The 415,463-nt window shown below is 44.4% G+C and overlaps 3 protein-coding genes and 1 pseudogene across 7 annotated transcripts; all 4 read right to left on the bottom strand.

Annotated features, from left to right (window-relative positions):
* Positions 1 to 19,264: 19,264 nt before the first annotated feature.
* LOC115892750 (unconventional myosin-XVIIIb-like) lies at positions 19,265 to 78,428 on the bottom strand. Its single transcript, XM_030914530.1, has 13 exons — positions 78,294 to 78,428; positions 59,320 to 59,406; positions 57,060 to 57,218; positions 50,876 to 52,189; positions 50,127 to 50,193; positions 49,268 to 49,380; positions 47,804 to 47,980; positions 42,492 to 42,690; positions 39,315 to 39,457; positions 37,385 to 37,485; positions 33,528 to 33,591; positions 20,854 to 20,998; positions 19,265 to 19,347 (listed from the first exon to the last, which is right to left on the bottom strand). Exons 2-13 carry the CDS (start codon positions 59,356 to 59,358, stop codon positions 19,265 to 19,267), a joined length of 2,604 nt encoding a protein of 867 aa, XP_030770390.1. The 5' UTR covers positions 59,359 to 59,406; positions 78,294 to 78,428.
* A 14,325-nt stretch (positions 78,429 to 92,753) lies between these two features.
* On the bottom strand, positions 92,754 to 264,600 carry GRK3 (G protein-coupled receptor kinase 3). Of its 2 annotated transcripts, XM_010375592.2 has the most exons (21): positions 264,297 to 264,600; positions 222,943 to 223,019; positions 174,582 to 174,655; positions 157,268 to 157,369; positions 154,962 to 155,036; positions 151,197 to 151,258; positions 146,439 to 146,490; positions 144,582 to 144,673; positions 143,706 to 143,805; positions 136,449 to 136,527; positions 134,336 to 134,466; positions 131,684 to 131,778; positions 126,783 to 126,890; positions 118,956 to 119,022; positions 118,299 to 118,399; positions 112,662 to 112,728; positions 111,478 to 111,573; positions 108,059 to 108,221; positions 103,928 to 104,064; positions 100,605 to 100,718; positions 92,754 to 99,718 (listed from the first exon to the last, which is right to left on the bottom strand). In XM_010375592.2, the coding sequence occupies exons 1-21, from the start codon at positions 264,407 to 264,409 to the stop codon at positions 99,557 to 99,559; spliced, it is 2,067 nt and encodes a 688-aa protein (XP_010373894.1). In that variant the 5' UTR covers positions 264,410 to 264,600; the 3' UTR covers positions 92,754 to 99,556. The 2 variants fall into 2 exon arrangements, with proteins under 2 accessions (XP_010373894.1, XP_010373895.1); XM_010375593.2 differs by lacking the exon at positions 174,582 to 174,655 and having other exon boundaries at positions 99,337 to 99,718; positions 264,297 to 264,422.
* LOC104671950 lies at positions 168,965 to 172,069 on the bottom strand (annotated as a pseudogene).
* Positions 264,601 to 380,029: 115,429 nt separating the features above from the next.
* LOC104671952 (beta-crystallin B2-like) lies at positions 380,030 to 392,773 on the bottom strand. 4 transcript variants are annotated; one of them, XM_030913937.1, is made up of 7 exons: positions 392,454 to 392,773; positions 390,479 to 390,524; positions 385,348 to 385,480; positions 383,896 to 384,038; positions 381,907 to 381,914; positions 381,665 to 381,805; positions 380,030 to 381,421 (listed from the first exon to the last, which is right to left on the bottom strand). In XM_030913937.1, the coding sequence occupies exons 2-7, from the start codon at positions 390,496 to 390,498 to the stop codon at positions 381,252 to 381,254; spliced, it is 615 nt and encodes a 204-aa protein (XP_030769797.1). In that variant the 5' UTR covers positions 390,499 to 390,524; positions 392,454 to 392,773; the 3' UTR covers positions 380,030 to 381,251. The 4 variants fall into 4 exon arrangements, with proteins under 4 accessions (XP_030769797.1, XP_030769798.1, XP_030769800.1 ...); XM_030913938.1 differs by lacking the exon at positions 381,907 to 381,914 and having other exon boundaries at positions 381,277 to 381,421; XM_030913940.1 differs by lacking the exon at positions 380,030 to 381,421 and having other exon boundaries at positions 381,690 to 381,805; positions 381,907 to 381,936.
* Between the last annotated feature and the right edge of the window lie 22,690 nt (positions 392,774 to 415,463).

Genomic DNA, 415,463 nt, shown 5'->3' with positions numbered 1-415,463 from the left:
TATCTTTTTGATTCTACTTTTAAATGGACTCACTTTTCATTTTCACTTCAATAAATTGTAAACAGAAATATTATCACACTATGTTAAATGAGAATTATTACCTGCCATAAATAGAAAGTAGAAACGAAATTACATAAGCACAATAATGTCATTAGATTCTAATTAAATACGATTACCTGTGAGCCTGAAGTCTGCTCTCTCTTTGTTAAGAAGGGAGATTAGCAAATATTAGAGAGAGGTGTTAAAGGCTATTATCACTGAATGAGACTTTCTTCTTCCTGTGCTGGGGATTGAGAGTGAACTAAATAAGAGATGTCTCTCTAGGTAGGTGAGGTCCTGTCCCCTCTTGCTCTACTCCACGCCTGCTCTCTAAACACTTGCAATTGTAGTGACCTTTCTGGCCTCGATGAGCTTGGAAGAAGTCATAAAGGAAATTGGTAATTGATATTTCTGAAAAGAAGAGTGGTTAATGGAAGCTGGCTGGACTCTCTAAATCCTGCCTCACCTAGGGGGGATATTTGCAGGTGCAGCTGAGATGCATGCTGCTGGTGCAATCCAGGTGGGCACACAGGGAGCTTTGCCAGGAAAAGCATCTTCTACTATCAGCTCCCCAAAGGCTGGCCGGTACACAAAATCCAATCCCATGGATTCTTCTATCTTTGCTTAGACATGGGTGGTGACCAAACTGTCTTCCCAGGGGAGGTAAAGAACCCTGAGTTGGCACCTGTGGTATGGAGAAAAGGAACTGGGCAATAACATGGGTGTTGGCCCAAATCGGATCTGGGTCCAATTCCTGTTTCTGCTGTTCCTACTTCGTTGCACAAAGCCAGATGCACAGCCTTTTTGAGATCATTTCTGGTGTGTGCTTTTGGTTGTCAGCCATTTTTCCAGTTGCTAGGGAGAAACAGGTCCCCATGGCAGGTGGGCCCACAGTTCCTGCCTTCCTGCCCCGTTTCCCTCACTGCCCTCCTGGTCCTTCCTGGATTCACCTCCCGCATGAACCCTTTGCCCTCGAACACTTAACTCAGCATCTGCACTCCTGCTAAGGTGTTACGTCTAAGAGAGCCCCTGAGGCTGTAGGGACCTAACATGACCATGTTAGCAAGGTTTGGTTGGATCTTCCCTTATTATGGAGGCCAAGGGAAGCCTCTCTAAAAAGAAGACAACAGCCTGGCACGCTGCTCTTTCTCTGTCTCTTCTATTTCCTAGTAACCATTTGTATGTCTGAGATGAGGCCAGCCTCCAACCAATATGCCAGCACAGGCGGGGCTGAGTCAGTAATTCTCTCGGTGGCAGAATGGGTGTGAAGCAGGGCAGAGTGGCCAGCCATACAGGTGGAAAGAAAGAAAGAAAGAAAGACGGAGAAAGAAGAATAAGAAGAAAAAGAAAGAAAGAAAGAAAGAAAGAAAGAAAGAAAGAAAGAAAGAAAGAAAGAAAAGAAAGAAGAAAGAAGAAAAGAAAGAAAGAAAGAAAGAAAGAAAGAAAGAAAGAAAGAAAAAAGAAAGAAAGAAAGAAAGAAAGAAGAACGAAAGAAAGAAAGAAAGAAGAAAGAAAGAAAGAAAAGAAAGAAAGAAAGAGAGAGAGAAAGAAGAGAAAGAAAGAGAGAGAGGGAGAAAGGGAGGGAGGGAGGAAGAAAGGAAGGAGAGAGAGAGAAAGAGAAAGAAGAAGGAAGGAAGGAGAGAGAAAGAGAGAGAGAGAAAGAGAGAGAGAGAAAGAAATAAAGAGAGGAAGGGAGGGAGAGAGGAAGGAAGGAGAGAGAGAGAAAGAGAGGAAGGAAGGACGGAGAGAGAGAAAGAAAGGAGAGAGAGAAAGAGAGAAAGAAAAAAGAAAGAAGAAAAAGAAAGAAAGAAGGAAGGAAAGAAAGAAAAGAAAGAGAAAGAAAGAGGAAGGAAGGAAATGGAGAGAAGAGAGAAAGAAAAGGAAGGAAGAAAAGAAAGAAAGAGAAAGAAAGAAAGAAAGAAAGAAAAGAAAGAAAGAAAGAAAGAAAAGAAAGAAAGAAAGAAAGAAAGAAAGAGAGGAAGGAAGGGAGGAAGGAAGGAAGGAAAAGAAAGAGAGAAAGAGGAAGGAAGGAAGAAGGAAGGAAGAGGGAGGAAGGGAGGAAAAGGAACAAGGGAAAGTAATGAAACAGCAGTTTCTGAGTTGCTCAAATCCACCTGCAAAGGCAGGTTTTTCCCTTTCTGTCAATAGAAAACGAGAAAGAGAGAGAAATAACATAGCTGTTTTTCCCCACGCACCATGAGTTCAATTGCTATCAATTACTGTGGCCTCCTGCTTTTATTAATAACCAAGTTATTTCTCCTTCCAACAATAGCTGTGCTGTTGCTGAATTACTCAACATTATGTGACTTATTTATAATCTTGCTGCATCTGGTTCACTTTTCCTCACACAGAGGTTTACAATTCGGAGGCCTGTGAGGAAGGAGGCCACCTATAGAGAAGAGATAAGTCTAAAAGGCTGTAGCTGCTACAGGAAAAGGCAATGTTCTGGAGACAGACTGCCTGAGTTCAAATCCCACCTCCATTGCTTAAAGCCGCATGATGTTGGCAAAGTCGTGTCAACACTTTGAGCCTCGGTCTCCTCCTCTGTAAAATGGGAATGACACAGAATTTACTCCATGGAGTGCTTGTGAAGAACGAATGAGGTTATATCATTCTAAGCAAACTATCACGAGGACAGAAAAACAAACACCACATGTCCTCACTCATAGGTGGGAGACGAACAAGGAGAACACAGGGACACAGGGTGGGGAACATCACACAGTGGGACCTGTCAGGGGGTGGGGGAGGGATAGCAGTAGGAGAAATACCCAATGTAAATGACAAGTTGATGATGGGTGCAGCAAACCAACATGGCACATGTATACCTACGTAATAAACCTGCACATTGTACACATGTACCCTAGAACTTAAAGTATAATAACAATAAAAAGGAAGAATGAATGAGGTTATACAGGCAGGATGCATAACACACAACCTGCTCAGTACATGTCAACTCTATTATGATCCCACTCGGAGATTTCCACCCTTAAAAATGACAAATGGGTCAGAAAGAGAAACCCCGGGAGAAAATCCATTTCAGATAGCTGTGGCTTTCTGCCCGGGGACATCCAGAAAAGTTCTATTTTTGAGAACATGGAAAATGTAACCTTCTCATTCTTGGAGGCTAGAACTTCAAATCCATTCCTGTTTCTTAGGGCTCCTTCCAGGTCCTGCTGCCCTCAGGTACCATGCAGCCCCACAAACCTGGACATATTGTTCCACCTGACTGGGTTTGGAGAAAGTTGTCCAAAGGCCTGGCCAATGTGCCGTCTATAAATTGATGCTGAGTTACACACAATCCAGCATGAATCATTGCCCGTACCTTAACAACTGAGAACACAGCACAGACCACTCCCAACATTCTGGAGACTACAAGCAGGTGTTTGGGGGAAAAGAAGGCTTTATGAGCAAATCAGTTGGAGCAACATCAAACTAAACTCAGTAAAACAGGTTTCCTTCTTGCAGGACTTCTCAGAACCTTGAATATGCCAACGTGCATGGGGAATTTACAAGCGGAAGGGAGCCTGTGGGGGGTCTTTCAAACTAATTTGATCAAGAAGCTGGAGGAGAAAGATGGATGAGACATCTTTGAGGTGGTGGGAATTGTGGAAAGAACTGGAAGCTGGTTTTCCAAAGACAATTTCAACCTGGCTGCAAGATCTCAAGTGGAGACATCAGCCCTCTGAGCTTCAGTTGCCTTATCTGTGAAATGGAGTAGCTCCTCTCCCATCTGGTTGTTTTAAGAATGAAATAAGACATTGAATGTGTCAAGCTACCTATAAGTGTGTCCCAGAGCAGGTGATCCAAGCTGAGGAGCAGAGTCGTCAGGCAGACCTTGGCTGGAAGATGTCACATGGGGCACCTGCAGGGGCAAAGGCTCAAAGAGTGGACCAGCTGCAAGCCTATGCGCGACTTGCCTGAGGGCACTCAGCTAGCAAGGTAGAGCCCAGGACCAATGCCAGACCTAGATGGTCCCCTGTAATGCTCTTTCCACATTCATATGCCCCTCGCTAAGGCAGGCTGAGCGGGGGCCATTTGGCCTATCAGACTGTCCCCTTTAAAGCTATTTCCTGGGTCCGAGGGAAGCCCAAGAGTAGCTGGCATTTTCTGAGTACTCACCATGCATCTGAGCCTGTGCTAAGCATGTAATCTCATCAATGCAACAACCATACAAAAAGGCATGATTACCAATTTCACTTATTGGTATGGCCATGAACCCTGCAATTCAGTGTGATGTAAAGAATAAGGGTATGGGATTTAAAGACAGAACCTCTTGGTCCCAAATTGGGCTCTTTCTTTCCCTATGTCCATGACCTTAGGTAACTTACTTTGCTTCTCTGAGCCTTCACTTACTCATCCATAAAATGGGTATCATCTACCACATAGAGTTATGAGGATTAAATGGAATAATCCATGCAAAGCAATTAAATCATGTCTAGCAGAAGACGAATTCTTAGTAAATATTAACAATTCATTCCATCATCATTGCCATTGTCATTGTTATTGCTAGCATTGTTATGCTTTGTCTCTGAATGACGAGTCCAGAACTCATACGTATTGGAGTTCTCACTGAGCCATCACTATCTCCCTTCCAAAAAGGGGTGAATAGGGTATTTGGTAATCAAGGTAAAAAGGGACCATGGAGAGCAACTAGTCCACCCCATTCAGCAAGTTCTTTCTCCCCACTGAGCCTCAGTTTCTTCATCTGTAAAATAAGATAATAGCATCTACTCCATGAGATTATTGAAGTAGCCAAAGCTCTTAGAATAGTGTCTGGATCCAAGCTACTTGGGAGGCTGAGACAGGAGAATCACTTGTACCTGGGAGGCAGAGGTTGCAGAGAGCCAAAATTGCGCCATTGCACTTCAGCCTGGGCAACAGTAGTGAAATTCTGTCTCAAAAAAAAAAAAAAAAAGAACAGTGCCTGGGCGCACGGTAAGCACTGATTCAATGTGAGCTGCTGTTATTATTTAGGAGAGAGAGAGGCCCAGAAGAAGGGTAGAAACTTTCACAGAGCTACTCAACAAATAAGTGGCTCAACTAGTCTGAAACTGGGGTCCCCTAGGTGTCCCAGCCTCCTCACCCCACCTTCCCAAGGTGTGGGACTACCAGTGAGCTCCGTCTTCCAGCATCGCCACTTCTCAGCAAGTTTTTTTTTTTTTTAATATTTAATTGTTTACATCTTGACCAGCCATTCCAGCTTTATGAATAAATTCTACATGCTCAGAAAATGCAGAATAAATCCTTGCCTATGGCCCACAATAGACCCGGCTGCAGTAGCTGTCAGGTTGAGAGCCAAGCCACTAGCTGGGGCAGGGCAGAGGATACAGGGCCTGCAGCCATGGGAAGGCATTTGGGCAGGATGGGGCAGAGGAGGTGACAGGGCTATCCAAGGACAGATCGATGAAATCTCCAGAATGCTAGGCCACATGGCAATCCTGTTTCCATTAGAGCCCTTAAGTTCACAGCACCAGTGCAGGGGCCCTTAGGTTGATGTTTTATGATTAGGAAGACAGAGGTCCTAGGCCTTGCATTCAGAAGGAGGACCCTGAACCTGCTCCACGCTGAATCAAGCCATTGTGTCTTTGCCATTCAGGTTCCTCTGCCTAGAGCACCCTCCCTAATTTATTCTGTTTTCAAGATTTGGTTCAAGGGTCTCTGCCTCTAGAAACTCTTGAGTGGAACTGACCACTCTCAACTTTGGTTGTCTCCTGCCCAGAATTCTTCCCCCAGCTTCATCTACCATCCAAGATAGCCTGGGTCCATCTTTCTTAATTTGACTGAAATTTCATCGTGGAAGGTGAGGGTTTATCATCCAATAGGCACAGAGGAGAAGAAAAGAAGGGAGAGGGGCCGGGCACAGTGGCTAAGGCCTGTAATCTCAGCACTTTGGGAGACCAAAGCAGGTGGATCACCTGAGGTCGGGAGTTTGAGACCAGCCTGACCAACATGGAGAAATCCCATCTCTACTGAAAATACAAAATTAGTCAGGCATGGTGGCACATGCCTGTAATCCCAGCTACACAGGAGGCTGAGGCAGGAGAATCGCTTGAACCCGGGAGGTGGAGGTTGCAGTGAGCGGAGATCACGCCATTGCACTCCAGCCTGGGCAACAAGAGTGAAACTCCGTCTCAAAAAAAAAAAGAAGGTAGAGGGAAAGAAGAAGTGGAGGAAAGAGGAGGATAGAAGAGGAAAGAAGGGAGGGAAGGGAAGGGAAAAGAGAGAAGGAGATGAGAAAGAAGCAAAGGAGGAGAGAAGAGAAGGATGAAGAGAGGTGGGAAGGAAAGGAGAGAAGGAAGAGAGATAGGAGAAAGGAGGGAAGGAGAGAGGAAGCCAAACAGGATCAACAGAGCACTCACTCAGGAGTCAGGAGACCATGATTCTAGGCCCCTGTAGCCTCGCTGGGTGACCCTAAGAAAGTCTCTTCCCTTCTCTGAGACTTCGTCCCTGCCATGTTCAAAAAGGGGCTTAGGCTGGCTGCAGTCCAAGTCCCTTTCCTGCCCTTGGACTCTCCACCCATCAGGGATGCTCTTAGGGCCAAGTGTCCTTGCTTTTTCAACCATGCAGAGAGATCTCTATGAGAACTGGCGGAGCCCCGGCAAGTTGAGGTCTTGGGAGGCTGAGCTTGCTTGTCCAACGCCCTCTGCACAGAGAAGCCTAGGCCCAGCCCTGCAGTAGTCCCGCTTCTCCTGACTCCACCACTCTTCACGCCCTTTAATTCAGAGCTTGTAGAACTGAACAAAGCTGTCGCAGCCAGCTGGGTCCCAGACACCAACTCTAATCAGCACCCTCGGGAAAAACGTAGGGAAAGCAAATATACTCTGGGCTTGGAGCACCTTGTTACAGGGTGAAGCTCACCTCATTAAGGGGTAGAAGCAGCTGGAATGGAGGTGGAGAAGGAAGGGAGAAGCCTCTTAGAATTGGAGGAGAGCCAAGCAGAGTTATGAGCTGCAGTGAGAAGCCACCAGATGGGGACCTGGTTGGGCTCCTCTGAGCCCTGCATGCTTCACCTAAGGAAATAGATGTGAGCCCAGAGACACAAGGACAGGACAGGCCTGTCTTAGAGGAGAGGACAGACACAGCATCCTTAAAGTGGAAACAGCAGGTCCCTTTAAAAATGCCAAGCCTTCCTCGGACTCCCAGTGACATAGTACATGGCAGACAGATAGTCCAGCTTTGTGCCACTTGGGACTGTGTGACCCTGAATTAGTGGCTGCACCTCTCTGAGCCTCAGCTGCTCCACCTACAAATGGAAATGATAACCCCATAGTACTTACCCCATAGACTTGTGAGGGCTAAGTGAGCCAACCAGCCCATAATAACATCCAGGGAGGTGAATTGGGAGGGTTCATTGAAATGTTAAACATTGGACACACCCGACTTAATAGTTCCACTGCCAGGAAAATGCGCACAACTGTCTGTACACAAGGATGTTCAGTGTGCCATTATTTATAATACCAAAAAAGCAAGAAACAACATGAATGCTCATAAACAGAACTGTCATATACACAGAGGCCCATTCATTCTGGACAGTCCCCTGCAGTTGACAAAGAGAATCAGAAATATCCCTATGAAGCAATGTGGAAAGAGGCCCAAGGCGAGATATGATGTGTGAAAAAAGCAAAAGGCATAGAACAAAGATGGTGCGAACCCACTGGCATAAAAAGCAATAACCAACCACTTAATCCACATATATGTGTTAAATGCATAGATGCAACTAAATGCTCAGTTTCGAGGTCTGAAGATAAAGGCTGTTTGGATTACAGTAATTCACCAACATCAGTGTCCTGGTTTCGATATGTACCGCAGCTATGCATGATGCCCTCACTGGGGGCTGCTGGGAGAGGTTTCATGGAATATTGTGTGTGATTTTTACAATTTCCTGGGAGTGCATAATTATTTCAAATCAAAAGTTTAAGAAAAAGGCCAGGCACGGTGGCTCACGCCTGTAATCCCAGCATTTTGGGAGACCGAGGTGGGTGGATTACGTGAGGTCAGGAGTTCGAGACCAGCCTGGCCAACATGGTGAAACCCTGTCTCTACTAAAAATACAAAAAATTTAGCCAAGTGTGGTGGCAGGCACCTGTAATCCCAGCTACTCGGGAGGCTGAGGCAGGAGAATCCCTTGAACCCAGGAGGCAGAGGTTGCAGTGAGCCGAGATCACACCACTGCACTCCAGCCTGGGCAACACAGTGAGACTCAGTCTCAAAAAATAAAAAGAAAAAAAAGTTTTAAAAAAAAAACAAAACTAGCCAGGTTAAGGTAGTGAAATTATCCTGTATGATACTATAACAGTGGATACATGACATATAATTGTCAAAATCCACGGAAGAACACAACAGAAAGAGTGTAGACTATGGACCTTTGCTGATACAGAGTATCAATATTGGTTCAACACAAGATATCAGTAATAGGGAGAACTGTGGGGACAAGGAGAAGGGGTACGTAGGAATTTTGTACTTTCTGTTCAATTGTTCTGTAAATCTAAAATGCTTTAAGAATTAAAGTCAGCCAAGCACAGTGGGTCACACCTGTAATCCCAGCACTTTGGGAGACTGAGGCAGGAGGATCGCTTGAGGCCAGGAATTTGAGACCAACCTAAGCAACATAGTAAAACCCTGTTTCTACAAATAAATAAATAAAAATTAGCTGGACATGGTGGTGCATGCCTGTAATTCCAGCTACTCAGGGGGCTGAGGCAGGAGAATCGCTTGAAACTGGGAGGCGGAGGTTGCAGTGAGCCGAGATCATGTCACTGCATTCCACCCTAGGTGACACAGAGAGACACCATCTCAAAAAATAAATAAATAAATAAATTATAGCCTATTTAAAAAAAAAAAAAAAAAAAAAAGCCTGAAGGCGGCCAGGCGTGGTGGCTCACGTCTGTAATCCCAGTACTTTGGGAGGCCAAGGCGGGTGGATCACAAGGTCAGGAGGTCAAGACCATCCTGGCTAACACGGTGAAACCCTATCTCTACTAAAAATACAAAAAAATTAGCTGGGCGTGGTGGTGGGTACCTGTAGTCCCAGTTACTTGGGAGGATGAGGCAGGAGAATGGTGTGAACTCAGGAGGCAGAGCTTGCAGTGAGCCAAGTTCACGCCACTGCACTCCAGCCTGGGCGACAGAGCGAGACTCCGTCTCAAAAAAAAACCTGAAAGAAGGGCACACCCCAAACTGTTCACAGTAGTCACCTTTGATAGCAATGGGATTTGGGGTTGGGGTATGAGGAAAGACCTTTTTTTTTTTTTAACTTTCTATTCTTCTGGACTATTTCCAATTTTTGTAGACAGACAACATTGATGTATTCCTCATACGATTGCTTTAAAACAGTAAGACTGTTAAAACACTTCCCAAAGCTCTTGAATATATGGTCATTGTGTTATGTTAACAGTCCCTCTGTGACTATCACTGACTGTCTACTCTCAGGTCTTACCACAGCTTGGAGAGCATCCAGCCACCTCCTCCTATCCCTGGATGGACTGTCCTTGCTACTGGTGCTGGGGTATCCCAGCTCTGTGGGGGACTGGGCCCTTGTCATTATTGATGCTGTCTCTCCTCCCCACGAGCACCTCCTGACTCCCCAAGTTACAGCTCCATCCATTCCTGGACTGATCTCTTTATGATGGTGGCAGGCAGGGAGTGAGGTGCCGGCTAGATAGCAGCCTCCCTTCATCACCTCATTATGGGACCCCTTGCTGGGTTATATATGGTTCTGACTGTGTCATATATTAAGCAATGGGTCAGCAGCAAGTAGACTGGCAAATTTAGAGACAAATAAATTAAATAACCCATCAGCCTTTAGAAAAAAAGCAAACCAAGCAAAGCCCCCATCAAGACAAGCATCACTCATCCTTGTTGCCATTTCGAGTTCCGAACATTACTGTCATTTCTGTCAAGTGGTGAGGGACAAGAGGCAGGGTGACCAATAGTCTGACTCCCCAGGGAGACGCACTTCAACTCTTACAGCTATGGGACCACAGGGATAGGAGAAGGTTAAAGACCAGCCCAGGCTGGGCGCAGTGGCTCACGCCTGTAATCCCAGCACTTTGGGGCCTGAGGGAGGTGGATCATGAGATCAGGAGTTCAAGACCAGACTGGCCAACATGGTGAAACCCCATCTCTACTAAAAATACAAAAATTAGCTGGGTGTGGTGGTGGGCGCCTATAATCCCAGGTACTCGGGAGGCTGAGGCAGAGAATTGCTTGAACCCAGGAGGCAGAGGTTGCAGTAAGCCAAGATCACACCACTGAACTCCAGCCTGGGTGACAGAGCAAGATTCTATCTCAAAAAAAAAAAAAAAAAAAAAAAAAAACCAGCCCAGGTCAGCCTCTCCTAAACGTTGCTGAGGAAAACTCTCCTGGGTCCTGGACCGATTTTTCATTAATAACAATAATGCCAATGATAGCAATGACAGAGCTTTAAATACTCAAGTTCAATAATGTCAGCCTCACTAGAACCTTAGGTGGCAGGCACTCTGATTATCCCCACTTTACAGATGAGGACATTGAGTCTCAGAGGTCAAAGGAGTCACCTGGACTATGCAGGAGAAAAGGATTGAACACTGGTCAGCCTGATTCAAAAACCCATGCCTTTAGCCCCAAGTCTGAGCTCTCCTCGATTCTGCTTACAGAGACAACCTTCCAAATTGAGGACTGGATGGAGATTAGATGGAGTTGAGAAGGCACTCTCAGGAGAGAGGGTGGAGATCCTAGCACCCAGAAGGTACCCACCAGCTCAGCCAGCTGGGTGGCCTTGTAGTGGAGAAGAGCAAGAACTTTGGAGGCAGACAGGTACTGAGTTCTGACCTTGGCTCCATCACATGCTGGATGGAAAACTAGACCTTGTTTGACTTTGACAAAGACTGCAAGATCCTGAGACTCAGCATCCTGGACCACAAAAATGGTGATTCTTTCCCTACCTGTCAGGGTTGCTGTGAGAATTAAAAGTGAGAATTTATGCAAAGTGATCCCCGGCCCTGGGGCTGACGTGGAGAACAGGGAAAATTTGGAAAGGATTTTAACAGAGGTCACTGCTGGGAAGAGGATTGTGTCTGATTTTAATCTCATACAAAAAAAGAGGCCCCAAGACAGAGAAATCATATCTTGCTGCAAAGAGGACATAGAGTTCATCCTTGATTTACTCTTCTCTAGGAAGAAGGTCTTTTGGAGGTCTCACTGAATGGTCGGGGGCACTGATAATAAAGCAGAGAGCAAAAGTCTCAGGAGCCATTCTATCTCCACCTCAGTAGGGAGCCGGGATGCATTGGCTATGGAAACTTTGCAACACTATGATTTTTAAAACCTAACTCTTACTTATATGCCTGGCACTGTACCCCAAAGCCCTTGGCAAATAGCATCTCAGTTCATCTGCAAAACAGACCTGTGAGACTCAGAAAACTAAGTCTCAGAAAGCTTAAGTTACTTGCTCAAGGTCACTATGGCAAGATATGGCCACACCAATAGCTCCCATCCTACACGCCCTAGAATCTCACTGCTCCCTCATCTAGGGGTGGAATTTGGTTTTGCTCATCCTTGAAATTGTGACATGATTTTTACCAACAGAACACGGCAGAAATGTTGCAGCTCAGAAAAGGTGATGCACCTTCCATCTTGCTTCCTGGAAACTTGCATTTGGAGTCCTGAAGCCACCATGCCATAAGGAAGCCCAACCAGCCCACGGGGAGAGACCTGAGACCACATGAAGCCTGGGAAATGGGCTACTCCAGCCTTCCTATGCTTCATCAGCCACCAGTTGACTGCAGCCACATAAGAGACCCCAAACCAAAACCTCCCAGCTGAGCCCTTCCAAAGTGCAGATACACAGAAGCCTTGGGAAATAATAAAGTGATTGTTTAAGCCATGGGCTTTGGGGCTGATTCCTTCGGCAGCACTGTAACAGAACAGCCACAAAGCCAGCCAGTGCTGGAATTCTTACTTCAATCTGAGCCCAGGTCTGTGTCACGCTAGACTGTGCTCTAACCACTGCCTTACACTGCCCTTGGCCTCTCGGGCCTTCTGCTAAGCTGCGGAAAGAGCACTGAGTTGAGAGTCTAAAACTGGATTCTGGTTCTGAACCTGTTCTCTAACACAGAAGTTTCATTTCATGCCTTTAGATGAGGAGCCACACCTCTGAGAGGTGCAAGTTCTTCACTCACCAAATGGGTTTAACAACTCTCATCAAGCCCATCTCAGAGGCAGGCTTTAATGCCAACAGAAAGAACTGACAGCCAAAATGCTTTGCAAAGAAAAGAGTTACTGCTTACTGAATACTTCCTATATGCCAAGTATTAAACATTTATTATCTGACTGTACAATGATTGTAGAAGGTAGGTGAGGTTATTATCATTTTACAGACAAGAAAACTGAGGTCCAATGAGATGAAAAGTCTCTGACACAGGGTGAATCACACTGCCAGGTGATCAGCAAACCTGGACTTGAATGCTGCTCTGTTCAATTCTGGGACGCCAGCTCTCCCCTCCTTCCTACTCTCTCTTTACCAAGTTTAGCTCCAGAAAGCATCCATTGACTGCCATACGAAATACACAAGCACCAGCTAATCGTTCCACAGGCCACTTTTTGCCAAAGGAGAGAAGCATGAGCTTGGAAGAATTGTTATCTAATGGACCTGGAGTGATGGCTTGAGCCATGAGCTTTGGTGAGCAGCAAATCAACCACTATCAAATCACCAGGTGTTTTCTGCCTGCCATGTGGTGCTGGCCCTCAGAGCCCCCTCCTGCTGCCTTCCCCAGGAACCCATCAGTGATGGCAAGCCAGAGAGACAGAAAGGAGGTGTGGATACTATGTAGACAGAGGGAGGGATGCAGTCTCATTGCCACCATGGAAGCAGGTTTTTAAGATCCAAAGGTCAGCTGTGCCCAGACTCTCGAGATAAATCTGACTGTAATAAACTGACTAAGCCCAGGAGCCACGTGTGCTGTGATGGGAGGCGTCCTAGAGTCAGAGCAAGAGGGGATGCCCACAGGAGCAGGGTGGTTGTCGTTCAGTGCTCTTGTCTGTCTGTCCTCCTGCCTGGCCCCTCTCCTTCAGCTGCCAATGTGATTAAGTGCACAACCCCTTCACATCCCTCATCTCACCTCAATTCCAGGGTGACCTCTCCCTCCTTTGAGAGTTGCCAAGAAGACACATGGCTCAATAAATACTTATTGAGCACATACTATGTGCCAGGCCCTGTGCTAGGCCATGGGGATGCAACGATTATCAGAATCAGACAAGACCTCTGTACTCACAGAGCTACAGCCCAGCATAGGAGACAGACATTAATCCAATAATCAATCATCTCACATGAAAAACAAATAAAGGAGGCCAGGGAATGCCTCGAGCATACAGAGCAGGAAAACCAGAGCTTGTTCAGGGCCAGGGAAGGCTTGTGGGGGCAGTGACTTTCGAATCAAGAGCTGAGGCATTGGCAAAGGGAAGTAGGGAGAACAGGAGAGGACAAGACCGCCATACCACAGCTCTTGCAGGGAAGAGCAAGACAGTAAAACTGAAAACATCCTCTGCAGCTGAGCCACAGCATCATGGGTGCAAACTGAGGCGGGAGAGGTGCGCAGGGACCAGAGCAGCTGGAATTGCCCTCATACCGCGTCATCGGTAGCTCTGTTGAAGTAACCCTACCAAATGTGTGAACTGGGGAGTTTCTGCTGGCTGTGGCATGACAGCAGATAGGGGCAGAAAGGATGGGGAAGACGGGAAGCCAGGAGCCTGACTGGGAAGCCATTCCAGGCTTCTAGGACAGAGATGATGTCCAACTGGGTGATGTGATCATGAGACAAGGATCCCTGGAGAGAGCTCCAGGGCTCCCAGCTGAGGCTCCAAGAATAAATTCACAGCAATCTTGCCCTGGTCCAACCCGACAGTCCCCAAAGAGGGACCATTTGTCCTTTGACCATCCTCTTTCCATGCTGCAGTGGAAGGAGGAGGCCTTGGAGCCAGACAGACCTGAGTCCCAGTCCAAGCTCGGGCACAGCCTCACTGTGTGCCCTGGGCAAGCGGTTTCTCCTGGAGGAGCTTCGGTTTCCTCATCTGCAGAATGTGGTTAAGTTTATCTAGAGGAGCGAATGGGATGCCATGTGCTACATTGCAGCATGGGGCTGGCATGGGAAAGGTGTCTTAACAGGGGCTGCCCAGTTCCATCCCCACTGAGAGCTGGGCACAGGGCAGGCACACTCAGAACCTGTGCATGAGGAGCGAGGGAGAGGGGAGGCCATACTTGACCTCCAGACATCAGAGGAACTGAGAGATGAAGCATCTCCTTGCCCATCTCCTTGCCCTCCTCAGCAGGCAAGCCCACCACACCTTCTGTGCCGCATGGACATCCTAGGTGAACCAGACAATTAGCGGTCTATGGGTGATGCCCATAGTCTTCCACCATACCCGATCTCACAGTCCTGACAGTGCCCTCTGCCAAGGCTGTCAGGCAGCATCTAATGCAGGTTTAGGAGCCTTCTCGCTGCCTGGACCTTGCCAGACAGAGCAGGGCCACCCGCTGACATCCAGGTTGAGCGAAGTGCAATTGCCCTGGACAACCAAGAAGTTTATATGGAGGGTGTCCACCTGAGCCCACCCGGCTTGTGCCAAAAGCTACTCTCCACACACAGGAGAATTGCTTAGACTTCAGGAGTGCTCTCTCTCTCACACACACACACACATACACACACAAAACCCTCATCTATGCTGACAGCAACTAAAAAGGGTCCCGGTCCCTGTGCAAAGCCTGAGAGCCTTAGGCTCAGGCAGCTTTGAGCTCCATCACTTCCTGGCTGTGTGCCCTTGGGCACATCGCACCACCTCTCTGAGCCACAACTGCACCATCTGAAGAAACAATAGACAAAGACTCACCTTTAAGGCATTATGTTGAATACTTCCTCAGGTCCGGTGATCTAGCATGTAACTCAGCACAGAGAGTGCTTGGGAATCATTGCTCCCCTATTCCCTGGAACCTGGAGATCTTTGTAGCAGCCTTAGCTTGTCTCCGAGCAAACTGGGCAGGCATGGGGACAGAGGAATGGTGTGGGCTGGGTTTTGTGTGAAAAGGGCCACTCTGGTGGCTGGGTGGAGAGATTGTATAAGGTTAAAAATCAAAATAAAAGTGAAACAAAACCCAAAATGGGATTTGTAGCTGCAGAGAAAGTGGATATCCCAGGGTGAGTTTCTGGGCATGGTTGTAGCTACGTGCCAGTGTTGGCTTGTTTTTCTTTTTCTTTTATAAAGAAAAGAAATGTGTGTGTGTGTGTGTGTGTGTGTGTGTGTGTGTGTGTGTGTGCGTTCACTGAGTCAAGAAGTAAAAGGTTTCTTACCGTAAGTTGAGGTAAAAATAGCGTAAACCCCAACAAGTTCAGAGTAATTGGCTGGAAGTTTAAGAGAGGACTGGAGACACAGACCCAGAAGACTGATTTATGTCTACCATGGGATCTGCGGAACAAACAAAACAGACACATTTCCAGAACCACAAAGCCCTGAACTAATGGCTTCCTATGAACATCGTTGCGTTTCATCACTCCTCACCCTACAGAGAAGGTATCATAGCTGTCCCCATTTTATAGATGAGAAAACTGAGGCTTAGATATGGGAAGTGATCTGTTCAAGATTACACATCCATCAAAGGGCAGAGCTGAAACTTGGCTGGAGGTGGCTGACTGCAAAGTCTAGTCTTCTTGGCATACACATATATATTTGTTCCATCACAGAACCACTCTGCCTCTGGGCTCTCCTTTGCAAAATGGGCCTAATTCTACCTGTTGCGCAAGCCGGTTTGGGGCATACATTCAACTAGAATTTTCTATGCAGTTACTATGACCCAGCTCTCAGGAAGAATAAAAGAAAAAAAAAAAAAAACTGGCCCATGGGTAAACAAAATGTGGTATATCCATACGATGGAATATAATTCAGCCATAAAAAGGACTAAAGTACTGATCCATGCTGCAAAATGGATGAGTCTTGCAAATACTATACCACGTGAAAGCAGTTGGGCACAATGGCTCACGTCTGTAATCCCAGCACTTTGGGAGGCTGAGGTGGGCGGATCACAAGGTCAGGAGATCGAGACCATCCTGGCTAATGGGGTGAAACCCCACCTCTACTAAAAATATTTCAAAAAATAGCCAGGCATTATGCACATGCCTGTAGTCCCAGCTACTCGGGAGGCTGAGGCAGGAGAATGGCGTAAGCCTGGGAGGCAGAGCTTGCAGTGAGCTGAGATTGTGCCACTGCACTCCAGCCTGGGCGACAGAGCAAGACTCCATCTCAAAAAAAAAAGAAAAAAGAAAGCAGCCAGTCATAAAAGACAACAGACATATGCACATATTGCATGACTGCATTCACGTCAACTGTCCAGAACGAGGAAATCTACAGAGACAGAAAGTAGATTCATGGTTGTTTAGGGTGGGGGGAAGGCATTGCTTAGGGATGGCGGTTTAGAGGGCAATAGCTAAAGGCTATAGGGTTTCTTTTTAAGATGTGACAGAAGAGCGGGAGATCGAGTTAATTGCCAATAATTTGATCAATCATGCCTGCATAGAGAAACCTCCATGGAAACCCCTAAAGGATGGGGTTCAGAGAGTTTGCAACACATCAAAGTGCTGGGAGGCTGTCATGCCTAGGGAGGACAGGAGTCTCTGTCCCCTCCCTTATCCCTCGCCCTAGTCCTGAGTTGTATCCTTTATAATAGAGCAGGGGTTGTAAGCAAAGTGCTTTCTTGAATCCTGTGAGTCATTCTAGTGAATTATTAGACAAGAGAAAGGGGTCATGAGAACTCACTATGTAAAAAAGCCACTTGGTTAGAAGTATGGGAGGCCAGGTGCTTGCAGCTGTCATCTAAAGTGGGGACAGTCTTGTGGGACTGAACCCCTAACCTGAAGGGTCTGTGTTAACTCTGCTAACTCAGGGTAGTCTCAGAATTGAGGTGAATTGTAGGCCTGCCATAGGCAGGAACACAGAGTGCTTCGGAGGTGGGAGGTGTGGTTCCAGAGGCTGGTCTCAGGGCTCAGAGCTTAGGCGGACCTAAGTCCAAATCCCATCTCTAGCTTTAGCTGTACGTCCTGAGGAATACGGATGAAACTCTCTGCTGCGCATCAGTTTCTTCCTCTATAAAATGGGCATCATAACAGTCCCCACCCCTCCCAGGCTGTTCTAAGGAGGTGGTGACATCATCGAGTCTATAAGCACTCAGCACAGTGGCCCCAGGAAAATGAGAATGGCCCAAACCCCACTCTGGAAGGTACTGGCTGTATGATACCAGATCAGTGGCATACCTTCTCTGAGCCTCTGTTTGCTTGTCTATAAAATGGAGATGGATGAAAACGAACCCTTATGAAACGCCCTGCCAGGAGCCAAGTCCTGTGCTCCACAGTTTTTGCCATTGACTCCTTCAGTTCTCACAAGAAGCCTGCAAAGTGGGTACCATCATTAGCCCCATTTTACAGAGGAAGAGACTGAGGCTCAGAGAAGCTGCGCCAGGATTCATACCCAGCAGGCTGACTCCTGACTCTTGGCCATGGCATTAAGTTAACACATATGTCTAATGCAATAAAAAGGCATAATAGAGGTGTAAGTGCTTTTGAAACTGTCAAACACCAAGCCAATATTAGTGGTGATTGTCATTGCTATAACAGTTCAAAAACCCTGTGTCCAGTTATAAGGCCCAAATTCTTTCCAGAGGGAACTATTATTGGTTTTTAAAAATAGGACTGGGGCTCTCAGAATTAGTTAGGAAGCCAGGCGCGCTGAGAAGGGAGTATCATTTTAATGAAAAAAAAAAAAAAAAAAAGAAAGAAACCTGATTAATGAAAATGATTCTTAATATATTTCAAAATGATCTGTTATGACACAAAGCAAAGACATTTATATACGACTTTGAAATTCTTAATAGCTGATTTTAGAGCAACCTATTATGAAATCTTTCAAAGCAGAATCTATAAGTAAGTAAATCACCAGGCAGGCCTCCCAGGCAGACTGACGGCAGCTCTTCTTAAAATAATTTATAAGGTGGGGTGGGTGGAGCATTGGCAGAAATTATTGCCATCATCAAGTATTAATAAAATATTTATAAAAGTGACTTTCTCTTATCATCAGATGCACTGATGTGATGGGTCAGGTCCTTGAGCCCACATCGGGCGGGGGGCCCACTTTGCCCCAGGAGGAGAAACTCAGGAATGAAATTGAGCTCCTTCACTTCCCTGGTGACAGGCTAACAAGCCAGGGGGCTCCCTTAGTTTCTGGATAAATATCTCAACTTCCTTGTCTCTTGAATAGGACAACCAGGAGGCATATTCCTCAGAGTCTCCCAGGGGTCCCCAGCAGGACCAAGCCTCAGTTTCCCAGGCGTAAGCCACTCCTTCATGTACCTTGTACTTCCTGCCTTCCCTCCCCTGTGTCATTTTCCCATTCCCCTGTCACAGCCTTCTGGGGTCCTCCCCCAAATATATAACACGTTTCCACATCTCTGTCTCAGGGTCTGCTCCTGACTCAGGTTGGCCTCAGTGACCAGGAAGTTGAGTGAGAGACATCACAGTTCCCTGAGCAAAGTAGTGCTGATGCCCAGACAGCCAAGTGCCGAGCATGGCCCATGGCTGATTTTTTTTTTTTCAATCATTTTGGGAGTACAGGTGGTTTTTGGTTAAGTTCTTTAGTGGTGACTGATTTTAGTACACCCAACCCCCCGGCAGTGCACATGTACCCAATATGTAGTGTTTTATCCCTCACCCACTCTTAACCTCCCCGACCCAAGTCCCCAAAGTCCATTATATCATTCTTACGCCTTTGCATCCTCATAGCTTAGCTCCCACCTATAAGTGAGAACGTATATTTGGTTTTCCATTCTCAAGTTACTTCACTTAGAATAATGGCCTCCAGCTCCATCCAAGTTGCTGCAAAAGACATTATTTCATCTCATTTTTATGGCTGAGTAGTATTCCATGGTGTGTGTATATATATATATATCACATTTTCTTTATACACTCATTGGTTGATGGGCACTTAGGTTGGTTCCATATCTTTGCCATTGCGAATGCGCGTGGATGATTTTTGGAAAGACAAGTGGCATTTTTTTTTCATATTTGCCCCAGCCCAGCATGTCTGTCCTTGGCTTGGATCAACTGTGGAATCTCATCTTACTTACTCCTGACTCAGTATGACTCAGTATGACTTCTAGAAATTTCCAAAATCAAAACAGTGGGTTAATATATGTGGCTCAAATGGATGAGAATCAAAGGAATCGGACCCAGGGCCTGGGAATGTGGGGACGACGGAAAGGATGCACCAGCACCTTCTCGAAGATTTTGCTGCCCCCTAAGGTAACAGCCCAGAACGTCAGCCAGAATCCATGCACAGTCCCAGGACAGACCTCAGTTCACACGGGTGTTCATTCAATAAGCAACTTCCAGTTCTATGTTCTGGACCCAAAGGAAGCCACCAGCCACTGAAAAGAGCCAGACAAAGTCACAACCATAATACAAGGCACGAAAGGCCCCATGAAGGCAGAAACCCTTGCTCTTCATCCTCATTCTCTCCCCAGAACCTTATATATTGCCAAAAGAGGGAGCAGAAGAGACAGGTTAGGGAGGTGAGGAGCTTTGAATGCCAAGCCAAGGAATTTTATTTGATTTAGAGGCAAGGAAAAGCCTCAGGAGGATTCTAAGCAGGAGAACGACAGTATGGGTCTATGTAGTAGAAAGGAACTTGATGGTCATCATGAGAATGGGTAGAAGGAGGAATGAAGGCATCAGCAAGGAGGCTGCTGCACTCATCCAAGCACACACACACGCACAAAGGTAAACACTGCATGTAAGGTGATAACAGTAAGGACACAGAAACTAGGACAGAAATGATGTCACAGAGACTATCTCTGGAACATGGTGAATGATTGGATAGGGAGAGGGTAAGGACTGGGGGGATGGCAGGAACCACTTGGAAGACCAGGTCAAAATAGGGAAAATCAGCAAGCAGACACTTAAGGATGGGATAAGGATACAAGATCAGTTTCAGGGCATCTCCAAGATGTCTAGCTAGAAACGTAGCACCTTGGCTGGGTGCAGTGGCTCATGCCTGTAATCCCACCATTTTGGGAGGTCAAGGCAGGAAGATTGCTTGAGCCTAGGAGTTTGAGACCAGCCTGGGCAAAAAAGTAAGACCCCTGTCTCTACAAAAAATAAAAAATATATATTAACCAGGCATGGTGGTGCACACCTGTAGTCCCAGCTACTCAGGAGGCTGAGGCAGGAGGATTGCTTGAGCCTAGGAAGTAGAAACTGCAGTGAGATATGATCGCACCACGACTGCCCAGCCTAAACAACAAAGCAAGACCCTGTATCAAACCATAAAAATTTAAAAAATAAAAAGAAACACAGAACCTTTACTGCACAGACCCAACCTTCCCTTCCATATTCTAGAGTTGCTCTACCATACTGCCAGTACAGTAGCCACTCCCTACCTATGACTACTTAAATTTAAATTAAGTAGAATTCAATACAATTAAAAATTCAATTCCTCAGTCGCACTATTGTATTTCAAGTGTTCAGTAGTGGCTGTGGCTAGTGGTTACTGCACTGAACAGCAGTAATCTCCATCACTGCAGAAAGTTCTTGTGGACACAGCTGGTCTAGAAGGTTTGCTTGAAATGCCAGCCCTGTGTCCTCCTCACGACGCCTAGTTTCAGCAGCCTCCCCGAGAGCAGTCCCAGAGACACAGAAGGTGACAGATTGACCCTGTTCCCACCTCCCCGAGAGAAGGGCCTTGTCAGGCGCCTGCCAAAGGAGACAGCTGGCCTCCCAGGTGAGCTCAGCAGGAAGGACATACCTTTGCAGGCCCCCGCTGCGCCCAGGTGGTAGATGGCTGCCAGGACCCGCCAAATGGCCCGCTGCTCGCTCTCTGAGATGCCCAGCGTCTCCATGGCACCCTGGAGCTGGGCAAAGGCAGCTGCCGCCTTCTGCTTATCTTCAGGCTGGAAGCAAAGGGAGAGAGAAAGAAAACAAGGCCATCACGACGGAGAAAACAGACTCACAACTTGAAGCTGAGCTCCGTCTCGGAGGAATGCGGGGGTCATTTTATTGCCACAGTAAATTACCCACAATTAAGCTGAGGAGTATGGACAGACGAACTCAGGCGACTGGGAAAGTTATCCAAATCATTTTTCTCTGACTTTGAAATGCACTGTGGCTTTTATTCATTCACGTGTGCACGCATTACAGATTTATGGAAGCTCTGTTCTATGCAGGCCTCTGGTCTGGAGATGCAAAGATGAGCAAAGCCCAGACCTTGACTTTGAGGCCCTCTCAAGGTAGAATTGGAAAGAGACATAAAAGCAACTAAGTGTGGGCCGGGCGCGGTGGCTCAAGCCTGTAATCCCAGCACTTTGGGAGGCCGAGACGGGCGAATCACAAGGTCAGGAGATCGAGACCATCCTGGCTAACACGGTGAAACCCCGTCTCTACTACAGAATACAAAAAACTAGCCGGGCGAGGTGGCAGGCACCTGTGGTCCCAGCTGCTCGGGAGGCTGAGGCAGGAGAATGGCATAAACCCGGGAGGTGGAGCTTGCAGTGAGCTGAGATCCGGCCATTGCACTCCAGCCCGGGCGACAGAGCGAGACTCCGTCTCAAAAAAAAAAAAAAAAGCAACTAAGTGTGAAAAGGGCTAAGTGGTAGGTAGGCTATGGGTACAGGTTGGTAGGTAGGCTATATGGGGTCTACAGGTAGGGTCTAGAGGTAGGCTCTGTAGGGTAAGCTGTGCTATAGGTCTATGCAGAGGACCATGGGACATCAGAGGGAGAAGGGATAATTAATCCCACCCAAGACAGCCAAAGACAATAGCATAGAGCAGATGATCAAATTGTGATAGAAGTTTGGAAGATAAATAGGCAGAGTTGGCCAATTTAATACAATAAAAGTCCCAACAGGCAAAGGGAACCACAGGAGCAAAGAGGATTTGGGGAGACAATAGGTGGTCCATGGAAGCAGTTATTTTTGTTTTGTTTTATTTATTTTTGAGACAGAGTCTTGCTCTGTTGCCCAGGCTGGAGTACAATTGCACGATCTCAGCTCACTGCAACCTCCACCTCCCCGGGCTCAAGCGATTCTCTCACCTCAGCCTCCTGAGTAGCTGGGATTACAGGCACCTACCACCACACCCAGCTAATTTTCATATTTTTAGTAGAGACAGGGTTTCACCATGTTGGCCAGGCTAGTCTCGAACTCCTGACCTCAAGTGATCTGCCCACCTCGGCCTCTCAGAGTGCTGGGATTACAGGCGTGAGCCACCACGCCTGGTCTGGAAGTAGTTATTTTTGGAGGTGGGTCAGATAGAGATGGGGAGAAGATAAAGCTAGAGAAGCTGGCATGGGCCACCCTTGAAGACCTCGACCATGACACTAAAGGGCGTGGCCTTTAAACTCCAGTCATGACTGGCAAATACTGATATGTGCTCCCACCATATTCCTGAGTTCATAACAGACATCATTAATCAATCAAGATCCCACAGCAAGCCAGTAAGTCCAGATTCCCTTCAGGACATCGCTTCTTGAAGCCACCACCAACGTGAGCTTTCCCACTAAAGGAAATGGCACTTGTTTTCTGTCTCCTGTGCAGCAATAGAAAACTGCTAATTTTGTTTGTTTTAGACAGGGTCTCGCTCTATGACCCAGGCTGGAGTACAGTGGTGTGATTGTAGCCCACTGCAGTCTCAAACTCCTGGGCTCAAACGATTCTTCCATCTCAGCTTCCCAAGTGGCTGGGACTACAGGTGCACACTACCATGCCTAGATGATTGTATTTTATTATTATTTTTTTAGAGATGGGGTCTCACTATGTTGCCCAGGCTGGTCTTGAACTCCTGGACTCAAGCAATCCTCCCACTGTGGCCTCTGAATGTGCTGGGATTACAGGCGTGAGCCACTGCACCTAGCCTACCAAAGATTTTAACAGAAGGATACAGAAAATGACATGATCAGATGTTTATGGGTTGCAGGATTTTTTTTAAGATTTATGATCCCAATCATGTTTGATTGAATATTAAAATTAGTCTGAAACTACTATACACACACCATCTGGCCAAGGAGACTCAGCCCAGAAGCCTGCTGGGTAGAAAGGAAGTGAGCTGGGAACGGGAATTCTTTTGTCAATAATCCACCAGCCGATAATGAGAAACTGATTTGCACTTGGCCTGCTTAGAGAACTTGGGTGATGAACTGCAGGCTGTTAAAGCCAACAGGTCTTTGACTTTTGTAGCATCCAGTGGCCAGAGAGGGAGTGACACTTGCCCAAGGTCACACAGCAAATTAATATCAGATACAAGACTAGAAGCAGGCTTTTCAGACTGTTGGACTGATTCCCAGTCCAAGATACTTGTCTCCTCCACTCAAGCCACTTCCTCTAACTGGGCAACGTGCAAGAATCATCAACCAATTGGGACGACATCAAAGCATACAGTGACATTAAAAGATTTGCTTGGGAAACATTTCAGTTAATACCAAAAGCATGTTCCACTGATCCATCATATTTCTGGACCGCCACAGGATCACAAAATCCCTAGCAACCAGGAGCTCAACCTAGCAACTGCAGCTGGAGCAAACAGAGGGACGGAAGGCGTCTTACCAACATACTCAGTTATTTATGAGATCTCAAAGTAGCAGAAAAAGGATGCCAAAAGGACAGCGCCCACACATTTATTATGGCTCCCACTGTCACCTATGAGCATTTGACTTTAAATTACAGAAGGACTCCATCATCTACCAGGTAGTTCGAGTGAAGAGAAGAATGAGAAAACTTCCACTAAAGCTCATTTGCTCCTTTCTCTTCCTCGTCCCCTCCCAATGTCTTTTTCTTAACAGAAGACATGGATCAATAAATATATATGTTTCTGACTCAAAATGATTAAGATCAGGAAAACATTCGCAGTTCCTTAAACTTCCAGAGAGCCAATTGTTCTTCAAACACCTCTGCAGAGTTCCCTGACAAAAGAAACTCTTTGGATCAAAATCATGAAAATAGATCCGGACGCGGTGGCTCACGCCTGTAATCCCAGCACTTTGATAGGCCGAGGTGGGCGGATCACGAGGTCAGGAGATGGAGACCATCCTGGCTAACACCGCGAAACATCGTCTCTACTAAAACTACAAAAAAAAAAAAAAAAAAAAAAAAAAAAAAAAAAAAAAAAAATTAGCCGGGTGTGGTGGCGGGCACTGTAGTTCCAGCCACTCGGGAGGCTGAGGCAGGAGAATGGCGTGAACCTGGGAGGCGGAGCTTGCAGTGAGCCGAGATCGCGCCACCGCACTCCAGCCTGGGCAACAGAGCAAGACACTGTCTCAGAAAAAAAAAAGAATCATGAAAATAGAAATAAGTCAAGTGAATGGAATAAGTCAACTGATAACCCAAATGTCTATCAGCAGGAGAAGGGAGCCACAAAGAGTGGTATAACCAGAGCACAGTGATGGGGTGCTACACAGCAATGAAAAGGAACAAGCCACTCGCAGCCACATATAGGCATCTCACAGACCCAGTGTTGAGTCAAAGAAGCCAGGCACAAAAGCCTGCATCCTGTGTGCTTCTGTTTATGTGAAGTTCAAGAATGGGCGAAACTAACCTATAGTAAGAGAAGTCGGGACAATGAGTCTGGAGTGAGATGGGTACCTCCGATGGAGATTGCCTGGGAGGGGGCTCAAAGGAGCCTTTGATGGAATGAGGAATGTTCTGTATCTTGATCTGGAGGATAGTTGCTGGTGTGTGTTTAATAATTACTAACATTGGGCCGGGTACGGTGGCTCACGCCTATAATCCCAACACTTTGGGAGGCCGAGGCAGGCAATCACAAGGTCAGGAGATCGTGACCATCCTGGCTAACACAGTGAAGAAACCTCATCTCTACTAAAAAAAAAAAAAAAAAAAGGCCGGCGCGGTGGCTCACGCCTGTAATCCCAGCACTTTGGGAGGCCGAGGCGGGCGGATCACAAGGTCAGGAGATCCAGACCACGGTGAAACCCCGTCTCTACTAAAAATACAAAAAATTAGCCGGGCGCGGTGGCGAGCGCCTGTAGTCTCAGCTACTAGGGAGGCTGAGGCAGGAGAATGGCGTGAACCCAGGAGGCGGAGCTTGCAGTGAGCCGAGATCGCGCCACTGCACTCCAGCCTGGTGGACAGAGTGAGACTCCGTCTCAAAAAAAAAAAAAAAAAAAAAAAAAAATTAGCCAGGCGTGGTAGCCGGTGCCTGTAGTCGCAGCTACTTGGGAGGCTGAGGCAGAATGGCATGAACCTGGGAGGCAGAGCTTGCAGTGAGCCGAGATCGAGCCACTGCACTCCAGCCTGGGTGACAGAGCGAGACTCCGCCTCAAAAAAAAAAAAAAAAAAGAGAGAGAGAGAGAGAGAAAGACAGAGACAATATAAACATTAGAATTAGCATACTTCATATACTTTGTGTTTTACCTCAATTTTTAAAAATCAGTGTATAAAAATATTCAAATCATAAGATGCCCAGGGTTTGTCTGAGGTAGTCTCAAGGTCAATGAAAGTCTGCAGATAATTTAGTAAAAGAAAATAAAATCCAAAATGTTCTCTCTCCATTCAACCAGGCTGAGTTTAGAGTGCCCAGGAGATTCCTACAATTCAGAGAAAGGCCAGGTTTGGATTTGGAGTCAGACGCAGCTAGACGCCCTCCAGACTCTGCACTCCCAACCGTGCAACTCTGCAAAAGTCCCTTGCCCGTGCGTGGAGGCTCAGTTTCCACTTCTTCAAAGAGGAAATAAGGCCAGGTGTGGTGGCTCATGCTTATCATCCTAGTGCTTTGAGAGGCCAGGGTGGAAGGATCACTTACGTCTAGGAGTTTGAGACCAGCCTGGGCAATGTAGCAAGACCCTTTGTCTATAAAAAATATATAAAAATTATCCAGGTATGGTGACATGTGCTTGTAGCCCCAGCTACTTGGGAGGCTGAGCCAGGAGAATTACTAGAGTCAAGGAGTTCAAGGCTGCAGTGAGCTATAATCACACTGCTGCACTCCATCCTGGATGACAGAACAAGACCCTGTCTCAAACAAAATAAATAAATGACATGGAAATCATATCTTAGCATCCTCCCAGGGCTGCTATGAGGACTAAATGAGTTTATGTGTGTAAAGCACCCAGCACAGTGGTCAGCACACAGTGGTACTCAATAAACGGTGGTTTCCACTCACTACTGCCTCTCTCCCTCCAAGGCTTCACCTAGGCTATTCCACCTTCCAGGGACACCATTCCCCATTGCTGCCTAAGTTGATGCCCCGTACTCTATAACAAGTTAATCAGGTATGACTTTGCCCTCAAAGGGCTCCCAGTCCACTGAAAGGGACAGGTGTGCAAAGAGATGACACACAGAGCACATGCCATGGACTGGGAGACACTGGGCAGGGGTAAAGGAACTGACTGGAAGGATGAGAGGCTTCCTAGAAGGAGTTGGTTATGGAGCAAATCATAAAGGGTAAACAGAACGAGTGAGGCAAAGCAGGTGCCAGGAAGCAAGAGGGGTCTCCAAGTGGAAGGATAGGGGATTGGGGGAACCCAGTGCATTTGGGTGCTAAGAACTCTGCACAGGCTGATGGTGCAGACCTCTTCTGCAGAGCAAAGGGTCCTGAGTAGCCATGGTTTGTGGCTGGGAGCTGCCCTCTGATGGAGCTCCTGGTGACCTCCCTGGCAGAGGGAACTAGCACCTGGGCATCCTCCCTCTGGTTACGAGCACAATAGGGGGCCTCAGGCAGGCCTGGGCCCAACTCTGATTCATGGGGAGGTGCACCAACCCTCTCTTCCACAGGGCCAGGTGGGCCTCCTTGTTTCTACAACCAACCTGCCCGAGGATTTTCACCCCTCTGCCTCCTGGACCAGGAGCTAACTCAGGGAGGAAAATGCTAAACACTGATTCAATGCATCTCAAAAGGAACATCACGTGGGTGCCTGCACACGTCGGTGAACCTCATGGAGACTGCAGGGAGGGCAGGACAGGTGTCGGTCCACAGCCAGGAGCCGCCCTACCCGTTGCTCAGCATCTCACCAATCCACTTCTTATCTCATCATCGAGAGTCCGTTTAAGTGGAGAGGAGAGAAGTGTCCATGGAGCACATATTCTGCTGTACTGGGCGCTTTTTCCCCATGAGGCAGGCTGAGTCTCTCCAGCCGACAGAGGAGGAAATGGAGGCTCAGAGAGGTGAAGTTACCTCCGCAAGGCTACCCATTTGGGGAAGGGCACAGTCACTACTACTGAGCCCCCAGTCCTCGGTGTCATCCAAGGGTGTTGCTCTACCCATCCCACAGGTGAAAAACTGAGGCTGGGAGAAGTTAAGTGAGCCAAGAGTGCACGTGGACCAGACCTCAGAGCACACTGTCTTCAGCCACGATCTGCATCATAATCTGAGATGACAGTGGGAAGAATGAAAGTACCAAATTTAAAGTCAGGCCGACCTGGATTTCAGTCCTGTCTCCACCACTTAAAAACTGTGTGCCTTTGGGCAAGCAGCTTCACCTCTCTGAGCCTGGCTACTTCTCCTGAAATAAACAGATGTGATCATAATTCCTTATTTAAAGAACCACTGGGAGAATTAAGTAAAAGCAAGCTCCCGGCAGAACCCCTGGCACAAGTGAGTAATTCCTCATCCTTCCATTTGAGCACCATTCCCCCACAGTTGACAACTGGGTCATAAAAAATAAATGTGCCTCGGGCCAAGGCCTGGAATGTGACAGCCAGAAGCAAACTGCGGGGTGGCAAGGATTATTATTATTATTATTATTACCACTGCTGCTGGGCACATTTTAAAAAACTTAGGCTAGGTTGCAAAAAAGAAATTATAGAGAAGAAGAAAATAATATGAAAGCTTTGTGATTTAAAATGTATCCTGGTGCTTGGCAGTTCTCAAGTAAGTTCCATTTACAAGCTGAAATGTGGCAGGCAGTGAGGGCACAGTGTGAGGACTAAGGGGAGAAACTGGCAGTCACTGGGTACAGGCAGCCCCTGAGGACCTGGCCAGCGCCACGCTGGGGGTCTCCGCACTTTTACCCTGGGGTCCTTGCTTTGACTGGCCACTCATGTTTACCTTTGCATGAGGTGCTCAGTGTAGCCAGAATGCGGGCCTCCCTGAACCTGTCTAATTCACTCTCAGTCCAGCTCTAGCTCATGGTTGCCTCCTGCAGGCAGCCCTCCCTGATACGCCTCTCCTCCTCCCAGCTTGGCCTCAGCCTATATACACCTCCACTCAGGCACATATCTCTCCAACTTGGAATGATCTGTTGATGTAGACATGGCAGCCCACCACCACCTCCCAAAAGTGAGTCACTTGATGGGTGAGACCCAGTTGAGTTATTTCTGTGTGCCAATACCTGGCATCTAATAAGATCAACACATATCCATTGACAATGAGCTTCTAGCGACCATCCCCAAATAAGAGCCATTGATGGTGGGGTTAAGTGTGTTCACCCACTGAGCTGGGTCCACAGTACTACTCAGCCCAGATTTGAGGACCCCAGACGGCCCACAATGACTGAGGGATGGGACCCCCAGGCTTTCTAATTCCCTTCTCTGGGTCCTCTGAGATTCCCAGCAACTGCCCCAGCTCCCAGGATCCAAGGAGTGGGTTCAAAGGCAGACATGAGATCCCCAAAGACCCAGTGAAATGATACTGGGGAGAAAATAAAGTTTAATTAACCAATCTCTGCTGACCACAATAGCAAACGATTTGAAAATTGAAAAGATGTGATTTTAGTTAAGTGGTGGTGAGTTAAGCATGCTCGTCCATTTATTCACTCAACACACATCTATTGAGCACTTGCTGTATGCCTGGCTGAGTGCTAGGCCTTGTCTATTCAGGAGGGATCAAGACAAGTAAGACTCCCACCCTCACGGAACTTAGGGCAGAGGGGAGACAAATCATAAATAAACAGTGTGATCAGAGATGGGAGATTGTTACCAAGGAGACAACAGGAAAGATAACTGGAGACATCTCCTTAGACGGAGGTTTGGGAGTCTGAGATGGTAATGCAAGCTGGACACCCAAAGATATTTATCACCTTATCACTAAGAACCACAAAAGGTTTAAAACCATGTAAATGGACAATAAGAGGGAAACAACAGTTCAGGGAACCATGTCTTCTAATATTTGTGAAAGTTTTGTGTGTGTGTGTGTGTTTTCGTTTTTTTGTTTTGTCTTGTTTTTTTTTTTGAGACGGAGTCTCATGCTGTCGCCCAGGCTGGAGTACAGTGGCACAATTTCGGCTCACTGAAACCTCTGCCTCCCAGGTTTAAGCGATGCTCCTTCCTCAGCCTCCTGAGTAGCTGAGATTACAGGCACCTGTCACCATGCCTGGCTAATTTTTGAATTTTTAGTAGAGACAGGGTTTCACCATAATGATCCAGCTGGTCTCGAACTCCTGACCTCAGGTGATCCGCCCGCCTCGGGCACCCAAAGTGCTGGGATTACAAGCATGAGCCACCATGCCCGGTCAGAAAGTTTTAATGATATACAGTGTGTTATGAATTATGTAAAATATTTGTAGGAAAAATACTGGAAGAACATCTGCAGGTATAGAACCAGTGGGTTTCTCAGGGTGGTGAAGTGAATGGCGCTTGTTTTCTGGTTTGCTTGAGTGTGTGCGTGTATTCTGGTTTTTGATTTTGCCTTTCTGTTTTTTCTGATTTCTCTATAGGAAGTATGTAGTAATTTCGTTTTTTATTTTTTATTTTTTTCTTGGGACAGAATCTCGCTCTGTCACTCAGGCTGGAGTGTAGTGGCGTGATCTCGGCTCACTGCAGCCTCTGCCTCCTGGGTTCCAGAGATTCTCCTGCCTCAGCCTCCCGAGTAGCTGGGATTACAGGCACGTGCCACTACACCCGGCTAATTTTTGTATTTTTAGTACAGACAGGGTTTCACCATATTGGCCAAGCTGGTCTCGAACTCCTGACCTCAGGTGATCCGCCCACCTCAGCCTCCCAAAGTGCTGGGATTACAGGCGTGAGCCACTGTGCCCGGCCATAAATTAGTTTAGTTTTTTTTTTTTTTTTTTTTTTTAAAAAACAGGAGCAGGCCAAGCCCTCCCCATGGGCCATCAAGGCTTTGCCCTCCCCAACTTGCCCAATGCTGCCATCCTTGATTATGAAGGAGGAGGAGGAGGAGGAGGAGGAGGAAGAGGAAGAAGGAAGAAGAAGAAAGAAGAAGAAAAATAAAAAGAAAGAAGGAAGAAGAAGCAGAGCTGACATTGGACAGCCTTGGGGACTTAGCAGCTCCCATTGTTGGGGGGCATATCCTGATCACCAGATTTCCTTAATGAAGCTGTACCTGGCCTACCCAACCCCACTAACTGGCCCAGGCTTGTATCAAAGACCAACGAATTTTCAGACTTTATTTTTCTTCTGAAAGAACAGAGAAAACATTCTCTTGATACCTGCCAGGTAGCAGAGAGAGAACAAAGAAACACCCTACCAGTTCCTGCAAATCAATTGGTCTAAAAAATGCCCCTCAGAAATAAAGAGAAAAAAAAGCAAACCACTTCAAATGCTTCTTTGACACGAATTCACGCTGTGACCAATGGCTTTATGCAGACTGTTAACAAACAGGTCAGGTTGGGGAAAGCTCAGAGGGCCCCAGCTTGGGCCTTTTTCCTTCTCAAAAACAATAGGAAAATAAAAAACAACTCTTCTGCTGATTCAAATGGATATATTTGGCCAAAGCTCATTAAACGAATGAGAAAAATCACTGCTGAGGTAATTTCTCATCTCTTGCCTTCAAGGTCGAGGTCTGGGCTCCTAATGACCCCAAATCATGGGGGAAAGGGTATGAAAAAAGAACCCACTGCTGAGTCCCCCGAATGAGAGGGTGCCCCCCCAATATTTGGTTTAGCAAGAATGCCAGCCTGGTTGCATCTGTTAATTTCATTCTCATTCCAGCTTGTTTCATGTATGAGTTTTGACAATGAAAGAAATTTCATTCTCATTCTCATGGCCAGCTCTTGGTCACCTCTTCCAGGCAGCCTCTCTGATATGCCCCCAACTCTCCAGGCTTGCCCATATAATATTTGGGACATACTTATAAGGTGACAAGTAGATTAGCCCCCAGGGTTCAGACGGGGCAGACACATCACCTCGCCCAGTGCAGAAACAGACTCTCCAACAGTGGTTCTCAAAGCAGAGTCCCTGGACCAGCAGCATCAGCATTGCCTGGGAACTTGTGAGAAATACACATTCTCAGGCCTCACCCAGAGCTACTGAATTAGAAACTCTGTGGACAATACTCAGCAATGTGTAAGTGTGTGTGTGTGCGTATAAGCGCACACGCGTGCTTAGCAACTTTTTTTCTTTCTTTTTTTTTTTTTTGAGATGGAGTCTTGCTCTGTCACCCAGGCTGGAGTGCAGTGGTGCAATCTCTGCTCACTGCAACCTCCACCTCCTGGGTTCAAGTAATTCTCCTGCCTCAGCCTCCTGAGTAGCTGGAAATACAGGCATGTGCCACCATGCTCAGCTAATTTTTTGTATATATATATATATATATTTTTTTTTTTTTTTTTTTTTGAGACACAGTCTCGCTGTCTCCCAGGCTGGAGTGCAGTGGCGCCATCTCGGCTCACTGCAAGCTCTGTCTCCCTGGTTCACACCACTCTCCTGCCTCAGCCTCCGGAGTAGCTGGGACTACAGGCCCCTGCCACCACGCCTGGCTAATTTTTTGTATTTTCAGTAGAGACAGGGGTTTCACCTTGTTAGCCAGGATGGTCTCGATTTCCTGACCTCGTGATCTGCCCGCCTCGGCCTCCCAAAATGCTGGGATTATGGGCATGAGCCACCACCCCCAGCCTAATTTTTTGTATTTTTAGCAGAGACAGGGTTTCTCTATGTTGGCCAGGCTGGTCTCAAACTCCTGACTTCTGGTGATCTGCCCGCCTCGACCTCCCAAAATGCTGGGATTACAGGCATGAGCCACCACACCGGCTGAATTTCTTTAATGACCAATGATGTTGAGCATATTTGCACGTGCGTGGTTGCCATCCATTGACACTTTTTTGTGCATTCCATCTTTTGCCCATCTTTTTTATTGGGTTGTTTCATTTAAGAGTTTTGAGAATTACTTCTATATTCTAGATAAAAATCCTTTATCAGCTAAGTGATTTGCAAATATTTCCTCCCAGTCGGTGGCTTGCTTTTGCATAGTAACAGTGTCTTTCAGACAGCAGATGACTTAGGCCAAGCCCTGTTCTAAGCACGTTATACACATCATTTCATTTCACCCTCACAACAACCCTATGAGGCAGATACTGCTACTATCCTTTTGATAAAGTTAATTTGTTCTCTTATGGACTGGGATTTTGATGTCTCATTTAAGAAATCTTTGCCCAGCTCAGGGTTACAGAGATTTTTCTCATTTTCTTCTAGAAATTTTGTGGTTTGAAGTTTTACAATTAGATCTGTGATTTTTTTGTTAATTTTAGTATATCATGTGAAATACGGATGGGTTTTTTTTTTTTTTTTTTTGGCACCAGGATATCCAATTATTCTAGCACTATTTGTTTCCCAGATATGTATGTTTGAAAAGAGGCTTTGGAGTGGAAATTAGCTAATTCCCGCCATCTGGTGAACTCCTATTCATCCTTCAAAATCCAGGCCAAATGTTCCCTTGGCTAAGAAGTCTTCTCTGGCAAAGGCCAAGTAGCTCTATCAGCTATCCTGTGGTGCCTGCAGCATTTCATGCAATCTCTGACACATTCTTATCTCACATGATTGCATTAATTTCTGAGTCTGTGTCTCTTGCTAAAGTAAAAATTCATGGATGAGGACCATACTCCTAGCACTCAGCAGAAGCATACACCTAACATAACACAGGCCCAGCATAGGTGGTGGTAAAGGTATTTGGGAGAGAAGGGAGAAAACAATGATTAAAATAATTGAATAATAAAATATCAAACCAGTGAACCATTTGCTTTTTTAAACAATGAAATACCTAACTCTCGGCCCCACTCATAGACTATATTGATCACGAAACCATCTCTGAGTGCACCTACCCAAGTTAACCACCAGTAGTACTGACAAAGAGCACCCTATTGATTGATCTAAGCCAAGCCCTGTTCCAAGCACGTTATACACATCATTTCATTTCACCCCCACAACAGCCCTATGAGGCAGATACTGCTACTATCATTATTGTACTGAAGAAGAGACAGACCTCCCGGGAGGTTAAGGTCCATGCCTGAGGTTCACCTACTTAATAAGTATCAGAGCTGGGGCTTGAACTAGACTGATTCCAGCGCCCCAATCCTACCTCTAACGTATACTACATCTGGTTTCCTTTATTTGTCTGAGTCTCCTTTACCCAACAAGCCCAGACCCTACAAAGACAGGCCCTGACTCTTCCACATGACCAACCCTTGCCAACTATGAACCCCAGTACCAAAGGAGACAAGTTGCACGGCGACTCCTCATCACCCTCCCATCTGGCCCCAGGGACACGGACTCACATCCCACCCCTGAGGGACCTCCTCCTTACCTTGGACCACATGCCCATGCCAAAGGAGCTGCTATCTGCCATCTGGTGCAGGTTCAGCTCCATCCTGGAAGCACAGAAGGAACCAGGAGTCAGTGGGCTGTTCACACCAGGCCTGGCAGGGCAGGTGGTCGTCACACTGTGTGTGGCTCCATGCAACTACCCAGACACCCCAGGGACTGTCCCTGGCCTTGGCCCCACTAACTCTGCCCTGGGACTTCTTCGATCTCCCAAATATTCCTCACGCATAGCCCTCCCTTGGTCCTTCCTAAAAGCCAGGAAATCCCAGGAGAAAGGGTTGTAGAGGAAAATCAGGAGAGCAGGGACTAACTCCAGATCTTCTAATCAGCTGGGGGACCTCACTCAAGGATAATATTGAAACAGTCAACATGAATGAGCCCTTGCAGCATGTTAAGTTCTAACATGACTCATGACAGCCCCACTCCATCGGTACAATTATTTCCATTTCACCATTAACAAAACAGAGGCACTGAGAGTGGGTACCTGCCCCAGGCCTTCACAGCTAGCAAACATGCAGCCAGAAGCTGAGCTGAGGTCTGCTGGCCCTTCGAGCCCAGACTCCACGCTATCCTGCCATGTGTGCCTCTCCCGGCCTCAGTCTGCCCTTTATGAAGCAACACGATGTTTAAGGTTCCTTCCCATGTTCAACCTGCAGGCTCCTCAAGAGTGAGACCTGCAGAGGGGCCACATCCCACTTTTGCAGGCTTGAGGAATGCAAGCCAAAGGCGGGGTGGGTACGGCTATGCCCCCTGCCCCTTCGAATTACACTCTCTACTCACAAAACCATTGTAGAGCCCGGCCTAGGATCCCCAATCCCCATGCAGGCTCAAATTGGTTCCTGGAAAGGGTGGGGGGTTACTCATCAGTCTCCAGCCAGCTTGTCTGGTTCTGAGGCCTTCAGCATCCTCTCCCTAGATTCTCTACAGACCCCACACCCCTCTCTGCCTCATGACTTGGAAGGACTCTTACCAGCTAGGCTTCAAAGTCCAACCCCAGTGCTGCCATGTGGCAGACAAGGTAATTCTCTTCTCTGCAACTCACGTTTTCTTATCTGTAAAATGGGCTCCCTACCTCTTCTTGCCTCCCAGGATTAAATGAGATATTGTACATAAACTCACACTGCCGGGCTGGCACGGAGTAAGAGCTCTGTTTTCCTGACACTCTCTTCCATTCACTGGAAATTCAATCTGACAAATAATTAAGAAGCATCTACCTGGTGCCAAGTCCTGTGCGAGGTACTGGGAAGGCAGAAGGAAGGACAACAAGACCCCTGATTCGAAGATCTCCCAGTCCATCTGGTGAGCAAGGGAGACCTGCACTGGCAGGTTTTTGAATCAGAAGCACATACCAGGCACCAAAATGGTGGAAAGGAGAGACCAAGGAGCAAGAATCAGGCGGTGCTCCTCTAAAAAAGGGATTTGGAGTAGGGTTTTGAAGGATGACTAGGAGTTTGCCACATGAGTGCATGGGAGAAAGGACATTTGAGCAAGCGGGAACCTGATTTTGACCTTTGGAAGCTTCCATGTCGGTGAGGGACCAAGTTGGCAGCAGCAGAGGTAGAGAAAGGGAAGTAACTGGGGGATTAACAAGGGACCTTCAGAATGACAATGACTCCCTGAGGGGGCTGAGTTGCTCCAAGCACTTTACTCTCTTGGGATTCCTGAAACTCATCTAGGCAGCCCTTTCCTCTCAGAGGCAGCTTTGGCCCAGTTCCTAAGGATGCCAAACTCAATAAGGATGCCACCAGCATGGAGGGCCCCGGGCCTGGGCCTGGCTTGGAGTGGAGGTCGGGCATCCTCTGCTAGCCGCAGGTGAGCCTCATCCTTCCTGGGTCCACCCCAGCGTAAGCCTCCAAATCCCCCTCTCCAGCAGGCAATGCTTCTATCCCCAGCATCAAGCCCCACCCATGGGGTACAGAAGAGAGAGCCCCAGTGTGGGGCTCCAGGGCTGGAACAGGGGTGATGTGTGTGTCCTGCAGTGTTCTGAGAGGTGAGAAAAGGGAGGTCCCAAGAGGTGAGGCCATGGGGCTGAATGTGGGGCTCAAACTCCTATGTTCAGGGTCCACCTACCTATTCCTTCCCGCATTACACTGTTACTATGCACCGCACATGGCGCCTGCTGCCTTGACATGTGATCTCATTTAAATGCCTACGGGGTTGGCACTAGTAGGAACCCATTTTACAGAAGGAGAAATCAAGGCTCAGAGAAGTCCGTGTGGGGCAAAGCCAGGATCAAACCCATGTCCCTCTGAATCCAAAGTCATTTCTTTGGATGACCTGGTCAGAGCCTGGTCAGGGTCTGTCAGGGGTATCAAGGCAGATCAAATCCTCCAAAAACAAAAAACACACACAAAGCATTCGCTATGTCCGGGCACTATTTTAAGAAGTATTGTTGGCTGGGCACGGTGGCTCACGCCTGTAATCCCAGCACTTTGGGAGGCCGAGGTGGGTAGATCACGAGGTCAGGAGATTGAGACCATCCTGGCTAACAAGGTGAAACCCCATCTCTACTAAAAATACAAAAAATTAGCTGGGTGTGGTGGCGGGCGCCTGTAGTCCCAGCTACTCAGGAGGCTGAGGCAGGAGAATGGTGTGAACCTGGGAGGCGGAGCTCGCAGTGAGCCGAGATTGTGCCACTGCACTCCAGCCTGGGTGACAGAGTGAGACTCTGTCTCAACAAAAAACAAACCAAAAAAAGAAGTATTGTCTGCCTGTTCATATTTTAACCCTCACCACAACACTGTGATATAGTCACATCTATTTTTGTAGATAAGGAAAGTCAGGCTCAGAGGGGTGAACTCATTAGCTCAAGGTCACACAGCCAACAAGTGGAAAAGCCAACATACAAATCCACACAGCCTTGTCCTCAAGTTTGTGGTCCTTGTCACTCTGCTATACAACCCTACTCCAAGTTCTCCTACAGATTCCCAAGACCTTCTAGAAGTTTCCCTGCTGCTCAGTTACTATCACTCTGAAAAGTGAGAGTTCCTTCTCTTCTCTGCCTTCTCTCTGCAGGTTACAGCTGTCCCTCCAGCCTTAGCCAGGACACACAGGACAGGTTGAGGCTGCCCTTCAGATGGGGAGGGAAGGCTGGGGAACAAACAGTGATGAGGTTAGAGCACAGCAACCACAAATTATCACCCCTCATGTGGGAAAGCCCAATTTTTCCTCTCCCTGGAGCTTCACTAAGACCATGCCCATCCATCCAACAGAGGAGGAAACCAAGGCTCTGGGAGAGGAAGCCACATAAGCCACATGCTTAATGATGCCCTGTAGATTTGGGGAAGGGCAGAGATGGCTTTTTAGGCCACCTCCTCCAGGAAGCCCTCCAAGATGAGACTTGTCTGACTACCCAGCTCACTGCCCCACTCAGTGGCAGGTTTGTCCCGAGGAACCTCATATAGGCATCCCCTACTATACACCCAAAACTCCCACAAAAGTTTAGAAACTTCTGGAAGATGTGGGGGTCTGCTGTCCCTCTCCCTCTTCCCACACCGCTGCCAGGACCAGTATTGACATGCCACTATCACAGCAGACAGCCTTGACTCCCAGCATGTATAAAGAGCTGAATGTAAATTATCTCAGTCCTATAAGGTCTAAGAAAGGTGTTGTTTCCACATTACAAAGGAAGAAACCGAGGCTTAGGGTGGATGACATGTGACCAAAGTCACCCAGCCCATGAGCTGTGTGTACCCAGGCAGCTGGAATCGGAGGCCACGTTCCTAATCCCTGGGTCCCATGGCCTCTCAGTACTGGGCAGAAGCTAAGGCTGGGCCCCCAAAGAACAGGTGCCCTTTGTTGCACTGCTCTCCGCTGTCTCCACCTGCCCCAAGTGCTCACCTGAGATCCAAGTCCAATCCAGCCAGCATCTGGGAGAAAACCTGGAAGTTACTTTCCCCTTCCGGCTGCCGTGCCACACGGCTCTTCTCCAAAAGCATTGTCTGCAGGGAGAGTAGAGGGGCACCCAGTCAGCGCTTTGGGTACATCTGCACATGCCTGATGCCCAGCTACCGAGGATGCCCCACTCTGATCCACTCCTTTTTTTTTTTGAGATGGAATCTCGCTCTGTTGCCCAGGCTGGAGTACAGTGGTGTGATCTTGGCTCACTGAAAGCTCTGCCTCCTGGGTTCATGCCATTCTCCTGCCTCAGCTTCCCAAGTAGTTGGGACCACAGGTGCCCACCACCACGCCCAGCTAATTTTTTTTGTATTTTTAGTAGAGACGGGGTTTCACCGTGTTAGCCAGGATGGTCTCGATCTCCTGAACTCGTGATCCGCCCATCTCAGCCTCCCAAAGTGCTGGGATTACAGGCGTGAGCCACCATGCCCAGTCTCTGATCCACTCTTTGAATCAACATCTCAGGTCCAAATTTTGCTGGCAACCTCCATATCAGAACTTCTCATCCTTTATCTCACTAATTCAGAGTCCACCTAGGAAATTAACTAATGCAATAGATTCATTCCAATTAAGGTATCAAAGGTAGTAACAATCAAATGAGGCTACCTTCCAACATATTCCCTTTTTAATAGAAGCCTTTAATACCTTAACCCAAATAGTGATTAAGGATAGGATTTCAGGACCAGGACAGAAAAGGGACTTATTTGGCGTGGAGGGGTTTTCTTTGAGTCTGGATATTATACCAGCTCCACTTTACAAACAACTCTTCTAATAACCTAATCCTATTTTCTGTTCAAACAGGAAATTTGAGGGAGATGGGGAGGGGTGCGGGTGATTTTGGAGTTGGGAACAAACAGGTCACGTGTTCATCACACACAGACTGTTGCGGAAGGCTGGCGAGTGTCTGTTTAATTTCAACTTGCACTTTTTTTTTTTTTTTTTTTTTTTTTTTTTTTTTTTGAGGCGAAGTCTCGCTCTGTCGCCCGGACTGGAGTGCAGTGGCCGGATCTCAGCTCACTGCAAGCTCCGCCTCCCGGGTTTGCGCCATTCTCCCGCCTCAGCCTCCCGAGTAGCTGGGACTACAGGCGCCCGCCACCTCGCCCGGCTAGTTTTTTTTTGTATTTTTAGTAGAGACGGGGTTTCACTGTGTTAGTCAGGATGGTCTCGATCTCCTGACCTCGTGATCCGCCCGTCTCGGCCTCCCAAAGTGCTGGGATTACAGGCTTGAGCCACCGCGCCCGGCCTCAACTTGCACTTTTAAGACCCGGCTAATGAGAGGCTGAATTCTGTATTTGCTCATGAATATTTCATCCCCCTGAGAGTCCGAAGCACAGATGGGCTGGCTTGCTCCAGAAGGGATGTTCGAGGGCACCGAGTGAGGTGGGGAGCAACTGGCCCCAGTTAGGGGATCCATGACCATTTCATTATTTATTATTATTATTATTATTATTATTATTATTATTACTGTTTTTTTTTTTTTTTTTGAGATGGAGTTTCCTTCTTGTTGCCCAGGCTGGAGCGCAATGGCAAGATCTCGGCTCACTGCAACCTCCGCCTCCTGGGTTCAAGCAATTCTCCTGCCTCAGCCTCCCGAGTAGCTGAGATTACAGGCACCTGCCACCATGCCCGGCTAATTTTTGCATTTTAGTAGAAACAGGGTTTCACCATGTTGGTCAGGCTGGTCTCAAACTCCTGACCTTGGGTGATCCACCCGCCTCGGCCTCCCAAAGTGCTGGGATTACAGGCGTGAGCCACCACCATGACCATTTCAGACACATCCTAGAGTCCCAGCTGGAGGCGTGGGCTCTACTGAGTGGGGCTAGAGACACAGCAGCCTCAAGGGCCCCCTTGCATGTCCCCCCAGAGGCCTCACCTGGAGCTGAGCAGCCGTGATGCGGCCTGTAGCATTGAAGTCCAGTGACATCACCATGGAGAACCGGGTGGCACTGCAGCTGTGAGCCATGGACACAGAGCCAAAGGCCCGGAGGACAGTGAAGGTGGCTCGGATCTTCTCCACTGTTGGGGGCAGCATAGGGCCACATGTCACTGATGGACCAGGAGCTGCCACTCCCACCTCGCACAGGTCCACCTTTTCCATGGCCCCTGCTTGGGCCAGTCCTCATCCTGGCCTCAGCCCCCTGTGGGCTTCCTGTGAGCCTCCTGCCACCCACTCCCTGCCCAACCCAACTATAAACCACATACATTTCACTGAGCACCCATTGCTGGACTGACCATGTACTACCAGCCCTGGTGTAGGGGAAACAAGACTCAATCTAGAAGGGCAAGGGATAGGCACAATCTGGGCAACAGAGGCTGCCCTAGGGCTTCCCAGACGTAATGGATCCTAGGAAGAGGTGAGGATAACATTCTGGGGCCTGCACTCACAGCTTAGAAGCAGGCTTGCAAAGCCCGATAATCTCCCCACTATTATTCATTGCATACCTACAACACAACAAGCACTGTGCTAAGCACCTGGATACAGCCTGACCTGACTTCCACCCTCAGACACATGCAATTCACAGCACAACTACGTTCTGAGAGACTGTGCCTCTTCCCACTGTATCTCCAGTTTCTAGCATGAGCCAGATGTAAAGTAGGTGTTCAGCAAAGTATTGGAATAATCCTAGTGGAGAAGCAGTATAGCCAAGCGGTTAGAAGAGACTGAGGATCTTCCCTTTGCTGGTTACCTGATTTGGGGCAAATTAACTAGTTAATTATTAATTATTTATAATTAATTAATTAATAATCAACCAATTAATTGACTAATTAAATCTAATCCTCATGTGGCTGTCATGACGACCAAAAGTTTTGGGGTTTTTGTTTTGTTTTGTTTTTGTTTTTGCTTTTGAGACAGAGTCTTGCTCTGTCGCCCAGGCTGGAGTGCAGTGCAGTGGCAGTTCACGCCATTCTCCTGCCTCAGCCTCCACAGCAGCTGGGACTACAGGCGCCCGCCACCACGCCTAGCTAATTTTTTTGTATTTTTAGCAGAGAAGGGGTTTCACCACGTTAGCCATGATGGTCTCGATTTCCTGACCTTGTGATCCACCCACCTCAGCCTCCCAAAGTGCTGGGATTACAGGCCTGAGCCACCATGCCTGGCCGAGGACCAAAAGATTTAATAATGTCACATGCTTAGAAAATATTCCAAAGGTGGAACTGTTATTATTATAGTTATTATTATTAGAAACACAATATTGCCTGCATCATGGATTCTCAATGGGAGAATATTGTCCCTGAGATGAGTAAAAACTGATTATTAGAAGTGGTGGTAAAAAGAGATTTGTACGAAAAAAAATTTATACAAAAAATTAAATATAAAAAATATTTGTACAAATATATTTTATATTTTATATATGCATAAATATAAAAAATTTATACAAAAATATTTTATGTATAAAACACAAATATACATAAAGGAATATATGGCTTATCTGTGGTATTAACATTTCACCATAGGGGAAATGATTAAGGGGAATAAATGTCTTAAAAGGCCTTTCAGAGTGTGCAACAATGAAAAAAAGCTGAGAACAGTTCCACAGTGGTGAGAGCTCTACAGCCAGTAGGCCAGGGTTTGAATCTCAGCCCTAGGAGAATTTGCTGTGTGACATCAGGCAAGCTGAATCTCAATGCCTTCAGTCTACAAAATGTCAATAATAGTATCTACCTTATAGGACTGCTTTAGATTTAAAAAAAAAAAAAAAAAAAAAGTTGAGGCCGGGCACAATGACGCGCACCTGTAATCCCAGCGCTTTGGAAGGCCGAGGTGGGTGGATCGCTTGAGCCCAGGGGTTCTAAACCAGCCTGGACAACTTGCTGAAACCCCCATCTCTACAAAAAAAAAAAAAAAAAAAAAAAAAAAAAAATAGCCAACTATGGTGGCATGTACCTGTAGTCCCAGCTACTCAGGAGACTGAGGTGGGAGGATCACTTGAGCCTAGGAGGTCAAGGTTGCTGTGAGCTGAGATCACACCACTGCACTCCAGCCTGAGTGACAGAGTGAGACCCTGTCTCAATAATAATAATAATAATAATAATAATAATAATAATAATAAAGTTAGTATCCTTGGAATTAGACTTGGTATGGTAGGTTTCAGCAAGCATTTACTATGATCATTATTAATATTGTAGTTGTTATTACGAATTGGTATTCTTTTTTTTTTTTTTTTTTGAGACAGAGTCTCGCTGTCTCCTAGGCTGGAGTGCAGTGTCGCTATCTCTGCTCACTGCAAGCTCCGCCTCCCAGGTTTACGCCATTCTCCTGCTTCAGCCTCCTGAGTAGCTGGGACTACAGGTGCCCACCACCACACCCGGCTAATTTTTTGTATTTTTATAGAGACGGGGTTTCACCATGTTAGCCAGGATGGTCTCGATCTCCTGACCTCGTGATCCGCCTACCTTGGCCTCCCAAAGTGCCGGATTGCAGGCGTGAGCCACCACGCCCGGCCAACTGGTATTCTTTTTTTAAGGCTCAGGTCAAATATCACATCCTGGAAAAAGCCCTCCTGCAGCCCTCCTCTACACTCCCTGAGTTTCTTCCCTAGCCTGCTCTGCCAGCACTTTTTGAAGAACACTCAAGTTTGAATGTAGGTACAGTTCAATTTCCACTCTGGCTATTAGCTTCTCATGAGTGTAGACTCTGCCCTTGAATCTTTACTCTTCGAGTCCTCTGTTCAGTTCAGCAGGTTGTGCACTGCCCAAAGACACCACATCCCCAGGGTGCCTCAATCACATCGCACTCTCCTAGGTTTGTGTACGTATATTAGGATGATTTCCCAGCAGATGGCAGTCAAGTATCCGGTTCTAACAATGTCCATGTATGATGACTGTTCTCCAAACAGCCATCAATGTCTTGAGGAAGGAGTACCTTATTCTAATTTCAACAAATATATCCCAATGACCTAGGGATAGCCCTCCCCAGCAGCAAGCATGGGGTCTGCACGTATCTGGTACTCAGTGAATGCTAGCTGAATGAATATAAGAAAGAGCAGCTCAGCACCCCCTTCCAGCTCTCCCCGTCTTGACTCTACATGTCACCTAGAGACCACTGTACCTGAGACCTTGCCATCCATGCTGCCTGCCATCCCCACTAGGTGTTCCAGGACCTGCTCACAGCAGGCAGTCTTCCCAGCCCCACTCCGGCCCAGGGCCACAATACTCTGGTCTCTCCGCTGGTTCAGCAGCGCCCAGTATGCCCGCTGGGCCATGGAGCCAATGTGGGCGGGCAGGCCATCCCAGCGGCCCTTGGGCACCTGCAGGAAGATCACAGGTGTCAGCCATTCCATCCAGCCATTGCCTAGGGAGCATTCTAAAATAGTGCCCCTCCCCAGGCCCAGGGTCCAGATCTGTGTCCCTGCCTCCAGATCTGCATCCCTGCCTCCCTTCTTACTCTATTGTGAGGAGCCAAGCCTGTGTGTCTAGTTCTGCCCCTGGCTCCCTGTGAGTCCTTGGACAACACATGCCTGTTTTCTGAGCCTAGGTCTCCTCTTTAGTTAGTTAGAGGCCTGAATGAGAGCTACATTCGTCCATGAGATTCATCTCACTGGTTACTCAAAGCATCGAATAGTATCTGCCTGAAGCGAGGCAGCTGGATCAAGGGTATAATTATCCATTACGATTAGTGATGTCTGCCATGGACACAGGGAACGGCACACGGGGGAATTAGTGGTATGTGTGCTACATATTTGCTGTAACAGATTTAGGTGATATCTGAAATCATATGTGCTTCATCCACTCATTCATACTTCATTCAGTAAAATAATCCATTAGTGTCTACTATGTAGCAGGCACTCGGGCACAGCATGACACAAAATGGATAAAGGAAATTCCAGCCAATTGCAAAGAGATACCATTATATGCCTATTACAATGGCTGAAAAAACATTTAATAGTCACTACCAAGTTTGCTGAAGATGAGAAGCGACTGGAATTCTCATACGATGCTAATGGGAATGCTGAATGATGCAGCCACTATGGAAAACAGCCTGGCAGTTTCTTCTACAGTGAGATGCACACTCATTACCCCTCTCCACAACCCCACAACCCCTCTACAGGTGTTTACCTTAAAGAAATAATGTATGTTCACAAAAAATCCCTCTATGTCATTGGTTATATTGACTATATATTCAAAATCACCAAAAACTAAAACAACACAAATGTCCTTCAACTAGTGAACTAGGATAATCACCCATCTTGGTTGTTTTTTTGTTTTTTGTTTTTGTTTTCAGATGGAGTTTTGCTCTCTGTTGCCCAGGCTGGAGTGCAATGGCGCGATCTCGGCTCACTGCAAACTCCACCTCCCAGGTTCAAGCGATTCTCCTGCCTCAGCCTCCTGAGTAGCTGGGCTTAAGGCGTGCACCACCATGCCTGGCTAATTTTTGTATTTTTAGTAGAAATGGGGTTTCACCATGTTAGCCAGGCTTGTCTCGATCTCCTGACCTCAGGTGATCCGCCAGCCTCAGCCTCCCAAATTGCTATCCTGGTTTTAGCATTGAAAGTCTCATGTCCCAGAAAACGTTTTAGTCCCGGAGAAACCAGGACAAGTGGTCATCCTATGAACAAATAAGTACAGTAGTGCATCAGTGAAATAAAATAAAGGAACAAACTGTGGATAAATAAAACCACACGGGAGAATCTCCAATGCATTGTGTGGCCTGGAAGAAGCCAATTCAAAAGGTTACATACCTAGTACAATGCCATTTATATGGGTTTTTTTTTTTTTTTTTTTTTGAAAAAGGCAAAACTATAGGGACAAAAAAAAACAAACAAACAGATCAGTGTCTACCAGGGGTGGAACTTGGGGCTGAGTTGACCACAGAGGGGCCCAGAGAACTTTTGGGGGTGACGGGAACTGTCGTGTAATTGATTGCTTGAAGCAGCTACACAACTCTACACCTTAGTCAAAAACGCACAGAACTGGGCACTAAAAAGGTGAACTGGACAATAACGTAAATTACACATCAGTAAACCTGATTTTTGTTTCGTCTCTGCTTGGTGGAGCTTGCCTTCTGGTGGGAAGACAGAGATGATCGACGAAAGATATAATTCAGTTGTAGTGAACAGGAAGCATTTGAAAGCCACAAGGCTGGATTAGATCACCGAGGAAGAATGTGGGGACGGAGCACCCTGACAGGGACAGGTCAGGGAGACCACAAGGAAGACTGACTGAGCGGCCAGTGGGCCGGAAGGAAAACCAGGAAAGCGGAGTCTTAGAGCCGAGGAAGGGTGTGTTTCCAGGAAGAGGGAGGGAAATGCTGCTGAGTTCAGTAAGAGGAGACCAGAGACTTGACATTAGATTTGGCAGCAAGGGAAGAGGGCGGGAGGTTACTGTGAGGTCAGTGGAGAGGCACCAAAAGGAACAAGAGGAATGGGCCCTGCTGCAGGAGGATGTCCGAAGCCCAGGATACTGAGGGTGCCCACCTGGGTTCGGCAAGGCACCATCTGCCCTTCCTAGCACAGTCCCTTGGCCAAACTAGGGGCACAAACCCCGGTATGATGGCCCTCTCCTCAGTCTGGGTGCCTAGCTTGGGGCTGGGGCTGTCCCCAATCCACTGTTGGCTTTTCCTGCTCCAAGCCCCTGAGGAACAGTCATGAGTCCCTATCCCGATGCCAGATATAGGGCTCAGCAGGACCCTAATGCAGGCAAAGCGGGGATATGCCCCCACACTGGCTGGACACAGCCTTACGGCTTAAGGGTCCTGGAGTCTGAGTCCTAGAGCCATCCCCCAGTCTGGAAAAACTAAAGTTCAAGGAACAGGCAGTCCCATCCATCAGCCCGCTCAGGTCCACTGCCTGGAGGGAGAAGGAAGAATTTTGCACAGCCAGGTTCCTGAAGGCACTCATACATGTGTGCACACACACGTGCCTTCGCATCTGTGTACATGTGCCCTTGCATACATGTACAAAAGTGTGCTTGTAGGCACATGCACACAACAGTTGCCGAGGGCTCTACACGCAGAGATGGGACCCACCTATACCCACGTGGTCACACCCATGCTCAAACTCACGCTCTTATTCACCAAGACCTGCACGCCCCTGGGCACACACCCAGACCCCGGTGGGGCTAGCCCCACAGTGAGAGAGGCCCCCAGTGTGGCCCAGACCCCACCTAGCCCATCCTCAAGGTGGTCTCAGCCTCACCGCAAGCCTGTGCTCCCACCTGGTGGCCATTTGGGGAATCAGAGGTTGATCCAGCCTAAGGACAGGAGATGGGTGTGGGTTTGAGTGTGGGAGGCTGGAAGACTTGAGGGAAGGGTGGGGACCAGTGCCACACCCCACCCCAGGGTTAGGAAGGGAGGTAGGGGATCTACCTTCAGGGTGTGTACCAATGCCTGCACCTTTTAGCACTTTTGCCTAAGTTCCGATGCCTCGGTCCAGGATGGTCAATGAGGGCCTGCTTGCTATCTGGGCCTATAAAAATGTCCCTTCCAGGGATTTCCAGGGAGCCAGAGAAGTCACTTGGCAATTCAGACCAGCTCAGAGGCCTTGGGCTACAGTAACAGAAGCCTAAGTACTCACCACAAGGATGGGAGAGGGCACGTGCCAAGCTCTGGCCCACCCAGAGCTTCTGAGGTCCTCCCAGGGCCCTTGACCATGGACAGCTGTGATGGGAGAGCCGCTAGGAGTGACTGAAGGGGTGGCGTGGGTCACTCTAGGGGAGAAAAATCTTGGAGAGAGGGGTACAGGGCCACTATATCCCCTTTAATGGATTTAGCATTTCTCAGGGACTAGGGATGGGTTTGTTCCACAGGGCCCCAAAGGGTAAGATGTGGCTTTTCACCCCCAATTAGCAGAGGAGAACATGGAAACCAGAAGAAGTATCATGATCTTTCCTGGACACCAGGTGTCCTAGGGGCTTGTGACTTCCCACTGAGTCTCCAGAACAGCACGCAGGTAAGATGTCTCGCCTCCGACAGGCCTCCCTCCCTCCACTGAGCCTCTTCCCATCAGTCCTCTACCCAGCAGCCAAAGGCATCCGTTTACAACCTAAGTCACAGCATGTCATTGCTCTGCTAAAAACCCCAGTAGGGACTCTCTGTAAGCCTACTTTGGCTGGGGAGGCGGCCCAGTTCATAAAAAATAAAAATCGGCCAGGCACGGTGGCTCACGCCTGTAATCCCAGCACTTTGGGAGGCCAAGACGGGTGGATCACAACGTCAGGAGATTGAGACCATCCTGGCTAACACGGTGAAACCACGTCTCTACTAAAACTAGAAAAATTAGACGGGAGCAGTGGCGGGCGCCTGTAGTCCCAGATACTCGGGAGGCTGAGACAGGAGAATGGCGGGAACCCAGGAGGCGGAGCTTGCAGTGAGCTGAGATCGCGCCACTGCACTCCAGCCTGGGCGACAGAGCGAGATTTCGTCTCAAAAGTAAGTAAGTAAGTAAGTAAGTAAGTAAGTAAGTAAGTAAGTAAGTAAGTAAATATCCACAGTAGCTGCCATCCCACTCAGAGTAAAAGCCAGAATCATTATCCTGAGAACTGACCCGGCCCTGTCCTGGCTTTTCCCAACCTCTCCCACCTCTTCCTCCACTCATCTGCTCGGGCCACTCTTATCTTTATTGTTGATGATCTGTCTTTTCGTCCTAAAACAGCAACTCCACAAGGGCAGGCTTGCTCGCCCGGCATCTTCCCTGCTGTTCTTTGTGCCTGGTCCGGTAGAAGCGCCTCAATCAGTAGCTCAATCATTATGGATTGAACGAATGAAGGAGCCGCGCTTCAGTGACTCGGCTGAGGTGCCTCGTGCGTCCACAAGATGGCGCTTAGAGATTGCCTTTGCTCTTGTCGGTCTCAACAAAAATCGGCCGTTTCTACACTAGAGATGAAAAAAACTAAAGCACAACTGAAGCTTCTGTTTCCCCGTTGATGTGGGTGCTCAGGACTCCCGAGAGTTCAGCAAGAGCACACAGAAGCCCGGTGCCCTGGGTTTTCTCCCAGCTCCTCTGTTTGCTAGACCTGAGAGTTTAGCCTACGGCTGGCCCAGCCGGCTCTTCTTATCTGTAAAATGGGCTAATCACAGTACCTGTGTTTTCAGGTGGGTATGTGAGAATGAACTGAGTTAATTAATACACGGTGCATGAGGCAGTGTCTGGTAGAGTTCATACTCATTCAGTATTTTCTTTCGTTATTCTTGTGATATTTAATGCTGCTGTTTCTGTCCTAATGGTGACTGATCTTTCCACCCAGGGAATGGGGTAATCTCATGGTCCACGCCACAGGATGCCCACAATGCCGCGAGAAGGACGCTGCTTGCAGACAGGTAGACAGGGGGCTCTCATGGTTCTACTGTCACCTCAGATGCAGAGGGATCGCCCCAGACCCTCCTGCCCTCAGCTCCCCAGCGCTGCCCCCATGGTCCCACCTCACCTTCCCTGCAGACGGCACCGAGGGCCCCCGGGGCTGAAGGACGATCAGATCAGGTCCCGTGCAGGTGTGCGGCCGCTGAGCCCTGTAGCGCTGCAGAAGCGTGTTCAGGACACTGGATTCGTTGACACTGATGAGAGAGGCCAGGTCCTCGGCCTGGTCCAGCTCAGGGGGGTTGGCCTGTGAAACCGTCACAAAGAGTCTCCTCTGGCCTCCTGGGCCCCCAACACACACACACACACAGCCCTCCTTTTGAGAGCTATGTGCCAAAGACCAGAACAGAGCACAGGGACTCTGCATGGGAAGTGATGAAGCCCTACGAATAAAACAGGGCCATCCCTTCTCCTTGTCCTCTGTGCAACCTATGAGGCAACCCCTCTTTGCTGTGGTCCTGCACTCGGTGCACCATGAGGGCAGACGCTCCCAAGGCAGACTTGACAAAATTCAAAGCACTTTCTGAATCTCAAACACCACAAAAAGACAGGTGATGCTCCAGTGTGTGCGAGCATTCACTGCCATTTCCTTCTCTTCTGGGTCTTATGGAGAAGCTGTCAATATGCTCCGTGATACCCAGGAGAGGAGGCCAATGGCCAAACCGCCTTACTGGTCTCATAGCCCATCATGCACTGATTCCTAGGAAACCATCCAAACCCTTAGAAGCAAGGGGTGTGTGAAGCTGCTTCTTGAAACATCTATTCTAAGAGGCGTCCTATCATTCTCTCCAGCTTCAGGGAGTTTTCTGAACCTAGTAGTCTCGGGTTTGGGCCAAGCTTGAGCCCTCTCATGGATCAGCCTTTCTTGCAAGGCCACTGAGCCTTTGTAAACGCCCAATGTGGGAGAGGAAGCCTGAGGTGGGCAGAGGAGGAGCAGAAAGGAATGCAAATGAGCAAGGAGGAAAACTCCTTCTAAATTATCAGGCTGTGAGGAGGTGGAAAGGGCATGATAGAACCTTTTTTTTCTATCATTACACTGTGATTTGTCCTCAAAAGGATTTATGGTGCACAACAAAAAATGTATTCAAAACAATTTAAAGAGCAAAGCTGAAAGAAAGTTTGATGCCAAAATATAGGCCATTGGAACCTATGCTGTGGTTAAGGGCAAGCAGCAAATTTGGCTCTGAGTTCCCTGGCAGCCAGAGTGAAAACAGAAGCATGCTCTGTAGTATGATTTGCAATATGTATAAAATTAAAAGCAGTCATTTTTGGGGGTCCATCAGAAGAACTCCCAGTTCCAAGACCTGACAAACATGTCCCTTGATGTGTCCTCATTAAGAGAAACCACAGGAAAGGGTGAATGACCCCCTAACAGTATCCCTCCAGCAAAGCAATGTGTTCAGTGGGGTTCTTTGCTATAACTCCTTACAGGGCATCAAGCCAAAATGGTATTGGTAGTCAGGTACAAGGAAACCTCTTGCAGGGCTGGGGAAAGAGGGTGTGGAGCTGGGGGGCAGCGGGACAGGGGACTCACCCGATGGACATGCTCCTCATCCACCTCAGTGATACTTTTGTCAGCATCAATGCAAAGTCTCACCCTTCCTGCCGGCAGGTCTGCTGTTCCCTCATCTGGCTTTAGCACCGTAGCTGGTTGGACATCCCAGAGAGAGAAGGGGAAAAGGGAGGAGGTGGGAGGGGAAGAGGGGAAAGAGGCGAGGGCAGGAGATAAGAGAGGCTCTAAGCCGGGCCAGCAAGCTTGGGAGGAGGCTTGGGACAGGTCAGAAAGAGGCTACATCTTCTCCATTTGGGGTCTATTCACTTGGAGCTTTCTGAGTTGTGACCCCAAATCCTTTAAGGTCAGGCTCAGTCTGACTCACCTTAGGCTTTTACCAGCTGTCACAGTGCCAGGCACAGAGTAGGCACCCAGACAGTTGGGTACACTGATCTATCTCATACACAGACCTGGAATGGCAGATGATGGCATACAAGCTGCCATTTCCCCCTCCAGTGCCCATGGCAGACATCACTAATCAACCACTCTTCCCAGCCATCTTCAGACTGGGACTCAAAATCACTTCTCAGTAGAGTGCAGTGATCAGCCACAACCAATCGACAAAAGTAGACTTATGAGATCAAATCTATCGGGCCACTTGTACCTGACTCTGGGTTCCTTCAAGAACACCATAGAAAGCAAGCATGCATGTTGCATTAATGGGTTTCAGTAAGTAAATAACTCATTGTCAAGACACAAATGCCTTTGAAAGACAGTCTCCACTGCTCCTCTCCCCTCCTGACGCTCAAAGTGTAATCAGGACCTAGAACATATGGCTGGCAGCAGTAGGGGGCACAAGAGAAGACTCAGACCCTCCAAAGGTGCTAACACCCCTACTTACCAAGAGTAAATCCGTCCTTCTGAGCCAGCCAGACTTTCTCTGCCTCATACCATCTGTCCTCGGGAGCCTGAGAACCAAGATCACATAAATTAAACCAGCAAATGGCACCACTGCCCACCTTCCACCTTCCACAGGGGTTTCCCACAGTGTGGTCTGGGGCCATCCAAATCAGAATCTCCTGGGGGAGAACGGGAGAGGGAGTGTGCTTATTTAAATGCAGATTCCCGTTGGAACCAAGGAAGCGGAGTTTGCAGTGAGTTGAGATCACACCACCGCACCCTAGCCTGGGTGACAGAGCAAGACTCCATCTCAAATAAATAAATAAATAAATGCAGATTCCTGGGCCCCACTCCTGGTCTTTGTAAAGAGACTCCATGGCTAGCCCCAGGAATCTGCATTTTTAACAATCTGCTTTTATGCCATTCCAAGTCTGAAAGCTGTGGTGTGACATCATAAGCAAGCTCTACCATGTCAGCCATGAGGAGACACCTCACGTTTTGGGGACCTTCCCTCACTCCGTGGGGAATTCCACTCCAGGGCAGGTGCAATGGAAACTTCAGGACTTCTGCTCATGAAGGAAGTGCTCGTCCCCTCCTCTGGGTGCCTCGCAGTTCCAGCCACACCTCTCCAATTCCCTGCCCACCGCCCGTCCACCCCTTGCCCATCCCTGGGGGCAGATCTTTCCCATCCCTCCATCTCTGAGGGGGCCTGTCTGCCCCTCCGCGCTCCCAGGGCCGCAGCCCCCTCACCTGCTCTGAGTTTCTGCTCTGGCCTCCTTTGCCCGCCTCCTGGGGGGCTGGCCCATCTTGGTTCTCCTTCTGTATCCGAGGCCTTTCCGCATCCTTCTCCAGAGCTGGCTGGCTGGGTCCTTCCAGCTCTGTCTCCAGGGCACCAGACCCAACATCTTCTCTTGAGCAGGGCCCCTCTGCTTCCTGCCCACTTCTTCCTGACCAGCCTCCCTTCCCAGCAGCCACTGGTGACTCCACCATCGTGCTCACCTCCTTTGGGGCTTCACAGCCCTTCTCCGTCTGACTCCGAGCTTCGCCTGCCTTCCCGGACTTACCCTGGGGTTGCCCTATCTTTTCCTTCTTATCCCAGGACTCACCTGCCTTCCCAGTCATGCTCCGAAGCTCACCTGCTTTCTCCCCCATTCTCAGATCATCCCCCAACTCACCCTGCATTTGGCTTTTCTTCTCTGTCTGGGTCTGAGGCTCACCTGTCTTCTCTGCCTTACTTAAGAGCACCCCTTCTTTGTCCTTCTTATTCTGGGGACCATCCCACTTACTCCTTCTTCCCAGGAAACCTCCCCACTTTCTCCCAGGGATGTGGGGCCCTATGTGCTTCCCTTCACTCCCTACGTTCTTGGAGACATTCTCCTTTTCCACCGGGCTTGTGGGCTCCCCTCCCTCCTTCTCTGCTTTCCCTGGTCGCACCCCCTCGCTGGGCCCTTGGGCTTGGGGCCTGGTCCCCTGCCTGTCTTTGCCCTGGGGCTCAGCCTCTTTCAGCTCTTTGGTTTTGGGGGTCCCACCCCCCTTCCCCACTATGCTTTGACCCTTCTCGCCTTTTTTCAGTGCCACAGTTCCTTGGCCTGCGTCCCCAAGACCCCCAGTCCGGGTCTTCTCAGCTTTCGGGGCCAAGATCTCAGTGCTGGCCTGGGGGCCACAAGGAGCCCTAGAGGTCTCCCCTTTCCTTTCCTTTCCAGTGTCTGTGACTGGGGGAGGGGTCTTGCAAGGGGACGTGTCATGGGGATGAGTCCTCTCTGGCTTGGCTGAGTCCAGGTCCAGCTTGGCCACCATCAACAACACATCACCCCTCCTCATGCCCCTCTTGAAGGGGAGGGTCTTTTTGGCTGGTGTTGCAGTGGAGCCCAGTTCCTGGGCCTTCTCACCATTGATGCTGGTCATCCGCTCAGGGTTGGGGCTGCCGGTCCCCTCGCTTTCCTTGCTCAGAATGTCTGAGCTCCCAGGAGAGCTTGACTGGTTGTCCTGAGAGATCTGCTGGCTTCCAGATCTGGTGCCACTGCTGGACTTGCTGTTGGGTTCACTGATGGAAATTTCTGGGGTCTAGGAGAGAGAACACAACCATGCCTACATAGCTGCTTGCTGACCTGACGGCGTTGCCATTCACTCACGCGTATTGATTCATTTCGTTGTTCACTTCTCCATTCATCCTTCCACAGATGCTCGAGCACCTCCAGATTCAACAGGCATAGCCAAGCCTAGCACCCTTGACCTTGGCCCAGCCCCTCAAAGTTAAGTGATGGAGTGGAAGGAGTGGATTTTGGAGCCCAACAGAACCAAGTTCAACTCCTGACTCTGACACTCTATAGCTGTGTGACCTCAGCTAAATGACTTCTCCTCTCTGAGTCTGTTTTTTAATCAATAAAATGAGGATGATAAAAGCCCACCTTGCAGGTTAGGTGTGAGAATGTGTGAGAATATGTAGAAACTGAGCCCAGCACATAGTGTGTTCTCAATAACAGTAGCTACTGCTACTACTGTTGTTATTTCTGTGTGGATTCTTCCTGGGCCAGTAGGGGATCCAGGAAAGGACTCAGGGCCTGTCACTAGAAGACCTGTTCTCATCTTGCCTCTAACACTCTCCAGCAAGACTTCCTCTCTATCTCTATCTGGGCTACCATCTCTTCTCTCTGGGCTTTGGGTTTCCCCAATGCAGGCAAATACCACCTGACCATTCAGATCTTTAATAGGATGAGATGTGGAAATGCACTTTTGAGATCACAGAGAGAGGAACAGACTGAGCTACTTCCACTGCCCTGGTCCCCATATCACACTTCCCATACCAGCTGAGGGCTCTGGTTTCTGCCCCTGGGGTCCCCCACTCTTGCCTGACCTAGACATTGGTGGCTGCATAACACCCAAGGGGTTTCCACTGTCTGCTCCCTTCCCAGGCCTTTTTACTGCCTTGTAATTTTAGCCTTGCACAGAGCTTCATCCTCAAACCAGCCTGGCTGTGGCCTGAAGAGCTCACAGGTCCAGCTGTGCCTCCATCTCTGCAGAAAAAGACTTCAACCTCATAAGCAAGTTCCACCCTGATGTCTCGCTTCACCACCAACCCTAGCCTGGGTTCTTCCATCCTGGACAATGCTAGCACAGCCTCACAGACACCCGTGCCTGGGAATCTGGGATTCTCCCCCTCCTCTTGCGTTCAAACCAGTCCCAGGAGCATGTTGATTCCACCCTGCCAAGCTTCACATCTGTGTCTCTTTTTCCAAACCCATGTCTGCTATTCCTCACCCCACAGCCTGTGAACTGCTGTCCCTTCAATTTGCTGCCAGCCATTTTAAACCAGATCAAAATATTTGGGTAGCTGCCCACAGCCTATAGGAAAATCATTTGGCACCACCCTTGGTCTTTCAAATTCCTCAGTAAGGAACCCCAGCCTGCCATCTGACCATATTTATTGTCCCTACTCGTTCCCATGCATGAACTGTACTGGTCACCTTCTCCCACCTGACTCTCCCCTGCTTCCAGGCTGTTGCCTGTTCTGAGCTTGCTGCCCAGAGTGCCCTTTCCCCTCTTCACTTGCCCATGGTCTACTCATCTTCTATACCCAGCTCAAATATCTCCTGTAGCTCCTCTCTACACATCTTTGCCTGAAGACCTCAATCAGAAATTGTTCCAAGCTTGCACAAAGTCCCAGAGCACTATGCTAGTCACAGCGAGGCCACCTTCTGCGTTCCGTTCTGGCTTTTATCTGTGTCTCTCTCCTGTTTTAGGTGGCTGATGCCACAGCAAAGTCTCTGTTTTCATCTTTGTAATAATGACAATAATAATATCTATCATTTATATCTTCCTTGCAATGAGCCCTGTATCACCATCATGCAATCTCCTATTTAATTCTCCTAAGGAACAACTGGAGTAGATTCTGAACTTCTCCCCATTCTACAAGCACAGAAGCAGATGCAAAGATGTAAGGAGACCCAGCTACAAAGACGCAATGTAAAACCAGTTCTCTCTGACTCCAAAGCCAGTGCCTTTAACTGCTGCATATTAGACGCCCTTCCTTGTCTTTCTAGGGCTCTCTGGAATCTCCTGGGGTACTTTAAAAAACCTTAATGCCTTGGCCTTATTCCCAGAGACTCTGGTTTAGTCTGTCTGGGTTGTGACTCCCCGGGTGATTATGAGGTACAGCTGGAGCTCAGCATCACGACTCTGGGGCCCATGGCCGAGTAGCTCCTCCTGACCTTCTGGGGGAAGGCAGGACATAGCCTTGGAAGGGGGATTGACTGCACTTGGCAAATCTCACCACTGTCTACACCATATCAAAAAGTGAGTCAGTGCCTTATTTTTAACCAACCACCACAGAGGAGACAGTAACGTGGGGTGGGCCAAACAAGATAATTCGTGCCAGCCTCCTCCCACCCCACCCTCATATGCCCATGAATTCTCTTCCTTTGGATCTTCAAAGTCATCAAAGTCTTTGGTCGCCCCACCCTGCCACCTTTCTTAGCATATAGAGGAAACAGCACCTCTAGAATCACTGGGGCCAATAGGAAACTAAAGCACATTTTTATAGATGAGTAAACTGAGGCCAACAAAGGGGAAGGGGTTTAGCCAGGACCACAAAAAGTGGCAAGGCCAGAGCTGGAATCTAGGTCTCCTTGACATTCAATACGGGCTACTTTCCACTCCGGTGTTATTCCAGCCTCTCCCTCTTCCTCACCGGCTGGGTAGCCTTAGGAGAACCGGGTCACCTCCCTAAACCTTGTTTTCCATTCCTGCGAAATGGGATGGATTCTGATGGCTTCTTGCAAGGATTAGATGAGGATCAAATGAAACAGTTGTGCTGGGACAAGGCAAGAGAGTACAGAGTTATTTACTGATTGGGACAAGAAAGTTAAATTGGCAGGAACCAGCCAGAGCTTGCTGCCTTGTGGAAACATGTCCTGAGGCTCCCTTGCTCCAGCCCCAGGAATATCTTGGCCCATGGTCCAGCCACCTGCTGTGGGCTGAGGCTCAGCGCCATCCTGCATCTTGGCTGTGAATCTCCATCCAGGCACAGCAGCAACTGTTTGTCCCCATCCATGGCTTAGCTCTGCCTCTTTACTTGCTCCCAGTGACACCAGCACTGCTGGTGTCAATCTCACAGAGCCCTTTCCCCACAGGTCTCTGTGGCACCACCCCAGCCACCTCACTCACCAGACTGGTCCTTTTCCAGGCATATTGTGAGAGAAGTGAACACACAGGCTCCCCTCCTTGCTCTGCCTCTATCTGGTCTTATGACCTTGGGAAAATCACTTGACCTCTTTTGAAGTCAGTCTCCACTTGTGATAAATGGGTAGAATCCCATCCACCTGCATTGCTGCACGGGTATCGAATGAGCCCATGAGCAGTACAGAAGCATTGTCTGGTGATAAACAGCACACAGTAACATTTCATCATAACCTAACAACAGCCTGCTGGGGTCAGCTTTGGCCCCCACTTATGCCTTAGGTCAGGCAAGAGTGGGAACAGAGCCTGTCCTCCCTGTCAACCTCCCCAAGAAAGACTTGGCTGAGGTATTTCAGCAGCTGCTGCTGTTCAGCTGCTGGAGGACCTCTCTAATGCATCGAAGTCATTCATCGGACAGGTGCAGGCACATGTGGGACTAGCCGAGCAAACCAAAACTGAAGGGGAGGGGAAGAAAGAGCCAGGATGGGTCACTGGGCTCAAGCCAACACCAGGCCCTGAGGCCACCAGACCTCTCAGCCCAGGCATTGCAGCATTCATCTTGTCTGAAGGGGGCACTGGAGAGACATAAAGAGATGCCCTTTCTGCCTAACACAGGGATACTCCCAAGATGCATTGCACTCTAAGCCTGCCTCTCTCATGGTCTGCCTTGTCATCCTGCTCAGGTTCCAAGGCTAAAGAGGACAGGAGAGAAATAGTACTGGCCACCACCAGGGACAAGTTTACAAATCCTTAAAGCGTAGGGGCCACATTGTATTCAACTATTGCTTCAATCCAGCAGCGCTATTCAGAATAGCTAAGGATTTTTAGTGGACATCAACCAATCAGGAGGGACACCAGCAGGAGGAAGGTACTGAGGTTCCTACCTGTGCCAAGCATTAACCCTGTAATTATTGGATTGTAGCCATTCCAAGGGACTCAGGAGAGGGACCTGGGTAAACACAGCAGCTGGAGGGCACTTGGGGGCCCAAGGGTTTCAACCATTTACCACCTGGTATGAAGGATTCAATATTTTAACAATCAATGCAACTACACCAGTTAGTACCAACTCAATAGCTTTCTGCTTAAAGTGAACCAACTATACATCTTAGCCAGTATCTAGGTTTCCTTTTCTATAAAAATAGTGTTCGCTAGGATGGTCAAGTAGGCTAGGCGCGGTGGCTCACGCCTGTAATCCCAGCACTTTGGGAGGCTGAGGCGGGCGGATCACGAGATCAGGAGATCAAGACCATCCTAGCGAACACGGTGAAACCCCGTCTCTACTAAAAAATACAAAAAAAAATTAGCCAGGCATGGTAGCGGGCCTGTAGTCCCAGCTACTTGGGAAGCTGAGGCAGAAGAATGGCGTGAACCCGGGGGGTGGAGCTTGCAGTGAGCGGAGATCGCGCCACCGCACTCCAGCCCGGGCGACAGAGTGAGACTCCATGCTTAAGGAATTCCTAGTCAAATAAGTCATATAATCAAATAAGTACTATGCCAACCAGCCACAATTAAGACAGGCATAGAAAGTGCAGCAAGATTCAGAGAAGGAAGACAATGGAAGAACTTTCCAGAGATGTGCTCTTTGAGCTGGGTTTTGAAGGGTACACAAGAGCTCAATAGATCAAGTTGAATAAACGACATTCCTCAAAGCCAGGATAGCAGGAGCAAAGGCAGGATGACAAATGACTCAGAGGAAGCTCACAAGACAGCATGATGAGAATGGAAACGCATCTGGTCCCCCTTCTTAGGAACCACTTACCTCTCGTTCCGGAGCGGCGAGAGCTAACTGTTTCCTCTGTCTCGCTTCCTTGGCCTCTTTTTCAGTCTCCCGGACCAGTTGCTTAATGAAGCCCCCTGGGATGACAGAGAAAAGGGGAGGGGGCGAGGACGGTGGAGGGCTCTTGTCCTCTTCCCGAATCTGTTTTGCAGAAGCAAGGAAAGAGAGAGCTCAGTGAGTCAACCAGCAGCAGCAAGCTGCCCTTCAAGAAGTTTGCAATGGAGCCTGGGAGGGGGCAGAGGAGGACATACTTGACCAAGCCCATGTATGAGAAGCCACAGCCAAGCAGGTGAGGCCCAGCAGGACTCAGGGAGGTCCCTGAGACAGTGCATGAAAATGGAACGCAGGGGCAGCCCGGAATTATGCGGGTCAATGTGATTTCTGCCTGGATCCCGTCTCCTTGTGATACGAACAGTCACTTGCATGGTCAAGGCTGCTGGTTCCCTTCCTTGCCATGGGACATGCCCATTTCTAGGAGGACCTGCTCTGAAAGGAGGTTTTCCGGTTTCCAGAAAGGGGTGGATATCGCAGGGAATCATCCACACTCTCCTGGTCCCCCTCAGCTTATAGTTAACATAACAGATGAACCAATTCATCACTTACTGTGCGCCAGGAACATGGTAAGATAGGGAAGCACTTATAGCCATGATGTATATAAGGATCTGACTCTGTGGCTCCAACCCACTCAACTGACACAGTGCTGTGGCTTCCTGATGGTCCTTAAACCAGGACTCGGCCAGCCAGGGGCTCTCTAACACTGGGTCCTAGAACAGGCAGGTTGGACCAGGTATTTTACCCCCCCAGAAATATGGCCTAGGCCAGCACTAGCTGGACTTGTGGTACAGCTGAGACCCCTCTGTAGGCCATAGCAACTTGGAGGCTGAGGCATGGGACCGGCTGCGGGCGACTGAAGTATGTCTTTAGCCTGCATCAGTGACAGCCCATGAGAAGAAAAAAAAAGTCACCAGTACTTTATATGGAAGAGCTCCATGTTGTTTTAAAATAGCCTCCTTATCAAGAACCTCTGTGCATGTGTGGTAAAGACTTGCTGTCTGCAACCCAACTGATAAGGGAGGAATTCAAAGGAGATAGGAAAGGCCGGCAGACAAGGCCATGGGATAAAGCTGGTGGATGCAGACCTCTGCCCAGGGACAGAGAAGCAAGGGCAGCACTGCAGGGCCCACATCAACATCATTTCCCTTCTTTCCACTCTGATCTGGGACTGAAGACACTTCATAAGTGAGAGACAGTCTTTTTTTTTTTGAGACGGAGTCTTGCACTGTCACCCGGGCTGTACTGCAATAGCGTGATCTCGGCTCACTGCAACCTCTGTCTCCTGAGTTCATGTGATTCTCCTGCCTCAGCCTCCTGAATAGCTGGGATTACAGGCACACACCACCACACCTGGTTAGTTTTTTGTATTTTTAGTAGAGACGTGGTTTACTATGTTGTCCAGACTGGTCTCGAACTCCTGACCTCGTGATCTGCCTGCCTCGGCCTCCCAAAGTGCTGGATTACAGGCGTGAGCCACCGCACCTGGCTGAGAGACAGTCTTAAGGCACACTCAGCAGGTGTCTTAAGACACACTCTGCAGCTTCCAACACCACTTTGGATCAGGCTGGGAGAGGCAGGGGCAGGCAGGAGGCAGCCAGAAAGTAGCTTCTCACCCTCCCACCTGCAATTCATCAGATCACATGCACAAGGTGGAGTGAGGGTGCAGGAGGTAACAGGCATCTTAGAAAGAGGCAGCCCTTCGTAGCATATCATGAAAAGTACAAAAGGGGAATAAGGAGAGCCCGTTTCCAGTTCTCTGTGGTGCCCGAAGGCAGGGACCACAGAAACCCACCCCTGTGGCATAAACCTGGCAGCTGACAGCCCTGCCTCTGCCCCCCATGTGCCCTTCCTCCCACCCAAACTCCAGTGCTCATCAGAGCTGCCATGAGGATTGAGCTGGGACAGCTGGTCTACCCCCCCCCCCCATTGCCCCACCACCACCTGAGGAACCGGAAATGACCAGGCAGCCCTGGGGGGAGTCAAGGGTATGGCCATCAGTGTCCAGCTGGGTTGGAAAGGCCAAGACTAGCAGAGCTGGCTGGGAGAAGGTTGAAGGTGGGATTGCACATGCTACAAGGAGGGCTGGACATCAGACTCCCCACTCAAGGTGGGAAAGGTTGGACTTGTCTCCCGAGGGTCGAGTCAGTCCCTGAGGATGGCTGCAGCCCCAGCCGTGAGTGTCACTTTCCTTCTGCTCCCACAGGGCGAGGCGTGATGAGATGGCCATGCTGAGGCAGTGCCAGGGCCGTGAGATGACGAGATGAGATGGAGCTTCCTGCCAGACAGCACGGAATGAGGCGTTACAGACACACACAGCACATGAGATGGATAGAAACAGAACTGACACACAGGGACACAGTGGGGAGAGAAGGGAGAGACAGGTTAGCTCATGGGCACAGCCCTACTCCCACCCCACCAACGCCATAAACCAAGACCCCATGGGGGAATGGGCACAGTCAGGTATAGGCCCTGTCAGCTACCCCTGCACGGAGGATGGTCAGGCAGGACAACGCAGGCCACAGAGTGAACAATGCCCTGAAATATTCTTCCTCTTGGCCCCACACATTTATTGAGATATAACATACAATCAAAAAAAATATATGATCATAAGGTATAACTCAGTGGCTCTTACAGAAAGAACACACCAATATAACTACACCCTGATCACGATTTTAAAGTTATAATTTTATTTATAAGAAGTTCAAGAACAGGCAAATCTAATCTATGGTAAAGGAGGTCAGAGGAGCTTTTGGTTGAAAAGAAGCATGAGGGAACTTTCTGGGGTTCAGGAAATGCCTTGTATCTTGATCTGAGGGATGACTGCATAAGTGTATCATATGCAAAACTTCACCCAGCTGTACAATTAAGATTGGACGTTTTACTGTATGTAAATCACATCTCAGTTCAAAAAGTGAACAGAGACCTAGAACTTCCCTCATGCTCCCTTCTGGTTATATTTCCTCAAGGGAAACCACTATTCTTGTTTATTTTTCGTTTTGTTTTGTTTTGTTTTTGAGATGGAGCCTTGCTCTGTTGCCCTGGAATGCAGTGGCGTAATCTCGGCTCACTGCAACCTCCGCCTCCCCGGTTCAAGCAATTCTCCTGCCTTAGCCACCGGATTAGCTGGGATTACAGGTGTATGCCACCACATCCAGCTAATTTTTTGTATTTTTGGTAGAGACAGGTTTTCATCATGTTGGCCAGACTGATCTCGAACTCCTGACCTCGCGATCCGCCCCTCCTCGGCCTCCCAAAGTGCTAGGATTACAGGCGTGAGCCACCGCACCTGGCCGGGAAACCACTATTCTTACTTCTAACACCATGAATCATGGGGTTTTCTTTGTGGAGGGAGACCTTGGTAACATAGTTGGGAGATGAGGTGAGGGCAGGAAACCGTAGCTCTCCATCTGTCCCACGCTTGAAGAAATAATTTGTCATCATATTGAGAGCCTTAGAAAATTTTCATAACTTTTGACCTAGAAAGCCCTTTTCTGGGAAACAAGTTTGAGGAAGTAATCCTAAACCAGAACATTTCATCACCGTGCTGACTGTAGCATTGAAAGAGCAGACACGATGTCCAATAACTAGAGAATGTCAAATAGAGTACATCCAATTCTCAGTAACAGTATGAATCCATCAAACAGAGTGTTTAGCAAGCATTGTTTTTACTTGCCCTATCTCCATATTATTAATGTATTTCCTTGTTTATTTACACCTGTTACTTCCCAGCCAAAGTTACAACTTTTCTTTCTTTGTTTTTATTATACTTTAAATTCTGGGGTACATGTGTAGAACATGCAGTTTTGTTCCATAGGTATCCACGTGCCATGGTGGTTTGCTGCATCCATCAACCCATTATTGACATTAGGTATTTCTCCTAATGCTGTCCCTCCCCTAGTCCCCCACCCCTCCACAGGCCGCGGTGTCTGACGTTCCCCTCCCTGTATCCATGTGTTCTCATTGTTCAACTCCTACTTATGCGTGAGAACATGTGGTGTTTGGTTTTCTGTTCCTCTGTTAGTTTGCTGAGAATGACGGTTTCCAGCTTCATCCACGTCCCTGCAAAGGACATGAATTCATTCTCTTTTATGGCTGCATAGTATTCCATGGTGTACCTGTGCCACATTTTCTTTATCTAGTCTATCATTGATGGGCATATGGGTTCGTTCCAAGTCTTTGCTATTGTGAACAGTGCTGCAATAAACATATGTGTGCATATGTCTTTATAGTAGAATGCTGTATAATCCTTTGGGTATTTGTTTTTAAACAGCTATATTGGGGTATAATTTGTATGTCATAAGATTCATCCCTTGTAAGTTTCAACTTGATGATTTTTAATAAATTTACAGAGTTGTGCAATTGTCACCACAATCTAACTTTAGAAATTCTTATCATTCCCACCGGGTGCAGCAGCTCACACCTGTAATCCCAGCACTTTGGGAGGCCAAGGCCGGCGGATCACAAGGTCAGGAGATCTAGACCATCCTGGCTAATAAGGTGAAACCCCGTCTCTACTAAAAATACAAAAATTAGCCGGGTGTGGTAGCGGGTGCCTGTAGTCCCAGCTACTCGGGAGGCTGAGGCAGGAGAGTGGCGTGAACCTGGGAGGCGGAGCTTGCAATGAGTCCAGATCGCGCCACTGCACTCCAGCCTGGGCGACAGAGCGAGACTCCATCTCAAAAAGAAAAAAAGAAGAGAAAAGAGATTCTCATCACCCCCCAAAAAAACTCTTCTCTTCATGCCCATTTACTGTCACTAGTTGTTCCCTCCCTCAGCCCCAGGCAACCACAAATCTACTCTCTGTCTCTGTCTCTATAAACTTGCCCTTTTTGGACATTCGCTATAATGGAATCGTAAAGTACTTGGTCATTTACCTCTGACCCCTTTCACTTTGCATAATGTTTTTGACATTCATCCATGTTCCTGTGTGTCAGCCCCTCATTACTTTCTGTTGCTCAATTGCATTCCTGTTGCATGGTTAGACCGGTTTTTGCTTTTTTTTTTTTTCTTCTTAATCCATGTAACAGGTGATGAGCAGTTAGACTGTTTCCACTTTAGGGGCACTATGAATAATGTTGCTACAAAGTCATGTAGCTTCCTCTGAGTGAAATTGCTGCGTAGTATGATAACTTTATCTTTAATTTTTTTTTTAAAGAAACTTTCCTACCAGAAAGGTGGCTCACATCTGTAATCCCAACCCTTTGGGAGGCCGAGGCAGGTGGATCCCCTGAGGTCAGGAGTTCGAGACCAGCCTGGCCAACATGGCAAAACCCTGTCTCTACTAAAAATACAAATATTAGCTGGGCGTGGTGGCGGGAACCTGTAATCCCAGCTACTTGGGATGCTGAGGTAGGATAATTGCTTGAATCTGGGAGACGGAGGTTGCAGTGAGCCAAGATGGTGCCACTGCACTCCAGCCTGGGCAATGGAGTGAGACTTGGTCTCAAAAACAAACAAACGAGCAAACATAAAACAACACAGAAACTTTCCAACTATTTTCCAAAGTGACTATATCCTTGTCCACATCCCCACCCCTGCAGTGTATGAGAGTTGTTTGGGAAACATTTGCAGAAACATTGGAAGGTGCTTGTCTCAGCTTGTAAAGTGAGTAAGATTGAGTACAATGTTGCACACACCAAAGCTGTCCAAAATGAACAACAAAAGGCTTCCTGTAGAAAATCAAGTGGGAGGAAATATACCAAGGTCTTAGTAGAAGTGGTCTTTAGTGGAAGAATGTGTCTCTTCCGCCTTTGGCTTTTCTCACTTCTAGCCCTGGTTGGCCAAGCCTTCTGAGCAACGCTTCACTGACCCCACCTAAGAGACACCCACCCCCTATCCCAGCTGTCAGAGCAACTGCTGACCAGCAGTTTTTGTTTTCATTTTTGTTTTTGAAATGGAGTCTTGCTCTGTTGCCCAGGCTGGAGTGCAATGGTGCAGTCTTGGCTCACTGCAACCTCCGCCTCCTGAGTTCAACCAATTCTCCTGCCTCAGCCTCCTGAGTAGCTGGGACTACAGGCACGTGCTACCATACCCGGCTAATTTTTTGTAGAGACGGGCTTTTGCCATGTTGGCCAGGCTAGTTTCGAACCCCTGACCTTGTGATCCGCCCCTCAGCTTCCCAAAGTGCTGGGATTACAGGCGTGAACCACTGTACCTGGCCTGACCAGGACTTCTTCAAGGCCTTGTAAGCCTGGAAGTAGCTGCCCTTCAGTGACTTGAAGAGAAGGCGGTGGCTATTATAAGTAAAACAGCTATTAATTTTTATGCAAAAGTCTTGAATGGACATGCATTTTCATTCCCTGCCTGATACCTAGAGTATAATGGTATGCCATATAAGAGGTGCATGTTAAGCTTTTGTAAGTTCTAGTGTTCTATAGCACTGTATGATGACCACAGTTAACAATAATATTATATAGTTTCTTTTTTTTTTTTTTTTTTTTTTTTGAGACGGAGTCTCGCTCTGTCACCCAGGCTGGAGTGCTGTGGCCGGATCTCAGCTCACTGCAAGCTCCGCCTCCTGGGTTCACGCCATTCTCCTGCCTCAGCCTCCCAGGTAGCTGGGACTACAGGCGCCGCCACCTCGCCCGGCTAGTTTTTTTGTAGTTTTTAGTAGAGACGGGGTTTCACCGTGTTAGCCAGGATGGTCTCGATCTCCTGACCTCGCGATCCGCCCGTCTCGGCCTCCCAAAGTGCTAGGATTACAGGCTTGAGCCACTGCGCCCGGCCTCTTTTTTTTTTTTTTTTTTTTTTTTTTTTTAAGACAGAGTCCTGTTCTGCTGCCCAGGCTGGAGTGCAGTGGCGTGATCTCGGCTCACTGCAACCTCCGCCTCCTGGGTTCAATTGATTCTCCTGTCTCAGCCTCCCGAGTAGCTGGGATTATAGGCACATGCCACCATGGCTGGCTAATTTTTGTATTTTCAGTAGAGACGGGGTTTCGCCTTGTTGACCAGGCTGGTCTTGAACTCCTGGTCTCACGTGATCCACCTGCCTCGGCCTCCCAAAGTGTTGGGATTACAGGCGTGAGCCACTGCACCCAGCCAACAATAACATATTGTTTCAAATAGATAGCGGGAGGACATGGAATGTTCCCAATACAGAGAAGTGGTACATTTTTGAGATGACGAGATGAAGGCTGCTTAGGCAGCTTCACATCCTGGAAGCTGGTGAGCCCAAGAGCTGGCTGGGCCCCGCTGCTGTGCTGAAGTCACCACTCATCATCTTCTGAGAGTCCCTGGTGAACATCTCTTCCTGACTCTGCATTCAGCAAAGCCCAATTCATAACTTAATGGCAGCGATGGGAGTGTTTACGCCACAGAAATTGGCAAATGCTACAAATCAGGGCTTTTATTCTGGGAGCCAGCCATTCCACGTCTATCAGCATGTCACTAGCTGAGACCTCAGCATGCCTACACAGTCCTGTAAGAAGGAAATCTCAGGATCCAAAGATCCAAGAAGGAACATTTCAGCTCTAATGAGATCACATGCCCAATGGGAGGTCACAGAAACACGTCCAAGTGCCGACAGCCAAGTCTTTATCTTAAGAAAAAGTCTCCCGCAGTGTGGGCCTTTGCATTAGACTGTTTCGTGTTGCTATAAAGGAATATCTAAGGCTGGGTAAATTATAAAGGAAAAAGTTCAGCTGGGCACGGTGGCTCATGCCTGTAATCCCAGCACTTTGGGAGGCCAAGGTGGGAGGATCATGAGGTCAGGAGATCAAGACCATCCTAGTTAACACGGTGAAACCCCATCTCTACTAAAAATGCAAAAAATTAGCTGGGCATGGTGGCGGGCACCTGTAGTCCCAGCTACTCGGGAGGCTGAGGCAGGAGAATGGCATGAACCCTGGAGGTGGAGCTTGCAATGAGCCGAGATTGTGCCACTGCACTCCAGCCTGGGCAACAGAGTGAGACTCGTCTCAAAAAAAGAAAAGAAAAGAAAAAGAGAAAACTTCAATTGGCTCACAGTTCTGCAGGCTGTACAAGAAGCACTGCACCAGCACCTGCAACCACTGAAGCCTCAGGGAGCTTCCAATCACAGCAGAACGGGAAGGGGAGTTGGCATTACATGATGAGAGAGGCAGCAAGAGAGAGAGGGGAGGGAGGCACCAGACTCGTTTTAAACAAGCAGTTTTTTGTTTGGTTGGTTTTTTTTTTTGAGATGGAGTCTTGCTCTGTCGCCCAGGCTGGGGTGCAGTGGCCCCATCTCGGCTCACTGCAAGCTCCGCCTCCCGAGCTCAAACAATTCTCCTGCCTTCACCTCAGGAGTAGCTGGGACTACAGGCGCTCGCCACCACGCCTGGCTAATTTTTTGTATTTTTAGTAGGGACGGGGTTTCACCGTGTTACCCAGGATGGTCTCGATCTCCTGACCTCGTGATCCGCCTGCCTTGGCCTCCCAAAGTGCTGGGATTACAGGCATGAACCACCGCACCCGGCCAAAACAAGCAGCTTTTTTTTTTTTTTTTTTTTTTTTTTGAGACGGAGTCTCGCTCTGCCGCCCAGGCTGGAGTGCAGTGGCCAGATCTCAGCTCACTGCAAGCTCCGCCTCCCGGGTTCACGCCATTCTCCTGCCTCAGCCTCCCAAGTAGCTGGGACTACAGGCGCCCGCCACGTCGCCCGGCTAGTTTTTTGTATTTTTAGTAGAGACGGGGTTTCACCATGTTAGCCAGGATGGTCTCGATCTCCTGACCTCGTGATCCGCCCGTCTCGGCCTCCCAAAGTGCTGGGATTACAGGCTTGAGCCACCGCGCCCGACCAACAAGCAGCTTTCATGTGAACAAATCGCTGATTAACCCAGGGTGGGCACCAAGCCATTCATGAGGGATCTGCCCCCATGACCCAAACACCTCCCACCAGGTCCCACCTCCAGCACTGGGGGTGACATTTCAACATGAGATTTGGAGGGGACAGACATCCAAATTATATCAGATCTCCAGCTTCCAAAGGCACAGGAAGGTGGCCCGGTGCGGTGGCTCATGCCTGTAATCCCAGCACTTTGGGAGGCCAAGACAGGCGGATCACCTGAGGTCGGGAGTTCGAGAGCAGCCTGACCAACATGGAGAAACCCCGTCTCTACTAAAAATACAAAATTAAATGGGCGTGGTGGCGCATGCCTGCAATCCCAGCTACTCGAGAGGCTAAGGCAGGAGATTCACTTGAACCTGGGAGGCAGAGGTTGCGTGAGCTGAGATTGAGCCATTGCACTCCAGCCTGGGCAACAAGAGCGAAACTCCGTATCAAAAATAATAAAATAAAATAAGGTTAAAATAAAATAAAATAAAAAAGGCACAGGAAGCTGGGAGGGTGGGGAAAAGGGAAGAGGGGCTGGGGGAAAGCAGGGAAGGAAAGACAACCTCCCCTCCTGTCTTGGGAGACACTGGCGAGGCCCCCAAGTGACTCACAGGCTCCGTGCGTAAGGAGCAAAGCCTGAGTTATAAATAGGCCTGACGTGAGGTGGCTGCTTTGGCCGCCACCACCCGCCTTCCTCTCCAGCCCAGGCCTGGCCACGTCAGTAGCCGCTTCCCAAGAATCACCCTCAGCTTCGGGCTCCAGGGGGAATCCTGGCTGTCATAGGGGCTGTTCTTAGCCCTGGGGCTGCCAACCTTCCCAGAGGGCCTTAGCAGAAGGGGACAATGGGAGGGAACTCCATGTGGGGCCTCACCCCCCATGTCCTGCCCCTCAGAGGCCCTGGGCCAGCTCCACTGACCCAGGGCCAGGAGCCAATCCCGCCGGGGAGGCTTTGTCAAGCCTTAATTTAAGCAAATGGTCTTATCGCCACACTCCAGTCCAGGCCCAAAACATACACCTGCCTCATCAACTGCTGTTTTAAGCCCATGAGGCGGCCGTAGACACTTGGAATTCACAGTATAAAATCTCAAGTCTATCCTTAGAGGGGAGAGAGGCTGGGGAGAGAAAAGGCAGCCCCAAAGCCAGGAGATGACTTGAAACTGTTTTCCACATACACATACTGGATCTGAGCTGGTCCCATGGGACACTCAAGGCTTCCCCCCTGCACCCCACAATGTCCAGTTGTAACCTAGCACCTGTCTCGTAGAATACATTTCCAAGTCTTTATAGCACCCCCCCATGACCACCTGTCCTAGCGACTCTCCCCTTCTATCCTCCCTGTCAATTACAATGACCTCCAGGATACACCCTTCCAGGCACATTCCCACCTCAAGGCGTTTGCACATGCTGTTCCCTCTGCCTCAAATGCTTTTCCTTCTGTGTGGCTCACATCATCACCTACTTAAAGTCTTCTCAATGTGCCTGTGCTCACCCCCTATTTAAATTGCAGCTTAACTCCCAATCCCACTCCACTCCTCCTCCAGAACATAGCCCCTATGAGGGCCAGAATTTTCATGTGTTCTATTCACTTCTGTAGTCCTAGAGCCTAGCACGGTGCCTGGCACATACTTAGCTTTCAATCAACATTTGTCAGTCCAGGCACAGTGGATCACACCTGAAACACCAGCACTTCCAGAAGCCAAGGCAGGAGGATCACTTGAAGCCGATAGTTCAAGAAGAGTCTGGGCAACATAGTGAGACCCCATGTCTAAAAATTTTAATTAGCCAGGTGCAGTGGCAGACGCTTGTGGTTTGCAGCTATGCGGGAGGCTGAGGCAGAAGGATCACTTGAGCCCAGGAGTTCCAGGCTACAGTGAGCTGTGATCACGCCACTGCTCTCCAGCCCAAGTGGCAGTAATAGACTCTGTCTCTTAAAAAATTAATTAAAATAAAATAAAAATTAAATATTTGTCAAATGAATAAGTAGGTGAATGAATGAATGAATGAATGGACAGTTAGAAATGGGCCTGAGAAGGGACAGAGCAACAAGTCTGTGGGCAGAGATTTCTGATGTCCCCCTGTGCTGTCTGCATCCACACATAACGGGGAAGCATGTTTATCAGGGCCTGAGTTCACATCCTTTGAGACCCCAGGGAGCTCTCTGAGCCTCAGTTTTCCTAGCCGTGCAATGAGAGGACAGCCATACATCAAGCATGTGCTGGATCCCTGGTAACTTCTCTCAGTCAGATTTTCACTTTCCCTTGACTCCACGGTTGAAATCGACCTGAAGACCCCAGCCCAGGACCCAGCACAAGACAATTCACCAAACATTTAGGGAGAATCAACCGTGTGCCAAGCACTATCCTTACTCCTAAACTCCCCCATGACCCTTAAATTCTTACTGGACCTGGAATTTCATTATATTAAAATCCATGATCAGGCCGGGTGCAGTGGCTCACGCCTATAATCCCAGCACTTTGGGTGGCCGAGGTGGGTGGATCACGAGGTCAGGGAGACTGAGATCATCTTGGCCGACAAGGTGAAACCCCGTCTCTACTAAAAATAAAAAAATTAGCCAGACGTCGTGGCAGGTGCCTGTAGTCCCAGCTACTCGGGAGGCTGAGGCAGGAGAATGGCGTGAACCCGGGAGACGGAGTTTGCAGTGAGCCGAGATTGCGCCACTGCACTCCAGCCTGTACAACAGAGAGAGACTCTGTCTCAAAAAAAAAAAAAAAAAAAAAAAAAAAAAATCCATGATCACATTGCATTCCCACAATAGGACTACATGGTTGGCATCACTCCCATAGAATAGACAGAGACTCAGAGAGGTTGAGACACTTGGCTGAGGTCCCCCAGCAAGAAAGCCAAGGTGAGACTTACCCCCAGGTGTGCCTGACTCCTCCCACACATGCATCAAAGCTCCACATCAGTGATGATAAGAGAAGACCAATCTGTGGGTGCCAGGCCAAGGCTCAGAGGTGCCCTATGTCCTGGTGGCAAGCTGTGGAACCCTAGGAAGCTGGCTCAAGTAGGTACATTCGTAGGGCAGGGTGTGCAGGGGGCACTGGTATTTACTTATCATCTGTTTGGTGTTAGTCACAGCACAGGGTGTGTGGTAGTTGGGATCAGAGAGGTTAACAAATTGGATCAAGGTCACACAGGAGGAGGTGAAGATAACCTAAGTGCCTAAATCCCTGTATTTTTTCTGTTCCACTGTGAGATTTCTGCCCCTCGTCCCGTGCAGCAGAGGACATGACAAAATCAGGGCTATGGATAATGGTACCACTAGGATTTCTGCATTGCTCAATACTGAGAACTTCAGTAGATCACATCATTTACTCTTTCCATCCAAAGAGGTGGATTCTCTGAGTAACTCTACCTCAGGACACTCAGGCAGCGGGAGGGGATGTGTCTTGCTCCCAGCCAGGAGGTGGTGGGGCTTATTTTTGGACCCAGATGGTCTGACTTTAGAGGCTGAGCTCACAGCCACTTCAGCACACTGGCCTCCCAGCATGGGCCGCCACTGTGCCTGGCACATGGCAGCTTCACGATAAAAGCTGTTTCCTTCCCCTTCCTGGCTCTGACTCTGCTATCCTTCATATGCTAGTGGGGCCACCTTCCTCCATGACACCATGCCTGAGGGTGCCAGCCAATGTCACCCTGCAGTATTCTATGACAGCCTCCTGCAGCCTCCACCCAAACACCTTGTCACCTGCCCTCCTCTCCACTGGCCACGAGGCTTAGGTCACTATTTGGTTCTTTATCAATTCGATCTTCATTTAGAATTCTATCTTGACCATAGTCTGGTTGGTGAGTGTAAGCACATAATCGCTCAGCTGTTGCACAAGGTTCCTGGAGGCAGGCAGAGGGGTTGGCCACTGAGAACACCAGCATGGAGCTTAGATGCTCAGCAGGAATGATCTGACTGCCTGACACCTGGTTTCTCTGATGGTCATATCGGAGGCCAGACACAGAGGGAAAAAAAGGGATGCTGGAAGAACTGAAGACACCACCTTCAGATTCCCCTCTGTCTCTCTTCTACCTTGCTCTATGTCTGGATGTTGACCCTGTGGACTCTTTCAATGGACTCCCTTGCTTTCCATCTTCCAGGTGGGTTCAGCTAATGGGAATCATCCACTAGTGGGAGATCAGAGGGCATCTGTGTCTTCACTCTCCCTTCCTGGATGACCATGGGTTGCCTGCCTCCGTCTTCCAAAGGCGCCTTCAGGCTGCTCTCTCCACTCTCTCCCCTGTCCTGTTGCAGCAGCAGCTCCCTCCTCTGACATGTCAGGCCCAGGAAAGTAACAGCTCCACTGTTGCTATCTTCAAAGTGTTGCAGCATCCCATAAGGGAGGCGGCCACAAATATTTTCTGTAAAGCGCCGGATAGGAAACCTTCTGAGCATTCAGACCTGTAGGTTCTCTGTTACAATGACTCAGCTCCTCCCTTGCAGTTCAAAAGCAGCCATACTTAGTACGTAAATGAATGGGCATGGCTGTTTCAATTTGACTTTATTTTTATAACCAGGCAGAGAGTTGGATCTGGCGGTGGGCTGTCATTTGCTGGCTGTCACCTTAACGCTACCATTGCATTCTGCGCCGACTTTGGTAAACAGTTTTTTTCCTAAACTCCTCAAATGGCCCCACTGAAGTGAGCCCTCTGCACCCTACTATAGCCCTGACTTTACATCTGCCTCACCCCAAGAAGGAAAAGAACTTCCCAGGAGAGGACCGAGTAATGGGAACGGGACTACCTGCTCTGACATCCATGTGGCATGCCTTCTCCAAGGTAGGCTGCTGTGTGCCCCAGGAGCTTACCACTAGGCATTGTGCTCCCCACCCCCAGGCTCTCTTGGTCTCTGGCTTCCCCTTGTTTGGTCAATGGAAGGCTCTGGGAGAACCTGCATATGAGAGGAACTAGAGGTCAGGGTATTTAGTTCCCACTCTACCCTCCCCCCTCTCTGTATCAGGCCCTAGTTTTAGCAATTGCTGTGTTTCTCCATCTACAACCACATCCCCCTTCAAGTGGTCCCTGTCCACCAACTCCAGCTATCTCCATGTTTCTAAATTACCCTTCCTCTCTCTTGTCTCATACAGCCCCAAGGCTAGTAAGGTATTCCCACCACTGCTTATCTCTGAGGGCTTCAACATGCTTTTTTGGTTCTGCTAACCCTGCACACATTTCTTGGGAGAGTTCTTTCGTGAAAAAGGCTCTCCAGGATACCAGTTGAGTGTGCTGTTTTCTAGTGGGACCTTGACTGATACAGTCAGCGGGGAAGTAGGTTTTAACTCACATATCAATCCTGATAGACAGATAGTGGCTGCCTCGTGGGTTATATGGGAAGGACTCTAGCTTTTTTTTTTTTAAGACGGAGTCTTGCTCTGTCGCCCAGGCTGGAGTGCAGTGGCACGATCTTGGCTCACTGCAAGCTCTGCCTCCCGGGTTCATACCATTCTCCCACCTCAGCCTCCCAAGTAACTGGGACTACAGGCACCACACCTGGCTACTTTTTTTTTTTTTTTTTTTTTGTATTTTTAGTAGAGACAGGGTTTCACCGTGTTAACCAGGATGGCCTCAATCTCCTGACCTCGTAATCTGCCCACCTCAGCCTCCCAAAGTGCTGGGATTACAGGCGTGAGCGACCACGCCTGGCCAACTCTGATCTTTTATCTGGGCTCAGTGGAAGAAGGGTGCTCTGATTGATTATTAGTGTCTGCCCTGGATGTGGAAGGAGGGAATGGTGCATAACTGCTATCTATTGCCATCCACAGGATAGATGGACAAGAGAGACTCATGATTCATACAAAGTCCAGCCTACTTCACCCAAGCCTGGAGTTTGGTGGCCAAAAAGCCAGGCAATAATGAAAAGGGACTTTGCCCAGCACACAGATCCTCTCCCTAGTCAAGGTAAAGGTGTCTCACAGCCAGCTATAGCCAGGGATTCAGGCCACGCTCACAACAATACACGAAGGTGAGAAAGGGGAGAGGAATGAGTGAGAAACAAGGGCAGGAAGGCTGATGGAGGGAAAGTGAAATGTTGAAGAGGGAGAGAGGAAGGAAGAGAAAAGCAGGTTGGGTGGGAAGATGAAGAATGGCAGGAAGGGAGCAGCAGGTGTGGAGGCTGCCAGAAACGCCCCTTAGCATCAGAACCTGGGGCCTTTACACGTGGAGAAACCCCAGAGACCCAGCTCATTTCACAGGGAATTTCCTGGATAGAGAGTCAACGAGGTCCCTCTTGGTCATGTCCATTGACAGGGAGCTCACTAACACATAGGACATTTGGAGTCTGCTCTAATTGTGTTTCTTCCTTGGAATCAGAGCCATACAACCTACTTCTCCTGTATCCTGGCATTCATGGACCAGGGAAGGGAAGTGACTTTCTGGAGGTCCTACAGCGGCAATAGCAGAACCAAAGTCCTCATGTCCCAGTGAGTAAAGTCTGACGCTTTTTCTTCCTTCTCAGAGAGCTACCTCCCCAGGACAGCCACACAGTGGCCTCAGTTCCGCTCTCTAGAACAACAAACAACGAGGTTAACCCCTTTTCCAACTGAAATGATGGAATCTGCCCCCAGTTTTCTCATCTGTCGCCTTCAGCCTTTTCTCAGGGGACATGGCTCCCAGTTTCTTCAGAACAATGTTCACTGTCTCCTGGGGCTTTTCCAACCTGCCTTCTGCCACAGAAGTGGACATTTCACTCTGCAAAGGGTTGACCAGGGTACACGCAGCAGGCTTCCCTCACTTCCATGGGTCCACAACAGCCCTGGAAGTCTTAGATCTAAGTGGGGGCCTCACTATCCCTGTTGTCAAACCTCTCAGGTCACCAACTCCTCCATCTGTCAAACAGGGACACAGTTTTTCTTGCCCATGAAGCGGTTTGAGTACTAGATGCTCCGTAGGCCAGTGAGCCATTACTGACGTTATTACCATGTCCTTTACAACAGCTATGTCCCCAGTTGACTCAGACTCAGTCGTAGGCAGATTAAAATCTTCAAATGCTTTGCATACTGGCTGACCAGCCAGTAGCCCCACCCACACCCTGCCAGCCTCCATTGCTAAATCATGCAGTGGGTGTTTCTTTGAGAAATTAGAAAAAAAAAAAAAATCTCAGCTCCTCCAGTCCATTGGCTCTCCCCTCTCTGAATCATGGTTGCTCCACTGACCTAGGCTGGCCACACACTCCTGGCTGCCTGGTGAGTCATCAGGCCACTCTTACAGGCTGATGAGATGCTGGACCTCACAGATGGGCCTCGTGGCCGAGTGCCAGGATGGTCAATAATGTTTCTTTCACCTGCCAGCACCAAGTGATCTGTAGTTGGGGGCTGCCCGGGGTGTTGTATTGAGAAACTTTCTGAGCTATGCCTGGGCTGAACAAGACAGAGTGCTGTGATTGACTAGCAATGTCTGCCACGGGTGTAGGAATGACTAGGGATGGAACCTGTGCCAAGTATTTGCCATTTCCAGCCTAGTGTTTCCCTCCCACAATGAAGCAAGAAGCTGGTTAGACTTTTGACAACAGGTTCCCCTGACTGATTTTAGGGATTGAGTGTTCCACCAAAGGGCTAATTTTCCTTTTTTTTTTTTTGAGATGGAGTCTCGCTCTGTCGCCCAGGCTGGAGTGCAGTGGCGCCATCTTGGCTCACTGCAAGCTCCGCCTCCCGGGTTCACGCCATTCTCCTGCCTCAGCCTCCCGAGTAGCTGGGACTATAGGCTCCCACCGCCACGTCTGGCTAATTTTTTTTTTTTTTTTTTTTTGTATTTTTAGTAGAGATGAATTTTCACCATGTTAGCCAGGATGGTCTCGATCTCCTGACCTTGTGATCCGCCCGCCTCAGCCTCCCAAAGTGCTGGGATTACAGGCATGAGCCACCGTGCTTGGCCTCAAAGGGCTAATTTTCTATCCACTACTGTGTTGCTACCTAGAGCTTTACTAATACAGTAGCCACTAGCCTCAGGTGGCTTGTTACATTTAAATGAATTCTAACTAAATTAAATCAAAAATTCAGCATCTCAGTTGTATGAGCCATGTGGCTCATGGCTACCATGTTGGACAGCACAGATACAGAGGATTCCTATCATCGCAGAAAGTTCTATGGGACAGAACTCACCAAGCGGTGACTGCGCCCACCGATGGACATTTTTGGCAACATCCTAGAGACATTTGGGGTTGTCACAACTGGAGAGGAGGTGCTACTGGCATCTACTGGGTCAAGGGCAAGGATGCTGCTACACATTTTTCCAAGCACATGACAGGTCCACAACAAAGAGATATGCAACCCAAATGTCAATAGTGTCTACGCTGACACTGGTCTAGAACCCTGGTCTGGAAAAATCCTGTCAAATGGGAAGGAGCATCAAGAGAAGAGGGTAACATCATCTTTGCTTTGAATAATAACTAGATGTAACAGAGAAAGAACTGAAAAGACGAGTCATCCACTGTTGGCAGAAAAACAAGCAGCAAAGCAAGTCACTAAACCTCTCTGATGCTCAGTTTCCTCCTCTATAAAGCTGGGACTGTATCGCTACCCTGCCTTGATCACCAGTGGATTAAATGAGGTAATGAACGTGAAAAAGCTTTCTTATCTGTCCCTGTGAAACAATGCCACACAATTTATTATCTCAGCAGATGTTGTTTATTACATTAGGCTGAACAGTCTCTAGCAGGAAGGTATTGAGTCTTGCTTTTATTTCACCCTGCATAACCTGGGGTCACTCCAGGCTCCAAATCTTACTTCCTGGCCTGCAAAATGGGGCTAATAGCTCACACCCAAGCTCACTGGAATATTAAGCGTGAATGACACATTTAATCCCATCAAGCAAGCATCTCTCCCTCAACACAGCAGTTAATCCAGCTGCCCTCCATGAAATTGAAACTCAAACCCCAGCTGGTACCCAAGAAACAGCTGAAAATGCATTCCGTCTTTTACAGGCAGAGAAAAATTCGCTTGAAACCCTGAACCGTGAAATTCCTGCTACCCTATGCATGAGCACTGGCCAAGTGGTAAACTCACTTTGCCGATTCTTGAGGATCTTTCCTCTGTTGTCAGAAACTACAATTCTTAAAAGTAAATCAGCATCAGGGAGAAACACAGTGAAAAAGAAGCAGATAGGGAAATTGATGAAGCTGGATGAGTCATGCTGTGGGAGAGAGATTCATATGAAGCTAATGGTGTCTCTGGATCCTTCATACTGAATGTGGTGTGTGTGTGTGTCAGAGAGAAAGAACTCTACCTTGATGTCCAAGGCCCTTGTTTGTGTAATAAAGTTCATAGTCTGCCAGGCGCAGTGGTTCCACGGCTGTAATGCCAACACTTTGGGAGGCTGAGGTGGGTGGATCACTTGAGCTCACAAGTTCGAGACCAGACTGGGCAACATGGTGAAACCCCGTCTCTACAAAAAGTATACAAATTAGCCAGGCGTGGTGGTGCACTCCTGTAGTCCCAGCTACTCAGGAGGTTGAGATGGGAGGATGGCTTAAACCTGGGAGGCAGAGGTTGCAGTGAGCCAAGATTGTGCCACTGCACTCCAGCCTGGGTGACACAGCCAGCCCTTGTTTCAAAATAAAAATAAAATAAGATGCAACTTATTTTTGCCGCCCCCATTCAAACAAGAGCTGAAGTTTATCCTTTCCTTAAGGTCTTGGTGGGGGGATAATATGGTGGATTTATTATTTCTAACATAAGAAGCACCTGGTTGCTCCCTGAACACCAGCCATGACAGCAGGGGCTGATCTTAGCCCAATGCTCTTGCTGCAGGGCTGTGTGTCCTTGAACAAGTGGCTTTCCCTCTCTGTGCCTTAGCTGCACCATCTGTCAATAGGAGGGGTTGGATTTGGGAGCACTCTGGAGGGGAGGGGATTCTCCCTGGTCTCAAACCCACCTCCCCCATTTTTCAAATAATTTAATTTCACTTTAATTTTTTTTTTTTTTTTTTTTTTTTTTTTTTTTGAGACAGAGTCTTTCTCTGTCACCCAGGCTGGAGTGCAGTGGCGTGATCTCGGCTCACTGCAAGCTCCACCTCCCAGGTAATGCCATTCTTCTGCCTCAGCCTCCCAAATAACTGGGATTACAGGCACCCACCACCACACCCAGCTAATTTTTTCTATTTTTGGTAGAGATGGGGTTTCACCGTGTTAGTCAGGATGGTCTCGATCTCCTGACCTCTTGATCCACCCACCTCAGCCTCCCAAAGTGCTGGGATTACAGGCACAAGTCACCACGCCCGGCCGCTTTGTTTAAATATGAAAGATATGTCACACACCACAGCAGCTAACCGTGTGCTTCAAATGGGCCATTCAGACTGTTGTTTGTATCTACCAGGACCCAGCGAAGGGCCGTCTCACCATAACCTTGTAGGCTCGCAGTCCCACGTCCCTATCTTGGGGCTGGAAGTGGTTCTGCTCAGCTTTGGGGCCCTCCATTCTCACCTCAGAATGTCACAGAAAGTCCTGATCTTTTCCCTGGAGCAACACCTGCCCAATAAAATCTTTGCAATAGTCAGACCCTAATAAAGTGCTGTGCAAGTTTTCCTTGTTTGTGAAACATGGAAATTCCATGAGTTTTGACAGGGCAGGTGCTGAGCAACAGCCTTCTGTGGTTTGGTTAGCTCGGGTCAAAGGAAAAGCTCTTCTCCAATTTGGGTGGGCACCAGAACCACCTGTGAGGTTTAAAAATCTGTGGATTTCTGGGACTCTTCCCCCAAGACTGTTCAATAGGTCTAGGATGAGCCCAGGAACCTGCATTTTAAAACACCCCCCGACCCCCACCACATTCCTTGCCCCACATGAGTCTGAGGGGTAGGTCGTCAACGACCGTCAGTTCAAGAAACACCTTCCTGGATGCTGAATCCTAGGAAAGATCTCAGAGGTGGTCTAGCCCAGCCCCCTCAGGTTTTAGAAGGAGAAACTAAGTTCTGACTGGGGAGAGGACTCATCCAAGGTTACAGAGTCCAAACTAGGATATTCAAAGTGACAAGGCCTGGAGGCAGGTGACACCAAATATTTGCTGATTGGTAACATGCAGCGCTTCAAAAGCCAGGAGACCAGGAGCCTCCCTCTCCTCCTCCTCTTCCTCCTTCTCCTCCCTCCTCCACCCCTTGGCCTCTTCTTTTGGCCTTTTCCTTTGCCGTTCTTCTCCTCCTCCTTCTTCTCTTTCTCCTCCTCCCTTTTTTCCTCTTTATCCTTCTCTTCTTCTCCTTCTCCTCCTCCTCTTTCTTCTTTTCTCTCTCTCCTCTCCACTATTATTTTCTAGAACTCATGCATAGCCTAAGAGTATATAGACCCCTCTCTTTTCCCATGGTACACACTGGACATGGTACCCAGGCACAGGAGAATAGAACTTAGGTCAGCAATGGGTACAGCACCCAAGGGAACCATTATGCTTGCTGGAGTCTAGAAGCCCTAGTGCGACACTCAGCCTCCATGAGCTGGTGCACTGAATGAGGCAGCATCTTTTTGGACCTCCACAAAGTGAAAGTAACAGCCTTGTTTTCCAGGCCCTACAGGATAGAAGCCCAGGACCCCACACCTGCGGGTTGAGGCCAGACTGGGCAGCTTGGAGGCAACTGGGAGCTGACTGGGCTCCCTACTCCAGACCTCCCCACCCCTGGCCTCCTCCATGGGAAAGCTGCAGGAAAGTAGCAGCCCAGAGGGCTGTAGCTGGTGAGGGCTTCTGGTCTCCTGGGAGAGAGCTCCATGTCAAAGCATAGCCCCCTTCTGCTCCACTACGGGGCCACTGAGACCTGTGAATCTTCTTCATTCAAAGAAATGCCTGCTAACCCGGGAGCCAAATAAGACACCTTCCCTCAGAGCTCAAGGAAGGTGGCATGAAATTGAAACCTTCGGCCATGAACTTCCATCGCCCTTCTCCCAACACTCATACATGCTTAATTTGCAGTTTAAAAAAGAACATTAAAAGTAACGTTTCGACCCAACAGGGTTGAAAACATGAAAGGGGAAGCCTAACTCTTCCCTGACCGTAACTGAATACCAGTTAAGCAGAAATTACTGGTAGTTGAGGAAAAATATAAAACCTGACGTCTGCGGGCAAAGATTCACAGTGGAGATTAACTCATGACTCCAAACACGTTAAAAAAAATTATTAGCGAACAGCTGGGGCCTGAGGAGAGTGATTCTTAAAAATGCCCATTTGCCCCAGCATTTTGTTCTAAAATCCTTCCACAGAAACACTCTGGTTTTCAAAGTGAGCAGCACGGGCAACCAGCAAAGGAATCAGGCCTCGGAAGCTCTCAACACCAGAAAGGCCTAAAATAGCCCAAAAGACTGGAGGCCTGCCACCGCAGCCCCCAACAGCACATTCCGGAAAATTAAAACTTGCTGATCAGCTCGCAAGGTGCCCGTCTAAAACCCAGCCCAATAGTACCTTCTGCAAAGAGGACACAGATCACAGGAACCACGACTGCCTAAGACGTCTCCCCGGGTGGCCGCGAAGGGACCCCACCAAGCCGGGAAAGCAGGAGCGAAGGAGCACCCCCTCCACACACACCGACACACATCCCTTCCCTTACTGCCCCTCCCCGGCCCGTCCTCCCCCCACCCTCCTTCTGGGCCAATGTGATCACAGCAGCTGAGTCGACCAGTCATTTCTAAAATTAACTTGTGAGCTCCAGGTCTGGCCAGGAGACGGCAGCCCGGGGTGGCCGTTGACCAGGCAGCCGAGACCATGGACATATTTGGTGGCCCCTGAGCAGGGAAGGGGACAGCTCCGGACACAAGCACATGCTCTCTCGTCATCCCTGTCCCAGGGCAGGCCACACACCCACAGTCCCGCCTCTGCCCACACAGATAACCAGAGGCTGCAGGAACTGTTTGAGGACGAGAGCTGGCCGGTTCTACATTCCCGGTGGACTCTGGAAGAAAATAATTTGAATGCTGTTGTATCTTGGTAAACAACCAGTGTATGTAAACCTACCTAATGTCTAGGTAGTGGTTATCGCAGGCCAGGCACCGAGAGCTTTCATGAACTCACTTAATATTGCCTATGAGGTAGGGCTTTTCCCCAGCCCCACTTTACGAGTGGGGAAACTGAGGCACAAAACATTAACCAGCTTGCCCAAGGCCATGGAGAGCCAGAATTCAAACCCAGACTGTGCGAGCCCTAGAGGAAACAATCTTAAACCCAATAGAAAACCAGGTGCTATAAAAAAGTGCTTCGGGCCCGGCGCGGTGGCTCACGCCTGTAATCCCGGGCACTTTAGGAGGCCGAGGTGGGCAGATCAGCAGGTCAGGAGATCGAGACCATCCTGGTTAACACGTTGACCCCCCCCCCCATCTCTACTAAAAATACAAACACAAAATTAGCCGGGCGTGGTGGCAGATGCCCGTAGTCCCAGCTACAGGCGGAGCTTGCAGTGAGCCGAGATCGCGCCACTGCACTCCAGCCTGGGTGACAGAGCTAGACTTCGTCTCAAACAAACAAAATTAGCTGGGGTGTGGTGGTGGGTGTCTGTAGTCCCAGCTACTCGGGAGGCCGAGGCAGGAGAATGGCTTGAACCCAGGAGGCGGAGGTTGCAGTGAGCCGAGATTGTGTCATTGTACTCCAGCCTGGGCAACAAGAGTGAGACTCCATCTCAAAAATACAAAAAAAAAAAAAAAAAAAAAATGTTTTGTCCACTGCCTAAAAGAAGAAAATTACAGACTTCAATAAATTAGATAATGCATGCAGGTCCATGCAGCCAGTGAAGGGTAGAGTCATGACTCAAATCCAAGTCTTTCTGGTTCCAAAGACCACAATCACCCCAGCATGATATAGATCCTGTGAGAATTGTTTCAATAATTGCTGTGTTGAGGAGAGAAGCTATTTCTTTTACTGTCTCCTGTCTCTGAAGAGGAGGAGGAAGTAAAAGTTGAAAAACAATAGGAATGAAATCAGTGGCAAGACCAGCCGGTACCACTGATGACCAGACCTGAGGTTAAAAGATTAACTCCCCCACCCCTCCACCAACTCTAACCACATGTGCTCTCAATCTATCATGACCTTTTCACGTGGAACCCCTTAGAGTTGTAAGCCCTTAAAAGGGCCAGGAGCTCCGTCTTCGGGGAGCTCGGCTCTTAATACGCGAATCTGCCAACGCTCCCGGCCGAATAAAAACCTCTTCCTTCTTTAATCCGGTGTCTGAGGAGTTTTGTCTGCAGCTCATCCTACTACAATGTGGTGCTGCTCCTCCTTTCCCCAGAGCTCATCGAGCAATATTTTCCCAAAGTACTCACTTCCGCCGAGGTCTTGAAAATTAGCATTCAATCAGAAGTTCATTGAAACACTAAGGGAAGGCTGCTTAGAAAATGGCAGTCTAGGCCAGGCATGGTGGCTCACACCTGTAATCCCAGCACTTTGGAAGGCTGAGGCAGGTGGATCATTTGAGGTCAGGAGTTCGAGACCAGCCTGGCCAACATGGTGAAACCCCCCCCCCCTCCCGTCTCTACTAAAAATACAAAAATTAGCTGGGCATGGTGGTGGGTGCCTGTAATCACAGCTACTCAGGAGGCTGAGGCAGGAGAATCGCTTGAACCCAGGAGGCAGAGGTTGCAGTGAGCAGAGATCGTGCCATTGCACTCCAGCCTGGGTAACAAGAGCAAAACTACATCTTGAAAAAAAAAAAAAAAGGAAAAGAAAGAAAATACAATATACATGAGGTTGAGGAGGAGTCCCTGGGGCCCCCCGGGGAGAGCGGCATGGGACATTTAGGCCGCACCAGGGGAAGAATTGGAGACAGGTCCTGGTGAGCTGTTTTCTCCAGTTTGTATTAGATCATTTGACATTGAAACATGAACCTCCCTTGCCCTGCCCTTTGCATTACAGGTTCTGAACCATCGGCTCCTGTGCTTTTCTGTCCTTGCTATCTTTCCGACACTGTTGGTCTGAAGTGGTAGAGTTGACATGCAGAAGTGATTCTCCGGGCCCAGGGCTGGGGCTCTCTATAAGCCATGACCTGCAGTGATGGTTTTGTTGACTTGAAGGGAACTATCTGTTCCCAGGGAGTCAACATGGCATGTGTTTGCTCCATTCACCTGGTACCTGTGGTGGGTGAATTTTTGCTACACAAGATGACCAATTATTACCTTGAGCACACTGTGATTTAGGGCAGCCCTTGTAAGCAAGATTTTGTAACCCAGCTGAGCATTTATTGTCCAGTCTCCAGGTTTCATTCCCTAAGCAGGGGGAAAAGATGAGAAAGTGGAGGCTTTCTTATCAAGGCATCCAGAGAACCGGCTGCTCTGGGCTCATCTGATCCAGTTGGCATAGTGTCATGAAAAGAGTGGGTCATGGTGCTATGGAAAGAGTGGATCGTGGTGCCGTGGGAAAGAGTGGATCATGGTGCCGTGGAAAGAGTGGCTCGTGGTGCCGTGGAAAGAGTGGACCGTGGTGCCATGGGAAGAGTGGATCGTGGTGCTGTGGAAAGAGTGGATCGTGGTGCCGTGGGAAAGAGTGGATTGTGGTGCCGTGGGAAAGAGTGGCTCGTGGTGCCGTGGAAAGAGTGGCTCGTGGTGCTGTGGAAAGAGTAGATCGTGGTGCTGTGGAAAGAGTGGATCGTGGTGCTGTGGAAAGAGTGGATCGTGGTACCATGGAAAGAGTGGATTGTGGTGCTGTGGAAAGAGTGGATCATGGTGCCATTCTGTTGGGTGTCAGGACAGTTCAAGTGGCTGTGTGTTTGGGCAAAGACCAAGGGAATCATCACTTTACACACCTGCCATGGGGTTGCTGTTCTTCCTTTCCCCTGGGGATTTGGTCTCTCCTTAGGTTAAGGAGTTCTGGATCCACCAAACAGCCAAGGGATTGTGACATTTTATATGGACAATTGACTTCTGTCACTTGATCATCCCTAATTTTTTTTTTTTTTTTTTTTTGAGACGAAGTCTCATTCTTGTCCCCCAGGCTGGAATGCAGTGGCACGATCTTGGCTCACTGCAACCTCCGCCTCCTGGGTTCAAGTGATTCTCCTGCCTCACCCTCCTCAGTAGCTGGGATTACAGGCACCTGCCACCATGCCCGGCTAATTTTTGTATTTTTTAGTACAGACAGGGTTTCACCATGTTGGCCAGGCTGGTCTTGAACTCCTGACCTCAGGTGATCTGCCCGCCTCCGCCTCCCAAAGTTCTGGGATTACAGGTGTGAGCCACAGCGCCTGGCCTCTATTTTTTTTTTTTTTTTTTTTTTTAATGTTCTTGGAGTCTGAGTCTCACTCTGTCACCCAGGCTGGAACACAGTGGCCTGATCACAGTTCACTGAAGCCCCAAACTCCTTACCTCAAGTGACCCTTCCACCTTGGCCTCTCAAATAGCTGGGACTGCAGACACACACCACACCACCTAGCTAATTTTTCTAGCTTTTTGGTAGAGATGGGGTCTGGCGATGTTGCCCAGGCTGGTCTTGAATCCCTGGCCTCAAGTGATCCTCCCACCTCCGCTTCCCAAAATGTTGGGATTACAGGCATGAGCCACCATGCCCAGCCCATCCTTAATGTTTTAATGGTACAAATGGAGTGGACCCTTGTTGGCGGCCCATCTATTCTGCACTTGGGATGTTACATTCTATTAATCATCTCCATGAGTCTTGTGAGCCGCTCCCACCTTGCCACTCACTAGGATGAGTGCTGCCACCTGATCTCTATCATTCCAGGGTCATTGTCATCTCCATGGCTATCAGGGAGCCATGTGGGTGTACAAGTCCCCCTTCATCCATGGTTTCACTTTACAAGGTTCCAGTTACCTGCAGTCAACCACCATCCAACTATCAGTGAGTATAGAACATTAAGATGTTGAGAGAGAGAGAGAGCACATTCATGTAACTTTTATTACAGTACAGGTATATTGTTATAATTGTTGACATTATTGTTATTAATCTCTTACTGTGCCTAATTTATAAATTAAACTTTATCATAGGCATGTATATAAAGGATAAAACATAGTTTATAGGGCGGTTCAGTATTATCCACAGTTTCAGACATCCACTGGGGGGCTTGGAAAGTATTCCCCTCATTTAAGGGGGAGCTACTCTGTGTGTGTGTGCGTGTGTGTGTGTGTGTGTGTGTGTAAGAGAGACAGAGACAGAGACAGGCATAGACAGAGAGAGACAGAAGCTGTCCTGTGTGCCCATGGTTAGGATATGACTGTACAGTGAGCATGGAAGCTTGTGAATACATGTGCATGGATGTGCATGGATGTGTCTGTTGATAAACTGGAGAACAGGCCTATGTGTGCTTGTGTGTACAACAATCATGAAAATCCATCTATGTGACCACTACAGGGGCCTTACTTGTGTGCCACCAGCCCTACTTGTGTGCCACCAGCCCTGTAGCAATGAAGAGAAACTGTCTCTGTGTCTCTTGAGGCTGGTGCACAGTAAATGCTTCGTCATGTTCATGGAATGAATAACCAATTGCATGCAAACTGGACTAGAGCGAGTGTCTGAAGACCTAGTCCTACATCGTGCTTTCCCTAGATGTCTGTCTATCTGTCTATCCTCCAGCAGTCTCTAGTCTCCTGGTTCATTCCTGGCATTGAGTAGGTGCTCGTGGAATCTCTGGTGAACAAAGTAATGAGTGAACAATGGACTGCAGCCGGGAGTGTGGAAGTGGAAGAGACGCAGAGGAAGCCCCGCTGAAGCCCACTCTCTGCCCTAAGCAGGAGGTAGGATGTCTGCACAGAGCTCTGGATATGGGCTAAAGGGTGTGGGCTTTGGAGCCGGTCCCCATCCCAGCCATCACCATGTGACTTGGGAAAGTGGCTTCACCTCCCTGGGCCTCAGGTTCCCCTCTGTAAAATGGGATTCGTATCCTTCTGACTGTTTCCAGTCCACATGGCCCGTAGTACATGCCCACTGGATGTTTGTTGAATGACTGAATGACTGCATTTAGGTCTGTAAAAGGCTTTTCCACCACTGGTGCTGTCTGCAGGGGAGAGTCACCACTAAACTTCTCAGCAATGCGGGTGCCCTCTCTCTTGGTGGCCTTCATGTGTCCTGGGCCCCTAGTGTGGCCTTATTTATTATGTCCCCTCAAGTGTGCTGACGTCTCTGAGCTCTTTGTTCTCTTCCTTCACCGTCTACTGCAGGAATCCTGCATCTGAACCTCTGTTAGCACGGGCTGAAGTGAATGGGAAACTCACAGGCATGGCGTTTCATGTCTCTGACCCAACTGTGTCCTGTGGATCTGCTGCTCTGCTGTCTAGAAAACTATGTCAGATACATGGACATCAAGAAAGTGGTGATGCAGGCCAGGCCCAGTGGCTCACACCTGTAATCCCAGCACTTTGGGAGGCCACGGCAGGCAGATCACGACGTCAGGAGATTGAGACCATCCTGGCTAACATGGTGAAACCCCGTCTCTACTAAAAATACAAAAATTTAGCCGCATGTGGTGGCGGGTGCCTGTAGTCCCAGCTACTTGGGAGGCTGAGGCAGGAGAATGGTGTGAACCCGGGAGGTGGAGCTTGCAGTGAGCAGAGATTGGGCCACTGCACTCCAGCCTGGGAGACAGAGCGAGACTCCGCCTCAAAACAATAAACAAACAAATAAATAAATAATAATAAAGAAAAAAAGTGAAAAAGAAAGTGGTGACGCAGGTGTCAGAAGAAGCAACAGGGAGGACCAAGTCCCCTCCTGCAATTTTAACTGTAACACCCACTCCTTCGCTTTTGATGCTGGGGCTGGCATGACCTCAACAGTCAATGTGGTAAGCTCATTTCCTGGCATGGCAATGAATTTGGGCACAGCAACTACAGGGTAGATTCATGGTTTACGTGCTCTCTGAGGAGTTAGAGCCCTGGTCCCTACACCTGGCATCAGCCTTCAACCTCAATCTTATCTGCAACACACCGAGAATCTCCTACAATCTAAACCAGCGGTTCTCAAATGGGGCAGTGCGGCGGTTGGCGGGGAGGGGTGGGGGGAGTAATTTTTGCCCTGAAGGTACTTTTCTTTTTTTTTTTTTTTTTTTTTTTTTTTGAGACAGAGTCTTGCTCTGCCGCCCAGGCTGGAGTGCAGTGGCCGGCTCTCAGCTCACTGCAAGCTCCGCCTCCCGGGTTGACGCCATTCTCCTGTCTCAGCCTCCCCAGTAGCTGGGACTACAGGCGCCCGCCTCGTTGCCCGGCTGGTTTTTTGTATTTTTTAGTAGAGACGGGGTTTCACCGTATTAGCCAGGATGGTCTCGATCTCCTGACCTCGTGATCCGCCCGTCTCGGCCTCCCAAAGTGCTGGGATTACAGGCTTGAGCCACCGCGCCCGGCCGAAGGTACTTTTCTTTGGCAATGTCTGAAGACATTTGGGGTTGTCAAGATTTGGGGTGGGGAATGCTACTGGCATCTAGCAGATAGAGGCTGGGGTGCTGCTACTTATCCCGTGATGCAAAGGAAAACCACCTTCTCTCCAACAAAGAACCTCGCCTCAAATGTCAGCAGTGTTATGGTCAAGAAACCCCTCTTGACACAATTATAACCTCAGGCCCCTGAGGAGGGAGAGGGCATCTTGTCATAGCCCACCAGGACTATCAAAAAGTCTATACCATACACACTGAGGGCAGGATGTGGGAGGAAGTATTTGTGTATGCATCTGGAAGTCACAGCAGAAAAGCCATCCTCAAATTGGTTAATCTGAGCAGAGTTTAATAAAGACACTATTTGCGTGCGGGCGCAGTGGCTCACGCCTGTAGTCCCAGCACTTTGGGAGGCTGAAGCGGGCAGATCATGAGGTCAGGAGATCGAGACCATCCTGGCTACCACAGTGAAACCCTGTCTCTACTAAAAATATAAAAAATTAGCCGGGCGTGGTGGCGGGCGCCTATAGTCCCAGCTACTCGGGGAGGCTGAAGCAGGAGAATGGTGTGAACCCGGGAGGCGGAGCTTGCAGTGAGCCAAGATCACGCCACTGGACTCCAGCCTGGGCGACAGAGCAAGACTCCATCTCAAAAAACAAACAAACAAACAAACAAACAAAAAAAAAAACACTATTTGCAATCATGGAGCAGGTTTTCCTAAATAGGAAAACCAACAAGGAGTGTAGAGGCCTCAGGGGCTAGCACTGGCAGAAAGTCTTTTCCACTTCTTGGCCTGAAGGAAGAAGGAGTATGTGGCCAGGAGAGCTGCAGTAAGGGGCTGCCTGATGAGCTGTGGCTGACAGCTGCAGGAACAGCTGGCTCAAGGTTACTTGGAGGGAGGAGCCTGGGGAATGTGACTGCAATTTCCTTCACCTCTTGCCCTCTGTTTTCCTGAGAGGCCTCCTCTTTCTGAACCCCAGCAAAAGTCAGACACTAAGGGAGCCTGCTGATCCAGTCCACATGGGCAAGACTCCTGGGGCAAAACATTTAAGCATATTACATGGGTACCACAAAGTCCATTGTGGACAAGCTAAAAGCAAATAAATCCCTTGGCCAGGTTCGGTGGCTCATGCCTATAATCCCCGCACTTTGGGAGGCCAAGGTGGGAGGATCACCTGAGGTCGGGAGTTCGAGACCAGCCTGACCAACATGGAGAAACCCCCGTCTCTACTAAAAATACATAATTAGCCGGGCATGGTGGCGCATGCCTGTAATCCCACCTACTCAGGAGGCTGAGGCAGGAGAATCACTTGAACCTGGGAGGTGGAGGTTGCAGTGGGCCGAGATCATGCCATTGCACTCCAGCCTGGGCAACAAAATCAAAACTCCGTCTCAAAAAAAAAAAAAAGAAAGAAAAAAAAGAGAAGAACATTTTCTGACTTTAATTTTAAACTCTTGTCTTTCTGAAGTGGAAATTAGTAATCTGCAATTAGTTCCCTGGTTACTGATAACATCATGCCTCTCTTTGGGGTTTTGGACCGCTTTTGGATTCCTTTCTATGAACTGTCACTTTGTGTCTTTGGCCCATTTTCCGCCGGATAAACTGATTTCTTATTGATTGATGGGAGTTATTTATATGTTATACCTACTAGTCCTTGGGTCATACATATCCCAAATATCTTTGCTCAGTTATATGGCTTGTCTTTTATTCTGTGTGTGTTTCAGTGAAGAGAAATTAAATACTTATCCTTCCTTGCATTTTTGGGGGACGAAGAGTTTTCCTTTCTAATTTTCCATTTTTCTGTTTTCTTTGTTTAAGACAAGGTGTCACTCTGTCACCCAGGCTGGAGTGCAGTAGTGCAATCATAGCTCACTGCAGCCCTGAACTCCTGGGCTCTTGTGATCCTCCCACCTTAGCCGCCAGATTTTAAAAACTTTTTGGATAGCTAATTTTAAAAACTTTTTGAAGAGATGAGGCCTCGCGATGTTGCACAGGCTGGTCTAGAACTCCTGGCCTCAAGTGATCCTCCCACCTCAGTCCCCTAAAGCAGTGAGATTGATTATGGGTGTGAGCGGCTGTATCCAGCCTTAATTTTCAATTTTTCTTGATACTAGTTTGGTAGTTATTCACTATTTCTATTTTTTCAGTGGTTGCCATAGAATTTTTAATATGCATTTTGAACTTCAAGTCCAAAATTATCCATATTTTACCCAGTTGACATTTTTTAAAGAGTTAGGCAGCTTGAAACAAAATGAGTAAGAAAACACTTCCTCCTTTTTGCAGTTACCTTACTACGACTCATGTCCATTACTGGTTCCCTCTGCCATGTTGATCTTCGGTGAGGAGGCTAAGAGCTTAAACCTCCAATTCTGAAACATGATGATGAACCTTGGAACTGCCTCCAAGTGCAACGTTCAGAGCACTCTAAAAGGCAGTAGGGATCAAATACTGGTACTTGCATCTGTGACTTCATCTTCCGTGTCTGGCCAAGAATGAGCTCAAGACAATAGGAATATGAAAGGTGGAACCCCTAGAAACATTAAAGGAAATGTTAAGAGTTAGACCGGCTGACAAAGAGGTAACACTAACGGCACCTCTACCAGGTGGAAACAACACCTTTTTTTTTTTTGAGATGGAGTCTCATTGTGTCCCCAGGCTGGAGTGCAGTGGCGCCATCTCGGCTCACTGTAAGCTCCGCCTCTCGGGTTCACACCATCCTCCTGCCTCAGCCTCCCGAGTAGCTGGGACTACAGGCACCCACCACCACACCCGGCTAATTTTTTGTATTTTTAATAGAGACGGAGTTTCACTGTGTTAGCCAGTATGGTCCCGATCTCCTGATCTCAAGATCCGCCCATCTTGGCCTCCCAAAGTGCTGGGATTACAGGCTTGAGCCACCGCGCCCAGCCAGAAAGGGCACCTTGAATCTGCTTCTCCCTGAAGCAGACAGACTATCCAAAAGCAGCAGCATCAAAAATCCCAAGCATTGGCCGGGCGCGGTGGCTCACGCCTGTAATCCCAGCACTTTGGGAGTCTGACGCAGGTGGATCACAAGGTCAGGAGATCGAGACCATCCTGGCTAACATGGTGAAACCCCGTCTCTGCTAAAAATACAAAAATTTAGCTGGGCATGGTGGCGGGCACCTGTAGTCCCAGATACTCGAGAGGCTGAGGCAGGACAATGGCATGAACTCAGGAGGCAGAGCTTGCAGTGAGCCGAGATTGCACCACTGCACTCCAGCCTGGGCGACAGAGCAAGACTCCGTCTCAAAAAAAAAAAAAAAAAAATCCCAAGCCTGGCTGGGCACAGTGGCTCATGCCTGTAATCCCAGTACTTTGGGAGGCCGAGGTGGGTGAATCACTTGAGGTCAGGCATTCGAGACCAGCCTGGCCAACATGGTGAAAACCTTCTCTACTCAAAATACTTAAAAAAAAATTTAGCCAGGCATTGGTGGCACACGCCTGTAGTCCCAGCTACTTGGGAGGCTGAGACAGGAGAATCGCTTGAACCTGGGAGATGGAGGTTGCAGTGGGCCAACATCACACGACTGCACTCCAGCCTGGGTGACAGAGTGAGACTCCATCTCAAAAACCAAAACCAACCAAACAAAAACCCCAAGTGCAAAGCTAAGTGTGAACCACTGGCACACCCACACCACATGTGGTTTGAGTTATGATTGGTGTAAATCTATACATTTAAACACATTTCAGTCACATAGATCTTAAGCAGCATTTTCCTTACCTAGTAGCTTCCTTACCTAGTACCTTGACTGACCCACTGGGTAGGTTTTGAGGGCATGAGGATGGGCAGCACTCCCATTCCCTCCTGCCTTCTGCAGGAAGCACCAGCTTTGCCTATCACTTCTGAAAATGAGGAACAAGAGGTCCCAGTCAATGCCAGGGCTGCAGACTTCATGGCATTCCCCAACCTGGTACAGTGAGCTGTAGTTTAAAATATGCTGTGGTGGATCTACAAACAGTAAAATATTCATAGAAATAAAGTCAATCTGCATTGTGAGAATACTGTATGTTGCACACCCTTCTTGGTGTATGTTGTGTATGAGCGCTTGGTATGTTTCTACTTATTACATCCTCAGAAAACCTGTAATGGATATGGGGTGTGTCTTATCATCATCCCCATTGTAGAGATGAAATGGTGCAGGTCCCTGGGGGTTACTGGGAGCTACTTTCAGGACACCTTGGGAGCAAATTGACGAGCTTGGTATAGCTCCTAGACAAACTGACTCCACTTCCTTCTGCCATATATTACCTCCAGGCAGAGATTGGGTTTGCATGCTATCAAATTGGGGCTGTGTTTACCCCTAGAAGGGTAAATGATAAACTGGGCATTTTCCCCTGATACTATGGTTAAAATATAAAAATGTATTGGCCCGGCATGGTGGCTCATGCCTGTAATCCCAGCACTTTGGGAAGCCGAGGCAGGTGGATCACTTGAGGCCAGGAGTTGGAGACCAGCCTGGCCAACATGGTGAAACCCTGTCTCTACAAAAATTACAAAGATTAGCAGGGCTTGGTGGCACCCAACTGTAATTCCAGCTACTAGGGAGGCTGAGGCACGAGAATTGCTTGAACGTGGGAGGTGGAGGTTGCAGTGAGTCAAGGTCATGCCACTACACTCCAGCCTGAGCGTCACAGCAAGACTCTGTCTCAAAAGATAAAATAAGAAATAAAATAAAATTCCTTTTATTGAAAAGACAGACCATAATGAATGCTAGTGAGGATGAAGAGAAAAGGAAATCTTCATACACTGTTGGTGGGAATGTAAATTAGTATAACCAGTATGGAGAACAGTTTGGAGAACAACATAGAAGTTCCTCAAAAACCTAAAAATAGAACTGCCATATGATCCAGCAATCCTGCTGTTAGGTATATACCCCAAAGAAAGGAAATCAGTATACTGAAGACATTCCATGTTTATTGCAGCACTATTCACAATAGCCAAGGTTTGGAATCAATCTAAGTGTCCACCAACAGATGAATGGATTAAAAAAATGTGGGCCAGGCGTGGTAGCTCATGCCTGTAATCCCAGCACTTTGGGAGGCCAAGACGGGCGGATCACGAGGTCAGGAGATCGAGACCATCCTGGCTAACAGGGTGAAACCCCATCTGTACTAAAAATACAAAAAACTAGCCGGGCATGGTGGCATGCGCCTGTAGTCCCAGCTACTGGGGAGGCTGAGGCAAGAGAATGGCGTGAACCCGGTAGGTGGAGCTTGCAGTGAGCCGAGATCACGCCACTGCACTCCAGCCTGGGCGGCAGAGCGAGAGTCCGTCTCAAAAACAAAAAAAGAAAGAAAGAAAAACTTGGTACATACACACAGTGGAGTACTATTCAGCTATAAAAAAAGAATGAGACCCTGTCATTGGCAACAACATGGAAGGAAATGTAAGACACATTATGTTAAGTGAAAGAAGCCAGGCACAGACAGAAAAGTTTTGCTTGTTCCCACTCATTTGTAGGAGCTAAAAATTAAAACAATGGATGCCATGAAGATAGAGTTGAATGATGGTTACCAGAGGCTAGGAAGGGTAGATTGGGGATGCAGGGCAGGAAGTGAGGATGGTTAATGGGTGAGAAAACATGGTTAGATAAATAAGATCCAGTATTTGATAGCACAACAAAGTGATTATAGACAACAATAATTTATCATACATGTTAAAATAACTAAAACAGTATAATGGGAATGTTTGTAACACAAAGAAAGGATAAACATTGAGGTGATGGATACCCTATTTTCCCTGATGGGATATTACATGCTGCATGCCTGTATCAAACTGTCTCGTGTACCCCTGAATATATACACCTACGTCCCCGCAGAAATTAAACATTAAAAACAACAACAACAAAATGAGCCAATAAATTTCTCCTCATGGATTTCATTAATTATGTGCACTTCCAAAACTGTATGTGAGCACAAAGTAAAAGTTGAAGGTTTTATTGGGTGAATCTGATCTCTGGAAATAGCCTGAATAATTTGGGCTGAGAAACTTTTTTTTTTTTTTTTTTTTTTTTAAGACAGGGTCTCACTCGGCTGCCCAGGCTGAAGTGTAGTGATGCAATCACAGCTCACTGCAGCCTCCACCTCCAGGGCTCAAGCAATCCTCTCGCTTCAGCCTCCCGAGTAGCTGGGACCATAGGCATGGGCCACCATGCTTGGCTAGTTTTTTATATTTTTGTAGAGATAGGGTCTCGCTATGTTGCTCAAGCCGGTCTCAAACTCCTGGGCTCAAGTGATCCTCCTGCCTCAACCTCCCAAAGCACTGGGATTACAGGCATAAGCCACTGCGCCTGGCCTGAAAAATTCTTTGTTTAGAACACCAATATCCAAACTGGTAAAAGTGCCTAGGGAAAGAAAACCTTGCAGTTGTTAGATGGCTCTCCTCAAATTCAGTACACAGTTGAGGGGCTCCTGTATCCAGGAACTCACAGTTTAAAGTGGGGACATCAACATGATTACTCATAATGCAACGTAGGAGGAACCTAGGGCTTGGAAGGCATTTCCTTTTTGCGTCTCAACACGTCATTTACTTCTAGTCAGAGACGGAGGATGTTTCTGGCTTGGACGACCTTTCAGGATCCTCTAATTCAACTCTCATAACACAGGGGTGAGAAAACTGAGGGCCAAAGAGGTTGTCCAAAGTCATGATGCTGGGAATTGAGATCCTGATGCTATTTCCCCTCCTTCTTGCTCCTGAGGGGGTGACTTGATTTCTGCAGCTGTTGAGAGGGCTTGGAGTGCTTGTCTGAATCCCCATACGCAGCTTCCCTCGGTTATGTAACACATTAGACCAAGGGTTCCATGATGGTTGTCGCCCCCTGCCCATGGATCTGGCTACACACTCCATAGTTGGGTGCCCTGTCAACTATTTTGCAACACGGCTTTCAAATTGGCAAGCACAAATATACTCCAGGGTTACTCAGTGGCTACACGGACCAGTCGTGACTTCCTTCTTTTCTGAACTAGCGAGAGGGTATTCCCCACCCCCACCAGCTTAAAGACAGGAGATACCCAGCCTGCCCTTGACCCGCGGACCTAAAGGAAGACAGTCATGCCCAGGCAGCTGTGGCTTGAGGACTACCACCTTGGATTTCTGGCTTAGCAACGGGCACCATGGGGGGTGGGGGGGAGCATCTCAGCACATTTCCGTGGGAACAGGGATAGGGAGCAAGGGGTCTTGTCTTCTGGGAGGGAATCTAAAGTCCCCCAGTGGTGGGCTGGGGAGCATGGAATAGCTTCTAGATGAGCTAGACCCACTGGATTTCCTCACCGCCTGGGCTCTCCAGGCTCTTCGTTTGCAACGTGTTATTCTGGGGCACAAGCGCTGGTCTCCCAAACCCCGAAACTGTGAAATTGGCTACGCTCCAACAATCCACCAAATCAGCAGAAATGCTTTCGGCGGTCCCCTTCTTCCTCTATATAAAATCAGTCTCTGCGTGAATTTTCCCCAGAGTCGGGATTCTTTCCAATCAGTCACTTTCTGATAGCTTAACAGCTTAGTAAAGAAATGCAGCTTTTAACTGAGGGGAAAAACAGCACACGGAAGTGGATATCTTTGTACAGATTCTTTTTATTAAGATTTATATAGGCAATTTACCAACACAGAAAACCAGTCTAGCAGCTCCAAAGTAACTGTAAAAACGGTGGTGCTAACTGATGGTGGCGTGCCCCACACGGGGCAGGTGGCCTCAGACATGGAGCGGCATCTCCCGTGGGATACTATTTCAGACGTGCACTAGTCAGTGTACACTGAGAAGGGATTATAAACCTTCCCTGGCACAATAGATACAAAAAGAGATAGAACCAATGATTTTTTTTCTAGGTACAATATCTAGATTTACAGTATCTAGTTTACTGGCTTCACTTCGTATAGCAATGCACAATAGAAAACGGATTTCTTTCTTCAAGGGTATTATACTTTGCCAAGAACATAGTAAATATGTTACTATATTGATGGCTATGAAAACAGACAGAGACAAATGAGTGAGGAGGCATGTTCTCTCACAGAGACAGGACTTCATTCTGTTTCACATAAATCCTTAAGGGGCCATTCAAATACAAGACCTCTTACAAAGTTTCAGTCATGCATGAGGGCGCTTACCTTTAAGACCCCATTTTCGAAACCATTTTGAAATAGTGAAGGGGGGAAAAAGTCACACTCAAATGTGCTACTCTTAAAAGCAGTGTTTCTAAACACAGCTTGTCTTTTTCAAAGAGTGAAGGTGGCCTTTCTGTTTAGTGGTTGGGTAATTGGGTGCAATAATCGAATCTTAAGGCAATGGCAAGGCTGATGGTGGGGATTTGGCACAATAAGGGGAAAGAATGATGCTGTCCAGTTGTCCCCTAAATCCTAAAGGATTACTAACGACATGGGAGGGATAGCTACCTGCCCCACGCACAGGGGCTCCTGGACAATACCGTGGCTTTAGAAACAAACCTAGGTTCTGAGGGAGTGACACTGCAGAGTCTTACAGAAATCCTTTTATGAGATAGCCAGTCCAGCATAAAGCCTTTGGGGTACTTGTCAACAAGCAAGAGGCCTTCTGAAGAGGTAGATGAAAGCAGTATTTCACAGCAGGTTTGCTGCCCAATGTGACAAAAGACGTGCATGCGCCTCTCAGCACAGACCAGAAGATCAACTGTTGTTGAAAACAGTCCATGGTAGTGAGAAGAAATGTTGGCCACATTGCTATATGCATTATTTCCATTTTATTGTATTAAGAACAGGAAGGACTGCCATCTTTAAATAACAAACTATACAAATAAAAAGGAGCAGAAATAATATGGAATGTTTTTGACGAAAACAAACTTATGGATTCAATAAATAATATAAAATGCTTTTGTGCTAAAATAGAACTCTTATTTCTTATATATATATAGTTCAGTGATCTTTATGCTATCCAGAAAAAGCCAAATCTATTATAATTAAACATAGAAAAATACCATTTAACAATAAAACTAAAAAAATGGCCAGTGTTGAGCTTATAAACCACATATAATATATACATCATTTAATATAATCAACTAAGAAAGTAAATTTCAAGTTCTTTGTAATACAAATACACAATTGAAAATATTTCTCCATTCCCTACCCTTACATCAAAGACATCTGATATTTAGGACAAAATTAAAAATGGAAGCATAGTTACCAGTTTTCAGAGATGATTTTGAGATTGTTAGATACTGGAGAGCTAACTCTGCTATACAAAGCTGAGTTATTTAACTCTAAAATGAAGGATATTTTTTCTCTATATGTGTTTGATGAAAGGCATATACTCTTAACCCATTTTCTATAGTTTCTTTGTGTTTTTAAGAAAGGTAATTTAAAATTTAGGACCCTGCATTTCTCAATCGATGCTAACACAGCTAGGTCAGAAAGACCCCTTTGGGCCAGCGGTGGGGGCCTGCAGGAGTGGTAATCTCTGTTATTCTGCTAAAATAAAACAACTATCTTAGTCCTTAAGGACAAAGAAAATATAAAGTTCATTATGACTTTAGGAAGCCAAGGAGTACCATTTTAGAGTTCAAATTTCATTTGTTTTATAATAAACTGTTAAAATGTGACCTGGATTTTTAAAAAATCATATTAACATGAATTTAAATAATTAATTCAAGTCTCTCCAGTAAACTTTACATAGGAGGGAAAAATCACGTTAAATCTTTAGGAAAAAATTTAAACTGTTAATTACTTTAAAAAATTTTTTTGTAGAGATGGGGTCTTGCTGTGTTGCCCAGGCTGGTAACTCACCGTAGAAGTGAGCAGGGCAGAAGAGAAGAGGCCTGTTATTCCGACAGTTTTACCAGGACTACAATGGATTTGTAACAGTGTCCCCAACTGACCAATGGGGCAATGAATTCACAGTGATCCAGAAACTGCCTCTCTACCTCGGGGGCTGCAAAGTGCACACACACACTCAGGGTGTTTTGGAGATGGCCCGGTAATGCTTTAGCTCTAGGTCACCTGTGCCTTCATGGGAGGGTGCCAGAGGGTAGGCAGAGGCAAAAGAACTTCTTCAGAAGGTCCTGACAGACAGCAAATAGCTTCTGAATGAGTTCAGCAGCTCCACATTCAAAAACAAAGTGACCAAGTCTTAGAATAATTCTCATAAGGAAAAATCTCCTGTTACAGGGTCGGAGGGGGGGGCGGGAACTTCACCTATCTTAACTCAATTATTTCCTTGGTGCTTTATGGTGTAATGATTTTTACCAGCAACTTCTTTCTTCCTTCGCCCCATATTCTCTTTGTGACACCCAGCCCAGCCCCCACCTGTCACAGATCCCAGTGAAGCCCAAATCATTTCCCAACAAGTCAACCCCTCACTCAGGGTGGGAGGTGTGAATTCATCAAGCATTTCTGAATGACACAGAAACATTTCCCTGAACATAACTGAGACAACACTGCATACGATTAAATCATACAAGATAACTCTTATCTTACCCCAGCACATTTCAAAGCATTTCTATAGGTTTACATCACGCGAAAAAGGCCAGACTTTGAGAGCATTGTTTTCTTCTTGATATGTTAAAATTCTGAAACATTAGAAAAATCAATTCCACTGAAAAGTAAAATGTGTTGAATTGGCCCAGCTACAAATTCCGAGTGAAATTTTAAAAAGCAGAGCAAAACCACACTTTGATCTTTTTAATCTAGTTAAATCCCTGTTAATTGGTAAACATTACTTTGTAGATGGCCAATGTGGCCTTCAAACAGTTGTTTCTAATATCCACAGATGGCATATGTCAGACCAGAAATCAAGCTACATCTTGTTTGCAACAAACAGACCGTTGTTGGTTGCTGCTGCTGTCTTGAGCAAAATGCTTCCTTTCCTCGGTGCATCTCACTGGATATTTAGTCTCTTCTTTTTTTTTTTTTCTTTTTGTTGAGACGGAGTCTCGCTCTGCCGCCCAGGCTGGAGTGCCATGGTGCGATCTCGGCTCACTGCAAACTCCGCCTCCCGGGTTTACACCATTCTCCTGCCTCAGCCTCCCAAATAGCTGGGATTACAGGCGCCCGCCACCATGCCTGGCTAATTTTTTTTGCATTTTCAGTAGAGACGGGGTTTCACCATGTTAGTCAGGATGGTCTCGATCTGATCTCATGAACCGCCCCCCTAGGCCGCCCAAAGTGCTGGGATTCCAGGCGTGAGCCACCGTGGCGCCCGGCTGGCCCCTTCTTTGTGAACATAGGATTTGAAATTGTCACGTCAGTGAATGGACCCGTCAGAGGCATGAGCACTTTGCGTGAACGCTGACATAATAGGCTGACTTCTAGAAGTTTTGTTGAAAAATCACTTAAATATGACAAAGAAGGAAAACCAATGAGCCCCCATGACATGAGGGCATGAATGTACCAAAGAGAGTGTTTTAGGTAAAAAATAATAAACCTGGACTCACAAAAGTTTTTAATTTATTCCATACGTATCTTACATAGCAGCTTAAGGTAATCTATTATTTTTAGGCTTTGTTGATTATTTTGAATCATGAAATCAAGACTTATTACAGCATGATTTTGTAAAAATATCAAACTCAATTATTTTTCTCATCAATGTTAAAATATCCCAACCACAGAAATCTAAAATAATGAAAAAACGTAGGCTGAATTTTGACCTTTTTAATAGTTGGAGTGTAAGAAGGGTGAACATCTAGGACTTACGTAACACTTGGAAAACCTTCTAAAACATCCAAGTACTACGGCTGGGCATGGTGGCTCACATCTCTAACTCCAGCATTTTGGGAGGCCAAGGAAGGAGGATCACTTGAGCCTAAGAGTTCAAGACCCCTGTCTCTACCCAAAAAATGAATTAGCCAGGAAAGGTGTCATGCACCTGTAGTCCTAGCTACTCAGGAGGCTGAGGTGGGAGGATTGCTTGAACCGAGGAATTCAAGGCTGCAGTGAGCCATGATCATCCCACTGTTCTCCAGCCTGGGTGACAGAGCAAGGCCCTATCCCCCAAAATTAAAAAATTTAACAAAATATCAGCCAAGTATACCAAGATGTTTAATCCAACTGACTTTTCCTCTGGCCACGCAGGCAACCCAGTGCAGGCACAGCGGTATCCTGTGTCTGGTGGCAGAAACACCTCCATCACAACATTCTGGCAGAAGACATTCAAAGCAGACCCCAACACAACGGGTGGCTGCCCTCAGAAGCAGCTCAACCTAGTCTTACAAAGGACTTTAAATAAAATGACATCTAGATGTACTTCTCAACCATATCATTGCAAATCAAATGTGAGTTGGGGAAGTGTAAAAGTTTACACTTTTGTTTGAAGCAAAAGGACTTTCAGGGTATTTTCCAATTCATATATCTTTTCTAAAAGGGAGAGGAGCCTTATGTTCTATTCTTAGAGCAGAAATTCTAGTTTTTGAAAGAGATGCGGATCAGCTCAATTTTAGAACAAGTGTGGGAAAGTTGAATAATCTTTCTGAACACATTTGTGTAGCTCATGCCCTAGGTACGAGACATTAGAAGCTAAGCCCAGGCCCTGGTGGAGTCAACAGCAGGCCCTTTATCCTGGAGAACAGGCATGAGGCCCAGCGCATCCTCAACTGCACATGCTGAGAACCTATGAGCTTGGGATACAGACAGGAACGGCATCAGTCACAGCTATACTTAGCCAGGGCTGGGAAGGCATTCACTCTTTAAGAACAAAGGCTTTTCTGCTTCTAGGGTGTGTGTGTGTGTGTGTGTGTGTGTGTGTGTGTGTGTGTGTGTGTGTCTATGTGTGTGTGTTTAAATAGAATTTGAATACTATTCTTCCTTTTTAAATAAGGAGAATGCATATAAGTAGAACGTCCCTCCTCCCACACTGGAAATAACAGATAGTAGAAAATGTACGTTAATTTAAACCCCAACTAGTAGTTAAGATAGACGACAAACCCCCACATTTTTTTTGCAAAGTAACTCTTATGAAATAATGGACTCTTTTGGTAATTTATCTTTCAAACTCTCAAAATAACTGCATTAAAAAGTACTTACTTTGCCCATGAACACAGCACACAAATATAAAAACAAAGATTTGGAACCGTTAAAAATATCAAGGACAGGATGCAGACAATCATGATGTCAAGTGGTTTATACTGTTAGTAAAGACATACACTAAAACTACTCCAAGAATGGGACAAATACGTGGACTTGTAAAATTATTTTTTTGAAGACTGATGACATGGGGGACTTCGCTGGTTCTCATAACCCAGCATCTATTTGGGGGTATCAATGGGGCCTGGAGGCAGTGGGAGAAAACAAACTTCATGGGGCAGATGCTGCAGGGACCAGGAAAAAGGCTTCATGCCCTAAGGTCCTCAAGGTCGTACAGTCCAGTGCAAAGTATCATTCATTCATGACACATGGATGACGACATGAACGTCAATATACACAGTTAACCCATTTTGACACATTCATTCTTCAGCATTTTTTCAATACAATTCATCTTAAATTATACTACAACGTAAAATAGACCTGCTTTTGTACATCCATTTCTGATATGTCTCCCAGGGTCAGGCAGAAGGAACCAGAATGACTGTCACACAACTGCTAATTGTCGAGACCCGAGATGGACTCACCCACGAGTGCTTCTGCACGCCAGGTACTGCTTGTCGACTCGTGCACACTGGACTCAAAGATTTCTGAAAACTGCTCTTGCCCCTGAAACCTAAAACTCCACTGCCTGTCCTTCAGCATCATTGTAAATCTTTCCAGTGATGGACGGATGAATGCCTTCAATGACTAGTTAATCCATACACTTGGAGAGTACGTGTCCATCATTCCCACCTGGCCGAGGGGGCCCTGGAACAGACTGGTGAGAGGCAGGGCAGTCACGTGGGTGCGGCTCCCAGAGGAGGGCCCGAGTGCAGAAATATCTTCAACTTTTAACCCCAGGACAAGAAGTCAGTTGTGAAGTGTGCAAAGGAAACACACTGTGGCTCTCCCATCCCCCAGCAGTATAGAGCAAAGACATAGACAATCAGCAGTGACTAGAGATAAAACGCGGCAATGCTTAGGGCAATCTGCTACCCAACACTGAACATCTTTAAATTCCATCCTGGAAAGTCTACGATGTGTTTGATATCAGACATAAAAATTTACGTGATAAGTGGGAGTCACTTCAAGTTCTAGGTTCATAGGTACCAAAGTGTGTAGCAAAGAAAAAGAACTTTTATTTCTTCAGTAGTTTTGAATGTGGACAAATGTGACAAGGCAGGGAGCTAAGCTGACCCTGAGCCGAAGGGTCCCGACTCCTCTCGGGAGCCTGGAGGAGTCCCGGTAGCGAATAGATCAGATGCCTCATCCTCGTTCACCCTAAAAGGCTGAGACCCTGGTGTGTCCTCTGCAAGGACCCTCCCTGTTCCTGGGTGCTAGAGGCCGTTGCTATTTCTGTGACAGAGGGATGGTTTTGGGAGCTCCACAGTGCCGGACCGAGGTTTATTGAGGAACTTCGGGGCTCGACGTAAGAGACGCTGGGCTTCCTTGAAGGTTTCGTTCAACTCCTTCTTCCACTGCACAAACTCTGGATCACTCTAAGGGGGAACACAAAGGCAGACGTTGTGACGGGCTCACCCACTTTGCCAACAGCGGTGGGTGCCTCTATTGATTACCAGCCTCCCTGGAACCTCTGAAGGAAGCACACCCTAAGTGTCCACCCCCAGTGGCATTACTAGCTGATGGGCCGCGCTGCCACCTTCTCCAGAATCTCTTGAAAAGAGCAGGGAAAGGCCACATTAAAACCCTTCAGATGATTCCAGTACAATCCCACTCTGAGAAGCACTGCCTTTAATTTTTTAGAGATTATCTTTGATTTCTAAAACAACTGAAATCTGTAATAATATAGGGGAAGGAGTTTTGACAAAAAAATTTTAAAATATATATTCATGTATGTAATGATGTTAGTAAAAATGACTTTTTGCATCTAATACGTGTTTATTTCTCTAAATATGCTCTCTTAAAACAGGCACACACTAGTACACCAGTCGCAAAGTGTCCAGGAATGAAATTTGTGTTACAACGTAACTTTGAGGAAAAGATGGCATTTTCCTTTAGAGAAGATGGCATTTCAGCTTGCTGTCTTATATTTATCTAAATATATAAACCTTAACATCGAACATGTTGAAAAATCTTCAAAGCTACAGAACAAATCAAATTCTAGGCCCCATTAAATACTGAGCAGATTTTCCTGACAGGGTAATGACATTATTTTATGTACATCCTCCTTCCATTTTCTAATAATGTTTGCCTTTTTAAAAAATAACGATTAATTTGCTGAAAACCTTGTACCTTGGGGCTTTCTTACTAAGTCTGTAAGTGATCAAACATGGCGTAAGAAAATCTTTTACAGCCAGGCAGCCAACTTTGCTGAACATTTCATTATTCTAACATTCACCTGAGAAAAAATAAATAAAAACTCACCTCACATTGCAAGACAAATTGCTTCCCTCCTTTTATTCTGAACAAAATGCATTTTTTGTCTTTAATTTGAGTTTCTTCCACAGAGAGAATCTGTTCCATTGTCAGTAAATTTTGCTAACCGTAAAAACAGAAATTCAAAATTCAAATTATTTTGTGATTTCTAAAGTAGTAATACCAAAAACTACCAAGTTAGAACAAGTTAAAAAAGAAAATGCATTCAGTTTTCTTTCTTTGATGATATTCTAGAAGTAAAGGGAAAATGGCTGTAAAGGAACACACACCAAAGTTCAAATTATAATGTTTCAAGGAAAACTGCAGAGAAAGCAACGTTTTGCTATGGAAAAATGGCAAAGCTGTTCCCTCAACACAGAATTGATTTTGAATGCTGATGAACTGCAGGCGTACTTGTTGTACGGCACGCTCATATAAATTCTATCAATAACATTGTGAGGAAGCAATAGAGCCACATATGATTTATGTGAGTCAAAGGTGTGTGGTTCAGGTTTAAGGCAGCAACTCAGTAAATGTTTACTGATGTCAGCTTGTAAAGCTAACAATATTTTGATAGTATCCCAATGATGTCATAAATAGAGGTGGTTTCATTAAAAGATTAAAAGGTCTATAGGCCATGCGCGGTGGCTCATGCCCGTAATCCCAGCACTTTGGGAGGCCGAGGTGGGTGGATCACAAGGTCAGGAGTTCAAGACCAGCCTCGCCAAGATGGTGAAACCCCATCTCTACTAAAAATACAAAAATTGGCTGGGCGCGGTGGCTCAAGCCTGTAATCCCAGCACTTTGGGAGGCCGAGACGGGTGGATCACGAGGTCAGGAGATCGAGACCATCCTGGTCTACACGGTGAAACCCCGTCTCTACTAAAAAATACAAAAATCTAGCCGGGCGAGATGGCGGGCGCCTGTAGTCCCAGCTACTCGGGAGGCTGAGGCAGGAGAATGGCGTGAACCTGGGAGGCGGAGCTTGCAGTGAGCTGAGATCGCGCCACTGCACTCCAGCCTGGGCTACAGAGCGAGACTCCGTCTCAAAAAAAAAAAAAAAAAAAAAAAAAAAAATACAAAAATTACCCAGGCGTGTTGGTGAGCACCCGTAATCCCAGCTACTCGGGAGGCTGAGGCAGGAGAATCGCTTGAATCCAGGAGGTGGAGGTTGCAGTGAGCTGAGATCAAGCCACTGCACTCCAGCCTGGGTGACAGAGTGAGACTCCATCTCAAAAAAAAAAAAAAAAAAAAAAAAAAAGTCTATAGCATTATTGCTTAAGGTGAATGCTATAGTGTCATGAGTTCCTTACCATTTTATGGTTTTTTGTTTTTATTTTTAATAAACACTTCAGGAATCCTGAATGAGAAATGACACCGTGATAAACACTCAGGTTTGCTTTTTCCTTACTTAGACTTACAAATCTGCTCATGCATATGATGCAGCTTCTCAAATAGAACACTAAATGTTGAATCTTTTAAAACCAAGCTCATTTAGTGCATCCAATGTTAAACAAGGGTAAGTTTGTTTTTTTTTTTTAATTCTCAAACATCCTGAAAACTGGGGTGATTTCCTTTTAACATGCCAGTGGGTAGATAATAAATGCATAATCTGCCCAGGTCTGCTCATTACCTGGAAATACACTGAGCTTTGGGGAGCTACGTTGATGCTTCCCAGCCCGGAGTTACAATTCAGGGTCCCCAAAAGAATCTTATTAATTGGAACTTAGATCCTAGATTCTAATTTTTCAAAGATCACTTTGATGGCAGGAGTGATGGTGGGAAGACCTTGATTCTTTTCAAAGAAATGGAGTGATATGCAATTGTAATCATGCATAATTGAATGAAAACTTTGCCAACAGTAAACTAAAAATACAGTCCAAAGTCAAATCCATGAGATTTAGGTGCCCTGTTTTCCACACTTCTGATCCCTGCAGAACAGATGGGTGGTATTCCAACACATCCAACACATCAGCAATGTTTTCCGTGTTTGGGACCATTGTCCGGCTTCTGATGACTCACCAGCCCCCTCCCCCTCCAAGAAAAGAAGCCTTCCACCAGGGTTGGCTCCTTCCTTGGTGACAAGCCCTGGGCTCTGCATACAGTAGGCACTTAATAAATGCTGCCTGATTTGCTGAAAGGTACAGTGTGGATCGGAAACTTCTTTTTATCTTGTTCACAAACATTAGCTCTCGAAAGGATCTTAGAGGGCAGCTACATCTTGCTGTCTGTTGTATGATCCATCTACAAATTCTCAACAAGGTGGAGACACATGCGAAGTATCTTTTGGTGACCTCACCTCTGTGTCAACTGTCGTAGCCTGGGACATTATATTTGACCCAACTAGGAGAGGCCATACGATGGAGAGACTGAAGGCACGGGACAACTGGGTCTGAGTCACCCCTCTACCTCCTAACTGTCCAGTTGTGTTTCTGGGTAGCAGACTTTCCCCCTCTAAGCCCGCTTTCCTCTTTATAAAATGAGAGTCGGACCCTCAAATGTTCCTAAACACATAGAGTTGTTGTTGTTCCTGGTTTTTTTTTTTTTTTTTTTTTTTTTAACAGCACTTGACCTCAGATAAACATGCAAAAATTACAGTACAGTCATCCCTTGGTATCCACAGGGGACTGGTTCCAGGAACCCCCGAGAATACCGAAATCCATGGATGCCCAAGGTGCTGATATAAAATGGTATTGTATTTGCATATAACCTTCACACATCCTCCTGTATACTTTAAATCACCTCTAACATAAATGCTATGTAAACAGTTGTTAGACTGTGTTTTTCTTTTCCTGTATTACTTTTTATTGTTGTGTTGTTACTATTTTTTCCCCGAATATTTTCTCTCCTTGGTTGTTTGAATCCCAGGATGGGGATCTGTGGATATGGAGGGCTGACTGCAGTTGTTATGATTTCTATTTCCCTCATGTCACAGATGAGAAAACGGAGGCTGAGAGAGTCAGTGTGATGTGTTCAAAGTCCCAGAGACATTCAGCGGTGGAGCTGAACACCTCTGTCCGCCTTCAAAGTCCGGCTTGTCTTTTCTTTTTAGATCTGCCTAACTGCTCTCCAGCCTTCTTCAAATCCATCTGATGACGAGGTGCTTCTGACCGCACTAAATAGCATGTTCTATTTTCAGGTATTACCAAGTTCTTCCTTGACATGGAAGTTTAAAAACAAGTTAAAGTTTGCACATTCAATCTCGTGGATACCAGTAAAATAGACACACAGAGTTTCAGAGGATATTGTATAAAACATGTCAGCAACATGAAATAACCATATGCCATTGTACGTACTGGGAAATATGCTTGGTGAGACTGCCTTAGACTTACCCGGGACTCTCCCTCTCCTCTCCATTCAAGTCTATTTGGAAAGAGGTAAAAATAGCGACGCTGCCACTGAGTCAGAAATGGGTTTCCCAGTTTCAGCATGTACCCGTGCATAATACAGTCCTTCCCCAGAGCGTAATCTGAGGAATACAAAATCACTAGGAGTTAAATAGGCTCTGAAACAAAATGTCTTAGCAGCATTATTCTCTGAAAAAAGAACAGACATACTTTTTGGAAAAAGCAGGTTTCTATAAACAGAACACATTACAGAAGTCATGATTTTAGTTTTAAATGCATGTGCACTGGGGATCTAAAGATCAGAGGGTTCTGCAGCTCTCTCTGCTCACATAGTAAATGGCTTCTTCTCAATATTCTGATAAACCCATGATGTTCATTTATCGCTCTGGGAGGGCAAAAGTTAAGTTTCCAAACTCTTTTCATTATGTATAAGGAGAACTGGAGAATAGAGAGTATTTAAAGTCAAGTTATCCCCAGAGTACCTTCTCCTTTATGTGGGGTTGGGATTCCCCCTTTAATCTCTCTTTTATCTTAAAAATAATAATAGTGGGAATTTTCTTGTCCAAGTAATTTAAGGTAACATAAGGATCAAAAATGGTTCATTCCTCAGCTTAATGTTAGGTTTATTCCTCAAATATGTGGTTATGTATACAGATAATTCACACACATTGTTGAGTCCTGATTACATCTTTATCGTGAAATACTGTGTCTTTAAAAAAAAAAAAGGTTAATTTTAAAGTCTATATTAAAGGCTTTGGTGATTGTGCTAAAATCATTCACTCACACACTCATTTCTTTGACAAGTATCACATGAATGCCCAGGTGCTGGGCGTGTTCCAGATATTCTGGGTTCAGCAGAGAACAAAAGAGACAAAAACCCCTGCTTCAGAGAGTTTACAATCTAGTGAGAGTTTCAGACCATCAGTAAACAAGTAAAACCCATGTCGTGTCATCTGGAGACAAGCAGGAAAAGAACAAAGGAGAGGGAGGGCCAGGGAGGGTCAGTGGTGATGGGGAAGGATGGAGTTGTCGTTTTCACTGAGAAGTGCTTGCATTTCCAAAATCTATTTAAAATACGAGCACAGTCATCCCTTGGCATCCACAAGGGATAGGTTCCAGGACCCTAGCAGATACCGAAATCAGTAGATGTTCAAGTCATCAATATCAAATGGCATGGTGTTTGTATAGAACCTACATATATCCTCCCACAAACTTTAAATCACCTCTAGTTTACCTATAATACCTAATACAGTGTAAATGCTACATAAATAGTTGTTACACTATGTAGCAGTGGTCCAGAACCTTTTTGGCACCAGGGACCAGTTTCGTGGAAGATAATTTTTCCACAGATGGGGGTGGAGGAATGGTTTTGGGTTGAAACTGTTCTACTTCAGATCAAACATTCGATTCTCATAAGGAGCACATAACCTAGATCCCTCACATGCGCAGTTCACAGTAGGGTTTGCACTCCTCTGAGAATCTCAGGCCACTGCTGATCTGACAGGAGGTGGAGCTCAGGTGGTGCCTCCTGCTGTGTGGCCCAGTTCCTAACGGCCTCCCCCTCCTCGGGGGTTGGGAACCCCTGCTGTATAGCTTTTATTTGTATTCTTTGTTATTGTTGCATTGTTATTCTTGTTGTTTTTCTCCAGATATTTTTGATCATGACTGGTCGAATCCACAGATGCAGAACCTGAGACGTGGAGGACCAACTGTATTATAAGTTTTTTTTTTTTTTCAGGAATCTAAGCCTAGACTATATGTTTGTATAAAGGTGACCTCTGAGATTGTCAGCCGAGACCTACTTATGCACGAATTACTTACTAACATAGGAAGATAAATTCCTCGATTTGCTAAACTTTCTGTCTAATTACAGCTCTAACTAGAATGATACACTTGAACATGCTTATGAAGATATATATATTTCTGGATCCAATTAATCAGGATTCTAGTGACATCATGACACCCCCCCCCCCCCCCCCCCCCGAGCAAGTCCACATTGATTCAATTTCCTGTGTAAAATCTGCTGTGGTAAACACAGCCCAGTGTGATCACAATGGACTTGTTCTCTAAAGAAGAGCTTAAGCCTGGACGTGGTGGCTCACACCTGTAATCCCAGCACTTTGGGAGGCCGAGGCGGGTGGATCACAAGGTCAGGAGTTCAAGACCAGCCTGGCCAACATAGTGAAATCCCATCTCTACTAAAAATACAAAAAATTAGCCAGGCATGGTGGTGGGCACCTGTAATCCCAGTTACTCGGGAGGCTGAGGTAGGAGAATTACTTGAACCTGGGAGACGGAGGTTGCAGTGAGCCAAGATCGTGCCACTGCACTTCAACCTGGGTGACAGTGCAAGACTCTGTCTCAAACAAAAAAAAAAAAAGAAGAGCTTACAAATAAAGGCTGTGTGTCCCTGCAGAATTGAGGTAAGCGCAGTTCAAAGAATGCAGGATTCCCTTGGTGTATTCTGGTAACGTTTATATACAGAGTAAGTCATCCAGAATCGAAGACACTTTAAATGATACAGGGAAATTGTCAGATAAGACCAAGGAATCCTATACTAAGATGCTGCCACCAAAGTAACCTATTAATAGAGTGAAAGAGTTTCTGGTCATTCTTGTTACATAAGGTTAACCTTGCAAGGGTCTTTGCTCAGAGGGAAATGAAATTACATCTTAACATAATCATCAACTACAATAAATTATCCAAAATTCAAGAAATCTTAGAAAAATCAAGAGTAACCATATTCAGTGAATCGAGAATAATTGATTTATTTAAAACTTATGTTTCTTACTTGATGTTATGTTTAGTAGGGCACTGAATTATTTACATAAAAATACAGTTTGGCAATTTTTTTTTTTTTGGAGACAGCTTCTTGCTGTGTCACTCAGGTTAGGGTGCAGTAGCACAATCTCAGCTCACTGCAGACAACCTCCTGGGCTCAAGTGATCCTCCTGTCTCGGCCCCCCAGTCCCTGGGACTACAGGTGCACACCACCACGTCTGGCTAATTCTTGTTTTTTGTAGAGATGGGGTTTCACCATGTTGCCCAGGCTGGTCTTGGATTTCTGGACTCAAGTATCCTCCTGCCTCAGCCTCCTGAAGCGCTGGGATTACAGACGTGAGCCACTGCGCCTGGCCTGATTTGGCAATTTTTAAAATGCTGTTTGTAATATAAATGTCTTCATACATTTAACTCTTGTCTACCGCCATACCACCCTTAACATGCCCGATCTTGTCTGATCTTGGAAGCTAAGCCGGGTTGGGTCTGGTTAGTACCTGAATGGGAGACATTTACCTCTCTCTCTTCTTTTTTTTTTTTTTTTTTTTGAGACGGAGTCTTGCTCTATCGCCCAGGCTGGAGTGCAGTGGCCGGATCTCAGCTCACTGCAAGCTCCGCCTCCCGGGTTTACACCATTCTCCTGCCTCAGCCTCCCAAGTAGCTGGGACAACACGCGCCCGCCACCTCGCCCGGCTAGTTTTTTGTATTTTTTAGTAGAGACGGGGTTTCACTGTGTTAGCCAGGATGGTCTCGATCTCCTGACCTCATGATCCGCCCGTCTCGGCCTCCCAAAGTGCTGGGATTACAGGCTTGAGCCACTGCGCCCAGCCCATTTACCTCTCTTGACAAGTGACGTGTCATGCTAAGTTCCTTGCCAGGACTGGCTACATACTTCTCGGGCCCCAGTGCAAAACGAAAATGCAGGCCTCTTGTTTAAAAATGACTAAGAGTCTCAAGGTGATGACAACAGAGGACTAAACTGAGTCAGGTGCCCAGATGACTGCACAGGCACACACCAATGACACCAGCCCCACTCTTGACACTGTCATACTCAATCTGCAAGGAAAAAACCTCCAAACTAGTCCCCAAGTACTCCAAGATAAAAGGGCATACTAAAGAAACCCGGCCACCTGTCTCCATAGACTTATTTGTGTGCTGACTGAAGACTTTGAAATATTAGACTGAGCTCTTCCAAGCCAGAGCAAACTGAAACGATTTATGGCATTGATTTCTTCTCGACTGGAAAATACCATAAGACCCAAATACTTTTTCAGCTTTACAAGAAATTTTGAAAATTTACTGCATTAGAAATGTATTGAGACACGTGAGCTATTTTACCTTCTTCGTGGCCAAGTTGCTTATTTTTAGCTCTCTTCCTGGCCTCAATTTTATCCGTGTCTGCATTTACTGCTTCATAAACTGTTTCCGTTACTTCTTGCTGCCAGCGTTCAGAGATGACCAAAGGGAAGTTCTTGTAGAGTTCTTGGTCGCAATCAAGCAGCTGATTATTTTAAGAAATCAAGATGTTTATGATTTAACATACTTACAAAGGTAAGAGTCCACGGCGCCACATGCATGGTGACTCGATCATAACTCTATATAGGAAAATAACTAGATGGCAGCAGTAATCATTTCGAGGCAGGTTATTAGTTGTCATAAATCTCTGCTAATGACAACTCAAGTAATCAGCATCCACAAACAGAACTGGGGAGCACTTCACTTTCAGTCCTGGATCAGCTACGTCCAGCCCTATCTTCTATACTATCTTCATGACATGTTTGCCATTGAAAACTCACATATACAGGGTTTTACCCGAAGTACTAGGAGATTCAGACAACAAAGTAAAATTTCAATTATGGTAAGGATATTTCGTTTACATAGGTAGGAAAACTGTTTCTATAGTTTCAAAAACTGTTATAAGAGAGAAGCCAAAAGGGCTTTTGAACCTACCCTCAATTAATCTGAAAAGTTAGAAAAACAAATGGTAAATGAGGCTGAGCTTCCTATTAATTCCATGAACCTTCCAACTATTTACAGTTTGACATCATAATGACATGTGTAAGAACTCTCCAGACACATGGACAGTTTAGGCAATGGAGACTTTAAGAGCTGCTGTAACAAAAATTACACTTAATGGTAGCATTTTTCTTCCAAGCGATTACTCAAAATTCTTCTTTCTCCCCTCTAGGTAAGGCTGCACTTTGAATATGAACAAAGAAAATGGTTTTCTGCATGTGAGCTACATTTTTATGGCAGAAATACTAGCAAGTCTACCGATTAAAAACATGCTTGTCTTAGAAGCACAGACCTCCTTAGAGACTTAATTTGCTTACTCCTTGAAAGATAAGCAGGGGTAGGTATCGTAACAGGCAAAACACTGACAAGGACAAGGAAGACCAAGGAGGCTAAGGCACTTGCACACACTCCCTTAGCAAATCAACAGAGCACCAGAAGCAGCTGCATCCCACACCCCAACATGGGGCCCACTCCATCCAGTCTCATTGATCTGTTATAATAATCTGCTGATTCTGAGGTCACTTTGACCTGTAGAGCTTTTCCTCTTTCTGTTTTCTTCAGGCATTCAATCTAAGCCCATAACGGAGCCCTTCGGTTGCTCTGAATGGGACTGGAGGTGCGTGTGTGAGTGTGTGTGAGTGATGGGGTGCTGAAAACCTCAAGGTCCGATGAGCAGCTGAGATCAGGCACACAGGGACAGGTTCTGAACGGTCCGGCAAAGAGCCAAAGCACGCTCCTTGCCCAGGTAGTTATTCTGAAATGGCCAACTCGGTTTAATAGACACTGTTCTACCGCCTACAATTTCAGGAAGACTTCATCTTTATGACTGAGCCCACCTTGCTGAAAAGGAATTAAAAAAAAAAAAAAAACTTATGTTTACATGAGGTGAGTTTTCTCCCACCCTTTTAAAGAAAATGTATTATTTGGGCTGTTTTTAAAAGATAGTTTCTTAAAATGCAGTCCCCTGCCCTCCCTGCTGGACTCAGCTCTCACGGGGGCAGGACCTGGGCTTCTTGCTTACAGCTGACTCCCTACCAGACAGGACTTCTTGTTCTAAGTGTGCTCCTTCTCAGCTCTCGCTCAGGAAGAACCAAAACATAATAGTAGAAGCTACTAGTTTGTCAAGCATTGACTATATGCCTGTAGCCTTCAGCAGGCCACCTCATTTATCCTCAGAGAACGCCTGGCAATGAAACCCCCCACTTTACAGGTGAGAAAGCCAAGACTCGAGAGGTTACAGAATGGCCCACATTCACTCAGCTAAGAGGCAGATCCCAGCCCAGTCTGTCTGACTCCAAAGCCTAGATCTTGGTTTACAACATTTTTAAGTATGATAATCTCTTTTTAACATCAAAACATGTTCATGGGTGCCCACATAATAGTATTTTATTTTTAGTACTCTGATGGATAGATAGTGGTATACGGCAGGTGAAAAAATTCTACTGTGACAGCAGTAAATTTTAAAAATTCCTTTGTAAGTGGATTGTTCCCCAAAACACTGCTGTATACTCATATACCTGACAGGTATCAACGGTTCCGGCTACAGACGACACCTGGTGGTGTACAGGTCTAGGCATCGGTCTCAATGCTGACCCCAGCCACTGCTCCAGACCACAGAGGGATGTCTCTCAGTTGGTCAGCAATCCTCACAGCCCTGTGACCTGGGTCCTCTGCACTTTGTCTTTGCCTCACCTCCAACACCTGAGAAGCTGGTCCCGTGAACACCCTAATCATCATCACGGCCCAGCCCCTCATCTCCTGGGGCCCCTAGCTCTGACCAGCTGCCACTGGGTTCCCCAGGTGCACTTAGCCTGTACATGCTGCTTCCGATAGCTGCTCTCCTTCCCCACAATCCTCCCATCTTCCTCCAGCCATTTACTGCCTTTTCTGTCCCACAGCCTAGTGGGTCCAAGTCCTATGTGTCTCTGGTTATAGCTCCTGCTAGGCCCTTGCATTTTACTTGTCACTCTTTTATTTACACCTCACAGTCATGTGTTTTAATAGTGCTGCAGCCTTCTGGAGAAGGAAGCTACTTGGTGGGGAAGGCAAGGAGGGTTAGTGTCAGAAGGGTGTAAATGGGGGCAGCTAAGAAGAAACAGGGGAGGCCCGGGGGCAGTGGGGAGAGCCTGGGGCAAGCTGCCAGCATGGGGGTAGGTGAGAGCTTGATGTAGTGATATGTTTTGACCCAGCATCTTAAACAGGATGATCTTCTCTCATGACTCACCACCTCTAATTATGTCTTGTCTACTTGGGGGAATAACGATATGAACGAAAGTTCAAAGAAGGCAGAGGATTGTATTTAAAAAAAACAGTGATTATTTCACCTTTGACTGACAAATGCAAAATGATTCATGCTGTTTGCTCTTTCATCCTAATGTGGGTAGATCTAAAAACTTAGAAGAACTGAGACAGTTGGCTGTTTTGCACTAGGGAAGTATGTTTGATATCACACAGCTGTTTTTCCTGCTTCAGGTACAATTCAAGTTTTATTTCAATCACAAATATTCCAAATCAATAAACATTTTACCTTGCAGTTCCTCAGAAATAAAACTATTAGTCTGAAGAAAGCCTTCAAAGCCTTTAATTTAGGTCCTTAACTTACATTCTTCAAATATGTTGATACTCATTTGTAGGCAAAATACTACAACAGCCCAATATTAAAACAACCACTAAGTTTGCTTTCCAACAGAAATCCCCCCATCCAAAAATAAAAATAAAGAAATAAGTGGTTGCATGTGTACCTTAATCCCTTTGGTATCCTCTTCATCAAATGAGCCAATATCAAAGGCATCAGCAGCATTGACTTCTCCCCGGGGAGGAATCAAGGGCGGTGGGTACTGGAAGATCCAAATAAGCATGGTACAGTTATCAGATGATCGTACGGTCCCGTCCCAACCTAACATTCCACAAAGACAGCAGAGTGCGAGATGTCCGCATGCCACACTGCACAGCATGTCATTCAAGCTTGTAACAAATCACATTTCATATTGTGTAGAAAAGCCTCTGCACTGAATAGCCCCAAAGGAAGGCCCTAGATTTTAGACAAATTAAAGAAAAACAGGATTCATGTCCAAAGCCTTAAATAATTTTCAAATATAACAAAATCTCAGGACTGCATATCCATCCACCTCAGCTTAAGAAAGCACATTCTCTGAGAAGACGCAACACCACCTTCAGGTTGCTAGAACCACAAGGGACAACGGGGCCTAGAGGGAGCAGGGCACACCTGCGAACGCCGAGGTACATGTTAACTGACCCAGAGGTCGAACTCTAATTCAGCAGGACTAACACATTAGTCTTTCTTTACTAGAGAAAATCATCATTTCTCGGCAGCTTGAGTTCATGCAAAGCAAATCTAAAGCTGATAATCAACATTTTTCTAAAAATTGAATTTGGGGTGTTTCCTGTATCAACGCAAATATAATGAAGCTTAAAATAAGGAAAGGAAATTATCCTGATATAAAATCATGCTCATTCTTATGTAGTATTGGGCTAGAAAATATACATACATTTATGGCAGAAGTTTCACGTACATTTTATAGATATCTATGTAAAAATCCAGTCACGTTGAGATAAGAATTCAAGAAGAAGAGCAAAAACTAAAAAAGGCTCAATTATATGTGCATTTGAATTAACTAGATAATAGCTCCATTTTACTCTGTATAAGTTGATATAGGAGATATTTTCAAAATGTTTATATTAGGGAAATGAAGAGTGAGAGTGCCCCAAAGGGAACTGGCTGCATGGTAACTCTTGGGTACCAGGGCACTGCAGACACAGGATGCTGGGGGAGGTAGGTGGTGGGGATGCTGGGGAGACAGAGCCAGGAAGCCAGCAGTGCATAGAGAGACAGAGACAGAAACTGACAGAGATGAGCGTGTAAGGGCGGCAGTACCCAAAGTTGAGTCCCAGACAGAGGGAGTACCTTTTGTAAGTAGACATGCTGCCAGTCAACACCTTTGAAAAAGCTGTGCTCTTTTACTTCCTGTGAGCTGGAGGAGAAAGAGTCATAACAGTGCTAAGTATGCATTTGGAAACATAAGAAATACTGTGCAAAACTGTCTCCTGTTAACAACACAGTGGAACAAGTATTTCCAGTTTTTCCTTTAAGAAAGCAAATAAATACGCTTCCTGCAAAACAACAGGAGGAACGCTATGATGTTTAGAATACTGCATGCAGCGCCTGGGAATATTATCCCATATGATCATTTATTTGAGTTATTACAGTTTAAGATAACCTAGAAATTTTCACAGATATATATACACACACGCATACACATACAATAATTCTATAGTCATGAGAACATAATTGAAAATAAGAATTAAATTGGATATCTATACATTAAAGAAATTTATAGCAAATATTTACACATCACAATAGATAATGTAATAGGAAAATGACAGGAATGTGAAGCACCACATTTACTCAGAAGCAAACAAGAGATCTAATAATATAATGTATACCAAAACCCTTTATAAATTGAAGAAACCCATCCTGGCTAACACAGTGAAACCCCGTCTCTACTAAAAATACAAAAAAAAAATTAGCCAGGCGTGGTGGCGGGCGCCTGTAGTCCCAGCTACTTGGGAGGCTGAGGCAGGAGAATGGTGTGAACCCGGGAGGCAGAGCTTGCAGTGAGCCGAGTTCACGCCACCACACTCCAGCCTGGGCGACACAGCGAGACTCTGTCTCAAAAATAAAAATAAGAACAGAAATAAAAAATAAATTGAAGAAACAAGTTTTCTTGAAGGTCATGATTAAAACTCAGAGTACCCAGAGCAAAAGTTGGCCGGGCATGGTGGCTCATGCCTGTAATCTTAGCACTTCGGGAAGCCAAGGTGGGTGGATCGCCTGAGCTCCGGAGTTCGAGACCAGTCTGGGCAACACAACGAAACCCTGTCTTGATTAAAATACAAAAAAATTAGCTGGGCGTGGTAGTGGGCGCCTGTAGTCTCAGCTATTTGGGAGGTTGAGGCAGGAGAATTGCTTGAACCTGGGAAGCAGAGGTTGCAGTGAGCCGAGATTGTGCCCCTGCACTCCAGCCTGGGTGACACAGTGAGACCCTGTAGCCAGGAAAAAAAAAAAAAAGTTGTACACTCCAAGGAAAAGCCTGCATCGGGGAGCAGCACTCCCAGCACATGCCACTGACGGTCTCTCCACATCCTGTCACAGAGCTCAAGGCTGCTTCTCCGGGCCCTTCTGTAGTCAGTCCCTGGGGCATCTTGCCCAGCCCAGAGCTTGAGTGTCCTTATAGGACTCCTCAATCTGTATCCCAAGCACCAACCTGTGCCCTGTGTTCCAGGACACTACTACTCCTCAGCCCACTCAGAGGATGCAGGCAGGTCTAAAGCAGCCCTCTCTGCACTGCTCCTGCACAGGCCCAGGCAGGATGGTCCTGGATGCTTGTCTTCCCTCAGGCTTCGCGGCCAGCCCTTGGCCAGACCCAGACCTGACTACTTCCTACCACCTCCCATCCTCATGAGACTCTCGCTTAGGTTCTTTTCTTCCTTTTTTTTTTTAATTTACTTTTATTTATGTATTTATTATTATTTTTTATTTTTTGAGGTGGAGTCTCTTTCTGTCACCCAGGCTGGAGTGCAGTGCTGTAATCTCAGCTCACTGCAACCTCCGCCTCTCGGGTTCGAGCAATTCTCCTGCCTCAGCCTCCTGAGTAGCTGGGATTACAGGCACGTGCCACCATGCCCAGCTAAGTATTATTATTATTATTATTATTTATTATTGTATTTTTAGTAGAGACAGGGTTTCACCATGTTGGTCAGGCTGGTCTCAAACTCCTGAACTTGTGATCTGCCCACCTCGGCCTCCCAAAGTACTGGTATTACAGGCGTGAGCCACCATGCCCAGCCAGGGGTAGTGATTCCTGCTCAGGGTGCTACCGGCATTTGTGGGCAGGGAAGAAAGGATAGACGTCCTGTCAGAAACACTGAGGCATCAGAGCCCTGGCACCTCTTGCCTAAACTGCTCTAACGCCTCCTCCTCTGACCTCTAGTCCTGCCCACCTGCAGCCCCATCCCACTTCATACAGCGCCCAAATCATCTTCAATGAACTCACCACTTCTCTGCTCAAAACTCTCCAAAGTCTTGCTTTGCACTATCTGGACCTGTCTTACTCGATGTTTCTACACCATGGCTTTCCCACAGCATGAGCTTCAGGAAGGCAGGGGCCATGCCTACCATGTGCACTGCCTCAGCCACTTCACGGGGTAGCATCAGTGTGTGCCCAGTAAACAGACAGTGAATGAAGGAATGGAATCCAAGTCAGTTGTTATCCTTGTGCATTTTTACTGGAAACACTTCGGTGATTTTCTTAGTGGGTTCCATTTTGTACCCATCATTGTCCACACATTAAATGTGGTAAGCTAAATAAGAAGTTTACTTCCATATATCCAAGCAATTAGAAATGCCCCAGAAAGAAGGTTTCTGGTTCAAGCCAGTGATTGCGTGCAAGCATGTAACTTTACACAGTCTCAATAACCGCTGAAATGGCAGGAAAGCAACATGGAGATATAAACCCACCACAGGAGCCAGGCACAGTGGCTCACACCTGTAATCCTAGCTCTTTGGGTGATAAGAGGGGAAGATCACTTGAGGCCAGCAGTTCAAGACCCATCTGGGCAACATAGCAAGACCCCTTCTCTATTAAAAAAAAAAAAAAATGTTAACCAGGCATGGTAATGTGGGCCTGTGGCCCCAGCTACTCGGGAGGCTGAGGCCAAAGGATTACTTGAGTCCAGAAGTTTGGGGCTGGAGTGAGCTATGATCATGCCATAGAACTCCAGCCTGGGGGACAGAGTGAGATACTATCTCTTTTAAAAAACAAAAATAGGCCGGATGCAGTGACTCATGCCTGTAATCCCAGCACTTTGGGAGGCCAAGGCGGGTAGATCACTCGAGGTCAGGAGTTCAAGACCAGCCTTGCCAACATGGCGAAACCCCGTCTCTACCAAAAATACAAAAGTTAGCTGGGTGTGGTGGTGCACACCTGTATTCCCAGCTACTTGGGAAGCTGAGGCAGGAGAATTACTTGATCCTGGGAGGCAGGGGTTGCAGTGAGCCAAGACTATGCCACTGCACTCCAACCTGGGTAACAGAGCGAGACTCAATCTCAAAAAAATAAAAAATAAAAATAAAAGTAAAAATAAATATTAGAAAAATAAATCCACCACGAGAGAGAGAGAGAGAGAGAGAGAGAGAGAGAGAGAGGGCCATCAGCAGACAAGAGGGGGTGCTGACACAGGGGTAGTGACTGACAGCAAAGCAGGGCAGAGCTACTGCCCTGGGGGCGGAGCCAGCATGCTGAGCTCCAGCTCACCACAGTGTGTGTGGCTGGGGGATGAGACACAGGACTGGAGCTCTGGGCACTGAGCTGCACACGCACACACATGCACACCCATACCTGCTGTACTTCCTTCTCCCACACCCAACTCCAGAAACCTGCAGCAAGGTGTTTACTCTAACATGGGGTAAAACCCCTGAAAGGTTCTACTTTTAAGAAATTAAACCTGCTAAAGATTTTTAGAAAGAAACGAACAAAAGGGTTGAAAATGTATGCTACCAGCAAGTAAAACAAAGAATTAAAGCAAAGATACAGATAATATACAAGATCAGGAGCACAGAGGCCCAAATCTAGAAAGGAATCCCAGCATCTGGCTAATAAGAGTTCTATGAGAAACAGAGGAGGATAAATGTCAAATAAGTAAAGTAAGGGTGGTCTCCAAGCTGAAGAGCACAAGTCTTCAAGCATGAGGGATGCTATGTGCCTGCCATCGTGAGTGGTAACCTAGCTCCATGACCTGCACTGACTGTTCGCTTGTACACAATAAAGCAAGAGCTTCAAAATTCTGGGGGAAAATTATTATTTACTTAGAATTCTATATCTAGCCTAAATATAGCAGGAGGCAGGGAATCGAGTGAATGGCAGATTCAGACCAGGAGACTGGAAAGGGAAGTGTTGGGTGAGATGATGCCAATCAGCAGAAATAGAGCACCTCTGTCTCACTGCAGCTGCAGGCTGAGTCCTTCCCGAAAGAAACATCAGGGAAAAACAAAGTCCACAACTATCATATTCTGTTCTGAGAGAGAGAGAGAGAGAGAGAGAGAGTGTGTGTGATATCATATTTTATATATATATTATATATATATATATATATATATATATATATATATATATAAAACTAACTTAAGGTTTATTACCAGGCTAAGTAGAAACCATGTAATGAACAACATTTTTGATTCCATAAGAGTATAAATACTCTTTCTTCATTTGCAACTTTTGAAATCAACCTATATGCAAAGCACAAAGATTGATTATGATCGCAGAATAGAAAGCAGTATCATCTTGATAACGTAAAAATAAAAATTAACATGAAAGAACATGAGACAGAAGAAGTCAATGAAAGACAGGAATGTCAAAATCCTCAACTTAGATACTGTTTATAGTTGGAAAAAGGCACGACTGAGTTAAGCACAGAATTTAAAGCTACAGAGGCAAGCAAAAGAGGAGCCCAAAATAGCGTTTCAACTTTTGAGAGGTGGAGGAAGGGAAGGCTACAGAGACGGTAATGAGTGAGCTAAATCTTCATCTATTATAGCAGGAATAGGTAATTTTGCAAATTGATAAATAAGGACATACTCATATATAAGTACATTATTTAGCTATGTAAAATGCTTATATGTATAATATGCACACTAAAAACACATACACATACGTATGATATACATATAGGTAATATACAGTTAAAAGTTATTTCTCATGCCAAGCAAGCCTGGGGGTAAAGGGATATAGGAGAAAGGTCTGTCTTAAGTCCCTCTCTATAAGATTTCCAGATATTACTGTTCAGAGTGTTTTGGGGCAGGAGAATAGTGAGCATGTGTTAGATCACAGTTACTCAGTTCTGCATGAGAGAAATATGTGAGAATCTGATCAGAATGTTAAACTGTCACAATCACAAATACAACCATCACTAAAAAACAAATGGACTACAAAATATCAGAATTCATTTCCGTCATCTACAAGGTCAATCTTTAAAAGTTAAAAACTGGGCTGGCCCCAGTGGCTCACGCCTATAATCCCAGCACTTTTAGAGGCCAAGGCAGGTGGATCACCTGAGGTCAGGAGTGTGAGACCAGCGTGGCCAACATGGCAAAACCCTGTCTCTACTAACAATACAAAAATTAGCCAGGCATGATAGCACACACCAGTGGTCCTAGCTACTCAGGAGGCTGAGGCAGGAGAGTTGCTTGAACCCCAGGAGGTGGAGGTTGCAGTGAGCCGAGATCACGCCACTGCACTCCAGCCTGGGTGACAGGGCAAGACTCCACCTCAAAAATAAATAAAGTAAAAAAGTGAGTGACTTCTTCAACTTCTTAATTATAAAACACGTAGGACAATATACGTATATTTCCCATGTGATTTTTCTTCCCCCTTTCACATCAAAATGGAAGATTTTAATGACTAGGGATGACTTTTGATAGGCAGTATTTAAAATCACTCTTTTGCTCTTCTGGTAAAGATACCGAAAGGCAGGAACAATGGCCTACCCGCCTCCATGACAGCCCAGCCGCTTGCTAACGTCTCGCTGAAGCAAGCCCTCCAAAAGGGACTTCAGTTCAGGAGAGAAGGTGTCTGGAAGTTCCACATTCTGGGGAAAAGACGAGTAACACTTCAGAAATTCGTTCATGGAAACAGTATCCTAACACTCAACCAGACTTAAAGGCTATGACTGGGCTAACGATAATATTAAAAATTGCAGCCTCATTATGAATTAATATTTACTCTATAGACACATAAAAAGGTAACTAATCAGTTGCAAAATCAGTGAGTCTGGGGGCAGATCAGAAGAACCAGATAAATATATAACACAATAAAGCAAGAGCTTCAAAATTCGTTGGCATCTCAGTAATTTCTCCTTTTCTTTGATTTCTTTACTTCTGGTTCTTGATTTTCTTTAGCTTCCTCATATTGTTTGTTAGTAAATCCTGATTTTTGCCTTGGCATCTATTTCCATTAATTTTTCTCCTAGAAATTCTTTTAGAAATTGTATCTGCATTTATTTGTTTCAAGAAAGCAAATTTGTATTATGTTTATACATAATTTTATATTTCCTATAATATTTTATGTAATAGCATTTTTTATTATTGACGGAGCGAAGCATGACAATCACCATGCAGACAAGAATACAGTTTTGAATCCCTTACCACGGTGAGTGTCATTCGGTCAATTTCATGCTTGTCTTTGGTTTTATGTTGTCTGAAAGGGCTGTGACTGTAGAAATAAAGAATTGTTCTATTAAAATATGGCATCAGGTGAAACAGCACATATCACTGACTAATATTTGGGTAAAATATGATGTCCTATCACCATTCAAAACTGGAGAAATGCAAAAGTCATAAACATTTATCATTTCCATGGAAGAATTGGCGAACAAACGTTAGGTCCCGAAATAGAAAGACTTATATCTTACTTGAACTGCCTGAATCTCACTTCAGTGCACTTGTGGCCCTAAAACGCGCTGTCCCAATGGAAATATCATTAGAAAAGAATATACAACCAGCCAACAGGTAATCATGAGAATAAAAGTCATTTATATAACATTTGTCATAGGAGAGTTCGAGCTAAACAATAACTTTCATGTACATTTTTCAGGAAAATGGATATTGTTCCCTCAAACAGCCCAAGGAATAGCAGTTGAACCAAAACATGAAGGAGATGAAACGATTCACCCCTAGAAACCAGTCATTTTAAGTAATATATCCTTTTGATGAAAACAGAAACTAACCATGCACCAGCAGATTCTCCACAGCTCTGCATACTTCCTGCTTTCCCTGTGCAGAACCCCAGACTCCCGAGTCACAAAAGCTGGGTTCAAGTTGTCACCTGACTGTCTACTGACTGTCAGCCACATAGAAACCTTCAGTATCAATTCTTCATCTGTAAAGCGGGGATCAAGCCGCATACTTCACAGAAGTGGTGAAGGGAAAAAGTAAAGTGACATCTATGCAAGTAGCCAAGACAATGGCAGTACACAGTAGGTACCTAATACAGTAATCACTGAAATTAATAAAGATAACTCTTACTTTACGAAATGAATGTCTACTTGGTGAACTGTGTAAAACAGATTACTTTTACTCTTTCTCATGTTTTTAAAATTTTGGAGAAGTTGGTTTTCAAAGGAAATCTTATCATTAAAAGACACTATTAAATATGCAAACTAGAATACCGTGGTTGATTTTTCATTTTGAAGATTAAAGGGACAGATATGATTGAGTTTTCTTATAGCAAGATGTGCCTGGTAAGTAGTAATCTTATAAATTTATTTATAAGGCATATATGACATAATCTGAGGCAGGCAGGGTATTATGTAAAATATTTTAATATTAACTCCATAAAATGGATTAGAATGTTGAACACATAAATCAGTGAGATTCTAAAAAAGAATGAAAATGCCACTTATCTTGCACTGCTACTTACTGCTACTGAGCTGGTCATCCTACTGAATTAATTAGGTTATACATTGAACTATCTTTTGAGATTATTACATTTCAGACCATTTATTGTCTGAAACACTTTAATTTTATTTTTGTACAAGAGAGGGCACTCTAGGCCTTTATTTCCTTCCATATCATGCAGTGAAATACAAACTAATTGCCATCTCTTAAAAGCATTATTTGGGGGGGGAAAAAAAAAGATCAAAACAAGGTAAATTAGCACCCAGCAAGCATTTAACTTTTAAAACAGATTTTGATTGGAAATAATCTTTTTTGCCTTATTTCCAAGGAAAAAATGTATAATCACCACATTTAAAACGCAGCTATAAAAGCAAACAATATCTGTTCTTTATAATTTTTAAAAACATACTTGTATCATTCTTTTATAGAAAATCCATGGAAATATTAAGGTGTTTACAGTTGCAGAGAAAAGGAATGAAAGTTTATCAAATCTACGAAAACCTTAGTCTCCCTGCTTGACACTTAGCTGTTTCCACCCCACGAAGTTCCTTAACGTATAAAAAGGGATTAAGGGAAGATCCCCTGGTGTTTTGACAAATCCCTCAGACCTGGCTCCTGCGTGCAAAGCCAGAGGACCCCACGCCTGCATCTGGTCCCCATGTCCTTGCGGCCTGCTGTGTTCTGACACAAGCACTCTGTGCTAAATTTAAAAAGTCTTTCATGAGACCACAGGGAGGCTTGTGAGGGGACTTGGAGTTAAAGTTAGTGGTGCCAAAACCATTTCCAGCACATGGGCCCCATTGCTACAAATTCCATTTATAAATATAGCAATTCCATGTCCGGCTCAAGGAGAAATTATCAGAAATGCTCTTCAGCTATTCAATTCTATGCTGCCATGTTCAGACAGTTTGGTCTTTCAAGTTGAAATCTTGATGCACATCTGTTTCCAATGTATTCTTGATTATTCTTTGTGAACAAAGCCAAAGACTTGGTTTCTATTTTGAAAAACGTTAAAGAAAACCTATGATAGTAATAATCTCCATTCTGAGTGAGGCACGTGGTGCACACAGATCCTGTGTGATCGCAGCTGCTCCCTGATGCAGCCGCTTTAAATAGGAGACAGTAACAGGCCTGTCAACAGCTTACAAGGCACGGCCAAGCTCTTCCCATGCAACATGCAGGCTGCATCAGGGAATGCTGTGGGAAAAGAATTCACATGTCCTGTGGTCAAGCGTAGCTTTCGGAACTACAGACAGAATGGAACAGCTGCACGTTTCCCCTAAATGAGCTGGAAAATTGTTCAGGACGTTATAAATGATGGGGAAACACACCCCCCACAAAGTTAGCTCTACATCATTTTCATGGGGAAACAATCGGTTCAAAAAATTATGTGATTAAAAACTCTCACATCAAAAGTTAATTTTAAAATACTCAAAAGATGGCGTGTTATATTAAATGTACATTTCAAACCTAAGCCAGTAGCTGTCAAAATATTTATAAACTTTCCTTTTTCCCCCGCCTGGAACAAACTCAATAGCGCCAGCAGCACTCAGTTCGCCCTAGGCCACTGTCCAGGCTCTCTCCTCATGTCTGACAACTCCACAGGGAGACAATCAACAGTGACAAGTGTAAGATCAAGGCCACTGTCACATAATTGATTTTCTTAACAGACATCTTAAATCTAGGTGAAGATCATGATAGCAGCTACACAGATTTGCAACAAGGACGCATCTTCATATGCAGACACTCTTAAGTATCTGACAAAGTCATCTGAAATAGCAGTAGTGACCAGCACCCAAAGATGGGGCATATGAGTGGCTTAGTCAATCACTGTGAGTCCAGGGATGCAAAATGCCTTCTCAAGCCTTGACAACTTTCTCCCATCCAGACTCCTTCTCCAAGTGCCTTGCAGTATTCTTGTAGGGGATGAAGACAAAATAAAGTGTGCAGAAAAGTGTTTCCGCAGAAGCAAGGGGGCACATTGGTTGAAGCAAGGGGACATGTTGGTCAGAGCAACGAGGATTAAATCACAGAAAATAGAAAGACCAGCCAGGCGCGGTGGCTCACGCCTGTAATTCCAGCACTTTGTGAGGCCAAGGCGGGCGGATCACGAGGTCAGGAGATTGAGACCATCCTGGCTAACACAGTGAAACCCCATCTCTACTAAAAATACAAAAAATTAGCCAGGCGAGGTGGCGGGCGCCTGTAGTCCCAGCTACTTGGGAGGCTGAGGCAGGAGAATGGCGTGAACCCGGGAGGCAGAGCTTGCAGTGAGCCGAGATCGCGCCACTGCACTCCAGCCTGGGCGACAGAGCGAAACTCTGTCTCAAATAAAATAAAATAAAATAAAATAAAATAGAGAAAATAGAAAGACCCTTCCTTGGTGGCCACTGATTGAACCTCACTGCACAGCTGTGGGAGGAGGGAGGGACACTTGCTCTGGGGCAGTGGTCCTCACCCTCGGCACTGTTGACATTTAGGGCTAAATGATTCTTTGTCGGGGTGTTGCAGGGGCTGTCCTGTGCCTCATAGGATGTTGAGCAGCAGCCTTGGCCTCTACTTAGGGGATGCCAGTAACAGCCCCTCCCCAAGTTATGATGACCAAGAATGCCTCCAGCCATTGCCCAGTGTCCCCCAGGGTTGAGGACGGCGCTCCAGGAGAGTGTCAGGATGCAGAGGGGACTGTGCCCAAGCCTGTGCCTTGGAGACCCTGCCTAGTCAATCTCCTCCTCCACTCAGATGATTTCTTAGGCTCCATGCACCCGAGAAAAGACAGCTACCAGGGGCTCCCTTGTACACAGCATAGGAAAAATGCACAGGAGGCTGAGAGGCAGATTTCTGAGGTTCTCCCACATGCAACTTAGTGAGGAAGTAGAACAGGTGGCATTATCCCCTTGTTCACAGCTGAGGCACTGAAGGCTCCTGCACACAGTCCCACCTCCTGCCCGCCTCGCCACAGGGCTTTGCTCCTGAAAGGCCCTCCAGACACTTCAGTTTCACGTGAACCACCGAAAATTTACAGACACTGATTTTAGTAATGACATTGTTATTCTCCCAGTCATCTGGAATCTAAATTGCACCATGTTTAACTCCTATCCTTCCATATCCAACCATCTACAAAAAAACAAAACAAAACAAAACAAAACAAAACACGCCCCATGAAAACACTGAAGCATTACGGATGCTAGCTCTGCTATACCGCCGTGTCATTTGCTCCTGTCAGGTTCCAGGCCTGCTGTGCAAGCTCATTGCCTTTTGCTCACATTCTGCCTGCACCCTGTCTCAGTCCCTCCACTGCTCCGGGCTGCTTCCAGAATAATCTTACTGAAAAGCCATCCAACTCTGCCACTGCTCCACTGAAAAGCTTTCAGCCTCGGGGCCTGGAGGATAAAGGTCAAACTTCCCAGCACTGCATCCGAGGTCCTCCCAGTGCTGACCCAACCATCTGAGCCTTCTCCCGCAGCACTTCCTCCCTCTTGAGAAGCATAGAAAGCTGATATTTCCCCTGCTTCCAGGCTTTGTATTGTCATCCTACCTATCTTCAAAATCTACTCCACAGACCATCTCCCACATGAGGTCAACCCAACACTTCCAGGTTAGAATTGCTTCTCCCATGTCTGTGCTCCCAGCACATCGCTACTGTCGAAGTCAGCACAGCTCGGCCAGCTCCTGATACGGTGTGTGTATCAATAGCTACTCTCCCGGACTGCCTATCCCTCAAGGATTTTGTGCGTCTCCCTTCCTGGCTGGTCGGCTTTCTTCCTTCCTTCTTTCCCTCCTTCTTTCCTTCTTTCCCTCCCTCCCTCCCTTTCCTCCTTCCTTCCCTTTTCTCCCTCTCTTCCCTCTTCTTCCTTCCTCTTTCCTTCCCTCCCTTTCTCCCTCCCTCTCTTCTTCTCTCCCTTCTTCCTTCCTTCCTCCCTCTCCTTCCTCCCTTTCACCTTCCTTCCTCCTTCCCTTTCACCTTCCCTCCTCCCTCCCTCTCCTTCCTTCCTCCCTTCCTCCCTCTCTCCTCCTTTTTTCCTTTCTTACCCCTTTCCTTCCCCCACAGCATCAAGCACAGTCTCTTGTATATTACAGGTACTCAATAAATGCTTATCACATTTAATTTCAATCACTTAAGTCAAAAATGTTTCCTGCTTTTTGGCTTCAGTGCTATATCCTATCTGTGAGTGACTTCTGAATAAACAATAGGAGGAATGGCATGAGATAATAAATCCTAGTGGGGGAGATTCATCTAATCCTATCTATCACACACTGGAAAGATTCCTTCCACTTCAGGATCAATCGATGGTCACCAGACAGTGACAAGGAGCCTGCTATCCATGAGGCAGAACCCTCCCTCCTACATTGGGTAGCTCAAACGACTGGACATTCTTGTATCACACTGCAATCTTTTTTCTCCTCAAAATGCATCCCTCTGGAGTCACACAGTATGCATATGATCCCTTCAACAAGATGGCCTTCCGGCAGCTGGAGTCAACCATACGCTCCCCTAAGTTCTGCACTCAGTTCTTTCCGTCTTTCCACAGAAGCCATCATTTCTAGCTATTTTACCACTCTCCATTCATCTCATCCATCCATCCCATCCTCACAGCCATCCTCAGGATGTCTTCCTGTCTGTCAAGACTCTTTTCAGCAGGAGCCCCACTGAACATAATGCTTCCATCAAGGCCGGTGGAGGATTTCACAAAGGAATTGATATCTTCCAGTTCAGTACACCAAAGCTGAATTATAGCGAAATAAGACTGAATTCATCTTATTAGCCACAAACCACACTGTTGGAGCAGACAGAGTTATTGAACAAAACCCTCCAGTCTTGTAAAAAGTGAAGTAGTGTTACACCAAATCCTCTCCGCCTATATGCACAGACATTTTAACAGCTAGAGTCACAAAACAAAGAAGTACACAAAGTCCTAGATACAAGGCTTCTGGGATTGTCAGATTTTACTGCTGATTTTTGCATTCAACAGTTTAGCTGTTACACAGAGTTTTCTTTTTTTTTTTTTTTATCATCTCCAAATTCTGTAGGTAGGGGCTGTCTGTCTCCAACCACATCTCCAGCAGAGATCCAAAATAAAGACCTCCTGGGTGTCTTCATGCACTCCATATGCATAGAAGCAACTCCACTGGGGAGAACAGCATCTCATAGGGGAAATGGCTTTCTCTGGTTTGCTTAGATAAACTCTCTAATTAGGGTCAGCTAGTCTGATGACATGAATTAAAGCCATCCAGGCTCCACAAATACAATAATTCAATTAAGGAATAACAGAACCCGACTTTCTAAGCAATAATACAATTTTAGATCACAAGTGAACGCAAAGCAGAGAACAACTGGATTATCAGAGTCTTGACAAAACAGAGGGTGCTCAGAACCTAGTTTTGGGGGAATGTGGAATTCAGCCTCTCTCCAGAACGTGCTAAATGTAATAAAATACAGTGGTGCTCATTGAGGCTCTCCGATGGAAAGGTGCAACGTTTAGCAAACTATCAGGACTGTGTTCATATGAAAATATTAAAAGGAAAACCATTAACTAGGAAATTTTAATGTAAAATGCTTTATGAGTCTGAATAAAAAATTTAATTGAAGCTTTCCATTAAAAGTGGCTAAAAGTCTTAGAATTAATGGAAACATTAACATAATTGTTAAGTGTTTCATATGAGAACATATTTTGAAGAGTAATTTCCTCTCATAATCTTTTCTACTTTATTTCATCATCTTTGGTAGTTCAGAACAAGGGCCAAGTATACTACTAGCTTTAAAAGACAAATTAATTTCAGCATTTTCCCGAATAAATGCAAGCTTTTTAAAATGGGTTTACCCGCTAGGTGTGATGGCTTATGCCTTTAATCCCAGCACGTTGGGAGGCTGAGGTGGGAGGATGGCTTGAGGCCAGGAGTTCGAGACCAGCCTGGGCAACATGCCAACAAGACCTTATCTCTAAAAAAATTAAAAAATTAGCCAGGTGTGGCGGTGCGTGTCTGTAGTCCCAGCTACTCAGGAGACTGAGGTTGAGGTGGAAGGATTGCTTGAGCCTATGAGGTCGAGGCTACAGTAAGCCATGTTTGTGTCACTGCACTGCAGCCGGGCAATAGAGAAAGACCTTGTCTAAAAACAAAACAAAACAAAAACAAATAAAATAAAATAGGTTTACTTTGGGTTTTCATCCTTTTTGGTAACTCTCAAAATTCTGTAAATGCTCAAGATGATGAGTACTTAATTTCTAGGGAAAAAATTATTCTACCTTTTTAAGTTATCTACATTTCAAAACAATACTTATTCCTACAATGTGGCTTATCACAGAAAAAAATTCAAAGCAGTCTAATTTTAGGTTTAAAAGAATTCTGATTCCTACATGGTATAGAATAAAAATACGAAGCCATAAGCTTTTATCTAGCAGCTTATCGGGAAGCAGCTTTCACTCTTCTAAGACACAGTCTTCCAGATTAGCACGTGGCTTAAAGATCACTGTGTGATTTAAAATAACATTAGCATCTAGTCATTTCTACATACCCTCAGTTTTCATCCAAGCTCCTGCTGCCATGAGGACAGCAGTAGAAGGATGCGTTTCCACTCACCCTCTCAGAAGTTTGAAAAGCATGCAGCCCAGGGAGAACCAGTCGGCACTGCTGTCATAGGCCGTCCCCTTCTGCAGCACCTCGGGAGCCATGTACCCATGGGTGCCACTAGGGAGAAGGAAGGATACACAGTTATCAGAGCATGCACACTTCAGAAAACACTCACAGCACCCCAAGGTCCGGGTGTCATTCGTTAGACGGCAGCGACTGTAAACAAAGGAGAGGGGACAGTTGTGCTTCACTGCAAACGCGATGCACTGAACATCCAATGGGAAAACAACCTTTTCTGCCTTCACTCATATATGAATTAACATAAACAAGCATATGAAATAAATATGTAAAATGCAAGTTCGGGCTCTCATCAGTCCTTCTCTACTCCAGCTATGAAGAGCAAAGGTTCTCCTGCCGTTTCAGGAGCTCTTGTGTGGAGGTGCGTGGGGTCGGGGGAGGCAGGGAAAGGGCAGAGAGAACGGACAATGAACAGGCGACCACACAGAGGTGCTGTGGACCTTGACGGCATGGAGACTCCACCTCTGTGTGGTGCTGCCAGTTGTGCTGAGGACCTGAGCTCGCAGGGGCATCGGCTTGGTCATGGTCAGTAACAGACCTTAGGGGGATGGGGAAGAAGGAGGAACATGAGCCCAGTTGTACATAAGATGGCGAAATCACGTGTCAGGTTTCAAAACTGCAGAAGGTCAAAGGACTCAGCACTAAGCAAATGTGAAGATGATTTTCAGGAAGTTGAGAAAAATCACTTGAGAGGACAACCATTTTATATATAATCTGCACCATCTGCAACTCGAAAGCCCTTCCCGCTCTAGCCCTCTCCACCCCTCCTTGAAGGGCTGAGCTTGCCCGGCTGCTGCAGGAAGCACGCGAGGCAGCTGGTGGGGAGCTTTCCAAGATGCAGCCTGAAAGGGCTCTGGCAAAAGGTTGTATGCCCTACAACCTCTTCATCCACGATTAATTTTCTTCATCAGTAAAATGGGTAATCAGATGACATCTCTACCTTGCAGGTTGCTGTGAGCACTGCACATACATCATGGGCTCACATACAGCAGCAACTGGATTCATGTTGGGGATTTGCATCTCCGTGCTTATCGTAGTGTGAGAATTTTTAGGCCCTGTGTGGTGGCTCATGCCTCTAATCCCAGTACTTTGGGAGGCCAAGGCAGATGGATCACCTGAGGTCGGGAGTTTGAGACCAGCCTGACCAACATGGAGAAACCCTGTCTCTACTAAAATACAAAATTAGCCAGGCATGGTGGTGCATGCCTGTAATCCCAGTTACTCGGGAGGTTGAGGCAGGAGAATCACTTGAACTTGGGAGGCAGAGGTTGTGGTGAGCCGAGATCGTGCCATTGCAATCTAGCCCGGGTGACAAGAGTGAAACTCAATCTCAAAAAAAAAAAAAAACAAACAAACAAACAAAAAAAAAAAAAAAAAATTTAATTTGCTTATGCTCAGCAACAGTGAGAATCTACTCAGAATAAATGATCCTGGATCACTAATGAGCCTGGCTCATCACTGGGTCCAGTACTCTCTGTCTAAGAGGTGTATTTGAGAGTTTTATCAAATAGTGAAGACGGGCGTTGGTCCATCAGGGCAAATCCAGCATTCTGGAAAGCTCAATCAGCCCGAACCTAAAGTCTGACGGTGTAAGGCCATCAGACCACACCGTGAGAGCAGGAGATTTCTATGAGGGGCACCCAAGCCATTTTCCGGGAAGGTTTAATTTCAGGGTTGCCTGGAAAGTCCTTTCCGGTGACCTTGTAATTTGTACTTTATTAGGATCAAGTCACAGTTCTGGAATGGAAAGATATCTACAAAAGATATCTACAGGATAAATAAGAAATGAATGCAGACCAGTCCCCCATGCTTATACCAGATACAACGAAAACTCAACCTTGGACTGCCTGCCGCTGAGGTTTTCTGATTCTGCCTATAGGCCAGCTGCTAATGCTTCCTGACGCATTCCACTAAAGATCTGTACTACTATTAATACTGAACGAACACTTGGACGTTTTAAGACACTGTGACATGAGACACAGCTTTGTGTTCTTAGATAAAATAAGCTAGTACTCAAATTAGTCACTGACAATCTGCTCAGCTCCAGAAGTTCTCCTGTGATTTTTCATGGCTACTTCACAGTTAACTTCTAGTTTACAATAATTTGCGATTCTTTCGTTAAATGGACTAAGTCTAAGCTCAAATCAAAAACCTCAACTACAATACTACTTTGGAGATGGGCCGGCCGCGAGATGAAGTCTAAGAATCACATCTACAGCTTTGAAAAGATCTGATAAACCAAGTTCAGGGTGAAATTGTGGCTTAAAATCTTCAGTCTTGTACTAAATAGATCATGCCAAAGCCTCAGGGAGTTCATCCACACAGTGTACAGGCTTTGGAATCAGACAGAACTGGATTATAATTCCAGCCCCATGGCATACCAGCCAGGTGACCTGGTTCAAGTTACTTAATTTCTCTGAACCTCAAGTTCCATACCACAAAAATTGGATAGTGACACCTATAATTTATGGGGTTTCCACGAGGATGACACATGCACGACTGGGACAGCTGGATATTCAGACAGAGTGAATGCTGCTGGTACCGCCACCACTCCATATGCTGGTCACTTAGGGGGCAGTTCTCAGGGCTGCTCCTTCCAGGAGGTCAGGGGTCAGCTCTGTCTTACAGTGGCGTCGCCAGCAGCTGGCACGCAGCAAATGTTAAAGACTCGCTGAATTATTTAGTTAACTTAATCCTCACAACTATCACAGGAGATAAATATCATTGTCCTCTCCTCCTCACAGAAGGGAAAAATGAGGCTTACACAACCAGGAAGAGGAACCCAAACCCAGATCTGTTGGCTCCAGAGTCTTTTTTCCTAGCCACAAAATGCCTCCTGTACTTAAAAGTACAGGATTTTGACAGGGCGTGGTGGCTCACACCTGTAATTCCAGCACTTTGGGAGGCCAAAGTGGGAGGGTTGCTTGAGTCTGGGAGCTGGAGACCAGATTGGGTAATACAGGGAGACCCCGTCTTTATAAAATATATATTTTTTTACATTAGCTGAATGTAGGGGCACATGACTGTGGTCCCAGCTACCTGGGAGGCTGAGGTGGGAGGATCACTTGGGCCTGGGATGGGGAGGCTGCAGTGAGCCCTGATCACGCCACTGTACTCCAGTCTTGGAAACAGAGCAAGACCCTGTCTCAAAAAAATAAAAAATATAAAATTGTATTGTATGTTTACCTTTTTAAAGTAGTGGCCTCCTGATCATTATTTAAACATGGAAACCAACCTTCTCAGTCCTACCTCTTTACAGATGCTTTTCAAACACTGTGCTTTCCAGAGCAGGCAAAAGAAGAGCCCACCATTCACAGCTGACATGTGAATTATAGCAAAAAGTGCACTAGGTCCTGCTAGGAAATAACCCCATATCTGAAAGTTAATTCCTCTGGAAGAGTATTTCTTATGAATTCTTGGATTCATATTTAGTTATGACTATACTAACTAAAAAAATTAGCATACCAAATAGCTGTGGCATTAAAAATTCAAATGACTCTCTTAAAAGAATCTGATGAACTCCCTGAGAGAAGCTTATACGACCACAGGTTCTGGCCTAATAATTGTAAAGTGCTAGCAAAATGCTAATGCTTTTATCACCATATCCCAGATTCCGTAGAAAAAGAGAAATATGTTTACAGAAACAGTGCTATTCACTATTAACATTTGATCAGAGCTTTAAAAGGCAATTCTGATTTAATGCAGTCCTTCATAAAGTATTGCAGTTCAGAACCACTTGTAGTTACACAAAGAGAAGGATCTGTGGTTTATTGTCTGCACAGATGCATGAAATGAGACCACTGGGAGTTTTTTTCAAGACCATTCAACACAGAGATGAATGTTAGCTTAAGATGTAATTTTAAAAGATTCAGTGCTAAGGAGGAGACACTTAAAAAGACAAAATAAAGCAAAAGTTGTCTGCTTTTCCACAAACTGTACATGTGTTCATACTTTCCACCCAGATCATCGCCTACCAAAGAAATAGAAATGAAAACCAGTGCATGTTCCATGGTGTTTCTGCAGAGCTGAAACTGTACTAGTCCTGCTGTCTTTTTAACAACTCTGAGTACAGAGAGAAGTCCTCGGTTCAGGGCCAATTTGCACTGATCAAGCAGGGCCACACCCAGAAGCAGTCTGGTGTCCCCGAGGTGTCAGGTGCTGGCTGAGGGCTGTGGCCTCAAGAGTTCCCTCTGGGTGATCACGTAGAGGACCTGGTGCAAGACCCAAGTCTAACAATATGACCTGCAGTGAAAGCCTAAACTGCAAGCAGATGATTTGTTTCTTTAATTAAAAGAGAGAGAAATATTTCTAATTTCTCTTTAGGGAAAAAAAGGAAGAAAAGCCTTTTTGAAAAAGAAGGAAAAGTAGATGAAGACAGAAACTTGGCTCCGAGGACCTCCCTTGACCACATCTACGCAGCTGCCTCGGTGCCTTTCTAGGCACAGTCTCTTTCACTTATCCTTAGGACAACTTTGAGGGGTTTATTACTACCATTACTAACAGACTAAGTAACTGACTGACTTTTAGGGTCACACAGGCAGCATGGATTCTGGTTTCTTGCTGAGGTCCTGATTGTTTCTTAGAGGTCAAGAGGCCACCCTGGTCCCTGAGCAGGTTCAACTCCACTGTTGGTTAATTCCTGCTCTCCGCAGACAGTGAGGAAGGCACCCCGTTCTTATCTCCTTTCCCACAACCTGTGATGTTGGATCTTCCTGACATACTGAAAATCACCACTGGCAAGAGAAATTATATTTCTCTTGGGTGACAAATGGCCATGCCTTTGAAGGGGCATGAGAGAAATGATGGTGAACCGAAGTTGACGCATTACTTACACGCTCGCATGAGGCTTCTTTTTGGAAAAATCGCAGGCAAGACCAAGATCTGAGATCCTTGCGTGTCCGTGTTCATCCAAGAGGATATTTGCTGGCTAAACAGAAAGAGAATGATCTTTAAGAGTGGCCCAAATGCCATGGAGGCTTTGAGAACTTTGAGTGCAGACACTTGATATCTTACTATTTTATCATAGCTTGTTCCTAAACACAAATTACAGCTTGATCCCATCACATCGAAGTACGGCATGATACTGAGAATAATATTTTTCATTTTAACTTCAGCAGAAAAGTGGTAACGATAGAGGCGGAGGATTCTACTCATTAGAAAATGAAACATGGGGCAGGTAACACAGGAATGTCGGGACCACAGTTCATCAGCACTAAAAGCATTTCCTTTTCCCGTACCAAGGACCGCTGCGCAGAAAGAAGAGCGTGCCTCTCAAGGGCGGGAGGTGAGTCCACCAGCTTCCGGGCTTCTGAGAACCACAAGGATTTCTAAGAGTAAAGCCATGAAGCACAGGACAGAGAGGAAGCTTCCAAGAATGTATCAACACTGACCTAAGCAATCAAAATATTCCATAGTGCCACACTAATCCCAATAAATGTCATTTCTGCTTATTAGTACATCATTAACGTAGGGCCCTACCAAATGACCACATATAATTGTGACCACAACTCTGATAAAATGTATCCATGAAGATTAGATTTAGTCATCATAATCATGAACAACAAATCTAGTCTCTCTGATATACACTGAATTATAGGCATCTTAATGTTTTTCTGCTGGCGATCAACTACTGTTTTGCTTGAAATAAAAATAAATGGCATGCTATTATAAAACTGAAGCATGAATAATCATGAGTGACTAGAATTAAGTTTGAATAGAAATTAAATAATACCACTGCCTTCCAAATAGCTTAGAAAATAAAAATAAAGCATAAAGATGATTAGAAACCAGTTATTGATTTAAATTAGAATGTATTACAATAGCGCTTCATGGGCCTTCAGCATGTGTTTTGTTCTTCTGCAAAGCTCGCATAAGGAAATAAAATGTCAAGGGCCAACTATTGTCTAGTTATTTCTAATTCAATAAAAATACATTTTTCTTCTTTATGCTTATAGGAAAACTAAGGGAGTAATAATAATTCTGTAACCTTACAGAAAGGTTTAAAATTCACAAAGTATTTTGTAAAAAAAAAAAAATAACATTCTTGGAAATAAAATACAATTTTTATAATATCTTAGAAAGTAATCTTCAAAAGCCAGTCACGGCATCTCAGCTCCCTAGAGGAAGGAACATAATCTGTACATTTCAGTTGGCCACTGTGGGTTCATTCAAGAAGGCATCTGAAATGAGAGGCAAACACATTCTCCTGGAATCCTCTCGCCTATTGGGAAATTGTCGGTCCCATCATTTTCTTCATGTACTGTTTGACCGCATTTCTATGTGTGTTGAGCCCCGCATCTTTTCTATCATTTTATGTTGCGCATCATAATTGTCAAGGTTCCTTTCTCTCCATGCCTGCCTGCAGGCTGTTGGCCATACAACTAGGTGAGTGTCACCACGGACGTCCTGAGCCAGCTTCTATCTCCCTCCCACGTGTAAAACCCAGGACCAAGCACCACGTTCTGGAATGGAAAAACTCAGAATACTCCTATATCATTGCTTTCAAGGCGAGTGAGCTCTTACAGAGGATAAGAACAGAAACCCGGGCACAGTAGTTGGAGGTTACACAGTTCAATGATCTAAAACTCTATCAGTGATTTTTAAGACAATCTCAAAACAATGTAAAGCTCCGAGGGTGGCCTTTGGGAGAAATTCCGCAGGCTGGTCGGCAATCCACTATTCACTGATAGACCCTGCCTCGGAGGAGTGATGACTCAGCCATTCTATGTCTTAGCTCACCAGCTTCTAAGCCCCCTAAAATATATGTTCTTTGCTTATTCATCATTGTACATGTCCACCTTTACAGAGCCACGACCAAATCAGTTGCTTAGTGAACATTAACTGAATTATAATTAATTATGAAATGTGTGACACCAAAAGGGCTCCTAAACTGCTTTTCTTTTTTTTTTTTTTTTTGAGATGGAGTCTCCTTCTGTCGCCCAGGCTGGAGTGCAGTGACACAATCTCGGCTCATTGCAAGCTCCACCTCCCAGGTTCATGCAATTCTCCTGCCTCAGCCTCCCGAGTAGCTGGGACTACAGGTGCCTGCCACCACGCCCGGCTAGTTTTTTGTATTCTGAGCAGAGACGGGGTTTCACCGTGTTAGCCAGGATGGTCTCGATCTCCTGACCTTATGATCCACCCTCCTCGGCCTCCCAAAGTGCTGGGATTACAGGCATGAGCCACCATGCCTGGCCTAAACTGCTTTTCATTAACTGATCAACTAAAATGTTTGGCTTAGTATATGTGCTGCAGCAGGCACTGTAGTAGGCATCAGGGTTATAATAATGACAGGCACAGACATGTGCTCCGTCCCTGCAGAGTCTGGTCTAGAGGAGATAAAATGTCATACAGCTAATGACTTTATCAGGGCTGAGACGAGGGCTATGAGGAAAATGACAGGACTCTGTGAAATAGAAGGGGACTTCTAGAGGACCATTCACACAATACCTACTATGCAGAATGAGTCTGTTAACCATCCTCACCTTCAAATCTCTGTAGACAACAAACCGATTGTGCATGTGTTCCAGACCCAGAATGATTTCAGTGGCATAAAACCGCATCTCCTTCTCAGAGAACACACCGTGTTGTGAAAGGTGATAGTGCAAATCGCCTCCTGGAATCAGATTCAGAATTTAATTCAAAGCATGTTAATTTAAAGGACACAAAAATCATGCTCATTCTAAATAATCAGGACTCAGCAGAAAAAGGGAAACTACGCTTCTGCTTTGTCTATATACCTATCTTTCATTCCTGTAGTTTAGCAACAATTTAAATGTTATAGAGAAAACTTAAACATTGAGAAGATTTAAATGCAATGACAGGAGGGACAAGACAGCAAAACCAAGCCACCATTCTCAGGCTGGCAGCTCAGCTCCTAGTTCCGCCATCACAAGATGGGACCAGCTAACCTGCTTTGATTACTTAAATCCTAGTAAATGAATCAACCCATGGGGTGATCCAACAGACACAGCTTAACAAATGGCTCTATGGATAGACAAAAAAAAAAAAAAAAAAAAAAAAAAAAAAAAAAGGCTGGGCACAGTGGCTCATGTCTGTAATCCCAGCACTTTGGGAGGCTGAGGTGGGTGGATCACTTGAGGTCAGGAGTTCGAGACCAGCCTGGTCAACATGGTGAAATCGTCTCTACTAAAAATACAAAAATTAGCCAGGCGTGGTGGCACACACCTGTAATCCCTGCTACTCGGGAGGCTGAGGCAGGAGAATCACTTGAACCTGAAAGGCAGAGATTGCAGTGAGCTGAGATCGTGCCACTGCACTCCAGCCTGGGTGACAGAGACTCCATCTCAAAACAACAACAACAACAACAACAACAACAAACTGATCATATAGACAAATATTTGACAAAGCAAATACAGTAAAATTTTAACTGATAAAAAATCCAGGTGGTGGGTATCCCCAGGAAAATTCTTTCAATGTTGCTATCTGCTTGAAATTTTTTATAACAAAATGCTGGAGAGAGGAAATAATCAGATGGCCTCAAATTACAGAGACAGAGAATGCCATCAACAGGGTAAGGGAATGATTTTATATAACACAAGGGAAAAGCTTCTATTGATTTATAAAAATGAGTGTGTGTGTCCAACTTTATTACCCTTGCTTTCACAAGCATATTTCTCTCTCCATACACATATTCCCGTAAAACCACTACCACATCAAGATGGAAAAGATGCCCAGCATCCCAAAAGCTCCCCTACCACTATGCCCTTTCAGTCAAGACCTTACCCCCCAGTCCCACTCACACAAAGGTCACTCTTCAGCCCTCTCTCCCCATCCATTAGTTTTGCCTGTTTTGGCAGTCACATAAGCAGGGTCACCTAGGGTAGATGCTGCTGGGTTTGGCTTCTTTTGCTCGTTATTATACTGTGAAATTCCTTCATGCTTTGTGGTAGATCTGGTTTTAAATCAAACACTTGGAACATAATAAAACTTCAAGTGAACTTAAAATAAAAAAAACTAGGCATGTGAGTTGTGAATTGTATGCTTTATTTCAGTTCGTTACTAAAAATACTTTAGATATATACCATGACACTTTCTAGTACCAGAAAGCTCCTTTTCTAGCCGAACGTTTTCCAGCATTTTCAAAACCATCATCCACAGTTTAAAAGATCAATGTACAGTAGTGCAGATTTAGAAGATGCAGAAGATTGGGCTAAAATCTGTATTTGGCCCAAAGTCAGTCCTTCAAAGTTGGTTTTTAAATACATTTCTATCTTTGGCTTATATTCTTATGAGGTATTTCATTCCTAAAAGTTGAGGGCCAGGAAATAAGCTAATTAAAGATCTAGGCCAGCTGCATTCCAGAAAATCAAGTTTCACTGTAAGTATTTTATGAGAATCTTTTCTAGAATATCCAACTTCTTGGGAAGAGACTGGGAGGCCGAGAAGGACGTTGCAGTCAACATTTAAAAACGAATTTTCAGTGAAGATTAAAGGGTAAAACGTTTCCTCAAACTTCAGGGGGAACCTAATTACCTGAAAGACCCACATTGCTAGTCTGCCTAGATTAATGCATGCTAAGATTTAACATCATGGCAAAGTCTTTCAAGGCAGTCAGACTTTCCAAGTTTTGCTTACCGTTCATCAGATCCAGGATGAAACAGAGTTTATCTGGGGTGTGGAAGGCATAGGTCATACATACAATGAAAGGACAGTCCTAGAGTGAAAACATAAAAGTTTATAAGAAGAGAAAAGCTGCCCAGAAAGTGCCAACACCATGCTACATATTTTTAAAATTTCTTTATTTTTTAATTGACATGTTGCAATTGTACATATTTATGGTGTACAGTTTGATGTTTTGACACATATCTATATTGTATAACGATTGAATCAGGGTCGTTAGTGTATCCATCACTTCACACATTTATCATTTATTTGTGGTGAGAACCTTCAAAAGCCTCTCTTCTCACCATTTTGTAATATACAATACACGCCATGGGTTTTTATCCAAGCTGCTACCCCATGCACTGAGCACCGACACCTACATGGTAATTTTTAAAGTCACAGTAAAATAGAGCTGGTTACATAATAAAATGCATAGAGATACATTAATAATTGGAGCAGATGACCTTGAAGGCCCTTTCTCGCTTGGATTCAATCACGTCTCTATCCTAATTATATCCTCTTCAAAACGCTAGATACAGAAACATATCACTATCTTGCCAGGCTTTTTGCTGGTCAACATTTTGGTTCTGGCTATTCAAATATCCATTTCAATCTCTGCTTCTGAAGTTGATGGAATCATAGCACAGGTCGGGGAGGGAGGAATGTTATTTGTGGTGTTGTTTTGAAACACTGAAAACAAAAATGGAATTAAATTAGCTTTTGAAAGTGGAAAACTATTATCATGACCAAGAATTGAATAACTCAATTGTAAAGATTTCAGTGTTCCCATAATTAATCTATAGATGCCATGTAATCTTACTTGAAATGAAAATTGACAAGGTGGATTCTAAAATATATGTAAATGTAAACAGACAAGAAAAATTTCAATATTCTTGAATATAAACAAAGCTGGAAAACGTACAGGACCAGATATCAAGACTTATTAGAAAGCAACAGCAATTCAGACAGTGTGGTATTAGCCCAAGGACAGACAAATCAAGTGACCATTTATGTGTAGGTCTATTATGGATTACTTTTTCCATTTCATTGTTATTAAGGTGACACAACAGGGCCTGGGGAAAGGATGGCCTATTCAATCAGTGATGCTGAAGCAACTGAATATCTGTACAATAAAATACGAACCTTGACCCCTGCCTCACACCATACACTAAAGTCATTTCCAGCTGATGTAGATGTAAGTGTAAAAGACAAAACAATAAAGCTTCCAGAAGAAAACAAATGAGAATATCTTCATGATCTTAGGGTAAGTAAAGATTTCTTAGGCCACAAAAGGCAGTAACAATAAAAATGCTAATTAGACTAAAATAAAATTAAGAACTTCTATTCAGAGGATACCATTAAGACAGTAAAAAGACAAGTCACAGGATGGGAGAAGATATATGAAACCCATAAATACACAAAGGACTCATATCTAGAAGATATAAATAACTTTAAAAAATCAACTTAAAAAAGTCATTCAACCCCCAGAAAAATGGCCAAAAAATAGGCATTTCACATAAGAGGATACCACATAGCCCCCAAACTAATGAACAGATGCTCAACCTCAATGTCTCCAAGGTAATGCAAATTAAAACTACAACATGCTGTCACTAAACCCACGAGAACAGCTAAAAAGATAAACACTGATGATACTGAGTGTTGGGAAGCTATAGAGCAAATGGAACTTTCATATATGGCTGCTGGAAGTGTACAATGAATGGTGCAACCACTTTAGCAACCCATTTGGTGGTAGCTACCAAGGCTGAGTGTCACTTGCAAACTTTCTGACTCAGTGATTTCACTCCCAGGTAGACATCTAATAGCAGTCTGTGCTAATGTGCACCAAGATGATACCTGCACAAGAATATTCAAAACAGTATCATTCAAAATAGCACAAGTCAGGAAATAACCCCAATGTCTACCAATAGTAGAATGGATAGTATGGTATATTTATTCACTAGAATGCTATATAGAACACAGATCAGCAAATGTTTTCTGCAAAGGGCTAAAAAGCAAGTATTTTAGGCCTTGCAGGCTGCATACAATCCCTGTCATCTATTATTCTTTGCTTATTTTCTTTACAATCTTTTAAAAATGTAAAAACCATTCTTAGGTCATGGGCTGTACAAAATAAGGCCAACAAGCTAGACTTGGCCTGAGCCACACCTGGCTTTCTGACCTCTCTACACAGCTACTGCCATGGGCAACACCACAGATGAATCTCATAAGCAACATGGAGTGAGACAAGCCAGACACAAAAGAGCACATTTATAAAGTTCAAACACAATTTGCAAAGCTAAATTATGCTGTTAGAAATCTGGATAGTGTTAAGTTGGGCGCGGGGTTAGTGACTGAGAGAGGCACAAAGAGATTTCTAGAATACTGGTAACTCTCCGTCTCGATCTGGGTGCCAGAGATGTGTGTATTTCCCTATGAAAATTCATCAGTGCTATGTTAGATCTATTAGCTCTATTTACATCTATTTTATCTATGAAATCCACTTAGATTCTTTATGTACAGTGTATACTTGTCACTAAACTGATTCAGTTTTTAAAATGGCGTAGATTATCTAGATCCTCTTTCTTAACAAACACACATACACAAAATTATTAAATTCCAAAGAAAATGCTCAAATTTCAATAGAATCTGTAAACAGAAGTTGCATTGTTAAAGCTAACAGCTCAAGACCACATCCCTAGGAGGTTCAGTCCCCCCTTAAAATGCCTGCCTCAGAGAAATCAAGGCTTCCCAAAGAATTTTTATTTGTTCCAGCCAACACTCATAGATAGAGCCCCTGTCTCCCAGCCTCCATTGGAGGGTAGGAGTCTAACCTGGATAAGTCCCAGTTAGCAAACCAGCATGGGTCCCATATGGACCACGCCCCTTCCTGCATTGTAAAATTCTTCACTTCCTTGACTCTGCTCCACTCCCCATTGCACTCCACCAGCCACTGTCTCTTTAAAACATTCAGTCACCTCCGCACAAGTCAGAATGGAGCTCAGCTATTTCTCTTACTGTCTAGTCATTACCAAATAAATGCTGTTTTAATTACCAAGTACATGCTTTAACTAATATCCAACTATATTTATCTTTGACTCAAAGTAAAATAAACATCCAGGTGAAGGAATCAGATTTGGTTATCTCTACAGAAATCAGTGACTGCAACCCTCACCTCTCGGGGTGCTGAACAGACACTATAATGGGTTTCATGTGGAGTCCAGGACACAACCGAATACTGACCAATATGAAAAAATAAGTGGCAATTTAATGAATGGTGGGATATAGTTCCAAGGAGAATTATGGATAAGAGGGCCTGCCTTGATTACAAGTCAGAATAAAAGTGGATTTTTAGAAGTAGACCATTAAGTAAAACTCTTGAGCAAGGAACTGTCTTCTTTGATTTTCTACCAAAAGTGAACAAAACAGCTTACATTTTGCAGGAACTCACCATAAAAAAACTGTGATAAAATAGGACCATGAAGTCGTTAAGAAAATCCTTGGCCGGGCGCGGTAGCTCACACCTGTAATCCCAGCACTTTGGGAGACTGAGGCGGGTGGATCACGAGGTCAGGAGATCGAGACCATCCTGGCTAACATGGTAACACCCTGTCTCTACTAAAAATACAAAAAAAATTAGCTGGGCGTGGTGGTGGGCGCCTGTAGTCCCAGCTACTCGGAAGGCTGAGGCAGGAGAATAGTGTGACCCTGGGAGGCGGAGCTTGCAGTGAGCCGAGATCGCGCATCACGCCACTGCACTCCAGCCTGGGCGACAGAGCGAGACTCCTTCTCAAAAAAAAAAAGAAAAGAAAATCCTCCACACTGCAGTCGGAGCAATCTTTGTGAACTACAAGGCTGACTATGGTCTCTAGTTAAAACACTTGGTTTCTAACTGTGGTCATATCATTTAGGCTCCTCAAGATCGGCCTGCAATGCCCTTCATGGTCTGGCCTGGCCTTCATGTCTCTCTCCAGCTTTGTCTTGCACGACTCCTCCCACCACCGCAGACCCTGGCCCCTTGATTCCCCCAACCTCATGTGCCTGGGCTCAGACTTGCACTGGCTCCTCCTCAGGTAACCTCCAACTTCAGAAGGGCATTCATTGACCCCATCTCCACCTGGCAAAAGGCCTTCCAAGCACCGTGTGCCTGTCTTCCATGGCTCTTGCCACAGGTCCCAGTTGTCCATACATTCCCATCATCATTTGAATAATATCTTTTCGCTTTCTGTGCAGTTCTGTAAAAACTAAGAACTGGGAACACAGTCAGGTTTTGAGAGCCCCAGCTTGCTGCAGAGTGCCTGGTTGAACCTAGACGTTCAACTGTGGTTCAAGGAATAAATGAGTCACACTTCTGAGGAACCTAAATGACTGACTGGATGAATTGCTGACTGCTCTTCACAGCTGTGGACACGCTTATGCTGGTTCTCGAACATGCATATTTCCTTTTTTGCCATCTGAGAATTACAGAAGAAAACTGGAACAGTACTTCCTACTGTCTTTTGGGGAGATGGGTGGGATACTTAAGTTGAGATTTAAAACAACAGCAACAAAAAAAACTTCCAGTAAAAAGAAAACTGTGGTGAATGAATGCATTTCAGTTACATACCCAAAACACAGGAAAGTCTGCCGATATAGGCTGATCAAAAGCTTCGTCTAATGAGGGTATTTTCAACTATGTTTTACTAAAAACTATAGAAAGTATCCCTTGATTAGCAAAAACAATTCCAAATAACTTTACTGTAATTATTTTGGCTAAATTATACACTTATAAATTTTAGAAGTACCATATAGTTTTGATTTTTTTTTTTTTTTTTTTTTTTTTTTTTGAGACGGTAATCTCGCTCTATAGCCCAGGCTGGAGTGCAGTGGCCGGATCTCAGCTCATTGCAAGCTCCGCTTCCCGGGTTTACGCCATTCTCCTGCCTCAGCCTCCTGAGTAGCTGGGACTATAGGCGCCCGCCACCTCACCCAGCTAGTTTTTTTGTATTTTAGTAGAGACGGGGTTTCACTGTGTTAGCCAGGATGATCTGGATCTCCTGACCTCGTGATCCGCCCGTCTCGGCCTCCCAAAGTGCTGGGATTACAGGCTTGAGCCACCGCGCCCGGCCCATATAGTTTTGATATCTAAATAAAATACAAATAATTCTTTTAAATTAGTTCAAAGTGATAGCCCCAAATAACCCTAATTTCTTAGGGTTACACCAGTGAGAAACTACACAACTACTTAACCACATCTCCTCTCACCTGAGAGTCAAATCAATATAAAAATACTACATGAAAACTATACTTATGTTTTTCCAATATTAAAACTTTTTTTTCTATAGGCCTTCTTGAGAATAAATATCCAAGGCTTTGAGATAACTCACTGAAAATTAATATTTTAATAACCACTTACAATCTTCATCCAGTACTCACATCCACGTTTGAAATTTAGGATACAGACATTTCCAATAGAAATTAAAAGCCAATGCCATTCACACTGATTCCAACAGAGTATGCAGGATGTTGGTTTCCATTCTCATCAGTTAAAAACTTGGTCATACACACAAAGCAACTCTTATTTGAAATGCTTAATGCCCATACAGTGGGAGGTCAAGGCACATAATTAGAAACTATTTATGGCTATGGGGTTTCCATTTATTACAGCTTAGCGACATTACACTATTCTTTTGCTTCAAGAGCAAATACCTCTTCTAGAAACACTTTAACAACAGAATAATATAAACTATAATACAATAAATACAGATGATAAATGAAAAAACATACAGCCTATTAAGTGGTGATAATAGGAGCACTGGCCAAAAAGTCTAGAGATTTGGGGAAGGAAATTAACCTCTCTGGGTCTCCCGTTACTTGCTCAGCAATTGAAAGGAATTCTTTTGGCTGGGCGCGGTGGCTCACACCTGTAATCCCAGCTCTTTGGGAGGTTGAGGTGGGAGAATCACAAGGTCAGGAGATCGAGACCATTCTGGCTAACACAGAGAAACCCCATCTCTATTAAAAATACAAAAAAAATTAGCCAGGCGTGGTGGCGGGTGCCTGCAGTCCCAGCTACTCGGGAGGCTGAGGCAGGAGAATGGCCTGAACCCGGGAGGCGGAGCTTGCAGTGAGCTGAGATCACGCCACTGCACTCCAGCTTGGGTGACAGAGCAAGACTCCATCTCAAATAAATAAATAAATACATACATACATACATAAAATAAAATAAAGGGATTCTTTCATTAGCCACTAAACCTTGGTTTTTGCAGATCCTTTTGGTGAAGACCTTATTTAGAATCCAGCCATGGGATCTGGAAATCCCTCACATTTCTCACTGAATATAAATCTTCCTGGCTGGAGTATCTACAGTTTCATTCACATGTGGGGTACACAGTTAGTGTCTGGTCCCTCCACGCTCACCCCATGCCTCTCCCTCTCTGTCCTGACTCCCTAACCCACTCTGAACACCATGTCCCAGCCATGCCAGTGCACACACGCAGGAACAGGGAACTGGGAGGATGGGTTATTGGATGTGTCTTCACATACACTGGCATCTGTACAGATATATAAATGCTGCGGTTTTCATCTTGGGTAATACCATTAACAGAAAAAGAAATTGAAATGGGCAGCTATTTAGTAAGAAGATGTAGGGTAAAAGTGGGGTCACACATGTTGAGCTAAAAATGAGAGCTAAAAATGATACAAAGAAAGTGTCCAGTAAGTAGAAATACGGTGCTAGAAATAGAAAGGCTGATAATCAGAGTAGCAGGTAGGTACTGGCAGGTACCGGTCACCTTCCAGGGAAACACTGACTAGGGACAATCTCAAAAGGACAATTCAGATGTGACTAATCCAAGTTGCTTCTCTGGATTTGCTTCTGAAGGACAGAAGCCACTTTTCTCTTACTTTTCCTCTCTAGGTTAGTCCTTCTTGCCAGTCGTTTAGTCAAAGCTTGACTATATTCCAGTGATTTTTCTGGTTATCATTATTTTCTGCCATCTCCACTACCATATTCTGCAAAGAAGGAAGTCAAGGACAAATAAATAGACACTAAAGGGAGAAGCCATGCGTGTGCATAATGGAGTTGGCTAGTGTTCGTCTAACTTGCAAAATCAAATAAAGAGATACTATCAGATTCTAACCCACCCAAGAACTCACTGGCCTTATAATCAGCTAGAAGGAAAAATAATAAATCATCCTGCTATAAAACAAACAAAACATTTTTAAAAGAAATGCCGGAAATGGAATACTTACTCCTGTGCTGACAAGAGACAACATGATTCTTTCATTTAAGGCTAATGTTTCTCCTTGCTTCATTTTGATCCTCTTCTTATCTAAGCATTTCATTGCATACCTAGAAACATAAATTTATTGAAAAAGCTATGCTGCAAATATATCTAGACTAATTTAAACAATATACATCATACTGGGGCAAGTTTCTGAATATTTAGGCCATGTTTAAAAGAAGCAGAGTAGCACCCAAACGCCATGCAAGAAGTATTTTTATTTTGCATGTATTGTGAAAACGAAATCAAGCAATACTTAAGATATTTGTATCATTAAATGGATACAAATCCCAGTGAAATAAATGATAAAGCAGATGGATATAAATAAATTTTACTATGACTGATAATGGGGGCATATGTATATATCTAGCAGCTAGGAATTGTGAATTCAGCAATGGTCAATTGTTTTTTTGTTTTGTTTTGTTTTGTTTTTTTTAGACAGAATCTCACTCTGCTGCCCAGGCTGGAGTGCAGTGGCGCAATCTCGGTTCACCGCAAGCTCTGCCTCCTGGGTTCACGTCATTCTCCCACCTCAGCCTCCCGAGTAGCTGGCCCGCCACCACACCAGCTAATTTTTTGTATTTTTAGTAGAGATGGGGTTTCACCAGGCTAGCCAGGATGGTCTCGATCTCCTGACCTCGTGATCTGCGCACCTCGGCCTCCCAAAGTGCTGGGATTACAGGCATGAGCCACCGCGCCCGGCCTACAGTTTAATTTCTTTTGGAGGTAAAGTACTTCAAAAGCAATGTCATAGGTTTCCACGTTTCTCTATAGGAATTTTCTTTTCATGCAAATATTAAAATCTTAATAGTGCCAGTAAAATATATGAACACTGAAAGCTTACATTTTTCCAGTGTCTGCTTTCCTGCACCCATAAACTTCCCCGAATCCTCCTCGTCCAATAATCCTATGCACACTGAACTCATTCATGGTCAACTGGGAAATCCAAACACAAAATGAAAACATAAGATTACATAAAGCTATGGTGTTTTAAATATTTTTTCACGCAAAACATAGACAGTAATTAAAATAGCAATCTGACTTAGGGATCTACCCTTTTCATGACTGAGTCTTTAAGCTGAAGGATGAGATGCCCCAGGAGCAAGACTTTTGACAGACTCCCTCAGCTCCACCTCCAGGATAAACGAGGCATCAAATGGAGGCACGAGGGAAGATGATGGAGTGGAACCAAGCCGAACTGTTTCTCCATTCTCACAAATCCCAGATTACAATATGTATACCTTGAAGACAAGTGAATGCGAAATGTCTAATCAAAATGAAAAGCAGCCTTAGCTACTCCAAAGCCTAATGTTTGGGAACCATCCAGTGCTTCCAAGAACTATCAGAACTATCAGAGTTGAAAAATGAGAGTCCATGTCAGGGGCGTCTATGTGTTTATGATACGAGGCCATATGATCAGGAAACCCAACAGATGCAGGCCATGTGAGCGTGAAACAAGGCTAAATGTGAGTAAAGTATATACAGAGGCTGTATTCATAAGCACTTTCCTTCAGTCAATAATATCTCAGTAATGCCCCACTTCATCATTAGATTTAATAATGTGAAATGGCACAAAGACAGATAGTGAATCTGACATTTCACATAAGAGGTCATAAGACAATAGCAAGTACCTACTACTTTACATATCCTGGAAAATTAAAGGTGGGATTCTTTACGGGTTCCCCCAAACAACCTTAAACATTGTATAGAAACCTGCATTTGGGCCACAGAATTCACGTTTGATTCTCAGAGTCCACAATGACACAGGGTCTCCCGAGGCAGAAGTGTATGAAAGAACCAGAGCAGATATAAGGGGTTTTTAGGGTATGTGTTATTGCCTCTTGCTTCTAAATCCTTCCAGGAAATATCATGGGGAAAGGAGGTTAGAAATTAAAAAAAAAAAAAAAAGATCATTTATTGGCCTTTTAGTGAAGATCAAAAAGAGCAAATATTTTTTAAAATATTTTTAAGAAAACAAAACTGCTCTTCCAACAATACCATTCAAGTAAAAATAAAAATAAAAATAAAAAAAAAATTCCAGTTGATTGTTTTGCCCAATTGCAAGCCCATGAGAAGGGAGATTGTAAAACAGAAGGTAAGAAAGACCGTGCAAAGAAATGTGGGCATTTTCAAACTGCAATAAGGATGATGCAATAAGAATGACTGAAATTGAAAACTTAAAGTAGATGCAACACTAAGGAGATGACGTGTTAGAACGTGGCCTGGATTGGAAGATTGCTTTTATCACTCTCAAAATGATAAAAAAGAAGATGAAGCCTTGGTCTGATAAAAGATGTCATTATTTTTATTATGACACTCAATTTGTATTACTACATCTAATAATAAGAAAAAGAAAAGGAACTCTACCAGAACGGCAGAAGGCAAGGACATGAAGGAGTTATATTAAGTAAAAGATTTGTATTTTTACTACTATTTTTGTTAAAGAGTCAATTACTGCTTAAAATATCCTTTCTTACATAAATAAGCACATTCTCATCTGAATATGAAAAAGAATTAAAGCTCCAATTGTTTATAAGGAAGCATGGGAGGGTGAATGCTTAGTACTTAAAGCTGGAAGAGAGACATCTGTTTGGGCAGTGGACCCTCTGGGAGTACGTTCCAGAATCAAGTATTTTCTCATGAGGTTAAGCCAGAGGAAGGTTTTATTTAAATAAAGAAAAAAGAAAAGAGTGATACTCACATGGATATTTAATTCAACGTTTTTCCACTGACAAAATCTAGTGAACTTGTCACTAAAAGAGAATAAAATAATTACTAAAAAGTTAAATATTAAATTAACTGGATTTACAAAACAACACTGTAAGACAGACTAGAACGGCATTCTTGGGTAGCTTGTCAAATAAAGTAAGTTTTCTTAAACCCTTTTTCACAGAGCATTTACCAATATTCATGGCTTTATTTCATGATTCAGATGAAACAGTTCATGTTTCTTCTTTAATTATCATAGGCTATGGTAACACTTTTATCTGATTAAGCAGAGACCAATAGGGAGATAATATGAACCACATATATAATGTAATTTTAATAATGTACTTTATGTAACCCAATATATTAAAAAATTCTTTCAACATGAAATCAATATGAATTAATGAGATATTCTACATTCTTGTTACTATGTTAAGTCTTTGAAATCTGATGTGTTTTCTGCACTTAAAAGCACATTTCAATTTAGACTTGTCACATTTGAAGTGTTCAATAGCTGTATTTGGCTACTGGCTACCCTATTGGATAGCCATGGCTTTTAGAGCACAGCTCTAAGACAAAAAATTAATGTTTACAATAATTCTAAGAGTAGCCACGTGCCAGGCCTGCTCATGTATTCCTCCTACCGACTCTACAGCCAGGTACTATCATGATCCCCATTTTACAGCTGAGGAGACCAAGGCATCAAAATGTTCAGAGGCTTGCTCAGGGTCACACAGTGACAGAGTGGGAGAGTGGAATTTGAACCCAGACCAAAAGAATCTCATGTATCGTCTTAATCAACATTTAGTATGGCCTCTCAAAGACACAGGTGGCATAGAAGAGAAACCCTCAGTCTAGAATCCCAAGAAGCAATAAGTTCATCACAGTGACATGCTCCCACAATTCACTCAACTGCTTGATGAGTATTTTCTTTATCTATGAGGAAAAAGATATATCCTGTATCTATTTAATAAAGACATTTTGATCACATTTTTTATGAATGAGCAACACATCTGTAAGGTGGGTTTTTTTGTTTTTTATTTTTTTGAGATGGAGTCTTGCTATGTCCCCAGACTGGAGTGCAGTGGCGCAACCTCCACTCACTGCAAGCTCCGCCTCCCAGGTTCACACCATTCTCCTGCCTCAGCCTCCTGAGTAGCTGGGACTACAGGCACCCGCCACCACACCCAGCTAATTTTTTTTGTATTGTTTGTATTTTTAGTAGAGACAGGGTTTCATCATGTTAGCCAAGATGGTCTCGATCCACCCTCCTTGGCCTCCCAAAGTGCTGAGATTACAGGCATGAGCTACCCTCCCGGCCAGGTGTTTGTTTTTTAAACTATTTTCAAAATAAATGCATTCTAGATTGAATACTTTTTCTTTTTCTTTTTCTTTTTTTTTGGTTTTTGTTTTTGTTTTTTGAGACAGAGTCTCAAAAAAAAAGTCACCCAGGCTGGAGTGCAGTAATGCGATCTCAGCTCACTGCAACCTCCATCTCCCAGGTTCACACCATTCTCCTGCCTCAGCCTCCCGAGTAGCTGGGACTACAGGCACCTGCCACCACACCCGGCTATTTTTTTTTTTGTATTTTTAGTAGAGACGGGGTTTCATCATGTTAGCCAGGATGGTCTCGATCTCCTGACCTCGTGATCCACCCACCTTGGCCTCCCAAAGTGCTGGGATTACAGGCGTGAGTCACCGCGCCTGGCGATTGAATACTTCTTAAAAGTAGAGAACATTGTGGTGATGGTTCGATCTCATTTTGCCCCTGGCATGATTCATTACACAGACACAGGATTCAGGGAGAGAGGGAGGAAGGGAGGAAGGCAGTTACAGGTAATATCAGCATCATACTGGAATGCCTTAAAGACATCCAAATATCACAGTTTCCTAGGGGCTTCATTTAATGAGCTTTACAATTTTTTTTTTTTTCTTTTGAAGACAGGGTTTCACTCTGTATCTCAGGCTGGAGTGCTGTGGTGCAATCCTAGCTCACTACAACCCTCAATTCCTAGGTTCAAGTGATCCTCCCGCCTCAGCCTCCCAAGTAGCTAGGACTACAGGCACACACCACCACACTCAGCTATTAGTTTTTAATTTTTATTTTTGAAGATATTGGGTGTTGCTATGTTGTACAGGCTGGTCTCGAAGTCCTAGCCTGAAGCAATCCTTGCTGCCTCAGCCTCCCAAAGTGCTGGGAATACAGGGGTGAGCCACCACACCCAACCAATAGACCTTTTAAAAAATAAGGATCTGTAACAAATATTTCTGAGGCTAATAATCAAATTAAAAATTAAAAGCAGAGGAACAGCTGCAATTATAATAGCATCTTTTTTTCAATGAATCTAAAATGACTCACAAAGAGTGTTTCACTGAGCCTCCTAACATGTCTGATGAAGTTGGTGAATTAAAATTATGTTTTGAGAGTTTCTAAGAGTTACTTCAACCTATTTTTTAAAAGCATGGTGCATGCAAAAGGCAAAACCACATTTGGGTGCACTCTGCATTTATAAATCTATGACAGGTCTTTGAAATTCACTTGGTTTGTTGGGCTAGCTCATACCTGTTTTCTCACAGATTCTGGAGTCCAGAGCTGATGACAGGGATGGAAATCTGACACATTTTACAACTAGCTGAGGAGGGTTAACAAACAAGGAAGAGAGAAGTGCCCACATATTTTGCCCACTAAGAATGGATTTGCTGTAACAAGTTCCACTTTAGGAAGTACAGATGGCCCTGAGTATCTAGGCTCAGTCCTGTCTCCACGGGGGTTATTTGAGTGCTATTCCCAACTAATGCCTGGTTACTGAGTGGAACACTTCGACAGGAGGGGAACTGTGGCAAAGGAAAGAGTCCAGACAATTATAGGGCTTCAGGTAGCTAGAACCCTTGCAGATGACTTAAAAGGATCTTGGAGAGAAGATCAGAGGTTAAAGACATGGAAACGCCTAGGATGCAGTAAGGGTGGAGTAGAAGAAGTGTTTTTAACTCTGATTCCTGACTCAGTCGTTGTCCTGCTGAGCAACTGAAGTTCACTGCCTGAATGAGGCACATAGCTCTTAACTAGAAGACAGAAAGCCTCCACTGCCCTCTCCAATTCTGCCTCACCTGTAACTAAGCCTCATAGCCCTGCTTGGACTTCAGGGAAGGTGGGAAGACACTGCACATGGCCCTGCATTGCTGATGGCTGCCTCTTTACCATCAGACTCAGGGTGGTCACGGAAAAAATCGCCTTTTCCATGGGGCCCTTCATGTGCCCAGTCCCAATGAGGTCAAAGGCTACATGACCATATTGATGGAGTCCCTGTGCTTTTCAAAATCAAAGCTCCAAATTTATCACCTGACATGAATTTTTTTTTCTAATTTGATAGAAATTAACACATCAACTTTAAAAATAATTTATTTATAGAAAATTGTAATGGCTGCAGAAAATCCCGTGTGCCTGCTTGCCTAAAATGCAAACAGCGTCATTTGCATTTACTGCAAGCATATGAAATGACTGGCTCAAGGAGCGAAAATCACTACTATCTGTGAGCCTGGTTTCAAGCGAAAGGATGCATGGCAAAGTTATAAAATATCCATGGGAGAACCTCATCCCCACTTTTAATTACCTTCCCCTCTCTCCCTTCTCCCCTAAGGATCACACAAAAGTTAGGTTTACCCAAGAGTTGGGAAAGGTCAGATTTTAGGACCAACAGCCATGGAGATGGCTCAGGAGTTGGCTGCAACTCGGCCCTGAGCCAGCAGCCCACCCTTTCCGCTTGATGGTGGCGCTTTTTGGCAAAGTTTCTGCTACTACTCAGAAGAGTGCAGTCATTTGTATGAATATTACTTTCCCAACATACTGACTCTACTCCAGGATAAAATTATCTCTTGAACTCCAATAGAATTGCAGCACAACTTTCTTTTTCATTGCTTTATTCTGTGAATTTGTGGAGAAGAAAACTACAGTAAAGTAGCGATTGTTCTTAAAGTGCAATTACTGAGCAGCTGCAGAAAGCTCTAGCATGAGATATAATCATCATGTATATTGTCTAGAAATTAGCCAAGCTGATAACGTAAAGTCAGTGTCAATGCAGATTCTGTTTTAGAAGGTCCAATTTCAGTGGTGCATTGTCACAGAGACATACTCAAAAACTGAAGAATTGACCAGTAGGTGCCTGAAAAGCGTATGAATTGTACATTTTTATAGGTGTCACTAAAAAGTTTCAGAATATTATATGATAAACATGTCATATAGTTTGAGTAACCAAGGGACATATTTATTAGGTATTTAATGATGTACACGATCATAAACAGACATTGACCTATGTCCTTAAATTCTAATCCTACATAAATCTCCTACACAGAATCTACCACGCTGCCACTTTTCAACAAGTTCAGGCTTGTCCTACTTTGGGAGATATGTTTCCAAAATCCAAGCAAATGAATCAGATAAATTATAGTCAAGTTTGCATTATTAGCAAAGGTCTCCCGATAAGATATTTTTTAAAATTGAGGTTCCTCAGTGTATATTTTAGACTATATTGAAGCTAAGAAATTGAAGGTCAAAGAGATGTTAAGATAGACAAACCCTAAAGTTATAATGTAAAGTACTGAGGAAACAGTTTAACACAAAGCCTGGCACATTGTATGTGGTCACTGAATACTTGCTGAATGATTAACACACATTCTAAGGTCAGCATTTACGGCATAAGATGAGGTACACATACACAACAAAAAATTGTGTGTATACATGCATAAAGTTTCATACCTTTCCATAAATTTTTGAAAAATGTCACCTCGAAGACTTTCACAAATTTCTTCTATGTATGGCTGGAAGAGATGGAAAAGAAATTCCACACTGAATGAATCGGAACGTATCAAAAAAACACAAACCAATGAGACTCAGGTTAAGCGAAGTTCCCAATTATGTACTCCCCATAGCATCGTGCCTGGTACCTGCCCTTCTCTGTGCTTGTCTAATATTCACTAATGGATTCGTCAATATTTATCTATACCACTTGATTCCATGAAGACAACACAGACAGGTCTGCCCTGTTTGCCACTATATTCCTACAACCTAATATGACTCCTGGCAAGTTACAGACACTTATTCCATGAGCAGGGCTTGCTTCATGGAGGTGTGACTCGGAAAAGTCTGGTGCTGGGTTTAAGGATCTGTTGTTGCCATTTCTGAAATTCTTAATCATTTTTGTATGAGGAGCCCTGCATTTTCACGTTGCACTGGGCCCCACAAGTTATGTGGCACAACTTGTAAGCTAATACAAGCATCTGTAATTTGCACTGAGTTTTAAAAACTCAAAGCTGATGGGTCCATGAAGTGAAATTTTTTTTAATTAGCTATTTTATTTATTGATTTTCCATCTCTTAGAGTCATAGAGATAACCACAAGGGAGAGTTGATCCAGTCTCACTCCTCATCTTGCAGGTAAGGCTACCGGACTGCAGGCAGTGCACTCCCAAGGTCTCTGAGAAGGTCCATGACTAAACTGGGGTCAAGGCGAGGATTCCTGGTTCACATACACAGCGCTCTTGCCCTCCTGGAGAACAACTACCATCTACTTCAACTTCAGGCCACTTTACCCATTACTGAAGAAACAGCATCAGCTTTCCTTTCCCATGTGATGAACTTTTAAAATCAAGAACTATAAAAATATAAAGTGCCAATATTTCACAGTTCAGCCCAGAGTCAATTAGATAGTTTTAGGAAACATTTTGGCACCCTCAGTTCATTGAATGATCCAAATTTAAACTTTTTTTTATGTCTTCATAGATCATTCTGAAAATTTACAAAAAAAAAAAAAAAAAAGGAAAAGAAAAACTACATCATGGAACAGTACAAACCAAGCGACGAGAATAGGAAGTCTGCAGAAGCCACAGGAACCAAACATGAGCTGGGAGGCAGCTGCAGTCCTTCTGGGAGCCTTGCTTCCTGCAAGCAGAAAGGACGCTAGCCTGGCGGGCAACACGGGGTAGGGGGTGGTGGTGGGGGGTGAGCCAGTCTACGCCAACTTGCAGAACTATCCCTGTCCTGGGGAAGGCACTAGAGCTAGTTGCGAAAACCATATGGACTTTGTCCCCTTCGTGGTGAAAGAGGAAGCTAAATTATCTCTCTCTGAAGTTCCTTCCAGCTCTGAAATCCTACGATTCCAGGAAACACACAACATCTATCTTAGCCAAGTCCTCGACAAGTCTCAAGAGGTTCAAAAGAGTCAAGAGATGAAATAGGTTCAAATGTTCAAAGATCTAAGAAAAGGCTACATTTATAGATCACAGATTTTTCTATTTATAAAAGCTATTATGTCAATTAATATTTTTCTTTCATATTTCATCAAACATCCCTACATTCTGCTAATAAAGTGAAAGAAGAGTGTCACTGGGAATTTCTAAGACTACACAGAATCTACCACGCTGCCACTTTTCAACAGAAGGAACTGCAGCAGGCTTGCTAAGGCATATGAAAGCCAGAGTTCAACAGTGAGATCAGGAGCAGACTACTTTCCCTCTCTGATCCTCAGTTCCCTTAATCTGTAAAAGAGAACAGTCGTATCTAAGTTGCAAGGCTGTCGTGAGAATTCGCTAAGATTAAGAATGCTGAGAGCCGAGCTCAGGGCCCAAGCACAAGCCAGGGCCACTCCCAAGCCCGCCACCAATGGACCTACGCACGCAATTACCTCCAAAGGCAATCTTACAACAAAAAGAACTGAATAAAAAGCATTTGTATTTACTTTAAAAAGTTTTGTTTTACTATGAACTTCAACTGACTTTATTGGTTAATGTACCTCTGTAAACAGGACATTCAGACATATACCTTTCACTTACACTTAGTCATTATGCTCTGATGGTACAGAATACATACAATTGTATTAAGACACTATTTTCATAAACATTATAATATTTTCTTCACCTCTGAAATAAGAATAATACACATTCTATATCCATTTAGCCAGAAAATTATTTTGACTATGTTTTTAATGAACAAAACAACTCAGTAAACTGTTTTTTAAAAGATATATGAAAGAAATTGCTTCTAAATTGAGTGTTTTTTGAAGGTATGAAAAGAATTCTAGTGGTCTTTGTATCTCTACTGGAACAATTTTTTTTCCAATGTTATTTATGTTGTAGTAGAAGCTAAAATTACACCCATGTATTATGAGGTATAGTTTAGCAATGTTAAATGTAATTGACCATGAGGCTGTCTACGTACCATGGCAAAGTCTGATGAAAACTGAAATTCTGACACTCAAGTATCATGGAGACAACAGAAAGCAGATATTGACATTGTACTTTCTGACTGTAAGATGTGTGATAATAGCTAACATTTGTGGAGCACAGTGACGGACGGGCCTCGTACAAAGCATCCCGTGTATACCCTTCTCACTGAATCCTCAAGACCTCCCTTTGAGGGAGAGTACAGTGTCATCTCCACTTTACAGATGAGAAAACTGAAGTTAGGAAGGTGGAGAAGCTTACCCAAGTTCCTCCAGCTACGGTCCTGGGACTCAAAGCCACGTCAGGTCAATGAATTTCATAACCCAAGCTTATAGCCCACTACTATCCAGACAGGTATTACATTTTACGAAAGTCCATCTAATTATTGTCACAGAAAGGTAACACCCAGTTTATTAGTATCTAAATGCTCTAAGAGCCAAATCGGCATTTGCTCTGCTGAATAATCAAGTTCGTTTTGCATAAGCACTATCATAAAATGCCAAGTCAACTTGCCTCCCTTTAAATGATCAAGTTATCCAGGAAAAAGATGAGTTGATTATTTTCATTTATTAAAACCAATATATTACTCAATGACATTCTTTTCTATTTCTTGTAATTCACAGAAACATGAAAAGCACTTATTCACTGAAGAATCTGACTGTCCTTGTAAACCACTGCCACCTCTATAAAAAACACAGGATGGAAAAGGCTTTTGGGAGGAAGTGAAACCACCTCATCTAAAGAATGCCAAATATACAGGCCTATTAGTGGGGAATTTGATTTTCCAAGTCTTGTCATTTAAACCTATATGACTGTATTGTGTTCAAGATATGAACAACCAAGGTAAAATACAATTTCCCGTGACTCAAAGATCACTCAAACATTTGCTCCTGAATCTTGAAAATAAATCGTATTTCCCCTAGAGGATAATCACAGCAAGTATCAACAGCCTGGCACTATAAAATAAATCTTGTTGAGTCTTTGCTCATCACAGGTGCTAGAATGTCAAATGGGAAAAAAAACTTTCTGATGTCTTATCTTGACTGATTTCTAGAACATAATGTTACTGCAAAGCTCCGGTGGCCTTTTTCAGAAAAGGCTTTATGAAGCACATTGGTAAGAGGACACTTTGCAATGGGAAGGCGAGCGATAATAAACTCACATTGTCCCAGACAAAGCTCCAGATTAGAACACAGTCTGTACAAAGCAAGTCCTCTAGTGTAATTGCACATGCAAAAAGAATGTCCCCAAGACCAAATGTTAAGCACATATTATCTATTTATTTTGGAATCATTTTAACTTACCTGAAAAAGAGTTGATGTCACTTGTTTCTTGGATAAATGACTTTGTACGTGTTCTACAGCTTGCTTTGAGAAAGGCTATCAAAAGTCATAAATAATATTTTTTAACAATAAGATGTAACGAATCTGTGTATGTTATATAATATCACAACAGATAAATTTAGCACAGCAATTCCTAAACAGTAACCTATGGTAATTATATTAACAAACACTCTTTAAAAATCTGTTGAGTATTTACAGGCAATCCCAGCAAGTGCTTGTTCCTCTGGGCATCCAGTTCTTAGCTACATGTCCAGAAGAATGACCATGTAGGGGCTGATATTATGCAATTCCAGAAGGGTTCAAGATCACTCTGATAATAAAGTGTAAAGAATCCTATTATCAGGCCAGTGCACTGGCTCATGCCTGTAATCCCAGCACTTTGGGAAGTCAAGGCAGGAGGATCACTTGAGCCCAGAAGTTTGCGATCAGGCTGGGCAACATAGTGGAACCTCATCTCCATGAAAATAAAAATAAAAATGAGCCGGGCATGGTGGTGTGCGCCTGTAGTCCTAACTACTCTGGAAGCTGAGGCGGGAGGATTATTTGGGCCCTAAATACATCCATCAACAAACTGATAATGGGGTTGTAAAAATGTAAAATTTCTACCAAATAAGAGAAAATACACAAAAATACCCCTAAGAATTAATGTCAGGATTACAAAGTCAAGCCATAATGGTAAAAGGCTCTAAGTTAAGGAAAGTCTTACTGTAACCCCAGCGAGGGCAAAAACAATGGAGCTTCCACTGATAAAAATTAAAAGGGTATCCTCCCCACTCCAAACTTCAAACTGTGTCTTCTTTAATAATGCACAATAAGAAGAAAGGCTTAAAAGTACCATCATACGAATAAACACCCTGTAAATTGTTGAACTACATAAAAACTAAGTTTTCGGAGGCTTTCCCATTGAACATCTGGCATTCTTCAAGCGTTCAGTCCTTCCCTACTGAGGCAGCAAGGCAGGGAGTGGCAACAATTAGTCCTAGGCCCAGAAATTTCTTCACCAAGCCAGGTGGGTCCAAGGAACAGAGCAGTGCATGCCACAAGAAAGAGATGTCCTCTTTAGCCACAGTTATGCAAATGTCAGTAGGAACTGTAAATAAACAGTGAATACAGAAGCACCAAAATACACCATGACCACGACCTGTGCCGTCCAATAAGACTTGCTGCGCCGATGGGAGGGTTGTGTATCTGTGCCATCCAGTACAAAAGCCACTAGCCCCATGTAACCACTGAGTGCTGGAAAGGTGGCTCATAAGGAACTGAGGTATTAAATTTTTACTCCCATTTGACTTTAATTTCTTTTTTTGAGACGGAGTCTCGCTCTGTCGCCCAGGCTGGAGTGCAGTGGCTGGAGCTCAGCTCACTGCAAGCTCTGCCTCCCGGGTTTACGCCATTCTCCTGCCTCAGCCTCCCAAGTAGCTGGGACTACAGGTGCCCGCCACCTCGCCTGGCTAATTTTTTGTATTTTTTAGTTGAGATGGGGTTTCACTGTTGTTAGCCAGGATGGTCTCGATCTCCTGACCTTGTGATCCGCCAGTCTCGGCCTCCCAAAGTGCTGGGATTACAGGCTTGAGCCACCGCGCCCAGCCGACTTCAGTCAATTTAAAGTTAAATGTAAATTGCCACGTGCAACTAGTGGCTACTGCGTTGACAGAGCAGGCCAGGACTGTCAGGCCGCACTTTGGAAAACATTCCTACTGTAGAGATAGTACATGATAAATCTTCTTCCAGTTACTCCTGGTAGAATAATTTCCTAATAACCTAGTTTATCCTAATGACCAAGTTAGATTTAAAAGAAAAAAAAATATTACAACTGCTATTTAACTACTAATGGACAAAATTAACATAATGATTATAAGCCAGCTTATTCATTCAAAGAGACCATTTAAAATGTATATTTATCAATAGTTGATTAGCTTAATTGTTAAAGTATAGCTCATTTTAAAATAACAAAGCTTAATTTCCTTCAGAATGTCTTGATTTGAGACTAACTTTTTCTTCAGTTGATGTAAATTAGCGATTTTATTTCATTGATTTTTGCAGTGAAAGTATCAGCTTTTGGAAATGAACTAAGCTTACATGAAGCAACACACGTCGTGCCAATATTACCAGGAAACAAATGACAAAGCAGAAGAAATGGGTTCCATCCCGGGCATGCATTTTTCAATTGTAAACACCTTTCTACTGTTTTATTTTCATTCTGGAAACACTGAACATGGTCCCATATTCATCAGTACTAAAGTAACAGAGTTAGAAGAAATACTTACATGTGAACAGGAAAGAAGTTCCTTCATGATGTAGGCATCATAAATTTGTCGACTTCTGCAAAGGCGGTCTTCCTCATTATCAAGTTTTTCATACTCTTTTATCTAGGTTTTTTAAAGTTATCATAGTTAGGTTATGTCTTCCTGGAAACTTGCCTTATTAAAATATATTACTGGCCCAGGCAGAAACCACTTGCACATGAGATAAAGCAAATTACTGAACCAGCTATTCCACAGGAAACAGCTACTTCTAATGTTGTAATAATGAAGTTGGAATAATTTAAATTCAACTAGAAACATACAAGTGGATTTTTTCCCTATGACGACTCTCATCACTTAAATGTAGAAACATAATATTAGGAAACACACACTGCCATGGTTACAATTATCTTACAATACACGAGCCATAGACCATGCATCCTTGCCAATTCTCCTCTCCAAAGCACAAATCATTTCAATTTGGCTGTAATTCAGTTCTAGGAGTTATGATAGGGAATGTTCTCACTCAACTACAGTGTTCCAAAACTACAAGGAGGAAAAAAATATATTGCCAGAATTCCTGCAAAGAGATTTTTCAAAAATCAACTAAAGCAAATAAGTATTATAGAAAGGAATTAACCCACAGATGAAAGCATTGGCTTTCCAGGTTGGAACCTCAGGTGCACTATAAAAGGATTAATAGGCAGGTGACTTCAAATCGTGTACTTTGCTGTATTCAGGAAAGGTAACCTGGCTGGTGTTAAAAATGACTAAATAATGAGACTGTGCTTTACAAATATTTGCCTTATGTGGAAATGGCTCCCAATGCTCTAACCTGGTAACAGAAGGTCCTGGACCTCAGAATTGTTCCCAGTTTATTTACAGAAATACTTTTAATCCAAAAGACAAGAAGAGAATGAAAACATAGATGATCTATGAAGCTCGGAGGGAGACGGACACAAAGATCCTCACTATAATGACTGATTAGTACATATGACTTACTTTTGGAAAAGAAGGTTTCTAACAGTTATCCACTTACTATATTGACCTGAGCACTCTTTATTTTGGTATGTTAAAGTTGGCACTAATTACGCCCATGAGAGAGAGCACCAACTAGACAGAAATAAAGGTTACCTTTTACTTTATAGTATGGCCTTCACAGTTTTGAAATCAAAACCAGCATATCCTATTTATTAGATTCCTAATAAAGATAAGGGCACAGTCATGCAGGTGAGGGAAAAAGGGTACATGAAGCACTGAGGTCCCATATGGTTCACACGCTGAGAAATTACCAGGAACATCTTAACTGTCCTGAAAGATCATCAGTGTTACACTGTGATGGCTGAAATTCACATGGAGTCTTCTTGAAAAAGACAATAAAACCTGACATAAAGGCAGGCAGGCTGGGGAAGGCTGATACTCTATCCCACAGGAGAAGACCATCTTAACGAAGAATCAGTCCAGTAATGTCAACATAGCCAAAAGACCAGGGCTTAATCATCCTCAGTCAATTCAGGAGAACAAGTCTAACACGTTCAAGCGCCATACCAGATGTGAATATGGTAGCTGCAAAGGAGAGTTGGAAAATAAATCAAAGATTTTTGGCTTGGTTGATTCCTTTTGTTGTATTTTCCTTTAGGCAAATCCAAAGGTTAATGCCAGAACGCTAGGATAAAATGGTAGACTATAACTAAACCAAAGGCAAAAGTTTCTGCCTCTACATAAGAACAACCTCAAGAGATAATAAGACTTCATGGAATGATGATCCTTGAAAACAAGTGTAATGAAATTTAAGTCTATGTTCCAAGAAACCTACAAAGCAAACTGACACCTGGTTAAACAAATGCTCATTCTGTGGAAGTTCCTTCCCATGAACAGTCAAATCCCATCATTTCTGGGTAAATGATGCTCTGAACCACAACACTGTCTTTACTAAGAGCCTTGTGCCTTCTAAGCTCCAACTTGAGCAACAGAAAAGGTAGCTCTTAGAAGGCAAAGTAAGAGCCTAAAGCATCTGTGGCTGTAATTTGGTATTCACTTTCTATAATCAGTAAGACCACTGATTAAAGACCACGCAGTCGACTCCCAATAGCTCTAAACAGATGTCCTATTGCAGCATATATGTAGCAAATGCCATCTCTGATCCCGGAAGTTTGGTTGTCCAGGTAACCTGGGCGGGGAAAGGTCTAAGTTCAAGGTGAAAAGTCTTCCCTGGTGCAGGATAGAAACATTATCATCAATAATAAATATTCACAGACCGGTGGTCCCTTTCTGCTTTGGTGGTTACACAGCTTCCAGCTGAACTGGAAGCCTAAATAACCTGAGCCCTAAGAGCAAGCACTTTTGGTCCACAGGTGTCATAGTCTCCTCTTCTGCGTCCATCCTTTGTTCCACCACCATTGCAGTGACATGGTCTAGTGAAGTCATCTCTGCCTGGCCCAATCCAACGCTCTCTCTTTCGTTCTTCACCTTATTGACTTCTCAGCAGCATTCAACTCAGCTGTCCACTGACGCCTTCTTTGAAACATTCTTCTCTGACTTCTGTGACCTATCCTCTCCAGGCTTCTCTTTCTTGGTCTCCTTTGGTAGTTCCTCTCCTCTGCTTGACTTCCAAATACTGAACTGCCTCAGAGCACGGTGCTGGGGGCACCCCTTCTTTACCAGCTAAGTTCTCCCTAGGTAAAGCCATTTAGTCCCATGGTTTCAAATATCAATTATATTCTGATGAGTAAGTCTGGATCTCTAGGACTCCTGAGCTCCCAATACTAAATATCTAACTAGCTATTTGACATTTCCAGTTGAATATCTAGAAAGCATCTCAAATTTAACACGTCTAAACGAAACCCTTAACTTCCACATCCTCTGTACTCCAGCCAAACAGGCTCCTCTCCCCGTCTTCTTTATCGCAAAAATGAGTAAAATCATCCTCCCAGTTGATTAAGCCAAAAAACGAATAATCATGATTCCACTCTTTCGCCACGCCCCTGCCACCACCACCCCCTACATCCAATTCGTCAGCAAATCATGTTTGCTTTACATTCAAAATATAACACAAACTCAGGCTCTGCTTCTGGTAAGAACCAATTAACTCCTAACAGAACAATCCTCCTGAGATAACAACTACAATTCTGGACACACACAAACAATAAGCACTGAAGAGTCACCAAAGGTACGCAGAGAATGGAAAAGGGCATCCAACAGAACCTGGAGGAAAATAAAGAGCCACAGAAGGAAAGCTCCAAAATTCTACATATAAATCCCATCAAAATCCCTGGTGGGCCCCATAATGACACATGAGCATGGCAGACCCTAAGCAGCCTAGCTAAGCCTTAAAGAACTGAACAAGATTCATCTTCCCCCACTGCAGAGAGGACAGGGCTCAGAGTCTGAGTAAGCCAAGCTAACTGTATTCTTCAACAAACAAATGAAAAAATCCATATCCCTTGCAGGAGCATAACAGAGTTTATAGTATCCACAATATATCAATCACATGTTCAAGACACAGGCTAAAATTATTCTACAGATGAAGAAACAGAAAATGTGACCCATATGCAAGAGGACAAACCATCAATGAAAACCAATCTAAGATAGCCCAGATGTTAGAATTATCAGACAAGGATTTTAAAGCAGCTATTATAACTGGACATAACAGAAAGGATGTTAACAGAAAATATTCATGTAATGAATAAAAAGATAGGAAATAGCAGCAGAAAATGACTATGAAAAGAACCAGATAAAAATGTCAGAAGTAAAAAATAGAGTATCTGAAATAAAACATTCAATGGATAGACGTAACAGCAGATTAGAGATGCCAAAAGAAAATGCCAATAAATTTGAAGGCAAATTCATAGGAAGTATCCAACCTAAAGAAAAGAAAGAAAAAATATTGGGGGAAAACTCAGACAGGGCATCCAGGATACATAGGATAGATAATATCCAAAGATCAAACATATATATAATCAGTCTTAAAAGAAGAGGAAAGAAAGATTGAGGTAGAAAAATAATCGTTTAAGAAGTAATGGCCCCTAATTTTCCCAGATTTGGTAAAGAAAAATATATATAAATTTACAGATTCAAGAAACTCAGCAAACTCCACAAAGGATAAATACAATATCTAAAATTACTTCGTTAAAAAGCAGAAGCTGTCGGAATGAGGGAAAAAATAATCAAGACACTTTTATATCCGTCTAAAAGAAACACACTTTATATATAAAAACAAATTGATAGTGGAACGATAAGAAAAGACATATCATGAAAATAGTAAGCATAAGAAGACTGAAGTGTCTACATCTATATTAATATCCAGTGAAGTCAATTTCAAGACAAAGAATATTACCAAAGATAGAGACATTTCATATGGAAAGATACAACAATCAAAAATGTTTATGGACTCAATAGCAGAGCTTCAAAAAATGTGGAGAAAATGGTCAAAATAAAAGAAGAAACAGACATTCTAAAATCAGAGTTGAAGATTTTAACACCCTTTTCTCAGCAATTGATAGAACAACTAGATATAAAATCAAAAGAGATGTAGAAGCTATCATATCAATTACCGTGACCTAACTGATACTTATAAAACATGACACCTAATAGTCCTCTGTTTTAATTTTTCCACGGGCATTAGAATAAAATGTAAATGTGTTATTCTGGACCCCAGAACTCCGCCTTTCTCTTCAATTTGATCTTATCTCACACTACCTGCCCCTCTCTTCATGCAGTACAACCAGACCACACTAGTTTTCTTTCGGTTCCGTAGACATGCCCAGCTCTTTCCTACCATGTTAGGGGCTCTGTTTTGGCCATGACTTGAGCCTAAAATGCTCTCCCGCTCACCCAGCTTCTATCTTCAAAAGACCAACCTCTTTAACAATCAAACCTGGGTTGAGATGTCATCTCCTTAGACAGTCTTTGACCCATCAATCTAAAGTAGTCACCAAAGTCACAATACAATATGCCGAGTTTTGAGTAGGTTTTGAGTCATTACATAGCAGTTTTTACTTCTGGGTACATTTCCTGTTTATTTATTATTTGTTTATTGTCTGTTTCTCTCAACCAGAATACAAGCTCAAAGAGATACGTTCTTTGTATCTGTTCATCTGAACAATGTCTGGCATGATGTTGGTGTTTAATAAATATTGGTTATGCTAGACATAGTAGCTCATGCCTGTAATCCCAGCACTTTGGGAGGCTATGGTGGGAGGATCACTTAAGGCCAGAAATTCAAGACCAGCCTGGGCAACACAGTGAGACGTCATCTCTACAAAAATTTTTAAAATAAAAAAAAGTATCTGGGTGTGGTGGTACACACCTGTTATCTAAGCTACTCAGGAGGCTGTGGCAGGAGGATCACTTGAGCCCAGGAGTTCAAGACTAGAGGGAGCCATGATTGCACCACTGCACTCCAGCCTGGGTGACAGAGTGAGACCCTGTCTCGAAATTTTAAAAATAATAAATAAATATTGGTTGAACCAGTGAAAAAAATCTATATAGTAACTTTACCTTGGAATAATATTTATTTTCTCTTTTCCATTATTTATTTTTAAATCTAGGTATAATGTACATGTTTTTATAAGCTGCCTCAAAATCTAACTGGAACAAGAAGTATATAAATCAACACACGGAGCAGTAACTGTGGGGCATCACTGTCCTATGTGTGTTGCGTATACACGCAACCACTCTACAAGACAGGTACTACAATCATTCCAATTCTTAGCTGAGGAATCCCAGGTAGAGAAAGCTTTCCCAAGTTTACACAATTAGTAAGTAGTAGAGTTCAAATCCAGGCAGTCAGAGTTCAGCACCTAGAACTCTGAACCACTATGCTGCACAGAACGGAACAGCATATTATAGATACTATGGTTTTGAAAGCAATTGTTCACCTGGTGTCCTATTTGAACCTCACAGCCTGTGAAGTGAGCAGGAGACAATGACTAGCCTCACTTTATAGATGAGGTAACTGAAGCTCAGATATGAAGCCCTCATACTATGACAGCCTCAAGTACAGGGACAGAGTCTGCATTTGTAAGCTCAGGGTCTGATATAAGGTAGATACTTCAGGGAATCATTTGCCCCATATGCCACAGCAGATGAGAGGCACCGTTGCACCTAGATCCTAGCTAGGTCTTCTGCTGATGAGTCAAATAATGGTCGAGATGCAAATGCTGACCACACACACAAGCAGCAGGCACGTGGTAGGCATGACATGAGCCTTAGACAACAGTGTAAGAATCAGAGGAGTCAGCCATCACAGAAGACGGAAACAGCTGCACAGACTTGCTAGAAAATGTAGAAATTTTCCATATTGAACTAGACCTTACAGAAAGCTAGGCTTCCAACAAGCGAAGAAGCAGCATTCTAAGCTGGGGAAAGGACACAGTAAAGTAACAAAAAGAACAGGCTTGGATTTGGGGAATGCCGGTTAGTCAGGTTTGGCCAATGTAGACATTCTGTGTAAGAAGATAGTGAAAAATAAACAGGGAGAGGTAGGTAATAAGTAACGTAAAGCTACTCTGAATGCCAGGATACGCAGTTAGAACTTTCACATGAGAAATGGGTAACTGTTTGGGGACACAGGGAAGTGGAAAAACAATGTACAAAATGTACATTTCAAGATACCTGACGAGAGCTTTCTAGATATTGGGGTCACAAATCAACAAGCAGAAATTAAAGAAAAATTACTAAACTGACAAAAATGAGGGGTCAGAGAAGAATTACTGGTAACTTCAATGTGTAAAGGCTGCACTAATTTAATTAGAGAAATGCACTTGAGCCCCAAGAGTGGAGGATATCTTCAGTGAAAGAACACAGAGCAGGTTGCTGAGGAGTTTTGCAGCATCCTCCAAGGGGATCATCTGATGAGCCAGACCCACCATGTGCCAAGCCAGAAGAGAGGTGAGAAGAGCTGGGGAGGACGCCAGCTAAGAGAAACACCAATGCTTCAAGTTCAAATGGAAACGCATCAGCAGCAATCACCACCGTATCTGCAATAAGTACTTAGGAAATAACCACAAGTAGATTGCCCATCTGTTTCAACCCAGCAAAAATTATCTGCTAAAGGAGATTTCCCTGTGTTTGACAAGGTGACTTAGTAAATGCTGAAATGGGAGAGTTGAAGCTTTTAGAAACACAAGAAAGAAATTTTTTATGACAGATCAAGCTGTGATACGTATCCAGATAAAAGGCCTGATTATGATTCAGACTGAAATAATCAGGTCACTTTATACTGAGTAAAATCCTTCTGGATTTAGCTTACTTTTTTTACATTATGGTAAATGTACATCATAACTTGACCCTTCTTCCTAAAAATACATTAATATAATTGTGTAAGTTTTCATGTGTATGTATATTTTTATGTATCTTTTCATATATAAATGAGAAAGAAAAGAATATTCCTCCAATTTTCAAATTTTTACAAGGATGACTTATATCAGGCAGGCCCAGTCATGGTATGCTTTCTTTTGACCATTTAAAATGTTTTAGGATAAAGATACACCACACTAATAATAATGGTATATATCATTTCTTAAATATATTTTCATTAAAAATAATTTCTAATTTCTACTTTACTTTCCTCTTTGACTTACAAATTGTTTAGAAGTATATTCATTTTCAGGTAGCTAAGGATTCGTTAGTTTAACTCTTGTTATTAAATTTGAGCTTAATTCTACTGTTGTCGGAGAACATACTCGAAGCAATTTCAATCATGAAATTTGTAGAAGCTTTCTTTAGGACTCAGCACATGATCTATTCTGATGCTCCATGTGTACTTTAAAGAATGTGGGCTGGGTGCCAGTGGCTCACGCCTGTAATCCCAGCACTTTGGGAGGCTGAGGCGGGCAGATTACAAGGTCAGGAGTTTGAGACCAGCCTGGGTCAACATGGTGAAACCCCGTCTCTACCAAAAATACAAAAATTAGCTGACCGTGGTAGCGGGCACCTGCAATCCCAGCTACTTGGGAGGCTGAGGCAGGAGAATTGCTTGAACCCGCGAGACAGGTTGCAATGAGTCGAGATCATGTCACTGCACTCCAGCCCGGACAACAGAGCAAGATTCCATCTCAAAAAAAAGAAAAAAGAAAGTGAATTCTATTTTTGCTAGGTGCAGCATTTTACATATGTCAATTAGGTCAAATTTAGTCATGATCTATTAGGATCTTCTATATCCTTACTAATTTTTTTGTCTGTCTGTTCTACAAGCTGTAGAAGGGTATGTGTTAATATCTCCCAATGGGATTATAGATCTGTCATTTTGTATCTGCCAATTTTTGCTTTTTATTATTTGAAGTGATGTTATTTGTAACATACAGATTTCAGTTTGTGATATCTTTTTGTTGGATTGACCCTGTTATCATTAAGAAATACATCTTTATTTCAAAGCAGCATTATTGCATAGTTTGCCTGATGTTAGTGTACTTATGCTGGCTTTGCTTTGGTTAGTGTTTGTATTATATCACCTTTTCCATCCCTCTGTTTAAACTATATCTCTTGTAAGCAGTATATTGGGGGAGGGTCGGCTCTTTATCCAGGCTGAAAAACCTTATCTTTTACTTAGAGTATTTAGTCCTTTACATGAAATGTAATTACTTAAATAGATTTGTAGCTACTTACTCTTTGTTTGCAATTTGACCCACCTATTTTATGCCCTACTTATATTTCTTTTTTTGCCCTTCTGTTGATTAGCAAATGTTACTTTATTTAATTTTTCCCTCTTTTAACTTGTTAGATATACAGTCATGTGGAGCTTAATGACAGGGATACATTCTAAGAAATGTGTTAATAGGAAATTTCATAACTGTGTGAACATCATAGAGCATGCTTACAAGAACCTACATGGTATACCTACTACACCCCTAGGCCATATGATGTAGCCTATTGCTCCTAGGATTCAAACCTGCGCAGCATGTGACCGTACTGAATACTGTAGGCAACTGTAACACAATGGTAAGTATATCCAAACAAAGAAAAGGTACAGTAAAAATACAGTATTACAGTTTTCTGGGATCACTGTCAAAAGACTGGGTCTTTTGCTGGCCTAATATCATTATGCAGCGCGTGGCTATATATACTATTTTTTATAAATTACCTTAGAAATTAAAATAAACATCCCTGACTGATTACAATCCAATGGAAATTATTACTTATACTAAAATTATTACTTACACTAATCCCCAATAATCCTAGAACCTTAAAATATTAACTTCATAAACCTCCCCTGCCTTTTCTGCTACTGTCATGAAATATAGTTCTAGATTATTTTAAGCTCGAGAAACACAACATTATTGTTTTATACAGTCAATATTCATTTACATTTTACGTACATATTTACCCTTCATGCTCTCCATTTCTTCCTGCATCTCCATCTGGATCATTATTCTTCTGACTAAAGTACTTCCCTTTAGTATTTCCTGTCATGCAGGTCCACTATTGACAAATCCCTCAGCTTTTGTTTGTCTAACTATATCTTTATATCACTTCATTTTTTTAATGAGAATTTTTAATTTCAATTATCCACAAAACAATATTACAATACTTTATAAAAATATTAAGTTTAGGCTACTATTATTCATTTTAAAAAGTGTGCTAGAAGGCTGTTTTTGCCAAGTTCCTTTTTTGGTAAAGGTTAACTTCCACATTAAGACATTGAAGACGAAAAGCTGTTGGAAAAACTCTTCAAATGTACAAAGTTGTTTATTTTTCTTGGCAATTTAAAAATACAGAAAAATTTAAAATGAATACACATTAAGTTAGTGTTTTATCCCTACCATACAATTGTTATTATATAAGGAACTGCTCCATTCAGTTAAAACCTAATGAATACCATCAACTTTTCCTGGCTTACTTTCCTGATCAGATTTAGTATATAAACATAATTTTGTTACCCTTTTGAATATACTTAGAAAAATTACAATATTATAGTTCACAGAAAGCCCTTTAAAAATCTCATGTCACAAGTTGTTGACAAGAGGAAATAATTATGTCACTCTTCTTAGGAAGACCCTCTTGGTAGAGAGAGTCAATACTAAGCAGGTTACGTAAACAGAAAAAACAACTACAATTTTTAGTACCAGAACCATTGCCAACTTACATGAAGTCCATCTGTCACATTTTTAAATGGTTTGAATTTGAACATATATGCCATGGCACAGAATTTTAAATCTAATGATTAAATCAGGTAAATAATGATAGTTAAGAATTACATCCTGAAAACAGAGAAACCTAGTATAAGGCTTAATTTAAGGTGTGACTGTATGAGAGTATTTTATAACATACACACCAGACCTTCATTTTATTTATTAGATTCAATTTTTCCTTTGCTAGACACTTATACCACTAATGCTGCTATTCAAATCTGTATTTTGAAATTTCAGAGTGACTCTTAAAAATAGTCTTATTTTGTATGTTTAACTTTTGCACTTCAGGGCAAAAACTGTCCTCTTTTCACCACTGTTAATATTCAGAACAAGGTTTCCTCCCCAAATCAACTATTTAATATATTCTAAAGGGGGAAAAATGACCACCATTAAGCAGACTTTAAAAGTGAACGCAGATTCAAGCATGATTTGAAAACTGGAGTTTTAAAAATGTTTTGCATAAAAGCCGTATCCCACTGGAATGAATGTGAAGGCGTAACTTCACTATTTTGAACAAATAATACCCATTTAGTGTGTAAGAAAAATTACTTTTATAGTTAGTTATACCTTATAACTCTTAAAAGCCTCAGAAGATAGCTAAGTGAGGAGCTTTGGATGCCAGCAATGCCATTTTGTCACTCCATGATATCAACACTAAGCATTACATTCCATCCCTCTTCTTGTAAAAGTTTCACATTTTCTTTTCTCATATTTCTTTTAAATACAGTTTTCTCTCTCTGTTCATCTATTTCTTTTTTTTTTTTTTTTTTTTTTTTGAGACAGAGTCTCGCTCTGTCGTCCAGGCTGGAGTGCAGTGGCCGGATCTTGGCTCACTGCAAGCTCTGCCTCCTGGGTTCACGCCATTCGCTTCCCTCAGCCTCCTGAGTAGCTGGGACTACAGGCGCCCGCCACCACGCCCGGCTAATTTTTCGCATTTTTAGTAGAGACGGGGTTTCACCATGGTCTCGATCTCCTGACCTTGTGATCTGCCTGCCTCGGCCTCCCAAAGTGCTGGATTACAGGCATGAGCCACCGCGCCCGGCCTCTGTTCATCTATTTCAACCTGAGCAAAAGTGCGTTCAAGTCCCCGATCTGGTCATATTTTCTATTTGTGGCACCCATCACCATAAGGACATATTAGCAATATCTCACAGTACCAAGTCTACTTTTCCAAAAGGGCTTTTTAAATGCTGGGTCTTACTCTGCATGTTATCTAAAGATTAAAAGATTTCCCCTTGGATTGGATAGTACAGTTTCAATTATATATTGCCTTAAAAAGTCACTGGGCATGGTGGCTCATGCCTGTAATCCCAGCACTTGGGAGGCCAAGGCGGGCAGATCATGAGGTCAGGAGTTCGACACCAGCCTGGAAAACATGGTGAAACCCTGTCTCTACTAAAGATACAAAAACATTAGCCAGGTGTGGTGGCAGGTGCTACTCAGGGAGCTGGGATTACAGGGTGCTACCTGTAATCCCAGCTACTCAGGAGGCTGAGGCAGGAGAATCGCTTGAACCAGGGAGGCAGAGGTTGCAGTGAGCCGGTATGGCACCAATGCACTCCAGCCTGGGCAACAGGGCAAGACTCCATCTCAAAAAACAAAACAAAACAAAACAAGAAAACTGCAACCTCACACAAGATTAAGTCACTTTCTAGTTACCTTCATTATTCTAAGCCAAACTCTTCAGAAAAGGAGTGAAGTGAAAAATTTATTATTCTACTTTTCAGTTCTATTAATATGAATATTAATGTACTGCATTATACTTTCAAATTCCACTTCTGTGGTCTAACATTTAATCAAGTTTGAGATCCTGTTTATATTCCTTTTGAAAAACCTGGCCCATATCCATGCAAAAGGAGGCATATATTAAGATTGCCTACTGACTGTTTAACTTAGAAAAAACTTTTGAGAATAATAAATGCAAGAAACTTTAAAAAACTGGAATGGAATTATTTGGTCTAAAATCTAATTTTAGATTTTATTATGGTATAGCTTTTTCTCTCTCAAGTTTTATCTATAACAACAATTTTCTTTGAGCAATTCTGACTTTGGGGAAGAAAAGAAAGGAAATGATTTATAAGCAGTAGTCTCAGTGTCCTTCATTACCATGCTATCATCCACATTGTCATCAGTATCTTAGCTCTATTTTCTTTGGACCCTGAAATCGGTTGGAAAATTCATCATTGGTACTTTAGAGTTTAATACTTGAAGAAAAAAAAAGTGGTTTTGTGGAGCCATATCTGGGATTCCAGTTTACCATTAAAAATGTGCAGAGTAAAGAAGATATTCTTCTTTTGATCCCTGTAGAAACTCTACACAGGTTCTTTATATTTTGGTAGATATGCACATATGAAATAGGCTACTTGAATTATAAGTTTTCTCCCAGCTGGTACTATGGCTCTGTAGCAGTGAAGTTGTCTTCCAAGAAGGACTGAATATATTCAAATGTTGGTCTTTCATCAGTGTCCTTCTTCCAACACAGATTCATCAATTCATGGAGGGATTCTGGACAGCCCTGAGGGCAGGGCATCCTGTATCCTTGCTCCACCTGTTTCAGTACTTCACGGTTCACCATACCTGGATATGGCACTCTGCCCTTTGTTACCAGTTTTGTCTGTAGAATTCCCAATGACCAGACATCAGACTTTATTGTAAACCCAACATACAGTGCAGCTTCAGGAGCTGTCCATTTGATTGGAAATTCTACACCTTGTCTTGCTGTGTATTCATTGTCTTCAATTAACCTTGCTAAACCAAAATCTGCTATTTTGCCCACAAGATTTTCTGCTACAAGAATATTAGCAGCCCGGAGATCTCGGTGAATATAGTTCATTCTTTCAATATATGCCATACCATCAGCAATCTGAGCAGCCATATCAACCATGTGTAGAAGCTTCAAATACTTTCCATCTCCTTCCTTCAATCCTTAAGGAAATATAATAAGCTTCCTTTTGACATAAATACAGTGACAATGTAAACTGGCTCTTCAGAAACAACAGCATATAGTGGAACAAGTTTACCATGTCTTTTTTTCTTTTCTTTTTTTTTTTTTTTCATTATCTGAGCTTCTTGAAGGAAAGTTTCTGGCATCATTGTGCCTGGTTTTAGTGTTTGATTGCTACTTTTGTAGTTCTATTCCATGTTCCCATCCACATTTTGCCAAAACATCCTTGTCCTAGTTTAACGTCTAGTCGCAAAATTCTCAAGGGATTTCCCAAGCATCTTTTGCTAGACCTTGAGTCTGAGGTTTCACAGTTGGACACACAGTTGTTAACTTGTGGCATACTCTATCAGCATGTTCTGTGTAGTGTTTTGTCAATTTCTGCAGAGTATCCAATTGTTCTCTGGTTGTGATATAGTATCCACCATTGACAAGTTTCCTAATTTTGTAGTGTTTCACATTGTCACCCCTTACCTCATCCCAATCATGAATAGAGAGGGAATAAGCACCTTTAGTAGTTTCACTCTCTCATTTTTGTTTTGTTTTGTTTTGTTTGCTTGTTTTTTTGTTTTTTGTTTTTTTTTGAGATGGAGTCTCGCTCTGTCGCCCAGGCTGGAGTGCAGTAGCCGGATCTCAGCTCACTGCAAGCTCCGCCTCCCGGGTTTACGCCATTCTCCTGCCTCAGCCTCCCAAGTGGCTGGGACTATAGGTGCCCGCCACCTCGCCCAGCTAGTTTTTTTTTTTTTTTTTTTTTTTTTTTTTTGTATTTTTTAGTAGAGATGGGGTTTCACTGTGTTAGCCAGGATGGTCTCGATCTCCTGACCTCGTGATCCACCCGTCTCGGCCTCCAAAAGTGCTGCGATTACAGGCTTGAGACACCGCACCTGGCCCTGTTTGTTTGTTTTTTAGATGGAGTTTTTGCTCTTGTTGCCTAGGCTGGAGTGCAGTGGCATGATCTTGGCTCACTGCAACCTCCGCCTCCCAGGTTTAAGTGATTCTGCTGCCTCAGCCTCCTGAGTAGCTGGGATTACAGACATTCACCACCACGTCCAGCTAATTTTGCATTTTTTTTTCTTTTAGTAGAGACGGGGGTTTCACCATGTTGGCCAGGCTAGTCTAGAACTCCTGACCTCAGGTGATTCGACTGCCTTGGACTCCCAAAGTGCCAGGATTACAGGCGTGAGCCACCACGACCAGCCATTTCACTCTCTCTTCCTAAGAAAATACCTCACCGATTTCCAGGATTCAGAAGTAATCTTTCAGTATCTTTTCTCCCCATTTTGCGAAAATACCATTCTTCTGCCTGAATGGAATCTGCAGGTGCTACATAACTGCTCAGGATATAACCATTCTTTCCTGTAGCGATTGATCTTGCTTTCCACCCGTCTCTTCCGTATTGTTAATTATTTGAAATCTTTCACCCTTAAATGAAAGGTCTTCTGTAGTTCTAGCTTCATAATCATAGAAGGCCACAAATATAGTAACACCACCTGTTAAACCAGCAGGATATGAACTTGGCACCACCGAGAACGAGGAAGATGCACCTCCAAAAGGTGTTACCCCTGAGGATCCTCCAAATGCTGTCATGGAAAGACTGCTGAAATTAACTGCTGTTCCCTTTGCTGAAGATGACGGACATGGTGACCCTGCAGCGGGTTCTGCTCCTACGGCTCACCCTTGTACTGACAGGCTCTGGAGTATTTTCAGGTATTTAATGGCTGGAATTTCGTTTTCTTTGCTTTTAATGCAGCCCATTATCAAATCTGTCCTCCAGCTGCTGCAGCTCAGGGTGGTGGGAGGGGGCGGTGGGTGGAGGGGAGGCCCCGGGGCCCTCTCCCTCCTCCACCTCCTCATCCCCCATTTTTGAAGGAAATTTTTGCTGGGAATAGAATTCTAGGCTGGCAATTATCTCTCTCTCCTTTAACGATGGTCATTTCATTGTCTTCTTTTTTTTTTTTTTTTAAGACAAAGTCTCCCTCTGTCACCCAGGCTAGAGTGCAATGGCACCATCTCAGCTCACTGCAACTCCTGCCTCCCGGGTTCAAGCGATTCTCCTGCCTCAGTCTCTTGAGTAGCTGCAATTACAGGCGTGCACCACGCCTGGCTAATTTTTGTATTTTTCGTAGATACGGGGTTTCACCACGTTGGTCAGGCTGGTCTTGAACTCCTGACCTCGTTATCCGCCCACCTTGGCCTCCCAAAGTGCTGGGATTACAGGCATGAGCCACTGTGCCCAGCCTCACTGTCTTTTTTAAAAACCATTTTTCTTAAGATGTCAGTCAGCAAATTGTTGCTCTTTAAAAGTATTGTGTCTTCCCCACCGTTCACCATGGCTTTTTTTTTTTTTTAAGACAGAGTCTCGCTGTGTTGCCCAGGCTGGAGTGCAGTGGTGCGATCTCAGCTCACTGCAAGCTCCGCCTCCCAAGTTCACGCCATTCTCCTCCCTCAGCCTCCCGAGTAGCTGGGACTACAGGCACCTGCCACCACACCTGGCTAATTTTTTGTATTTTTAGTAGAGATGGGGTTTCACCGTGTTAGCCAGGATGGTCTCGATCTCCTGACCTCGCGATCCACCCGCCTCGGACTCCCAAAGTGCTAGGATTACAGGCGTGAGCCACTGCACCTGGCCTGTAAAATTCTTAGTATTATCTTTTCAAATATTGCTTTTGCCCTATTCTCTCCCTTCTCTTGCTGAAACTCCAAACCTACATGTGTTAGACCTTTTAAGAATGTCTCATGTGTCTCTAATGGTCCTGTTTCTTTTTTTGATTCCTTTTCTCTGTGCTTCAGTTTGAGATTATCCACTGACCTGCCTTCCTATTTATTTTGTCTTGAACTCTAACCAATCTGCTATTGAACTGAACCATTAGTTCTAATTTCAAATATAGTACTTTCTGTTCTAAAGTGTTTAAGTCTTCATAATAAATTCAAATTATCCTGAAATTATGTATCCCTTCATCTATTTTGTCCATCTTTTTCTCTTTTTCCTTGAACATATGATTCATAGTTATTTTAAAGTTATTGTCTGCTAACTCCAGTATCTGACTCACCTGCTGGTCTGCTTTTATCGCCTTGTTTATGATTCACATGATCTTGCTTCTTAGCATGTCTCATAATTCTTTACTGTATGCTAAACACTACACAGTCCTTATATAATGTTATTGCCTACCTGTAAAAAAGACAGAAAAGGGTTCCCTTTGTACTCTGGTAAGCAGGTAAGGAGGGAGCTCATCATCCAATAAGGGATGGCGCTAGGTTGGGTTGTCATTTTTGTAGGACCCCGTCTGCTTCTGCCTTGACCCTGTTTCTAAGGCATGGCCCTCCATGGAGTTCAAGGAGCGACTTTTATTTTCTTAGCACTGGATTCAGTTCTGCCCATAACAAGTTTTCAGCTTAGCTCTCTGGCCTCCCACCCCACTCAGCTTGAAAACTTGGCATGTGTTTTGAGAGGGTGACTAATCTCATATGTGGGGCTCTCCTCTAGTCTTATTTTGAAATTCTAGCTCCAGAAACCTTTTCTGTATTTTTTGTCTCCCAGAAGCAGCCAAGCCTGGATGCTCATCTGCCTGCTACACCTGAAATCAACAGACACCCTGGGTGAAAAGTAGCTGTAGATACTCAATGTCACCAGACCACTTCCTCTAGGGTTTTCACCTCTCGCCCACTCTGTTTCCAGCCTCCAGCCTCCAGCAGGTCTGTTTCCTAGGCACTGTAAGGCTGTAGGAGATTTCAATGTGCCTTCCAGAAGTTTCTGGCCTCTCTCTTCAGCTCCCCTCCAACCTCAGATTTCACCAAATGTTGTATGGGGAAAATCGGTCATGCATTTGAGTGCCCCATCACACTCCCAACCAAATATCCAATTTGTCAATCCAGTATGACCAGAAAACCTTGGCTAGTATCTCTTTCAAAGCTAACAGCAGTCCTCTGCCTCTGCTCACATCTCCAGAACTAGCACGCTTCCACAGAAAAGAAAATACCTGGTGCTCCTTAGTGCAGCTCTGGATGAGCCTCCTGTCTCTGGAACTTTAGTCCAACTGTCCCTCACTGCTTCCATAGCACCCTGAAGCCTTTAAGAATGCGACTTTTATGGCATGCTCAGCTTTTTATACCTGTTAGCATCTCCAACTTGATACTATATTTTGCACTACTAATTACTTTCAATGAATTTCTAAATATTTATAAGATATTGAGTAGTCTTAATATGTTCCAAAGTACAGTTTAAATATGCTTTTGAAAGAAAAGCATCAGTAAAACAGTTACTTCTTACCTCTTCATAAAACTTCACCTGAGGTACAGCTTCATTAATTTCATTCAAACAAAAATCTTTAAATAGCAAGAAACCTAAAGGAAAAAAATAAAAAATTTCAGGGTGGGCAATTAATTGAAATTTTATCCCACAAGGATGTTTTCAAAGCAATGTGTTTATACCTCGACCTCTTCCTCCTCTACTTTTTTTTTTTTTAAATTCAAGAAACTAGTGAATTAATTAATTCCTAGAAGGAAATACTCTGGGCAGAAAAATACCACATACTTGGCTCATTGCTTCAGGATTCCTTCCCTATTCATGTTCCCCCCTCCCCACTCCCCACTTTCTACATACTTTCTACAAAAGTATGATACAACAGAGCTGACTTTCACGACTGCCACTTGGAGCCGCTGACCATTGTAGTGACCAAAATAACAACCAAAGGAATAAGACATACAGACAGTATGAAAGTGTTGGTGAGAATCACCAAGACACTAATAAACACTATGCCCACTAAAATAGGACTAAACTCCCTAAAAACAAAAACAAAAACAAAAACTTCCAAAAAGAACTTCCCACACCTTTCTAGTCCCTTCTCTTGCCACTTACTCACTATTTCTAAGTCCCTACCAAATACCTAGTGCCAGAGCAGATTACCCATTCCCAGGTCATTCTTTACTCCTTCACAACTACATGCCTCATCTTTAAATATCTTTGCCTAGAATACCACGCCCCTCTCTGTATCTTGAAAATTCCTAAAATAACCAGAATTGAACTCAAAGGCCACCTGTGCTCTGAAGTCTTCTCTGATGAGACAGCCCCTATTGCACAATGCCTGGTACACAGTAGGTGGTCAAAAAATGTGCATTGAATGAATGTTTGTTTACTTAGCCTTTCCAACATTCTGCCTAAATATTTACCACACACTAATTAATTACCTGATTTATAAGGCTTCCATTCCATTTGAAATCCTAGTGCCTAGCTTAATGCCTAATGGTCACGCCTAGATAAACAAAGTTGAATAGTACAAGCTGATACCAGACTGAAGGTAGAGATACTTGAAGATTATAAAATTCCAAAAAGTCAAAACAATTACATGGAGAGTTCGCAGAAACAGAAGCCGCAGAAAGGAACTGAAGAAAGACTCACAAAGTCTACCACATAGAGATGAAGTGGACCAGAATTCCCCAGGTGGGACTGAAAAAGGAAGTGGCTGTGATGAGATTTTAATTAACATTAGCATAAGGATCTTGTAACCTGAACTGGTCTGTGACTGATCCATAAATTCCCCTCCATAGTTCCTGGAATATGGCCTTTGAAAATGGTAAGCGTTCGTTCACTCAAACTAGAGTAGAATGACGAAGAGTACTAGTTAAATAGGCACAGCCAGACTTTACCAGGGTCAGGCGCACACCTGCAGGGGGAGCACAGCCACGCTCCTCCCACGGAGAAACTGCGATGACCCCAACATAGGCAGGAAGTAGGAAATTCAAGAAGCAGGCAAATGGGAAGGACACATTTCTATCTGTTTGTATGTTAGTATTTTGATTTTAATTGTTTCTTGATTTTCATTCATTTCAAAGGATTTCCTAATTTCCCTTGTTATTTCTTCTTTGATCTGTGAGTCCTTCAGAAGGGTGTGGTTTAATTTCAAAATATTTGGGGATTTTTCAGACACTGATTTCTGTTTAGCTCTGTTTGTGGTCAGAGAACATGCTTGGTATGATTTCAATGCTTTTAAATGCATTGAAACTTTTAGTCTATCTAGGTGAATGCTGTATGGCACTTGAAACAAATGTGCATTCTGTTCTTGTAGGGTGGAGTATTTCATTTAAAAGAATACAAAGGCAATTAAACCAAGTGGGCTTGATAGAGTTGTTCAAGATGGTCCCCTGCAGCAACACAAATGGAACTGAACGCCATTATCCTAAGTGAAGTAAGTCAGAAACAGAGAGTCAAATACTGCAGGTTCTCATTTACAATTGGGAGCTAAACAATGGGTACACGTGGACATAGGGAGTAAAATAATAGGCACTGGAAGCTCCAAAAGGCAGGAGGATAGGAGAGGAGTAAGCCATGAAAAAATCACACACTGGGTACAATGTGCACTAAAAGCTCAGAGTTCACCACTATGCAATGTATCTATGTAACAAAATTGCACTCGTACTCCCTAAATACGTCAAAATAAAAGATCATCCTCTGAATCTTTACTGAATGTCTATTTATTCTCTTTTGTTTGTTTGTTTGTTGTTTGTTTTGAGACAGAGTCTCACTCCCAGGCTGCACTCCCAGGCTGGAGTGCAATGGCAAGATTTTGTCTCACTGCAACCTCCGCGTCCCAGGTTCAAGTAATTCTCCTGCCTCAGCCTCTCGAGCAGCTGGGATTACAGGCACCTACCACCATGCCTGGCTAATTTTTGAACTTTTAGTAGAGATGGGGTTTCACCATGTCGGTCAGACTGGTCTCGAACTCCTGACCTCAGGTGATCTGCTCGCCTCCGCCTCCCAAAGTGCTGGGATTACAGGCGTGAGCCACCACGCCTGGCCATCTGTCTATTTTTTCTATCCATCATCAACAGTGAAGTGTTGAACTCTCCATTTGTAATTGTAGATTTGTTCATCTTTTTTCAATGTTGTCAGTTTTTGCCACATGTATTTCTTTTTCTATTTCTGGAAGAGAAAACTAACATGAGAATTTGAACTTAAGTATTTTGATCAAATTAGAGATGTTTTCAAAATGTCTAAATGACAAAATGAAATAATACCACACATGGACCACTGTCTTTTGGCTACACTTGGAATCAAACTGAAACTCTTCACCACAGCCTACCCACACCCTCTGGAGTCACCATTTCCTTCTCTGGCCTCATCTCACAGTGCTCTCCCTAAGCTCACTTCACTTAGGCCAAGCTTCTGTACTGTAGTTTCTTTAACACCAAGCTCATTCCCTTCTCAGGGTTTCTTACCGGCTATTCCCACTGTCTCACACACTTGTCCTGGATCTTCTAGACAAACAGCTCACTAGCTCACTTAAAATACCCCTTTCCTTGAGGAGGCCTTTCATGATTCTCATTCATTCTCACTGTCTTGCTGTCTATCTCGCATCCATTCACACACACACACACCACAAAACACTTTGTAGCACTTACGATGAGCAAAAATTGTCACATGTTTATATTTGCTTCTTTACTGTCTACCTCTCCCACTACAATGTAAGCTGCAATGCATAGGGTACAGGTGTTTTATTCTCTACTACATTTGCACAAGAGGATTGACTGTGACAAAGACAGAGCTCAGGAGAGAGAACAAAGGAAAAAAGGTAGAAGAGAGAGAATAGGTACAAGGAGAGGGAGAGAAGTGGGGGGAAAGAAGGAAGGAAGAGGACAGAAAGAGGAGAGATGAGGGAAAGAGGGAGTTGAATGAATGAGCACCCAGCTTAGAATGTGTTTACGTACTTCTTTAAGGAAATTTCCATTGTCGATTGGTAGAATAAGCCAAGGACTTAGTTTAACACAGTATAGGAAACACAAAATATTATTTTCCTCCTGTGTGCACATAAACTGAAGCTTTACCTTCTATCAGCTGTTTAAATGGAGCTGTTAAAATGGAGCAGAAGGAAGAAAGATATTTGCTTTTTGGCTAAATCCTAAATCACTAGGACCTCCTAAATGTCCTAGGCTGAACACAACTTACCTTCATCAGCCTTAAAGTATATAAAAAGCAAATGAAGCATGGCCTAGATTAGGGCAAAATATAAGAGGCAAAAATAAGGAAATACTTTGCCTAACAAGCTCACTTCATGATTGCAATTTCTCCAGATCTTAAAGAGTAAAAAATAGTGGCCTAACACCTGCTTAGTAGACATCTATGAAACATGTTTACTTTGTTTCTATATTTGAACCACTGCAAAATGCTGAATATTGATTAACTTTTTAGTGTATGTAACACCCAGGAAAGGCAAACTATCCCAATTTGCCATCATGATAATTTTTCAAAAATTAGTAGAAAGAATTGTATTGCTTTTTATAAAATGAAAGTTAAGAGCTTTTGAAAGTATTAAATACAAGTGGTTTCTATGAGAAAATTTGAAATCTCCTAAAAATTAGAAAGGTGAAAAGAGAAATATGAAAATGTTCTTGCAAGAAAAAATATTTGTCCTCAGTTTTACCAAAGAGATTAAGACACTAGGAAGGAGAGTAGACTGCATAACTATTAAAACTTCCTCCCAATATTGACTAATTCTAAAAAACATTTACTGAGTATCTACTAAGAGCCACTGTGTTACTCACTGAGGATGTAATTGTGAAAACAGTGTTTTTCCAATACGGGGCTTATGGATTAGTGTAAGAGACAGACAACAAAGAAGTAAACACATACAATTTATAACAAGGAATATAAAGTAATTAAATATGATGCTGAGATAATGACAAAAAGAGGAAGATGTATTTCAGATAGAACGGTCAGTAAGGCCTTTCTGAGCTGTGAGATAAACAAAATACAATGCATGTCAGATAAGAAAAAAGCTGGAATATGTAATCTCACTCCTCTTCAACACTGTATTAGAGGTCCTAGCCAATGCAATAAAGTAAGAAAAGCAAATAAAGGTTTTCCAAATTGAAAAGGAAGAATTAAAACTGATTCTATTCAATCTGGTTACCTACCTGGCAAATCCTATCTTTGTCAAATCGTAAGTAAATTTAGCAAGGCCACAGGATATTAGGTCATTAGATAAGAACCAATGAAATTCTTATAAACTCATAGCACACAATTTTAAAATGGAATTTTAAAAGCAAGTCAGTTTGTAATAACAAAGAACTATCAATACATAGGAATAAATAACTAAATGACATACAAGACCAATATGCTAAAAACTATAAAATGTTACTGAGAGAAATTAAAGAAGATCTAAATAAATGGAAATATATACTCAGTTCATGGATTGGAAGATTTAGTATTGCTTAGATGTTAATTCTCCTCAAATTAATTTGTAGATTCAGTGCAATTACAATCGTAAGTCCAACAGGCCTTTTTAAAGAAACTGACAAGCTGATTCTAAAATATACATGGAAATGCAAAAAACCTAGAATACCCAAAACATCTTAAGGAAGAGGGACAAAGTTCAAGGCCTTAATGCTATCCAATTTCAAGACTCATTACACAGCCATACTAATCTTAATCAATGCATTTGATTGATTAATATGGTTATATAATTTAGTGGCATTAGATTAAATCACTGGAACAGAAATATAGGGTCCCAGAATATATCCACATTTATACAGTCAATTTAAGTCTTTTCAACAAATGATACTGGGAAAGCTGATATCCATATGGGGAAAAGGATGAAAGGAATTGTTACCTCACACCTTATAAAGAATTAAATTAAGGATTATCATAGAACTAAATGTGAAGGCTAAAATTATAATGCTTCTAGAGTATATATAGAATATCTTCACAGAAAATCTTTATGCAAAAGATTTCTTAGGCAGGGTAAAGAAAGAAATGATAAATTATACTTTATCAAAATGTAGAACTTCTGTTCTTCAAAAGACACTGTTAGAAAAATAGACCAGTCATGGACTGGGGTAAAATATTATAAAACCTAAGTTAGAAAAAATGCCTTGTAAATTTGCATTCAAAGAAACAAACAAAATTCTTACAAATCGATGTTAAAAGAAGAACAACTCAATAAAAGAACTCAAGGAAGATTTGAACACATCACAACACATGAACACTTCACAAGAAAGGAATATAAACACCCAGTAAGCCCATGAAAGGGACTCAGCATCACTGGTCATCATGTAAATGTAAACTAAGCCACTCTAAGATACCCCTTCTCAACTACTAGAATGGCTAAGTTAAATATTGACAGCCCCAAATGTCAGCAGGGATACAAGGCAGCCAGAACTCCAGTAAGTTGCTCAGGAGGACAGACAATGCCTTGGGTCCCCCATGCCTCTGAATCAACAGGCAGGGAAGGGAGATTTTGTGTGGGCTGGAGTGACGGAGCCTGACTGCCAAGGGGATCCACACTAGAGAGATAAGGAAGAGCGTGTCTGGAATACAGGAGATGTCCTAGGGTATCCCCCCCACTATTACTATGGCCTGTGATTAAAGTCAAGGGAAAACTATAACCCAATTCAGGTGGGGCTATGAATGTCCCAGACCTTTCGGGAGTAATGATTTCGGTCATCCCACCAGATACAGAACCATGACCCACTGAGGTGCTTACTGATGGTAAAGGGATCACATAATGCATGGCAGTAAGGAATACCAGCTACAACCATGTGACCAGTTAGAAGAATGAGGACTGCAACTGTCATGAGTGGTTCCCCCTTATTGTGTGTATGTTAAGCAAATATCTTGGCTTTCTTTCCCCCTTCTTATCCCTTTATCATGGAACAGAAGATATACTGACTTCCTAGTGTAGCATTTAAATATTGTTAACTTTACATGATAGTATTTAAGTTGCAGGACATCGAAGAAAAGAGCAAACATTATCCAAGGACTTTGCATCCTCTTCTGGGAAAAGAATCCATGCATTTTTCCATTGTACGCAGACTAGTTGTATCATGTTAGATGGAAGTATGAACTTGTTATCGTCTTTATTGGAGATTAATCGTGGTGTAAGGAGATGTGTATGAGCACCAAGATGACAAGAGGTGGATGTGTGATGGTTAATTTCATCTTAGAGAATGTCCTGGAATGAGATTAACATTTAGATCAGTAAACTGCGAGTAAGCAGATTGCTCCCCATAATGTGGGCGGGCTGCATCCAATCAGTTGAAAGCCTGAATAGAACACAAAGATCAGATGCCCCAGGGAAGGGAGAATTTCCCAGCAGACTGCCTCCAGACTTCATCTGCACTACCAGCTATCCTGGGTCTCGAGCCTGCCAGCTCACACTGCAGATTTGCCCGTCTCCATAATCACATAAGCCAGTTCCTTACAATAAGTCTCTTTCTGTCTGTATACACGCATCTTATTACTTCTGTATCACTGGAGAATGTTGCGTTAAATAGATTTTGAGCATGGTAAAGAACGTTCAGTCCCTTAGGAAAATAGTTTGAAAGTTTCTTATAAAATTAAGCACACACTTATACAATGCAGTGATTCCCCTGTTAGATACTTATCCAGTGAAAACCTGTATCTCCAAAAACACTTGTATAGGGAATCTTCATAGCAGCTTTATTCATAACTCATCGGAAACAATTCAAAGACTACCAACAGGAAGATAGGCAGATTGTGATATTTTCACACAATGGAATACTATTCAGCAATAAAACAAAACAAACTACTGATACATCCAGCATTGTACCTGTATTAGTCACGGTTCTCCAGAGAAACAGAATCAGTAAGATATATATAAGCAAGTAAGAGGAGACTTATTATAGAATTGGTTCACATGATTATAGAGACCGAGAAGTCCCATGCTATGATGTCTGCAAGCTGGAGAAACAGATGGTGTAACTCAGTACAAGCTTAAAGACCTGAGAACCAGGAGAACCATTCTCCCAAGCCAAGGGCAAAGGTCTGAGAACCAAGAAAAGGCTGCTAGTATCAATCCTGGAATTCCAAGGCCTGAGAAACTGGAGCTCCAATGTCCAAGGGCAGGAGAAGATGGATGCCCAAGCTCAAAAAGAGAGAAAGGATGGGCCCTTTCTCTACCTTTTTGTTCTATTCCTGCAGGCCCTCAATGGATTGGGCAATAGCCACCCATATCCCTGATGGTGGATCTTTTTACACGGATTCAAATGCTAGTCTCTTCCAGAAACATCCTCACAGACACACCTAACAATAATGTTTTACCAGCTATCTGGGCATCACATTTAACCTAATCAAGTTGACTACTAAACTTTACCATCACCGTCAGTAAATGTCAGACATTACGTTGGTCAAAGGTTGCCAGATACAAAGAAGTATATGCTGTATAATTCCACATACATAAATTCTAGAACAGGCAAAATTGATCTATGTTTTTTTAAAAAAAAACTAAAAACAAAAAAAACCACTCACGCCTGTAATCCCATCCCAGCACTTTGGGAGGCCAAGACGGGCGGATCATGAGGTCAGGAGATCGAGACCATCCTGGCGAACACGGTGAAACCCCGTCTCTACTAAAAATACAAAAAAATCAGCCAGGTGCGGTGGCAGGCACCTGTAGTCCCAGCTACATGGGAGGCTGAGGCAGGAGAATGGCATGAACCCGGGAGGCGGAGCTTGCAGTGAGTGGAGATGACGCCACTGCACTCCAGCCTCGGCGACAGAGTGAGACTCTGTCTCAAAAAAAAAACAACAAAAAAAAACAGAAAAATGCTTGCCTCTACGAACATGAAATTGGGAAGAGGCATGAAGGAACTTTTGAAGAATGGAAATATTCTGTCTTTTGATAGAGGTAGGGGTTATGTAGGTCAATACATTTATCAGAATTAAACAGTGTACAGTACTCTAAGTAAATTTACCTTAAATAACTGAAAACAAATATTAACTCTAGCTAGTAGGTTTGCTTTCACAGTAGTATGAGTTAGCAGTGCGGAAACTATTTACAGTGTATTCTAGGCTTACACAAATGAGTAAATATATTGAGGATAATAAGAGCCTTTTTGGACAAGAGAGTTAAAACATGGAAAGAGAACAGAAGGTACACTGTAGCACTGAATTGGAATGGGAGTATCTATTTGAACTCATTGCTTTTGGTAGGTAGATATGTGAACACCTACACATATACACAAACATTTCTTTGCTCTGTTTATGAAGGTCTAGAAGCAATGACACACCGGCAGCAATGAGCACTTCTGTGTCCAAATTTAGGCTGCTAAACACCATTCTCCATTAAAAGCAACTAGAGCTCCTTAGAGAAAAGGCTGATTGATTCTAGGGCAAGGACAGTGAATAAATAACAACATGAGCTTTAAACATCTGCTAGAAAGTAAGCAAGGGCTTGTAGGATGATGGAGCTATTTGAACAGGAACCAGCTTAAAAGCGCTCCTAGTAGCCAAAACTGGGAAAATGTGAACATATCAAAATAAATAAGAAGAGTAATAGATCATAACCCATTAGATAAATTAAGGATCCATGAGTGCATACTGATATAAATAAGCAAATAGGGAGAAGGAAAAGCGCTTTCTTATAGTCAAATGCCAATCAAAAACTATGGAATGAATGATGGAGTCAGAAAACTGATGGGTGCCAAAACTAGTGAGTAAGTTTGAGTAGGAGCAGAATATTTACGTAGTGTCAAAAGCAACTCCCACAAGTTACTTATTTACAAAGGGAAAACTCCTAACAGTGGAGGATGCTAGCAAACACCCACTTTAAGCGAATGGTCAAAATTAACAATCACCAGACTTGGGACAACACCACATCGTGATGCCCTGAGAACAACACGACGTCTGACCTATGGTCTCCCTGACAAAAGTGCCTAACATGACTCTTAATTATTATGAACCACTAAATGAAACAAAAGAAAGGGATATTTTACAAAATAGTTGTCCTGCACTCTTTACAAATGTTAAGATCAAGAAAGTAAAAGAAAGCTGAGGGATTTGTCCAGATTAAAGGAGACTAAAGGTATGACAAGGAAATGCAAGCATGTTCCCAGATTCAATCCTGGACCAGGAAAAATTATCGCAAAAAAAGAACATTTTGGAAAACAACTGTCGAAATGTGAATATGGACTTTGGATTAGACAGTAATATTATATGTGCGCTCAATGTCCTGATTTTGAACATTGTACTGTGGATCTCTAAGACAAAAACCTTGTTCTTAAGAAATACAGGCTGGCCAGGCGCAGTGGCTCACGCCTGTAATCCCAGCAGTTTGGGAGGCCGAGGCGGGCAGATCACGAGGTCAGGAGATCGAGACCATCCTGGCTAACACAGTGAAACCCCGTTTCTACTAAAAATACAAAAAAATTAGCCGGGCGTGGCGGCGGGCGCCTGTAGTTCCAGCTACTGGATAGGCTGAGGCAGAAGAATGGCATGAACCCAGGAGGCAGAGCTTGCAGTGAGCCGAGATGGAGCCACTGCACTCCAGCCTGGGCGACAGAGCGAGACTCCATCTCAAAAAAAAAAGAAATACAGGCTGAAACATATAATAGTCAAGAAGTGTGATGTCTCTAAATTACACCCCCAAAAATCATACAAAGATAGAATAATGAAACAAATGAGGCAAAATGTATACAAACAATGAAAGCAGGGGTGTCCAGTCTTTCAGCTTCTCTAAGCCACATTGGAAGAATTGTCTTGGGCCACATGTTAAAAAAAAAAAAAAAAAAATCACAAAAACATCTCATAATGTTTTAAGGAAGTTTATAAATTTGTGTGGGGCCACATTCAAAGCCGTCGTGGGCTGCATGCAGCCCGCGGGCTGCAAGTTGGACAAGCTTGGTTTAAAGGATATATAGAATTCTTCATACCATTCTTATGACTTTTCTGAGTTTGAAGTTATTTCAAAATATAATTTTAAAATGTATATCAACATACAAAGTTATTAGAAAAGTGGCAAAATCACAAAACTCATTTATGACTAAAATTATATACAATTATTGGCAAAAAGGCTAGAGAAAAATAACTGAAATGTGGCTTTTAACTATTAGAAATTTTATGTGACTAATAATAGAAATGATTGCTGTCCAACTGGCTTTTCAAATATTTATTCCTTTCATAATTAGTAATTTCCAACTCATTTAAAAACTATATATAGACTTTCGTACTGGAAGAAAACTTACAGCACTTTAAATCCTTGAACAAACACAATATAATGGAAATGCTAATATAATTTAACCAGAGCAATGTTAATAAGCTCCCTTATAACTAAACGTAATTCTGAGAGGAAACATAAAGGTGCTTTAATGCAGCAAATCAGTTATATGTTCCAAGAGTTTTCTAAAATATTTTATCATAACAATTTGAAGATTATCATTTTCATGTAATATATTTCTCTGCAGTCTTTTGAGTAAAACACCCTAAGCAAGCACACTAGCTCCCGTATAATTGGAAATTCCCTCCAGCCCCTGCAAGCACCATGAAACAACTACCTTACATCTTATCATCCAGCATCACAACACGTATCATGAGACAGCCCCACTGACCATACTAGAATTATCTCTAAACCAGGATCTCTAAACCAGCATTACACGTTAGACCTTGTGTCTTAATTTGCCCATGTGAACAAATTAACAAAACAGGTGTTAGGTTTCTCTAATATTAGTAGATTTTTTCAGGTTTAAAAGAAAAACCCCTTGGATTAATCTCCAGAATTTTTTCAACTCTTAGATTCTATATCTCTAAATAAAATAAAATTAATCAAATTAGAAAGTCATGAATTGAATGGTGAAAAATACAAACATAACTAATAATCATGAAATCAAAGAGAAGAAGAAAATGAAATGGACAAAACAAGCTGATTATTGAAAGACCTTAAAAGCTAGGGACAAACACCTAGACAGTAACATGAAGGTCTAGAAATAAAAATTAAATTATCCAAAGAGCAGAGAGTGAACACTCGCCATAACTATGCTGTATGGAATAATTAAAAGCCTCAATAATCAAATAATCAAATTATTTTAATGCATTTTCTTATAAAGTTTCAAAAGTTTGACCAACCAAAGCATTAAAATAAAACATGAAAAACCAACTATTTAAAATATTATCATGAAATACACAATCAACCATTTTGCCAAGAGATAATGGAATCAAAAGTGCCCTAAATTATCATTTGCTTCAGAAATAAATTAATTAAATAGATGTATTCATATATTTGGTGCACATTCCGAATTGATCTTTTTATTTATTAGTACTGAACAATGGGAAATTTAAACTTAAGCAACAGAACAATACTAACACAAAAAAACCCAACACTTAGAAATAAATCTAACCAGATATGTGCATGATCTGTATGCTAAAAACTACAAAATACTAATGAACAAAAACAGAAGTTATCCAAATAATTAAGAATAATACCATGCTCATGGAATGGATTGGAAGACTTGATATTGGTAAGATGGCTATTCCTCCTAAATCAATCTATAGACTTAACATGATCCCAGTCAAAAATCCAGCAGAAATTTTTGTAAAAAATCAATAAACTGATTCTAAAATTTATATTAAAAATCAAAAGAACTAGAATAATAAACTTTTTGAAAATAACAAAAAGGATTTACACTATCTGGTTTTAAGATATATTATAGGCTGGGTGCGGTGGCTCACGTCTGTAATCCTAGCACTTTGGGAGGCCGAGGCGGGTGGATCACTTGAGGTCAGAAGTTCGAAGCCAGCCTAGCCAACATGGTGAAACCCTGTCTTTACTAAAAATACAAAAAAACAAAATTAGCCAGGCATGGTGGTAGGTGCCTATAATCCCAGCTACTTGGGAGGCAAAGGCAGGAGAATCACTTGAACCTGGGAGGCAGAGGTTGCAGTGAGCCAAGATCGTGCCACTGCATGCCAGCCTGGGTGACAGAGCAAGACTCGTCTCAAAAAACAAAAACAACAAACAAAAAAGATATATTATAAAGATACAGTAATCCAGGCAGTATGCTGTTGGAGAAAAGGATAAACACATACATCAATGAAAAAGAATACAGTCCAGAAATAGATCTACATATACATGATCAATTGACTTTTCACCAAGGTGCAAGGATGGTTCAATGAGGAGAAGAAAGCCTTTTCAACAAATGGTGCTGGAACAATTGAACATCTCTGTGCAAAAATATGTGATTCCTACAAAAATTAACTCAAAATGGATAACAGAATTAAATATAAATCTTCAAACTATAAAATTGTAGGAAAAAATTCAAGAAAATCTTTGCAACCTTGGGTTAAAGCAAAGGCCACCAAGATCCAACATGATCTATAAGGGTGAAAACTGGCAAATTCAATTTCATTCTACTTTAAAATTTCTGTTCTACATGCTTAAGAAAATGCAAAGATATGCCATATATTTGGAGAAAATATGTACAAAATATATATCTGCTAAAGGACTTGTATCCAAAATACATGAAAGACTCTCAAAATGCAATAACGAGAACACAAACCAATATTTTTGAGCAAAAGACTTGAATACACTTTCACCAAAGATACGTAAATATCAACTGAAAGCATGAAAAACTAATACCATTAGTCATTAGGAAAATACCAATTAAAATCACAATAAGGTAATACTATATACTAGAATAACAAAAGCAAAAAACAAAAGACAATAGCAATGCTGGGAAGGATGTGGAGCAGCTGGAACTCTTAGACTGCTAGTAAGAATGCAATTTGTATAGCCTCTTTGAAAACAGCTTCTTTAAACAAACATTTGTCATTTGACCCAACAATCCCACTCCTAAGTATTTACCCAAGAGAAATAAAAATGTATGCTCTTATAGTCACACAGAGATCTGCAAACAGCTATTTATAGTAGTTAGCTTTATATACAGAATCCAAAAACTGGAAACAACCCAAATGTTCAGTTGGTGGATGGATAAACCAACTGTGATGCATCCATACAATGAAAGCTTCCCAATACACGGGAGTGAACTACGGATACGTGCAACATGCCAGTTTCAAACACATCATGCTAAATCAAAGAAACAAAAGGCTACATGCTAAATGATTCCACTTATAAGACCTTCTGGAAAAGGAGAAATCATAGGAACAGAAAACAGATCCATAGTTGCCAGGAGCTGGAGCATTACGTGTGGGCTATGAAGGGTCACCAGGAATTTGGGGAGGTAACTAACTGCTTTGTATCTTGATTTTGGTAGTAGCTGCACACTTTATGCATTGGTCAAAACTCACAGAATTGTAGATCTAATTGCTGAATTTTACTTTATTTAAATTATACCTCAATAAACCTGCACCTCCACCCCCCCACCTAAATAAAAATAGCACCATGAAAGAAGAAAGAAAAATAAAATTGGGTACATACAGTTGAGCCAAGAATAAAGCTCAGAGATGTTCCCTCACAGTGGCTGTAAGTAGGCCACAAACTGGAATCTAAAATTTCTAGAAGCCAGCCTGATCACTTGCATAGTTCTCAATGTCTACAGGATGTTTTCATAAATGCAAGTTTGTATGGAGGATAAAATTATTCATACACGTAAGTGTTGACTAAAATAAGTCATTAGAAGGGTTCTTGGTAATACAGAGGTCATAAACAAGTACTCTGACATGTCCAGGATACAAAACATTCTTTGCAAATGAAAATAAGGGAAATTGTAGATGACAAATAAAAAAGCAAATTCATAAATAAAGAAAAAGGTATATAGATATAAAACCTGAAAACTCCCATAAGATGTTATGTCTCTACTGGCTAGGGATTACTAACCTACATTCCCAATTAACAGCTCTCTGCTTTTTTTCTTCCAAGTTCCAACAGGAGCCAATAAACACAAATCAAAGTGAGTATTCAGTTAACTATAATCATCTATTTCATATAAGCCTTAAATGTGTTTATTTTTGTTTAACTCTACTTTTCAAACTGGAACTGCTACTTCTTGACTTAAAACTTGACAGGAGGAGAAAATTATAAATGAAATGTAATTTTGGAATATTGTAAATAGTTTTAGATCTTCTAAAACCCAAGTTCTCCATCCTGCCCCCAATTTAAATTCAACACATATGTGTTCTTCCAGCATATCAATAAAATATTCCTAGATTTATTAATAGGATCATTCATTTAGATAATGGAGAGATTTTGAGCCATGAATATTAAGAGTCCAATAGACAAAAGCACAAATGGAAATGAATGTGGCCAAAGAAAAATTCATGGAATGTTCCAAGCAATTGGCTCTTGACTCAAAAAGGAACAACGTGAACTGGGACTGGGAGGGAAATGTAAGAATGTAGGGGCGAGAAAATTCTATCAAACCCTTCCAATGGTTGGCTGGCAATTTCAGCCTTTTAAAACCATTACATAATGACAGAAAAGTAAAAATTTCTGACTATGCCACCATGCTAATACTCCTCTCCAGATTGCAGTCAATTTTTTCATTTATCACAGTTCTCTGCACATCAGACAGTAAACAAACTGACAGTTAAAATAAAGAGAGATTTAAAATAATTTAAAATGAAATAGAAATATTATTCAAATAAGCCATATGACTTACATTTCCCAGAGACTTCTCTACGAACAAATATTAAAGCTGGCATTATGGACACCGGGGTCTGAGTGTACAGCACAAATCATGTATCCACCTCTCCGGACAAAGTGGGGGTGGGGAGGTTGTGAACATGCTGAGTCTAACCATAATTTTAACAAGGAAGGAACAGAATAAGAGCCAACCAATCAATACCCATGAGTTTGCTTTGTGATAATCCATGTGGCTATGAACTCATGATTTCAGCACTTTTCTATATGTATGTTTTATTAAATCAATAAAAGTTTATTGAAAACAAGAGAATCAGCCAGGCAGTATTTATGGCATGATACTATAATGTAAAATGAAGGGTCCTCAATGCAATTGTACTCTGCTTGGAGATCCTGACAGCTACACACAAAATGATAACACTTAGTCGTCTTGTATTAAGTGCCAAATTCACTTGGTAGAGGAGAAATGCTAAAACGTCAGTGTTACTTCCTTAGATGACAGCAACAGCATCCTCACTAAGCTCCCAGCCACCTGTCATCCTCCTTTCCGATTCATCCTTCATGCTACTCACATCAGATCTGGATCTGATCATGACACTTCCTTGCTTTAAAACTTTCCATGGGTGTTGCAGAGGATATTGGATAAAACATTCATGTTACTGCAATGCACACCATGCTCTGTCCCATACCTCTACCGTGCAAATGCACTGCCATAGACCTGACCTGACCAGACCTGACCTACCCACCCACCAGCCAGATGTCCCTTACGACTTACAGTCCCTTGCACAGAGTTGGGAGAAAAGACATCAAAGTCATCACACTGATTTCTTAATGGCCTTGGCCCAGAGGTGACACAACCCACTTTTCTGAAAAGATAGGAGAAACTAATAACAGTGGTTGCCTTGGGGGTGATGGTGGTTCCAGCACCCACAGCTCCGCATGCTGTATTAACCTATTTACCGTAAATCCTGCCTCTGTATCTTCATATGGACTCCTCCCAACTCAGCACCCACCCTTTCTTCACCAATCCCCTGGCAATTCTCTGCCATCCACTTGTCTAGCCCCTTTCTCACAAGCCTCTCTTCCTGCAGGCTTGACCTGGTGAACACCTGCTACACCTTCAGGGCTTCAAGCGAGCACTACAGAGAGCAGTACACTTGGAAGGTCGCTCCCCAAGGCAAGGCAGAGCTGCCCCTTCTATGCTCCCACAGCACTGGGTTCTTACCATTTTCTGAGCATGATCCGACTTTATGACAATGATTTGTTTTTATTTTATAAATGAATAATATAGTTCAAAATTGTTGAAATATATTTTAAAACTTTTCCTCTCTTTCCTGCCCTTCATCTTGCCAGTCACGTACCACCACCATCACCCCCAAGGCACCTGCTGCTATTAGTTTCTTCCATCTTTTCTGGGAAGTGGGGTATGTCACCTCTGGGCCACGGCTATTAAGAAATCGGTGTGACAGCTCTCTGCCAGGGATTCCAAGTCCTAAGGGACACCAGTGCCACACGATGGAAGACCTCAGTGCATGCAGAAAAGCCTCACGCTGATCTGTAACAACCTGTGACAAATGTTACAGGCTCGTGACAACTTGTGACAAGCACTGTTACCAAATGAGAAAAAACATTGCCTGTGTACAGTCCCTGACATTCTGGAGATTCCTTGTTACAAGTGTTTGTGTTACCTTCGAATACAATATAAAAGCAAGTGCAAATATGAACTCTAATTTTCCACTGTACTCTATACACACTGTCAACATCAGCCTTTTTTCCAAAACACTATGCCTTGGAGAACTTTCTACACCAGTAAGGAGGAGCTACTTGATTCCCTTTTACAACCGCATGGCATTCCATCTCATAGCACAACATAATTTACATAACTTGCTCTCCAGTGAATGTTTGGGTTGTGCCAAATATTTTGCTTTAACAAAACTGCTGCAATAAATAACCTTCTACATCCACTGTGCATCATGTATTCAGGTACGCTTGCAGGATGTCTTCCTCAGAGTAAAACTTCTAAGTCAAAGGTCATGCAGACATTTTGCTATTTCAGCAGACAGGGCCACATTAGCCTCCGCTGGAGTAGTACCTATTTTAACTCCCGCCAGCAATGGATAGGAGTGCCCAGTTTGAAACCCACTGTCAAAAGTGTGTTCTTTAACTTTCGGCTTTTTATCAATTTGAAAGATAATAAAATAACACTTGAGAGCAACTTTGTGTTTCTCTTACTTTTGAATAACATTGAAAATCTTTTCTTAGGTTTAAGTTCCATCTGTTTCCCTGTTTCAATGACCTGTCTCTCAATAGCCTTTGCCCATTTTTACCCTGGATGATGGGGCTTTTGCTTAGAAGTTTCTAGGGCTTTTCTGTATTGGGATTTGCAAGTCAATACTGTTGCTCAAGGAATCCTCTGGATGTCCGCCTCTCAGGTACTTGCTCAGATCCATGTGAGTGATCTGTGTGTCCGTTCCCGGTTCCATGTCATTCCTGGTGTTGACAGAAATACCTCTAGCATTCTCCTCTTAAACATGACACTGGCCTTTGAAACCGACAGCCTGCATCATGTTAAGCATGGACACATCGCTTCCTAGTTCAATGAGTAGCACCTGGTTTCTCATTTGTCTCCCTGACTAGGCTGTGGGCTACAAGAGGGAAGTGGTCTGTTTTTGCTTATTTTTCTCTCTAATCCCTAGCACAATGGCTAGTACTTAAACAGCTCAATGAACGTTGGATAAATGTACTTAAGGGAAGACCAGCACTGTTGCGGTAGGGAAGACTGGCACAGTTAAGGTAGGGAAGACCGGCACGGTTGCGGTAGTGAAGACCAGCACGGTTGGGGCACAGTCACAGATGGTTTCAGGAAGACATTAAGTGCAAGCTAGACTTGGAGAGATTAATGGGCTATAGAGTCAGGAGAAAGAATGAACCAGTGCTCAAAGGCAGGAAATGTGGCTTGAGATAAGGAAAGAGTGTGACTTCAATTTAGGCAGAGCAAGTTCCTACAGGGAAGAGGCGGAAGGTATGCTTTATTACGCCAAGGAGGCTCAGGGAGGGTTAGCCTTCAGCCACCGGACTAAGGGATCCAGCCTCAGGAATTCCAATACTCAGTATTTATTAGTTATATAATACTCTGCTTGCTGAAAGCTTCAAATGCCAAAAAGCCTGCTGGGGAATAGTTTTCAGTATAAGTGGGTAATTGTTTCATAAAAAATAAAAACTCGGCTCTTGGGCCCAGTTCTGAGGATTTTAGAGGAGAAACTCTTTCTCCCCAACACGGGAGTCCCTGAGCAAGGCTGAAGGTCGGTGCTATGAATTTGTACTCCTTCTCCTTCCCCCAAGGTACTCTGCAATATGACACTTATCTGCCATGACACCTGTCCCCAGCTGACCCTTGCATCCTCTTCCCTGTCCCTAACCTTATCCAAAATAGGTAGTTGGTGTCAACACCTATATACTAATAGTGCCTGCCTACCTCCACCCCGCTGAATATTTCTATTAGAATGTGAAGATGTTATCAAAAGCCTTCAAGACTCAAAAGACTAAACTTGTAACAGTGGAACACCAGGTGGTATGGGTGCCACTGCCAACCCATTGGGGGCAGAGGTTAGCCCTGACTGGGCACCAATCCTCACACCTGCAGCCTAGTGCTATGCCACCCCAACCAGCTTGTGGTTAGAGCTGCTTTTCATATTTACTGTGGAATCTAATGCATATAAATTGACTACTTGCTAGAGCAATCAGATGGTTTCTGTGATTATTTTGCCCCAATTCATTTTAACTTATAGCCAACTGAATATAGTAATTTGTCAATTAAATAACAGAGGTTTTTTTTAAAGTCATCTGGTAAGTTGTGAATACCTCTAGTGAGAGTTCACTCTGAATGTTTTAAAGAAAGTAACACCCAGTGGCTTCATAGCCTCCCAGAAGAGGGGCTATCTCCTGTGGAAATGAAGTTGGCTTGATCGGTGAACACTCCCTCCCGCTCCCTGTACAAGCGAAGGGCAGTGGACACAGCTGCTATTCCCTGATCCCTCCTCCAAACAGCTGCCCAAAGGATACCTCTATTTCCACAGATAGATATTCATCTTATCACCCATCCCAACAGTGCACAGACATCTGCAAGGCCTATGGCAAAGTGACTTGGAGACAGGTGCATGGACTAAGACTTCACACTAAGAGAATCATCATTGGCCAGGCGCGGTGGCTCACGCCTGTAATCCCAGCACTTTGGGAGGCCAAGGCGGGCGGATCACGAGGTCAGGAGATCGAGACCATCCTGGCTAACACGGTGAAACCCCGTCTCTACTAAAAATACAAAAAATTAGCCGGGCATGATGGCGGGTGCCTGTAGTCCCAGCTACTCGGGAGGCTGAGGCAGGAGAATGGCGTGAACCCGGGAGGCGGAGCTTGCAGTGAGCTGAGATTGTACCACTGCACTCCAGCCCGGGCGACAGAGCCAGACTCCGTCTCAAAAAAAAAAAAGAGAATCATCATGTAGTATACACTCTTTATATTAAATGCTGCACATAACAGTTTGATACTAATGGCAGTTGAAATCATTGTGTGTGGAAACAGAAAGTCAACCAGAAAAGAAGAGTCAGTTCCTCAGATGTGTAAAATACTCAACTAGAAGCTTTAGAATTACAAAGAGAAAATAGCCTCAGAGATGAGCTTTGACCTCAAGGATGAGTTGGGAAACATTAAAGAGGTACCTCACAGTACTACACTTTCCACAGTAAGCGCCAAATGAATGCTACAGACAGTAAGTAGGGCAGGAACATCAAAAGAGATCATTCATAGTCAGAAATCAGGGTTTTTACTTTGGGAGGCCGAGACGGGCGGATCACGAGGTCAGAAGATCGAGACCATCCTGGCTAACATGGTGAAACCCCGTCTCTACTAAAAAATACAAAAAACTAGCCGGGTGAGGTGGCAGGCGCCTGTAGTCCCAGCTACTCGGGAGGCTGAGGCAGGAGAATGGCATAAACCCGGGAGGCGGAGCTTGCAGTGAGCTGAGATCAGGCCACTGCACCCCAGCCCGGGCGACAGAGCGAGACTCCGTCTCAAAAAAAAAAAAAAAAAAAAAAAAAGAAATCAGGGTTTTTGTTGTTGTTGTTATTTTATGATGGAGTCTCCCTCTGTTGCCCAGGCTGGAGTGTGGTGGTGCGATCTCGGCTCACTGCAAGCTCTGCCTCCCGGGTTCACGCCATTCTCCTGCCTCCGCCTCCTGAGTAGCTGGGATTACAGGTGCCCATCACCACGCCCGGTTAATTTTTTGCATTTTTTAGTAGAGACGAGGTTTCACTGTGTTAGCCAGGATGGTCTCAATCTCCTGACCTCGTGATCCGCCTGCCTCGGCCTCCCGAAGTGCTGGGATTACAGGCATGAGCCACCGTACCCAGCCAGAAATCAGGGTTTTAAGCTAATCCCTGAATGGTGAATCTTTGTGAAGAGGACAGGAAAGAAGGTGGCCTTCCACAGAGGGAGACAGACTGTGAAAGCAGATGTAGGGTGCCAGGAGCATGATGCATGTTCACAATGAACGGTGAAATTAAGAGATGAGGAAAAAAAGATGGAGGCAAGTTCTGGGTACCTGAATGACAGGAACAAGCTGACCGCACCCTGCAGTGGGGGCTTAGCAAAGCTTCGGAATGCAATCACATCGTGATAAGGCTATGTTTTCAGATTGCTAGATAACAGAAAAAGAGCTGGAGATTGGAAGTGCCTGATCCTAACTCCTGGCCAGAGGCTATGCTTCCCAGCAAAAATTAAAAGTTTAACAAAAGGGCTGGAGAAAGAAAAAAATCAAAATAGGCTAGCCAGGTAGGAAGGTCCCGAACTATCTGGGTCAGGGCAATAATGGCATAACTAAGGTGGCTGTAGTGGGAATGGAGGATAATGGGGCAGGAGAGACACGGACAAGAAGGCATCAGCGAGGCTTCAGAGCTCTGGATCCTGGACAGCGTGGAGAACAGTGGTGTCATTAATGTCAATAGAAAGGGAGGAAAGGACACCAGGTGTGCATGCGCATATGTGTGTATGCATGAATACAGATGTGCAGGTTTCTTAGTTTGCGTTTTTCTGGTCAGGGAGGTGATAATTAGTGAGGTATTGGATCTGTTCGGGTAGAGGCAACGGCAACACACTACACTAGAAATGATCATTCATTATGAAATGAACAGCAGAACTGAAACGAGCTGGCTCACTAAGGCTGCACCAAAGCTGTGCCATCAAGTAAGTGCAGAGGTTACTTGTGGGAAGGGACAGTGCAAACAAGGATGCAGGAGACAGAGAGGAGCACAAGCCAAAGGTGGGGCCTTACAAGGCAGGAATCAGGAAGGCCTGATTCCATCGTAGCCGCTGCATCCCTCTGTCTCGTCACTTCATCTTTCTGCGCATTAGCTAGCCCCTCTCCTTCTATATTTTTGAATAATTTAAGAAAGTATGGCCAGGCGTGGTGGCTCACACCCATAATCCAGCCCTTTGGGACGCTGAGGCAGGCAGACTGCTTTGAGCTCGGGAGTATAAGACCAGCCTGGACAACATGGAGAAACCCCGTTTCTACAAAAAATACAAAAATTAGCCACGTGTGGTGGCACACACCTGTGTTTCCACCTACTCAGGAGGCTGAGGCTGCAGAATCACTTGAACCCGGGAGGCAAAGGTTGCAGTGAGCCGAGATCGCGCCACTGTACTCCAGCCTGGGTTACAAAATGAGACCCTGCCTCAAAAAACAAAAAGAAAAGAAAATATGCTTTATAGAATGTATTTATTCCCCTGAATTATAGAAACTGTATACAGTTACCCCAAAACTATGGCACTGAACTTCTCCTTGAGTCTTCTCTTCCTTATTCAGTTCTGGCTCCAGAACATATCCCAGGCCACCCATTCTTGCATCTCTGCTGCTCTTACTCTGACAAAAGCCAACTTTGGCGACTTCCTAAATGGGATAGGGGTCGCCAGATTTTTCTTCCTGTTGCCATGTTCCCACTCTGATCCCAGCAATTCATTCTTCATAAAGAGGCTAGAATGATCTTAAAACATACATCGGGCCTGATCAAAACCCACCAGAGCTTCCCATCACACTCAAAACCTTGGCTCCTGCACAGTTCCCTGCCTCCCTCTTCTCTCTCATCGGGTGCGGCCCGCGTGGGCCTTCTGGTAGTTTCTGAAATGCACTGCCCTCTCTCCTGCCCCGGCTGATGACGACGCTGCTCCTCATGATCCCCTCATCACATCCTCAAAGAAATGTCCCCAAACAACTAATCTAAGTAAGCGCTACTCGGTCTCCTTCAGGTCCTGGCTCTTCATGATCCCACTGCACAGCAGACGCTAGGATCTGGCTGATACCCTCACGCTGAGGGAGCTGATCCCCGCATCCCACCCAAGGTCAGTGTTCCCTGCATTCCAGCGCCTGCTGCACACCAATGAGCTGTATGGTTCCACCAACTCACTTCCTGCCAGTGCTCCTTAGTTTCCTCATCAATCAAATGAAGGGGGTAAACTCTCAAGTTTCACTTAGGCCTAACATTCTGTGGTTTCATGAATTCAAGTGGGGTCAGTTTTGATTTCATTCTCTTCTGCTGGTGATCTTACTGCTATTTTGACAAAGAGAGGAGGGATTTTTTTTTAAAAAAAGGCAAAGGATGTCAACAGGACACAGTTGGAAAAACTGGTTATTTTACCAAGGCTTCAACTGAAACAGTGTGTTTCTCTTCAAGTAATCAAGCTTAACATGTACAGCCAATAAAAGCCCCTTGGCGAGAACTGGCCTCATACCTTGTCTATACAGTCTCTGCACAGGGTTCCTAACCTGTGGTCAGTAAAGAATGTCACTTTCTAACAGGTCTGGGAGCTCCCGGTTTATCTTGCGACCTCAAGAGGAAAGGATCACCCAACTCACAGGTATTTGAGGATACAAACCCATGGCTGGGCTTTAACGGTCTTATCTAAGATTCCTTGTGGAATAGAGTTTCATCAAAGCTAATCCAAAAGGCCCATGTAAAAATAACCATTGTTGCCGCCCTTTATGCAAACAATCAGGCCAAGTATAAAACTAACGTTTATTCATAATTAGTTTTTACCCAACATGAGGACTGCAGAGAAAAATTTTGTTCCAAAGGTTATCGTACATTTGTCATTAAATCCTAGTCTCATTAATTGTTTTTAAGCTTTTTGCCTACATTTTAGACTAACCCTGCCTATTCCTGTGAATCAAGTGGTGATCTTCTGCAGCTTGAAAAAAAAAAAGAAAGAAAAACAGGGATGGATAATGTAAAAATGTGAATCAATATATTAGTTCTGGGCAATTATCTTGCAAATTCTGTCAGGTAACGGAAGTGAGTAAGGTGCCCATAACCCAGAGGTTTCTTTGTTTGGGAAAATAAAACCAAAGAACTTCACAGACCCCCACAGGGGAACTCTATATGTTGGAGAGTAAAATTTTAGATGGAAATTACCTACCACACCACACTTGTGGGAACTGCTGTCCTCACTCTACTATTTGCAATAGGGTTATATACAGTAGCACCTTCTAGCTGAAATACTGGACAGAAAGTTTCCATCGCTGTCATATTTCGCTTAATTATTATCCCTATAGCAGGAGTAACAGTTCCTAACAAAAAGGAAGCATGAAAGTTTTACTATCACTAAGTCTGCTAGGACTTTTTATTGGGTCTAGTGATGCACTTTTAAATGAAACATGCTGCTTTTGGATTAACACCTCTAGTATAGTAAAGGGAAATCTACAGGTACTTAAAGATTAAATCAAAATTATTGACAGGCTTAGGGAAAATGCCGGCTTCAGCCCCGAGTGGCTACAATCCCTCTTTAATAAACTGCAGTCTTCTTTATGGAATTCTTTAACTCCTTTATTAATCCCTCTCTTACTTATATGTCTTGTATTGATATTTGGACCCTGTATACACAATACTACAACTCAAATTGTTTCTTCTTGCCTAGAAGCAATCAAACTCCAATGATGCTGTCAACTGAACAACACATGGACACGCCATTCTTCCGAGGACCGTGATCGGCCCCAGGAGGAACCCTAGCTGCTGTTCCCCATTCAACACCCCTGTTCCGCAGGAAGTAGCCAGAAAGAGTCATTGCCCAAAACCCTCCAACAGTAGTTAGTGTGGCGTCTCCACAGGGGGGAATGTTGTAGGAGTTATTAGAAATTATTTTAGGCAGATGGGGGGAAAAGTTTTGGGACGTTTTCATTTTTTCAAGCATCTCGGGAAAAGTTTCTTGTAAAGCACCTGGTCTTAGAGCCAGGCTGGCCAGCTTTGAGATGCAAATGCAGGCCATTAGAAACTAGGTCCACCCAACACGACAATCACCACCGCCTTCTTGCCCTTGCCCCACGTTCCTGGCAACCTGATGGCCCCCGCATATCCCCACGTGTGCAGAACGTCACAGAACATCACGGTGCCCTGCACTTGCATATTAAAAGGCTAGGGCGGGAGGGCCAGCTTTTTCCTCGGGCTATGTGAAAGACAGACCTGGTCAAACCAATCCCCTGAGCCCTGTGCAAAACAGACAGCGCCTCCTCCAGCCTTTCTATATATACACCTGGCTGGTTTCTGCCCTATTTGGGGTTCCCTCTCTTGGCTTTGGAGCGCCCCTCCCTCTGTCTCTGTACAGGGGAGCTTCTTCCTACCCCCTTCCTTCTTGCCCATTAAACTCTCCACTCCTTAAAACCACACACACACACAAAAAGACGAAGGAATGTGGGGAGCAGGACAGAGTAAAGGAAGAGAGAAGGGGGAGAGGGAACCACTTTTTGTAGGAAATGAATCATAATGCTTTCTCCTGGCAACAAGTGGCTACCTCAGGAAGAAACCAACCACTTCATGGACGTTCCAGCACCACTTAACCTGCTGCTGCCCCTTAAGACATTTCAAAAACTTAGTTTGGTCTGGCTCAGTGGCTCATAATCCCAGCATTTTGGGAGGCTAGGATAGGAGGAATGCTTGAAGCCAGGAGTTTGAAACCAGCCTGGGCAACAGCCAGATCCTATCTCTACAAAAAAAAAAAAAAAAAAAAAAAAACACTAGCCAGGTATGATGGTGTGTGCCTGTAGTCCTAGCTACCCTGGAGACTGAGATGGGAAGATCGCATGAGTCCAGAAGTTCGAGGCAGCAGTGAGCTAAGATTTCGCCTCTAAACTCCAGCTTGGGCAACAGAGCAAGACCCTTTCTCAAAAACAAACAAACAAACTCCTTACTCAGGTTAGTATAGTGGTCAAAAGCTTTAGCTTGGAGTGTGGCAGACTCCAGCTCGGCCCACCACTATGTGCAAGACACCGGGCAAATCCCTTCACCTCTGAGGCTCGGCTCCTTGCCTGTAAAAGGGGGCCAAGAACGACCCGCACAGGGTCATTCTGAAGACGAAATGAGACCACATGTATAGAGCACTAAGCATCAAGGGGCTCAATAACTGTCATCATCACCCCAAACTGTATGGATACAGCCTTTTCTAAAGCTTCTTAGTCTAAACTGTCCTGTTATGGGTAACCTGGAAGCCAACCATCATGTTTGTGTTGCACCATGAAGTTGTAACAAAGGTGCTATCTGTCTAGGATTTTACAGGGCGTCTCAGTTTCAAATATTTATCACATTTTCCCACCAAGAGCCAAATACTTTATTTCAAAAATGAAATTATGCTTCAAGGGCATAATACAATAATAAGGACCAGACTTAATCTCTCAACATGAACAACGGGGAAGCTGGACAGAAAAGTTCCATAAAATAACTGTCTTCAGACATGGAAAGGGCTGCGGTCTTTCAGAGAAGGAAAATAAACCAGGAGGATCCCAGGATGGGCTGGGTCTTGGCCTGGAGGTACCTTAGTATAGCGGTCAGCTGCACTGAACTGCAGCGGTAGGAGGGGGACCCAAGCAGACCATGGTGGTCTTGCTGAGGTGAAGGCATCAAGAGTTCAGGGATGCTGAGGTTCCTGGAAACACCAAAAAATTTTTAAAAAATGAAACAAACAGGTAGAGCTAATAAGCCAGTGTGGCAACAACCTAACATACCAAAGTATATTCAATTCAAAAGACAACAGGAAAAGGACGAAAAAGAACAAACAGAAAACAGGAGGATAGGAGACTTAAGTCAAACTATTTTGATAACTAATTGCAAATGATCTAAAAATTATAATGAAATAATAGGGATTGTTAGTCTGGGTTTAAAAAACAATCTCAAGCAGAGTCTGCCTGTAACAAACACATTTTAAATAGAGACACTTTGAAATTAAAGAATGGAGAAGAGATGTACCATGCAAACACTAACATCAAGAAAGCTGGAGGGACTAAATCAATAATAGACAATGTAGATGCCAGAGCAATATATTGCCAGGATAAAAGACATTTCACTGCGATAAATGAGTCAATTCCTCAAAAAGACATCACAAACATAAAGTCTGTGCACCTACCTATCAGAGAGGATCTAGCAATTCCTCTCCCAGGTATTCACCAAAGAGAAATGATGGTGTACGTTCACAAGGCTTGTGCAGAAATGCCTGTGGCAGCTTTATTCATCCTTGCCCCACACTGGAAACAATTCCAGTGTCCACAGACAAGTGAACTGTGTTAAGTGCACAGAAAATAATAATATTCAGCAATAAAAAGAAACAAAATCCTGGCTGGACATGTTGGCTCACGCCTGTAATCCCAGCACTTTGGGAGGCCGAGGCGGGTGGATCACCTGAGGTCAGGAGTTCAAGACCAGCCTGGCCAACATGGCGAAACCCTGTCTCCACTAAAAATACAAAAATAAGCCAGGCGTGGTGGCGGGTGCCTGTAGTTCCAGCTACTCGGGAGGCTGAGGTACAAGAATCGCATGAACCCGGGAGGCAGAGGTTGCAGTAAGCCAAGATTGCGCCATTGCACTCCAGCCTGGGCAACAAAGCGAGACTCCGTCTCAAAAAAAAAAAGAAAAAATCCTGATACGGGAGACACAGTATGGAAGAATCTCAAGAATATTATGCTGAGCAATGTAAACCAGACACAAAAGAACATGTACTGTTTGAATCCACTTATATGAAGTTCTAGAAAAGTTGAATGTGATCTATTGTGACTGAAAGCAGATCAGTGGCTGCCCAGGGCTGCGGTGAGTTGAACCCAAAGGGTAAGACTATACTTTTTGAAATTATGGAAATGCATATTATAGAAATGCACATTATATATCCATTAAATTGTTTTAAAAAGTAAGAGTGCAAGTACAGAGCACATTTATTAGTAAACAAGAGAAAAATAAATAACACTGGATTCTTATATTTACTACCTCATGAATAGGAAATCAGGTATATTCTGAAAATAAACTAAAAGGCAACAATGAAAGAAAGGGCCAAAATCACTGTTCCCAGCAAGCTATTCCACTTCAAGTTCTTTTCTGTCACCAATTCTGAATTCAATTGCTGGCTGAAAAGTAGAAGCCAAAAACAACTAATTTCAATCTTCTTAAATAGACATAAATTTTAAGATAAGGAAATGAATTCCTAAAGAGCAAACTCCAAAGGCTGACAATGATTTAAACTAAAAAATATGTATATTTCTTTGGAAAGTAAGTGCATCATACAAGGTAAGAATATTTGCTTCTTTAAAAAATTGTCCTAGTTTCTCTTTTTGTGTTCCAATGTTATAAACAGACTCTCTGGGGGCCTAGAAGGACTCTCTCTGTCCCAGCTGGGATTTCACTCCTGACTCACACCCGTAAGAATCTTCTCTGTTCATCCAGCAAAAAGCTATCAGCATCAGGACAAAGCTCTTAGCTTAATGCTGACCTCAAAGCCCCAGCTACAATGCAGAGGAGGTGTGACAATACTCCAGCAAACAGCCCACTGTGCAAATCGTTACTTTAATTCCAAGAGGCATAAACATCATTGCCCTACAGTCTCAACCTCTTATCTGAACCTCTCCTTTATCTTTAGACCTGAGGACACAGTGTCCCCAGCAAACCACTTCTCCCCACAACCCTTTTTTGTACTGCAATATAATTTCTTACAAATCCATGACCTCTCTACTTCCATGGCTACCCCAATGGTCCAAAGGCCAGCATTGTCTCTCATAGCCTCTAGCTTTCTAAGAGGCCTCTGAAATGGTTTGGATGTGTATCTGTGCCCAAATCCCATGCTGAATTATAATCCCCAATGTTGAAAGAGGGGCCTGGTGGAACGTCACTGGGTCATGGGGATGGATTTCCTCCTTGCTGTTCTCGAGAGAGTGAGTTCTCACAAGATCTGATGGTTTAACAGTGTGTGGCACCTTGCCTTTCTCTCTCTCTCTCTTTCTCTTTCTCTATCTCTCTCTCCCCTCCGCCCCCTTCCTCCCTCCGTCTGTCTCTCCTGCCTCCATGTGAAGAAGGTGCTTGCATCCCCTTTGCCTTCTGCCATGACTGTAAGTTTCCTGAGGCCTCCCAGTCACGCTTCCTGTTAGGCCTGTGGAAATGTGAGTCAATTAAACCTCTTTTCTTCATAAATTACTCAGTCTCAAGCAGTTGTTTACAGCAGTGTGAGACAGGACTAACACGGCCTCCCTTGCTCATGCCTCCCCAACAGCCCGACTGATTCAGGAGCACTTGAGTCAGATTATGCCATGGGAACTCTCAAACATCCCCATGTCCCACCTCATTCTGGGTAAGAGCAGAAAACCTCACAAGGGCCTCAAGGGCCTGGCCACTCTCCACCCCCACCCCCCACTCCCACTGTACTTCCTGCCCTGCAGCATCCTGGCCTCCTTGTTGTGCCTCAACCGGGAGGCTCCAGCCTTAGGGTCTTTGCCCTGCTGAACACTTCAACTGGGTACTCTTCCCCCAGATAAATGCACAGGGGCTCGGCACCTCCTCTCCCAGAGGACTTTGCTCAATTGTCCTTTATGAATGGCACCTTCTTAAAATGCCCCGTTTAAAGCCGCCACACGCACCAGCACTCCCTGCCTCTCTTCGCAGCTCTTCTACCCTCCTTGAGATTTACCCCCTTGTGGGCAGTATGTATTTGTGGATCTTTCTCCCCCAAGAAGGAGGAGTTAGCTACAAATGGGTGTGGATTTCTGCTTTTGTTCACTAAGGGATTCCCCAGGGCTTAGGAGAAAAGTATGGCACATAATTAAATTTATTAAACGAACAACTGAATGTTTAGCAACAAGTTTCAAATCAAGCTTAACCATCGCCTCCATAGCACATCTCTATATTTCCTGGTTTTAACTTTGACTAGAAGTAGAAATACTAAAATAAATCAAAGACAAGGTGTAAAATCGTCAGAAAAGCTATCTCCAAAAAAAGGCTAAAACCAGAAGATATTATGACAATGCACCACCACCTTGAATTTCAAAACCAATTGAGGGCTCTTAAAATCCTAAAACAGCCCCATCGTCCCCCACTGTCAGTTCAAAAAGTTTACAGAGAACTTTTCCAGTAGAGGTGATGCTTCATAGGTCCTTGGCATTCTCTAGCAATATAGATTAAGATCCCACATTTGCTAATATTGCTGGAGCATATAACTTTTTTTTTCCTAAAATACGTCGACCCTGGCAGAGACAGAGCTACAAAGTTGAGTTTAGTTGCAGAGGCTGGCTGATCAGCAAGGCTTACCTCTTGGCTAAGAAAGTAGCTTCTCCACATTTGCCTTAGGATTTAAATTCGTGCCTCAGGAAAATGACCAGTAGGCTCTTCTGGGAATCTCAGGGGCTCCCTGGCGATAGTAAACACACTTAACAACTGTTCAATACTGGGATGCCAGAGGTCTGTGCGCTTCCACACATACTTTGCTACCCATCTTTTGCAGGGTGAGCTGGTTAGGGATGGGAGCCTTCTGTCTTAGTCTTCTCTATGTGCCTTTTTGTTTAATGAGACATTCCCAGTGAAGGACTCAAACATATTTGATTGAATGTCCCCTTCAGCAAGGCACATAAAGTAGACCAGCTACAGAGAGATCTTTGTGCACAGCTGCCAAATCCTGGATTTTGATATCATTATATAGGAAATAAAAATTATACAGTTGATATGTCATTTTTTTAAAGAACTACATATGCATGCTAATTTCCACACTAAATTTTGCAGGTGATAGGCAGAAAAAGCATATGACTTCCAACTCTGGCTCTGCCACTTGGGAGTTGTGCAAACTTGATCATATTATTTTACCACCACATAAAATACTCACTGAAGTGTCTAGTACACAGGTAGCATCACTGTCTTAAACTAATAGTAAATCCAATTATGGACTAATAGTATTCCAATCACACAATCAGAAGAGCTCAGGGAAAATTAAGCAGTAAAAATTTAACAGAAGAAAATCTTTGCGAATTTGTTAGGCAAAAAGCTCTTAAATATGACACTAAAGGCCGGGCTTGGTGGCTCAGGCCTGTAATCCTAGCACCTTGGGAGGCCAAGGCCGGTGGATTGCCGGTGGATGGCTGAGCCCAGTGGCTCACACCTATAATCCCAGCACTTTGGGAGGCTGAGGTGGGTCAATCTCTTGAGCCCAGGAGTCCAAAATCAGCCTGGGCAACATGGCAAATCCTTGTCTCTACAAAAAATACAAAAATTAGGGGGGCGGAGCAAGATGGCCGAATAGAAACAGCTCCAGTCTCCAACTCCCAGCGCGAGTGCACATAAGACCGGTGATTTCTGCATTTTCAACTGAGGTACTGGGGTCATCTCACTGGGGAGTGCCGGACAATTGGTGCTGGTCAGCTGCTGTTGCCCGACCAGCGAGAGCTGAAGCAGGGCAAGGCATTGCCTCACCTGGGAAGCGCAAGGGGGAAGAGAATCCCTTTTCCTAGCCAGGGGAACTGAGACACACAACACCTGGAAAATCGGGTAATTCCCACCCCAATACTGCACTTTAAGCAAACGGGCACACCAGGAGATTATACCCACACCTGGCCGGGAGGGTCCCACGGCCATGGAGCCTCCCTCATTGCTAGCACAGCAGTCTGCGATCTAACCTAAACGGCAGCAGCGAGGCTGGGGGAGGGGCGCCCGCCATTGCTGAGGCTTAAGTAGGTAAACAAAGCCGCTGGGAAACTCGAACTGGGTGGAGCTCACAGCAGCTCAAGGAAACCTGCCTGTCTCTGTAGACTCCACCTCCGGGGACAGGGCACAGCTAAACAACAAAAGGGGAAGCAGCAGAGGCCTGTGCAGACGCGAACGACTCTGTCTGACAGCTTTGAAGAGAGCAGTGGATCTCCCAACACGGAAGTTGAGATCTGAGAACGGACAGACTGCCTGCTCAAGTGGGTCACTGACCCCTGAGTAGCCTAACTGGGAGACATCCCCCACTAGGGGCAGTCTGACACCCCACACCTCACAGGGTGGAGTACACCCCTGAGAGGAAGCTTCCAAAGTAAGAATCAGACAGGTACACTCGCTGTTCAGCAATATTCTATCTTCTGCAACCTCTGCTGCTGATACCCAGGCAAACAGGGTCTGGAGTGGACCTCAAGCAATCTCCAACAGATCTACAGCTGAGGGTCCTGACTATTAGAAGGAAAACTATCAAACAGGAAGGACACCTATACCAAAACCCCATCAGTACGTCACCATCATCAAAGACCAGAGGCAGATAAAACCACAAAGATGGGGAAAAAGCAGGGCAGAAAAGCTGGAAATTCAAAAAATAAGAGCACATCTCCCCCTGCAAAGGAGCGCAGCTCATCACCAGCAACGGATCAAAGCCAGTCAGAGAATGACTTTGACGAGATGAGAGAAGAAGGCTTCAGTCCATCAAACTTCTCAGAGCTAAAGGAGGAATTACGTACCCAGAGCAAAGAAACTAAAAATCTCGAAAAAAGAGTGGAAGAGTTGATAGCTAGAATAATTACTGCAGAGAAGGTCATAAATGAAATGACAGAGATGAAAACCATGACACGAGAAATACGTGACAAATCCACAAGCTTCAGTAACCGACTGGATCAACTGGAAGAAAGAGTATCAGCAATTGAGGATCAAATGAATGAAATGAAGCGAGAAGAGAAACCAAAAGAAAAAAGAAGAAAAAGAAATGAACAAAACCTGCAAGAAGTATGGGATTATGTAAAAAGACCAAATCTACGTCTGATTGGGGTGCCTGAAAATGAGGGGGAAAATGGAACCAAGTTGGAAAACACTCTTCAGGATATCATACAGGAGAACTTCCCCAACCTAGTAGGGCAGGCCAACATTCAAATTCTGGAAATACAGAGAACACCACAAAGATACTCCTCGAGAAGAGCAACTCCAAGACACATAATTGCCAGATTCACCAAAGTTGAAATGAAGGAAAAAATCTTAAGGGCAGCCAGAGAGAAAGGTCGGGTTACCCACAAAGGGAAGCCCATCAGACTAACAGCAGACCTCTCGGCAGAAACTCTACAAGCCAGAAGAGAGTGGGGACCAATATTCAACGTTCTTAAAGAAAAGAATTTTAAACCCAGAATTTCATATCCAGCCAAACTAAGTTTCATAAGTGAAGGAGAAATAAAATCCTTTACAGATAAGCAAATGCTTAGAGATTTTGTCACCACCAGGCCTGCCTTACAAGAGACCCTGAAGGAAGCACTAAACATGGAAAGGAACAACCGGTACCAGCCATTGCAAAAACATGCCAAAATGTAAAGACCATTGAGGCTAAGAAGAAACTGCATCAACTAACGAGCAAAATAACCAGTTAATATCATAATGGCAGGATCAAGTTCACACATAACAATATTAACCTTAAATGTTAATGGACTAAATGCTCCAATTAAAAGACAAAGACTGGCAAACTGGATAAAGAGTCAAGACCCATCAGTCTGCTGTATTCAGGAGACCCATCTCACATGCAGAGACATACATAGGCTCAAAATAAGGGGATGGAGGAAGATCTACCAAGCAAATGGAGAACAAAAAAAAGCAGGGGTTGCAATCCTAGTCTCTGATAAAATAGACTTTAAACCATCAAAGATCAAAAGAGACAAAGAAGGCCATTACATAATGGTAAAGGGATCAATTCAACAGGAAGAGCTAACTATCCTAAATATATATGCACCCAATACAGGAGCACCCAAATTCATAAAGCAAGTCCTTAGAGACTTACAAAGAGACTTAGACTCCCATACAATAATAATGGGAGACTTCAACACTCCACTGTCAACATTAGAAAGATCAACGAGACAGAAAGTTAACAAGGATATCCAGGAATTGAACTCATCTCTGCACCAAGCGGACCTAATAGACATCTATGGAACTCTCCACCCCAAATCAACAGAATATACACTCTTCTCAGCACCACATCGTACTTATTCCAAAACTGACCACATAATTGGAAGTAAAGCACTCCTTAGCAATGTAAAAGAACAGAAATTATAACAAACTGTCTCTCAGACCACAGTGCAATCAAACTAGAACTCAGGACTAAGAAACTCAATCAAAACCGCTCAACTACATGGAAACTGAACAACCTGCTCCTGAATGACTACTGGGTACATAACGAAATGAAGGCAGAAATAAAGATGTTCTTTGAAACCAATGAGAACAAAGATACAACATACCAGAATCTCTGGGACACATTTAAAGCAGTGTGTAGAGGGAAATTTATAGCACTAAATGCCCACAAGAGAAAGCTGGAAAGATCTAAAATTGACACTCTAACATCACAATTAAAAGAACTGGAGAAGCAAGAGCAAACACATTCAAAAGCTAGCAGAAGGCAAGAAATAACTAAGATCAGAGCAGAACTGAAGGAGACAGAGACACAAAAAACCCTCCAAAAAAATCAATGAATCCAGGAGTTGGTTTTTTGAAAAAATCAACAAAATTGACAGACCGCTAGCAAGACTAATAAAGAAGAAAAGAGAGAAGAATCAAATAGACGCAATAAAAAATGATAAAGGGGATACCACCACGGACCCCACAGAAATACAAACTACCATCAGAGAATACTATAAACACCTCTACGCAAATCAACTAGAAAATCTAGAAGAAATGGATAATTTCCTGGACACTTATACTCTTCCAAGACTAAACCAGGAAGAAGTTGAATCCCTGAATAGACCAATAGCAGGCTCTGAAATTGAGGCAATTATTAATAGCCTACCAATCAAAAAAAGTCCAGGACCAGATGGATTCACAGCCGAATTCTACCAGAGGTACAAGGAGGAGCTGGTACCATTCCTTCTGAAACTATCCCAATCAATTGAAAAAGAGGGAGTCCTCCCTAACTCATTTTATGAGGCCAACATCATCCTGATACCAAAGCCTGGCAGAGACACAACAAAAAATGAAAATTTTAGACCAATATCCCTGATGAACATCGATGCAAAAATCCTCAATAAAATACTGGCAAACCAGATTCAGCAGCACATCAAAAAGCTTATCCACCATGATCAAGTGGGCTTCATCCCTGGTATGCAAGGCTGGTTCAACATTCGCAAATCAATAAACGTAATCCAGCATATAAACAGAACCAAAGACAAGAACCACATGATTATCTCAATAGATGCAGAAAAGGCTTTTGACAAAATTCAACAGCCCTTCATGCTAAAAACGCTCAATAAATTCGGTATTGATGGAACGTACCTCAAAATAATAAGAGCTATTTATGACAAACCCACAGCCAATATCATACTGAATGGGCAAAAACTGGAAAAATTCCCTTTGAAAACTGACACAAGACAGGGATGCCCTCTCTCACCACTCCTATTCAACATAGTGTTGGAAGTTCTGGCTAGGGCAATCAGGCAAGAGAAAGAAATCAAGGGTATCCAGTTAGGAAAAGAAGAAGTCAAATTGTCCCTGTTTGCAGATGACATGATTGTATATTTAGAAAACCCCATTGTCTCAGCCCAAAATCTCCTTAAGCTGATAAGCAACTTCAGCAAAGTCTCAGGATACAAAATTAATGTGCAAAAATCACAAGCATTCTTACACACCAGTAACAGACAAACAGAGAGCCAAATCAGGAATGAACTTCCATTCACAATTGCTTCAAAGAGAATAAAATACCTAGGAATCCAACTTACAAGGGATGTAAAGGACCTCTTCAAGGAGAACTACAAACCACTGCTCAGTGAAATAAAAGAAGACACTAACAAATGGAAGAACATACCATGCTCATGGATAGGAAGAATCAATACCGTGAAAATGGCCATACTGCCCAAGGTTATTTATAGATTCAATGCCATCCCCATCAAGCTACCAATGAGTTTCTTCACAGAATTGGAAAAAACGGCTTTAAAGTTCATATGGAACCAAAAAAGAGCCCGCATTGCCAAGACAATCCTAAGTCAAAAGAACAAAGCTGGAGGCATCACGCTATCTGACTTCAAACTATACTACAAGGCTACAGTAACCAAAACAGCATGGTACTGGTACCAAAACAGAGCTATAGACCAATGGAACAGAACAGAGTCCTCAGAAATAATACCACACATCTACAGCCATCTGATCGTTGACAAACCTGAGAGAAACAAGAAATGGGGAAAGGATTCCCTATTTAATAAATGGTGCTGGGAAAATTGGCTAGCCATAAGTAGAAAGCTGAAACTGGATCCTTTCCTTACTCCTTATACGAAGATTAATTCAAGATGGATTAGAGACTTAAATGTTAGACCTAATACCATAAAAACCCTAGAAGAAAACCTAGGTAGTACCATTCAGGACATAGGCATGGGCAAGGACTTCATGTCTAAAACACCAAAAGCAACGGCAGCAAAAACCAAAATTGACAAATGGGATCTCATTAAACTAAAGAGCTTCTGCACAGCAAAAGAAACTACCATCAGAGTGAACAGGCAACCTACAGAATGGGAGAAAATTTTTGCAATCTACTCATCTGACAAAGGGCTAATATCCAGAATCTACAAAGAACTCAAACAAATTTACAAGAAAAAAACAACCCCATCAAAAAGTGGGCAAAGGATATGAACAGACATTTCTCAAAAGAAGACATTCATACAGCCAACAGACACATGAAAAAATGCTCATCATCACTGGCCATCAGAGAGATGCAAATCAAAACCACAATGAGATACCATCTCAAACCAGTTAGAATGGCAATCATTAAAAAGTCAGGCAACAACAGGTGCTGGAGAGGATGTGGAGAAATAGGAACACTTTTACACTGTTGGTGGGATTGTAAACTAGTTCAACCATTATGGAAAACAGTATGGCGATTCCTCAAGGATCTAGAACTACATGTACCATATGACCCAGCCATCCCACTACTGGGTATATACCCAAAGGATTATAAATCATGCTGCTATAAAGACACATGCACACGCATGTTTATTGCGGCACTATTCACAATAGCAAAGACTTGGAATCAACCCAAATGTCCATCTGTGACAGACTGGATTAAGAAAATGTGGCACATATACACCATGGAATATCATGCAGCCACAAAAAAGGATGAGTTTGCATCCTTTGTAGGGACATGGATGCAGCTGGAAACCATCATTCTTAGCAAACTATCACAAGAAGAGAAAACCAAACACCTCATGTTCTCACTCATAGGTGGGAACTGAACAATGACATCACTTGGACTCGGGAAGGGGAACATCACACACCGGGGCCTATCACGGGGAGTGGGGAGAGGGGGGAGGGATTGCATTGGGAGTTATACCTGATATAAATGACGAATTGATGGGTGCTGACGAGTTGATGGGTGCAGCACACCAACATGGCACAAGTATACATATGTAACAAACCTGCACGTTATGCACATGTACCCTAGAACTTAAAGTACAATAATTAAAAAAAATTAAAACAAACAAACAAAAAAAAGAATAGCCAAAGTCAGCCAAGCAAGGAGAACTTCAGCAACATTCCCAAATGGCCCCAACTAAGTACTGTAAGAGTCAGGATAGCTAAAGGGTCTTGAGAGGGACTTCTCAGGCAGTGGCACCAACATTCATCTGGTTGTTTAAGTCAGAAATCTGAGCACCATTATTGACTCCTCTTCCTTACCGTCTATCCCTCACTAAGCCTTGTAGCTACTATTTAGCAAACAGACCCTCAATACACAAATTTCTGCCTAAGGCCATGGCCACCATCCTAGTCTAATCCACCATCTCTTCTCTGGAACAGACCCCAACTGCTCTCCCTGTCTCCGTGCTGGTCTCTCCAATCTGCGTTCCACACTGCAGCCAGAGTGTTCTACTCTACAATGCAAATCCATTTGTGAGACTCCTCCTCTTAAAATCCTCAAATGGGCCGGGGCGGTGGCTCAAGCCTGTAATCCCAGCACTTTGGGAGGCCGAGACACGTGGATCACGAGGTCAGGAGATCAAGAGCATCCTGGGTAACACTGGTGAAACCCCGTCTCTACTAAAAATACAAAAAAACTAGCTGGGCGAGGTCCCAGCTACTCGGGAGGCTGAGGCAGGAGAATGGCGTAAACCCAGGAGGCAGAGCTTGCAGTGAGCTGAGATCCGGCCACTGCACTCCAGCCTGGGCAACAGAGCGAGACTCCGTCTCAAAAAAAAAATAATAAATAAAATTTTAAAAATAAAAAAATAAATAAAAATAAAAAAATACAAAATACAAAAATTAGCCAGGCATGTTAGCATGTGCCTATGCCTGTAGTCCCAGCTACTCGGGAGGCTGAGGTAGGAGGACTGCTTGAGCCCAGGAGGTTGAGGCTGAAGTGAGCTGAGACTGTACCACTGCATTCTAGCCTGGGCCACAGAACGAGACCCATCTCAAAAAATAAATAAATAACATTTAAAAAATAATAATAATATATTTGCTAGCTGGCAAATCAGCGATCCTCTAGTTTCCAGTGATTAGTAGATGTTAAAGGATTGTGCTTTTCCAGTAAAATGCAGCTTTTCTGAATTGTTTTTGGGTGGGGCGATGATAATTATGGCTTGTCTTTGAACTTGAATGATAATTTTAAGAAGGAAAACCAGCCCTACTAAGCTGGGTTTAAAAAAAAAAAAAGACAACCAAATTTTCCCATAGAACTGGTTTAGCCTTTTTCTCCTCTTTTTATCCTTTTTAACCCAAAACGCTCAGATGTCCCAGATGTTCAGAGCCACAGAGGCTGCACTGTGGGGGCATGTGGCGGCTCCCAGCCTGTGCAGACTCCAGCACCAGGAGCTGATGCCCAGACTTGTTTAGTCCAACACAGATAATGAAGTCAGCTGAAAAGACCGCCTTGCCAGTAGGTTTGTAAGTAATAGCTTTTCCTCTCCCCTGGTGTCTTTCCTCTCCGGGCAGCATTTTTATTAGGAAACCTAAGTTGAAACTGTGCAGAGGCTGTGACCCTAAGTCACCCAGGCTCCCCTTACTGCTTGCACCCTGTCACATCACTGCCTCTTCAACAGAAAATCCAATGAGCTGTGCTTAGTCCAGTGTTGGTCTCTGCTGTTTGAAAGTTTACATGCCTCCTTAACTCTTTCCCTCACGAAAAGTCTCCACAAAGGCATGGATAATGGATGCAGAATTGAATAGGGCCCCAGGTTTTTCTTCTCTGAGGCTGTGGTTGCTCTGGTTAGAGAAATCTTATAGATAAGGCAGGGTGGGAACTGACTGTGTCACTGTCAATCAGGGGATCTGTCAGGGGAGGCCCTTCACTGTGACAGAAACAAACACTTCCCAAACAAAGGTAGGGACACAGAGGAAAACAAAGTTGAAGTTGGTTCCCAGGATAACATTTCCCTCTCTACAACCTTATGCAAGAGGGCTCTACTTGCTATAATTTAACCTTAACCATTGAATCCAAAGCTGCTGACTCACACGTTTTCAGCTTTTAACCATCTACGTGTTATATTTTAGATAATTAAACATGTCAAGCAATAATTTTACAAATTATGAAATCAACTGGCAACTTTATTCATTGAAACTGACAAAAAAAAAGTGATCCTAAAATGTTTTATGTATTTTAGTATTTGGGGTATTTTTTGTAATTACCAAATTTTTAAAATAAGCATCTATGGTATATCTACATCCATCTTCATTACGATAGAGACTGCTCAGAATTTTTTTGCGTATGTGAAAAAAGGACTTTTAAAGGTAGTAGCTTCTGTTTTTATCAACGCATTATTTTTTATAATGAAACACACACCTTTGCTTTCAAAGCCCACAGCAAGTACATTTCTTATGCCTTGGCCCTAAATGTCAAATATAATTTATGTATTCTTTCTAGATAAATGTTCTCTGAAACCATGCTAAATATATTTGAGACCAACTTAAAAAACATTTAAGAAATTAAAGTGAAAAGTAAAAATTGAAAGGAAATAAAAGACACCAGACTGGAAACAAAGTAGTAAAACTCTTTTTATTCAGATAGGATTCCATACATAAAAAATCCTAAGGACTACACATACACACACACACACACGCACACACACACACGCAGACATACCTTACTAGAACTGATAAACCAGTTCAGGAAGATCACTAGATACAAGATCACTACCAAAAAACTCATTCTATTTCCATGTACTAGCAATGAACAACCAAAATTAAAATAAAGAAAACAATTCCATTCACAATAGCATCAAAAAGATTAAACTACTTGGGAATAAATTTAATGAGAAATAAAAAATCGGATATCCACATGCAAAAAAGATATATTTAGACCTTGCCTTACACCATAGACAAAAATTTACTCAAAATCGACCACAGACCGAAATATAAGAGCTACAACAATAAAACTACTAGAAGAAAACCTTTGCGAATTTGTTAGGCAAAAAGCTCTTAAATATGACACTAAAGGCCAGGCTGGGTGGCTCACACCTGTAATCCCAGCACTTTGGGAGGCCGAGGCAGGTGGATTGCCTGAGCTCAGGAGTTCATGACCAGCCTGGGTCACACTGTGAAACTCTGTCTCTACTAAAATACAAAAAATTAGCTGGGTGTGGTGGTGTGCACCTGTAATCCCAGCTACTCTGGAAGCTGAGACAGGAGAATCGCTTGAACCTGGGAGGCGGAAGTTTCAGTGAGTCCAGATTGCACCACTGCCCTCCAGCCTGGGTGACAGAGTGAGACTCCATCTCAAAAAAAAAAAAAAAAGACACTAAAGTATGAGTCATAAAAAAAAAATGTATAAATTCGACTTCAAAATTAAAAACCGTGCTTCAAAAGTCACCATTAGGAAAATGAAAGAGACTGGATTCCAGCCACCAACCAGAAGAAAACATTTGTAAATCATACGTAAACAACAAATAACATAGATAAAGAGAATCCAACTTTCAGGATGGGTAAAAGATTTAAATAGACATTTTACTAAAGAAAATATACAAATAATTAATTAGCACAAACATGTTTAATATCATTAGCTATTGAAGAAATACAAATCAAGACCACAATGAGATACCACTTCCTATCCATTCAGATGGATATAAAAAGACTGATGACAACAAGTATTGACGAGGATATAGTAAACCTGGAATGCTCATAAATTGATGGTGGGAATGTAAAACAGTACAGCCACTTTGAAAAGCAATTTGGTAATTTCTTAAAAAGTTAAACACAAATTTGCCATACAACCCGGCAATTCCACTCCTTGGTAAAGACTCAAGAGAAACGAAAATATATGTCCATAAAATACTTGTACACAAATGTTTATAGTAGCATTGCTCTATAAATAAGCAAAAAGTGGCAATAACTGCTCTATAAACAGGCAAAAAGTGGAAATAATCCAAATGCCCATCAACTGCTGAATGAAGAAAGTGTGCTCTGTAGGCCGGGCACCACGGCTCACGCCTATAATCCCAGCACTTTGAGAGGCCGAGGTGAGTAGATCGCTTGAGGTCCAGGAGTTCGAGACCAGCCTAGGCAACATAGTGAGCTCTCGTCTCTACTAAAAATACAAAAATTAGCTGAGTGTGGTGGCATGCACCTGTAATCCCAGCTACTCAGGAGGCTGAGGCACAAGAATCATTTGAACCCAGGAGGCGGAGGTTGCAGTGAGCAGAGATCGAGCTACTGCACTCCAGCTTGGATAGCAGAGCAAGGCTCTGTCTCAAAAAAACAAAACAAAACAAAAAAAGTGTGCTCTGTCCATAATATGGAACGCTATTTTGCAACAAAAAGGAATGAAGCACAGATACACACGACATGGATTAACGTCAAAAACCTTATGCTAAGTTAAAGAAGCCGGATGCAAGAGACTACAGACTTCATACCGTATAATTCCATTTTTATGAAATGTCTAAGAAAAGGCAGATAGAGAGAGACAGACAGATGAGTGTTTGTCTGGGGCTGAGGCTGGGAGCAGAGTAACGACAAATGGGCAGAAGGGATCTTTTGGAGGCATGGAAATGTTTTTAAATTGTATTGTGGTGATGGGTGCACAACTGTAGAAATTTACCAAAATCATCACATAATACATTTATAATGGGTAAATAGCATATAGTAGTTGTGCATTCTGAGGGTTGTTTTTTGAGACAGAGTCTCACTCTGTTGCCAAAGCTGGAGAGCATTGGTGCAATCACGACTCACTAAGGCCTTGAAATCCAAGTCTTAAGAAATCCTCCCACCTCAGCCCCCTGAGTAGCTTGGACTACAGGTATGCACCACCACACCCAGCTAATTTTATTTTTCAATTTCTATAGAGACAGGGTCTCACTGTGTTGTCCCCAGGCTGGTCTCAAACTTCTGGCCTCAAGTGATCCTCCTGCCTCAGCCTTCCAAAGTGTTGGGATTACAACCACACCCAGACAAGTCATTTTTTAAAAAGTAAAAATTGCAGGGCCGGGCAAGGTGGCTCACACCTGTAATCCCAGCACTGTGGGAGGCCGAGGTAGGTGGATCACAAGGTCAGGAGTTTGAGACTAGCCAGGCCAACGTGGTGAAACTCCATCTCTACTTAAAAAAAAAAAAAAATACAAAAATTAGCCAGGCATGGTGGCATGTGCCTGTAATCACAGCTACTTGGGAGGCTGAGGCAGGAGAGTTGCTTGAACCGGGGAGGCGGAGGTTGCAGTGAGCTGAAATCGTGCCACTGCACTCCAGCCTGGGTGACAGAGCAAGACTCTGTCTCCCAAAGGAAAAAAAAAGTAAAAATTTCAAGTTTTTGTGTCTATATATCAGACACCAAATTATTTCACACGAATTGAAAAAGATTACTATTTAAACTGGGGATTGAGCTCTGAAGTCAGTATTATAAAATGAAATGCCTTTAATGGCAGTATGTGATATAATATTACATTAATCACCATGTTCTTTATACATGAGAATGACATTTACATACACCATGTATTAAGTATTGATTCGGGGGCTGGGCGCATTGGCTCAAGCCTGTAATCACAGCACTTTGGGAGGCCCAGGCGGGCAGATCATGAGGTCAGGAGCTCGAGACCAGCCTGGCCAGCGTGGCAAAACCCCATCTCTACTAAAATTACAAAAATTAGTTGGGCATGGTGGCACATGACTGTAATCCCAGCTACTTGGGAGGCTGAGTCAAGAGCATCACTTGAACCTGGGAGGCGGAGGTTGCAGTGAGCCAAGATTGCGCCACTACACTCCAGCCTGGGCAACAGAGCAAGCCTGTCTTAAAAAAAAAAAAAAAGTATCTATTTTGGAGTCTCCTTATAATTTCAAACATGCTCCTCCAACAGGAGTGAACATGCAGACAGAGAAGCTAAGTAGACTGTCCACAGGCAGATGGACTTTATCAAATGCCATGTGCCTCACTTGCATGTGATGAAGTTACAATTTCAGTGTATCTTAAAGAAGAAAAATAGTCACAAAAGAATCTTAACTATAACTGATAGAATGATTTTCCTGTCTATTCAATAACCAATATCCCCTTAAAACCAAACACAGTGCGTCAATATCTAAATGTGTAAGTTTTACTGACAGCAAGTAAGGGATCAACTTAACTAATATTTATTAAGATATAATTTCTTTATAAGGATAAGGATAAAAGTAACTGTCACGTAATCCCTTTATTCTGAATAGTGGCAATTAAAAACAATGAATGGAGATTTCGCCTGCTGTATTAGTTTTCTCATGTTATGCCACAAATCACCACAAACTTAGTGACTTAAAAACAACACCCATGTATCATCTCACAGTTCTGCAGGTCAGAAGCGTGGGTGGGTTCCACTGGGCTCTCTGCTTAGGGTCTCACCAGGACAAATTCAAGGTGTCGGTCAACCTGGGTTCTTATTTACAGGCTCTGAGTAGGAAACTGCCTCCAAACCCATTCCAGTTATGGATGGAATTCTGTGCTTTGCGGTTGTGGGATGGACGTGGCTGTTTCCTCGCTGCTGCCAGCCAGGGCCACTCTCAGCTCCTAGTGAGCACCCACACGCCCTCCACCTGCAAAGTCAGCAACAGTGTGTGGAATCTTTCCTGAGCTTCGTATCTTTCTGACTTCCTCCTTTCTGCCGGCCTGAGGAAATGCTGCTTCTAAAGGACACATGTGAGTAGATTAAGGTCACTCGGACAATCATCTTAATTCCACCTGCAGAATCTCTTTCAGCCATGTTATGCATGGGGGCAATACCACAAGGCAAGGGTCATGGGGTTGCACCAACAACACCTTTCTAATTAAACTATATTTAAAGGCAACTAAATATCCTCTCACTGAGGAATCAAAGTAATCAATGCAGAAGGAATCGTGTATTTAGATAACTCACCATTTTGTAAGTCCCTAATAAACTCTACTGTTTGGTTTTAATTGCCAGTATTCAGAAGAAAAGGGTTAAGTGCCAGCTACTTTTATCCTCATCCTTATATAGAAATTATATGTCTTAATGAACATTAGTTAAGTTGATCCCTAACAAAATAACTGATTGAGACAATGATTGTCAATGAGAAACTGACACCGACCGCATCTGAGCCCACTTTAGAGACCTGACTACAGAGACCCTAAGTGGCGTGTGCCTCCTGCTACGACGTACACAGCACCACCTATAAAGCGCTCCTGCCAAAAAGCAGCTGAGGCTAAACCTCATTAAGCTGTTACAGTGAACTCTCGGTTTATAGGAAATGTAGGAAACACAAGTATAATTTAAATGATACCATTAAAGGCCAGGCATGGTGGCTCACACTTATAATCCCAGCACTTTGGGAGGCCGAGGTGGGCAGATCACTTGAGGCCAGGAGTTCGAGACCAGCTGGCCAAAATAGCGAAATCCTGTCTCTACCGGGAAAAAAAAAAAATTAGCTGCGTATGGTGGTGCATGCCTGTAATCCCAGCCACTCAGGAGGCTGAGGCACAAGAACTGCTTGAACCTGGGAGGTGGCAGTTGCAGTGAGCAGAGATTGTGCCACTGCACTCCAGCCTGAGTAACAGAGCAAGACTCTGTCCCCAAAAAATAAATACATAAATAATTTTTTTTTTTTTTTTTTATATGTGCCACATTTTCTTTTTTTTTTTTTTTTTTTTTTTTTTTTTTTTTTTATTATACTTTAAGTTCTAGGGTACATGTGCATAACGTGCAGGTTTGTTACATATGTATACTTATGCCATGTTGGTGTGCTGCACCCATCAACTCGTCAGCACCCATCAATTCATCATTTATATCATGTATAACTCCCCAATGCAATCCCTCCCTCCTCCCCCCTCCCCATGATAGACCCCAGTGTGTGATGTTCCCCTTCCCGAGTCCAAGTGATCTCATTGTTCAGTTCCCACCTATGAGTGAGAACATGCGGTGTTTGGTTTTCTCTTCTTGTGATAGTTTGCTAAGAATGATGGTTTCCAGCTGCATCCATGTCCCTACAAAGGACGCAAACTCATCCTTTTTTATGGCTGCATAGTATTCCATGGTGTATATGTGCCACATTTTCTTAATCCAGTCTGTCACAGATGGACATTTGGGTTGATTCCAAGTCTTTGCTATTGTGAATAGTGCCGCAATAAACATACGTGTGCATGTGTCTTTGTAGTAGACTAATTTATAATCCTTTGGGTATATACCCAGTAGTGGGATGGCTGGGTCATATGGTACATCTAGTTCTAGATCCTTGAGGAATTGCCATACTGTTTTCCATAATGGTTGAACTAGTTTACAATCCCACCAACAGTGTAAAAGTGTTCCTATTTCTCCACATCCTCTCCAACACCTGTTGTTTCCTGACTTCTTAATGATTGCCATTGAACTCAAACAAATATACGAGAAACAAACAACCCCATCAAAAAGTGGGGAAAGGATATGAACAGACATTTCTCAAAAGAAGATATTCATACAGCCAACAGACACATGAAAAAATGCTCATCATCACTGGCCATCAGAGAAATGCAAATCAAAACCACAATGAGATACCATCTCACATAAATAATTTTTAAATGATACCATTAAGAAGCAGTCAGAAAAGCCCAGAACATGGAACATTCTACAACACATTGGACCCAGTTTCTTCGGTAAGTTAATTACCTGTGCATGTGCTGGCAGGGGCAATGTTTGGGGAACTGTCTAGATTACAAAAAATATTACCACCAATTACAATACAAGAACAGTATTTGAATCCTGATTCAAACCAAGAGTTAAAAACAAACAAACATTTTTAAGTTAATCAGAGAAATCTGACAATAAACTCAGTATTAGAGTACACTAAGAATCATGATAAATTTCATGTTTGGGATAAAGGTATTGTGGCTGTATAAGAAAGCATGCACGCTTTTTAGAGATGCATATAGGACAAAATGCTGTGACTGCTTTGTTAATTCAGTAACCACAAAAAAAGACAGGATGGGAAAAGAAAGCATAGCAAGATGGTGAAATATATCAAATCTAGGTGATGTAAATATATATATACACACACACATCCATATACATACATATGGGGTTACTTATTCTAGTCTACTTTCTGCACGTTGAAAATTTTTAACATAAACAATTAGCTTCTATTCACTGAGCATCTGCTGAGAGCCAATTGTCGTGTTAAGGGCTTCATGGACACCACCAGCTAAACCCTCTCAACAGCCTCATGGACCAGAACTATTATTATCCCTACTTTTATAGATAAAAAGTAATGAAATAACAGGCACTTTACGGCGTAGCCAAACAATCTGCCAGTTCGGCAATGCCTCAGAGGCCAAGTACATTAAAGACTTCTATGGTTTTCATTTTGAAAACCATTTTTACCAACTGCCCACAGCACACATTGGAGGGCAGTCCCCAAGCCCTATGGTGATCCTATGTGTCAGGGAGCTTGGGAGGTAAGGAAAGAGGGAAAAGGAGCAGATGGGTAGGCAGGTAAGAGGGTGACACAGAACAAGAGGACCAGCAAAACAATGAGGGGAGAGGGAAGGAAGGATGGCGAGGGGAAAGAGTAAGGCAGGAATGCATGGAGTCAGTGCCGGAAGGCGCAAATGGAACCTGGAAAAGGAAGACCTGGAGTGTCAGAAACATTTACTCCCACCATGGCCCACTTTCCACTCTCCCCCAATCCCTGAGACCAGGCAGAAAGTGAGACTACTACAGAGAAAAATGGGGAGTAGGCCAACACCACACAGCTCTGTCAAAACATAATTACAGATGGCGGCATGCGCTCTCCCTAAGCCTCCATCAGCCGCTCTTCTTTCCTGTGACCATGACCTTCCCAAGTTCAAACTCGGCTTCTCCTGACCACATCCAAGCTCACAAATTGAAGGCAAGAGAAGAAAGTATTTCTTTAAACAAAGTTTAACAACTTCAGATAAGATTCAGAGCCCATCAGCGCCCAGTGAGGCTGCTCTCAGGGAACAATCTGTGCAGCTGAGATACTACTGGGCCACAGTAATGCCAATGGGTGCTCAGGACAGAGCCTCCCGGTGCCAGGGTCAGGTAAGGTTTTAATCCAAGCAATGGGAAATACATGTTTGGGGGGCTGTATGTATGTTTAGGGGGATTGTAGACAGGAAAGGAGCCACAGGAGGGAGAGAGAAGAACAGAAAACAAAAAGAAGAATCCTCGATGCATTTCAGAAACTGGAATGAGAGCTGAAGGGAAAGCAGACTGAAGTTCTGATGCGTGCTGCCACCAGAGCGAACCTGGAAGGCATTATGCTGAAGAAACCCAGTGCGAAAGGCCACACAGTGTGTGATTCCCTTCATGTGGCGCGTCCAACACAAGCAAATCCATGGAGGCGGAAACTCAATTCGTGGTTGCCAGGAGCTGAGGGAGGGTAGAAGGCAGAAGGACTGCTAATGGGTACAAGTTCTTTTGGAGGTGATAAAAACATTCTAAAATTAGGCAGTACAGATGGTTGTATGACAGTGAATACACAAAAAGTCACTCAACTGTTTACTTTCAATGTGTGGACTGTATGCTATGTGAAATATACCTCAATAAATCCACAAAAAGAAATTAAAAAATCTTTAACTAGCAAATAAAAAGGTAATTCCTTTTTCCCTCCACTCCCAGAGATACAGAGTTTCTCTCTTGTTATCACGAGCTTTATTTTGTTTTTTAGTACAAAATCAGAAGCAAAGGAGAACATCTGTGTAGCTTATAGTAACCACATACCATGAAAACAATGAGAAGCCGTGAGAACTAACAAAATGAAAGCCAAACTCTTTTAACTTATCTGTTCCCCAACCAGCTCCTGAGGAGCAGGATGAAATATCTCTATATGGCAAAGACCAATCGCTTTCCACACACAGTGCTCAGGCACAGACAGACCACATGTCTTCTGCTTCTCCAAACCACTCTGTCCGCCTTCCCCATTGTACTTCATGGGTGATCAAAGAAGCTGTATCTACCAAAGACCATCTTCACAGACAGGTTGATTTTTGTAAACCAGATAAAGTGGTTTACAAAAATCCAAAGATTTCTGCACCAGCTTCTACTCGTAATTATTTTATTATTTACTGGTTACTATTTTATTATCAGAATAAAGAAGAAGGAGAACTGGGAATCAGAACAAGTCACTCCACCTCCCTGTGTCTACCTTTCCTCATCAGCAAACAAAAGGGCAAGCCCAGAATTATCTCGAAGGATACACAGTCTTAAAGGGATCTATCAGTCTATGTCTGTTAATCATGGAAACAGAGCACAAATTGAGTTCTAGGGAACTTTAATTTCTTGGAATTTTCATAAAGTAATTTCCTCCAGTCATAAAATAATTTTACAACTATTACACACAGCTCCCCAGCAAACCACCTCAGTAACCATATGAGGCAGGCAAGACGCAAAGAAAAGAAAGGAATATCCTATTTTCTTACATTCAGCAACGCTGATTTCATGTAAAAATCCTAGAAATGCCCATCTCCCAAGAGCTTATTAATAGACTATGCTACTAGGAATATGTCATTATTAAATACCTTATTAATTACATGAAATTTCCTTTATTCCCAGCTGCAGCTATAGAGGATATAAAGCACTGGAGGGTGCATTCATTTATTACTATAGTATCACCCAATTTCATCACTGAAATTACGGTATGCAAATGAACAAGAATGACTTACCAATTTTCTGATTGAAAATCTTGTCAAAGGTTATTTCATTTCTCTCTGCAAGGTACTTCTGCATCACACTCCGGATACTGGAAGGGAAGAGTGACACATTTTTAACAATACAGCCTACATTGTGAGTAACCATCCCCAGGATGAGAGAGATACGGGTGTCTTGACTCAAAGATACCAGCTTTACAAGAGACGCTTCTTACCATGACTGCATGAAATGCAGACTAGCCTAAAAGCTGGAAACTTCACGGACTTAGCCACCATCCCCTCCTGCGACACAGGGCCAACATTAACACATGGAAACTCAACTGCAGAAAATAACTTCAGGGCTTTGAAAACCCACCCTCAATATATCTGCTTTCCAAAATATTCACAAATGTGTCTGCACACAGCACACACATGCACACACCCTACATGCACACAGCACACATCCTACACGCACACACCACACGTGCATGTGCCCCCCCACCACAAATTCTGCTCATCAATAAATGTGCTTCTTTCTGAAACAAAAGCAAAAGTTCCCTAGATATACATTAACATTTTTTAAAATCATATTTTTATACACCAACAATAAAGCACAAAACATAATTAAAAGATTTAGCTTGCAATAAAATAAAAAACAGCAAATACTTCGAAATTATTCTTTCAAAATATGTGCAAGAACTTTATGGGAAAAATTACAAATTGTACTGGGAGACATTAAAGAGGATCTAAATAAATAGGAAGATATACCACAGTGATCAACAAAGAAATTTAATACTGTAAAAGTTTAAAGTCTACCCACATTTATCTATGAAATCAATATAACCCCCATCAACTTTCCAATAGGGTTTTTCATAGAACATAGAAATAAATAAGCTCTTTCTAAATTTTACACAAGAAATACAGGATCAATAAAACACTTCTGAAGAAAGAGAATAAAGATACTGGGGCTTACTATGAAGTTAAAATAATAAAGACAGGATAAACGAACTGATCAAGGAAATGGAAGAGTGCAGAAACTGAGCCACGCATACATTCAACTTTGACATATAATAGAAGTAGCAAGTTAGAAAAATGGGGAAAGGATGGATTATTCAGTAAGTGAACCCCAAAAGTGATTATCCAAATGGAAAAAGTAGAAAATTGAATCTCTATTATCCACTGATGGTGGGAGTGAACAACAAATTAGCATTACTTTTTTTTTTTTTACCTTTTAAAACAAATTGAGGTATAATTTATATATAATTAAATCCACACTTAAAGTATATTGTTAGCCAGACGAGGTGCCTCACGCCTGTAATCCCAGCACTTTGGGAGGCCGAGGCGAGCGAATCATCTGAGGTCAGGAGTTCGAGACCAGTCTGAACAACATGGTAAAACCCCGTCTCTACTAAAAATACAAAAATTAGCTGGGTGTCGTGGTGCATGTCTGTAGTCCCAGCTACTAGAGAGGCTGAGGCAAGGGAATCACTTGAACCTGGGAGGCAGATGTTGCAGTGAGCTGAGATCGTGCCACTGCACTCCAGCCTGGGGGACAGAACGAGACTCTGTCTTCAAAAACCAAAAAAAAGTATATTGTTAAATGTGCTTTTGACAAACATATACACCTATGTAATTACTATCTTAAGATACAGGATATTTCCATTGCCCCAAAAAGCACCCTTTACAATCAATCTCCCCATATTCTAGAATCCAGGCAATTATTAACCTGCTTTCTATTAACATAGATTACATGCTCCAATTCTAGAATTTTATATAAAAGAAAATTACACACTATGTTGTCTGTTGTGTCTGGCTTCTTTTGTTTGACATAAGACAGCTTCATCCAAATTGCTATTTGTGCATAAGTATTTCATTCCTTTCTAATGCCAAACAGCACGCCATTGCATGAATATTCCACAATTTGTTTACCCAGCCATCTGTTGACAGACATTTGCGCTGTTTCTATAAATAACGGTGCTTTAAATATCTATGTATAAGTCTTTTTATGGGCATGCGTTTTCATTTTTCACAGGTAAACACCAGGAAGTGAAATTGTTGGTCATATGGAAAATCATATTTAACATTATGAAAAACTGATTAACTATATTACAAACTGGTTGTACCATTTTACAATCCCACCAACAATGTATGATAGTTCCAGTTGTTCCACATCCTTGTCAACACTTGGGTTGTAAGTCTTTCTAAATTTTAGCCACTCTGTTGGGTGTGTAGTAGTATCTTATTGTACTTTGTATTTTAATTTGCATTTCCCTAATGAATAATGACGTTGAGCATGTTAGTACATGATTATTGGAATTCTCCTCTCTTCCTTTTAGAGGTGTGTAGACAAATCTTTGGTCTATCTTTTAATTGAGTTGTCTTATTATTCAGTTGTACAACTTCTTTACTTAGTCCAGAAATAAGTCCTATGTCAGATTTATGTGATGCTAAGATTTTCTCCCAGTTAGCAGCACCTTAGCTCTTCATTTTCTTCAAGGAGTCCTTCTCAGAGTAGAGGTGCTTAGTTGATGAGTTCCAATTTATTGACATTTCTATGATGGACAGTCTGTGCTAAGAAGTCTTTTATGCCTCAAAGTCATGAAGACTGTAAGCTATATTTTCCTTTATAAATTTTAAAGTTTTTAGATTTTGTGTGAACACAAATATGGTCTAATATCCGTTTCAGATTAATTTTTGTATAGAGTACAAGGTAGAAATCAAAGTTCTTTTTTTTCCGTATAATATTTCATTATTCGGGTGTTACTTGTTGAAAAGACTTCCTTCTTTCTTTTTCTCTATTCTTTTTCTTGGCACCTTTGTTGGTTCAACACTAAGTATGTGCAGGTCTATCTCTGGGCCATCCTGTTGCATTGATCTGTATGTCTATCCTTACACACACATTGTATTGTCATCATTGCTTCTTTTCTAACTTAAGAAACTGGATCAATGGATTTAAATTATTTCTAATGTAACCATTTAAAATTATAAAATTCCCTCTAGGCATTGATTTAACTGCATCTCACAGATATTGATACATTCTATTTTCATTTTCATTCTACTCTGATTCTCTTTTCATTTCCCTTGAGATTTCTTCCTTGATCTATTCATAATTTAGAAATGTGTTCCTTCATTTCCACATACTTGGAGATTTCTAGTTATCCTTCTGTTATTAAATTTTATTTTAATTCTCTGATGGTCAGAAAACATACTTTGAATAACTCAGTTCTTTTACGATTTGTTGATAGGTGTTTTATTGCCTAGAATATGATCTACTGTTTTGAGAGGTTCATGTATACTTAAAGGGCATGTGCATGCTGCTGTTGCATAGACTGATTCATAAACGTCAACTGGGTCAAGCTGGTTGATAGTGTTGCTTAGATTTTTCTATATCCTTAATGATTTTCTGTCTATTTTTTCTATAAATTACTGAGAGAAGAGTGTTGAAACTGTCAACTATAATTGTAAATCTATTTCTCTTTTCAATTCTGTTTTTGTTATATATTTTACTACTCTGTTGTTAAGTACATGAAAATTTAAGAACAATGTTGTGCTACCGTGATGAAACAACCACATGGTCATTATGAAATGTAGCTTTTTAACGCCTGTTTATAATCTTTTATTATATTTCATCAGATATTAATCAAGTCATTCCAGCTTTCTTTTGGTTAGTGCTTATACAGTATTATCTTTGTCTTTTTACCTTTAAGGATTTACATCTTCACGTTTAAAATAAGTTTCTAGTTCACAACAGATAGTCATCCCGTGGTATACAAGCCATGAGTTCCAGGACCCACCTCAGATCCCAAAATCCTAGGATGCTCAAGTCCCTTATATAAAATGGTGTGGTATCTACAGAGCACTTACGCACATCCTCCTGAATAGTTTAAATCATTTCTAGGTTACTTATAAGACCTAATGTAATGTAAATGCTATGTAAATAGTTGCTATACTGTATTGGTTTTTATTTGTATTTTTGTTGTTGTATTGTTATTTCTCATTGTTTCTTTCTTTCCAAATATTTTGATCTGCAGTTGGTTGGATACCCAGATGCAACCTGCAGATATGGCCAGGCACGGTGGCTCACACCTGTAATCCCAGCACTTTGGAAGGCAGAGGCAGGTGGGTCACCTGAGGTCAGACGTTCAAGACCAGCCTGGACAACATGGGGAAACCCTGTCTCTACTACAAATACAAAAATTAGCTGTGGTGGCGGTCACCTGTAATCCCAGCTACTCAGGAGGCTGAGGCAGGAGAATCATTTGATCCTGGAAGGCAGAGGTTTCAGTGAGCCAAGATCATGCCACTGCACTGCAGCCTGGGTGACAGAGCAAGACTCCATCTCAAAAAAAAAAAAAAACAAAAAAAACCTGCAGATACGGACAGCTGACTGTAACCTACAGATATGGACAGCTGACTGTATAGCTGGATCTTGCTTTTTCACCCTACCTGATGATCTCTTTTAATTGAAGTGTTTAAACAATCTGCATACTTCTGTTAGGTAGATACATGTAAGTGAATTAGCTAGATCATATGGTAAATATGTTTTAGTACGACTTTTTAAAACACTGCCAAACCACCTTCTATTGTGGCTATACCTTTCAGAGTCCCATTAGCCACACAGAATTCCTGTTTCTCCTTGAACATACTTATTTTCTGAGTTTTTTCTTTTAGCCATTTCAGTGGGTGTGAAGTAGCGTCGCACTGTGGTTTTGATTTGCATTTCCCTAATGAGTAATGACAAGCATTTTCGCATGTGCTTATCAGCTATTCATGTATCTTCTTAGTGAGCTGGCTATTCAAATATTTTGTCCATTTTGAGGAGGACTGGTATCTTAATATTCAATTTAGAGTTCTTTATACGTTATGGATACCAGTTATTTATCATAGATGTGATTTTCAAATATTTTCTCAGAGTCTATAATTCGTCTTTGCACTTGCTTCGTGGTATCTTTAAAGGATAAGCTTTAAATTTTTGATTAAACCCAATTTATCGATATTTTTCTTTTAAGGATTGTGCTTAACGGTGTCATAGCGAAGAATTCTTTGCCTAACCCAAGGTCACAAAGACTTTTTCTTATGCTTTCTTCTAGAAGTGTTAGAGTTTTAGCTCATAAATGCAGATTTATGATCAATTTGGAGTTATTCTGGGAGTATGGTGGGAGGTAAATATCTAAGGGTTTTTGGTTTGTTTTTGTCTTTGGTTTTGCATATGAATATCCAATTTTTCTTTTCTTTTCTTTTTTTTTTTTTTTTTGAGATGGAGTCTCACTCTGTCACCCAGGCTGGAGTGCAGTGGCGCGATCTCAGCTCACTGTAAGCTCCGCCTCCCAGGTTCACGGCATTCTCCTGCCTCAGCCTCCTGGGACTACAGGTACCCACCACCACACCCGGCTACTTTTTTGTATTTTTAGTAGAGATGGGGTTTCACTGTGTTAGCCAGGATGGTCTCAATCTCCTGACCTCGTGATCCGCCCATCTCAGCCTCCCAAAGTGCTGGGATTACAGGCAGTGAGCCACCGCGCCTGGCCCATTTTCTATGTTCTTTATGCCAGTGTAGCACCATGTTGATGACGACAGCTCTACAGGAAGTGGTCAAACCAGTCTAAGTTCTCTTTGTTCTTTTTTCAAAATTGTGTTGCCTATTCTGCTTGGATTTCAAACAGGACTGCAGTGAATCTATAGATCAATATGGGAAGAATTGCCATCTTTTTGTTTTTGGGTCTCTGTTGCCCAGGTTGGAGTATAGTGATGAGATCATGGCTCACTGCAGCCTTGGCCAACTGGGCTCAAGCAATTCTCCCACCTCAGACTCCCAAGTAGTAGGGAACACAGGTGCATGCCACTGTGCCCAGCTAATTTATAATTTTTTTTATAGAGACAGGGTCTCACCATGTTGCCCAGACTGGTCTTGAACTCCTGGGCTCAAGTGATCCTCCCCGCTTAGACTCCCAAAGTGCTGGGATTACAGGCGTGAGCCACCATGCCAGGACCAGAACTGCCATCTTAATAACATTGAACCTGCTTTTGTCTGTACTTTGTTCCCTTTTCCTCTTTTCTTGCCTTCTTCTTATGATTCAATTTTTATCTCCCCTATTGATTGTTTTAACTCTTTTCTTTCTTTTTTTCCTTAGGGGTTGCTCTAGGGTTTACAATACACATCTTTACTTACCATAATCTACCTCTAAATAAAATTTTACATTTCCATGTCCTGTGATTGTGCTGTTATTGTCATACACTTTATTCCTAAGTGTTCTAAACCTCACAATATATTTTTACTATTTTGGCTTTAGATATGCAATGTCTTTACATTCAATGGCTTCTATATTATTGCGGGTGCTCTATATTTCTTTGTGTATATCCAAATGTCACCTGGTACCATACACCTTCTGCCCAACACACTTCCTCCGACATCTTTTGTAGTGCAGGCTAACTAGCAATGAATTTTCCCAGCTCTTGTTTTTCTAAGAAGTCTTTATTTTTGCCTTTAGTTTTGAAAGATATTTTTATTGGGTATAGGATCCTAGGTCTGCAGGTTTGTTTTCTCTCAGCACTCGATGTCACTCCACTGTCTTCTGCGTGCATAGGTTATATAAGAACTGTGCTATAATTTTTATGTTTGTTCCTCTATACATACATTTTGTTTTAATCTGGCTGCCTTTCTTTATCTAGCTTCTTTAAGAATTTTTCGGCTGGGCGCGGTGGTTCACACCTGTAATCCCAGCACTTTGGGAGGCCAAGACGGGCGGATCACGAGGTCAGGAGATCGAGACCATCCTGGCTAACACGGTGAAACTCCTGTCTCTACTAAAAATAAAAAATTTAGCCAGGCGTGGTGGCAGGCGCCTATAGTCCCAGGTACTCGGGAGGCCGAGGCAGGAAAATGGCGTGAACCCGGGAGGCGGAGCTTGCAGTGAACCGAGATCATGCCACTGCACTCCAGCCTGGGCAACAGAGCAAGACTCTGTCTCAAAAAAAAAAAAAAGATTTTCTCTTTATTGTTGGTTTTTAACTATAAGGTATCTAGAGGTATGCTTTCTCTCCCTACCTTTACCCTGCCTGGGGTTCTCTGAACATTATTTTAGCTTTGTTAACTGACACATAATAATTGTACATATTCATGCGGTGCACTGTGATGTTTTCATACATACAATGCATAGTGATCAGATCAGGGTAATTAGCATACCCATTATCTCAAACATTTATCATTTCTTTGTGATGGGAACATTCAATGTCCTCCTTCCAACTATTTGAAATTATGTATTACTGTTAACTACAGGGCTACAGAACACTAGAATGTATTTCTCTTATCTAGCTGTAATTTTATATCCTTTAACAAATTTCTTCCTTCCCCACCCTTTCTCCTACCCCTCCCAGTTTTCCATCTTTCACTGATTTTGGAAAATTCTCAGCCATTTTCTCTTTACATATGTTTTTAGTCAGCTCTTTCTCTTCTCTTTCTGATATTTCACTTACTCGTATGTTAGAACATTTGATATTGTCCCACAACTTTCAGACATGGAGCATGAGACCTTAATTATAAATCCAAAACTAAAAATATAATCTATAGAAATACATGTATGTAATAAAAGCATACATTTCTGAAAGGCAGGGAAGTGCGTAATGTGCAATTCATGAGTGGCTGCCTACAGGGAGAAGGAGGAAGGGAAACACAGGGCCAGGAGACGGAATGGGGAAGGAACTCACAGTAGAAAGAAATTATTCTCAGTATCCTTGTTCTCATGCTGGTACTATAAGTGCTTATAATATTTATTTAAAATGAATTAATGAATGATTCAATGACTACAAAATAAAGAAGGCCATGCATAAATTAATAATGAGAGAGTACCATGAATCAAGTGCCATGATTAGTTAAACTCTGTGAATATAAGTTCAGCACTTGAGCCATGATAAGTATCAAGTAAATTATGAGACTCAATAAAGATATGAATGAAGAGAAAGGGCTTATTTTTCAAACAAGTTACAAGACATGCTAAGACTCTGCCAGGGATGGTCTATCACTAATTGTAACAGTACATAGATTAGCCGGTTGCTGGCCCCTGCATTTAATGACACCTAGCTATGAGAAGTCACTCATAGTACTCTCCTGTCTCAAAGTTCTGAGGGAATAAATCAAACGATAGTTTTAAATTGTTTTGAAATTGCTAATTTATTGATAACATTTTCAAACAGATGTTTAAAATGCATGTAATATAAAAGTAAAAACGAGAGATTAAAATGTTCTGCATCTCTCACTTTTCATATTGTCAAATATTTCCTTGATTGAAGCAGAATAGTTCAACTGAGTCTAAACGCTATTCATAGATCACATTACTTCTTTTTGAAGAATGGCAGTCCTTTTCTTTAGTAAATTAAAAGACCTCATTTATTTGATTCATCTAACATTTCATGTATGACCATTGGCTTTTCACCTACCATGACTCTCATTTTTCCCCATGAATACTCTTGAAGAAGTGTTCCAGAAGCATTCTAAAACAGTCACCAAATTTAGCAATTTACTACCTATTCCATTCTGAGTTTCCAATTTTTCCATACAATTCCTACCATGATATGATTTTTACTCTTCCCTTCCTGTAGAGGGTGGTTGGTGGTGGTGGTTCTTATACACCTTCATGTAATCATCTTCCTTGAAGTAGAACATTTTATACTCATAAATACACACATACATGTATATGTACACATATACATATGCAAAAATATACATATATATTATATATGTATATTACACGTACATACATACATACAAAGGGGGTCTTGCTCTGTCATCCAGGCTGGAGGGCAGTGGTGTGATCATAGCTCACTGCAGCCTCAAACTCCTGAGCTCAAGCCATCCTCCCACCTCAGCCTCCTGAGTAGCAAAAACTACAAGTGCACACCACCACACCCAGTAATTACTTGTTTTTGGAGACAGAGTCTCACTGTGTTGCCCAGACTGGTCTTAAATTCTTGGCCTCAAAAGATCCTCCCACCTCAGCCTGCCAAGTGGCTGAATTATTGGTGCAAGCCACCATGCCCGGCAATTTTTTATTTATTTAAAAAGTCTAATTTCGGCCGGGCGCGGTGGCTCAAGCCTGTAATCCCAGCACTTTGGGAGGCCGAGACGGGCGGATCACGAGGTCAGGAGATCGAGACCATCCCGGCTAACCCGGTGAAACCCCGTCTCTACTAAAAAATACAAAAAACTAGCCGGGCGAGGTCGCGGGCGCCTGTAGTCCCAGCTACACGGGAGGCTGAGGCAGGAGAATGGCATAAACCCGGGAGGCGGAGCTTGCAGTGAGCTGAGATCCGGCCACTGCACTCCAGCCCAGGCGACAGAGTGAGACTCCGTCTCAAAAAAAAAAAAAAAAAAAAGTCTAATTTCTTAACCATGAGAAATCTAGTGTGTGCTTATATTTTTATTTTTTCCTACAATTCTTGACTATTCCCTCATGCTCTACTTGTAATTTTCTTCACTGTGATATTCAGTTCCTATTTGTATTTTTAATATCTTGCGTGTTTTTATTTTTAGCTCAAAGAATGTGACTGGTTGTCTAATGCTACATACAAAAAGTAATTTGATGTATTCCTAAATATTTTGTGTGTGTGCAGCTACTGTAAATGGGACTGCATTTCAATTTGGCTCTCAGCTTGAACGTTATTGGTGTATAGAAATGCCACTGATTTCTGTATATTGATTTTGTATCCTGAAACTTTACTGAAGTCGTTTATCAGTTCCAGGAGTCTTTGGCAGAGTCTTCAGGGTTTTCTCGGTATAGAATCATATCATCAGCAAAGAGATAGTTTGACTCCTTCTTTTCCTATTTGGATACCTTCTATTTTTATTCTTGCCTGATTGCTCCAGTACTATGCTGAATAAGAGTGGAGAGAGTGAGAATCCTTATCTGTTCCAGTTCTCAAGGGGAATGCTTCCAGCTTTTGCTCATTCAATACGATATTGTATTTAGGTTTGTCATAGAGAGCTGTTATTATTTTGAGGTATGTCCCTTTGATGCCTAGTTTGTTCAGGGTTTTTAATGTGAAGTGTACTGGATTTTATTGAGAGCTTTTTCCACATCTATTGAGATGATCATATGGTTTTGTTTTTAATTTTTTTTTTTTTTTTTTTGATATGGAGTTTTCACTCTGTTGCCCAGGCTGGAGTGCAGTGGCGCAATCTTGGCTCACTTGCAAGCTCCGCCTCCCAGGTTCACGCCATTCTCCTGCCTCAGCCTCCTGGGACTACAGGCACCTGCCACCACACCCGGCTAATTTTTTGTATTTTTAGTAGAGATGGGGTTTCACTGTGTTAGCTGGGATGGTCTCGATCTCCTGACCTCGTGATCCGCCTGCCTCGGCCTCCCAAAGTGCTGGGATTACAGGCATGAGCCACCACACCTAGCCAGTTTTTAATTTTTTATGTGGTAAATCACATTTATTGGTTTGCATATGTTGAACCAACCTTGCATCCCAGGAATGAAGCCTACCTGATCATGGAGAATTAACCTTTTTGATGTGCTGCTGGATTTGGTTTGCTAGTATTTTGTTGAGAATTTTTGCCTCTGTGTTCATCAGGGATGTCGGCCTGTAGTTTTCTTTTTTTACTGTGTCTTTGCTAGGTTTTGGTATCAGGGTAATGCTGGCTTTGCAGAATGAGTTATTGAGGAGTCCCTCCTCCATGACTTTTTTCTATCAGTAGAACATCAAAACACTGATGAAAGAAATCATAGATGATACAAACAAATGGAAGAACATTCCATGCTCACAGATTGGAAGAATCAATATTGTAAAAATAGCCATGCTGCCCAAAACAAGCTACAGATTCAGTGCTATTGCTATCAAACTACCAATGTCATTTTTCACAGGATGAGTAAAAAATATTCTAAAATTAATATGGAACAAAAAAAGAGCCCAAATAGCCAAAGTCATCCCAAGCAAAAAGAACAAAGCTAGAGGATCATATTACCCAACTTCAAACTATACTATAAGGTTACAGTAACCAAAACAGCATAGTGCTGATATAGAAACAGACTCATAGACCAGTAGAATAGAAGAGAGAACCCAAAAATAAAACCACACACAGCTTCAGCTGTCTGATCTTTGACAAAGTCAACCAAAATAAGCAACAGGGAAAGGACTCCCTATTCAATAAATGGTGCTGGGATAGCTGGCTAGCTAATATGCAGAATATTGAACCTGGATCCCCACCTTTTAGTATATACAAAAGAGTCCTCAAAAAATGCAGAAAAAGTCCTCAAAAGCAACTGCAAAGAAAACCAAAATTGACAAGTGAGACCCAATTAAACTAAAGTGCTTTTTGCACAGCAAGAGAAACTATCAATAGAGTAAATAGACACCCTACAAAATGGGAGAAAACTATTCACAAACTATGCATCTGGCAAAGGTCTAATATCCAGATTCTATAAGGAACTTAACAACAAAAAAACAAATAATTCCATTAAAAAATGGGCAAAAGACACGAACAGACACTTCTCAAAAGAAGACATACAAGCAACCAACAAATGTATGAAAAAATGCTCAATATCACTAATCAACAGAGAAGTGTAAATCAAAACCACAATGAGATACCATCTCACTCCAGTCAAATGGCTATTATTTAAAAAAAAAAAAAAAAAAAAGAAAAAAAAAGAAAGAAAGAAACAGATGCTGGCAAGGCTTTGGAGAAAAGCGAACGCCTATACACTGCTGGTGGGAATGTAAATTAGTTCAGCCACTGTGAAAAGCTGTTGGGAGATTTCCCAAAGAACTTAACAAAAAATCACCATTCAACCCAGCAATCCTATTACTGAATGTACTTATTTTCTTTCCAAAAGAAAATAAATCGTTCCACCAAAAGAAAAAAACCACATGCACTCATATGTTCATCACAGCACTCTCCATTAATAACAAAGACAAGGAATCAACCTAGGTGTCCATCAATGGTGGACTGGATAAAGAAAATGTGGTACATATACACCATGGAATACTGAATTGTCATAAAAAAGAATGAAATCATGTCCTTTCCAGCAACACGAATGCAGCAGGAAGTGATTATCCTAAGCAAATTAACACAGGAACACAAAACCAAACACCACATGTTTTTACTTATAAGTGGGAGCTAAACGCTGGGTACTCACGGACATAACCTTTTTGATGTGCTGTTGGATTTGGACACCAGGGATGAAAGAGGGGGAGGGAGGGAAGGGAGCAAGGGTTGAAACACTATTGGGTACTATGCTCACTACCTAGGCAATGGCATCAATCATACCCCAAATCTCATCATCACACAATATGCCCACATAACAAACCTGCACATGTACCCCTTAAATCTAAAATTAAAGCTGCAATTATTGTTTCTAAAAAGTAATTCGAGATGGACCATAGATCTAAATATAAAGCCTAAAACTATAAAAGTTCTCAAAGAAAATATAAAAAAAACTTTGTGACTAGTTCAAGCAAAGACTTTAGACATGTGAGCAAAAACATAAACAATAAGAGAAAAACTGATAAATTAATTTCGTCAAAATTAAAAACTGCTGCTTCTGAAGACACTTAAGAGGATGAAAAGACAAGCCACATGCTGAGAGAAAACACTGGCAAGTCATCTACCTGAAGATCTGCACCCAACATAAATAAAGACCCTTTACAGCTCAAGAATAAGAAAATAACCTAATAAAAAATGGGCAAATGATTTGAACAGACACTTCAAAGAAGATATGTGGGTGGCAAATAAGCATATGAAAAGTTGTTTAGCATCATTAATTATTAGGAAAAAGCAAATTAAAATCACAAGAAGATTCCACTACATACCTATTAGAGTGGCTATAGTTACAAAGGACCAAATGTTGGGGGGGATGTGGAGTAACTGAATTCTCACACACTGCTAGTGGAAATGTCCAATGAAGCACAGACTTTGGAAAACATTTTGGCAGCTTCTTAGAAAGTAAAGTTAAACTACACCTACCATATGATAAATCCATTCCATTTTTAGGTATTTTACCTGAGAGAAACGAAAGCATATATCCATACAAAGATTTGTACATGGATATTCTCAGCAGTTTTATCTGTGATGGTCAAAAGCTGGAAGCAACACAGTGGCCACAATGGGTAAGTAAATACGGGTATCACTGTAATGAAACAGTACTCAGCAATAAGAGGAATGAACTATGAATACACTTAAAAACACAGATGTATCTCAGAATAACTGTGCGGATTTAAAGCAGCCAGACCCCCCAAAAAATACACAACGTTTGATTACAAAGAGGCAGAAGCAAACTTTTAAGGATGGTGCATGTGCTATAATAAAAAACATACTCAGTCTTTGTCTCTGGTTCCTGACACAGAGCTCCAAAAACACTTGAAATTTCCTGATAGGAGTGTCTTTTATTTCTAAGGAGCCCTTTTCAACCATACCTGAGTTTATGCTAATGAGCTGACTCTTGGTGGGCTTCTAGATAGCTCAATATGGGGGCTTGTTGCCAGAGGAAGCAAAAAGTGTGACTAGAGGGTTAAGACTTTCACCCTCATCCCCTGACCTCTGGGAGGCTGGGGATTGAGTTCTGTCACCAACACCCAAAACTTTCTGCAATCAAGCCTACTTTGCTTAAAAACTCTTGAAGAGTTTGCAGAGCTTTCGGGTGAACACATCATGAGATGGGAAGGTGTTGCACTCAGAGAGGGCACAGAAGCTCTGCTCTCTACCCCTCCCTGCAAGACCCTGCACCATGTACCTCTTCCATTTTGCTGTTCCTGAGTTGCATCTTTCATAATAAAATAATCACAAGGATAGCATTTTCCTGAGTTCGGTGAGTCGTTCTAGTGACATAGCACACCGGCAAGGATGGTCATGGGAGCCCGTGAATTTGTGGTCAGCCAGGCAGAAGTATGGGAGACTGGGAACCCCATTCCTAGCTGGCATCTGAATTGGGGCAGTCTTGTGGGAATGAGCCCTTAACCTAGCAGTGGGGAGGGGTTTCTGCTAACGTAATGTGGTGTCAAAATCAAACTGAATTGTAGAACACCCAGTTGGTAAGACAACTGAGACATTCATTATCTAAATTTTGGTAATGGTTTTGCCAATGTAGACATACTCAGGAAACTGTGCACTTGTAATATGTTGTTTATCTTAGGTTAATTACACCTCAATAATGCTATTTGTTTGTTTGTTTTTGTTTTTTTTGTTTTGAGACAGAGTCTCGCTCTGTCACCAGGCTGGAGTGCAGTGGTGCAATCTCAGCTCACTGCAACCTCTGCCTCCTGGGTTCAAGTGATTCTCCTGCCTCAGCCTCCTGAGTAGCTGGGACTATAGGCGCCTGCCACCATGCCCAGCTAATTTTTTGTATTTTCAGTAGAGATGAGGTTTCAACATGTTGGCCAGGATAGTTTCCATCTCTTGACCTCGTGATCCACCCACCTCGGCCTTCCAAAATGCTGGGATTACAGGCGTGAGCCACCGCACCCAGCCTGTTTGTTTTAATTACACCATTGGGAGGTAGTAAGTAAAACCCTGTGTGGGGAAACTACACAACAAAATGACCTGATATCTTTAACAAAAAGTCTCAAGAGAAAATAATGATAGCAGAGGAATGTATATGTCAAAACAGACTCAAAAGAAATAATAATCCAGCATAATGTATGGACCTTATTTAAAAACTCAATTCAAGTAAAAAAGTATTCTTTCAAAAAAATAGAGAAATGAGAATATGCATTGACTATTTGATAATATTAAGGGAGCATTTTTTTTTTTTTTTTTTGCATTGGCATTGTATTCCACTTTCACTTTTGTATTCTGAAAGAGTTCTTATCTTTCAGGAATGCATATAGAAATATTTAAAGATGAAATTATATATGTATGATCTCTAGACATATTTCAAAATAATCTCAGGGAAATAGGAGGTATAGATGAAACAAAATTAGCTACGTATTTGATCTGCTTTGGCTGTGTCCCCATCCAAATCTCATCTTGAATTATAGTTCCCATAATTCCCACATGTTATGGGAGGGACCCAGTGGGAGGTCACTGAATCACTGAGGCAGATCATTCCCATGCTGTTTTCCTGAAAGTTAGTAAGTCTCACAAGATCTGATGGTTTTATAAAGGGGAATTCCCCTGCACACACTCTCTTGCCTGCTGCCATGTAAGACATGTCTTTGCTTCTCCTTCACCTTCCACCACGATTGTGAGGCCTCCCCAGCCACGTGGAACTGTGAGTCCATCAAACCTTTTTCCTTTATAAATTATCCAGTCTCAGGTATGTCTTTATTAGCAGTTTGAGAACAGACTAATACAGTATTAGTAACTGAGAAAGCCAAGTGATGGCTATATCAGTTTCATACTCCTATTCTCTCCTTCTGTGTATGTTTAAAATTTTCATTATACAAAGTTTTAAAGCATCAAATTCTGGCCTCCAGAGTCCAGGGTTATTACTTTTACACTTCTCACCAAAATAAGAGTTATGTACATTATACACTGTATACCACTTGGAGGCATAATGACTTGTGTTAATTTAATACCAACTGGCTGGAAATATACCAGCCCTATTTGTCATGGCCTACTGGGGTACTGCTACATAAATGCATGGTAAAGCATAATAAGTATTGTATTATAATTTTGGTTTTTTTCTACTACGAAAGTGGTTGAAAGACCAGCCACCAGGTATCTGCTCCCTATGGGCCAAGAATAGGTGGGCTAGGTTGTACGTCAACACCTTGTAAACTATAATCTTTAGGACATAGCTAGATAACCTCACATTATTAAGAGCGTACATATTCTATCTGAGGTTTAACTGTTTGATTCTAATGTCCAAAATAAAATGCATTTAAGCAAATATTATAATTAATAGGTAACATATTGCCTAGAAAAACTAGTAGTACATAATAAGGTAGTTGTAAAGGTTGAACAAGTCTGTAAGAGAGTGCTTTCTAAACTATAAGCAGTGAGTGGGCTTGGTGGTTCTATAATCTCAGCTCTTCAGGAAGCTGAGGCAGAAGCATCACCTCAGGCCAGGAGTTCGAGAACTGCCTGGGCAACATAGCAAGAACCCCTCTCTACAAAAAAAATTAAAAAGCTAGCCAAGATGGTGGCATGAACCTGTAGTCTCAGTTACTCAGGAGGCTGAGGTAGGAGAATTACTTGAGCCCAGGGGTTTGAGGCTGTAGTGAGCTATGATCTCACCACTGTACTCCAGCCTGGGTGACAGAGATAGACTTTGTCTCAAAAAAAAAAAATTAATAAACTATAAGCAGCACACAAATGAGAATTGTTGCCATTACTGACCATCAAGAAAACCAAAAGACAGATTTTTTTAATGACCACACAGTCATATCAAGATTCCATTCCCCCAAAATGAAACTACTTTTCTTATATGTAGTTACTATTTTCCACAAACCACTCATCAAGCACACAGAATAGAGCTCTGTTATCCAAAGTCACAATAAAAACTTGACCACTAGATTTAAGACCACCAAACTCCATCAGGATTCTGAAGTAGTCTGTAAAAGAATCTTAAATAGTTTAATGTCAACTCTTTGAGTTTCCTCAGTTTCTTCTGTCTCTTACAGGAAAGTCTCATATAATTTGCATAGTATTAAACAATTCAGCACAGGATAATCTACATTCCGATAACAACCCAATTAAGCTAACTACAAATTTATTTTGTGTTTTTCCTACAATATTTTGATAATCCACATTCTGTTTTAATGCCTTTTTCTTTGCAATATAACTAGATATTAAGGTTACATTAAATATACTTGATTTTCACTGGCCCACAGTCATCAGATACAAAAATCATCCCCAAACAGACACCAGCTGAAGGATAAATAAAGTTATGGGGTCCTCAGCTTATCTAATCAAAGAAACTGAACCTTTATACACGAAACTATCCCTTTAAATTAGTTACAACAAGCAGGGCACAGTGGCTCACACCCGTAATCCCAGCACTTTGAGAGGCTGAGGCAGGTGGATCGCTTGAGCTCAGGAGTTTGAGAATAGCCTGGGCAACATGGTGAAACCCCATTGTATTGGTCCGTTTTCACACTGCTGATAAAGACATACCCAAGACTGGGTAATTTATCCAGGAAAAAGGGTTTAACTGGACTTATGGTTCCACGTGGCTGGGGAGGCCTCACAATCATGGTGGAAGTTTAAAGGGCACGTCTTACATAGCAGCCGGCAAGAGAGAGAACGAGAACCAAGCAAAACGGGTTTCCCCTTTTCAAACCATCAGATCTTGTGAGACTTATTCGCTGCCACAAGAACAGTGTGGGAGAAACCGCCCCTGTGATTCAATTATTTCCCACTAGGTCCCTCCCACAACAGGTGGCCATTATGGGAGTGCAGTTCAAGATGAGATGTGGGTGGGGACACAGCCAAACCATATTACCCATCTCTACCACAACTATAAAAAAATTACCCAGGCATGGTGGTGCGTGTCTGTGGTCCCAGCTACTTGGGAGGCTGAGGTAGGAGGATTGCTTAAGCCTGGGAGGCAGAGGCTGCAGTGAGCCAAGATTGCGCCACTGCACTCCAGCCTGGGTGACAGAGCAAGACTCTGCCTCAAAAAATAAAAAATAAAAATAAATTAGTTACGAGAATCATTTCAGAATTCATTTGCCTTTTCATCAAAATCCTTTAAATCAGGAATAATGAAGAGACTATGTTTTATGGCTATGGTATTATTAGAGGACAGAGACTGGGGTCAGGGAGCCTTATGCAGGGAGGATGTAGCCTCGTTTCCAAGAGTTAATTTTTCTAAAATATAAATCGGACCATGTAATCATCTCATTTAAAAGACTGCAAGGGCTGCTGACGCCTGTAATCCTAGCACTTTGGGAGGCCGAGGCAGGGGGATCACCTGAGGTCAGGAGTTCGAGACCAGCCTGGCCAACATGGTGAAACCCCGTCTCTACTAAAAATACAAAAATTAGCCAGGTATGGTGTCAGGCACCTGTAATCCCACCTACTCGGGAGGCTGAAGCAGAAGAATTGCTTGAACACAGGAGGTGGAGGCTGCAGTGAGCCGAGATCACACCATTGCACTCCAGCGTGAGTGAGACTCTGTCTCAAAAAAAAATTAAAACACATTGCAAGGGCCTCTCGCTTTGCCCAATGTCCAAACCCCTTACAGTACTACAGGGAGCATTTTCATGGAGTTGTCTTTCTTACACTGCAGCCACACTTGATTTTTTCACCTTTCATGAAAGACACAGGCTCTTCCACAGCTCCATCACGCTGTACATACCATTCCCTCTAATGCCCTTTCTTATTCACATGAAAATCTCCTACTATACTCCATCACCCAGTTCAGGGGTCACCAACACTATGCAGCCCTCCCCAACTCTGCAGAGGTGAGCCCTCCCACTTCTGTTCCTACTGTTTGCTGTACATCACTGCTGTATCATTTCCCACAATGGACAGTCATGATTTTTATTTTCTTTATTTATTTTGTAATTTTTGTGGGTACACAGGAGGTAGATATATTTATGGGGACATGAGACGTATTGAGATAGACATGCGGTGTGAAATAAGCACATCATGAAGAATGGGGTATCCAACCCCTCGAGCACTTCTCTGTTGCGGGAAGTCAGGGACCCTGAACGGAGGGACCGGTTGAAGCCGTGGCAGAAGAACATAAATTGTGAAGATTTCATGGACATTTACTAGTTTCCCAAATTAATACTTTTTATAATTTCTTACACCTGTCTTTACTGTAATCTCTGAACATAAATTGTGAAGATTTCAGGGACAGTTATCACTTCCCCATTGAATATCCCTGTGATTTCCTATGCCTGTCTTTACTTTAATCTCTTAATCCTGTCATCTTCTTCGTAAGCTAAGGAGGATGAATGTCACCTCAGGACCCTGTGATTGTATCAACTGCACAAATTGTTTGTAGAGCACGTGTGTTTGAACAATATGAAATCTGGGCATCTTAAAAAAAGAACAGGATAACAGCGATGTTCAGGGAACAAGAGACGTAACTTTGAACTGGCCACCAGTGAGCCGGGCGGAACAGAGCTATATTTCTCCTCTTTCATAAGCAAATAGGAGAAATATCGCTGAACTCTTTTTCTCAGCAAGGAACATCCCTAAGAAAATGCGCCCTGAAGGTAGGCCTATGAATGGCCCTCTCAGCCGTCTTTTATGGTCGCAGCCGAAGTGATGAAATAAGCCCTGGTCTCCTGTAGCGCTCCCAGGCTTATCAGGTGGAGGAAAATTCTCACCTAATAAATTGTGATCAGACAGGTTGTCTGCTCTCAAACCCTTTGTTCATTAGCAATTTTAATTTCACCTCATCCAAGGGTCCTGTGATCTTGCCCTGCCTCCATTTGCTTTGTGATATTTTATTACCTTGTGAAGTATGTGATCTCTGTGACCCACACCCTATTCATGCACTCCCTCCCCTTTTGAAAACTGCTAATAAAAACTTGCTGGTTTTATGGCTCGGGGAACATCACGGATCCTGCCGACATGTGATGTCTCCCCCAGACACCCAGCTTTAAATTTCTCTCTCTTGTGCTCTTTCCCTTTATTTCTCAACCCAGCTGAGACACTTACGAAATAGAAAAGAACCCATGTTAAACATCCGGAGCCGGTTCTCCTGATATCCTCTGAGTTACAAACTATCCAATTATACTCTTTAAGTTATTTAAAATGTACAATTAAGTTATTATTGACCATAGCCACCGTCTTGTGTTATTGCACAGCAGGTCTTATTCATTCTTCCTAACTGTTAATGATAGAAGTCTCTGTCTCCCAGCGCCCTTGAAGAGACGTCAGCAATCATTCTAGTACTCAATCCCCCACCTTCAACACTGTTGCATACCAAAGGACTCAACATGTCACTGCGAAACGTCCACAAGGAGTGAAAGAGTATCATTTTTCCAAATAAACTACACAATGATATAAGCATATTCTTGTCAGTTAATATTTGCTAAGGATCTGTTATGGGTCTGGAAGTATTCTGGCCACAAGAATATAGAAAGATGAGTAAGACTAACTCATATATACTAAATCTGTACCCACCAACACCACTGAGCCTTCCCCAACTCTTCAAGAATGGTTTCTACAATTAAGAGTGTATATAGCAAAATAATTAAAAGGGACCTCTAGAAAATGTGTTGCCCTACCAAAAATGACATTCCTATTTAACGTTAACTTTTTCCAGATTCTACACCCTTAAAGTTGCTATAACCTTTATGTGATGACCCAGGATTTCAATTGACATCACTGGAATACATTTTGGCTAAAATTGCTTTTCTGCCTCTAAACAGCTTGCACCAAGGGAGGCCAAACAAATGAAAAAGTAAACCGCAGCAGGGTTTCCACTCCTAAACAGCTCATAAATGACAGTGAAACAAAGAGCAACAACTTCATGATTAATAGAAACTAAAAGCTTAGTAAATGTAAAACTTTAAAACTTTGTAATTAAACCAAAGCCTCTCCCAAGTCTTTGCATCTAGCTCATAGCTTGCCTGTGTGTGTATGTGTATAATTATCACATATGACATAATTATATATGTGAGGTCAGTTGAACTCTGTTCAGCTTTAGAGTTGATAATTGGTAATCAATAATAGTTTTAATTAATGGATAGTATGGTAACCATTACACTCTTCTACCTATAACAGAAGCCTTCCCACCTCAAAAATTAGCAGGGCAGATGGCCAACCAGATTCACATCACATTTCTCAACCTCCACTGCAGATACATAGTCACGTGTCCTAGCACCCGCCAATGGAATGTGCAGTTACACAGTCACGTGTCCTAGCACCTGCCAATGGAATGTAGTTACATAGTCACCTGTACTAGCACCTGCCAATGGAATGTGAGTGAAATATGCTACTTCCACTTCACCTTCTTAAAAGGAACTTGTGTACTCCACTTCCTCCTGGGTGGGAAACACCCATAACACAAGGCTTGGCCGAGTGGTGAAAGCCCTATAACGAGGCAGGCAGAGCTGTTCTACAAGCCCAGGATGAGAGATGGCTGTGGGCTGCAAAACTCAGTCACTTCTGAATACCCTCCCTAGTCACTTCTGAATAACTCCAGGCCAGTGGTTCTCAACTTTACCTAGACTTTAGGATGACGTAGGAAGAATTCTAAAAATCTTGGTGTCTGGCCCTCTCCAGGGAGAGTCTAATGTAATTGGTCTGTGGTGTGGCCTGGGCTTGGGGGCCATCTCATTTTGGGATCTGTTGGTTACAACAGCTTAAGCCATGTTTTCATTAACAAGACGGCCTTTCCATTCAAGTGACCAGGCACAGAGTTTCTCGGTATCTAAGTTTCTCAAATCATCTTGACTAAAAAAGGAAATACAAGGCCAGTGGATGCCTGAACCCACAGATAACACTGAATCCTATATCCACCATTTGCCTATACATACACATCTATGATAAAGTTAAATTTATCAGTTAGGCACAGTAAGGGATCAACAATAACTGCTAATAAAACAGAACAATTCTAACAATATACTGTTCACAGTTTCTTGGATAGAAAATTCATTCTTACTTCTTAGAAACCTCCGCATATGATTTATTCTGTTCTCTTATGTTGAGAACGTTCACCTTTTCACGGAGGCAGCACTTTGCAGCTTCCCTTTGGCATATCTGAACTGCTAGCATCGCTATTCACGTGCTTCGGGGCCACCATTCAATAAAATAAGGGTTACAAAGGATCTGATGCCTAAGCCAGGTACTAAGGGACTCGCAGGGCAGTAGCATCTACACTGAGGATTCCTTGAACAAAGGAACCACGGACAGAACGGACAGAACGGTGCAAGATTTCATCTTTCTAGTCAAAATGGCATGCAAGTTAAAATTTATCAATTATCTATTTCTGGAATTTTCCATGTAATATTTTCAGGCCTCAGCTGACTCCGGACAACTGAAACTGCCAAATGCAAAACCGCAGATAATGGCAGAACTACCACATGGCTATAAGCAGAGCTTTCAAAGCCACTTTTCAAAACAAATCAAAATCTTCCAGAAAAAGTGCTCCCAAAGATTTTAGGCATTTACTCCCACCTCCCTACTTCTGCCCCCGTTGACTCTAGTTTCATATTTGTATATTGCCTTACTCATTAATAAATCATTCGCTTTTCTCTAGTATTTATGTCACATAAGCTGCCGTAGCATTGTTTAGAGAAAACTATTTTTCATAGTTTATAAAATCTATAATGCCAAATCTGTCCAAATTTGGAGTTGAAATATGATATTATAACCTATACAATATTTTTGGACATTCAAATGAATTCAAGAATTTATCTCGCATCATTCGAAGAATCAAATCTTTGCCACAGCTGTCTCTAAAGAGTCAAATACAGGCCGGGCGCGGTGGCTCAAGCCTGTAATCCCAGGACTTTGGGAGGCCAAGACGGGCGGATCACGAGGTCAGGAGATCGAGACTATCCTGGCTAACATGGCGAAACTCCGTCTCTACTAAAAAATTCAAAAAACTAGCCGGGCGAGGTGACGGGTGCCTGTAGTCCCAGCTACTCGGGAGGCTGAGGCAGGAGAATGGCATGAACCCGGGAGGCGGAGCTTGCAGTGAGCCGAGATGGCGCCACTGCACTCCAGCCTGGGCGACAGAGCAAGACTCCGTCTCAAAAAAAAAAAAAAGGGTCAAATACTTGGTATATTAGCTATGTCTAATATAGGCTATTAAATACATAGACTCACTGGGAGGAAAAGGAAAAGAACTCATCTGTTCATTCACCCATTCACTCATTCAGAAGATGGGTGCTGCATCCTTACCCTGAGCCAGGCACTGAGTCTGACCCTCAGAATACACAGTGAACCCCACTCATCCCCGGCCTTCAAGGAGCCCATGTCCAGAGGCGATGACAGCAGAGGACACAGGCAGTCCCAACACAGTGTGAAGAGTCGGCCTCCACAGGGGCAACTGCAGGGTGCCACAGAACCCAGTTCACTACAGCTCAACGACAGAATCTAAGGGATCGTGGGTAAGGCTGAAGTGACAGAAACCAAGGGGACCTCTCGGGAAGGATCGTGTAAGTCCTGTTAGCCTGCCCTAAATAATCTAATGGAACAGACAATGGATGACAGTAACTAAAAAAAAAAAAAGAAGAAGAAGAAGTACACAGAAAAATGCCAGACCACAAATAGCCTCCACTTTTGGACTGACTGATTTTTACAGTCATGTGAGAAGAATTCCTAAATTACCACCCATGAAATTAACGTCCATCTTTCTGTGGCATTTTTAAAGCAAACTCTTCCTTCCCAATGACTGACAGATGAAATTACCACTAGCAAACAGGCGACTCACTTGATACAAATTGCCTTACTTCCTGGACACCCAAACACAATCCAGGCCTCCTACCCACTCTCTTCCCTAGGACAAGAGCCAGTCAGGAATTTTAGTAAGCACACGCTATCTAAGCAGACAGACTTACAAACTAAAACATGCTCCACAGAAGGTCATGCAGTATAAGTTTTCCGGTTGTCTTTTAATTTGGATTCTGAGATCTCTGTCACATGCCAACTTTTCATTCATGTCCTCGTATTCATTCATCTCCTCCTTTGTGGTTTCCAGGTTTGGGGTTTGCTTAAGAAAGCCCAGAGTATCTGTACTAAATAGTAATAAGAATATATTCCCTTTTTGTATTTTTAGCTTCTTTATTATCTCATTAAATACCCTGGAATTTATTTTTTGTGTATAACATGGAGGAATTACGGTTTTATTTGATAGACAGCTACCACACAGCACTCTTCCTCCTAGACTCAAAATGCCACCTGTATTTTACATAAACCAAACTGAGATGTGTACACATCTATGCATGAATATTTATACTTTTTTAATTGCTAGAGGAATGTTTTACATTAGAGCAGATCTCCATTGTTTTACTTTTCCAAAATTGTATTGGTTATTTTTGCCCATTTTTTTTCTTCAGATGAGTGAGCACTGGCTTGTGAGTTTCTTTAAAATTCTCATTTGGAATGACTCTCATTTGAATTTTGGTCTTGGATTTACAGATTAATTTGTGGAGACCTGACAACTTCGCGATGTCGAGTTTTCCTGTGTAGAAATATGTTACAGCTCTCAATTTACTCTGATTGTTTTGTTAATTTTTCTCTTAATAAACTTTTGTTTTTCTTCACACTGGTCTTGTTGGTAATTATTTAGCGAGACCTCGTTTACAGCAACACAGTCTTTTTTTTTTTTTTTTTTTTTTTGAGACAGGGTATTGCTCTGTCGCCCAGACTGGAATGCAGTGACACAATCTCGGCTCACTGCAACCTCTGCCACCTGGGTTCAAGTGATTCTCCTGCCTCAGCCTCCTGAGTAGCTAGGATTACAGGTGCCCACCACCACGCCTGACTAATTTTTGTATTTTTTGTAGAGACGGGGATTCACCATGTTGGCCAGGCTGGTCTCGAACTCCTGACCTCAGGGGATCCACCCGCCTCGGCCTCCCAAAGTGCTGGGATTACAGGCATGATGAGCCACTGCACCGGCCATGAAACACTTATTTTAAAATGATTATTTTAAAATGCTTTCACAAATTAACATTCAAGTAATTTAAAAATAGAAAGCTGTAACATAATTTTAATAAGAGACTTACATTGCAAGGTTTCCTTAGGCATGGATAGTATGCTTAGAGGGTAGATTATCTTAAAGAGCATGGGTTATTTTTTTTTTTCTGCTAAATTTAGATCAGAGCTGTGATTTAACAGACACCCATGATCTGAATGAAGTCAGTGAAGTCTTTTGTACTCAGGAAGTAAATAGATAATCGTTTTCTGAAGGATGATCTCTTACTGTGCTTTCTCCTTTCAATAGCCTTCTTGCATTTTTTTCATCATCCTTCTATGGCAAGCCTTCAGGTCAAGAAGTTGTAAATCTGTCCACTCTGGTTGGATCAGTCAGGACTCTTAGTTTGCAAATGAGCCTCTTAAAACTCTACCCGTATCTTTGTAATCAGTGTCACAGAGCCTCTTTTTGAGTCATCTAATGCAGTTTCCAAAAAACACAACATCCTCCTGTCAATCTAAGTTGTTTGAGATGCGGTACATTTTGCATCTGTGTATAATGCTATCATAGAAACTATACAGTACATCTTAAGTCACCAGTGCTATTACACATGACATTGGGAAAACTGAGGCTTCCATCGGCCCTGCAGGGACACAGTTGTGATTTTCACACCTAGCCATCTTCTCTACTGTTTTGAAAAATTATTGCAAAAGTTTTCAAACATGCAAAAGGATATAATATAGTGAACACCTAGACCCATCACTCAGCACCTCACTGGAAGTTACCAAGATTGTAATCTGCTACTTTTCCCTACCCCACCCTCCATTTTTTTTCTTTTTCTTTTCTCTTTTTTTGAGACAGAGTTGCACTCTTGCTCAAATTAGAGTGTAGTAGTGCAATCTAAGCTCACTTCAGCCTCACTTTCCTGGGCTCAAGTGATCCTCCCACCTCAGCCTCCCAAGTAGCTAGGATGACAGGTGTGTGCCACCATGCCCAACTAATTTTTGTAGAGATGAAGTTTTGGTGTGTTGCCCAAGCTGGTCTTGAACTCCTGGTTCAACTGATCCACCTGCCTCGGCCACCCAAAGTGCTGGAATTACAGGCATGAGCCATTCCACCCAACTTATCCCACCTCCATTTTTTAAAGCATTTTAAAACAAATCTCAGCCAGTCACAACGGCTCGTCTGAGGATCACCTGAGGTCAGGAGTTCAAGGCTATCCTGGCCAACATGGTGAAACCTCGCCTTTACTAAATACAAAAAATTAGCTGGGCATGGTGGCAGTTGCCTATAATCCCAGCTAGTTGGGAGGCTGAGGCAGGAGAATTGCTTGAACCCGGGAGGTGGAGGTTGCAGTGAGCCAAGATTGCACCATTGCACTCCAGCCTGGGCGACAAGAGCAAAACTCCATCTCAATCAATCAATCAATAACAAATCTAAGACCACATGTCGTTTTAGCCTATTTCAGCTTGCATTTCTAAAAATTACAGAAATTTTTCTCACATAAACACAGTCTATTATTACTTCCCAACTCCCCCTTGGAAATAATTCCTGAAGATCCAATGCTCAGTCTCTAACCACATTTCCATGACTCAGGTGTCTTTTGTATAGCTGGTGGGTTTCAATCCAGATCTAACCAAGATCCACACATTCATCTGATAGCGCCATCTCTTAAATCTCTTCTCATCAAGGGCACCTGACTGTCCCCACCCCTCACCTTTATCTGCAGTGACACCCCTGAGGAAGCCGAGGAAGCCATCACGGGGGATGCCCTTTCTGTCTGTTGCTTCCTTATAAGGTCTTTCATTGTTCCTCTCTCTCCATGTTTCCTATAAACTGAAAGTTACCTCAAAAGACTCGATCATATTCAAGTCCACCATTTGGGGGCAGGAGTACTTTTGAGATGGTTTTGGTACTTTATATCGCCTTACAATATGGGGTTCACAGTTATTTCATCCTAGTGATGCAAAAATTACATAGAAAATTCAGTTGGTGATAGTCTGATCTCTCCATCTGAAATTCCCCACCAGTCTTTCATTTAGTGACATCATACACTGATGATCCTTGCCTAATCAATATTTTCATTAAGAATTGCAATATGGGCCAGGTGCAGTGGCTCACGCCTGTAATCCCAGCACTTCGGGAGGCTGAGGCAGGCGGATCACGAGACGGTCAGGAGATCGAGACCACCCTGGCGAACATGGTGAAACCCCGTCTCTACTAAAAATGCAAAAAAATTAGCTGGGCATGGTGGTGGGTGCCTGTAGTCCCAGCTACTCGGGAGGCTGAAGTAGGAGAATGGCGTGAACCCGGGAGGCGGAGCTTGCAGTGAGCCAAGACTGTGCCACTGCACTCCAGCCTGGAGGCTGAGTGAGACTCCGTCTCAAAAAAAAATAAAAAATAAAAAAAGAAGTCCCCTCATTGACTGGTTGGGCACAGTGGCTCAAGCCTGCAATCCCAACTCTTTGAGAGGCTGAGGTGAGCAGATCATTGAGCCCAGGAATTCTCGACCAGCCTTGGCAACATGGCAAAACCCCATCTCTACCAAAAAAATACAAAAAAAAAAAAAAAATGTAACCAGGCTGGGTAGCGTGTGCCCATAGTCCCAGCTACTTGGGAGGCTGAGGTAGGAGGATCAGTTGAGCCCAGGAGGTTGAGCCTGAAGTGAACTGTGGTCACACCACTACTGTACTCCAGCCTGGGTAACAGAGCAAGAGCCTGTCACAAAAAAAAAAAAAAAAAAAAAAAAAAAAAATTCCTGTCCCACCACCCCAACCATCAACTAGGTTCTGAATACCCTAAGAAGCAGTTTTCACAGCAAAGGCAGGATGAACGCTTAATTCTTTATCTTTTCAATTGCCACTATTGAGAGACAGGTAGGTGCCATGGTTCTACTGCTGGTGGTGATCAATGAGGTGTTCTCTTCTGTCTTGTTTGGGGATCGCTTGTGGCTAGCATGAGTATCTTGGTTTGTTATTGCAGTCATAATAAATTACCATAAACTTGGGGCTGAAATCAAGCAGAAATTGACTCTTACAGATCTGCAGGTCAGAGGTCTGAAATGGGCCTCCCTGGGCTAAGGTCAGAGTGTCAGTGGGGCTGCAGGTCTTACATGGAGGCCGTAAGAGACAGGCCATTTCTTTGCCTTTTCCAGATTCTACAGGCTGCCCACATTCCTCAGTCCATGGCCCCTTCCTCCTTCCTCAAAAGGCCAGCAGTGGCTGGTTGACTCACTCTCATGTTGCATGGCTCTGACACCAACTCTCCGCCCCACTAGGGGTAACACGAGGGCCCACCTAGATAATCCAGGATAATCTCTCTATCTTAAACTCAGCAACTTAGCTGCTGTGATGCCACCTACACCCCTAATGCCCCCTTGTCATAGAATAGAACATGTTTATAGGTTCTGGGGATTAAGACGTGGATATTTCAGGGGGGCATCATTCTGCCCACCACAGTGGGTTTGTATCAGTCATATTCTTTTAATGTTCAGCGTGTCTCACTTTTAGCCAGTGGGAACCCCTTCTTCTGGCCTCAGTGTTTGTTAGGGACGGTGCCCACCACATTTCTTGGATGGCTCCTTTGCTTTCTGATACAACAGATAACAGGTTCCAGGCTCATCTCACCCACACCTGGAGTCAGGCGCAGGTGCATGGGTTGCCTGCGTGATGGAAATGCAATCGTTTCTTGGATTTTTTTTAAAGACTGGGGATGATAGGTACACATATTTTTAAAAAATCATGAATTTCAAATAACCTTCCAATTCAAACTTGATCTTACAGACTTTTCATTTAACTCTTATCTTGTCCTCATGTATCTCTTCATTTACACTTAAATTCTTGGTTCTAACCAACAATAACATTATTTTTTGTTTTACCTGAATATATATGAAATAATTTCAAACTAAAAATAATATTAGTCTTAACAGTAAAGCTTCTGAATAAAAATAAAATTTCTTTGCAGCTCTATCCTTAAATGTAGAGGAGAATGTGCCCCTATCTTACTTCTTTCTAGCTATCTGTCTTAGAGAAAGGCTCACACATAGACCCAAAGGCACCTGTATAAGAACATTCACTGCAATTGCACTTGGGCTTCTGAGCACAGGGTTAAGTAGATCTGAGTTCTGACATCTCATGCAGCAATTCCAAACACTGACGAGGTCTATACACTGCTGACAAGGAAAAGCTCCACACGCACCACCACGTGAAGAAGGCAAAAGCCATAAATGGATTTACTAATGTGTTCCTGACAAATACAACTCTGTCCCAAGCTGAGCTCAACAACCTTTCTGGGTAGGGGTTAGATATGCAAACTGCTCCATTAATTTTCTATCACAATTTAGAATGAACTGCTAATGAGTGCCCAGTTTAACATTAAAAATCCTTTACGGGCCAGACACAGTGGTTCATGCCTGTAATCCCAACACTTTGGGAGGCTGAGGCAGTTGAATCACTTGAGGCCAGGAGTTCGAGACCAGTCTGGGCAACGTGGCAAGCCCCTGTCTCTACAAAAAATACAAAAATATTAGCCAGACGTGGTGGTGCACATCTGTAGTCCCAACTACTCAGGAGGCTAAGGCAGGATAATTGGTTGAACGTGGGAGGCGGAGGTTGAAGTGAGCTGAGATCACACCACTGCACTCCAGCCTGGGCAACAGAATGAGACTGTCTCAAAAAAAAAAAAAAAAAAAAAAATCCTTTATGTATCTAGAGTAACTGACAAATGTGTTCGAGTCAGGGATACTCATTTATCCACTGGCAGGAATGGAGATGAATTTTAATTAAGAATGCACCTAAAATCACAAAAAGATGTTTGGGGTAAGAAAATATTAAGAACTCATGACATGGAGGTTTTCTCAACTTATAACACTGCCATCATTATTAATAACAATCTTATTACTGAACATGGAATCTACGGCATCTTTTCTTCTAGAGAATTATTAATGTATTTATTATTAAGTTAACATGGTCAGTGAAATTATGCTACTGGAGCACTTCCTCAGACCCCTGCAGTTGATAATCTCTACTGAATGAAGACAATGCATTTTCAAACTGTGTTACTAATGTCTGAAATTGACAGTGCTCCTCTACTCAAATCCATGAGCCCCCACTCCTCATAAAATAAGATTCACCGGGAAAAAGACAGTCGGAAGGCTTTTCTGAAAATATGCTGAATTTGGAATCAGAAAACCTGGGTTTGAAGCTCAACTGTGCCATTTGTTATCAATGAGACCTTGAGCAATTAGCTTCTCCCTGAACCTGAATTTCCTTCTTCTAAAATAAGATGACGACTATTACGGAGCCATTTCCAAGAATTTCTAAATAAAGAAAAAAGCTTGTTCTCTGAGAATAAAAACTTTAAATCAATACATAACACAAAGGGCCGAGAAATGCCAAAGGTTTCTGGTCTGGGCAGCTTTGGCAGTGGTTTCATGAACTATATTCTCAAATCCAGCGGAGGTGTGCCCACCAGCTACAACAGGAAACGTGAAAATACGGAAAGATGACTTGTCCCGAGGCCACCCATAGTCAGGGATTTCAAGTACTGGACATCCAGCATAAGCCGCCCCTATGGAGGGTGACTCGGTCCCAAGTAACCATCTGACTCATCCACGTGGTCATTTTGCTTCCCACAAGGGCGACCCACGAGAGAGAGCTCCAGCCACACAGACGCTGGGCACGGAGGCTCCTACAGGAGCCAGTGTTCAATGCAATGTAGCAAACTGGACATTCAGCTATAGTGTAGCTTTTCAGGTAAATCTACTGTGTAAGTGAGTTAGCGCACTTTTGGGAGGGGGAGGCTCTCACTTAATAGGATTCTCAAAAGGGTCTTTAATCTTAAAATAAGAACCAGAGGCCTATAGGAAGAGAATAATTTAGTCAGGCAGACTTGGCTGATTATGTGAGTTTCACAATAAGAGACAGATGCTTAGTACAGTGATATAATAAAATCTAGTTTCTGAGTCTGGAAGGCTGAAAGCTACTCCCTGTACCACAGTCAAGATACTAGTATCTAAGGAGAAAACCAATTGTCCTCAAATACATAAAATGTACCTCTCAATAGCTCCACATGGATGAAGCTGGAGTAATTTTTTCTTCCTTTTTAAAATTTCTGCCTACTACCTGGGAGGCCGAGGTGGGCGGATCATGAGGTCAGGAGATCGAGACCATCCTGGCTAACACAGTGAAACCCCGTCTCTACCAAAAATACAAAAAAAAATTAGCCGGGCATGGTGACGGGCACCTGTAGTCCCAGCTACTTGGGAGGCTGAGGCAAGAGAATGGCGTGAACCTGGGAGGCAGAGCTTGCAGTGAGCCGAGATCGTGCCACTGCACTCCAGCCTGGGCGACAGAGCGAGACTCCATCTCCCAAAAACAAACAAACAAAAAAATTCTACCTACTACCAAGCACAATTGTAAAAAGTAAAAAAAAAGTTAATATATATAAAACTATAAAACACTATCTACAAATATTAGTGGGGTTTTCTTAAACTCTAAATAAATGACCATCTACTGTAATAAACACAAAATAAATGACCATCTACTGTCACTGGGTTTAATCAGCTAACCTATATAACTACAGATCTACATGAGAAGTCCAGCAAGTTGGCCTCTCACTAAGATCATTTCAATACTGACCCAAGTCAAACCCTAGTTCTAGAGCATAAGTTTCCTGAAAGTAAGGGAAAGAGGGTTATAAAAGGCTAGCACCACTGAGCACTTCAAACGTGCCCTGCTTTTTCTATCTGCTCCACCATCACCTATGCCACTCCAGCTAGTCATAACCATAGGCCATAATGCTTCACTGACAACGATCATCTCACACGAAGGAGTTTCCACCCAAATAAACTTTTCTTACAGAGGAGCCTGAATTTTTACAATAATTTGAAACATCCATCCAGCATCAAGCAGGTCACCTTGCTTAAATTAGGACAGAAATGTGGAGAGTCAAGCTAGTTTTCCATGTGGAATTTAATAAGCCAGTCAACTAAATGATGAAACCCTAATAAATCCCTTTCCAAAACCACTCTCGGTTTTATTTTATTGGAGGGGGGATGACGAGGAACAACAAAGTCACCAACATACGTGTCCTCTCATTCATTGCTTAGAAACTGCTATTGTGCCATTTTTTCCTTCTATACTATTGGGATGTTTTGCATAAAAAGCAAGCTTTTCTCCATTGCCACTGGAAACAAAACAGAAAGAAGCAGGTCCAAAATGGAACAAAAAAGACAGGACAGAAATTTTGCACGCTATTCTAGATTTCCTGGTGATGACGATATTTATTGCATGATTCTTTTCCCAGTTACGGCGTCATAATATAAAAAAAGACAAAGAAAATTCACTTGAAAAAGGTAGGACCAGGTTAAAGATGTATATTAAAGTCCCTTGATCTTACTTAGCCATGAGGATTCGTTCCATTTTAAATAGAAGATAGACCCCACCACCACCACCAAATACCTCATATTTTTTAAAAAGATGTTTCCAAAATACCATCATGGTCTTACAACATTCACAAAGGAAAATGAGAGTCTGCAATATTTAACAGCTGTGTAAATGCCATTCCACGCCACTTTTAGTTTTTGGTTTTCTTTGTTTTTTTTGTGTGTTTTGAGATGAGACCTCACTCTGTCAGGCTGGAGTGCAGTGACATGATTTCAGCTCACTGCAATCTGTGCCTGCTGGGCTCAAGCGATCCTCCCATCTCAGCTTCCTGAGTAGCTGGAGCTGGGACCATAGGCCCGCACAACTACATCCTACTAATTTCCTGTATTTTTGGCAGAGACAGGGTTTCGCCATGTTGCCCAGGCTGGCCTTGAACTCCTGAGCTCAAACGATCCTCCTGCCTTGTCCTCCCAAAGTGTTGGGATTCCAGCCATGAGCCACCACACCTGGCTTCATTTTTAATTTAAACTTTTATCAAAGGCAATAAAGATACGAAAAATTTCGAAGAAATACACCTGAAAATATAACCAGACATATTAGTATCTAAACAAGATAATAAAGATCAATTGACTGACTTAATAATACAATGCACGAATACTAACAGCACATTATTCAAGAAAGTTTTATTGCTGACATTGAAGAAGTTTGCCGTCTTCCCTAGCCAACGAGATTTTATGGGGTTTTTTGTTGCTGTTGTTTTGGTTGGTTTTTTTGTTTGTTTGTTTGTTTGTTTGTGACGGAGTTTTGCTCTTGCCACCCGGGCTAGAGTGCGATAGCACGATCTTGGCTCACTGCAACCTCCACCTCCTGGGTTCAAGCAATTCTTCTGCCTCAGCCTCCCAAGTAGCTAGGATTATGGGTGCCTGCCACCATGCCCAGCTAATTTTTGTATTTTTAGTAGAGACGGAGTTTCACCAAGTTGGCCAGGCTGAACTCAGACCTCAGGTGATCCAACTGCCTTGGCCTCCCAAAGTGCTGGGATTACAGTGATTTTATGTTTTTGACTATATGAAACATACCCCCTAATATCCTATGACTTTTTTCTGTATATTTAAAGCTCACTTTCTTCCTGAAATATTTTAGTCCATAATTATCTAAGAACACCAGTGCCTAGTACCTACTTAGTAGTCAGCAATGGCAGCTGTTGTCATAATACACATGTAACCCACACCTGGCTTCCAAACTCTGACTAATGAAAATATTCATCCCCTAAGCAAACTGGTATGAATTTTAAATCATTCAAGGAACCAAATCCTAAAATGGAACTTCAGAGGGACTCAAACACACACTTGAAATAGAATTTATTACTAGCTTTGTCATTACTAAATTAATTATGATAATATTACAGATCTCTTTTTGGTCTTCATAAATTTTGATATTCTTACTCGGCTCAGTAATGTTCAGACTAATGAGCATAGATTACACACAGCAGTGTGCATTATGAGGCACAACTAAAGGAACTGGGGACAGCTTCCTATAAAAGGCATCTTGAGCTAGAGGAGCTGCCTTCAAATACTTGATGATCTGTCACATTTGAGAGGAACTAAACTTGTTTCTCACAACCACAAAGGGATAGTAAGAGATCAGTGCACAGAAGGTATTACAAGAGAGCTTTCTGATACAACAGTTTCCAAAGATGCTCATCAAAGATGCCTGTGGCTAGATATTAGAGAGGGAAGTCACCCATCAAAAAGCATAACTAGATTGGACATCCCCCAAGATCTTTTCAAACATGAGATACTACAATCCTATTTTATTAACATGCAATCTGTTAATGTCTAAGAAAGACTGGAATGAATCACTTTATGCACAATACAATGAAGCCAGTTGCTTTTAGATCATGATTTTTGGTTCATTTTTCTGAAACAAAGACCTCTAAAGAATGAGTCAACCCTGCTAATTGCCTGGTTATACCTATTTAATTAGCACGCTTGCAACTCTTACACACTGATACCACCATCCCGGAGCCTACGGGATGGATAGATGGATAGATGAAAGAAAGAAAGGAAAAAAGAAAGGGAGGAAAGCAAGCAAGCAAACAAGCATGAGTGCAATGAGATACCATCTCACACCAGTTAGAATGGCAATCATTAAAAAGTCAGGAAACAACAGGTGCTGGAAAGGATGTGGAGAAGTAGGAACACTTTTACACTGTTGGTGGGACTGTAAACTAGTTCAACCATTGTGGAAGACAGTGTGGTGATTCCTCAAGGATCTAGAACTAGAAATACCATTTGACCCAGCGATCCCATTACTGGGTATATATCCAAAGAATTATAAATCATGCTACTATAAAGACACATGTACATGTATGTTTATTGCGGCACTATTTACAATAGTAAAGACTTGGAACCAACCCAAATGTCCATCAATGATAGACTGGATTAAGAAAATGTGGCACATATATGCCATGGAATACTATGCAGCCATAAAAAAGGATGAGTTCATGTCCTCTGTAGGGACATGGATGAAGCTGGAAACCATCAAGCTGAGCAAACTATCACAAGGACAGAAAACCAAACACCACATGTTCTCACTCATAGGTGAGAATTGAACAATGAGAACACTTGGACACAGGGTGGGGAACATCACACACTGGGGCCTGTTGTGGGGTGGGGGGAGAGGGGATGGATAACATTAGGAGATATACCTAATGTAAATGACGAGTTAATGGGTGCAGCACACCAAATGGCACATGTATACATATGTAACAAACCTGCACGTTGTGCACATGTACCCTAGAACTTAAAGTATAATTTTAAAAAAAAACTGTGCGTGAGGTATCATACGTAGAAGGTTCTAGACACACAGTACCACAATAAGCAGCTAGAGGAGGAAAACTAAGAAATCTGGGCAATTAACCTACTTATGAGTCTAAGGCTCCACAATTGCTCTTCTCTGTTCCAGCCAATCATCCAGCTTTTTAGAAGTCCTGCCTCCCAAACCCACTCCTTCCTCTCTCAGAGCACATGGCATCAGGGTCTCCTTGCAAGACGGCCTTAATATTCGCTATTACGTTGTACTTTTTTAAAGGTGTACTTGTATCTTACACTATACATAATCTCAACAATAACCCTACAGTATAAACGTTTTTAATCATTTCTTTTAATATTCCTTCCCATCTTTTTTCTTGAGTTATCCATGTCTGAAATTCAATATGGGTAATTTTTAATGTTTCCTATTATTTACAAATGTATTGCACAGACAGAAAATGCTCACAAGGCAGATTTTTATTGGGACATTTTACAATCGGAAAGAAATAGATATTGTATTTTACAGATGGAGAAACTAAATACAGCAAATTTAAGTGACTTGCAGAGGTCCCACAGCAAGTTGCCAGTGGAATCAGATCCTTACGTCTGGCTCCTGATCTAGAACCTTCTCTCACACGACAGTTTGGCAGGTAGTAGGGATGGCACAGGAAAACGAGGGGCCCAGCAATGACAGTGGCCTTCTGGTGCACTAAGGATGGAGGTCTGGGCTGGCTATTTTCATATCAGCATTTTTTCCTGCTCCTGAGACTGTAGGAGAAGGAAATGGTGGCAAACGACAGTACAGGTCCAAGGCTGGATCAAGCTGACTTTTACCAACGACCAATCACAAAATAGTTTACAAAATATTTTGCAAAAATATTTTCACTGCATTTGCAATGGGCTCTTTATATCATGTCCTACATAGAAAGTATTCAAATATGCGTATGCTCCAGTGGAAGCAGAGAGGACCCAAAAGATGGCTTCCAAAATTAGAAGAAACATTTACAGGATATGAAGAGCCACATTATTACTTATTCTGCATTTTAGACCCATAGAGCAATCAAAAAGGGCCCAGGGGTTGTAACTTCTAATCAATGATAAAAATAGGAATGGAAGAATAAAAAAGTAAGAAATAGGAGAAGTAGAGGGGGGCCAGGATATCCAGTCCCATTCGCATGCAAATTACTTACCATACAAATGATTCTGCAATAATAGAGTAAAAGTTGCCAAATTAATCGTTTCCATTTCCCCACTGCCAATGTCCAGAGAATAAGAAGAGACAATGATAGCCATGCAGACAGCCTACATTGTCACCTACAGTGGTCTGCAGATATGTGACTGTATTAACAAAGGAAGATTATTTGAATGAGAAAGTGATTTTTATTGCAAATAAAGCCAAAAATACTGTTTTTTCCCTTTTACTCTTTTCCCGGAAATGAAAAATTCAGAGGAGGGGACAGCTCAGGCTACTCCTTTTTTAAATAAAAAGGAGAGGGGGCAGCTCAGGTGGCCCCTTTTCTAAACAAAAAGACAGTAGAAATCCTGTTTTGAGGCTGGGGGGTGAGATGGTGTATTACACAATTTCTCACGAACACCAGCAAGATTGCATGGTTTGTGTTAAACAGAATAGGCATTTAACCCTCAAGCTCATGGAAAATAAGGAACAAGCTGCTTATTCACTTAATCATAATTACCGTTTCCGCAGGTCCGAGAGGAATAGGTGTTCTCTATCAGTCTCTGAGGACTAGCAGCCGATCGGGAGAGTACGAAAAAGGATTTTTTTCCCCTAAATAAAAAGTCTCGCAGTTTCATCCATTCCTTGCAAAATAAGACGCGAGGGAGTTTGGTATTCATTTTTGGTGAGGCAGCCCAGCAAGACCCTGCCTGGGCTGGGAAGGATCCCGAGCTGGGCAAAACCTGGGCGTCATTCCTGCCTCCGCCACTGTCAGGTGTCACCTGGGCTGAGCTCCTTACCTTCCCTGAGTGTCTGCTCCTTCTGTTAAATGGAGCTAATGCAACTCACCTGGTGGAACTATTATGGGGACAAATGAACTAATTATGTCAACTGCCTGACAGAAGATGAGCTCTCAATTAAAGGTAGTTATTACATTATTACATCATAGAGGTTAAACTTCTCTTTCGCTTGCCAGGGCTCCAGGGACCCTAGGGAGGCCAGGCGTCCTGCTAGCTATTTAATACTATTTTGCATTTCACTACTCTGCTGGCCAGCCACTGACGGAAAAAGACCTGCGCTTCCCTTCCTCTAGCCTTGACACCTTCGTCTGATAGTTTCCATCCTTGTCCAAACAGATGTTTGGCAAAGTCCAACTCAGTGTACTGGGAAAACACTTTTAAGAGGCTGTCTGTAAGAACACATCGCGTGTAAAAGCTGGAACTGCTTGTACCTCAGAGAGATCTATGAGGCTCTCGATTCAAAGCATTTCACGATGCTCGGCTTTGGCAGATTCTAGGTCCAAAACAGATTTCACCGGAACATTCATTTCTAAGAATTGACAACTACACGCACTCCTTGCATCTTCAAGTCACTGGCACAAGTTAACTTGGACCAAGAATGAAGTAATAACTGAAAGGTCAGAACCAATTATGTTTTGAATTTGTACCTTAATGAAAAAGAAGCAAGAACACTTCTGCTGTCTTACTCAGAGAACTGCTCCTATCAATAATAAGAAATACTTTTTTTCTAAAGGCTATTTGTGCTTCAAACATGGACTTTTCAGTTAAAAATTAGGCTATGAGTACAGGAGAATGCAGACACAGAAAACTCTACAGCCTAAACAGAGAGGAATATTTCACATTATCCACCAACCACTTACTGATTGGAGTTAGAAAATTACTGAATAAATTCCATGTCCACTAAAGAAGAAAACTGGGCCACTTGCAGTGGCTACACAAACAGAAAGACGCAAACCACCATATCACTATGTAGACTATGTTTAGATAGTTCTTCAAAGGTAATCACTAACAAATTATTGTAAAACACTTACCAAACATCATGTGTTCTATGCATTATCCTATATTCTATATTCATTCTTTGTTGTTATTCTATATTCTATGCATATAGAATAATAAAAGTCATCTATACGCTATTTGTTTGTGGTTAAATAAAATCTTCAAGCAATTACACTTTAAAGCAAACATCCTTCTTGGCTCGACTCTGTGCATTTCACACTAGTCTATAAGCTCCATGAAGGAAGGGGCTGTGGCTAGGTTTGTCATAGTATCCCGTGCCTGGCTCATAGAAATGGCTCTACAACTATGTACTGAATTAATGTCATAAACGGTATCATAAATGTCCTTTAAGGACTGTCAATCCTCCTAGAAAATTATAAAGAATCTTTAAAATGTTGTTTCAGACCTTCCTATCATATTGTATGAATACTTTGAAAGGACCAGCTTTGCAATAGGTGATCCAACATTCGCAATGTCCAGTAAACAGAAATGAGACTCCAGGGGAAAGATGAAGTTCACGTTACTCAACCTCTTTCAACTATGTGTGATTTCAAGTCATCTGAATTTCATTCTGTTTTTAAAAAAAGAGTAACAGAGTAACACAGCCTACAGTAAAAGTCGTCTGAATCACTCCAGGGCTTCAGATGTTGACCTTTCGTGGGCCTTTGCTTATGAATTAGACCTTACTTAAGTAAAAGTATTTCTTTTCCAACCTGACATAAAACAACTGGCCTGCACATCTAAATGCTCCTGTTTTAACTGGGCCTGCACAGGGAGTCTGTGGGTCACAGTCTACTACTCCCAATAGGGCCCATTATCAGCTACATTAGCCCAAAAACATTTCAGTAAACTAAAGCAGCTATACCATTTGGACAAAGAGTCAGCTTTTCCAGGATTTGCACTCATTGGTTAATTGAATAATGTGTCAACATAACAAAATGTTTGCCTCTTGCCATCTCAGAGAAGCAAAATCTCCCCTGGGCAGAATGTTCCATTTTCTGAGACTCTCCTGTAATAGCAGGAAGCTGCAAACCCAGTGTTCCATTTAAATTAGCTAGATATTTCCTTCTGATGCTCTTCTGTTTAAAACTGGAAAAGGCAAAGTAACTAAAATAAGGAAGCACAAAGAATAGTGACTGCAAATAATTTGCTGGAAATAAAAAAATCACTAGTGATAGACCAAAGGCAAATTAAAATGTATGCTTCTCATTCAGATACTAAAAATACAAATCTGAACATCTCTTTCAAGAATACCAAAAACTGGTGGTCACATGGCTTGCTATATAATGAAGCTGAAATAGAAACTCTTATCAGAAAACATTTGACCTGTATCCCTTTTAACAAAAGTGTGAAGTCATACCAGCCATTTAAGTCATCAGGCTGGGGCATTTTAACACACAGTTAACTTTCTTACAGGATCTAGAAATTCCCCAACCCCCAACCTCCGAATCAAATAGGTAGGCTACTAACTGCCATCCCGTGGTAGACAGAATTTTGCAAGATGTTTTACCTGATCATCTCAATGTGACAGAATCCTAACACTGCACAAGGAGTGACTGTTACTATGTAAATAGCTACATTACAAAACTAAAGCCAAAGCCACGAAGATAAGTAGAAAACAAATTAGAATCTCAGGGGGAGGTTCCAATGGCCCAATTCGAGAGTCTCTTTTAAAAAGAGCAACGGAATAACAATTACTGAAGGGCTGTTTCCTAAAATTACTCTCTGGTTGGTATTTCTCAATTTTAAAATGTCATGAGAAATATGCTGGCTGTCACTTACTCTGCCTTAAAAGAAAGCATTACCAAAGGATACCACTGCAAGACAAAGACATTCATACAAGGAAGTGAACACCCTAAGCGCATAAGTAAGTTCTTAAGAGGGACACTAAAAAAGCAGAAGTCACATTAAGTTCCAAATACCAAGAAAAAAAGAAAAGAAAACTGAACAGAAGTTCCTAATTTTAGTAATATTATATTCTACCCCCCAAAAAACATAACTGCCCATGAGTTGAGATTTATCAATTGTATATATAGAAACCCCATATATTTAGGACTCCCTGCCTTTGGGTGGTGGAGGGACACTAGGAAAGGCAAGAGAAAAAGGAATTAAGCCTTTTTCTACCACATTTATAGAAATGTAGTTTTTTCGGTGAAATTTAGGTTTGATATAGGAGTTCTTGTTCTCTAAATAAGTTTCCCACTTGCCGGAAATTTTAAGCAGCACTGATATTTTCAATTAGCTTCAGATCTGCTACACTCTGGAATAGGGGTGTGAAACTCAGGACATCGCAGACAGGTTTGCACTTTTCCCTGATTTTCACTACTTGGCATTGCCTATCAAAGAATAGCACACCCCGCAAAGCCAACAAGAGGCCTGGGCTAAGGAGGAAAAGGAGGCCAAAAATATCCAGCAAGCAAGTCTTCATTTGCACAATTTAGCTTTTCACAACAAATAACAAGGGGACTGGTATTCTCTGTATCATAGGGCTCACAGATGGACTTGTAAAAAAATCAGATGATGATCACTTGGCATTAGGTAACATTTAAGCAATCTTGGGCGCCTAACGCTTGAAGGACTGATGATTTCAAATGGACAGTAACTTTGGTTTAGATTCCAATATTTTACAGAATTGCATGGTTTCAAATTCACCATAAAGAAAATGCCTCTCTTGAGCATCAATTCCAAGAGCTATTTAGCATCAAGGAACCGCATTAGCTGTACAACTCATGATGGTGTTAATTAGGAAAAAGGAGCTAGAGGAAAAATAAAAAAATCCATCACTGAAGCCTTGATACACTATTTAAAACTCACTATTAACCTGACGAACTATTTTTTCTGGGGAAGTGCTGATGATACGAACCAGCAAAAAAATTTTACTAGTTCCTTAATAATAAATCATTTGAGAGAAAACTGCAACTTGGTATGGACCTCACCGAGCCCCTCGCCAATTCAATCGGGCCCTCCTTTGATAATTTAACAACAAATTTCTGTCTGGAATCACCCGTTCAAGTGCCTTTTTAAGTGACTCCTGTTTCAATTTTTTAATGAAGTGCCACCAGTAGATCCACAAGTTGAGGAAAGCAGCTCAGGTGACACACTTCGCACCAAAAAGAATATTGAGTGGGTCAAAATCCTGCCTGGGCACAAAATAGAAGAGAAGCCTAAGAAGGCGACTAGACTTAGTGACTACAAGAAGAGCAAGCACTGAAAACAGCAGTTTACCTCGGACAATAAGTAACAAGCCTGCAGTCCCCAGGTAAGCGGCCCAGAGGGAGCTTAGAGATGGAGTTGGAAAGGGGGACCGCAGAGCCCGGGAAGAAGAAGCGACCAGGATGGAGCGCAAAGCAGTGTCAGGAAAGGAACCAACGGGGACCACACCAATGCAACAGGAAGAACCACGGGGATGGGACAGAGCAGGACAGGGCTGGGCGGGAGGGGGCGAGAGGGATAGAGCTGGTCCAGCAAAGTCATAACCAGCCCCTCGCTGGGGCGCTCGCTGCGCGCAGGGCGCCGCGCCGGGCATTTTGGAGGGCTCTCTCCCGGAGTGTCCCCACCGGCCCTCCGATGCCCCATTTCAGAGACTGGAACAACGAGGCCGGCCCCGCATCCCCTGCTCCGCTGTGTCACCCGCCCCGGGGCAGCGGAGGCTCAGTGCCCGACCCTCCAGGAAGCAGGCAGTCGCTGGCGGCAGGAGGGGGCGGCGGCTTGGGGCCGGTGCCGGCCGGGGCAGCTGATACCTGGGCTCCGGCAGGATGATTCTCTTGCTTGCGCGGGCGGCCGGGGTAGCCTTGCTCTTCTCCATGGCCATCAGGTAACTGACATCGGCCAGCACGGCCTCCAGGTCCGCCATGTTGGCGAGCTTTGGCGGCGGCGGCGGCGGTTACTCGAGACCTGGACGGGACGCGCGCCCGCCACCGCCGCCCGCCGCGCCCCGACCTGGGGGGGCCGCCCCGGGGCAGCCCCCCCTCCGCGCGCCCCCGCCCCGCGCGCGCGGCGCGCGCCCCACCAGCGCCCTGCGCGCGCCGCAGGCTGTAGCCCGCCGGGGTCGCCGCGCGCCTCCCCGCTCCGCCCCCTCGCGCGCCGCCCGCCGGCCCGCGCACGCGCGCCGCCCCCTGCTCCTTCCGCGAGGGTCTGCGGGGAGCGCGCGCTCGACGGTCGGCGCCCCTGGGTGCACAGTCCCAGCGGCCCGGCTCTGCCGGCGCCTCCTGACCAAGTCTCTACGGTCGCCCTCCCCTCGGGGTGGCCACGAGGGACTCCTCCTCCTCTTCCTCCTCCCTTCCCTCCCCCTCGGCCTCCGCCTCCTCCTTCTCCTCCTTGTTCGCTGCCCCGACCTCCAGCCCCCAGCTCCATGCGCTCTCTTGCCCGCCCCGCTCATCCAGAGAAGTCCTGGGCCCGATGCCCACTACCCAAGGGGCACCGGGGAGGCCTCTCCTCCCTGGACACAGTAGTTCTCAAACTGGACAGTGTCAATCAGCATCCTCCGGGAGGTCTGGGGTGGCCCTGGAAATACACGTGTCCCACCTGTCCCCGCAGGTGATGAAACTCCTGCTCTGGTCCGAGCTACCCCTGAACAGCGCTCAGCGGGCCGGGCCCCCAACCTGGCTCCTGACCCTGAAAATCCCCCCCAACCGCGCCGTGAGAATTCACGGAAGAGTCAAAGCTGGAAAAAGTTGTGTGTCTCTCAGGCTAAGCAGAACAAAGTGGGTGACGGCTCCCCATCTTGAACAGAAATGCCCTTAGGGAGCCCCCTGATGGAAGAGCTCTCGGCTTAAGAAGGTCACCACTCCCTTGCACTCAGGTGAGGGGTTTGAGTTTGGGTGTTGAAACGGTGTTGAGAAATAGAAGGAGAGCGATTATTCCTGCCGTTAGGGTTTTACAGTCAATACTAGGGACAATTAGGAAGCATCTACTGCGAGCACACTCGCACCACTACGGTCATTTAGGGAAGTGGAGAAGCGAGATAGCGCCCAAACACCCAAGCTGGGGGGGAATTTCCAGCTTCCCGATCTTCCGTCTCGGTGTCTTTCGTCATCACTCCACCCCCTGCCTGGGGTTTTCAGTTGCTTCTTATTTTTCTACAGTGTGCACACAAGTCCACACTCAGGATCCATATGACACTCAGGCTGGAGTGGTGTTAAGGGACACGCAGGCAGTCTTAGGAAGACCTAAGCTGGAAATGAATGTTTTAAAATCCCTTTCATTCACCTGAATTGGTCACGTATTTCCATGAGACTACACGTTGCTAGAATTTGAGTAAATGTTCTGTCCATAACTTACAGGGTTAACGGGACCCACCAGACACAGTTAAGGTCAAATTTCGGGTATTTCATGTAATGTCATTGCAGAAGCAGCCTGATTCCGTCATCAAGTAGCCTGATACCCTCTTTTGTTTTCTCTCCCAGCCCGCCACCCCCCACAATCTGATTCCCTGCTAAGCCTGCCATCACCACTGACCAGTTTTACCATATGCTTCTCAAGATCCAAGGCACAATAGGCATAAAGTTGTCCTGAAAAGCACAAGAGGAGTGTCAGAAGTAGGAATGGCCATGGAAGGAGCTTGGTCTGGCAGCAGAAAGCCGAAATGACAGGCAAGCATGAAATATATTAAGGAGACAAAGCTATGCATGAGCCACATATCAAACTTTAATCTTCTACCCACTTTTTTTTTTTTTTTTTTTTTTTTGCTTAAAAACAGGAAGACAGAATGTCTTGTCAAGGGTCACCCCAGGAGGAGGAGTAAATTCCCCAAAAAGCAGAACATATTTTTATGATTTAATTAATACAGTTTCTCTCAATGTGTCTGTTTAGCATTTGAGCATCCACATGATCACACCTGACATCTGCCTGCATTTTCTTGGTCATCTTTGACTTCAGTTAAGAACCTTTTGGGTTTTGCTTTTTGCTCTTTTTTTCCCCCAGCAGTGCGGTGTAGTAAGTTTGGAACAAGACACACCTGAAATCAAATCCCTGCTCTGTGCTGGGTAATCTTCGAGGCAGTCTTTTACCTCTTTCTACTTTATTGTTCTCATACGAAAAGTAGTAATAAGGCCTTTTACCCCAGGGTTGTTGAGAAGACAGAGGAGAAAAAGCACGTAAAAATGCACCTTGTTGGGTGCGGTGGCTCACACCTATAATGCCAGCACTTTGGGAGGCTAAGGCAGGTGGATCGCTTGATGCCAGGAGTTCAAGACCAGCCTGGCCAACATGAAAAATACATTAAAAATAATGTCGCTATTAAAAATACAAAAATTAGCCAGGCATGGTAGTGCACGCCTGTAATCCCAGCTACTCGGGAGACTGAGGCAGAAGAATCGCTCGAACCCAGGAAGCGAAAGCTGCAGTGAGTCAAGATTGCAGCATTGGCCAGGGGTGGTGGCTCATGCCTGTAATCCCAGTACTTTGGGAGGTCAAGGAGGGTGGATCACAACGTCAGGAGATCGAGACCATCCTGGCTAACACGGTGAAACCCCGTCTCTACTAAAAATACAAGAACAAAATAAACTGGGCGTGGTGGTGGGCGCCTGTAGTGCCAGCTTCTTGGGAGGCTGAGGCAGGAGAATGGTGTGAACCCGGGAGGTGGAGCTTGCAGTGAGCCGAGATCACGCCACTGCGCTCCAGCCTGGGCAACAGAGCGGGACCCTGTCTTAAAAAAAAAAAAAAAAAAAAAAAAAAAAAAAAAAAAAAGCATCTTGCCTGGCACCCAGTAGATCCTCTATAAAGGTCATAGCACTTCCTGTATTTATTTTGCTTCATTTTACCCTGGCATGCTGTAGAAGATACTGAAACCAGTTGTTCACAGTCATTACACTTGAAGCAGGAAGACCCCTTACCAAAAATAACGTCTCCCTAGGGCATTTCTAGGAACCAAAATGGCAAAAACATTTGCATTTATAAACATGAGCAATTACTGTTTTGGCAGAAGGAACAAGGAGTCCAAAATTTGTTCCTCTAACTGAGGCCCCTACACCATTTGAGTCAGCTGACTCAATTACCCAGGGGTATTTTTTTCTGGTATACATAGTGTATGAATTTCTGTTCCCTGGCCGTCTCTTTGGTTGTCTCACCACCAAAGATCTTTCTCCACCCTCTCTTATTTCTCTTTTTCTTGACTCTCTTAATACTGCATAGCTTTTTGTGTTCACTGCAAACAAAAGGTGTTAATGACAGTGATGAAGTTGTCATAACTGACCTGCTGGATCCTGTTACTAAACACCATCCCCAGCCTATAATCATTAGAAAGAACAGAGAAAACAAATAGCAAACCATTTGTACTTAGCTAATAATGCTCCCTTGCAAATAATTATGTTTCCCACCCCCAGAGGATTTAAATGACTTAGGGCTCACGCTGCTTGTGATAATAGACAAAACTCCAGCGTTCCCACAAGATTCGTAATGTTCCCTTTTCTTCTTTTCTACGCCTTTCCATCGTTAGAGGAGATGTTACTGAGATGGGTGCATTAAAGTTTAGGCTTTCCAGAGTTTATTTTACTAACAACTGAAAGGAAAAAGCCTAACTAGAACTGACTGGTCTGATTTGTTTTAGATTCTGGGCTTTACTAGGACTTCCTACTCTCAGAATCTCTGGACTATAAAAGCTGGGTGGGGTGGGAGCTGGGAAATTAATCACAAATGAAAAGAAAATCAACTCGAAGACTCCAGTTAGAAGATTTTTGAAAATGGTGGAACATGACTGGCCTTCATTCAAGTCAAAATATTTAAAGCAATCCTTGCTAAGAAGAACTTGATTTTGTATAAGCAGTCCCTTAAATAGAGTTGCTTCTCAAGAAAACCACACACAATTGAGGTTTGAATCTGTAAGCCTCTGCAGGTATTTCTAGCCTCCCAGGGGCCACTGTCCCATTTCACCTGTAATTTGGATCACAATTCTGTTTGTTGTCACACACATCATACAAACTGCTTTTCATGCTACTTTTATCCACAAAGCTTTACAAACTTTAATGGCGGCTCTATATATGGCAACTTTAGAAAGATCTGCCAAAAAGTATGACACCAGCCTTTGGTTTTATTAAACTATCAGCGATTAGCACTGAAATGATGTTCAATACAGAAGTACTTTCCTTTCAATGTGTGAGTGGAAACAATTTCTCTATGGGTGCTGCTGGTCAGAGTCACTCTAAAGAAAAGCCACAGTGTTGTGGTTCAGAGCATGGACTCAGAAGTCAAATGGCCTGGATAAGAAGCCCAAGACCAGTCCTCTTGAGCTGTGTGACCTTAGACAAGTCGTCTACTCTCTCTGTGTCTCAGCTCTGTCTCAGTGTTAACGGGATTGCCATGACAGCAATGCTGTAACAGGTAAAAAGCACTTAGAACTGTGTCTGGCACACAGAAAGCTCTCAATAAATATTGACCTGGTTAGCAGCAGCAGCAGCATCATTGGAGCATCTCCACATCATACATGGCCTGATGGAAAGAGAGACCAGCACTGAGAATGAACAAAAACAGTGCTGGCTCTCACCCGCTGGCTCTGGCATTGCTGAATAACTCTAAGCAAGTCTCTTAAGCTTTTTAAATCTCACTTTTCACCAATAACTAATGAAAGGATTGAAGGGGCGGGTCCCCTGAGGTCTTTTCAAATTCTAAAATTCTCCAGCTTTAATCCTGCAGTGAATCATTCTGCAAGGTAAAGAATGCTCACTTCCCTCAATAACATCTTACGAGTTTAGTTTTCAGTGCATAGGGCAATACTCAGGGCATTAATCATTTCCACTGTCACCATAGCCTGCAGGTGAGGTGAGCAATCCATTAGTTTGCTTCTGGAAACAAGGCTGTCTGTATTTGTTCCCCCAGCATCTGCACTCAGCACATTGACTTTGCTCAATACATGTGTCGGATGGGTAAGTGAGTAAATGAATGAATGACGTAAAGATTATAGATTGTCTCAGCCTTCTATTGGAAAATAACCTAAAGGGAGGGGAAAAACTGCTACTTAAAACCACAAGTGCCACTCAAGGGATACCTCCTATTGAAAGGAGGAGTGCTAACTGCCAGGTCCCCACTGGTCCTTGGTGCTGCTTATGGCCTGGAAGGCCTCTCCTGCAGCCAAGAGCCCTGATGTGCTTGGGCTTTGCAAAGGTGAGTCTGGGAACTCTAGGCATAGGAATGGAGAGAGCTCACTCCCTTTGCCTCAGAAAGGGGATTTAGAGAGGAACTTGAAAGAGGGAGTAAGAGAGAGGACAACAAGATGGGCCGAGGCTAGGCACTCCATGCAGTGGGCGCCAAGCCTGGAGGTGGGGTGGTCTGGAAAACATTCCACAACAGGAAATCTGTTTTTCTGTCTTCTGTGCCATTTTAAGTTCTGTACGGCAATGCTGTGCTTTTTCAGTGACCCTTACAACTTCCCAGCTTGTATTTGTGGGTACTTTGATGGAAAGTCGCAGGGGAGGCGGGGAACAAGGGCTGGGATCAATACCAAGACCGAGATAAAGGAACAAGTAAGAGCAAGAGAAGTAAGAGCAAGAGAAGAAGAACTCAACAAAAGCAGGGAATTTGGGGCCTGCCATGATGATGGGAACGTGGGCTCCGATGATCTGCAGACAGCCAAGGCAGACCTTGGCCTCTCCATGGGACTGGAAAGCCCATCTTGTCTCCCTCTCAAGGAGTAAGAAGATGACCTCTGGATACGTGACCTCTGGATACAAAAGGCCAGAACTTTTCTGCATCACAAAGTCACCTCTGGCCCTTAGCCTGGTGGCCTTCCCTCCAGCATTCTGTCCGAAAGGACACGTGCCATTTAGCTGGGAAATTATATCAAAACCAATCCAAGAAAGGCTACCACCGACCCCAGCCTGCTGAGAAAATGTGTACAGATCTCCCACAGCACCCCTTTACAAGCATAGGTCATTTTGGCGCATGCCACCTGGGCCAGTGACAGCAGGCACTAAGCAAATCTACCCCCCACCTCTCAGAACGTGTCTCTTCCTGTCCTGGCCAGGTCTGTTTCTTCTCTCTTGATCAACAGAAAACTCCCAAACTGCTTAGGATAGAGTAGCTCATGAATATAGATTCAAACAGGTCACACTCAATTATGAAATCAGGGTGCGTGGGCCAGGCCTGGCATAACCCTGATCCCAGAGGACCACCCCTACCCTCCCCAGGGAGCCACCAGAAAAGCTGTCACATGCTCCTAAGACGTGCTCACCGCCAGCACCCCCAGACACTTATGTGCTGAAATTGCCAACATGCAGATTTAGAGGTCCAGTTGGGGCCTGAGAATCTGCGCTCCTTGCAAGCCCCCAGGTGGGGGCAACACAGCAGAAACATTGACATCCTAGGCCCCACCACAGAATTAACTGAAGCCAAATCTGCACTGGAACAAGATGCCTAGGCAATCTCCCACCCTGAAGTTGTTCAGACTGGCCTCACTTAGGGGAGGGAGTTCCAGATTAGAGAAAGTTCAGATCAGCTGAGCCCAAATGGACAGCCACCAGACAAAGGAGGAGAGGAGGGACAGCCAGGACAGAGAGGTCAGCAGGACTAGATTCTGCAGCACCTGGAGCCACAGTGGGGAATTGAAGCTATCCTCGGGCCACCAAAAAGCCAGTGGAAGGTTTCCAAGAGGAGAGAGACAAAATCAGATGGACCGTTTTATAGCATTCTTCTAGCTGGGGATACAGGACCAGTTGGAGAGGAGAGGATAGGTGAATTAAGGGAGGCCCTAGAGAGATCTAGGGTAGCAGTCCAAGAGACCCAGATGAGGGTCGCTGCGGTAAGCAGACCAGCACATCACTCGTAGTCCAGGGTGACTTGCAGGCCTCTGAAGCAGCCAAGTACAAAAGGAAGGCCCTCCCACTTCCCTTCTCCCTGGACCAGATCGCTCTGACTTCTCACCTGGAAGGTGCCCACAGGTTGCCAACTCCTTGTCCTGTTTCCAAACCCTCTGTCCTTCAACCCATCTGATACTCTCCCGCCCCTGCTCAAAAACCTTCAATAGCTCCCCATTGCCTGCCAAATGATCTGCAAACTCCTCCGCCCACACTTTTATGTTCCACTTCTGTTTCTGCCTAACCCGTGACACAGTAGTCCACACTTTCATTCATGCAACAAATATTTATTGACTACCATCAATGTGAAAGGCACTAAAAAGAAATCACTCATCTGCCAGGGCACATAATCAATTTCGGGAGACTGATAGCCACACTAAAATGCTCTTCCAAATAAGCGTGTTGGCTGTAGCAAATGAAAATAATAATAGAAAACACTTATTAAATACTAACTTTGTGCCAACTATCATGTTAAATGCTTTGTGGGACTATCTTAATAATCTTCCTCAGACACCTATAATGGAGAGGGCTGGCCTCATCTTTTTGTTTTGTGGGTTTTTGTTTTGTTTGTTTGAGACAAGGTCTCACTCTGTCACCAAGGCTGGAGTGCAGTGGTGTGATCTCACCTCACTGTAGCCTCAACCTCCTGGGTTTAAGCAGTCTTCCTGTAGCAGGACGAGCCACAGACAAAACTCCTCAGATGCCAGGTTAAAGAAGGAAGGGGTTTATTCGGCCAGGGGCATCGGCAAGACTCCTGTCTCAAGAGCCAAGCTCCCCGAGTGAGCAATTCCTGTCCCTTTTAAGGGCTCACAACTCTAAGGGGGTCCGTGTAAGAGGGACATGATCGATAGAGCAAGCAGGGGGTACGTGACTGGGGGCTGCATGCACCACTAATTAGATTGGAACAAAATAGGATAGGGATTTTCACAGTGCTTTTCTATACAATGTCTGTAATCTATAGATAACATAACCAATATGGTCAGGGGTCGATCTTTAACTACCAGGCCCAGGGTGTGGCACTGGGCTGTCTGCTTGTGGATTTCATTTCTGCCTTTGAGTTTTTACTTTTTCTTTCTTTGGAGGCAGAAATTGGGCATAAGACAATATGAGGGGTGGTCTCCTCCCTTATTGCCCTGCTTTGAGACTCTCACTCAATAGTGGGAGTTCTCACTTTCATTTTTACTTCCCATGTCTTCTTGCAAGACAGATCGATAGTGATTCATATAGTACACTTGTGCTGAAGCTTTTTGGTGAACTAAGGTAGCGATGAAGCTTTTTATCATTTGGAGAAGTACAGGTAGCAAACAAGGGAGCAGTAAGCAAGTTCCTATTATTATTATAACTCTTATTATAAGAGTTTTAAATCTTATTAGCACTAGGAACCATTTTCCAAACATGGCCCAGGATCAAATCCATGCCACACTTGCATGGGCACATGTGCCAGTTTTGTCATATCTCTAACTATGGCTCCAACTACTTGCCCTTGATTATCTACGTGTAGGCAGCAATTAGTAAGGTTAAATTTCCTACAGACCTCTCCTTCAGCTACTAGCAAGTAGTCGAGAGTTAATCTATTTTGATAGATAGCATTTCTCATCTAAGTTTCTTGCTGGACCAGAATAGTCAAGGCTCTGCCGGTTTTATTAGTGATTTTTTTTTTTTTTTTTTTTTGAGACGGAGTCTCGCTCTGTCACCCGGGCTGGAGTGCAGTGGCCGGATCTCAGCTCACTGCAAGCTCCGCCTCCCGGGTTCATGCCATTCTCCTGCCTCAGCCTCCCGAGTAGCTGGGACTACAGGCGCCCGCCACCTCGCCCGGCTAGTTTTTTGTATTTTTTAGTAGAGACGGGGTTTCACCATGTTAGCCAGGATGGTCTCGATCTCCTGACTTCGTGATCCGCCCGTCTTGGCCTCCCAAAGTGCTGGGATTACAGGCTTGAGCCACCACGCCCGGCCACTAAATGGATTTCTCTCTGTGTGATTTGAATTCCACCAAGTGACTGTTTTTGTGGTACCATTATACAGTTTCTGTCTCAGACAACTAAGTCGTCCTACGGGGTGAGTGAATTATTTTCCTTCTCTAGCTGTGCAATATTGTCCAGTAATTGAGGATTTTAGGACCCAGAAGTTATCAGGGTGATTCTTTTGAGCCGGGAATTCATCAGGAACTAGATCTGTAGGTACTAATTCTCAGGCTTCCTATGGCCATTGATCTCCCACTACAGTTCCTCCACATACATAACATGAAGTGACATTGAGAGACTGGGCTACATGCTCGGCTAATTGCAAAAACACATTTCTTGTTTTTCCTGGAATTTCTGGTACTGGTACATTTAGTTCATCATAGAAAGTTTGAAACACTGGCTCAGGAGAGCGTTTGTAAACTTCTCCTTGAGCCAAGATATTTACTGGAGGATCCAGTCCAGCCCCATTGATTCCTAAGGTCGTACACACCCCTTTTTTCCAGCGAGGATCAAGGGGGTTGGTTATTACTAGCTCTAAGGGGTTATATTGTCCCTTAGTACAAGAAGGGCCATTTTTTTCTTTCTGAAGGTGGCCTGGATCCTTTTCATTTTTTTTTTTTTTATCCAAGTGGCCTAAATGACACAAGACCAGTATTTACATTTATTTCTACACAGTCCTAATTTGTGACAGATGTACTTATTTTCTGCCATATAGCCTCTTTTCTAATTAAGAGAACTACACCTTATTCCTAATTTATTACTATTAATGACAGCACAGACATCAAATTTTAAGGTGACTTGTTTGGGCACCCCTTTTTCTTCTGTTTTGGCTAACACTTTACTTGTATCATTTATGAGCCCTCACCAGTCCTCAGTCCTTAATCTTATTTTTAAAACTGTGGTCATGGGAGGCTCAGATGGGGAATGACACACATCAGGTTGGTCATTTCCTGGGCTACATACCTTGTATACAATAACATTATACAAACAAGTTCTTTTTAGAGTTCCAGTACACTTATAATCATAAAATATTAGGATCGTAGCAACCTTTTGTCCTACCTCAGTGACTTGATGTATACACTGGGAACAGTCCTCAGTCTGAGGAAGGTCAGTTGAAGTCCTTACTGTAAAAGTCCAAATTTTAAGGAAAATGAGTCCCACCATGAGTTTCCTCATGCTTTGGCCACGCATGGACCAGTCAGCTTCCGGGTGTGACTGGAGCAGGCTTGTCTTCTTCAGAGTCACTTTGCAGGGGTTGGCAAAGCTGCTCCCATCCACGTACCGCGTGCAGTCTACTGATGTTTAAGGATGGTCTCGGAGGTTGGGCCTGCTAGAATAAACTGAGTCCAAAACGTCTACACAGTTATGTTCAACTGAGCTCTCTGATACCAGGAGCAAAGTGGTGGGGTTTACGGTGTTGCAAACTTCAGTGGTTATGTGGGGATTTTCACATAGCAAGCTTTGGTACTTGGTTAATCTAGCATTTGTTAACCAATGATGTCCTTTGGTATTTATTAAAGTTACCACAGCTTGGGGGGCCTTTATATTCAGGTTTGCCTAAGGGTTAGTTTTTCTGCTTGTTGTGCTACTAGGCCCTTAGACCTGAGGACCAGCCTTTGGAAACCCTGTCTAGTTGTTTTGAGAGAGAGGCCACTGGCCTTGGCCAGGGCCCCACAGTCTGGGTTAAAACTCCAACCACCATTTTTTTCTCTTTCTGACACATAGAGTGTAAAGAGTTTTGTCAGGTCAGGTAGCCTCAGGGCTGGGGCCGACATGAGTTTTTCTTTTAACTCATGAAAAGCTCATTGCTGTTGGTTGTAATAGATGTAGTTTATCTAATCCACATTTTTATTAATGGTCACCCACCAAAATATTGACTTAAATCCTGCAGCTATTTGATTTCAAGCTTTAAATTGATCTGGTATTCCTCATGGGACTCCAATTGTGTCTAAATAGTCATGAGAGTCAAAAGACCCATAAGGGGCTTCTCTCACTTTATGATGTCTTATTTTTTTCCTTCTGGTTGATGAAATGCCAGGGTGAAAGGGATAGCCAATTGGACTAAAGTACGAGCGCCACTCCTAGTTATTCAGCAGAGTGCCCAGTAAAGGTCCACCACAATACCACCACACATCTGCTCAGGGATGAACAAGGGCTGACTGATTGATAAGCTCTTGAAAATTCTTAAGCTCATTGCATCCTTTCAGGTCTCCAAGGAACGCTAAGTTTCCTCCCTGTCGTGAGGGACACGAAGTGAACTTAGTGTTGGGAGACGGAGGCTGGATGGCCCTCGGGAGCTGACCCATAGGGTGCCAGACTTTAGGATATAACAGAGAGAGCTTGGCATAACTTATTACTCCAGGCTAGAGAATCCTGGAAAAGAGCTACCATGCAGCCCACACCTGGTTGACTGGAGGACCACCTTAGTGGAATGGGGACACTCTGGGCCTCTGGCCTGCCATGTGCGCAAGTGTAATAATTGCTTTTGCTCAATGTGCAGATGGAATATTTGATCCATTTTAACGAGGCATTTGCATCTTGGTATCCTGTCTTAATTGCTAAAGTTTGTTTTAAGTCTTTCTATGATCCTCTAGTAAAATGAATGTATGGTTTTAGGAAATTACAAAAACTGGTTGGGGCAGTCCATCCTTGCTCTTTAGTAGTCCAGAGGACATTGGACCAACTATGACATGAAAGCTCTACATCGGGGGCAAGACTCCTGGTTGGCACTGGGGTCTTTATCGAAATCTCCCTGGATTCAATGGTCCTACTTTACTAATGCCCAGTCTGAGGACAGTCAGGAAGAAGTACTTTTCTGAAGTAGAAAGCTGTCTTTGACTTGGCGAGTCCCCACAGTGTATAACAAGGCAAACATTAAATGCAATAGTTTGAGGCAAAATTGACTTGGTTATGTTAATAACTAGATGGTCAGGAATAGAACAAGGAAAGAAGAAAGAGTAATAGAATAGATGAAAAGAGTTAGGTTTTTCTTAGATTTAGTTTGGTAGGGTTTTCCTCTGGGACTATGGCTTATGACTCTGGAGGGGGTGGTGCTTTCTTGACTCAGGTGTGATGAGTCCATCCTTTTTTTTTTGCTGTGGGAACAGCAGTCTTGGTGGTTAGCAGCACAAGGTAGGGTCCTTCCCAGGCTGGCTCAAGTTTTTCTTCTTTCCACCTTTTGATGAGAATGTGTTCTTCAGGCTGGTACTGGTTTACCAGAAATTCTAGGGGTGGTACCTGTGCTAAAAGACTTCTAGTTTTTTTTTTTTTTTTTTTTTTTTTTTTTTTGAGACAGCGTCTCACTCTGTCGCCCAGGCTGGAGTGCAGTGGCGCCATCTCGGCTCACTGCAAGTTCTGTCTCCCGAGTTCATGCCATTCTCCTGCCTCAGCCTCCTGAGTAGCTGGGACCACAGGCGCCCGCCATTGTGCCCGGCTAATTTTTTTGAATTTGTAGCAGAGATGGGGTTTCACCGTGTTAGCCTGGATGGTCTTGATCTCCTGACCTCGTGATCCACCTGCCTCAGCCTCCCAAAGTGCTGGGATTACAGGTGTGAGCCACCGCACCCGGCCCGAACTTCCTTCTAATGGCCAACCTACCTCTAATGCTGGCTAGTCTGTCTTACACAAAGTTTTAAGTTTTCCTAGTGTCATATTACTCCACAGTCTCCTTTAAATTCTTTTTTGAAATTTTCCAACATAGTTCCTAGTAGGGTGGGCTTATTTGTGCCTGACCTATGCTTCTTCGAGACAAAATAACATGCTAACACCACATGCACACCACAAAACAAAGAATGAGTTAAAAAGGGCACACACACACTTTTGCAGTTTGCACCAAACCAAAATCAAAACCAAAATCAGAGTATCTGGAAGTCCAAGCCAGGTCAAAACCAAAACCAAAGTATCAAGCAAGCCAAGTCAAGTCAAAAACCAAAACCAAAGTGCCGGTACAGGCACACCATGGGTGATCAGGCCATGCTTCCACTCAAGTAGGCAAGTTCCCAAGACAAATCCTGTCAAGCAATTCAAACCAAGTCAAAACCAAAACCAAAACCAAAGTGCCAATAAAGGCATGCCATGGGTGATCAGGCCATGCTTCCACTCAAACAGAGCGGACAAGTTTCAAAGACTAGTCTTACCAAGTTCTAGATGTCCAGACTCCAAGTGCCCATTCCTTTCCAGTGTTCAGCCATTGCTTTGATCCTCCACGGGCAACTGCCACACACTGCTCTGGCGAGGCGTCCCACCAGGGCAAAGGCCTACCCGGGAGCACTCTCAGGATCTGTGTCGCCAGGTCTGGTCGGAGTCCGCCGCAGGGATGTTCCACAGGACAGGCTTAAGCTGCCTAAGGAGCTGCCTCAACCATCCGCCATTCACCTCGCTTCCTGGTCAGGGAAGCAAGAAATGTAGCAGGATGAGCGAGAGGCAGACAAAACTCCTCAGACACCAAGTTAAAGAAGGAAGGGGGTTTATTCAGCCACGGGCATCAGCAAGACTCCTGTCTTAAGAGCCGAGCTTCCCGAGTGAGCAATTCCTGTCCCTTTTAAGGGCTCATAGCTCTAAGGGGGTGCACGTGAGAGGGTCGTGATCAGTTGAGCAAGCAGGGGGAAAGAGACTGGGGGCTGCATGCACCAGTAATTAGATCGGAACCAAATAGGACAGGGATTTTCACAGTGCTTTTCTATACAATGTCTGTAATCTATAGATAACAGAACCAATATGGTCAGGGGTCAATCTTTAACTACCAGGCCCAGGGTGTGGCTCCGGGCTGTCTGCTTGTGGATTTCATTTCTGCCTTTTAGTTTTTACTTTTTCTTTCTTTGGAGGCAGAAATTGGGCATAAGACAATATGAGGGGTGGTCTCCTCCCTTATTCCCACTTCAGCCTCCCAAGTAGCTGAGACCACAGGGATGTGTCCCCATGCCTGGCTAATTTTTTTGTTTTTTGGGGAGTGCTACCACGTTGCCCAGGCTAATCTTGAACCACGGCACTCAAGCGATCCACCCGCCTCGGCCTCCCAAAGTGCCGGGATTACAGGTGTGAGCCACTGCGCCCGGCTGGTTGGGCTCATTTGAGCCAAAAGAAAAATATCAAGTCACTTGCAAAGTCAGTGCAACAACTAAATTCACAGGATATGAATTCAGGCAGTCTCAACCTCTCCCTGAACCCCTGTCCTCTGAATGTCCTTGGACTCTAAGTCATGGGGCTGTGAGTGAAACAACATGAAGTACGGCATGTTAAAGTGCACAATAAAACCCCATTCAGATTCTCTTTCCATCTCACCTCCTGCTCATCCCAAGTCCTCCCATGATGCCGGGTCACACTGGCCAAGCAATTCCAGCCTTGAGGGTTTTGTCCTCCTTTTCCCTTTGCCTGGAACACTCTCCTTCAAGGCCTTTTTTTGGCCTCTCACCATTCAGATCTCTGCTCAGATATCACCCCTGGCGTCTCTGGGAGAGAAGCCACTGAGACACTTGTAGGCAATAATGCAAATCTGTCAAAAATTCTCTTGGGGGGCTCCTATCGCGTTGTAAGCCCTTTTCTCCTGTTTCCTTTTTTCTCTCTTCCTCTCCACTTCCCCCACCTCCTCTTGCCCCTTTAGTCCTTCAAGAACAAGTGCCTCTGTCTTCTCCTCCGTGTTCTCCTCCTTAATCAAAAGCTACTGGCATCAAAAGATGTCCTATCCATCATATATGCCTTAGTGTGAATTTGTTGGTAGGTCAGTTTTCCCAGAAATATCTGTTTCGTGTGTGTGTGTGTGTGTGTGTGTGTGTGTGTGTGTTTCAGACCAAGTAAGTCTTGCTCTGTCACCTAGGCTGGAGTGCAGTGGTGCGATATCGGCACCCTGCAACCTCAACCTCCACCTCCTGGGTTCAAGTGCTTCTCCTGCCTCGGCCTCCCGAGTAGCTGGGATTATAGGCATGTGCCACCATGCCCAGCTAATTTTTGTATTTTTAATAGAGATAGAGTTTCACCATGTTGACCAGGCTGGCCTCGAACACCTGGCCTCAAGTGATCTGCCTGCCTTGGCCTCTCAAACTGCTGGGATTACAGGTGTGAATCACCACACCCAGCCAGGAGCGTCTGAATTTTGAACCATATGCTTGATTATAAAGTAGTAGGATTTGCTTTTCTTAAAGGAATTTCATACAACAGGATTGCTAGTTGTGTGTGGGTGTGTGTGATGTGTTAGGAGCAGCGGGTTTTTCCTTAACCCCAGGAATCATTCAGGCTTTGTCCAGTTGGAAGAATTTCAGGCATTGTGATACCGTTGAAAGGAAAGAGGATGGACATTAAAATACGGAAGGCCTCAATCTGAACCTCGCTTCTAATAGTACTCGAATGATCTTAGACTAAGTGATTTCACTCTGACTCCCAGTTGTCTCCTTTATAACATGAGGGTAATTAACTATTATAAAGATTATTGTAAGTGCTAGATGAGATCATAGGACACACGATAAGGGCTCAGTGGGGCTGGAATGCATGAAGTCCTCCTTGGTGCAGTCAGGCCTGATGGACCCCATGCCTGGGCTCGAAGACGCCTCCACACACTCCTGGGGCCCCCACTGCTCACAATTGTTTCTGGAAAGAACTGAGCATGAAACTTGGCAGGAGACCACAAAACGTCCTGAAATCCTGGCCACTGTCGTGTCTAGAATGCTCTCCTCCAGAGAATCACATTCTTGGGGCATGGAAGACTTCATTGGGGATTAGAACTGCTCCAGCCCTGAAGCCCTGCTTCCTGTCCCTGTAACCAGCAAATGTCACTGTCTGTCTTGCCAGGCTAACAACCTTTCTCATAAGTATCACCAAACCTGACCAGACATCAGTCCCCCGAAAAGAATGATAATCCAGCCACCATAAACCCAAAAGCCAAAGTGGTAATTATCTAAAGACGAGGAAAGGTTTCCTCCCAGGCCCTCCAGGGGCCAAGGAAGGTCTCACATTAAACAATTACACTGATCTCCATTGATTTCTTCAGTCCATCAACCAATTATTCAGCAAATTTTTCTTGGAAACCTACTGTATGTGAGGTACCGGGATGACAGTGGTGGACGGGTAGACACCCTCCACCTTCACGGAATAACATATTTGCAGGGGGGAGGGTGCATTGGCAGTTAATTGGTTAATTTATTAAAATTGTGCTATGAGCCAAAACGATCTAATAGATGTCTTAGAAGCGCACAATTGGCTGTGGGCCCAGGAGGGCTTCTCTGAGGAGGTGACATTTAAGCTGAGAACTGAAGGAGGAACAGAAGGGAGTCAGACAGCCTCCAGGGGGATCATACAGCCAGGCAAAGGCCCTGGGTGGCAAAGAAGGAGCATTGCTGGGCAGCAAAGAGTACGGTGTGTGATGACACCTGAGACTGGGCAGAGGCCAGACCCTGCAGGGCCTTGGAGGCCACACCAGGGACCTGGGTCTCTGTCCTGACAGCAATGAGAAGCCAGAGATGGGCTTTCAGCAGGGACATAACATGACCCAATTGACCTTGTGAAAGACAACTCTGACTGCCCTCTGGATAATAACCTTTCTCTCCCTTTAACACAGTCCAAAACAGGCATGTGTGGGGGTGGGGAGCCGGCTGGATTTTTCTGGAGGACTTTCCTTATAAACTGCTTTAAATAGAAATGAGAGGAAGCAAACAAATGATAGCTCTGTCCATCCAGGCCTTAATTTTTCTAAACAAACAAGAACCATGGGCAACTGCAGGCAAAAGCGTTTCCACCCTTGAGGTCTTGAAAAGAAATGTCTGTTTCACCTCTTCCTCGGAAGTGCAGGGAACAATGTGTACTATGCAAATAGATGCCACATACAGATGGGCTAATTGGCTGGGGACAAAGGCTCTCCGGGGCTCAGCCAGGGCCGGTGTATTTGACAACATCTGACCTCTCCCCTGCGCTCACTGATCGTTCTTACTCCATCAGTCCAGCTCCCATCCATGTGGACACTGAGCACGTGATCAGGAAGCTTCTCAGGCTGAACCCTTGCTCAAGAAATGTTGCTACAGCTAACAGCCCACTGGGGAGTCTTTGTGACTCTTTTGATCCCCCTTAGAACCTAGCAAATTGCAAGAGAAAAAGCGATTTCCCAAGACTGGAATTACAATCCAGATGTCATGGGATGTTTGGCTCAGAAAGCCTTCATCTGCTGCTCATGAGTTACGGGACTTCAGTGGCTCTCCAGAGAGTTTTCTGCCATCTACAAATGGTGTGGTTGTCTGTCACCAGCGCTTAAACTGGGTGAGATCTGTTGGCTGATGTGATATTGTGATTTATAAATATTAATATATATTCTTATTACATATTCATATATATTAATATTCATGTATATATTAAATATTCATGTGTACATATATATATTTGGTCTTCATCCATTTCCTGGCACAGAGCTCCTAAAATCCTTGGAAACTCCAAAATGTTAAGAGTGTCTTTTGTATGTTAATGAGATGACTGGTGGCTAGGGTCCCTAGACAAATTCAAGATGGGACTGGTTACCCACAAAACGAAGGCATGATTAGAGGGTTGAGACTAAAAAAAAAAAAAAAAAATAGGGTCTGGCTTTGTTGCCCAGGCTGGAGTGCAGTGGTGTGATTACCACTCACTGCAGCCTCAAGCTGCCAGGCTCAAGCAATCCTCCCACCTTAGCCTCTGAGTAGGTAGGACTACAGGCAAACACCATCATGCCCAGCTATTTTTTTTTTTAAATTTTTTGTGGAGATGGGGTCTCACTATGTTCCCCAGGCTAGTCTCAAATTCCTGGGCTCAAGCGATCCTCCCTCCTCAGCCTCCCGAAGTATTGGGATTGCAGGTGTGAGCCACCACATCTAGCCTAGAGTTGAGACTTCTAATTCCACCCCTTAGCCTCTGAGGAGCAGAGAGGGACTGATGGGTGAGTTGACTACCAATGGCTGGTGATTTAATCAATCATGCCTACAGAATGAAGCCTCCAGATAAATGCAGAAAAACCAAGTGTGTTCAGAGAGCTTCCATATAGCTGAACACATGGAGGTCCTGTAGTGTGGTGTGCCCAGAGAGGGCAGAGATGCTCCTAGCCCCAGGACTTGCCCGATGTATCTCTTTCATCTGGCTGCTCATTTGTATCTTTTGTAATACCCTAGTAATAAGTCAGTAAACACAGATATGGCATTTTCCTGAGTTCTGTGAGTCATTCTAGCAAATTAATTGAACTTGAGGAGGGGGGCCATGGGAACCCCAATTTATAGCTGATTGGTCAGAAGTGTAAGTGACAACCTACTACTTGCAATTGCTCAGAGTGAATTGAATTAGAGGATACCCAGTTGGTGTCCCCTGAATAACTGACTGGTTGCTGATGGGAAGAAATCCCCACACCTCTGGTGTCAGAAGTGCTGTGTCGAGTGGTATATGAAAGTAGAAAAAACACTAGGATTTTTCCTATCTCTGTTAGCTGATCAAATCAGATTTCTTTCTTTCTCCTTCCTCCCTCCCTCCCTCCCTCGCTTCTTTCTTTCTTTCTCTTTCTTTCTTTCTTTCTTTCTTTCTTTCTTTCTTTCTTTCTTTCTTTCTTTCTTTCTTTCTTCCTTTCTTTCCTTCTTTCTTTCTTTCTCTCTCTCTTTCTTTCTTTCTTTCCGCTTCCTTCCTTCCTTCCTTTCTCTCTCTCTCCCCTTCCTTCCTTCCTTTCTTCCTTCCTTCCTTCCTTCCTTCCTTCCTTCCTTCCTCCTTTCTTCCTTTCTTTTCTTTCTTTCTTTCTTGACAGGGTCTTGCTCTGTTGCCCAGGCTGGTATGTGGTGGCATGATCGTGGCTCACTGCAGCCTGTACCTCCTGGGCTCAAGCAATCCTCCGAATTACTAGGACTGCGGGTACACACCACATGCCCAGCTAATTTTTTTTTTTTTTTTTTTTTTTTTTTTTTTTTTTTTTTTTTGGAGAGATGGGGATCTGGCTATGTTACCCAAGATGGTCTCAAACTCCTGGTCTCAAGCAATCCTCCTGTCTTGGCCTCCCAATGTGCTGGGATTGCAGGCATGAGCCACCATGCCCAGCCAGATCAGATTTCTTGATTACATTCTTTATCTCCATGCAGAGACAAAGCTTTTATGTTAGTCATTGCTCTGTAACAATATGACCACACACTTAACAGCCTAAAACAACAAGAAGACATTTTTGCAGTCAACAAACATGAAAAAAAGCTCAACATCGCTGATCATTAAAGAAATGCAAATCAAAACCACAATGAGATACCATCTCATGCCAGTCAGAATGTGATTATTAAAAAGTCAAGGAACAATATAGGCTGGCGAGGCTGTGGAGAAGTAGGAACGCTGTTACTCTGTTGGTGGGAATGTAAATTAGTTCAACCATTTTGGAAGACAGTGTGGCAATTCCTCAAGGATGTAGAACCAGAAATCCCATTTGACCCAGGAATCTCATTACTGGGTATATACCCAAAGGAATATGAATCATTGTATTATAAAGATACATACATGCCAGGCGCGGTGGCTCAAGCCTGTAATCCCAGCACTTTGGGAGGCCGAGACGGGCAGATCATGAGGTCAGGAGATCAAGACCATCCTGGCTAACCCGGTGAAACCCCGTCTCTACTAAAAAAAAATACACAAAACTAGCCGGGCGAGGTGGCGAGCGCCTGTAGTCCCAGCTACTCGGGAGGCTGAAACAGGAGAATGGCGTGAACCCGGGAGGCGGAGCTTGCAGTGAGCTGAGATCTGGCCACTGCACTCCAGGCTGACAGAGTGAGACTCCGCCTCAGAAAAAAAAAAAAGATACATACACACATATGTTTATTGCAGCACTATTCACAATAGCAAAATCATGGAATCAATCCAGATGCCATCAATGATAGACTGGATAAAGAAAATGTGGTACATAATACACCGTAGAATACTATGCAGCCATAAAAATGAACAAGATCACGTCTTTGCAGGGACATGGATGGAGCTGGAAGCCATCATCCTCAGCAAACTAACACAGGAACAGAAAACCAAACACCACATGTTCTCACTCATAGGTGGGAGCTGAACAATGAGAACACATGAATACAGGGAGAGGAACACACATCAGGGCCTGTCAGGGGTGGGTGGGGGAGGGAGAGCACCAGGAAAAACAGCTAATGCATGCAGGGCTTAATACCCAAGTGATGGGTTGATAGCTGCAGCAAACCATCATGGCACACGTTAACCTATGTAACAAACCTACACATCCTGCACATATATCCCAGAAATTAAAATAAAATTTAAAATTAAATATATATTTTTAAAAACTACACATTTATTATCTCAAAGTTTCTGTAGGTCAGGAGTCTGGGTATAGATTAGCAAGGTCCTCTGTTCAGGGTCTTACAAGGCTGCAATTACGTGTCAGCCAGGGCTGTGGTTTCATGTGAGGCTTACTGGGGAAGGATCCGCTTCCAGGTTGATGTGAGTGCTGCCAAAATTTAGTTTCTTGTGGTCTATTAGATTTAGGCTGTTAGATTTTTGTTGACTGTTGGCCAGAGGCTTCCCTTAGCTCCTAGAAGTAGCACTAATTTCCTTGCCACATGAGCCTCCCAAACATGGCCCAAGGCATCTCAAGATGGGTATTACAATCTTTTACATCCCATCTCCTTTGCATATTGTGTTGGTTAAAATCCAGTCATAGATCCCCCACACACTCAAAGGGAAGGGCCCACAAAAGGCCAGGGACACCAGAAGATGGGATCATGGGGCCACCCATGAGCCTAGAGTCCGTCTGCCACAACTTTAGAAAGCTTTCCTCCATTGAAGAGAACAAAACTGTTAGTCACTGGTTCAAGTAGCTTGCTATTTCATATAGATATTCTTAGTCCACTGGAGTCTTAGTCTGAGCTGCTATAACACGATACCTGAGACTGGGTAATTTATAAACAATAGACATTTATTTTCTTATGATTCTGGAGGCTGGGAAGTCAAAGAGCAAGGTGCCAGCAGGTTCGATTGTCTGGCAAGGGGTGATCTTTGCTTCCAACACAGTGCCTTAAACACTGCATCCTCCAGAGGAAAGGAATTCTGTGTCCTCACATAGTGGAAGGTAGAAGTGCAAGCCAGACTGTGTGAAGCCTCTTTTATTAGGGCCTTAATCCCATTTATGAGGGAAGGAACCCTCATGATGTAATCACCCCTTAAAGGCACCACCTCGCAGCTGGGCGCGGTGGCTCGTGCCTGTAATCCCAGCACTTTGGGAGGCTGAGGCAGGCAGATCACGAGGTCAGGAGATCAAGACCATCCTGGCTAACACAGTGAAACCCTATCTCTACTAAAAATACAAAAAATTAGCTGGGCGTGGTGGCGGGCGCCTGTGGTCCCGGCTACTTGGAAGGCTGAGGAGGGAGAATGGCGTGAACCCGGGAGGCAGAGCTTGCAGTGAGCCAAGATCGCACCACTGCACTCCAGCCTGGGTGACAGAGCAAGACTCTGTCTCAAAAAAAAAAAAAAAAAGTGCTACCTCTTAATAGGATCACATTGGCCATTAAGTTTCAGCACCTGAAGTTTAGAGGGAACACATTCAAATCTTAGCATGTATGTGTGTGTGTATATCTATATATGTATACACACACATATATAATTGGTATATAGTTAATAAATAGGCACAGATATCACTTGGCTAAAATGTATGCTTTTAACAGAGAATTAGCTCTATCAACACAATGTACAGGGTGTTGAATGGACCAGCCAGGGTGAAGGGTGGTTCCCCAGATTCCAAGGTGATGCTTAATAAAATATATAATTACATGTGAGGATACAATACATGGGGATTGTATCCCAAAGTACATCAGCCTAAACGTTGACTCGGTTGGTGACAGAGTGAAAATGGATCACGGCACAGCACATCCTGCAGGGACCAGCAACCCAGGGTGTTATATGCACATTTGAATCTCAGCGTTACTATACACTGGCTAAGAGAGCTTAGGCAACTGGCTTGACCCCCCAAATCTGTGGTTCTTTAATGAGGAAGCAGGAACAATAATAGGTTTGTCATGAGGATTTACTGACATCATGTGTATAACTGTGCTTTATGTTAGAATGGCTAAAATGAAAAATACAAGCAAAACCAATATTGGTGAGAATGTAAACGGAGCTCTTCCGTGCCCCTGGTGTGAGTGTAAATTGGTTTGACCATTTTGGAAAGTTGTTTAGCAGTATCCACAAAAGCTAAATGCGCGACCGAGGAATTTTAACTCCATGATATATACCCTCCAGAGATGAGTGCTTATGTAGACCAAGAAAACCTGTACCTGAATGTTCACGGCAGCTTTATTCTCAGCCCAAACTGAAACAACCCAAATATTCATCAACAATCTAATGCAGTTGTCCCCAACCTTTTTGGCACCAGGGACTGGTTTCATGGAAGACAATACTTTCATGGACATGGTCTGGGGAGATGGTTTCGGGATGACTCAAGCACATTACATTTATCATGCACTTTATTTCTATCATTATTACATGGTAATATACACTGAAATAATTATACAGCTCACAGTAGTGTAGAAGCAGTGGAAGCCTGAGCTTGCTTTCCTGCAACTAGATGGTCCCATCTGGGAGTGATGGGAGACGGTGACAGATCATTAGGCATCAGATTCTCATGAGGAGCTCACAACCTAGATCACTCACATGCACAGTTCACGATGAGAATGTGATTCCTCCACTGACAGGAGACGGAGCTCAGGTGGTAATATGAGCAGTGGCGAGCAGCTGTAAATACAGATGAAGCTTGTCTTGCTCACCTGCAGCTCACCTCCTGCTGTGCAGCCCAGTTCTAACAAGTACGGGTCTATGGTCCGGGAATTGGGGACCCGTGATCTAATGGATATCTTGTAACATATTCACACAGCGTAATACTACACAGTGATGCTAAAGCACCATGGCATGCAGCAATTTGGTTCCCACAGACATACTGTTAAGGAAGTCAGACACAAAAGAATGCGTGTCATTTGAGACCACAACAATGTGAAAGTGAAAAACAAGCAAAACTGATCAATGCTGATAACGATCAGAATAGGGGTTACCTTGGGTGGATATTGACCAGGAGGGAGAGAAGGGAGCTTCCTGGGGGCTGGAAATGTTTTATATCTTGAGCTAGTCGTGGTTACATGGGTATATATATGTTATTGACCCATGCACTTATTGAGTTACACCTCAATAAAATATGTTTTAAAATAAGAAAAGAAAAGCAAAGTATTTGGTGCTGACCCTCTGTTCCAATCCCTAACCTTCTTGGCCATAGAGCAGCAGACTGCCTTGATTGTCCTTACCTGAGGCATCAAGAGAGAGGCCATCTATCATTTCCCAGCCCAAGATTTCTTCCACACAGTGATGCTGACCAGTGAGGCAACATGGGTATGCAACTATGTGAGTTATTATCTACACCTATGCAAGTTATTATCTGATCTACACAAACGTGATCAGAAGCAGACGGAGATGCACAGCTTGCATCCTGCCTGCAGTTTTCCAATGCAACACAAAAAGTCTCTCATTCCTCTGCTCTCTCTCTTCCCTCCACGCAAGATTCTCCCCACAGTGTCCCATCTGGGAGCCTTTAAGATCTGCACATCTAGTTCTCCCTGTCCCTCTTTTAGGAACAGGGTCTTACTCTGTTGCCCAGGCTAGCATGTAGTGGCATGATCATATCTTACTGCAGCCTCCATTTTCTGGATTCAAGCAGTCCTCCTGTCTTAGCCTCCCAAGTAGCTAGTGCTGCTTCCCATATTCTTGTAATGATAACACTGGAGGTTTGGTGTCTTGAACCCCCATGTTTAGGACCTGAATGGCCCTTACTAGTGGGGAAAAAAAGCAAAAACCAAAAAACCTCTTGCTGTCTTCTTCCTGACATATAAATTACATCATGCTCTGTGACCACGATGACATGAATGACAGGTATTTCCTTCCACATGCCTCCATATCATAGACACCAGCTGGTTTTAAAACGACTTGGTTTTCATTATGCTTGTCCCTGGGCAGGACTCTGCAGAGGAGTGCTTTCCTTCACTCACATCGATCTACTCATTCCCACCCTATTCTCAGACCTCTTTCATGTTTCCTGTTGCTCTCCATCGCTGAGCATGCTGTAAGGACTCAGTAAATGGGAGCAGTGAACACTCCTTAGCAAACTGAGCGTGACAGTCTCTAGAAAAGTGAGCCCTGCAAGAGAGCAGGTATAACTCACGCAGACCCATCACACTGTTACTCAGTTCATCCTCAAACTGCTCTCACACTCTCCACTCTGACTCGAGGTACAACTTTATAATGATTAAATTCAATTTCGCTTCCTTCTGAGATCCTTCGATTGCAAGAAGAGAGGCCCTAGCTTAGTGTTTTTTATGCTGAGACTCAAGGCCAATCGGTAGGTCATGGAATACATTTACATGGATGCTAGCAGCATTTTTGCACAATGAAGTGAAATAGAATGTAATAAAAATCATCGGAGTGAGTCATACACAGTCAGTTTTAAGCATTGTTCAGTGAAATATTTGTTTCAGGTGTGTGTGTGTGTGTGTGTGTGTGTGTGTGTGTATTCCACTGCTTTGTATTAAATAAAATGTACTTCTTACCATGGGCCATGATCAAAGACTTCCAGAGTTCCTGAGCCCAAAAATGTATCCACAAGCATTCCAGTCACTGCAGAGGTAAATTAATAAATTGACTTCACCCAAGTGAACTGCAGAGTTGAGTTTCTAAAACAGAGGTCAGTCCCTGATCGGTGGTGGCCTCAACCAAGACACAACCACCCCGTAAGAAGCTCTGCCAACAACAGCTTAAGAATTAGCCTCACTTCCCCCATTTAATGTTGAAATGGAAATTGCGACCACAATGATCAATGCAAATTGTTTTAGGTGAAGACGCTCTCCAACCTCTCGGGTAGATGTAAGCACTCTAGAGAACAGGCTTTGAGAGTGTGGCCTTTTCAGAGATGGGTCACTCCTAATTGGCCCGTTTCTACGCCAAAATGAGTGCTGTGTGATTTGGAGCAAACTGCTTTACCTCTTTGGACTTCTGCTTTTTTGACTGTGAAAAAAAGAGTAAGTAGGGCTGGGAGGGATCCTTGCAGGGAAGTCTGGAAGCTTGTTGTGTTCAGTTGGTGCAGAGGCACTAGCTTTTCCCTTTTCATCACCTTCCTCCTGGGGGGGAGACAGAATCTTTCCTTTTTTCCCTGTTTTTTTGTACGTCTGCATTGCCTCTTTCATAGATAGGAGACAAAGTTAACAGAAACGAGAGGGTTGGGCTAGATTATGATTTCTCAACATTGGAAACCCACATCTCCTTTCAGTAAAATGGAAACTGTGTGTGCTTGGGCCACCTTTGCAGGTCTTGTCCTTCCCCATGCCAAGTTCAGACCAGACCTAGGACATCTATGAGGGAGAAGGGAGGGAAGGAAGAGAGGGAGAGAAGAGGGGAGGAGGAAGGGATGGAGGGAGGAAGAAGGGAGGAAGACAGGGAGAAAGAAAGTAGGAAAATGGAAGAAATAAATCCAACTTAAACAGTATGGCCAAGGGCTGTGGATTTTATTGAAGTGAGGTGGAGATATGAAGGGGGAGTGATGACATCACCCATCACACAGCAAAACTCCCCCAGTACCCTCTTTAGACCTCTCTGCTCTTTTTTCCTGTTCTTTGAGTACAGAAACTACATCTACCTGATTACTCTGTTGTCAACTTGGTTACGCTGGGAACCACATTTCCCAGACCTCCTTTTCCTGTATGATTCTAGGTTAGAGTTGCCCAAAAATGAAGTCATGCAAGAGCAGGGAGGCGCACATGAAGCAGTAGCCGTTACACTCTGAAGGTCATCATTGGTTAGAAGCAGTGAGGAGTGGCCAGACACAGAGGGGCCAGCAGCTTCCAGTTTGTCCTCCATCTTTCCTGCTCCATATCCAGCTCTCCCCTGACCCTGCCGACCAGCAGTGATGGCGAGCCCACCCTCAGGCCCTTAGCTGCAGACTCACAGGGGCACTCACTATGGAGAACTAATACATTCCATAGCCTTCCAGACCAGCCCCTTTCCTGGTGTCTCTGCACCAGCTCAATACACCAGGCTTCGGACTTCCCTGCAAGCTCCTGACTCATTCACTTGTACCAGCCCTTGTTAGTGATCTCCAGTTGCCCTCAATAGACCTTCTTCCCCAGCTTCTCCTACAAGTGTGTATCATCTGATTCCTGTAACGCAGTTCTCATTCCAAACATACCACCATGTGGCTCTGCTTCCCAGACTAACCTCTCACCGACACACCCAGTTTCTGCCCCCGCACCCAAACCGCCATCCCTCTCTTCAAAGATAGCAGAAATGAGATTCAACTGGAGATATCACTGAAGAGCTAGACTCTGCAAGTTCTCAAAGTTTGAATAGGAAGTGTGGGCTGAATTCTGAGAGCAAAAGGGAGCCATTGAATGTGTTGAGCAGGGAATGGGGCATGATTTTTTTTTTCAAAAAACCTGTTGTGAACATAATGGGTTACTGGGGGGCCAGAGAGACTGTGGGGAGACCAGTGAAAGGGCTGTCACATATGTTCCCAACTATTTATTTTCATCTATATAAATGGAGCAATTGTTCAATGAAAGTTAAACTTTAATCATGGCATGAAAGGGAATAAATCACTTGTCGAGTAAATATTTACTGTTTCTGGACCACGGCTCCTCAATACAATGTGGCTGCCTCCTCTTTTCCCATCCAGTATCCAGCATAAAAGCCAGAAATTAAGAACTCCTCTGCTGGGTATAGTGGCTAACACGTGTAATCCCAACACTTTGGGGAGGCCGAGGCAGGCAGATCACTTGAGCCCAGGAATTTGAGACGAGCCTGGCCAACTTGATGAAATCCTGTCTCTACAAAAAAATACAAAAAAAAAAAAAAAAAAAAAAAAAAAAAAGCCAGATGTGGTGGTGTGCACCTGTAGTCCCAGCTACTTAGGAGGCTGAGGTGTGAGGATGGCCTGAGCCCAGGAGGCAGAGGTTGCAAATGAGCTAAGCTTGCACCACTGTACCCCAGCCTGTGCGACAGAGCAAGACCCTGTCTCACACACACACACAAAACCTCCTCAAATCGTGACAACACAGATTAAATCTTAAATCAACCAAATGAACCAGAAAATATGAACAAGTAACACCAAGAAAACAGATGCATGAGACAACTTAAACAGTAACAATGGCAGCATGGTGGTACCAGGTACCAGGTTTGTAGAGGTTTGGTCATCTACAGTAAGAAAATGTTACAATGTTCAAAAGGAGAAATGAAGAAAAAAATATCACAGTCTCCCTTGCCATCCTACCACTGCCTTTTCAGCTCCATTTCAACATTCATGCTTTCAGCTCATCAAGAACAGGCTGTGTGCACATCAATTTCCAGAGCAGTTTTCTGAGGCTCCGACTCCGTGTGATATTATCCTTCTGAAAATTAAGTCATAAAAGAAGCACCGCTATTTTTTTTTTTCTTATCTGCTGGAAAAAAGAAAAACGAAGGATAAGGAAGGGAAAGATAGGTTTTGATTGCGTGTTCTAACTCTCAGTTAAAGCAAAACAGAAACAAGATATAGCTGCCTTGAGCTTCATTCTTTTGAATTTCTGCTTTGAGGTTTGCATTCAATCACAACATTTGATTGAGAACGTTCCCCCCCAAACCTGAAGGGGCATATGGATCTGAGTTAACAGCATTTACCCAAGAGCCCAAAGAAAAATTATTTTCATATCTTCTGAAATTAAGGGAACTATCTTTATTCCCATCTCATAAAAAGGAAGTGAAATGTAATGATGAAGCTGAACTGCAGTGGCCCACAATGTCCTTTTGTTCCCCCAAGTGGATGCTCTCAGACGGCAACTTTGAGGAGAAGTTCACATGGGTAATAAAGGCTCTGGGAGGGCACAGACCCTGAAACACCAGGGGTTAAGCAGAAATTAAGTGAAGCATCTGAGGAAGCTTCTAATGTTCATTCTACTGTTTGGTTTGGATGAGGAATCTTCTCTTCCTCTGTCTTTCTATTGGTCGGTCTCTCTCTCACACACACACTCTCTCTCTCTCTCTCTCTCTCTCTCTCTTTGTTCCTTTTCAAAATACTCTATGAGGCCAGGTGCCATGGTTCACACCTGTAATCCCAGCACTTTGGGAGGTCAGGTCGGGAGAATCATTTGAGTCCAGGAGTTCAAGAACAGCCTGGACAACACAGTGAGACCTCATCTCTACAGAAATTTTAAAAAATGAAAAAAAATAGCTAGGTATGGCCTCAACTACTCAAGAAGCTGAGGTGGGAACATCACTTGAGTCTGGGAGGTTGAGGCTGCAGTGAGCTATGAAATCACCATTGCACTGCAGCCTGGGCAACACAGTAGGACTGTGTCTCCAGAAAAAAGAAAGAGAGAAAGGGAAGGGGAGGGGAGGGGAGGGAAGGGGAGGGGAGGGGAGGGGAGGGGTGGGGAGGGGTCTCTGTGAATAAACGTGGATAACAATTTCCGAGTAGCAGCCTGCTCCCTGTTCCCTGTCACATTGTTCACACTCCCAGAAATTCCCTCCCTTACCATGACACTACAAGTATTTTCTACTCCCTACTCATCTAAAAAATAAATAACAACAACATCAACAACAACCACTACTGCCTCTGTTTCACTCCTAAGGCTCTGATTATTTTTTGCTCTGTACCAGCCATGTGTCAGGTGCCTCCAGCACCAGGGACACCAGCACTGGCAGAGGCCCTGCCCTTGAAGAACTCTCAATCTAAGAGAGGATAAATAAACCAGATGACAAGGAAATAAATGAACCAGATACTGTGCCTGTAAAAATGCTGTGAAGGAACTAAACAGTGATTTGTAAAGAGTGTCAATGAAGAAAGACTTTCTTTAGCAGGGTGATCAGGGAAGGTCTCTCTGAGGAGAACCTAAGGTAGATTCCAGGAGGAGAAGTCAGCACAAGTGCATTCTAGGCAAAGAGAATATCAGGTGCAAAGGTCCTGGGGCAGAAATGAGCCGAAGGATTTAATGTTCAGTGAGTTGGGGAGTGGGTGGGAGTGTAGCTGATAAGGTCAGATAGGTGGATAGCGGTCAGGTATAAAACCTGTTAAGAGCAATGGGAGGCCGGGCGCGGTGGCTCAAGCCTGTAATCCCAGCACTTTGGGAGGCCGAGACGGGTGGATCACGAGGTCAGGAGATCGAGACCACCCTGGCTAACATGGTGAAACCCTGTCTCTACTAAAAAATACAAAAAAAACTAGCCGGGCGAGGTGGCGGGTGCCTGTAGTCCCAGCTACTTGGGAGGCTGAGGCAGGAGAATGGCGTAAACCCAGGAGGCGGAGCTTGCAGTGAGCTGAGATCCGGCCACTGCACCCCAGCCTGGGAGACAGAGAGAGACTCCGTCTCAAAAAAAAAAAAAAAAAAGAGCAATGGGAACCATGAAGGGGATTTGCCCATGTGTGGGAAGGCCTGTATTTCTTTTATGGAATATTCATCATCTTTTTGCCCAAAGTCTCCAAACAATTAGACTTTCCTTGGCTATCAAGATAAACAGATATTCCTATGTGTAGATCAGTGTAAACACTTTAAGTGCTGGGAATTCATACTAGGCCTCGTAAATTTAAAATTTTAGAACTAGAAGTGATCCCTGAAGATAATTTATTTTGATACTGTTTTGCATTCTCTGAGTAACATTGTCTTACTTGATTAGAAAAGTGATAAAGGCTGAATCCACTGAAAATAGTTTGCATATGAGTAATGAAGTCTCAACTAATTCACTTAAACTATATAGGCTACTTATTGACCTTTGTTTGAATGAGAATTCAACAGTGTCAGCTTCAGGCAAGGCCTGATTCAGGTGTCTAATATGATTCCAAGAACCTGCTCTTTTCATTGCTCTGTTCTGCCGTTTCTAGTGTAAACTTATGTCATCCTTAGTATAAACTTTCTCCTTAGGCTGGCTGTTTTTATAATTACAGGATAGCTGCCTGCACCTACCATGGCTATCTATCATCTTCTCTAATAATGTCTAGTAAAAGCACTCGGGGTTTCAACCTGCCCAGCCAATATCTTAAGATTAAATCTGGACCAACTTAGGTCACATGCCCACCTCTGCACCCCTGAACCAATCACTGTGGCTAGAGGAACACAAGGCCCTCGTGGCTCAGCTTGGGTTACATACACTACTCCTAGATTCTAGAAAGTGTGGTCACCTTCCGTAGAATCATATCAGCTAAGATTGGAGAGAGGATAATTTCTCTGAAGCAAAATCAGTTATATTGTCAAAGCTGGGAATGGTAGGTGGATGTCTTCAGTAAACCTTCAGGTCACTTATCAAAAATGAACACTCAGATACATAATTCTTATAAAAGTTACAGTTTACAGAGTTAACTCAAAGAAGTCAACAGGTGTCACTAGTGACCACCAGGAAGGTGGGTTATATTAGTCAAGATATGCAAACTGCTATAACAAACTATCCCAAATCTCAGTGACTTGACACGACAACACAACAACTTTCTTGTCAAAGAAGTCCAAGATAGCATGGGTTGGAGACCACTGTGCTCCACATAGTCATTCAGGGAGCCAGGCTCTTTCCATCAAATAGCTCTCCTGTACCCGAGGGCCTTGGGGATCTTCATGAGATTTGTTACATCCAATGAGCAGATGAGGAAAGAGAGCACACAGAAAAGGCACAGCCACCCTTAATTGTCTTGACCCAGAGGTAACACCCAACACTTTCAGTCTCTTTCCATTGGCTGGAACTAGTCACATGGTGCCACCTACATACAGCAGAGCTGGGAAGTATAGAATAGTGGGTGCCCAGGTGGAGGTGGGAACATGGATATTGGTGAACACCAGCACCTTCCTAACAGTGTGTCATCAATCACAGCTTTTGGAATCTCTGCAGTTCTTTCACATGGTTATTGTAGAAAATTTAGAGATTCCAGAAACACCATTTTTAACTTTGATAAGTAACCCAGAAAGGGAAGTACAGAGTGGGATGTGGTAGACTATTGTTCAGAAATATTGACTGCCTGTTCCCTCTCCACTAAAAGGACAGAGGCTATTTCCCCCACTTCTTGATGCTGAGTTAGGCAGCGTGGCTCACTTTGGCCAACAGAATGAGACAGAACTGACTATTGCTAGTTCTGGAACTACGTCTCAAGTGGCCTTGCAGTTCTCACTTGCCTTTTGGTGCGTCTGCTATTGCCACTGGAAGAACATGCTGGGCTAGTGTGCTGGAACCAGGAGAAGGATGATAGATGCATAGGGCAGAGCTACTCCAGCCAATTCTCCCTAGATTGCCCAGCTCCCATTGCTAACCCTCAGATGTGTGAGCAAACCCAGCTGAGATCAACAGAGCCAACCAGCCAAGTTCACCTAGATCAGCCACAACCCACCCACAAACCACGGACTAAATGAGTTCTCGCTGCATGACATTGAAATTTGTTGTTTATCGTGCAGCAGTGAGCCAATATGGTGGAGTTGCTCAAGCTTGCAAAGGATACTGTGTTTTCCCAGGTTACTTTTTTACTGGAGACAATAAAAAAAGGGGGTAGGAAGATATTACAGAAGTGTCAGGCGCATGTTGAAGGAAATGTTCCAGACTCTGTTGAAGATAATATGCTCTGAGATGACACACGATCCAGAGATGGAATTCCAGAGCCATGGTTAACTTCATCCCTCTTGACATGAATCCAGGGCTTCCAAGGACAAGGGAGTCAACAAAGCACGGTGCATCAGCAAAGAAGGTGCTGGAATCAAGACAGAAAACACCACCCACCACTCACCACCACCACCACCACCACCTTCAACCCCACCGCTCATAACTATGAAGCATTTACGCCTACAAGTCACGGGGTTGTGTTGCTTACAGAGGAGTCAATATGGGCATAAATGGAGCTGGAAGAGGTTCAGACACCAAGAGCAGAGAGGAACTACAGACCAAAGTTCCCCATTCTGAAAAATCCAAAATAATTGGAGAAAAGCTCTGACTTCCGAGTGTAAAAGGGGGAACCTTCCACAACCCAAAGTAATAGAACAAAAACGTAACACCTAGATCTTTGTTTTTAATGCCATTCTCCAATTAAAAAAAAATTTTTGGAGAAATGGTTGATTCTAGGACTGGGGTAGGAAATCTACAAGATTTCCTACAAGCCTGGAGGATCTTGTAGTGCTAGAAATTGTTCAAACAAAACCACACACACACACACACACACAATGATGGGGGTGTGTCAAAGAAACACAAGGGCCACTGAAAGAGCTCCCAGTGGCCAAAGCTGCAACAATTCAAGCAAGAAAATAAATAAAGTTACAATGGATTACAAACCAAAGTATTAAAAAATTCATGAATTTATACTGATATATGTGAAATAAACACAGAATAAAATAGGCAAATCTGTGCAGAAAAATTGCAAAAAATATACATATATATTCTGCCCTCAAGGCGGGGGAGTCTAACATCCCACTCCCTAAGTGTGGGCTGTGCATAGTGACTTCCCTCCCTTCAGGGGATACAAGGCAGGGGTGGGTGAAGGAAGAGAAGCGTAACTTTACCATGGAGAAAACTGACAGACTCTACCTCAGCCAGGTGATCAAGGTTAAATTATGGTGTCATAGGTGACTTTAATACGATATGATGAGTTATTGCACTTTATGTTTATGGTCTCCCTCCTAAAAACCCACCTCATGGGTTTAACCATGAGCAAAACACCAGATCAATCCCGGTTGAGGAGCGTTCTATAAAGAAAACCTAACCAGTACTCCTCCAAACTGTCAAGGTCATCAAAAACAAAGTCTGATTAATTGTCACAGACAAGAGGAGCCTGGGGAGGCACGATGAGTAAGTGGAATATGTTATCCTGGATGGGATCCTGGAACAGAAGAAGGAGATTGGCCGGGAGGGGTGCCTCACACCTGTAATCCCAACACTTTGGGAGGTCGAGGTGGGAAGATCACTTGAGGCCAGCCTGGTCAACATAGCAAGACCCAGTCTCTATCAAAAAATTTTTTAAATTAACAAATAAAGGACACTAAGTAAAAATTAAGGGAATCCAAATAAAGTAACAATTTTAGTTAATGTATCAGTACAGGTTCACTTCTGGCAAATTTACCATGTTAATGTAAGATATAATTCGTGTTAAAAATAGAGGAAACTGGGTGGTATGTTAGAATGCTCTGCGCGATCTTCACAACTTGTCCGAAACCAAAATAAATTCTCAAATAGAAAGTTTACTGTTAAAACATATGAGAACCAGGGCCATCCTTGAGGATGAAAGAGGAAATTTAAGCATAGACTTTGAGGTCAGGGACAGCCAGATTTAATTTCAAGGTTGCCTTACTTGGTTGTGTGGTCCTGGAGAAGTCACTTAACTTCCCAGCATTTTATCTTCCTTGTCTCTAAAATATGATCATCAAGGTGCCTTCCCCCTAGCATTGTGGAGAAATATAAAGGAGGTTACATATGGAAGCAGTGTGTCATATCACAAATGTTACATAGATTATGACCATCATCATTATTTATTTCTTTTCTTTTTTTTTTTTTTTTTGAGACGGAGTCTTGCTCTGTCGCCCAGGCTGGAGTGCAGTGGCCGGATCTCAGCTCACTGCAAGCTCCGCCTCCCGGGTTCACGCCATTCTCCTGCCTCAGCCTCCTGAGTAGCTGGGACTACAGGCGCCCGCCACCACGCCCGGCTAGTTTTTTGTATTTTTTAGTAGAGACGGGGTTTCACCGTGTTAGCCAGGATGGTCTCGATCTCCTGACCTCGTGATCCGCCCGTCTCGGCCTCCCAAAGTGCTGGGATTACAGGCTTGAGCCACCGCACCCGGCCTATTTATTTCTTAGTAGGAAAATCAGGGAAATCTTACCTTCCCAACCAATAATAAATAAGGCAATAATTACCCTCAATAGGTTGTGCATGCTGAAAAGACAAAATAGTTGCTTTTTTAAAATTTTAGATTCAAAGGGTAAATGGGCAGGTTTGTTACATGGGCAGATTGTTGATGATGAAGTTTGGGTCTAAGTTGCCCAAGTAGCAAACATAGTAACCAATAGGTCGTTTTTCAGCCCTTATCCACCTACCTCCCTCCCCGCTTTTTGAATCCCCGGTGTTTATTTTTCCCCTCTCTATGTCTGCATGTACCCAATGTTAACTCCCATATATAAGTGAGAACGTGCGGTATATGGCTTTTTGTTCCTGTGTTCGTTTGCTAAGGATGATGGCCTCCAGATGCATCCATATTGCTGCAAAGGACATGATTTCATTTTTTTTTTTTTTTTTTAGACAGAGTCTTGCTCTGTTGCCCAGGCTGGAGTGCAGTGGCGCGATCTCAGCTCACTCCAACCTCTGCCTCCGAGGCTCAAGCGATTCTCATGCCTCAGCCTCCCAAGTAGCTGGGACTACAGGTGAGGGTCACCATGCCCAGCTAACTTTTTGTATTTTAGTAGAGACGGGGTTTCACCGTGTTGCCCAGGGTAGTCTCAAACTCTTGAGCTCAGGGGGTCTGCCCGCCTCGGCCTCCCGAAGTACTGGGATTACAGTCATGAGCCACCATGCCTGGTTGATTTCATTCTCTTTTAAGGCTGCATAGTATTCCATGGTGTATCTGTACCACATTTTCTTTATTCAATCCACCATTGATAGGCACCTAGGTTGACTCCATGTCTTTGCTATTGTGAATAGAATTGAGGTAAACATATGAATGTATGTGCCTTTTGGGTGGATTGATTCACTTTCCTTTGGGTATAGTTTTTTTTTGTTTGTTTGTTTGTTTTTTGTTTTTGTTTTGAGATGGAGTCTCGCTATGTTGCCCAGGCTGGAGTGCAGTGGCACGATCTCAGCTCACTGCAAGCTCCACCTCCCGGGTTCATGCCATTCTCCTGCCTTAGCCTCCCGAACAGCTGGGACTACAGACGCCCACCACCACGCCCAGCAAATTTTTTGTATTTTTAGTAGAGATGGGGTTTCACCATGTTAGCCAGGATGGTCTCGATCTCCTGACCTCGTGATCCACCCGCCTTGGCCTCCCAAAGTGCTGGGATTACAGGTGTGAGCCACTGCATCCGGCCTCATTTGGGTATAGCTTTAATAACCATTGAGGCCGGTGCAGTGGCTCATGCCTGTAATCCTAGAACTTTGGGAGGCCAAGGTGGGTGGATCATCTGAGGTCAGGAGTTTGAGACTAGCACAGCCAATTTGGCGGAAACCCATCACTACTAAAAATACAAAAATTAGCGGGGTGTTGTGGCACGCACTTGTAATCCCAGCTACTCGGGAGGTTGAGGTAGGAGAATCGTTTGAACCGGGAGGTGGAGGTTGCAGTGAGCCGAGATTGGGCCATTGCACTCCAGCCTGGGAGATAGAGTGAGACTCCATTTCAAAAAAACAAAAACAAAAACAAAAAAAACACCATTGAGATAAATCAATGAACATGAGAGTTACAGTGGAGTGGTCGATGGTATTGTTTGTTCACGACTTCCTTTTCTCCCACCTTGGCCATGACTTCTTTTTAGAGAGTGTATGATGCTACCCCACTGGCTTGAGCTGCTGTGCTGTGATTTACTTTGGCCAATGGCCCACAAGCAGAAATGATGCAAACAGAGGCTTTAAGTATATTGACGTGCCATGGCTTGGCCTCCTGCATACTTGCTGTCATCATGATGAGTATGCTCCAAGTAGTCACTGCTCCTTCATCCTGATCCTAACGTGAAAGACACACAGAGTTGTCCTGAATCTGAGCCCAGTTAACTGTGGCTGATATCCAGACCCATGGGAGAGAAATGAACGTTGCTTGTCACAAGTCACTGAGATTTGGGGCTCTTTGTGCAGCCTTATCCCACCAATAGCTGACTACAAGTTGATTGTTACCAAAATATTTGAACACTACCCATGTTTCTTCTTTATTGTTTTGTGGTGACTCAGTAGATGAAGATATCTTTCTAGGAAAAGCAAGCAGTGCCCCTCCAAAGAGATAATCACAGTGGAAGAAGAGTTGATCTTACACACAATATTTATGTTTTATGCCACTCAAGAGTTTCCATTAGTCTTTTCTTTGAATGCTCCCATTTTTTGTTTATTTTACTTACTATTTTTTCTTGTAGTTATTAATCACCCAAACTGTAGGTACTTCTGGAGTGTCCGTGATGTGTTAAACAGAGCGGACACTTCACAGATATGATCCCTAGATCACACAATATCTTTGTAAAATTTGCTTTATCGCCTTCAATTTACAGACGAGGAAACAAAGGTCCAGAGATCTTAATTGCATCACACAGCTGGTAGGTAAGTAACAGCCTTCAGGCTCAGATATATGTCTTTGGTTTCTACAATCTTTGTTTCAATATTGCAACTCTTTTATTTTATTTGTTTTAGAGACAGGGTCTCGCTCTGTTTTTCCAGATGGAGTGCAGTGATGTGATCATAGTTCACTACAGTCTCAACATCCCAGGCTCAAGAAATCTTCTTGCCTCACTCCCCCAAGTAGCTGGGGAACTACAGGTGCATGCCACCACACCTAGCTACTTATTTATTTATTTATTTAGTAGAGATGGGTCTCCCTATGTTGCCCAGGCTGGTCTCAAATTCCTGGCTTCAGCTTCCCAAAGTGCTAGGTGTGCCATCGTGCATGGCCTTATTTTTTATTTTTAGATATTTAGAAAGAACAAATGCAGGTTTCTTACATACATATATCCCATAGTGGTGAAATCTGGGCTTTTAGTCTACCCATTACCAGAATAGTGGACACTGTACCCAATAGGTAATTTTTCAACCCTCATGCCCCCTCTTACCCTCTCACCTTTTGCAGCCTCCAGTGTCTATTAGTGTACTCCGTATGTCCATGATTACAATTATTTTTAATCAATTAAAATTCACACCTGGGATTACAGGTGTGAACCACCGCATCTGGCCTCCTTTGGGTATAGCTTTAATAACCATTGAGGCTGGTGCAGTGGCTCATGCCTGTAATCCTAGAACTTTGGGAGGCCAAGGTGGGTGGATCATCTGAGGTCAGGTCAGCATACTCATCATGATGACAGCAAGTATGCAAGAGGCCAAGCCATGGCACGTCAATATACTTAAAGCCTCTGCATCATTTCTGCTTGTGGGCCATTGGCCAAAAAAAAAAGTGGACAACTAGAATTATGGGATGGGTTCAGAAATGCATATCTAATGTGGGGTTTAGAGACACTGGAAGCTTGGTGAGAGAGGTACCTTTAGATAAGAAGATGTCTCAGAGAGGTACCTTTAGATAAGAAGAAGCTTGGTGAGAGAGGTACCTTAGATAAGAAGAAGAAGATCGCCAAGCTACCACCTAATTTAACAGTGACCGTTTATTGAGCATTTATTACATGCCAGGTGCACTATGCCTTGGAGAGGCAGAGATGTGCAAAGAGTCACATGGTAAGGAGATTGAGTTTTGTTCTGAGGGTAAGAGGGATCCACAGAAAAGTTTTCAGTGAGGGCTATGAGGGAGCAGTAAGAAGGCAATTACAGGAGTCCAGGAAAATATTGGCCTGGACTGGGTTAAGGTGGTGGTGGGTAGAGAAAAGGGAGAGATTCAAAAGACACTTGGCACAGGCAACAAAAGGAAGAAAGAGACAAACCGAACTTCATGAAAATTTAAAACTTTGGCACATTGAAGGACAATCTCAACAGAGTTAAAAGGAAACCTATAGAATGGGAGAAAATATTTGCAAGTCATATACCTGATAAGGAATTCATATCCAGAATATATAGAGAACTCCTACAATTCAACAACAACAGCAAAGGCCAAACAACCCCACTCAACCCAAACAACTTGAATAGACATGTCTGAAAGGGATATATAAATGCCAATAAGCATAAGAAAAGATGCTTAGAATCATTAGGGGAATGACAATCAAAACCACAGTGAGATACCACCTCACACCTGTTAGGATGGCTACGATCAAAAACACAGAAAATGACAAGTGTTGGCGAGGATGTGGAGAAATGGGAACACCTACGCCCTACTGGAGGGAATGTAAAATGGTACAGCCTCTGTAGAACACAGTATGGAGGTTCCTGAAAACGAAATAGAATTATCATATGATCTAGCAATTCCTCTTTAGAGTATATACTCAAAAGAATAGGAAGCAGGGTCTTGAAGAGTTATTTGTACACTAAGGTCCACAGCAACATCATTCACAAGAGGTAAAAAATGTGGAACCTACCCAAATGTCCATCCACCAATGAAAGGATAAGGAAATGTGGTATATCCATACAAAAGAATAGTAGTCAGCCTTAAAGGGGAAGGAAATTCTAGCACATGCTACAACATGGATAAACCTTGAGGATACTATGCTAAGTGAAATAAGCCAGTCACAAATAGGCAAATACTATATGATTCTGCTTATGTGAAATACTTAGAGTTGTCAAAATCATAGCGACATAAAGTAGAATGGTGGTTGCCAGGGGCTGGGGGTTGGGGGGAATGAGGAGTTACTGTTTTATAGTCTCAGTTTTACAAAATGAAAAAGGTTCTGAAGATAGATGGTCGTGACAGTTGCACTACAATGTGAATGTACATTTAATATCACTGAATTGTACACTTAAAAATTAAGGTGGCAAATTGGCCGGGCACAGTGGCTCATGCCTGTATTCCCAGCACTTTGGGAGGCCAAGGCGGGTGGATTACCTGAGATCAGGAGTTCGAGACCATGCCTGGTCAACATGGCGAAACCCCCGTCTCTACTAAAAATACAAAAATTAGCTGGGTGTGGTGGCAGGTGCCTGTAATCCCAGCTACTCAGGAGGCTGAAGCAGGGGAATTTCTTGAACCTGGGAGGTGGAAGTTGCAGTGATCTGAGATCATGCCACTGCACTCCACCCTGGGCAACAGAGCAAGACTCTGTCTCAAAAATAATAATAATAATAATAATAATAATAATAATAATAATAATAAGGTGGTAAATTTTATGTCAAGTGTATTTTACTACAATTAAAAGTCAAAATAAATGATATTTTTAAAGGCACTTAAGAAGTAAAATGAGTAGGGCTGGGTCTCATTTATTGCATGCATTTGGTGGTGGGGGGGGGGCTAAGGAAAAGAAAGGAATGAAAGCAAATCCCAGATTTCTGACTCTGGCACCTGCGTTACTAGTGGCGGCATTCTTTAAGACAGAGAGTACTGGCCGGGTGCGGTGGCTCAAGCCTGTAATCCCAGCACTTTGGGAGGCCGAGACGGGCGGATCATGAGGTCAGGAGATCGAGACCATCTTGGCTAACACGGTGAAACCCCGTCTCTACTAAAAAATACAAAAAACTAGCCAGGCGAGGTGGCGGGCGCCTGTAGTCCCAGCTACTTGGGAGGCTGAGGCAGGAGAATGGCGTAAACCCGGGAGGCGGAGCTTGTAGTGAGCAGAGCCTGGGCGACAGAGCGAAACTCCGTCTCAAAAAAAAAAAAAAAAAAAAAAAGAAAGAAAGAAAGAGTACTAGGGAAGGATTCATCCCTCCACACATTTGCCTTTGGCTATGTCTCTTCAGTCTCCTTTATCTATGGCTTCTGCCTCCACCTATTTTTTTAAATTTCCCTTGCAATTGACATATTTTTAAAAACTGGATCATTTGCTCTGTAGAGTACCTCACAATCTGGGTTCCATCGGTTGTATCCTTGTGGCATCTTTTGACATGCTGTTCCATCCCTTGTATGTCCCGTAAATTGGTCATTAGATTTAAAGATTTGATCTGATTCAGGTTTGAGTTTTCAGCCAGAATATTTCGTAGTTGGTTGTATTATTCAATCAGCAGGCTCCTAACGTCTGGCAGTCTCTCTTCAGGGGATTTTAGCAGTCGATGATCACCGTTGCCTAGAGCTCTTATTTCCGTAGGCACTTGCAAAATGGCTCTATTTTAATTCTATCAGTCCTTCTTATTAGTTGGACTGCTATGGAGAAAGCTTTTCTTCATCGACTAAGATACAGTACCTACAGGAAAGGCAAGATAAATGCTCAATTCTTTTATTTGTCAATTTTCAGAATAATAAGTTGGTTCTTTAAAATACCTTCCAAAAGAGGCCAATGCATTTTGGTTTGATTTGTTTTGTTTTTAGGATCATTGGTGGCCGGGCGCGGTGGCTCAAGCCTGTAATCCCAGCACTTTGGGAGGCCGAGACGGGCGGATCACGAGGTCCGGAGATCAAGACCATCCTGGCTAACTCAGTGAAACCCCAGTCTCTACTAAAAAAAATACAAAAAACTAGCTGGGCGAGGTGGTGGGCGCCTGTAGTCCCAGCTACTCGGGAGGCTGAGGCAGGAAAATGGCATAAACCCGGGATGCGGAGCCTGCAGTGAGCTGAGATCCGGCCACTGCACTCCAGCCTGGGCGACAAAGCGAGACTCTGTCTCAGAAAAAAAAAAAAAAAGGATCATTGGTAACTCATGGACTTTAGAATCGTTAATGTGTTTCACTGCAATGTAGTTATTCTTCTTTCAGATGCTCATAGAATTTCATCTGTAGCCAGCAAGAGTCAATGGGTTGGTTCCTGAGCCCTTTTGACACAACCATAGTCATCTTTGATAGTCTCCTTTCTTCTGATTAACAAGGTGTCCTAAGATCATCTTGTACATTTCCTGCCCCACTCTCGGAATCAGCCATTTCTTCCGGGAGCTGTAATTCCTTTCACTTTGAAATTGTTCTTAGAGACCATAATCTGTGTTATTGCTGGGTTGGTCATTGTTTCTAGGTAGTAGGTTGGTGCAAAAGAATTTGCGAGTTTTGCCATTACTTTTTTTTTTTTTTTTTTTTTTTTTGAGACAGAGTCTCACTCTGTCGCCCAGGCTGGAGTGCAGTGGCGTGATCTCGGCTCACTGCAAGCTCTGCCTCCCGGGTTCATGCCATTCCCCTGCCTCAGCTTCCCAAGTAGCTGGGACTACAGGCACCCACTACCACGTCCACCTACTTTTTTTGTATTTTTAGTAGAGATGGGGTTTCACCATGTTACCCAGGATGGTCTCGATCTCCTGACCTCATGATCCACCTGCCTCGGCCTCCCAAAGTGCTGGGATTACAGGCGTGAGCCACCACACCCGGCCTGCCATTACTTTTAATGGCAAAAACCGCAATTACTTTTGCACCAACCTAAAATTTCAATAATCAAAGCTAGGAAGTAAAGATTTTAAAAAAGAAATGCATCATAATTTCATATTATTTCCAGTTCAAATTTAGGATTACAAGACTTCATTCACTTAGGTGATCTTGTATTTTTATATGTTCTCTCTTATGCTGAAAATCTTAGTTGCTAACAACACTAATTTACCAATCCATTTATTTTACCCACTATGTATTGAAATAACAATACCAATATTTTTGCTAATAGTATGATTCTTCCTTTTTTTGTTTTTCTTGTTATTTTGTACAGTCAAATTGCTGTGTTTAGAGTCATATGTATGTGGCTAAGTCACTAAGCCAACACGGCAAGGTTCATTTGTTTCATTTTCTTTTCAGTTTTGAAGAATTAGTTTTCATTTTCTTTTGGACTTTTTATCATTGTAAAAGAAACTTATATGGTTCCCAAGTCAAATCTATAAAATGATATATTTTCGGATGTTGGTATTTTTAAATGTGTCACCCATACCTCTCAGACTGCTTTTTATTATCTAGCAAATGTTAGGTTTTACCCACTAATGAAGAGAAATAAGACTAAGTGTCATTCAGACTGTCAGAAATGATGGGGTATTTTTATGAAAAGAAACATATTCAACCTTGAAACTAGAAGCCATTTTTGTTTCCCCTAACAAGGACCTGTTTCCCAGTTTCAAAGCCCCACTGCACAACCTGAATGAAAACACAATGTCATTATGGTTACTGAAATCAATTAAATGTCAAGGTTTTCCATTTGCATGCAGCTTCCTTCAGACAAGAATGCTTTTCAGAAACTCTTTATTCCCTTTGGATTTTTTTCCCCTGAAAGCTTTTATGATTAATGTGACAACACAAATGCAGCCATATCTATAACTTTCTTCCATGGATCCACAAATAGAATGTACTGAAGCACCACAGGTTGAACTTGCTCATTGCCTTGCAGGACTGGCGCAGCCCCGGCTAGAAGTCTCAGCCTCATTGTTGCATGCTCTCCCTCTCTCTTCCATCGCTGCTAGTTGCCTTTGTGTCCTACTGATTCTAGCACTCAGGGTCTCAGACATCCAGCCTGCCTCTCCTTTCTACTTGGCCTCATCCCTCCACCAGCATCTCTCATGATGGATGGTAGCAACAGCCTAGTTTCCCTGCCACCAGTCCCTCCCCTCCAACCACTCACAATACAGCAACCAAAACTGTCTTCCTAGAAAAATCACAAGCCTGATAGTCTTAAAGTCCTGTTTAAAAATTGTCAATGGGGGACCGGGTATGGTGGCTCACGCCTGTAATCCCAGCACTTTGGGAGCCTGAGGCAGGGGGATCATGAGGTCAAGAGATTGAGACCATCCTGGCCAACATGATGAAACCCTGTCTCTAAAACAAATACAAAAATTAGCTGGGTGTGGTGGCTCAATGTCTGTAGCCCCAGCTACTCAGGAGGCTGAGGCAGGAGAATCACTTGAACCCAGGAGGCGGAGGTTGCAGTGAGCCGAGATCATGCCACTGCACTCCAGCCTGGCGACAGAGCAAGACTCCATCTCAAAAATAAATAAATAAATAAATAAATAAATAAATAAATAAATAAATAAATAAAAATTAGGAATAAAAAAATTGTCAATGGCCTCCCATCAATCAAGGAACAAAATACAAAATCCTTAGCATGGTATAAACACCTTTCATAGTCTCATAATCTTACACTGTCTTTTTTTCTCTCTCTCTTTTTTTTTTCTAGAAACTCTTTTATGCTCTTCCCACCTCATGGCCCTGATTAGGGCATGCTAGAAATGTTTATTCCTCTCTGCCTTTACTCATATCGTTTCCTTACATGCAATGCCCTACCCCTACATCTTCACCTAACCAACTTCTACTCATTCTATGGCACCCAATGAGTTTCCATCACCTCTCGTGTGAATCTATTTCATCTCCCCAACTCCAAACGCAACTAAGCTTTCCCTTCTCCAGGTTTCTGTTACATTGTTGTCAGGCTTTGTTTTAGTATTTATCTTCTATAGCAGAGATGGGTTTGTATATCCACCTCTTAGAAGTGTTGTACACCAATAAATTCATCTATATGAAATGGACAAATTGCTAGAAACACACAAACTACCAAACTGACTCAAAAAGAAATAGACAATCTGAATAGGCTTATAACAATGTAAGAGATTAAACAGATTAAAGCATAATCAAAAAGCTCTCTAAAAGGAAATCCCAGGACTAGATGACTGGTAAATTCTACTAAATATTTAAAGAAGAATGAACACCAATTCTTCCCAAACTCTAGTTAAGAAAAAAAAAAAAAAAAAAAAAAAAATGGAAGAGGAGGAAACACTTCCTAACTCATTGTATGAGGTCAGCATTACTCTGATACCAAAGCCAGATAAAAACATCACAAGAAAAGAAAACTACATACCCACTTCTTACTATAGGATGTGAATGCCTGTGTCTTACTCAGCTTTGGGCTCTTAGCACCCAGCACAATTCCTGGCACACAGTGAGAAACCACAGAGCCTTCTTTATTCCTGAATAATTTAATGGCTAAGCATGGGCAATGTTTGAACTGGAAGAGGTTGTCTGACTTGAAAGGATTTGAATCCCAAGATAGTTTTAGATGGTTATAGAAAGATGTGTTATTCTTAACATCACTCAGAAAGTAAGTCTATCACATTCAATCAGCTCTGTGATTTCTCTCTTCCAAATTCCCCAAAGGAGGGAGTTGGAGCTGGGTAAAGTTCAAGTTTCTTAATGAGGTAATGATTTGTCCTCTTTCTTGTGGGAGTGGCTGCAAAGATGAGAGGATCGCACAAGAGCCCAAGAACATTCCTTGTGTATTTCTAGAACACAGTAGATAACCATATGGAAATATTACTCAGCAGCTGAATTACTCTCTGGGAAGTGCCTTGGGTTGGGATTGGGAACAGGCTAGAGGGACAGAGGATGACTTTTTTTTTTCCCTATTGTTGCTGTTGTTTTATTTGTGTGTTGCAGCACGCAGAACATTAATGGAGCAAGAGAATGCAGTTACTAGAGAGACGTTAGAAGCTTCAGGGAGAAAAGGAAAAGGAAAGGTGGAACAGGTGTCATCACAGAAGTCCTATGGGGATGGGTGATGAGGAATCTTATTAAGTTTTGCTTTTTCATACGTCATGTAAATTCTCTCCCCAGTGTTTCCATAACAATGTGAGTAAAACACCCATTTCTCATTAACATAGTGAGTAGTTAGACTTTGTTTTTAAAAATTGGTCCCAAGTGCTGTGTCCATTTTAAGGTGCTCTTACAATGACAGCAGATCTCCCCACTGGAACCCACTTGTATTTAAACGGCAAGCATAATGCTTGATGTACCAACTGGAATGCTTTTAGTTGAAAGAAACAGAACCCCAGCTTAAAATAATGTGAACAGTGAAAGAAACTTATTGATTCATGTAAATAAAACTGGGTCAACACTAGTTTCAGGAATGGCTTGATCAGGGTACTTACTCCATTGCTCTGCAGTTCTCTTGATTTTGCCTTCCTGAACATGATGCTTTACTTTTCACACTCACTTTTGTCATGGTGACGAAATGTCTGGAACAGTTCCATACACCACATCTTCCTGAAGAAAAGTGTCTTTATCTCAACTACCAAACAAAATCCTAGGTTTCACTCTAACTGAGCAAACGGGTCACATGCCCATCTCTGAATCAATCACCCACTATGGCCGAGGGAAGTGCCATGCTCTTGAGAGGTGACAATGTGCTAGCAGCCCTCACTCTCGGTGCCTCCCCGGTCTCAGCATCCACTCTGGCGGCACTTGAGGAGCCCTTCAGCCCACCGCTGCACTGTGGGAGCCCCTCTCTGGGCTGGCCTGGGTGGAGCTGGCTCCCTCCGCTTGCCGGGAGGTGTGGAGGGAGAGGTGCAGGCAGGAACCGGGGCTTCACGCAGCACTCACAGGCCAGCGCAAGTTCTGGAGGGCGCGGTGGCGGGCTCCACACTTGGAGCGGCCAGCCGGCGCCGCTGACCCAGGGCAGTGAGGGGCTTAGCACCCGGGCCAGCAGCTGCGGAGGTTGCACCAGGTCCCCCAGCACTGCCGGCGCTGTGGTCAAATTCTCACCGGGCCTCAGTTGCCTCACCGTAGGGCAGGGCTCAGGACCTGCAGCCCACCATGCCCAAGCCCCTGCCTCTGCCATGGGCTCCCTTGCGGCCCAAGTCTCCACGACGGGCGCCAGCCACCCTCTGCTCCATGGCACCCCGTCCTATCGACCACCCAAGGGCTGAGGAGTACAGGCTTGTGTACTCCTGTGGCTCGGGACGTGCGGACAGCTCCACCTGCAGCCCCTGTGTGCGATCCACTGGGTGAGGCCAACTGGGCTCCTGAGTCTGGTGGGGACTTGGGGAACTTTTATGTCTAGCTAAGGGATTGTAAATGCACCAATCAGTACTCTGTGTCTAGCTCAAGGTTTGTAAATACACCAATTGGTACTCTGTATCTAGCTAACCTAGTGGGGTCTTGGAGAACTTTTCTGTGTAGCACTCTGTGTCTGGCTCAAGGATTGTAAACACGCCAATCAGCACTCTGTCAAAGCAGGCCAATCAACTCTCTCTAAAATAGACCAATCAGCTCTCTGTAAAATGGACCAATCAGCAGAATGTGGATGGGGGTCAGATAAGGGAATAAAAGCAGGCTGCCGGAGCCAGCAGGGGCAACCTGCTCGGGTTCTCTTCCATGTTGTGGAAGCTTTGTTCTTTTGCTCTTTGCAATAAACCTTGCTGCCGTTTACTGTTCGTGTCCATGCTGCCTTTATGAGCTGTAATACTCACCGTGACGGTCTGCAGCTTCACTCCTAAAGCCAGCAAGACCAGGAACCCACCGGGAAGAACGAACAATTTCAGACACTCTGCCTTTAAGAGCTGTAACGCTCACCATGAAGATGTGCAGCTTCACTCCTGTCAGTAAGACCACGAACCCACCAGAAGGAAGAAGCTCCAGACAATCGGAATGTCTGAAGGAACAAGCTCTGGACACACCATCTTTAAGAACTGTAACACTCACCACGAGGGTCTACAGCTTCATTCTTGAAGTCAGTGAGACCAAGAACCCACCGATTCTGGACACACTCTGATGAGCTTCGGATGAGGTATGTGCCCATCTCTGAATCAATCACCATGGCTGAGGGAAGTGCCATGCTCTGATTGGCTTAGGATGAGATGTGTGCCCATCTCTGAAACAATCCTGTTCTAGAGTAGGATTTTCTGATTGGTTTTAGTCAATTGGAGGGGCGTTTACCTTTGGAACTGTGAATGGAGCCACTGTCCCCTAAATTATTACACATGACTGCCATGCATTGGGAGTAGAGCCAATACTCTCAAAATCACATGACCCCATGCCTTTGGGGAGCAGATGAATGGGTGCTGCTAAAAAAGCTGTTAATGTCTTTTGGAATGGGAATTTTCCTTTGGGATGTAAAAAGTGCATTTCATTGTGGCCTTTGATTCTCCAACACAAAATTAGGCCACTCTGCTACTTCTCCAGGGTGCATAGACGTGTCCACACTTTTCTTACTCTTTGATATATTTTATCAGTTGCTCCAAACATTAGCAAAAAGCTGTTCATGGATTTCAACATTATTTAAAAACAAACAACCTTGCTGTTGAACATTCCCTTGACAATATACGGTTGTCCACCTTGAATCTTTTGCTCCTTTCATTAGGCTGAATAGCACAATGGTTAGGAATTGGACTGCCTGATTTTGGAAACTGGTTCTGCCACACACTGGCTGTGGACCTTGAATAATTTACTTAACCTTTGTGGGGCTTGGCTTTTTAACTGCAAAATGGGGATAATGTGGGCACAAACCTCATAGAGCTGCTATGAGAACCACATCCTATGATGAATATACAATGTTGGTTCAGTGCCTGGTAAATAGTAAATGTTCCAGAAATGTGGTGATGATGATGATGAGTAATTGACCTTAGCTCCTGTTTTGTCCTTACCAGCTAAATAGAGTCTGACACCACAAATGTAACATTTTCTATAGTTCCAATAACAAACTCTAAGCATTATGGATTCTACACATTTGCTCCTTGCTAAGAATTTATAGAGTCACAGTCACCTAAGTCGAAAGGAGGCTAAAATCTAAAGTTGGCATTCAAATAACAGTGCTATTGGAAAAACAAATTTAGAAAAGGAAAACTGGGGCTAAATAGCTGAATAGTTAATTGTAGTACTTGAGCTATTAAAAATATTAATAATGATTTACTAATAACAATGACTAACAGTTTTGATATTTAGATATGAAGGAGTTCCTTCCAGAAGAGTTGTTTCGGTCCTGTTTCACAAACAGGCAGCATCATCTGTAGCAGGGTACGGAAAGCAGCCACCAAGCACGAAGACACAAGTCATTTATATGATTAAGAAAGGGCTTTGGCCAGGTGTGATGGCTCACGCCTGTAAACCCAGCACTTTGGGAGGCCAAGGTGGGCAGATCACGAGGTCAGGAGTTCAAGACCAGCCTGACCAATATGGTGAAACCCCGACTCTACTAAAAATTAAAATATTAGCTGGGCGTGGTGGCACATTCCTGTAATCCCAGCTACTCGGGAGGCTGAGGCGGGAGAATTTCTTGAACCCAAGAGGTGGAGGTTGCAGTGAGCTGAGATCACACCACTGCACTCTAGTCTGGGCGACAGAGTGAGACTCCATCAAAAAAAAAAAAAAAAAGAAAAGAAAGGACGTCAGTTTTTAGGGAAGCAATGCCCTTCTCTCCCTATCCTTTCAAACAGAAATTCAATTTTAAAAATCCTGATCCACTGAGATTTTATTCCCCCTTTCTCTACTCACCAAAGTAGTAGCTCATTAAACCCACGTTCCAAAGCCCGTTGTAGTCACGAAGCCCTTTCTGCATCCTGCTCAGCCTTTGGTACATCACATGGCTTTGTGTGTCATAGTCGTTATAAAGACAACTGATTTAAGAAGGTACACCAGTTTTGGAAAATCTCCAGAGGATGCAGAGGCACAGAGCGGTGGTCCTCAAGCTTTGGGAGCTGCTAGAATCTTCTGGGCAGGCAAGTGGAGGAAAGAAGGATTGGTCCAAAATGCACATTCCTGGCCCCAGCCCCAGAGACCCTAACTTGAAATGTCCAGGGTGGGGGCCTGAGAGTCTGTACTTTTGTACCAGCTCCTTGGACAACACTGAAGCAGATGTGGTGTGGATCATTCAAGAACCCTATCTGGAAGCTCAGAGGATCAGACCCTTCCACCCGAAGACAAACCCAACAACCACTCAGTGTATTTATTTTATGGGGGTATATTACAGGGTGTGTGTTATGGACTGAATGTTTCTAGCTCCCTAAAGTTCATGTTAAAGCTGTAACCCCCAATCTGATGTTTTTGGAAATGGGAACCTTTGGTAAGTAATTAGGTTTTGATGAAGTCATGAGGACCAGGTTCCCATGATGGGATTGGTGTTCTAAGGAGATGAAGAGACCAGGGCAATGTGCACACTCTCTCTCTCCCTCTCAATCGCTATCTGTCTCTCACTCTGTCTCTGCCATAGGACACGGTAAGAAAGTGGACACCTGGAATACAGGAAGAGAGCCCTCACTGGGGACCTGAGCCTGCCAGCACCTTGACCTTGGACTTCCCAGCCTCCAGATCTGTGAGAAATAAATTTCTGTTATTTGAGCCGCCCAGTCTATGGCATTTTGTGATGGCAGTCTGAAGTGAGACAGGGTGTGAGCCTGTGAGTGTGGGGGTGTGATACAAAATGAACCAAAGCCAGCTAAAATCTGCCACAGGCTGAGACAATCCATCAGCCAAAACTCCAGGTTCAGGCTACATAATATTGTTAGAGATCATCGTGTGCCAGTTTTAAGTAAAATATTTTCTCTTCTCTAAAACTCATGAATTTAAAAACTTGTGAATATGTTACTGTGTTGGAATTGTTTACATACTTTGCATTTTATAAAGGAAAGCTTCATTCAATCAATATAGTCAGGCTCTGACTCTGATAATAAAGGTTGTAATTTCTCATGTGTTTGAAACCACCCCTATGAACTTTATAAAATTAATCAGGAAAAAGGGGAGGAGGATAAATGAAAATAAACCAAGCTTGCAGCATATTCAGCATTAATCATTAAGTCAGCCTGCTCTCTGACCTGCTTCCTCATATTTTTTGGTACCTATTGTCCCACAATCACACAGACTCTGTTACAAGATTATAGCTCCCCTTAACTGCTCTATAGATAACAACCTGAACATTAAAAAACATTAAGTTTTCCTTTTGAGATAGTCCTTCAGGTCCTGCATACTAATAAGACTATAACACCAGCCGGTCTGAAGGACCCCATGAGAATCTGACTGCCAAAGAATGCAGTTTTCACATTCTGATGATTTCATCCCCCTTTCCCTGTTCAATCAACAGCCCCAATTCTCTAGTCCCTCACCCTCCATGATCCCCTTAAAAAACCCAGCCCAGAACTCCTTGAGGAGATGGATTTGAGGGTCTCCTCCCATCTCCTTACTCAGTGCCCTATGATCATGGATCTCTTTCTCTGTTGCAAACCTTGCTGTCTCAGTGTAATTGGTCTGTTACTGCACAGGGGACATATAAACCTGTTGGTCCTATAATATGAGTGTCCTTTTAGGGATGATCAGCAGAGCTGTATTTGCCTAAAAGTGCTCTTAGCTGCAGATGCTGGCGTCATCTGAGTTTTAATTATAATATGTACCTAGATGTGGGTAGGTACAGGCATGTGTATTACATACATTGTATCTGACACCTCTTGGGCACCACTGTGGACTTCTGACCTCTGCTATTTTTGGGACCCTTGGCTACTGGTTCTATTCCAGTTGCCATGGGGGTGATCAACTGTGCATGGGCTCCGACCACCTCTACACAGGGAAAGCTCTGCAGCCCTTGCTCACCTTCATGTTGATGCTGAAACTTAAGAGTAGCAGAGCTGACTCAGTAACCATTCATAAGCAACTTAAGTTTTTAATGATTGCCCTTTGCAGCAAACCTTTGACAAATCTAGCCTGGAAGTTGATGCATCTGTTCCTTCCCCTTCCTGCTCCCAGTTTAATAATCTTTAAACACAGTAATTCATGTAGCCCCACCAAAGATGGTCCCATGAGAGGGGCAACCAGTACTCTTGATATCAACAGATGTCCAGATAGGATTGCAAACTTGTGTTGTCTCTCCTTTCTTCCCTGTCTCATTCCTCTTTTCGTTCACTCATATTTCCCTGGGACTGCACCCCTCCTTGTAAAAGAGCAACACATAAGCTTTTGCCTCGTGTTCTGCTTTCTGGGAAATGCAGGCTAATGCACATGGACATATAAACTCCACGCGGGCAGAAACTTTTGTCTGTTTTGTTCACTGTTGCATATTTGGCACTTACTGGCACATAGTAGAAGCTTAATAAATATTTGCTAACTGAAAAGTAAATATGCCAGGCTCTGTGCTAAGCACTCTTCGTGGATGATGTCATTTCATTTTCACAACAACCCTGTGACATAGGTACTATTATTATCTGTATTTTATGAGTGAGGAGAGTCTCAGAGGGGTCAAGCAACTTGCTCAAGGTCACTTAGCAAGAAAGTGATAGATCTGGGATAGGAATACAGGAGATTTGAGCCACGTTCAAAACGGGAGTTGTACATTCATGCCACTAATCAGTTAATCAAACTGGTAACAGTTAATCAAACTGGTAAGAGTTAATCAAACTGTTACCTTCTCGTTTTGGAACTCTCCCACCTTTTTCCTTTTTAACTGTTAAAAAAAAACACATAATGTAAAATGTAGCACCTCAACCATTTTTCAGTGTACAATTCAGTGGCATTCGTTTACTCATGTTATTGTGTAACCATAACCACCATCCGTCTCCAGAAGTCTTCATCTTACAAAACTGAAACTCTGTATGAAGTAAACAATAACTCCCTTCTCCCCTTTCCCCGTAGCTCTTGGTGACTACCATTCTATTTCCTGTCTATGAATTTGCCTGTTCTGGGCACTTCATTGAAATAGAATCGCACAGTATTTGTCTTTTTGTGACTGGTTGATTTCATTTAGCATAATATTGTCAAGGTTCATCCATGTTGAAGCATGTGTCATAATTTCCTTCTGTTTTAAGGCTGAAGAGTATTCTGCATTTTGCTTATCAACATGCATCACTGGATGGACCCTTGGGCTGTTTCCCCATTTAGCTATTGTGAATAAGGCTGCTATCAATATGGGTGTACGAATACCTCTTTGAGATCCTGCTTACAATTCTTTTGCGTTTGTACGCAGAAGTCGATTCCACTTTCTCTTTTACACTACTCACTGCATAATGGTCAAAGAGTCTTGTGCCTCTGATTCTCCACCTTCCTCCTCCCCAAAAGCTTCATCCCTCCAGCTAAGGGCCTTTAATTATTCTCTGTGGTGTGGTGGGGAAGAAACAAGGGAAATGTCGGGAAGGCACCAGAGATGCAGATCTAGTAGGGATGGATGCAATATTAAGGGGCCAGAATTGAAGACTAACAGAAATGGGATGGGAAGGTGAGGATTGGAGAGCAGGATCCTTCCACCCCAGTGAAACCACCACAAAGACCTTCTTAGGGCCCGTCATGATCTGTGAATATTCAAGGACTCCAGTGGCAGCAGGTCACTACCTCCCAGGATGTCTTGCCACCTCTCTGGGCCTCAGTTTTCATGAGTGTGAAACATGTGGATTGAATAAGCTTAGGGATCTGAACCAGTAATTTTAAACTCTTACAATATGTCACAACCTGTGCTAAGCACGTTTCATGTATTATCTCATTTAATTCTCTCAGTGCTCCCATGAGGTAAGGGTGGTCCCCGTTTTACAGATGAGGAAACAGAAGCACAGGGTGAATGAATAACTTGCCTGATATTTTGTTGCCAGGAAATACTGGAATTTGTGCCACAGAGTTAGCATCTAAGCTCTCTGGACGTAATCACTAACCTGTGCTGCCAAGTGGCCACAGACCAGCCTTGGGGATCCCTGAGCCAGGCAATGCCGGTCCTTTGGCTACCTGTTGTCATCCCTCTTCTCCCAGCCCTACTATTGAAGACTATTAGGAGTCCCAGAAATGGGAGCATGGTGAGACAGGGAGGGAGAGATGCTACTGACAGTATTGCTCTCTCCCGACAAGAAGAAATTACTAACTTGGCCAAATCATACAGAGTAGGGTGAAACTAGGCTCAAAACATGAAGTTAAACATAAATGAATGAATGAATGAAAAGATATGCAGGGCCGGGCGCAGTGGCTCGTGCCTGTAATCCCAGCACTTTGGGAGGCTGAGGCGGATGGATCACGTGGTCAGGATATACAGACAATCCTGGCCAACATGGTGAAACCCTGTCTCTACTAAGAATACAAAAATTAGCTGGGCATGGTGGCCCATGTCTGTAGTCCCAGCTACTCAGGAGGCTGAGGCAGGAGAATCGCTTGAAGCCGGGAGGCAGAGGTTGCAGTGAGCTGAGATCGTGCCACTGCACTCCTGCCTGGCAACACAGAAAGACTCCATCTCAAAAAAAAAAAAAAAGTATGCAGAAAGAGAGGTAGGCAGACTGAGAACCCATATTCTGAGAACCCACTGCCTTTTAGATTCAAATCTCAGTTGATGGCCAAAACCTACCTGAATTTGCCAAAGATACAAACCCAAAGTATCTGAATTAACAATTTTGGAACTCTTAAAAACAGAAATTTGTCTTTGCATTTACCTGCATAAGCTTTTAAACTTTCCAGGACCCTTTCAGCCTTCTATAGTGGAAAGCACAAGAAGGTCTGATTTCTGATTTTATCTGTGTGACCTTGTGCCAGTCACTTGCCCTCTCTGGGCCTTAGTTTCCCTGTGCATCAAATAGTGGTTGGCCTAGATAGACATTAAAGTCCATTCAAGCCATGGCCTGATTTTATGTTCTGGTGCCCCTTTCAGCCTCATGATTTATGACTGATGTAGGCGAAGCAGGCACAAGTCTTTGTAAATGACATAGGAGGAAATAGAGGCCAAGAGAGGTGAAGTCATAGTTAACAGTCACTGGCAAGGCTGGGACAGGGACTCCAGCCAGAGTTCTGGGCCATTGACTTGTAGACCTCATAGTCATGTGAACAAGATAGAAGATAAAATCATTAATGTTTTCCTGAGCCTAAGCAAGATATTGGCTCATTCCCTGGACTCAGCCCAGAGCCTGGCATAGAGTAGGTACTCAATAAATACTTGCAGATCAATAAAGGAATAGATGTGAAAGCATAAATACATTGAAACCAAAACATTTTTACCTGCTTTTTAAAGGTAATTTAAAATAACCTTTTTTGTTTCAGAATAGTCTTAGATTTACTGAAAAATTGCAAAGGTAGTGCAGAATGCTCCAACAAACCACACACCCAGTTTCCCCTATTGTTAACATCTTACATTCATATGATATGACACACTATTCACAATTAATGAACTAATATTGATACATCATTACTGCTATGGTTTGGATGTCACCTCCAAAAAACTCACGTCAAAATTTAATTGCCATTGTGATGGTATTAAGAGGTGGGACATTTAAGAGGTGATTTGATCATGAGGACTTTGTCTTCATGAATGGATTAATGCTGTCATGGGGGGAAGTAGGTTAGCTATTGCAGGAGTGGACTCCTGATAAAAGGATGAGTTCGGCCTGATTTCCTTTTCCTCACATGCTTGCTTACTCTCCCACCTTTTGCCATGGGATGACACAGCACAAAGGTCCTTGCCGGATACCAGTGCCATGCTCTTGGACTTTCCAGCCTGCAGAACCATGAGCCAAATACATTTCTTTTCTTTATAAATTACCCAATCTGTGGTATTGTGTTACAGCAACACAAAGTGAACTAAGACGGTTATCAACTACAGTCTGTACTTTATTCAGATTTCTTTAGTTGTTACCTAATGTTCTTTTTCTGTCCCATGGTTTCATCCAGGATAGCATATTACACTCATTACTTGGGCAATTGTTAAACTTCCAAGTCCCATATTGCCCCTCTTGTTCACTATTGCCCTACTTCAATCCACGTTCCACGTTGGAACCAGCAAGACATTTAAAATATAAGAACCTGATCATTTACCTCACCCTTTGCTTCAAGAAGTCCCCCATGACTTTGAGGAAAGAGTTGTAATTTGTTAAATGAGTACCCAAGGCATTTTATGGCCTTTAAGGACCTGAATCTTGCACTCTGTCTTTACTGTGTTGTAAGATGCTGTCAACTGCAAGTTGTGGCAAACCCACTTCAAACGGGCTTAAACAATAAAGAAAGAATATTAGCTTATGTGATAGTTAATTGTATGTGTCAGCTTTCACTGGGCTAAGGGATACACAGATAGCTGGTAAAACATTATTTCTGGTGTGTCTGTGAGGGTGTTGCTGGAAGAGATTTGCATTTGAATCAGTCAACTGAGTAAAGAAGATCCACCCTCAGCAATGTAGGTGGGCACCATCCAATCCATTGAGGGCCTGAATAGACCAAAAAGGCAGATAAAGGGAGAATATTCTCTCTGCTTGAGCTGGGACATCTGTCTTCTTCTGCCCTCGAACATCAATGATTCTGGCTCTCAAGCCTTTGGACTCAAAGTGGGATTTACACCATTGGCACCCCTGGTTTTGGGGCCTTCAATTTTGGATTGGAACGACACCACCAGCTTTCCTGGGCCTCCAGCTTGCAGACAGCAAAGCATGGGACAGCTCAGTCTCCACAGTCACATGAGCCAATCGCTCATAATAAATCTCTTTCTATATATCTCTCTATATAGAAATACATGTATTTCTGCTTATTTCTGTTTCTTTGGAGAACCCTGAGTAATACAGCTTATATAAATGAAAAGTCAAACAGGAATGTGGGCTTCAGGCATAGTTTAATCCAGAGGTTTACTCTATCAGGAAGGCTCAGCTCCCTTTCCATTCTCCTCCAGCCTGCCTTTCTATGTCCATTGATTTTGTCCTTCCTAGAACAGCTTCTTACCTGGCAGCAACATAACCCCAGAGTTCCATGACTCATATCCACACTCCAACACCTAGAAGAAAAAAGAACAAGCTTTTTTTTCCCAGTAGAGCTCTAAGATTTATTCTGACTGGACTAGCTGAGATCTCATGCCTATGACTGGCCATATCAGTTGGTTCAGGGATTATCACAAGTATTACTAGTATAGCCTTTATTGCGTTGAACTACAATTCTGGTTTTCTCATTGGTGTCTCCAATAGACGGTGATTATGTTATTCTCCTTCATATCCCCACTGCCTAGGACATAGTCATACTCACGAAATGTGAATTGGATTTTCAAAGTACAGGGTTAGTTGTCCTCTTCTCTTATCAAACTCTTGTGCTAGCTTAATCCGGGCCTCAGCAGTCTGTGGGCATAAAAGTTGCCCCATTAATAGTCATTAATACATAAATAAATACCAACTTGACTGCCTCTTGGCTCCATAGGACCTCAGCTCTTGTAATTCCTCCACAGCCGGGTATTCAAGCCCATCTCGGGGGCTGTCTCAGACAGGTTTACAAATACGATTAGTATGTTCCCTCTGGAACAGGTGGGTACCACTGTCCTTACCAAGTACCACGTCTTTGCTGGGTGCTGCAGTCTCTATCTTTGGGTCTCCGTGGAGATCGTGGGAGAGTTGGGAGGGCGGTGCATACACCTTCTCCCTCTTCCTTGTAGTTGATGAGTCCTGCAGCAGTGGGCTTAGGCTCCAGTGTGTTGCAGAGGTCTGCATGGAGCCCATTGCCCATTCTTCTTTGCTGCCCTCGCTCCTCCAGGGCCCCAGACACATGTCCATGGACTGGGCCAAAGTAAGAGACCAGAGATGGTCATCTCACTCCACTCAGAATCTCTTCTGCTTTCTGGCCCTGAGATGTGGGATTGGAGCCAAGCCTGTCCTGCTAGATTTCTATTCCTCTGTCATTTGGACTCGGAGATTCCTGGCTGCACACAGAGACTGCCTCACTGATAATCAGACCTTCCTGGAAGTATCTGGACTCTGAAGTGGGCACGGCTTAGGCCTCACTCATGAGGAGTACACTAGCAAGGATGCCTCAGGGGGTCTGGTACCTTCCAGGTGCAGCAGAGAACGCTGGCCACTGTGCCTTGATTTTTCTGGGCATTCTGTTGCCACCTCTGTTGACATGGGGCAATATTTCCAGCCTCTCAGGGTTCTCTAGGGAGTTAAATGGGATAAAGGACTTGAAAATCCACAAATAATACCTCTTATTTTTCAGGCTGATTTAGGCCCAGCACACTAGACACCCACAGTGCTTATAAATACCTCCCTGGGTATTATCAAACACTTCTAATTATCAAACACATCTGTTGTTCCCAAAAGACAGTATATGCCTAAAAACAAGGACTATATATGTATGATTTGTATTTGTATATTTCATCCCCAAACTAAGTTTAGTGCAGCATAGACAAAATCAATCAAGCAAGCAAGCAAAGCTGAGATTTATCGTGCACATACTATGCACCAGATTCTACATCAGTACCTTCTTTTTTTTTTTTTTTTTTTTTTTTTTTAGATGGAGCTTTGCTTTTATTGCCCAGGCTGGAGTGCAGTGGCATAATCTCAGCTCACTGCAACCTCAGCCTCCCAGGTTCAAGTAATTCTCCTGCCTCAGCCTCCTGAGTAGCTGGGATTATAGGCGCCAGGCCACCATGCGCAGCTATTTTTTTGTATTTTTAGTAGAGACAGGGTTTCACCATGTTGGCCAGGCTGGTCTCGAACTCCTGATCTCAGGTGATCCACCCGCCTCATCCTCCCAAAGTGCTGGGATTACAGGGGCGAGCCACCACGCCAGGCCTACATCAAGTACTTTCTATTCACCATGTCATTGAACCTTTACAGCAGTCTCACAAAGCAGGGACTAACTTTCTTTCTATATAAGCAAACAGAGGCCTGGGGGTGGGGTGTAGTGTAAGAATTTATACAAGGTCACTCAGTAAGTAGGTAGCAGAGCTGGGATTTGAATCTGGGTCTCTCTATTAAGCATACTTTTATATTCCATGTAAACATGTTTCCTAAAGACTATCCTTCTTCAAATCCACAACCTGTGAACACAGTTCCTCTAGGACATAGAACATGCCACGTGAATGCCTGATTGATTAAATGAAGAAATGTAAAAGAGTAATAGCTAGCTAGCAAGTGAGATAAAGATAGACACTGATAGATACATAGAGATAGATGGATGGATGGATAGATAGATAGATAGTTGATAGATTAGATAGATAGATAGATACATACATACATACATACATAAGATGGATGGATGGCTGGCTGATAGATAGATGATTGATAGATAGATAATAGATTAGATAGATGGATGGATAGATAAGATAGATGGATGGATGGTAAGTAGATAGATCTACTGATACGTTAGTTGATAAAGCAAAGGATTCTTTTTTTTTTTTTTTTTTGAGGCGGAGTCTCGCTCTGTCGCCCGGACTGGAGTGCAGTGGCCGGATCTCAGCTCACTGCAAGCTCCGCCTCCCGGGTTCACGCCATTCTCCTGCCTCAGCCTCCCGAGTAGCTGGGACTACAGGCGCCCGCCACCTCGCCCGGCTAGTTTTTGTATTTTTTTTAGTAGAGACGGGGTTTCACCGTGTTAGCCAGGATGGTCTCGATCTCCTGACCTCGTGATCCGCCCGTCTCGGCCTCCCAAAGTGCTGGGATTACAGGCTTGAGCCACCGCGCCCGGCCGATAAAGCAAAGGATTCTTTATGGATGGTCTTTTCCCTAAGACATTGCATCTGATCTTCAAAACATCTCCCATAACATCATCTGAATGCCCCTGGTACAGAAAGGTCATGTAGGATCAGCGTCAAGGTGAGGTCCCCACGGTTTGTTTGCCAACAACACTGGACATAGCTTATCCATCTTTCCCAGGACACATTGTGTTACAGAACAAGAGAAGCTTATCCAACCTCGGGGGTCTAGAGCCTGAAGGACATTAGAATGAAGAAGCTTCATTCCATGATGACAAGTAATCCAGGTGGGGAAGGGTAGGCACAAGGCTAGAGAATGAGACAATCTCATTGCCAACATTGCACACGCATGTGGGAGTTCTTCCACGTGACCCCTTTCTAGGTACTGTTGACCTCGGAACAACGCAGGTTTGAAATGTGCAGGTCCATGTATGGGTGGATTTTCTTCTGTCTCTGACACCCTGAGACAGCAAGAAAAACCCCTCCTCATCTTCCTCTCCCTCAGCCTACTCAACGTGAAGACAACAAGGATGAAGACTTTTATGATGATCCACTTCCACTTAATAAATAGTAAATATATTTTATTTTCCTTATGATTAATAATATTTTCTGGCCGGGCACGGTGGCTCAAGCCTGTAATCCCAGCACTTTGGGAGGCCGAGACGGGCGGATCACGAGGTCAGGAGATCGAGACCATCCTGGCTAACACGGTGAAACCCCGTCTCTACTAAAAAACTACAAAAAACTAGCCGGGCGAGGTGGCGGGCGCCTGTAGTCCCAGCTACTCGGGAGGCTGAGGCAGGAGAATGGCGTCAACCCGGGAGGCGGAGCTTGCAGTGAGCTGAAATCTGGCCACTGCACTCCAGCCTGGGCGACAAAGCGAGACTCCGTCTCAAAAAAAAAAAATAAGAAATAATAATAATAATAATATTTTCTTGTCTCTGGCTTCCATTATCATAAGAATACAAATATATAATATGAATAGTATCAAAAATATATGCTAATTGACTGTTTATGTTATTGGTAAGGCTTCTAGTCAACAGTAGGCTATCAGTTATTAAGATTTTGGGGAGTCAGGCCAGGCGTAGTGGCTCATGCCTGTAATCCTAGCACTTTGGGAGGCTGAGGCAGGAGGATCCCTTGAGCCCAGGAGTTTGAGACCAGCCTGGGTAACAAATCAAGACCCATCTCTACAAAAGATACAAATATTAGCCAGGCACAGAGGCATGTGCCTGCAGTCCCAGCTAATCAGGAGGCTGAGGCAGGAGAATTGCTTGAGCGCAGGAGGTTGAGGCTACAGTGAGCTATAATCACACTATTGCACTCCAGCCTGGGTAATAGAGCAAGACTGTCTCTAAAAAATATGGATAAAATAAATAATTTTCATTTTTTTGACAGAGTCTCATTCTGTCGCCCAGGCTGGAGTGCAGTGGTACCATCTTGGTTCACTGCAAGCTCTGCCTCCTGGGTTCACGCCATTCTCCTGCCTCAGCCTCCCAAGTAGCTGGGACTACAGGTGCCTGCCACCACGTCTGGCTAATTTTTTGTATTTTTAGTAGAGATGGGGTTTCACCATGTTAGCCAGGATGGTCTCGATCTCCTGACCTCGTGATCTACCCACCTTGGCCTCCCAAAGTGCTGGGATTACAGGCATGAGCCACCACACCTGATCAAAATAAATAATCTTTTAAAAGATTTTGGGGATTAAAAATGTATACCTAGATTTTCAACTGCATAGATTCAACTTAGATTTTCAACCCTTGCATTGGTCAAGGATCAATTGTATAATCAAAAGCAAAGTTGACCTATTAGAGCCTGGCTAGAAGGACTTAATTTCTGCAATCACCCAAAAATCACTCTATGTGACCATTTTTCCAGGAAGGACAGCCCCATGGTGAGTTCCAAGAGCATCAAAATATGATAAGTGATCTGGACTGGGATGAGGAGGCATACAACACAGTCCCAGCTCTGCCACTAATAGGCTGCATGACTCTGAACCCAGGGACTCTGTTTCACCTATCTACTTATCATCTCAACTCCAAATGCTGTGACATGTCAATAGCTTGAAATTGACCATGATGGTAGTATTTACACCACAGAAATCAGCCAATGCTAAGGCAGAGTCTTTTTTTGAAAGCCAGGTATTCAACATTTGCTAGCACACTGCTGGAAGGGGCCAAAATTTATTGAGCACCTAGTAAATGTTAGGTACCTAATGTACACCATCTCTCTTTTTTTTTTTTTTTTTTTTTTTTTTTTTGAGATGGAGTCTCGCACTGTCACCCGGGCAAGAGTGCAATGGCGTGATCTCGGCTCACTGCAACCTCTGCCTCCCAGATTCAAGCAATTCTCCTGCTTCAGCCTCCCGAGTAGCTGGGACTACAGGCACCTGCCACCATGCCTGGCTAATTTTTTGTATTTTTAGTAGAGGCGGGGTTTCACTATGTTGACCAGGCTGGTGTCGAACTCCTGACCTCGTGATTCGCCCGCCTCGGCCTCTCAAAGTGCTAGGATTACAGGCATGAGCCACCACTCCTGACTGGCATGTACACCATCTCTTCTAACCCTCAAAACTTCAGACAAATTCTGTGAGGCTCGAAGAGATTCACTAATGTGCCCATTGTCACCTAGCAACTAGGAGATGAGGCTGGTATCAAACACAGGACTTAATCCAAAACCCATGATATCTTCCCATCTCCATACTTGCCTCTCTGAATTTGGAAAGCCAAATATGATAAGAAACCACAAATATAGCTGGGTCACAACCCTGAAAGTTACCCTGAGGCTAGAGGGGTGTCAGCAATAGAAGTGCCAGTTCTTATTTCTCTATTGAACAAAAATTCTCTGATATTCTCAATTGTACTTAAGATTTTCCAGTTCATGCTGTCAATGCAGAATTGACCCAGAATCTACTTTTTCCATTCCACTCCCCCAGTGGCTTTTGTATTACATGAAATTTGAGTCAAATTATTTGGGGCCTTTGGCAAATGTCAATTTAAGGGGCTTACTTTGGGTATTGAAGGTCAATAATATTGTAAATTTTCCACTGTGCAAGGCAGTTTGATGTATGTATCATGCCTGAGTTGATCAGAGGACATTTCCATGCATGTTTGGTCATAGGTAAGCCCTCTAGTTCCCATCATTGACACTGCTATCGTTGAGAGGTTTTATGTAAGCTAATTCAGGGGGGAATACACAATTTCATGCAAGCATACCACCACCTTTGTTTATTAATGGTTTACTCCCCCAAAAACCGTCCTTTCTCTTTCACCAAGAAGAAATAGCTCCCAACTGAGTCTTTGTGATAGCAATCCAGCAGAAACAAATGATGGGGTTCATTATCAAAGAAGTTTTGAACAAAAGCCACGTGCCCTTATTGAAATAAATTGAATGCCCAGAACAGTGATTTTTTTTTTTTTTTTCATGATCCCTGTAATTTTAAGGCAGCTCATGCATCTGCCACTTATTCAAGATTGAATCAAGGTGAGCTTATTGGTTTTCCCGTGACCGCAAGGATGACCTTTTCACTCCGTGCATGACTGACTTTTAATCTACGGCAGACATTCAGTGACTTTGTAGCAGAAATGATTCAGTCCTAAGTCAGGCTCTTCCTGGAGATGTCTCTCTGGACCCTTTCTGGGAATGCCATTGAGCAACCTCGATTTTCCTTGTAGCTTGACTCCCCACCCCTTAAATTATGTGCCATTAAGCTCAATAAGCCCAATGAAGTACATGTGGGTGGAAATCCCTATCACATAGCTTGTCTCCCAGCCAATGTGGCTGGTGGCCCATCTGCAGCATTTCACCAAGGGGATACAGTGCTTTAAAGCGAAGCAGTCTCCGACTCCTTGGTAACAAGTGTGGAAATATTTAAGGAGGAAGATTTCAACTTGAAAGGTGTGTGGCTTGTGGCTGTGAGGAGCTGTGTGTGCCCTACGATTAGAGAGTAAATGCCAGGAACCTAAATGGGTTTGCCCCTGACTCGCTGTGGGAGTGTAGCTGAGTCACTCATTCTGATCTGGGTCTCAGATTTCCTGTCTATAAAGTATGAGGGTTGGGCTTAACCAGGGGTGGAAAAATCAAATGGCTTCAGAGGCAAAGCAGGTAAAGAAGTGATTTCAGAGTGCTGGATTAAGAATTTAGGGAAACCAGGAAGTGCATGCCCCCACGTAAGAGAAAACTGTTAACAATATCAACACGGATAACACAAATAATAAATAACAGTGAACACAGCTGAGCGCTTATTATTCCAGGTACTATCCTAAACCCTTTACAAGTATTAACTCGTGTTTCTCATAACACCCTCTGAGATAGACCCTATTCCCATTTTACAAATGAGGAAACGGAGGCACAGAGATGTTCAGAAACTGGCCCCAGAGTCACACAGCTGATAAATGAGAAAGAGTTCCTCTTTGGGTAAGATTAGGAATGGGTCGGTCACGGTGGCTCATGCCTGTAATCCCAGCACTTTGGGAGGCCGAGGCAGGAGGATCACGAGGTCAGGAGATCGAGATCATCCTGGCTAACACGGTGAAACCCCATCTCTACTAAAAATGCAAAAAATTAGCCAGGTGTGGTGGCGGGCACCTGCAGTCCCAGCTACTCGGGAGGCTGAGGCAGGAGAATGGCATGAACCTGGGAGGCGGAGCTTGCAGTGAGCCGAGATCGCACCACTGCACTCCAGCCTGGGCAACAGAGAAAGACCCCATCTCAAAAAAAAAAAAAAAAAAAAACAGATTAGGAATACGTTGCCCATTTTCAACCTTTAGACTAGGAGATCTCCAAAATCCTTCCAGCTCTAGTCTTCTGAATCGCTATGGAATGCAGTCTGCACACAGTAGGTGTTCTGTAAAGATTAGTCAGATAAATAAGAGTCAGATTTTTCGTACTAAGTAGCAGTTACTGGGCAGTTATACGCCAGACTCCATGATAAGGACCTGTAGACATTGATTCATTGATCAGCCCAAACCCATTTGCAGGTCATGAATCTGAGGTTCTATATAAGATGCACTGGGTCAAGGTCACATAGCTGGGAGTGGTGGACCTGGGAGTTAGCTCCAAGTCTAAACCATCCTCTTGACTAGAGCAGGAATTGGCGATCTATGGCCTAAGAGCCAAACTGGGCTCACCTGTTTCTGTAAAAATAAAGTTCTGTTGGAACACAGTCACACTCACTTATTCACTTATGTATTTATTGTCTATGGCTGCTTTCATGCAGCCAGAATTGAGTAGTTATAATAGAGACAGAGTGGCCCACAAAGCCTCAAGTATTATCTCTCTGGCCCTTTGCAGAAAAAGTTTGCCAACACCTGGACTAGAAATGTAAAGAAACCAGCCATCAAAAGCAATGGAGACAGTGAAGAGGTGAGGAATGCGTAGGCTTTGGCAGGGCCCAGGGAGATCAGCAATGGCATCTTTAAGAGGTAGGTAGATGAAAGGAAAAGGAATTCAAAATCTGGACAAAGACTTGGCTCAGAAAAGAAAATTTCAGATGTGGAGGAAAAGCAAGCTGCAGGGCAGTTATTCTGGGCAGTAAATGGCACTTTTTTTTTCTTTCTTTTTTTTTTTTTTTTGAGACGGAGTCTTGCTCTGTTGTCAGGCTGGAGTGCAGTGGCGCCATCTCTGCTCGCTGTAACCTCCACCTTCCGGGTTCAAGGGATTCTCCTGCCTCAGCCTCCCTAGTAGCTGGGACTACAGGGGCCTACCAACACGCCCAGTTAATTTTTGTGTGTTTTTAGTAGAGACAGGGTTTCACCATGTTGGCCAGGATGGTCTCAATCTCCTGACCTCATGATTCGCCTGCCTTGACCTCCCAAAGTGCTGGGATTACAGGCATGAGCCACTGTGCCCGGCCAGTAAATGGCACTTCTAAAAGGCAAGAGATTGGATCAGATCCTGGGCTGATTTTGAAGGGGATGTTGTTGCTGTTCACTCAGCTAATCAATACTGCATTCAGCTAATCAATACTGCATTCACCAAGAGATGGGAGTCCAGCAGTGAGACATGCTGGAGTGCAAGGAAAGGAAACTGGATTTCAGATGCAGGAAGGCTTTTCTTTCATTCACACCTTCCTTCACTGATACATTTCTCAAACATCCACTAGGTACCAGGAATCACACATTCCACTGAATGAGGAAGGGGGTGGGGCAGAGAGTATAAGGAGAGCAGGACATACAGAAATAGAGACGGAAGAAAAAATAATGAGAACGAGAGAGAGAAAAGAAGTAGAGGGAAAGGAAAAAGAGCAGCAAGGGAAACATACAGAAATAGAGAAATAGAGAAGGAAGAAGATAAGACAGAAAGTCAGAAAATGAAAAGGATATAGGAGACACTAAAGTGTGAGCTGTGAGCTTCAAGGTATATACTTACCTTTCATTGCTTCCTTATGCAATGATGATCGGCCATGGTTCACTGCTCTTAAACCACTCTGAATCTTTTAAGCCTTCAGAAACTGCGGACTACCTGGTTCTAAATGCGGGAAATTCATCTCTGACTTGCCATGCAGCATCCAGAATACCATGGCCCAATGAGGTGGGTGAAATTAAACTTGGACATTGGACCTCGCCATAAGCAGAACATTTCCCACCATGGGGATTCAAGAAAATAATTCTAGAAGTCTAACTGTCTGAGGAAATAAGATTTATGGTCAAAGAACAATGTGAGGTGGTATGGAATCATAGACTACTGGAGCTGGAAGAAACCAAACAATGATGCTAATAGTGATGATGATTGATGGTGTCATGAAGACAACGGCAATGGTGATGATGGCAATAGATGATGATGATGCTATTACATGATGCTGAGGTAGCAGCTTCAGCAAACGACCCTTTATTGGTTTTGTCTGTCCCAAGCACTATGCTACTTGCTTTAGTAGCACCATTTCTGAATCCTCTCTACAATCCTGTGATGATTAATCTTGAGTGTCAAAACTTGACTGGATTGAAGGATGCAAAGTGTTCTTCCTGGGTGTGTCTTTACATCCCTCTGGAGAACCTTGACTAATACAAATCCTAAGAGAGGTATTACTGTTAACTCAGTTTTTTATTTTTATTTTTTATTTTACTTATTTGTTTGTTTTTTTGAGACAGAGTTTCACTCTTGTTGCCCAGGCTAGAGTGCAATGGCATGATCTCGGCTCACCACAACCTCAGTCTCCCAGGTTCAAGCAGTTCTCCTGTCTCAGCCTCCCGAGTAGCTGGGATTACAGGCATGCATCACTACACCCAGCTAATTCTGTATTTTTAGTAGAGACAGGGTTTCTCCATGTTGGTCAGGCTGGTCTCAAACTCCCAACCTCAGGTGGTCTGCCCACCTGGGCCTCCCAAAGTACTGGGATTACAGGCATGAGCCACCACGCCCGGCCAACTCAGTTTTTTAGAGGAGAAAACTGAGGCTCTGAAAAGCAAAGCTACTTACTAAGGTCAAATCTAGGGTGGAGCTGGGATTTGAACTCGCCTCTCTGAGCCCTCAGCACATGCTGAGAACCATTAAATGAGTGATTCTCAAAGTATGGACCCTGGGCCATCAGTATCAGAATAACCCCAGGAAGTGGCTGTTTAAAATGCAGATTCCTGGGCCCCACCCAAATCCATTGACTCACATACTCTGGAGGAGAATAGTCTCAGATCTACATTTTGAACCCGATTCCCCAGATGATATCTATATTTGCTGAGGTTTGAGAATCACCACACGAGACTCAGGCTTCAAAGATTCCATGACCTACTGGTAATAAACTGGAGTATTGTTCAACACATGTTCACTCACTTTTTCCTTCCTTTTGGGGCAGTGTATTCTTTTCTGGCCCCACTGGCCTTGAGCTAGACCATTTGACTGACTTCGTTCAGTTGAATGTGAGCAGATGTTATATGATAGAATCTTGAGCCATGTTTGCATAGCGTGACTTGTCTCTCAAACTTCTGCCGTCGTCACAAAAAGAATATGCCTTGTATAGCTGCTGCCTCTTCAGCATGGGATCCAGAATCAGACATGTGGAGCAGAGCTGAACTGTCCCAAAGCCTAGAGCCAGGCACGGCCAGTCCACAATCTGAAACAGAAACACCTGAGCAATTTATACTTGCATGAGCAAGAAAAATAAATGCTTGTTGTCAGCCATTGAGTTCAGGGATGATTTGTTATGTGGCATAATCACAGCAATAGCTGATTGATACACATAAAATTATATACTGTATATTGTGGATCCATTTTTATATTGTATGTCCACTTTTCTGGAGAGGGTGTACATATACCATCTAGCAAATTCTCAAGAGACTAGGAATCCCAAAAAGTGTTAACAGCCACAGAACTACTTTAAAATCCTCTCCACACTCAGTGGAACCTCAGGTTCCAGGACTTGAGCCGAATAAGTTTTCACCATCCCTCCCTGCCTCTTAGAATGTAACTATTTATTTAAGTCTTAAACTTTAAGGGGTCCAGACTGAATATGCTACAGGAGTTCTGAAAAGGGGGCCTGGGTGATGGTCTTAGGACCCATTCTCAAGCACTTGGACTCTTAAAATTATCACCAGATACAAAAAGAAAGGAAATGAAAGCAGGGATTATTAAAGTACGGAGAGTATTTTATAAGATTGTCCTCCTCTTGTCCCTTATAACTTACCCATTTATCTGTCCAATGAAAAAATTTCTGTCTAACTCTGTGAAATAAATAAAAGCAACTCAGTCAATGTTTTGCCAGAAATATGAAAAATTAAAAATATGCCCCAGTCTGGGTTGGTTTCTATATAAATAAATATATACAGAATCTATATTCAACACCTCAATCATGAAAATTATGCTAACATGTCACAGGACATTAATTTTTTCAAGACCACTGGGCAATATTTTAGGAATTTGCGAATACACAGTTTACGGGTTTTGGCCTGCAGGTTATGAAGTGACAGCTCTAAGGCCCCATGGTAGAAGCAGCGAGGCCCCCAAGAAGGATGTGAAGTAACCCAGCCAAGGCTCCATTTGTTTTACGTCACTGCCCATATATTATCCTGAGCTGGAGGCAGAGCAAACCAATCTGTGAGCAATCCATTTTCCTGGGTTGGCTTCATCCCCTTGGCTGTTATCAGCCAAGTATTTCAACACGGACGGGTTCTGCCCGGTCAGGGAGACGCAGTTGAACTTGAACTGTGTCCAGCTGGCAGGATTTTTGATTGCCAAGATGACTGGCTGCTTTCAAGGAGAGCAGAATTCAAACAGTGATTAATGAAGTGATAGGGGGAAGAGTAAGAAAGAGACCATGATTGTGCTCTGTAACCCAGGGCTACGCTGAGACTAGAGGGAGGATTTCTTGGGTAGTGCAGGAGGAATTAGGAAAACTTAAGTTCTCACTTCCCCCTAGTAATGGCCATAATACCTCGCCCTTTTGGATTTTGATGCATCTTTTGTCAGTACAGTCAGATAGCTTGGGTTCGGATCCCAGCTCCACCACTTAGTTTCTGTGCAGCACTAGGCAAGTTACTTAACCTCTCTGTGCTTCTGTAACATCCAGAAAAATGAGGACAATATACATTGAAAGTTAAATGAACTGGCTGGTCCTGGTGGCTCACACCTTGCACTTTGGGAGGCTGAAGCAAGAGGATCACTTGAGGCCAAAAGTTCAAGACCAACCTGGGCAACACAGCCAGATCCCATCTCTACAAAAGGAATTACAAAAATTAGCTGGGTGTGGGGGTGCATGCCTGTGTTCACAGCTACTCAGGAGGCTGAGGCAGGAGAATCACTTAAGTCCAGGATTTGGAGGCTGCAGTGAGCTATGATGGCACCACTGTACTCCAGCCTGGGTAACAGAGCAAGAACCTGTCTCTATTCAAAAAAAAAAAAAAAAGTTGGCATGGTGCGGTGGCTCATGCGTGTAATCCCAGCACTTTGGGAGGCCAGCTGGATCACCTGAGGTCAGGAGTTTGAGGCCAGCCTGGCAAACATGGCGAAACCCCGTCTCTACTAAAAATACAAAAAAATTAGCCTGGCCTGGTGGTGTGTGCCTGTAATCCCAATTATTTGGGATGCTGAGGCAAGAGAATTACTTGAACCTGGGAGGCGGAGGTTGCAGTTCACACCACTGCACTGCACTCCAGCCTGGGCAACACGGTGAGACTCTGTCTCAAAAAAAAAAAAAAAATTACATTAAATTAACTGGTGAGATGGGTACCGCATCGCAGTGGTTACGAACATGGGCTCTTTAAATGTCTTTAGTATTTGGCTAAGGAAAAAAAAAAAAAGAAGAAGAAGATGGGCTCTGGAGGCTCTGGCTGGGTTTGAATCCCAGCTCTACTACTCACTTCCTGTGTAGCCTAGTGCAAATTCTTTAACCTCTCTGCTTCAGCTTTCTCTTACGTAGAATGAACATAGCAATCGTTTTTACCCTGGAGGCTTGTCTTGGTGAATTAATATAGTCGGCACCTCTGGGCCTAACCTGGGGCCTTTAAAAGTTTAATCAATTTTAAAGGTTTAGGGTGATTCTGCAGGAGGTAAGGAAGTAGGGTATCTCTGAGAAAATTTGCTATGCATCCCTGGGTAATTGACTACTCTCCTCTGAATCTTAGTTTCCACATCTATAAAATGGAAGGTTGAACTGAATGGTCTCTGAGCTGTTCCTTTAAAACTCTGATTCTGGGCACGAACACCGACCCTGAAGACAGTACTTCACACTTACGTGCCTTCACACATGCGGTTCCTTTGGCCTAGAGTGACTGCCCCCATCCTGTCTGTTTGGGGAGTGTCAACTGGCCCTCCATGCCCCACCCCTCATGTCATTCCCCTCTGTAAACACTCCTCCGACTCCTTCAAGTAAAGACTATGGAGCCTGACTCTGGACTGTCTTCTCTTCCTGCAGCATTTGGCTCTTGTTACACTCACCTCCCTGTGCTAAACTCATGGGATGAGCATGGACTAGATCCATTCATCATCCTCCAGGCTCACCTTCAAACAAGCTAGTGAGTCTATGTTCAGGTGGGTTCAGCTCAACAGCCTTAGGTCCGGCCTTTCTAGAGGGTAGGGACAGGAGATAAGCAGAGGAGATAGGTAGGATGACTCAGGTACTGAGTGAAGTGAACAGAGGTATGGAGATATGGACAGTGAGGAGACCACCTTGTCCTGCTTGGAGGACAGCACTGCAAGATTCTACTTTTATTCTGGCTTAGGGTTTAGCACATTGTGAGTGTCCAATAAATATCTGTGGAACGAAGGAAAGGATGTGTGGGTGGATGGGTGGATGGATGGGTAGATGAAGAGATGAATGAATTAATGGAAGGGGGGATGGATGGATGGATAAATGATGAGATGGTGTATGTATGTATCCATGTAAATATATATGTATATGGATGGGTGAATAGATGGATGGATGGATGGATGGAGGATAGATAGATTGGTAGATGAGAGGATGTATATATGTGTATATATATGTATATGGATGGGTGGATGAATGGATGAATGGATGGATGAATAAAACGATGGAGTATGGATGGATGATAGATTGGTAGATGATAGGATGTATGAATGTGTACATATATATATGTATATGGGTGGGTGGATGGATGGATGGATGGATGGATGGATGGATGGATGGATGCATAATATCAGGGAGTCAGAATGAAGAGCCAGATGCAGGGATACATCAGGGCTCGGGGACAGTGGCCAGAAATACAGGAAACCAAGACAGAAAAAAAAAAAGAATATTTTACAATATCTACAAACAGCAATTCAGAGACTCCAATGAGCTGAGCTGATGATCCCAGCACCTTCAGCTGAGCTGATCCCAGCACCAAAGGTGAGGATTTAGCATAAAACCTTGATGACAGGTGATGAGTATGTGATCTAAAGTTTACATATATGGGCTATGAAATGAAATCAGGATGTGTTAGGCAGATCATTTGGTTGCCAGTTTCAAGCAGTGAGATGATGGCAGGAGAGGACAGAGCCACAGAAAATCTGGCTTTCTCTTCCCAGATGCCTCACCCCACCCCTCGGCCTTCACTTTTTGAGCCCAGTTCAGTGTCTCTTTTTGAGAGAAGTCTTCCCTGATCACCACCTCTCCTACCCAAGCCAGCCCCTGTTCTCTTATCCTCTTTTACACCTTTGTCACTGCCTCCATCTCAAGAGTAAACAGTGCATTTTGACATCAATTGCTTTCCATATTAGCCCTTGCCACAAAGCCAGATCCATGAGCTCAGGGGTCCTGACTGCCAGCCCTCTCGCTGCATCCGTGGTGCTTAGAACAGTACCTGTAATCCAATAGACATTCAGTATATACAGTTGCAAATATTTGAATAAATATTCATACAAATCACTGTGGTTTAGAATGGGGAGAAGAGAATTGGGAGTCTATGTGAGTTTTGATTTTTTTATATGACTTTTCCAAAAAATGTCCGTCCTGTCCCACAAAGCTAAGAAGACACTCTGTGAGCATCCCAGCCACCCACTTGTTTGCAGGCAGCGGTTCTTCGATTTTACTGTACATATGAAACTCCCAAAGAGCCTGACCACACTGGTACCCGGCCCCAACCAGAGCATCTGACCTCATGAGCTGGGTGCAGAGCTGGCACTGGGATTGTTCAGAGCTCCCCAGGTGACCCTAACGTGCAGCCAAGGCTGAGACCCTTAACTTTGGAACACAATCTCTACTCCTGTCATTGCTGAATTCCCATTTTAGAAAAGCTGGGGATATGAGTGTCTAATGTTACTCATTCATGTCTTTGGGTACTGGAATCCTGGAATGAAGGTTGCAAAATGGGCAGTTATATGGCCTTTTGGGTCTGGATGACTGATAGGGCTTCAGGATTCTTTCTGGGGACAAATATTCTTCTTTAATTACAAAAAAAATCTAGGCCAGGCATGGTGGCTCAAACCCGTAATTCTAGCACTTTGGGAGGCCAAGGCGGGTGAATCACCTGAGGTCAGGAGTTCAAGACCAACTTGGCCAACTTGGTGAAATCTCGTTTCTACTAAAAATACAAAAACTTAGCCAGGCATGGTGGCGGGCACCTGTAATCTTATCTATTTGGGAGGCTGAGGCAGAAGAATTGCTTGAACCCAGGAGGCAGAGGTTGCAGTGAGTTGAGATCGTGCCGTTGCACTCCAGCCTGGGAGAGAGAGTGAGACTCTATTAAAAAAAAAAAAAAAAAAAAAAATCTAGAGCCAGATGCGGTGGCTGATGCCTGTAATTGCAGCACTTTGAGAGGGAAAGGTAGGAGGATTGTTTGAGTCCAGGAGATCAAGACCAGCCTGGGCAACATAGTGAGACTCTGTCTCTACCAAAAATTTAAAAATCAGCTGGGCATGGCAGCATGCAACTGTAGTCCTAGCTACTCGGGAGGCTGAGGCAAGAGCACTGCTTGAGCCCAGGAGTTCAAGACCAGCCTGGGCAACATAGCAAGACTCTGTCTCTACCAAAAATTTAAAAATCAGCTGGGCATGGTAGTACGCACCTGTAGTCCTAGCTACTTGGGAGGCTGAGTCAGGAGCATTGCTTGAGCCCAGGAATTTGAGGTGGCAGTCAGCTATGATCATGCCGTTGTACTCCAGCCTAGGCAACCGAGCGAGACCCTGTCTGTCTCTAAAAAAAGAAAAGAAAAAAGAAAAAAGAAAAAATCAACCTCACTCTAAGCCCATCTATAAAAAGACACCAATGAGGCCACTCTATGAGCAACTATAATCATGCTACATCCATTTGCACATAGAATTGCTGAAATCTATCCAGCATCTTTTATCACAGGTGGCAGAGTGGTATAAGGGGTAGCTGGAGATACGTAGTGGCCACTGTGTCCTTGGACCACCAGAGTCAAGCCAGGGTGGAGCCAAGTGGCTGGTGGTTGAGGATCATTTCCTTTCTTCCGCAGGGTCTAGAATCTTTTCTCCTCCAGGGTCTCTCATGGACTAATTCATAACTACACTTTAGTGTCTGACAGTAACAACCTGAGGAAATTTGCAAACAAAAAATCAGGAAACACCATCCACTTAGAGATCAGAATTTCATCCCCATTGCAATGCCCTGGAGCGTGTTTGGGGAGAAGGGGTGCAGTTCGAGTGTTTTTTTTTAAAACTATGATTATGATTTTAGGTCAATTATATATACCTGGGGCTCAGTGAGAAGTGACATCTCCAAGGCTATTTACTGAACCACAGTTGAGTAAAATTTCCCACTGGGAAGGAAGACGGAGGAAATGAACATTTGTTTATGGCCGATTAAACACAAGCAGATGCTAAGTGATTGACACTATTCCCACTGAATCCTCACAACCACTCCACGGCAAAGCTACTAATTGCCCCATTTGCAGACTGATGGAGAAACTGAGGCTCATAAAGGTGAAAATATTTGCCCATCTTCCTCATTACTATGCTGTACTCAGCACTGTTCGCAAGAGGGAGAACAATAGCTACTTAACATGGGCTGTGCAGTCACACAGACCTGGGGTCAGGCTGCAGTACTGTGGCGTGATCATAGCTCACTATACCCTTGAACTCCTGGGCTCAAGCTATCCTCCTACCCCAGCTGGGGTTGATCTTGCCTTTGCTCCTTGCCTGGTACAACCTTGGACAAGTGTTTTCTCAGAACTTCTTTCCCATGTCTGCAATACCAGATAATAATACCTATATAGCAAAGAGTTGTTTGAAGTGTTCAGGGAGATCATATCTGCAAAGTGCCTAGCAGTGGCCCCGGCACAGGTGGGTACACAACAGATACTAAAAATGAATGTGACCCAGACTTTGAACACATAAGAGATGATCAATAAAATTAAATCCTCAAAACACACACTCTTCTGGTTACAATATGGGGAAAGCTATGACCTGGACAAGATGCAATTTTTGCTCTAAAAGAGCTCACAGCCTTGACTGTGAAAGAAGAAAGCCCATGGAAACAGAAAGCAAACAGTAATTGTATAATTGTAATATAATAATCCATAATCATACAATAATCTGTAATTTTATGAGTCACGATGTACACAGTTGAAAAAGAAATACCAACTCTAATTAGCTTTTTAAAATGCACTTATTGACCTAAAAAATGAGTTTATTTAATTTTAATTTTAAACTGTTAGCCTAAGAGGCTTAGCCCAAGGTAGTGGTTTAGAGCTTGGGATAAATACATCACCAGGTCTGTTTTGATCAGGGGGTGTCAACACTACTAGGCCTAACATCTTTCTATAACAAATAATTTATCATGTGATGAATCCTGAAATGAAATTCACAGAAAATATAATCTACCTACCCTACAGTTTAATAGAACACCAATATAGTGCCTTCTCTGTGATACAAAGGAGAAGAAAGAAAATAGGTTTATAATAAAAATATATTTTTCAATATATAAATGTTCACACACAACTCCACTAGAAGACATAATGAAGTCATCAAAAGCTTGCACTTTGAACAGACATGATGCAATATTTGGCTAAATATTGTCAACAGTTTTACTTTATATTTAACAAATTAGAATAATGGTGACATAGACATTTTCATACACATATGCATATCCCTCAGAAAGTCTTCCTAATTAGCATTTCCTGGTAGAATGCCTCATGGATTTTCATACCCAAACATCATGAAACGAATGTATCTCTCAATGTATGTTGATGTTAACATAGGAGAAAATTACATTTGCATCTCCAAAATTCAATGCAACGTTGTAAACAAAATGCTGTACAGAATAAGTTTGATGCTACACTCTAAACACAATTGGTGGAACATCACGATTCCAGTTTGAAAAGTCCGCCCAACGTCAACAAAAGGTACATGAATCTCCTACGTTACTGCTGCAAAGACAAACCATGTCAATATCAACAAAACTACCATTTATGTTCTTTTCTATCACCTTTACTGAAATATAATTTACGTGCAATAACCTGCATCCTTTTAAAGTATATAAATCAGGCCAGGTGCAGTGGCCCATGCCTGTATCCCAGCACTTTGAGAAGCTGAGGTGGGCGGAATGCTTGAGCTCAAGAGTTTGAGACCAGCCTGGGCAACATGGTGAGATGCCATCTCTACAAAAAATACAAAAGTTAGCCTTGTGTGGTGGCACATGCCTGTGGTCCCAACTACTCTGGGGGCTGAGGTGGGAGGATGGCTTGAGCCTGGGAGGCAGAGCTTGTGGTGAGCCAAGATTGCACCATTGCACACCAGCCTGGGTGACAGAGCAAGAACCTGTCTCAAAGAATAAAAATGAAAATATATAAAGTATGCAATTCAATGAGTCTTGATAGATGTATATGCCTGGGAAACCACTGCCACAAGAACATACCCACCACCCCTCATATATCCTTGTGCCCCTTTGCAATTCACTTCATCTTCCACTCCCAGCCTCAGGCAGTCACTGAACCCAAACAACTGTTCACTAACAATGGTATTGATATTGTGGTGATGCTTTAGGTATTTTACATCATAAATAAGAATTTGTCACTTATATATAGCAATTTTACTGTGTTTTAACTACATTTTAAGAAATTGGTTGGGGATTTGGGGTAACAAAGGCATTATAATTTTTCTATTTTAAAATAATGAAAACTAAGACTTCTGCTTCTGGGATGATGAAGCAGATGTATTTTTCCCTCTTCTTCCCACTAAGTACAACTAAAACCCTGGACATTGTATGTAAACAAATATAAGAAGACATTGAAAAACAGACAGGACTAGCTAGAGACCTCACGACTTGAAGAACAACATAGTAGTGAGTTCTGGGAAATTGTGTTTGCCTTCATGTATCCCAGAGTTGAAGCTGAAAAAGCTGGCAACCCAGAAACACCAATGGGTGCAGACAAAAAAAGACTCTAACAAAACCCTGCTTTTTCCAGGCAAAGGACCAAGAAAGAGGTAACCTAGAAAGACAGAAGACTTTTAGACAATAACGGTTCTGTTGCATCCAAACATAGAAAAGTCAGTAGCCTGACTACACCCACACCATCAAAGGCTAAGTGAGGAGCCTGGAATTCCATGCTCTTGAGGCTGTAATGAGGTGCCCAACACATCTGTTGGGATGGTGTCTGAGGAGGCCTAGTGAAGAGTCAAAACTTTCCCCACTGTCCAGTGGTAATAAGGCCACAGCCACCTCGGTGTCAGTGGTACTACAAAGGTAGCTGTAACTCTTAAACCCACCCAGTAATAACAAGAAACCACCTCCTTTTGAGTGTCAGTGATGAAAAATGTGGACTTCTACCTCCTTCTGGTAGTGACTAGGTGGCACCCCTGCCACCTGTCCTTTCAGAGTAGTGTCAGAAAAAGCCAGCCAAGGCAGAAAATTTACATAGATTAAGGGTCTTATAGCATAATACTAAAATGTTCAGGTTTTCATCAACAATCACTTTTCATACCAAGAACCAGGAAGATCTCAAACTGAGTGGAGGAAAAAGATAATTAATATATGTCAACACTAAGATGACAGAAATGTGAGAATTTTCTCACAGTGATTGTAGAGATACTTTGATAAACATGCTTCAACAAGCAACTACAAACGTGTGAAACAAATGAAAAAAAACAGAAATCCTCAGCAAAGAAATAAGACAGCTCAGAAACGAAATGCATATAAAGAAGGAACAGATAGAAAGTTTAGAACTGAAAAACCCCATTACTGAAACACCAAGCTAAATGGACCAGCTCACAGCAGAATAGAGGGAACAGAGGAAAGTACCCATGAACTGGAGGGTAGCACAATAGAAATCACTCAACCTGAACAACAGAGAGAAAATAGAGTGAAAAAAAAACAATAAACAGAGACTCACAAAGCCTATGGTTAGGTTTTGTGTCACCACCCAAATCTCATGTTGAATTGTAATCCCCATAATCCCCACATGTCAAGAGAGAAACCAGGTGGAGGCAATTGGATCATGGGGGTGGTTCCCCCCATGCTGTTCTCATGATAGTGAGTGAGTTCTCATGCAATCTGATGGTTTTATGAGTGTTTGGCATGTCCTCCTGTGTTCATTCTCTCTCCTGTCGCCCTGTGAAGAGGTGCCTTCTGCCATGACTGTATGTTTCCTGAGGCCTCCCCAGCCATGTGGAACTGAGTCAATTAAACCTCTTTTCTTCATAATTACCCAGTCTTGAGCAGTTCTTTATAGCGGTGTGAGAATGGACTAACACATTCAGGGACCAATGAGATTATAAAAAACAGCTAACATTTGTGTCCACAGAGTCCTGGAGGTGAGAAGAAAAAATGAGAGGCTAGAAAACTACTCAAAGAAATAATGCTGAAACTACCCAGATACATCAAGAAGAAACTTAAGAAGCTGAGCAAACCAAAGATACATCATAATAAAGCTTCTGAAAACTAAGGACAAAGAAAAATTTTAAAAGCAGTCAGAGAAAAATGACATCTTAGCCATAGGGGAAAAAAAAATCAAATGATAGCAGATTTTTATTCAGAAACCATGGATGCCAGAAAAAAATGGCAAGATAATTTTCAGGTACTGAAAGAAAAGAACTGTTAATCTAGAATCCTATATTCAGCAAAAATATCCTTTAGTAATCAAAACAAAACAAAACAAACAAAAAAACAACAAGACATTCTTAGACAAAGGCAAACTAGGAAATTTTGTTTCTAGAAGATCTACCCTAAAAGAATAGCTACAGAAAGTTTTCTGGCTGGGTGCCATGGCTTGCTCCTATAATCCTAGCACTTTGGGAGGCTGAGGTGGGAGGATAACTTGAGCTCAGGAGTTCAAGACCATGCTGGGCAACATAGTGAGACCCCATCTCTACAAATAATAGTAATAATAAATTAGCCAGATATAGTGGCACATGCCTGCAGTCCCAGCTACTTGGGAGGCTGAGGTGGAAGGATCACTTGAGCCCAGGAGTTCAAGGTTGCAGTGAGCTATGATAGCATCACTTAACTCCAGTCTGGGTGATAGAGTGAGACCCTGTCTCTTTATGAAAAACAACAAACAAACAAACAAAAAACAAAGAAGAAGGAGGAGGAGGAGGAGGAAAGAAGAAAGAAGAAGACAACATTTTCTAACCAGAAAAGAAGCAATAAAAGAAATTCTAGGACATCAAGAAGGAAGAAAGAACATAGTAAGCAAAATATGAGTAAATATAATAGACTTTTCTTCTCCTCTTAAGTTTTCTAAATTATGTTTGGTGATTGAAACAAAAGTTATAACACTTCTAAATGCATATAGAAGATATAATCAAGACAATAATAAATAGTGGGGAGGGCAAAGGAACATAAAGGGAGGTAGAGTTTTATAGATAGATAGTATCAATCATAGACAGTATTTTTACATAGAACATCTGATCAGATTTTTTTTTCAAGACAGAGTTTCACTCTTGTTGCCCAGGCTGGAGTGCAATGGCACAGTCTCGGCTCACTGCAACCTCACCTCCCATGTTCAAGCGATTCTCCCTGCCTCAGCCTCCCGAGTAGCTGGGATTACAGGCATGCACAACCACACCCGGCTGATTGTATTTTTAGTAGAGACAGGGTTTCTCCATGTTTGTCAGGCTGGTCTCCAACTCCCAACCTCAGGTAATCTGCCTGCCTCAGCCTCCCAAAGTACTGGGATTACAGGCATGAGCCACTGTGCCTGGCCAGAACATCTGATTTTTAGAAATGATTACTGAGTTGTGATATATTCAGGAGCCAGAAAACTATATACCACAGTGCAAAAGAATAACTACCACTACACACAAAAATGTAGAGAAATGTTATCAACTTAATGTTGAGAGAAAGAAGCCAGAGACAAAAGAGTATGTACTGTAGGATTCCATTTATTTGCAATTGTAGAACAAGCAAAACTAATCTACGGTGAGAGAATTCAGAATGGTGGTTGCTTTTGGTGGTATATTGACTGGGAAGGAGCATGATGGAATTTGCTGCTGGGGATATGGGAATTTTCTGTATCTTGATCTAGGCAGTGGTGCAGTAGTCTACATCTATAAAAACTGTCAAACTGTACACTTAAAATTTGTGCACCTTACTGTGTATGAGTTACACCTTTTAAAAAAAGAATGGATTACTAGCAGTAAACAGGAGATGCCCACATCCTCCATGAATATGTCAGCTCCAAATTTAGGCTGACAGGTAAGCTGTGTCCGTGGCCTACCACCAGTGGTATGGCTGTGAGTGATGTGGTTTTCCAAACAATGCTTGTTCAGGATAAAAAAGAAACACAGTTCTCCTTCTATTATATTTATACCAGGGTTTCCCTTCCAGAAAATTCCGTGTAGATTTGGAATAGGGGGAAAAAATGGAGTTCAGCTCCTGGCTGAAATAACTACAAACTGGGTTTTCATCAACTCAATGTCTGCTGTGGCATTTAAACATAGCCTGAGCTGCTAGACAATTCTTCATTGTGTAGTATTGCCTGGCATCCCTGGTCCCTGCTCAGAAATGTCTGACTGCTTCCCAATCACCTTTGTAAGTAAAGGTTTATTAAAGTCTACCATACATACAGAAAACTGAACAAATCATAAGCGTATACCTCTATGATTTTTCAGAAAGCAAATACATCTCTGTAACCAGAGCCAGGAACAAGGGATGGAGCAACATTCTTCATCCCCGCCTCTCAGAAGCCTCCCCTTGTCCTCTGCAGTCATTACCCTCCCCGACTGAAGGGAACCTCAACTCTGATTTGTATAACCATACGTTACTTTTGCTTGTTTTTGATCTTTACATACATGAAATCTCTCAGATATACTCTTTTGTGCCTGGCTTCTTTCATTTAACATGATGTTTGTGAAGTTCATTTATGTTGAAATGAGAAGCGCTTGTTCGTTCAATTTTTTTTATAGTATTCAATCATATGAAAACACCACAATTTTATGATTCATTCTACCACTAAAGGACTATGATTTCTTTCTTCTTCTTCTTCTTTTTATTTTTATTTTTATTTTTTTGCTATTAGAGAAAAAGGCTGCTATGCACATTCTTTTGCAAGTCTTTTGTGAACACATCTATTCATCGCATTTCTGTTGGGTATATACCTAAGAATGGAATGGAACTGCTGGACATTGGGTAGGTGTATGTGGTTGGCTTTAACAGAAAATGCCAACTGTTTTCCAAAGAGTTCCAGTTGGAACCACATCCTCCAGACAATTGAAAACCTTGACAGGCTGAGCGTGGTGGCTCACGTCTGTAATCCCAGCACTTTGGGAGGCCGAGGTGGATGGATCATGAGGTCAGGAGATCAACACCATCCTGGCTAACAGGGTGAAACCCTGTCTCTACTAAAATACAAAAAATTAGCCAGGCGTGGTGGTGGGCGCCTGTAGTCCCAGCTACTCGGGAGGCTGAGGCAGGAGAATGGCGTGAACCCAGGAGACAGGCCCCTGTGTGTGACCACCAGCCAGACAGCCGTCAGCAGCTCCAGGTTCTCATCCTTACTGCACCAAGCCTGGAGGAAAATGAGGCATTTCTGGCCACTTTCCCAGTCTCTCCAGACTAAACTGAAGGTTTTGCTCTCACTGCTATTTATCATGTGACTATCTGTCAACCAACCAGAGATGGGGGGCATTCACCACACTCTGATTAGTCAAAACTTGGTCACATGCTCATCCCAGTAGGGAAGTGGAGTCAACTCCACCTGCAGTTCTGTAGGGAGTGAGGAAGGGAATCTAACAGGAAAGTCGTGGTGCTGTTACTGGAAGAGTTTCTGGGTGGGAAGAATATCACATAGCCACTACAAAGGTCATATGCTAAACTGCATGATGTAGGCAGAGTTCTGTAAGAGACTGGAAACATGAGGGATTTCAGAATCAAGATCTAAACAGAAGTTAGGAGGCAAATCTTAGAAGATGACATTTAGAAGAGATAAATATAAAGCTTTATACTTAGGTCTTAAAAATGGCACAAATACAAGATGAATTTTGCAAATGCTCCAATGAGTTAAATACACGGGTTTTTTGTTGTTGTTGTTGTTCAAAGAAAACTCAATGTAATTCAAGAGTGCATTGACATTAACACAAAAGCTAACGCCTTGTTAGGTCATATTAACAGAGGTCCGGAATCTAAATGAGGGAGATGATGATACCATGCTTGGAATACTTAAATTTTGTTATGGTTCTCCTCAAATTACAAAAAATAAAAATAAAATAGAGTATCTAGGTAGATGAAGGGAGCTTGTGATCAGCCTTGTGAGATGTAATTGAAGAAACTTGAAATGTTTTGCTTAGAGTAGGTTGGAGACTGGAGAGGAGGAAGATATGGTCTCTGGAGGGCTGACACTTGTGTAAGTTCTGTGGGACTGGAAGATGTAAGCTTGGGGTCTAGCTGTTAATACAAGAATGAAAATCCAATCACTTGTCTAAATAAACATTTCTCAGCCCTGGGTCTTGGCTGACCGACTGCTTTTCAAGAATGCCATAGCTTGGTTCTGTGTACCAGACGGATACTTATGCCAATTAAGCTTTTTGCCAAAGTGTGTCCCATAGAACTGTAGTGAAAATATGTTTGAGATGCACTGAACATCAAGTCCTCCTTCTCAAACTTAGGATACATAATGAGCATGTTAAAGACACTGACAATTGACTCCATCAAAGACTTTGAGTTGCTTTCATGAAGTCAGTGTTTTCCAAATGTCTTTAGCCAAAAGATCTTCCTTTTTCCTCCTGGTAACATCTGATAACATCCCTTAGAATGAATGCCCTGTGGGACACAGTTTGAGAAACACTGGACAACTTGGTGTTAAGAGTTCTGGCTCAACTATAAGACCCATAAGTTGGTGGGATGAGAAAGAGTTTTGTATTATTTTCTTGTTCTCCTTCTCTCCTTGTTTTACCAGCAGGAAAATTAAAGGCCCTAGAACGACTGCCCCATTCAGAACTTCTTTCCAATCAAGGGTCAGTTAATTATTAACTAACAGCACAATGGGTTTCTGCTCATGTTGGATCATGTATTTGTTATAGCTGCATAACAAACCACCCCCCCTGCCCCACCCCCAAAAAATCAATGGCTTGGAACAACAGGGATTTACTCAGCTCACAAGTTCTTAGGTCAGCCTGATGGTTCTGTTTATCTGGGAAGTGACTGGCTAAACTTGGGTTGCAGATTGGCTAGACTGGGCTGGTCTGGAATAGATTCAGCTAGGACAGCACGTCTCTGATCCACATGTCTCTCATCCTCCAACAGAGTAGCTTGGGCTTGTTCACATGGCAGCTGGGCAGAGTTCCAAGAGAGTGAGAGAAAGGTTGTAAGGATTGGGACTTGCATGCCATCACTTCCATCATATTTTATTGGTCAAAGTCACAAGAGTAGCTTAGATTCAGAGTGGGGAAATAGACTCCATTTCTTGATGGGAGGTGCTTCAAAGTCTCATTGCAAAAAGTGTGGATACAGGGAGGCCATGAATTGGGATCAGTCCATGCAATCAATCAACAGCAAACGTCAGTGAAGAAATTCGATTAGATTCTTCCTTTGACTCCCATTCTGGCCTCAGAGTTGAAACCCCAGCTATTCTTTCATCTTTCTAATATACATGCATTTATTATGTAGGATCCATAACTGGGTGATGGAGGGGAAGCCCAAGGGTGCCTGCTGTGTGCACCATGCATTTTATTACGCTTAGAAAAAAGGAAGTAATAGAAGAGTTCTTACCCACAAACCAAGTGGGGATATCAGACCTGTAAAAACCATGCGCTGAGTCATGAGTGAGAAATATTCAAATTTTGGTGGCAGCACAAAGGAGCATAGGATTAACTCTGTTCAAACGTGTCATAGAAGGGACACAGAGGAAGAGATCTGTGAGCTGGGATGACTGAGGATTTTCTGGGCAAGCCAGCTGAGGAAAGGCAATCCAGGTAGAGGGAACAGCATTGACAAAGGCATAGAGTGTGAAATAGGATATTGAGTATAGAAAACTGCAGATGTGGCCAGGCATGGTGGCTCATGCCTGTAATCCCAGCACTTTGGGAGGCCGAGGCAGGCTGATCACCTGAGATTAGAAGTTCGAGACCAACCTGACCAACATGGAGAAACCCTGTCTCTACTAAAAATACAACAATTAGCCAGGCGTGGTGTTGCATGCCTGTAATCCCAGCTACTCAGGAGGCTGAGGCAGGAGAATCGCTTGGACCTGGGAAGCGGAGGTTGTGGTGAGCCGAAATCACTCCATTGCACTCCAGCCTGGGCAACAAGAGTGAAACTCCACCTCGAAAAAAAAAATAGAAAAAGGAAAAAAAGAAAACGGCAGATGTGGCATAAGTAGGAGCCAGGGAGGGGTGTTGGGAGATGGACCTCGGGGGTAAGGATATAGAAGACCCTGGGGAGAGTCTGGGGAGTAGGTATTAAGTGTGGGGTGGGGGAACAAGGGGGAACATGGCCAGATTTGCATTCTAGAAGGAGGACTTTGCCTGGGGAGTGGGGGAGAAACCAGAGTAGAAGTTGGATGAGGAGTAGGGAGAAGGGATGACTTCTGTTTGGGATATGCTGCGTTTGAGCTGTTGATGGGGCACTGAGATGATGGCAGCGGAGGTGGATCACTTCTCAGATCAAAATGCAGAAGGCGGCTTGGAACACTGAAGCTGGAAGCTTCTCAGAGCTCAGGGGGCCTGTGGGCTCCTGGAACACTAACTCAGTCCTCTCCAGGATTTTCTCACTCTCTTCTGTATCTCTCAATTGGCATTTCTCTCTCATCCCACACAGACACCCTGGAAGTCAGAGCCCAATTCTTCCCCTACACTGGGAGGGGAGTAAATTAAAAAATTCCAAAGGTGGAAGAAAGGATCTGCCTTCCGACGGACAGTCTCAAAGAAGTGTCAAAGCCTCGGACCCCAGCCAAGGGTCCTTTCCCTCCCCACTCCCCTGACACACATCATCTCCCATGGCTTTGGACACCCAGCGTCTCTGTATCTCTCTGCAGATCTGTGTTTTTCTCTCGGGGCCATCTGTCGCTGACTCTGCTATAAATCTTGTTGTGTTTCCTTGCCATATGGCATAATTAATTACTTCAAGGCACAAAAGACCCCACAGCTCTGCAGGCCATGAGCCAGCTGGCTCACTGAGGAGCAATTTGCCATGATGGGGCACGGCCGGGCTACTGTTCCCTGTCAGCTGGGTCACACAGCAGGACCCAAGTTGGCTGGAACCCCCATTCCCTGTGGCAGCATCTGCCACTAGCTCGGCAGAGGTTGGGTCCTCATGGTTACATGAGTGACATTTATAGACATTAAGGCCACACACCGTCTATTGCCTATTGCTATAGAAGGGAGTATGCATCTATTAACTCAACGGGGACCCCCCCCCCCCCCACTCATTTATCTTTGTCACTTAACTGCTAAGTCCAGAACAGTCTGTCTGTTCCACTTGAGCAGTGGTTTATTGGACTCCCAAGTCTTTGGAAAACAACTGAGGGAGAATAAAATTAAAGAACACAGCCACTGAAAGAAAGCTAAGTCCTTGAGTGAGCCCCTCCCGCTCTGAGCAGTTGGCCTCTGCATCTGCAAACAGGAAGGACTGGATGAGCACTCAGTTCCCTTCCAGTGACAGTGTGCCAGGATTCCTTCAATCAACCAACATATTCAATCAACAACCATCCCTGTACTGAGTGCTGGGGAAACAGTGCTGGTGAGGCAGATGTAGCCCCCCGCTCTTATGTAACTTGCTGCTAGAAGTGAGAAGCACACACATGCATGGACACACACAACATACACATAAATGTACCAAATTATCGCAGCTGATGGTCAACAGGATGGGGAATTGAATAAAGCAGGGCCTGAATTAAAGGCCATCAGGAGGCCAGGCACGGTAGTTCATGCCTGTAAGTCCAGCACTTTGGGAGACCAAGACAGGAGACTTCTGACTTACTTGAACACAGGAGTTTGAGACCAGCCTGGGCAACACAGTGAGACCCTATCTCTAAAAAAAAATTACAAGTAAAAAAATTAGCCAAGCATGGTGATGTGTGCCTGTAGAGCTACTCGGGCCTGAGGAAGAGGATCCCTTGAGCCCAGCAGGCTGAGGCTGCAGTGAGCTGAGATGGCGTCACTGCACCACAACCTGGGAGACAGAGCAAGACCCTGTCTCAAAAAAACTTTTTAAAAGAACACCACCTTCAGAGAGAGAGGACTCACAGAAGGCCTCTTTGAGGGAGTGGTATTTTGTTAAACAGATTTATTGAGTTATAATTCACATGCTGTAACATTCACCCTTTTAAAGTGCAAAATTCAGTGGTTTTTAATATTTTTGCAAGGTTGTGTAATCATCACTACAATCTAAGTTTAGAACATTTCATCACTCCCCAAAAAAGGCTTGTACCTATTAGCAGTCACTCCCCATTTTCTCCTTCCCCCAAAGGCCCTGGCAACCACTAATCTACTTTCTGTCTCTATGGATTTTCCTATTCTGGACATTTGTTATGAATGGAATCATACCATATGTGGCCTTCTGAGCCTGACTTCTTTCACTTAGCATAATGCTTTCAAGGTTTATTCATATTGCAGCATGTATCAGAACATCAGTCCTGCCAGGTATGATGGCTCACACTTACAATCCCAGTAGGTTGGGAGACATAGTTGGGAGTTTGAGCCTAGGAGTTAAAGACCGCCTGGACAGAAGAGCAAGACCCCATCGCTGAAAAAAAAAAAAAGTAGCAGGGTGTGGTGGCACACACCTGTGGTCCTAGCCACTTGGGAGGCTGAGCTAGGAGGATTGCTTGAGCCTGGGAGGTTGAGGCTACAGTGAGCCATGGTCATGCCACTGCACTCCAGCCTGGGCAACAGAGCAAGACCCTGTCTTGAAAGAAAGGAGAGGGAGAGAGAGAGAGAGAGAGAGAGAGAGAGAGAGAGAGAGTAGAGAGATCAATCCATTTCAATGGCCAAATAATACTGTGTTCCAAGGATACAGCACGTATATAGCACGCTTTGTGGAATCATCAATCAGTTGATGGACTTTAGGTGTTTTCACTTTGTGGTTATTATGAATAATGCTGCTATGAACACTTCTGTACAGGCTTTTGTGTGGACATGTTTGTATTTCTTGAGGGGGTGACATTTAACCTAAGAGCTCAGGGATAAGAAAGAGTCAGTCATGTAAAAAGATAGGGCAAAATTCTTCTTGGCTGAGGGAACAGCACAGACAAAGGTCTGGAGATGGGCTGCTATATGTGTCTAGGGCCCTTTAGGTGGCTCACAGGCTTTAGAGGAATTACAAGAGCATCTTTTTCAAGCTGCACAAATCCAATTTTCTGCCGAGCTGTGTCTAGTCTCTTCCTGAATACAATCTGAGTCAATTTAGTCTAAGGGTTTATTGTCAGCTCAGAGGAAAATTTCTTGGATTGAGCAACTTGGGGTGACTTCTGCAGGCCCCCACAATTTTCAGGAAGCCTGAGGAATCGTGGGTGGGAAAGTCGATTGGAGTGATTCCAGGAGGCAGCATGCTTTGGAGGTAGAGGCATTCGAATGATTGGCATGCAAGCATTTCACTACCCCCAACTCCCATAAAACTCAGCCTGGTGGCTTGGCAGCAAATATCTTCTCTTGGCTTCTATATTACCTTGGCCATCAGTGAGATTTTTCCCTCAAAATGTCCTTGCATTTGTTTTTTAACTTGGCTTCCCTGGGATCAACCTGGCACTAGGAGCAAAGGGCTGGGCTGATGCTTGCTTAGATGTTCTGTATGAGGGTCCTGGGAGGACGGTTCACCAAGTGCTGTTGCAGTGAGCAGTCTTGCAAGAGTATGTTGACACAGCAGTAAGAGGATAGATGCACCCACCTGGCAGTGGACGAAGATGAGGCTGAGAGAAGTTAGGATACCAGAACCTAGATCAGGATCATAAAGTCAAAAAGGAAAAATTGACCTCGCAAAAGTGAATTTGGGGGCTCTTTGAAGCAATCCTTGATCCAGTCAGTACACTCCTTTCCACAGTTGATACTGTTGGCTAACTCCTCCTGTCCACCCCAACCCCCAGCCAAGGGAGGTTGAGCTACATCCAAAACTCTGAACTTAGGGCCCCACAGACCTGAGTTCAAAACCTAACTCCTCAATTTCACTATGTTACTTTGCAAGAAGCGCTAACCATTCTGAGTCTCAATTTGCTCATCATAAAATCCCATTATACAACCTGTATTACTTAGCAATTGCATTCAGCAACAGCAATTCCAAATAATAATGGTATAGACAAGATATCCCAGGGTTATTTCCCTCACACAAAAGAAGTATTGAAGTATGACATCCAGGGCAGTATAGCGTTTCCACACAAGACCCAGGCTCCTTGTGTCTTTCTGCTCTGCTGTTCTTAGCATCTCACCTCATAGTGCCTTATGGCTGCTGCAGCACCAGCCATCGCATCTGCATTATAGGCAGGAAAAAGGAAGGAATGGCAAAATTATTCTCACCTCTGAGTTGAGTTTTCCTCTTTTAAGGAACTTAAATGTCCATATAACAACTTACTCCTATGCAACCCCCCTCCTGCAAGGAAGCTAGGATAGCCAGGGATATTGAGGAACTTATATAGCCAGGGATATTGAGGAACTCAGCAGTAGATCATGGCTGTTTTATTCAGGGAGAAGTGGAGGGCAGCAGGCAATGAAACATCTTCACAGCAAGATCTTAATTTAGTCACCTCCTTGCAGAAAGCTCCCCTGCCCGCCCTATCCAAAATAGCACCCCTCACTCTAAACCTTCACTCTGATATATGCTGCATAGAATGTATCACTCTCTGAAATTACTTATGTATTAGTTTCCTTATTTATGGATTGACTTCTCCCCTAGGATGTAAGCTCCACGAGAGAACAGCAACCTTATCTGTCTTTATTCATCACTGGCTCAAGTTGGACAGCTGTGCAAATCTGTGGGCGACTAGTCCCTATACCGAAGTGTGGCTGAGCCTTTAATGAGATGCTGAGGACAAAGCGCTGAGCCCAGAGTCTGGCAAGAAGAGGCTGGAACTGGCTAGTTGCTTCCTATACCATTTCCATCTTCTTGCTATTCACTTAGCCATAAGGCTGAGTTCCACCAGTGGAACAGAGGCAGGAGTGACATGGGTCACTTCTAGGCCTCACCCCTAAGCCTCCTGGGACATCTTCCATGCCCTTTCTTACCTCATTGCCTAAGGATTCAGTAGAGGAACCTTGTAATATGATCAAAGCTAGAGTATAGAAGAAGTGTGGGCTCCTCAATGACGACACGGAGCAGAAGTCTTCATCCACATCAGACTGGGATGGAAGCAAGAAGAAAACTTTTATCATTTGAGCCGTGATTTTTGGGGATGTTTGTTACAGAAGCATTTCATTGGCCTTTGCTGGGTTGCAAACCACCCCACAATGTGCCTTAAGACAACATTGCCTTGTGACTTCTGATGCTTTGGGTTGCTTTTGCAATTCCTCTGCAGTTTTGCCTGAGTTCATTCACAAGGCTGCATTTAGTTAAAGGATTTGCTGAGCTGAAGGGGCCAACTGCCAGTGTCTGGCATTTGGTGCTGTCTGTCTATTGGGCCATCTCCAGTTTTCTTCATGTGGCCTCTCATCCACACAGGTGAAACTGGGCTTCTACACAGCCTGGTGGAACCAAAGTTCCAAAACAGCAAGAGAAACTGCAGCACCCCTTAAGACCGAGACTTGGAAAGTACCCAGCATCACTCATGCCACATCCTGTTGGCCAAAGCAAGTCATAAATTCAGGAGGGGAAAAGCAACAAAGTACATTGCAAAGGAGTGTGGACTCAGAGAGACAGACTCTTTGTGGGGTTATTATTATCTTAGTCTACCACAAGGAGTTAATGTAACAGGGTGTGTATGACTGGCATTTCAATTTCTTCACCTCCTCCTCCACTCTTGTTCCAGGCCCCTGTGACTCTTATTTCTGCAGAGCCCTCATATGCACACATTTGGTGGCAACAGGGAAGTGAAATCAGTGGGAAATTGAATCTCAGCAGGACACAGCTACATTAACAGAGCTCATGAGCAAAGGGAATTGCCCTCCCAGGCTTGGCTTGGTGTCCAGAGCTCCAAGGAAAGGTCACCCACTCCTGCTGGCAGGAGGTCTGAGTCAAATAGCTACTAAACCAAACAAACTAACACCCACCTCCACTGCTGCCCACACACATGTGACCGATTCTCTCCTTGAGAGAGAAAGGAAAAGATCTATCTTTTTTGTTTGACACTCTGACCTCTGCAGCATGGAAACTAAAAATAATACTCATAGGAGAGCGCTGTGTGTTTATCCTAATGTTCTTTGCACTCACAGCTACCTGGGCTATGCACACCGAGATGAAAGAGGGAAGAGAATTAGAGACATGAGCGTAAGGCCAAGGCTGGAGACCTAGGTTTTCAGAAACCAAAGCTTACATTTTTTCTACAAATCCATTCACCCATCCCATCCCACCCACCCTTCCACATCTCCACCTATTCACCCATCCATCCATTCATCCATGCCTCCATTCATGCATCCATCTATCATCCACCCATCCTTGTATCCACTCATGCATCTATCTACTCATCCACCCACCCTTCCACCCACCTTTCCATCCATCCATCCATCCATCCATCCATCCATCCACCCACCCACCTTTCCACCCACCTTTCCATCCATCCATCCACCAGCCCATCCACCCACACTCACCCTTCTATCTACCTTTCCATCCATCCGTCCATCCGTCCATCCATCCACCCACCCACCCATCCATCCACTTTTCTATCCACCCTTTCATCCATCCACCCACACATCTACCCACCCATCCATCCATCCACTCATCCATGCCTCCATTCATGCATCCATCTATCATTCACCCATCCTTGTATCCACTCATGCATCCATCTACCCATCCACCCACCCTTCCACCCATCTTTTCATCCATCCATCCACCTGCCCATCAACCCATCCACCCATTCACTCTCCCACCCATTCACTCATCCATCCATTTTTATCTGTCCATCAACCCATCCACCCTTCCACGCACCTTTCCATCCATCCATCTACCCACCCATCCACCCACCTATCCATCCATCCATCCATCTACCCACCCATCCACCCACCTATCCATCCATCCATCCCACTCACCCACTCTTCCACCAACCCTTCCACCATTCATTCACCCATCCATCCATTCATCTATCCACCCATCTACCTACCTTATTCCCACCTTTCCACTCATCCATCCTTCCATCCACTCACCCATCCACTCACCTGCCCATTCATCCACCCACCCATTCACCCACCCATCCACCCATCCATTCATCCATGCATCTCTTCATCCACCCATCCACTCTCCCATTCACTCACCCACCCATCTGCCCATTCATCCATCCATTCACCACTTACTGAGTGCCTTCTATGTGCCTGGCACCATGCCAGGAATTTACTGGTGAACATGATCCATCTGCCCTTGTCGGCCTGGTGCAGTAGCTCACGCCTGTAATCCCAGCACTCTGGGAGGCTGAGGCAGGCGAATCACGAGGTCAGAAGATCGAGACTATCCTGGCCAACACAGTGAAACCCCATCTCTACTAAAAAAAATACAAAATATTAGCCGGTAGCCTGGGTGTGGTGGCGGGTGCCTGTAGTCCCAGCTACTTGGGAGGCTGAGGCAGGAGAATGGCGTGAACCCGGGAGGCAGAGCTTGCAGTGAGCCGAGATCGCACTACTGTACTCCAGTCTGGGCGACAGAGCGAGACTCTGTATCAAAAAAAAAAGAAGAAGAAATCTGCCCTTGTCCAGCTTACACTCTGGAGGGGTGTTCAGACACTAAGTAAACAAAGCAATCAATATTACAATTGCTTTTTGGGTAGGTATATTAAGCCATTGCCCAGGGGATGCAATTTGAGCACCTTTTCTGGATAAGGCAGTTACAGGCACATGTTATCTTCTAATTTAATTCTCCTTACTACCTAATGAGGTTGTTACTATTAATATTCATGTTTCACAAAGAGGCAAGCAGACTCACAGGAGTGAGGTAACGTACCTAAGGTCACACAGCTGGCAAGCATCAGAGCTGCGATTGAAACCCAAGTGTAGCCACTGATCACAGTGGAACATCAGGAGGAGAAATTACTGCATTCAGGGCCTTCTGCCTCTTTTGTTCTGGGCCTTGTAGCAATGTCAGGGCCATTGACACACAGGGGTCTCACCCACATAATCATGCTCTTTGCACCTGCTGTTGGTCTGATGACTCAGATATTCAGGAAATGGGATAAATTTTAACCCAGCTCATCCTTGCTGGGCCCCAAGACAGCCATGCCTTCTGCTGGGCTCACATCTCTGCCACTTGCTCAGGCCTTCCATAAGCCGGGCAGCCACAGAGTTTCAGAAAAGACCTTCAGAATGTCAACAGAACAAGCACCTACAGGCAAAGGGATGGGCAACCACCTCTGGGCTCATAAGAGCACCAAAGAGTCTGGACTCAGGTGTCCACACTACCATAGATTTGCTGTGTGACCCTAGGCAAGTCACCACCTCCCTTTTGATCTTTGCTCCCTTTCTGTGCTGCCTGCTGGTGGGGCTTGTGCCTCCTATAGTCACTCATCCAGATGTTTCTAAGAACCTACTATGTGCCAGGTTTTCTGACAGCCCCCAAGGAGCAACTAAGCGCAGAATTACAGTTACAAGAGACAAGCCACAAGGTGCTATGAGAATGTAAAATCGGTTGGCTTGATCTGGATTAAAGGCTATAAAGGACTTGCTGGGGGAGTGACATTTCACCTGACACTTAAAGGAGGATTAGAAGATAATTAGGTGCAGATATGGAAAAGGGATTCTTGGCCAGAGAAACCAGCATCTGCAAAGGCCCCAATGTGGGAAACAGCTTGCTGAGTCAAGGACCCAGGAAGTCACCCACGTTGCTGGCACCCAGAGTGAGGGGCATACAGTGCAGGACAAGCACAGGGAGGTCAGGGGCTAAGTCTTGCAGGGTCTTGGAGACAGCAGTGGGATCTGGGACCCTGAGCAGAGGGAGGTGGTGAGCGAGTAAGCTCCAGGGAGCCCACATATGCATGAAACAGACTGTGCAGACCCACTTTTTGGGCTGGGGGCTGCACAGAGGGCAGTCAGGTGGAACACTGGAGCTTCAGAAACAGACTTAACCTACTTCATAATATTGCCAGGACTAGATTGTGTAAGAGCATGGGTTAGTGGATAGAAGGATGTGGGTCAATAGCTTTAAGTAGATCCTCGAAATTTACCCTATGGGAGGGCAAGGCTCAGAGCTTTGTGTGAGCAGCTATGTAATTCATTTATCCCTTTGGTTTGAGCACCTCTTGGCCAAGGGTCCTAATCTTCAGTTAGAGCTGAATCTTCTGCCAATTGCAGGTAGCAGAGAACCTGGCCTGAGAAAAGGGAATTTATTGGTTCCTGTGTTTGAACAGCCCAAGGGCAGACCTTCAGGTATGGCTTGATCCAGGGGCTTCACTGATATCACCAAGATCCTGTTTCTCCACTTCTCAACATTAGTTCCTTGGATTTGACATGTGTAGATCCCTCAACAAAAATGGCATTGACAGCTCTGCATTCCAGCTTTACCCCTCCAGAGCCTCAGAAAAGAATCCCCAGGCTCTCCTTATGACTGTAGGCCATGCACAGACTCTGAATGACCTGTAACTAGACTAGTTAGTGGCCAGAGAGACAGAATGTGCTGACTGGCTTAGTATAGGTCCCATGTTCCACTACTTGTATCCAGGCGTGGAGATGGCTTCCTTGAAAGCATAAAGAATAAATGAGAGTGGGGGTGGGGTTCTCACTCTAGCAATACTGGGGCATTGTTGCCACATAAAAGGGAGAGGTAATAAGCTGGATGAGAAGAGCCATGCTTGTCTACCATAGGGAGGTGCCCATGATCCCCCAGGGGTGAGAGCATTCTGGGGCCTAGCTGGGGGGTGGAAAAGGTTGTCTTAGCATTGCTAAGCTTTGATAAGCATCAGGGCAAGGAGTTGGTCAGGAAGACAAAGGGAAGAGTCAAGGAGAGGTGCAGACACTAGAAAGCAGAGACCTGGAGGAAGTGGGGGAGGTCAGGGAAGACTCACAGCATGTATCAAGTTCTGAGTGTACAGATGTGATATGAAGAGCTCTGCACGTCACAGGGAGGGTGCCCACACTGATCCAGGATGGGACAGGGATGCTCATCTTCAGTCCCACTTTCCCACTCTAAGTATCTGGGAGTTTCTCTCCATGACCTGTCAGTGCACAGAGGTCTCCTATGGTTTCAAACATTGGAGAGTGGAACTCTGAGAAGATGAGTGGAAGGGCCTGGGTCTCCCTCTGTGTAGGCTGTGGGCTGCCATTGGCCTTTGTTGCAGATGAATCAAAGTTCCATGAGCACAGAGAAAGAGAGACAGAGAAACAGGATCCTGTTGACATTTGAGCCCCTGGATCAAGCCATACCTGAAGGTTGTCCACCTACTGGGCAGGCAATATAAAAGAATCTCTGGGTACCCAGGTGCTTCCTTACTGGCCATCCAGCCCTCCACTTATGAACCTGGCACTTCCTGGGCAGCAGCCACACTCTTGGACTTCTTTTCAGTCTGAGAACCCATTTTCCCCGTCCCTTCCTTCCCAGACACTTGTACTCTTAAGGCGACCCTATGTCCTGGTTTCCTTGGACTGTTTTCATGTCTATTGTCCTTGTGTAATCCTTCATGGTACCTTTTTCATTCTCAAAGTATCCTGCTTAGGATAATAAATGACAGTCACTTCACACATCCCTCCATTTTGACGTTCCTGCTCACTTCCTTTCTCACTACAGACCTCATGGGCCTGAGAGCTGTTAAAACCAAAATTATTAACAACAACAAAATCCATTCTCTCCCTACCAATGCAGGAGAGACTTAGCCTTTGACAATACCTCTCTGAGGTTTGTTTACATCCAGGCCTCGCAAAAGACCCTTTCTGCAAGGATATGTGACAGGTGAAATGATTCCTTCTGAAGGAGAAAAAGAAAAAAAAGAATTCTCACATCAAAACAGCTTCAGTCCTGAGGGTTTCCCTGCCTCCGCCCCCTCCATGTTCCTGTCCCCATTCATTCTTACAATAAACTCCTTGTTTTAAGGTAGCTTGTTTGGGTCTCTTTTTCCTGCAACAAAAAGAGGTGTACCTAAAATAGGCCAGGGCCTGGGCCAATGGCCAAATTTAGATGAAAAACTGGGTCAGGCAGGAGAGGGAGCAGCAGGCTGGGAACTTTGAATTTGGGGCTAGACAGCTTCTGCTGATGGAGCACTTCCTCTGTGCCAGCCCATTAATTTATTAACTAATAAAATTAACCTTCTTTGATTCTCTTACTCTCCTTTGAGGTAGGGACTGATATCTACAGTTGATAGAAAAGAATACTGAGGCTCAGAGAGTCAGGATTTGGGAATCCTATCCCAGGCCTCTCCATCCAAGACCTGCAGGTTGGGGCACCAGAGCAGACTTCCAGAATACAAAAGGGTAGTGGGAGTCTTGGCCACCTGGCATGGAGACGCTCAGCCTAGCATGGCCCAAGCTGGAACTCTTTTGCACAAACAAGTCTGTAGCTTTCTTCATCATTTTTAAGTGAATTTGAGGAGTGTGGAACAGCCAGAGATGATTGTTTTAGCTCAAATGAATTTAAGCAAGATAGGGAAAATGTAGCTAGATCCAGGTTCTCACATGCTATTGACCCATGTGGCTGGCACTCAATTATCTCTCCATCTCTCTTCTTTCTGTGTGTTACTCTCTCTACTAGGTAGAAAGAATGGTCACAGGCAGTCCTAAGCTTCATCCTTACGGTTTGTAATCCAAAAGTTCTGTCTGTCTGTCTGCCTATCTATCTATCTATCTATCTATCTATCTATCTATCTATCTATCTGTCTATGGCTCTCCCTCTCAGCATCCATATAGAAATCCAACTAAGGATTTGGATTGGCTCTGCTTGGGTCACATGTTTACCTCAGGACCAATCACTGAGCCCAAGAGGACACTGACATGGGTGCTACGATTGGCTCAGCCTGGTCATAGGCCCTCCACTGTGGTCAGGAGGCAGATAACAGTGATTAACAGCCTCTGGGGAGTGAGGGAGGCATGGTTTCATCAAGGAAGGGACCCTAGTAGTCAAAATCAATATATTCACCATGCTTCAAAAGATATGTAGCAGGGATACCTAGTTTAAAAGTTTTTAATGTGCATTTCATTTTGCTTTCCTGAGTACAGATTTTTATCTCCACCACCCTCGGCATCCATTAGTCTGGGTGAGATTAGAATTTATTACAGAAAATACAAAGAGAAAGACGAGGTGATGTTAAGTTTTAGACATCAAAATTAGATTATGTACCAGATGATAGCCTTAAGGAAGAATTCTACAGGTTCCTCATCTTTGAGCTTATGAATAATTGTGCCAAACATCTTAGAACACAGAGTCTGTCTGTGGACTGCAGGGTCTGTCCCATCTGCCTAAAACCATTGGATACCGCTGATAAAGAGAGGACATGATATAGTGGAAGTAGAAGAAATGTCTGCCTGTTTTCTGACTTCTCCCATGATACTTCTCTATAACATGTATCAATGATTATTATTTATGTTTAAATGTGTTTTTAAATGTGTTTAAAACAAATAGGGGAAGATATTAGAACACATAACCTGGACACTGATAGTTAATTTTACGTGTCAGCATTGTGGGGAGAAGTGGGAGCAAAATGGGGAAATCCTGTTCCCATGATATTTCTCTATAACATGCATCAGTGATCATTATTTTGGAGCACTCACTGTCTCCCTCAGGCATTGTGTTATGAGAGAGATCATTTGTTGTTTCACTATCCCTATGAAATAAGCATTTCTATCATTCAAACTGCTGGTTGTGAGCAAGTTCTATCAACCAAAATGTGTTTAAAACAAATAGGGGAAGGTAGCCCGGTGCAGTGGTTCATGCCTGTAATCCCAGCACTTTGGAAGGCCGAGACGGGTGGATCATGAAGTCAAGAGATCGAGACCATCCTGGTCAACATGGTGAAACCCTGTCTCTACTAAAAAAGTACAAAAATTAGGTGGGCGTAGTGGTGCGCACCTGTAGTCCCAGCTGCTTGAGAGGCCGAGACAGGAGAATCACTTGAACCCAGGAGGCACAGGTTGTGGTGAAAAGAGATTGTGCCACTGCACTCCAGCCTGGTGACAGAGCAAGACTCTGTATGGAGTCTTAGATGGAGTCTAAAAAACAAAACAAAACAAAACAACAACAACAACAAAAAAACAAATAGGGGAAGGTATTAGACCACATAACTTGGACACTGTGATGGTTAATTTTGTGTGTCAACTTGACTGAGCCAGAGGGTGCCCAGATATTTGGTCAAACATTATTTTGGGTGTGTCTGTGAGGGTGTTTTTGGATAAGATGAACACATTAATTGGTAGAATGAGTAAATTATCTTCCCTGATATGGGTGGCCCTCACCGAATCCGTTAAAGGCCTGGATAGAACAAAAGGCTCATACTCCTGCAAGTTAGAGAGAAATTTTCCTGACTACTGTCATTGAGCTGGGACACCGATCTTCTCCTGTTTTCCAAATCAAACAAAAACACGAGCTTTTCTTGAGTATCCAGGCTGCTGATTCTTGAACTGCTGCAATCTCATAATACAACTTTAATCTGGGTGTGGTGGTGCACACCTGTAGTCCTAAGCTACTGGGAAGGCTGAGGCAGGAGGATCACTTGAGCCCAGGAATTTGAGGCTGAAGTGAGCTATGATCACACCACTGCACTCCAGTCTGGGTGCCAAAGTGAGATTCTAACTCTTTGAAAAAAAACAACTTAAATGAATGGGAAACTGCTTTTTATAGGTGAACAAACAAAGTGGTTTTTGAGGTGGAATCTACGCCTGGTGAAGATGCTGTGAACATTGTTGATATGACAACAAACATTTAAAAAAAAATATATATATATATATATATATTTTTTTTTTTGAGATGGAGTCTCACTCTGTCGCCCAGACTGGAGTACAGTGGTGCAATCTCAACTCACTACAACCTCTGCTTCCCGGGCTCAAGTGATTCTCCAGCCTCAGCCTCCCAATAGCTGCAACTACAGATGCCCACCGCCACACCCAACTAATTTTTGTATTTTTAGTAGAGATGAGGTTTCACCATATTGGTTAGACTGGTCTTGAACTCTTGACCTCAGGTGATCCACCCACCTGGGCCTCCCAAAGTGCTGGGATTACAGGCATGAGCCACTGCACCTGGCCACATTTAGAATATTGCATACACTTAATAACTAAAGCAGCAGCAGGGTTGGAGAGGATTAACTCCAATTTTGAAAGAAGTTCTACTGTGGGTAAAGTGCTATTAAACAGTATCATATGCTTCAGTGAAATCAGTCCATCAACGTGGCCAACTTCATTGTTGTCATATTTTAAAAAACCGCAACAGCTACCCCAACCTTCAGCAACCACCAACCTGATCAGTCAGCAGCTATCAACATCGAGGCGTGACCCTCCACCAGCAAAACGATTATAATTTGCAGCAGGCTCAGATGATTGCTGGCAATAAAGTATTTTTAATTAAGGTATGTACAGTGGTTTTTAGACATAATGGTATTGCACACTTAATATACTACAGTATAGTGTAACTTTTATATGCACTGGGAAATCAAAAATTCCTATGACTCACTTTATTACAATATTTGTTTTATTGAGGTGGCCGGCAACCAAACCTACAATATTTCTGTGTTATGCCTGTGTATATCATTTGGAGAATATCGACTAGTACAGATACTCAGCAGGAATTCTGGATACGCTTCAGGTATGGCTGGATCCAGGATTTTTTTTTTTTTTTTTTTTTTGAGACAGAGTCTCGCTCTGTCTCCCAGGCTGGAGTGCAGTGGTGCGATCTCCGCTCACTGCAAGCTCCGTCGCCTCCCGGGTTCACGCCATTCTCCTGCCTCAGCCTCCTGAGAAGCTGGGACTACAGGCGCCTGCCACCATGACCGGCTAATTTTTTTTTGTATTTTTAGTAGAGACGGGAATTTCACCGTGTTCACCAGGATGGTCTCGATCTCCTGACCTCGTGATCCGCCCACCTCGGCCTCCCAAAGTGCTGGGATTACAGGCGTAAGCCACCGCATCCGGCCGATCCAGGATCTTTAACAATGTCATTAGGCTCCATCATCTCTTGCCAGGTCTCAGACAAGAGCTCTTCATATGGTACACGTGATGAGTGACACTAGCAGCCCTGGCTCATGTCCTAAATGTAGTCACCTTAAGAAGGAAAGAATATCTCCCTATATTCTCCTGACTGGCCTCCCTTGGGTTATGTGTCTATTCCTGAACCCACACTGTGATCCAGGGACATGCTACAGTGGAAGGGCACCAGGACTGATAAAACCTGAAGAGTCCAGGAGGAGTTCTACAAAGCAAGCCTGAGAGGACCACAAGGATGGGTCAAGTAGGCACTGTGACTGTGCCCATTTTACAGGTGAGGAAACTGGCCCAGAGTATTTTAGTGATTGGCCACGTACAAGCCTCACAGCTGGTAAGCATCAATGCGAGGATTCAAGCCCAGGCCTCTCCACAGGTCCTTAATTCCTTCTCCATACTGCCTCTCACCCTTTAGTCCTGGCCTAAAGCCAAAATCTTCCAACACCCCAACCCCTGGTCCTCACATGCAGGTGCCCACCATGCATCTGGCACATAGTAGGAATGCAGTAAGCATAAGTACTGCCCCTGCAGCTGGACACAGCCCTCAATGCCTTGCTACAGGCAACTCTAATTTGCCCCATCAGATCTTTGTTTGGATCTTTCTCCCTGCCTCCGCTCTGAGAAGGAACCCGAGTGACCAGCTGAGCCTGCCAGGCAGTTGGCATCGGTCCCCACCCAGCTGTCCCCATCCTCTGATACATTTTTATTCCTTTTGAGAACTACCCAATTTAGGCAGCTCAAAAACAGATGTTTCTTAACAACTATAGTTTACCATGAGTATTTTTGGTTCTCTAATCTTGGTAAATTGTTAGGATTTTGCTGGTTCTCTGGGGAGAAGACAAAGCTGCTTCCATCCAAGCCTCGCTTGTTATGATGGGCCTCGCTATGGCAGCAGTGAGTTGGCAGAATATTTAGACACAGCATTCATATCTATTGCTGCAAGCAGATTTACCCCAGAACTTGGCAACTTAAAACAATAAACAGTTGTTGTCTCACAGTTCCTGTGGGTCAGGAATTCAGGAGCAACTTTAGTCTGAGCAGTTCTGACTCTGGGTCTCTCATCAGGTTGCAATCCGGATGTCAGCTGCAGCTGCAGTCTCATCTGAAGACTGAACTGGGGCTGAAGGAGCTCGGTTCCAAGATGGGTCACTCACACAGCTGCTGGCTGGAGACCACAGGTCCTCACCACATGGGTCTCTCCGTTGGGCTGCTTGAGTATCCCCACAACATGGCAGCTGGCATCCCTAGAGTGGGTGCTCCTCAAGAGAGAGAGGAGGGAGCCACAATGTCTTCTATGACCTTGCCTTGAAAGTTGCACACCATCACTTCCACCTTGCTCTATTCATTAAAGGGGAATCAGTAAGGCTAGCCCACACTCAAGAGATGTAGAATTAGGCTCCATCTTTTGAAGAGATTATCAAAGACTGTGTGGACATATTTTAAACCAGCACAGACGATATGGTATAATGCAAAACTTGCCTCCAATTCTTTACCCTTTTTTGTATTCTCACCCTTACCAAGTGACTTTGCAGTTCCTCCTATTAAAGGAACAGAGTACTATTTCCCACCTACTGACACTGGGTTTGGCCCTGTGACTTGCTGGGGTCAATAGAATGAGGCAGGAGTGACTCTGTGTGGTCCTGAGTCTAGGCCTCAAGAGACTCTGTGTGTTTCTGCTCATTCCCTTGCACTCCTGCCACGAGCAGGACGGGAATATGCCAAGGCGAGTCCACTGATCCCAGGAGAGGATGAGAGACACACGGATGAGCACACAGCTGCCCAGCTGAGTTCAGCCTGGCTCAGCCAACCCACATTAGACATGTGAGCTAAATCAACACTTACTGTCCTGCAGCACTGAGATGTGGGGGCTTGTTACACAGCATTACCGTCACCACACTTAACTGACAGAGGCACATGGCCTTGAAAGTCAGCCAGTCCTGGCTTCAAGTGTCAGCTCCCTCACTCATCAGCCATGTGACCCTGGACAAAGCACTTCACTTCCCTGAGCCCGCAGTGACTTCATCTGTAAAATGGGTATCATGGCATCACCTCTCTCATAGAGGCTTTTCGATGATTAGGATCATGCCGGTAAAGTGCTTTGAGCACCATCCTGCACCATTGTGATTATTAGGAATGACACATCTGGGCCTATTGTCCCAATATTGATGTACAACCAAGGGTATGATTTAATTCTCTAGCTCAGACACCTGCTATAGCTCCCTAGTTCCAGGTTCCCCAGTGTGGTCTCCCAAGGCTCCCTTCGTCCTCTCATGCTCATTGACCTCACCCTCAGTCTCTTACCAAACAGCCAGGACAGGTGCCTGATAAACATCTTGGACCCAGAGATCCAGCCCCACACACCTGTGAGCTTCCCTCCACACTGGGCCACCTCATTGTCCCGGCTCAGCTCCTATGAGACTGTGGGACAGTCTCTAACCTCCGTGGGCAACCCATATAGGGATGAATGGCACAGGCTATAGAGTCAGCCACATTGGGCTCTGAATTCTGCCTTCACCACCTAACAGCTGGCTGACTTTGGGAAGTGATTGTACCTCTCCAGACTTCTGTTTACCCACCTGCAAAATGGGGGTCATTAGAATACTTAGCTTCTCAGGTAGTTGTGGGGATTTGATCCTATCAGACACATAAAATCATTCTCCTAGGCCAGGCATGTTTAAAGTGTAAATACTGGTAGTTAGCTAATATTTACTAAGACTAACAATAATGTCTCCTTCTGTGAATGAAGGGGCTGGATTTGTCTGAAGTTTCTCTGGACGCTGACGCTGGAAGCATAAGCTGAAGGGTTTATGTGTCTGGGAGGACGAGGGGAAGAGTCCCCATGGACCGAATTCCGGGTTCCTCACTTCCGACACTGTTATCTGCTTTACATACTGGGATGGTTTATGTGAGGTTATCCAGGAAACACTTTCTTTGCTTAAAAAAAAAAAGTTTGGGGCCAGGCGCGGTGGCTCATGACTGTAATCCTGGCACTTTGGGAGGCCGATACGGGCAGATCACCTGAGGTCAGGAGTTCGAGATCAGCTTGACCAACATGGTGAAACCCTGTCTCTACTAAAAATACAAAATTAGCAGGGCATGGTGGCTCATGCCTGTAATCCTAGCTACTTGGGAGGCTAAGACAGGAGAATTGATTGAAGCTGGGAGGTAGAGGTTGTGGTGAAGCAAGATTATGCCATTGCACTCCAGCCTGGGCAACAAGAGATAAACTCCATCTCAAAAAAAAAAAAAAAGTTTGGAAACCATTGGATCAAGAGATCTTTAAGGCCTCCTGGCTTTCCCTTTTGGGATTTCATTGCAAGGAGCCAACTAAAGGCTGGGCAGTGAGTACAAGGGGCTGCAGCGCTTAAGTTCAGCCTCCAGAAACTTCAAGGGCCAAGGCAAAGTCATTCCCTGGCTCCAGGCATGGTGCAATGCCTCTGCGATCTGCCACCCCCGGAACACCCACTCTCTGATGGCTTCTCTCCTCCAGACCTCGCCATGCTCTGTTTCCTTTTGTGTATTTAAAACCCGCTTGCTGGCTCCCAGCCACAGTCTGCTAGAAGTTAACAATGTGCAGCGGGGAGGGGACTCCTTTAAATTTGAAGATGCAAATCAAATAAGCTCCCTGAACTGAAACCCCAGCAGCAGGAATTTTCAGAGGGCCGGCTGATTCGGGGAGTGGGCTTTCCAGCTCCCTGCCTTTTTGGTCTTTCATTAAGAGCTTGTTTTGATTCTGAGGTTGCTATGATACGGAAGCATTTGGTAGCTGTTTCTAAGAGGCCACGTGGATGACTGTGTCTGTTCCACCTCATCACAAGAACGCAGCGGGTGGCCAAGCTTGGAGGCTAAGTGAGGAGGGTAGGATTGGAGGTCAAGGATGAGGGCTGTGTAATGGGGTCTGCAGGAGGGGATGGGTTGGCTCTAGGGTGTGGCAACCACAACCACTGGGACCCACCCCAGGGACATTGCCTCAAGAGTCTATTCACCTCTGACACGCTGGGTGACCTGCAGAAAGTCTCTCCACCTCTCTGAGCCACAGTATCCTTATCTGCCAAAGAAGGTGCCTGAATGACATGTGCCTGAACGACCTCACAAGGGTGAGGAAAAGAAGTGGGAAAAGAAAAATGAACCTTGGTTGAGTGTCTGTTACAGACTACACATCATCTCATGTTATTCTTATGACACTGCTGTTTCATGGATGTAGAAGGTGAGACCCAGAGCAGTGCAGCGACCTGTTCAAAGTCACACAGCCTGAGAGACGAGGCTGGGACTGCTCCACTCACACCTTCTCCTATGCTCAATGTTTTTCCATTTTTAATTTTTTGTGGATGCACGGTAGGTGTATACATTTATGGGGCATATGAGCTATTTTGATAGAGGCATGCAATGCATAATAATCACATCAGGGCAAATTGGGTATCCATCCCTCAAGCAATTATCCTTTGTGTTTCAAAAAATCAAATTATATTATTTTAGTTATTTTTAAATGTACAATTAAATTATTGTTGATTATAGCCACCCTATTGTGCTATCAAATACTAGATCTTATTCATTCTCTATTTTTTTGTACCCATTAACCATCCTGTCTTTCTCTCCTAACCCCACCCTGCCACCTACCCTTCCTAGTCGCTGGTAACCATCCTTCTACTGTCTATCTCCATAAATTCAATTGTTTTAATTTTTAGCTCCCACAAATAAGTGAGAACAGGCCCATGCTCAAGTTTTAACCGCATAATAATTATGTTAAACACCTTATAGTACCAAGTGCTTCACTGACGTTAACAGGTTTATCTTCACAACAACCTCTAAAGGAAGTACTGCTAGTATCTCCACTTTTCTGGATGAAAAAAGAGCGCCCTTAAGTAACTTGCTCAGTTGCCCAGCCCATAAATTACAGATTTGGGATCCGAACCCAGTCAGCCCAGTTGCAGAGTTCTTGCTCTCGGCAGGGTCACAGCTCCCTCGAGGAGAGGTGAAGTAACATAGCTCTGGATGCATGTGGGCTATTCACAGCAGCATGGTGCACAGCAGCAGCGACTGGAAGCAACACAAGTGTCCATCAAAACGGGCCTGTGGGCGGGTGGATCACAAGGTCAGGAGTTCAAGACCAGCCTGGCCAAGATGGTGAAACCTGTCTCTACCGAAAAGACAAAAATTAGCCGGGTGTGGTGGGGGGCACCTGTAATCCCAGCTACTCAGGAGTCTGAGGCAGAAGAATCACTTGAACCTGGGGGGCGGAGGTTACAGGGAGCTGAGATCACGCCACTATAGCCTGGGCAACAGAACGAGACTCCATCTCAAAACAACAACAACAACAGAGACCGGATTAATAACTTGCATTATACCTATGCGTGAGACACTGCACACCAGCTAAGATGAATGATCTGCATCTACTATATGTGGCAACATACAGTTGACCCTTCAAACATGGGTTTGAACTGTGTGGGTCCACTTATTCCTGGATTTTCTTCCATCTCTGCCTCTCCTGAAACAGCAACACAAAAGCCTCCTCTTTTCCTCCTCTGCCTACTCAATATAGAGATGACTAGAAGGAAGAGCTTGATGATGATCCACTTCCACTTAACGAATAGTAAATACATATTCTCCTCCTTCAGATTTTCTTAATAACGTTTGCTTTTCTCCAGCTTACTTTATTGCAAGAATACCTACAATATAGAATACCTACAACATACAAAATATGTGTTGTTCCACTGTTCATGGTGTTGGCAAGTCTTCTGTTCAATGGAAGTGAAGTTTTGGGGGGAGTCAAAAGTTACAGGGGGATTTTTGACTGCATGAAGGAGTCAGTGCCCCTCCCTCCCTCATTGTTGAAGAGTCAACTGTAAATAAGTTTTGGAAACAAAATGTTTTTGATTTTTGAGACAGAGTCTCACTCTGTTGCCCAGGCTGGAGTACAGTGGCATGATCTCAGCTCACTGCAACTTCCACCTCCTGGGTTCAAGAGATTCTCCTGCCTCAGCCTCCTGAGTAGCTGGGATTACAGGTGCCTGCTACCACGCCTGACTAATTTTTGTATTTTTAGTAGAGATGAGGTTTCACCATTTTGGCCAGGGTGGTCTCGAACTCCTGACCTCAAGTGATCTGCCCACCTCAGCCTCCCAAAGTGCTGGAATTACAGGTGTGAGCCACCTGGCCCGGCCTTGGAAACATAATGTTGAAGGGAAAATTGCAATTTGCTAAATGATACATAGAGTTGAACACTTATGGAAAATGTGGAAACAATACTATATATTGTTTGTGGTTAAGCACATGTAGTTAAAGTGAAAAAAAAGATACAAAAATTAAAGTAGGAGGAGAAAAGAGAGTGGTGTCAGGGAAGTACCCAGCAGGCTTCCACTGTATATGTAACATTTTGTTTCTCATCAAAAGAATGTCTGAAAGAAGAAATAGACAAATGTGCTTTGAAAAGTACAGGCTGGGCCCTATGGCTTACACCTGTGATCCCAGCACTTTGGGAGGCCGAGGTGGGCAGACTGCTTGAGGCCAGGAGTTCGATACCAGCCATTAATAACATGGCAAAACCGCTTCTCCACTAAAAATACAAAAAATTAGCCAGGCAGGGTGGCGCACACCTGTAAAGCCAGCACTCAGGAGGCTGAGGCATGAGAATTGCTTGAATCCAGGAGGTAGAGGCTGCAGTGAGCTGAGATCACACCACTGCACTCCGGCCTGGGTGACAGAGCATGACTCTGTATCAAAAGAAAGATGCAAAAGACGGGACCACATTGCACACTGAGACTGCTGTGATCCCAGGTCCCCCTGACAAGGGATGGGGGCACCAGGGAAATTCTGCCCCGTCCTCGGCATGCCCCCACCTGGATAGCGCTGGTGATTGGCGTCTCTCACTCACCAAAGGCAGCAGCTTCTAGCCTTCTCCCTCTTTCCCCAACTCCTCACACTAGCCAGAGGGAATATTCCCCAGGGCCAACTGTGCCAGGCAACTCCCTTCCTCAGAATTCTCCCATGGCTCCTCAGTGCCCTCAGAAGCAAGCCCACACTCCTTTCCAGGGTCAACATTTACCTCCACAACCTGGGCCCTGCTGCCTTGCCAGCCTCACCTGCCACCGTTCTTGTTCCCACACCCTGCAGAAGCCACACCCTGCAGCCATCTGAATGCCTGCAGAGCCACCTCCATTCCCTCTCGCCCAGTAGTTTTTCTCACCTTGATAATTTTGCATGTGTGACCACCTGTTCTGGAAAAGGCCCTCACCCCCCGCCAGCCTTGTCGGTCAGATGCCTGGAGTCCTCACCACCATGCACAGTGCATCCTAGGAGAAGTCCGACAGGCCATGCCAGGAGATTGGCATCAGCCACCTCTGGATGAAGGAAGAGCAGACCATTTCCCACGGCCCCATCACACTTTCCCGGAGTTCCCAGACTTGTTGTGGTTGTTGTTGTTCACTAACAACTCACATGTACAATCAGTGGTAAAATTCAGCTTCTTTCATTCAATACCAAATGAATGTCATGAAAATAGCTTCGTAAGACAAAAGGACAAAATGACACTTTTCTTCCCACTAAGTCCAAAAATGTCCCCTCTGGCTAACCAAAAGGGTACCTGTTCCATCTGCTCTTTCTGTCCTGCCTCCTCCTCCTCCTGAGTTCACAAAGCCAAAAGACTGCGGGTAGTAAATGCACCCCAAATTCCCCCCACTTTCTCCTCCCTGAACAAAAGGAAGCAAGAAGGTTAGGATACACCTGTGTCTGTGTGTGCATGCGTGTGTGTCAGTACATGGGTGCTCACACATGGGTACACAGAAAAAAAAATCTTAAAAAATTCCTTTCCTATTTGTGACCCCATATCCTTTTTTTTTTTAGACAGGATCTCGCTCTGTCACCCAGGCTGGAGTACAGTGGTGTGATCTCGGCTCACTGCAACCTCTGCCTCCCAGGTTCAAGAGATTTTTGTGCCTTAGCCTCCCAAGTAGCTGGGACTACAGGTGCACACCACCATGCCCAGCTAATTTTTGTGTTTTTTGTACAGCCAGGGTTTCACAACATTAGCCAGGCTGGTCTCGAAGTCTTGGCCTCAAGAGTTCTACATTTCTAATAGAGTTGCTACATATAATACATGTCAAATATTTATCTAATACATATGTACATATTACATGCATATGCGTTTGTATGGGTGTGTTTTAGGCACCCAGGTCTCACTGCTTGCCCAATAACAAAACCTTTCCCTGTGGACCTCTACTTCCCCATTTATAAAATGGGAGACTTGATCCCCTTCATCCCTGACAGTTTATCTGAGTCTGTCACATATAGAAGGTGGAGGCAAACACCTGCTTTTTTGCATAATTTGTCCTAAATTTTCACCTCCGTGTCTGCAATCCTGCTGGAAATCCCACTAGCGACCCCATCCACTATCCTCTTTGGAAATGTACTTATCCCTAGTATGAATATCCCTAATTCCCTACAGTTTTTAACCTGGGGTGATTTTGCTCCCAGGAGATACTTGGCAATGTTTGGAAACATTTTTGGTCATCACGTGTTGGGGGTTGCTACTGGCCAACTGGCTGGTAGAGGCCAGGGATGCAGTTAATACCCTACAGTGCACAGGGCAGCCCCCACCACACATCAAGAGTGGTGAAGTTGATTGGGAGGCCGAGGTGGGCAGATCGCTTGAGCTCAGGAATTCGAGATGAGCCTGGACAACATGGCGAAACCCCATCTCTACAAAAAATAAAAAAGCCAGCCGTGGTGGTGCATCTGTGGTCTCAGAGACTCAGGAGGCTGAGACAGGAGGATCACCTGAGCCCAGAGAGGCTGAGGCTGCAGTGAACACTGATGGTGCCACTGTACCCCCAGCCTGGGTGATGAGAGACTGTCTTAAATAAATAAATAAATAAATAAGTGGTGAAGTTGAGAATGAGTAGCCCTGCCTAGAATGAAGGCATTTATTGGATACTTTTCTTTACACTCTCTAGACTGAGATGATTGGAGCGTTCTGGTACCATCCACGGTAGAAGAAAGCATTACAAGTTTAAAAATGGAGAAAATATGTTTTGACGCAGCACCTGGGCACCAGGCTATGGATTCCTCACTTTGCAGGCCACATCTCCTGCCAAGCAAGCTACATGCACCCTGTTTCCAGATGAGAATGTTGAGACGAGGTTGTTTAAGACATGCAGTTCTGAAGAGTTATTGTAACAGATTCTGGAGTCTGTGCTCTGGAAGGGAGGAAGGGGGGCGGTCACTAACTCAAGGAGGGGGAAGCATTTGTGCCTGAACCGTGAGTTGTTTTCAGCTGAAGAAATCAGCACATGTGGAGAGAACAAGACAAGCTTTTTATCTGAGTGCTTGATTTTCATTAGCATAACAGGTGTCTCCATGGCCTCGTGCTTGGACATGACTAATTCTAAGGAGGCTTTCCTGTTAGTCAAGTCCTAGTCTCTGGGTTTGACCACTCATTTATTCATTAGATCATTCATTCAATAAATACCTATCAAGCCTCAACTACATACTGTGCTCTGTGGATATACTGAATGAAAAATTAGGCCTGGCCCTTGCCCTCATAGAACCTAGGAAGAGAGATGGAAATGAAATCAAAGAACTAAACAAATACATATAAAGCAACATGTGCGATTAGGGCTTGCAAAGAGAAGTGAGCAAAGCAGAAAATTGCACATCAGAGGATTGGCCTGGCCATTGAAGCCAGAGAGGACACTGGGTTGAGATTTGAAGCCTGCGTAAGGGGGATAATTAGGTCAGGTGTGGCTCACACCTGTAATTCCAGCACTTTGGGAGGCTGAGGTAGGCAGATCACTTGATCTGTCAGGAGTTTCAGACCAGCCTGGCCAACATGGTGAAACCCTGCTTCTACTAAAAAATACAAAGATTAGCCAGGCATGGTGGTGTGCACCTGTAATCCCAGCTAGTCAGGAGGCTGAGACAAGAGAATCACTTGAACCTGGGAGGTGGAGGTTGCAGTGAGCCGAGATCACGCCACTGCACTCCAGCCTGGATGACAGAGCGAGACTCTGTCTCTAGTAATAATAATGGGGATAATTAGGTAAGCTGGGGGAAAAATGTGTTTCAGGAAAACAGCATGTGCCAGAGTCCTGTGGCTGGAGGACTCATCAAGGGTACACAGGACAGAAAAAAAAAAAAAAAAAGTTTATTTACATGGTAGGAAGCTGAAGAGACAAGGCAAGGACTAGCTCACACAGGTCTTGTGAGTAATTAGAATTTGTATCCAGAGGGTGAAGGGGAGCAATGGCAGGTTTAAGCAGGAGGGTCTCACAATCAGATTTGCATTTTGCGATCCCTCTGACTTCTGCGTGGGATTTGTAGGGGAACAGAGGGAGTGCAGACAGACCTGTGAGAAGGCTGCTGGGGTTGTGTGAACAAGAGAGAATGCAGGCCTGGATCAGGGGATTGGTGAGAAGTGTGTGAATTTAACAGAAATTCATGAGCTCAAATGGGTGTTGGAAGTTCAGGAGAGCTGCATGAAGAAATCATACACCATTCTTTTGGGATCTCCTTCAGGGCTGCCCTGCCAAGGCTCCCAGATGTGTGTCCACCACCAATTAACTCCCCCACTTGAGATGAGGAGCAAAGATTTGGTTTTAGGGTCACTATTGTGGTGGACTGTGGCTCCAACCTGGGCCTAGTTTCCAGCCTGGATTCCCCGCAGAGCCTGTCCAGGGCAGCCACAGGACGCTGGGACTCTCAGCCCAGAATACCCAGGCAGCATCAAAGGCCACAGTAAGGGGGAGGCCCAGAAAGAGCTATTTCAGGCTTCCTATTTTTAAAGCCGGGGTCAGGGTGCCCTGCCCACCAACATTTCCAGTACTGGAAGCTTCAAAAACTTTACCTCCCGCCAGCCCAGCACCAGAGACAGGCTCTGTGCACAGGGCTGTGCAGTGACCATGGGCAGCCAGGAGAGAGGCCTCCAGCATTGTTGGAGCGGGTTTTGGAGTACCATGGTACAAGGAAAGCCAGAGAGGCTGACCACCCTGGGTGGGATAGAGCCCTGGGTTCAAACCCAGCTTTTTCATTTTCCACCAGCATGGCCTTGAGCAAATCATCTCACCCTTTCTGAGCCTCAGGGACTCCCGTAGAAAATGGGAGTAAGCCACAGGTGGTGATAGGTTGGAGCGTGAGGAAATCAGCCAGCAATCACTTAATAAATGCCTCCTGTCAGCCTGTCATGGTACGCGGTGGCGGTGACGCAATGGCGAACAAGATGTGCTTCACTGAGCTTTCATTCTAACAGAGAAACCAACATTAAAGAAAAATTGAAGCCTGGGTCCCGTGGCTCACACCTGTAATCCCAGCGCTTTGGGAGACCAAGGCGGGAAGATTGCTTGAGCTGAGCCCAGGAGTTTGAGACCAGCCTGGGCAACAGCACGAGACCCCACCTCTACAAAAAATAAAAATAAAACATTATCAGGGCATGATGGTGCACACCTGTAGTCCCAGCTACATGGGAGGCTCAGCCAGGAGGATCAGTTGAGCTCAGGAGATCAGGGCTCAGTGAGCTGTGATGGCACCACTGCACTCCAGCCTGGGCAAGAATGAGAACCTATCTCTAGAAAGAAGAATACAGTTTGCCTCCTGAATATATAATAATGATGAATATAAAGTATGCCTGGAAGAAAAGGAGGATTTGACCAATATGTGGACCAATCTTTTGGACAGAAACTGCTATCTCAGGAAATGGCACCTGGTTGATGTTTCCTAATTCCTGGATTAATGGAGAGAAAGAAAATGTATGCCCAATCCGCTCAATGTTGCCTTCTTTAGTGAAAAAAAGAATAACTTTATGAAGCAGCAGCATTAACTATAAACTGGTCTTGGAAAATGAACATATCACCCACTTATTTTAATGAAAGAAAGATGCAGACAGGTGAACAATTTAAAGAAATACAAAACCCAAAGGCAATGGTAGCCGGGTGCAATGGCTCACACCTATAATCCCAGCACTCTGGGAGCCTGAGGAAGAAGGATCACTTGAGCCCAGGAGTTCAAGATCAGCCTGGGCAACATAGCAAGACCCTATCTTGGCAAAGCAATGGTTCTCAAACTTGGGTTTACAGTTGGGAGGGACTTGTTAAAGAAAGATCTCTGGACACCCCTCCCTCCCAAATTGTGATTCAGTAGGTTTGGGTAGGACGGAGAACTTGCATTTCTTTTTATTTATGTATTGAGACACGTTCTCACTCTTTTGCCCAGGCTGGAGGTCAATGGCGAGATCATAGCTCATTGCAGCATTGAACTCCTAGGCTCAAGTTATCCTCCCACCTCTGCCTCTTGAGTAGCTAGGACTACAGGTGTGCACCACCACGCCCAGCTAAGTTTTTACTTTTTTTTATGGAGATGGGGTCTTACCATGTTGTCCAGGTTGGTCTCGAATTCCCGGCCTCAGGCGATCCTCCCACCTCAGTTTCCCAAAGTGTTGGGATTATAGGCCTGAGCCACGGCTCCTGATCAGAACTTACATTTCCAGCAAGATCCCAGGTGATGCCAGTGATGCTGATTTGTGGCTTACACGCTGAGAACTACAGCTTCAGAGCAGCTGGGAATACCTCTGGGGACTCACTAATATGAACCCTGCTTCACTGAGTCTCTTTTCTCACAAGAGGAGCCAGGAAGCACTCGAGAGCCTAATCTTAGGGGCAGAAGGGTCTGGTTTTCAGCTTTGTGCTGGGAGGAGCTTGGGGCAGCCTGTGAGCTCCTTCCCATCCACATCTCCAGCCAGCTGCTTCATCACTTGGGAGGTGATGGTCAACCTGCCCAGCACCTCGGTCCCACCTTGATAGAAACCAATTCCGTGGCTGTAGCAGAAGATGGGTGAGGTGGAATCCACATCCCAGGGGATTCTGAGGCAGGCATCCCGTCCTGAGCAGGCCTGGTTCTCCCCACTGGATGAGATCTTATCAGAGAGAGAAAGTGCTCCTCTCCACCTTTTTTTTTAAACCCTCCCCACCACTCTGCTCACCTGGGTTGTCTCTGCTTTGAAGACTCACCCCTAGTGGTTTTTTTATTTCAGTCCAGGGTGCACCAAAAAAGCAAGAAAAGTTTTGTTCCCCCATCCCAAGGTCCTGACACTCACTCCACAGAATGATCCTGCTTGCCAAAAAAACTTGAAACACCCCAGAGATCAGAGATGGCCAAGGAAGTGCAGACAACCCCTCTCCCAGGGCTGATGACTGTGCTTTCAGCCTCTCCTGAGAGCAGTGACCACATCCCCACTTCTACTTTCCAAGGCCTCCTCACGGGTGGGGGATTTTTTAGAGTCATTGCCAGTCAGGAGTGAGATGGACAGAACACAGCACCCTTCCAGGACTCACGATGATGAAAAGAGAAACTTCCTGGCAATTAAAAAAATAATAATACAGAAAAGCACAAAGCAAATGGTAACAATTGCCTAAACGGCCCATACTATAAATTCAACATTTTTTAATAATCTGGCATGTTTTCCAGTCTTTTTTCTATGTGCATACTTTTAAAAAATTATGTAACTCATATATCAAAATCATTAGCATTTTGTTTAAAAAAGAAAATTGGACAGCAGCTATGTTAAATCTTCCTGAAAAAAGAAACAAACATTACGTTGATTTATGTCTATTGCTGGATAAGCTGAAGGAAAGGTCAGCAAGCCGTGGCTTGTAGGACAAACCTGGCCAATACTCCATTTTATACAACCCACAAGCTACAAATAGTTTTTACATATTTAAATAGTTGGGGGGAAAAATCAAAGGAAGAAATAGGCGTGTTCTCACTCATACGTGGGAGCTTAAAAAGTGGATCTCATGGAGGTAGAGAGTAGATTGGTGATTACCAGAGGCTAGGAAGAGAAGGTGGGGAGAGAAGAATGAAAGAGAAGTTGGATAATGGTACAGAAATACAGTTAGATAGAAGAAATAAGTTCTGTATTCAGGCCAGGGCACGGTGGCTCATGCCTGTAATCTCAGCACTTTGGGAGGCAGAGGCAGGTGGATCACTTGAGCTCAGGAGTTTGAGATCAGCCTGGGCAACATGGCAAAACGCTGTCTCTACAAAAAAATACAAAAATTAGCAAGGCATGGTGGCATGTGCCTGTAATCCCAGCTACTGAGGAGGATGAGGTGGGAGAATTGCTTAGGCCCGGGGGGCGGAGGTTGCAGTGAGCTAAGATTACGCTACTGCACTCCAGCCTGGGCGACACAATGAGACCCTGCCTCAAAAACAGAAAAGAAAAAAAGTTCTTTTTTTCAACAGTACAGCAAGGAAATTATAGTTAACAACAATGTCTTACAGATTTCAAAATATCCAGAAGAGAAAAATTGCACTGGGTAACGTTCCCAACACAAAGAAAAGATAAAAGATAAATGTTTGAGGGGATGGGTATCCTGATTACCCTGACTTGATCATTATACATTGTGTATGTGTATCAAAATATCACATCTACCCCCAAAATATCAATAAATAAATTTTAAAACGTAAAAAGGTAACAAAAATATTTGTGTAATACATGACAATGAAATTCAAATTTCAGTGGACATAAAGTTTCACAGAGGTACAGCCTCACCCATTCATTTACCTACGGCTGCTTCTATGTGATGCCAGCAGGGTTGAGTAGTTGCCAGAGACCATATTGTCTCCCAAAACGTGAACTATTTACTACCTAGTTCTTTACAGAAAAAGTTTGCCAACACCTACTCAAAGTCTGGTCAGTGGAAATTGTTATCAATCTGCGATGAAATAAACACAGAAACACAGAAATTGAGTAAGATTAGAAACTTTTGGCTAAGTGTGGTGGACTCACCCCTGTAATCCCAGCACTTTGGGAGGCTGAGGCAGGAAGACCTCTTGAGGCCAGGGGTTCAAGACCAGCCTGGGCAACATAGTGAGACCTCCCCGCTAACCCGTCTCTTAAAAAAAAAAGACGACGACTTTTAATAATTTGACAGTCTAATTGTTAATATAAAAATTTTAAATTGGGAATGTTTGTTGTATTTTTCATTTTGCATTTCTGGTCATTCATTTTTATTATATTCTACTAACTTTTCAGTCCATAAGGGATCAAAAATAGTAAAATACAAAAACTGATCCCTCACTACAGATAATGTGTGTTTTAAAAACATTCTTATAAATATCAGATATTGTTCTGTAACTTGTCTGTTTTTTGTTTTTTACCTCTGGCAATGTTTCTGAGTTATGCCCATGTTGAATACATAAGGTCTTGTGTATCCCTTTGGTCTGTTGCATGATAATATTATTGCATGCTGATTATTTAGTCATTCTCCTTCTCACGGACATGTAAGTTATTTCCAGTTTTTTGCCAGTGCAGACAACACTGCTCTGAGCATCCTGAACCTATCTCCTGGTACAGATGTGGGAGAGATTTTCCAGGGTAAACACCCAGTGAAGAAATAGCTGGGCCTCCAGATTTCCGCATCTTCAACATTACTAGAGTCTGTCAAATTCTAATTTTTGCAAAGTGATGGCACCAGTTTACATCACTGCAGAAGCACTTTAGAGTTTTTGTTCTCCAAGCCTTGCAAACATTTACTATTGGCTGATGTCTGAGTTTGGATTTAAAATTCTTAGCTTTGAGCAAGCTTCAGACCTTTTTAGGCACTGAGGAGGTGGCGAGAGGTTTTACCTTTTCTCCCTCCCTCCCGCTGTATCTCCAATTTCCTCCAGTTTCACCTGCCTGCCCCGTGAGCTGACCTGGCCTGGGGCTGCACCTGGACCCTGATTTTCATAAAGCCTCCTTCCTGGTTCTCGTGCACACCCCACGGCTCAGCATCTTGCATTCTCTCAGCTCCATTAACCAGGGGCTGCCCTAGGAGGGAGCAGGAGTTCCTGGTAACAAGTGACAAGGCAGGCTTGACAGGCAGGCTCCTTTGCTTTGTGTCTCTGGTACATGGAGCAGCGGGCAGCACAGGAGAGAGTCCCCAGTCACTATTCAATGAATGAATGAAGAGCGAAAAGGCAACTAGGCTGTCATTTATTGAGCAACTACTTTGTGTCAGATCCATGACCAAGTATCTGAGAATTACCGATGCAATAAAAACCCCTGTATGGCCCTTGGTTAGATGAGGAAACAGAGTCTCAGAGAGGTAAGGTCATTTGCCTGCCATCACAGGGTCAATGAGTAGGAGATCTGGGACTTGACTCTAGCCCTGCCTGCCTTCAGGGGCCTCTGGCTCCACTGCCTGACTTGGGGCTGTTTCCACTGCCTCTCTTAGGGCTGCCCTGTGGCTTCCTCCCCATTTCTGCCAGGCTCCAGCCCACTTCCCAGGGACTAGTCTGGCTGCTGAGTCCAGCTCTCCAACACCAAGAACTAGTTCCCCTGAAACCCAAGTCTCCTACAAATGATCAGGCAGGCCCTCCGCAGGCTGCTTAGAGACAGTGGTCTGTCCACCTTCATAAGCCCACCTGCTCCAGCTGCCCGTCCCTACACCCCATCACGCTAGGGGTGAGGTTGGGGCCTGGCTGAGTGGCTGCATCTGGGGACATGAGAGGAGAGGAAGGAGAGAAGTTGGAGGTTGAAGAAAAGTGGGGGTGCAGAGCAGGACAAACCAGAGGACCAGGAGGAAGAACAGGAAAAGGGTGAAGAGGAGGGAAGCAGAGCAAGGGCGGCAGAAGAAGATGGGAGAGCTCAAGTTTATAGGAGGCCATTGGTTTGGACTGAGCTCCTGCCCTAGGCCCCACTGACCAAACCAAAACGGAATGACTCGTGCTGACGTGCCACACCAGTAAGCCCAAACCAAGGTGTTTGCCCAGCCTTCCAATTTCAGCCGGCAGGAGAACGAAGTTCCCTAGGATTTAACCTTTACAGGGAAAGTAACTTTGAAACGACCATTCTGCTTTTTTGTTCCCTGTATCTTCTTCCTTCTGCCTGTTGCTGTCTGTAAATCTCTTCTGTTCAACTCATCTGGACACATATTCTATTTTACAGAATGAGATGTTGTTGTTCAATTCTAGAATGGCAAATAGAAGTCAATTAAACGCTGTGTGCGGTGGCTCACGCCAGTAATCCCAGCACTTTGGGAGGCCAAGGCGGGTGGATCACCTGAGTTCAGGGGTTCAAGACCAGCCTGACCAATATGGCAAAACCCCCTTTGTACTAAAAACACAAAAATAAAAATAGCCGGGCATGGTGGCATGTGCCTGTAGTCCCACTTACTCCAGAGGCTGAGACAGGAGAATTGCTTGAACCCGGGAGGTGGAGGTTGCAGTGAGCTGAGATCATGCCACTGTACTCCAGCCTGTGCGACAGTGAGATTTCCAAAAAAAAAAAAAAAAAAAAAAAAGTCAATTAAGGCCTTTAAATTAAATTTGTTGTAATTTTGTGACAGGAATGAATGAGTGAACTGGTAAATGAACATATGGAAGGTGTTTCCATCCAGGCCATCTGGCAAACTCCTATTCCTCCTACAAAACCCAAGACTCCTCCTCCCGGGAGCCTTCCTTGCCCACCCTCCCACCCCCCACAGCCACTTCTCACACTGTGCTTTTACCCAGGACCTTGCTGTGTGACTGGCTCTGCTCTAAACTTCATAAGCGTCATCTTCTGGACTCTTCACCGCAATCCTCTGAGCGGCATTATTGCTCCTATTTTAAAGGAAACTGAAACACAGAGCGGTTGGTCTGTCAGATGCCCAAATGGTGGGACTGGGGTTTTGCTCCGTGGCTTCCAGTGACATCATGGGTGAGAAAGGGCCTCGGAATCTTGGAATCACCTTCCTAAGGCAAAGAACGGTTGCTGGATTTTTTTTCCTCCCCCTCCCGAGTTTTGGAAAGCAAAGACACGGGACTCTGGAGGCCTGCCCCAGCACTGTCACTGTCCCAGGGGCCACACTGTTCGGGCTCCGGGCTCTCTTGAGCCTGAGTTTCCCTACTGAGAGTGAGGAGGTGCGGCGGCCCCGCCAAGCTTGGGCTGCCCGCCTGTGACTGACGGCGCTGGCCTCCAATCAGAGCCTGCGCAGCTCGGGTCACCCAGCCGGGAACTCCGAAGATGACCCTTTGCTGACACCTAGTGGCTGCAGGAGGCAGTGGAGCCTTGAGGACTGGAAGAAAGGCTCTGCCGGGTCCTGCAGAGACCGGAGGGAACCGTAGGCCCACAGGGGAGGTGAGTAGGGACACACACAGAACACTCTTCACGCGAGAAAGAGGGGGAGGAAGAGTGGGGACGGGCAGTATACTCTCTAGGAAGTCCCCAGGAAGGCTGGAAGTCGAAGGTTAAGGCATTGGCAGGGTTGGGTCCCTTTGGAGGCTGCAAGTGACACTCGTTTCTCCCCTAGCTTCTGGTGGGTGGCAGGCAATCTGCGGCACTTCTTGCCTTGCAGAAACATCAACCCAGCATCATCTTCACATGACATTCTCCCTGTGTGCGTGGCTTTCTCCAAGTTTCCCGTTTTCATAGACACCAGTCACATTCCACTAGGGGCCCACCCTACTCCAGTATGATCCACTCTTAATATAACTAATTACATTTGGCCAGGCATGGTAGCTCACACCTGCAGTCACAGCACTTTGGGAGGCGGAGATGGGATGATTGCTTAAGACCAGGAGACCAGCCTGGGCAACCCAGTGAGTCCGCCCCCAACCCCCTCAATCTCTACATAAAATATTAGAAAGGTGTGGTCACGCACGTCTGTGGTCTCGGCTTCTCCAGAGCCTGAGGCAACAGGATCACTTGAAAGCCCACGAGTTGGAGGCTGCAGTGAGCTATGATTGTGCCACCACACTCCAGCCTGGACAGCAGAGACCGTAGCACTTCAAAACAATTGCACTTGCAATGACCCAGTTTACAAATAAGGTCACATTCTCTAAGGTACTAAGGATTAGGATTTCAGCATATGAATTTGGGGGGGTTCTCATTCAATCCATAATAATCACCATCGCTCTACTCTCAAAAACGATTACAATCCACCCCCACCCCCACAAGTGAGAGCTTCTAGGGGTAGAATCTATTACTTTGTATCCCTACTCTGCCCAGTTCCAGGAGTGAAATAGGCACTAAGTATCGGGTGAAGAATCAATGAAGAAATGGATGAGAGTAACATTTATTTACCATTTATTAGTTTCCACCTTTATGATAATCATTTTAACCACTTTAACAAGGTTTTCCACGTGCCCCCCCATCTCTGAGCATTCCAGCCACCACCGTGCCTTTGTGGAGTTTCTCAGAGCTACCAGGCTCCTCCCACCACAAGGCCCTTCACATGCCGCTCTCATCTGGGACGCTCTTCTTTAGCCTCTTTAGCCTTGCAACCTCTACTCTTCCTTGAGATCTCAGCTGGAGTCTTTTCCTGAAGGGAAGTAGCTCAGACTTGTGTGGATTCTGTTTTTTTAACTTTTAAGTTCGGGGGTACATGTGCAAATTTGTTATAAATTCGTGTCATGGGGGTTTGTTGTAGAGTATTTCATTACCCAGGTACTAAGCCAAGTATCCAAATAGGCACTCAGTAGGTACTGGTTGAAGAATGAATGAAGAAATAGATGACAGAAATTTATTGAGCACTTAACTGTTTTTTTCTAAGTTCTGGGATACATGTGCAGAACGTGCAGGTTTCTTACATAGGTATAAATGTACCATGGTGGTTTGCTGCACCCATCAACCCATCGTCTAGGTTTTAAGCCCTGCATGCATTTGGTATTTGTCCTAATGCTCTCTCCTTGTCCCCCAACCCGACAGGCCTGGGTGTGTGATGTTCCCCTCCCTGTGTCCATGTGTTCTCGTTTTTCAACTCCCACTTATGAGTGAGAACATGCGGTGTTTGGTTTTGTTCCTGTGAACTGCACGTGCAGTTCACAATAGGGTTTGCACTCCTATGAGAATCTAATGCCGCCGCTGGTCTGACAGCAGGCGGAGCTCAGGCTGTAATGCCCACCTCCTATTGTGCAACCCCCATTTCAGGCCATGGGAGGCCCAAGGGTTTGAGGGCCCCTGTTTTAGGGACCTCAACACTGACTACAAAGCAATAGTCGTTAACAATGTGGCAAGAGTGCAGGGATACACTGACTACAGGAACAAAAAAGACAGCCCATAAAATCACCCCACCTGTGGGGAAGGGGATAGAACAGCAAGGTGACTGTGCCGCAGTGCAGCAAATGGACTCCTTCATGAATTGACACTGGACTTCCAAAGAGAAAAAAAAAACAAAACTGAATCTCTACCATACACCATATACAAGAATCAGCTCCAGAAGGATTAAGAATGCAAATGTAAAGAGCAAATGTTTAAAAAGTTTAGAGAAATAAATGTATTAGAGAATTTCTTTGTGACTGGGGATTAGAAATAATTTCCTCAATGTTGGCCGGGCACAGTGGCTCACACCTGTAATCCCAGTACTTTGGGGGGCTGAGGCAGGCAGATCACAAATATTCAGGGATCCCGAGACCAGCCAGTCACTCAAGAGGGAACGGAATTGCAAGTCTGGTGAAGAAACAAAGGCTCAGAGAGGTTGGGCACTGTATCCAAGGTCACACAGCTAAGAGCTAAGCAGCTGCAGAACCGTAAGACTCCCTAAGGGTTCTGTTCCCCTACTCCTAGCCCAGATACTTGCCGATTCTTATTTCTATCACACACACACACGCGCGTGCGCACGCACATATACCCCAGCTGCCAGGGGAGATCAAAGACCCACAGCAGACAAGTTGTAAGTCATACTTTACTTACTCTCTGGGAGGTGTAGAGGGTTCCTGGGCAGCAGGCCTAGGTCCTGGGAAGGAGGCGTGGTGGGGAGGGCACCAGTTGGAGGAGTGGAAGGCGCCAACATTGGTACCACTGCATATCGCGGATGTGGCACATGGACTGTACCTGGGGGTGACATGCCCCAAAGTCACTGCTGTCCTTGTAGTCTCCCTTCTCCAGCAGGTTATTGCAGCCTGCGGTAGCCGGGGTACTGGTAGCCAACCCACCTGCAGGACTAGAGGTGAGGGGAGGGTGAACTGGGGGAACAGGAAGAGAAACGAGAGAAGCGAGGGGAGAGAGAGCATTCATAAACTACTAGGAAGGGTGAAGCCTCCCAACCACTGCCACTTCCCAGGGGTAAGCAGGACACCCTTTCCACCCCACCCTTCTAGCACTGAGCCTCTGCTTTCTTCCTTCTCTTGACAGGGAGCTCACTGCCTCCTGAAGCAAATTTTGACTGAAGGCCTGATACTGGGGTCAGAGCAAGGGGGTGGTATCTTAAGCTCACTGAAGTTTAGAATAAGCCAGGCCTTTGAACCATCTCCATCCACTCCCTATCCCACCTCCAAGCCCAGCTGCAAGGCCAAAATGTTGGGGGAGGTTCCAGGGGCCTTCTGATGAAAGAGGTTCCAGGGGCTACTTAATGAAAGTGCTGGTCTTCTCTCCAGAAAATGTCACACAGGCCTGGCCTGCAAGGACCTGCCTGGCCAGTCTCTGTGGACATCTCCAGCACTACCTTCGCATTCTTATGCTCCCACATCTCTGCATTCCAGCCGGTGACCTTTGTAGAGTTTCTCAGACCTACCAGGCTCCCCCAACACACACCACAGGGCCTTTGCACATGCTGCTCTTGTTGCCTGGGATGCCCTTCCTTGGCCTCTTTACCCCCACAATTCCTAACTGTTCCTTGAGATCTCAGCTCAAGAATCTTTTCTCCAAGGAAGTAGCTTAGATGCATGTGGATTCTTAACAGTTGCCCCTTCTAGACTGTTGGCTACACAGGGCAGAAGCCAAACCTCTTTCATCTCCTTCACCCTCGGCACCTAACACAATGCCTGGCATACGGCAGCACTGACAAACTGAATGAATCAATCAATGAATGAATGAAGGGAAAGAGGGAATGAAGGGGAACAGGAGCAGAGAACTTTGCATACCACTTTAGGAGTTTGACAAACCCCAAGAAGCCAGTATGTTTGGCTAAACTGGTTCTGTTGGGGGGAAAGAGCCTTAATTCGTAGCACTTGCTGATTTCTATGCTGTAAATGCACCCACTGTGGCTGGTTTCAAGCTACCAATGATTAGTCAACCAGTTCACACAAATTCTGAAAATGTAAGAGTCGGTTCCAGGCTGGGTGCGGTGGCTCACGCCTGTAATTCCAGCACTTTGGGAGGCCAAGGCGGGCAGATCTTGACGTCAAGAGTTTGAGACTAACCTGGCCAACACAGTGAAACCCCGTCTCTACTAAAAATGCAAAACATTAGCTGAGCTTGGTAGTGGGCACCTGTAATCCAAGCTACTTGGGAGGCTGAGGCAGGAGAATTGCTTGAACCTGGGAGGCGGAGGCTGCAGTGAGCGAAGATTGTTCTGTTGCACTCCAGCCCGGGCAACAGTGCAAGACTCCATTTCAACTTAAAAAAAAAAAAAAGTTCTTACAAGCTGGTATAAGCTGTTCAGCACACCGCTGCCCAAAGCTCATCTGTGGATCCCCATGGAATCCAAATTTTTTACCATGAGAAATCCCTCATTGCTGATGGCCATGGTCGATGTGCCCAGGAACTTCAATTCAGAGGGAAATGACACCTCCTGTTCCCAAACTTAGGGACACATGCGGTCAAAGGCAGCATGGGCTGGTCCTCCTGCTTCTCACAGGTTTCAGACTACTCAACTCATTCCTTCCCTCCTGCCTCAACCTAATCCTCCCCCTGCCTCAACTTGCCCCTCTGACATACGTGTCTTGCTCACTGGGGCTGAGGTAAAGGCCAAGGTTTCTCCACTCCAAAGGCCATTTCCCCAAAGGCAGCTCTAGGGAGAAATTCAGGGGCTGTAAGTCACCTGTGGGCAGAGAATTCCCATTTACTTTCCAGTGGGAAGCCAGAGGTCAGCAGAGAACACTGATGTGTGCAATATCACCAGTGTATACAGGGCAGAGCAGGACTTAGGACCCCGGAGTCTCAGTTCCTGGGGCAGGGTGAGCCAGGGCTGGCAATGCACTTACGTGCCACTCTGCACCCGCACAGATGACACCTTCTCCTGGTAGCCGTGGGCGTGGAAGCTGGGTACGTCGTCATCTATGATTTCCATCTTCTTCCTGGTGAAGTTGGAGTTTTCATAGAGGATGATCTTGTGCTCTTGGCTGTCCTATTGGCAGAGGATGTGGGGAAGTGAGTATGGGTGACGGGGCCCAGGGTTGGCCTTCCCACCCCAATGCTCATGCCCCAGAGTTGGGATCCTACATGTCCCACACATCACTCTCTGCCCAGTGCACCTACCACGTGTCTATGACAACTGCTGTTGGATCGCAGCCATTTGTTAAGTTTCTACTGGGCCATTTTCATGTAACAGACACTCTGAGATGCTACACTTTGGGGAATATTTGATTCTGAAATGTCATTTTTCCTATGCCTCAAGTTTCTCTTTTATAAATGGCAGCTATAATCTACCCACCCACTCACACGTGCACACACACACATGCACACACCCACATGCACACACCCACACATGCACACCCACACGTACACACATGCACAGGTTAACTGTGCCTCTAATAGGCACCTGAGATATTTTGATTTTTCTTCATTTCTACATCTCTTCCCATCCTCCTGTTCCTATGACATTTTCCTTAGCTATCTCATCTAATCCTTTAAACATAAAACCCTTATCCCTTAGACATAAAATCCTTTTATGCTATTTGGCAGATGAAAAAAGTGAGGCACAGAGGTCAAATGACGTGCTGAAGGCCACACAGCTGGGAGCAGCACAGCCAATATGGGAACCCACGTCTGTGGGGTGCAAAGTCCAGTGTTCTCCAACCTTCCAGTAGGTCCTGGGAGGAACCAGAACGGGCTTGGAGGGTTTGGGAGTGTAACTGAGCGGTGATGTGCCCTGTACCCTCCCTGACAGTTCACACACACACTAATAAGAATCAGGATCTCAGAAGCACTGAAAACTCACACTGGCACGAGTCTTGAAGAAGAGCTAAACCACCTTCTCCTCCAGTCCTGAACTCAGACTTTCTTGTATTTCTGATGGCTACCGGTTATTGAGCAATTACTCTGTGACGACAGTTGCCCAACCCTGCGGGGTGAGGGGCACCAACCACATAAAATAGAATGTGAATGCTGCCCTCTGGAGCATTTCATAATCTTGTGATTGGAGCCCCCTGGAGTTGCGCAGCGTGACAACCCTCAAGCTAATAAGCACATTGATATCTCAAGACAGTAGATACCAATATGCCCATTTTACAGATGAAGAAACTGAGGCTCAGGGAAGTAAAATGACTTTTGCAAGGTCACCCACCCAGTGAGGAGGTTCCTCACCAATCATAAGGGGCACAATGCTAGAGGGGCAGGCTCCTTCCTGGTCCTGGGACCTCCGGCTCCAAGGTGGCAGAGACAGAAAGTAGGATGATGGGCAGAGAGAGGAAGTAGGATGATGGCAGGGGGCTCACCACTTTGATGGGCCTCAGGGAGCTGAGGGAGTCTGTCCTCCGGCTGCTGGTCCACGAGTCCCAGCGGGGGTACTCGCCCTTCTCAAACACAAACTGCTCACCCTTGCAGTTGGCCTGTTCATAGTCCACCCAGCTGCCATGGAGACAGAGAGAAAGGGGGCAGGTCAGTTCCACTCCAAGCTTCCTATGGCAGGATCCTGGCTACTCACGTTGACCCCTGGGGTTCACTCTTGCCCAACCCGGCAAGATGTAGTAGCCCCACCCAAACCTTAGCACAGCGAATCGAAGTGCACAGTCCCCTCAGTTATCCAGAACTCAGTGCTATGCTGCCTTTAACCACCTGGAACACAGTTAAGAAATAAGAAGGCAGTCTAAATAACGGCCCGCAACAAATACCAATATATAGATGCCATGCACTAAAGCCAATAGTATACTGGTAAGTTAATGGCCAACTCTCAAAAAACAAAACAAAAATTAACACTCTTGATTTGCAGCATTTGCCAATTTCCATGGTGTAAATGCTCCCACTGTGGCAGATTTCAAGCTATCAATATGACACAGCTGCAAGTGGAGCTGGGGAGAGAGATGCACAGTCAGCCTTCACCACTGAGAACTGACCCCAGAACCCCTCGGTTGTGCCCAAACCCCTCTCTCTTTGGATCTGTTTCTTCTCTTGTCCCTGTTATTAGACTCTGCCCAAACTCTGTTTTTGTAGATCCACATTAGAAGAAAAATAGTACATTAAAAAGGGAAGGATGGCCTTCACGTTGGGCATGGCTAATAGAGGAAGGCAAAAAATAGGAGGAAAAAAAAACACAAATCTCAAAATGATTAACATTCTGGGGCCAGCCAGTGCAGAGGCAAACATTTCAGCAATGTGCAATAATGGCTGTTCAGAGGAATAATCTAAGTTATTAACAAAAGAGGAAATGTTTATTATCCTCTTTTGGAAGAGTAGTCTTGATCCAGCAATTATCCTTTAGCAATTGGTCCTTAGAAACAGTTGTCAAGGGGCTGGGCACCATGGCTTACGTCTATAATACCAGCACTCTGGGAAGCTGAGGCAGTGGATCACCTGAGGTCAGGAGTTCGAGACCAGTCTGGCCAACATGGTGAGACTCCATCTCTACTAAAACTACAAAAACACTGGCCAGGCATGGTGGCTCATGCATTTAATCCCAGCACTTTGAGAGGCTGAGACAGGTGAATCACAAAGTCAGGAGTTCGAGACCAGCCTGGCCAACGTAGTGAAACCCCATCTCTACTAAAATATACAAAAATTAGCTGGGCACAGTGGCAGGCACCTGTAATCCCAGTTACTCAGGAGGCTGACGCAGAAGAATCTCTTGAACCTGGGAGGCGGAGGTTGTAGTGAGCCAAGATCGCACCACTGCACTCCAGCCTGGGCAAGAATGAGATACTGTCTCAAAAATAGAAAAAGACATTCAAGTGCCCAACTGACATGAAAAAAGGCACAACCTCACTAATCAGTGAAATGCAACTCGGAAACACAATGAGATACCATCCCACACGGGTCAGATGGCCATTTTTCCAAAATTAAACCATGCTGGTGAGGCAGCAGAGGAAAGGGAACACTGCTACACTCTTGGGGAATGTGAAAAAGGTTCACACTGTGGAAAGCAGTGTAGATTCTCAAAGAACTTAAAACAGAACTACCATCAGACCCAGCAATTCCATTACTTGGTATCTACCCAAAGGACAATAAATCCTTCCATCAAAAAGACACATGCTCTCCTGCATTCATGGCCATGCCATTCACAAGAACAAAGACTTGGAAGCACCCTAGGTGACCAGCAACAGTGGATTTGATTTTTTTTTTTAATGTGGTACATACACACCACAAAACACTATGCAGCCATAAGAACACACAATCCTGTCCTAAGCAGCATGGATAGACCTGGGGGTTATTATGTTTAGCAAACCAAGGCAAGAACAGAAAACCAAACACTGCATGTTCTCACTATGAGTGGGAGCTAAACAGTGAATACATTTGAACATAAAGATGCAAACAATAGACACTGGGGACTATCAGATGAAAAAAGGAGGCAGAAAGGGGGTGCGGGTGGAAGAACCACCTGACTGCCACTTTGCTCACTGCTTGGGTGATGCGGTCAGTGACCACAAGCGTCAATGTCAAAGGTTCACATGTAACTAACCTGCAATTTAATCCAAATAAAAGAAAAGGAAAGAAACAGGGTTGCCCCGGGCACAGAGGCTCCTCCCTATAATCACAGCACTTTGGGAGGCTGAGGCAGGCAGATCACTTGAGACCAGGAGTTTGAGAGAAGTCCGGGCAATATGGCAAAACCCTACCTCTACAGAAAATACAAAAAATTAGTGGGGCATGGTGGTGCACACCTGTAGTCCCAGCTACTTGGGAGGTTAAGGAGGGAGGATCACTTAAGCATGGGAGGTTCAAGGCTGCAATGAGCCAAGATCGCACCACTGCACTGCAGCCTGAGTGACAGAGCAATAACCTGTCTTTAAAAAGTAAATAAATAATAGGATTAGGATATATTACAGACAGATAGGTGGATGATAGATAAAACCTACAGTTATCCAGGCAATCATGGACTGGCATAAACAGAGAAAGACAACTGAATGGACAAATAAAATGGCTTAACAATCTCTTTTTTTGGATGGGACACTGAAATCACTGCTAACAAATGCAAACGTAAACATGAGAGACTAAGTACAACATTAGAGCCTCTGCGCAGGAGGAAAAAATGAACCCAAAGAGAAGGCATCCTAGACCAGGCATGGTGGTGCGCGCCTGTAATCCCAGCTACTCAGGAGGCTGAGGGCACAGAATTGCTTGAACCTGGGAGGTGGAAGTTGCAGTCAGCTGAGATTGTACCACTGCACTCCAGCCTGGGTGACAGAGCAAGACTCCATCGGTGGGGAGGGGGCAGAGAAAAAACAAAAACAAAACCAGCATCACAAAGATGAGAAGTTTGGGGAAACATACAGCTGATAAGGCCTTGTTTTACAAAAGGCACAGGCTGCTAACACTAGTAACTAGCAAAAAACCTAAACGAAAGAGAACTAGTAACCGAACCAAAATTGGGCAAACAGCCTGAATAGATTTTTCAGCAAAGAAGACATAAGACTGACTATCTTTACAGAAACGTGGTTAACATTAACTACTCCTGCAAAAAGTGGAAATCAAAACCATACAAAGCATCTCTTATTTGAAATGAATATGAGAAATAAAAATACAAACACAAAAGCTGGTGTGAATTTCCAGGAAAAAAGAAGTGTTCATGGGAGGGTCAATTACTATATACACTATGGAAAGCAGTTGCAGATTCCTCAAAAATCTCAAAGTCCAATACTATATGATCTATTCATCCTACTACTAGCTATACAGTCAAAGCAAATCGGTATTTTGAAGAGACATCTGCCTTTCCATGTCTATTACATCACTATTCACAATAGCTAGGATGATGGAAGCCACCTACCTGTTCACCCACAGATGAAAGGATAAAGAAAATGTAGTACATATATACAATGATATACCCTTCGGCCATAAGAAAAAAAAAATGCAATTGTCATTTAGGGCAACACCAAGGAACCTAGAAAACAATCTGTTAAATAAGCCAAGCACAGAAAGACAGACACTGCATGACCTCACTTATGTTGAATCCAAAAACTTAACCTTCAAGAAGCAGAAAGTACAGGAGTGGTTTCCTGAGGCTGGGGAAGCAGGGGAGGATAAGAGGGACTGGTTATGGAAACAAAGTTACAGTTAGTTGGGAGGAACACATTCTAGTGTCCTGTTCCACAGCTGGGTGACTCTGGTTACAATATTGTATTTTTAAAAAAAAAAAAGCTAGAAGGGAACAAATTTGAGTGTTCTCACCACAAAGAAATAACACCTGTAGGAGGGAATAGTTATGCTAAGCACCCTGATTTGATCATCACCAAAAATACACATGTATCAAAATGTCCCAGATGAGGCTGGGCAAGGTGACTCATGTGTGTAATCCCAGCACCTTGGGAGATTGAGGTGGTCGGATTGCTTGAGGCCAGAAGTTTGAGACCAGCCTGGCCAACACGGCAAAACCCCGTCTCCACTAAAAAATACAAAAATTAGCTGGGCATGGTGGCACACACTTGCAATTCTAGCTACTAGGATGCCTGAGGCACAAAAATCACTTGAACCCGGAAGCCAAAGGTTGCAGTAAGCCAAGATCATGCCGCTGCACTCCAGCCTGGGCAACAGAGCAGGACTGTCTCCAAACAGAAACAAAAACAAGAGTCTCAGATGAGAAAAAAAAAAGTCCCAGGATACCCTCTGTTTATGTGCCTTATTATAGACAAAACATTTAAGAAGTATAAGTCCAGGTGCAGTGGCTCACGCCTTAATCCTAGCACTTTGGGGGGCCAAGGCAGGCAGGTCAGGAGGTCAGGAGATTGAGACCATCCTGGCCAACATGGTGAAACCCGTCTCTACTAAAAATACAAAAATTAGCTGGGCATGGTGGCGCACGCCTGTAGTCTTAGCTACTTGGGAGGCTGAGGCAGGAGGCTCACTTGAACCGAGGAGGCCGAGGTTGCAGTGAGCCGAAGTCATGCCATTGTGCTCTAGCCTCTTGACAGAGTGAGACTTCATCTTAAAAAAAAAAAGGGGGGGGGGTGGGGGGATGTGGGGGGCGGACTCGGTGGCTCACACCTATAATACCAGCACTTTGGGAGGCCAAGGCAGCTGGATCACAGGGTCTAGAGATAGAGACCATCCTGGCCAACATGATAAAACCCTGTCTCTACTAAAATACAAAAGAAAAAAAAAAAAAATCAGCTGGGCATGGTGGCACACGCCTATAGTTCCAGCTACTCAGGAGGCTGAGGCAGGGGAATCACTTGAACCCAGGAGGTGGAGGTTGCAGTGAGCCGAGATCACATGCACTCCAGCCTGGCAAAAGAGCAAGAGTCCGTCAAAAAAAAAAAAAAAAAAGAGTTTAAATACACAATGCTAATATTAACATGGAACCACAAAGAGTCCTGAACATCTAAGGAACCCTGAGAAATACAAACTAAGTTGGAGGACTCACAATTCCTGATATCAAATAGCGCTGCAAAGCTGTAGGTAGCCAATATTCCAATATACCTGGTCCTGTGATGCACCATGGTGCTCCAGCTTGGGTGAGAGTGACCTGTCTCAAAAAAGAAAAAGATTATGAGAAAATAGGAGGGAATCATAGAAGTGATAACTGGTTGTTATCAAACATGTACACAGAAAAAAAAAATACCAAATAGCATAAAAAATACACATCCAAACTGAAATCAGGCAGAAAACCTGAATTGACATCGCTGCAAAAATGACATAAAACGCACAAACATGTAAGAGAAAAGGTCCTCAACATTACTATTCATTAGAAAAGATGTACTCCATAACCACATCCAGGTACCATCCCACACCTACTGGAATGTTACTGAAAATATCTTAAAAATGTAAAAGAATGCTGGTGTGGATTTGGATACAGGGAAAATCTTATGCATTGTTGGTGTAAAGATAAATGAGGATATACACTATGGAAAAAAGTTGTAGACTAGGTGCGGTGGCGCAGGCCTGTAATTCCAGCACTTTGGGAGGCCAAGGCAGGCAGATCACCAGGTCAGATTAAGCCCATCGTGATAACACAGAGAAACCCCGTCTCTACTCAAAATACAAAAAATTAGCCGGGCGTGGTGGGCATATGCCTATAGTCCCAGCTACTCAGGAGGCTGAGGCAGGAAAATCACTTGAACCCGGGAGGCAAACACTGCAGCGAGCTGAGATCACACCACTGCACTCACTCTGGGCAACAGAGCGAGACTCCCTCTCAAAAAAAAAAAAAAAAAAAAAGTTGTAAATCCCTCAAAAAATTGAAAATGCAACTACCATACGATCTAGCAATTCCACTACTGGGTATATCTCCCAAAGCAAATGAAAACAGTATCAGAGATCATAAAGCCTCAATGGGGAATAGGAGAGTTTACTCATTAAATGGTTTTGAGAAAACTGATGTTTATATGAAAAAGAATGAAATAGGACCCTTCTGGTATACAATACATAAAAATCAACTCGAAATGGATTGAAGACCTAAACACAAGACCTGAAATTATAGATCATCAAACGTCTGTAAGAAAAAAGGGTGTAGGGGATGGTGGAGCACTTAAGCTTTGGAGCAACTTGCATCTAGGCTCACAGGCTGGAAACGCAAAAAGAAAAAACGAAAAAAAAAAAGCAGAGGGTAAAACCTCATCGAGAATGGAATGGCTTCTGAATATATCTTTTAAATTGGAAAAGCGAATCACAGGTAACAAAAGCAAAAACAACCACATGGGGCTCCATCCAACTGGAAAACTTGGGTACAGAAAATAATGAACCAAATGAAAAGGAATCCTACAAATGGGGAGAAAGTTTGGGGGAAGCATGAATCTCCTAAGGGATTGTTATAAAAAGCACGCAATACCTTCACAGTGCTCAACAGCAATAACAACTACAAGATCATCAACCCTGAAGTGGGCAGGGACCCAGCAGACATTTCTGCACAGGGGACATAACACTGAGCAGCATGGAGAGAACCAGGTGCTCAGCTTCCCCGTCACCAGGGACAAGTCCCCGTCAGGCTCGCACCCGGATGTACCTCCCCGCCCCGGTGGTCGTGACCAGAGGGACAGAAGGGGACACAGGCTTCCCTGAAGGCCAGGGGTGGGGGATGAAAGAGTCCCGATGTGTCCCGATGGCGCGAAGGCAAATTTAAAAATCCATCAAATCCTGGAGGCAGCTGGGATCTTTTTTCCTCCGTCTGAGGCCTGGACAGGAGGCAGCCAACACCCAGGCCTGGTCCCAACTCCCACCTGGGCCGGGCTTCCCCTTCCTCCTGGGGCTTTCCTCTCCCCGCATCTATATGGGACAGGTTCCCTCAGAAAAAGTCCTCAAACCCTAAAAATAACACAGTCTGCTACACTTGCACCCTCAAAAGCCCTCAGGGAACAAAACTAATGGTAAAATAAATACTAAAATACTAGAAAAGAGAAAAGCTGTGGAGAAAATGAGAATAAAGAGAAGGTTGGAGGAACCAACCTTCTGTACTCACCGTGTAGAAAACAATGCCCCGGAGAAGCTGAGTTGCACGCAGCTCCCACCTAACCAGTCAGGGCCACAGACAGGAGCTGTTTTCTCCCTAGGACAGGGCTCCAAGTCGTCCCCAAACCGCCGCGGTGCCCCCTGAAGCGCGTCCTGAAGGAACCGGAGCCGCTTTCCTACTCATTCCGGACGCCGCGCACTCCATGCAGTGTCGGCGGTGAGAACACGCATGCGCACCATGTGGGGCAGAAAAGGCTGTTTTAGCGTCCCCTGCCAGTCACAGTGCGGGATGACCAGCCTCAGGGCAGCATCACCCCAGGCCAGTCTAGGTAGGGTAGAAGGGTGCCTTGTGGGACACCAGAGAGCAGGAACTCCCCAACCTATGCATATGAACCTCCCCCTGTGAGGCTTGTTTTCCCCCGGGACAGGGTCTCACTTTGTCGCCCAGGATGAAGTGCAGTGGTGCAATCACGGTTCACAGCAGCCTCAACCTCCAGGACCCAAGTGATCCTCCCATCTCAACCTTCAAAGTAGCTACGAATCTGGTTGCTCCACTGTTGGGCGCATATGTATTCGGGGTAAGTCTTCTTGTGTGTGTATATGTGTGTGTGTGTGTGTGTGTGTGTGTGTGTGTGTGTGTGTGTGTGTGTGTGTGATGTAAATGGGAATTTACCCAACTGCTCACCTAATTGCAAGGCAAAGTCCACAGCAGGTCATCTGCAAGCTGGAGAATGAGAAAGCAGTAGCGTGGCTCCCAGGGGAACTAGCCATGGGGCTTTTATATGTCCAAAAGCCTCACAAAAATGGAAACTTTTACCACAGCTCCCAGTCTGAGGTCCAAGATTTGAGAATCCTTTGTGTTTCTCAAGTACCAGATTACAAAGGCCAAAATCATTGAGTTTCAAGTCCAAAGACAGGATAAGAAAAGGTGACCCTCTTCATGAGAGACGTAGTGAGTATGAAAAGGAAAGTCAAGCAAGCTGAATGTGCCCTCTTTTCTATCTTTGATCTAGCTCAGTGCGTGGACTCTGGAGCCAGACCACCTGGGGTCACATCCTGCTTCAGCCACTTACAAAATGGTGACCTGGAGCAGGTGGTGAATCCTCTGCATGTTTCAGCTTTTCCATCTGCAGAAAAGTACCTTCTTGTCAGAGTTGAGAGGATAAAACAGATTAATATACATGAGGAACTCAGAACAGTGACTCTATGTGTATGGATAATAGGGTGAGAGGGCTTATCACTAGCTTGGAATGTTTCTGTATGGGGGAGAAGTTTATGGTGGGGTTGGAATGTGTCTGGTCCCAGGGGAGGTTAACTTGGGGCTAATGTCTCTCTGGCCAGAGGGGAGGTTATCTCGGGGCTGGCATGTCTCCAGTCAGGGAGAGGTTTAGAATGTTTCTGGTCGGAGAGATTATTTGCGGTTTATGGTCATGCTGACCTTAGCCATTAGGCTGATGTCCTTTGGATTTAGGCAGTTTTTGATCAAGGTGACTTTAAAATGATGGTGCTTGTCCAAGATGGTGATGTTCCTGCTCTGTCAATGAAAGTTTCATGTCCTCCTTTCCAATCTTTATGGGTTTTGTTTTTCTCACCTTATTACATTGGCTAAGACTTCCCCTATACTACTGAAAGGAAATAATGAAATAATTCTTAGCTTGGTTTCCATCTCAAAAGGGAGGCTTTTTATGTTGTGCCTTTAAGCATGACACCGTAGGTTTTTGTAGCCGCAGTTTATCAGATTAAGGAAGTTTCCTTTCATTCCCAGTTGCTGAAAATTTTTATTGTAACTGAATGTTGGCGAATTCTATCAAATGCTTCTCTGCATCTACTGAGATGGTGAGTGACTTTTCTTCTTTTTTCTGTGAGTGTGGTGAATTGTGTTGCTTGATTTTCTTTTTTCTTTTCTTTGTTTTGTGACAGGGTCTGGCCCTGTCATCCAGGCTGTGGGGCAGTGGCGTGATCTTGGCTCACTGCAGCCTCCACCTCCTAGGCTCAAGTGATCCGCCCACCTCAGCCTCCTGAATAGCTGGGACTACAGGTGTGTGCCACTATGCCCAGCTAATTTTTGCATTTTCTGGTAGAGACAAAGTTTTGCCATGTTGGCCTGGCTTGTCTCGAACTCCTGGGTTCAAGGGTTCCACAGGCTTCAGCCTCCAAAAGTGCTGGGATTACAGATGTGAGCCTTGATTTTCTAATGTTCAGTCAATCTTGCATTCCTGGAACACACCAAAATTGGTGGTGATTAATTTTTTTTTTTTTTTTTTTTTTTTTTTTTTTTTTTTTTTTTGCTTTCTGTGTCCCTGGATTTGGTTAATTCATGTTTTGTTTAAGAGTTATTCATCTCTAGGCCGGGTGCAGTGGCTCATGCCTGTAATCCCAGCACTTTGGGAGGACAAGGCGATTGGATCACCTGAAGTCAGGAGTTTGAGACATGGTGAAACCCCGCCTCTACTAAAAATACAAAACTTAGCCGGGGGTGGTGGCAGGCCCCTGTAATCGCAGCTATTCGGGAGGCTGAAGCACAAGAATCACTTGAACCTGGGAGGCAGAGGTTGCAGTTAGCCAAGATCGAGCCACTGCACTCCAGCCTGAGCGACAGAGTGAGACTTTGTCTTAAAAAAAAAAAAAGTTATACAAGTGTTTATGAATCAAATAGACTTTTCCTTCTTGACATTTTTTTCACTGGACTTTGCTTTCAAAGTTATGCTTACTTAGAGAACTAGGGAAGAAGCCTCATCCCAGAATCCATGATTGGGGTAAGGCAAGGAGGCTTGAAATGCGCTCAAGGCCGTGCTTATCTCTCCTGTCCCAGGACACTGGAGCTTTGGCAGAGAGCACAGTTCTCCCACTTACATTCATACCCAGACACCCTCCAAGACCCATACACACAAGCCCCCACCACCTAGAGGGAATGCATCTGCTTCCAGAGCCTGCAGAGCATTGTTGATAACCTAGGATATCAACTTCTTTAGCCACATTTCCAAGTAAGAGAAGACAAGCAACCTCCTATTGGCAAAATCTGGGTTCTCCTCTTCTAATTTGTCAGAAGACTTCTGCAACAGGCCTTGGGGAGTTAGGAGGACACAGAGTCACTCTCAGGACATTGGTGGTGCTGCACATGAATTACTCGCAGAGTTTGCTTGACTTGGGCAGTGGCTGGAGTGAATGGCGGTGTTGGTTGTCAAGCAGGAAGAGAGCTGCTGCTGTTCTATCCTTTTTGGCAGAAGAAGGGACTTCTTCTGGGAAAGAAAAAAAGGAAAAAAGGAAAGAAAAAGCAGGACATGAATGAGAAACAGAGTTCTTGGCCTTGTACCTAAAGGCCACCTAATGTCACATGAAATAGTGTACATATGGCCCTATCTCTATACTGTGATACAATCATAGCATTCCCTCAGTCTTTCTGCCATGTTTGAAGTCCAGCTAAATTGACACTATCTTCTTTACATCTTCCAAATCCGTGGGTCCACATATGCCGCTGCTCTGTCCATATGCTGTAGAGGATTCGTACTTGATGGAAAGCCAACTTTTATTGAAAGAACAGGAATCAGTTCTAGGAAAAGCATTCTATTCTGTTTAGTATTCTTATGTCAAAATATAATCATTTATAGAAGATTGGAGAAAAGTTATCCTATCAATGAAAACAACCACTAATCATATGCTGTGTTCCTTCCAGTCCTCATTTTCTGTGCTGTGTGTGTCCACTGGGTTGGTGGCTGTGCAGGCCACACATGCCAGTGAGCAGTGAGACTGTTGATGATGGAGGAGAGGCCAGGCGAGTGCAGAGGGTCTTGAACCAGGTGCACAAGCAAGTTGCAACAGATGAAGGAAACCAGACTAGTACTCAAGTGATACTTTGAGTTCCTTTTTTTTTTTTTTTTTTTTATTTGAAACAGAGTGTCGCTCTATTGCCCAGGCTGGAGTGCAATGGTGCGATTTCGGCTCACTGCAACCTCAGCCTCCCAGGATCAAGAGATCAAGAGATTCTCCTGCCTCAGTCTACTGAGTAGCTGGGATTACAGGTGTACACCACCATGCCCAGATAATTTTTGTATTTTTAGTAGAAAAAGGGTTTCACCACGTTGGTCAGGCTGGTCTTGAACTCCTGACCTTGTGATCCACCCACCTTGGCCTCCCAAAGTGCTGGAACTGCAGGCGTGAGCCACCACGCCCAGCCAAGTTCCTTTTTTGTTTGTTTGTTTTTGAGAGGGAGTTTCGCTCTTGTTGCCCAGGCTGGAGTGCAATGGCGTGATCTCTGCTCACTGCAACCTCTGCCTCCTGGGTTCAAGCAATTCTTGTCTCAGCCGCCCGAGTAGCTGAGATTACAGGTGCCTGGCACCACACCTGGATAATTTTGCTATTTTAGTAGAGACGTGGTTTCACCATGTTGTTCAGGCTGGTCTCTTAACTCCTGACCTCAGGTGATCCACCCACCTCAACCTCCCAAAATGCTGGGATTACAGGTGTGAGCCACCGTGCCTGGCCAATACTCCGAGTTCTTATTTGTAACTATCCCTGGGGGTTTTAGCTCACAGGATTTGAGCATTTCTGGGTTTGCGGTGATGATATTAACAAATATGCGAAAATATGTCAACAATTTTGTATGTTCTGGGCTTCAGGTGTGGGCCATATTTTCTGCATGGCCCCTGGCAACTCCTGGAATCTCCAACCTGACCAGGAACATCAGGGTGCATTTGTGATTTTCACATTCATGTCTACGGCAAAAGTTGTGTAAAAATGAACATATAGCCAGGCACGATGGCTCATGCCTGTAATCCCAGCAGTTCGGGAGGCCGAGGCGGACAGATCATGAGATCAGGAGATAGAGACCATCCTGGCTAAACACAGTGAAACCCTGTCTCTACTAAAAAATACAAAAAATTAGCCAGGCGTGGTGGCAGGCGCCTGTAGTCCCAGCTACTGGGGAGCCTGAGGCAGGAGAATGGAGTGAACCTGGAAAGTGAAGCTTGCAGTGAGCCGAGATCATGCCCCTGCACTCCAGCCTGGGCGACAGGGCGAGACTCTGTCTCAAAAAAAAAGAAGAAAGCAAGCTCATTGTTTTCTGTGTTCTGTTATTTCACCAGGAGTAGCACATCCTCACTTGTCTCTTACAACTTTATTTCAAGGACGCCTCCTCTGATTAGTTCTCAAAATGTCTGAGTGTTGTCAGAGCCCTGCTTTTTTTTTTTTTTTTTTTTTTTAATACATTTATTTGTTTGTTTTCAGATGGAGTTTTGCTCTCGTTGCCCAGGCTGGAGTGCAATGGCGCAGTCTCAGCTCACTGCAACCTCCAGCTCCCGGGTTCAGTCATTCTCCTGCCTCAGCCTCCCTAGTAGCTGGGATTATAGGCATCCGCCACCATGCCCGGCTAATTTTTTTTTTTTTTTTTTTTTTTGTATTTAATAGAGATGGGTTTCCCCATGTATGTCAGGGTGGTCTCGAACTCCTGACCTCAGGTGATCCACCCACCTTGGCCTCCCAAAGTGTTGGGAGCCACCGCACCAGGCCAGAGAGCCCCACTGTTTTGTGTTTTGTTGAGCCCCTAATATTCACAGGATTGTCTGTGGAGTGAGAAGTTCTCCCTCTGTGTTGCAAGCCTCTGAAATCACAGAGAGTGCATCCATGTTTGTGAAGTGAAACCTGAGGATACTGCTCACACAGAGACCTGGGAGACTGTGTGTTGAATGATGGTGCCAAGTCCTGGGGCATTAAGTACCCAGACCCTGAGTACACTGAAGTTGGACCTGTGACTAGTAAGGAGTGCCGTGCCCTGTCCCAGGCCCTGTCTGGGGATTGCTCACAACTGGGTGCGCCCCACTGGCTTCCAACTGGCAGAGTCAGAGCTTTCCCCTGTGCTCAGAATGTGACCCAATGGCCTGGTGTTCTCAAGGCTTGGCAGGGTCCTGTGTGTGTTCCCAACAGCTGCTCCCTGCACAATGCTGCTGGGCCTGCACTCAAAGCAGCCCCTCCCTCAGCCTCCTCTGTCCTGAGGTCCCCTCTCAGACTCCTGAATCAGTGATCAGGCAGGGTCTGAGGGATCCAGGCGTGGGGGAAGTGAATTTGCATGAACAGCCCCTTCTTTTCCCTGGGGGCAGGAGGGAAATTAGACAAGCCAGACAAGCCTGGGACAGCCCAGCCCCATTGTGAGTGTCAGGGGCTGTGTCCACCACGGCCTGGATTCCTCTCCTCCTTATGTCCCTCTCTCTCTGCACAGGTAAGGACAGGCCTCAGAGACCCAGGGCAGCCCCCAGTCTGCTTTCATCTCTTCTGGGTCTGGCCCTGAGAATCTTTACCCTGGTCCTTGACCCAGCCCAGTGACTGACTGTGTCTGCAGGTTCCCTCTCCAGCCTGTGCTGACTCAGCTGCCCTCCCTCTCTGCAACCCCGGGAGCATCTGCCAGACTCCCCTGCACCCTGAGCAGTGGCTTCAGTGTTGGTGACCGTGGGACACGCTGGAGATGGCAGAAGCCAGGGAGCCCTCCCCAGCATCTCCTGAGCTAGCACTCACATTCAAATAAGCACCAGGGCTCCAGCATCCCCAGCTGCCTCTTTGGAACCAAAGATGCCCCTGAAAACGCAGGGATTCTTCACATCTCTGGGCCCCAGCTTGAGGACAAGGCTGTTACTGTATGCCTGGACCAGTGATGCTTCTCACAGTGACACAGGCAGGCAGGGAAGTGGGACAAAACCTGCTGGCCCCCCAGATGCTGGCCCCTCTCTTACTTTGTTGTTAGAATGTATGTACACCGTTGATACCGCTTTACAAATTCAGAATTTTTTCCAGTGTATTTTTGTTTGCTTACCAAGTATGAAGACTCAAATGACCAAAACACTTTTCAAACCAACATAACCATAGACAGACATAATCTTAGAGGAATGTCTGCTGTTAATTATCTGTGGATCTAGAATTCACATCCAGAGGGCAGCCTACAGTACGGAATTGTGTCCAGTCCACAAGTGAACAGATCTGTCACCCTCCCCACAGGAGCCTCCCTCGTGCCCCAAAGACTCCACATCAGCCCCAAGGAGACACCCTGCTCTCCCTCCAGGAACTGCAGCAGGGACGGTACCAGGCCTTGTCCAGAACATTCTGGGAAGTGCAGCGCTCAAGATTAGAATTCAGTTGTGAGGAAACTGTCACTGGGGGGGTTCACATAGTCAAAAAGAGTCCAGGGGTTCAAGAAGGTCACTCCTCGGTTCTGACGCTTGCCCCAGTGGAGTTTTACACAAGACAATAAGATTCTCACTCTTAGAAATCCTGAAGAACAGACTTCCATCTCTTATCAAAGCAGGATGATGCTTTTTTTTTGAGGCGGAGTCTCCCACTGTCACCCAGGTTGGAGTGCAGTGGTGTAATCACTGGAACCTCTGCCTCCTGGGTTCAAGTGATTCTCCTGCCTCAGCCTCCCTGAGTAGCTGGGACCACAGGCGTGTGCCACCACACCTGGCTAATTTCTTTTGTATTTTTAGTAGAGACGAGGTTTCACCATGTTGGTTTAAGGTGGTTTCCTGAATGGCTGGCCCTCAGGATCCCTGACCCAGCTTCTCCTTGACCAGAGGGAAGGCTGGGCCCAGGGAGGAAAGGCACTTGCCCAGGATCACACAGTGTGTCAGCCACAGGTCTGGGCAAGAACCCAGGAGATAACAGCAATGGCTGGGGTTAGGTGAGGGTCCCCATGGGCCTGGTGCTCCCTAGGCATTCTCAGTTAATCCCCAAAACCACCTGTGGGGAGAGAATGTTGTTATCACCCCCCCCCGTACAGATGAGGAAACTGAGGCCCATTGAAGGTAATCAAATTGCCCAAGGTCAAGGGCTGCTGAGGGCTGAGCTTGGGCAGGACACTTTCTGTCTGACCCTGGGGTTGGGGCTCCCACATCAGAGGCTCCACTTGGAGGAACACGCTCTGGGCTCCTGCATGCCTTTGCCAGCTGCCCTTCATCCTCCTAGCCATTCAGGGGAGGAGTGGCCATCAGGCTCCGTAGCCCTGACTCTGCCTGATTCTGCTCTGAGGCCTCTTTTCTGCATCCCTGAAATGGGGTCAGAGCTGGGGAATGGTAAAGGGAGGTCACCCCGCCTGAGCATATCTGGTGCCTGGCAGAGGGCAGTGCTCCATACAGGTGCCCTCCATACAAGTATGTTCCCTACAGGTGTGCTCCATACAGGTGTGCTCCGATGTGAGCTTGGGCAGGCCCCTTCCTCTCCTGATCTCCCCATTTCTCAGACGGGAGGCCCTGGGCTGAAAGTCAGGGCACCCCTGAGCTGGCTCTGCTTCACTCATTGGGATTTAACTGCTCTGGGCCTCAGTTATCCTACCTGTGAAATGGGACCATGATCCCGGCCGTGGTCCCCACAGAATCCCTGAGTGGCTCAGCTGGATAACACGTCCCATGTTTTATAAATGTTCAGGGAAAATAAGGCCACTCAATAGCGTTTCAACACAGGACACAGCTGCCTTTAGGAGTTGCAAATCTGGCCAGATCTGAGGCGTTCAGGGCCTTCATTCTCAGCCTTGCTCCCTCTGGTCCCTGTTCCTGCCCCTCTACAGGACTCTGGGGCTTAGGACACGTCAGCCTGCTGGCCCAGCCCAGCGTGCGTTTTCACAGCCCTTGTCTACCATCCACCCCAGAGAACTGTGCACCATGCAGGGCCCTGCCCTGGACCTGCCTCCCCGCATCCTCTGCTCATTCAGTCTTCTCTACTAGGGGTCACTGCCTGTGTCCCATTCAGGGCCCAGACCCTCTCCCTCCCTTGTCCCCTGTCCCAATGACCTGGCCCAGTGCAGGGCCCAGCCATGTGGCAGAACAGAAGGAATTTCTGGGTGGTGACTAGAGTGGCAGGGCAGGTGGCATGGCAGACAGGTTCTAGGGTCTCTGAGATGATCCTTCAGGGTGCTTTTGTGGGGGGCCTGTGTGCACCTGCCATATCCCTGTTGAGAGAAGGAGCGCTAAGGTCACTCCTGTGCCTTTGCTCACACCCATCTTCCAGCATGACTTCCTCCCTCTGCCCTCCAGCCCTGGTTCCAGCTCCCAGGCCTGCTTGAGGTTGCCACTGCCACCAGGCCACCTTTGCCGATGTGGAATCCCCAGTATCCACTGCCCCTTGTCTTCTTCACAGAGGGTCTCACCTGCAGCCTGAGCTCTGGGCTGGGCAGGGACAAGTACTCCCAGGGGACCCCAGTGCCACAGCCCCCTTCTCCCACGGTGCATGAGCAGGCATACTTCGGGTCTCACCGGGGCTGGGCGAGGCCGAGCCTGCCTTGCCTGGGACATCAGGAGCTGACGGTCTGTATAGGTCGGGCCCCAGGATACCTCGGGGGGCTTGTGGAAGGATGGGGGTGTGCATGGACAGATACATGGATGGACAGACTGATGGAAAAACGGATGAGTAACTGTCCAGTCTGAAGTCCTGTCCATGGAGGAGGGACCCAGGAAGGCCTCTTGGGGACAGCTGTGCTTCCAGGTTCCTAGTCACTACACAAGATCTTAGGGTCCTAGGGCAGTAATCGGAAGGGTCCCCATTTCCCTTTCACTTCCTGTAACTGGCCCAGCCCCCCTGAAATGTCCAAGGTCTGGAGGCAGCAGGTGGGGTATGTTCTGTAAGGACCCACTTCCAGCTTCTGCCAATCCTGCCCACCCCTGGGTCCCTCTGAGCTCCGAGTGTCTGGCGGTGCCCTACAGTTGGCCATAGCTCTGCACCCAGCATTCTGAAAAGTTCTTGGTGATCCCTGAGGAGGAGGCAGGGGCTGCATGAAAAGAAGGTTCTGGAGCAGCAGATGTCACTTCTGATCCTTGACTGTGATCTTGACACCCTGTCTAGTTTAGGTCTGGGCACTGGGCTTGGGCACCTCGGTGCTGGGATACAGGCCCATTTTCCAGCTGTGCTAGGGTAGGCTTCATTAACCGAACCCTCCCCTACCCCTATGTCCCCACCGCAACCAACTTCCCTTCTAAAAACCATTTGTCAATTTTGTTTGTTTTTTTTTTTTTTTTTTTTTTTTTTTTTTTTTTTTGAGATGGAGTCTCGCTCTGTGGCCCAGGCTGGAGTGCAGTGGCATGATCTCAGCTCACTGCAAGCTCTGCCTCCTGGGTTCATGCCATTCTGCTGTTTCAACCTCCCAAGTAGCTGGGACTACAAGTGCCCACCACCACTACCGGGTAATTTTTTGTATTTTTAGTAGAGATGGGATTTCATTGTTAGCCAGGATGGTCTCGATCTCCTGACCTTGTGATTCACCCGCCTTGGCCTCCCAATGTGCTGGGATTACAGGCGTGAGCCACTGCACTCGGCCAGCAATTTCTAATAAACATATGCTTATGCATATCAAGCAAACCCTAGTCCTAGGTTTTTATCCAAGTGGAATGAAAACTTATGTTTAAACAAAAATTTGTTTGAAAATATTTATACTGGTTTTATTCACCATTAGCAAGAAGCAGAAACATTTGGTTTGACCCACGACACACATACACGCACACCACACACACCACACACACACACACCACACACACACACCACACACACACCACACCACACGCCCCTACCACACACACACCACACACCACACACAGCACACAACCACACACACACCACACACCCACAAACCACACGCACCGCACACAGCACACATCACACACAACCACACACCACACACACCCGCACACACCACACACACCCCACACATCCCCCCAACTACACACCACACACGCCACACACCACACACACACACACACACACACACACCACACAGACACAAGTGGAAACAACCCAATTGTCATTCAACTGGTGAATGCATTGTGACACCTTCATAAATAGAATCAGACTCAGCAATAATAGGGAACAAACTATTGATCCATAAGGGAACTGGGATGAATTGCAACATTGTTACACTGACCTCAGGAAGCCAGACTCAGAAGGTTACATACTTAGACTTCTACTCAGCATTAAAAAGGAACAAACTATGTTGCAACCGAGCCACCTGGAGGAACACCTAGAAAACTATGCTGAGTGGGAGAAAGCCAGTCCCTAGAAGTCACATACTGTATGATTCCATGTGCAGAACATTCTTGAAATAACAAAATTATACAAGGGGAGACCAAATTAGTGGTTGCCAGGGGCTAAGGAGGGGTTTGGGACAATGGGAAGTGGGTGTTTCTGTGAAAGGGCAGCATGAGGGATGTTTGGGAGGGAAACTTCGGTTGTCACTGTATCAGTGTCAATATCCTGGCTGTGATCCGTTACTGTAGCTGCAAGATGCTACCTTTGAGGGAACTGGCCCGGAGTACCGAGGATCCCTCTGTATTATTCCTCACAACTACATGAGAAGCTACAGTTATCTCAAAATAAAAAGTTTAATTTAAAAAACAGTCACATCCTTTACGTTTGCACTTCTATGATATTCTGTAAAAAGCAAAAGTATAGGGTCAGAAAGAGATCAGTGGTTGCCATGATTGGGGTACAGAAAGGGTTTGACTACAAGAGGCACAAAAGGGCTGAGAGCAGCGGCTCCCCCCTGTAATCCCAGCACTGTGGGAGGCTGAGGCAGGTGGGTCACTTGGGGCCAGGAATTTGAGACCAGCCTGGCCAACATGGCGAAACCCTGTCTCTACTAAAAATAACAAAAATTATCCGTGTGTGGTGACACACCTATAATTCCAACTACTCAAGGGTTTGGGGCAAGAGAATCGTCTGAACCCAGGAGGCGGAGGTTGCAGTGAGCCGAGATTGCACCTCTGCACACCAGCCTGGGTGACAGAGTGAGACTGTGTCTCTAAAGAAGGGGTGCTTAGAGAAATTTGGGGGTGGTGGTGGAAATACTCTGTATTTCAATCAGTGATGGTTATATGAGTCAATGATTTTTAAAAAATTATACTAGGTTTTATTAACTACACCAAAAAGAGTAAAGTTTACAGCAAATTAAAATGGAAATGTTTCAAATATTTAAATGTTTTAAAATGTTTATTATGTCATTACAGTTGTCAAAAACATACTTATCTTCAATGTTTAATGTCCCTCCCATGGATGTAACAGAGTTTATTTTACCTCCCCCTAATGTTCGACATTTAGGCTGTTTCCACTTTACCCTCCATGAACATATTTACTTTTTTTTTTTTTTTTGAGATAGTCTCGCTCTGTTACCCAGGCTGGAGTGCAGTGGCACAATCTTGGCTCACTACAACCTCCGCCTAACAGGTTCAAGCGATTCTCCTACCTCAGCCTCCCACACGTTAAGAATTTTTAGCTGAAATTCTGTCTCTCCAAGACAGATTTCTAGAAATGGAATGACTTGATTAAAAGGAATGTACATTTTTATGATTTATCATACATGTTTCTGAAATCCAGTCTCCCTCGGGCAGGCCCGAGAATGCCTGCTACTCCCCATCAGCCTCTGGTGCCCCCAATTCAGCTTCACCCACCCATTTCACAGCAATCTGGGCCCCTGGGTGGCTTAAACTTGTGCCTCCTCCAGGCTGTTCACCAACCCCAGACCTGGCTACCCCCACTCTCCGCCCTGGGCCTCCCTTCTCTAATCTGGTCTACACCAGCCTCTCACCAGAACCACACAAATCTGATGATCAGTCTCCTACCCAAATCTCTCCAAAGACTCCTCCTGGATCTGAGGATAAAGGCGAGCCACAAGGACCGTGTGGTCTGTCAGCCTCTCCCTTCGTGTCCCCCAGGAGCTCCCCTCCACAGCCCTTGGTCTCCTCTCCACTAGCACTGCTGACTTTGAGGGGCACCCATCACCAGCCAGTGCTGCTCGATCTGTGAGACCAGTATTGGCATCCCTCCACTGCAGAGGGGGGACCCCCTCCCCTTTTATTGCTCCAAAAATGGGCCATGATCTGTCCTCCTGACTGGACAGTCCCCCTCCGTTTGGTCTACCCTCCCTGTGTCCCCCAACCTGGCCCCCAGTAAGCCTTTATGAGCAAGTCAGTGAGTGGATGGCCTTGAGGGAGACCAAGCCAAGCCCTTGCTGCCTTCTTGGGATGCTTTGCAGACCACCACTTCCCTTGGGCATTTTGTTTAAAACACAGGATGTGCTGACATACAGTGTTCTCTTCACTGTTTATCAAAAAAACCCAGGGTTGTCCTTGCACTTCCCTCTGCTGTCCCCCCTTCTCCTGAGTCTGTCCTTATATCAGTCAAACTGCCTGGGTCACCACAACACCCTCCCTGGGGTGTCCCTAGTTCTGGATTCACACCCCTGCCCACCCATCCAAGACTGGTCTCATCGATTCCCTGCAAACAACCTCCAGGACTCCCCAGATGAGTCTGTCCCCCAGGGATGAGTTCTCTGGGTCTGGGCCTGGTACCTGTCTAGCCTGCTCTCAGACCACCTTGGCCCCAGGACTCATTTGCTCCAGCCCTGTGGGCCACCTGGAGCTTCTTGAGACTCTATGCCTGGGAGTCCCCTTCCAGGTGTCCCCTACACCTGTCACTCATCCTCTGCGTAGACCCTTTGGGCTTTCCCTGTCCCAGTCACTCTCCTGCAGGCATCACACTGCATGTGGCTGTCAGCTCACATGACACCCTCCCTTTGTGGACTTGAGTTGGGGTAAGTCTGGTTCCTCCAGGATCTCAGCCCTGGCACAAAGCCTGACCCCGATGGGGACTCCTTGCCTGGAAGTACCTGCAGGACTCTCAGACCCCGGTCCCAGCCTGGCACCCACTAGTCTTAACCCTCCCTCGATGGGGGCACTGCTGGAGTTGCACAGGGTCAGCTTTCCTCGTGGAAGCCCTCACCACGGCCACTGCAGGGGTGGGCATCAGGATGCAAGGCCCTCACCAATCAGGAACTCTCACTTTGCAGAAGGGGAAACTGAGGCCGCAGAAGTGCACATGTCAGCTCCATCAGCTCAGGGGACAGGGACAGGGAAGAGCTTTGGTTGGCCTAACTAAAGCCCTGTGACTTTCTCAATCACTAGTGCTGCTGAGCTGACACTATTCTTTATTGTCCGGTTCCTTTCAGAGTTGGTATTTGGAATAAAGTACAAGGCTTCCCTTTATTTCTGTGAAATTACATCTTGATCTAGTTATCCCAATCCATCGCATTTGGTGCAGTTGTGCAAAGTACTCAGGAACTCTGCCAGCTCTGCGATATGAGCTGAGTGACTTGGGCGGGTGGCCTCACCTCTCTGGCCTCTATCCCCATTTGTACAATGGGGATCACAGCAGGACCTGCCTATGAGACCACTGAGATGGAGGTGCCGTCCCTGAAATGATTATTATGTGGTGTATAAAGTTCACCAGTGATGAACAGGCCATTGTGACCCAGAAGGTTGTAAATGAACCCAGATGCTCAGTGCCTTATCTGGGGACTTCCCCCCACACAGAGAGAGAAAGGACTGGGGTCACACAGGGAGAGGGGCTGCACTGTGTCCCCCCACAAGCCCTCCCCAGGGCCTTTCCCTCAGAGGCACCTGCACCCTGTGTGGGCTTGGGTTTCCTAGGGATCAGTCCTAGGAGGTGACCCTGGCTGAGGTCCAGTGACCCAGGGACCCCAGGGAAGGCCCCCGCAACATCAGCTGGAGCCCACCACCTGGAGCTCGCGGAGGCGGCCCCCGCCCAGTGGGGGAAAGGGCGTGGAGGCGGCACATAGGCGGTGGGGTGGGGAGGGGGATAGGGAGAAAGGAGCAGCCTGGGTGCCCTGTGGAGACAGCAGCCGCCATCCTCTGTGGCCCCTGCCTCCATTCCTGCCATACCCAGAGGACTGGGGAGAGGTCAGTGAGATGCTGGCCTTGGTGCCAAATTTAAGAGGGGCCAGAAATCCCAGGAATCAAGATAAATGATATTTGAATATGACATTTAAAAACAAAAATTAGGCCAGGCACAGGCTAATTATGCACTCATGCCTGTAATCCCAGCACTTTGGGAGGCCGAGGCAGGTGGATCACTTGAGGTCAGGAGTTCGAGATCAACCTGGCCAACATGGCGAAATGCCATCTCTACAAATAAGAAAATTAGCTGGGCATTGTGGTGTGCACCTGTAATTCCAGCTACTTGGGAGGCTGGGGTAGGAGAATCACTTGAACTTGGGAGGTGGAGGTTGCAGTTAGCTGAGTTCATGGCACTACACTCCAGCCTGGGTGACAAGAGTGAGACCCCACCAAAAAAAAAAAAGTTCATGATGGAAAAAAAAGTAACTTTAGTGAAAGCTAGTGTCTGTCCAGGCCCCTCTAGGGACTGATGTTCCTCCTCACCCCTCTGGCTTGTCTCCTCCACAGGCCTCCACGTCCCGTAAAATCTCCCACCCCTTACCTGCCCCACAGGCTCTCGAGGCCTCGAGGGAGAGACCACTTCCCTCCCAGGCTTCCAGCTCCAGCTGGGAGGAGCCAAGTGGGGCCTGTTTATGGGGGAGCCTTGCCTCATTGTATGTCTCCCAGTACCTGTACCCCAGCTGTGCCATGTGGAGCCCCCGTTCCCACAGAGCCCCAGGTCCCTTCAAGACCCCTTGGCCAGAGCCTATGGCTTCCCGTCGCCTTTAGTTGGGGCACAGCTCTTTTTGGTGTGTGAGACACCGGCTTACACTCTAGGTCTTCCATCTCAGAGTCGAACCCAAGCTCTTCTTAAGGGCTGGTCTGACCAGGCGTGAGTCTCCAACTCCTTTGAAATATTTTGTGTGGGAACGGGGGGGCTTTATTGGCTCCCCTACTCTGGGGCGGTGGTAGGGAAGAGTGGAGGGTCCCCTCATGTGCCTGGGCCCCGCAACAGTGAACTGCCGGACCTCCCAGGGGTGGCTGCTACCTCTCAGGCCACTGTGCCCTGCTATGGCAGACGTCCCCTGAGATGCCAGCAACCAAAGGCTGGCACTTCCTGGGTCCTCTGCATCTGCCCTCTCAGCCCCTGACATGGCTTCACCCACAGCCTCCTGCTGGCTTCTCAGGTCCCTGGCCAGGCAGCTTTGGGGGGTGACGGGGAACTTGCAAGTTCTCTTTTCAAACCCACCCAGTTGCTCTGCAAAATCCTTCCTGAGCCCTGAGGACAACCAGCATGGGAGGGGGTGTGGCTGGTCCACCCTCAGTGCCCTTTCCTGTCGTGCAGCAGCCCGCGGTGTCATCAGCAAGGGTCTGATCTGCTCACTGGTGTAGAAGCTGCAGAGGAGCAGCTCCAGGAGCTCATCCTGGCCTCTGCCTGCAGGAGCATGCAGGAGAGGGTCTGGCACCTCCTCCCCATGAGGAAGGCGAGAACAGGAGAAGCATTGATGACGATCCTGACACCCAGCAGTCACTGAGAGCCTCCTGTGTGCCAGGCATTGTCTCCAAACCTCACATTTAGACAACCCTCCAGGGAGGCGATGTCTGCCTTTACAGGTGAGGAAACGGAGGCGCAGTGTCTTGTCTCTCACCCCAGGTCACACGGGATCATAGTCTACATCCTGGCCTCAAAACTGGGGGAGCACAAAGACCTCAGAGCTTGTGGTGGTTGGGGGGTGTTCCCACACTGGGCCCCTCATTGTGAGGATGGGCCGGTCACCGACCCCCAGAGTCCCTGCAGTGGCTGTGGTCATGTCCCCTTGCTGGGGGGCCCTCTTGCCTTCCCTAGGTCCTGGCTTCTCTTTCTTCTGAGTCTCATTAGAGGCTCGGGTATTTCTCCAAGTGTGGCCCCTGAACCAGACCCCGGGTGGTCTGTGGAAATGCATGTTCCCAGGCCCCGTCCCAGCCCCATCATTTTTAGGTTTGCACAGAGGTCCCTTTCTGTGCGATCAGGAGAGTGGCTTTCCAGGAGAGAGCTTGCTCTCTCAAACTGCGGCCTCCCAGCCTCCCCTAATCCTCCTGTGTCCACTGTGACCACCATCCTTCCCGTCATTTTCTGTGTCATCCCCAAAGGTCACAGCAGGGGAACTTGGGCCCCAAGTTGAGAATTACATGGCTCAAAAGAGTGCTGAGGTGGGAAACCCAGCTCTTTGCCTCAGCGTCTTGCTGCGTGAATGCATCGGGGAATCCCTGCAGCAGGGGGACGGGGTGGCACCTCCCCTGAGACTGCAGGCACAAGGGTCAAAAGAGGGCTAGGGTGTGAGGGGGTGAGAAGAGACCCCTTCAGCCTGTTAGGAATGCCCTGTGTTGGTGGCCTGCTGAGAAGTATGTGTCCCTGGACACACAAGCCATCAGCCTGCTCCTGAAGGCGCTACACTCACCCATGGGCAGGGTGTGCCTGAAAGTCACCAAGGCCTTCACCTCACTGCCAGAGGCCCCCGAGGGCTGGAAGGTCCTGCAGGCCCACACGCACACCTTCTGTGTCCTGGAGGACTCTGACAGCAAGGCTTACGAGGGTGAGGCCTTACGGCAGGTGACCCAGATCACCAGCGATGTCATTGAGTGGAAACCCTGAGCCCCTCGGGTCAGATCTGATCAGCCACCTCTGCACCTGAATCAATGCGCTCAGTCTCTTTATTTCAAGTCGGAATGGCACTTTCCGTTCCTGGAGCAGTCACGTCTCTTCTCACTCTCTTGCCAAAGGCAAAATTCCAGGCCCAGAAGTACCAGGTCCCGGATGGTACAGGCCTAACCCAGTGCTGGGAGGTGTATGGGAGGTGCACTTGGAGTTTTGCTCTCTGCTGGGGCCAAGAGTTCCCCTCAGAATGTAGAGAGCAGGATTGAGACCTCCAGGGACAAAGCTGGGGGCAGGAACGTGGGCTGGGGGAAGGAAGGAACCCAGCTGTACCAGGCACCACCCAGGTTTCAGAAGCTCCAGTGATTGACCCATGGGGTGTGGCTGGGTGTGGCTCTCCTCAGCCAGGTTTGCCTGCTCCCACTCTGGGTGGCAGGAAGGAAGGTAAAATGTGAAACCGGATGCACTTTCTTTTGACTGAGGATGAACTCTGTCCTAACAGGCTCCCCCAGGGATGAGAGCTTGGGACAGGGAGAGGTTCTGGTTTCCTCCTTAAGATCTTCCCAGCAAACAGCTACATTCTCCCAAGTCACCCAAGCACGCCGCCAGGCTGACCTGAAGCCCAGCCACCTCGAAGGCCCATTCCTGGTGCTGTCCAGGAGGGGAGCCTAGGAATCACAGGAAAGTCTCCATCACTTCTTTACGCCAAGCCAGGCAAAATGGCTGACTGCGGAGTTTGAGCCTCCCTCAGATGTCCCTGCAGCACGCACTGGCCTTCCCTTTGAGTCAGCACCCTGGTTGAAGGGCTTCACCCTGGATGAAGAAGAGACAACCCCTTTTCAGTGAGTGCAGGCTCCCAGCTTTGTGCACTGTGACGTCATCCCACTAAGCAGCCTCCACGCCAGCATCTCCTGGGCTCCCACCTCTACAGTCCAGGCTGAGGAGAAATTAGAGATGCGGGAACTCATTAGCCAGGGACAGAGGTGTCTCTGTTACAAGGGGAGGGCCAGGAACACAGCCTATGTTGGGTCCTAGAAGTCCTGAGCACCACACTCTTGCCTCCATACTCCAAGGCCCATTTACCACACCATTTCAGCTTCTGGGATTTAAGAAGCTGCTGCTGGGAGAGGTATGGGAGCCAGCCTGGAAGAGGCAACTGGTAGTTCAACTGTAGCCCAAAGGCACAAACTGCCACCCCAGACAGCCAAGGCTGGACAAGGGCAGTGGGACAGCCAGTGGCTATAAGCCCACACTATGGAGGGAGCCTGCTGTGTTGAGACCCCAGCTCTACACCGACTGTTTATCTATGGAGCCTGGGGCAAGTTGATTAACTGCTCAGTGCCTCAGTTTTCCTAGCTCTAAAGTGGGGATAGTAGTTGTGCCTATCATAAATGGGTATGATTTTGGCAGTGCCAGGTACATCATACTGAAAACAAGTGCTTTGTACATTGTGGGTACCCAAGAAGCTAATTTACAGTCCCTCAGAGGAGACACACCAGCAGGCATCTGAGGGGGCCTGGAGTCCTGCATCCTGCAGGTTTCTGTGGTCCTATGCCCAGGAAAAGCTGCTCCCTCACCCCACAGCAGTCTATAGAGCACCCCCGACCAGAGGCACATCTGTTTGTGCAGGTGTCAGGAGGGAGCCCTGGGCCTCTCTGGGCTCTGACCTTCCCTGGAAGGACTGTAGAGGGCCCAGAGCACCAACTTCTCCCAGCCAGGCCCTTCCTTCACTTTCCCAAACTCACAGCCTCCTGACCACTCTCTGCCTCAGAATCAGGACTAATCTCATTATGTCCTTCATCCCTGTTTGCATCAGGGTCTACAAGATGCTCAGCTCACCTCCCCCTCAAGGCCCTGAATACTCCTTTTCTGATCCCGTCTGCTGAAACCTTTTTTCCAAGCCCTCTGGAGGCCCCAGGGCCTCACCCTCTCCCTGGAACATTCTTTCCTTTCTTAGACTGAAACCTAGCTCTTCTGAGACCTGCTTCCCCACCCTAGGTATCCTCCTATGTGGGGCTGCTTTCCTCCCTCTCTGCCCCTCATGCCCTCACTGGAGTGGGACAAGTCCTTACAGACCATCTCCTGTGCCTGTTCTGAGGAGCCCTCTGGTTCTGAATCCCTGCACAGGCTCTGTGGTCCTGGCCCTCTCCCCTCCCCAGTACCACACCACCAGATTGCTCTAGTAGGGCACCACGTGGTCTCCATGTGGCTGAGCCCAACCGCCAATCCTTAGACTTCATCTTTCTTCGGTCATGAGCATTTCCCCAGTGAAGCCTCACCACCTCCCCCTCCCTGAAACACTTCCAGGAAACGAGGCCACTTCTCTGCAATTCCGGTTGTTCAGTAATGTGCTCTTGTGCTCTTTAAGAAACTGATCCACGTCATGGTGTGTTTAAGCCTTTAGGGAAGTGGGAGGACACTGGGGGCTGCTGTGTGAGCCCCTCTATGCCATACCAAGTCAGATCAGTGAGGGAAACTGGACCGAGAGCTGCAGGGCTACCTCCCCCTCCAGGATGCTTTTCACATCTTCCAAGATCCCCTCATTGGAGACCTTCCATGGCCCGGACTCATCTTAGGCCTCCCTGTTCTCTCCATGTGCTACTGGGGTGCCTGCCGATCAGAAAATGAGCGGTGCTGTCACTGAACTGACTGCCCACGGGGACTCGTGGTCTTTGGTGTGTTCCAGGCTCCACCAGTCTCTGCATCCACAGGCAACTGTGGTCCTGGCTGCTCTCTGCCATCAGGTTTCCCTTCCATTTTTACTTACTGCCTAAAGAACTTCATATAAAATTCTATTTAACAGCAGTTTATCTCAGACTCCCATATAGAACACATCAACTATTTTAATTTTTTTCTTCTTTCCTATCACTGTCTAAAAGCACATTTTAGACCAGTGTGGTTGACTGTATCTAATTTTTAACCTATTAGATGGGCAATTTTTTTTTTTTTGAGACAAAGAGTATTGCTCTGGGTGATTCTCTTTGATTCTGTCTGTTCTCATTCCATGAGAACAACCACATGCTCTATGGAAGCATAATCCTTCAATTGCACTCATATAACCTGTAACTTTTCAGTCCCTGAACCAAGAGCCTCTCCATCTGAGTTTAAGCAAGACCAATTTCTGAGCCATGGAGCAATGGGTAACACCAGCGCTACTAAGCTCACATGCCCAGCTGTGGAAGCACATTTCATTTTATGGTAAGTCTACTTTGCCACTACAGGCAGTGTAGCATGTTAGTTCATAGACTAGCCTTTGGTGTTGCAGAGATCCAACTCATGGTGTGTCTCATGAGTAATTTACTTAGCTGAGACTCACATTCCTCATCTGTATAATGACTATAACAAAACTAATTCTGTCTCAAAGTGATTGTGACACTTCAAGGAGGCAAGACAGAGAAGTGTCCGTATAATATCTGATACTCAATTTATATCTGTTATGATTTGCATTCTTATAACTTGAGCACCTGCTTATTAACTACAGCCATATGTGGCACAATGACATTTTGGTCAATGACATACCACATGTATGACAGTGGTCCCGTAAGATTATAACAAAGCCAAAAATTTCCTTTTGCCTAGTAAAGTCATAGCTGTTGGAATGTTGGAGCAATGCATTACTTAAGTGTCTGTGGTGAGGCGGTGTAAAGAAACCTACTGCGCTGCATCATTAGAGTCAAACAACATTTCTTTTTGGTAAACACTTTAAGCAATATGTTATACAAATGAAAGACTAAACAAAGTGATGGTTTTTAGAAAGAGATAAAACGAAGAGTCGACAAAGATTTGGAGAAATGGCTACCCACGTCTGCTGTGAGAGGAGCATGAATTGGTGTCATCATTTTGGAAAAAGTTTTGCATTATCTATGACAATGAAAGACATGCCCCCTTCTAACAGTGTACTCGGCAGAAGTGAGTGCTTGCGTTATTCCAAAACCACTGACAAAAATACTCAAAGCACCATTACTTGAGACAGCCACAATTATATTAAAAATAACCCTGGCCAGGCACGGTGGCTCATGCCTATAATCTGAGCACTTTGGGAGGCCAAGGCAGGCAGATTGCCTGAGGTCAGAAGTTCATGACCAGCCTGGCCAACATGGTGAAACCCTGTCTCTACCAAAAATATAAAAAATTGGCCAGGCATGTTGGTGGATGCCTGTAGTCCCAACTGCTTGGGAGGCTGAGGCAGGAGACTGGTGTGATCCTGGGAGGCGGAGCTTGCAGTGAGCTGAGATCGCGCCACTGCACTCCAGCCTGGGCGACAGAGCGAGACTCCGGCTCAAAAAATATAAGGTCTAGAACTTGAGTGATGAATATCATCTCAAAAGCCAAAACCAAAGCCAAAATTTTGAAGGCAGCAAATAGCGTGATACTATCTTTTGTGGGAAGGAACTCTTGGTTTCCCCAAAAATTAGAGAACTAGGGAGAAAGAAACCTCATCTCAGAATCTGTGATTGGGTTGGGAACTGGAGGCTGGAAATGTGCTCAAGGTCAAACATTCCTCCTCCCTTCAAAGGAGACTGGAGTTTTACCAGTGAGCCCAGCATGAATATTCACCCCCCCATCCACCCCAGGAGATCCTTTTGAACCAGGTGCGCACAGTGAGGACAGAAACATGAACGTGCACTAACAAGTCCTGAAAGGTCAGAGGGTGATTCTCGATTTCCCCTTGGCACATAGCAGAAGAACTGTTTCTCTAGGTTCCAGGAAATGCCTGTGAGAGAGCTGTGTCCCCCAGATTCCCTTCATCACAGATGACACCCAGTGCTTAAGCCTACACCCTTGTGCACAATCCCAAGGAGTGCTGACTAATCCAAACCAAAGGTTCTAATGTTCCACAAGCAGAAAAGAGCAGGTGGACTGCAAAGAGAATCTCTCATGAACGCAGCACCCCCAAAGCCCATAGAGACAGTTCTTACCATGATGCCAAGAAACTCTGAAAACAACAAGCCAGACCTCACACGTATTTCCATTTTCTTTCTGATTTCATACCCCCTCCTTCAGCCCCTCCTCCCAATCAGCAGGGATAACCTGGAGGCTCCTGGGAAACTTTTCCCATTGGATTTTTCCTGGCACACAGCTCCCTACCTGGATGAGTCTCCTCATCACTAATACTCTCCAGCGTCAAGTCTTTAGAAAGAAAAACACCAGGATAAGTCATTAGACAGAGTGACTCACCCACTCCTCCTACTTTAGCTGAAGCTGAATGATGGGCTATTCTCCCACCCCACACTGCTTCATACATGATCCCCTAATCTTTCTTCTGGGTGGAAAAACCTCCCTACAGTTTCTCGGGCCAGAGTTCTACACTGGCAAAATCACTTTGCGAAAACCCCAATCCCGTTTCCCAGCAGGAACCCAGAATCAGGTTCCTATACACTGATGCTAGCAAGTTTTTCCCTCAGGAAGTGAGTTATTTCATGGTACATACCGTTGTCGCTCCACGCTCTTATCTGCAACTATATAAAAGAAAACAATATGAGAATCAGATTGTGCTGTGCGCTTCACACAGATCTGTTATTCTCTGGACAACGATAAAAATCCAGAAGGTGGTACAGCGATTGAGCCATAGACCAAAGCCCCAAAGACTAGCACAGAGGATAGCTATAGAAAAATGATACCTTAATTCACAGAATTTACCTTTAATTTTATATGCAAATGCACAATGCTTAATCCAAGGAGGAAAACTGGTGCCGTG

This window comes from Rhinopithecus roxellana, chromosome 13, assembly GCF_007565055.1.
Source record: "Rhinopithecus roxellana isolate Shanxi Qingling chromosome 13, ASM756505v1, whole genome shotgun sequence".
In the NCBI taxonomy this organism is placed as follows: Eukaryota; Metazoa; Chordata; class Mammalia; order Primates; family Cercopithecidae; genus Rhinopithecus; species Rhinopithecus roxellana.
Note: the sequence above shows the minus strand (reverse complement) of the source record. Positions and strands in the feature narration are given on the sequence as shown.

Excerpts from the sequence above, each read along its gene's own strand:
- LOC104671952 (XM_030913937.1), bottom strand. The coding sequence starts at position 390,498 with ATGGTGCATCACAGGACCAG. Across the intron at positions 384,039-385,347 it reads CCCTGAGGCCCATCAAAGTG|GACAGCCAAGAGCACAAGAT; the intron begins GTGAGCCCCCTG and ends CTCTGCCAATAG. Across the intron at positions 381,422-381,664 it reads CCCTCTACACCTCCCAGAGA|ACTTGCAATTCCGTTCCCTC; the intron begins GTAAGTAAAGTA and ends TTTCTTCACCAG.
- LOC115892750 (XM_030914530.1), bottom strand. The coding sequence starts at position 59,358 with ATGGCCATCTCATCACGCCTCGCCCTGTGGGAGCAGAAG. Across the intron at positions 50,194-50,875 it reads AGAGCAGAAACTCAGAGCAG|GCTCCCGAGGACAGATGGTA; the intron begins GTGAGGGGGCTG and ends CTTGGTTCTCAG. Across the intron at positions 39,458-42,491 it reads CATGGATGGCAAGGTCTCAG|TGGAGAAGATCCGAGCCACC; the intron begins GTACAGTGGTCT and ends TGCCCCCAACAG.
- GRK3 (XM_010375592.2), bottom strand. The coding sequence starts at position 264,409 with ATGGCGGACCTGGAGGCCGTGCTGGCCGATGTCAGTTACCTGATGGCC. Across the intron at positions 119,023-126,782 it reads CTTTTCAAACTTCTGAGAGG|TCACAGCCCTTTCAGACAAC; the intron begins GTGAGTGGAAAC and ends TTATTTCTACAG. Across the intron at positions 112,729-118,298 it reads CTGGGCTGTCATGGAGGCGG|CTCACAGGAAGTAAAAGAGC; the intron begins GTAGGCCATTGT and ends TTTCTCCTCCAG.